This window comes from Aquila chrysaetos, chromosome 5 (assembly GCF_900496995.4).
Source record: "Aquila chrysaetos chrysaetos chromosome 5, bAquChr1.4, whole genome shotgun sequence".
Classification (NCBI taxonomy): domain Eukaryota; kingdom Metazoa; phylum Chordata; class Aves; order Accipitriformes; family Accipitridae; genus Aquila; species Aquila chrysaetos.
The window spans coordinates 64,444,585-64,905,410 of NC_044008.1; the positions used below are offsets into that span (position 1 = coordinate 64,444,585).

The window sequence follows — 460,826 nt, forward strand, 5'->3', positions numbered from 1 at the left end:
GTTCCACAACCCCTCTGTAAATGATACCGTTGAGGCTTGGTGAGGACAGAAGGTTATCAGTGAACAAATATATCAAAAGAGTTCAGGGCTCTGAGCATTAAAGGATATTAACCCAGGGAGGCAGTTTTTTGTCTTTCCAAAGATTTTTCAGCCTGGCCCAGAAGTGAAATATTAGGTCAAGAGCCAGAAATGGAAGGGTTGGATATCTTGCGGCAGCAGCAGGAGCTGCTCTGTACTCCTGCAATACCAGGGAACTCCAAAGTCCAGTCTGACTTTTCAGGATCTTGTTTCTGTTCCACTTCAACCACCCTGCTGTGACACAGCCTAAGACATGTCTCTGCAAAGGTCCCAGGTGGGGAAAATATCTACGAACCAAGCTTCCAACAGACATTTATTTGTTTGGGTTGAAATCAATGTACATGAAACAGCGTTGCTCCCGTGTGCTGCGCACCTTTGCCATCAATTAAAATACAGGCCAAATAGCATCATATGACAAGGACAGCAGCCTGTCTCCTTCTCCATGACCAGCCACACAAACACAGCCAGTAAACACAGAACAAAACAGGCCAGGACCTTGCCCATCTCCCCCCAGCCACCCTCCTGCCTGCCCAAGCTCTGCTCAGCAGCCGAAGTCTGGGTCTTGGGGCCTTGCGGGGTGGAGGTAGGGATGAATTAGGGGAACAGGTTTTGAATGAAGGGCTCTTCCTTACCTTTGGCTCCCTCTCGGTCCAACCAAACAAACTGGCTTAGTTAGTCACCCTTCCCAAGAAGACCCTGGGGAAGGCAAGGACAGTGAGGGGGCCTTCTGGGTCTTGAGCCTCTGGTCTGTGTGATCAAAGCAAACACCTGTATCGCACCACGTGCGTGACTGCAGAGTGACCAAACCAAGCAGCCACTGGACAGTTTCTGGAAGAGCAGGGAATGAGTGGCCCAATCTGTCCCATCAACTCCAGGAGGGATGCTACCGATGATGGCCTGTCACCCCTGCTTGAACATCAGCCCCAGCTGTGTACTGCACCTCACTCCATTACAGAGGGTTGGCAAAGCAGAGAGGAGCTCTCTGTGACTTAATTTGCCCCTGTGATCTACAGGGTGGTCCCTCCAGCCCACACTGAAGTCTCCCCCGAGCAAGAAGAGCACCCAGAACTGGCAGGTGGGTTGTAGGATGCTGAAGGACATTAACAATAAGCAGCACAAAGAGTGCTGACACCTGACTGAGACCACTGAAGTCAACTCAGAGCTGACACGAACGAAAGCGAGGTCAAGTTTGCTAGAGGTGACCAGGTGTCGTGGGCCCATTCAGGCCTTGCATCCTGGTCTGTGAGGGTGCAGAGGGACTGGTTTAGTCTGTGGACTTTTCTGGCTTCTGGTAAGATCCATATGGGGAGGAGATTGCTCAGGAAGGACAAGTGAGTGGAAACCCCCTTGCAAAGGTTAGAGAACAGGTTCCCACAGAGTGGGTTTTCTGGCAGTGCTGATAAAGAAATGCAGGAGGAACTTGGACCTGCTTATGGCATTGCACTAGCAAGGATCCCACCTGCATTGTGTTTTATAAGAATGAATGTGCTATTAGGTGCAATGGAAAGAGCCAAATGGGTTGCAGCCATCTCACTGGCATGGGCATGTCGGACAGTGACCCATGCAGGAACACTATCTCAAGACCATACAGCAAGCTGCAGCAGGATTGAGCTGGAGGAATCAGCATTTTGGCCAGAGGGCACCCAGAGCTCTTGGGCAGCCACCCAAATGGGAGGTCACCCCAGGACACCCGGTGAAGCCATAGCAGCCTACAGGGCAGGAGGGCAGGAGATGTGACAGGCCTTCGCACTCAGCGAGAAAGAGAGCCCTGTCCTGCTATGATGGGCATTAGCACCTCTGGCTGTGCCACCTCAGCACAAGTGGATGCTCAGAAGGGACAACAGGAACTGAGACACTGGGTGACCTCAAGGTGCATGAGTCTTTTGCACAGGACTTTATGTCCAGCTCATGGTGCCAAGCCCAGAGGCGCTGGCTGGGGCACTAGAGGGCAGGACTGAATGCCCTCTTGGCAGTGAGAATGTCTCTCACCTGCTGTCTCCACCTTCACCTGCCACTTTTCCAGTCTCCTGTTTGGTTTTCATTTCCTTCTGCATGTTGCCCTGTTCTTCTGAATTTTTCTCCTTTTCTCTTTTGCTCTAATCATCTTTTTCTTGGAGCTGAAAACTGAAACAAGTAATAGTGAAGTGGGGAAAGCAACTCATCTGCCCATAGTTCAGCACACCAGGTCTGTGCTCAGGTGATAACTTCACAAGAATTAGCCCTTCATTCAGCTGGCTCTGGGGACTGCCCTTCACACTTTGCTTTTCACACACCCAGAGCCATAGAGCACCTTGCAATAAAAACAATGCAAACACAACAAAACCCAGACCAGAGACATTCCCCACCAAGAGTCCTCAGGAATCATCCCACAGAGACTCACAAGGTGATACAAGGCTAAGGATGAGACATCATCTATGGCCACAGCGTGTCTTGGATGGTGGAGCACAATGTTCTCCAAACATGAGCTCCCAGTGCTTTTTTTATTACTCTGTCCAGGTGAAGGACTGCACCAGTCCTCTTTGTCATGGACTCGCTTGCCGCTGCTGCACACACCTCTTCCAAGCTGAGCTTGGGTGGAATTCGGTGTTTGTTGATGTCATGGAGGAGACGACCGTTGACGTGGCACCAAGGACGTATGCCATCATTCAAGCTTGCACCAGCCTGCTTGGGAAGTCTCTTCGGTGGTGGTGCTGCAGTGGGAAGCATGAACAATGACAGGAAGTTGAAACTCTCAGAGGAGAGCAGCTTGTGGACTCTGGCTGGAGACCTGGGGAGGAAAGGCAAGAGATAGGAAACCATGGGATCCCCTGGATGCCTCCCTTCTCCAATGGCTAGCGAGCCAACCTTGCTTCATAGAGCGCCTAGTGCCAATGAGACTAACTCTTGGGTGTCAGACCACCTGCCACAACTGAAGTCTCCAGCAATATTAAGGATGAGATGTATCCTCCCACAGAGACTACAACCCACCAGACCTCCATTACCATCATCTTCCTCTTAGTGCTTGTCACACATGCTGTCAGTTGGGATCTACCTCTTAGCTTTGGCCATGCTCATCACCTACTGGGTGAAACCCAGGCATCGAGGAAGATGGGAGCTCAGTGGGTGGGTGGTTTCACCTCCTTGCCAGCTGCCCTGTGACGAGCTGTAAGGTCTGGCCTCAGATTTGTGGTGCTGGAGCACAGAATTTCACTTCAACTGTATTAAAGCACATTCTTATGGACATAACTTCATCTCAGCTGTGACTTGCTTCACCTGTGTCCTCACCACACTCTGGCAGGAGTGAGTGCAGCTCACCAGCTATCACCAGTTCAGCCTTTCCTCCATCTCACACCAAGCTGTTTAGGCCTTGCTTAACTTGTCTGCACCCCACAAACACCAATTTTGGCAGCATGTGCTGTGGAGCAGCATCATGCATAGCCATAAGAGTAGGGAGGCAGCTTGAGCCAGGCAGAGCTGGTCCAGTGGGGATCCAGCCACCCAACTCTGTGAGCCCGGTCGCTTCAGCCTTCTCCTGGGATAAGGTAGGGAAGTCCATACCACGCTGCACTGTCAAGAAGCACCTCTCTATGGGTTTGCCACTCCCTGAGACTTCTACAAAGTGACAATGTTTAGAATGAGTTTATGTCCTGAACCACTGGCAAATGGACGGGGACTGTCTGGTTGCCCCTCAGCAGCCAGAGGATAGTCCTGTACAACTGACATCAGCCTGGCCCTTAGTATACTCTGTTTTAAGAATAATGGGTGCATCACTTTTAGGTTGGGCACCTGTGGCTGTCAGCAGATGCCAGTGATTTAACTGCAACCTGCTGAAAAGGAGCAGGTGGGAGAAGGCACTTGAGAAGGCATGTGAAGACCATCAAGGACAGAAAGGCCTGGTAGCTTCTTAGGTTTTCAGAGAAGATATTACTAGAAGACAAAGGCATTGGTGGTGTAACTCCATGAACACCAGGTGTGCACAGCAGTGGTATATTTGACAAACAACTGCCTCCTGTATGTGCTTACAAAGAGATGCTTTGGTACCTGCAGTGTGCCTGGCCCCTCTCCTCCCTGCCCTCCATCTCTCTTCCCCCTCCACCCAACTCCCTCCATCTCCTTGTCGTCCTCCCAGCCATGACCACCGCTGTTTCCCTTCCAGCCCCTCTCTCAGGACTCAGCGGGACTGCAGCACTTTTCCCCAATGGCAGCCCCTCCAGAGCAGGGCTGCAGCCTGGTGGTCCCTCATGCCCCACGCCTGCAACATCAGGAGCTGTGCGTGTCCCAGACATTGACGCTCACCCACCCCGCACAGGCACTTGGCCGTTTCGCCTCACCAAGGAAGCCCCTCTTGCCCGGCCCAGCTTCCTGGGACGTGTACACTACCATGGTCATGTCCTGTGCAGAGGAGCTGGGGGCTGGCCTACATGATGGAGCAGGTGAAGCCACAGCACTCCTTGAGCAGGGTGAGGCCCGTTTTGGTCATGTATGGTGTGGAGGTTTGCTGTCCCCTGGAAGTCATTTTCTTCTCTTTGACAGGAGCTACGGAAAGAGGAATCAGTGTCTGCCTGGTGATAAGGGCACAGGCCCATCGCTGTTTCTTAGAGCTCCTTTCAGGGCTAGGATGCTGACCCTCCTCAGACCCACAGCTGGGCATGAGCTCCTGCATCCAGGGGGCACATCACCATGTGTGCTTCTTGGGTGTCCACAGGCAGGACACAGGCACGGGCACCGGGACCCTGGGCTGGAAATGCCTCCCACTGCACTGGGGAGGTGTTCCTCCAGCAACGATGGAGGCACAGGGGACGAGAGTGGCCTGCCGTCAGAGGCCATGAAGAGAGGAGGACTGGATGGATACCACAACTTGTGACCTTAGGTGATGGTGTGATGAAATGAAAGGAGCTGGTTGGAAAGCATCAGATGAAGTACATCAGCCACAAAAGGACACCTACCCATCCCCATTCTCATAGGACATGGTGGCTGGGAAATGCCAGGAGGGAAATGGAAGCATAACATCTCTACCAATTTGGGATGTTTCCACAATGTGAGCTCAAGCACTAGCATCCCCCAGTTGCCATATCCCCACACCCTCCTCCAGCAACAGATGGCCTCCAGGTAAGCTAGCGCCATGCAAAGCAATGAAATCTTGGAGACAGAGTGCTTAGGAAAGGGGAGAAACTGCCAGTGAGGTTCAATGCAAGGAATAAAACTCATCAACCACCTACTTGCTTTCTGGAGGTAGCTTTTGGAGAGCTTACTTTGCAGGAACTCTGCCATTTCCTTGTCTTCTTCCCTTTCCCTGTGACAAAGAGATTGGTTACCACTCAGGAAAGGAGCAGCAAGGCATCCAGGAGCATCTGGCAAGGCATGATACAGATCAGAGGGCAGACTGCACTGTCCTCAGTGCAAGGAATAAATTGCACCCAGCTACCTGAGCCTCTCAAACTCCACATCATCCACCAGAAAATCCCGCGTTTCCACCAGCTTGTGTATCTGCTGTACCAGCTCCTCTTCCTTCTGCTTCTCCTCGTTGGACTTCTCATTCTCTGCAGCACAGGGAACACATTTAATACACCAACAGGGGCCATCCTGCTCATAAGCAGATATAAGAGCGGGGGTAAAAGCCAACCCAAAATAAGCACCTGGATCCAGACACAGGCTGCTAAATAAGCAACAACCTCATCCCAAACCACCCTGGCTGGGAGGAGACAGGTCTGGTGTCATCAACTTTGAATTTTTAGCTTCTCCCCAAAATTTTCATGGGGCTGAGCACTGCAAGATGCAACTGTGAGCTTTGCAGAGCAGAGAAAGGGCCCCTCAACAAGGTGACGTCTCTGGTGGGAGATGACCATGGTTCCCCTGGGACCTTCCTCCTGCACTGCTGAAGAGGATGGGTACCGGGTCTCAACGACCTCAGAAGTGTCAGACTCAGATGTCATCCTTCCGCCAGGATGTGCTTAACCCACATTTCCCGTGCCAGCACACCCAACCAGTCTCAGCTTGGTCCTGAGCTGGGTAGGGGTCCAGAGACCTCTGAGCCAGGTCCTCCATGTGGCTGAGAAACCAGCCGGGGATTCAGGTGTACAGGGAATTATCAACAATGCCCAGATGCCTTGGGAACACCTCACACCGCCATTTATCCCATATATACAGAGACCTGAAAACCAATACAATCCACTGGTTTTGTAGCCTTATTCCCTTGCTGAACACTGTCCCAGTGATCTCACCCTCTACATCTGACCTTTCAAACCACTGTCAGCCCCATTCCCACCCCAGCAACAAGGATGACCACAAGTGTCTGCCAGGATATTTTGAATTTGTTAGCCTTGGTTGTCACTTGAACCCCCAGACTGACCTACCTTGAGCACGGTGGGACCCACTTGTGGCACATATCTTTGGGCAGTGAGTTAGTGAAGACCTGGAAAACTCTCACATCACTATGAAGTCATGTCCTATATAAATTGGTACATAATGGTAAGTGGGATACATGAAGATGGTAGAGATAGGGCTAAGGAGTTTTAAATAGAAACAGAGAGCTACCTTAGGTAGAAACTATGACTGTCTGTGCTGCAGCTATTTAATACCATTTCTGAATTCAGCAGCTAGCTCCAAACTCAATCCAGCACAGGATGGATCAATCTGCAGTCTTCCTTCAGCTAAATAAAAATGCAGCGAAATTCACAGCATGGAGCAAACCTTGTAGGCTGGGTCTCAGCAGTTACCTAAACTATGTATTGATTTGTAGTTTAAAGACTGCTATATATTGATCGGAGGTGCTGCTGCAGGGGTCTGAGTAGGAGGAACTTCTCATAATCATCATGTTTTTAGAAACATCCCCAGCAAACAAAGGTTTCTCCTACAATTGTGATCTGGTGCAGGGAGTAAGCTCAAGCTTCCTGGCAGAGAAAGCTGATCTGGACTGAGGTCTGGGCCACAGCTGCTGATTTTCTACCATGAAGAGTTAATGCAAAGTCGCCTGGCCGTGGGCACTGTCTCTGTGCAGCAGCTCCAACCTGCCTGGTGGGAATAGGAGCACTTTACAGTGTCATTTGGATGCCATACAAATTGGAAACGTCAGGCTGTACACAAACATACCAGCTATTTGCAGTTAATTAACAATCTGCATTCCTGAGTTAGAGCATGTCAGAGTTAACATACCCACTGTATAAACACTGCACCTTTTTTACTGCCTTGCTGATGTCAGAGTCCATCATGACTAGGACAGCTCTCTGAATTATTAAAGGCGCCTTGGTCTGGTGAGATTTCAAGCCACAGGTCTGACTGAGCTCTGAGTAAGCACTGACGTGTTTGAATCTTTATCTGAACCAAAGTTCAATGCCCATTTTTATGAATGATCTGCTTTGATAGTCTCGCAAGACCAGTGATTTGCAGGATTTTTCCAGCACAGTCTGATTTGAGTCAAGTTATAAAGAAGACAAAAAGAGCATCCCTGATGCAAGCAGCATTTCTACTCTCAGCTGAATCTGGGAATGCTGAAAAGGATAGAAATGAAAGACCAAAGCAGATGAAGGAAAGCCAGCTACATTACTCCAGCTTCAGAACAGGTCAAGTTATCTCTGGTCCTGAGCCACTGTTTAGGTCAAGTCTTGTTTTAGGAACTAGAAGGTGTTTGAATTAAAAGCCACATGAGATTCTGGTCTATGTTTTGCAAGCAGCTCCCGTTTTTATGGCAGAACCCTCCCCTTCCCTGTCTGGATGCAGCCAGGTTGTATTAAACTGATCAAGACTTGCATATTAAGCAGAAGTTGGGCTTTAACTGCATGCTGAAGATTCACAAGCACACACAGCATAGTGACACTATACGGCATTAGAAAGGGTCAAGGCTTCTTGCCACTTTTGACTTTGAGATAACCTTGGGTACAGAACTGATGAGCTGAGCTGCTGCTTTGGGAAACAGATGTGCACAGCTGGTCCCTTGTCTGCATCCAGGCATCGCCCCCTGCTACACACTCATTGGTCTCAGTGAGTGCAGCACCTTCAGAGAGATACTTGCAGTGGAAATAACTGAGGTCCAAATCTTAATGCTTGGGTGGGTACAAATAAGCAGGGATATGTCTCCCATCTGGTTCTGCAAACACACATAAAGTCCTCACTGGGAGGTGAGTGAGGACGTCCTAGGAGGAGGCATAGCCTTATGAACAGTGATGGACACAGCCTGTGGGGAAGCATTTCTTGCTCGTTCTCATTCAAACCCTGGGTGTGTGCTTTCATTTGAATACTTTGGCTGAGGGGGCTCCTTTAGAGAAACGAGGTTTGGCCTTTCCTGGGCTGTGAAGGGACAAGGGTGGCTCTGGCTGTGACAGGGAGGGTCACTGGTCATGGTAAGGGGGGGTGACAAAAGCAGCATTTCCTCCCAGCTGAAGTCTTCACATATGTTGCCCTGGACTGTTTGCCTCTTTTCAACATCCTGAATGATGAATTCACCTAAATCAGGGACATCATCAAGCCCTTTTGGCATGATGTTCCCCTAGCACCCATCCTACCCTGGCTGCAACCAGAAATCCTTCCCTGGCTGCTGCTGCCATCTGCCCCATCACTGACCCACAGTTCTGACATGGCCCCAGCAAGAATTCATTGCTTTTCACGTACTTGAGGCCTTTGAAGGCATCTCCCCTCCTGCCCCTCCAATGGGCCCCTCCATGGTGTGGTCTGACAATGTCCCCTGCTTGTCCTCTCCACTCATTTGGGGATCCTCCTCAGTGTACGTGGCAGGTCCCACTGTGTCAGCATTCATTGCCACCCCACTCAACTCCTGTCCTCCTCCTATACCAGACCGATGCTCTTCCTTGCAGGACTCATGTTTTTTCTCCTTTTCTCTTTCCTCTGCCCTTCAGCCCAGGCCTGGACAAGGATTCCCTGGCAGTACTGCAAGCAGCAAAACTCCCAAGAAATATCTCAGGTCAGACTCAGGGAGCCACGTTTCTTGATGCTCACGCACTGCCTGCAGCAGCAGTGTCTCTGGGAGCATCCTGGGGTGGGAGCCATTCAAGAGCTTCTGGTATTTCATGGAAACTTTTCTGCTGATTGCAGCAGCAGGGTGCAGCTCTCTGAAGCTTTACAAAGCCTTACCTGGAAGAGCTATGAGTTTTTGAAGCTCCTTTTTCAGCCGGCTGATTTCCTTACAAAGCTGAATGTCATCCATCCTGCAGAAAAACAAATGAAACCACTGAAGGAAAGACTGGGAAAGGAAAGGTTCAAAACCTCCAGAGCAACACCTAACCAACACTGGAAGGCAATGCGCTCAGTGCCTGCAGCAGGGAGCACAGATTTACCTGCCTTCCCACAGGAAATGGCAGCCCACTTCATCTCAGAGCTTTTGTTGGAGCTACATGGGTTGTGTCACTGGTTGTTGGCAAAGAAAGTTTCATCACTCTAATGACAATGAAGCCTTATTAAAACCTGGCACATCCACCATGCAATAGCAGCTGTGTTTCTCCTCCTCCCAAAAAATAATCGCCAAACAGTAAAATCCAAAAACTGGAAGCTGCTGCCACATAAAAACATCTCACGTATTTATACTGCCTTTCTGCAGAATTTAAAAAAGGTAGAAAAATGAAGCACAACAGAGGGGGGAAATGTGCAAACTTTGCAGGTGTCTGCTGAGAAACAAGGTCATTTCAACAGGAGAAAAGGAGCCTGCTGAAGCCACAGGCAATTAAATAATCTCTGGCTCAAACCACAACATAACAGCAAGATACCGATCAGGATGGGCTCAACTTAAATGTCAGCAGTAGCTGCTGATGGAGCAGATGGGGGATGCACGGCCCTGTCCGTGCTGGAGGCGGTTTGATGATGTCTCAGAAGCACCACAGACACTCAGCCCCCTCCATGGAGGCACCAGCTCAAGTGCTGCTCACTGCTCACTAGGGCTGGCAGAGAAGACTTAACCTGATTTATTTATTGATTTATTTAAAAAAATCACATGCCTATGCCCTCGCTAAAGCTGTGCTTGGACAAGACCAAGGAACAATGGTGTCTGGCCATGATGAGTATCAGTGCTTCAGTTTAAAGAGTTTTAGGCACTCACCCACGGTGAGGGGAACCCCAAGAGCAGACAGTGCTCATGGCTGAGACCTCTCTCCACCACGAACCAAGCCACCCTTGAGGATCTCCCCTGGGTAGGTGACACCAGAGAAGATGAGACAAGTCACGACTCCAATAACCCTCAGCGCTGCCTCTGGTCTGCGTGCCGTGCTCCCCACCTCCCAAACTCTCTCATGCCAGCAGCTTCTGGCTTTAGAGACCTCCTTGCTTTGCCCTTTAGGGTCCTTTCCTCAAAGTCCTCCTGCTTTCTGCCAGCAACTCATACGCACAGCGAGCAGCAACCCAAGGGTTGCCCAGCCCCGTCTGCCCTTCCAGCAGTTTCCAAGATCGCATCAGCCTAGGGCCAACTTTGGCCAGCCATATCTCCAATCAAAGCATGATATGACCAACCCGTCTGACACTTTTCCTTCTGCTCTGAGCCCTCCCTGGGCTCCTTACACATTATCACTCACTGGGAAGATTAGGAAAAGCCTCCTGCTCTGATGTGGCATCCCGAGACTTGGCACAGTCTAGCCAGCCAGCAGCCAGTGAAGCACCATTTCCTTGGCATTAAGGTACCTGGGAACTTAAGTCCCTGACCAGGGATTTCGGTGGTTGGGTCATTTGAGAAGAGTTTTTACAAGCCCCTGCAAAAGATATATATTAGCAGTACCCTATGAGGTTCCACTCTGTGGCAAGGCACTGAACCTCCTGATCAGGGTTGGACTGTTGAGCTGGGATTTGGAATACTTCTCTTCTTTCTCCAGGCTTACCTTGGCATGGGTGAGCCACCCTGGCCAGACCATCTGGCATCTCCCCACCTCTGTTACCTGGCCTGAAACTAAAAGAAAATGTCTCCATCCAAAATCCAGCCCCAGATTTTCCAGGTGTAGTAGGCTCCCACACCCCCAGGACCAGAAATTGCTCAATTGGTGCACCCACGAAGCAACCCCTTCATTGACACATCAGTCCTCACACTCTCGATACACATCTTCCAGGAGCTTGCAGCCAGCAATGGCACCAGAAGCCCCATGGCAGAGGAGCTGGAGTCAGGCAGCACATTCAAATGGTGCTGAGTAGCTCCACCAGCAGAAAAGGGGGTTCCCATCATCACCCTGAGGTAGATGTGGACACTCTGACTAGGACCATTTCCTTATGACAGTGCAACTAATTCACTGATATCTCAGAAATGCCTAGCTCCCTAGACCTTAGAGACTTGTGACCGCAGTCCTGGACGTTTTAGACAACAGATGTGGGCGCTGAACCATTAGCAGTCTGTGCTGGGAAAATATCTGCTGGCACAAACCTCTCAGTTGGAGACCAGATGTGTCCATACAGGATTTGGCCCTGCACTGCCCTGTGCACAGTACCTTGCCTAGATGGCATGGGATAGGAAGCATTTGCCCCCATTAAACATCATGTTCACCAACCAGTTTTGTGAAGCTGAACTGACACCACGGAGTACAGTCATCAACCTGTCTGGACTGAGCCTCCAAGACAGAAATCCTAACACATGACCTGTGTCTACAGATAATACATTATTGACTTATGAGCTGGTGCCACCTTGAACAGAAGTGTCTTTGGTTCCTTTTGAAATATGCATATCCAAATGTTGACTATGAGGAATCAGTCAACCCATTTTTCACCTAGACAGAGGCACCTACCAAGCACCCCGGCATCTTACGATGAGCTTCCCAAGGTCGTCCAAGCCTTCAGTGCAGAAGGACTCCTTGGACGCTTTGCAGGGTGCATGGGACATCATCCAAACTGGAAGAGCACAGCTGAGATTTCTAGCAAGCTCCATGGCCATGAGTGATGAGAAACCCTAACACATGATCTGGGTCTACAGGTAATACATGATTGACTTATGAGCTGGTGCCACCTTGAACAGATGCACCTTTGGTTCCTTTTGAAGTATGCACTACTAAAAGCTCCATGTGCATCTTCAATAATCCTGCTGGTCCTTCCACTGAGTCATGCCGTCCACCCCTTCTGGGATGAGTCATATTTGCTGGATCTACTTGAAGATGCAGCTTTGTCAGCTGAGCCGAGGACTTCAGAAATATTAATAAGGGAAGGGTAAATAAACAGACTGATGAAGAGGGACCCTGTGAGATATTGCTGTAGGAGAAGGTCATCTTAGGTGGAGGAGAAGACTTCCTCTTGGCTCTGTCAGATTTTTGCTCCATCTGACAGTGTCTTCATTTGTTTGCATACCACACTGAGCAGTTCCGCCGCTGCCAATGTCTGGGAGCTGCACATGGAGAACAGGGAGGTATGTCCTTTTATTGCCTGCTCATAGTCCTACAGTGGCTAAGCCCTGAGGTTGTACAAAGAGCACCAGCGAGGAGGTCTGCATGGGACACACGGGCAACAGGCTGCTTGCTAGTTATACACTTATTAAAATTAAAATAAACAGCCAAATGATAACTGAATTGTTATTAAAATTAAATTGGAATTTAATTCTGTAAAAACTGATAATGAGAATAATAAATGGGCAATAATAAAAATTCTCATTTCAATAAAATTTGGGAGAGATTGCAAAGACAATCACCCAGAAGGCTGCTGCTGGAGCTGAGATTACTTCTACCACTGGTGATAAAACTTATTGCAGCACCAGCCACAGCCATGCTACCCTTGTCTGGCCCCAGGAAGCAGATGAGAGCACTGAGCGGGTGAGGTATGGAGCTGAATCTCCCACAGGAATTTCAGACCTTTCTTTTTGCTCTATAAAAGGAGAAATATTGGGAGTTTCATTGTTTTCCAGAGCACAGACATCTCAGAAATGTTGGAATGTTTTAGATTGATATTTCCGACAAGAAGAAAACACCGATCGCTATCGACTGACCAGACAGGTCACTCCTCCATTTGGCAGCACATCAATGGAGATGTCTATCTCCCTGAGCCCCACAGCCCAACCATCCTGAATGTCACATTTTTTTCCCCATTGGGAAAAAAAAAGCCCTTGCAGCCCCAGGTCCCCATCCTTTTTAACCCTGTCCTGCAGAACCCAGGTCTGGGATCCCTCTTCTCCAGCAGTGATGCTCAGGAAAGCCCTCAGCTTTCCCTGCCTTGCAGACCCAAGCTGGTCCTTGCTGCTGTGCTCCGCAGAGTCAAGGCTTGAGTTCCCCACGCCACCTCCAAACCACGCAGGCATGTAATCCTGGTGGTTCTAAACTTCCAAGTGATCACTTTTGCAGCCATACCCCGCCCGGTATGTGGTTTCTGTAGGTGATTTCCTTTTGTTTTCCAAGTGCAAGCCAAGGAAGAAAACCAATAAAGGGATAAGAAAAAGCAAGAGATGTGAGTTTTGACAGAACCTGTGAGATTTAGGTACCAGTTGCCATGAAAGCATTTAAGAACTACACTTTTTATGATTTCCAACAATATATTCAGGGGGAACTGTGCCTCAAAGAGGTCATCACTCCGAATTCGAGCCTCTAAACCACAGTCCGGCTCACAGCCTCCCCAGACAGCAGATTTACACAGGCATTTCCAGGCTTTGGTGATCCTTGTAGTGCAGGTACCAGTGGGGACCCAGACACATTAAAAAAGCAGCATATCAAGTGCTGCAGCCCAGTAAATATGATCTTTGTCATTACCAGTAAAAGGTCCCAGGCTTTGTGTTGCATGGGATCTCAGGACTGGGCTGACTATAGCAATTTAGTGGTATTAAAAAGCTTAATCAACCCAGAATGCTAGTTAGTCCTTTTCCTCCCAAACCATAAAAGCTCCCGATATAACCAGGGAGAATGTTATTTATCACCTTAAGTGCTGGTTAGTACCACAGCAACACAGTGGCTATTTGATTGCCTTAAATGTGAAAGGCCTACAGATTTTTACTCAAAAACTGCTTTGATTATTGAAATGGACCCTGGAGAAAATCATTCCCTCCTCATCTGGCTCCAAAGGCTGTGCTGGGAGTGGAGAGCAGGATGCGGTGTGTGGACAGGCATCAGGCACCGATGCCAGTCCAGCCCCAATGTGTCCTGATGACCCCAGCAGTCAGGGGATGGAGGAGGAAAAGAGAAGCTGGGAGGATGTGTAATACTTCAATATGGGGAGAGTAAACTGTGGTCGTGTGGCTGTTCAACACCCGCAGATGTGCGTGCCAGGGCAAAGCGGTATCTCCAGAGCAGCAATGAGCCACCAAACCTCGGGTCCCTTCCCAAGCCCAGCCCAAGAGGCATGCACTGAGGAAGAGTATGGACCCACTGGGAAGCCAGGGTGCTTGTGGTTGAATATGGAAACATTTAGTGTAGTTAAACCCATCTCATAAACTCTGTTTGCATAGAAATAGGCTGGCTCAAATCATCAGAGCATCAGTGGCAGCTTTGTAACAGGGACCCATTCAAGCCCCTTCCAAGAGCAAGGCCAGAGCGGTGGAAGAGGCTGCTCTTCCAGGTGGAAAATGAGGTGGAAAGCGGCCTCAGCTCTGCCCTGTTTGATCGGGCAGGCAGAAAACGCTGGGGTGACCCTGGGAAGGGAGGACAGCGCAGGAGGAGGGCAGGTACTCACATGTACCGCAGCTCTGACTCCCTCCTCACCAGGATCTCCCTGATCCTCTCGATTTTGAAGAGCTCCCCTTCAATGTCATCGATGGTGGTGGTCGAGTCAGCCATGGAAACAATCTCGTCCTCTGCAAATGAAACAGGACCCAAGTTAACCAGCAGGAGATGTCAAATGGGTGCTGAGGACAACAGGGACCACAGGGCTGTCACAGGGACCCCCCTGCAAACACCAGAGCAGCATAACCACTAAGCACGTGCACAGTTTTAAACTTGTTTCCAGACTTCTTGCTACTCTGCTGGGTGCTGCAAGAGTAGACAGCCCAAGCAGCGCGTGGAAAGTTACCAACATATGCAAGGGCATTGAGCTGCTGGTAACTGTTTTTGCCTTTATTTATGCTTTATGTGAGTCTGGGCACTGGAACAGGTCTGCTCATTGGTGTGTTCACATCAAAGCCAGCTTGGCTTGCTGAGCGCAGCTCCAAACACACATGCAATATGCATGAAGTGTCTGCATGAAAGAGGACCTTGGAGACCAGCAGGCCACCTCATCTGAGCTTGCAGCTCTCTGAGCCTTAGAAACAAGCATCATTTCGCCTGCTTGTTGTGGCTTTGCAGCACACCCTGCTCACACCAGTGCCGTGCTGGACTCTGTGCTGCTGAGAAAGCCCCAAACTTCCAAGGCTTTCCCCCCTGCTGAACAGTGGGAGGCCAAGGGAGCTAAAAACTGCTGGAGGGAAGGACAGGAATTTCTCTTTCTTTTTCCAGAACCACGTAAGCCTCAGGCATCTCCAGCATAGACATGAGCTTGTGTGTGCACCCTCCTCCAGTATGTGCCAGGGACAAATGCTGGGCCCGTACAGCACAGAGCTAAGGAGTCATGGAGGTGAAGTTCCAGAGCTGCTCCCCCTCCATCACAGGCTGGATGAAGACCCCCCATCCTTCCCAACTCACTGGGGGGAAAAGCCCCCATGGTACCCAGCAGGCCAGTTCCTCTGGAGTGCTGAGCATCACCTCTATAACCCACCTGGGGAAACTGAGGCAGAGAAAGGGGATGTCACTTTCTCAGGGCAAGAAGAAAGAGCCTCACAGCAAAATGCAGGAAAAGGGAGGTTTGTCGTGGTTTAACCCCAGCCAGCAACTAAGCACCATGCAGCTGCTCACTCACTTCTCCCCTACCCAGTGGGCTGGGGGAGAGAATCAGAAAAAAAGTAAAACTCGTAGGTTGAGATAAAGACAGTTTAATAGGACAGAAAGGAAGAAAATAATAATCATAATAATACTAAAAATGGCAATAATAATAAATAAAATATTTGGAATATACAAAAGAAGTGATGCACAATGCAATTGCTCACTACTTGCTGATTGGTGCCCAGTTAGTTCCCGAGCAGTGATCCCCCCCACAGGCCAACTCCCCCTAGTTTAGATACTGGGCATGACGTCACATGGTATGGAATATCCCTTTGGCCAGTTTGGGTCAGCTGCCCTGGCTGTGTCCCCTCCCAGTTTTTTGTGCCCCTCCAGCCTTCCTGCTGGCTGGGCATGAGAAGCTGAAAAATCCTTGACTTGGTATAAACACTACTTAGCAACAACGGAAAACATCAGTGTGTTATCAACATTCTTCTCATACTGAACCCAAAACATAACACTATACCAGCTACTAGGAAGACAATTAACTCTATCCCAGCCAAAACCAGGACAGGGCTGTAATTTATATTTTAGAAGAGCACAGTGGCAAGCCCAGGGACGGACAGGACAAGAGCCCAGCAACTTTGATCCATTGCTCTGACCACCAGTTCTGCCTCCCCCCTGGCTCCACTGATTTACACACAGATGTCCCTCTGATGTCCCACTGGTTTGCACAAGACTGTCACACTGGTTATCACGAGGATGCCATGCTCAACACTCACACATGCTCAACACTCACACAGTGCCTGTGAGCCTGCACGTCCCACAGCAGCTCCCAGCCCATTTTATGGGAATAGCTGAGGTTTTGCTCCCAGGCAAGCTCCCACCTCCCAGCCTGGTCTGGCTCTCAGAGACACATCATTGAGCTTGTTATCAGTGACATGCAGCAGCACATTTATCACACGCAGGCTAATCTGGCTCTCCTGTGATGTACACACAGCACAGGTTGGTGAGAGGAGGCTTAGCAGCTACTGCAAAGCCAGGCTCTGAGAAAACATTAGAAATCACAAACAGCAGGGGCAAATTCTGCTTCCTTTGAATCTTCACAGGGCACATCTCCACTCCAAGACTTTGCCTTCCTGCAGCCCTGGGACTTTCCCTGTGCAGGGAGAGGGGAAAGTGCAGCCAGGGAGCACCAACTCTGGAAGCAGGATTTTCTGGGCAGCCGAGGCCTGGGAGCTGGAGATGTCAGAGCTGGAGCATGTGGCTTGGGGATCCCAAATGGGACCCAGGCCAGTGCTGAGGGTTACAGGGTAGGAAGAGACCAGCGTTAAGACACAAGGCAAAACACTCTGCACTAAGTGGTCCTCTACCCATCATGTAAAACTGCTTGAGAAATCATTCCGAGAGTGAGGCATATTTCCAAGGCTGCTGGCAGAGAAGGTTTATTAGTGGAAATACGAGTGGTTTGGATTAGTGTGACTGGTTTGGAGAATAGATTTCTGCTGTTTCTGGCTTAGAAACTCATGAGGACTACTTGGAGATTATCTCCCCCTTCCCCTAGCCACAAAGGCCATGTTCAGCTAATGCCAGCGTGCAGAATCCTCGATCGCTCCCCATTCTAAGCCATCAGGATGCTCTCAGGAACCAGTGCCTGCTCAGGACAGACTGATGAATACACGGGTCGGACAAAGTGTGGGGTTGGATGCGCTGCCCTCCCTCAGCTCTTGCTCAATGGCTCTGCTACAAATTGGCACAGAAACCCTCTCTTAGCCTTGTTTCTACGGGCCTGAAGGGGGTTGCTAGGGGACCGGACTGTGGTTGCTACAGGACCAGGATGCGGTTGCTAGGGGACCAGAGTGCAGTTGCTAGGGGACCAGGATGCTGAGGTCCCTCGTCCCAGGCATCCTGCTGCTCTGCCACCCCGGAGCTCTTCTTACCCAGGATATTTCGATGCGCCCACACCCAGCGCCGGTGGGCAGCTGGGGCCATGCGCCAGGGACAGGCAGGATCTCCCTGCAGATGATGGCAGGCACACAGGTAAGAACACATGTGAAGGTGCAGACAGTACAGCCGGCATGTACTTGCAGGCAGCCACTCCCTGGGGTTTGGCTGTACTTTGGTGCAGCTCTAGACCTGTCAGGAGAAAGCTGCACTGCTCTAAGTGTCGCTTCTGTGACCAGGCTAAAATGACAACGCTGATTATTTTACAGATGCGCCAATAAACAAAGATACAAGCTTACTGCAACCTTCATTAGCCAAGGACAAATCTAATCACCCCTAGGAGCACAGGAGTGGGTCTGGGGGAGGGGGACTGTCACTCCTGGCCTGTGTGGGTGGGTGAATAACCCAGAATATCTTTGATCACTGGTGGCAGAAGTATTTGGCTGAGGTTATCAGCCAGCTGTTTCCCAGTGGGTGAGTGAAAGGGATTGAAAAAGGTGTCAGCATTGCTTCTTCTCCCTTCTCATCCCAGAAACTCATCAGCAGAAGCCATCCCAGATGGGAAAGGTGAATCTTTGCCTGTGTATACAAAGGGAGGAGGTGGCAGCGCTGGGTTGCTCTCTCCCATCTGTGGCAGGAGGCCGGGACGTAATTTCAGCCTGTAGGCAACTGCCCACGAGAGCAAGAAAGTGTCTGGCTCAGCTCTGGGTGGGTTCCCATCAAAGACAGGGAATACGGTGTGGCTGGGACCAACCTGCCCAAGAGGAGCTGCCCTCACGCACTCCCCCAAAGTCACCTTTCTGTAGGACACTCCCCAGCAGCCTCCTGCTGCAGGTCAGGAGCATCCTGTGAAATGGGGACAGCGAACAGGTCTACACCACACAGCAGAGCAACGGCTGCAGGGCTCAAGCTGGAAGGTCCTCAGCCCTCGGCTGTGCCTTCAGGTGGTGTGGTTACTCTGCATCCCTCAGGCAAGATGTGTCCTCAGGTGTGCCAGGGAACTGCTCACCAAAGCAGTAAGTCCTGGACAAGAAGCTCTAAGAGGGTAGTCATGTGCCTGGAGCTGCTTAATTCAGGGCAGAAGCAGAGGGAGGGCAGTGCCAGGAGAATGCTCCTGCAAAATGAATTCCACGAACCATGGGAGGAAGCACCTGGACAAGGGGACACAGAGCTATGCCTCTGCACCAAAACCATCTACTAAACCTCACGAGAAACCAATGAATCCTTACAGGTGACTAACAGGCAGCTGATAGGATGGGAAGATGAACTTGCTGATGGACACTCCTTGCATCTGCCCAGGACCACAGGTGATCATGCCAGGACCTGAACATCTGAGTGAGGGTGGGGGCTGGAGCACGAGACAGATGAGGAGAGGCTGAGAGAAGCAGGTTGAAGGGTTGTTCAGACACTGGAACAAGGATCAGAGAGGTTGTGGGATCTCCATCTTTGGTCCGGGATACCTCCTGGACAGGACTGTGAGCAACCTGATCTACTAAGCCTGCTTTGAGCAAGTAGTTGAACTCAGTATCTCCAGAGGTCCCTCCTGATCCAAATTCCTCTGCGATTCCATGTAATGAGATCAGTCTGTGACCACCGATTGGGATGTACATGGATCTTCCCTACCTCAGGAGATGCTTCTCCAGGCAGATATGGGGTGATGCTGAGATCCCAAACCCCAGCAGCTACAGGCATGGGGCCTGATCACAGCTTTCCTGAGATGGTGGTGAGACCAAAGGGCACCGTGCACCCATGAACCTGTGTGATGGCAGCAGCACCATACAGCAGTCACAAATGGCAAGTACAGACACTCAGAGCTCATGAGGGATTAAAACCCGGCACAGCCTGTAAGCAGAGAGCTGGGCAAAAGATCTCACTGGAGATGGTTTTGCCAAAGCTGAGAATGGGTTTCTTACACCCTCCCTAAGTGTCTGGCACCAGTGAGGGCCTAAGGCAGGAATGTTTATTAAAGCCGTGATCAAGCTCACAGTCCTGAGTCTCCCTTTGGGGATGGAGAGGGATGACACCCATGTGCATCCACGCTGTCCAGGGGTCCCTTTGCTCCCACAGCTGCACATGCAACAGCACGGCCAGACACAGAAATCAAGCCCATGCTGCCTGAGCCAAAGGACCCCTGACTGGCACCATTTCAACCTGGCAAGTCAAGGAAGGGGAGAAAGCTTCGATTTAAACTTGGAGATGCTCTAATCATCACACATGGCCCAGGGGAAGCAAGTATCTTTAATGAGGAGTATAATAGCTGGAGACTTCCACTCCATATGGCTTTGGTGAAAACATTTAGACAGCCAGCAGCAAGCCTGAGATGAGTCACAGCAGCAACCAGCGCAGGGTTGAGTTTCAAGCAATTTACTTCATGATTAAAGTTGGGCAATTGATTGACAGTCCCCCGTGGAGGAGGTCAGAGCTCTTTACTTGGGCTCCATCCCAAGAGGCCTTTAACTCAGCCTTTTGCTTTTCTCTGCCATAGAAAGCAGCACGGGCAGGGGGCATTCAGCCCTTGCTCCACAAGCTCGATAATGAGAGAGATGGTAACCCGCTGCCCGGCTCTGGGGCAGCCTTGTCAGAGGGGATGCTATCCCCACCACCCACACTGCCTGGCAGGAGGGACACGAGCCTCCAGGACTGAACAACGCGTGGCCAAGCATGCTGGTCCCAGAGGACAGGATCATGCTCAGATGGGAGGGATCACAGCTACTGGCAGCCTGCAAACCATGGCACTGTTTCCCTGCTCTAGTAAACCAGGGAGAAATGTGGAGCCTTGGCCCATTGCAGCCAGGGAGGATTTATCTGGCTGTGTTTGTGCAGCCCCTGGCACAGCCAGCACCACTGGGGCCATGTTAGGCAGCCGTTAAAAAGACTAGAGTTCACGGATGAGGTACCCCAAGATGACTTACGGGGGGTATCACCAGGGGCGTAGCCCCTTCGCAACACCCCGCTGCTCTGTGCATTCTTCCCCTGGGTCACCTCCTGAGCACAAGCAGGGCAAGAGGCTGCGTGTGCTCAGTGCTTCACAGGGTTGGCCTGAGATTTTCTGGGATGGTAGCAAACAGCAGAGCAGCATTCAAAAAACAGACACCAACTGTTGTCACATTCTCACCCATCATGAGAGTCCCCCAGGCACTGGGAGTTTACAAAACTGCATCGAACGAGCAAACATCGCAACCACCACAACGCTGCTCGCAGGCACCCAAGGCAGGGATGCCCGGGTCATACCCAGCACCCTGAGTCCAGCAAGTGTTTGACCCTTCCCTGGACCACCCTGATGTTACCCAGCTGCTGGGAGCAGAGGATCCAGGTGATGGAAGTTCTCAGACCCCCCAAGGGCAGGGTCTCCACATAGACACTTCCCAGGCAAGGGAGGTGTGGGGGGAGGATACATATTGCCATGCTGAAAGGCACAAAGGAGAAGGACTAAAACTTCAGGCAGCTCACCAAGGAGATGAGCAGCTTGACGGGCAGCATCCCCCCACAGTAATACCAAGCAGGATGCTGGAGTTTGCTCCCTCCCTCCTTCCCTGCCCTTCCAGCTGCCTGTCCCTATCCCCCTGGGTGCAAGGGGCTAAGGGGGAGCAGAAAGGGATGGGGAAGGGGAGAGGTCGGAGGGATGTCAAGGGCAGAGGGACTGCAGGAGCCTCTGCTCCCCAGGATGTTGCCCACAGCCCCGCATTGGGCCCCTTCCTCCCACCCCAAGGTCGGGGACTCTGCCCAGGACAATCCCCCTGGTCGGGTTCCCCCTCTGCCCACCCCCTTTCGTACTGGAGGAACTGGTCAGAGAGGGGAAAAGGCAGAGAATGACAGGGTGGGCAGCCGTCTCCCGGTCACAGCCATGCCCGCAACCGGGCATGACAGCACAGCGGCTCCGTGTCCCTCCGGGCAGCATCAGCCGGCTGGCGGGCTGCATCCCTCCTTCCACCGGTTCGTTCCCTCCGGCCATCCCTCCTTCCCTCCATCCTTCCTCCCATCCCGTCCCTTCTCTCCATTCTTCCTCCCCTCCATCCAGCCCTTCCCTCCTTCCATTCACTCCTCTCCCCCATCCAGCCCTTCCCTCCCTTCATCCCCCCTTCCGCTCATCCCTCCTCTCCATCCACCCCTTCCCTCCGTCCTTCTAATCCCCCCCACCCCACCCCATCCCTCCTGCCCCACTCCCGATGGCCGCGGGGCCCCCTTTGATGGATGAAGCCGCCCGTTCCCCGCCAGCTCCCGGGGCTCGGATGCCCGGGGAGTCCCGGAGCCACCGGGGTCGGGGCGGGGGCGGGGGGGTAAGTTTGGATCCGGCAGCGCCTCTGCCCGCTCCGGTCCCGCCGTGCTCACCTGGCCCCGCGCCGGCGGGCGGCCACCGGGTGGACTCCAGCGATCCGTACCGGGGGGGGGGTCCTGCTCCCCTCCATGCCGCAGCCCTGCCCGCTCCGCTCCGCTCCGCTCCGCCGGGGCGGGCGGGGGCTCCCGCCGCTCCGCGCCCTCTGCCGGCCGCCGCCCCCCGCGCCAGCGCCCCGCTCCCCCCGCCCCGCACCCCCCGGGACCCCCCTGCAGCGTCAGCCCGGTTATTTCCCCGGGGTTCCGGCACCGGCGGCACGGCCCCCCTCTAACCCACCCGGAGCGGGTGCTCCGCAGCCCCGCAAGTCTCCCGAAAACCGCAGCAATAAAAGCATAAAAAAATAAAAGTAGCCCCATCTGGCACGGCAGCTGGAAAAGGCTTCGTGGTGGGTCTGCCCGGGGCGGGGGGGGCGGGAGGGGCACACGCGTTGCTTCTGTCGCTAAAGAGGACCAGGCTTTGCGCAGCCTGTGTGGGACACGGGGCGGGCTGTGGGGTGAGGCACGGCATGAAACAGGTCCCCACCAGAAGACCCTGTGAGGAGGGAGGTAAGGAGGGGCAGCTGCGCTTTCCAGTAAAAGTAACTTTTCCCTATGGAAAAATACAACAGCAAGTGTTTAGAAAATGTTCAAAGTTGTGCGTTGGCCCAAAATTCAAAGGTTGGTCCGTAGCATGTTGGCAGCACCCACAGCAACGGGGATCCCGGTGACGAGCGCTGCCCCTCTCCTCCCTCCGGCCAGGCTCTCCAGTGGGACACAGCAAGGACCAGTCCCACCATCTTGAAGGCTTGTGCCAGCAAACTGGTACGGGGAAGGTGAGGACAGGGTGTGGATTGTAAACTCTCCCTCTCGCAGGGTTTTACACTTCTCACTCACTCGTACCAGAAGCACTTACTCCACCGAGGTTTCACAACCTGCGGTCCTCCATGGAGGCACACGCCTCAGCACCACCTTCCCCAAAACACATGGAGGGGACACATGTCCTCTGCTAGGACATGCTTCTCTGCTAGGACGTGCCTGCAGGTGACACTGATATCCCTACACTGGCTTTGTGCAAGAGCACAGGCCCAAGGCGAGGGTGAGGCTGGGCTCGGGGACATGCCACCTTCGCGAGGGGGCTCAGGGACACCTTCCAGCACATTTTGGGAAGCGACGCGCAAAGTCACTGGGCTGGAGAGCAGCAGGGGCGATGGCAGCGGAGAGGTGAAGGCCAGGTCTGAGGGAGCAGCTGCAGGGTTCTGCTTTCTCATCCTGCCACCCAGCTGTCCTCCCGCCTGGCTGGCAGCGACATTGCTAGAAGTCGACAGTCAATGCAATAAAATAAACTATCAGTGAGCAAAACAGAGGCATGGCACTATAAGGGGTGGGTCCGGAGGATCACCTCCTGCAGAGAAATACCAGACTGTGGTATCTGCTATCAGTACCTTGCAGCGTCCTCATCTCTAGCAGCTCCCCTCCCTCAGGAAACAGGCTGCCGAGCTAATCCGTATGAAACATCCTTACGGGAATTGACATAAATCTGAGCAAAATCTTTGAATTCCCATCTTCAAAAACCACAGAGGAGCTGCTGACTTTTGACGTGGTGCAGTGTTTTAAACCAGAACATGTGCAAGGGAGACGGTGCTTCATTCATTGAGGATAACTGTGGCATATAAACAAAATGAGGAGACAAAAATTAAGAGTCTGTGCACAGAAAAAGGAAAAAAAAAATAGAAAAGGACACAGGAACTTCTGCTCCAGGTTTGAAATGCAGCAGCAGTGTCCGAGAGCCGGGGAACTGTGAGCGGCCGCAGCAGCACCTCACTTCGGCAATCCTCTGAAAACAGACAGGAGCAACACAAAGCCACAAAGCCACAGAAGCGTGCTGAAACCCACCCCACAGCTGAAATAGTGTTTCTTGAAAAATATAAAGTTTCACTATTTGAATGAATTGTTCAGGAATGCCCTGAGTTTTATAAGGCAGCTGCACTGTAATTTTAACTCCCAGGCGCTCAGTTAGACAGGCAAAGCCCAGCTGAGGGACACAGCCACTTCAGGATTTTGTGGTTGGTTTGTTTTAACGTGAAAGGTAAGAATAGCCTCCAACTGGCTGTTCCTCAGCTCATTAAATGATGAGCATCCACCATCACTATAATTATGAACTGATTATGGTCTGATGTGACTCACCTTGTTTTGATTGCTCCACAATGCAGAGAAAATGAACGTGTAAATACTTTAATCAGTCCTTCAGTCAAATACTCTACAGCCTTACTTTTGCCATGAGTAGCCAGATCTGATGTGGGCTGCAACTTGAATTCAACTCACTTTATTCTTAATAAATGCATGGGATTAAATCAAACAGTCCAGAGTCATACACAGAGTTATGATCCAATTAACGCACGCTATTTGGTCTGCCATATTGAATGTAATCATTATGTGCAAATCCCTTCTGCAGAGGTAAATGCAAACCAAGTGCACCACATGGTAGAGAAACAGTTGGTGTGCCCCATGCAAACTGCCTGACAGGCGTACGCTGTGGTTCTTCCTTCACCCAGGTATGCTCTATGTCCTTGAATCCACAGCTGAGAAGTTTTAATGGGTCTTGAAGTGACTTTTTACATCGGTCTACATGAGAGAAGAGTCACTAACAGCAACACTTTCAGGGCACTAGCAGAATATTTCTTAAAAGCGCTAGTATTTCCCTGTATACAGTCACTTTGTAGAAATCAAGCACCTACACAACAGTAAGTACACATACATTAAAAGCTTATAAACAGAACATCATCTAGTACCAAGCAACAGTACTACTTGAAAGGTGCTGACAAATACAAAGAGAATTAAAATGCAGCTTGGAGAACATCAGTATGGACACGGTCATTTGAAGCTCTTTGAAGAAACAACCTGCGTAGGCAACAGCAAACAACAGACACCGCTAAGGCACATTCAACAAATTCTGAGTCTTCAAAAACACTTCCAAGGTGATGCTCACAGTTGGCTTCACTGCCAACTCAATTAGGCGCATCTTGATGACAGAAGGAAGCTGAGTATTTTAATTTGTCAGTTGTTGAGAAAGGACTGTAGTCTCAAGTACCTGAATGCTTATTCCTGTGGAGGGACGTACACGTTAGAATAACTGGTTTGGAGTTATTTAATGTATTTATTTTCCTTAGGATTTGTCAAAAAATCCAGTTCATGTTTCTCAATTCATGCTTTGAATATTAAAGTTATTTCAGCATGTGATTGTGTTTCCTGACTCAAAATTCCTTTTACTAACAATAAAAACCCGTGTTAACACAAGCCTACTATTTTCAGTGTTGTAACTACCTCCATAGTTCTGACCTTTCAACCTGATTAGAGGTAGAAATGTTCTCAAAGTTTCAAAAATGAAGTCATGTTACCAACAACTTCCCTGTCTGCTCTACTGGTGAGGTCCTGATAAGATATCTATGCTTTCTGTTCCTTGATTTCTTCAGGCAAGATTTCTAAATATTAAAGGTGACACAAAGGTTAATTTCAAAGTTGTCTCATACCTCTACACTTGGGTTCACAGTTTTATGGTCTCAACATACCCAATTTAAAGTAAAAAATTGCCCTTGGCCAGAAAAGTCATTTATATTACAGCAAAACCAGGCCCCAGAGAGAAACCACACAGAAAAAAATTAATCTGTTCCCTGAGAAATGTACAATCTAAATTAGCAGATATTCCTCTGCATTGGCTCCCTCTTGATAAATACATCGATACAGATGCCAAGCTGAGAGTGTCAAGATATTTCAAGATAGACTCTTTTTTCCTCCCCTGCATTAGTACTGCTTAGTGCTCATGCCAGTAATGGTCAGGAGCTGCCTGATACTTGTAAGAAGTCTATATGGGACCCATATTATAAAGGCACAGAATCTTGGTACCATGCTGTAATCATAATTCACCTAAGAGTTCAAACCAGAGTGGGAATGTCTTGTCTGTACTTTAAAGATCAACAAAACGAGAAACACTTTTACTAGCAGCACCAAAGACAGCACGGATCGTGCCTTAGAGGCATTACACCCTGTCACGGAAGAAAGGACAGTTCAAAAGCTCTTGTTTTTAAGATTCAGAACATGCAGAATAACTCCGCAGCTCTCAAAAACATCACTCTCCCCCTCTAATCAAACTACAGCTAAATGGACTTACCTTAAATGGACCATATATACGATTTTGGGAAACGACTCATTACAAAAATACAAAAGCCTCCCTGTGAATTCATCTGGGTATATTTCACTACAGTCCACAAAAACATGCTGTGGTTGTTTGCTGAACATCTACGATTTTGGGAAACGACTCATTACAAAAATACAAAAGCCTCCCTGTGAATTCATCTGGGCAGATTTCACTACAGTCCACAAAAACATGCTGTGGTTGGTTGCTGAATTACAGAAATCTTTGGAGAACACTGGAAAGGACCTTACCATGCTGATCATATCCACAAGAAAAATGAACATTTAGAGATCAGTGCCCACTGAGTTTTACCCCATTTCACATTCTCAGAGTGCCACACTATTCAAGTCAATCACAGATGTGAGGTGCACAGAGAAAGAAGCTGAAGGAAACATTTGCAATATCCCACCATAAAATAACTGCCAAAAGGACAGAATGTGCAATTTTAGTTCCCTTATAACTTGGGAACAAATTTTTAAAAAGCAAGATAAGGTGTCTGATGCAATGAGTTACTCAGATTCCAGTTCAGCTGCATCAGCTGTATACCGAAACTACCTGCAGGGCCTGTAAGTTGTTTCATGATAAGCAAAGAGGCCTTTGTCATTTTTTGGCAAATGACGTCTCATCTAATAAAACTGATTTACTTAGATCCTTTGAAACCTCCCACAAAGTACACATACATTAAGCTATGTGAAATTTAAAATCTAGGAGCTACAAAGACTGTCATTGTGCAGAACTTGTTCCTCAACACTAACTGTGGTTTGCCTCCTGAGCTCAATTAAACCTAACTGTATTCAGAGAAGAAGGACACAGCTCAACTTAGACCCTGGACTGACACCAAGGGACAAAAAAAAAAAAAGTATTTCTACATACAAGCCTCTGAAATTTGCTTGAAGTTCACCATGAAGTAGGCAAACAGTAAAATCTTATGTGATTTTATAATCACTTTTATCCTTAGAATTGCTGTTTAAGAGTAAAAAATTAAAGAAACAGAAGTTTCTACATCCATTTTTTAGCAAATAGTTGCAAAGTAATGCAAAAATAACTGCTGATGTGGTTGGAAATACGTCAAGAGAATCTATCTTCCCCAAAGGCAGTTTGGTTCTTCTTGGTTACATCTTATTCCCAACAGCATTAAATGCCTTAGCACATTCTTACTTCTGCAAGAACAATAAAGCCATGCTCACAGCAAAGAAGTCTCACACAGAGCAATTTAAGTCCACCTCCCTCCTTACCCTTTTGGCTTGCAGGGTCTGTGACCATCAGAGCGGAAGAAATCGAGTCACCTATGTTATAGAGCTCACACACAGAAACCGTATAAACCTCAGTGGAAAATGATTTAACCAAATTAATGCAATTTCTTCAGTGAATGAGCCCTCTGCCACCCTGACTTCCATAGTGGTTTGTAATTCAGAACATATTTCACACTGTATAAATACAATTCTCCCCTGAATCAGCACCAAATGTGTTTATTGGATTAATAACTTTAAAAAAAATCTTATTACGCAAGATTATTATACTGAAGTTAAACTTTGGGCCACACCTGAAATCCCAGTTCATCGCAGCAGTGGCTGAGCACATCTAAACATCCATGGCCAAAATGACCGTGGAGGTAAGAACCCCGGGGGAGTCACACCATGTCCCTGCCAGGCAGCCGTTATCGCCTCTCTGCCACGGTCACAGGATGGATTGCACAAGCACTTTTCAAGGTTTCTCTTTGCAAAACTGGAATTACAGCAGCTGGTTTTGTGCTGAAGCAGATAAAACCAGCACATATCACCCATTTCATTGGCTTCAAATGAGGGCAGTGACTTCCAGCTGAAGAAGCAACTGCATTTTAAACCATTCCAGCTATTTCTGCAGCATTCATCTCACAGAATCACACATTACTCTACGATGTGTTGCTTGCAGTTATGTTACTCAAGACTTAAGTCATATACTCTATTAACAAGTAATTAGAGTTCCTGAGGTATTATATGATAATAAAGCCGGGATAAATGCTTGACACTAAAATTGTTCTCAAGTTTGAATTCCTGGGAGAAGGTAACATCTTAATAAAAAGTTCCAGCTATTCTTGGCATGAGGACAATTCTATCTATAGAGTCATTCTAGTAGAGTATTCTGTATGGCATACGGGATTTGTGCCAGGAAAACAGAGCTAATTGCCCTGAAAGCATGTGATGTACAGATAATCTGGAATCCATGCATACAGAAAAAGAGATCATCTTCAATGGCATTGCTTTTCCTTGTCTCCAACCACTTTCTACTGAGTCCAGAACGCAGCAGGGTGACAGACTGCAATGCCATTTGCATATTACAAATTAAATATGCATTTAAATAAATATTTTGCTTTTTGCAGCTGCTTGTCTTATGGCTTGTAAAACACTAGGAAGATGTTATTAAAATCTATCCCTCTGCAAAAGAATGATGTAGTACCTTGACCAAGGAAGTACCTAATGAACTGACAGCAGCTTTTGATGGTAGCTGAAAGGACTGTAAGGCTCAAAGCTTCTCTGCCAGCCCCGTTTAAGGTCTGATACAGGTCTTTTAATGAGATCAGACCACCAACTTTTCATTTGTAAGCAAATCTTACCTACTGAAGAGGTGTTGAAATCTCTGTGCTTTTGAGGTTAAGGCAAGCCATATAAGGCAGCTTGAGGATCCTTCTGGACTTAGGCCCTGTTCAAGACACAGATTTAGTTGTAAATAGGAAACGTGAGAAGAGGGCTGCCCGCGGGCCAAACTGGCCCAGGGAGGATCACCAGCTTTGACCAGATCAACTCAGCCAATGCCAAGTTCCTTCTGAATGAATATTGCCCTACGTTAATCGCCAGCCCACAGAAGTTACTCAAATCAGGAGGGCAGACTGCTTCCTGGTCACCCTGAATGCTGGGTGCTACCTTAGGTAAATAAACGCAAGGAAGTCCACAGGCTGCTCTGCTGGACTTGGACAGCCAGCAGGCATCGACTGTGAGCAGACATAGTAGGTTTTTTCCAATAGATGCTGATGCAGTGGCATACTTAAATCCCAAAACATGAGAAGACAGACAGTCTGTAGCAAAACCTGATTTTACAAATCAAAGCAGAACAAATGAACCATTTTTTTATTCTCATCCCTTATTCAGCAAAAGGAGTTCACAGACATAGCACCTTGAAAAAGGTTAGTGTGCTGTTAGCATTAGAATATTTTTCATTCAATTGTGTCGAAGTACAGGTCGCAACTTTTGCTCACAGTTTCCACAGCATCAGCTCTGGGGAGCAAGAACTCAATTCAAGTTTGCTTTTTGACTAAAACCTTATCTACATTCATTTCAGCAAATGTATACCTGAAATACCTTGTTACGATTTTGGAAGCAAAATCATTAAGTTAAAAAGGAAAAATTACTACAAGAACACTATAAATTAAGAAAATAAAAAGATTTCTAAATTTTTTAAAATAAAAATCTGTCCTGTCAGATATATACTGTATGTATTTAGCACTTTAGAATTAATGGTCATTTCTGGGCATCATCATCATACCACATTACCACTCCAACCCCTACATTCAAGTAAAGATTAGTTGATCCCATGCTGTTGTGACCAATTCCTATTAAAGCTTTCATCCTTCATAGCTTTTACCAGCCAGTCCCTTTCGTTCTCGTCCGAGTCACTCATATCACTGGAATCGGCAGCCAGGAGACGAGAATAATTAATTTTTTTCTGCTGCGGCAATTTAGATTGGACAATTAAGAACAAGAAGAGCCACAGCACCAGGCACACGCAGCACGCCCTGTACAGAACTGCCAGGCCAAAGTGCTTCACAACAAATCCTCCTGCAAAACTGCCCAAGCTTGCTCCTCCACTGTAGCAGAGGCCCTGGAGAACAGCATGCAGGGACCTCTCCATGCCCGGAGTGGCTATGTCATCCACCGTCATGTTAACCACCCACCACAAAGCACCGCTACTGAAGGCAGATAAAATCTGGATAAGGAGAACTGACCATGCAGTCCACAAGAAGGAATAGCACAGAAGCTGTACTGCCAGGAGGCTTAGGCTGACTGCAACAATTTTGCTTCTCGAGAAAGTCCTCAGCAACTTCCCTTTGAAGAAATAAAGCAAAATTTCAGCAAGCAGCCCGACAGCCACAGAGAGCCCCATGTACAGCTCACTGCTGCCTCGGTCCTGCATCTGCCAGAAAAGAAAGTTGTGCACCGCAGACCCAGCCACGCCAGTGAAGAAGATGGTGATGGTGTACAGGATTGCTCGGCCGTCACTCCACAGTAGGGCCAGGGCTTTGGTGGTTTTGTTAATACGGTCGGTTTTCTTGGGAACATGGATGGGAATGAAGGCACTGACAAGCAACGACAGTGTTATCAGGAGAGCATAGCCATAAAAATGGACAGCAAGGCGGGTGATTGTACTGCTGAGGAAGCAATTCAGTTGATCCACGAATACGGCAATGCTGCAGGCGCCTACAGATGCACCCAGGTAATTCCAAATCCACAGCTTGCCATACCTATCAGTCGCATCAACGAAGTCGAGAAATTCATAGAGACTGTCATCCACTGTCCATTCGAGAGAAGTAGCCAACAGCTCCCAAAGCACGACAGCACCCAGTACCATAAGAAAAATCTGATGCTCTCTGTCCTGAAAGATGTTTTGCACTGCCTTGAAACTGAAATCTTGAGCATCTTTCCGGTGGTCTGAAAGGTTTCCAGACATGTAAGCATCTCCAACAGCAGGAAGAGTTGTTTTAAACAAAGAGAGCTCATTACTTTCAATAGCATAAGGGCTTTCTTCAGCATTATCAGCAAGATCTACTGCAGCAGGACCCAGACTGCTTGTTTCCTTCTCGAGTCCATGTAAGGGAGGTCTGTAGGAAGACAGCATTTCTGGCTCTCGTGTCTCCCAGTTAACTGCTTTCACAGAAGTTGTCCAGATGGAGGGACCAACCAAGTAGCCATTCGTCTTTGTATCACTTTCACCAACCCCTCTGCCTTTTTTCTCAAGCCTATCTGTCAGGCCAAATAATCCCTGGAAGGCCAAACTGGTTAGCGTTGGCTTTCTGCTCGCCATCAAAACGTCAGCGGTTGTTTTCGTTGTTTCTTTTGACACAGCTTTTGCATTCGTAATAGCACTCGCGCTTAGAACACCGTAGCTGCTCGTGCCCGGACCGGCCGCCGCGGTGGCGGCCCCTCGGTCACCCGGCTGCTGGCTGGCGTTACAGTACTTGTACCCCACGTCCCCGCCGGCGGGCGGGATGAGGGTGAGCAGCAGGCTGGCCCCCGCCGAGCCCAGCAAGGAGCCGGCAACCAAAAGCCGCCGCTTCCTGCGGCCCTTGGGGCAGCGGGAGCAGAGGGGAGCCCAGAGAGCTGCCGCCAGGTGCTTGGCTCCGGCCACGACGCCCACCAGCGGGGCCGGCAGCCCCAGGTGCCGGAGGTACAGCGTGAGGAACGGGGCCGCGCAGGCCTTGCCCGCGCCCTGCAGGAGACGGAAGAGGCCGGAGAGGGCCAGGGCCCGGCCGACGTCCCACTGCTCGCTCATGGCGCCGCCGCATGCTCCTCCCGCGGGCACCGGCGAGGCGGCCACGCACCTGCGGGGACCCGGGGGACCACCCCCGCACCCCCGACCACCTCCGGGCCGCGGTGACCGTACCTGCGCGGCGCGGCCCGCCGCCACCTCCGCCCGCCCGCCCCGGCCCGCACCTGCCGCCGCCCGCGGGGCCGCGCCCCGGGCCCGCCCCGTTGCCAGGAGACGGCGGGCCGGGGAGGACAGCGCCGCCTGCCGGCCGGGAGGGGAACGCCCGCGGCCCGGCCCGTTCCCGCGCCGCGGTCTCCCCGCAGCCCCGGCCGCCTCAGCCCCGGTCTCCCCTCAGCCCCGGTCTCCCCTCAGCCCCGGCCGCCTCAGCCCCGGTCTCCGCAGCCCCGGCCGCCCCGGCGGAGAAGGGCGTCCTGCGGGCCGTGGCCCGGCCGAGGAGCCCCACCTGGTGCACGACGCCGGGAGGGTTTTGGCGGGGGGGGGCGTCGGGCAGGGAGCAAGGCTTTGCTACAGGGCCAGCGGCCTGCGAAACCTGACTGTCAGCTCCAGCCTGAGTATTGAGCTCAGATTTAATGCTTACTGTCCAGATTAACGTTTGTTTTCCATCCTTACATTATTTTTATCCTTCTCCTGGAGGGAATGAGATTTGCAGACCATGGGTATGATCAAGGCCCAGGCCGCCGTGGGGTAGGACACGGATGCCCGTGGGATGTCCATGGTTGCCTGCTCTGAGGTCTGTCCCCTCATCCCTTCCCTCACCAGGCGGTTCGTCCCAGAGCATCCCAGCCGCTGCGAGAAGGAGCAGAGCGGCTCTGCTGCCTCTCACACAAAATAAGGGACATGTTTGGTTTTTTTTTTTTCCCTGAAGTGGTGGCAGGAATGTTCCAACTTGGTTCAGGTCCCAAAAGGAGATGTTGTTTGCTGCAGTGTTTCCTCATATGTGGAAAAAAAAAAAAAGCTAAACTCTTCAATTCAGAGTCAGGATGGACTTTCAGAACCAAGACCTTCCATGCTGGTCACAAAGCAGAGAGGAAATGCTTTCCCTTTTTCATACAATGTATTTCCAAGCAAGGCAACCCCCTGGCATTGGGTACTCCCCAGCCCACTCCCCTGCAGAATAACCCTCCTGCTTTCAGCCCCATGCCGCAGGGACATCCTGACCCGGCACAGGCAACGGAGCGGGTCACGGCAGTGGAATAAGGCCAATGTCTGGCACTGGGTTTTGTTTGAGACACTTTGCTCAGGCGTCGGAGCTCCCTCCATCCCTCCCCATCGCTGTCAGGGCTGGCCTTGATCCCCTGACCATCTGCAGTGTCCCTCCCCTGCCTGCTCACAGGTAACCGGCCCATCTTGTGAGCAGCCATATCCGCTCCCCTCTTATCACAGGCGACTGTAATCTAACCCCATAACTCCCTTGTAGAAGTCAGCCAGTCTGGCTCCAGGGCTGTTAAGGCTTATTTCTATGAAGACTAGAAAACAAATTTACATCCTAATCCCACAGCAAGCACTGGTCCCCTTTTGCATCACTGCTGGCTTTCAGCTTATCCAGAGTGTTCCCAAGTGAATTTCACACCCTGAGGGTTTAAGCTGCTTTAGGGCAGCTGCCCCAGGGTTGCAGCTACGTCACCCGACCCCCACAGCTCTCCGCTCACAGCTCCCCTCTGTGCTAACACCTTTGCTCTGCTCCTCTCCTTTCAAGCCCTGTGGAGCTCGGGAAGGACTGGCTGCTGAGCACTTCCACTATGCGTCTCCATAAGGGAAGAGTTGTTCAGGTGCTGGTGGTCTCCAGCAGTCCCGGCACACATGGCAATGCCTCTGCTGCAGCAGAGTGGGCAAGATGCAAGGAAATGTGTAAAAACAGGCTCATGAACCACTGAATTCAGAAGCTCAGTGCAGTCAGATCTCCTAAATCATCATTCGTGATGGGGAATACCCTTCTTTCAGCACAGACTCTTTGATTTTTTTCCCTTGCATTGAGTGATGTGTTCATAGTCCTGCTTTATTACAGTACTTTGTAGCCAGCTGTTCTGCGTGTCGTGCCATGTGTTCATGCAAACAGCGTTCACAGGAGCCATCATGACACCCACATCCTATGGAGTTGTTTCCAGCTTCTGGGGTCACCTGGAAAACACATGCCAACAGCGTAGCGCAGCACAGAAACCAGCAGAGCTTCAATTTTAATGAGCACAAAGCAAGACATGGGGAGATTGCATTTTCCTTGTTTTGAAACACCTTTAAGAGGGGCTTTTCCCTGTTCCGCATTTATCCAAGCAGTGTTTGAAGGCTGCTTTTGTCCGGCTTTATGTTCTGTCCTCTGAGTGTGGTAGAGCAAAGGCAGGCAGGACTGCCTGGACATTGTGTGCCTGCGGAGGGCTCAGCGAATTCAGCCAAGAAAAGGGAAGAGCTGCCTGAGCAGAGCACTACTGAAATCACCCTGGTGGGATATGAAATATGGATGGGGCTGTAAACACCGCTGTTTGTTAGAACTGATTTATTCCTGGCACCTTGCAGCGGTGCTGCTGGGGAGGTCGTATGACAAAAACACATTGATCCACCGTTAACAGTGGCCATGCAGCGTTGTCCTCCCCCTCGATCAGTCTGTAGGTTTTCACATGGAGCTGGTGGGAGATTAATTTTCTTTCCATATGTAAAAATGATCTATACCAGGACTACTTATTGCTGGGTTCGTTCTGCCTCTGAAGTTTTTAATTGCGGTACAGAATGCTCCCTGGAAAAGAGGTGATTTGTATTCTTTTTTCACAAAGTGTTTAATAATTTACAGCCAGTGGGTGTTTTCAGGTTGTCCTAGGTGGTATTTCGGGAGAGGTGATGGAAGGAGGAGGTTGTTCAGAATGCAGAGCTCACAGGCAGCTGGCTGGGGATTGCCTTAACTACCTGCAAGTGCCAAAGCGCTGCTTGCCGCCTGGGCTGGTCTGGGTTTGTGCAGGAGGAGGTGGCAGTGACTCACACTGGGAAGCAGACCTGGCGTGACGCAGCCAGGACTGTGGGTGAGACAGCAAGCCACTAAGCAGGGACACATGCGGACCCTGGCCAAGCCAGCTCGGCGTCAGCCACTGTGTGCTGGAGAGCTGTTTGCATCTCTGCTTGGCATCAAGCTGGGCACGCAGAGAGCTGGGGGCATTTTGATGTAACAAAGACAAGTGTGGTATAATGGCTTAAATACATATATTCAGGAGGGACTTGGAAAGGCTGGGAGTCTCTCCAACAAGCTGGAGAGGGAGGTGGAGGATCCTGCCAGGTAAAACCCCTAACACAGCTGTGCCAGAAGGGTTTGTGCCTGCAAGCCCTACCTCCAGGCTCTGTTATTTATGAATGCACCCTGCACTCAGGCTTCTGTGCTCTCCCAGCCTCCAGGCAATGATGTCCACCCTTATCTCCTTGAGGTCCACCTGCCACATTCCTCCAGGCATTTCACCCAGACCCTGTGCAGAAGATGGAGCTGCTCTGAGGCCAGCAATTCCTGGGTACAGGGCCTACCTGAACACTGTCCCTGTACTATGGTTGCTCTGTGATCTGCATTAACTGCCCACGATTTCCAGGGGCAAATAAAACAACCTGTGAAATTCTCTCTCTCACAGATGTGCTAACTCATTAACATGAGTTCATGAACTGTTTCTGCTCTATCAATGAGCAGCTCCTGCAGTCAGTAGGCTCAGTGGGCTTTAGAGAATGCTTGGAGAAAGCCAGCGTTTCACCCCTTTCCCAGCCCAAGCCTACGTGTGCTGGGCCAAGCGCTGGCCCCACTAAGGGAAGGGGGTGCTTTGAAGTGACAGACTTTGAGGGGAACAGGCTGCAGGGACAGAGCGTACCAGTACAGAGGGGAATGGAGGGGCAGCCAGCATGGGGGTTATCGACTACCGCTTCCACATTTCTGCAATTCAGCCATTTCTGCCCATCCCTTCACAAAAGAGCTCTGCCCATGAAGTCTTTCTGTGTAACATTGCATGTAGCCCCAAGGTGGGGAGGAGAAGACATCAGCCATAGAGGGCCAAATGACACTGATGTCTTTCTGTTCCTACCATCTTATTCCCCACCCACATGCAAACATAAAAACCCAACCAAACTGACAGTTTCTGCTGGGGTTTTTTTCTAATTTTTTTTTTTAATTGGCATTAAAAGGATTGCACCTTCTGATACAGATCATCTCTGACACCTATACAAATAACTTATAATCCATCTACATAATTTACAACTGTACAGAGTAAACTCTGGACACTGCAGACCACGCTCCAACCTAGCACACCGTCTCTTGGCTGTGTAAGCATTTGCTTTGTGTGCCAGGGTACATGAACCTGACAATGAAGCCCCAAGGAGGCAGAGGTATGAAGAGCCGCTGGTCACCCCTTAAACCCCGTGTTACCCTATGCAGCAGCCTGCAGAGGAAAACAGCTGGTGCAAGCAGGTGTTTCGCAATTGTTCCTGTCTAACTTCAGCTTCCTTCAGGGCCAAAATGTTTGCTGCCTAAGTCTGGCATTGGTGGGCATCGACAGTTTTTGACCTTTGAGGTGAAAAACAGTACTGAAGAACCGATCACTGTTGCTGAGATCTTGCAGCTTTGTGACTCCCATGGGGGGACATTAAGTCTCAGGGACTGTGCTTGGCTCAGCTGGGAGTGAGGGGCTACATCTGCCAGCATTTCAAGGTAGCTTCCTTAGGAAATGGTCATGTTGCTGTTGCCCAACATGATCTTTCAACTGTTGGTGCTGGTTTGGGATTAAATATTTCTGGGGACCTGGAGGCTTTTTACACTGCTAAATAACCCATCGCCTGCCGACAGCCCTTGAGCTGCTGTGCCCCCAATAGTGTATTTCAGCAGTTGTTTTGGACTGCATGGTACATTCAAAGTGAGAGTGAATAAACCTTTAGCTTGGGAACAGGAAGCGATGATGCCTGCTGTGCCAGGTAACAATGCAGGACAGCAGCAGGAATATGGCAGCCCTGTGCTTGCTGGTAAAGAAAGGGGCCAGGGAAGTCTGAGGGTTGAACCCCTAAAGCCTTGTGCATGTGGCAAGAAATGCAAGGAAGATTTCCTTGGGGCCTAAACAGCCAAGACAACCCACAAGCTCAGAGCAGTTCTGCAGAACAGAAACTCCTCTCCAGTACCCCAGACTGGGATACCTGGAGGTGGGCTCCTTGTTCCAGGTGTGGGTGGTTAAACAAAAGTGGCTTTCCAGAGATGCAGCTCCCCAGGGCTGGGCAGACCCGGCACAGACAGGACAGAGGGGTGGATTTGTCCCCAGCCATCAAGGCTAACATAGGGTTTTGCCAGTGCCGCTGCCGCTAGGTCAGCATCACCCTGTAGCACAGAGCTGGCTCCAGGGACTCCCCATCGATGACTAGCTGCTATGCACATATACAAAGCTAAAGGACACTTTCTTTGGGCTGCTGATCCAAGCAAGCACCGCTGAGTGAAGGCAATCCAGGTAACAAGTTATCTGGGAGCTGAGAGAATAAAACAATGATAGTGTCATAGAAGGAATGCCCCCAAATCACCTCCAATGTGAATTTAGGGAAGACTCCCTGGAGACACTCCTGAAACCACAGATCACACTCAAAAAGTCAATAAATACACACCATGTTTCTTCCATTATTTCAGTCAGCCACAAACTGGAATGAAGACAGGGTCCTCCTACATGATAATCCTTCACACTGGGTTAGTCTAAGCCTGGGTGGAAGCAGGAGCTGTGCTGTCACTGCTCAGCCTGGCCCATCTGCAAACCAGGGGAGGGTTTCTACACTATGGTAGCACCAGAGGAACGGAGAAGTCTTGCAGGCATCCTGCCCATCCATCAATCCCAGGAGCACTACTCTTCTCTTCTACATCCCTTACCTGCACAGCAGACACAGACCAAACCAGGACTACAAGGCAGACTGGGATGCAGAGGTATTGCTGGCTGGCCTCACGGAAGAGGTCCGCTGCTGCTGGGGTTGTAGGTGGTTGTTCCCGGGATGTACAACTGGAGGAAGGCAACCAGTGCTCATGAGGCTCCAGACCAGATGTGGAGAGGTTGTGTAGCAAAGCCACAGCGAAATGCCAGGTGGACTCAAAGGTACAGCTCAGACGTCAAAGAGCTGTTGTGCAGCCTCCATTGTCTGCTCAATGAAGGTTTCTTCTTCAAGCAGGTCTATACCATTCACAGCTGAGCATATCCCACAGCACTGCCTAGGCAGCCTGATCTGTTCTTACCCTGTTCATTACTGCCAAATATTGCACTAGATTTTCCATGTCCCTGTTTCACACCATTCATCGTTACTTTGTGTGGCCCCTTTGAAACAACAGCAGGTTTCCCGCTGACTTCCATAGAAGCTGCATTAGACACATGTGCTCTCCCAGTTGTGGTCAGGCTTACAATGAGGTTTCCTAAATCAGTCAGGGGAATAATTGCTGGTTTGCCCAAATACATCACCCTGTGCCAGAATGAAGAGTTTGCTATGCAGAACCCCACACAACAGATCCCCTGCCGGGCTGTCAGACATCACCATAATAAATATTACTGATAGCAACTGCTCTATGATCCACAAGCACAGCAAGCACCATCACCTCAGCTGTATTTTCCCCAGTCTTCCTGAAATGAAGAAGCTCAAAGGTTTTCCCTGACTTGTGCAAAAGGTTAAAACTCAGTTCTTCAGCAACACTCTGTCCCTTGGCAGGGGGGTGTTAGCTGTGATCATCACTGTCATTCAGCAGGGCATGGCTGTCCTCCCAGAGCACTATCCACCTCTGCTGTTGCAGCTTTTTACACTGTTACCATTGTAAAATCACCATTGGTGGCTTTTAGTGTGTTTTCTTTTCCCATCTCCTCTGTGATGACCCAATGTCGCATCTCTCACACCAGCTTTTTCTTGTTTTCTTCATTGGATAACGCCTGCAAATGTGTTGATAGGCAACAGCAGAGACCTGGGCATGTATTTCACAAGCCCCACATCTTCTGTTTTGTGCAGGTTGAATTTCATTGTCCTTGTCTTTTGCAAGCAGTAGCTGGGCTCTAGGCAAGGAGACACTTCCACACTGCAAGAGCACAAGAACATATTTACTGCATGTGCAAATCTGCCTTTGAGGGACAGAGCCTGATCTCAGGCTAAACATCATGACTCTCCACTGACTGCTGAGGGAGGGCTGTCATACTGAGATGTGCAGCTGCTTTTATGCTTTTTCAACCGGTTTTGGCTGGAAAGATGAGCTGATGTGTATTAGTATTTGACCACAAAACCAGTGTCCTTAGCCTGGCTCACTTCAATTCTCAGAAATTCACATTTTATGTACGTTCCACATGGCCCATGGACCTTGAACCACCTGTCCGTTTGCTTCCAACACATAACATGTCACTGCAACTACTATAGGCACATTGATCCCTGCTGTTTTCACAGGGCTGAATTCTCTCCCCCTACCTTCTATGCTTGATACCCTAGTAAGGAATGCAGTCAGTGGAAACAGCATCAGCTCCACGATATAATTAAGGAGATCTAAGATCTCAGTTTGTCCCTGGAGGTACCTATCCTGCTACTGTCTTAATGACAGCACCTTACTTAAAATGGAAGAACCATTTTGTTTCTCACATCATCATGCAAAACCACAAAGGTAGGAGAGCACCACTCTGCCCTGCTTTCCCTGGAGAAGCAATGTATTTGTCTGTAGGTCTTTTGTCATGTATGAGGATCAGGACTAGGACTCCCTGGGAAACAGCTCTGTCATCTTGGGAGCCCTTCCAGGGAGGGATGCAAGGTCACCAGCAAGATGTGCAGAGCCTGGCATGCATGGCATTCTCACCTGATTACATTCCTGTAGGCTCTTCTGCTGTCCTTGTCCAGACACACCATGAAGGGCCTCTGCTCTGTGCTCCTGATTTTGATATTGCGTGTCTTCAACCTGTTTGCCACAGCCTGGATTGAGAGAGGAGGAAGACCCCAGTGAGTGTCTCGCTTCCTTTCCCTTGGCTGTGCAGTGATGGGTGGTGAGTGCATACTGCGTATGAAAGGGACAAATTATGACATTTATCTTTTTTTTTTAACCTCAGATGTGACATAAGGTGACTTCTTTAAGGAGGGAAGTGTCTCTCTTGTCCTTTTTCTGTAATCACAACCTGGTCAAATTTTGCAAGGGCAAACTTTCCAAACTGACAATGCTTGCACAGGTTGCAAGGTTTGGGATGTCTGATGTGGAGCATGATCTGTTCTCCAGGGCTGTGGTGTATCTTGGTGGGCAGCGTGAGCTGCAGTACCTTGGTGTTTCCAAAACCCAGGTGAAAATAAGCAAAAGTGCGCCGGCTAGCTAAAAATACCAGCTGAGAGGCTGGAGGCTCCCGGGCCCAAATGACCAAGGGACAATAATACTTAATGCCACCCAAACTGCAGTGGCATGTTCCCATGGGGCAGCGTGTCCTCTGGGATCTACTTGAACTCTCATGTAAAACAAAAAGGACAGGAGCCCAAGTTTTCAGTCTCATCTCTTGCATATCCACCTTTCTGAGTTGGTCATTAGATTTACTGGCGTTCCTGCTTCTCATTTATGCTTTGTTAAAGTATTTCTCCAGTGGCCTCTATTCTTGTGAGTTCTGTGGAGATTAACACATGGGGTCTGGGGAGGGCACTGCAGCTGCAGGTGTGGAGCTAGTGGAGTTGATCGCAAAACTATAGACCCTGTCCTGTACCCAAGTGGAGCCACGATGACTGGGACTAAGCTTTATTTCTCCACTTTGTCCCTGGGGTCACAGAATAACCCCAGTAGCAGCTCAGTCCTTCAGGGTCTCCCAAGGCAGGATTCAATGTGGCATTGACCAGCAGGGATGGCATTTGGGGCTTTGGCTCAAAAATCTAGACTCTTCCATGGAAAATAATTTCAAAACACACTCTGAGCAGGGTGGCCCCAAAGCCTTCTCCTCCCCACAGAGTGTTTCACCTTTCACCATTGTCATAAGGGATTTCCACACACTGGCCGACCCCTCCAGGGCTGTGAGCGTCCACAGCTACTTACTGAGAATGATCGTCCTGACAAATTGTTGATCCTAACGATTTCAGTGATGTTCACATTCAGACACACCAGGTCTGCAACAGAAGCAACGTGTTAGCCTTAGACCATGGCATGATCTCAGCTCAGCTTTAAGTGGGGCTGGTGCCAGATCCCACAATTGGGTGCATAGCCAGAGGTCCACGGGATACATAAGACAGCAGAAAAGGAGGACTCTAGCAAGCTCCGCGGGCTAAGGGTTTGTGTGGGATCATGCTCAGGATGGAAACCTCAGAGGCTATGCTAAGGGCAAGGTGAAAGAGGAAGGCTGCAGCAAGAGGAAGATGCTGCCAAGCCTAGATTATGGTTATGCTGAACCCCACGTTACAGGGAGCCCCAGGCACATCATTCACGAGAAAACGCACAACCACAGACTGTGGTGACACCAATATATGCACATTACTGATCCAACCCCCACAGCCCAGGCACAATTGTACCAAGTACCATGGTCAGATTTACTCTATTGAGCACCAGAAAACTAAGGAAACCCTCTTCACGTGGTTCCAAGCAGGAAGAACCCACCTTCAGACTCATCAGCAGGGATGGCTTTCATCACAAGACCTGTGGCGCGCAGGGACATAGCCAGCTCCTTCGCCCGGTTGCTCACCACAACCTGCAGGAAAGGCTCTGTTAATTCACCCTGGCAGAGAGGTTAGACATGGAGAGGTCTGGGGGCAGTTTTTCACAAATGCAGTGTTAGCTAACAGGCTTTTAAAGTTCACCACGACCTCTCTGGCCTCACCTGGAGTGCAATTCCAGAGGAAAGGAGGAGGGCCAGAGCACTCCTCTTAGGAGATCTGCCATGCTGCGGGTCCCTGTAAGCAGAGACATTTTGGGCTGCCGAGAGCCCCACTTACCTTTCTGTATGTTACTGTGAGATCTATGCCAGGGCCATCCAGGGTCATTTTCTTCTTGGTCATGATTAACTCTGCAAGGAGGGAACCGGGTAGGATTGAGGTTTCACTCACCCCACCTGTCTGTGGTCAGCAGAGAGGGGTTCTCCCACGGGACGAGCGATCCCCTCTGTCACACAGCACTCATGGTCTGGCACACCAGCCCTTCTCTCCTTGCCTACAGGAGCTGAGGCTCTGCACTCAACAGGTCCAGTGAGATGGACTCACTCAAGGGTCTGCGCCCAACCGCAATGGCAAACATCCATTGGATCAGACAGCGGGTGCACTGAGAGAAGGGCTGGATGTGCCCTCTGTAACAGTCCAGCCTTCAAGCACCCTTGTCCCACCACTGGCAACTCAAGGAAGCTGAATTTCTAATAGGGAAAACATCTGGCAAAGGGGATGGCTGTAAAGCCCAGCTTGTTTCCTCAACAAAAATATGGTGCTGGTATGACTTCAGAGGGTCCTGGAGCCAACCAAGGGCACAGCCTACAAAACCTGGTTGAGACCAGGAGCCAGTGACCACAAGGTCTCTCATTTAGCCTGGTGTCATGCACCCGCGAGGGAGACGGAGAGGTTTAGGGAAGCCTCCTGCTTGTCAGGGAACAAGGGATATCGCCCCATGGCATGGCCTTGACTGCTGCAGGCTGAGGGACAGGGCAAGTGGGAACTGGGGCCGGCAGGACTCCTGCCCAGGATGGCAGCCCCTGCTGCAGGACTCGACTCGGGGGGACGCACGCACCTCTGTGGGAGATGCTCTCCTGCACCTGGGTGCGCAGCTCCGTGAGGAACACGTCCTCGGCCGGCTCCTGCGCCGGGTCATTGAAGAAAATCTGAAAGAGAGGAAAATCTCTAAGAAGAGCTCCTTCTCAGTCACCCACCCTGTGGCGTCACACTAAGCTTGTGACATCAAAAGGTTCTCCAGAGCACCCAGGTGTGACATCACCAAAGGGAATATTTGACCTCATCATGGCAGCCAGGGGGTCTATGGGAGGAGAGAATTGCTTTTGCTCTGCTTTCTGAAGCCCAGGAGCATGGCAGGCCTTGCCAGGAGGCCGGTGGACCTGGCCAGCTGAGCCACGGGCAGTGTCCCCTGCCACTGGGTGTCACTGCACACTCACAGATGAGTCTGTTCCCAGCCATCCCCCCGCAGGCAACCCAGGTCAAGGCGAGCAGCTTCCCAGGCCTGACTGCAGCTGCTGGCTTAGCTCCAAGGCATGTAATTTCTATCTGATACACCTAAATCAACTGATCACTTCAGACCTATTAATTATTTTCTTTTCATGGGCTTGCCTTGAGCAAAATGTGAAGATAAGGTCCTGGAGAACCTCTCCTAGCCACTGTAGCCCTACGTCCAACTGCGGTGGGACTTGACCTTCACTTCCAAGAAAACTCTCTGCAGCCAAAGAGGAACAGTGTGGTCTTAACCAGAAAGGCCAAACAGGCTTAGTGTTTCCAGATGAAGCAGCATCACACCCTGTATGACAACAGGGTAGGTTAGGTGCCTCTATCTGAAAACCACATCTGGAGTCAGTTCCTCTTCCCCTGCTTGAGTCACCACTCTCTCGCTTGCTTTTGATTTTTGTCTTGGAGGAGAAATGAGTGGAAGAAAAATTCACGAAAAACCCCAAATCCCCAGCCACACAAGCTGAGGACCAGGTGCTCCAAGTGTTTACAAGCTATACGTTATTAGTTCAAGTCCTGGTGATGCTCTACCAGTAATTACCAAAGCTCTTCCAGCTCTTTGCAAGCCACATGCCAGTTTGCTCATGTAATGGCTGCTCCTTTGCTGCAATAGGTTACCACATTGGCTACGGGTAGATTGAAAGGAGATATGTGCATCAGTGCCACCCTAAGCTTTGAAGGGGGAAAACTGTCAGAGGAGCAGTTGGGGGGTTGTTGTTACATAACTGAATACAGTAGTTTGCTCCCATATCAAGTGCCAGGTCTCATTCTGATACCATTTCAGAGAAAAGCTGGCAGGAAATAAATAAAAAGGTGTTTCAGGAAGCCCTGCAAAGCCCCTGCAAGATACAGGAAGGTTTTGGCAAAGTCACTCAGAAAACTCCTGCTTGCTCACAGCATCTAAAGCAGCAGGAGGTGCCAGAGCTCCTGAGCAAACCCAAATCCAGCAGAGCAGGAAATCTGTCCTTATGAGGTGATTTCAAGGCTCACTTTGCTGACCTGTGTGATCCTGAAATAGCCTTCCTGGGATCATTGACCCCGGCTGAGCTGTGCTACATGGAATCACTAGATCCAGGAGCCTGGCAAGCAGTGGACAGGCTGGGGAACACGGAAATCCAGCCTCAGATCTGCTGAAAGCCCCCAGACCCCGTTCACTTTGCACAGCTCTGCCAGCAGTGGGGCTCTGCAAGCCCTTGCAGGGCCACGTGAAGGCACAAGAGATGTGGCACCCACCTTCACAGCGTAGACCTGGAAGCAGACGGGCTGGATGCCCATGCGAACGTAGTAAGCAATCACATCAGTGATGAACAGATCAGTCACAAGATGTTTGCTTGGAGAGGAAGGCTGGGGGGGGCAAATCACATTATGGATCAGCCACAGTCACTTCTCAAAAACACTGCCACAAACCCTCACACCTATCCTAGATAAATAATGAGCAATGCGCTGTCGCCCAGGGCAGCATTGGTCTGCTCTGTCATAACTAGTCAAAGCAAATGGGAGAAGCAAAGGCTTGCGCCCACCTACCAGCCTTTTTTGTAGGCTATTGATGGTGGCTCAAACTGCCAGGAAATGAGAGCTGGGGGTATTTCAGCAAATGCCTCATTTACATTTTCTTTCTTGAAATCTGCCATTTCCTGTCCTTTGGCCAAAAAAACCCATCACAGCAAGTGGGTCTTGTGGGCTGGGGCAGTGTCAGACAAATGTACCTTCCCAGCTGCTGGGCCCTGGGGTGGGTTTGCAGGGAGAAAGCCTCTATCTGGGACACAGAGGAGCCCTGCAGGACACGAGCTCATCCTCAGGTATGGCAGATGTGTTTGGGAAATGGGCCAGGCTGGGGAAGTGGGAAGGTTTCCCTCGTACCATGGCAGCCAGCTTGGGAATCATGTGGCACAGCGTGTTGATGTTGCTCTCGTACCACGGGTCAGCTCTGCCCAGGTACCCAGCCACCTCGCAGAGGTCCTCTTGGCCTGTGGCAGCGTGGTCCTGCAAGAGAAACACACAGCTCAGAGTATGATCAAAATACCAGGAGCCTTAGAGGAGGCAGAGGGAGCTGGTGCATGAATGCCGTGTGAGCAGCTCCCCCATCCCTCCCCATTCCCTGCTTGGTCCAGAGAAGATGGCAAAACATTGCTTGCAGCACTTATTTAGCAGGTGCTCAAGAACAAAAATTAAGTGAAGGATGAAAAGAAGAAATACACATTTTTATAATGGCACGTCTGTCAGGACTCACAGCAAGATCTGGGCCAGCTTAAAATATCATGAAAAGTGCAACTGTTTATTTATCGCTGTCTCGAGGGTGTCAGACTGGAAGAGATGTGCCCAAGATAAACTGCAAGGTAGTGACTTGCAGAACTAAAACTGGGGCCATGACCAAGCAGGCAAAGCCCTCAGTAAGGGGCAGCTGCTTCCCCTAACCATCTGGGAGGTGAGAAAAGCATCAGTCCTTTGCTAAAGCTCCCTCAATCCTCCTATAGAAGCAAAACTGAATACCATTTCTAGGCTGTGAGTTATCACCCATCAGGTGGTTGAAGCAACCTGAATGTCTCTTGGGGTTGATGGATTCCTGAATCCAACCTGCAAACTCAGCCAAGCTACCCTGTCTTGGCTCCCATCCTCCTTGTTCTAGGAGCAAGGCATTAATGGATGTGAATTCCTGTAAACCCCCCTGCTCTTCCTCCAAAAACACCGTCAGTTGCTGGCAGCCGGCGGCAGCGCCCAGAGCTGCCGAGCCCAGACTCACCGTAACAGCCAAGGTGTTTGGCTGCCCCGTCACAACTGGGATGTAGTAGAACTGCAGGTTCAGCCTGGGAGTCAGGAAAACTCGCCGAGTTTCTCGTTTCCTTGAAATGGAAAAATAAATAGCCGTGTCTCAAGGGGAAGGTGGAAGAACATGGCTCTTGGCCAAGGCTGGACAGTGCCAAGAGACTGCAGCCACTCTGCAACAGGAGCACGTGCCCTCCTCGCACACCTCCTTTGCCCAGTGTGACAGGATGGCATAATGCCCCCAGGTTCCCACATCGAGCAAGGGGAGATGATGTGGGTAAGGGGCATCTTGCAGACAGGCTCTTGGCTGGGACCGGTGGTCTCGTCTGCACCCAGCTCTGCTCCCCAGGCTGCTGCCGGCACCGCGACCCAGACCCACCCCACACTGCTCTCCTGGCCCGGTGAACCAGCTGGGAAAAGCCAGCTGGAAAACAGCTTTTCTTTGGGATTTTTCCCTTTTCCATAGGAAAACACCTTACCTCATTTATTGTTCATTTAACCCATTCAATGGACAAAAGGGAATAACTCGCTGCGTACATCATTTGGGCTAACAGAGCCAAATGATCCCATGCAGCCAGTGAAGTCAGATGCATTTCGGTGCAAAACACCTGGGTCCCATCCTGTCCCAGGTAACGCCCGAGCCCAACCCCATCCCCAGCCATCTTGGCTGCTTCAACAGACTCAAGAACAAAGCCCCCCACTCTATCCTCCCTTCCCCAGAGCCAAAGAGGCTGTGGCCACCAGTTACCTCAAAGAGTGATAGGCTTGGGCCAGGCGCCCCAGGATCCGGTCATCCCCCAGCAGCACGATGCGGGCAGTGTGCAGCCTCTGGAGCGGGGCTGCAGGCACTGGGGGGATGCCTGGTCTCCTCTGCAGCTTCACCGGGGGCTTCGCCCCAGGACCATTGCAGCCAGCCTGCAAGAAGGCCACGTTCTCCAGTGGCGACGGCTTTTTTTTAATGCCACCCTTCCTGTGGAGACGGGATTGCTCCGTTTCGGCACTGCAAGGGGTGAAGGGCTCCTCAACTGCCGTGGGCAGGTCTCGTTCGATGCCACTGTCAGTGGAGAGCACGGAGAAGCGGGTCTGCTTGCAGCACTCGCAGTCCGAAATTATGTCCTGGATCTCGAAGTTGTCCAGGTCTTGGCTTAGGCACTCAGGCTCGCAGCTCTGCGACAGCGGGCGGATGAACAGCACCAATTCCTTCCCTGTGGGCAGAAGGGAGCTCGGGGAGGGAAATACAACCAAAGCCAGGCTGAGCCCTAGTCCTGCCCTGGCTCCCCTCTTCTCATGCAAACTGTAGGGCCAATACCTCTACCAGCAGGTCCAAGAGGAGTCTGTCTTTCAGTCCCATTTCTCATTGCACCATGAAGAGAGCTCAATATCACTCAAATCAGGTACTTTGGGCACATCCTGCTGCAGCCTGTCCAACAGGGGTCCTCTCCTCATCTCCTTTGCCCCTCTCCCACCCAGTCCCCTGATCTGACACTGACACCCCACAAGAAGGAAGGCTGGTGCAGTTGGCACGAACCTCCACGAGCTTGGCCCTTGGATGGTGCTTATGAAACTCACTGCTCAAGAATCAGGGCTAAATGGCATGTTTTGCACAGGCTTCCCAGCCTCAGGCACCGTCCCGTCCAAACTCCCCACAGCCCCCCTGGGGCACTCACAGAGCTGGTCCTCTTCTGTCCAGAGGTGAAAGCTGATGTTGGGGTTAGGCAGAGGGGTACCCTGCAGCCCTCCTAGGGGAGCATTGCCTGGGGGAAACAAGGATGCTTGTAACACACAGGAGCAATTTTCCCGCACAGGTGCATGAACCCCTACTGCTGCTGTGCTTTCAGATGTTGGCTGAGATAGCCCGTGCTGAGCCCCAAGGGCTCTCCTACCCTGGTTGCCTTCTGGCCAGACATGAGGCTGTAATCACAGACCCCTGCTCTCACAAACTGAGCCATAAGAAAGTACCTATACTGTTGATGAATGGGAGAAATGAAGAAGGGGAAACTGAGGCATGGGTGAGTGAAGGATCTTGCTCTGCTGCAGACAGCAGAGGGATTGCAGAATAAATAAAACATTCTTCTAGAACTGGGCCTCCAACGCATGTGACAGGACCTCCCTTGGCGATGTCAGCTGAGATGCGAGACAGCCCTCTGACCCCACCATTGCTGCCTATTTTTAACCCATTATGGCTCTGTGAGAAGCAGTGAGACAATTTAATAGCTCACTGCACCAAAAGAAGATGGTCCCACTCCTCTCCCTGCACCACTGGCTGTTCCTTCCCATATCTTACACTGGGACAGTCTCCAGCTCTTTCCAGAGAGGGGGTTGGGGTGCAGTGACCTTCCACCAAGAGTAGCCAAGAAAAGGAAAACATGACCCCCATTTCCCTCTGGTCTACCCCAGATTTGTGTGAGGAGCTGTGATGGATGGGGATGTTTGTTATAGTCTGCGTAGCCCTGATGGCACCAGGCTGGAACAGAGCACTGCCAGGGATGGAAGGAGATGGCAGTACCACTGTCCACCACATCAGTACAAGGAGGTTTCAAGGAGTGATACACAGCGTCTCCCCAGTCTAGGCCATGGCAGGGTGTATCTTACACCAGCAGAGCACTAGAGCATCTGTCCAACCTCCCCTGGCTGACATCTATGGCACCCTTTGCAAATGACGGAGACATGTCTCTGGGCCTCAGGGCAGCTGAATTAGCAGCAGAGATTGCCACAGTCCCTTCCCTCAGGTGACAAATCTGCGTTCCACTGCCACATGCACTTTGCCATCCTGGACATCAGGTCACTGCAGGGAGCCAGGCTGCAAGGACCTGATCCCCGTGATGGATGCTGTTAAAGTGGAGGCAGATGGGAGGTGGGGATGGACAACTGTAGGAGGGCAATGGCGAGGACACAGCAGTAAGGCAGGGGCCTGCCAGCCTGCACGGCTCCCTTAGCCCTCCGTGCATGGCTGGCCAGGAGCTCACCTGCTTGCAAGGAGCTGAGGACAGCGCAGTAAATCTTCTCCAGCCTTGCTGCGTGCTGGCTGCGGTCTGCACTCGCCTCGTTTCCTGCACACTCGACTGCCACCACCACTTGCCGGAACCAGTGCTCAACGTCACTCATGGGCATATCCTGTCGCAAGGAGCAGCTATTAACACCCCGAGGCATGAAAAGAGGAGATGCTCCAGGGGCAGGGCAGCGGAAGGGGGCAGAAAGAGCGCAAATGAGTCCTGCAGAAATTGCTGTTCCGCAGCAGAGGACACACATGTCCTCCTGTCCCTGGGGAAGGCTGGAGGAGGAGAGATGCTGGCTGTACTGTCTGCTTAAAGCTTTTTTCTGGCAGGTTTGCAGCTGATGGGCACTGTGCTCCCAGCTGCCACAAGCTCGGGGAGTCAGCAGCAGAGCTGGCAGCTCAAGTGACCCTCAGGAGATGGGGACAGCAGACACACAAAGGTGTCCTTAGAGTTGAAATCACTGAGGACCCTTGCAAAGTTGCCTTTCTGAACCAGACATTTGTCTTACTGTGGCCCCACAGCTCCTTGAAGGAGGTTTTGGAGAAAACTTGTTGAAACATTTCCGCTGAGCTGTTTTTGCAATGACCAGTGGCTCACAGAGGAGCCTATATTCCACCCGCAGAGCCCAGCTTTGCTGTGCAAAACTGAGGACTCAGACTGAAGATTCAAAACCTCTGGCTCCTGCTGCATCAACTCTTATATTTGAAGAATTTTTTAGTTTAACACCAGCTCTGCTCATAGCCCAGCTTTGGAAGTAACACTAGGGCTACTGGAGATGGAGACCACCACTGAGAACCTGGGGGGGGGGGGTGGTTCTCCACTTGCCAAAACGCCTTCCCACACTCTGAGGTGCCCAGCAAGACCAGGACCATTGGAAAACCACACATGGTGCTGCAGAAGTCCTGCCAGTTACCTGGAGGCTCGCCTTCAAGCCGCTAACGTCACAGCCCTCGCCCAGGGCCGCCTGCATGGCGTGGATGATCACGTAGCACATGCATGCCCGGGGGCTTTGGGAGACCTGAGCTGCCTTTGTGTCAGTGACCAGCGCGTTGCAGATGGCTTCAGAGAGCAGCTCTGGATCGGCAAAGATGAAAATCCTGCGTGGGGCAGGAGGGTGGGAAAAGAGGGACATGAGATGAGATGAGATGAGGAGTCCCCGTTACTGACATCAGGGCTGGCACAAGGAGCTCACGTCTCCATTATCCCACGCAGAGAAAAAGGGTTGCTGCTGATATTCCCCTTCTCTGCCCTGTCTCCCCACCAAGGGAAGCTCTCTGCCTCCCAGGACCACATAAATAAATTGGGACACATGGAAGGAACGTGCTCCTCCCAGTGCAAAGCTCATTTTAGCGAGGCACTGGATGCCACCAAATTGTGTTCCCCAAGACCACATACTGCCACGTGGTTTATGTCCAAATTGTCTGTTCCATCCAACATTAATTCAGAGCCCAGGAAAAGGACAGATTTCACTATGAGACTATAAAAGAAATAAAAGTAACAACACATTCGAAGAAGCACTACTCACTTTTCCTGATAAGGATACGGATCGCTTTTGAGACTTTGTTCGGAAATGACCATTCTTTGGTACAACGTACCTAGCAAATGCAAGAAGATAAACATGCAGGAGTCAGAGCATGAGAAATAACAACACAACTCACGAGAGCAGCTCAGTGCTGCTCCTGGTTGTAGAGGCTGATGGTGGGTCTGCCAAGTCGGCGAACACCCGTTGCTGGAGTGACAATGTAAAAGAGCCAAGAATCAGGCCTAGAGTTAAAAATAGTCAAGGACAAAGATAGGCCATGCAACATAAAAAGAAAACCCCTTCTATTCAGGGATTATTTCCTGTATTTCCCTTCCTTTGTTTAGTGGATTATGAGCTTGGGAGCAGAGTCGGAAGCCAGAAGAGGAGCTCTGCTCCCGGCCTCCGGGCCACACTGTGGGACAGTGTTTGGGTGGATATGAAGAGCACAACGCGTTTCTGAATCAGGAGAGATGTACTTTACCCTCACCCAGCTCTGGGGTAGGGAAGATACATCCACCCCGCATTGCTCAGGTGCAATCATTTTGTGAACCTTGTGGTGCTCAGAGGGAAGCCCCACTGGAGATCCCCATCTCTCCCCACTGAATCATCCTTTTACCAGAAGTCAGGTGAGATAAAGGTGGACCTTGGAGCTCCAGACAAAGCAGTACTGGGGAAGAGTGGTCGGGGTGATTGATGGTGATGGGCTGAGACTACCGAGAATGGCACTTTATAATTTCCCACCAGGTTTCTCATATTTTACCTCCACCTCACAAGGTATCTGTACCTTGCACTGTTTTAAGGATTGCTTTCAAAGACTTTTATTAAAGAAAACTTTAACAAGAAGAACTTTAATGAGCAATGTAGAGAAAAAGGAAAATAGAGTTGTCCTCTGGCTTGCTATCTAAAAGGGACTGTTCTCTGCAGAAACTAATGACGTTTTAGTGTCTAAAACCTGATGCACAGGTAGTGGAGGAAGAGCCCATGCTAGACAGCCTGCAATTCAATCTCAGATGGAGACTTCACTTTGCAAAAAGGAGACCTCCACAAAATTTACTGAGATGCCCAGGCTAGCAGCATAAGCACCCTGTTTCCCATATAGACAGAGGGTGTGTGTGTATATATATATATACACACCTGGCCTTATATGGGCTGGACTTGACTCTGGTGGTGCCTACACTGACAGCAGGAGGACCCCAAGGTTTTCAGCTAGTAACTAAGGATCAGCAGCCTGAAATAAGGAGAGGGGAACCCTTCCATCCAAATGCATCCCTAAAACCCCCAAGTGTTTGGCCAGCCCCCTGCAGAAAACCCTGCCATGGCTCACTGCGTTAGGCAAAGGCCAGCTCAGGTATGGAAATTCCCCCAAACCCCCACTACTATTGCCTTGAGGACCCAAGCCATTCAGCATGCCATACATAGGCAGAGCAGAAAAGCCCTCATACCTGGTGCTGTCCTTTCCATCTTCAGCCTGATGGCATAGTCCAAACCGATGGTGCAGAAAGGCTTGGGCAGGGTGAGCAGCTTCTTACAGAAATCATACACTCTGCCACAGAGCTCGTCAGAGATGCAGGGAGCCTGGAGCAAGAAAGGGGCAGATATGGAGATGCCACAGGCAGTGATCCCTAATGGTGCTCTCCCCACAACAGACCCCAAGGTGGGAGGGCACGGAGCTACACCAAATTCAATATGGATTTAAATGCAGTATATGAAGGAGAATCAGGCCCTACAATGGTTTGGAAACCTCCAGCAATACCCACTGAAGGACTGTGGGCACACATTTTTGCCAGGTTGTGACTTTCTGCACCATCAGGCACCTAAACACCTCCAGAAAAGGGGGTCAGCTGGAAAGACCTGTCACTCCCATACATGTCACAGGTGACAGTGTCTCAGCCATCAAACAGCACACTGGGAAACGCACAGTTGAGTCCACCCGTGGTAGTCCCAGGGCTTTGCTGGGCAGATACTGGGATATTTCAGCACAGGAATAGGTACTGAGTGACTTTGGGTGGCCCCCTTCCGTGGCTTCTGATTTCCCTGGATCTTGCCCCAGCGAAGCCCATGGTAGGTTACCTTTATCAAGGTATACATCAGCGTGTGCAGCAAGGGGATGATGTAATGTCTGAAGTCACCTCGCTCCGCCTGTGGAACCAAAAGGCACAGTCAGTGCAGGCAGCGCCTGGCAGGATGCTGGGATGGGCAGCAGGACTGGCAGCAGCAGAGACCAGAGCCGGGGGAGCCACCGGAGCCCCCAGGATGTGCTGGGTTCTGTCTGCTCAGCAGCTCAGACACACAAGGAGAGCACAGGCATCCGCCCTGGCTTAGGGGTGACGCTCCCTGGGTCAAGGTGGGATTTGGGATCCCTCCACAGGCCATCAGGGTGGGCAGGATGTCCTCGGGGCAGACAGGTGGGCATCCGACGGGAGCCAGGCCCTGGGGAGAGGTGTGGGGGATGGACCATGCTGCCGTGGCCACTGCCGCACCGCAGGGCTGGAGATTGCTGTAGGGATGTGAAGGCTCCAGGAGCTGCTGCGAGAGCATGGTTTGCACACTGACAGCTCTGCAGTGCATACGCAGCAGCCATGGTGGGAGAGGGGGAGCAAAAGTTTCTAACTGACCTCATTAAGGAGCTCCTTTCTGTTGCAAAAAACTCATGTGGAAATACAAACCCTCTGGGAAAAGCCTGTCTTACATTTGGTGGGTGTGAGAGCAGAGTGAACAGGGAGGAGAGATGTTCTTGCATCCCCATCCTGGCCCATGGGAAGCTAGATAGATGCTCAAGCTGACACAGCTCCAGCCCCTCCCTGCAGCCTGGTCTGGCTCTAACAACAGCTCCAGCAACAGGAATGTCCCTGGATAAACCTGGGAAAGATATTTCCACCCCAAAGTCATTTCCGGTACCTTTCTTCAGGGCTGCTGTGCTGACAGATCTGAGTTCAATGGAACTGATGGCAGCAAAGCTTTGAAACAATCAATAAAATGAGTAATACTGAGTTGCTGAGACCAGCTGATATTTGCCAAGAGCTCCAGAGGAACTCAAGCATGAAATTGCTAAATTATCATCTGCGGTCGGTACTGACTGCTCAGAGCTGCTGCAGTACCAGAGGAATGAAAAAAAAAAAAAGAAAAAAAAAGTGACACTGATTTCAAAGATGATCTTCAGGGAGATGAAGGGAGTTGCAGACCAGGAGGCCTGACATCCCTCCTGGGCAAGGAAAGATAAGAGTAGCAGAGCCATAATAGGTATAAGGGGAAGGGACTGACATGGCTTTTGCAGTGGAAAGCAGACGTCAAGCCCTCTGGGGGAATCCCTGCATCCATAGCCAAGGGTGATGTGGGTGTTCCTGTCTATCTGGATTTGCAAAAGCCACTTGATAAGATCCCTCCCCAAGGCACTGATGGAAGCTAAACTGCCATAGCGTGAGAGAGACAGCCTGCAAATAGCCTCAGAGCTGCTTAAAAGGCAGAAAACAAAGATTAGGAGTAACTGCTGGATGATCACAGCCCTGCGATGTGTACACAGGGATCTGCGCTGGGCCGACAGGGCTCAAGTGTATGATATGGGAGTGTTGACAGAGAGAGGTGACAGCCTCTGCAGAGGGTGCTTGGCCCCCCCGGGGCTGAGCAGCAGCTGGCTGGAGACACAGGAGCTGAGCAATGCTGAGCAAGGCAGCTCCATCCTTCCAGCTTGAAAGGAGAAATAGCAAAGAGGTAGAGAAAATGGTACGGGGAGGTTTCTGCACAAAGGACGACTAGCGGGGGCTCATCACCAGGGTGGGGAGGAGGAGGTGAAGGGGGCACATGGGATGTTTGTGCCCGGAATGAGAGGACACTGGGTAAAATGAGGCAGGCTCATAAGACAAAAAAGGTGCTACTTCTACACATGACATCTCACCAAACCACAAACCAGGTCGCATCAGGATGCTGAGGGTGCTAAAGGTTTACACAAGACCAGAAAATGACAAGACAAATCAATGAAACAAAAAATCCATCACAAAGTTTCCATCTGATGCTCTCAGGACAGGATACTGGGTTAGGTGTTTCTGCTCTGACACCCTCTGGGGCGGAAATGGGTGACATGGAGGAGAAATTTCCACTCTACCTGTAACTACAGCGGGCCGGGGTGGGAGGAAGGACATTTGGGGGTGGGAGGAAGGACATTTGGGGGTGGTCGGAAGTGTTTTGCACTGTGCTATTTGCAAACTGCAAAGGCCGTCTGCCTTTGGCTGTTGCAGCTTCAAGGAGCCTGTGCAGGTTCCCTACTCCGCCCAAGGCTCACCATCACTTTTGGGACAAACCCTGGTCCGTGCAGCCATCAGCTGGGGATGAGCTATAGCTCTGCCCTTGTGTCCCACAGAGTTTTTCACTCTGTGTCATAAGCCACTGTCCCCAGTCAGGCTCAAGGCCCCCTAAAAACACCTGTTTGAGCTGGAATTGAGTCCCCATCCCTCTGCTCCCCTGGGCCCCACAGCAGGGCACATGCCACGGAGGGTCTGAGCCCAGCACTCAGGGGACATCTCTGAGGCAGCACTCACCCTTTCCAGCTCCTTCACCAGGATCCGGACCAGAACGGAGCTGTTACTGGGATTCTGGTCAATTTTTTTATGCAGGGTCCATCGCAGCATCCCTGAGAAGTGAAAGCCAAGAAAGAGATCAGGTTGCCAGGAAGAGCAGCAATGGATCAGGGGCAGTGTTTCACAGAGGAATCAAGAGACCTGGGCACTGTTCCTGCAAAAATCATTTACTGGGAAGCTACACTGACATCACGATCAGAGCTAAACCAGGCTTCTCTGCCCTCCGCTTCAATCATTGACCCTCTGCAAGGGACAAGTCATGCTGCTGCCCTGATTCTGGATGCAGCATCGATGTGTTGTACCTCTAATACTGGGAAACCTTTGGAAAAAGTTCCTAGAGATGCTAGGACTGGGGGGCTGGAGAAAAGCAAGGCAGGGCAATGGATGTGAAGTTTGTTTCCTGTTCCCTCTGTTGCTCTGTTTATGACTGCCTGCTTTCACCACCTGCCCTGGGAAATTTGGGTTCCTCCTGGTCCCAGCACACAGCACCTGAATGCTGGCTGCTGATAGCTCACACTCAGAGGAAGGACCACAAAGCGTCTCAGTCCTGCAGATGTCAAGGCTCATTCCAGACAAAATCAAATTTAATTAACTGTAAAATATTCCATGCACTCCAAGTAAAATCAATTTTTCAAAATCAATTAAGTTTCCTAAGGCTGTAGCAATCCAGTTGCAGGGTCAGCTAGAGTTTTATTCTCTAAAATCGTAACACAGGGATTTCAACTGATTCTTTAGTGAGAAGCTGAGCAGTGCGTGGTGAATCAATATCCCCACAGGGAGAGATGGAGAGACTCCAACTCAGAGGTGTTAAGTGAGTTGGACGGGGCTGTGTGGCAAGTCGGTGTCAGAGCTGGGAACAGCACCACAAACTCTGGCATTTGATGTCCCACCTCAGTGATGGACCCCTGGGTGAGTGAAGGGTATAAAGGATGTAACAGCCACATAGAGGAGGGATGAAAGCTGCTGAAGTTGGTGCACAGCAGACGCAAGGAGCTTGCCAAAGATTAGCACCTCTAAGAGCAGGTTAGAATGGGCAGAGCAGTGCCAGGGAGGTGAGGCCACCCCGTGTCCCCTCACCCTGGCACTGACTGAGAGAGGGGAGTGGGGAGGGGGTTGGGGCCAAGCAATGCCCCAGCAAGGCAGCACACAGGGGACAGCAGGTTCTGACCCCCAGAAGCCGTGCTGCGGGTCCGTCTTACCTCGGTCACACTGGCAGGCGGGGTGATGCCCGTCCAGCTCTCGCAGCAGCGTGCGGACACGGCGCAGGATGTCCGACTCCACCGCTGCAGGGACAAAGAAGACATGAGCAGCCAGACCAGCACCCCTGGGAGACTGGCACCCACGGACACAACCCCAGGGGAGGAGGCACTGGTTTGGGTGAGTACGGGGACTGCACCTTCACCACATCCCTCAGGACGGCTATCTCAGCAGGTTTCAACCCTCGATAAGCCTCAATGGAAACAAGGCAGAGCTTTCCCCAGGGCCACTGGAGCTGGGGGCAAATGCCACCCCATGGACTGGTGGCCTCTGGAGCTATACTGGAGAGCAAAGTGCTCCTGCAGGGATGTGGTGGTAGAGAAGCTCTGCAGAGGACTGCTCATGCATCAGCTCTACAGAGCCCATCTTTCCTCTTGTTCAATTAAAAAAAAAAAGTCACACATTAAATATAAAAGCTAACAACATTAAACCACAACTTGGCACCATGAAAGAGCAGAAAACCTCTGTGTTTTGGCATTGTATGGATTCGGCCTCAACCTCACACCCATCATAAGGAGCACTCTTGCAACAAGGTCTGCTGCCCACACCAGCAGCTCACCCCTCGTGGGAAACCCAGGCAGAGCCACCAGGCTGGCATGTCACCTCCTGCCTTCCACCCAGGACCCTTCACAGCCTCTCCCCGATGTGCGACCACCCACCCGTGGGCCCTGAGCACCTTCTGCTCCCCCAGGCGAGGACCCAAGGTCCGTGCTTCTGCCTGGTAACCACCACACGTACCCTGTACACATCAAAACCAAACTGCATCCTGCTCTCAGCCAAAAATAAGTCCAACCTCAGACCCAGTCTTCGGTATGACTCGTACATGGGGTGAGGGCTCGTGATAACAAGTGAGCTCGCATGACAGCTGGCTGGCCATGCACACCGACACATCGCAGATGTAGAATAAAAGTCAGCCCTGAAAGCATGTGGGGTATCTGTTGGGAAAGCTGCAAGGTCCCTTTACTCCACCACAGCCTGTCTTTGTGTCCCTCCTTACACTGGGCTACTCTTTCCCTATCAGCAAAAAGATTCTTGCTCCTTTGTAATAAAAAAAAAGCATTATATAGAGTATTATTAGGTGATGTTCTCCTTCTGTAGGAAGTTGTAGGCTGGAGCAGCCAGCACATGGCCTGATCCAGGGGAGGATCTCAGATGTTTGTGGCTACCATATCCCAGAGTCCTTTCCTGCAGGTTCCTGTCTCTGTGTTCACTGGTAGGGTCCAGACCATTGCCAGCAGTGGCCAAGTGGGTCTTGCCTGCATGGCAAGGATGCAAGCAAAGACCAATTTATCCAGGTCCTAAGGAAGCTCCAGACACATACTGCCCTGAGTTGTCTCATCCACATGGGATTGCCTTTTGGGATTGGTGTCATTACCACCACATCACCTGCCCAGTTTTTCTCTGAATTTGCTCATTCCCTCCACACCCTCTTTTGCCACAGCTCCATCTTCCCTAACATCAGAGAGATGACAGGAGGGCAGTGGTGGGCATTCATCTTTACCAACAAGAAACAGAGGAGGCAGCCAGGACAACACTGTTTAAGAGCTGTGCTCAAGGACCACAGCCTCCAAACCTCCTTCCTTGGCTCTGGAAGGAGATAAAGTCAACTGGGCTGGGTCTGGTTGGTGGAGCAGGCGGTGCTTTGGTCTGTACAACGAATGGTGACTGGGGGAGGTTGGTTGGGAGCTATGGGAAGGGAAACAGGAAAATACTGGGGGGATTTTACAGCTCAGCTGGAGGGTCAGACCAACAGGGGCATCTCCAGTGAGTGGTCCTGTGGGCAGAGGACCATCAAGACATAATCACGCAGGAGATGGGGCAGCTTTGAGTATCTGGCCCCTCGTTCCTTGCAGACCCATGCACCATCTCAGGATGGGTTTGAAGCAAAAATCAGAGATGATTTTTTGTTCTTCTGCTGTGTCTTTTAGTGGTGGCACAGGGCCATCATGCAGGGGAGTGGATGTGGCACCGTTCCCACTGGCAATGCACATCAGAGAGCAGGAGCACTTTGCTGCTCACAGCATCGTTGCTGCCTCCTTGTCACAGCTCGCAGGGCAGGCAGCATGGCCGGATACATGACAAGACACTCTCACCCTCTCCAAGCCCAAGACTGCAGTGCCATGGGTCCAATGAGATGGTGACCAGGGCATAGAGGCAGAAGATATGAGCCCTGCATAAAAGACAACTGGAAAATGCAAAATTTAATGTACTGGGGATGGCCTATTCCTGAGTACAGCCCAACAGCCAAAATAGTTCTCCTATTTACTGACCCCAGGGAAGTGCAACCCCATAAGGATGCTAGTATGGAGGATTCATCCAATTCAGGCTTCTTCTGCAGAGGAGTACTTACTGCTGCAGCTTCAGTCGAAGCTGTGTTAGAAAACGACGACACACTCAGGTTCACAATTACTCCCATATGCTGGCGAAGTTGTGTGTGTACACACAAAGTGCCATCTCTGCCAGCACGGTTCATGCCATCGTACCCACACGGGGAGGAACTACAGTGCAAAAATGTCCTTTGAAACAGGATTTTTCTCATTTTGGAAGTGTCATTTGGGGAAATGTCTTGGAAATTTGTATTTTATCTCCTTTTTGTTTTCTCTCCAATGATTTTGTAAAGCTCCTCAATTTCACTATTATGTTCATTGGTTTTGCACTACAGAATTATGAAATAATGGACTATTTGAAATTTCCTATTCTTTTCATTTGGGTATGTTTTTAATTACCAGGGGAAGTTTTTCCTGAACACTGATATAAATACTGTCCTCTTTTTCTAAATCAAAGCAACTACAGTCATGATACGCTGAGGTTTCTTCATGGGGAGCAGAGCATCAAAGCGTTCGTTCCAACACAAACACGAGGCACTTTGATCTAAAAACAGTCTCAACCTACCAGCGACAAACAGTAGTGGCTTAGAAATTAAATAAAACGTTTCAGCATTGATATCCTGACCTCGGGCTGCTGGGAGACCAATACCACCTTGTGAAACAGTGTGAAAATAAAACACAGATGGGGGAAAAAAAAGGACACAAAAAAATACAATAAAACATAAAACTGCTTTAAAATTCAAATGTGAATGTTGCCAGGCCTGGTGCTTTTGAAGTGCCCCTCTACAGCAAATCTTTTGCCTGCCTCTCAGTTGCTTCGTGCCTCATTTCCCATCTATCCAGCACAGTCTGCCCACACCTTGCAAAGAGCAAGGTCTGCCCAGCGGCAATGAATCCTCCTTAGATATCCCTGTATTTTATCAGAGGGTAATTGAGGCACAAGAAGGCAGATGAGGTGGGTTCATTTGGTTGGGACCCCCCTGCCCCGGCACCCCGGGGTGCTCAGCATCACCCACCTGTGCTCTCCATGGCCGAGCTGAGGCTGCAGCACGGGGTGGGCACGGCGGCCGCAGGGCGTCTGCAACGATGGGGTGAGTGTGCAGCTGCTTCTCACTCCACATGGGCATGGCCTTGGGTCCTGCGTCTCACCTGCAAAAAAATAGGGCACGCTTGGCTTAGGCTGGCGGTGGAGATCAGGATCAGCCTGAACCTTGGGGGGGGAGCGCAAAGCCACCGGGACACTGTGGGCGTGGGACCCCAGCATGGAGGACGTCCGGCAGGGAGGCAGAGCCGTAAGGGTGAGCACAGCATGTCTCAGGGGCTGTGTTTTGCTGGAGAAAGCTTCAGCTTGAAGCTGAACCCATCTGAACACTTTGGCCTCGAAGCCTCCCACAGCAAGGAGGCCCCCAGGCATGAGCATCAGCATCACTGAGCAGGGCAGGATCAGGAACTTCATGCTCCCCAGTGTTTAAGAAGAAATGTTCAGGTTAAGTCAAACTGAGTCTGAAATGCAAAGTCCAACCAGAGAAAGGAAAAAAAAAAGAGCCCAAATTTCCATAAGGTTCCTATGCTTGGTGTGCTGATCCGCTGCCATCCTGATCCAGCATCCCAGAGAAACAAACCCTGAGGAAACCTCAGGAGCTGGTTACGCTGCAGAGGGAAGCCAGCCTGGAGCCGGACGGCTTCCCTTGCCCTCAAGCATTGTTCTTTCCAAAGAAAGAGGAAAAAAAAAATACTCCTAAGAGCTGAGGAGGAAGGAAGGGAGATTTGCCTATGACATGACAACAAGCAGGCTGGGGAGCTGGCATGGGGCAGCCGTGGGGGAGCAAAGGACACCCGGCATCTTTTATGCAAAATACCACCGCTGAGGTGTTCAGCTGTAGTGATCTACCACACAGCTGGGTCCCTCCCAGCCCGCAGCTCCGGCACCTCCTGGTCCTGCCCTGCCAGTGCCCACAGCGAGGCAGCGGCTCCCCCAGTGCATTGCCCTCTCCTGTCTCCCCATCCATGGGCACAGCAGCAACCTCAGGACTCTGCTGCCTGCAGTTACAGCCTGAGTGAGCTGCAATACCGCCTTCGGCATTTCTAGATTGAGGCTTTTCCAGCCTGCGGGTTTTGCCCTCTCTTCTTGCCTTTAGGGATGGAAGAAAACCAGCCCATAGCTCTGAATTCTATGATTTCCCTGAAACACCCATATTTATGGCTGATAACAGGGACCCCCACCTCCAGCGGTCCCCAAACCAGCACAGGCAGCAATAACAATGCAGTCCCGTCAGTCTGTCGCATCCCTCCAAGCACAATCAAGCCATCAGCCTACACTTGTGCTCATGTCTTGCTCTATTTAGGATTCTCTCTATTTATTTTGTGGATTTAGGACCTAACTCTACCCAGGTAGGTCCTAAATCTGTAAATATCCATCACCAAACCCAACAGCTCTGCAACTGCAGGGAGAGATGGATGGACACACACGGGAATGCCCCTGCCACACACCACTCGAGCCCCGAGAGCATCCTGTTCTGAGCAGCAGCTTTCAGAAGCTCATTAAAGGTTTTCCGTGGCACGTGAAGTTTTCAAAACGCATCCCAGGTCCATGTGGCTTTTATTTCTGGCCCCGGAGATGGATAACTAGGCCTGGCACCGAGGTACCACAGTGGATTTCCACCGACCGCCGAGGAGCAGGGCTGCGGGGGCAGCTCCCAGCCATGGCTGAAAGCGGAGAGGACAAGGAAGGCGAGGAGGACAGGGGTCCTTCTGCAGGCCAGGGGCTTATTATAGCAAAACCCCTGCCTCTGCTTGCACAGCTGGCAGGCAGCTTGGTCCAGGGCTGGGAGCACGGAGGAGATGCCAAGCCTCCTCCGGCTCAGCTTGATGCCTGACACCAACCTCAGAAACGCATCTCTGTGGCACATGGATACTGCTGCAGCGATGGACGTGCCCTTTCCTCTGAGGTGACCGCTCTGGGCTGCACTACGGGTGCGAAGCAGGGCAGAGGGTGTCTACTAAGGTCAGCAAACTATTTCCCCCTCTGCACCCCAACCTGGTGGCAGCGGTGCAGCCTGCAGGTGAGTCGCAGCGCTGCCCAGAGGTTGTTCCTGCCTGTGGCACAGCCACCTGCCTTCTATCCCTGGCCAGGTACTGGACGACTCCCTGGAGATGCTCAGCACCCCTGGTGCAGAACGGAGAGCAGGGGAAGGATGCTTTCATGCCCCGGCCACAGCTGACTGCAGCACTGACAGCCTGCAGCAAGCATCAGCCGTATGTCTGCGGACAAACGGGGCTTTGCTTCTACAGGCAGAAATGAGATGTGCCTCCTGCTACGCCAGAGTCTGGGCCAGAGGAGGATAACATCAATTAATCCTCCTAATTTAAAAAATTACAGGTCACTACCTTGAATCACTGGCTACAGAAGGAAAGTGAATGATTCTCCTAATCCCTTGCCTGCATAAGAGCACCAAATACCACATAGCAGCGTTACACAGCTGGTGAGCTGGTTGGCACCGCCGTTCTCAAAATGCTATTCCCTGCTGCGAAAAGTGCTGGGGTCCCTGATGCCGTGGAAGACCCACAGCACCGGCGCCGAGCGGCAGAGCTGGGGCTGCGTGCCGGGATCCTCCAGTGCGCCTGCCTCGGGGCTTGGAGAGGCTGCCTGCCAAAGCGAAACACAGCCCGCTGCTAATTGCGTCGGTGGTTTTCCACATCCGCATCCTACCTGCCCACACGTGGGAGGGGAGCTGGTGACCAAATGTGGAACTTGCTTGCCAGCGCTTGGTTTCCAGATTTAGAAAAGGATTCAACAGGGCCAGAGCAACGTGAGCTCCTCCTGCCTGAGAAACTTCAGTTCTCGGTTCTCCTGTCTGCTTAAAAAGTGCTGGCTTTCCTCACTGTTGGCAAAGAGGAGCTGAGATTGAATCCATAGTCCACCTGCCTGCTCCAAGTGCTTGGGTCTCCCAAGAAAATTCAACATAAAATACCAAAAACTGGTCCCCAGCATATTCAGAGTCTAGTCACGCCATCTGCAGGACAGGTAAACATCATATGAGATGTGAAAGGACATACATAGAAACAGGCTGGTGAGGAAGACTGGGGTCAATCTGGTTCCTGCAGGGTACCAGCTACTGGTTCTCGCTTGGCCTGGCCATAACCAGCACAGGGACCTAAATGACCAGAAAATCACCCATTTTCACTGGAGACGTTTTCTGCCTGCTTGCTCCCCAAGGTTGAGGGTACCAGGGCTACCAAAGGAGGAGGAGGAGGGATGCAGGGCTGAGGATGGGAAGGGCTGTATAGCATCAGCCCCAGTTTGGAGCAGTTCAGACAGCAGGACCACATTTGCCCTCCCCAGCCATGACAGATGGGGATGCTGCCTGCCCTTCCCTCCTGGGCTTCATCAGGATTTTCCCAACAGCAGCTGGCCCTGCAATCATCCCGACACAAATCCAAACCCAGTAACATGGTGAGGAAGGCTTTGAAGATGCAAGAGCCTGTGCTGTACAGAAGGACTAAATTCAGCCTTTGCACAGAGCGTTTACAGACAGTTCCTTGCCCATGGGGATGGAGGCTGCTCCGCAGCCGGGGTGCATGGGTAGCTTTTGACTGACATGAATGAAGCCAGGCTGATTTATGCCAGATGATCTGACCTTGGCACCTCTTTGGCTGAGCGGAAAGTGGCAGGGAGCAAAGACCCAGCCTATGCACCCCTGGGAAGGAGACTGCCAGCCCCTGCCCTGGCAGTGATGCTGCTCCGGGCAGAGGCTGACCATAAGGGATGAAGCCCATCACCTGGCAGGAGGGATTCCTTGAACAACACCTAGAAGCCATGTGTCACTGCAGGGACACAACAACCATCTGAAGCTCCAATGACACACTTAGAGCTGCTAATTTGGGTGAAAAAGCATTTTAGCAGAGGATGCAGGCACACACTATGGGGACGCCAGTGCTGGTGTCAGAGCAGCAGCAGATGTCACCCACTGGCACCCAGAAACCAGGGGTGTAGCAGGATCCCTATCACTGCACCAGGCTGCTCAGCCTGCTGAGACAGGATCAGTCCCCAACACCCACCCTGTGTGCCTCTGCCTGCCAGGCTGTTCCCAGGACGCAGCAGCCATACATCCCCTGGGAGACCAGATGCAACATGCTGGGATGTGATGCTGGGACCACTCCTTCCCTGGACCAGTCCCTTCCTGCTGGCTCCTTTGCCATTGCCACCCCTTCTGTTCACAGACCATGGGGCTAAAGACCCGTGGTCTGCACTTTGAGCCCATCGAGCCCTGACCCACCATGTGCTGTGAGCCAGCCGGGGGGCCCCCCATGCCCACGGCTTGCTCAGGCTCTGCGTGGGGATGGCAGGCACAGAGACGTGTCTGAGCTGCACTGCAGCCCCCCAGCTTCTCATCCAGGGATCCAGGCGAGCTAGGTCCCCTCTTCAGGTTTGCACTGCTGGCCTGGTGTCTCATGCAGGGACACTCTCAGCCAAGGGGACTTCACTGCGTCTCTAGGACCAGACCCTCAGCATTAACTGTGCCACATCCCCACATCCCAGCACAGCAGACAGCAAGTGTCAGTGCAGTCTCCGGAGGAAGGGGAGCACAAGACATCAGAGCCCCCCACTACAGACAGCCCTCTCTGCCTGCCTCATCTCTCCCAAAAAGACAGATCCCTGGCAAAAGTAGGGGGATACTCTCCCCATTTCTGGGGATGGACTCTGCGCTGGTCCTAGTGCCCGGTGGACTAACGCAGACCTGCAAGAGAGAGGGTCACAGGCTTTCGCCTGGGAACTCCTGCCCCGCTCCCCCGAAGGCTGGGGATATCATATCATATCCCCTACCACAGTCTGTCCCTGCACTGTCTCTGCTGCAAGTGGGAGCAGAGGGACCATGCGACCAAAGGACCCTGTCCCAAACCTGCTCAGCTCCGCGCTGCACTCACCTTCCCTTGCGTCCCTCCAGCTCCCAGGATCGCACGTCCCTTCAGGGTGCAGGACCGTCCCAGCAAGCACATTGCGAGGAGGAGGAAGGAGGAGGAGGAGGTGGCGGATCAGGCGCAGCCAAAGGGCTCCTTGGCTGAGGTGCAGCAGGCGGGAGCTAGACAGCGAAGCAGCGATCCCCGTGGCATCCGCACTGGAGTCCACGCTCAACGCCACCGACCACGGACGGGGCTTGCTTCTGCTCTGTGTGCATGTGCCTGAGCTCACCGGTGACCACAGGCTTTCTAACCAGAAACAGGAAGGGCTCACAGGCCCCAGCCAACACACATGACGGTGGGGAGACGATAGATGAGTCGAGGGGAAATATGACAGTGCAGGGCATAAAAGCAAGGCCTGCAAAAGTGCCAGCGAAAGGGAGAAGCCGCTCAGTTCCACGATCCACACCCATGAGGGCTTCTCTGCTTTCTGTCCCCCTCCTCCACCTTTGGATCTCCTCCCTTCCTTGCAGCAGACACGAGACACATTTCATCCCGTAACTGGTTATTTTGCTGTCTGCCAGCTCAGCAAGACCAGAGTCTTCTCTGCATTCATCCCACTTCTTTGCAGAGCTGCAAATCCCCGCTTCCTCTCTGCAATTCTTAAAATACCCATGGCATCAGCTGTATTTTATTTCATTTTCAAGAAAAAATTAGAAGGAAGGGTGAGAAAAGAAGTCATATTCCTCCCTTCAGTTTTCAATAACTATGAGGTTTTTTTGTGAAAAAACCTTAGTGACTCAAAATCCACCTCTCCCAAGAATTTGGGGTAGTTATGGGAACCATCTGGCTATATTCTTGAAAACAAAGAACTTTGCAGTGAAAGCACAGTTCACCCCGGGAACTGGCAGATAAGACCATGGTTTAAAGGGCTTTGCAGCCCCATCCTCCTTTCTAAACTACCAGGGTGCTGGAGAGAGTAGGACCTGGCTGAGCATCGGGTGCTGAACACTCCATAAACCCAACCTCAGTGCCCCTCCTCTGCAGGGCAACAGTTAATGGGGACCCAGAGGTGGGGAACAGTTTGCAATGGCTGCTCTATTTGGCCAAGCTAATACAAGATGAAGTGTGGTTCCACACAGAGGTGAGGCCACTGGGGCTGGGATCCTCCAGTTTGCCTCCCTCCTCACCTCTCCATCCTCCCACTGCTCACCCCGTTGAACCACCTTCCTCCTGAGCAGGGGTTCCTCATTTGCATCATGCTCTGGCCAGGCCTGCAGAAGGCAATAGTCACCTTCCTCCAAGGTTTTCCCCTCCCTGGTGCTTACAGCCAGGGAGGCATGGTGGGGACACCACACCAATGCCCTCTCCTTTCTCTGAGGGCTGGTCATTAGCAGGACAGACACCAAAGACACTGTGACGAGGTGGGTTTCAGCAGATCACACTTTACCCTGTTTGCTTTTTGGATGTGTCTGGAGGGTCCCAGCTATGGCTGGGTGGGCACCACCAGGTTGTACAAGCAGAAGGTCATGGGTCCCTGTAGGGTGATCGGTCCCTACCACACGCAGAGACCAGATTGGGCTGCATCGGCTGCTCTTGTCTTCCACGAAGGAGGATCCATGCTCACTCAGCCCTTTTTAGACTGTTTTAATTATACGATGGGCTAGCACCCTTATGGGTGTCAGGATACGCCACCTGCAGTCCCAAAGGGCCCTGGCTCAGGCTCAGCACTATGCAGTCCCATGCCAGCGGAGGGCTTGCCTGGCCACCAGCCTCCATGCACCCCCGAGCCATTGCAGCCTGAGCAGAGACAGGCAGAGCAAGGTATCGCAGTCACAGCCTCACCACCAAGAGAGCTGGGGGATTTTCAGAAGTGCTGCCAACACACTGCCAGCAAATACCCAAGAGCCTCTATGACTTTCAGGGGAATCCAGCCTGACCAGGACCAGAGCTGAGTCCCAGGAGGCTGCCTGGACCACGTCCCACCCCACAGCAGCCCAAGTCCCCCAGCCTGTTCCATTCTGCTGACCATTACGACAAAGTCAGGCAAACTTCCCAGCGAACACGTGGCACAGCAACGGGATTGCCTCCACAGCTTGGTGTACCCGCTGGAGGAACAAGTCCAGCTGTACAGGAAAGCACGTCCCTGTCCCAAGAAAAGGATGTTTCCCTCTTAGCTCCAATCCATGGCAGAAGTTAAAGCTCAGTCCTTTTTAAGCCCTCAGTATGTGAGGATGCTGGAGTGGGTTTGAAATCCTGTGGCAGGAGGATGGAGATCTGTCCATCCACATGAGTCATCTCAACCCCATCATACTTGGTGGAGAGAAGTGACTCAGGCTATCCCCTGGAAACATTCAACATGGGAATGCACAGCCTCCCCAAAAACCCTCTGCTCTGTCTCACAGATCATCAAAAGCTGGCGGAAATCACTAAAATCCAGAACCCCTAGACTAGGTGAAACACAGGAGAGACAGACCGAGCAGTGCAGAAATATCTGAAGCTGTGAAAGAAAACCTAAACCCAATGCCTTTGGTGGTGGGAGCTGGGCTAGCAGCAAACAGGCGGGCTCCCTTAGGAAGCCTGGTCGTGCTGCCCTGCCCCAGCTCTCCAACACGCCCAGGCATCCTCTGCTGCCCAGCACGCCCCGGCTTGGGTCCCAAATGTCATTGCCTGGAGCTGTGCTGACCATGGCCAGCCCTGGGGATGTCCCCTCTCCCACCTCCTCGCTTTGCCTAAAGGACAGCAGTGACACACCAGGGCAAGCGCAGCCCATGGTGCGCGCACCCTTGCTTTCTCCGAGTTATATTTAGTCCGACTCCAAAGCCAGCCTCTCCACGCCTTCTGCAGCCCTGTATTTAGTTACAAATTCACTACACGGGTACGTCTGAGGTTTCCTGTGGTTGTTTATCAGCTCGACTACAGGCGCTCGCAAAGAAAAAAACCACGTATTGCACAGGAACGAAGCATGGAAAGCTGTTCCCCTGCCCGCGCTCCTCCTCTCCCCTCTCCCCCATCCCACCACCGGTTACCGCCCCGATCCCAACTCTTCCCAGTCCTGCAGCGGACACCCCAGCTTGCTTCTGGTGCGAGGAAGGATCGTACAAATACCATCGGCAGCGGCGAGCGAGCTGTTCTGTGTCGGAGCGTCCTGAAGGGAGACGTGGCAAGTCCTCAGCCGTAGGGAAGGCACATGAGCACGTGTACTTGCAGCTTTTCATCATGAGATGACAGATGTCCTGTGGAGCAGACCAGAATTTGCCAGCCCCTCGCGCTGCCCTCCCCCTTCTCCCTGCAGTTGCCTTCGAATGAGATCGGTTATGAAAGTAGTACATCAGAGGCTTCGTCTAACGTTACAAAGCTCCGGGGCGGCTGCCCAGCCCGCATTTCCTTTTAGCTCTGGCGAGAGTGGCTGCAGCACAAGTATCAGATGTGAGCCAAAGGGGGATTTCTTCACTGCATGTGTTGAAGGGCCATTTCCCCCAAGCCAACCTGAGTATTTGACATTGCATCCTCTGGGCTGCTCAAAACTGCAGCCGACAGCTGCTGAAACACCGTGCAATTGCTCCTCTGGACTCAGCATCATAGCTTACACCAGGAGAAACTGGTGCTGCAGCAAAATCATCCAGGGGAGTCCATCAGAGGCAGGTTTGACGTCCTGTTAGCACCTTCCTCCCTCTTAAACCATGTCCGTCTGCCAGTGGAGCAGCCGCTATTTTCGGCCCTGATCCTGACTTCCAGCCCAGCTGCACAGCCCAGGTAGGAAAGCAGGACAAATGCAGCTTTCCAGCCTCCAGCCCTCCTTACCGTCCAGGCAACAACAGCTCCAGGCTCCCCTGAGGACCTGAACCATGGCCAAGGATAAACACTGAGGGCAGGGTCTGGCTCCATCTCACCTTACATCAGCCGCCCCCAAGCAAGGTGTCTCAGTTAAAATGAAAACTAAGCAAAACTTTCGTTAGGAAACTCAAAAACCACATAAAGATCACCTGCCTTATTTCTGGCCCCATTCGGACAGGTTGCTGGGATGGAGGCGACCTGCAGAAGAGGCAGGGGGACCACGCATGCTGTGGAGCAGCCTGGAGCCCTTCTGGACTGATTTTCAGTTTCAGCTCAAAACCTGGCAGGGCTTGTGGTTTCAGACAGCTCTGATATGAAACCAGATGCTCTCCCTCAGGCTCTCACTGCCAAGGAAACGCATCTCAAGCTCAGACTCTGCTTTCCAGCAACACTTCGCTGCGCCGCTTGCCTGCTGGCTGCTCTGGCAAGGCACGTGCCTGCCAGGAGACTCATGCCCATGGAGGGAGAAGGTGAGAATGGCTCTTACAGCCATTTCACTAATAAAACACCTTCACAGCTCACGCTGCAGCAGACGTTCATCTGCCCATCAGGACTGAATGAGCCCCGAAGACCTTTGCTAAAGCTGGCGTGGAAGTTGAGCGGCTTCCTGGACACTAACGACTCTTTGGAGACTTCCTTGCCAACGTCACATTTCATTCTTTCTAAGGAAAGAAACGAGTTTTCCGGAAGCATCAGCTTTTTAGATTTAGCATCTCTTTCCATTCCCAGAGTCGGCTTTGGAAAAAACAATCAGAGGGAAAAAATAAGTGCGTTTTGAAAACCACTGCCAGGTTTGCTCATCCAAACAGCCCAGGCAAGTGCTGTCCACCTGAGGGAGAAGTAAGACCGGGCAGAGCTCAGGCTCCCAAATGTGGCCAGCCTGGGAGAGGCCAGGCAGTGAGCCACCTGCTTTCGTGAGGTGGAAGGGGCTGCGGGACGGCACAGCTGCTCCCTGCCTCCGTACACTCCCGTTCCCCGAGCAGTATCTCCCTTGCACAGTACCTTCACCAGCACAGTCACTGGCGGTACAGCCCCTTCACTCTATGGACGTGCTCTGTGTCACCAGCTGGGAGAAAGCAGTTTTGTGTTGACAGCAAATCCTTTACCCCTCACAAAGAAATGTGGGGTTTAAACAGCAGTTTCAGGGTGTGTTCAGCATCTCATGCTGTGGAGCAAGCAGCTCCCACCAGGCTGCAGTGAGATGTGCTCAGGCAGGAGTTCATGAACACGGCTGAGCCGGTGCCACGATGTCACATCGCTGTTCCTTGCAGCGCTCTGGCAGCGCGGCCAGTGGTCGCACACCAGTACCCACCAGCCTCGCCTGACCATAGGCATGATCTGGAGACTGCACCATAAGGGACCACCACGGGTGTACCTGTACCCAGAAGCCTCGGTGGTGAATCCAGCACTGTTTATAACTTAGGTCTTTTCTCCCCAGGCAATGCGACAGTGTCTCAGTGCCCAGCTGTGCACAGGGACGCAGTGCTCTTCCCCTCCATAGCAGAGGAGCTTTCACCCAACTCTGCTGGAAGCTGCACTCCGGTGGCCACATCTTCCCGACAGCGGAGGGGAGGTCACTGGGGCTCAGGGAGGGCACAGAGCAATTGCCCATGGGCTTGGGGGGCGGTCACAGGAGGAGGATGACCAGAGCCAGAGTGACCCCAGCATGATGTGCATGGCACCTTCCCCCGCTGTCAGCAGATGACCAGAGGTGTGCCCTTGGCATTGCTCTGGCAGTGGGCAACGAGCAACACAACAACTGCTGACAGGGAGCGCAAAGAGAGGCAGATGAGCAAGGAAGGGGCAAGTATACAACATCGCACCAGGAGGACGAGGCCAGTAACGAGATTTAATTACATGGTACAGGCAACAACAGAAACCACTGCTCTCAGTAGGACCATGAACACCCCCCAGTAACACCAGTCTGGACTGAAGAATCACTCTAGAGACTCACAAGCCAAACCCGTCCCAGCACAGATCACTCACAACAGCAGCTCCCTCAGAGAGCTTCTGCCCAAACTATGTTTGATGGACGGTGCTGTCTTCAAGGCATGTCACACCTCAAAATAGAAAGACGTGACTCAGCCAACACAGCATCTGCCTTCAGAACAGCCATTAACACCAGCAAAGCTCACAAAAGCAAGAAAGGAACTGGGAAAGCAACGCTTGAGAGCATCCACGTCTGGGTAGGAGTTGTGGTCAGTGCTGGGAAAGCTGGACACAACCAAACCGAGAGTGCTCTTGGGTCAGCTCTTTCCCATACACTTGGAGCAGAGAAAATCAGAGCTCACCTCTGTCGAATCCCCACCAAGGCTGGGCACACGGGGGGATGCTGGGGAGGGGTGCTGCTGCTGCCCACATCCCAAGAGCCAGCTGCAAAACCCTACGATGGTGACTGATAAAAGATCGCTATGGCCCTGCCACAACAGCAGCTGTGCCCACCCCATGTATCAGAAGGTGGTGGGTAGGTGGGAATTCAGTACACCCCAGCAAGATGGCACACAGGGCAACCCCTGCCAAAGGGCCCACAGACAGGTTTTACGTCAAGGTCCCTGTCACTAGCGGAGCGAGACCATGTCCTACACAAGCAGGACTGCTCTGAGATAGCATTCACAGGACTCCCAGAGGGAAACCATCTGAACACAAAGGAGAAAATGGAAACTGCTCCAATGGAGATGTACAAGTTAGTGCCTGGTGATGGGGGACAGCGGCCAGTCACCTCCCCCACAGCCCTTCCATGAAGCAGAGATCATCTTATTTTTGTAGCAAAAAAGAAAGCCATGTTTCTATCATGCAGTAACTTGAACATGTTGTCCCATAAGGTTCAGGAAACTCCAGTAAAACTATTGCTAGCTGCCCTGTGCCATCTCACCCAGTGCCAAGAGGTCTTCTCTTCTGTCTGATTTGGGGCCACCCAGCCAGTAATATGGGCTATCCCAGAATGATGGACAGGCAACAGACAGTGAAGTCTCATAGCTCTGTCTCTTTAGGAAACAGGACTAAAAGAACCAAAACATATGGCAAGCTATTTTGGGGCATAAACACCATCACAACTGATCTTCCCAGCAGTCCTCCAATACTTGATGTCAGGAGAGCCCTGTGCGAGCCCTGGAGCCCCAGCACCTCACGGCTGGAGGGGAGAGGCTGCAGGGCAGAGCCTTGCAGAGGACAGTGTCTGCTGCTCGCAGCAAGCTCCAGTCTTGCCAGAACAGCTTGAGGCTTTGAGGACTCAAGCTATTTCCTCAGGTCAAATTAATGTTTGAGAGAAAGCAGTGCAGTTTGAACAGATCTGTGTGACAGAGCAGAGGCTGGCCATATATTTCACCAGACTGACCCATGTTTCCTTCCATTGCAGATGTAGGATATACATTTAGATGTTCAGTAGGACCCTAAGCTGTAAAGGCTTAATTAATGTCTTGTGGATTTGGGCCATCCACAGAGGAACTCAGAAAGTGTTTGAGAAAGCCTTGGTAGCCATGTACTTCACAACCAAAGTACCAAACAACTACACAACTAAAAGTTTGTCTAATACTCGGAGGTGATAAATTAATCCTTGAAGCCCAGATGAATTTGCTTCTGTGTTCAGGCTTAGTCGAGAGACAGCAAGACAAACTGCAGCTAAGTTGCATAGACACTCAGAGAGCTTCCATGGGAGGGCAACAGCATCCCAGGGAGATGAGCGGTCCTCGTGCAGCCAGAGGATGCAGAGGAAAATACTCAGCAGGGCACAGGGGGGAGGAAGACTAAAATCTGCCTGTTGCACAGAGTTGGCTCATCTACATTTTTTTGAAGCTCGGCCCCAAGCACTCCCCTTTTTATTTCCTTTCTGGACGGGGCTGCTGCACTCTCCTTGTTATCACCACGACCATCGCTGTTTATTGCCATGTCACTGCTGCAGCGCTCAGGGCCCCCAAGAGACAGATGAGGCCCCAGGCCAAGGGGAGGGGAAGCCGGGCAGCCACACGACTGCACAAACAGCCAGCGCTGGAGCATGCATCACCCCGGCCATCCCCAGGCTGCGGCAAAATCCGGAGCACAGCCTCCCCCCGGGGCTGGATGCATGAGCACTGCCTGCCCTATGGGGCAAGGAGCTGGAAGGCGGGAGCCCCAGCAATGCCAGGGCAAGAGTGGGCGATGGTCCGGAGCAGCTGCAGGCAGGTGACTCCGTCCCTTGCAACTGGGAGTTGTTTCACACAGAGCAAAATGAATAAGCATGAGCTAGTGCTGAAACAGCCCCAAGTCAGTGATGTAATTCACTCACCCCATCTGGGCCGAGCAGCAAGCAGTTGCCGGCTGTCCGCAGGGCGTGCACGGGGGATGCGTGTGCAGCGAGTGGCCGGGGGCCTTGAACGAGTGCCAGAGCAGTAACAACATCAAAACTACCCGCGTCTGCTCCAGGGGCGCGGGCAGCAAAGTCTCCACGCTCCTCCCTGGGACAGGCTCCAGGGCATACCGCGTGTTTCCCACCAGGATCCTGCTCACTGGCAGGGTGCAGCAGGGGAAGCTTGCACAAATATTCCCTTCCTGCAGAGCAGCAGCACGTTCCTCTTCTCCAGCACCATCAGTCCCCCCTCCCTTAATTCACCCCAAGAAAGGAAACCAAACCGACCCTGTTCAAGGGCTTTCCAGGGTCTTTCATCCACAGGGATGCAGCACTCGCGCACACACACACTGCCAACCACTAAGACATTAAGCACTCCCCAGTAGAAGCGCAGCACTGGGGACCAACAGAGCAGCAGGCCCCCTCAAAGGAACGGAAAGAAGACAAGGCAGAGGGTGAGCACTGCACTTCCCCATGCACGGACCCGGGAGCAACACACCCTCCAGCACTCTACCTGCTTCTTCAGGGCAGGCACCGGGGAGCCCGGCGAGTCACACCTGCACCCGCGGTCCCGTCCAGCGCAGCGGGGACAGAGCAGGGTTCCGGAGGAGTCATCGCAGGGTCTGCTCTGCCTGGCGAGGAGGTCGGTGGGTGCCGGGAGAGCACCGGGGCAGCTGCCAGGCTCTGCAGCACACTTCAAAGTCTGCAAAGCGAAAAGGGAAGCGCTGGAGTTATTTCAAGACAACTTCCTCTTTCATCAAGAAGTCCCTCAAGGAGAAAGCTGTCCCCGCGCGGGTCGCGCTCGCCTGGTGCTCTCCAGGCGTGCAGGAGCAGGTGAAGAGGGCTCAGCTGTGCCCTGCCTCTAATCCCCAAAAACCAGCCACGCAGGTCAGGCTGCTCCGGACGAGCCTGTCCCGGGGCAGAGGCGGTGAGCCCGGGTGCTGGCACAGCCTCTGCCGTGCCACCGACCACCCCGCGCGGGGGCAACTCCGGCCGTGCTGCCGTCTGCCAGCCAAGGCAGAGAGAGCGCCTGAGGCTGCACACCCAGCACCTCGAAATAAACAGTGTTGCTACGAGAGACAAGGAGGAGTCTGTCCAGGAAGACACTTTTCCAGCTCCCCGTTCCAAGCACAGAGTTTTGTGCCTCTGCCAGCGCCTCCCGCCCGGATCATCTCGCACACATCTGCTTTTGCTCAATGCCAGCGCTGCCCCTGCAGCTGCGCAGGGCAGCCCCTGCCTGCTTGCTGCCAGCACAGGGATGCAGCCCGGGCAGGGGATGCCTGGCCTTTTCTGGAGTATGTTCTTGGGGAAATTTGCCGTTGTGTTGACAGAGGCGTTGGCTGTGTGTTGGTCAGAGCAGGTCTGGCTGTGCTCAGCAGGGCATCGCGTTGCCATCACTCGTGACTCAGCGTCAGGAGTGCAGCTCAAGGGATGAGCCCAAACGGGGCCACAGGTGAGGCTGCTCTGGGCTGCTGAGGTCTACCAGTGTCCTGACACTCAGTTAGGGTTGAGACCCATTTGCACATTGGCATAAGCCCAAGCTGGCACATGGGAGAGATCTGTGAAGCCAGCTGACCCAGCCCAAATCAGGAGATAAATGTTTATTCCTATGGGATGTGGGTGCAGGGCTGGGGTGAACGCACCAGCTCTGTCAGTCCAGCCAGCTGACGGAGCATGTGCACGCCCCACGCTTCATCTGCGCAAAGTGCTCAGGAAAGCTCAATAGCGTTGGCTGACCCCTCCAGCTGGGTCACTGCCACAACCAGTGCCATCCCCGCTTATGGCCAGGGCCCTGATGGATCAGCTTAGCACCCCAAGTGTTACCTTGAGCAACGCTTGAGGCTCTGAGCTTCTTTGGAGTAAGTGGGTTGGGGGGAGAAAGTATCCATAGAGGGACCGTGGGAACTGCAGCTGATACCATATCACTTCCCATGTTCTTCTACATGAGAAAAAGCATTAGGTATAGTTGCATACCTGGGCCCCAGTTTTAAAAATAACCTACTTCCTTCCTGACTGGGAGAGAAAGGCAGGAGGAGGCAGTTTAACTGGTTGTCAGCGTTACTTGCATTCAATTCCCACTCGTTGCACTGGTGCCAAGTTGCTGTGCTGAGCAGCATCCCCTTCCCCTTGCAGGCTGGCCGCCCCGTGCGGCTGAGCAGCCGTCCTGCGGGCAGGAAGGCTCCGGGGAAACAGCAGCAGCACACAACAGCAGATGATAACATCCTCATTTCCCCTGTCTTGTTTTCATTCACATTCGCTCCCATTCATGAAGGACACGCGCACGTGTCCTGGCCCCGGTACAGAATCACTGCAGAGCCCAGCGGCGCCAGTGGCCCCCAGCCCAGCCCAGTGGACAGCATGGTTGTGGCATATACACGTGGGGCCCTGTTTGCAAAAGCTTTGTCCCTGCTAGCGTCAGAATTAGCTTCTTCAACATGAGCGGACTAAGGTTTTGGGCATCACTGTTCAATAGCTTACTGTCCTCTGCCTGTCCATCTGTCCTGATGCCGTGTTGCATCCGTCCTTCCTCAGCAGGAGTTACCCAGCATGCCGGAGCTCCTGACAGAGGCAGGAACCGCCACACAGATACTGTTTCCCATGCAAATGCCACAGGAAGGTGAGCTGTGAAACCCATGCACTGACAGAAGTGGGGGTATGAGCCCCATGTGGTTGCATAGGAGGAGCAAAGGGTGGCACCAGCTACATGGCACCCCTTTGTCGCATGCGCTCTTGCTTTGGTGATGCTTCCCAAGCATCTTTCAAGGCTGAGATCTCCCACTTGCTGCTGGATATTTTCACTCCTCACCTCTCAGCTGGCCACTGCAGGTCCCAAACCTTCACCCTCCCCCTCATTTTCATTAGAATTAGATGCTCTCCTACTGCACAGCTACAGAAGGAGGATGCCACTGAGTTTCCTCACCCAGTTCCTGTAGCGCACACCCACCACCCCCCTCATTGCTATCAACTTTGGGATCCCAACCCAAAATTCACTTAGCTAAACGGATGTTCTGGAAACCTTCCCCTCTCGCCTTTTCTGTACATGCCATCTCTTGTCATAGCAGCAGCTGGATTTCAGTGTCAGCCCTCCTCTGGGTGTAGGGTCATATTCTCTTGTGGTAACACATGTAACAGGGAGGAAGGGGTTGGTTCTCCCTATTTTCTGTAACGGGCTGCTAGTTAGCAGCTGATGTCATTAGACACTGAAACATGTCCAACTGCCACCCTGAGAACAGGATGGGGAACTGCCAAGTCACCCCAGATAACCTTGCATCTCTGCCAACCTATGCTGGCAACGGTGAGAGGAAGAGCCAGGTATGACCCTGCTCAAACAAAGGTTTCAGTCAGAAGACCAAAAAAAAAAAACAACCCAGGAAAGAACAAAAATAGAGAGAGAACCTCTTGTGTGGCAAGCAGCATAGACCAGGTACAAAACAGCTCTTTGTCCCTGCAAACGCTGTCCTCTGTGATTTACAGGAGCACTGTAAAGGGCCAAGCTTGTATGCTTCTGTGCATGAATGGGATACACAACAGTTTTGAACCAATCTGAATCCCTCTCACATGGAAGAAGTCTGTCTCCCAAAATAAATAGAAAGAGCTCACTTGAAGCACTAATTCAGGAGGGGCTTTCCAGCCCAGAGAGGAACTTGCTGCCCAGAAAGGGGCTTTCCTACCGTGGGAGCAGCACGCAGCCTGCTCTCCACTCGAGATACGACAGCTGCCGGCACCTGAACTCGCGCCAGCAGCAGCAGCTCCCTGCCGCAGCGCACATCGCACAACCGCCGGGCCGTGACGCGCCGACACCGGCTGGGGCTGGCTCCCTCCTGGTGGTCACGCTCCAGCACCTCGCCGCGGCACACGGGGGGCCCGGCGCCTCGCAGCCCCTCGCTCGACACTGGCACCGGTGGGGCTGAAGGAGCGCCGGTGGCAATGCCAGGGCTGGCAGCAAGTAGGACCGGTGGAGACCTGGGTTTCTCCTCCCCATCGTGGCGCTGATGTTCGGTTCCCATTTTGGCCCCTGCTCCACACCCCACAAACGTCCAAATGTTCCTGTCAAAGGGGAGCTCTGGACACCCCTCCTCTTGCCTTGGTTTCTATTCATGGATGCTTTAGTTTTCCCTGCTTTAATTTTCCATCATCACATGGCTGCTTTAATAACACACCTAGCAAGTCTACCGAGTTTCTGAGGGAAGCAAAGGTATTTGCGTGAAGAAGATGATGCTGTTTGAGCACCACTCCTTCTAAACCACCCATCCTGCAGGGAAACCTCCTCTTGGCAGATGTCCACATGTCCAATGCTTTAGTCAATGGAGGGTTTTCTTACAGTTTATAAGGGAACAGGTCATAAACCAAGCAATATTTTCATGTCACAACTCTATTTTCCACCCTGAAATTCAACCAAATTCTAGTTTTACTCCAGCTTTAGCAAATACAGAAGATGGGGGGATTTGGGGGAGAGGGACAGCCAAGCAAACAGCCAGTTTGACGGTCTTTAAGGTGCCTTTTTTGTTTGTTCAAACTAAGCCATCTCCAACACTTTTTTTTTGTCTCGAAAAAATCCATAATAAGGAGGTAGAAGCAAGCAGAAGATAATAATAATAATAAATCATGGACTTTTCAAGTCTGAGCAGTGTCTCAGTACGTCCTGCAAGGGTGGAAAATGTCATCTTATTTGATAAAGACTGTACAGGTACTAGAAGTAGAAGACACGACTGCTAACCTACAGGTTAATTACAGGTTTGAAAAATCCAAGCAAATTGATTGCAATAAGTGTGAGCAAACAGCAGATAAGAAACCAGCAAGCTTTGTCTTTTTGTCCCATCTAGAGACCAGCTCCCACCATCCTTGGGGCTGCAATTACACACCTGGTATCAACACAACCGCCCAGCAGTGCAGGTGATGGAAAAACCCACTGCAAGTCGAGGTTACCCACTTGTGAGCAGGAAACTTTTGAGGCACCTGTAGGAAATGGGTCCGGCACTGCTGGTGGGTGCTGCAGCCATCTCATGCCAATGAACTGGGCATGCCTGCGCTTGCACGGGTCTATCAGTGATTTGCCCGTGCTGAGGAAGAAAACAGCTGCTTGAAATGGTGAGAGATCAATTTTTGTCCAAATCTTAAGTGCTGCGTGCACGTATGCCAAGGCCTATAGGTTTCTGCTGCCCGCTGCTTATACCTCCCAGGATCTTTTTCCCAGAATTTACAACTCCCCCATGGGTACCAAGGTGACAGTTTTGGAATGAGATCAAATCCTCAGCTTATCAGTTCTGCCGGCAATAACATGCAACAGGAAACAGCTCTTTTTAATCACAGACACTCTGCTCCACTCGTTGAGCTGATAAGCTGAGTGGAGAAGCTGTTTCTACAGTTGTTTTTCAGGATAGACAAGCAGGGCTTTTGAAATCCTTCTTAAGCTTCCAACCTGCTGCGTAAGGCAGAGAAAGGGGCAGGTTGTTGCTTAATCCCAAGGCTTGCTTATGCGGAGAATCCCAGGACAGGGCTGGACCCAGAAACCAGCCCCCAGTGCATGCCCAAGGCATGGTGACCACCTCTGCTCCCCCCTGCATGGCCATCCCTGCCCATTCACCCTGCCTAACCTGAACGTGTCTTGCAACATCCCCTATCATCAGCCTTCTCCAGCTGAGTCTATACATTACATCTCCTCTCATAGGTCACGTTGTCCATCATTTGGCAGTTTGCAGAGGAAAGAGGGTGGACCTGGCTTTTATGCCAGTGGTGCTCCTCGTTATGCTGGTAAAGCCTGATCTGTGACACCTGGGTGGGATACAGCAGCTCAGAGCCAGCTTGTGACCCCCAGCATCCCCACAGCTTTTCCAGCAGGAACACCACCTGTCCAGCTGCTCCTGCTCCAAGGGGAAAATTGGCACTTGTCCCTGTTGAACAGCAACCTATGGAGAGGTAAAAAATCTGGACTCAACTCAGTTCACTTTAAATTCCAGTTCTCTAGTACAGTCACCATCCTGCACAGCCTCACCTATGAAGGTAATTCAGATGCTCTTTGCTCCATCTCCCATCTCATTATCGAATAGATTGGAAAGCCCCACCAGCAGGACAGGCCCTGCACAGCCACCTTCCTCCATCCTCCCAGCTTGGCAATGAACCTATGCTCAGACATGGACACTGGCCTCCCATCCAGCTTGTGGCAGATGCACCAGGTCTGCGTTTCCCCAGTTCCCTTACAGGCAGCACAGGAGAGGTGGTGGCAGAAACTCCACCAGGCTCAGACGGCTCCTCGATGTCCTCGGGGTTTGTTGTGCTGCCACAGGAGCAAAATCACATCAGCTTAAACTCAGTTTGGTTCTGACAAATCTTTCACTTCCCTGTTGTTTCCAGGTACTTGAAAAGGGTTGGTTTGTTTGTGCTGGCATTTTCCCAGCAGTTGAATTAAGCTAAGAGAGCTCCAGCTCCTTCCCCCATTCTAAAGGCTCGTCCTTCACTTGTCCTTCTCCAGTCTTGCAACCTCACTTTTTCTCCACCCATTCCCAAAAGTCACTGCAAGAGGGAGCCTTTAGCTGAGTCTCAGAGCACCTTGGCAGTAATTTCTTCATGTCAGGTGATTTAAAGCATTTAACATTCCTGAGTGCACCCACCTACCTTGCATAAGGGGACCTGGCCCTGCAGCTGACCATTATACTGAAGCCACCAGCTCCCAGCTGGGCTTTTCCCAGTTCATGCAAACATGCCTTTAACACTTTCAACATCACCCACAAATAGCTTTCCCTCTCCAGCAAGAACTTGAGCAGCTTTTCCTTGTCTCTCTCTCACTGCTAACACGCTCACAGAGTGAACGTATGTTGCTGTCATGCTCCTGGAGCCCAGTGTCTGCTTTTCGTTTCCTAACGCTGAGATGCTCCTGTGTTTGCTGTTTGTCACCTGCTTTCATCCCAGCACCTCAGCCATGTCCTCCTCATAACAGGTCAGTGAGGAGCTTGCAGCTTAGCCAGGCGGGTTGGGCACCATATGTCCTTCTCTTCCTCTGCACGTGTAGGATGAGGAAAATTATATTGTCTTCTTGGGTGAACCATGGGGAGATCTACTGATGTCACCCAGTGAAAGCGAGGGATTGCTGACGCTATCAAAGATACAGAAAGTTGCCTCCTGAAGAAGCAAAAGTGTTTGCTGATACTAACCACTGTCTCTTACCTTTGCAGTGGTTAAGAATTTTCACACTGGAGTCCCTTCACTGGCATTGACCCATCCCAGCTAGGTCTGTCTGTACTTCCCAGAGCAGCTCCACATTTCTTAAACAGGGACATCACAACTAGATAAAACAGGTTTGTTTTAAACACATGAACAACATGACAAACTATTTTATTGATTTACTATTTCCTTTTTCTCTTCCCATTTCCTCACTGCTGGGGATCTTTTTCGTAAAGTTCAACACCTTTGGGATTTTATTTCTTGGTGCTTTTCAAAGCCAGGGATGGAGAGCTGGGAAAAGAAGACAGACAGGAGAAAACCACAAAGGAAAAATAAAAAAATCATGACAACTGAAGCTTAAAAATTCCCCAGAGAAAAAACAGAATTTGGAAGGAATAGCTGAAGCATCTCTTTCTAGCACCCTGCAACGTAACGATTGCGCCTTTACCCTTTAGTTATTTTCCCAGTTTTTTCAGTCCGCTCCATCTGCTGGCAGCCAAAATTCCTCTTCCCGCTCCACTGTGGGACCACCCTAGCAGTCTCGGCGAGAGATGAGGCAGCTCCTCCAGGGCGTCTCCGCGGGGTGAGGAAGCACCAAGCCCCCACATGCGTGGGGCTGGCTGCGGTAATGGTGCAGTGGGTGCAGGCGTCTCTGCCCCTCAAGCACCCAAGGGGCTAACATGGCCCCCACCTACATCCCGCCCGCGGGGAGAGCTGAGAGTGTGCTAGAGCAAAACCTTCACGGTTCGAGGTTTTTCGCTGCAGGCTGCGGCTGCTCACAGAGCAAGGGGCTGCTTAGATTTCTCTTTTGTTTTCATGGGTTTATTGAAAGAGAAACTTTACATAAAAAGCATGACTATGCACGCGCACCTACCTGCTCTATCTGGCCACCATGTGTTAATAACCAAACCGTATCTATCTGTATCATATTACATACTATACTTAATTATATACCTGGCAGCAGTGGAACTGTTTAAGTAACAAAGGTTCACACTGCACACAGACCCACACATGTATCTATACTTCTTCACCATAGAAAGTTTGTGGAACTATTTTTTACGCTAAAAAGAAACATGCAGTGCATCATTTATATTACAGCACATATATGCGTATACATACACACAAGCTGAATATGTATGTTATACAAATGATTCATTGATAGGTAGAGATAAGCAGGTAGACGGATAAATAGTTATGTATATTTCCTGGCACGGTTTCATGCACAAGGGGTATTCAAAGGCTTTAAAATAACTAACAGACGACTCAGTTCATGCAGACCTGAGTCCCACGGCTTGCATATTTAGACACACAGTCATACCGGGAGAGTTCAGAAAATATCTCTCACTGACTTAAACTTTTGTAAACACATTCTAATAGAAAGTGAGAAACACAAAGATATCACAACCTCCTTTAGCTATGTTTTGCAATCACCGATCAACAGCTGTTATCTACACCCACTCTGCCTGTCAGTGAAGAGCATGACTTACGGGCTGTGTCCACCCGGTGGGTGCCTATCTCCACCAAGGGACCTCCAGGCTCCAGCTAATATTCACATGGTTGCTTAGAGCCATACCTAGGAAGAGAGGGATGGAGGGCAATGTAGGATCAGTCTGTTCCTCCATCCTGCATTGGGCATGCTCCTTGTCACAGGGGAAGGAGCCCCACTGCCCAACCCCGCCACCATGGCCAAGCTGGGGGGGGGAAGGGGACAAGGGGACCTGTAGCCCAGCCACAGTGTTGGGCTCCAGTCCTCAGCACACAGCCCACCAGGCTACTCACTCACTGCAATGGAGGTAATTTGTCCTGAGCATCCCAGGGACAGAGGACAGAATGGGAAGGCTGCTGGAGCACCTCAGCTTGGTCCCACAAAAACTGTTACAGGAGCATGAGGCAAGTTGCTCCTTACTGATGGCTTCCTGGAAAAAGAAGAGTAGAGACAAGGTAGAAGCCAGACATCTTCACCCTTGCTTGCACCCAGCCCAGGCTACAGGGTCCATTTCTCCTCACCAAAGTGTCTTTCCTTGGGTGATTTCTGATCGGGATAGATGCCTCTTCTGCTCTTCCTTCAGCAAGCAAGCAGAGAAAGCATCATGAACACCAGCATCCCCCCCCAGTTTTTTAAGGCTTCAACCCTCCTCTGCCATCTGGGCAGTCTTTGGCCTGCAGGACTGGCACAATTACCCAAACGGTCTTGGTTACACACAGCCTCAAGTCACATGTTAAAGTACAGATGGCTCCTTAGAACGGGAAGAGGTTGGCTTCTAACTAAAGATTAGCACGTATTTCCTTTTGCGATGGCTGTGAAGTTAAACAGAGGAGGAAATCTCAGCTGTCGCTCAATCTCACCTCTACCCAGATTGCTTGCGATGGTTCCAGTGTGTCACATCTCGGAGGAACCACACGGCTCTCAGTCACCCAGTCCGTGGCAGGAAGGGGTTCTGATGACGGTGTGGAGCACAGAGAGATATGAGATGTTGCATGCACTCAGTCCCTTCTTTCACACGTTGCCCATTTTCCAGGGACTGGCTGCAGAGTGCTGCATTCGCCACCACAGCTGGATCTACCCCATCGTTTCTTGTACCCAGTGCACCATTAAAACTAGCCATAAGACAGCAGCAAAAATTTAATCAATATCTTTAGGATTACAGTTCAGCTGACCACCTGGGCAGGAAAACCCTCAATGGGCTCAACTTTCTTCTAGGAACCTCTCACAAGAGCATTCTGTCCTCAAGCAGTTTAACCTGGGCCACAGTTGACAGGAAGTCAACACAGAGACCAACTATTGGAAAAAACGTGCACTGTTGCACAGGGAAAGTACTGATGATTCAGGGTCTCATTTTTCCCTGCAAGTCAGCACTCAGCCGGTGCCCACAGGCAGTGCAGAGGGGCAGCACTGCGTGACCCACTCCTGGGAGATGGGACAGAGCCTGCCATCAGCAAAGATCTCCCAGTAGATCAGAGTGTGGACCCAGGTCCTGGGTATCCTGACAGATCCTCCCCAGATTTCTGATTACAGGAGCAACATCTCAGCCTGCAGTTCATGGGTATCTACTAGAAAGTCACTGCAATCGTCAGTGCACGGGCAAGGTGGACTGAGCCAATCTACATCTCATCACCACTGAAAACGATGTTTGCATACGCTCCCTGGTCCCAGCCACACCAGGTCTGGACCTTTTCACCAGCCGTTCAGCTTCCTAAGCCAGTGGGAGACTGAATCAACAAGAGAATTGCTTTGGCCATAGAGTGATCAGACAGGAGACCTGATGCAAGAGAGGACATGGCCAGAAGCAGGACTAGTCCCTGTGAGGACAAAGAGTGTTTGACTAGCTGAGCCACCCTGCTTGAGATCTTCTCTGCAGATGGAAACACCAGCTAAATACACTGCATTACACTGGCCCACTGCTGTCCAGAAAGTTTTATGCAGTCAAGCCCAAGTTTTGGTTATCCTAGAGATGGGTAAACACCAAAAAATATTCTTCATGCTTGCTTTGATTTGGAGTTCAGTTTTTGGATGTACTTGCTCTGGCTGCAACCCCTTAGCCTTTGCATTCCTTTCTGCGAGTGCTGCAGAGGAGGTGCCTACGGAGGGGAGAGGGAATTACAAGGGCACAGAGGTGAATATTGGAAGAAGGTGAGTTCAGGATTGGCACAGAAAAGCCCACTCCGTTTCTCCCACAGTCAGCTGTCTGCACTAACTGGCACAGGCATACAGGCTCTAAGACCCGTGCTGCATCCAAACACACTGATAATTATGCAACTTTGCATCATTAGCACACCGTTACTGTTCTCCAGTGAATTTTCCCTGCTAGGAAAACTGTTCCTCATGCAGGCACAGGGAGCCTTGTTAACTTTTAATTGATCATTGATTAGCACAAGTAAGATAAGGGCAGTGGAGCAGCAGGCATTTCCAGGAGAGATAAACACCCGCCTGCAGCCCAGAAATATTTCACTTGTCCAGATTTGCTCTCATTAGTCCCGAGACAAACAGGGAGTCCGATGCCCTTTTCAGTCATGGGTGCTGGCCAAAACCCCTAAGAAATTAGCAAAATTCACAGAAATTTCCAATCTTGTCTACTTTACAGGTGCCTGTAAGAGCAGCTAAATCATGCACATGGGAAACAGCCTGATCTACCAGCCGAGAAACCTGCAGCCGCAAGAGGGAACTAGGGGAGGGAATTTGGCAGCAGAAGATATTCCCTGGATTTTCTTCTTCTTCTCCCTTTCCTTCTGAAAGTGCTGGATTATTCATGGGTGTCTCAATAAACCCCTCTGGGTCAGGCAGATCCTGTCACCGGTGGAGGGCTGAGTCTGGCTGTCGTGCTGTGGCTCAGTTAGCCCGTCACCAACCCGCAAGCAGGGAGCCAAGCTCGGGGCTCGCCGGCTGCCAACCCTGCCTGCAGGACCTGAGCCGTCCCCAGGTACCTCTGCTTCGGCTGAAGGTAATTTAAGATGCAACCATGGGAGCAGACAGGCAGCCAGAAAGGAGGAGTCGGTGCTTGTGGGGCTGTGACCTCTAACCAAGGAGACACCCTGGGTACATTAATCTTCATCGTGTAATGGTATGCGGGGACTGAGAGCTGCCGGGAAGCCTGACTCTGCTCTTTGCTATCTCTTGCTATAGCTGAGAGAACAGATGAGCACCTTTGCAATACCTCTTTGTAAGAGATCTCCTGGAAACAAGCCAATTCAGGTCCCATAACCCAAATCCCCAGGTTCTTGTGGGCTTCCACGCCCCATGTTGTCCCTCATCTGCTGGTCTCTTGCTGCGGGGCACCTAGAAATGCCACCCATTAAACTACACATTTGTCTACCAGGAAACAAAAGTACAAGAGGAAGGTTTTCCCCAGCAATTCCAGCAGACTAGTTGAGCACGAGGAAGGGACTAAAGGTGCCAAGCTGCACAAGCCTGTGGGCAGGTCCCTATGCCCAGGTGAAGTGCCCCATCGCCAACCAAATGCTTGGGCTATTTTTGTCCCAGAACACCAAGCCTGGGTGCAGGTTCCAGCTTTCTCCAGGCAGCCGTCCTCATCCTGGGCCTGACAGACCTCTGCTCACCTCTGGCAGACCATGTGAACTTTGCAAACAAACTTCTTCCCCAACATGACAGTAAAGCTAAAGAAAAATCAGTCTAAACAGACCCCATTTAGGAATGAACGTGTTTTTCCCTCACCCAACATGCTTCAAGATACAACTGTCATTATTTGGGAGCATTCGTCATCCCACAGCAATGTCTCCATTCAAACAACTTGATGATGATCTATATGGACCATGGAAGGTGGGTTTGATTGCCCCACCTGCCAGAAGAGGAGGGCACATGTGTTTTCTAACTTTTAGGGGAGTATCTTAAACCCTGCAACAGTGAATCCAGGACAGGCAATCGCATTCCTGCCTATCGATGCTAATTCATTCTGTATATTTCTAATTAGCTGCCAGATCAGGAATGGCCACTTAAGGACCCCTTCTCTGGATGGGTGTTGGGTCACATTGTTCTTCACCTCATGCACTAGGACACCTCCATCCCTGAAGCTATTCAAACATTGCCTGGACCCTGAGCAACCTGATTGACGTTGCCTGTATGCACTAAGCTTTGTGCGTTCTGCCAGCACTGAGCCACGGTGGCTCTGGGGTGTCAGACTCAGCTCTCAACCAACTCCTGCGGCACACTGGTACCTGACACAGGCATCCACACCAAGATGGCTCCTTGTGGAGCTGACAGCGAGAAGCTGTGGGGATCACACCAGTAAAGATGAGGAGCACCTATGCACAAAGTGCCATTGGAGAAGAGTGGAGGATGGAGGGTCACTACTGATGATGGGTGGTGAGAAGTCACCCCGCAGTGTGTCCCCACACCACATGTCCATGTCCCACCTCCCCGGCAGTGGAGCATGTCCCACTCCAGCTGTGCTGAGTCCAGCAACTTCAGCTGAAGTGGCTGTGGGGTGACAACCCCTGACAGAGCAGGGGACTATCTGAAACTGCCACTGCACCCTGGTAAATTAACACATACAAAAACCCCAAGGCACTTTTTTTTTTTTTTTTTTGGTAAAACCTGTCTCATCTAAGTTGGTGTTCCCAGCCTGAAACACTGAACACACCTTATCCAATGTCTTCCCATCCCTCACAGACACAGATGGGCCACAGACCAGCTCACCTTTGATGCTGTGAGAATTGCAAAAAGCCCCGTTGAGTTGATTTGACCATATCTACAAGAAGCAAAACTAGTTTTGTTAAATAGTCTAGCCTTAACCCAGCCTTGCTTATTTTATCAGCAGCTCTTTGCTAAATCTTTTGTACTTACAAAACCAAAACCCTTAGCTATGCAGCACTTCAAGGATGAGACTTGAGCCTGGATCCTAAACTTTTTGTCATGCATGTTTTAGAACAAAGTACTTTCTTTCTGCTTTGGATTTAAGTATGCACCTGCCTCCTTCCACTTTTCTTTTTAAAAAGAAAAGAACAGACAAGGGGGATTTGTGGTTCAGGGTTTGGGCATTTTTGTTGTTGAGAACAAACAACAGCAGATTATGATTCCAGCTTGGAAAATAAAGTATTTTCCTTATTTGCCTTTTCAAAAGACCCTTTTCTTTTTATTTAAAAAACACGTTTTGTTATTCTCTAATCAGAGTGGAAAAATTAATACATAAAAAAAAGTGCTGATTAACAAAAGTTATTCTCATCTGGTTTTTGGCTCTGAGCTAAGCTGACTCTTCCCATGTTATTTATTTGATTATGACACCTCACACCTACCAACTAAGCCTCTTTCCTTGAATATCCTCCAGTGACACTGGAGACAGGTAAATATTTGCAAGTGTCATTTCATATTTCAGAGTACTTTCAGTAGCAACAGCTCCATCTGCAAAGTCTACATCCCCAAAGATGCAGAAGAGATTTCCAAGTCACAAATACCATAATACCCAGCTGCTGGGCAAAAACTTGCTGCCCCCAAGCAGTCACCCTTCGTCCCAGGGCTCTGCTGTGCACTCTGGAGCTGGACCTTGCCCACAGCCCCAGGAGCTGCCAGGCACCCAGCTCGTGGCGTAACTCGTATTTCTCTACAAAGCAATGCAGCAAAGGTCAAGGAGCCTCCTAGAAAGGAAAGGTATGCACAGATCTCACCTTGCACACACAAGCTCTACTAGTTTCTGTTCTCCTTAATCCAGCATGAAACCAATTTTGGATTTACAACATCAAAACCTGCTTTTTACTCACAGAACAGAAGCAGCTCAATTAACCTCTGCAAGTCTCCCTGCCGTGCCCTCTGGGACCAAGCTGAGGAACATAATGACTTTACGAGCCATTTCCTGCTCTCAGGTCAGCTACTCTGCAAAGGACCCCGGTGCTCCCTGCTCTCCTCCTGGAGATACGGAGCCTCCTCCTGCACCTCTCGCCTACTCAGGAATTACTTGACTCAAACGCTGTATTTGTACTCGAAATAAATCAACATTTAATATTTTACAATTACTTAAAAAGTTCTTTGAACAGTATTTTACAGATTAGCACAGACATTACACAGATTTGGTGAGGCTGCACATATGTACAAAGATGACCTGAAAGAACCTCAGACGTCTTCCATTTCCAGAAAGCATCAGAGGTCAAAACCTTAGCCAGGATTATGAGTCCCTAGAGTTTGTGCTTGTTTTTCTCTATGAGATGGAAATTCTCTTCTCTAGTATTTCTGGAGGGCCAGCTGAAACCAAAGAGGTTTATATCATTAACAGCGGCAGGGATATATTTAGCCACGGATATCAAGATCACAAATAGCAATGTTTTGACAGGATAAGGTGCTATTTTAAAGTATTAAACAAAAAAAACAGCGTCAAATTTCAGCCCCATTTGAGAAGACACACACAAACCTGTTTGGGAAATGAAAAGCCAGTGGGAAAACGTTTTCCAAGTGCATGGAAAGAGCTATTAAAATCTGTCTGATCCATTGAGCCTATTGGACTTAAAATACCGATGTGCAGAAGTGCACAGCAGCGACCTCAGAGCATGCTCCCACATCGCACCACAGGCACCCTGTGAGCAAGGGGACAGCCCACCATGACCAGTGTCTTGGTGTCCCTGCCAAGTCCATGCTGCGAGCAAGGGATGGACACTGCTCCATGCACATAGGAAAAGTCAGGTGCTCCTGGAGTTGGTGGGTGGCCGGGGAAGGCGGGTTCTTGCCAGGAGTCCAAGCCGGCTTCGCATCGTGGTGGAGCCAGAGCGCCTGCTTATGTTCAAGTGATGCTTCGCCCCACACGAAGGTCTTTTCTTGGAGTCCACAAGGCAACACCATCCTTGGGATGGTTTATTCAAGTAGAAGGATGAAGCACAGCGGCCTCGGGGGCACGTTCACATCTTGTTTTTGCTCATCTCTGGCCATTGGCAGAAGCTGCACCCAGAGCTGCTGCGGACACCAAAGAGCCAGCTAGCACCTTCTTAACCCAAGATATTCACCACTGGGCCCAGACCAAGCTGTCCCCAAACAAGAGAGGCAGTGGGAACAGAAAGCAGGTCCAGCAGCCAGCAGGGCCAGGATCAGAGTTGATGGCACAGGAGGGATCCCCCAAACACTTCCAGGAGCGATGTAGAGAAATCCAGCAGACAAACCTGACCCACGCTTCTCTGAGACAACTGAAGCCCCAGGGGCTCTGGCCCTCTTCCTGGGAGATTTAACCTCAAATGACACTGCTGCTGTGCCACCAGCCCTTGGGGACAGAGCCCAACCATGTTCTAACTAGCGCTAAGAGCTGAGCAGGTTCTGTTGTCTGGAGGGTCAAAGGACCCGCACTGAACTGATCATGCTGTGGCTGAGCCCTGCAGTCCCCACCAGTATCAGGGGTCCCTTCCAGACGTTTACAGGGAGCACATGTCCTCGGCATTAAGATCCTTTTAGCCTGCAACAGGCAGCATGCTCTTCTGCCCGTTACCATTAGTGCAATCACCAAAAACTACTGAGGAACAGCTTGATGGCTATGAAACTAGTCTCATTTTTTTTTTGCTCATGGGGTCAGAATACCTCTAAATACCCCCAAATATTGCACCTTTCTGTACCTACAGCCTTGCAGAGAGAAGGAAGAGGGTGGAAAGCCTCTTTGCAGGGGAGGAGGAATCTCAAATCCTATTGTCGCTTGCAAGCGTCACTAGTGTTTTTGGTGCTGGGTCCTTCTCTAGCAAAGCTGCCTCTTCAGGTGAGCTTAAAGCAATCCTAGTGGTTTCCCTAGTAATTCCCTCCCTCCTATGAGTGTGAGCATGGTTCCTGCCATATTTCAAGCAACCATTGAGGATTCAGCCACTGGGGTGTCTCTAGCGTACAGTGCTGGGAAGCGGGATGCAAGAACGTGGGCTGAACAGGGAGTACATCTCATGGGTGGACGCAGAAATTGGAAGTTCACCTCCTGCAGGTCCTGGATTTACAGTAAAAACATGACAAGCTCTCCATGCCCTGGTATGCCTATTGCACTCAATTCACTGGAACGCAAGCAGCAGTATACAACCCATGCTGGGGTCTTTCTGGGCCTCAGCTGGGTTGCTCTGCTCTGCACTGTTTCTCTGCAAGACACCCAACCTTCATAATTTAAAGGAAACCTTGAGAAAGCCTGTCCCCAAAGAACTGTCCTGAGCATCCTCGACCTGTCACAGGTGAAATGCCATCAGGACATCAGTTGGGTGATCTGCAACTCCACATGCATTGAAGGCCACCTACCACCACTCAGCCAAGGACATTCATTTTCCAAAATGTCCCCCCATGATCTTCCCCCAGATCATAGTGGCCTTGCAGTCGCTGTCAAATACAGCCACAGCACCATTTGCTGGCAGGAAAATATCACTGTCCTTGCCTTGCCCTCTCAATGCTGGTGTTGGCAGTCTGCTGAACCAGGTGGACATCTCAAGAAAACCACTTTCCTGCCATTGCTGAGGAACCCTGAGAGATACCAGAACACAACACCAATGTTCCCATTTCCCAAGGATGGGCTAAGCCCAGACCAGGAGCAGCTCAGCCACACTAACACTTTGGCTGCAGGATGTCTTGGACAAGAACAGCTGGGTCTCCAGCCCAAAGGACAACAGTCAGCTTCCTTTTTCTGAGCCTATATTGGTGTTGGATGGGAGTCTGGTCTGAGAGGACACAGGGTTCTTCTACGGCAGTGCTCCACTGAAGGTGGCAATGGGTAAACACAGAAGAGAATGAAACTCGGAGGGGTCCTGAAGAGGCAAAGAGGACCTTCTCAGTGCAAAGAGATCACTGTCCCTGGGTTTGTAGCACACAGAGATCTCACACCTGCAAGGGAAGAAAAAGAAACCAAGATATAAGTAAGGTGTGTGGCTGAGAATCACAGTCCTCAGGTGCAGCAGAAATATCTGCAAACAGGAATCAGTGCAGTCTTTAACAGGACTGGAGTATGAGTGCTGAGAGTTCAGGTCTTTAAGCTGGCTCAGATTGGGACCCAGAGCAGAAGCATCCATAAAAAGTAATTTCTGAAACTCATTAGGAAAAATGAGAACTTTTGCATTCCCCAAGTTTTGGGGAGAGGGAAGTAGCTCCTTTTCCCTTTCATGCATTGAACTCTCCCACTAGCCCCCTGAGTTGCACAACAAACAAGTTAAGTAAAACACTTCTCTTTGGGGTTATTTAAGAAATAAGATCCAAAATCTTTTTCCATTGGAGGCAGCATAACCTTGCAAAGTTCTGCTCTCTCTGAGGGAGAAATTAAAATGCTTGCACATTTTTAAGATTCGTGGATCAACTGGTTTGATCTCTTTGTGCTCATGGAATTATGTTGTCTACAGTGAGTTTTCAAATTCCATCACCTGGGGAGCCAACTTGATGCCCTAGGGACATAACTGCTGGATGAACAGTCAAACGAACAATTCTTGCTCTACCTCAGTCCCTCCCATGAAGATCATGCATTCCTTCTGCAATGGGTATGCCAAAGGTGGTGGAGAACCCAAATGAAGTTTAGAAGTTGAAGGCTCTGCTCACACGCCCAGTGCTTTTCAAACACCTCATTTAAGTTGCATAGCTTTCCTCTGCCTTATGACTGCTGAAAGAGCTGTCTTTACAGAGTTCAACAGTTGACTGGGAACCACCCTTTAGACTGTGGCAGCTATGAAGGTAAACTACTGCTGGGATCTGAGCAGAACCATCCATCCCACTCAAGCTCAGCTGCACTACAGAGCTTGGAGCTATATCACCCAGCTTGGGCATCTGGCATAGATCCACCATGGTGCTCAGGACCTCGTCCCCCAGTGGTTTCATGGACGAGAGTCCTTATGCACAGGATGCACCATCCCAGGAGTGCTGACTGCAGCAGGCAGCTGGCCACATTGCAGTTCCTACCTGGTTACACTCTGCAGGATCTTCTGCTCATCCTGGTCCAGACACACGGCGAAGGAGGACTGGAGACCGATAATCTGCACCTTGTCTACTTTTATCTGAGACACGCTGATCTGCTGATAGAAAAAGAGTTCAAATGAGGGAGCTGCCATGATCAGCGCATTATCCCTGTGCAGGGAAGGAGAGCAGGGGACGTGGGCACCCCTAAAGCGGGTCTGGTGGCCAACAGCAAACAGATCCCCCAAGGAGCTACTGTCTCCTGCCCTGCTTCCCTCCCAGCTGAGTCACGCTGACATCCTGTTACCAAGTGTAAAAGCACCATGATTTGAGTTACCTGATTGAAACTTTTCTTGGATTTGGAGTTCTGCCTTTTGACCACCTCCGTCATGGTCAAGTTGAGACACTCTGTCTTTGAGGCTGTAACAAAAGAAAACTGTTATCACTTGGGGCTTCTGGGCCACTGGTGGGAACCCAAGTGGTCCCTCCACCCCTCAAAGCATCCCAGAGACAGTGGTTCTCAGCAGGACCCCACTGTCAAGGAAAATACAATATTCCTCCCCCAATGCTAACCTACATGAAAAGAAAGCAACCAGAGAGACAGAGGTAAATTTCAGTGTAATTTCCAACTGCTTTCCAAACAAAGCAGCAACATTAACTATCTTAGGATCTAAACAGGAGAAAACCCATTTCCCCATTGTCGCGAGGAAATTCTAGCTCTCCCAGCATGGCCTTTCCTGCAGTCCATCTGGAGATGTTTTTCGTGTCTGGAATTACAGTGACATCCTGTGGTCAAACTGCTGAATGTGAAAACCAGCGGAGACAATCAAAGGGACTGGGTTTCCATTGGAAGGAAGAGATTCATGAAGGAGAAGCTTCTCCCCAACGGGGAACTGAGGACACCCCCTGAAGCAAACCCACAGCATTGGCAGCACAAGCAAAGCTCCTGAACTAGCACAGAAACACCCAACTCAAAATGTATAGAGGAGGTGAGAAATTAATTCCCGCTGGGTTTTTTCCAGAGTTGTCTGCAAGGCTTCATGCATGGGGTAGCAACAGGAGGGATAGAGGTTTAGGTTGAGCTCTGTGAGGCATGTAGGAGCTGTCTCCTATTTGGCAGATCACCCGTTTGCCTGGACTACTCTGCTCACAAACCACATACCTACCAGACACAAAGCACACAAAGAGAGAGGAACTAAAAAAAACCCCTCAGTTTACTCAGAACTGGGTGTCTGATGGCCAAAACAGCAGTTCTTAAGCAAGAATGAACAGGTACTGCTTCTAAATATACACACAGACTAAAAACCTTGCTGCTTTTAAAAGGCTCAAAGCCTTATTAATACCCCATTGGAAACTTGATTAGAAAAAAACACTTATGAAGCAAAATCATGTGGCAGCCAGCTATCTCTGAGCTGCAGGAAAGAAAACAGGCTGAAGCATCAGCTTAGCGAGACCCTGCTGAAAGCTGCTGCGGACGGCAGGACAAGCAGCCTCTCCCTTGGTCCTACTTCATTTAACAACAGTTTTACCTGTCTCTCCTTCTCCTTACTGAAGAAGCGTTGCTCTGGAAAGCACCACTCTCTAGTGACCATCCTGCTGTTTGGACTGTCCCAGCCCTGTCCATAATGGACATCCCATTTCTCTGGCTGGAAGCTTTCGGACAATGGGAAATCAAACAGCCTTCATCCCTGATGTGGTGCTAAGGCCAGCCAAGGACTACAGTATACATCAGGGAACACTAGGCACCTTCCATGTATTTTCTCCTGCATTCACACATCCCTGCTTTGCTCCAGCTAGAAGATCCACAGTGTCCTCTTGCTCCACCAGTCCCTCCCATTGTTCCTTATGCAAAGCCACAAAGACCACCTCTACCCACCTAGTTCTTCATACTTCTTGCAGGCTTTGCTAAGGTTGACAGATGTGCAGACCTTCTCAACGTCATTCCAGTGACTTCTTCCACTGATGGCTGTCTGCAGAGACCAACCAAAGCCCGTGAGATGCCACGCTCCAGGCTGATGTTACCCTGCCTCCCACCCCTAACCATCTGGCTGGACTAGCTCAGATCTGGAATTACCTGGAGCTGCACAAAATTTGAGTAGGCATTAAAATTCATTTAACCTTGGATTTACAAAAATTGCCCAGGCTTAACACTAAATAACTGCAAAGGGACCACCAAAATAGGAGGACTGCTGTGAGCAGCAGCAGATCGCTCCTTGGAAGCAAAGTCCACCAGTGTAAAGTGGCACCCAGTACATGTTCAGTCTATGGAAACTGACTGCACGTTCCCTATTTTACTGGGCTGAACAGGAGTGGAATGCCACCCCCAATTAGCCAGTAAGTAGACAATTAGCTTGAGTTTGGCTCGTCTGGGCTTGGATTCAGGGTCCTCCAGCAGACTGTCAGCATTTGCCTCTCTCAGCCCCCGGCAGAGAGAGATGTTTGCCCAGCACTGAAGTGGTTTTCTGCCCCATTTGTCTTTGTGCCAGTCCTGTGCACTCACCTTGCTGTAGGCGATCTGTAGTGTTAGTGGGATTGCTTCTCTGTCTCCATCTATGCCCAGTCTTTTGCTGCCTGGACCTGCACAAAACAAGGAGCAAATGTCACACAGTGGCCTTTTATGCCCATTCTTCAGCTGGCTACTGATACAGCAGCACACTCAGTACCTACAGAAAGGGAGAAAAAAAATAGTTTGCTGAACACAGCTGTGGAGCAAAAAGGCAAAAAGAAAAGATGGCTTAAAAGCTGCCAGAAAGCAATTAATCCAGTGCAGAAATTTCAACACAAAGCACAACAAGCAGCTCTGCAAAACTGAAAGCAGTGCTGGCTAAGCCGGTGCAGAGGGGTCAGTGCTCCAGGGAAAACACAAAGCAATAAAAGGCTGCATTGCTAACCCGGCTCCTGTTTTTCCGGGCATATTTCTGCCCACATTAAATTAGCCTTGAAATACTGTGCCTGACACTTAGTAACTTTTTTTTTTTTCCCCTGGATAATTTTTTGCAGATGTTAAGTGGTGTGCTGCCAGACAACCCAAGGAAAAAAAAAAAAAAAAAAAATCAAAGTCAGAAGGATTGGTGGTTTCACGAGTTATTGGGAAGAGGTCTTGGCCAAGCCTGTATTTTGGGGGAGCGGGGTGGTGACACTTCACATGGAAGATATTTTATGAGCTCTGTTTAGAAAGACAAGGCGAGATCACAGAAAAGCAGTTGGTTAAAAAAATTAAGCGATGAGTTTAAATGCAGTATTATTGGTTGGCCATGAGATGTCTCTGCGAGCTGCACTGCACCAGACAGCCTGTTGTCATTGGTACCCAGGAGGGAGCTGGAGACCATGCTGCAGGCGGATGCTTCTGCCATTGCTTCCTCTCTCTAATAATTTTATAAATTCCTAGCATAAAAGCTCAGGGATCTCCCTTGCAGAAAGGCTCCAAGCACATGCACAAACCTTGCTTTGCCCAGTAAACTAAGGAAATGGAAAGAGGGATTTTATAAATGATGCTCCTGGACAAAGCATAAACAACAGAAAGCAGCAAAAAGAAAAGATGAAGAGCTGCATTTGGCCAGTTGCTGATGAGAAGAGGGAAATGGACTTGAAGCTGTTTTATTGTAAATACGTTTTAGAGTTAACAGCAGTATAAACAACACGGCATTGCCACGGCTTCGTTGCTGAAGAGGAATGCAAGAATTATGATGCTTTACTTCGAAATTTGTGGAAAGATGTCTGGATCTTTGCTCACAATGCAGCGTGGGCTCAGACACCTCTTTCCATTTATCTCCCAGCCCAGTGGTTTGCAGACCTCCACCCTGAGGCTGCAGGTGCAGAATCAGCTACAGACCTGACGCCTTGATGGCTCGTGTGGCCGCTGAGTGGCCCAGCTCGAGGGAATGGATGAAGACTTCGGTCATCTTTTCTCCCCCGATGAAGGTGAGCTGCCATGGGGAGAAGAGTGAAGACGTGGTGGTGAGGAGACCCAGCCCGTGCCAGGCAATGTTCACCCCTCTTACTCCTTTCTACAGGAAACAGGTCAGTTTGGGAAAATCCTTTCATGTTTTCAAAATACACCTTTCAACAACTGCCTTGGGTGACACTTGCCTTTAGCTGTACTTCAGGCTGTTTTAACAGACCACCACCAAGTAAAACAACCCAAAAACCTAATTTTTACTTAAAGAAAACTCCCCAACCCACTGGAAAGAAAACCCACAATGAGCCTAACAGCAGGATCTGGGCATTGCTTTAGGTCACACAAATCCCATGAACAGCAGCAAGTCTGCTTGCCACATCCCCACTGCAGCCGGTCCTGTGCCACAGGACCAAAGCAGTCGTTGCAGCCATGCATTCAACCTTCCCCAGCACGTCGGCTCTGTGCACACTGCAGGGTGTGGAAAATAGGCTTCATGGAGGGGCTTGGATTAGAAAGCAGAGCCTAGAGGGACTTCCAGCAATGCGAGTAACCTGTCAGCACTGACAGAAGTCGCTTTGTGTCACGGGGAAAGGTGTTTGGATGGAAAATTGCTTGTGTGACTTAAGGATCGTCTGGGCAGGACCTGCATGCTCTCAATCCCTGAGCCAGGAGCGTCAGCCAAAGCACCGTGGGCACCCGGAGAATAAGAGGAGACCAAGCTCCACCGTAGCAGCACGTGGTGGCTGTGCCACACCCCACCGCTTCACAGGCAGGTCCCGAGTTGGTGGCACAGGCAGAAGACCCCTCTTTCCCCCTTGCCAAGTTGGGGCTGAGCCCCTTTGCCTACCTCTGTCTGGTAGAGCTGCAGCAGGACGGGGCGCGTGGCGAAGCGGCAATAGTAGAGGATCATGTCTGCCAGGATGGGCAGCTGCTCCTGGGAGTCCTCCTGGGGCTCAGCCTCCGGCTTGGCAGACTGTGGTGAGAGAGTAAGTCACAAGCCTGATGGGGTATGTGGTAACCACAGCCCAAGGACAAGAACTGGCCGTCCCACCCCACTGGGGACAGAAACCTTCCTCCTGGCCACCAGGAATGCCCCCATCTCCATCCCATGTCCCTGTAGCACAGCCTCCTGTACAGGATCGTGGTGGTCCAGTGCTAAGCAGAAGCTCTCCGCTCAGCTCCCCTGTACCTCAAGGGAAGGGGATGCCAAGCCCTACCACCTGGCATGCACGTACCTGACACAGGACATTCATGGGCAGGTTCATCAGCCCAAGAACGTTCCGCTCGTACCATGGGTCCAACATGCCGATGTAGTGGGAGACGTCGTTGGTGCTGCTCTCCATCCCAGACAAGGTGGGATCCTGAAACCAAACACACCGGGGTCACGCCGGGCTCCTCAACCCACGTCTGGGGCTGGTGGAAGAGACACCAATGCTCCCCTCAGCCTGCCCTGCTGGCCTCCTCGCACACCACTCTCGGGGCCAAGCAGAGCACCGGTGGCACCACAAGCCCCGCGGCGAGCAGGACACCTACCGTCTGTGCCGAGGCCCGGAGCTGTGGGTCCCCCGGGGACGGGGAGGGATGCATCAGTGGGGTTGATGGAGCCAAGCAGCTCCTCTTCACGGGGACATAGAAAAACTGCAGCTTGAAGTACCTTGTCAGTGAGGGGCAGGTGCTCTCCTTGAGCCTAGGAGAAGGTGGGAGAGGGCTGGGTGAGCAAAGCTCTCCAGAGTGTCCCAGCAGGGCCGGGTACCTGCTGCTGGATCCCCCGCACCACCCGGCTCACCTGAGGTTGCTGTAGGCTCGGGCCACTTTCCCTGAGATGCGGTCAGAGCCAAAGACCACAACGCGCAGCGTGGACACCTTGGCGTCCTCGTCGTAGCTGAGGAAGGGCCGTCGGTGGAGGCTGAGGTGCCGCGGGGCGAGCGAGGCCGGCAGCCGCTGGCTCAGGACGTGCTGCGGCAGCGAGTGAGCGCGCCGGGAGCGTGCCGGGACACGGTGCTTGGCCTGGGGGGTGCACAGGCTCTCAGCCCGGCGCAGGGGCAGCGAGAGCGAGCCCATGTCTGGGCAGTCCTTCAGGTCCCTCCTCAAGACCAGCTGGCTTTTGCTCTTGAACAGTTTGTAGATCTTGTTGGTCAGCGTGTGTCTGTATTTGTGGTGGGTCTTCTCTACCTTCAGCTCCGACCTCCCCACCATGTCCAGGGAGCTCTCGTCGCTGTCCTCTGCATACCCGCTGTCCATGCAGTCCTTCAGACTGGAGACGAATGACTTCAGGGACTTTCTGGAGACCACCGTCAGCTCCGAGATGGAGTCCTTGGAGGTGGTGAAGAGGGACATTCGTGAGGGCTTAGATCCCTCCTCTGACAGCGCCGAGTACACAGAATCTTTGGAAATGGCGCGGATGGGGGAAAGCAGTGAGTCCCGCTCGGGGAAACAGCCATCAGTTTCCACCTCCTCCTCTTCCTCTTCATCCTCCTCGTTCTCGGAGGCCATGGGCTCAACAACGCTGCACTCTTTGCTCAGGACATCATTGAGGATATCTGAAAGTTGACCAGAGGGAGATGATGTCTGGTACGGGCTCCAGCACAACCACTGGAAATGCGATGACCCCAGACAACAACACTACTACAGTGTGGCCAATGCTGTCTTTGATCCTGCACGGTTTCAAACAAGGAGCTGAAAACCTCCTACTGAACGTTTTTAGATTTCCATAAGGCACTCAGATGCAATGCAAAACAAAACGTGTTTCTCTCCTTGAGGTCACATTCTGTTTGGGTTCTCAAAAGACAAACACCAGTTGGGGTTTTGCTTTCTTCCTACACAGATTTCACAACATGCTCACGTCTGATTCGGGTTTAACCAGAGGGCAGGAGGAAAGCAAGGTATTTGGCTAATCGAACCCCAAATCATCCCACTGCGGGTGGCCTCCTGGCAAGGCTGGACTCACTGCAAAGCCCAAACCAGAGCTCTGGTCCAGCTTGCTGGGGCCAGCAGGCAACAAACACTAAACCTACACAGGAACAGAAAAGATCTTCCAGGAATGGAGAAGCTGGAGAGACCAGCTCAGCAGAAGGAGAAGCCGCTGCTTCCCCTGCAAAACTGCTGCGGCCGGGCCGAGAGCACGACAAAGGCACCTGCTTCGTGGCGATCCCTGCTGCGGGTGGGGGAAGAGCTGTAACAGCCAAGGGATCTCAACCCCACAGAGCCCTGACATCTCAGTGTGGTCAGGCTTTTTTAGCAACAATTATTTTCAGGGCACGAGCAAGGTTTACTCCTTGCAGACGAGCTTTCTACCAAACAAGGTCTCCCTTCCTACCAATATCGCCACAGACTCAGGTGCAATGCACCTCTTCCAGCTTTATGCAAGGCACAACTTTGCCCACGAGATAAAGCCCTGAATGATTTGTCTCTGGCAACACGTGTTTTGGGGCCACCAGTGCCTTGTGCCTACCGCTCGGATGAGGTCTTTACTTGGGATCACAGCAGGCATCATGCCCAAGCTGACAGGTACATCCTTTCCCATCTAGGGGACGCTGGCATCCACTGTGTTACCTCTCCCTCCAACACCAACCATTTCTTATCGGCTCTTTCAGGCTCTGGCCACAGTTTGTGTCATATACCCGGCTGAACGTGGCAGCCCCAGCCAAGCTGAAATGCTGCTCAACAACCCCCGTGATGGGGGAGCAGAGGGCTACGGTCTCACTAGGAGGGATAGGGGATCCCCTCTGCTTACCAAAGTTATCCTGATCCCAGCTGTAAGTGTAGCAGCGAGCAGTGGGGATGGGGATGGTGTGGAGCTTGCGGGGCTGAGCCTCACCTGGGAAGAGAGGAGGGAGAGGAGTTAGTTTGCAGGGACCCCCAATACCGCTCCTGACAGCTCTCCTGACTGGTGGGAGATGCCATCCACCCCATGCACATGTTTTGGGCAGCCCAGGTCATGCAGAACACCAATGCTGCTGTCGTTATCCCCATGAAGTTGCATGCAATTGGGACGAGGGGACATTTCACACCTCTAAGAGCCATCAGACATCACTGTTACCATTGGTTTCTGATTTAAAGTTTTCATCTCACCCACAAAGGCTGCAGAATTTTTTTGTTTTGTCCTGTTTTAATGAAGGATGACAAACCATTTCTGGTTCATCATGTGGTTATGAAATAGGACCTGGGTTGGTGGTTTTTTTGCTGTAGTTGTTGTTGTGCTAGGTTGCAACTTTGCGAAACTGCTCCTCACCACTGCAGGGGCTGAGCCAGCAGAAAACCCTGGAGGAAAAAGAGGAGCATGGGGGGTGTTTCTCACCGGCAATGGCAGGAAAGGATGCGGCCCCAGCGATGTCCCGCAGCACGGACTGCAGCTGCTCCCGGGCCAGGACAGGGTCACTGCTGGTGGCTGCAATCTCCTGTGCGTCGGCGGCACTGGCATAGATCTCCGAGAGCTCTTCCAGCGTCTTGGACTGGGGGGAGCAGAGCCAAGGCGAGAGATCGAGGGGGTCCCTCCATAGAGGCAACACACAGGTCTTTGGGCAGGATCACTAACTACCACTGGGTAACTCACTTCCTCCTACCCCTTTCAAGTCCCCCAAAACTTTTGCAAAGAAAAAAAATGTGTTTGAAAACACCTAATGGGTTTTCTTCACAATTTTTTGCCCCTCTGCCCCCCAAACATCAAAGCAAAGTATTTCTCTGGTCAAATGAACACTTTTGCTGCATTTCAAATCTGGGGGCACTTCCTCTCTCCACTTAGGGATGGGGAAAAGAGTAAAAGGTGAGTGACCCTCCCATGTACTTCACAAAACACAAGTGTAGACCTCAGGTCTAACCTGAGAAGAGAAGGAAGAGACACCTTTTTCCTACAAGAAGTTATCAAAACTTTTCTTCTTCTGTCAATCAAGTATTATTTTGGTCAGGAAATCCATCAGCCAACTGCATGAAACTGCTCCCAATGGCATCGCAGCATTACCAAAGTCGAAGCTCTCTGAGCCTACCTTCAGGAGGTGGTGCAGGCTGTCCAGGTCGCAGCGGGTGCCAAAGTTGGCCTGGTACAGGTGTTCCAGGAGCACGACGAGCGTGGCACGCTGCGGGTGCTCGCTAGCGCTCAGCTTCTCAGCGATGGAGAGGAACTCGCTCTGCACCTCAGAGCGGTTGAGCAGCAGCACCGTTCTAGGGACAAGGGGACGGCGGTTAGACCGGGACAGCCAGGCTCGGATGCTGGTGGCACATGAAAGTCTTGGACAAATTCACATTAGACAGCAGCATCCTCTTGGGTTAGTCACAGCCGGAGGGTCTCGGGGCTGTGCAGGGGTGCCAGGCCCATGCTGCAGTGCCAGCTGTGGGCAGACAGCGGGTAACGGATGAGCATCCTCCACCCTGCTCCTCGGCACCATCTCTCCTGCCACATCTGCAATATCACCAGCCCAATAATTGTTCAATCAACCCCAGACAGGGCTCTGGCCCAGCAGCCAGTTGTCCTAACTGGACATCCAGCACACGCAATGAAGCAGAGGGTAGAAAATGCCCCTGAAGCATCTTCCCCCTGCAAGATGCAGATCAGAGCATCACTTCTGGGCTTTAAGGAGAAGAGCCACATCCTTCAGCTGCATTTTTGCTGTGGACCACAACATGAATATCCACAGGCTTTGAATTCCCAAACCTGCAGCCCATCGAGCATGTGCTTCTGTTCATGGATGAGAGCAATCTACCTCAGTGAGCAAAAATGGCTCTGAATTAAGGATGTGCTGTGGTGCGCTTGGTTCTAGAAAGCTCAGGCAATGGGCACAAGCTTTCACTAAGCCCAAGGTTCAGCTTGTGTACGGCTTTGTGCCAGGTTTTCAGGGCTTTTTATGCAAATACAGCCATTCTGCTGTAAGTCGTCTGTGGTTGCACTTGCACCTGTATAAGTGTGTAGAGCAGCAGAGCTGTACTGGGAAAGCAACACAGCAGCACCAGTGCAGCTGGGTGGGATACAGGTGCAGATCCAGAGCTGCACGGCATGAGTGGACAAGCCAAAACAGCAGGACACCCCTCCTGCACAGAGTGGAGGCGGCTATGCACGAAGGACTGTCCCTGAGGCTGGGGCTGGCACGGCAGCCAGGAAGGGCACACACCACCCGGGCTCATTTTCCTATTTACAAATGAGGAGGAAATGGCAGGAGGAAAGGTTCAGCCCTCAAATAAGGTGACTGTGCTCAGAGCTGCGAGGCTTTCATTAATCGTTGTACTGGGACGGACTCGCTTCTGACCCCCTTGGGGTGGTGGCTCCCAAACACGCAGATCGAAGTGTCTGCTGGCTGTTCTCCAACATGTGCCAAGATCAGCAACTCCCTGTGGAGGAGACTTTGCCTTCCCCAGCTGTTTTCACCCAGCTCTGAAGCCCTGCAGTAAACAGGGCTGTGGGAAAACCAACACAGGGAGCCCACACACCCTGACCCGCAGCTGTGGAAATGCCACAGCCACTTTCCTTGTCTCTTCCCACAGCTCAGCCCAGCTATCCAGCTCTCCTCCCCAGCACCCACCGCTACATCTTTGTGATGCTGCTCACTTCAGCCCCACTGCTGCTTAAGCAGCGTGAGACTGTGGGGATGCTACAGAGTGGCACCAGCAGCACCCATGGCCAACTTACACGGTGGAGCTCTGGTAGTTCTTCACAGGCAGCCCCTGCTCTGTCCTCACCAGCCTCTGGAAAGAGATCCCTGGGGGAGAGAGCAGAGGACGTGAGACATGCCACCACTGCAGACCGCTCTGCCTCAGGAGCACATCGAATTCGTCTCCTAATGCGGCGCTGACCTGGCTGAGCTGCTGCCCAGAGCAGACACGGCAACACCAAAAGTCCTTATGGGGACAAGGCACAGCCACCATGTAAGGGCACCAGCCCAGGAGCAAGGGAGCCATGGGATGTAAAGGGTGAAAGCCCAGAGCGACGGGAAAGCAACCAAAGGACAGGACAGGAGAGCTGCTACATCCCCAGTCCCTTCTTCCTCACTGCTGATGTAGAATGTGAATTGCATGGATGTCCTAGTTTCAGCTGGAATAGAGTTAACTGTCTTCCTAGTAGCTGGTACGGTGCTATGTTTTGAGTTCAGTATGAGAAGAATGTTGATAACACCGATGTTTTCAGTTGCTGCTAGTAGTGTTTAGATAAATGTCAAGGATTTTTCAGCTTCTCATGCCCAGCCAGCGAGAAAGCTGGAGGGGCACAAGAAGTTGGCACAGGACACATCCAGGGCACCTGACCCAAACTGGCCAACAGGGTATTCCATACCATGTGACGTCCCATCCAGTATAGGAACTGGGAAGTGGGGGCGGGGAATCGCCGCTCGGGGATTAGCTGGGTGCCGGTCGGCAGGTGGTGAGCAATTACACTGTGCATCATTTGTACATTCCAATCCTTTCATTATTGCTGTTGTCATTTTATTAGTGTTATCATTATCATTATTCGTTTCTTCTTTTCTGTTCTATTAAACTGTTCTTATCTCAACCCGTGGATTTGCTTCTTTTCCCGATTTTCTCCCCCATCCCACTGGGTGGGGGGGGAGTGAGTGAGCGGCTGCGTGGTGCTTAGTTGCTGGCTGGGGTTAAACCACGACAATGGATGATATTTAGCAGCTTCGGCCACTTGCTTTAGCACCCCAGGCCCTGGGTCTCACTTATGGACAGCACGTCACTGCCACCTTCTCTCCCACAGGGATGGAGCCCAGACTGGCCCCAGCAGAAGACAGGCTGGCATGGGCAGCCCAAGTCCCTGGATGCCTCCCTGGGACTGTCCCCAGGATGCCTTAGGGAACCCCAGCCAGGTGACATTGGATGGACCTGGACTGGGTGGCAACAGTGAAGCCAGTGTACACTCCCAAACAGCAGGACTGGGGTACATCTTGGGAAAGATTTCATGGTGTCCACAAGATCCAGCACCCTTATTACTGCAGGCAGGCACGTCCGAACCCCAGCTGCTGCTCAGCAGCCTGGGAGCAGCACCCAAGGCAGGGGGGTTGCCCAGCACCCACCGGCAGCTCATGTTGATCCACACAGGCCCCCTGCTTACGGCAGTGCTCACCCCCCTTGCAGAGGCATCAGCCCCTGTTTGCAGATAAAAGCTATTGCATTCTTGGCAAATACTGTCAGCAGCTTGTTTTCAGTTAATATTTACCCTCATCTCAATAAAACCCTTTTGCTTCAGCCTCGCAGCAGGTCACAGAGGCCGTGCAACAAGTGTATAAGGGCTTGGCCAGCTCACCAGCAGAGGACACATTTTCATTGTTCCTGGCTCCAGCTGTGGGGAGAGGCTGGGGCGAGGGGCAGCACCAGGCTGCCCAGCCCAGCAGGCCAACACCTCCCACATGGCATCTTTTGGCAGGGGTGGGGGAATCTCATATGCTTGTAGGAGGGGAAAAACTTCTGGACCAAAGTCCCCAGCTCACACAGCCTCAGGCACCAGTGACAGTGGTGATGGCACAAGAGCAGGATGTAGCAAACCACCCCCAGCCTTGGGCTTTCCCAGGGGTCTGTAAAACACAGCCTCGACTGGTGTCACAGTAATAAACGACCAGGAAGGAGCTGAGAAAGTCCACAGCTGCAGCAGCATGGGACGAGCATCCTCACGTCCACACTGGCCCTGCAGCTCTGAGCTGGAGGCTGGACACAGCACAACAGCCCAGCCAGACCTTGCCTGGTGGCCATGGCCATTTATGCTGGTGGATCCTTGAGCTGGGGGTAAATCAGCTAGTCCAGTGACAACACTGCAGAGGGTTTGGGGGCTTTTTTTTTTTTAAATCTTTTTATTCCTTTGAAAGCATCTTTCATCCCACCTGCACCTAACAAGGTCCCATCTCTGCAGGATGTTGCTGCCATGACAGACACCCTATGTTTCACATCCCCATCAGGGATCTCCAAAGCAGTTGCCTGGTTTGAGGACGTGGGGAAGCACCCCCAGCCTCAGCCACAGCCCATGTACACATCCAAGGCCTCCCAAGTCCTGCTCAGAGCCAGTCTTGCTGCCATGGCCCTGCGCAGGATTAAACAAGGGCTGAAATCTGCTCTGTGTGATAACGGCTCTCCATAAGCCACCAAAAGACGGAGAGATTAGGAGAAAGGGCCTTTTAGAAATAATTGGAAGAGCTGCTCCATTGGGAACAACAGGACATCTATGAGGAGTCCTTAATTAAAAGGAGCACTGCTGCTGCCGATAGATGTGCCCAAAGCCGTATCACAAGGTAGTGTCTCGGCTGTAAAGAAAGAGCCAGGGAGTCCCTCAGCCCTATGGAAATCTCCACGCAAGGGCAGGCTCGAAGGCTCCAGCCACCTTGATGTCGATGAATGGACCCACTGTTATCACCCCAGTTACACCACGGAGCATCTCAAACCGAGCATCTCAAACAAAGCCCAGGGCTGGGCAGGAGCAGCCAGCACGTGCTTTGCCATGGAAAAGACCCACCAGACTGAAAGGCAGCCAGGAAATAGTTACACATTTTGCTAATTCACCCTGGTCCAGAGCTGAGAGTCCCTAGGAAGCTCCCACCACCTTGCACACAAGGCAGCCACCGAAAACACAACCCTGCCCTGCTCCTCCAGAGGAATCTGGTCTCACCCTGTGCTGGACCACCAGGGAAAATCATCCAGAGGATGGAGGGCATAGCTCCTCACCTCCTAGAAAAGCTGGCATGCACAAGGTAAACATGGACATCACGCTCAAGAGATTCATGAAGCAAGTAGGGTATGAGACAGCAACACCAGGAGAGGCTCAGGAACAAACACGGGGCGCTCATGGCAGTGAGTGTTTTTGGGGAAGCAGGGCCAGCAGCATGTGAAAACCCCACGGCAGGGCAGGAGTACTTACCGGGGGCCTTGAGTTCATTGCTGATGAAGGTGAGCAGCTCGCGGAAGATGTCGCAGTAGGGCACGGGCCAGGTCAGGAAGCTGTGGTATATGCTGGCAGCTTTCAGGAGCAGGTCGGAGCCTGGTGGGAAGTGAGGAGCCTGCGGGGAACGGGGAGACACGGTTAGAAAGGCAGCAAGGAGACAGGCCTCGAGCGCTGCGTAAAAACTTGAGGGTTTAGGCTGGAAGTGGGAGAAGGAGAAGTGGGATCAGAGCAGAGGTTCACCCTCTGACACCCCGTCCTCTCCCAAGGAAGCGTCAAAGGATCCCCACTGGGCACAGCTTTGAGAAAGCTTCATCCGCTCTGCACCCTCCCAACCTCCCGGCTGCAGCTCACGTGCCAAAGCCTATATATAAATTTCTTTTTAACAACCACAGATCCATACAGATGAATCGCATTACAGCCTGTGCTTTTGCAAGATCTGGCAGCAATGATTTCCTTGGGATAATGATGTATTGTGCTAATAATAATAATCAAAAAAAGTATTTCCTGTGAAGGCTCCACTCCTCCTTTTCATTAGCGTTGCCCATATATTTTGCACAAGTATAAAGGGTAATGAAAAAAATTTGCCTTCTCTGCACAGAGATATTGTCCGTCTCCCTTTCTGATTAGCCCGTCTTTAAATAAAATAAAAAGCTTAAAAACAGTGCAGCTCATTTTTTTCATCTCACAGCTTGTGCAACGGTTGCTTGGTCTTGATCCCTGTAGATTCGTAAAGGATCTTTTTTTGAGATGAATTGATCAAAGCAGACCATGATGTTTCAGACGAAAGCCACCCCGATTTCGGTGACTGTTCTGTGTGGCTTCACGAGGCCCCAGACCCCGTGCCTCCCCGGGGGCTGGGATCAAGCTACGTGCAGCAGCCTCAAGACTTACATACAGGACCGCATAGTAGAACAGCAGAGCCAGGGGCATTACGAGATCGTAGTCGCACTTCTCCTGCACCTGTAGGAAACAGCCCGAGGGCAGAAGGATAAGCTGGGTTGCTCACCATGAATGTTACCTGAAAGCATCCTTGGAGGTGCCGGGAGGCTCCCCGGCAGTGCAGCTGAGTGCCCAACCTGCACCATCATACCACCGGCCCCAGCAGATTGCCTTGTCTCCATGAGAAAATAACCCCTAAAGGCCCAGTAACCCATATGGATAGGACAGGCAGATCTGCACAGGCTGCCACTCTGCCTTTACCCTCGAGAAGCCAGATTTGGCCAAGCTCCCAGCCCTCCAATGCTCCTGATACTTGCAGAGTTGCATGAAATTCTATGAAAGTGGCTCAAAGCAGGCAGTTTGGAGAGTCAAGCAGGCAGCTCAGCCCCTGAAAGAGGCTAGCAAAGCTTGGCAGCACGGTGCAAACCACATATTTTTGGCCCAGCCTTTGCCAGTGAATAGCCAGCAGAATTATTTCATCGATGGACACAGCGATGACTCAAGGATACGCTTGCAGACACTGTCTCCCCGTGCTCATGAGCACAGCACAAAGTGCAATAAACCCTTACGTAAACCCTAATGTAATAAAACACTATCTGCAACTAGATCAATTCCAGCCATTAAAAAAAATATAAATAGATCGAACCGAATTGTGCTATCTTAACTAGTATCAGCTCCGCAGCTTGGCAGCTAGACAGCCTTTCTTTCCCAAAAAATGAAAGGCAGCGTTTACCCCATCACATGAATCCCAGCGCTGAGGATTTAGGAAACACATCACTGTTTCCTGCCACATCAAGGGATTCCTCTGAGGTCTTCCGAGCCGCAGCCTGGGGTGACCCTGCTTGACTGACGATGCCTCGAGCTTCTCCGGCACATGACGAGACCGCGGCAGGCCGATACGGTCGGCCCCACTGCCGTTTCGCCTCCCTGCTCTGCTTGACCTGACTGTCGCCTGCCGGGCTGCTACATGGTGCAAACCCTGCCTGTGGTCCCCAGCGTCCCAGCTCCACTCCTGGCTCTGCAGGAAGCCCGGCAGAGCCGCAGCAAAGTTTCCATCAAAAACAACAGGAAACCTTCAATTTGCTCTGATTTGGACTGGCAGCTCCCAGTTTATGCCAGGGGAAGATCTGGGGAAATCTGGCTCCATCCGTGCAGCCCTATGACCCAGGCTGCCCCTGCATGGTGCCAAGCAGCACTTTGGGAAATCAAAACCCTTCCCCGTGGATCTGCAGTGCTACCCAAAGAGCAGATATCGGAGCTGGTTTTTCCTTTGTAGGTCCCACATGCTGAAAGCCAGCAGGACACACAGGGTTGCTCCCACCAGAGTTTCAGACCTGCCGACCCAGCATCACCCCACGTCAAGCTCCAGTGCTCCAGCAATACCTTACCACAACTCAAAATCATCTACCAAGCTCTGCAAAACTCCATTTTGGTCAAGCCCCGGAGCTGACACCGCCTCAAAGCCCACAGCCCTCCTCGGCAGCCTCCCGACTCACCTCTTTGGCCTTGCTGAGGATCTTCTCCACGAGGATGAGGTAGTTGCCGGCGTCTCGGCTCACCAGCTCCTGCAGGCTCCAGCAGTTCAGGCACAGCCCGGCTGCAGGGGAGACAGAGCCACTGTCACTCACAGCCCCGTTCAAGAATGTTGCAGGAGGGACCAACAACGGGAAGGGGTCAGGGCGAAGGTGTTTGCCGGCTGCATCAGATCACAGTGGAGGAAAAAACCTCATGCCCTCGTTCTGGACAGATCTAATCTCACCAAATGGTGCTTATCTCAGTGGCATCGCTTCGTACCCGAGCACCTTCGTGCTCTCACTCACGCAGCCCAATGCACTCGGCTAGGTTGGATGCCTCTCCCCCAGGGAGGCTGGGTAGCTAACATGACTGCGCTGCCACGTGCGTGCTGCAGAGGCCGGAGGCATGCGCCTGGCATGGGTGGACGCTCACCTTCATTCTGCCTGAGCACAGAAAACCCACCAGTGTGGCCCCTTGCCCTGCCTCCCCCAGGCTCAAATGCCCCAGATGCACTATCCCAACTATAAACTCACTCAAACCCTGCAAAATTCAGCTCTCCATTGGGCACACATCCAACCCCCTCCAGCAGCATCGCACACGAGAGAAGATGCTGCATCCCCCTGATCAGCTTCCCCACGCCCTGGAGATGCACCATCACATCAGCATCGTTGTTAAGGGTGCCCACCATTTATTCCATCTCTTAGCACCTTCAAACTATCATTAAATGTATTAAAACCCCACCAGAAGATAGCCAGATTGAGAGAGGAGAATTGCCATGCAAAGGGATGGAGGGTCCTTCACTCCAGTTGATTGAACCCCTCCTGGCCTCCGTCTCCAGACATCTGCCTCTCGCTGCTGGGACCCAACCGGTGACAATGGCCCAAGGTGTTTCCCGAGGCCATCGCTCTTCTTAGCGGTCAGGGCCACCTCCCAGATGGTCTTAGAGGAAATGATCTGCGCAAAGGCTGCCGGGTGCCTCCATTCATCCTGGCCCTGCATCCCAGGGGAGGAGGCGGTGCTCGCCGGCTCCGGCAGACCAGGATCTGCAGACCAAGGAGGGAGCAGCACCTCCTCCTCCTCCCCGCCAGGGACCTGGGCACCACACATAGCCCCGTAGAAAAAAGTTAAGGGGAAATTTCGAGCAAACAGTCTAACAAATATCTGAGAAGGGTCCGTGTTTGCATCTCCCCCATCCCACATTGCCATGGATTTTTTCACCAAGAGTGGATGCAGTGCAGACACCACACAGCTCGGCTACAGCCCATAGCGTGGTTCAGGGGGTGCTGGCACCGGGGCTCTTCCAGTCTCAGTCCAAAAGCAAAACCAAGAGAAACAGAGCATCTCTTACTGCAGGGAAGTAGGGCTAATGATCAGAGAGGAAAAATAAATATAAAACCAGCTGCTTTTCACTCACACGGTCTATTAAGCAGCACAGAAACATAAACATCAACCCACGTGTGTTGGCTGTCGCGTTGGAGCTAACAAGGAAGAAACGATGCCGTGAGCTGGCAAGGGGACAGCGGTATTCATCACAAATCTACAGGTCATGCTGTCTGTCCCTCAAACCTTATTCTCAGCTGCAGAGGCTAAAAATTCATCAAACATACAGACATGCTATAAAAATACCTTTACACACCTTCTAGGTGTTAAACAAGATGAATTTAAACCAGGGGAGAGGTCTGCTGTGGCACAGCTGGGAGAAGGCCAATGCCAAGACAAGCAAAACTAGCGCTAAGGTTGCAAAAACAGCCTTCACTTGTCCCCCCCCCGCCATAGACAGGCATTTGCTCACCAGGACACACACTATTTCTGTGGCTTTATGCCCAGCTTGTAGCTGAATAAACAGGGCAGGAGCCTTCCCCCATGGGAAAGCTCTCCTGCTGCCACGCAACTTTTTACTTTCAATGAATCAACATTTTCCAGCAGAGAAGGATCCTGCTGGAAAGTTTCCAAGAAGCTCCGATGCACTCGCTGTTAATTACAGTTGCGATTTTTAATTTGCCTCTGGTACTTTGGCATCTTGCTGGGTTTGCTGACACCCAGAGCACAACCGTAGATTGCGGTATTTTGTCAGCGAGGGCATAGCCACAGCAGCCCGCTAAGTCAGTGATGCTCCAGTTTTCCTTTGAGCCACTTTCACAAGCCAGCGCAATGGCACAAAGCCATGGCGCTGCCTAGGACGACTCCGGCAGATTCCTCCAATAAATCAATATTGTCACAGAGCATGGCATCCTCCAGGGAAATCCCCAGCACCTATGAGATAGTCAAGAAAGCAACCGGCCCAGCAGAAGTGGTCAATGCTGGCGGGAGCTTTGCTGACCTCGGCAAGAAGCAGCTGGGCTCACACGGTGCCTTGAAGCAACCCGTCCTGCTTCGGCCGGGAGGATTAGTTCACCCGTGAGAGCCCAGCCCCGCTGCGGCTGCCCAGGGCGAAGCCTGGCCACGCAGAGCAGGATCCGCGAGAGCAGCGGAGCTGAGCCTCGTCGGGGTGCATCGCCAGACGAGGAGAATGCCGCTTCCTGCCTGAGCGTAACCACAAATACAAATAGCCCAGCAAGACGCAGGCTCTTTCCTTCCTCTCACTTCTAGCGAGGGAGGAGGAAATTGCGGCAGCAGCGGCTCGCTGCGTTATTCTGCGCTGAATGGGACAGAGGGAGAGGCGCTGGGCTGCTTCCCTGGGGAGGAGCTGGGGCAAACCAGCTGTGAATGGGCTGGGGGGACGGGCAGGTAGCAGGGACAAGGGCAGGGCTGAGGGAAGCATCTTACAACTATAAGCAGACCTGAGGTCTTCTGACCCATTTTTGGGTCTTCTACAGGAACTGTGAGCTGAAGCACAAGTATGCAGCCAGGTATTTTTGAATAACATTGCTATAAGCAGAATTTCTGCTTAACTCATGGTCATGGCAAGGCACTGGGATTACCCTGGGATTAAGCTAAACAGTGCTGGGAAGCAGCAGGCTGCCAGGGTCTGAGCTCCTAAATTTGGCAAAGCAGCATTAACCAAAGACACACCAAAACAGCTGCGTCCTGGCTAAAAATAGTCTCAAGAACAAAATGCAGCTCGGAAATCATGGACACAATAAACAAAGACCATGCGGCAAAGCGAAGTGTCTGGCACAGCCAGCCATCAGTCAGGACAGGGGATCCAGCCATGGGTGGGAATTCCCTTCCCTCCGCACCCTGTCCAGGTCATGAGCATCCACTTTCCAACCACTGGGAGCAGAGTTAGTCCCTGCAGCCATATCCCCTGCATCCAGACTAAAAAAGGTTATTTGGGCATGGAGGGTGATGCTCCTGATGTGCACAGGTCAGCAACAAAAGCCCCAGGTGATATTAAAAGCAGAAAGGAGCCACCTGCCTGCAAGTGTGCATCCCTCTGCAGATGTCCTGCGTCCGCCTGGGACACAGCTGGGTGCTGCGGTAGCACCTGGGGACTTTTATGAACTGCAGAGCAGTCCTTGGTTTATTCCCAGGCCAGGGAGAGGCTGCAGCCAGGTCAGAAGCCAACTCCAGAAAGTTTTATTTGCAGCCACTCCTCTGTCTCAGTGCACGCGAGCAGATGCTCTGCTGCTGCTTTGCTGTGATGGTGAATTGTGCCACCTCTCCAGGTCAGGCCACAAATCACAGGGACAACTCAGGAGCAGTGTTTTACACCAGGTCAGAGCAGCACAGAGCATGAAGTCCACACTGGGTTCATTCCACTGTGCCAGGTATGCTCAAAACCAGCAGCGCCAGACCACGCCAGGCACCCTCCCTGTCCTGGGGTGGAGAAGGGTAGGATGCGCACGAGGGCACGCAGGAAGCTTGAACCAGGCTTTCTCCTGGACTTTGCACTTGCTCTTTAATTGCCAAAAACCTATTTCTCACTATGAGATGCAAGGGAGGCCCCAAATCTGCATGGAGCACGCAGCTCCGGGATGCCTTGGGATGTCCCCAAGGCGAGTGGAGGGATGCGCCCTGCCATCACTGCAAGCAGGAGCTGTGCTCCCTGTTACCCCCACTCTATAGAGTTGTGCAAGCACTGGCAAGTCTCGTGTTGGTGGGGAAACGCTTCACCTCACTCACCTAAGCCCATAGCAAGACAGGGTTTGCAGAGCTCAGGCACGTGCCTCTCAGCTGCGGCAAGTAAGAAGTAAAACCACGCACACAAACTGCTCAACTCCTTAAAGGAGAGCAGTCCATGTGGGAGCTGCTGGGTGATCTCCGGCTCTGGAGGTGTTGAGATCAGCTTTTAAAGATGCACCTTGCGCAGGCAGCACAAACCAGAACTTCACCTTCCAGCCCCTAAAACCTATGAATTTGTCACAAGAGGCACCAGAGACCTCCCAGCAGGGGAGTGGGAAGCCCCACAGCTAAAAAACCTGCTTACATCCACCCTGCCCTCATGCTCATCCATCGGGTTTTGCTCCACTAAAACAGCGACCCAGCACTATTTATTTTTTCTTTATACATGGAGAATAAGTCAGATTTATCTGACAGCAACACGGGCAGCCCAGAGAATATCATGGCCCTGGCTCTGGGATGCTGGGGCTGCTACACACAGACCTGCAGCAAAAGCAGGATTAACCTGTGCTTATCCCAGCATCCTACACAGCACGCTTAGACTGAGCCCAACATGACACAGACCCAAAAGAAAAGTCTCCCTTTGGGAGAGCAAAAGCCACAGCAAAGCCTCCAAGCAGGGACCCAGCACTGGGCAGAAGCTGCACCGAGACCCCCGCTCCGGGAGGGAGCTCAGGCGCAGCGCACACTCTCGCTTTGATCACTATCGATGTCGATGAGGATGCCTGCAGCGTGCCAGGAGCCGGGCAGCAGCGGCCCTGTGGGCGGCCTCGGAAGGATGAGGCTTTGCGATTTCTTTTCTGAGAAGTGCACTGAGACACCCTCCTCCCAGAGCGGCTCCTTCCTGACCTCAGTGGTTGACATTTTCCCTCCACCGCTTTTCATAGGGGCAACTGTCAAGTCGGAAAAAAAAAAAAAGAAATAAAACAGAAATACCACATGCCCAAGCTGCCTTCGCCCACGGTGCCCAGGCTGGGCATCGGCTCCTCGTGCCATCAGAAGCGACGCAGTTGGAGGGGTGAAAAGCAGACACCTCCATTTCCTCCCTCCCCCAGACCCACTCCCACCATTTCCACTACGTCCTCACCAGAATAAGGTAGTTTTCTCCAAGGGACTGCCCAGAGGAAGGGCCGACTCGCAGCAGTTTGTAAGTAGGTGGGTTGGAAGTGCCCAAACCACAGGAGACAGCAAAATCCCCACAGTCACAGCATCCCCTTGGGATGCATCCCACGCTGCACAGCAGTCCAACCCACAGCTTCCACATCCAAGCGGCTGCTTAGAGCCCCCTGAGCCGGGCACAGCGGCACCTCCCAGGGCTGGAGCCACCCCAAGTGCTTCCACCCAGCCTGGGCAGTGATTTCAGCAAGAACACCCACCACAAGCCTGGAAAAATCAGTTCAAAGGTTAAAATTTGCAAGGTTTAGTAACCAGTGCACCTTAATTCTGCACTTAGAGCTGGAAGTATTTCAGACACTGAATTTCACTACTTGGTGACTAAGTTGGAGAAGCCCCACACTAGACTTCTGTTCATTCCCCATGCGGGTATTTAGATGACTACAATTGAGCAGGATCTTAAGCTTCTCTAGAGCTGAGCAGACTGAACTCCCTGGGCACCACATGAGACTTATCATTGAACACCCCTCTCCTCCTCCAGCTCACCAGTGACTTTCATCCATCCTCCCTCACCAGCATCCTTCATCCTCTCCAACTTGTGTGCAGCCCCGTGGCAGAGACACAACAGCTCCTTCCCATCCCTGGGACCTCTCAGGCACTGGGCTGCCCTACAGCCTCTTCAGCAGCTCCCCATCCACCACGATCCTCCAGCCCCTCTCACACCTCTGACACCGCAGTACAGCATCCCCAACACCGCCAGCAGACAGACCCAAGCCCACCACTCTCCTTCACCAAAGGCTCCGTTTCACTGCTCGCCAGCAAGAAACAACATATTTTTCTTCCTTTAGCACACTCTGATTTGACTATCATCTCTCTCCAGCAACACGGAGGAAAGCAAACTCTCTGAAGAGGGTCTCCGTGAGGAAAAGAAGGTTGCCTTTCCTAGCACTCTTCTAACAGGGTTTTTTGTGAGTCAGAGACAATTTTTGTTTGGTTCCTCCAATAAATGTTACAGTTCAGGAAAGAGTTTCTGTTTAGACCCCAGAGCTGACCACGGGCTCATCCAGGGTATAAATCTGTAATGGCCAAAGCACTCACACTTCTCCTCTTTGCTGACTTCACAGACCTCAGCTATGCAGTCACTTATGCAAGGTGGAAGCAACGCATTGGAAGCGATTACTCACCCACTCTGGAGCAATCTCCTGCAAAATTATCATGTATAAATAAAGCACTAAATAATTTAAAAGTGAACAGAACTCTAGTAAGATCTCAGCCCAAAAAGCTGCAACATGGTGTGGATTATTTTTGTGTATGGAAATGGTAAAAAGGAGGGGAAAGCAAATAAATTGGGAAATAGAAGTGATATAAGAAGTAAAAAACGAGAAAGGAGAAGGCTACGGTACAGTTAACAACACGATGGAGGGATTCATTGACTATATGAGGAACAGAGCCCTGCCATAAATAACAGCCTGGATCTGACACAGGAGAGCAGTAATTAAACTGTTGCTTATAACACAGGGAAGGCAGAAGAATGTGAAAACATTTCTGCTCTGTTTTTGAAAAGAAATAGGATACACTGTTAAGGGGTGTAGGTACATCTGCACATTATGCTCTGTTTTCCCTAAATCGTCTATGTTACTGCAATAACGAAATACTTCCTACTCCAACTGCAAGGGGGTAGGATGTGAAACAGCAGCTTTTCAAAGCAAACATGTTAAAAGTCAGCAGGGCTGGACAGCCCACACGGAAGAGCACTAAAGGCGTTGGCCAAGAAGTGCTGCCCTGGGGGCTGTCCAGAAGCAGTACCCTGGGGCCGGGGCACAGCAAAGCTATTAATGTCACATCCACCAAGGACCGCAGAAACCAGGTTCACCAGTCACGCTGAAGATTTTTGGCAACAGCACAAATGCTTTTGATGAAAGGGAACTTTCTGATGTGTAAAACGCCTGAGATTCTCCCAGGAATGCCAGGTCATTCTGCCAAACCCCACAAAACCCACATGAAGAGGACTGAAAGCCAGCAGGCGAAGAGATGGGGGAAAAATCATTAGAAATGAGGAATCACTGGGCAGCACAGCTGCTTCCAACAGAGCCCACCACCAGCCGACCCCTGCCCCATATAGTTTGGTCTTTGCTAATGAGCCGGAAAAATTATGAAGTCGTTTTTTAAAGACTACTCTAACACAAACACCAGCGCTGAGGGGCTGGGATTAGAGAAGGGCAGTTTGTGAGTGACACAGGAATTGATTAATTATAATTACAGGAAGAGGTGAGTTATGCAGCGCACAATGAATTGCTTGGTGAGATGAACTCCTTTGGACACACACTGTAACAGTGCCAAACGCAAGGTCGCATTTCCAGGAACCAGGAATGTAGGTCACACTTCAGGGCCTGTTTCCCAGAACGTGGGGAGACCAAAAGGACCCAGGAGTCCTGGTCATAACTGCAGGAACCAAGACCCAGGGTGATGCTACAGCATGGGAAGCTGGCATCACTCCGGTGGGTGTGTGGAAACAGGCACAGCGAAAGGGATTACTCCAGTATTTGGCAGCAGGTAGGATACCATTTGCATCTCTTTGTTGACTTATAGGTAAACAGAAAAGCAGAGAGGGTTGAAAGAACTGCACAGACAAAAGGAAATCTGAATTTGACACCCCCCCAAATTCATTTAATTTATTTCATCCGCAAGAGGATTTGGGAGTGATATAATCGCAGCCTACAAGTGCGAGTATGAGGAAGAGAGGTCGCAATGACATTCAAAAATTACTTCTGCTCGTTGCTGCTTTACCCTCACCACCGCCATCCCAAATCCCTTTGCAGCTCTCTGAGCATGGCTTTATGGCCACCATGGTATCTGATCTAGATTTAAATAAAGTCGATAACAATATCTCCACACTTGCTTCTGACAATGCAACAGAGATTACGCCCACAGGTTTTGAGGACTACATGCATCAAAGCAAGGCAAGGCTGGCTGATTACACAAAGGAGTCTTTCCTCATGGTGAACGAAGACTTCTCTCTCTCTCTCCATCTCATGCACAGACAACTGGCAAGATGCATGACTTCTCTGCTGAGTCTTTACATATTTAAGACCTAACATGACTTGTTCAGCACCTAGGTACATCTTCCTACTGCAACAAGAGGCTCAGGAAGACTGACTAGGTTGGATTCCCACCTCTAACTTTGAACGTTGGAAGGGAGAAAGGGCCTCTGAGCTTTCCAGTAGCACCAGCAGCTCTCGCTTACCTAGGTGCCCAGGTAGGCCAGCAGATCATGCAGACAGAACAACAAGCTCGTGGTTAACAGGTCACCTACCAGCCCATCTGCTGGAGACAGCATCTCTGCTAAGCCCATGTAGACATCTTTCCAGTGCGTGGTAGATCCTGTCTTCTGTGCACGTGGTGTGCTGCATTTTAATTCATCTCCTAAAGAGAAAGAAGGAAGAAAGTTATCATACCAGGCCCTCAGTTAAACGCAAGGAAGAGAGCACTGCAATGCTTCTACTGTAGTGCAGACAAGATGCCCCTGGCGAAGCACTACCCCGTTAGTGCCTCCTGTCACCCTTGCCAACCCTAAAGCCAACGATGCACCCCACTCTGCTGTCATCTTCCTCTCTGCTCCCCCAATCCCTCTCAACCTTGGCAAAGAAAAGGAGGTGCACAGGTCCACAACCTGATCACAAGAGGCTGTGAGGCCAAGGCACCCTTCCCCTGACCTGCTGCAGGCATATCTGCTTTCTCACAACTTCCGTCTGCGGGACAGATCAAGTCACGCTCATGTGTTTGTGGCAAGGAGGTAATCTTGGGTTAGCCTCCATCGAAGATAATACTGCAAGAGATTACAGCTGCAGCACCTTGCAATGGGCTCAGATAGGAATCATAGAACAGCCAAGGCTGGGAGGGATCTCAAAAGATCATCTGGTCCAACCTGGGAAAAGTGACAGCAGAGCCCAAGCTCCTGCTCCTTGCGTTAGGCATGGATTGTCCTTGACAGCTCTAGTGTCCACTGGCAATGGTCACAAACCCACTCCCAAGTGCCAACCTTGTACCAGCCAGGAAAGCCTCCAGCACTGTCACCTTGCTGCCACACAGCCAACATGAAGAAAAGGTCCACGTGCCCCTGTGGCAATGCAGGAAAATACAGAGGGGACCTCAGCCCCAACATCCGAGGACATTGTGAAACTGCGGATTGCGTGCCTGGCTGCAACCTTTTCACAACATGGCTATGTACATCTCACCTCTCCTCCACGGCTCATGGTGCAAACCTAAACCTTGGGCTGGCAGAGACTGTGTTGGGGGGAGGAAGATTTTGTCCCACCCTATTCATATGCATCTGTCTGGGACACCATGCAAATACAAGCAACTTGCCCAGAAGGTTTACTTCCCAAATGCGCCCCGACTGTGAGCAATCAAACAGGCTCCCAGGCAGAGATTCCCTCCTCCCCTGCAGCGCCAGCCCTGGCATCCAGAGGGACCCTGGGGCAGGTGTCTCTCCTCTCCCAAACCACAGGGACGGGTCCATCCCACAGACTCTTTGCCTGTTGGTCAGAGGCAACACAAATCCACAAAAATAACCCAGGAAGAAGAAATAAAGCCTGCCAGTGCTACAAATACCACCTGCCAAGGAGGCCTTTGCTTTCATCCCAGACAGCACATTCCTGTGCCTATGCCACATGCTCATGTAGTTCCCAAAGCTAACCCAAAATGCTTGCTTCTCCACTTATTTGGTCAACACTTGATGTTCAGTATTCAGCCATGGCTGTGCCCGTCACAGCTCCCCACCTCCACCCTGGCAGGAGCAAAAGCCGCTGTGATCGCGGCAGAGGCTCCACCCGGTCCCTCTGCTTGGTGCACTCAGCATGGCCACCTCCACCCACACTTAATTCCCCCAAAAGGGCTCAGTAAAATCGAGCCCAGCTGCTGGGGCTCCCCCAAGAGCCAAGGGAGCAGTGAGGCCAGCTCCAGCCCTGCCGCTCAGTCCTCCCTATGCTGGAGAGAAGCCATCAATGACTCCAAACAGGTCAAAGCACACCCACAACAAGGAACCACTGACCTGCCAAATGCAAGCTCTCTCCTTTACCCCAAAGAGGCTCATGGGTTCCTGCTTCTCGTGTCCCTCTGCCACAGCCTGTTATTATGGTCTTCACCGAAAGTTTTATCCATCCACAAATGCATGCGCGAGGAGCACCGAGAAACGCTCCACCACGGTGCTGAGGACTGAATGAGCGGGGAATCTGCACATCAGCACCTTAGTCATGACTTGTGGGCAAGAGGAAAGCAGTGACTAAGAGCACAGCATGACTCATAAGCACCCTTTACAACACCCAGCTCACACAATACACCTCCCTGCACGTCAGCTTGTTTTAGGGCACAGCTTGGTCCTCGGAGGGGAACCCGCTCCTCACTGCATGCTTGGGGTGAGCCCCGCACTGGCCCAGCCATCCCTTCTGGATGCCTCTCGTATCCCAGCACAGAACAGCCAGGGAATTTAAGGACAAAATATGGCAAAGATATTACCATAACTTTCAAACCACAAAACACAGTCTTTGGGGTTTTTTTTCCTGGTGTGCTACGGACCACACATGAATCTAAACCTCTTCTCCCAAGGAAGTGCTTATGGAAGCATTCTTCATGGGAGAGGACTCAGTTTGTCCACCACAGCTGAGCAGAAACTTTTCAGCCTCTTCTACTGTTTATTCCCCAAACTCTCCCTTCCTTCCCACCCACACTGAGCAAAATGACAAGGCAGAGGACTGTTCTGGAGGACGTAATTAGACTTTCCAAGGAGCTCTGTTAAGCATCTCAAGAACACTAAGAAAAACAAGTGTTGAGGTCAAGGTTTTTAATCAAAAGAGCTGCTAAACCAAGAGCTGCTTTGACAAAATTGCAAGGTGCAAGGTATTCGGAGCAGGTGGAAAGGACAGTGCAGTTTTCTGTGGTGAACTGCCTGCGGTCACGTTTCACAACACACCCAGGGCGAATGCTGTGAGCAGTCATGCTCACGCAGCCTTTGGGGACACCCCAGGGAGGCTGGCTGCTGCTCTGCGCACTTCCAAGCAGAGCAACATGTTGCAAAACATGTGGGTTTCCCTGCCTTCTCCCCAGGTGTCAATAACACTTTCAAGAGAGAGCACAACCACCACCCAGGGAAGAGAGAAGGGCTTTGATGGACCAATTGAGACAAAACAGCAGGGAGGATAACAAGAGACTTTCCAACATCGGACTGTCACAACTCTCCTGACAGCAGCTCTGCAGGCAACGCAACACAGTGCCCACACATCTGTTCAGCCCCTATGGGAAGCACCTAGAGATATTGCTCCTAGGAGGCAGGAACAGAGGGGACACCACAGCAGTTGTGGGGAACATCCTCAGGCAACAACCAAGTATGACCTTTGGACAAAGCATTAACCACCTCTCTTCAGAGAGCATATCGCATACGGAAAAGTATGGCCAGATCAACTGCCACTCCTGCACTGCACAGTCTTAGCAAGAGCTGAGCAGGGGAAGCAGAAGGGCTTTATCCCACCACACCTCACTCATGCATCGGACCCCAGCCCTACAAAATCAAGCTATGAGACTTCAAGCCCTGGATGTTCTCTCAGATGAGATCAGTTTCCCTTCTCCAGTGTATTTGCACCTTAAAAGCAGCCTCCAAACACCGTGCAAACCATACAGTCACCATTTAAGAGGCAGAGAAGCCAATGTTTGGAAAAGCTAAGCAATTTTTCTGCTGTCCCACAGTGACTTCTGGCACAGCTGGGAGCAGAAGACAAATCTCCAGCTCTCCAGGCACATTCCTTACCCTGTGTGCCATCCTCCTGCCACTAGCAGTATCAGCACAGTCAGTGGGGACTGGACTTCTTGCAAGAAGGTAGCTAGATCTCACCTAGATAGAGTCCCCATCATCTCACACCACTCTGGTCCATTCACATAGCTGGCCAACCAAGACAAACATCTACCATCGCGTGTTCCAAGAAACACCTTCCTCTCTGTCTCTCCCACGCAGGACGGCCGCCTGTCATCAGCAGGGTGCATCTGCAGACCACCCTGACGGAGGTGGCAAGAGGAACTGACAGAGACCGAGAAGGGAACCGGGAACCACAACTGCACCGATCAGAGCACAAGGAGGTGGCCGGCTCGCAAACAGCTTCACGACAAGGCAGGCTGAGAGCAAGGCTTGCGCTCTTTAACGTTACATGATGCCCGTAACGTTATGGCACTCTCAGCCACAGCGGTGACAACATTTAAGCCCTTTGGTTCTAATAATCCCATGTCCTAAGGGAAACCAATTTTTCTTGAGGTTTTGCCCTGCTTTTGACAAATGGCCAACAATTAGCAACATCGTGGGCACGGGGCGAAATTGAACCTACCCCCTCAGAAGGCCCGATTGCCCAAAAGGCACCTGATAATTTTCAAACAAGACAAAAAAAATAATGATTAAAGCAAGTGAGAAAAGGCATAGCACACCAAAGCTCAGTTTAGAAAGTATCTTAAGACTATTTGTGAAATTGTCCCAGCACCTTGCATGGATGCAAGATCTTTGGAGAATTTCCATCTGAGATTGCTTAGTTAGAAGTCTTCATTCATCTCTGTTTGTCACAGTTAAAATGTAGACAGATGAATTAAAATGTTCCTGCTAACTAACATCAAACAGGTAAACATTTATCCCTTGGTGGAAAGCGGGAATTTGCTGATCATTGGGTTTAGATTTTCTCTTGTCCTTCTTTGAGGCACAAGGTTTGCAAAAATCCCAAAGTTTTCAAAGAATATGAAAAAACCCACCACCACAAAAAAATTTCCTGCTGTGCTGTGAAGCCCGAGGCCACAGAGAGCTCTCAGGGTGTCACAGCTCCATGACACGGGCTTTCCACTCAGCTGGGACAGACTGTGGTTCCCCCACTTGCCTTCACTGCCCTGGAACCTTTCCCTTTCAGGGTTTTTCTCCTGCTCAGTATCAGAGCAAAGGAGAACACCTCAACTCCTTCGTGCCCAGGATGACACTGCCCGAGGAGCAGAAGGTCCCTCTGCACACAGCAGCCAAGTCGAGGAGATGCCTGAAGCCAGTAGCAGTTCCCACATGGTTGGGACAAGGCACATGAGAAGCTGAATCGGGGGTCACAGAGGCTTTTCTGCAAGTGAAAGTGCTTTTCTTTTATTAAGGTCCACATGAGTCCTATCCTTAACATCCAAAGGACTTCTCTGATCTCCTCCTGTAGTGGTGGAGCCCAGGACAACCACTATTAGATGGGAAGAGAGGGGAAAATCTCGAAGATCAAGTCCAAAGCTGGTGTTTCCAAACGAAGTAGTGAAGGGAATTAGACCACCCCCTCCTGGGACACCGGCCACCTCCAATCCAACAAGCAGGGCAAATCCCTGCCCGCCCACCCCAGACAGCTCCATCATGATGCCCTGGGGAGGCACCACCCCCCCCAGCCAGCATCCTGCCCTGCTCTAATCCCCACCTCCCCCCAAGAGAGGAAACCCAGGCAGCCATGTGATAAACTGAGATTTCCCCTTCCATGATAGCAAATCCCAGCAGCATCTCCTCGAGATGCCTGTCGGCAGGAAAGGACCTGGCTGAAAGTCCTCTACCTTCCCAGAGGGGACCCTGCAGCAGGGAAGCAAGGTACCGCTCCACCAGCACCAGAGAAAGCCCCCGGGTACCTTCACAGCAGGATAACGCCCTTTCCTGCCCCGATTGTTCTGAGGCTGCTGGCTGAGCATCCCGTGCAGGAAACGGGAGAGGAAAAACAAGCCCCTTTGCCCACGGGATCAGCTCGTGAACACGCTGCCCAGGTTTGCTGGCAATCACAACGGGTGGAGGGACATGGACTCCGTTGCAGAGGTGCTAACTCACAAGTTAGTGTGAGGAGATAGCTCAGTGTTTGGCTTGCTCCTGGGGTAAGGCTTAGAGCACTGGGGAGAAAAGGGCAAGCAGCCTGATGAGACTAAAGAAAAAAGGAGCTCAGGCTGATGCTGCAATAGAAGGAAACCCACTTAATTGGGAATGAAAGCAAATGGATTTTAACCAGAGCTTTTTTCAGGGCAAGATCCTCGTACAAGCACCTCAGCAAGGTCATCATCTCCCTTGAGCTACACCTCAGCTTTCTGCCTCCTCCATTTCATCCTCAAAACGGGCAGTGGGCAACAGGCAGCACGGGAGCTTTGGGAGATGCACCCCCATTGCAGCAGAGGAGCTGGATACGCAGCTGTGCCACGCAGTGGAGCAAGCGCACGCATGGTACCTGCTCCTCCAATGAAAGTGTCTGTTTTTCTTAGATTACAGAAGAAATCTTGGGTTTTAACTATCCTTAGCTTGCAAGATTTTACTGCCTCCCCTACACCCCATATGGGAGCCAAAGATAGAAACTCAGAGCTGAGAGAGGGAGCAGCCGGAGAAAGTCTTTGTAGAAATTGGGGCAACAAGGGGAAGAACCTGCAATTTTTAAGATTCAAACTTCAGCCTTCGTGTGTTTACTACTCAAGTAAGTGCTCTGCAAAGAGCGGGGAGATGAAGGTGATAAGATGTTCGTTCAAACCACACAAAGGCAGCGTATCAAAAGATCCAGGAGGCAACTGGTTTGACAAACATCCTTTCAGTGTGCTCGCAAAGGAGCGCATACCATCCAAACACCCCGGCACCACGCGACTTCCTTATAGGGCCTCAGGTTCCTGTCCCGCTGAGCAAGGACGAAAGTTGCTCTTACTCCGAGGAGTAAGAGCATACCGAGCCACGGCAGGGACCATGAGTGACCTTCGCTCCTTGGACTGCAAAACCTCACCTCCAGGGAGCCTCCGCTCCTCAAACCAACAGAGGAACAGGCAGCAGAGAAACAACATGGAGAATCTTTTCCATAACCCAGCTGCCAAAACTCAGACCAAGCCCTTACTGAACCCTGGCCATAGAAGAACTGACCAAAACCAACCACCGATGAGGCCACAGAGGGCAAACACAAAAGAAACCCACTTAGGTGTCAGCATCCACATTTCTGCAAATCCACCCGTACACCTACTCACCCACCCAAGCTGTGTTGGCTTGCTGAGATCATCACCACTATCGCTGACAGGTAGTGGTACAGGCTTGAGAGCAAGGGACAGGACTGAAAAATTTGTCTTAGGTCTGATTTCTTGAGAAGTCAGTCACAGCAGTGCCTGGGCACCTGGCGGGACTGCCCCCTTTTTTTGTCTATAAAGCAAGCAGCCAAATTACTTGGAACAGGACAGATTACAAACGTGAACCACGGCAAGGTCCCCATAACGCTATCTGCTGTACTTATACATAGCAAAATACAACCAACAAGCAAACAAAAACAGGAAAAAAAGATGTTATCCCCCTCTGTTGTCTTCCTCCTTTTCTTGGGGTGTGGAGGGAGGAAAGGAAAAGGACACCAGGAATTAAGCATCTTCTTCCAGGACATAAAGGAGAATCTGAAACAAAAAGCTGTAATTTAATGCTGTCTGAGCAAGCCCAGCTCAATCACCTTGTACCATCTAGTTTGACAGTGGGCACAGGAGAGACATAAGGGCACATGGACATCTCATTCATGCTCTACTCCAAGGTGGGACATGAGGACCTTAGTGATGGATCTCTGAGCAAGGCACATCCCAGCAGGATTTACGGGGTAAAGAAATCACACAGGCTGTTGGGAAGGGGCAGCAGGACAGGACCACCCAGCACAGGACTGTAAAGGCAGGCTAAGGGGTGAACAAATGCAACTGGGGCCAATGCTGTGAATATTTGATGCCATCAGGATACCAGTGGATGAACCAGAGCAGACACAGCTCCAAGGAGCAGTGCAGACTCAAGGGTTTGGTGGTGAGGATCCACAATACAAGTGTGCAGGAAGCAACATGTGCCAAGGAGAAGTCATCCAGCCAGAAAGGCACTGAGTGGCACACTCATGATAAAGACATCAAGACCAAGGTGGTTTTTCATAAGACCAAAACCACCAAAAGGTCATCAGGCATAGGTTTGAACAGGCAACACAGGAAAGTATTTGGCCTCCTGGACACACAGGGTGTCTGGGGGGGGTTCAGCAATCACACTGATATGCAAGAGTACAGCCAGGAATGAGCCATCCTGTTCAACACTGGCAAACTCCACATTTGAGGTGTCCAGCTACAGGGATGCATCTCTGCTGGGAAGGATGGGACTATCTGCTGGGAGATCCCACCAGCAACTGATGCAACCTATGTCTTCAGTTGCTCTGGAAAGATGATTTTCAAAGCAATTAGCCCTCTACTCTGGGACGGCTGGAGCAGCACACGTAGGAAGTCTTACTGTAATAGATGAGCAACAAGCCATTATATGAACTGGCAACCTTAAAATTGCTGTGGGATTTGCACATAATGCAGGATTCTCAGCAAACTGCAGTATTTGGAAGTGAAATGGGAAAGAGAGGTTTAGACAGTGATTTCATCTTAAAGCAGAAGATAAAACTCATGGCACAAGAAAACCTGCTTCTGGAATAATAACAGCATCTGTGCCTACAGGATAACCATGCTAAGAGGCATTACTTCACTACAGGGACGGCGCAGGTCATCCCTACACACTAACAGTAGGAAATTAAGATCTGATTTATTAGTGGTAAATGCTGTCTCAGGAAGAAGGGAGGTACCAGCCTGGTAGCTCCCTTGAGATGAAGATCTTCAGTTCACAGCAGCACTACGGGACTTGAGTCCTCCTCGAGCAGCAGGGCAATGTTGTTGTCTTGCTGAACTGCAAAGCCTCATTTACACCAGAAAACGTGAGAACTGGAAAGCTTACTAAGACACAGAGATCGCTCCTTGTTCTCACCGTGTCTGAGAACCGGGCTGAATGAGAGACTCCCACCACAGAGCAGGGAAAGCACCTAACGTGCAAAAGCAGTTTCGGAGTCCTTTTAATATCAAACAGCACCTACAGAAGGTAACACAGGAGGGGCAAAGCAGCACCCAGGTTTTAAGCCTGGGTTTGGCTGCCTGCTCCCCTCTGTGTGCCGGCCAGGCAGTCCTGCAGCGGGCACAGCGGGTCTGGAGGAGAAGGGGGCCGGGGGGGTTCTTAGCAGCAGTGCAGGAAGGGGGGCTCAGCCCAGCCCAAGAAATCAAAACATGAGATGTGATTCATCTCACCAAGTTGCTGACACCTAAATTCAAACACCTCTTTGTGAACTACTTACCTGGGGCTGCTCAGCTTGTGCCAAGGGGTATCTAAGGTGGTCGCTTGTGTCCTGCCAGGACATACCTGTCCCTCTCCACTAAATGCAAGGTGATTAGCTCCACTGCAGTCACCCAGCTTGTGCTTGTGCAGAGCTTGACTGGATGAGCCCAGCCATGGACTTAGATCATGAGACGCTTCTTTGAAGAAAGAAGCCCAAATTAATTCACAATACACATTCACGAAAGAAAATGGCTCTGTGGGAAGGCACAGTGGTGGCCATCATATAGTCCACAGCCAGGGCACTGAGAGCATCCCTCAGCAGCAGACTGTAAGACAGTTTGAAAGTTAAGTCCCCACCTAACAACTGCACATCTGTACGGTCACTTCTGCTGCTGCTCTGTCTGTCAGGCTGCTGACCATGGACACAGCATACCAGCACGCAGCAGAAAAAAAATGTCTGTGGTCAGAGGGAAAGGTCTCCAGCTTAGAAAAGAGCTTAAAAACATACTGCAACCGAAGGATGGAGCATCATCCAAGCTGGGGGTGAGGAAAACAACCAAAACATTCAGGAGAGGCAGAAATAAGGGAAACTGCTCTGCCATCTTCCTGTAATAAGCAGCCTCTGGTCATCAATTTTGTGCCTAGTACTTTGCCTGCAACAGCAAACCCACCAAGAAAGCATCTAAGGTGTCATACAACAGCTAAAGCCTGGAGAGATGGAGCACTGTGCACCCCAGGGCCGTGCTGCTGGGCACTGCTGCAAGCAGGGGAGCCAAGCGGGGGCTAGAAATTATAAATCCAGACAGGGACTCTCCCTAACACAGGGCAGGATTGACTTTTTATTGCTCAGCGTGACTTTCCCAGGCTGGCACCACAGGCCACACTGACGCTTTGCTCTTAGGGAAGGGTGAACACACTGAAGAGGGGAATGCAGTGAGCTGTGAGACCGTGCCTCAAGGCAGGAGCAAGACCTGGGGGAGGGTGAGAAAGGGAGAGGGGAACAGAACAACCACGAACCTCCACACACACACGTGACATCGGAGCCGGCAGTGCTCAGCATCACGTAGCCCCGAGCAATACCACCAAAAAAAAAAAAAAAAAAAAAACGACGCTCCATGCATAGAAAGCGGGACTGCTGCGGTCATGGGAAGCAGGTTACCCAGGGTGCGGGTCTGCATGGACACCGCAGCTCTGCCACTAAAGCAACACCTCTCTGCAGAGCCACGGGAGGAGGAGAGGCTTCCGGAGCAGCTGGGGATAAATATTTTGAACCTCCGGTGAAGTAGGGCAATTGGGTTTTGGGCTGTAGATCCCACAGTACCAGCGCTTTTCAGTGGTAACCACAAGTGGTTTATCACCCCAGCTCCCTCCGGTACAGCTTTGCTCTGTTCAGCTGGCACTAAGTACCCCAGCTCAGGGGATCGGAAGAGAAAGCCAACAGGAAGCTGAGAAATGCCTAAGACATGTCAGCTCCACACAAACACCTCCATCCAAGCCCTTCACGTTGCTGCAAATGGGAGTTATTTAATGGGATTTCCCAAATTCCATCCCCAAGATTACCTGCATTAGCAGCCAGAGCTTAAGGCTAACACTTATGAGATGAAGACGCTGTGAACTCCAAAAAAATAAAACCAAGACATGCAAACAAATGCCAACTCCAAATTGCAACTGCTAATTGCTTCGGAGACTATTGCTTCGGAGACTCAGAGTTGGAGGCTCCACAGAAAGAAAAAAAAAAAAAAAAATCAGAAGCAGGGCCCTAATACTGCACACCTGAACTCTGTTTTGCTTTGGGAACTGCTATCCTTGAGCTGATGAAGTCCCAGACATGTTTTACAGCATCAGGAACCGGACTCACACCACTCACTGACAGCCAGCTAGAAGCAAGCCCGTATGTGCTCCAGGCATTGGGCATGAGCTGTCAAGGATGCAGCTTTACCATGTCCCACCTGCAGGTCAACATGTGGGGTGGCCTTAGGACCAGCCCCGATGATAATGGAGATGCTGCTTTAGGGTCAAGTTTTCAGAAGGGCGTCCAACAAAAGCACAAAATTACATCACAGTAGGAGCAAAAACAGGGCTGCAAGAAACTTAGCAAAAAGAACAAAATAATCAGAGGAACTGTTTTGAGGCAAGCAAATTCCTCGGTGAATTGGACTGGATTTCGGCAAAATGCATCTGCTTGGAGGGTGCGCAAGGTGAGGATTGGAGAAAGGGGGGTCTCAAGGACTCAGAATGAAACCTTTCGACTCATCATTTCGAAACAGTGTTTGCACTCATCTGACTGTGATTCAAAAAGTAAAAATCAAGTCAGAAAAAAATGAAACTTCTCATTTCTGATCAAATGAGACATTTTCCTCTGCTCACCAGTGTTTAGGTTCATGTTGCAATGAGCAAGACCCCACCAAGATGGCTCTCCCTGGGACCAGCATCACACCAGTTTTCAATGACACTGGCTAGAAAAACCGGTACTCGTGCTGGTACCTGCCACCAATGGTGCTTCTGTGCTGGTTTGTCCACCTCCGGCATCCCTGCGGCAGCTGTAACCCCGAGCGCTGACTGGGCTCCTGCGCCTCAAGAGCTCACCAGCCATTGCCACTCAATTCTTCCCCCCTATGGAAACGCTTGTGGCTTCCTCAGAGCTGTGGCAAGGCATTAACCCCATGGCATGGGCAGGTGAAACGTCTTGCCCAGGTCAGAGCGGTGAACTTGGGGCATCCTGGCTGAGCATGCTCAGAGGAGGAGAGATGGGTGCTCAGCTCACACCCTGACAAATTTTTTTATGAATGGAAAAGCTTTTCAATCATTTCCCAGCTGGTTTCCCTGCTGGGAGGAGCCGACCAGGAGAGCTGGGCTCCCCTGAGCCCTGTCGCTGACTCGCCAGATGGTTGAGAGCAGGAAGGAGCTCAGCTCAGCACCAGCAGCACTGGAGTATTGTTTATCTGCTGGTTCCTGTTTTTAGTTTTGTCTCTGTTTTCTTTCTTTGTTCTAAAATTGTGTTGCAATGGCGATACTCGATCTGAATGACACGGGGATTGCTTTGAAGTAAGAACCAGCCCAATGCTTCATGCCATTGAATTTTCTTATCTAATAAAAGAACAGAGGTCCAACCCCAAAGCAAACCATGACCAGATTAACCCCCACACCCTTTGTTTTTAAGCTGAATTGGAGCAGAGATTGATTAACGGCACTCAGGAGCCCCTGGTACGAAGGCACACCCCGTGCATGTCCAATCCTCCCGAATCTGGGGGTGTCGGCAGGGATACATTTCCTGGGATGAAGCAGGGCTGCCACCAGCTCCCCACCCTGGAAGACGGGTTCAAGTGATGTTGAGATTTGTCACCAGCATCTATTTGGCGGTAGGGAGCCGATCAGAAAACTGTCATCCAAGCGCGTCCTCATTGCAAAAGGTAACTACAGGGGCGTCACTGGAGCTGATGCAGGGTCTGCTGATGCTGGGCACCCAAATCCTCCCGCAGTCCCACTTGCCAGTGTTTCCTCCGACTCTCATGCGCGAGGCAGACGTGAACGGGCTTCATCAGGAGGATGCCGCTAGCGAAGACCCCTTGGTCATGCCCCTCACGGGCTCATCACCTGGGTCCTTCTCTTTTCACCGAGACAAAGGGACAAACAGTGGTCAAAGAAGCGGCCCGTGGGCAGCTTGGGGATTTGATGCTCCTTGGTTTTGGGTCCCAGCAGGCCAAAAAAAGCCCTTTAGCCCCCAGAGACAGCAGCACCCCTGAAGGACATGGGGACACCGATGCAACAGGCTTCCCCTGCGTTCCCATCGCAGCGCTGACACCCTTGAGCAGAGCCAGCCACAGCCCCCTCCCCGGGGGGGCCCGGAGCGTTTTGGGCAGGCCCGGCACGGGGCTGAGGCTGACCGCACCCTGCGACAGCGGCAGCTCTCAGCTACTGAAAGAACAAGCCCTCGCAGCCCCAAGCCACAAGCGCAGATGGGAGCGAGTTACACTCCAGCTGCAGCTCACAAACACACGTCCTGCCGCTTGCTGAGCAGGGGCCGGGCTACGACAAGCTGTATTTTTAGCAAACCTGGACTGAGCCCCAAAAAACCGTGACAGCCCAACCGTGCTCCTCTCCATGCAGTCCCTGCCTGGCTCTGAAGACTCTGACCTTGGTTTCAAGCCTGCGGGTCCCCCACTTCCATTCTGCACCCCCGCGGTGTGGGTGCCAGCCTCAAAATTCCCCATTCCCATCATTTTTTCCTCCATTCCCAACTCCATGCCCAGCAGTACCCATAGTCCTGCTCACCACAGCCACCTCCTGGAGCAGCCTCAGATCAGGGTGATGCATTAGAGCCCTGCAAGGGGCATAGGTTAGGGCAGAGCCCCTCCAATGGGTCATTGGACACATCCCGCTTTATTAGAGAGTTGCAAAAAGAGAAAACAGCCCCAGTGCTTGCATAGCTTTTAGAGTTCAACAAATTTACAGTTTCCAGGCTGTGCTTGAGAAACCACGTGTCACAGCCCTAAGGCTGAAACACTTGATTCCCAAAGCTCAGATTAGCGCCAGTTCCCCCCAAGAGCCACGATCTTTGGGAATTATTCACCCCCCATTCCCTCAGCACCAGACCTGCACATTATTTAATGCCCTTATCCTCAAATCACTCCTCCGAGGAAGAAAAACACACTACTATCCATGTAGTGATGGGGAACCGGGGCTGATGGGGAAAGGCAAAGTCATTTTGCCCAGGTCACCCAGGAAGGCTGTGGCAGGACAAGGGCCATGCCGGTATCCCGACAGCACCTTAAATCCAGAGCATTTCACCCTCATAGCTGCTATAAAATCCAGTCACCATATTTATCCTGTGCTTTTCTCAGTTTTTGCACCGTTTCAACTTCATCTGCAACACTCACAGCTCAGGTCACACCTGAATTTAGCTGGTCACTTGAGGACGGTTTCTTGTTTCTGAGAAGTGCCTAGATGGTCTTTTTTGATTTTTTTTTTTTTTTTTTTTTTAAAAGAAACAGCACACGTTCAGCAAAGTGAGGCCACTCTGCTCTGCCAGCACATGGCTTTGGGAGGCTCAGAGCAGATCTGTGGGCTTCCCAGCCCAGCACTCCAGGGCTGGCAGCAGCCTATTCCTCTTGTCTCTCACCTCCAGGGAGACCTCAAGTTGTTTCTTTGCTTTTAACTTCAAAATGCTAACTCAAAATCACTGTGAGGTTATTTTGACAGAGTTCGAACTTGTGTCTCACATCTGCCAGTTCCCAGCTTGCCTCCGGGAGGGATCAAAAGACCCAGAAAACTGATCGGGTCACCTCCCTGGGAAGCCCACCTCCCTTCGGGAATATGCTCCACTCTCCAAATTAACTGGGGAGGTGTAAAGACCTGTGTAATTAGCTAGCCTGACCCCTCTGCCTTTCGCAGAAAGGCCAATTAGCAGGCAATCTGCCTCTACCAGCGGTGGGTCCTCGGTAGATAAACAATTGCTACTTTTCTGGGAGAGCAACTCTCAAGTGGGTTAAGTGCGAATTGCTTTTGGTCACAGCTTTGACATTTTGCAGCTATTTCTGCTCTCCTCCCCCAGCTCTTTGCCTACAAAACTCCTTCCAGTAACTGCGGCATTTCTCCATCTCTAAACACTACGATCGTTTTTACAAGCACGAGCGGTGCTAGCCCCAAATCACTATAGGGTTTTGCTCTTCCTATCAGCCAGGCACGACCCAGCCCAATCTGAAATGAGTTAGCAGGCAGGGTAACAAGATTCGACAGTACATATAGCATCCGTGGCTGGTTTTGCCTGCAGCCGCCCTCCGATCCCCTTGAGCTGCAGGGGCAAAGTGGTTCCAGGAGCCGAGGGATGCAACATGAAAGCCAGCCCTTTCCTCCAGGCAGCAATGCCTGACAGCACCGGCAGCCCGTTTGGGTCTGTCTGTTGAAGCTGGCATCAACCCTGGCTTTTAAAAATTGCCGAACGCCCTCCTCCCTTCAGAGCCTTTAAGTAGTTGTCTCCCGTTAGACACGACACAATAAAAGTTAACATGGATAGTCACTTTAGGAAGCCTGTGCTAAAAGCACTGACCTCCCCTCCATGAGCACAGGCTTTGCAGTGCTTCACCCCACTGCTCCCAGCCAGTGACAGGGCATGCAATGACCAGGAAAGGAGGACCAGACCCTCTCACGTCCAATGACACCAGCTGATGGGGCAGACCCTGCACTGGACAGGGTCTGGAGCAGCCAGAGGTCTGCCCTGAGCCTCCATCACCGTGGGCTGTGCCCAGGGGAGGAGCAGGATCATCTTCCCCAGATGCCATTTCACAGCATGCAGCACCCCTTCCATACCAGCCGCTGCAAATCTACCTGGTCCAATGCTCAGCTGAACTCTGAGTCTTCTCCTGTATGTCCCCTTTTACAAGGAAAGCCTTGGCAGTCTCGAGGAATAGGAGACCAATGCAGAGCCACCTCCTGTAGATCTGCAGGACCAGAGGGGGACAAGCCAGCAAGACACATCTATCAGTCTTTTGCATCACCCCACTCAATCACGGGCAAATCAGTAATTTTAGTTTTAGATGTTTATACCAACAAATGAAGCTCCCTATACACAAGGAGCTTAAGTATTGCCTGGTTTAGCACTGCCACTCCTTCTCTGGAGAGACCCTCCTCCCCTTGTCCCCAACCTTGGCTGAGTGACCCCACTTTGGTCTCTCCATGTCAGAGTTGTCCGTTTGTAAATGGGATGACAGCAACAGCAGCACATCAACATCACCAGCATCCATCAGCCTCCACAGGGTGCCCCAGCACCCTAGCACCGGGTTCCCAGGTTGCAATAGATGACAAGACCCCCAACACTTGCCTCCCTCCCAGACTGCTTAGACCTCAAGCTACGAAAAAGACAGTGTTGTCTAGTGGTTACAAAGGGAACCGAAAGTCCACAATAGAAACCAAGAGCTCCGGTGCCATGGCATGGTGAGTGACCTCTCTGTGCCTCAGTTTCCTCCTCCAAAAGCAGAGACAGGGGCTCCTGCTGCAGCATGCTCCTTTAGCCACTGGCTGCAGAGCAGTGGCAGATAAAGGTGAAAGCATAATTTTCTTTCATCTTGCCATTTCCTAATGTAGCCTTCACAATCCCATTTATAACTCTGGCAGGTAAGGCTGGCAGAGCAGGACATGTCAAAAAGCAGATTTATACACAAAAACACACTAATATTTCACAGAGGTTATTTCTAACCCACAAGAACTGCTTGCCTTAACCAAGATACCTTGCCACCAGCACCTCAGGAGCAGAGTACCCAGATACTGCTCAAAAAGTTTGAGGATGGGTAAAACGATGATACACAATCAGAACTGCTCAGCAGCAAATTGCAGCAATAAAGCTACACAAGAGAAAACCCCATGTTCTCAACACCAGTGCACGCAGGGGAGCCGTGGATTCAACTGCTAGTACCAGAACTGCCTTGGAGCTCAATTTTTTTAAAACCCAAATTCCTAAGAAACAAAATACAGAACTGCCTTGTCCAGACTATTGCAGCAGCAGCAGCAGCAGCCACTCAGCTCAGTAAATCTAATTAATGAGCCAGGAAAAGTGTCATTCGTTTGCTAACTACTTCACCCAGGGTTGCCAAATAGACAGATAAAGGATTTAGCTGGGGCCTATTCCAGCCAAAGGAGCTGGGAACCTGGCAGAGATCGCAGAAGATTAGAGAGGGCTGAAAAGAAAAAGAGAAGGGGGGGGGGGAGAAAAAAAATCGAAATAGATTAGCACTTTCAAAATGCAAGCATGTAAATCAGCTTACGTTTTATATAATGCCACCCTTGTAAGCGTCTGGCCACGGGTCTGATTACAGCACTGCACAGCAGCACACGAGAAGTGGCGGCTGAGCTGAGTTTTATTTGGGCTTGGGAATCTCACGCCACCAACTCCCTCACAAAAACAGCAGTTTTGTTTTTACCAGCTTTGTAAATTCTCATAGGAAGCCAATTAGGGGAAACCTGGGAACAGAGGAAGATTCATAATTGCAATTAAGGCTTCAAAGTACTTGTGCCAAGCACAGCCATTAAAATTAGAGCTGGGGAATTAAAAAAACCTTTGAAACATCTAGCTTTCAGATACCCCCCAGGCTGGGAGAGCTTCTCACTCTCATAACAACGGAACACCTGGCAGACAAGGAGCTCACCCCGAAGGGGAACCAAGCAGGACGGGCTCCAGGCTGCCACCTGCCCTGCCAGCGCCTTCGCCAGGGGTGCTCTGAGGCTGGTAGGAGGCAGGCACAGAGTGCGCGTGCATTTACCTCCCGCCTTTGGATTTGGGAAGAAAGTTCAGTCCTGTATACGTGAAACCTTTCCCCGCTGAAAATTTTGGTGTCAAAGCCTATGCTTCATCTATGTGATGCTCTCAACTCCTAGGACCACTCCTAAACCATCGCAGCATCCCTGGCAAGGACAGAATGGCTTTGCAGACTAGGCTGCCTGCTGGGATACGAGAGATTTGGGGTTAAATCTACTGTCAAAATGATCCAATGTTTGTCACTTAGTGCTATAGACCATGATCCTTCATACCATCACAAATGAAGGTGTCCTCTTAGAAGTTCAGCAGTTTCAGCAGTAATCTGGATACCAAGAAAGAGTGTCTAAACAGTCCAAATAACTGTGTTTGCATCATGGCAGAGCTGCTCTGCCTGTTTGCAATCAAACGTGCACCACAGCAGCTCAGTAGGCCACCACGAACACTGCTGTGGCTACACGGACAGATCTGGCCCTGCAGACACACCTACAGCAAATCGCATGGACTTCACTGTCATGACGGGATGGAGGTGGCTCTTCTGGTTTTACTTTGACTTTCAAAGACAAAAGCTCCAGTTCAAGGAGAAATATCACTGGGGAGATGCTCTCCATGCTGGAGTTTACCCCCACCCTCTCAGACAGAAAGCTGCAGCCGTTTTTCTTGGCTTGAGATTCACAACCCAACCAAGCAAGGGACGGGAGCTGAACCACAGCTTCTAGTATTAGCAACCCCAAGACAGGCAAAACCTGAAAATACTCTCTGATCTGCCCAAATCAAACATGTTTTAGTCCATACCCTGGGCTTGGCCATTTCAGTGTGGAGTAGAGCAGAACAGCCCTACTCATAGAAGTTCAGTCCTCCAGCAGCAGCTGATCTAGATCAGGGCCTTTTGCATGTTGGAAGATGTCAATGATACACACAGGACTGTCCAGACACTTCTAACCAGGGCTACAAACTTCTTACATCTGGGGTGTGTGTGTGTGTGTGTGTCTGTGTGTGTGTGTCTGTGTGTGTATTCCATAATCTTCTATCTATCTAAATATATTCCATAATCTTATAGCTAGTCCTTCTCTTGCAGAAAAGCTCAAGTAGGGGAAGCACAATTTCTTGGAATAACACATCTGCACTAGGACATCTTGCAGCCCCAGCACTGCCAGTTATGGATTGCCCCCCTTCATATCCCTCATCGGCAGAAATGGTGGTGGCAGCCTTTGCTATGGCCCCGAACATGTGGACTCACTGCTCCAATGTGCCCTTAGCAGGAAAAACGGTGGAGAAGAGCCAAAAGGAGAAAAAGTAACTCACCCAAGGTGTCAGGGCAAACCCCTGGTAGATCTGGGAAGAAACCACAAAGGTCCTGCACCAGCTGGAGCACCGGACTCACAACCCCTCTGCTCTGCCTGTTCTCACTGCCAACACTCACAGACACTTCCCTCATGATGGCACCTCCTCTCTAGGCAACACTCCCAACAACAGCTTTTCTTCCAGCCCCTCCCAACCTCACCCTCTCTCTTCATAGACTGAGAACATCATGCTGCAGCAGAGAGCAGAGCTGGGGTAAAAGATGCAAAGGCTGCTCTCGTCGGTGGGTATGCATGCTCTTCCTTCCACCAGACACGCCAAACCCCCTGGAACTGCAGCAACTCTTGTGCCCAGCACAGTCTGGAGGAGGAAAGATCTGCTGTCGCTGTACGTTGGACCCAGGAGCCCACCCAGGCAAGGTGACTTACCCTCAGTCATCTTCATCCATAGCGTGCCCTTAACCGCATCTGCTTTCCCCCGCTTGTCCACACCTACTTTCCCCCCGTGGCCTCACACACCCCATCAGCTGCCTTATGCCATGGCTGAGTTGTTCTCAAGGATTTTGCGGGCAAGGCTCGGGGTCTACTGCAGGATCTGCGGTGTGACCTTGGAAAGTCATTTGTGTATCTGGAAATGTATTGGCTCTAGGTATTTTTGCATAAGCTACTTTCCCCGTGGTGTTTTTGCCCTACTGCTGAGCACGAAGGACTCGGTAATCAAATGAGGTCAAAGAAAATTCCAGCCAAAACCCCAGCAGCCTCAGTCCCTCCCCAGCAGCAGCTGCTGCAAACAGCCAACAGCATCCAAACAAGCACAGCCCAGGCTTGGATGACAGTTCTCCCTCTCTGGTAGCACAAGACAAACCATCACAGAAAGTGGGAATAACCCTGTGGGATTAAGCAACCTGCCACGAGCAGAGCTGACATCTAAGACAACACACAGGCAAGCAAGGACATGGACTGCTAGTTCCCAAGGGCAGAAGAACTGGAGAAAGCAACTCTCCGGAGAAAAGACTGCAGAGCCTGCAGCCCACCCGTCCTCTGCCTCTCGTTACGCATCGAGTAGACTTCCCGTCTGAAGAGGAAGCCACAAGCCATGCATCTGAATCCATCTGCACAAAAACATATCCTTCCCCACCGGCTGAAGCCGAGGGCTCCGCCACGGGCTCGCCCATTGAGATGGTTTCCACGAGCAACCTGCACTTCTGCATTTTCAACAGAGATCTTCTTACTTCACCTTCCCGCATGCTGGTGCCAAAAGGAGAAGTGCTCTGGAGCCGGGGGGAAGTTGTGCCACCGTTTCCTATTCTGGATGATGATTTCACTCTCCTGCCACATCCGAGAGCCACACGTGGCACCCACCATGCTGCGCAAATGAGCTGTGAGGCTGTTAACACGCAAAGGGCTCTGGTTTGGGCCAAGCAGTTCCAGGAAACTCAACAGTTGTGTTCAAGAAAATACAAAAATAAAGACAACACACACAAATGATCTGGTCAGAAATAACCATGCTGTCCCTTGGCACTCGCAAGGCTGCAAGATACCAAAGCAGGGCATGTGGCTCAGCAACGGAGCGGCTGGGGAAGGAAAGTCCACGTCCAAGCAATGACTTTCTGCGCTCTCCTAAATGACAACATGCACAGCTAGGTTGGGCTTAAGCAGTCCTGGGGCCCTCTCTTCTTGTTTGAAGGGGGTCAGTTCCCTTGGCCCCTTCCCATGGCCACACAGCACTGTCTAGTGATGGGGGAAGAGCAGATCCAGAGCAGCCAAGAGATCCACTCCTCCCCACACATTCATGGAGCTGGATTCTTCCCGCCTTGATGCTAAAGGAACAGCTATGTAAAAACCAACCACTGACAAACATCTGAAGGAAAGACTCTACACTGTTTATCGCCAGGGTTTCCCCACATTTGCTGAGTGTGGGCATGGGGGCCAGGACTTATCCCCCCCCCGAGCAGCTTGGGTTTGTCTTCCAGTCTGGATGACAGATTCAAGCATCACTCCATATGTAGGCGGCTTTCCTTACAGCCATAACAGCTTGGGTTTCTGCTGACACCATCAAAAATGTCATCCCCATTTAGAGGGCAAAATCTCCTGCCTCTCTTCCCCAAGGGAGTTTGATAAGCCCCATTACCAGAAACTTTCTACACCACAGCTAAAGAGTGGATCAGGTCTTAACATATTCCCTGCTTAAAACTTATTGCCATAGCCTTATCACCAGAGAGGCACCTCTAGATATTTTTAGAGGTAATATCTGCTAGCATAGGAATTACAGTGCATTAATTAGCAGAGACACACATACTGACAGTCACAAGGTCAAAACACAACATCCATAATTTACACCTTGTTGGGAGTTACTGAGAAAACAGAACATACAAGAGCCATCACAAGATCTGCCATCTTGCAGGGCTCTGAGCGCAGAGGCTCGTATCTCCTCAGAACAAACAGGGAAAATTTACTTTCTCAGATGGACCAAATCCTCACGGACAGCAAAACTCAGTGGGGGCTCTACAGGCATGTTGAGTCAGTCCACGCAAGGTAACTTATGGGTTTGCAAGGCTGTTGTCCAGCAGTCCAATTGCTTGGGGGAAAAAAAAAAAAAATAAGGGCTGGTCAACATTTGCTCTTCTGGGATAAACTACTAAGAAAATTTGTCTGCACTTTGGTATCAGTGGCCATTCATGCTCCTCAACAGACACATGCAGCCTCAGCCTTTCAGATGATGGGGGTACCTTGAATCTGAGAGATGGAGCTGCCCTTTTTAACGGCTAGTTAAGACTAGAGAAAGTTCTAAGCTGATTGGTCATACAGGTGGGCAGATTCACTTTCCTGAGCCATCTAGATCATTCCTTAAGAAGTTCATAACCAGACCCCACTCTAACCAGCCTCTCTTCTCCCAGAGCTTCCTCCACTGCGTAAAAGTTATTGGCAAGGAAGCATCAGAGTAAGTCAGGCTGCAACAGGACTTCCCACACTTCCCACTGCATGCACAGACAGCATCAATAGCAATAACCTGCTCCAACCCCAGAGCAATGGACCAAGAGAAGGTACTACTCAGGTTTCACCACCACTGAGCAGGACAGCTCTGCTAGATGAGTGGATTAAGCCGGATAATTCAGTTCCCCTCCAAAAAATCCCCAAAGTGCAGCTGCTCGGAGAGGGAGAGGGAACCACTGTGGGATGCAAGACTGACAGCAAGTCGATACCACTGTCTAAAGAAGAAAACTGTGCCATTACTTGCCTACAAAATGCTTGATTATGACAAAGATTCAGATTAAATTAAGCCATCCAGAGCTGGTTGATGGCTAGGTCAGGTGCACTGTCCAGAAGGGGCTTATTCATATGCATGACAACAGTTCAGTTAGACTTTCTGCCAGAGTGGTTTACACCTTCTTCTCTGAACACCCTGGACCACCAGCAGCCCTGCTGGCATCCCCACAAAGGCTCTTACCAGCACACCAAAGTGCATAGCAAAACGAAGAAAGCCTCTAACACCCTGAATACCTTTGTGAACCTGCTGTACAGCCAACACCGCATCAAGGCAAAGAAGACCAGCCAAAACTCTTGGTATTTTGTTTTACAAAAATGTAATTAAGGCTGGCAATTCCACAGCCAAAAAAAATGGAGTCCAAGGCATGAAGCAAGATAACAAAAAAATCATCCGGTGACTTTGGAGAACCCACATCAACTATTTGCTCTGCTGTAAAGCTCTGCGGTGACACTGGGTCTATCCCAGGGGTAGGATTCATTGCCTCCAACTTTACCTATGCAAAAATGAGGTGACTCTCTAAGCAAATCAACATCTACAGACAGAGAGAGCACCTGGTATGGAGGTCAGCTCATCCCACCCAACTTGTACCCCTCTTCAGGGGGAGCCCGCAGAGCAAGTTAAATTAGAGGCCTAAATTTTTAGGCAGGCATCCTTAAGCGAGACAACTCCCATCCTTATTCTCCTAAGCTGCTTCCCGCATGCAAAGCGGGAATAATCACACTTCCTTCCTTAGCCAGCAGTTGCACAACCAAATGTTTCAAAGCCTGTAAGAAGCTCAGATAGTGCAATAATGGGAACATGGAAATTGCAGTAGACTCAGTTTAGCTTTCACTTCTTTCACCCCCAAATTTGATTCATAACAAATAAAAGCAGAAGCCAACATTTTTGCAAGTGACTTTGTCTGCTGGAGATCCCCAGGACTTCTTGTTAGATGTCCACTTCTGAACAGCCAGGTGTAAGCTCTGAGGAAGAGCGCCAGAGGCTGGAACGAGCAGCTCTCAATAAACCACTAGTCCAAAACTTTATAAGCACACCACTTTAAAGTCTTTGCTGTAAAAACAGAGAGTTATTTCCACCTCTGAAGAAGGAATGTGTGCTTTAAAACTGCCTAAGGTCAATTTTATGGGGCTATTTCACAGATTAACTACATTAGAGTACCGATAATCCAGAAAACACAGACAAATAAGAGGAAAAAAAATGCATCATTACTTAGTTATATGGAGCACGTGAGGACTAGCAACAGATAGTCATAGACACCAATGGTCTAGCGTGTGTGGGACAAGGCAGCAGAGGTCTTATTTCCACACTGAAGCTGCATTAGCTCTTCAGCCAGTAGCAAAATTCCCATCAGCTGTGGCAGGACCAGTTGTGGACCCTCACCTGAGGTTATTGAAGAAATCAACAGAACTGTGCCTATAATCAAGCAACCCCCATCACTCCTGGAGGGAAGATGCAGTCTCCTACCCAACCTGCTAAGACTGACCGACACAAGGATTTGAAGTGATGGCAGAGGAGCGAGGAAGGCTCCAGCACGCAACTGCCCATGGGAGGATCATCGCTGAACGCTGTTGTTTGAGGCTGTCACAAGCTCTCTTCTCTTCAGTCATTTATTTGCCATCATTTTTTTAATAAGAAAAAGTTAGACAAGCAGGTGGGGCTGCCCCTAAAATGTACAAAATGCAATCACAACAAAATTTTAGTGATTTCAGAGTGAAACCGCTATCATGTTACCATCCTGGTAATGAACTTCTCATCACAGCATTACTGACTAGACTCCAGCTCCAGGGAGCTGCTCCAGGAGTTTATTTTCACTTTATGAAGCACGAAAGAGTCTCCTCCTAAGCCTGACTGAAGATACCGAGGTAAAGCATACTGCAAAACACGGTGCAAGAGCTGCAAGGAGACACACAGCACCTGGGGTTGAGTTTGCAGCCAGGCTCAACTTCTGGATACACTAGGACAAGTTCAGAGCAACACACTGGTTCTAGTTTTAGCAAGGAAGTCACAGCAGATAGCCAAAATCTGAACATGAACCAGCAGCCTTGGAGGTGGCAGGGCTGAGGGCAGCGTCAGCAACCCCCAGGGAATTCTTAGCTACTGGAGAGGACAAGGTGATCACAAAACCAAAGTGATGTGCATCTGGCATGATGTGTATGAACCACCAACCCCATCATTTGCAGGGGTTACCATGGGATCAGCTTCATGGACACCATGTGCTGCTCATAAGACTCTTAGCGCTCACACAAACCCCCTCTGATCCTTCCAGAGTCTGTGCCTGTGCAGTAATAGCTGCAGTTGAATAAAGTAACAGAAGAGGAGTCTCAACAATGTGTATGTAATAAGAGCAATCTGGAAACCACAATCCAGTCAAGTTCAACAAGCGTTGGATTAAAGACAAGTACATGCTGGTTTCACAGCATCACTACCACCTTCAACATCAGCAGTGCTGGCAGCAAGTGAAGGCATGAGATGAAAACAAAAGGAGACCCCTTTTCCAGTCCTGGGGTCTCATTCTCTCCCACCAGTGCCTATAAGAATAGCAGCAGCTCATTTGTTGTGCGCACCAGATTCAGCCTTTCGGGTACCCAATTTGCAGTGGGGGCACAGCACCCATCCTCCTTAACACTGGACACTGAGAAGACCAATAGTAAATTTTAGGAAGCCAAGGGGCCTCTTGGAGTCATATTCAACAGTAGAGCGGGGATTACAACATTTTGCATTGGCTTTGCATCTCGACTGACCTGAGCTCTAATCAGTCCTTTGAAGGTTTATTGCTTCTATATTCAGGCATGAATTTTAGACTAACTATGCATTTCCTTGAGAAACAGAAGTAGCCTGCAATCCATCGCAGACTCATACAAGCTGAAGACACTTGCAAACTATTCTTGGACTTTCTGTAAGCGAGCGATTCCTTGTTGTGAGGTTAGCAATGTGAATGGGGCAGCTACGTGGAGACCATGACCAGCATTAGACCCTAGCAGCAACGCTTAGGGGAAACTGAAACCACAACAGTGCGATAGTGTCCAGTGCAGAATTGTCTGCAAACCACCCTACCACCCATTCTGCAAACTGACACTTCCTCTTGACTTATTTTTAAAATGTTCTTTTTTACAATTACCATTTTTCAGGACACGATCTAGAGTACTCTTGATAAACAGATAACGGGGGAATTCCACTCGCTACCCCTTTAAAGCCATGATGTATTTTGATGCCGAGAAATACAAATCTCTAAATTAGTCCCACCGAGCCATCACTGAGAAGAACAGTTGCGATGGTACCTTCTCTCTTTCTCCAAAAAGACATTGCTCTGTATGTAACCCCAGTGACTCACTGAAGGTCCTTTCAATCAAAGATGCTCTTACCATTGGCAAGTCGCTGTCTTCATCTCCATCTCCAGCTAAAAACACGGGCTGCACCCTTCATCTCCATACTCCATTATTTTTAGCTCCTGTAACGCAACGCTCTTGAACTGTTCAAGTATCAAGCTTTGGAAATTGAAAGGCACAGGGAAGAATGTGTCTTCCTGATGTTATTAGAATAAGGACTATTACTTTTTGCAGTGGTTTCTGAAGGAAACAGCAAAAGTCCCATTCCTGGAGATGCTGAAGGACAAGCTTCAAATTGAAGGACAGGGAGAAAATATGCCCTGCTCTGCTTCAAATCGAAGGGCATATGCCCTGCTCTGGTGGGGATGGGAAATGGGATAAATTCAATCACAGAAAGGCTTCGGTAAAGAGGAGGAGACTTAGGTATGCCTGTGTCCTGGAAGGCAGAACAAGCAGCAACAAACTCAAAGCAAATGACAGAGGGAGAGTGGTCCCTGCCCCAAGGCCAGGGGGAGAGAGACAGACCCTTCACAGCCCTTCCAGTCCAGATGGCCCTTCCAGTCTGCACCTCTCCATCCCCATTGCCTTTTCAATCCTCCTGCCTTGAGGCAGATGAGCAGCTACAGACGTCTGTGGGAACTTCTTGGATTTCACCATTGTAAAGTACATCTTGACGCTGAACAGTAACTTCCTAAAAAAAGCAAACGAAGAAAAAAAAAAATTCCAGCCCTACCCTGTGCTTCTTTTTATCTCCCCTCCATCAACACTTTGCTCACCTTCTGACACACCAGACTAAGGCTGGCAGGTTTCAGCAGCCCGTGCTTTGCTTTCTGGCTAGGAGCGCAGAGCCAAGCCCATCTCCTCTCCTCTTGCTCTCATCAGCAATAGCCGCTCTGCCACCACTACCATGCAGCCAGCAACAACTCCACAACTCCCTGGCATCCAAACACTGCTCTCATCCAGCCTGCGACAGGTGCAGAAAGATGACCCAGGATGTCAGCAACCCCAGTCCCATCCACGACCACTCGATGGGCTGCGTGGGTTTGGCAAAACTCAGCTAGGGTAAGAAAAACCTCTATTTTTCTCCTCAAAAAACAGCAGAAATGACACATATCTGATCTGAGTAAGAAAAGACCAGTTATATATACTCACTTTTCAGAGAGGAAATGTACTTGTTCCTGGCACCAATTACGAAAACCCCTCGCCACATGATGCAAGAGTTAATTTTAGCTTGTATCAGTCTTTATCACAGCAGTGAAGGTTAAAGTTTCACCCAACATCACAGTCAATTACAAGCTCAGTGTCAAGTTAAGCCCCAAGAAGATTTAGGCTGGAGATAGCGATGGTGTTTGGCACAGCCCAGCTGGGTGCCTGGTACTGTCAGCAGTATGCAATGGAAACTCCAGGGCTGCTCTTCAGGGAAGGTGGAAGTTCAGCAGCGAAGTGGCTGTGTGTCACAGGAGAGGACCAGGGGAAAAAATAAAAAATTCAGCAAATGCATAATTTAGAGAGAGAAAAAAAAAAAAGGTGTTTCCCAAATTAAAGGCAGCAGCCCAAGCTGTCTCTGCCAAGAAGGAAGTGAAGGACATGACACGGTTCCTCCCAACACTCCCTAGGTTGGCTGTTCAACCTGGTGGGACAGACCAAAAGGAGACATCCCTGTTAGAAGGGTCTTACAGCCACTCACATGGGGCAAAGGGGACAAGACTCCAGGTATTTCCACACTCAGCAGGAGACACCCTCCCAAAAGCATAAGGGACACCTGGGGTTGAGGTCCGTGTCCACATATAGCAGGCACTGGCCTCCCTCCCAAGCTGAAGACTTCACTGAGGCTGAAGATGCTGGGCTCCCTCCCAAGCTGAAGACTTCGGTGCAGCTGAAGATGCTGCAACGAAGTCGTCAGCTTGGGAGGGAGCTCAGTACCTACTGCCTCTGGGCACGGACCTCAACCCCAGGTGTTCCATGTGCTTTCTAGAGCAGCTGCTGTGTACATGGGGCTTCTTTGGACACGGCCCTTGGGGAAAATCCATTTTTACCGTGCAAGATTACGTGTGGGTGGCACTACTATCATATTTAGGATAGCACCAAACACAAAGGGAAACAGTGATACTGCGATATCATGAAAAATTCTCATCAGCTATTCTGTGTTCCACTGACCCAGCACTTCCGTGTGCCTCTCCAAACTCTTCTCAAGACTTCTTACCCCCCCCAAAAACATGTCATGTTGCTCCCTACTCTGCTACACTGGCTCACAGGGTGGGCTTGGTTTGGGGGGGGTTGATTTGGTTTGGGGTTTTTTTTTTTTCTCCTATTGCAAAATGATCTATTAGCCTCAATAGGGCCAGGCACCATCCCCATCCTGTAACCGAGCAAAGTGGCACACAGCACACACAAACAAGGGTCCCTCCCAGAGGGGACCCCAACCTCTGCCCCACGCTGCCTTCCCCCTGCAGCTCCCTTGCAATGAAGGACAGCGAGAGCTGGTGCTAATTCCTTCAGCCTATTCGGAAAAACAAGTTTACACGTGAGATTTCAATTGGCTCTGTCTCTGCTTAACTACTCCAGCTGTGAAACAAAGTAAGTGAGAGACAAAGCACTACAAACAAGCAGCGTGACCATTTCAGAGGGCTTTTTGTGAGCTTTAATGCCAAACCCACTAAATAGATTAACTTACAGCATAAACAAGCAAGTAAATCTTTCCCCCAAGGCCCTGTGTATCCAAAGGAAGCTTTAGAAGTTGCTTCCTGCCATTGTGGAGGCCCTGCTGGGAACCCAGGAGCCTTTTCAGTCCCTGGCTTGGTTGCCCAAAACCTTCCATTTGCTTCCAGCACCGCTGGCTGCAGCACCACAAAAGACAGATGATGGCAAGGACGTTTTTGGCTGTTCCCCATCACCCTCAGGCCAAGGGCAAGCAGGACTGTGATTCACACGCACTTCCAAAGCTCACAGAAGGGTGTGAGTCCCAATTTGACCAGAGGACTCGGTACAACCACAGCACCACCATCATAATTGATGAGAAGAAAGGAAGTTTCCAAACGAGGAGACAGACCAAGGAGAGGTGGGCATCCATCCAACAGTGGGATGACCAGCAGTGGTTAACCCCACCAGGCTGTTGAGTCCCCACGCATCTTCAGACAGCCCACAGCACTGAAATACCACAGCAGCATCCACACTTGCCATTTGAGAGGGGAATGACAAGCCTAGGGCACAAAACCTTTCCAAACTTTGTGTTCACCTCTGGGAAGAAGCAGGCTCAAGCTGTGCTGGAGGCCACCGCTGCATGCCAGATGTACCAAACCCTGCAGATGTGGAGAAGGGCAGGCTGCACAAAGGGAAGGTGCTGGGTCTGGAGATCTCGGGACCATCCCATCACAAGAAGTGATGTCCAAGCCCCTGGGCTCTCCCTGGCTGAGGGCAGGACCCTAAGCTGGTCCATCCTTTGGCCTGGCCTGGTACAATCACCAGAGCTACATCCCTATCAGCCCAAAGAGCCATGGAGGAGACAAGCTGAAAGGTATCCTCTTCACAGGAAGGCCCTATCCACCACATTCCACCCCTTCTCCCTGGCACAGCGACTACATCTGACAGTGACATGACAGCTGCAAGGGACAGAGAGCACCCCATCCTTGAAGTGCCTCCAGCCAGGTTGGCACAGCCCCACCAGCTGGTCTCCCACATGCAGAGCAAGTCCCCCAATTCCCCCAGTCACACATCACAGGAGCAAGGGGTGTAAGAGCTCATGCAGCACGTGCAGCCTGAACCCCTTCCAGCCCCCGTTTTCTCCCATGATGGGCAGGAGCATCATGGCACACGGGGCCGGTCCCCTGGCTCAAGCTCTTCACTAGGAGCTGAGCTCCTGGGAACAGGCGTGATGGTGACTGCAAGTGCCCAGTTTCCACAGAGTCAAAGGCTACTCCCTTCATCCTAAAGCATCACACTCATGGCGGTGTTCTGGTTGGAAACCACAGGGCGTAGGTGGGATGCCATTAAATACCTGCTCGCCTGCCATCACTTCTAAACCCAGTGCTGCAATCCGGCAGCTCAGGGCCCACCATGAAGGAGGTCCCCAGGCTCTAGGTGTGCTCTGTACCAGCAAAAGTGGATTTAGACCCATGTAGCCATTCTTTCGCGCCATCCGAGTTCCCCAAAGGATTAGACACCCACCGGCATCCAGACCAGATCAACCTGGGAACAATTTGCATTTAATGAGCAGTCGTTTGGGGACCTTAGTCTTACTGGCTTTGATTGCAATCCAGCCAATTGATCCAGGGAGGCAAGCCTCAAGCAGGAGCCCTCTCAGATGAGCAGGATTCACACACACAGATGAGGAGCAGCAGGGATGTCGCTCAGCCAGGGTTTTCAAGGCTGGAGTTTGCTCAGTCGGACTGCAAAGCCTGCACACCCGAGAGCTGCTGTAACTCAATCACGCAACCGCGGGCTGTGGGAGGCTGCACACGGTGTGTGTACCGATTTGCAAGGTTTATCAACACAAAGACACCGAGAATGAAGAAACATTTGTGAAGTTTCACATGTACAGATTGCCAGAAACAATGAGAAAAGGGAAATGCCACCTGAAAGGATGAGAGCTTGTTTTCAGAGAAGCCTCTGAGCCGAGGGTTTAAATAGACATAAAGCAATGGGGGAAGCAGCTGAAAGGGGAAGCATTTCATCCTAATTTGAGACAAAGAATGGGCCTTTGTGGAAGGGATGAAAAACACTTTTGCAAGCTCAAGACAACACCATCTTTCCTAAAGCGTGCACACACCAACCGTACATCCATCCACACAGCGTTGCATTGCAACAGATGTTAACACAATATTGAAAATACCTTGATGTTACAGCACAAAACCTTCTACCACAGGATAAAAAAAAGATGACTAATTCCCTACTGCAGCAGCTGCTAAGGACAGTCACAAGATCAGGCTGAAGCTGAGTCCTTCCTGCTCAGCCGGAGTGGCATTGGGCAGCCGTGAGCGGCATGACCAGGGGGATGATGCTCCAGAATGCCCTTCCATTCCCAGATGCCACCATCAGAAGAGGTGCTCATGCCAGATCTCCTCACTTCTGTTTAAACCCACCCCAAAATAAGGACCGGCAGCATTTTAGGAGCACTCGAGCTGCTCTCACCCCAAGCACTGCGGGAATTTTGGGCAATGAAACAAAGCATTTGAGGGAAAGCCAAGCCCCATCCCCATCTCTCTTACAAGCACAGACAGTCCCCCTGCAGCACTGAGAGTCATTAATAATTGTCACAGCACCACAGGACCACATCACCCAGCCAGGTAGCGTTTTCCCATTCCCCTTTTAACTCAGCAAGAGGGCCATGTGTTGGCTAAAAACATCTGCAGCCCTTTTCACTGCCTGGTCAGCCCGGCACAGCTGGGGAGGGAACGCTGGAGCCCGCTCTTCCCCGGGCACACACCGGAGGGCTCGCCAGCCCTCTTACGGGAACGGTGCAGCACAGGTGGGAGTGCTGAACCACACAGCTGCCCCGGGCAGGATCTGGCCTCTGGGCTCTTTCTTACCAACAGGAGACACGAACCTTGGTGAACTCTCAGATGTGGCAGGTTATGGTTAAATACAGCAATCGCGCTTGCAAGGAGAGGACATCCGAGACGAAAACAGCCAAGCCTCGAACACGAAACCCCACCACAGTGTTTCCAAACAAACCACGCTTCCCGTAGCATCACGCCACCTTCACACTCAACAGAGCCAGCTCTCTCCCAGCTATGCATCTGCGAACTCAGCTGAGCATCTCCCGCTGCGCCACGCCGGCGAGGGAGCGGATCATCTGACCGCAAGCCGAAGTTGCCTTTTTTTTTTTTTTTTTTTTTTTTTTTTTTTTTTTTTTTTTTTTTTTTGTGGCAGAGCTTGAAATCAGAGATTAACAAGTCTAAAGAAGCTCATGCCTGGCCACTCATGTATTCCAGATGCACATGCTATAATCACAGCTTGCCAAACAGGATACAAGGCGTAAGAAAATAAAGCATTTTATCTTCAAGCTTTTCCAAGAGGGTATTGGAAACAATGGGGAGGAAATACAAAATTAACACTAGAGAAGAGCAATTGGCAGTGCCCCTCGCAAGTCTGTTCTTCATTACAAGGCCGCCTATTCAGTAGCTTTCATTAGGAAAATCGCATCGCAGAGCCATTCCCAACAGTGTCCCTATTTCCTAATTAAGCTTCACCAAAGAGCCGTGTCTTTCAGTTACCGCACCACATACAATCACAACAATTACCATTTCATCGCACTCTGGCTGTTGAAAACCCTGCAATTAAAGCATCCGAGGAGTCACACAGGCGCGTCATCGGGGAGACAAATTCTCATGTCGTGCTAATTGGCAGCCAAAGACAAGATCAGAAAAAACAGGAACATCGGTTTTTGGTCTCCATGCTGGGAAAGGCGCTCAGGAGCTGCAGCCGCTCCCCAGGCTCCCACCCAGGAGGCTGGCGAAGAGGGCTCGGTGCCAGCAGCAAGTGCTAGTGAAAGGTCCTGTCCACCCCTCCGGGCTGCAGCACAGGGTGATGCTCACCGTATCCTCGTGCTATCACAGCCACATCACCAGCTGCACTTTTGGGAAGGTGAACAACCCCGACCCAACACACACAGCGCAAGGTGGACGCAACCTTGGGTGGTTTGCAGAGGTCACCTGGAGACCCCCAATGATGGCTTTGGATGGGTGGGAGCCTCGCAAGGAAGGGGCTGGCAGTGGACCGGTGACAAAAATGTCCCCACACCGCCTCCAGCCATGACAGATAAGGCAAGGATGGGGAGTCCCGCAATACTGAGCCTCTTAGGGAAGCAAAAGGGAAGTCTTGTAGAGAGGAGGGAAAGAGCACGAGCAGCAGCTATGGAGCCTGGATTGCATCCACAGGTCACATTTTCCTCTGCTGCAGTCAGGAGTGACATTTCCAACCCAAAACACCGCCCGGGCTGAGCATGCCTGCAAAGCACAGAGCTGCAGCAAGGGAAGACCTGCTGGGCTGCAGTGCATCTGGGGGGGGGGGTGTCATAGTTTCCATAGGAACCTCAACCCCCCTCCCCATCCTTTCACCTACTGCCCAGCACAAGTTCAAAGCACTGATGGGAACAGTGTTCAGATGCAGCAGGAGCCTCCTGCCACTCAAAAAACACTTTGGGGCATTCACTTGAGTGGCTCTCCCCCAGCAAACTCATGCACAATTTTCCACTTGCAAAATAATAATGCAAAAATGGGCAGCCCCATCATGCCAGGAACAGCTCATCGGTCACCCAAAAAAAGAGAAGTCGAAACTACCCCAGGTGAGCTGCAGCGTGGCAAGGCCTCAGTGGTCCCCACACCACTGAGCGGCTGCCACAGCCCCGTCCCTGCCACGGCCAGAGTGCTGCACTGACGGCAAAGCTGCTGCCGCATTTGGCATTCCTCAGCCCCAAGAGCTGCTGCAGCATGGGGAGCACACCCCGCCGGGGCAGCATACGGTACCTCTCTGGCAATGCTTTCATCCAGATTCAGTTCTTCTTTCTCAGTGCAAAACTGACATCTTCATTTTCACGTTCGGCAAAAGGCACAAGGTGACAGTTTTGATTTGCTTTTCTCCAAATTGGGGTGCCCTGATCTCCAGGGGGGAGGAGGGACTGGCCAGCTGCACCATCCTCCAGCACCAGAGATGCGGGGCTGCTGGTGAGGAGCCCTAACCCCCTACCCCAAATCAACGCACACTGGCATTACAGCTTCTCCCTCTGTACAAGAGCCTCCAACACTTCTCATCCCCTTTCCTCTCGCCCCAACTGGGCTGCGGAGCTGCAGGGAGCCGGAGAGTGATGGCCACACGATGCCGGGGAAGGCAGAGCAGTGAGCTCCCCCCACTTCAATTTGGCAGGACAATGTCGTGAGGCTGGAGCTGGCCTCAGACCAAACGCACCCCTGGCTCGCGGTGCAGCAGACCGGGCTCTGCACTGCCCAGCTGCCTCCCTGCAGAAACCTACAGTGCATCACCCACCCAGCCATCGCCTGAGCCCTCCAACCTTACGCAGTCGCTGCCACTGAGGGATGTAACCACTGGAACCACCACTGCCAGGCTCTCACTTCTTCGCCTCTTTCTAGGTTTAAGCTTTAATCTGAGCAACACCCAGAGCTCCAAAACACTTTGCAATCATGTTTCAGAAACAATTTGCAACTCCATCCAAGTTTTTGCTCTGAACAAGGCAAAAAAAAACCCAACCCAGACCGCTCCAACACACATGAAAATTAAAGCGTTGACATCCAGCATATCCCTGGAGTTTGCAGGCTCTGCATCAAACCAAGATTTAGAAAATTAATCTAAATGGAAAAACTAAATAAATTGCACCTGTTCAGCATCAGCCCCTTCAACAGCAGGGTAAGCAGCACCAGCCTGCAGCCAGCTGCCTGAGCATGTTTTCACTGCATCGAGAGCAGCAGCAGCACCGAAAACAAGCCATTAGCAAAGTTAACGGGTGCTGGGGTGACAGCAGTGAGATTTTAATAAACATGAAAACAAAGGTCTGAAATCTCTTTTCTCCCGCTTTCGTTAGTGATTTGAATCAGCCTAGCCTCTTCCTCCCTTAGGGCTTACACCGTCCAAAGCAGCTAAACATCCTTTCGGGGAGGTTGTTGCAGAAGTGAGCGTAGCAGGAGGCGAGGCTGGGTCTGGGCACCCTCCAGTCGGCGCTGGCCACTAAACAGGAGCCACTGGTGACACCATAAGACCACAGAAGCACCTGATGGAAGATGCTCCTTTGCAGGCACAACTATCAGCACAGGCTGGTGCATGAAGCAGCACAGGGACATATATCTCAGGGCTGGTGCGTGTCCAGACTCCGATGCCGGAGGGATGACACGCTGCCGGGCTTGTCACATCCCAAACCACGTCCTGTTGCCAAAGCAGAGCCCTCACAGGGGTTACACCTCTGCCCCTTTGGGCTGCGGGGACCCGGCCGAGGGTGACAGGAGCAACAGGCGACTCACGGCCCTCGGGTCCCTCCAGCCTGGGGAAAAGAGCTCCTGCTGCAGTGACATGGAGTGACTCACTGCCACCCCCGCCAGCGGCCCGGCCAAAACTCCAGGCGGGTGCTGGAGAGCCCCTGGGATTTCCCGGGGACCCAGGCACAGCGGGGTGGTCCCCTGGGGCCGGGCAGGGCCCCACACCTGGGCCCTGAGCAGCAGCTCTGTGGGGCGGCACAGAGGAAAACAAGTACGCAGTCCAGAAATGAGTCACGGCAGCGGGGCCCATCCCCACCCGCGGGGTGACACCAGCTCCTCCTGGCCAGGGCCACGGTGGACCACGGAACCCCCTGGGCTGCAAGGGGACCTCGAGGGAGACGCGGTGCAGGGTGCCCCCTTCCAAGGTTGCAAGGGAAACCCCCCACCCTAGGGCTGGTGACACCCCCACTGGTGGGTTTCAGTGGAAGCCCCCGGCTACATGGGACCCCCCCATCACAATAGGTTCATTCCCCCTCCTGCTACTCGGACACCCCGTTTATAAGTAGCCCCCTCAAAACACACAGCCCCCCCCCACGCCGGGCACACTGGTGCACAGTGCCCTCCCACCACACGGCCCTCCATGCCCGCTGGGTGCACAGGCTCCTCGGTTACACGGACACCCCGGTTATAAGGAACCCCCTGCTCGTGCACCCCCTCCCCTCCACAGGCACCAGGTGTGCAAAGCGCCTTCCACCTCCCCCATTCACACGGCCACCCCGGTAATACGGCCCCCCCCGCCCCGGTTACACGGACACCCCCCGGCTACCGGGACGGCGGCGGCGGCTGCGGCTGCTGCTGCGGTCGCGGTCGCGGTCGCGGTCCCGGTCCCGCGGCTCTCCCACCTGGAGGGCAGCTGCCGCCGGGGCTCCCTGCCCATCCTCGGCGCGCCCCGCCGGGCTCCACGCCGGGCTCCGCGCCGGGCTGCGCTGCGCTCCGCTCCCCGGCGGGCAGCACCCGCGGCAGCGGGGCGGGGCCACCGGCGGGACCCGCCCCGCACGTGTGCGCCGCCCGGCCCCGGGCACCGCCCGGCCCGCCCCCGCCCCTCCGCCCCGCCGTCCACCCCGACCCCCGCCACCCAGCCCTTCATCCCTCCGTCCACCCAGCCCTCCCTCCATCCCTCCATCCATTCATCACTCCCTCCCACCACCGTTCATCCAGCTAGCCGTCCCCTCAGCCACCTCTCCATCCGTCCATCCTGACACCCATCCGCCCAACCGCCACTTTCCCTTCCACCCTTCACTCTTCCATTCATCCACCCCTCCATCCATCCGTCCATCCACCCCTCCATTCTTCTATCCATCCACCTCCCATCCATCCACCCATCCATCCCACCATCCTGCTATTCACCCACACCCTACCCTTCCCTCCATCAACCTCTCCTCTGTCCATGCACCTTTCCAACCCTCTATCCACCATTCCATCCTTCGCTCCATTCGTCCACCTGTCCATCCCTCCAGCCATCCACCTCTCCATTCCCCTATCCTTCTCTCCCTCCCGCCATGCCTCCATCCTGTGTGTTATGTGAGCTCGTTTTCCTTCCCTCCCTACGCAGCCCTTTACCCCATCTCTGCTGGAAAAGCCCTCAGCACCTCCCCAACAGCACAAAGCCACCCATGGCCCAAGCTGGGTGACACCAGGCTGGGGACAGGCTGCTGATTTCTGCTCAGATGGCACCTGGGAATGGCCTTTTCCTGCTGCCTTCAAGGTTGCTCCTGAGAAAGGGCCTGTGCCACCTCGGTTGCTGGCAATTACTTGCCCTCCGCGCCTTCCCGCTGGCCCGGCTGCTGCACGGGTCTTGCGGCCGGATCCAGCCCAGCTGATATCACGGGCAGGGGCAAGAATCTGTCTTGGGGTTTCTTTGCGGGTTTCAGTTTTTCAGAAGAGAGTGACCGCTGCTACTGACGCTCCGAGACTCGAAAGCTGCTCAGGGGCCAAAATAGATGTGGGTTTCGCAGTGAGATTCCAGTGAATTTTAAAAAAAGCAAACCCAGACAGAGCCAAAATCCCCTTTAATTGGTGACCCATTGAGACAACCACCCGCTGTGCAAACCGCGTGGGAACCCGGTGCTCAGAGCTTCAGCTGCCTCCTGCTCCGGCTGCAGTGCCGGGGCATCACGCTGCACCAGGTGAAACTCCTGCAGAGGGTGGATGTCGGCTTGACCTTCACCAGCTGAGCGGCCACCAGCGATTCAGAAGAAATCTTCCGGCTGCAAAAATAACAGGAAGGGGAAAGTCTGGTGTCTATGTCGTGATGCCACTTGCCCAAAGGCACTACCCTGCAAAATAGCCAAATATTCAGGTGGAGCAGGCTTTGTGCCACAGCCTCCTCTCAGCTTGGGCTCTTGACACCAGCTTTATAGGCTGGGTTCAGGTTTTGGGATGCCAAACTGATCTTTCCCATTCCTTCTGCCCCATTCCCACCTACTGGTTTCAGACCCAGCTTTTCAGCCATATCCCTGAACCAGAGGAATTGGGAAGTATCAGAGAGGCTAAATCTGCAGAGGCCAAACTTCTCTGGGTGTCGGAGCTGCAGCATGTCCCCTCCCATCCCATGCCTTCCCCACCTGATGTCCTGTGAGCTGCTTATTTTGCTCCTCGGGGTATGCTGCAGCCTGAGGAAGTTACCAAAAATGGTGGCTCAGGGGGCTCGTGCCGGCGGAAGGAAGCGGAGGAGCGCAGGGAGGTGCCGTGCCATGCCCCAGCCGCCACCAAGGAGGCTGCTGCAGCTTGCGGGGACAAGAATGACAAACAGCAGCGTGGCAGCTAGCGAGCTGGAGCAGCCACCTTGGGCAAAGGGCTCCAGAGCGGAGGCACCACTGAGGGCTGCCAACACCAGCGTGCTCATGGGAGCTCCTGGGAGCAGGGCGCTGTGCTCATCCTTATCACTCAGTTTTTCTCATTTGAGTTCAGGAGATCCTGGGGACACCGCTGCCATGCTTCGGGGTGACAGCAGGGCAGCAGGAAGGGATCCTAGGTGGCTTTTAGGGGCCGCACAGAGAGCAGATGAGGCAGCCCAAATCGCTCCCACCCATGCTGTGGGGTTGCATTCAGGGTGGCTGCAGTGACACTGACAGAAATGCCAAAGCTAAACGAGCTCCAGCCCGCGCAGTGCCACGGAGCACGCCGGCAACCTGCTGGGCACATCTCAGCCGCGCGGCTCCGGAGCTCGCTTCCTTCCCCTTGAGCTGCCCGACCAGCACCGGCTGGGGAGGAGGAAGCTGAGGCTGCACTCTGATGACATGTTTATTTAGACCTTTGGGTTCTTGGTACCAGAGTAAACATGCCAGTGGCACATGATGCAAAATGCTGACCTGGGGTAAACTCCCTCTGCCAGGGGAAACACGAGGCCAGCCGGTTCCAATGGACAAGCTTTGCACTGGAGACGCATGAGCTGTCAGTGCTGCTCTGCCCTCGTGCTCACCTGGTCTTGTTTGTCCTTCCACAGTTGATATGGCAAGATAAAAAGACCCAAATACCAAACTGCAAGTTCCAGCTAACTCGACAGAAAAGCCCACACCAATGCAAATTCAGAGGGCAGAGATCTGGCCGCATCACTGCTTCCAGATGCCCAGGGGATACCACCTCTGCTCCGAAGGATGCTCAACAGCCGATACAGGGCTAGAAAGAAAGTATTTAAATATAACTGCAATTTTTCCACAAGCGACTCCAAAGCAACTCATGGAAACACTTGTCTGGGAGAAGAGCAAAGCAGTTGCTGCACAAAGCCCCTTTGGTGATAGAAAGCGATTTCCATAGAGAACATTTCTAAGCAAATCAGGTTTCCGATGTATGCAAAGGTACTGGGGCACATGAGGGCCAGTGGGCTGTAAACATTTCCCGCAAGAGCAGTCATTCTGCTTTGGTCAAATCCTTTTTCATTTCCAGGAACGTGAACTCACAAACCCAAATCCCCTTTGCCCGGCTTCTATTTTGGTTCCTCATCCTCCAAATCAGCACAAAGGTACCTCTTTATTGGCTACTGAAGATGGGGCTTACCCCTAACTTGCAGAGGTGCTTGGAAATTTATCAGGGTCATGTTCCCATTCCTCTCTACTCAAAAGATTTCTAAAACCTGTATTTGTACCACACACATACACACTTTCCTGAATCAACAACATGTTGCCGAGTCAGGCTTAGCAGAGAGGAGTATCTCCAGATTTCTATGATAAATACCTGGAAGACGGTTGTTCTGTCTCAAATCTTGCAATACAGATTTCTGTATTTATAGGCCAAACATAAGGATATTGCTCAGGGTTTGATGGCTATCAGTCAGACTATTTAGCTCTCTTAGGAATGTCCTGTTGACAAAAATGCTTAAAATCCAGGCAGAAAAAAGTCTACGGGTAAAGACTCATTGCCCAGCTTATCATTGGAGAGCTCACAAACTCCTGCTCTCCATCTCCGCATCCTCCACAGCAAAACCAGGAAAGGCTTTAATGTTGTAAGGTTACAAACCAAGCAACTACCACTTTCTGCAAATGCATCTTTTCAAAGATGGGTGTTTTTTCTTTACCCCCTTCAGCAGCGGTTCTCATCCAACCGGTGGATGGACGCTCAGGGACAGCAGGGTTGGGGATGCTGCCCCAAAGGAGTGCTGCGGATGCAGCGATGACCCTGCCTCTCTGCCAGCCGTTTGAGCCAGTGCTGCAGCCCTCAGGGAGGAAGGTCCTTTCGCAACCTCCCATCTCCCCAGGGATTTGCACAAACACTGGCTCTCTCCTCACTGGGCCACCCTCTCATGCTGGGAGGCTGTGGAGCAAAGCCTACCTGGGGTAATCCCCTCACACTGCTGCGTTGCCCCAGTCAATGCCCCTCACTCATCTGTCCCCCAGCTATGGGGTCCCTATGTCTAAACAAGGGGGGAGCAGCAGGCTCAGGAGCTGGGAAGTGCCCAAAAAATCCCACAGAGCCTTCCCCCTTCTTCTTCATCCCCTGCAGTGGGTTTCCACGGGGTTTCTGCAGGCAGGCGCTGTGTCTCTTGCCCTGCTGACCCTTTGCAGGAAACCCGGTGGAAGGTCCTCTCTCCCCTGGCAGCACCTCTGCAAAAGCGGCCATGCAGAGAAACTCTCCCTCTGCAGACTGTGATCTCCCTTGGCCAGGTCAAATTCCCCCACGCAAGTCCACGCCTGCCCTGAAACCTCTCCCCCACCCCAAATCCACCCCAGCCCGCTGCCCTACCCATGGATATGCTGCTGTCTGGAGACCTGGGCAGGAGGCACAGAAACTGTGCGGAAGCCCAGCAGCATCTCCCGGGATGCAGCAGGCAGAGGGATGCAGGATTCAGCTGAACATCATCCAGGTAATGGCAGGAAAAGAGAGCAAAACAGGCCGGCTACGGGCTGCCCTCTCAGGCAGAGATGTGCTGGGGTGTCCTTGCTGGACTCAGACAAGCCACACACTGGAAATCTAATAACTCGGCTCCCCAAAAATGCTATAAAGTCATCAGCTCTCGGCATGGGCCAACAGCTGCAGACCGCAGCCAGCACATCTCCCTAGAATGCTTTTGCTGCTGTCCAGACTGTGGGTTTCCACCAGATTCAGGATGGCTAACTGTCCTTACATGACACCGAGGCCATCGTGTGCTGCTGTGCCCGTGGCTCAGCCGCCACAGCTCTAGGTGTGCTCATTACTTCTCCCCGTGTTCACATAATGACGGAGATTCACAGCCCCAGCGGAGCGGCTCTGTGGCCTCTCCCCTCTGCCTGCACAGCTTCAGAGGGAAGGGGAAGCAGGATCCACTGAAACGAGAACCTGCTTTTTCTCACTGGTTCCCCCCATGAGTTGTGTTTTTCATTTCTCTGGTGCAACTCAAAGGATACTAAAAGATTGCTCAACACCACCTGAGTCTGACCCTTGAGAAATGAAAATGGGTCATAGACTTTGGTGGTGGCAGATCTGACCCCAGATGTTCCCCTTCCGCCTTCCATGTAGAAGGAGAAAATATAACCTTAAATGACCCGATCCAGCCAAGTGCCGAGGGTTTGCTGGCCAGCTCTGGGGTGGAAGAGCTCCAGCACTGTCACGCTTTCAGCAGGCAAACACTTGTCTGATCTGCAGTTTTCTGTTCTTCTGCCCCATGCAAGGGCTTGGGTGCCTGGTGCCAACCCACACTAACTCCTGGCTCTCTTCTACCTCCTTTCTCAGGTGCCTTCTTCCACACAGAAGGTCTGATCCTGGTGTTGGGAATCATGACTCAGCTCCCCACACTGCCACTGATGCCCTGGGGGACATGAGCAGGTCACTCAGCCCTCCGTGCCTCAGTTTCCCATCTGTGAGAGGGCGATGCAGCAAGTCTCACTCTGGCTGATCCATCCTGCAGCCCATGGGACCATTTCTGTTTTAGTCTCTGACTTTTGCATGCTCAAAGCCACATGGATGCTTGCTGGAAGCCATCCATGCCTGTCACAGGGAGAAGCAAGATGAGTAAAACTCTGGGTAAAACTTTGATGCAATAAAAACAATTTCCCCACTGTAATGTTAACAATTATAGCGGTAATTGTAAGAGAAGGAGCCACACACCCCTCCTGCTCCCATGGCCACATCACGCTGTGCTTTGGGTTTCAAAGTGAGCTGTGCATTGCTATGCAAGGGGCCAGTGCTCTTTCCAGGACCCAGTTCGTAGCTGGCAGTGGGTGAGGCAGAGCTGCAGAAGAGGACAGGGTGCTCTTTTCCTACAGGAGAAACACGAAAGGACAAGAAAGGGGTGCAGAAATCAGGGCTGGGATGGAAACCGAGGCAGCAGCTGGACCACAAGGGACCATTCCCTGCACCAAGGCACAGCTGCTACGGAGCAATCCCTGAGAGACATTTGTCTGCCCTGTTCTGGAGCCTGCTGAGGACAGGGGCTCTGCAGCATCCCTGTCAATGCCAGCATGGCTCTGTCCTTATTGCTAGAAAGCCTTTCCCAGTGCCAGTCCTAACCTCCCTGATGCTAATAAATCCCATGACTTGTCTTATTGCCGGTGGCTTATGGAGAAGACCACTTCATCACTCCCCGTGATGACCTTTTCTTTGTGTCAAAACATCTGCCTTGGCTCGGTCCTCCCGCGAGCATACAGCCACGGCACTGCTGGGTTTCCCAGCCCTTTGCTCACCTGGCTTAGCTTGAGCCACAGCCCCCAGATGGGATGCAACGTCCCCCATGGGGACACTTCCACGGCATGAAGCTGAGCAGAAGGTTGGTTTGCACAATCTCTCGTCATGCCTCTCCTTTCAGCTTGGTGGGCATTTGCCCTCTCTCACAGGAGCACACTTTAGCAGGCAAAGATGCTCAGCTGCTCCAACATCGGGCTGTGCCTGCTCAGCTGCTGCTTTTTTGCCTGCTGCAAGAGCTGCATCCAGGCTTTGCTCAATAACACCCTGAGGCAAGGTGCTGCTGCAAAAAGTCCCCTTACGTGCAGAGAGCTGGCCTTCTCCCAACCTTGCCTGAAAAAAACCTCTCTCCCGAAGCTGGAATACCCTGTTCCTCACATTTCAGATCTTGCCCCCGGTGTCCCCGTCTCCCCAGTGCTTTGCAGCAGGGCGATTTCTGCTCTGGATGACCCCCCCCCCCCAGCCGGGCAAGGCGGCACCGGGAAGGGGCAGAGCCCTGGGAAGGAGCCGGGGCTGGGAGCGGCTTTCGCATGGGCTGAGGTTTCCCCCCTGTGTCCTGCCGGAGAACTGCAGGGATGGGGGGGCCGAGCACAGCTAGGCGGGGTGGGGGGCAGCTCAGCCGCCCCTGGCTGCACCCAGCTGGGCCATGCACCCCTGGAAAACACCTCCCCAGGGAGGGCTCTGCCTCCGGCAGCCTTCCTGGGGTCAGCCTGGAGGAGAGACGGTGAGAGTCGGGGTGGGCTACCGTGATGGCTGTGACCATGGTGACCCTCAGCCCAGCACCCCCCTGTCCCAGCCACCTCCAAGCCTCCAGAGCCACCACCTCCTTCCACATACCAGAGCATCACAGCTCCTGGTGAACCCCTCAGTGCCTTCAGGTGCCAAAGCCTGGCTTTGGGAGCTTGCTCTGAGCACCGCAGGTTGAAGATGTGGCCATAACCAGTTGGCCTTGCTCCATGTTATGATGGGGCTGAATAAACCTTCTAGGAAACCACTGGAGCTGGTTGCACGTTGGCAGTGTGCTGTGCTACCCCCAGGCCTGGGGGGAGCTGGCCACACTCCCGGGCAGCCCACACATCCAGATGTGGAGGTGTCAGAATTCAAAGGGTGCTGTAAGCCAGGAGCATCTGCAGACTCTGCTTCTTCCCCAGCTCACAGCCCTGCCACCCAGGGGAGCCATGAGGTCCTTCAGGCAGCACCCACCCAGCCATGCCCACATCCATGTCATCCCTGTTGCCCAAAGGGAGAGGTGCATTTTGGATGCACATTTTATGATGGACAAGCAAGGCATCAGGTGTAAATCTGAAAATCAGATCAATGAGTAGAAACCACAGGTGCCTGCATCCCTCCAGAGCTGGGCTCTGCCTTCCCAATATAGGTGCCAAAATACTTCTGCAAGTCCCAGCCCAAAGGAGCAGGGGACAGCCAAGCTCCTCAGCTGGGATGCCCGGGACTGTTGGGACTCTCCAGTAGTTTTGCTCCCAAGTGAGCCTGCAGCAGGAGAGGGCCGGATCCAGGACAGTAAGGATGGGGGGGGCTTCCCCCCCTTCCCAGCACCCTGGAGGGACCACCCACCCCGGGCAGGCCCTATCCCCACCGCGGGGCTGGTGCAGGTGGCTCGGTGCTGGGACCCCGGTAGATGGCAGCAGGGGCTCAGGGTGAGTTTCAACGGGTTTTTTTTGGCGTGAATGCCTTTTTTTCCGGTTTGTTTTAAATAAAAATAGCCACCCCGTGCAAATCCACTGCGGATGCATCTTGGGATAAGCCAAACCGGGAGAGGGACATTTGCCCCGATCGGCTGTGTCAGAGTCACCTATCCAGGTGACAAACTCAATGTCCTCTGCAGGCATCTCAATTATGTGCCCAGATTAGCGGAGAGGAGAAAATGGTAATTGTAGGCAGCGATTATCTCACTCTCGGGTAAATGGCAAAAATGGGACAGAGATCTCACCTTCTGGACACACAATCCCATCCAACCCAACTGTAAGAGGCCCAAAGCAGGGCAGAGCTGGCCTGTGCCAGCCAGGGGAGGTCTCTGCTGCACAGAGATAGCTCCGACTGCCTTAGAGAATGAATTGGCTGCACAGAGCCAGGTAAAACATGTAAAAGGAGACATCAAGGTAACAGCAATGCCATTTGAGGTCACTGCTGTCTTCGATGGGAAAGGTTTGGGGCCATCCCGCTTTGTCCAGAAGGACAAAGTCCTGATGCCAGCATCAGCCAGATGCTTTCAGCAAAGGTCTGGGGAGGACCTGACCTGACAGCGGCTGAGAATATGCAGGGGTTGCAGGAGGCAGGGAAATGCCAGTGCCCATCTCCTGAACAGCCCCCAGCACATGCCCTCGGCATGCAAAATCCTGGGGGAACCTCCCACAGGCAGTGAGCCCTTCCCATGCTGGGAATTCAGCTCCCACTCCAGCACATGAAATTGCACTGACTTCAACATGCCTTCAACCATATACCTAATGTTAAACATGTGCTTTAAGGGCTTTTCTGGAGGGGTGTAGGTGAAAGAAAGCTTTGGGGAAAGCAAAGTGTGATAGTAACAGCACCTCACAAACCTTTCAGAGATCCCCCCAGCCTACTTTTACCTTCAGACCCCAGGCTGGAAGAAGGGCAGGGGAAGGGGACGGGGCAGGAATGCGTGTCTCCCTGTGGATAGTGATTTGCAGGTCCTGGAGTGGAAAAAGGTGGATATGCCAACTGGGAAGCTGGCAGTAGAGGATGCCTGAGAGATGCCAGAGCCAGTTCGGGTTCAGCAAGCCAGTCACCAAAATGAGGAGCTGCCTGCAAGCTGGTGGTGACCACAGCAAGGCTTTCCCAGGGAGACCTTACTGCCTGGAGCAAGCAGCCATAACCACAGCATTTTCCCAAGCCCTGGTGGAAACACCATTTAACTTTTCTCCTGAGCTGCAAAACTGCATCACATTCACCAAGAGAACACTCAGCTTTTGGGAGCTTTTTATAAAGATACTAGAAAGGTGGCTCTGCCAGGTGATCCAGCAAACCCCATGGACCAGCCCCTCGGCAATCCTCCTTTGGGGGCAATAGGACAGGAGGGTCAGAGCAGGCAGGGTGAGGGGAGGCACATGGGTGGGCAGCAGGTAGCCCTGAGCAAGGACCACAGCAAGTGCAGGACCTCTCCAGGCAGGAGACCCCCACAAACACTCTGCTGTCCTTAAATCCTCCCCACCTCAGGCCCCAGGGGCTAGTTTCATCCTGATGCTCTAATTCTCATTTATAGTAAAGCCACTCCATGCTCAGAAAATCCTCTGAGGTCTCATCAGTGTTTCTAGGCTCAGATTTGCAAATTCATGTGTTTAAACAAGACGATTATAAAACCAAAACCACTGGTCTGTCAGAGGCCAGCAAGGGTGGATGTGTTACAGATATCTTCATGCTCTCCGGGTCTCACGCAGTGCGGGGTTGTGTACCTTCATCTATGCATTTTGGGGTGGCATGGGAACAGCTTAGACCATCTATTTACTGTCACAGCAGTAACATTTGATTGTATCTGTCACCACACACCTATCGATGCCACCAAGTGACAAGGAGACCTGTCTCAGGGACAGAAGGAGGGAGGAGTGACACAGGCAGTGATGTCCTGGTGCGGCATTTGATGGATGTGAGTCGGTCACAGCTGGAATTCATCCTCTGACGGGTAGCGTCTGCGTGCATCGATCGGGGTGACGGGGACAGGCAGGACCCTGGAGATAAGGCTGTTTTCCAGCAGAATCAAAACCAGGCAGTGTGCTGGGAGAATGGTTTTGCTTTTCGTAGCACATGATGAACACTGAAAAACAATAGGGGATTATTGAAGCCATAGAGGGTAGGGATGGAGCATTAGCATGCCAGGACAGAAAAAGAAGCTTTTACCTCCTCCTACCCCTTGTTACTAAGGCGTCTGGGAGCAGGGATGAGAACTGCAACCACCACCTGGCATAAGTTTATAGCAACCTTTTCTGCCGCGGACAGCAAAGAGCTTTATAAAGGCTGCGAGCATCATTCCCCTGCTTAATATCTGGGGAAACTGAGGCCAACCCAGAGTCACCCACTTGCCTTCTCTCACCATTGCCTCAATTCCCCTACTTCACACTTCTCAGCCCCTCTCCCTGCTGGCAGTCCCGGTGCTCGGGCATGCCAGGGTGAGCGCGGCGGGGATCAGCTTGCAGGCAGGCGACAGTGCCGCTGAGCAGCAGTCGACAGCGAGGAATTCAGCTCGGCAAACAAGCACTCCCCAGCTGCTTTGCCCTTGCAAGGGAGCCTGATGAGACAGGGCGGTGCTCGCCGCCGGGCACTGGTACCCACTGTGCTGGGTCTCCTGGATGGGTTTGGGCTGGTGCAGACCCCCCAAAGCACAGGGACAATGTGCAGGGAGTGCTGTGCCAGGGCAGATGTAGTGCTCGTTGGCTGCGCTCGCTCAGATGCATCCATCCCCCATGGCCGACCCTTGCACGGGTGCAACACCTATTAGTGACACTGATAATGCCTGGCAGTGTGGAGACAGCCCCTAGATAAGGCTCTGGAGCTTTGCCCCTGCGCTGGGATGGGCAGCCCTGCGTAACCAGGGTCTCTGCATACCCCAGGACAGAGAGGAGCCAGGGCTCTGTGTCCTCGGGAGGGAGGCACAAGCAGGTTCCTCCAACAGGACCTGTTGGCCCCATCCTCAACACAACATGTCTGGGGCTCATACGACGCCTTGCTGCCCAGCCTGAGCCGCGCTCCCGCTGCCTTGCTGCAAGTTCCCCTATTAAAAGGTTATAGCCACTCGAAGGCCACTTCATCCCAGCTTAATACATACTTAATTATAATTAGGTTAGGACAGCTGCCAAAAAGAGACCAAATGCTGCGAAGTGCTCTGGGTAAGGCTCCTGAAAAACATGTTTCCCGCGGTCCTGCTGTGGTGATGTGCCTTCACACGGGTCCAGGCATGGTATCAACAGCCTTCATTTGCAAAGGTGGGTTGGGGGTGCTAGGAAGCCCCCCAGCACTCACCGTGCCCTGTCTCATGTCGAGAGGACACTGTGCTTAAGGAAGGTATAAACCCAAAACTTGGCTGGCCATTTGCATGACCCTCTTTGCCCAGATCCATGGATAAACCCAGCCTTGCTGGCTCAGTCCCTACAGATCCCCCACTTCTTCCCTTAGGGAACAGGATGCTTTCTGGAATTTTTTTTTTTTTTAAATTTTTAAACAAAGAAAGCAACAAAACACCCACTTCGGTTGCAGTGATGAAATAGAGCCTGCCCCAGGACTGCCACAGTTGCAAATGGTGCTGAGCCCCATGAGCCCACTCATCACTGCAAAGCAAATGCTGGAGAAGAGTTAATTATCTGACAAAGGGAGTTACTAGGTAGTGGGAATTCAGAAGCTTTTGGGACCCACGTTTCAATAATCCTGCTCCTCAGATAGCTGAAATATACCCAGTTCTGCCTGCCCTGGCCCTGGCCTCAGCCATGTACCCTCCCTCTTCCCCTGAGGCTCTGCCCAGGTTCCATCTTTACCTTACACCAGCTTAAGAAGATCAAATTCCTTTACATGGCTCTATTCTGAATCAGCAGGGAAGAACATTCCCCGTGAGAAGATCAATGTTTCAGCTCCCTGACCTTTCACAGGTCCCATATAAAATTATGATCTTGGGTTCTCCTAAATGGTCTCTGTCAACATAGAAAGTCTCTATGATGTGGGCCATTTTCTTATGCCAGAGCCAAAGAAACTCCCACACTGGACTGATATCAATAGTGCCCATTGTGCCCAGCAAACATTTCCGTAATGTAGGTGAGGAAGCTTCTCAGTTCAACTTAATTATTTTAAAGGAACGTTAGTTATTTTAAAGGAACATTGTTTACTGTATATTGCTCACTGAAATGTCCCTGCCCTTAGCAAGGCTGTTGTTTCACTCTCCTGGCTGGTGTCTCTTTGCTCTGGGCAGTATTTGGCCACTGCCATAACGTTGACCAGTTTTGTTCTCCATCTGGGTTCCCTTGGCACCAGAACACTTGTGTTTAAGCTGCTGCTTAGATTTTGCTAAAGTGAGTCAAAGCAGCTAGTAAAAGGATCAATTTTCTTTGAGTAATACTGGTCTAAACTCAAGAGGGAGACACTTTGTTGTTATCCTCCCCAAAACAGGGCCCAGGGGCAGATGCTTCTGAATCAAGGCTGTTTTCCTCCCAGAGGAACAGCAGGCAGCTCATGATGCCCAGGACTCCTTCGAGCTGCCAGGTCAGGCAGCACCCCTCAGGCAGGGAAGCCCTGCTCAGCTCTCGGCTCGGCTTTGCTCCTTCTCTGCAGGAGGCAAAGAAACTTTTCTTTGCTCCCTGCAGAGCCACAGCACTAGCAAGAAAAAGTAGAAATAATAAAAAAAAAGAGATGTCGAGGACGATTGATGGCTGTGGAGGTCAGACTGCACCCAAGGAGCCCCCCCCGAGTGTCTTCCCTTCTGCTCCGTTTGCTGCCAATTACCGGTAAACAAGAGCAGGGATCCCTGCTAGGCTTTTCCTCAGCGCAGGAAGGCAGTGGTCACCACGGGGCAGCCGGTGCCGGCGCGGTGGCATCCCTTTGCCCAAGGGACAGCCAGGGTCAGCAGCTGCTGCGAAAGCGCTTGAGTCCACCAAGCCTGGGTTGTCTCCAAACAGCAGAGATGGGAATGTCAGCAAGCCCCAAAGCCCCCTTCCATGGGGAGCGGACGGGCAGCTGGAGTGGAGACACTAAACCCCTGTGCAAAATGCAGTGTGCAGTCGGAGCTGGGTACCTCAGGGCAGTGGTGCTCACTCTGAGTCCCAAACAGCCTTAAGGCGGGGGACAGGAGCTGAGCGTGCTGGTTTCTTGGGTGGGTGCGGAGCCTGGGATCCTCGGGGACATCTGTCTCCAGACACCAGGGACAGCAGGCTCTGAGCTGGCCGGTGGGGATTTGTGAATTGCTCTGACAGTCAGTGAATCACTCTGAAAGTGAGGCCCACAAATACTTGATAAAAAGAGAATAGTCCTAAAAGCAGTAGAAAGTTCTTTGCAAAAGGTGGACTTGCTCCCAGGTCCCCTGAGATCCAGGTAGATGTTTTGATCATCTGAAAATGAGAATCTGCAGATGTACAGAACAAAAACTGCTCATTTTTGCCCTACAGTTTACTGCACCGTGCCTTCCCAAAGCCCCACCAACTCAGCAGAAGCCTCTCTGGACAAAACATTTTACTGAGTCAATCGGATGTCCCCATCCATTTCTCCCCCCACAACTCCCCAGTGAAGTTTGTACAAGAATCTGCCTCCCCCAACCCAAAACCTGTTTTCTTCACCCCACAGCACACTTATCTCAGCCTGGCAGCAGAGTCCTCCAAATCCATTAAATCAGGGTTACACCATCAATGCCCAGAAACATGCAGGGTTTATCTGCTCCATCAGGACAAGTGGTCCCCCCAAGCCTCCATCACCTGGTTGCACCGAGGTTTCTTCAGCTGTGCCGGAGCGTTCCCAGTGGAACGAGCTCCCAATTCACTCCTGCTATTTTTTCCCCATTTAGCTCAGAACATTGTTGTAAGGTCACTGTGTTCCTCTTGTCTCACTCCCTGTAATATATTGCTCAGGAAAGTAATTTTACCCTGGAAATAGCTTGAAAATGTAGGGTAGCCTTCTTTGGGATGCATGAGCAACTGAAGTCTGGAGGGTCTATGCATGTTTATGGGCTATGCCATGTAACATCCACTCTTTCACCCTGATGATATCTCAGTGGTATGTCCAATGTATGGAATAAGGCAACATTTTCCAGGCTAAGATGCATTATTTTGCATTAGCTGCATTATTTGTTCTGCTACATCTGCACCCATCCAAATTAAACCATTGTTTGTGCAGAGAAGCACACAAATAAATCACAGGGTTTAACAATTTTACCATCAAGGAGTGCCACTGTTTTCTTGGGTATATTTGGTACCCACGCTGCTGTAGCGCTCTGCAGTGGCTGAATCCACCTGCACGTCCCCAGGAGTGCATGAGCCATTTGGGTACCAGTTTGGTACAGCTGGGAGCTCTCCTGCCTGTCAGGCTGGTCTCCTCAAAATAAATCAAATATTACACACAGAGCTTTCTAGTCTGCCTGCCCTAAAGAAAACATTTTGCAAGAGAAAATATAGTATTCCGGAGGCTTTTCTCACTTGGTGGCAATTCTGGGTGTATAATTGAAAACCGACTTGATCATTAGAGGTTCACAGAGATGCTGAATAGCCCAGTGTTCAGTGGTCTCTGCCAGCCACGGCCAATTTACATTAAAGGCTTGATTCCTTCTACAGCCCACTTCTCAGCCCCCTGGGAAATCTCTTCGTTGCTTATTCCTCGTTTGCAAGGACTGTCTAGTGTAAGGAAAAGTCTTGCCTAGCTCTGCTCTCACTGCTGCCAGCAGTTCTGCCCGTAGTTTCGGCAGGCTGAACCTGGATGTCACTGGCCATGTGCATTTGCTGCAGAAGATTCAGCATCAGCCACATGCCCACATCTCCCCCAGCCAAAAATTGATAGGCAGGCTCTACCCACCACTCCCTAAACAATTTTTGCATAAAATTTGTGCATTTTTTTGCATAAACGAGACGAGCCAGAGGTGTGCTTTCCCAAGAACTGAAGAGGAAACTGGATTACAGGCCAGGGATCTACAAAGCGATCGGGGGTTATGCGCAAATTACACTTGCGTGGGAGCAAAGTGTAAATATTAGAGCAACAAAAATAACAGTAACTGCCTGCTGAGAGCCAAAGAGCTTTAGGGTGGGGGATTAAATGTCATGTGCAAATGTTGTGATCTGCACTGGCAGAGAGACTTCAGTCCGGGAAGAGCCAGCGGTGCCTTCTTGCCTGATTCCCTTGGGACATCTTGGGGGACCGGCCAGTCTTTCTCCCCTTTCTCCGCGGTGTTTTTTTCACCCTCTAAGGCCGGCAATGCGAGCCGTGCCAGGTATGCCTGCGCACGGGGAAGTCATGGACCAGCGACCCTGCACACACCCGCTCCCTCGCCCTCCTCCTTCCCCCTCTAATCGCAAACACCACCGGCCCGCAAGAAGCGACCGGTCGATCCCTTTTTGCATCCCCGCGGCGGCCCTTCGGAGCTCAGGGAATCATGAAATCCCCCGGGCTTCCTCCGCGGCGGCCCAGCTGATGGCAAAGGGCCGCAGCAGCCGTGGGGAGAGCCCGGCCGGGGTGAGTCGTGCTGCTCCCTCCTCCGCCCCGGGGGCCGGCGGGCGGGGAGCGGCGAGCCCCGCCGGGAGCGCCCGGAGGGCTCCGGCCGGACCCCTGAGCGTCCGCGCGGGCAAGAGCTGCTCAGGCTCCGGCTCCGGCTCCGGCTCAGCCCTGCCCGGAGACCCCCGTGGCCGGCCGGCCCCGGCGCTCCTCGCCCGACCGGAGGGTAAGAGATGCGGCAGCCGGCGGGGCCATGCCGGAGCCGGCGAGGGAGAAGCCGGAGCGAGACCCCGCGGGGTGTCCTCGCCCGTTCCGCCCGGCCGGGGCCGTTCCAGCCGCCGCTGCCCCCCGTACCTGAGGAGTGAAGCTGGGGACGGGGGGGGGGCACCCCGGGCCGCCCCCGGTGCCCGGGTTTAAAAGATCGCGGAGATATTTTCACACCTCAGACCGCCGCCCCCCCCCCGGCTCCCCTCCAGCCCCCATCGCCTTGATTTAGCCCTTGGTAATTAATTTGGCATTTCAGAATAGCTACTGGGCTGGATAATGGCCTCATTCATCTCCCCAGCCTAATCTGAACAGAATCTGGAAGAAAAGCTTTCAGAAAGACAGAAACTGCCATTCGGCAACTGCTCAAAAGAACTGTCACTCCAGGGGAATAAATCGCTCCTGATTATTTCAACCCGGGTCTTCTCTGCTTTTCCAGCCGCTCCCGGTCCCCGCCGGGGGGACGGCCCCCAGATATTTGAGGAGGGGAAGATCTGGTTGGGTTTTCCCCCTCCCTTCTCCAAAACCCAAGGCCGGGCGATGGCAGGGGGAGGTGGGCCAGGGGCAGCGTATTGTTCCCGGGAAGGTGGACGAGCTCCGGCATCCGAAGCGATTTGACTTTTAAAACAGGCTCTGAGCTCCGGGGCCGCCTTTCCCGGCTGCCCCCGGTGGGGCTGAAGTAACCCCCATCTCCCTCCTGCTTCATCGGGGCTTCTCCCAGCCGAACTCGGGGGGAAAGGAGCCCTCCGCTTTGCCCTGGACCGGATCGGCCGTGCCCCGCGGCCGCTCAGCCCGTGTGCCGGGGCTTTCGGACTGCCCCGGTCCCGGTGCAGGTACCGGAGATACGGCGATGCTCCGGTCCCGGGGTAGGTACCGGCCATACTCCGGTCCCGGCGCTGGTACCGGCGATGCTCCGGTCCCGGTGCAGGTCCCGGCGATGATAGTCCGCTCCCAGTGCAGGTACCGGCGATGCTCCGGCCTCGGTGGGAGCGAGAGCGCAGCGGGGTCGCACCGGGACTGGAGCCGGCGAGGGTCCATCCCCCCCGGCCAGGGCAGGGCCGGGGCTAGCTGGTGCTTAATGATAGGAAAATCAAATCCCAAGTGGGGGGCGAGCCGGGGTGGGGGGCACGGCCTGGTGCCCCGAGCATCCCCCCTACTCCGTCCCCCCGGGACGGCCCCAGCCCCCCTGGCCCGGAGGGGGCGGGCAGACTCGGGACCGGGCCTCGGGGAGCTGCGCCTCGGTCCCCGCGGAGCTGCTTACATGCATTTAATAGCTCGAGGACGAGGTAATTAGAGGAAAGCCTCAGTAAATCACGTTAATGACCGCAAGAGCCATTACATTCGGGGGTTGTGAAACACCGAATAAACCCAGCGCGAAGGGCAGGAGGGAGGCGAGAGCCGCAGCCTGCGTCCCGGCCGCCGGGCAGCACCGTCCCCTCGTGCTCGACCGCGCCGGATGGTTGTTAAATTAACACCCTGCTAATGGGATTAAGCAGCACCTCAGGTTTGCGGGGGACTTTAGCGTGGGTCAGGTTTTCTTAGACACCCCCCCCATATTTGCTGCGAGAAGGTAAAGACCAGTGTGGGCTGGAGAAGCCGGGGCGGGGTGGCTTTAAATACCCTCCCGGATTTTAACGAAACGCCGAAATTTCAGCCTTGCCCCTGCGCCCGGGGCCGGCGAGAGGGTCGCGCGGGGTCGGGGGCAGCCGGAGCCAAACCCGCAGCTTCCCCCGGGGGAAACGCCGGTCCTCGCAGCGGCACCTGCTGCTCTCCGAGCCGGCCCCCGCCTGTCCCTCCCCCCCCGGGCACAGGAGCCCCGCACACGGCGGCGCTGGACGTCCCGGACACGGGTGGACGGAACCCCCGCGGGGAAGGGCCGGTCTCGGACACGCGTGGCCGGAGGAGAAGCGCCGGGCGGGCAGAGCGGGCGCTCAGACGTGACGAGCGGGGATGGTGGTAGCAGGCCCCCGGGGGGGTTTCACGGGTCCGGATTTGGGGCGCCTGGCTGGGCAAAGCGGACCTCGGGTCCCCGGGGGCCCGCCAGCTGCACCGGCCACGGTGGTACCTCCGGTACCCTCCGAGCGCAGGCTCGGGAGGACATAGCCGGGGCCGAGCCAGGAAGAGCCCGTATGGGGTGTCTGTGTTCCCGGGGGGCTCCCGCAGCAGTTCCCCCGGCCTGTCCCCCACGGCCCGGGACAGTTTGGTCTGAATTCCCCCCTCGCTCCTTAGAGCTCCTCCACAGCTGGACGGTATCACCGGGACCACCCCCCACCCCGCCATCCTGCAAATCGGGCTGCAATCCAAGAGCGGGGCGGGGCGGGGGGGGGGGGGGGGGAAATCTCTCCGGGGCTGGGATACACCGGGACTGTGCGTGTGTGTGTCCCGGGTGTGCCGGGCTGCGTCCCTGGGCGGCTCGGGTGGGACCAGCAGGACTGGGACCCCCCTCCAGTCCCGGGCCGACCGCATCCCCGTACACACACACACCTCTTCCTCCGCCGAAGGAGCAGCAAGGGCCTCGGGTGCAGGACGGAGGGGCTGTTTCCCGGGGAAGAGTTAACAAATCCCGGTAGCGGCGGGGCTGGGGAGGCGGAGGGGGGGGGTCCGGGGGGAGCGATGGGGGCAGGGAGGCTGCGGAGCCCCGCTGCCCTGCAGGGAAGGCGGTTGCATTGCCAAAGACGCCCCGCTGGGCTAGCAGGCCCGGGAGCAGATTAATCAGGCACTAATTCAATTTACAACAACCACTTTTATTCAGCTCGGTGGCAAGGAATTCAAAGCGGGGAGAGGGGCGGGCGGAGGGGAGCGGGCGGAGGCCGGCCTGGGGCTCGTCGCTGCCCGGGTAGCCCCAGTCCCCTCGGGCTGCCCCGTCGGGGCTGGCCGGGGAGGGGACCGTGCCGCCGTGCCAGGGACCGGCCGCTTGAGTGACACGGCGTGGGCAACGCTCCGAGAGAGGGCACCTCCGTTGGAAAAATAAAAGTGCCCTTTTAATCAAGGAGGGAGGGAAGGGGGGGCGGGCAGGGCGGCCGGGAGCCGCGGGAGGGAAACCTCGGGACACTCTCTCCGGGATCTCGGTACCGTCCCCCGGGGCCAGCACGTCGGGGCAGCGGGCTGCCCCTGGCCGGGATCACCGGGGAAAGAGCCCAGCCGGAGCGGTTCCGGAGGGAGGCAGCCGTCGGGGGCGGCCCGCCCGGCACCGGGGGTCCGCCGGGGCGGGGGCACGGGCCGGTGGGAGACAAGTGCCGCCCTTTAACCCCTTCCTCGCTCTAAGGGGAGAGCCGACAAGCTGCACAGCGAGGGGGAGAGGCGAAAGACGCCGCGCAGCCCCTGTCCCCGTGGCCGTGCAGGGGAAACCGCCCCTTCACCAACATCAGCCCCCTAAAACAACGTGCCGGGGGGCGCCAGGCCCCTTAGTTCCCGTGTCCTGCCCAAGGACTCGAGATTTCCCCCAGTTTAAAATTCCCCGGCATCGGGTTTTCTTTCCCGGGGGCGAAGACTCCGGGCCGAGACCCGCCGGGAGCCCCCTCGGAGCGGGCCAGTGCGCAGGCGGGCTCTGGGCCCCGGGCTGCTGCACTGGACGGTGGCTTGGCCCCGGCCCCCCCCTCCCAGTCCAGCTGCGGGGGTCAGGCCCTGTCTGGCCTGGTAGGGAAGGGGAGGCCAGCAGCCACCAGCTGGGAGAGGGCCCGATCCTGTCCCTCTAGGCGTCCCCACAGGTAGGCGGGGGGGGCTCCGCCCGGCCGCTCCCCGCCTCTCCCCGCCCCATGCCCACGGAGCATCCCCAGCTGCTGGGACGCGGGCAGCCCCGGCCTCCCCAGCCCCGTCGGGGGCACAGAGGGACGGGGGGGGACACAGAAGGAGGACCCATCCCCGGCTCCTCGGGGAGGCTTGGGAGCCCCGCGGCGGCGCCGGCGCCCATCGCCGCGGTGTCGGGCCGGGCTCCGTCCCTCTCCCCCCCCCCCCCCCCCCCTCCCCGAGGCCTGTGCGTGTCTCTGGCTGAGCCGCCAGTGGATGTCGTTGTTCTGTTCCTTGAGCGCGATGTCACTCCTTTAGCATGACCTCAAACGCGGCGGGGGCTGGGACCGCCAGTCATTCTCCGTGCGAGAGCCGGGGCGGGAGGCAGGCGGGACCCAGCCCCGCCGCCAGCCGCACTTTTGTGGTGCCGCCGCCGCCGCGGTCTCCCCTTTCTCGGCGGGGCTGGCCGCGGGGCGGGCGATGCTCCGGGCTCCCTGAGCCGCTGCACCGCGTCCGTCGGCCAAGTCGCCCCGCGGAGCTGCGCGCCAGAGCGGCGGCTCCCCTCCCTCGTCGCCCCGCGCCGCGCGGAGGTTGCGCAGGATGCCGCGGAGGGGCGCGGAGGCGCCGCTGGCCCTGCTGCTGGCGGCGGCGTGGCTGGCGCAGCCCCTGCGCGGCGGCTACCACGGCGTGAGCATGTTCGCCGTGCAGACGGCTCAGCCCGACCCCTGCTACGACGAGCACGGGCTGCCCCGCCGCTGCATCCCCGACTTCGTCAACTCGGCCTTCGGGAAGGAGGTGAAGGTGTCGAGCACCTGCGGGAAGCCGCCGTCGCGGTACTGCGTGGTGACGGAGAAGGGCGAGGAGCAGGTCCGCTCCTGCCACCTCTGCAACGCCTCCGACCCCAAGCGCGCCCACCCGCCCTCCTTCCTCACCGACCTCAACAACCCGCACAACCTGACCTGCTGGCAGTCCGACAGCTACGTCCAGTACCCCCACAACGTCACCCTCACCCTCTCCCTGGGCAAGAAATTCGAGGTGACCTACGTCAGCCTGCAGTTCTGCTCGCCGCGCCCCGAGTCCATGGCCATCCACAAGTCCATGGACTACGGCAAGACCTGGGTGCCCTTCCAGTTCTACTCCACGCAGTGCCGCAAGATGTACAACAAGCCCAGCCGCGCCGCCATCACCAAGCAGAACGAGCAGGAGGCGGTCTGCACCGACTCGCACACCGACGTGCGGCCCCTCTCCGGCGGCCTCATCGCCTTCAGCACCCTGGACGGCCGCCCCACCGCCCACGACTTCGACAACTCGCCCGTCCTGCAGGACTGGGTGACGGCCACCGACATCAGGGTGACCTTCAGCCGCCTCCACACCTTCGGCGACGAGAGCGAGGATGACTCCGAGCTGGCCCGCGATTCCTACTTCTACGCCGTCTCCGACTTGCAGGTCGGCGGGCGATGCAAGTGCAACGGCCACGCGTCGCGCTGCGTCCGGGACCGCGACGACAGCTTGGTGTGCGACTGCAAGCACAACACGGCCGGCCCCGAGTGCGACCGCTGCAAGCCCTTCCACTACGACCGGCCCTGGCAGAGAGCGACGGCCCGGGAGGCCAACGAGTGCGTGGGTGAGTCCCACGCCGCGGGCACGGACACTCCGGCAGACGCGGGGGGAAGGACGGGGAAAGGGCGCTGAGGTCCCCGGAAGGGCAGGGAGAGGGAGGGGAGAGCGGAGGAGCCGGCAGGGGACGGGGAGCGAGAGGCAGGGGGACATCCAGGACCCGGCAAGGGACCTTCAGGGACGGGGAGGGAAAGGTAGGGGGACATCCAGGATCCGTCAGGGAACGGGGCGGGAAAGGCAGGGGGACAACCAGGACCCGGCAAGGGACGTGCAGGGACGGGGAGAGGAAGGCAGGGGGACATCCAGGATCCGTCAGGGAACGGGGAGGGAAAGTAAGGGGGACATCCAGGACACGGCAAGGAACCTGCAGGGACGAGGAGGGAGAGGCAGGGGCACATCCAGGGACACGGCGAGGGAGAGGCAGGGGGACATCCAGGACCTTGCAAGGGAACGGGGACCGAAAGTCAGGGGGACATCCAGGGACACGGCGAGCAGCGCGGGGACGTCCAGGGACACGGGGAGCGGGACAGGGACACGCAGGGAGATGGAGAGCAGGGCACGGCGGGGACACTGAGGCACCCGGGAGCGTACGGCAAAGGAGGGGACACCGAGGCACCCAGAAGCGCGGAGCAGGGGAAGGCAATCGGAAGCGCAGGGGATGGGACACCGAGGCGCCCGGCAGCGCAAGGCGGAGGACACTGAGGCACCCGGGAGCACTCTGGTGACAACATCGAGGGACGCCGAGGTGCAGAGCGGGGGGCACGGGGAACTGGGGATCACCGGGCGGGGGACGGCGAGGCACAGGAATTTGGGGCAGGGGATACAGAGACACCCGGAGGCGTGGGGCGGGGGACACTGGAGGTACCCGGGAGAGCAAGGCAGGGGACAGCGGCAGACTGGGAAGGGAGGGGCAGGGGACACTAAGGAGCTCAGGAGAGGGGAGAAGGGACACTCAGGAGACCGGGAAAACACCGTTCGCCTTCGGAGAAGCGCTGAGGAGCCCTGTCTGGCTGGGAAGGGTCTCCCGTCCCGGGCTGCTCCCGGCCGGGGGTCCCGCAGTCCAGGGAGCGGGGTCCTGTCCGGGCGTCCCGGAGCTCGCCGGCAGCCCTGCTCCCTTCCCGGGGCACCGGCTCCGAGCCCCGCCGCAAAGCCTCCAGCTCGCCCGAGAGGCTCCGCGCCGGGACGGGACGGGGACGGGCTCCGGTCCTCCCCGGAGAGAGAAGGCGGCCGGGCGCAGCTCGGCAGAGCCTGCGGCTCCCGTCGCTGCGTCCTCAGGGGGTGCGGGTGGCCCCGGGGGACGATGGCGGGGCGGCAGGAACTCGGAACGAGCCCCAAGGCCGAATGAGAACCGGGGAGCAGCCAGTTCGCTCCGTCTCGGGTGAGAAACCCGCGCCGTCCTGGCTGTAAGCGAGCCCCAGCCTCCGGGCTGTCCCCGAGGGGAGACGGGGCGTCCCTCGCCTCTGGCCGGGGGGAAGCAAGGGTGAAGGGTTTAGGGTGCTCTTCCCCTTGAGTCCCCGCATATCCCGCCGACGGCTGCCCCGATCTCCCACCCCCTGCACTCCGGCGGGATCCCCGTGCGTTGCCGCTCCCCTCCTCGCCGCCGTTTAGGGGCCCGGTGCCAGCCCCCGGGATCAGCCGTGTGCCGGTGGCTGGGGGTCACCCAGCCCCGGGGTCTGGGGTGCGCCCCGGGCTGGGCTCGGCTCTCCGCGCCGGGACCCCCGGCCCCCGGAGCGCGTCCCCGGCACCCGCCGCCCGCCCGCCGCCGCCGCCTTGTTTACACGGAAAACACGGCCCCGTCTTCCAAAATATTTGCAGCTCCGACGATAGGAAAAAAAACCTCGCCGAGCGGCCGGGGTTGGGCTTTTTTTTTTTTTTTCCCTTCTCCTCCTTTTTTTTTTTTTTCTTCTTCCCAAATCACAATCAGATGTCTCCCTTGCAGCGAGCGCAACTTCTTCCCCGCCGCCTTCAACACCGAGGCACGGCCAAGCCTGGGTTATCTGGCGGGGAGAGAGGGGCCCGGTCCTGCAGCCCGGTGACACCGGGACACACGCGGTGGTGGCGCCGGGGGAAGGTGCGGGGGGCCCGGCAGCGGGCGGCGGTGCCTCTGCCCCGGTCCGGAGCCTCCGCTCCCCGCCGGGCTGCGGCTCAGGTCGGGGCGGAGCGGGGGCGGCCCCGGGGCTGTGGCAGCGCGGGGCGAAGCGGCGGGGAGATGCCGTTTCCCGGAGGGGAAGGCGGCGGGTGCCGCTCGGATGTGCCAAGAGCACCGAGCCGGGCTTTATCTCCGGGTTTGCTTTGCTTCTGTGCCGGCAGCGCTCGGGGATGGGACTCCACGTCTTGATTATTTCCCACCGCCGCCCCAGCGCTGCCTCTCCCTCAGCAGCAGGTCCAGGGCGGCAGGAGGGGCTCAGCTCCCCCCAGGCCTCCGTCCCATCCCACAGATAGGGACCAGTTCCCCGCCTGCAGAAAGAGAGTTACTGCTGTCCGCGATGCCATAAAATGTGATGCGATCTCGGGGTGCTGTTAGACCCTTGGTCTAGTCTGCAGGGTCCTGAAGTGCTCCTGAAAATGCTCAGTTACTATGCTGGCCCCGTGCACTTACCATCCTTCTCCCTTCCAATTTGCTTCCAATAAAAAGGATACAAGTTCCCAGTTTCCAGTAAAATGTGTGACTTTTGTGCCAGGCTTTGCATTTCAGACCATGCACAGTCCTAGCCGCGGCAGACTTCTGCAAACGAAAATCAGTCAGTTTTTTCCTTTTCCGCCAACTTTGCTGGGAAGTGAATGTTTTGCAAGGATGAAGCTACCGTAAAATAATTTTCCCCAGTCCGTTTCTGCTGCACATTCCCTGGGGCCATACCTATCAGTCTGCAAAACCAACCATGGCCAAACAACTGCATTGCCCTGCCAAGCCCACACTGCCTGGAATAATCCCCCTAGATAAAGATCACAATAACCCTATTCAGCTCCCACCCACTTGCTCCTGACCATCAGCCCACCCTGGTTTCTCTCCTAAATCCTGAGAGAAAGTCAGGCTTTGCGGTCACCCGAGGGCTACGGACCCAGCCTTCGCCGGGCAGAGGCAGGGGATGAGCGGTGAGTTGGTGGTGATGTTGCCGGCTGCATGCTGGAGGGATCTTCAGCCACTTGAGAGGGAAGCCAGAGGAGGCCAGACCCTCCTGAGCAGCAGTGGTGAGGGGGTAGGTGAATTAGCCAAATTAACTGAATTTGCCCCAGGCAGTGGTGTAAGAACTGATTACATTTTTTTCACTGAATTTGCTCTTTTTTCTGGAAAATTGGTTTTTTCAACCAGGGAGAAAAATGATAGAATGTGTCTGCTTTGCTTAAAAATTTGGGTGTTTTCTTTGGTAAGCCCATTCCCCCTGCCAAAACCGAATCTTTGTTCCTATTCATGCTTATTTGGGGCTGAAAAAGAAACGCGCTGGAGTTTCTGACAAAAAGTCAAAATTTCCCACGGGAACGTTTTTCGCCAGCCAGATCTAATTTTTCTTTATCACTTCTTGTTGCCTGCAAGAGCCCAGGCACCGCACACAGAGAGGACAGGGCCTGGCCCAAGGAGATGTTCTCCAGGGACCTGCTCCTGCAGAAGGATCCTGGCCAGCAGAGCTTTTCACAGATTCAGGTTCCCATCAACTTTACCTGGCAAATAACTCATCCACGTAGAGCTTGGCCTTATAGTCCGGCTTTGGCCAGGCGCCTGGGAGCTAACATGCTCCAGGGAAGACACAGCTTGGAGACAAACTTGGAGGTCTGTTCTCCATCCTCCCTCTCTCCAGCACCATTGGGCTGGCTCCATTTGCTCAGCGTTGGGCCAGCCCAAGCCCCATGTCTCCAACCCAGTTTGTCCTGATGAAGCTTCCAGCTCCCCTGTGAGAGGAGACTGCAGCTGGAAAAGGCCTGAGCTAAATGTTGTCAGAGCTCAACTGCTGGTGAGCTTGTGTGGACACATGAAAATGCAGGCAGGGGCTTCGACCCGATTTAGTGACATCAATAAAATGCAGTCGACACCATTCCACAATTTCTCACGAACCACGGCGTTATTTTGAGTGCTGGCAATGAACACGCACAAGCACTGCTTTTGAATACTCCCTTTAGTTTGCATAAAATACCTTTGCATTTGCCTTGGCCGGAGAAAGCGCTACTAGACAAACCCAGGCTGCAGCCCGCTGACAGGCACTTTGAGAACAACCTCCAGACTCCGTTCCCAGTGCCGGCTCTGGTGCTTTGCAGCCCTCTCCCCCGCGGGGCCGGGAGATGCACCCGGCACCTGCACGTGCGTCTGACGTCAATAGTGTTCGCAGGTGCTGGGCGCCTCTCGGCTTTTGGCCCTATGTGATGCCTAGAGAGTGTTTAACAATAACAAGGGCGATTGCAGTGGGAGAAAGGAAACATTGTGTTTTCAGATACAGGATTTGGCACAAGCCGCACGCGAAGCCTGGTGTTAGACAGGCTCTGCTCCGCCGTGTGCGCTGCAGTAGGGTTCCCAGGCTGGGATGTGTCTCATGTCAGAGCAATTTGCGAGCAAATCTCTCCTCCAGCTAAAAGGAAACTTCATCTCAGACACAGAGGGGACCAGGAACTACCAGAGAGAACAGCCTGCCAAACACTCCCAATGAAAAACTTCCTTCCAGACAAACCTGGGGCTTTAGCATCTCAGTGGCGGCCCAGAGAGGTCTTTGCAGGGCAGTGCTTACTAAAACAGCTGGTGGGCTCCCGTCCATCCTCATCACAACCAGGGAAATCACATTCCTCCACAACAGCGAGCTCTTCTTGCTCTGGTCCTGCAGAGGGATGTAAGGACTGTAGGATTTCCTCACAGGGAGTTCCTGGTGTCCCTTATTAAATTTAGGTGATCCCTTTTCTTTAGCCTGCATTTATCATCTCCACTTAAAAAAACCCTCCACGGTTCTCATCCCGTCTGTAACCGTTTTCCTCAGGGTTGGCACAGCAGGGTGTTGGGTAGCCCTACGAGATGCTTCCTTCTCATTCCCCTTGGCCTCCGAATGGGACAAGGAGTCAAGCTGGTGGTTGCTGATGGCTTTGGGCCCACCGGAGCATGCCTGCAGCCGTTGCTTGGCTGGTCGAGCAGCCCCCAATGCCTGTCTGCAGGGTCAAGGCACCCCGGGACCGCACAGCAGAGCAGGGAGACAGGGCAAGTCCTGGGGCCAGTGATGGGTGACAGTGGTTCATGGTGGCTGAGACCACCCATCAAGCCAGGAAGGACTGGGCTGGTAGGAGATGTCCTTTCTGTTGTCTTCTCCTCTCTTGTGGTGATTCAGGGCTTTGGAAATGGTCCGTCTCAGAGGGGGACAGAGGAAGAGAGGGGTCTGTCTGTGGCAGAGTGGGAAGTGGAGTGGGAGGTAGGGCCAGCAGAGCTGGCAGAGACCTGGTCGGGCAGGGGCACATGCATTGATTGCACCCTCTTCCCCTTCGGTTCCTGGCACCATGGTGGGATGGGAGTCAGACAGAGGACTTAAGTGGCTTTGTAAATCCCTCTGTGAGGAGAAGGGGGGGTTTCTGAGTGTCCCTGGCGTTCACCCTGCTTACCTCTTCCAGAGGGATGGGGAAGGTTGCAAGCATCCCTTCTCACCTTGTAAAGCAGCGATATCTCTGTCCAACCAAAGAGGTCCTGAGCAGGATTTTCAGGGTGCCCATGCGGGATCCCCAGGGTGCCCATGCAGGATCCTCAGGGTGTAGCACCTTCCGCCCATCTGAGACAGATGCTGCTGCCTGGGGCTGGGCAGCACAACACAACTACGTCCCCAGCTTAAGCCAGCCAGGCAAGGCTGACAGGTGGATTTTGGAGCTGCTGTGTGCCGATTACTACCCATTACCTTCTGAAGATATTAGGATTAATAGTCATCATTTCTGATATCCAGGCTTGTCTTGTCCCCCTGTGCCTCAGTTTCCCCATTTATAGAGAGTAAAGTGGGGCTGTACAAAATGCTTTGGACTTGGCGTAAGAAAGGCGTGAAGCAGTATCACAGCACCCTTGTGTCTAGGGAAACACTGCACTGGGGCGGCTTCACCAGCGACATGGCACCAGCCAGCAACTGGAACAGACCCTGTGCAGGCTGGACCTCTCGTGGCACCCTGTGCCATCCATGGAGCTGCAGGTCCTTTGCAGCCCAGCCCTGGTTCAGCTACCAGCGGGTTGTTCTGCATGGGGAATTGCACAAACTGTGGGTAACACTGTATTGCTGAGCAGATGGGTGCTGTAGCCATAGAAATATGGGCCCATAAGCTGCTGAGACTCCCATTGTAGCTTCCCAAGTGGGCCTTGCATGGGCAGAGCTTTCTCACAGGCTTTTATTCTCAGGAAGCTTAAAGTTAAACTGATTTCCAACAGAAAGGTTTTTACACCAACAAACAAACAAACAAAAAAGCGCAGTTAAGGCTAAAACAAAACCAGGCTTGGCACTCTGGGTTGGACACTTGCCTTCCCTTCAGCTTGTCCACGGCTAATCTCTGCCCTCCTCTTTCTGGGCCAAAGCATGTCATCCTTATTCAGCCTACGCTGTCCTCACTTCGGCAAACTCCCCGTGACCGCCCGGGGGGACGTGCTGCCTCTCCCAGGATGGAGCGAGAAGCCCGTGAGATTTCTTGAATCTCCGCTGCTTGCAAGGATCCTGCTTGTACAAACACTCCAGGGGCTCTGGTTTTCATACCTGGCTGGTGAGGTGGGTCAGCTGGGATGTGTGAGCCCATCTTTATATTCTTAATGTACGTCCCCATCATCCTTGGGGATGGGGAACAGACTTTCTGACCATGGAGGGTTGTTGCTTTCTTTGGCCCTAGGTCTCTTCTACCTCCCTTTTGGGATACCCTGCTTTTTGGTAGAGTATTTTTGGAGGGTCTTGCACTTTTTACGGGCTGTTGCATGCTGGGGTTGGGCTGTGCAAGCAGAATTTTCCTGGGGACATTTTGGAGGATTTTGGGGTGCTGTGATCTGTTTCTTCCCCAGCCAGTTTTGCCTTGGGGGACGTGCAGGGTGAAGGAGATCTTGGATCAGAATGACTGGAACCAGCTGGTTACCTTCATAGCATTGCAGAGGTTGCACATCATTTTGCCCCGTGTTGCTGTCAAACAGCAGAAATAATCCCAAAACAGCCCCAGGACCCACCAAACACCACATCCAACCTTTCCTAGAAAGCACTGACACACAGGTCCTCGCCACAGCAGGGCTGACCCCTCAACATGTGGGGGGATTCACAGCTCCCAGACTCGACCTCACCCGGATCATTTATTTGTGGTATGTTCACGGTTGCACCAAACAGGTCCCCCCGATTTTTCAGGCAGCAGCAGGGGAGGTAGAGGTTTTGCTGCCAGGATCAGCTCGCACAGACAGCTTCGACCCCGGGGAAAGGGTTCGGCAGTGGCAGAGCCCAGCAGTCACATCTGCTTCATCCCCAGGGTGTCTCCGGAGCGGTGGCTGCCGTTTGGCCTTTGCCGCTGCAATCAGCGGGGGACATTTCCTTTGCATGACCCGAGCTCCCCTCCCCGAGCATCCCTGCCAGATCCCCGCTGTTTCCCGCAAGGCAGCGTGGCAGAGCCGGGGAGCCTGGCACGGCCGCGGGGCTCAGCCTGGCTCTAGCCTGGTGTTATGGGGGAGAGGGCTCTGTGCCTAAGCGGGAACCAAGGCACAGCTCGTAAAAAAACAGGCCAGATCCTCAACTGGTGCAAACCCGGCTCTGTCTGGTGGCAGTATCTCACCTCCGCTAACCATGCTCCAAAAAATCCCCTGACGGCTGGGATGGGGCTGCCTGGCTGAAGTGACGGGCAGGCTTTTAAAAAGATATCTGTATAATAGCTTTCATTTATAGGGGGATTAGGATGCCCTAGGGACTGATAAGGAGCCAGGGAGGCTTTTCCTGCTCTGAGCCGGTGCAGCCGTGGAGGCTGTTGCGGGGAGCGGAGCGGAGGGCTCGGCTGCTCTCGCTCTGTCCCAGGCGGGGAGCAGCCCGTGTTTGCAGCAGAGATCAGTGGCACGAAGGGGCTCAGCTACACGCAGGCTGCTAGTTTGCGTTAGGCTCAGCAGAAGGCAGGGGATTAACTGGTGGGGAGGAAAAAATCTTGGGGTTTTTTTGGTAGATACTAAAGAAAGAGGTGCTGACCCGGGAGAGCACAGGCACCCATGTTGGCAGTGGGTCGGGGATGGAGGAGGCACGCAGCTCAGCTGGGAGCTTGTTTTATGGATTTATTTTGAACAACACTGGCTTTAGGGGAGACCAGAGTTTAAAAACTGCTGGAGTGGTATGGCCAGAGAGACTGCTTCGTCCTGGGGCTCAGCCAGGATGGTGCTGGGTGCCCCGAGGTCTCAGCTGGCACTGGAGGGACTGCTGCATTGACAGCACCTACCAGGCACAAAATTGCTGCTGCTCACAACATGCATCTCCTGTGCAAAGTGACTGCTGCAATGCTGGGGAGTGCAGCAAGCAAAGAAAACAATAGATAAGGAAAAAGCCCAGTTCCATGTCCCACACACAGCTGTGAGAGCAGGGAGGGTGCAGGCAGGAGTTTTCCTTTCAAACCTTTTCAAAGTGCCTTGTGAATGATGGGAGGGTTGAAAATCGTATCTGCACCTCCCTCCTTGATAGAGGGTTGGAGGCTGGGGAAGGAAAAAACCTCTATTTCACTCTCTCCTGGAAGCGCAGCGCCTTTCTAAATTATTTCACGGGAGGTTATGGACTGGAAGGGACCTCTGGCTTTCCCCACCAGCTGTTGTCACCCAGATTATGGGATCACCTGGAGAGGGATCCCCTCTTGCGCTGAGCCCAGCGCAGTGACAGGGTGCCCCGGGGTGCTGCATGGGGAGCAGCAGCCCCCAGCCCCACTCCTGTGATGTGCCCCTGGGGATGGTAGAGCTGGTAACGGTAAAGGATGAGCCCAGGAGATCTCTGCCATCTTCTGCCAAAAATGAGCAGCGAGAAAGAGATAGTGTGGGCAGGCGAGTGGGAATGCTGGCGCGGGTGGGGGCGAGCAGCCTTGGGACTCCTGGCTTGAGGGTCAAAGCTGCTGCATCTCCCCTGTTGAGGGAGAGGAGGGTAGAAAACCAGGAGCCTACACCTAGCACCCCCAAATTCACCTAGAAAAGGGCAAAAATGATGTGAGGGGCAGGAGCAGCTGGGGCACTGACGCAGGCTGTGAGCAGCTGGGCTCTGTGGGTTTGTTTTACAGCAAATTTATTCTTTTTGACCTTTTGCGGGGAGCTGCTGGGATGGGAAACACTTTCTGATGGCGGAGAAGTAGACACAGGTTTGACAATGGTGTATGATGGAGCGGGAAGAGTGCTCCCCAATTTCTCAGGGTGCTAGGGAGTGGGGGGATTTCTTTCCCCACACTGTCCCAGGTAGGAATTAGAGAAGAAATGCAGGAGGAGAGCTGCTGGCTCTGCAGTCCCCGCGCCGAGTGCCCAATCTTCGGGCTGCCTGCTATATCTGTGCTGGGTCTGTGAGGTCCCAGCTTGTGCGAGGCGAAGCCCAGCTGTTCTGTCCCCGATCACCGTCTTTATACATGCCTCTCTACTTCAAGTTCACAGATTTGGGTGAAAAGATGGATGAGGAGTCCATGTCACCTTCTCCATGGTATTTCAGAGCCATCCATCACCCAAATCCCTACCAGGCTGCACTCTGCAGCACCGCGTGGATCACTGTGATCTGTGCTTCATTTTGACCGAGTGTGACTATTTTCATGGCAGCGCCATGGGGCGAATTAATGTCCCTTAATGTCAGCCGTCTGGGTATTCAGGATCCAGTCTTAGGCAGTCAGACCATAGTGGATGGAGAGAGCAAGGACAGCGCATCTGATCGGAAAAAGGGGTTTTTTTACACCCAGTGGGGAGTGCCCAGTGCACGGCAGCCCAGTGCAGCACCTTGGTTTGCTCTCACAGCCCCAGAAGTACTTTCCTTCAGGGTCTAGAGAAGGGCTGAGCCACATGTGCAGGGAGGTGGGAAGGGGTGAGGAAGACCGCGTGGGCAGGTGAGATGTGAATCTCCCTGTTCTCAGCCTCTTCTTCATACTAGACCTTCCCTAGACCCCTCTCCCCATCCAGGGAGGCCACAGCTCTTCCTGGACCACTGGCCACTGCAACATGTATTATTGCATAACCAGAAGGACCCTGTCCCAGAAGCAAATTCTGTCCTGGGGGATGTGCTAGAAGTATCAGGACGCTGTAAATGGAACAGGGAAGGAGGAAGGTAAATGATGGGTAGAACTACGGATGGGGCAAAAAGGTCTGGTTTTAAAATCAGCCGTCGTGGTGCACGAGATGAGCAGAGCAGCCCATAGAGCATCCTCGGGATGGCCGAAGCCGGCTGCTCCCTCCTGGTGCTGGCAAGAGGCTGTTGTTTTCCAGCCTCATCTGATAAGCAGCGCAGAACCAGGCAGGCAGCCGTCGTGCATTTTGCCTTCCTCCAGCATTGCAGGCTGTCCTGAGACAGGCTGTTTACTCGATCGTCCGCCCGCCCTTTTGCAATAGGGAGTCAGTTCTGGTTAATGTTGAAGATTGTAACGTGATTACCGAAAGTCTCATGAAATTAAATCACTTTGCTTCAAAGCGGCCGGGGAGGGGGAGCGTCTCTCTGGCAGCAGGGATGGCCGAGCGGATATTGAAAGCAGACTGGTAGCCAGTATTGCATCGCACACAATTGAGCTCTGACAGTGTGAAGGCAAATACAAACAGCAGCTTGTGTTTGCACACAAAGGCTCTGTGCACCAGTATCCCCGGCCCTGTACTTTACACCCTCGGCTCTTGGGCAAAAAGTCCTGGGAGGGTAGGAGGGAGGGAAACTCCACTGAATATTTAGAAATGAATTGAACTGTGCAAACATGCCATTGGGAAGCTCTCAGTGTAACGCTTTGGATCAGCTACCCGCCGGGGCTGGAACACAACTGCTGGACTTGAAAGGGCGACTTTCACGCTGAAGCAAAACTGGACAAAAGAAGATAAATGAAACGGGCTCCCGGCGGGGTTTGGTTTGTTTGTTTTTGTAACTCGGCTAATATTCCTGCATTGTTCAGCCCAGTGGCCCAGTGTCTGTCCTTCACACGCTGCTCGTAAATCGGGGCTAAGCAGGCAGCGCAGGCAGCAGGCAGCGCGGGGCAGGGAGGGGATGAGCTCCTCCGGCTCGGCGCCCTGGGGATGGTGAGGTTGTCCTCTGCGGCCGTCGTGGTGCAGGGACTTGGATGGTCTGCGCCTACGCGGTCGCAATCACACCGCGCCGTGCTGGGAAGGTCTGACCCGGAGCGGTGATGCACAGCCCTGTTAATTCCTAGGTGAACCTGGATTTAGCCTGTGGCATTTTTGGGCACAGTGCATCGTCTAGCTTAGCAGAGGGAGGATCAAGGGGTTCTGTGGACCAACACAGCTTTGTTATCCATTCATTCTGCAGCTAAGCGTGGCACGTCCTAATGATTTTCATGGAGCTGGCAGCAAATCTGCTGAGATTTGCCCAAGTGGGAACCTCCCAGACAAACTGCAGGTACTTGCGGTGATGTGTTGACCGTCTCCATCCTGCGGTCCAGTAGCAGAGCGAGAAGCAGTGCTCGTCCTCGCTGCACCCTGTGCGTGCCCGGGGACATGTCTCTGTTGAGCTCGGAGCCTGCCCGGGGCTGGGACGATGCTGCTTGCGTGGGACGGACCACGCGTGCAGGATCAGGGCATTGCAGGGTCCTGCAACCAGACCTGGTGGACACAGCCAGGTTAACACAGGCATTCATATGATTTTAAGGCAAAAAGATCCCCAAACACAAGCCTCTTGAAAATTCACTTGCCCCCAGGATTTTAGGCAAAGCAGCAGGTCTAATACCGCAATATTTCTCTAGTTAGCACTGAGTGAGCAAAAGCTTAAAAATCAGCTGCATAATTGTTTTGATCAAATCAAACAGCAAAAATAGCGATGCCTTTAAAACATTAAATAATGTTTAATATGCTCTGTAGCATTTACTTTTCACAAGCCTCTGCGAAACCACCAAATGTTCACAAAAATTTGGCAAACTGATTTCTCCAGATATCCAGCCCCCCAAATGAGCTATTTGTTAGTTTCCACTTCACAAAGTTTCACCCAATCAAAAAAAAAAAAAAAAAAAATCCCGACAAAACTCCAGACGGCACATCACGTGCTTGGGGCGACCAAAGAAATCCCCTGATTTGGGTGACCAATGAACGTCCCCAGTAATGAAAAGCGAACAATTTGTCGGCAGCCCATGCACTTGAAAACGAATGATCCAAATTATTCAGCAAGTCTCCCTGGATAGTGAATCCATTGAAAGGGGATCGAGACGAAGTCATAAATTATTCATTACCCAAAAGAGAATTAAATGCATATAATCATAACAATAATAATAACAACAACAATCGCAACACTAATAATAGCAACAAGAATTCAGCCGGCGCTGCTGACAGAACCAGGGAGGCATGAAGGCTCACAGACTTTATTTTCCCTTTATTCCAGCACCCCTTTAGAGCAGCTGTGTTAAATAAGGGAATGTAAAGTGGGTTGACATTTGGAATAAACGTATTTATTGCCAATAATTTGGCTCGCTTGCCTTGACTAGGGGTGATGTAGTTTGTACTCTGGTCCTTGGCAGCAAAAAGGTCCATGGACTCGCACGCATCACTGTTAATTGCTTAATATAATGAATTTCTCAGGATCCTGGACTACTTTTAAGGAGTCTGTGGAAGTGGCTGCAGCAGAGGCATGTACTGTACCACTGTCCCTGGAAAATTTATAGGTGTCCATGTACTGAAAGAGGAGTGGAAAGTGCTGGCCTAACACATATCCCTGGGATTCGACTCTTCCTGGCTTGAATGGGACCTTGATTGCAGAGTCACCCGGGACCCATTGAGGCAGTAAGAGAGCTAAGGAGAGGCCACAACACTTGTCACACAGCCCGCGAGTTTCCTGTTGTCGCTGGCACGCACGGTTTTGGCTGGGAAAACTCTGCCGCAGATACGCCGTGTGCCTGAATTTGGTGCATTTGAGCTCTCCATCATTTTGGTGCCCTTTGGACCCGAGGTTTCATTTGGGCATCTTTTATTTGGGATGCTCTTCCACCAACACCCCTGGAGGGATTTTCTCCAAGGGGAGCCGCTGCTGGGCGGTGGTCAAGCGATATTGAAGATTCAGATACATTTACATGCTTGCACCGTGTTGTAAAGCGCCCAACTACAACTTTGGCATGCAAATGAATTCCCGTTTGCAGCAAAGGGGCTCAGCCGTGGCACTCAGCCATCTCCCAACGGTTTCCCACAGGTTGCCCCGTGTTTGCAAGGGGGGGTTGGAAGGGCTGTAGGGTCCCTTCGCTGCTGTTGGGCTTCCTCAGAGCTTTCTCCACCTGCTGCTCTCAGCAAGGAGAGGGGAGGTGTCCTGCTGCTTCATGCGTGCCGAAAAAAAGGCATTTTTAAGGCTAGGCAGCAGCAGATTGGGCTAGGAAGGAGCAAAGCTCTTACCCCGTATGGCTCCATCGGCTTCAGGTGCTGTGGAGGGTGCTCAGCACCCACATGGTTTGGGTTGAACGAGTTAATGCTGGAGCAAATTGGGGCAGGTTTGGCACGACAGAGTCAGCCCGTGGGGGGTATTTTGGAGACCGGTGTGACGAAATACATAGTCATAGACCCTGATTTTTGTTTGTTTGCTGAAATAATCTGCAAGTCAGGCTCAGGCCTGCTTAGGTGGGGGAAGGTGTGAGAGGATGGGGGAGATGGGGGAGAGGCAGAGGAGGGTCCAGGGCTGGCGGGGGGCTGGCAGGGGCACGGCGGGGTGCCCGTCTGCTGAGCCTGGTGCCAGTGAGTGTCGGGGTTTCGTGGCGTGGTGGTGCCTCCCCCGTGGCCACGGCAGGAGAGCCAAGCTCATAGATCCTCTGCTGACGGGCAGCTGTAACGCAAGCAGGAGAAGAAAGAGTTCCTGCTGGCATTTTTGTTGGAAGTCGACTGTGTATTAAGTGGAGCACGGTTTTCATTACCAGCTCCTTTTTGGTACAATAAATCACGAACTAGAAAACACACTTTTGGCCTAGATTCTGCCCTCAGTTATGAGTGGCAGTAACCAGAGGCGAAATCCAGCTTCGGCTTCAGCATTGCAGCCCATATGTTCACCTTTTGGAATTAATTTCTTCTGGTAATTTCTGTGTAATTATACAGCATTGAAGGCTGATTATATGCTTCCTCTCATGGGCAATTAATATTGCTGATCTAGTGCCAAGGGTGCACTTTGCACTGTACAAACCCATGAAGGAAGACAAGCTCAGCCTCCAGCGCCTGCTGCAAGGTGACAATCTGGACCCTGTTACCTTCAGCGAGGGGACTCTGGACCCCCCCAGAGTCCTTGGAGGAGATGGGGCCACCAGCTAGCAATTTAGCACAGACCAAGCACTTGCTGTTCAGCCGTAGAAAGAACATGGAGTGTTTGTGCGAGCTCCAGCTGCTGTTGAAATATTTGGGAGGTCATTTCTGCCGAGCAGCCTGGAAGAACCTGTAATTGAAACAGATGCTATCCGACGGCGGCAGCCCTGTGGGTGAGCAGAGCAGCTCATCTCCCTAGAGGAATAATCTAATTTATATCTCATAAGACAGTTTTATTTTTCTGAATTACCAATGCCTTTTCCTGCCAGAGAACTGGCAGATCTGTGCAAACTCCCCAGGGGCTTCGGCCGCAGCCCTTGCTCCTGCTTGAGACAGGGGGAGTGGAGAGTCGTAAAAGAAACTTCTCGCATCGGGTTATGGTGCCTATAAAATTAGTCCCGTTAGAAGTTGGCTGCCCATTTAAACAAGCAATTTAAATGGATAACAAAGGCATCCCCTTGCCCCCCGCCGCAGCTTCTGTAAAAAAAACTGAGTTTAACTAGATGGAAAGGAGAACAGCAATGGGTTTGCTTGAGTCAGGCTTCTGCGTGGCTCGGATGCTGCTGCTGCAGTATTTGGATTTGTTTGCTGCTTTCTGCATGCAAACAGCTTCAGTTCCAATGAGATAGAGAGAGAAAGCGAGTGGGAGGAGGAGGAATAATTTTTAGTTTCACCACTGGTTTCCGTGGGCTTTGGATGAAGCCCTGCTCTCCCTCTGTGCAATTTGTTCTCCCCGCCTGCGTTTGGGCAGAAGGTCGGGCTTGGCTGCATGTGGGCTTTGCTCGCACTGATGAATTCGCTCCTGTTCTGCCAGATGCAACAACATAACCCTGAACGGGAGAGTCTGAAACCAAACAGGGAAGGTGCTGCCTCCAGGAGTTTGGCTGCCCTGACTGCCGGGGCGCGGGGTTGTCCTTGCAACCCCGCCTTGCAGCAGGAGGGCTCCCCGAAAGGCAGCCCACGGCATTTTGCAGGGTGGTGGGGCATGGGCCACGCAGCCACCAGCTCCCCTGCGGCTCCAGCTGCTTTCTCAGGGTCCTTGAATAGGACAAGCAGCAATTTTACCTCCCTTGCCAATGCCTGGGGCCAGCTCTGTGTCTCAGGCTGCAGGGAGACAAAGACAGTGGTGCCCTTTCTGCTCGTGCCCCGGTACAGTCCCCCAGCTCTGAGATTCACTGTCAGGGGAAAATTAGTAGCAAAAATGTGAAAAAAGAGCTGCACCTCCCATGAATCCAGCAAAGAGCAGCTCAGAGAATCAGATTTGCTCGGTCAGGGGAGCACAGCCTCATCGTATGCCCAGTTCCACCTCTGTGGGAAGTCCTTTGTATGTCAGTCCATCACATCTGCCCTTGGGAACTTAAAATAAATCCTCATGCTCTGTCCCAGCTTGAGACTTAAGGCAGCAAAATGCTACCCGAGCCACAAGTCATTGTTAGGTTTCAGAGTGAACACTCCCTCACAAAGGTGAGAGCAGCTTGTCCCTACTAGCTTGTGCCACCCATTAGCTGTGACAACATCGTCTGTTCTTAGCCAGCTTCCACCCCCCTCCCCAAGCCTCAGCTCCCAGGTTCACAGGCTCACGTTTTCCCTTACTCCTTCCTCTCACAGCAGCAGAGAGAAGCCGGGAAAAGTAGACGCTGAAACCCACATACAGCAAACAGAAAAAATGCCCAAACCATCTCGTAGGAGAGAAAACCAGCTGGTTTTGCCCCACACCAGGACCATGCAGCCTGGTGCTAAGGCTGTGCATAGATCTGAGTGCTTTTGGGGGCAACGAAGGGACAGTCCGAGGTCTGTCCCTGCCCCAGGCTAGACACTCGGGAAGCAGCCGCAGCCGCTGAGCATCTCTCCAGGCTCCCAGCCTCTGAGACAGCCTCCTGAGAGTTTAATTTTTGGGAAGCTTTAACATCCCCAGCTTACCAACCGCTGAAAGAAAGGTCAGCTAATCCTTCACAACGTCTGAATGAATTCAGGCCCAGAAGTGAGATTACTAAACAGGGGAGCGGGAGGCCGGGCAAGCTGCATGGATACAGGGACCCTTCCCATAGTCAGGCCTGGCTTTCTAAAGAAATGGACCTTTTATTTCAGTTCTCATCCCCCGGGAGGAGGGGAGGGGAGTGGGCAGACATGGCTGAAGCACCCAACTCCCCTCCCCCAGCAGCAGCCCCGCAATTGCAAATGCCGGCAGGGCTTGGTCGAGGGGAGCCCCAAAAGAGAGCTGACCAAGAGTCTCTGTCCGCGGGATGGACAGCTGGGGTGTCCTGTGGACACTGAGCAGCACCCATGGCCCAAGCATCCTCACTGGATACCCTGCTCTGGGTCTCAGCTCAAGTGTTTGGGAAGAAACCCCCCCAAAACAGGATCCCCATGTGCCTCGTGGCTGCTTCAGTGGCTTTTGACCCATGTCTCTCAAGGCACCAAGGTCCCAGCGCTCCCTTTGCCCAGGTACCAGGTACCGAAACGCTCCCGTGCGCACGGTGATGCTAACCGAACCCATGAATTTAAGGCAAAATGACCATTTCTGTGTCCTCACCACTTGCCGCCATGCTTCAGGTACCCTTTGTGGGATGTGCAGAGAGGCCACCCAGGGGACTGAGCTGTGTCCGAGCTTGGCTCAGCAGGGCGAGGTGGGTGCCCAGCCGCCCCTGGGTGCAGCACCCCTTCCAGGGAGGGGACCGGGCACCATGCCCATAGGCAGCCAGTCCCCGGGCCAGGCTGGGGGCTGCGGGACAGCACAGGCAGCCCCTTTCTGGGCTGCACCCACACTCCTTTGTGAAGCCCCGGGGCGATGACATGACAGGACCACTAAGGACTTGCTTTTCTTCTGCAAATCAACTGTCCTTCTCAATGCTGGAAGAGCGGAGCCCATTGAATGCGGGGAAGAAGCAGACCCCCGGGGTGTGGATGCACTGCGGATGAGCCATGGTAACCTGGCTACAAGTGTGACAGCGCAGACACCCAGACCCCGAGCCTCCCTGCCAGGCTCCTGAGTCTCCCCAGATTGGGTATTCAGGCCACAGGGTTTTCTCTATTGACCTCGAAACACTGTTCTGCATGGGAGAATTTTTTTTCTTCCTCTCTTGGTAACTGCAGAATCAAGTCTTTGCAGTTGGAAACTTTTGCTACCACAACGGCAAGCTGGTAATTCAGCTGGGACCCGCTTGCCCAGTGGTGGGCCTTCATTCTCAAGGTCCAGGGGCCAGTGAGGAGAAAATGGAGAGGATGCTTTTTTTTGGGCACTTCTGTGATGACTCCAGCAAGGTGGGATGCTCCATCACCATGAGCAGAGCACCAAGTACCATCACGTCATGCAGAGCTGCCAGGTCCTGCTGGAGCAGGCAGTCGTCTGTCTTCCCTGCAAAGCACTGGGTGCCCTTCCCCAACTCGCTGGGGGTGTCTGATGGAAAAAGCCCATCCAGCCAATGGAGCTCCAAGTGAACAGCCCTGAGGTCAGACCTTCTCCATAGCTTGGTTTTTCTTGCAGGAGTCCTGTAAAAGGCTGTAGCAGTGGCTGAAATGCTGTCTGGTTGTGTGATCCCATCAGCGCTGGGTGAAGTGTGTGGGTGCTGCAGGTTTGCAGGACCCATGGAAAACTCAGCACTTCCCAGCTACTCCAGGAAAAAGAGCACTGGGAGACTGATGGCTCAGCCCTGCTCAGCACTCTCTGGGACTGCACGGTGCTCCCTCACTCCTAGTAGAGCCCTCCTGCAGGAAATAAACTCCTCCTGGTGCTGGGGAAGAAGGGTCTGTGTGATGTTTTAATAACAGCTATGGACACAGCCATACAGATCTGTTCTAGATGCATCTGTGATGCTGTGAAATGCAACGTTTAATTACACAGTGACTTGGATTCTGAGACTCCTGGACAGCAAATGCCCAAATTACAGCTGGGAAATACTTAAACTCAGGCCCAAAATGTGGCATTCACTGGCAGGATCATGGCAGGGGCGTGAAGGTGCCCTGCAGGGCTCTGGGATGTGCTGGAGCTGTGTGGCAGGAGCAGCTTTCCCTCAGGTGTGATACCTGTCACAGGCAATAAAGACAGCCTGGTGCCACCAGAAACATCTTTGAGAACAACCTGCTGGGATTAGCGCGTACAGGCAGAAGGCAGGGGCTCACGCAGAGGCAGAAAGGTGTGGGGCAATCGTGAGCACTAGGGTTAAAACTAGCCCCATGTGTCTTTTGGGGAGAGGTTTGTCACTCAACTTGTGAGGAAGCTTCCAGGTGCAGCCCTGATTAAAAAACAAATTCATGCTAGGGTATCTGAGCATGATATCTAGTGTGACATTGCACTGCACATACGGTACCTGCCCCGGGGAAACTGAGGCACAGGTGGGCAAACTGACAATTAGAAATGCAGTGACAACCAGAGGAGCTCCCTGGTCCTAATTGTCTCTTCCTTTCCCCAATGCTGTGCTGTTGTTACTCCAATTCTTGATTTACTGGAAGGCAAGAGAGAGGAGACTCATCCTCACTGTGCCGGGGAGCATTAATGTGAAGTTTGAGGTACACGGCATTTTGGGGGGTTTATATTTAGCTCAGCCTGATCTCAGACTGGACTGATTTCAGGTGTATCTGAAAATTTCCATCTGCCTCTTGCTCTGCCTAAGCAGCTATAAATGTTAACCACAGGTGTCTATGGGAGATGCACAGCAAGTCCCTTATCCGGAGAGGAGGGCAAAAGGTGGCGAGAGGATTGCCAGGGGAAGAGTAGAAGAGGACAGCTTGGTCTTCAGCATGATCAGAGGGTCCAGCCCCTGCCCATGCCCAGGGTGAGCGTCTCCTCCTGTCCAAGCCCAGTTCCCGCTGTGAGCTCCCCGTCAATCCCCTATGCAGCTACCGCGTCCTCTGCAGACGTTGCCCCCAGCTATTCAACCGCTCTCCGGATCATTAAACATATTGAGCAACACCAGTCCTGTGACTGGTTAATTAGTAAAGAGTTGACTAATTAGTTAATCATGTTTACTGAGTGCTTTGAAAGTGCTCAATGTTATTATTTTTAATTATGGCTGTGCCCCAGGCACTGTTCACCTCCCCACATGCCAAGCCTTGCAGGGTTCAAACTCTTTGTCTCTGCTACCCGAGGCTGGTTTTAAGATGGGAATTTGCCTCTTATCCTCTGGTTACCAGGTTTCCTTAACAGCCTCTTGTGTGGGATTTTAGAAAAGCCCCTCACAAAGTCTTCATATACCCTGGCACACTTAACTCGCTCTTTCAAAGCTGTCTTATCCATTAAGGAGGCAGGATTGGCTCTTGCAAAGCCATACACAGTAGTGCCTTTGTGCACACCTCATCCTGCATCCCTCTCCTGACCTTAATAAAAGATCAATCAATATCCAGACTCGCTCTCCCATCTCAGCCTGGGAGCGTCCCATCCTATGTGAGAGAAGCCAAAGTTTCCCACCAAAGGGAAAGCAAGAGTATTCCTGCATCTGACTTCAGGCTGGTCAGGAGAGGACAATTTTGGTGGAGGGCAGGAAGAGAAAATATCCTTCAAAGATTTCATCTACTGAGAGGAATGCATACAGGGTTTGTTAGTCAGGGGAGAGTCTTGGCATCTCTGAAGAATCAACAAATCTAATCATCTTGGGACTTTCTTCATTCATAAAAATGTCATCAGCTCATTAAGCAATATCATAAAGAGCCCCAGTCACCTCTTATCACTGTGCAATCTGAAGAGGAGTCTTCTGGCACCAGCTGCAGAAATAAGGCCCACCTCCACATAGCACTGAGGCAGAAGAAAATCTGGTGCTCGAGTAGACAATAAGCTATAAAAGTCACACAGGAGCAGAGTTTGGGAACATTTCCATCCCCATGAGTTGATCAGGAGGGCACATGGCCAGCCAGAGCAATTGTATGGACACTACTCCAGGACGTGGCTGCTTAATACTGCTGTCTTCACCCAGGAACCTGCAGTCCTCAGCTTGTAGTTGGAAGCACTTGGCTTATGCTCTTCTAGAAAGCTCGTAGTGGTGTATTGTCAGGGCTTACTACCTCCAGGTAACACTCACTTGACTGCTGCCATCCTTGACCTGTGCTTATGGTGATGCTGTTGCAGAATGATGGACATGTTGGTTGGAAGTGGGAGATACTTCCCCTTGCACTCTGAATTTCCTTCTTGGAAATCCTCCCTCCCTTCATGGCTACTAATGAAGGCCAGAGCAGTCAGGTGGCTAAACTGGGCATCATTTAAAATGCCACCAATAAGTGGGGATGAATCCCAGCCTCAGGCTCTGTAACTGGCTCTTAGACTGGCCATACTGGTGAGAAGAAAGGACCTGTTGATGCAGGATCCTGTTTCCAACCTGAGCAGCACCAGACTCTCTGGGAGGTGTTCGAGTATGGGGCAACCATGTGGCAATAGCTGGCTGGTGTATTCTCTGTATTTTAGGGGTTTCTGAACCAAAGATGGCATCCCTGTAATTAGTTTCAGTAGCACATTAATAGTAATAGCAGTTCTATGGCTTTTGCTTCTACGGATCACACATCTGGGACATTTTCAAGTTCTTTATATGAATTAACTGGTGTTGGATAGGGGCTTGTGAGTGGTTGGGACCATTTGGAGTCCAAAAACTTGGTCCTCAGTTGTGCTGCATTTTGTCTACCCTTTCATAAAGGTCAGAAGGCTATAAGGTCCCCTACACTCCATTTAGGCTATGGGCCCAGCATGTTATCTCCCTTAAGAATGAGTTATCTCCCTTAAGGGATGTGCAGCAGAGACTGGATTAGTGGTTGTATAGGGTGCATGCAGGAAAGGTAGAAGCACTGGCGCTCAGTTTAGCGTCTTGCCACAATATCAGCTTTCCACCTTGTCTGATCTTCTCCCCACTAACGTCCACTCACAACCTGTTTCTCTGCTCCATGAAGGTCTTCTTGGAGCCAGTGAGCACCAGGAAACCTTCCCCATCCTCCCTACTGCTTCAGTGCTGGGATAGGGAAAACTCATTTTCTCTGGAGCCATCCTGGGGCAAGGCAAGATCTCCAGTCCTGCTCTTTGGCCTGGCCAGTTGATGGGGTGGCTGGAGTGCCAGAGAGAGCCATCTGCCCCGGGTTTCAGAGCAGTCCCTCTGGCCCATCCCAGCTGTCGCTTCAACATTTCCATCCATGAGGAAAGCCTGCTAAATCTCTTTCTCTTCAAAAAGAGAGAGAAGCCAAGGAAGTCTGGAAGGGAAGGGAGACAAACACATCTGCACCTGGGAAATGTCATGTTTGGTTTTTCAACTCAAAATGGGCAGTGACAGCAGCTCCGTGGGGGCGTAAGTAGGGGGAGCAGTGCAGATTTATAGCCGTGGGTCACGCTTGAGCTGAGCCAAATATTCTGCCTAGCATCAGTTTTATGAACAAGATGAAGTACAGAACCTCAAGTGCAGGCACTCTATTAGAGGAGAAACACTGGGAGAGCAGGAACAGGGAGTACACTGCAAGAGGCCATCCTGCCCCTCACCCTGCTCTGGTCTGGATCTCTCCTTTCAAGGCTGGATTTGGGCAGGTTGGGGATTGCAATGACCAAGCGTGACCAGGCCTCAGCAGGTCCTGGGTTTGGTGCCACAATTCTGTAGAAGTCATGCGCCATAAGCCATGAGCAAAGCAGCTGGAGGCTGAAGCAAACGGCAGTCAAAACCAGCCCTCTTTCAAAACAAAATAAAATTCACAGCAATTCCCAACCCTGCAGGAGGGAGTAATGCTAGACAGAGAACTGAAACCTCCTAGACAACTCCAAGTTCAACACCCTGTTGGGCACTGAAATTACCAGTCCAAGGAGATGCTGTAGAGATTGTCACAGCACTGCAGAACATAAGGACCCAGACGATGCCAGCGTTTCCCTTTCTGGCCAGATACCCAGACTGAATCTCTTGTAAATTCAGAACCTCGTATAAAAGATTAAGCAAAATTACCGGAGGCTCCCAGTTCTCACTGAGATAAATGTGGTGCAGACCTTTTTCATAGATGTGGGTGACATTGTCACTTCATCACGGTCTCATACTGAAAGCTGTGTTTCAGCTGGGCTTTGACAAATAATTGATGAATGATGCAATGGTGCATTGTGACTGTAATGCCCCCAAATTGTCTTCTTTGGCAATGCCTTTTGATGTACCTCTTCAAAGAAGTGTGGCAAATCCTGCCCTTTCCCATATGAAGTGGTGATCAGGAAAGTCTTTGCAAATATGTAGAGAGTGCCTCTAGTGTTGAGGCTGCTTCTTCTTCATCCAAAGTCTTTAAACCGAGGCAGGTGATGTTTTTTGACTGGTACTTTTGCGGTGGCTCCATTAGACCTTGTGGGGTTGATGTAGAAATTGAGGTGGGGGACTCTGCCTTTTGATTTAGTCCTAGAGCCCACTTTGGTTTTTAACAGTCTGTGAATCTATGCAAAAGGCCCCAGTAGATAGAAAGGACAAGGCTTAGCAGGGTTAGGCCAGCGCGGCACTTGCTCCAATTCTATGTTTTGGTAGCTAGTTCAGAAGTTTCTGCCAGAAGAGCAGTATCTTGGTGCTGCCACCAGATACAACACTAGAGCTCAATTATTCACTCTAAAATAGCTAGAGAAGAATCAAATATCTTGGTTTAGAAATGGAAACAGGAATAATTCTGTATGCTGAATACCTGTGCAAAGCACAGGATATGTGGAGTTTCCACAGAAAGCTGAAAGCACCCCCTACATTATCAGCAGTCATAGCAAGGACACTCACTCAAGGACCCCAGCACGGTGTGGTCAAGAAGCTGCCAACAGTATTTGTCAGCTCCCAGTGACTTTTGGGGTCTTTGCTTCCTCCGGCCCCCACTTGGGTGTCTGTTTTTCTGCTCTGCTAGCTGTGTTTGTTCTTGGTTTGTATTTGGTGAGGTTGGTTTGGTTGGCATAATTGGTCCGTGAGAAATGGTGACTGTTTCTACTGGAGTTGGAGGAAAGCACTGGTGGCCAGGGCAGGAGGAGGCAATCTCATCGGCATTGTTGCATGTCAGTCCCTAATAGGGTGACATGGCTGTGGTGTTTCCCACCCCTGCCTGGACAGGTGAGCCCCATGGCTACATCCCTCCAAGGGAAGCAAACTCCAGCCCAGCTGAAAGCACCTCTCAGTGCACCGTCTGTCAGCTCCGTCTGTGCTGCAGACGCTGGGCAGAGGCCAGGAGCAACTCTTGTTCATTTGCTCCCTCCCTCCCTCCCTTTGTTTGGAGGCTCTCCTGTTCCCAGCACTGCTCCTTTCACAGGGCGTTTCCTCAGCCCTTATCTTTACTGCTTTATATCTCTTTGTGTGGTCTTGCCCCAGCAGGAACCTACAGGTCCCTATAGATATATATATATATTCTTACCCATAGAGGCTTACCCCTATATGTTGGCATTCCCAGCTTCTCCCTATAGCAGTTCTTCACCTGGCCAGCCTTGGATCCAAGAGCTGCCTGGGGCTCTGCGTCCTGAACACCTCAGCATGCATGAGGGGCCAAGCTGGGCATTGAAACTGCCTCAGAGTGAATTTTTCTATAGGTGCCACATAAGCCTGTGCCCTGGACAGGACTGAAGCTTCCCTGCAAACAGTGGCTCATCTCTGAAAGGACAAAGATGGGTTCCCCTCTGTGTGGTCTCATCACGGGGGTCACCCACACCTTCCCACATGCAGAAGTGGCATCTCACTGTGTAAAGTTGTGGGAGGATCAGTTTAGTTGTTTGCCATTAAGCGCTCGATACCTGTGCAATATGCTGGGCAAATGAAAGGCACAGCACATAGGTTGTTAATGAGTTAAAAATCCTACCAGCTTTGACGCAAAACAATATGAAAATGCCGTTATTTATTTATGGGCTTCTAAGGGCTTGTTCCATGCTGGATAAAGCTGATGGGAGAGCTGGAGTTCTCTGGAGTTAATTGAATCATCCCCATTGATCACAGTGAGAGCAGGGCAGAGCCCTGAAGGGAAAATGCCAGCACTGGGTTACCTGCGCTGCTCCCACCATGCCAGGGATAAAGAGAGCGACGTGTCCAAGCAGTGCCTGCTGTACAAACTGCAAAGGACACAGCTCTCCAGGTGGCCCACGGAGGTTTCCAAGCCAGCTGAGACACTCGACAGAGTGGTTTTATTTTCCGAGGAAGCCTCAGTCAGAGCTCAGTTCCCTCCAGCTTTAGTTTTAGCTTTTACTCTCCATACCGCCGTGGCACCTTGTCAGCACTGCTAACCTTCTGGCTTGGCAAGGCTGGCAAGGACCTTCATTCAGAGCCTGCCAAGGTGCTCTGGGGCCAGCCAAGGAGGGCGGTGATGCTTCTCCAGCCCAGCCAGGGTGGGTGGTGGAGGTCCTCCTGCCCAGCCAGGAAGGACAGTGATGCTCCTCCCGCCAAGCCGAGGAGGGTGGCAATACTCCTCCAGCCTGACCAAGGTGGGTTGTGATGCTCCTCCAGTCTGGCCAATGTGGGTAGTGATGCTTCTCCAGCCCAAGCCAACACAGGTGGTGATACTCCTCCAGCCAGCCAAGGCAGATGATGATGCTCCTCCAGCCTGGCCGACGCAGGTGGTGATGCTCCTCTGGCAGCTATGGTGGAGGCTCAGGAGCAGCCGCTTGTCCTGCCCCTGCAGCAGGATTTGAACCTGGCTGTGGTTCACAGGGGTTTCACAGCCCCTGAACCCACTTGGCAAAGCGTGACCTCTGCAGCAAATGGGGCAGGGAGAGTCTGTGTGGCTGGGGAGTTCATTTGACTTGGAGTGGGACACAGGGATGGGTGGATGCTGATGGGGCAGGATGTTCTGTGGTAATGTGTGGGACTTCACGCAGGAGGGGATGAATAAAGCCAATAGGATCTTGATCCGAGTCAAACGGAAGGAGATCCAGCACTGTGGACAAGCTATGGAGCTCCTCACCGTTGGATGCAGTGGCTGATGGGGGGGGTTGTATCCTCAAGGCGAGACTGTGGGGAAAAGGGTGGGTTTAGATGCTCTATTGACGTCTAAGGCTAGCTTGACTCCCTCATTGTATTTGTGCTGTTAGGAGAAAATTGAGCATTGTCCGCACACCTTGGGATTGGGGAAGGGGCTGGCCAGCTCAGCCTTGTTCCTCGGGAGCAAAGCCCAAAGAGGACCGTTAAGCAGAGGAAAGCCATGTCAAAGGGGGGATATAATGGCAGATTACAGGGAGTTCCTGGGGTGGCATTGAGCTGCCCAGCCCTGGTCAGCTCAGGCATTAGCATGCATTGTGCTGCCCATTTCCCCCAGCCTCTGCCTCACAGGAAAACCTGAGCTGCCCCTTCCCCATAACCTCGGCATTTGTGCCGGCATGGAGTCATTGACAGGTTGCCCTTTTATTCACACGATCAGCTCCCCAGGAATCTTTCCATAGGCATTTTGATGCCACAGCATGTCAATGGTGGCCCGGAAAGGGATGGACCCTGCCCTGGGGTGCCCGAGGTCTGGGGGAGCTGAAGGTCTATTCAGCAGAAGAATACCCTGAGCCAGCAGGTGGGACACGGGAACCCTTAATCCCAAATCATCTTTCTTGCTGGCATCCTTTTTTTGTTTTGAATTATTATTATTATGGCCAGCAGCGAGGCGTGGGCTCGCCGCCTGGGAGAGCGATATTATTCGCCTCCTTTTGTGCATGGTACCATGTTTGAATTGAGAAACAAAGCCGATCAGCTTGTGCCTCCTGTTGGAAGCCTTCCTATCCCGCTGGGGATCCAGGACCTTTTCATCTCAGCCCATACACTCCATAGGCTTCTGCCTCTTCCCATCTTTAAGTCTTTAGTAAATATCATAAAAGGGAAAATAAAGGCAATCCCCAGGGCTCAGGAGTCTTACCTTCCCTACATTAAAAAGAGGAAAAAAAGAGAAAGCAGAGATTTAGCCTTATTTTATCATTTTTCATGCAGAGCTTGCAGAGAGTAAATAGTATTTAGCCCCATTTTGCAGACTGGAGGCACTTTGGAACAGGGTCTATTTTACTTTCTGTATATGTACCCAAATTTGGGGGGGGATCCAGACCCTGAGCCAGTCTCCTGTGCCTGTGGCAGTGGTCGTCAGATGCAGCTGTGAGAAGGAAAGCAAAGCACTGCCAGGTGAATACCAGCTTGGGTGCCCCTGACCCAGCAATACTGAGGCTGCAGGCAGGGTGGGCAGGGAAAGGGGGTGCTCAGCCCCCCTGGAAACCTGCTGGAGACAACTCAGCTTCAAATCAGGCACCCTAAAACTAACCCACCCAGTAGTGGAATTACGGCAGGCAAAGCAGGGGAGGTTGTGTCCTGGTGCTGGTGGGAAGGAAGTTACATTGCTGCTAATAAGGGAGCTGTTTAAAAACATTAAACTTCTTTTAATTTACTGTTTCAAATTGGATGTGAATCTTTGGAGGAAACTCTTCCTTTCCACGAAGCTTTTGATTATCTGATGGAAGGCAATTCAAAACAGGACAGAAATATTTCCCTTTTTTGTTTTAAATCCAAGCTTTTGGCTTGGCTTGGCTTTCAAAACCCCAAATGAAACCATTTCAATCTGAAATAACCCCAAAAATGTTTCTACTACATTTATATGTTTTTCATTGGAAAAACAAAAATGCATCCTCCAAGAGTCTACAACAAAAGGGTCACCTCTGTGATTTCTGTCAGAAGCACATATACTGTGTAATCAGTTCTAGGTTTGACACCCAGGCAGGTTGGCAAAAACCATAACTCAACTTCCCAGCTCTGGTTATATGCTCTGACAACAACTGCAGTTGCACAATTTCTTGTTATTTCCTATGCAGAGGAACTTCATGGCAGTAAATTTCTTGGCACAGATTTGGGGGATGGCACTTCTTTGTATGAATAATGATGTTCACATGTGGTTGTTGTTCATTCTTTACTCTTTAAAACTTCCTTTTCCTTCAAAGACATTTCCAGGCCAGGTTTTCAATTACGTTTGTCTGGGATGGAGGAAGAGTCTGTCTGCAGAGCAGTTATTGCCCCTGATTCTGCTGTGCCTGGAGGGTAATAGAAGTGCTGGGTGGCTCCAGGGACCTTTTGAGGGTCCCTCACCCACAATGCCATGTCCCCTCTGCAGAGCTGCCACCTAAGAGATATTAATCTCCTCTCCAGCGATGTCAGCAAGGTGGGGACTGGTCCCCAGCTCCAGGACAGGCTTCTGCAGGAGATGTGGGGGAGGTTAGGGATGGAGTACCAGGCACAGACTGCACCAAGAGCTTCTCCTGCCAGCATTGGGGCAGGCAGAGAGACATGGCAGCTGGCGGCCGTCACGGTCCCACACCTCACCCATATCCAGGCCTTGAAGTAGGCACACAGGGCACAACACAGAAGCCAAAATTTGTCCATGCAAATAGGTGTATAATTAGGAGCTCACAGAAAAATAGCCCATTCCCAAGAAAACCCTGAGGAGGAGAAGGGCTTAAACTCCCCATGACTCTCATTTTCAGTACCTCATTCAGCTGGCGTAAGCCCAGGTCTCCACTGGTGCAAATACAACTGGAAAAGAAATGAGTTTGCTGCCCTGATTGCTTAGAAAAGTTGCAAGAAAACACATCTTGGTCTATAAGAGCATGGGAGGAAATCAATGCTCGCTCTCTCCTGTTATCTGGCTCTTGCTACTGTGAGTGACGGACACCGTCAGCAGCACTATCCTGCAGGAGATCTGCAATGTGCGGTGCTGCTAATAACAAAAGAAGCTGTGGTTGCTTTAACTTTAAAAGTTTGCCTGGTATAGTTGGGCTGACTTAAAGCTTTTCACTCAGGGTGTGTGGGCGAGGGTTAGTGTGCGTGTTTACCAGTCTAGCGAGGAATGTAGTTTGAATGGCTTCTCTGAAGGTTTGGATACAGCTCACTAGAGCTCCGCAGGTTCCCCGAGGACGCTAATAATTGGTACATTTGGTTTGCTTTTCCTCATTATTTCTAAGTTTTCCAGCTCTAACGCCAAAGGAGCCTGTATTCTATGTAATTATTACTCAAAACTTTGAAAACATTAAGTAGGAAAAATAGGCCATTAAACAACTAAGAAGCAAAGTAACAAGTGTGAATTATGGCTCTGCCCTGTGGTTTGACTGTGATGGGTTTGTTCCACCCATGGAGAGATCTTGGAGAAGGGTAGGTTGAGTGGGTTGTTTTGCTTAATCTCTCTGCTGTCAGAGTTGCAGTCCCCAGAGAACGCAAGATCTATAGAGAAATGTGCCTACCCTTTGAAACGCAGTGCACATGCCCAGCTCCCAGCAAAGGACTTTTGTTCTGCTCTGATTTATACAGTTCTCTGGGGCAAAGAGAAGTGGCTGTCATGGTTGCAAGGATTACTCGCTACTGGAGGGAAGGGTGGACTATGCAAGAATAATTTGTTCTCTTGATTGGGCGTGGAAATCCCACTCCCCCTTCCCCAGTCTCCATCCCCCTGCCTCCCGTCCCTCACCCACAAGGGGATGCTGGGTCCCAAGACCCTGCACACTGCAGCGTTGCCCGAGGCTGGCCAGAGCTGGCTCTGCTCCCTGTGCCAGGGGGTCGGGAAATGACACAGGGTGATTCCCCTTCCCCTTGTGCTGCCAGCCACAGCAAACGTTACCCAGGGGACACTCCTGCCTTTGCCCAGAGCTGAAAGTGGGATATCGAGTCCAAGCATCTCACCCAGAACAGTGGAGAACAGCTACTGCAGACAGCAGCTCACTGCACCCTCTTAGACCTGCCCGAGGGTGAGGTGCACCACCCCAGAGGTGCCTGCTTCTCCCCCGTGACTCTGAAAGGGAATTCAGAGTCCCTAGCTCAGACATAACCCACACAGCTACCAAAACATAGCCTGTAAGGCATGTGGGCTTTCACCGCATCCCCAGTTTGCTTATCCACTTACTGCACTTTGTCTGTAAGCTCTCCATGATGAGCATCATCTTCTCGATACACGCACAGTGCTTAGCCCAGTGTGGCCCAGCTTGGGCTGAGGTTTCTAAGTGCTACTTCAATGCAAGGAAAGCCTGTGGGACTGCTCCTGGTGTAGGGATGTTCCAGGGGGCTCCTGGAGGAGCTGAGCCCCTGTGGCTATGGTGGTGGGCCCGTGCCCACCCCACAAAGCAGAGATGCCTCACAGGGCTCAGTTTATCCGTCCGAGGGTCATTTGCCAACAACGGCAACTCACTAGTTCCAGTGAAGGACGTGACTTTACTTATCTGCTCCTGGGATTTTTCTGCCTGTTTGTTTTGTTTTCATGCTCCGAGGAGGAGGAGGGTGGTGCCTCCACACGCACAGGGCCAGCCACCTCTGAACCCCAGCACCAGAAGCCCTTTTCACGCTCTATAAATTTTATTGGAAAATCTGTTTCGCTTTGGGGGGGGGGGGGTGTGCGTGTGTTTTTTTTCTCCCCCAGTAATGCACCATGAAAAGGCTCATTAAAAAGTGAGCTCCTCGTTCTGATTAATCCTTCCAAGCAGGCAGAGGTGACACATGCTAATGACATTTCCAGCCGGGCTTGTCCCCTGAGACGCCTGCTGCTATTGCAGGCCGAGTACTGCCGAAGGAGACAGTGTGTTGGACGTCGGAAAGGTTGCTCTTGGCTGCAGATTTCATTTGTAGTGGAGAAATGCCTGCGGGAGCCAGGCAATTGCTGTCTCTCCGGCAGGCCTAGGAGACTTTGTTCTCCAGATGCATCTCGCAGACTGTCCTCCTGCGGACATAGGCTGTTCCCAGCCTCCGGAAGGGCTCGGGAAGATGAGGAATGGACATCCTTGGCATCTGCACAGATCCCCACGGCACGTACCGAGCTGCTGACTGAGGACTTCTCCAAGGCACTGGAGTGCCTGTCTACACCAGGTTGTTTTGTTAACCTCAGACTGCTGCTTGGCCCCTGCCAAAGCTCTGATGTTCTTGGAAAATGACGGGCTAATGAGATGCCTTTCCAAAACAACAGCTGACTTAACGAACCAGCTGGCCATTGGCTTAGCAGGCACCAAACCCCAGCAAGCGGGAGCGAGGTGGATCTTCCTGGATCTCACGTCATTTGCCTGGGTTTGGTGATGGAGAGGTCTACCATTACCCCAACCCTTTCTCCACTGCTTTCCTTACCATCTGAACCTGACTTCTTGTGAAGGTCCTGGGATGCAGGTCCAGTTTTAATGCTGTGGGGACGCAAAGCTGAAATCTTATTCTCCCCTTCCTGTTGGAGACCAAGATCCCTGTCCAGCTGGAGAAAGGAAGAACCAGGGATGTTCCCAGGCTGGGTCAGGGATGTGCCTGGGACCACCCCAGGTGTGCTGGATGGAGGGCAGACCCCGCTCAGGAGATGCCAAACAGCCTGAGCTGTGCTGACATTTCTCTGCTTGGACCCAGCTACATAGTGACACAAGGCAGAAAGCTGTCAGAAGAAAGCCCTCACATCCTGCCAGCTTCCCCTGCCCTTAGCAAACATCCAGTCCTTAATGTGCTGCGTGTTTCACATAAGCCTTGACATGTACCAGCAAGATGTACCCGGCGCTGACTCTGAACGGCTTTGCTTTTCTCAGAGGGTCTTGGCCATTGTGGCCAAGAAACATAAGGGCTCTGTAATGCTTTGTTGGGCCAGGAATAAAATGAATTTGTTGAAAGAAGGTTACCATGTTATATAAGTAAGAAAAGGGGAGTTGTATTTAAACTGGCACAGGGCAGTTGTTTTCACTTAAACAGAGCTATGCACAGAACATAGCTCATGGCTTCTTCTTCGGTGAGGTCTTGTTCATTTTGGCCCAAGCAGCTCTGGGTCAGGGAGTCAAAGCTGCAGTCCATCCATGGGGGAGGCAGGGGAAGGGGAGAGATGCAAAGAGCAGGAGAGAGCAGTCCATGTTGCTGAAGTCAGGAACTCATCTGGTGTGAGTAGGCATGGCCCCTTGCTGGCTCCCAAGCTGCCAATGCAGGGTCCAGCCGGGGCCAATGCAGGGCAGTCCCAGCCAACACTGAGTCCAGTGGCTGCCCTGATCTTCTCCCTCCCAGTCCTAGTCAGTCCCAGCTTGGTAGCTCAAAGGATATCTTGCAGGCAAGCCAAGCTGGAGCATTCCCAGCACTGCCCTGGTATGAGTTTGAGCTGAATTCGGGCCCCAGCACAGAGAGGATGCTCTGGAGCCAGTTTTACTACATCAGGGCTTTCACCAGTTGAAGGGGTTAGAAATGAGTAGGAGCTGGACATGGAGGTGTCAGAGCATCCCTGGCTCGGCTGCTCAGCACGGTGAGTCCTCGTAAGCATGGCTGGGTGAGCAGGCATGAGGGCTGCTGCCGCAGGCAGGGGGCCACACTGCCCAGGGTCATGGGCAGCAAGAAGGATCACCCCTAACACAGAGACATGCTAGAAGGGTACATATAGCTCTTTTTTGGCTGCCACGCTGAGGAGTTTCTATACAAGCAGGGCAGCTGAATGCAGTAGGAGTTGGATTTGGTGGGTGTGTGGCCACTTCCATACTCAGCATCTCCTTTCTACAAGGCGGCTGGCGTGCAGCTCTCGGGGCTGGGGCTTAGCTCTGCCTGTTCTGCCTCTGCATCCTCTGCTCACACTGGGAGCAGTGCAGCCTCTCAGCCTCGGGGCAGCAGTCTTGTCTGCTGAGAGGCCTTCGGTCATGTCAGGGGTCTTGGGAAGGTGTGAAGCAGCGAATCCACAAACCAGATGGACCAGTGAAGGATTATTGAGAGTTTGCTGTCTAAAATTTTTGTAGGAAACCTGAACTGAAGAAACAAGGCATAAATGTGATGCTTGGCATAGAGAATATATTGCATTCACTGCCGAGCGTACTATTTCAAAAGGGTCTCCCTTTACCTTGAAATTGCAGAGACGTGCTGTCTCGGCAGGTCAGTTGAGCTCAGTCATGGACCGACATCTTTCAGAGGAAGCCTACAAGGTGGCTCCCATTTATAGCCACGGAGATGCACTACTGTCCTAAAGGGAGCTTTTATAGTTAAATGGGGAGTGTAACTAAGGCTGGAGAAAAAAATCAGATTGAACTTTGCCAAAAAAAGTGGTGAAAGGCACCAGTTGTGAGAGGGGATGGGACAGGAGACTTTTTTTCTTGATGTAGTTGAAAAAGGGTGGCGAGGGCACCAGCAGCTTTGCAGACAAACCCCCCAGGACCATGGGGGGGTCTGGTGGACCTTAACTACCTCTTCCTTTGGGGTCCCAGCACAGCGAGCTGTGAGATCCTTGTCTGCTTTATCTTGGGTGGCTGAACCAGCCTGTGTTAAAAGGAGATGAACATAATACAATAGAGTTCAACTTTGTTTCTGTGCCGTGCAGTTCATTCAGAGGGATTACAGACGCTTTTCAGCCTGTTACCACCTGGAGAGGCAAATACAAGGGAGCGCTGGTTCGAATAGGCTACCCACCGAGCAGCCTTAGTTATGCCAGAGCCAAAGTTGCAGAAGGTTAAAAATGATCCGGGCAGGATCTGGGTTGAACAATCGCCCGAAGCAGGGGGACGTGTTGGGCGCGCGGGGACACCGGCCAGCACTGCCCGGGTTTGTTAGCAAGGGGTTTGGAGTCGTCGGCTGCAGACAGTCAAGGGGGCAACTCACTGCAGCGAGGCCCTGAGTGGGATGCAGGCATGCAACCAAGCCTAAGACCCCTCTAAAGGAAACCATCTCTTGAATTTTTTAAGGAAAAGAGAATTGCATAAAAAGTAAGGTTGATGGAGCTGAGTTAAAGACCTGTATGGTCAGGGGAATAAAACCCTCCGCCCCTGTTTCCTGATGTGGGTATTATTATGGCTGAAGGGATAAATGCTGGAGGGCATCAGGGTAGGGCCAGGTGTTACGGACTGTGTCTCTTCTCCGTGCTGATGTGTCCCCAGCTGTACTGTCTTCGTGTCCTACAAGGCAGGATGGAGTCATGCCAAGAACCTCGGGGGGGGGGGGCAGGCAGTGCTCCTCCATTCTCTGTGTTGCTGGAGCCGATGGAGAGCATCCCAAAGGGCCGTCACAGGGTGGAAACTTGCAGCCCCCTCTCTCATAGACCAGCTGAGCATCCCAGACCCATGGCCATCCTTCTCACCTCCAGCCATTCTGAAAGTAACGTTTTTTTCCATCCAGGTGGAGCTTCAGTTTGAATAATGTTTATTTGGGGATGTTTTGCCTGAAAGAGTAGGCTTTCTAGTTTATTAAAAATATAAGCTGAGTGGCAGCAAATTTATTGTTGATGAAGCCTCACTAGAAGTGTGCATCTTATGTCCTTAGGGTGACATGCTTGTAATGTCCTTGCAGCTCTGCTGCTGAGGGCAAATGAGATGGGAAGTAGGGCAAGCAACACCACCTCTCCCCTGGGGCTGATGCTCCTTAGTCCTCAATCCTTCCACAGGGCTCCCAAAGAAAATGGCCCGTTCGGGGCAACATCTATTGCTCAAGTCTGGCATTGTGTGGGTGATGATGAAGGGCAGCCACCTGCCTGCAGCAGAAGGAGGGTCGTGCTCCCCTCCTTAGCCAGGGCTGCACAGGCTGCAGTTTCACAGTCCTGGTGCCATTTCTCTTGCCCACGTGCTGCCGGCCACAGCCACACAGTCAATAGATCCAGGACTGGAACCAGTGATAAATGACCCCGCAAAAAAGAAACTAAAATCTTGTTTCTCAGCTGGGGTGCTGTCCATGCAGCTGTCCAAACAGAGGGGAAAGGACCTGCCTGTGTCCATGCTGCTGCTGACGAAACACTTTTCAGTGACAGCCTCCAGCACCAAGGGACTCAGATCCCTCCCCATCACCCAGGCATCAGGGGCATGGGCAGGACTTCTGCCCGGTCTCCAGTGTGCCATGAGGGTGCTCTATCCCCGGGACACTCGGGGTACTCCAGCCCCTCTGCCTACAGTGCTAGCACCGTGCTGCACCCACAGATGTCCGGTCTGTCTGCAGGAGCAGCTCCTGGGATGAGCTGTGTGGCTGGAGAGGTCTGCTGCATGCCATCAGTTTTAATCCAGGGAAAATTGTGCCCCAGAGACCAGCAGTTTGGGAGCCTGCCCAAGCAGCAGCCAGCAGTGAGTAGCTGTGCTGCAGCATTCCCAGCCACCCACTGCTGGTCCCTGGGCACAAACATCCCCATCCCATTCTTGAGGAAGGGCTCTGAAGTTGCATTTGAAACATCATTTGAAAAAACTCAGTTTTTATGTCTCCCCTTCGCTGGCAAACACAGCTCAAAGGACCTCACGCGTGCTGCCAGCTCCAGTGCTGCTCGCCCTGTGTGCCGGCCGGAGGGAGGCTGGGAAGCATCCCGGGAAGGGCTGGACATGCAGCGAGGCTGAGCTGGACCCGGAGCCCAGCCGATGGCACCAGTTCAGCTCTCACCCACAGACATCTCAGTGCAAGGCTGCAGTAGATACTCCGATTTCAGATTACAAGTGTCAGTTTAGTTTAGCTTGTCAACAAAAGCAATAAATAAATCCCTCACACTTGCACTCCCCGAAATGGTGCAGCTGGAACGAATCTGCTTTGCTGCTTTCAAAGGGAGAAGATGGGTTTTCTCCCTTGGGGGGAACGTGCTTGGCCATAGGTGAAGAAGACTTGAGCTCCTGGGGAGTTACATCAGAGAGAGCATCAGGCTGACTGTGCAAGCCTGATTTTAAAAAAAGCAATGTTTGTCCTGGTGAAGATAAGTTTGTTTCTCTGCTTGTGATTGGAGGTTCCCAGGTCTTTCAGGTGAAAACACATCTGTTTTCCAAGTGGAGTCAGCAACCATCCCACTGTTAACTGCCAGGACCTCAGTCCAACACCCCTTATGGCGGCCAGAAAATGCTGAGGGCCAAATTCAAGCCCGTAAGAACTTAAAGGAGCTTCAGCCCCTAATGCAGGGCTGAAAGCCACGTCTCCTTTGCATCTCAGCCTCTTCTTGCCGTACCCCCCTTGCTAGGCTGGCATTTGCTCCTGGTCGCTCCTACTCCTCTGGGTCTGACAGCAAGGTGATACTTTGGTGGGTGTCACGGGTTCATTTTCCTTGTCTCAACCCCGGAGTCCCTGTTTTTGTGGGTTTTGAAGGCATTGTTTCCTAATGTAGGAACATCCCTTTAGGCCCTGAGCGTTCCCTGACATCAGCACGAGCGCGGCACAGCCCATCGGTTTACAAACATCTGGGTTCCTAGGAAATGCCGCGTATTCCTGCCGGTACTCTGCTGTCTGTTAACGCTTATAAAATTATGTTTATTTCCTGCCGTGGGGATCAGGCTTCAGCTCAGGGTTATTTCCAGGGCTGTGGTGAGCTTTGTGCCAGAGATACAAACCGTGGCAAACAAGCACTTAAAAGCCTCGTGTTCAGCAATGGGCAAACCACAGACACTTCAGAGGTTTGGCTTGGGAAACCAATCACCCGAAGGAAGGCAAGAGAAACCGATGTGCACAGGAGCGCCCTGAGCTGCTCTGGGGCTGGGTGCGGGGTGGGGATGGTTGTCCCGCTTGGCTCTGAGGCTGTGGCCAGTGGGACAGCGGCACCCATCACCCTTGGGGACGTGGCTGGTCTTCCCCATGGAAGTGGCTGGTGGTCCATATAGCAGCTGGCCTAGAAACCCAGCCAAAAAACCTCTGCAGGAGGGATTTTGCACATCAGCCCTTGCTGCAGTCAGGCTTTTTGGAACTAATATGTGCCTGGTTCTCCCCATGACCTCCAGGTTTGCTTTGGGGTGAGCAAAGGCAGGGGCAGTGGTTTGCTTCAGGCAGCTCTGGCTCATCTGCCTGGAGTGGGAAGGGTGGGTTCTGGGTGGTCATCTCCGGTCTGGAGGAATGTCCCATCCCAGGGCATAGATGTGCAGCCCCGCACGCCTGGGGAGGGGAGCTGAGAGTGGGCGAGTGCCTGTGGCTCGGGCCAAGCTGGGAACGGCAAAAGCTTTTCTGTCCGGAGGTGGGCTTGAGCTCAAGCTTGTTTCCTTTTTCTTGCCAAAGCATCTGCTGTCCTGCACACTTCCCTTCCCCCCTTCCCTCCAGGATTTCAGGCCATAGAAATGTTTTATCTGATCCCCCACCCCAAAACTCCCTTTGGTTTGATTGTCTGTGGCTTGATTTCCCTCCTCGGGTTGCCTTGAGGTGACCTTGGCTTTGCAGTGCACTTTCACAGCGGAAAACCAAAATGCTGCATTTCAAAAATGCCCAGATGGGTATTTCCAATGACCTAACAGGAAAATCAGCATTTCTTTACAGCTCAATCACCATGACTTTGTGAGCAGCTCCAGCTGGTCCCAAGCTGCTTTAATCAATCGATAATTTGTTTGGCTGGAAAACGCCCTCTGGCCGGGTTGGGATCCCGCAGTCTTGGGCCTGTGGGTCTGGGTCCTGTGACAATCACTGTGGTCCAGCTGTGCAGGACTGCAAATTTGAAAATTGGGCTATAACAGCTGTGAATGTCCAATGCCCGTTGAGGAGCCTGTTAACCAGGAGCACTTGCGAGGCTGATGGGCCTGAGCAAGTCTGGCTGCTTCAGGGGCATGGCAGATTTTTTACCTAGCCAAGGGCAGGACCAGATGTGCCACCATGGGAGGTGGCTGTGAGATGCATCATCTCACCCATCCCCAGCCAGCCGATGCTGTGATGGCCCCATCACCATTACACAGTGCTTTCTGTTGAAGTCAGAGATGGAAATGGAAGACAACCCCAAAATGCCCACTTCCCGGGTCAGGCCTGAGTTTAGGTGCTGGTCTGCATCTGCACTAGTACTTATAAACCTCTGTCACCATGTGGCCTTGGGCTGCAGGTGGCATAGCTTGCTGCATGGTGGGGGACACATCCACTCTCGGGGGTGGCACTGGAGGGCTTCAGGCTCCCCTTCCCTTTGTCACCTCACCGTAAACCCTACTTGACCTGCATGGTTCATCAGCAAGACATCTAGGAGGTCTCTCCTCCTGCTCATGCCATGTACAGCTGGCTGAGGCCACAAAGAGCCCATCGCCCACACCAGAAATGCTCCTCAGCCCAAACTGCTCACAGGGGCTTTGGGACAAAGGACAAGCAGGGATGTCCTCAGGGATGGAGACTTTGGGGAAAAAAGGAGCAGCTGAAGTAGAAACACCAGATAAATCACTGGCACAGCAGCACCACGGCCCCAGCGCTTGGGGTCTGCTCCCGAGGCACTCAGCATCCTCAGCCCCTAGGGAAGCCAAGGCAGATCCCATCTGCCAGGATCAGGCCCTTCACTAACTATGTATTGTTATGGAAAGCCTCTTGCCAGGCCCAGTGAAGTCATTCTGACTCGTTTTGTGGCCATGCTGGAATGCACTAACCAGGAGTTGTTTTGAGGTCAGAAAGGAATAAGTCTTTTGCAGACAATTGATGTTGTTATAAAAACATCCACGAGAGAGAGGAGGGGGGAGGGAGGTCCTCTTTCCTGTTTGGGAAATAGTTTCTCACTGCATCCATCAAGCGAAAGAATTCTGTATGAAAAATTAATTTAAAAAAAAGTTTCTGGGGCACACGCGCCTGAAAATGAACCACAGCAGGATCAGAGGTTTGGCTCAGAGCAACATTCAAGACTCAAAAGCAGAGGCCAGATTAAAATACAGGACTCCTCGCTCCCAGCCGGTTGCTGTAACTGGAGGAAATGCAGTTTCCTTAAAAGAAATGCAATCTCCTCTCTGCAACACTTGGGCAAAATTCATGAACCTCAGCTGAAGCCTGGAGCAGGTCTCCCACTGAGACAGACTCACTCTAAGTCTAGCACAGCAGCTGGGACTGAAGGAAAGTGGGGATTGCTTCAAAAAAGGAAGAAAAAAAACCCCAAGATGAAGGGATTAGGTCTGTCACCCTGCCCTCCACATCGTTAATCTTCCAGCCCAGAGCAAGCAGCTTTTCCAACCCCGTCCCGCAGCAGTACGATGTTACCCCAGGTGTGAACCAAGAAGCAGCCACATCACATGGCACCATCACACTGCGGCCACCCTCTCGCCATGAGATCTAAGCCTGGCTTTCCACACCATTAGCATGATGTGGTCCCTGGCACAGGGTTCTGGACCAACTTTCCCCGAGTTTCCAGACACAATGTGGGGTCATACATACAGAGACCCTTCCCACAGGGCACTTGTGATAGAGAAGAGGCAGGAGTGAGGGCAGTCTGGACATGAGCTTAGAAGCGTCTCTGACAGGTTAGGTTTAAGCTATAGGCATAGTTTCAGGGTGTTTTTGGATGGGAATATGTTAATGGCTGGCTTCAGGATTTATGGGGACATAACTCAATTCCTGCCTGTGGCCAGGCTGCCCATGTCCACATAAGCACCTGATCACGCTCCTTCCTTGCTGTCCATGACCACAGGGCAGAATCCAGGACAGAATGAATCCTTCTCTTGAGGTGGTGGGATGGGCAATTTTATGGCCAAAATGGCCCATCCCTTGGCTCAAGTGGTACAAGCCTGTCTCAGAGCATCCTCTTTGCCATTGCCAGGGTCACCGCTCCACCCCGTGGTTTCCCAGGGATGTCTACACATCTGCAGCTCTCATTTGAAACGATCCAGATCTGCAGACTGTGCCAGGGGCAGTCTGAGCTGTGGAGCTAATTGCCCATGATAAGCTAATTAAAGGGTTCTGATAAAATCTTCCTGGCAGTTGCAGGAGCGTGTGGTGACCCCAGTCTCCCCCAGGCCAGGGGGAGAAGGTGGCTGCTGGGACACCCTGGGCTCCATTGTACCCCCTGCGCTGACCCCCCTCCTCCTCCCCTGCCCTCAAGAGGTTGTCAACACCTTTGCTTGGGCCTGGGCTGTCTCATTGTCATTGCTCAGTCCCTTCGCTGCCCTGGAGTGGTTTTTGGCAGTGACCCTGGGGTTATGGATGTGAGCACTGGATGCTGGCAGGGGCTTCATAGTGACAGCCCAGTGGAGAGCAGGGAGCTTGGAAAATGCAGGTGATGTGATCTTAGGAAAGGGGGGATCCCAGCGTCCTCCTCCTACTGCCAGGGAACCCACCCCTGGGCACGTCCATGCCTCAAGTCTTGGCTAAAATGAAAAGCAAACAGTTTCCACAGCTGAAAACAGCCTTTTCTGCCCCCAAACACGTGCAGCTTTATGTGTTCTGGTGTTCATGTCAAGCTCTTCTCCAAAGACCTGCCCAGTTGCCATGAATGCTGTCACATCTGGGGATTAACCATCCTATTCAAACAGTTCTGGTCTGTTCTGGCCCCCCTGCCTGGGTGAAAGGAGCAGTGAGGGCCAGGCTCACCAAGGCAGTGTCCCAGGGCCATGGCACGCATGGGAGGTTCACCCCAGCAGAAAAGCTGGGAAATCCCTGTGTTTGCCTAGCTTTGATCTGGATTAAATCCCTCAGACAGGAACAGATGAACAGCCCCAGCAAGGCTGGGACTGTGTGTTTTGACTTTAAGCCATCAAAGTTTGCCCTAAGCGACCCTTAAAAGCATGCAGGTAGCTGCAGGCTCTGGGCTGGGCAGTGAAGTGCTCCTGCACTTCCAGGTGCATCGTCCTTGCCTGAGGGGGGCTGTAGGGCCAGATTTTGTGGCTTTGCTTCAGGATTGAGTAGATGTCTGCCTGCTACATCCTTGGTGATGCTGGGTCAGTAGGATCACTTGCAGCCCCACACCACCTCAGGGCTGGGCTGAGCTGGGCAGAGCTGGGAGCTTCATGGGGTGTCCTCTGATGCTGGCAGAGTGTGTCCATACCCACCCATTCCCCTTGTCCTGCACTGCCAAGCATTTTTGCCATCCATGCCCTCAGGTCTATGCTTAAGCACTGGCTTAAGGTAGAGGAGTCTTGGCTTGAAGTCTCTGCCCTACTTTGCCCAATAGGTCCCATGACCCCTTCTACAAGGACCCTAACACCTCTACGATCCTACACTATAACCTTTCCGTGCCTTGGTTTCACCATTTATAAAAGTAGATAATAGTTGCTTGTGAGGATGAGCACACGCAGACCATGAGGCTCTTCGAGATGTTAGGCATCTAAGGAGCACCAGGGCTGCTGAATGACCAGGTAATAGCCCATCACTTACAGCAGCCCAGACCTGTTCCTGGGGTGAGCTTTCAGCCAGCACAGCCTGTCACTAGTCAGCTGCAAAGCAGGCGAAAGGAAAAATAACGTATCCCATGGCAATCAGAGGGAAAGTGAGAAGGTGAAATACCATGTTCCAGATGGACCTGTGTGTGGGACACCCGAGCTGACAGCTGTTCCCTTGCAGAGGGTGGGATATGACCTTTTAATGTTCACAGGTGCTGGGGTCTTGATGTTAAACATTGCAGGGGAGTGCAGGACGGTCCCATTCATGCATGGGACCTCAGTGCTGCCTTCTGCAGAGGCCTCCGCAGTGGGCAGAGGATGCTGTGCTCATCTGTGTTGGCTGCCCACCCTCCCTGACCTACTCAAGCCCAGGCAGCAATCAACATTTTTGCCCAGAGCCTGTTACAGAAAACCATTAACAGTAGCACTGCTCCCCTGATAAGGTGGGATAAGCCTGTCAGCTTTTGATAAACCCGCTGTCTCCAGGAAAACAAAATACACCAGTGCCTTGCAGGGGAGTCCCAGGACTGCCCAGCCTGGCTGGGGAGCACCAAGCAGAAAGCTGCCATCCCACAGCAGTGGGGGTAGCAGGGCAGACAAGCTTGTCCCAACACCTCCACAAAATACTTTCATGTCCTTGCCTATGATAACGCTGATTGGGAGGTCAGGCACATAAGCCGGAGTTTTCCTTCTTTCTCAGATCCCCTGATAACGGCCCAGTGATAAGATAGCTCTGTTTACCCGGGCTCAGCCACATCTACAAAGGAGAATTTGTCCACAGCCCCAAAGGTGCGAATATCACTGAGCAAACACAGGCATCCCCGGCTCTTCACACCTGCATGGCGTTTTGAAAGCCAGCCCAGAGCCGGTACAGGGTCCGGGTTAATGTGGGATGGGTGGTGGATGCTTGTCTCATCAACCGCTGGCATTCCTGTTCAGGACTGTGTGGTTGCAGCATCAGCTCAGGTTTTGGAAGACTTGGAAGCCAAATAAAAATCCAACTCTGTTGAGGTTTCCCAGCTAGAGCTGAATTTTTGTAACTCATCTAGCACCTTTCTGCAGATCCACAGACAATTCTGGCTCCTGTTACCCAGAGCTCTCAGCCCTTCCCACAACAAAACCCTCCCAGGGTTCCTCTGAGGTGCATGCCCACTTCCAGAAAGGGAAACTGAGGCACAGCGGTGTTAGGCAGCTCGGCCAGGATTACACTGGGCTCAGTGGCAGAGCCATGGCAGGACCTTCTCTGCAGCTGGTGGAGTTCGTTCGTGTGCCAGAGCGCAGGGAAAGGGATGGTGCAGCCGTGTTTGTCACCAGTTGCGGATGGCACAGGCAGAGATGAGTTTTTCTGCCCCTCCTGGTCTGACCTCTGTGTTGGGAAGGAGCACTGTGCTGGGGACCATCTCCTCGCCAGGGACAGTGCTGTTGAGCAAAAGTGGCTGAGTCCAGGCTGTGTTGCATAGAGCGGGGACAGCCCACATAGCCAGCCTTTCCGCAGCAGCACAGATGCTCAGCCTTGCTCTGCTGCATGGAAGCAAATGTGCTGAGCTGCCAACTGTTCCCCTGCGCCAGCTCGGCCTCAGAGAGAAACCAAAACCCTTCCCAAGAGCCGTCATCTGTCAAGCTTGTGTTACTGTCTGGCACATCAAGTGGCCAAGCTGAGGTCTGTAGTTCATGGGGAAGGGGAGGAGGCCACGGCGAGTGCTCCTGAAGCCACCTCGTGCTTCATCTTGCAGCGCGAGGCAAGAGCTGGAGCAGCATCTGCAGGCACAGGCAGGACCATCTCCCAAACAGGCCCACAATGTGGGACAAAACAGAGGGGACCATCCCCTTGGAAAGTCCCTCTCCTGGGGCTTTTGTCCATGCTGTAAGACAGCAGCTCCACGAGTCACTCATGGGAGCTGCCTGCAGGGTAGCATCCTTTCCAGGCTCCAAGAAGGATGCTGTCTTCTGGGCAGGGGTCCCCTTTTCCTTGCTGGCACAGGAGTACGGGGGTCTCTAGGGGTGTAAATACACAGATGCAGCCGCTGGCACTGCCTGGGGTGACGAGGCAATGTGATCCTGGCAGAGAGGAGGGAAGGCAGCATCAAACTTACTGCTGGGGAAGGACAAAAGGGTCATTCAAAGGAGAAAGTGGTTCCAACTCAGCTTCCAGAGGGAAATCCTGCGAAAGCCAGTCTTCAGAGAGGTGTTTCTGGTACAGCAGCACAGGGACCCGGACTTCATGTCACCTCAGAGGGGATGGCGCTGGGTTTGCGGGGAGATGACCAGCCACAGATCATGCACGGCTCCGTGACAGGCTGTCGGCAGCCCGTAGCTCCCAGCCGCAGGGTCCCTTCAGTAGCGGGTCTGGCTGGGGCTGGTTTAACAATTCCCCTGGCCTTGCTCCAGACAAGATTGGGAAATGATCTAGGGTTAAAAAAACACAACATGTTCCTGAACACGCTTTGTTTGTTTTTAAACTACAGCCCAGCACAGCCCAACCTCACAGGCGGTTGAATTAGCACAACTGGAGAGGCAGTGACTGGGCACGAGTGGCATCATTTTAAGCTGGGTCTGCCCTGGAGGAATCAGAGCCTGAGCTAGTTTAAAACTGCTTTGCATTGCTTTCACCCCTTGGCTGTCCAGGAACCATGGCCAAGTTTCCTGCCTCCTTGGGGCAGTGATGGAAGCAGAGCTAAGGCTGTTTGTATTCCTTGTCCTTTTAGGCTGAGCAGTTTTAATACAGATTTTAAAATCTTCTGACTCTTGGCTGGGTTGGTTGCATTATCAGGCCTTTTGCATTTTGAGCAACCTTTGCTCTGAATTTGCAAATTCTTTCAATATCTGTTTCTGCTGTGAAATTAACCTTCAAGTGGCTGTTATACTCCTGCATCAGAAATGTAGGAAAACTTACAGGGAAATGTCTTGGGCTGGGGCAATGATGGCCCATGCACTGGGTGTGCCGGCTCCTGCCCCTTGGTCTGGGCTGGAGCATCACTTTGAGGTTTGCAGTGCTCAGACCTCCGTCACCATGCGCCCTCCTTTTGAGGTGCAGGGCTCTGATTTTACAGAAACACAAAAGTATTGAGGAGACCAAGCACTTGGGGACTGGGATGTCAATTCTGGCACCTTGAAAAACATCCACTCAACCTGCAGCAGTTCATAACTGCCCATTGAGGTCAGCAGACTGGACAGGTAGGAGGTAAGCACCACGGCATGGGGTAGAGAGAGGAGAAAGGTCTTCTTCCAAAGTACCACAACCCCCACAGCAGTTGGAGGAAAGCTGCTGCTGAGGTCTGTACCAGATAAGAGTGAAACCACAAGGCCAGAGCCTAAGTGGATAAATTGTTCCCAAGTGGATTCCCCTTGGACTCTAAATAAACATCAACACTTAACAAGCACCTTGGAGCTCAGCTGGGGTGGGCAGAGACGGGGCTGGTGGCTGTGTGCTTTCTCTGATAACCCGTAGGTTGTCGGGTGAGCTCTCCCATTAGCTCCTGCCTTTGGATGGCATCTGGATGAATTGCAGGATGCAAACAATTCATTTTGAAGTATTTACAACCTCAGGAGGCTGGGTTTGGATGGTGCAATTAAATAAAGCAAGCTGATGACAGCCTGGTATCATCTCCCAGATTGAAAAAAAGAGTTCATTTCTTGATTTTTCCTTTCTCAAAAAAATAAATTAAGCTCTTTCCAGGCTGAAGCTTATCTGCAAACTTCCTGCACAATACCTCATTTGCAGAGAAAATTTCCTACTCAAACCCCACAGCTACTGAAGAAACGGGAGCTCTTGCTAGATCACCTAGAATGTGCCTGCTAGTGCCATCACTTCACTGGCTGCGCTGGGACCTGAATGTGGGTGCAACATCTCGGTGCAGGACAGGAGAGCCTGGCACACGCTCTGCCCGTGTCCTTCCCAGCCACTGATCAGCCCCCAGGTGAGGTCCACCTGGAGCTCTCATCCCACCCCTCAAAGATGATTCCTCCAGTCCTCATTGAGGCATGCTCAAGATGTAGACTACAAGGCTGGAGCCCTAATCTCCAGACAGCTTTCAGAGGTGCTGGATGGAAGACTCCACTCAAGTCTCTGTTGAAGAGCAGCAGATGTTCCCTCCCAGCACACTCACTGGAGGAAGCAAGGGGAATTTGCAGCCCATTTCCAGGCTCTTTGAGTACAACCGTGTGTGCTTCACCAGGGATAGGCTTGCTTTGTGATTTGCATCCTGTATTGAGTAAGACTGCTTTTGTCTTAGGACAAAATGCCTTGGGTGAGAGGCTACCACAAATCTCAACATTTCAGTGCAACACAACAGGCCCACAGGTTTCTCATCCATCCTCATCGCCTGTTGATAGACAGTCAGCTGCCTGGTGGCTTTGAAGGAGCAATTGCAGGTCACTATAGATGTCCCTGAGGGTTCAAGGCAGGAATACACAAATCAGTGGGACCTCGCTGGCTGTGAGCAGCTGTCTGCCACGTGTGCTGGCTAGCAATGGGAGATCTCCACTGCTCAGAGATTGTTAAAATCTGGCTCATAACCTGAACATCTCAGAGCTGTAAATCTCCCAGGAATAAGTCTTGCTCTTGCTCCCCTGATGCTTCCTGTGGAGCCAGAAATACCATGTGGACAGCCAGGAAATACCTGGTGAGATTTTGGTGCTCCAGTCTAGTCTGGAACTAATAAATGTGGAAGCAGTTATGAAAATATCTCCCTCCCTGAAATTAATAAAAACATGTATCAGACCACAGTCAGACAGGTTCACATCACAGGTTAAGTGGCGAGTAGTGCCTGTCGCTGTTGGAACCAGCTCCCATGGCATGGGGAGCTGGAGGGGCAGACAGACAGCTACCATGCCTGGTTTGCAGCAGCTGCCAGATGCTCTCCAAAGGGATCTTGTGCTATTGGGAAGAGCTTTGGTCTCACAGCACTGGCAAAAAGTTGATAATTGTGAGCATCGACAAAGTAACCCTCAGTAGGTGATCTGATGGGACTTCTTTCCTCTTTTGGGTTTGATCTATGAGCACCTCTGGACTTTCTCCTTGTATCTGTTCTGAAAACCACATGCCAGAGACCACATACTGGGTTTGCCAAGCTGTCTGCTGCCCAGTTTTTACAGCCAGTATTTGATCTGGCTACAGGTGCTGATGGACAACTGGTTTACCATGGATGTGCCTGGTTTACCCCTACTGTCTGCTGGGGTGAGGGCAATCCCCAAAACACATTCATGGGTTAAATCCAGTCAGCTCTGCTGTTTAGCATTTGCTTCTCCTACCCATGCCCTAGCATCTGCTGAAGGTTCACCCTTCCTGCTGAAGGGCCTGCCGATGACCATCGCTGTTGGGGAGGTCTGATGTACGGAGGTGAATCTTGTACTGATGGTAGGAGGGAGCACTGTGGATTGGCACTGCCATGCTCAGCACCCGAGAGTCTACCAAGCATCTACTGCCCTGTCTCTACAGGCTTGGTTTTCAGCTTGGTTTGGCCAGTGAAAATAAGATCTTCAGGGACTTTAGCTGCAAAACTCCATCAACTTCGACCAAACATGTCCCTCATTTTTCAGTGACTTAGAAACTCAGCCAAGCTTGAGCAGTTCTCCTTAGAGACAGCAAAAGACACATCCCTACCAGGGAGCAATGTTTTTCTTTTTAAGTCTTGGCTTCAAATATAAGGGCAATAGATTTTTTCTTTAAGGAAAGAAATCCCCAAATTTGTTAGCATTGGCACAACACTGTATTTTTCACTAGCCTTGTTTCTCATTAACAGCTGAATCATTTTAGCAGGAACTTTTCCAGAAATATTCAGCCTGAGTCAGACACCCGGTCTCAAACATTTCTGCCCATCAGTGAGTTTGGCATTTCTTTACATAAAAGAAAATGAGAGTCTTATCATTGGACATCTCAGGCAGGCATAAACGTCGTTGTTACCAACTTGGACTTCAGTATTGTAGAGCGTTGTTATACTTAGCAGAACCAACATTGACAGGGGGACATCTCCAGGGCCTCCCGGTCCCTGGGGCACATAGGGGTTTGGGAACTGGGTAAAGTGGGAATTGAAGAGCACTTGAGGTGTCCAGCATCCCCAGGGAGGTCCTGGGTCACTCTGATGCCATCTTGTCTAGAGCTTTTCTGCAGAATTGCCATTCCTCAGGTTTTTCATGCATGGAAAAGTCTTCTGTTCCCTAACCCCTTTTTGTGCCACCAGGAAGATTTTCTCGGCGTGTTTCTCTCCAGAACCCTCTCTCTTGCTTCACGTACATTTGCAGTTTGGCCTTTCCTTGCTTTCAGGGGTGTTTCTCATGGGTGGAAAGTGGCGAGAGGCATTTGGCCTCATGGGGAGGAGGTTGGAGTGCAAGGGGCTGCCCAGAAAGCCTTCAGCCCCAACAGTGGGGGGGTCTCTGGGATGCATCAGCAAGGATGGAGCTTTCCTCCCCCCACGACCAGTGCACACTTGCTTTTTCTGCAAGCCAGGTTTGTGGCTCCGGTTTCGTGGGCGATGCCAGCCACAGTTGCATATTTTGTGGTGAGTCCGCACACTTTCCTCTGTCTTTTTGCTCCGACTGTCAGGAAAACCTGGGGTCTGGCGCAGACCCTGCGTCTCCCTCTTGCAGCCACAACACCCCAATGGATTTCCCCTCTGGTGGATTAGCTCAAGCAAAGCAAACCAATTTCCGATCCTCCTCCTTACTCAGACTTAACAGAGCACGCAAATGAATTTTCCCGAGCAAACGTTTTTGTTTAGTGTCGGCCAACTGGGTCTGTGGTGGGTGGCACCAAGCCACACGGGAGGGCGCGGGGCCGCCTGCCCTGCAAGCAGAGCTGGATCCAGCTGCTCAGTCCCGACAGCTCCGAGCTCCCGGGGCCACTCGCGGTGGCTGCACTGCGCAGGACTTCACTGCCACCACGGCTGGTGTTCTTCCATGCTTTGCCATTTTGCTGCAGCAAGCGTGGACAGAAACCCCCTCCCCAGCTCGGGCAGTGTCCGTGCCCCTCAGGGGACAGCCTGCAGGGCCGTACCACCCGGGGTCACTCACCAGGCACAGCCCGGCAGCCCGATGCACGGCAGCCTGTGCTGGACCAGAGGGGTCTGGCGGCATGCAGCAGTGCAGGAACTTGTCCAGCAGCTCCAGGTTCGTGCCCAGCTGCTCCAAAACCTCAAACCAGCCAGCAGCAGGCTTGAAGGGACACAGTGCTGTAGGGGACCAGGGACACCTTCCTACTGTCTCCACAGGGCCTTTCTCTTTACCTCCCAGTCCAGCAAGCAGACAGGTCTCCGTTGACTCTGGCTGCTGCTCCATCTCTGTTGTCCCCTCTCTGCGATTTAAGGGTGGCTGTTTCCTTGACCAAGATGGCCCTCAAAAATAATATCCCTGAAGATATCTCCAGGGGTCCCCTGGGAGCGAAGGCCCTCCCCAGATGGGCACGGGCAGGGTGCCTCTCTCAGCAGCTGGGACGATGCACGCGAGGCTTGCTCCTGCAAAAGAGAAATAATGGCTCAGGCTGAGCTAGCAATTTTCTGGCAAAAAAACTTATCTGGGAAAAGGACAATTTTAAGGAGAATAAGGCTATTCATAAATTCAAGTCAAATTTAGAGATTACTTTCAGCCCCTGACTTCTTCTATCCTCCCCTCTCCCTTCCCCCCTCCCCAGAATTATTGTTTGCAAAAATTAAAACAAAATGTTTTGGGGTTTTTGTTTGTTTAAAAAGCAATTTGCATTTTGAAAATTGCCAAAATATAAGTTTTGGAAGGGTGGGGTCTTTTGAAAGGGCAGTATTGTCATTGCTGAATGAAAACCACGGAGAGGAATGCGTCCTGGGAGATGCAGGGCGCTGGGACGCGGAGCCTGGGGGACACGGCGGCAGCACAAAAGACCACGACCACAGCTCCCACCGCACAGCTCCAGCCTGTGCCTCCCATTCACGTATCTCCTTTCATTCTCCCAAATGAAAAATCTTGCCCACCTTGACCTTCTTCGACAGATTCATTTGACCAAGTCACTGTTTTTAATGCAGAGATGCTTCTGCTGTAGTTTCTGCACCCGGCTCCAAACCACAGCTTTCCTCTTTTCCGCTCTGACCTTCTCCAGGTTTCTGAACATCTGCATTTAAGCGATAGCTGGTTATTCATATCAGAGCCTGGCGGCCCAGGTAGAAAGTGTTTGATGAAGCTCTGTACATCTGTGCGCAATAAAGTCAGCTAACAAAAGGCTTGTGAGGTCCTTGGCGAAATAAGAGAAAGAAGAAAGCAGGAGACAGCAGCACTGAGCTTAGTCCAGCCACTGGAGCCAAAATCTTTCATTGGAGAGGTCTCAGCACCTGGCACATGTTTTGCTCATAGCTGGGTCTGTGCTGGGTCTGCAGCCTGTGCAGGGGTGTCTTCTCCACTGGGTGAAAAGCAAAGCATGGGGACCATAGGTGATGCCAATATTGGGAGGTGATTTTTATTACAACCGGCGATGGCGTTCATAGAAAGAAAAGCTGGGTTGCTAAAGAGCCACTTACTGTGGCAGGGAAATTCAAACCAAGAAGCGCTAGCTGGAAATTAAAGCCAGCCCAACTCATGTTAGGAACAAGGCAAAATGCTTTAGCACAGCAGGGGATTAACCATTGGGCCAAGGGAGAGGGTGGGCGGGAGCCGTGTTTCCTGAACGCCTCTGTCCAGGGAAAATGTGGCCAGGCGAGCCGCATGCCCTGCCTGCGGCACCCAGGGACCGCACACAGATTCGGAGCTGGGATCCAAAAGCATCATGACCTGCTGCTGGGTCCCTGTCGGTCCTAACGGCCGGCTCCCAGTGATACCGGTGTGCCCAGGCATTGCCCTCGCTCAGCATCCCCAGGTCCCCACCACTGGTCTTCTCAGAGGCTGTAGCACCAGCATGATGGATCCCATCGTGACGTGTCCCAGCCTCGTCCCCTGCAAGGACTTTCTGATGCCTAGATGGGTCATATATTGCATTAATTCTTCCGTCCCTATGCACTATTGTCAGGAAAAAACAGGATGGCTATATTCCTTCAGTCGGACCAAGCCTCTCCCATTGGGCACCTGCAAACACATCAGGCTGCAGACAGAGCTGTCAGCTAGCCCAGCAGTGCATAGCACTGGCCATTCAGGACCCATGCACTCAGGGTGAGCACAGAAGACAGTAATTTCAATTAAAACCACTCTCTTTGGGTCAGTTTGGTCCCTTCTGTCTGCACAAGCAGGTGGATCAGGAGGAGGTGGATGATGGAAAAGCACCTACGTGCATGGGGTTAGGAGGCAATCAGTGCCCAGCGGATGTCCTTGGTGCCCTGGGAGTGCAGGTGGAAGGAGGGGACAGAGCCAAGGCTGAGCTGATGGAGCCAAAAAAAGGTAAGAAGTCACAGTGGAAGGGTAGCCATTGCTCCCTGGCTGTTACAGTGGTTACAGGGAGCTCGCAGGGAGGCCAGGTGCAGGGACGCTGGGCATGGAGAGGGGCTCGACTAGCACACACCTTCTCCCAGCTCATTCACTCCCTCCTGGGAGGGTTTATACCCTGGGGCATACACAATCTTTAGGTCCTTTGCTCTGTATGAGGACAGGGATGGCTGTTCTGGGGAGCTCCTTGCAGCTTCTTGTGAGGTTCAGCTTCTTCCCTTCTCCAGACACTGGATTTTCCCATCCCTGGAAGATCAATGTAAAATTGATCCCAGGAGCAGGGCTGCGAGCAGCTCTGCACACTCCACTTATTCCTCCACATTCCCGTGCAGCTCTGCCCTGGTGGGACCAGCTGAAATATTTGCAAAGATCTTGAGAAAAATCCCAGGAGTTCTGCTTTTCTGGCTTTGCAAAAACATTTCTGCTTATCAAGCAACCCAAATAAATGCAAAAATTTTTACTCACTCTTCGGGTGGGCTCAGCTTTGAATTTTAAAAAGGGATTTGCCAATGCAATCTTGCAAAATACTTGAGTACCAAGTCCAGCTCTCCTAAAATACAAGTTTTAGGAGGAGATGAGCTTTCATGCTCTTCGGAAAACACACATTTCTGCCAGATTCAAGGAAGAACTAGGTATTCTGTAAGGCCATGCCACCCCCTGGAGAAATGTCTCTGCGTGTTGGTCAACAGGGACTAAATCCTGTGGTTTGTAGCACCAAAGGCAGAGCTGCTAGTGCATCTCAAGGCTTTGGACGATGGAGATGTGCCTGCAACATCACAGGCTACAGTAGGGATGACAGACTCTCAGACTGAGGGACTTAAATCTTTTTTTTTTCTCTGCTTGAGCTGAGTCCTGAGGCCATGACATTGATACAGGTGTTGCTTTGGTGGTTAGCTATAGCCAAGAGGTCATCCTTCAGCTTGCAGCCCTGGTGTGCCTTTCAGCCGGCCCATGCCTGGGGCAAGGCTCTGCCCTGTGCGGAGGAACCAGCCCTGTGCCTCCTGCATGCCCAGCAAAAGGGTTTAATTTCAGCATCTCGGTCGCCTCTCTGTAAAACAAGGATTGGGACTTTAAAAATGCCACCTCCTTCCCAAAAGCTTAGCTCATGCATTCTGCAGGGCAAGAATCACCTCTAATCCCCTATTTGTACAAGCGCTGACTGCGGTGGAGCCATCGTGGTGGCAGGGGCTGCTCGGCATGCCACGAGAAAAGGAGAATACCATAGTGGAGCGGCTGCTGGGGTGCTCCTAGCAAAGTACAAAGTGCTCCTCCTGAGATTAAGACGGAAGGGGAAAAACCTACAAGGGGGATGCAGAAAGTGCCTGGTGCGAGCTCCCGTGTTTCTTTTAGATGCAAACAGGCTGTTTAAGTGTGCTTGCAGCATCAGCAAATGTGTCTGTGGGACCGGCCGGATCTAAAACAGCAATTCCCTCTGCATGCAGGAGCTGCCTCTCCAGTCTCCTTGATGGTCGTCTCCTGTTTTGGGAGATGACAAATGCACCCGCAGGCTGGTGGGCTCATCTAAGGAGAGGCAAACCGCAGTTCAAAGTCGTGGCCCCACTCGGTGTCAGAAATCTCACTTTCTCACGGCTGGCAAACCGCTCTTGGGCCACTTTTCTCACCACTAGCACGTTGGTGGCTGCTTCTCCTGGTCTGCCAGCATTTGGTGGGGACGTGAGGTTGGGCCTCACCACGCCAGCCAGAGGAATTCAGATTGCAAAGCATGGAGAGAGCAGTCTCCATCCCGCTGGTCGGACGTGTCCAGAGGATTTTGCTCTCCACTTTGCTTTCACGTTGTGAGTTAGCTGGGGATTGTTCCTGATAAATAATCCGGAACTGCACTGTAATTTTCTGGGCTGAAATTTGATAATTAAGCAAATATAGCATGTCTTTGTCTTGGGCAAGCACCATAAGGTAAACAGGAAGGAATGAGGGATTAAGATGTCTCTGCTCTAAAGGAAGGTGACAAGCCCAGAGCCGTGACACCTTCGTGCCGAGCCGAGAGGCCCAGCTGTGGGTTGGCATTGCACAGATGCATTGTTCAGGGGTGAAGAGCAAATAAAAGCAAAGGGAAAAGAAAACAAGCTATAAAATTCTCAGCAAAGCACAGAGCCCCAGCAACTGCCTCTTGATGTTCCCATGACAGCTCTGGGGAGAGGCAGGCGAGGGGTCGAGCTTTGAAGTCCTTAAGTTGTCCTTTGCAAAGGCCCCCTGGTAAAATAGTCCCTGTGTTGACATTAGGCTGCATATGGTGGAGAAATTGGACATCTCCCGGCAGGTTCAGTCACAGCACATGCAATCAAAGCAGAGGGGGACTTTTTGGTATTTGACTAACTGGGCGCCAGGCTGGCCCTGTCCCACCAGCGGGATGAGAGATGCGGAGGCAGAGGTGAGGTTTTACCAGCATGTTCAGGGCTGCAGATGTGGAACAGAGACTTGTGCTACCGGTTCCAAGCACGGGAAGGAAAGCTGGGGAAGAAGGTAGCTAGGAAGGTCTTGATATTTGGAGCTCAAACACACATGTGTCGGGACTGGTGAGAGTGGGAATACTGGGAAGGTCGGGCAGGTGATGTTGGAAACTCCCTTTCCCCTGGGGGCAGACAGAGAGGGCTCCCAGGGTGTTGGGAAGCAGGGGGTTTCACAGCAGTTTGGGGGGCTTTGTACCGAGCAGTAGCACAATACGAAGCACCGCAGTGCGAGAGCAGATGGGAAAGGAGACGAGCAGAGCTTGCATGGGGCAAAGCAGTTGCGACAAAGCTGGGGGAGCAGCTGGGGGGTTGTGCGTTGCCGTTTCCTAACCACGGGTGAGCTGCCTGCCCTCGCAGACCTGCCTGCACCCAGCTTTTAATTCACATTAAGAGTGGGGAGACACAAAAGGCCTATTTCTTGCAAGTCACAATGGTGAAACGGGGTCTTAGTGACCTCAACTTCCCCTCCAAAAAGCTGGACTCACCACATAGCACTGGTCAAGGAGGAACGTGGGTTAGCAGTTGGTTTCCCATAGCCAGAGGTGCCACCAGAGCATCCCAGCCTGTGACACCCCCGCTGCGGCAGGGCTCCCTGGGCAGCGCCTCGAGGGTGCCCACCCCCATGCACACAGGTTCCCCCCGGGTTGGCACCTCCGTGAGCGGGCACAGATGCTGACGGTCTCCGCTCTTTCCCTCTCGCAGCCTGCAACTGCAACCTCCACGCCCGGCGGTGCCGCTTCAACATGGAGCTCTACAAGCTGTCGGGGCGCAAGAGCGGCGGCGTCTGCCTGAACTGCCGGCACAACACTGCAGGGCGGCACTGCCACTACTGCAAGGAGGGCTTCTACCGGGACCTCAGCAAGCCCATCTCCCACCGCAAGGCCTGCAAAGGTACCGGGTCAGGGGTGGGGTGGCCGGGACCGCACGGCTCCTTCTCCTCCGACTCCTTCCTGCTGCTCCTGCTTCCACAGTTCTTGATCTCGCCATACCCCTCCTGCTCCTCCCTCTCCCAAACCAAGCCCTTGAAATAACTTTTCTTGCCCCCACATTCCCTGCCATCACCTCTCCCTGGTCTCCCCAGCCTCCTGGTGAGGACGAGGCCACCGAAATACAGAAAGTCCTCACTGCTGAGGATGACTTTAAATTATTTCAGGTTTTATCACTTATAAATCATGCTTCACCTGCTCCGATAGCCACAGCTAATTTGGTCATCGCACATGTAAGGGCAGAGTTGCACAAAATGGGGTTAGATGTAGCGTCTGTAAATCAGCCTCCTCCAAACACCCGTCTCCTGCTCTCACCCTCAGCGCTGCCAGGGGCACAGGCAGCATTTAACCCACGCACAGAACATTTCACTCCTCGGGACGAGGTGAGAACAGTAAAATGGGAAACAATTTTATTTTGAGCTCAGCAAGCGGAGTTTTTTGAGGTTTCCTCTTCTGCGGTGGACGTGAAGGCAAGCAGGGCTTCAGCTAGGGCGGGAGCAGCAATAAGAGCAAATCCTGCAAATGAACTTTTTTAACTCTCAACTCTCCACTGGAAGAGATATAAATCCTGAACCTGAGACACAACTAAAGGAATCAAGCAAACATTCAAAAGCTAGATTAGAAGATGGTGGGGTTTCCCGCAGAAAGCTTCAGCTCTTTTCTCTCTGAAGACTCATTTCAACAAGAAACGGAAAGCTTTTTGGCCCAAGCTGGGTATTTTTGGCTGGAAAGCTTTGGGTCTTCAGCATTTTCAATTTTTTTAATGAAAACGCTTCTTCATGTGTTTTTTTTTTTTTTTCCACTGAAAACAGACACTCTTTGCCAAAGCAAAAAAAAGAAATTGCTTCTTTAGACAGCCCTACTCCCCCCTTTTTTCACCTTGTAAAAACTATTTCAACGAGACATTTTCGACCCGCCCTGTGCTGAGGCTGCTAACAAGCTACAGCTTCAGCCAATGCACGGGCTGGTGGGATGTGAACCCAACCCGTGGCTCTGGGGCGGGAAAGGAGCTGCCGTTTTGGGGTCCGAGGAGCCAGAAGGCAGGGGTGCAGGGGGACTGAGTCACTTCCACGCCAGCCTCAACACCCAGCACCCCAGCCGGACCCCTGCTCCAGCAGCGAGCTGCCTGCCGCGCGCGGCCGCGCCTTGCCCCCCGGTCCCGAGCGGATATGTGTCGTAATAAAGTTCATATTTCTGCTTTCACGGCCGGGTCGCAGCTGAAGTAACAGCGCATTAGGTTGAAGCAAACAAAGGGAAATTGTGAAGGCGTAGGCTCTCCTCGAGCGGGGCCAGGCAGCGATGCAGGCGGGCATCCACCACCCCCGGGCAGCGGCATGCTCGCAGAGGGGTTTGCTGATGTCCAGAGCCTGATTCTCATTTACCTTCCTGCTCCTCACAAAGGGTTTTGGGGTGGTGGAGTGGTGGGGTGATTTCTCATCCCTCCCCAAGCACAGTTAACTCCTTCCCAGGGCTCTGGTTTATCCCGGCTGCCTCCCCAGCATGGGGGCTCCTGGGGACATGGTGGGATTTCGGGGAGAGGAGAGCTTTTTCCCAGCCACAGGGTCACTGTGCATCTATAGGGATTCCAGTCCTCTGGGATCAGCACAGGGAGCACGGAGCAGGGAGGGGATGCTCGGCCGGAGGGTAGGGTGGATGCCGTCCCCTGTCCATCCCCAGCTTTTCCATCCTGGGAAAAGGCAGTCCCTGCCCTGTGTTGGCAGCAATGTCCATGCTTAAGCCTCTCTGTCTCATTGACTCTGGCATTTCCCAGGACCTTCCTCGCTCCTGCTTTTCCCAGCTCTCCTCCCTGGCCAGGCAGCCTGCTCCCCCTTTCCTGCCCATTTACCCTTGCTGTCCCCTGGCCCCTCAGTCTTGCTAACCTCTCCATGGCAGATAGCACAGTGGTCTTTTACCCAAAAAGCACAGCTGGGTGGTGGGTGGTACCTGCGGGTGGGAAACCTCAGAGCCATGCTGTGCCTCAGTTTCCCCAGGCGAGAACCCGGGAAGATGTGTACTGGCCTTCGCCAGGCACTCCACAATATTTTAAGGCTGAATTTCCCAGTCGCTCTATTCGCTCTATTAAATGCTCTTTGCAATTGTCCTTTTCTCATCCCCCTGCCTTGTCAAACCGCTCCTGCTCTTGAAATTTGAGATCGCCAAATTTAAATACTTCTCCAACCCCCCACAGTTTGTAACAAAAATGTGGCTATTGGAGCTAACAGATACAAAGGTATGTAATAAATATGCTGGTGCATGAACAGCTCCCTGACTCGCAGGCTATTAGCACAATTTCACAGTGGTTGGAATGGTTTATTGTTGGCGTAATCCATCGTCCTATACAAAAGCAGGCGAAATGAAGTTTCCTACAGCAAAGGCATTCCTTTGAAAACTCGTTTTCCTGAGCTCTGTTTATGACACATGGTATATTTTATGTTCCCTCTGTTTTTCTTCCCTGATTCAGGGACTTTTCTGAAATAATTGTTGAAAACAGGCATTTTTAAAAAACAAACCCTACCATCTAACAACTTCAGCCATTTTCCCATTGATAACAATATTAATTTATCATCTCACCAAGCCATCTGCCGAGAGGCAAAGCTCTCCCAGGGTCTCATCTCGACCGAATGTGTTTAGAATTAAGGAATTAACCATCCTGTAGCATCTGCCATCTCACTCACAACTGCCTGACGTCTCATCCCACCCAGTATATTGTGTTTTCTCTATAAGACTTGATTCTTTCAACCATCGCATTGCTCCGTTCATGTCCTACATGTAACACATTTAAACAAATGCATATAATAGAGCACCAGTGCCTTGTGAGCAGATCAAGAGCTGCCAAGGAAGCATGCAGCACACTTAACCCCCCTGGCTAGAGTGCGTGAGCTCGGGCGAACTCACAGCAAATGTTCCATGAAAGAGCTGCTGAAGAGATTTTTGTATTAATTCAACTTCATTAATTCAGCCTAACAGACACATCCAGCTAAATGGCCTTTCCTCTCACTTGTGTTTCTCATCTCTCACTCCATCCTATGCACTAGGTTATGTGCCTCAATTCATAACGCATCTAACGCCAGAAATTCATAGAGGCATGAGTTACATTATTTGAAATGGTTGGGTTTGGTATTTATGCAAAAAATATCACATTGCAGAAATGTTTGAACAATGTCTACTTTTTTTCAACTTGGAGAAAAAGAAAATGCCACAAACTTTTGCACTTGTTGCAGGGCATGGTGCGAGGCTCAGGCAGCAAAAGGTGAGCAGAAAGTGGAGCTGGGCAGTGCCCTCCTGCCCAGGTGGAGGGCTAGTTTGTTTTCTAATAGCCAAACCTATCATAATTTTTAATTAAAAGTTTTTTTTAATGATTTGAATTTGTCTTAGCAGCACAGGTGAAGGCATAAGGAGTTGGGCTTTAAGGATTACTTTTACCCTGATGGTTAAAAGTGATGCAGCCATGCCATGCATTTGCTTCCAGTTGTTTTCTTGCAAAAAATGATAGAAAGAAAAAAATTGTCAGTGGTCAGAGATGCCCTGTCACAGAGCCACGCAACAGGCAGAGCATGGCATGAAGTCTGCAAACCACATGCAAAGGAATTGATGACAGATGGAGCAGGGATATTGCATGAAGTGGCAACGCTGGGTGCGCGCCAGAGCCTGCCAGGCTGGAGCTGGGAGCTGAAGGAGGACTGGGACTGCTGCGGGTGGGTGGTCAGGCAAAGCCGGGGACACCAGTTACTCAAGCAAGGGCTCAGGCTCCCCTGGCGTTTTGAGGTCAGACCGCACGACTGATCTCTGCGTGGCCCCGGACGGGGACTCTCAGGCTGGAGCGGTCCAGTGGTAGTGCCGGTCCTCTGCCGTGGGGGACAGATGGGCTCATCCCAGCGGGTGCCGGAGTACGATGCCCTTTGCTCTGGCAGATACGTCAAAACCCTGGTCCTGCACACACCCGTTAGGTGTGGGGGCTGTCCCGAGAAACAACAAAGCCCCAGATATAAGAAATTTCACATGATCATCTTTTAAAACTCAGAACAAAGGCAAAGTGTTCCTCTTTTCTCACCAATATTTGTGAGAGCATGAAGAGCTCCCAAAATGCTGAAGCCCTGCTTCCCATTCCTTCTGCTTTCCCTCTGCTCCAAATGATGTTGCAAGTGAAATTCCACATCTGGGTCCTGCAAACCTCCGTCTGCTCCACTCTGTCATGGGCCGCTGTAAATCAGGGCCCTGGTGTTAGTTCTTTTGATTAAATTCACTCCTGATATTTGCCAGATTATTGGCACTAATGTAATTCTATTGGAACAGAGACTCTGCAGGATTTTATAGCCTGGCTGTAAAACAGCTCTGCACTTCGGGGAAAGGATTTACACACTTTTTGATGAAAAGATGACAAATGATACGCATTATGAATGCACTTGTGCTGAGGCTGCCAGTGTAAACCCCTTGTGGAGGGGCAGGATTTGGCACCTGGAGAGGTCACATTCATTAGGACTCAATGTTTTGGTAAAAAATGGGATCGCCTGCCTCCCCCGCGCCATTGCAGCCCCACGCCCGTGCTGAGCCTGGCAGACTTTTCCATCTGCGTTGAAGGATTATTTAATGGCTTGTGAAAAAAAAAAAAGCACTCCCAGCCTACCTGCCCATCCTGGTTTGTACCTGCAAAGGCTCAAGACTTTGATGTTTGCTTTTTGGAGACAGTTTCGGTTCAAGCAGAGAGAGGGTGCTTGCCATCCCCATGGGCTCAGCCTCTGGTCCTTGATTTCACGGATGCTGTTGCAGGTTTTCTTCCCACCCAGCTGCAGGCATTTAGGAGGGGGGACACTAATGCAGGGGAACCCTTTTGGCTCCTTGTGCTGCCTGGAGAGGAAGGCAGAGCCCCTGGTGACAGGGACAGTGGGACGAGTCGTCCCCCCCCCCCCCCCCCCGTCTCTCTCCACTGACTATAGAGGGAGCTGCGTGACCAGCTTAGAGCAGAGAGCTCATTTCCACAAGGCTGAAGCCAGGGAAGATGTAACCTCTTCTTGCTCCATGGACCCCCACTGAGAAGTTGGGGTGCAGGAGGCGGTCGGGGTAAAACCCACATTAGATGGCAGTCTGAGGACGGGCTCGCTGCCACCAGCGTCCTGGTGTCCCACCGTTGGTGTCCCATGGGCCATGTCCCAATACAGGACAGGAAGATCAGCCTGTCAATGGTGCACCTCTGCAGGTTTCAGTTGTGGTCAGCATCCTTTCAGCCTTGGAGATGTCCCCTGCCACCACAGTCCCCAATCCACAGCTAGGTGGGGGGTAGGCAAGCTCACAGCTAACACATCCCAAAGACACGAGGGTGGCCTGGCTGTGAAACCCCTCAACCAGGGCTCTCTGGGGCAGCAGGGCCACCAGTGGTGGCTCCTGGCAGAGCTCCTATCCCCAGCCTTTCCTTGTATGCAGCGAGTACCAGCTCCCACAGGCTCCCTCCTGTCACTGCAGGGCATCAGTGCAGGAGATCTGTGAAGTGCATCCTAAGAGAGATGCTCCTCTCCCCACAGCCATCTCATTTTGATGCCCATCTCTAGTCCAGCTCATTTGTGGTTTCACAAGGCAAAGTCCAAGGCAATACTTTCTATGAATTCCCCCCAGGGAGTTGTCCTTAATTATCAAACTTCCTTCCCTTCCTCTTCTCCTTTTCTTCCTCTTTGAAGACCAGCTGGAGCTACCGTTTAGATGAAAGATGAGCCAACTCGTAGAGCTGGCAGGGCTTGGATCAAGTTCTTGTATCAAGGCTTGGTCACCTCTGAGAAATCACATCACTGGAGAAAGTCCAAACTTTCAAGGCATTGATCTGCCAAGCACAGACTTTATTTTCTCCATAGGGCATGCTCTTCCACTGCTGCGAGAACAATTTTCTAGCTGTATTTCTATACTGCATTTGTTAGTGGCTATGCCTTAGTCACCCCTTTCCCCAAGGCCCCATAATTCTTTATATCGATATTATTCCAAGTGCTGAGCACTGATTTACGGTTTCTACATCTAAAACTTGTCATCAGCAACCCCCAGGCACACACAAACCAGTCAGAGAAAGTTTATCGAAATGCAGCTTTAAGCCGTTCCATGCACAGGGGTCGCTGCGTGGAAGTGACCCGGGGCAGTGCAGGAGGCTTGAGAGCCACTGCCACCAAGTGCCACCACCTCCATGGCACCTCCAGGACCCAGGATAAAGCTGCACCATTCACCCGCTTGAGCTGGAAGGGTTCCAAAGCAAAGAAGGGTCATGATTATTAAAGAAACTCTTAAACTGTTTTGAGTTTGTAGTGTGAAAACATGGAAAAGGAGTGGTTTGGTTTTTTTTTTTTTTAATGAAGACTTGAGCTCAACGCAAGACATCTACCTGGCCATGCCAGCTTTTAAACATCCACAATTTTAATGACATATGAGCAGCTACGTCAAATTAAGCAGCCGCTTCTGTGCGAGCCAGAGCGGGAAAAGTTTGCTGCGTCGCAGCAGTGGAATATTCCTGTGGCAAACCCAGCAACTGAGACACTTTCTAATTGTTTCAAGCCAGATGGGGCTCCATGTGCCAACCTTCATCCTGCTCTGCCTTTCACCCGTGCATTCCAGTTCCAAGGACTTTCTAATTAAGTCTGATCTATGTGAGCCATCAACAAGGAACAACCCAAATGTCAGAGCCATGCACAGCCCTTTCCCCCAGCCCAGGGCAGCTCCAGCACCTCCACACAGTGCATGAGGATGATGCCATGCACTGGGGCACACGTTTAGGGACCACAGATATCACGTTCCAGTTTCATGTTTGTAGCCACTGGTGATCTGAAGCAGTCATACTTTTTGCTCCTCTATGTATCTGCCCCTGGAAGTGCTCCAGTATTGGGATTGGTTCTCCATTTTGGTGCAAATTAACTGGAACGAGGGTAAAATCCTGCTGTCTGGTCTTCCCAGAAACTCATCGCAGACTTTCTCCTCTCTCTAGCTTATGATCAGGGCCACCTCCCACAATACAGCAGCATTTAAACAGATATTTGCTTTCAGTGGTATATATTTTAGGCAGTCTGGGATTGAAACCTGGATGCTCAGAGAGAGCATAGAGCACTGGTAGGGCACCCCGCCCCGGGGGCTGGCGGAGCACGAAGGGGCATCACCATGGGCAAGGATGTTCTGCCATCCATATCCCAGGTGAAGTGCACTTGCTGGGGGTCTCTGGTCTGCTACAGTCTCCAGAAGTTAGCTTAGAAGGTCATTAACCAACACCCCCCTCAAAAAAAAAAAATTTAAAAAGACGGAAAAAAGAAGAAAGAGAGAGAGGTTTGTCTCTGCCTGGTGATAAGATCACAGCAAAATCACCTCCATGCCAAAAATTTCCTTAAGCTGCAGCTGTCTTCAAGCTCTGGGGAAGTCAATAATTTTACATATTGCTCCCACCCAGGCGTGTTTTGCTGCCCCTGCACACCCAGACTCTTGGGGCGCGGGGCTGGGCAGATGCTGTGCACCCCAGCCCCGCGGCAGTGCTGAGGGAGGGAGGCTGCTTCTTAGCCTGGGCCCCCCATTCTCCTCCAAAAAACCACATCAGCACTCCCAGAGCCCTTTTCGGCAAAGCTCCCCTCTCTTCTAGGACGGTCTTTTGGACTTTGCTGAATCGGTAGAGACTAACTTGCATTTAAAGGCAAATTCGAAACAGACCCAGTTTAGGGAAGGGGAGGTGAGGAAAGGGCTTTTGACATATCTTCCAATGGGCTGGGAAGACATCTGGACATAAACAAGACAGCACCTCGCCGGGCAGAGGCCTGACCTGGCGTACAAACCCCGGAGCGCGGCTCTGATGTGTCCGCTTGGCATCCTCAGGCCAGCCAGGAGCACCCGCTCCCGCGGGAGATGCACCCAGGGCCCTGGGGGTGCCCCAAGTGTCACGTTCCCACAGACACTCTCCCACAAAAGCACCCACCAGTTGCTTCTTCCACCCAAATGAGTAGAACCAGGACCCAAAGCACCACCTCCCAGAAGGACAACACCAGGTGAGCCGGTTTAGAGATGTGTCTCCACTGCAACAGGACACCTTCATCACTTTTAGCACAGGAGGGAGGAACAGCCCCATGAATGGATGAGCTGAAAAAGCATGCAGAAAGGGTAAAAGCCATGACAGAAACTGCCAGCACTGTGTGGGGCTCGCAGAGGTCAGGGTGAGATGCTCTGTTGACTCCAGGGAGCCAAAGACATGGGATGGAGGAGGCTCAGCCAAAGACCCTCTGAAGAACCTTAAGCTCTACATTGCAGCGTGGAAACCTGCCCCCCCCCAGTGCCTTCAGAGGGGAGATCTAGCTCACAGCTGAGTCCCAAATCCATGGATGATCCAGCGTATTAGGAAAATTCAGACAGTGTTGATTCCCTGACAGGAGCTCTGCATTTCTGAAAAATCACGTCCTTGCAATGGTTAAATTTGGGGCTGACCACCTTCAAAACTGTGTTTTGGGTTTGGTTTTTCAGCAGAAACACATCCATAAGCAATCCTGAAGGGCAGGTTCGGACTGTGGTTTTTCAGAATTGGCAGGGTGCAACACAATAGAGGGGAATTTGCACCCTATTAAAAAAAAAAAAAACCAGACTAAACCCCAGTTCTCCATCACAAGTCTCAGACTAAGAACAAAAGTTACTAAATTCATTTGCATAGTCAGACCTTTGCATATCTCCAAGACAGAGGAAAGAAAAGGAATAATTTGCCTTCCCCATAAATATTTTCAAACTGTTGAGATAATTTCCTGCTTCAGATCAGTTCTCAAGAGTGAAAAGTCCTCCAGGCTGTCAGGTCCTGAACATTAAAACAAAGGTCAGTCCTGCTCATCCACATGCCCTGTTCTGATTTTAAGCATATTAAAACGAAAAGGCTTTTTTCTGATAGAAAAAGAGATATTTTTCAGTTAAACATACACTTCTCAGAGCATCACAAATCAGTGGCCTGGATTTGTGCCCCAGGAGCTATCATTGCAATTTTTCACAGGCACTTGGGGTGTTAGGGGGGCTCTCCCCACTGTGGATGCTTTAGTGTCTGGTAAGGGCTGTGCACACCGAAGGGATCCCCCTCTGCTGAACTTTTTCTAGAGTTTCTCTCTCATCTACCCAACTGCCTCATTTAATGAGGTTTGTGGCAACCTCATTATCTTTGAGACTTTTGCTCTGCTGCCAGATTTGATTGAAATATTATTAGTGGGAAAATACACTTGTAGGAACCTCATTTCCTCAGGAGCCAGGCTAAAAACACATCAGGAGGAGAAAATGTTTGCCTTTTTTTTTTTTTTCCCCTCAATAAAAGTATTTTCCAACCCACATTTTCTCATGCAATATCTCCCATGAGAGCAGGTTGAGCCTTACTTTGCTTTAGAGCTGTGAGGACACCATGCCCAGGGACTGTGCCCAACTAAGCTGCTCTCTGCGTGGCCAGTGCAGCCCCCAGGGGTCTTTGACAAGACTTGACATTTTTCAATGGAAAAATAAAAGGGATGACATCCTCCATGACAAAACCCAAGTCCTGTCAGCAAAGCAGGGAGAAGGAAGCTCCAATGCTTCATCCCTGGGCATTTCAGCATCCCCACCACTCTCTCTGGCAGCTTCTCCGTCTCCGCTGCAATCACCCAAAAGGTGGAGCTCCAAGACGACAGGGGAATTTTTAACAATTTTCCAACAAGAGGATTTTTCGAGCATTTTGGAAAGTGCTGCCATAATTGTCTTATTGTCTGTATCACTAATGCCCGCCCATAGTGCGCCTGCCCAAAAAGTGGATTTATTACCGTGGTTCAAAGCCCCCTCTGGATTAGCGGCGACTCTTGCTCAGTGGAGGCATTGTGGGCCCCGTCTGTTACTTGTTATGGAGAAGACAAAGACAAGGTCTAATCTGTGAAATTTGGCCCAAACCACAGGGCGCCAAAGCCCTTGGCTTCCCTGAGTGCCAGTTCAGGAGGAAGAAATGGGAGAGCCCTGAGAAGCGGCGCAGGAGGAGGGACACTGTGAAACGCCAAGAGATTATTTGGCTTTGCCTGATAAAAGGGGGAATTCATTTTCTGCTGGCAAGAAACCTTTAAATCTCCAAGAGAATGTGCTGAGGGACATTGTGCATGAACATGATCCTTTGGAGAACTAAATCCAGTTCACAATATCGCAGACAAGCTGACGATCTCATTGCAAAGCAGTTAACAGTTAATATTTAAAGCCATTATTAGTATTCAGAGTTAACACAGAGACATTTCAACCTCTGCTTCTGGTTAGCAAACTAGCTGGGGCCAGACTGGGTGGGTACACACTAAATACCACAGTTTCTTTTCCTTGTGACATAAATCTGTGGGATTTGCAGAACGTGCCACCCATGGTGGAGATGCTCTGCCATTAAATATGGTCTCACCCATCCCCGCAGGATCCCGTCCCCAGAGCCAGCATAAACCTTTCCGCATCACTCAGGTGCACAGATTTCAGATTCTAACTCTCCTCACCCACAGACAAATAACCAGGGTAGGTCTCCAAAGGAAGGAGTGTTGCTTGTTTTGATTTGTTTGCCCAAAGAGAGGAGCCAAAGCAAATCTGCTAAAAAAAGCCTGCTCAGGTCAGGTCTTTGGGACAGCTTCAAAGCTGGGGTCACCTTTGAGTTGGATTACAGCTACAGGGGGACAACTGAACCCACCCCAGGAGTTTCTCACACCTTGCATTCCCCAGGGCAGATATGTTCATTGGAACCAGGATTTAAAGTACCTGAGTTACTAAAGACAGTGGAACAGGAAAAAAAAAACCTGTAATAATAATATCTGAACCATACCTCTAAATACTAAAACATAAGACTAAGTGAAATATGTTTACTGCATCAGGATGACGCAGGCTGCATTATTGAAGCAACAGGCAAATTTAAGTTGAGTTGTTTTGACATTTTGCTGTTTAAAATATTGTCAGAATCAAAGCATTCACACAAGAAGCTTGATTTTGGTGCATTTTCTTCCAGCAGAAAGCTTCTGTAGCCACATTTTTTACTCCAGTTGGAGTCTTTGGAGGAAAGAAAGCAAGCAACCAAAGGGAGGCAATTTTGGCCATGATTCTGGAAAAGCATTTAAAAGCATGGTTAAATATAAATGTGTACCTAAGGCATATTGGCTACGTGGGACTTAAATTCTTACTTAAAACTGAGTGTGATTTCCTGAAGAAGGTTCTTTCTCAATACAGGAACCTTCATCAGTGACTATGGCAAATTAAGGTGGTTTTTTCCAGTTTAATGAATTGCTTAGCGCATGGTGTAATGTAAAGCAGTCACGCTTTGGGCTTTTAAATCTGGAAGCCCTACGACATATGTTATCATTGCAGATACAGTGTGACAAGAGGAAATCTGGACACCCTGTGAAATCAAGCCTTTTTCTGTTGTTCAGTCAAATGGATTTTTCATCATTCTGAAAACCTCCCAAGGAAACAGCTTCCCTGAAAACAGGAAGATGATAATTCTCAAAAAATGCAGGTCCTTTCAGGTACCTTCTCAAAAAAGGTCACACTTGAAAAGAGCTAAGCCTGGAGATTTATCCCTCTGTTTACCTTTGAACACAAGTGTGTGTGGGTAGATTAACAGCTGGGAATACCTCCTACCAAAATTCAGGGGTGGAAAAATATTTGCATTTTTGTCATGCTATTTGTCAACCATTGGTGGGCCAGACACATCCCAGCAAGTTCAGCCACTTTTCCAGGGCACTTTGCATCGTTTCATGCATGGTCCTAAGATTTGCTTTCAGGTATTTTTTAGTCCCAAACCAACCAAATCTCAGCTGAAGCACAGAAATGCATCGTTGCCTATGCTCAAGCGGACGATGGTCTGCCTCAGCAGATTCGTGCATATAATAGTGGCTTGTCTTGGAAGCTTCAGACAGAGATATAAAACTATATGACAGACAGTTTTGCAATAGCATGCCCCCGGGGGAAATCTCTTCCTAACTGCAGGCAGTTAGTAGCTGGCTTGGAGTGCTTATATCCGTATATATATTAATCCCAGCTAATGTAACTACAGATGTTCTCATTCATAGGCCTATCTAATCCTGTTGGGCCTTTGCCATGGTGTCTCGTAGCATGAGTTCTACGAGTTAATTACGTGCAGTGCAAAGAAGCATTTCCTTTTATCATTGAAAAAGGTTGCCTTTTAAATGCATTGAATGTCCCTTTGTTCCTGTATTTTAAGGACCAGTGAAGAGGAGCACCTGTCTGACCTTCTCGGCGCTGTGCATTACTTGGCATCCCTCCATCGTCTCTTGGCAAGGCATTTCTAATCTTTTCCATCACCCTCAGATGGGTGCCTCTCCGTGCCTTTCACTCCAGTTTCCCAGCTGAGGACATACTATTGATTTCTATAGTGTCATGATATTATATTCAGCGTTACTCTCTACCCCTTTCATAATACAACCTACTATCTTGTTGCTCTTCTGAGCTCCGTTGCAATCAGCCAGATGTTTCATTGACTCCTAGATCTTTTCCTGGAGTGGTTGCAGTTAATTGGGACCCTTCAGCGTGTATGAGCCATCCTGTTCTCTCCTTCCAATTATGCCTCCTTCTGCACACTGTTTTTTGTCTGCTATCCCCTCATCCATTCGGCCAGTTTGGGTCGGTCTTGCAGAAGACCTACGTGGTCTCCTCACGTCTGGCCTAGCCAAGCTGAAAGTGGTCACCTAGAAATGCTGTTAGCTCCCTGCTTTCCAGGTCATGGTTATTATATAAGAAAAATCAGCTTCTGTGGGCAGAGGCAGCCCCATTGCTACCCTCATTCCCCATTAAAACCTTACCATGTATTCCTGCTCCTTGTTTTCTCCTCCACAGCCAGGTTTTTAAGCAGGAAATAACTTCATTTTTCATTAGTAATTCCAGGTTATCTCTACCACAGACACTTATCAAAGATTTTTCTTAAAGACTTTCTGAAAGAATTAAATCATGACAGTTATTTCCCTTCCCCCTGATGCTGTGTAAACTAACAGACTAAAGACATACTGTTTTCTTGTACCAACATCATTCCTGTTTACTCCTCTGACATCACACTCGCTGCGCCATTGCATCCTCCTCTATGGGGTGATCCTTTTAAGCAAGACATGAGGATACAGAGGATAAATCAGCTGTTATACCCCTTATTATCTCAAAGGATGTCCCAGGCCCCCTCCTTTCCTGATCAGTGAGGTTTTCTCAGCTCTGGTGCCTCATGGTCTCTCCTCTGCTCAGTGCAGGGGACTGCTGATATTCTGCATCACAGTAGGGGATGGACAAACGCTTGCACCCAGGGAAGTCCAGTCATGAAAATGTGTTTTGTGAATCAGAAAGGCAGTGAGGATGCCAAAGGGGTGTTTGCACCAATCGCACCCCCTTTGCGACTCCAGTGCAATCTTTCCTCAATTTGGGGTTACAACCCAAAGGAATTTGAACTGTACTGGAAAAATCAGCATTAACCACCAGCAGCCCAGCTACTTCATGGCTGGGGAAGAAGAGCCTGTAATTGCTGGCTGCAAGTGTTTGCACTGGCCAGGGAACTGCAAATTGCCTTTGATTGCTCCTAATTGCTGGCACTGGTTCAGTTCCTCCGGGACAGGGACTGCAAATGTACATCTGCAGACACTGCTTAGACCACCTCCTGCCTCCCTGCGCCAGGAGGGTTGACTTGCTGCTGATTCGGAGAGTTTTCTGGAAGATAGAAAAGTCAAAATGGGGTCAGGCATTCAAGGAGCAGGAGCGCTGCTGCCCAAGGCAGTCATCCCAGACAGTCCTGTGCTGCAACAAAGAGGTGGGGACCAGTGGCAGAAAGCACATCCCTACACCCAGAGGGGATTTACCCCACAGTGTGTCAGAGGGAGCTATCAGCGATCAGCCAGGGATTTCTCCTGGTGAGGTCCTGGACCGAGGGCTGGTGATTCCCAGCTCCTCCGCCACTTGTCTACTCTGTAACCTTGGGCACATCCTGCGTGCCCCTGGGAACACAGCTAACACCCGTGCTGCAGAGCCCTCACAGGAGCCCGGCTTGGGGAGAGAGTAGACAACCTCAGACAGATATGGCTGTAAAAATAACCACGGCAGCTTTGGACAAGTTGTGCTGAGGCATTACCTCATGAGGGAAAGAAGCAGAGGCATCGCTATTTATTTATGTGGTGTCCAAAAGAGTGCTCAGTGCTCTGCAGCCCTTCCTCCAAGAGCCTGATTCTGTAAATCTTACTCATCACGAAGGCTTTTTTTTCCTTTTTTTTTCCTCTTTTTTTTTTTCCCCTCTCTCTTCCAAGCGGTCCCACTGAAATCAGTGCAATCCGTTCACATGGGGGAGGATTACTCACAGGATGGGGGTTTGCAGGCAATGCCTGAAACCAGCACTCGCAGCCCCAGAGGGGACGCCTGAAACATGAGGCATGTTCCTCCCCATCCTCCTGCCCTTTGCCTCTTCTTGTGTAACCCTTCCCTGATTTGCTTATTTTTGTATTAACTCCTGCCTCTCTGCTCTTCTTTAACTCTTTTCTCTCCTGTTTCTTCTTTAGGCTCTTGCTTAATGTATTTTTACTTCCTCTCCCCCAGCAATATCGAAGCCATCCCTTGGGGCTGCAGCGTGCAGGTTTTCCCACCTAAACGTCGCCCTGCTCTCTGCGCTCATCACCAGCCACACTGATTTAATGCTAAAACTTCTCCAATCAAAACTGCATTTCATAGAAAAGCAAGTTTTCCACTACGGGCAGGCGGCTGGTTCCCAGAGGCAGCTCAAGGGAAGGGGGGAGAGTAGGACATTTAATCAAAAACCCCAAATCAGAAGTGTTAGGGAAGGAGGAGAAAAGAAGCAAAAGCTTTGTTGTTTGGGTTTTTTTCCCTCCCATGTGAAAAATCATCAGGTTTTGGCAAGGCTCAGTCTCTTCCTGTCCAGCACTGGTGGAGGCGAGGGACGGCGGCAGTTTGCTCGTGCTCTGGGGTGGGCTGCATGGGGACGGGATGCCCCGTGCAGGGAGAATGGGACATCCCAGGGCAGGGGGGCTCCAGGTACCATGCAAACCCTGCTGGGAGGGGACTAGCCTGGCAGCTGCTGTCCCGTAAAGGTCAAACTGGGGGCTGCTGGTGCAGGGAGCAGGAGCAGGATGGTGCTGGGGTGGGTTGGAGGGAAGCTCCAGCCAAGCACCAAAACTTGGACACCCAACACAAATGAATGCGGGACGTGATCTGCCGTCCCCAAACGAGGCAGATTTAGTGTGTCCCAGAGCCAGGGAGGTGCAAGACAAACCAAGAAGCATTGTAGGGTCCAGCACAAACCCTCATGGGAGTGATATGCTCAGTTTGAGGGATTTGGGGGTGTTTGAAAGCCAAGCCCAGCTGCTGGAGCCCACGGAGACACTCGCACTGGTCCTGACCCACAGAGCAGATCCCTCCAGGTTTTGGGCAGCAGGGCAGGTTTTCCCCCAAACCCTCTTTTTGGCAGGCAGCTCCCCTGAGGGGCTGAAGGAGAGCAGGATCAGTGCTCCCCAGGGAGGGTTTTGGCTGGCTCCTTCCCGAGGATGCTGCACAAGAAAAGGAAAGCTTTCCTGCCTTTCCCTGCCACCACTCAGCAGGGGCAGACCACAGTCTGGCACGGCGCTTGCAGCTCTTAGAAATCAGGGCTGTTAACAAATGTGCGAGGCCATAATCCTTTTGAGGCAGTGATGATAACAAGCCCTGATGCTTTTTTTTTTTTTTCGGCTTTTTTTTTTTTTTTTTAACAAACAGCTGCGCCGGTAAGTCCCACTGTGGGAAATGAGATGGTGAATGATTTCAAGTGCAGTATTTACATCCCCTGCCAAACCCTTCACATCTGCCCAGCTCTGCAGTCAAGCCTCTATCCATCTGGCCAGGAACAGCAGGTCCTCCAGCCTGCCTGCATCCCACAAGGGCATTTCCTTCCTGCGCCCACAGTGCCAGCTGCCAGGGATGCTGCTCAGCGGGGAAGGGCTCAAGCAAAAGCACTGAAAGGAGGGTGGTTTGGTTTGGTTTTTTTTTTTTTTCTTGTAGCGCACGTGAAATGAATTCCCAACATCTCTGAAAGCAATTGCTTCCTGCCTAAGATCTGTGTGCTGAAGGGGTGATGAAATGCTCCTTGATTTTGCACCTCTTCCTTACAGCCCTGCCGCTGCTCCAGGGAGCCCAAGGGAGTTTGAAGCCAGCTGGGGTGGGGGCAGCGGGTGCTGTGGCTCCTGGAGTCCTCCAGCAGTGCTGCCTTGCCTGCTCCCCTCCTCTTCAAGTCCTGCAAACTCTTGATCTCAGCACCCGTGGGATGAGGCAGTTGCAGTGTCCACGGGTGGGGATCCTTGAGCAGGGACACCCCACGCTGCCTCCCCGGATCTGTAGAGCACTCCTTGCCCTGGGCAAGACGGCCTGGCTGCAGTTCCATCTGCGCGGCGGGACCAGCTGTGGCCGGGCCACCCCTTCCCTGGTGCTATCCCCTGTGCGCCCAAGCGACGGCCACGTGCACCCTCTCTGCCAAACGCCACCTCTGTTTCAGGTCAGTGTGGTCGCTGGCTGGACGGGTCGTTGGCCGGAGGTCCAGCGCCAGCTGCGGAGAAGGTGTGGAGCCGTGCCACGAGAGCTGCCGGCAGCCCGCGGCGCTCGCCCCGCTCCCCGCCAACGCCGCAACACCACCTGCGCCTGCTCTCCTCTCCCCCTGACCCTCTTGTTGTGTGTTCCCCCCACAGAGTGCGATTGCCATCCCGTGGGCGCCGCCGGCCAAACCTGTAACCAAACCACGGGCCAATGTCCCTGTAAAGACGGTGTCACCGGCATCACGTGCAATCGATGCGCCAAAGGCTACCAGCAAAGCCGGTCTCCCCATTGCCCCCTGCATAAGTAGGTGGATCGCTCTTTCGATGTCTGTAGATTAGAGATATTAACCTTTATAAATGCACAGGAGCCACTGCCCAGGCTGGGCAGCTACTAACCCCACCACATATATGCCAAAGGGCAGTGCTCAGGTACCCCTGCCAGCCACACTGCCCACAGTAGGGCATACAGTCCAAACTTCACCCCTAACCTCCAACTAGCTTGTCTGTCTTGTTGGGTGGGTTTTGTGAGTGCATCTACAGCCTAATTTGCTGGTAATTTGATACTGCTTCACAGGGCAAAGGTGCCCTGAGAGCACATTTGTTTTGGGGTACCACATCAGGTCTGGATGCTAAGGCAGATGGCTACAAACTGGTTTTTCACTCCAAAATCAGGCTGTGCTGCACTGGCACAGAGCTCAAATCAGAGGAGCTGCTGGTTTGATGGAGTTGCCATCACAGTAACACAGCCAATAGCACCTGGGTTGCTAAAGGGGATCTTACACTCACACAACCCACCCAGAAACATAGGGTGTTTTACCGTTTGCTTCCTTGAGTTTGCTTTTTAGTTTGCCTTCCCAAGGCTGCTCTCATCCTCTGCTCCAAAAACAACAGCAGCAAGCACCAGGTACAGCTCCCAAAATCTCTCCGTTGCAGCATTTGCTCTGCAAACATCCACATCCCCACTCGGTCCCTGTCGAGCGCTCGCTGCCTGGACGAGGTGTGCTTTAGTCCAGTGCTCCTCTCTGCGGCCTGTTGGTTTTGCTGTTGTTGGATCATTCAGTAGCTCATGCACCTTGCGCGAGGCATCTCCACCTGCCCTAATGAAAAGAAGCGTCAAAATTACGGTGCCTGGGGTGGGCTGAGAAGCAGGGGCTGTTCCCCTCGAGGTTGACTCCCTGCTGCTAAAAGGGGAAAAAAAGCCCAATGGGAAAAGAAAAGTGAGGGTTGAAAGAATCAAGTCTTTGTTGGGAACCCACAGTCTGCTCCCGCACTGTCCCCTCGCAGCATCTGCCTCTCAGGACAGCCATTGCCAAATTATGGGGCAGATACCCTTTCTCCACCTTCTCCTGCTGAAGAAAACATACATTCCAGGGTGGTTTTTGGTCACTTGAGATTCATTCTTCCCCGTGTCGCAATGGGACGGCAAGAGCTCAGACCAGATGCTTGTTTCCCCAAGACGTTACAGTCATGGCTCCAGTATGCTTTGCAGCAAGTATGCGCAAAGGTTTATCATTAATCATTCCCCAGGGCCATGGTAAATCAGAGAGTAAATTGTTCCTTGCATCACTTCCCTTGGGATTCATTGCACTAAATAAAGACAGACACAGAATTTCAACACGATCCAACTAGGCGTTGGGAGCCGGGCTGTGCTCATGCCAGCTGCCGAACTGGTGTGCTCAAGGCTGCCTGCTGGCATGAGCCTGGCAGGGCTGCCTTGCCCTGGCCCTGCAACCCGGCCACCATCCTGGCAGCCGTGAGAGCCCCTTACTTCTGTGTCACTGCAAAACATCCTTTCCAAAGGGCCAAAACTTTTGTTCACATGTGTTTCAAGCAACACTCTGGCCTGGCTATCAAGCCGCTGTGCAGTTTGGGGGAGTTTGATCTGCACATACGATGCCAAAGCAATTAAAGTGAGGATATGAGCAACTCGCAATTCTCTTATCTTAGAAAAACCCAAACCAGCACATTTTCATCCTTGAAAAATGTCAGTGTGTGTGTGTGTGTGTGTGGAAGTAGTTCACACATTCTTTATACACTTGTAGTGGAGGGCACTTGCTCTTCATCCCTACCCACACTGCTCTCCCATCTGGCACTGGGAGGGCACAGGAACACTGCAGCTAGCAAGGTGCTGTCCACCTTGTCTGCAAGAGCACAGTTACTCTCTGATTTACCACTGCTTATATTTTCCTTGTCCCAAAGACTTATAGTCATGCAAAAATCACCTTGTGGGGAATGAACAAGACACCAGTGGGGTCTGTCTGCACCACAGCCCGTGCCAGCAGGCACAAGCACCCATCCAGCTGCCAGCTTCAGGACGGCTGTGCTGGCTGTTCATGTACTGCCTGACTATGCACCATGTGTTTCACATGGGCTTGTGCCTGTGTTTAATTGCATGAGGGTGAATGATTCAAAAAGTCATCTAATACTAATTGGGCTGCACCCCTATGAGCTGCCGTCACTGCAATGCAGACAGACCCCAGCAAACACTGCCTCTGTGGCCAGGCAGGTTCCTAAGAGCAAAAGTAGAAGGAGGCAGATGCTGACCCCTAGCTCATGCCTAAATTCCACTTTAAAAATGGACTGGTAGGGTGTTCCCCCACCAGGATTCCCAGGGATGCACAGAAATTGCAGGACTCTGCCCTAAATGCACAAAAGATGTCAGTAATGAGATCTGCATATGTGCACTGGGGAAAAGAGATCATCTTGCCAAAGTTGGGACCATATAATGCGCTCCATCTGCAGTCCATCCTTTTTAACTTCAACAAACACAGTCAGACTTGGGCCATGAAGATCCAGAACATTATGTGGTTTCAGCTATGCAAAGCCAGCCCCAAATCAAAACCAGGGACCGTTGCATTGGCACCAGCTATGTTTGTGTTTCCTTTAAATGTGTGAGATAACACTTGAATTCCGGCAGATAGATGCAATGCTTTACCTGCATCTTATCTCACATAAGAGGAGTGGTAGCACTGCCTCAGACATGGAGGGAACCAGCAGCTGGAAGGAACAACCCAGGGACAGGGAGAGGCAGCAATGCTCCCATTGCCTGCTGGGGCTGGGGACCACACGGCAGGCAGCCACACCGCCCTGCCTGGCTTATGCACTCTCCGAGCCTCTGCAAGAGCACCCTTCACCCTGGGATCCAAACTGGGACCTAGCAATTGCAGCAGGTTGTGTCTGGGCAGCATAGCAATTGCTGGCTGTCGCACCCTATCAATTATCTGGCTGGCTGTATCTTCTTTTCTTTTTAGCCGCAAGCCAAAATTTTTTGTTTAAAAAACCCTTTCCCACACCCTCTTGGGAGGTCCAGTTCCCCAGTGGGTATGGTCCTGGTGTGCTGGTTTCTGGGGCTCTTGCAAGGCTCCTTGCTGGAGGACATAGTTGGGAAACACCCCTTGCTGGTAGACATGGTTGGGAACAGAAAATGCAGTGTGTGCAGGGACCAGTCTCTTTGGGATTTGGAGTAATACCTCCTTCTTTTATCTCCTCACCTTTCCTGTCTGCTTCTCGCTGTCCTGCACAGAGATCCCCGCCGCTCCCCCCACCACCGCCGCCAGCAGCACGGAGGAGCCTGCAGGTACGTTGTCTCTTCTTTTAAAGCATCGTGGTGGTAAATGGCTTTTAAGCAATCATCTGCCTGAGATGAAATTGCATTAAATTAATACATAAATTCTGGTTTTTGTACTGGGACAAGTGGTTTCCTTCTATGCCCCAAATGTCCGAGTGTTTGAAACAAGTGTGCTGCAACCCAAGAGATGGGTGTTTCTAGGAGCATGTGGGAGTGTAGAGAAGATGCAGAAAGATTTTCCCAGAGGTGCTAAATCTATAAGCACACAGAGGTTACCCAATGTGGAAGCAATGCTTGATGAAAAAGAGGTAAGGACTCAAGACCACCACCAGTTGATTATTAAAGTTTAGTGGTTACCTTCTCAAGAGGCTCAGAGAACAGTTCTGCCACATTTTTCTGGTGGAGAAGGATTAGAGAACCAAAAATCCACCAAAAGAGAACAAAAACCTAAGTGTTTACTGCTGCATATGACCATTTCCTTTATTTGCCTAGATCTGTGCGTTTCTTGTGCTAAGCAATCTTAGGTGCTGATGTGACCTGTGTATGTTATAGCAATGTGTCTCCTGTCCGGCTTTGTGGGTCCTCAGGGTGGGACACAGCTGTGGTTAGTGGCATTGCTGGGGCCAGTTGTCCTCAGAGGTGTCTCAAGGCCAGTGACTGTAAGAGCAGGGGAAGCATCTTAGCTTGGAGCAATGGACTTGGATCACCATATTTATGCAAGCTGCAATACAGAGGATCATCCTGAGAAAGCTTTGGCATGTCACGGTGTGTGTATCCTCCTGTTTCCACTCCCCTTGTCCTTGTGCCAAATACAACCCATGCAATGCTGACCTGGGGCTCAACATGTCTCTTTGTATGCCCCATCTCCACCACCACACCTGCACCAACACCCCACCAACCTCCCCTCCTGATTTACACCCCTAGAGGGGCCGACACCCGCCCCCACCATGCCACTGGGGGACTTTCCTGTCCCCAGGTCCCTCGGGTCGGATGGGTCTGAGCAGGATGACAGCAGGAGCCAGAGAGCCCTGGGAAAGCGTGACTTATCCCACCCTGCTGCCTGCAGGTTCCTGGGGTATTTGAACAGCGCCACGGCTGTGAAGGACACAAGGTGTAAAGGCTGTTTACTTTTGTCTCACCAGTGTAGGAGGATTCATAAATTAAGGATTTTGTACTAAAAGTGAAGGACGTCACCTTGAATTGAACTTTGAGCCAAGGCTCGTCCCATGGCAGGGCTTTTCATGCAGGCTGTGCGTGTTGCTGTATGCTCAGGAGTTCTTCCCGGGATGGGAAACCCAGGGAGCAAAGGGACAACAAGGTCTTCAGTCCCCAGCATCACAGGAAGGTAAAGCTCAGGGTTTTCTGTAGGACTGATTTAAAGGACAAGTTCTACCACCTGTAAACACAGTAGCAGCAACTCCGTGTTTCAGTGTCTTCTCTTAGGCTGGTATGAGCAAGAAATATCTTGGAGCCTCGGGTCTGTGCCTATTGCTTCACATGTGCTTCTTAAAGCATCTCCACTGACCTGAAGGGCTGAAAGGAGCACGAAGACACACCAAAAACCTGGCCCAGCCAGCATGCTTCCAGCTCAGGTGCTGGTGATCAGCCCTTTTGCTTCTTTGCCTTATAAACTGGGTGCAGATGTGAGATGTGAGGTTTGGTGAGTCCATCACAATGAAGTATAGGGCTATTGGGAACACAGACCATCCCACCTAACCTGAAGCCAAGCAGGAGCAAGTCTTCTCTTTCTTACAGCACTGTTTGCTGACAATACCAGCCTCTGTTACCCGCTTCCATCAGGAGACATATTCTTCCCCAACTCCTCAGGAGCTTAATTACGTGCCATAGTGCATCCTGCCATCTTCTTTCAGCCACAGAGTGCTCCTCCTCAAAGCTCCCATTAAACCTTCCATCTTGTCCTGGCTGCAAGAGGACTCACTGTGGGGATGTCTCCTCCTTGGCCAAGCCCCTGGGACTGGCAGGCACACCCCGAGTCCTCCCATGAGCTTCGTGAGAGCTGGCAGCTCCTGCAGCCTCTGCAACTCTTTCATTTATCCCAACACTGCACTTCGGTGCAATGTTGTAGGTGCATCCCAGCAATGCCAGCTAAACGTGCTGGACGCATGGAGCAGAGCAGGCTTCCTTCTCCCATCTCATTCTGTGAGAGGGAAATTTATGTCTACAACTCCTTGTTTCACCCCCTGCTATAAAAGAAGACCACAGTCTAGCTGAGACTTTTAGATGCTTGAGGGTAGGTTTTTCCCACCCCCAGGGACTGTGCTGCTGATATATGGAAGATTTATAGGCAGATAGAGAATATTAGCTAGTGGTTTAAGGATCCAGTGGGACCAATTGACGTCACAATTTCCAAACTGAGTGTGTTGAGTGGGGAGTCGAGCACTACTCGGCCCTTGCAGCCCTGCAGGGTGGTGCTTTCACCCTCCATCAGGTAATAATAAACCCAAGCAATGTTTAAATACAAAAAGCTCAACAGGTGAAATACCAGATTTCTCACGGGCTCCTGCTATTTAGCAGGAACTTGCAGACTAAATGTTCTGTCTCATGGCCTGGGAACACGGAGATTTTGTGCTCCACACCAGGATCTGTCTGTTCCTCACCCCACAGCCTCTCAAACCTGCTCTGTTCCCACCCTGCTGCAGGGATGGCAGAGCAGACCTCTTGCACCACGATGCCACGGGGCTTATCACAGGCTGTTTGGCAGCTGAGGAGATGCAGAGATGTCTTCTCACAGCCCTTTCTGCAAGGAGCTTGGCTCCTGAGATGAAGTCCTTGTGTGTGGAGCTATAGCATCTCCATGCTGGGATCTCCTCGCACCATCGCTGACCCAGGGAGCAGAAGCAGCCCCAGCACTCACACTGGGGACCTCCCAGCCAGAACCTTGGATGCTTGGTGGAGTCTCCTTTCCTTGGGCTCCTTAATTCCAGGGGCCGGGGCACGTTCCACCCAGTGCAGCTGCCCCAGCCCTTTCCTAAGGCAAGACCTGGCTCGTGCCATCCCCTCCCCTGCTCAAGATCAGGCTGCAGGGCACGGGTGCATTTCTGAGTGAGTAAACAACTGCTTTGCCCATCACCATGGTGTGAAGCATCCCTCAGGGCAGTTTTGCACGCAGCTTGCCCTGCTAAGCCTTCTGTCAGTCCTGGAGCCGGTGGCAAGAAGTGACACTTGAGCAGTGTCCCTGAATTTGAACTGGCCACAGGGGTCTCTCAATGTCTTTTTTTTGCTGTTAGGAGCTCATTTATCTGGGCACATTCCTATTCATGAGTCCAAAGGGGCCTTTCTGAGGACATTCTCTATTTTTCACAGTCTTTCCCTGCCAGTCCCCATGTCCTCTCACATCTTTCCAGAGCGTGACCACAAGAGGGGCTGAATGCAGGCGAGGGCTTGGAGGAAGCGGCGTTTATCCACATCCATCAGCCAACATCCTGGCTTGAAAGGAAAGAGCTGCCAAAGCCCCAGTCCTGCTGCCCCCACGGGTGAGGACTGGTTTGGGGGTGACACATCTCCCACCTGTGTGCTCCGTGCAGATAGCAACACAGCTGGGGAAACAGCTCCTTTCCGTGAACTCCCTGCACTGTCCTGGGCAAATGCCAACTGGGGCAGCTCCATTCGGCCATCCCAAATTCCACGTGCCACCTCAATTGGCCACAGCCCTCGTCAGCGCCTGCCCTGAGCTGATGTGCTGTGGCAGTGTGACTCACAGCAGCCCCGGGCTGCTGCGAGTCACAGCCACCAGCTCAGCACCGGGCACTGTGCTGGGTGGACTGGGGTTGGGGCTGGGGCTGGGACTGGGGCCAGTTCCCCCTTGGCCCCTCGGCTAGCCAGCGAGCAGAGCCACGGTGAGCTAGGCAAAAGCATAGACCCTGCAGCAATAGGACCCTTGAGCAGGATAAGGGGGTGCACAGCCTATTTTAGGCACCAAATGTGGACACTTTGGTGAAGAGCGGGTCCCTGTGCAGCCAGTGGGGAGAGATAGGTGCTTTCTGCCACCCATGCATCTCCCTGGGTGAGTGCCGATAGGGATGGCTGCAGGGATCGGAGGTATGTCGGTCAGGACGTGCCCCTCACCTCTGACCAAAGCTTTGGGTAGGTGTCTACAACATTTCGAGCCTTGCTACGAAGGGACCATCTCACCCTGGTGCTGCTGGCAAAGTTACAGCCTCCAGTCCCAAGCCCCCGCTGATCCTGGGAGCAAACAGCCCCGTTGGGGAAGGAGTGAGTCCCATAACTCTGCATCCTTGTCATGGAGAGAAGGGTTATTTAGGGATCTGCCCAAGCCCAACTGAGTTTGCATAAAGCCAGTAATTGAGAACATCTCAGCAGGGTTAGAGATCTCCCTTCAGCAAAGGAACTCCTCGCCGAGGCTAGGAGAGGATTATCCACGGGCTGGGAGAGAGTCGGGCATCCTGACAACCTGCAAGCCATGAGAAATGACTCGACAGCGTCTCTTGGATGCCCGTGTCGCTGGAGGGCTGGATCTCCCCGCTCTCTGCCCGGAGGGGTGACTGGGGACCAATCTATCTTGCCAGGAGCTGCTCGCGCTGCCTCCTCGTGAAAGCCCAGCAGAGGCTGAGCCAAGCTGAGCAATCTGATGGGCTCAGTGTCCGATCATAATTCTTCTCACTGTGATTTTTATTGGACTTTTTAAGCACCGTTTTGTCCAGGGAGCTTGAACCCTCCATATTTCATCCCTTCCCCTCTGCAGGGAGCAGCAGGCAGCCCTGGCTCTCAGGATCGCTCAGCCCCCACCACCACCCTGAAGCATCCTGCCAAAATTCGTGGTGTTTTCTTGACAAATGCTTAAATTGGTGTGTCTGTGAGCCAGAGCTCCCATGGTATGGGATCAAAGGGGTTACAGAGATGGAGAAAGAAACTAGTGGGAGACTTTTTGGGTACAGCTGGTTCTGGGAGAGATGCTGCTTTATTTCCTTTGCTCATAGCTACGCAGGGCAGAATGTGCCTTCCTCCCCAAAAGCTGAGTTAGCATTACCACCACTCTGAGTCAACGAGGGGTAAATGGCAAAAAAAGCACAGGCCAAAGCTGGCCTTGGTACAAGGAGTGGAACAATGTCGACTTTGGTGTGTGGGGGGGTCCTGCCTGGCTCCGCTTAGCTCTCAGAGTTCCAAATCAATTTGGGGAAAAAAGTGAATTGTTTAGATGAAATGTATACATGCTCTCCCATGCCAGGAGATTGGAGGATGAGGAGGGGATGCTTCACATTTTTGTGGCCAGGTGAGGAAAGCTCTTGCTACCACCCCGTCCTTTTCTGGTCTCATTCAGAGATGCAGAAGGGGCCAAAGTGAAAGGGCAAAAAAAAAATAACAGTGGGGGAAAAAGGTTTACAAACCTCCCAGTCAGTCATTGTCTTATCTGAATCGAATCCAGATTGGCTTGGAAATGATTATCTTAGGTGGATGATTTCAGCTAGTGGGCTTAAATAAAACCAGGTGATTGGATTGGTGCAACTTTGCATGGTTTTCTCCTGGAATTCAGCCTCTGCAGTTTCAAAACCAGATCTGGACTTTCCAAAAGTCATTTGGGCTCAAGGTGTTGCCTGGGCCCTTTTGTTCCTGGCTGGTGAGGAAGAGGCTGGATTTAAGTGCAGAAAAGGGAAAAAATCCCACTCACACTGATCCCTGGGGTTCCCTCAGATGTGCACAGACCAGAAGCAGCTTGGCTGCAGGTTGCAGCTTTCCCAGAGTGCAGAGGCAACCCAGCACGGAGGTGGATGCATGCTGCGGTATGAGAGGATGATTAATACCTTCCGGAAGCAGCTCGGAGAAAGGAGATGGGCAGTCAGGTCTCTGATCTGGAACAATCTCGAATAGTCCTAAGGAAAACCAAAAAAAAAACCAAAAAAAACCCCAAATCCCACGAGCTGTCTGAGCCTTTCAAGACTGTTCCTGCTTCTGTGTCTCACTTAGAAAAAACACACGCAAAGGTTATGGCTTCAGTCCGGGAAAATAGAAACTTTGCAGGAAATAGTAGAAAACATTCACTTGAAAACATTCGCTCCCCGGGGAAGAACTCACCATCCACCTCGCACAGCTGGGCAGTCCCCCGTGCCATCACAGTGCCAAGCCCCCACCGGCACGCCACGCATTGTGAGGACCGTTTGGGACAAGCCACAGCCCCCATCCCACCCACTCCTTCCTTGTGTACCATGTGTGTACCTGCATACTCATACCCCACCCTAACCTCCCCCTGCAACCTCCGTGGTGCTCTCTGGACCCCTCACCACCCTGTACCCACATCCCAGATTTAGGACCCCCCCGATGCCTTCCCATCCCTTCCCATGGCAGAGCTGGAGGCCCCGCATCCTTCTCAGGCTGCAGCTGGCTTTTCACTACTTACAGGCTTAGGCTTTGGGATGAAATTTCCAAATTTTAGCCAGAATCTTCCACCAAGAGCCAGGAACAGGGGAAATTGGCCTCTCTGATGAGTTGGTACTCCTGTTTCAGCATCATTTGCTGGTAGTCCAAGTAGTCCTGCCTTAAACAAGGGTTGTTTTTCTTTGTCTGAAGGTCAAATGCTTTAATTTTTGCCTGCCCATGTCCCTTGTGAATTGAGGCGATGCAAGGCCACCCTCGGAGAGTCCCCTGCTCCCAGGTACATGCCATCACCCCTGGGGCAATCATGGGGGTGAGCAGCAGGAACAAGGCTCATCCGTCCCACAGCAGAAGGGCAAAATGCAGATTTCAGAGGGCGGCCACAGGTTCACAGCCATCTTCATAGATGGACATGGAAGAAAAGGGGTCCCTCAGGTCTGCTGCCACCACCACTTGCATCACCCTCAGCAAAACCTCACCAGGTGCTGTTAGAAGATGAGTTAAACCACTTGCTCCCACTGCTAGTATGGGGGCTGTGCTTGAATTTCATGGCTTGGGCAGCCACCTCCTTATTTCCAGCCTCCCGGCCAGCTTGTACCCATGCATCCCCATGGGAACGTGGTCTTTTTGGCTCAACAGCTCCATTCCCAAGCAGAGGCTGTGGACCACTGTCCCCCCTGCTCACAGTCACATAAACACTCTGATCATCACTGCAGCAACAGCTTCAAGGGAAAAGTGACATTAGGAAAGGATTAAATGTGCCGTAGCTCGTTTTAATGAGCTGCAGCAGCTGGAAACAAGGAGTCAATGCCATGTGAGCCTCCAGCTGCCTCCACAACATCTGTGTGGGGTGCGAGGCTTGCTTGGAAAATGACAGCGTGGGGACAGGCCACTGGCATTGCGCAGCACCTCCAGTCGGGATGGGACGTGAGGCCAAACTGCTGCTCCCCAACTCCTTCCCAAATGCTTATCTAAACCACTGGACCAGCTCCATCCCAGATTAAAGTCAGTGGCAAATCTCTCCCCGGTTTTGTACCCACAGGGGCAAATGCAATGGGTGCCGTCAGCTTGGCAAGAGAGGACCTGGCTCATCAGTCTGTGCTTGGGCACTGGCATGTGAACGCAGCTCTTGGGTGGGCTCTTGGAGAGCTGGAGGAAGCAAGTCCCACACCACGCTGAAGTTCATGTCTTCCCTCCTTGGGGCAGGGTTGCACCATGGTCATTGTGTTTGGATGGTGGCACTTGCCTATGGCATCTCACCGACATAGGCTCGGAGGCTGTGTCAGAGGAACCGGGGAGATGTCCCTTGAACTCCATCTCTCCCTGCCTCCCATGGTCTTGGCCCCCCATGGGGTGATGGCTGGGTCGGAGTCTCTCCCTCTGCCGTGGTTTTGTGTCAGAGGTGGCCCCAAACCAACGCTGCCAACCTGTGTTGAACATTGCAACCCTCCCAAATCTCACATGGGCAGCCCCAAGCACAGTCACCTCAGCAGGTCCAGGTCTCTGCTCAGGCTGGGCTGGCTGGCTACGAGCCTCAGCTGCTGGGCACAGCACAGCCACCCAACCTCCTCCAGCCTCCTGCCAGCCCCTGGGGTTGCTGGTCCGTCCGGGTGCTGTGCTCCCCAGGGAGCTGCACTGCCATAGGCACCCTGGCCCGTGGAAGGAGGGATGCTCTCCACCGAGCAGAGGGAGCACAGACTCCTGTGGGAGGCTGATCCCTGGGGATATCTTTATCAGATGCAAATTGAAAAAAACAGACCAAAAAACCCAGCTTACGTAGCACCTTGTAAATTTAACACGAAAGGGACTATCAAAAGACATTGTGTTGACATGTATTGAGAAGGAAAAGCCTGAGGAGATTTTTGTCTCCAGACCAACAAAGGAAATCACAAAGTCTTAACTCTGCAGAACTGCAAGCAGTGTACTGGCTAGCCTTAGTTTTCTTCGGATTTGAAGTAGTGACATGTCTTCGTTATCACTGGGTACTGATATCCAATGAAAAGGAGGGGGTTTATGACTGTGTGCACTCGTGTTGATGCTCATACATCTGGAGGGGATCAGCAGCACAAGGGACCAGCCGGAGCTTGGTGCAGGGCTCAGCACCACTGCCTCCTGCCCAAAGGGTTCCCGGCTGCCGGCCGGGCTGGGGAGGAGCTGCCAGGCTGCAGGCACAGCCCATACCTGCTGAGTCTGGGTGAGGATGCTCCCAGATCTGGGGATGGGGTATGGCCAGGGCAGGACTTTGCACTGGTAGAGAAAAAAATCACAGGTCTTCGCTCTGAGAAAGCACTAACAGTGAGCAGGAGTTCTGCTGAGAGCCGGGAGCATCCCACAGGCTAGGAATAAAGGTCTGTACAGCTGCCTGCAGTACAATCAGGAGGCGAAATCCTCATTTCAGTCACCCTGGTGTAAATCTGGGCTCAGTGTGGGGGTCTCCAGCTTTGTACCCATCCAAATGAGTAATTAATTCAGCCCTGCATGGGTATTCTCTCACTTGTCTCAGGCTGTAAGCAAGGTGATGGATTGACTGCGTGATTGATTGACTGATTGATCGGCCGCAGCATCCAGCTCCCTCCTGAAAAGAGGTTTCTCATGGTGATCTGCAGTGAATGGCTCTGAGCACAATAGGGGTGAGGGGCTTCCAGTGAGGAAACTTCTGGTCACTTCAAAATATTTCAGAAAGTCTGTTGAAAAAAAAAAAAAAAACCACAAAACAAACCACCACAAAACTGCTGAAATGCAGAAAAGCTTCATGCACAGCTCCATCGTGCTCTTATAAGCCCAATGCGGGGCTTTCTGCATCCCCACATTCCTTCATCCCTGCATCCCTCCTTCCCCACCTCCCTCTGTTCCTCCATCCCTGCATCCCTCCATCCCCACATCCCCAGCTCTGGGACACTGCCACCCCCCTTGACATTGAGGGGACCTGGGTGCCCACAAGTCCTGGGACCATAGCCAAGCCACGAGCTTCAGAGCAAGGACTTGCAAGCCCAGCATCACTGGGCATCCATCTAAAAAAAAAAAAAAAAAAAAAAAAAAGAGATTCTGAAGTGAAATGAAGTGATTCTCTCCCCATTCTGGGACATTTCCAGATGCTGATTCCCCTTGGTGAAACAACGCACTTGTCCCCAGTGCCAGCTCTCTGTTGCTGTGTTTTCCCCAGAGCGGAAAGTCTGATTTGCCCCAGTTCTGGTTACGTCCTGCCCTCGCATCCCGCACAGCACCCGCTCGGCCAGGGAGCTGCTGTCAGGCTGGGAATTTATAGGGTGGCCAACGCTCCCGAAGACAGATGGTTTCCTATTAATGTATTTAATCATGTCGACTGCGGCTCTCGGCAGGGCTGTGTCCCCGGGGGCACTGGGAGCGGCAGCCCTGGAGTTCATCAGCAGTCAGCGGCTGGGGACACGTTTGCAGCGGGGAAGTGCCGGGTGGGGATGAAGCACTGTCAGGGCCGGCACCCCACGTCCCCCATGTATCCTGGGGTTCAGCGCTGGGTTTGCTCCTGCAGGGAAGTGGTAGGAAACGTGCTGCTGGCTGCTCCCAGGAGAGGGGCGAGGTGGGTGCAGAGGCAGGGCTGGATGAGCCACGAAGCTCCTGTGTTTGTGTGGTGTTTTCCAGTGCGTTAGTGTCTGGCGCAGCTGGGCTGTCACCGGTCTGTCTACTCACTCCCTTTATATCTGGGAAAAATTTGGATGCTGATGAGACCACAGCTGCTATGGGCACCCATGTCCCAAAACACCAAAAATTGCTCAGGACCATTCTGTCCCATCCCAAAACTGGCAGCAGACAGCTAAAGCAGCAGGGAGCAAACTCACTCTGACCCACAGCAGGGCTCAGATGGTGTCTGGGGGTGGTTTTTCCCTCTGAAAGCAGTGGCCGGGGTCCCGGGGCCAGACCAAACAGGCAGGGCTACGCGTGTGCCCTGGCAGCATCCGAACCATGCCCAGACCCAGCTGCCGGTGTGCTGCATCGGGCCACAGCTTGAAATGAGGTGGCCGACCATGACCGGTCCTGGCAAGGGCTGCTCCCCAGAGGTGGTGGGCAGCCCTGGCCGCATCCTGCAGGGTGCTGGTGGTCCCACCGGAGGGGTCGGTGCCAGCCAAACCACCACCCCGAGCCATGCTGGATGCTGTGGAGGTGGGAAGGGGGCTGCAGGCTCCTGCGAAGCGCCCGCCACCACCGCTTTCCACCCGCTCCAGGCGAGGGGCTTTAATCTAATTACATGCTTTATTTGCGCCAATTTGTTTTTCAATCAATCTTGTTCAGCCAGAAGAAAGGAGGCTACTGTGGACTCATTTGCACCTTCTTGTTCCAAGGGAGAGGTTAACGGCAGTTATCCTCCCTGGAGATGCCTGCGGGTCCGCAGACCTGGCTCTCCCTTCGCAGGGGGCTGCCTGGCCTGGTGCACAGCCCGGCTTTAGCCATCTTTTCCCTCAGCACCATGCAACAAGTCCCCAGTTCAGGCACAGAGCAGCCTGGTCGCTGCCTGAGGATGTCTTTGAAACACGCCGTCTCGTGAGGATCCTCTGCAGCCAGAGAGCTGCCGGTGGCCCAGGCCGTGGCGTGCAACATGGGCGGCAGGCAGGGCTGCAGGCGGGGGTCAGGATACTCCTGCCGGGTGGCCCCAGGGAGCCCCGGCACTGTCTTGCAGGAAAGACTTTGTGTTTCTAGTGCCAGGGGTTTCAGTAGGGTCCCAGGGAAATGGTAGGGTCTACAAATCACCAAAAAAAGCTGGCTGCCGCAGCAGCTGTGCTCCTCGCAGGCAGGGCTGGCCTCAGCACCCCACACAGACGTGTGCTGGTGCAAAGTGTTCCTGAGCCCGCTTTGGAGACCAGGAGAGGCTCCAGTGCCTGAGCAGGTGCCTCTGCCTTTACACGTGGCACAGACTGGCCACAGACCCTCTCTGAGGCTGCCCCAGTTGCTGATGGGGCTGGGCCTCAGCTGATGGAACAAATCCCCGCCAGCTCCTTTTCCTGGGGTGTGCTGTGGGGACTGCTGCTCTGAGGCCAACAGCTTAGGAGGTGACCAAGGACAGACGACAAAGTCACACAGCCACATAGTTAAATGCAACCCCATGCCAGAGGCTTGCTTTGCACCAGGACTTTGCACAGACGCTCTGAGAACAGACCCAGGCCTTCAGGATCCCCATCCACAGGCTAAGGAAGGGACTGTTTCAAGCCTGGGGACCATTTTGCAGATCACATAATGTGCATGACTTGAGCAGCCCAGTCCCAGCTCACCCCAGGTCCAAGGCTTGCAAATTATGTGCCTCCTCATACCAGCTCCCGGCCGCGCTCAAGAGATGGCCAAGGCCACCCAGCCAGAGGCACCGGCTGTCCTGCAGCTGGCCCCAAAATGAAGAGCACTAATTTGCACATTATATTTGCAAAGGGCATCATACATGATAGCTGGATCATTGCCAGGCGTGGGGAAGAAGAGCCAATTTAGCTGTAACAGACTCCCCTGCTCTGTTCAGTGGCCAGGCCAGGGAAGGGGGGCTTGCTGAGGGTGCAGCAGAGCACACAGGAGAAGCGATCCCACTGCTAAAGTGAATGACCTGGGAGTGACTGCCTGCCTTAAGTTTGCTTTTATACTGAAGAGGCCTGCTCCAAGACCAAGAGTCCCACTGGTGTCTGACCCAAATTAAATTACAGCATCGATCCTTCACAGTCAATGTGCACTCTGCAAGCCAGACACATTGCAGCCCCTGCTGCTCATCCCACAGCCCATCCATGCTCCCTGGGCAAGGAGAGGGCTACTCCAGAGCATCCCCTTCCTCAGGGCACGCAGTCAGCAAAGGCCAAGAGCTAGAAGCTTGGAGCAAGCATGTTTGGCCAGCAGAGCTGGCACTCTCCAAAATGACTCTAACAGTCATTCACTGAGACCAATGGAGGAGATGTTAAAATAATTCTTTGGGATGGAAGCAAGGGGCAGCTTCAGTGCTGTTGGAAGCAAAACAGGATTTCATGGTCATCTGGGGAAATGCCTGGAAGTCCAAGAGCCAAAGGTATCTCTGCCATAACTGCTGCGGGCCAACCCTCGCATGGGGTCATCATCTCCTGTCCTGGTGCTGGGCAGTGGTAAATTGCATATTATCCCACATCACCTGGGAGCATGGCTTCCAACTGCCTTTGGGATGTTCTGAGATGGCTTACCAAACTGTTTTAATGCCCAGTTCAGGCACATCAAGCACCCAGCCAAGCCCATGCTCAACCACAGAGCAGAGACCCATTGTTTCTGCCCCTGCCCTCCCCAAAGGCTGGCTCCCCCCATGCACACCCCTTCGGCTCCATGTGCTTTTCCTCCATGCTCCCAGCCACAAGCTGAAGATGCTGGGTGGCTGCCTGTAAAGGGGTTGGAGACTTATTTCCACAGCCTGAACAGTTTGGAGGAGTGCTCAGTCCTGTGGGGATGGGGCAGCACGAAGCTCTGCAGACCTGTGGAGTTGTAGGCTGTTGTACATATTGTCCTGTACATCCCACAGGACTACAGGCTGTAGCAGATTTGGAACACCTGGAATAGTTTTGTGGTTGTTGGATGGGCTCAAGGAACATCTTGATGCAGACAGCACCCACATCAGGGCTTTGGTTGAAAGCACTGTTGGCTCAGCTGTGAGGTCTGGGCAGGGACTGCAGCCAAGAGCTGGATTCCCCAACTCCTGGTGAAGGGAGGTTTTGCTTGGGTCCATCTTCAGCATCGTTGCGATACTGAGCTCACAAAAATGCAGCAGCAAGACATTCACCTTCCTCCCCATGGGTACTCATGCTGGTTTTGCAGCGCCGAGCCAAAAGCCACATCCCTTGAGTGGGGGCAGAGCCCTCCCTGCAATTTCAGGAGCTGTTAGAAAGCCAGAAGGAGCAGCAATGCACGTGCTGGAGCACAGGTTTGGAGATGCCTGCAGAGGAGAGGTTTAGCTGTTCTGCACAGGAGCTGGCATTTCCAAGCACAGATTTGCCCAGAGCCTGTGGGGACCTGCATGCTGCCGTGTTCCCCCACAATCACCGCTGCTCAGTCCCACAGCCCCATCGCAAGGGGCAGCTCGTGCACCAGCTCCATGAAGGGATGCTGCAGCCCACCAGCAGCACTTGATGGAGGACTTCTGACCAGTAATGCTGGGGAAGAAGAAAAAAAGGAAGGGAGGTGAAAGCTGTTCATCACCATGGTCTCCTTGCATTAGAGCAAAACCAGCCCTATTGATCTGAACTGGTCAGCTCTGGGGATATCCAAGACCCCAAGCAGACCCCCACTCCCATTTTCTCAGTCCTGCTCTCTCCAGTGATGGGCTTACAGATTTAGGATTTGCCATTTGGACCTGCACCTTCATTTTGCAGCTCAGTCTGGTTGCACATTCCACCCAGTGCAAACAGGAGATGGGGACACCCAGGCCCCCACCTGCAGAGCCCCAGCAAGAAGCGCGACCCCTCAGGAGCACACAGAGAGAAAGCGGGCAAGCACCCTTCAACCCCCTGAAATGCTGAGGCCAAACTGTCAAGGCTGGGTCTCCCCTTCTAAGCCACGACACCTCCATGTTGGATCTCAGCCCGCAAAGGTATTTAGGGCCCTACCTAGGGGAAATCAATAGGAATTTAGCTGCATAAATTGGGATTAGAAATCTGAATCCCCTTGGGGATCTAAGCCTTATATCTGCATTTCGAGTTAGGTACCCAGGCCAAGAAATGTGGCTTTAATCGTTCTATCATGTCAGAATCAAGGGGCCTTTAATTTCCGTTACCGACATGTGGCTTTTGCAGAGGCTTAAAGCTCATTTCGGAACTGCAAGCGCAGCAAGACGCCGTCTCGTGTAGCGTCTTCTCGGGAACGTCACTCAGCACCCTGAGCTCTGGCTGCTGGCACCTCCGTCCTGCCCAGCCCCAAAAGCATCAGCACTCTGGCAGCAGTGGGGTGCATTAGCAAAGGGTGGGGTGACCAGGGCCCCAGCTTCCCACTGCTTTCAGTCTCATGCCAGCAGCCCCAGCCCTGCTCAACCAACCCCCCAATATGAAGAAATTAAAAAAAATTTAAAATGCAACTTTTGCAAAAAAAAAAAAAAATTAAGCAAAACAAAGAAGGTGTTTAGCTGTGAAAACTCTTTGCTCAGCCAGAGAATTAGTTATATCAAGGGGATGGGCTGAGCTGCAAAGCTGCTGAATGCTATGCTGACACATTTTACTAAGCTGCGATGGACACGAAACAGCCGCCCACCACCTGCTCCCAGCCCTCTGCGAACAAGTAGCGCCAACTGCCTCTTCCCAGATCCCCTCCTGCTCTGTTTATCCGGGAAACGCAGAAAGTTTGTGCTTTCCCGCAGGGAAGCAGCCGGTCGCTCCTAGCCCGGGGGACCTGGCAGGGAGGTGTAGGACGTCCCCCCTGCGGGTCGTGGCGTGTTAGGATGCGGTGATGAAAAAAAAAAAAAAAGCACTAAGGTCTGGTTGTACTTTGGGTTTGAATCTCTGAAATGGGGATTTGCACTGAAATATTTGTGCAGCTGAGCAAACTCGAAGAGGAAAGTGCTGGGAGCAGGGGGAGGAGGGTGTTCGGATATCACCACTCAATTTCTCCTGCACCATGGTGCTGTAGCCAGGGCTGTTTAAGTCCTTCAGAAGGGGGATGGCCAGGGCAAATGCAGGCTAGGAGGGACTCGGAGAGGTTTCAGGGTCTGTTGAGGGCAGGCAAGCCCTGCCCGGGACCAGGCAGGCTAAGAGCCTGAGAGGAGGAGCAGGGCAGGACAGCACCAACTAACCCTTGTTCTGCACCCCCATGTGCAGGGGACATCTGTGTAAAACACGACAGGGCAAAGAGCTGGGGCTGACCCCATCCCCAGTCCTGTAGGGCAGAGCCAAGTACCCCATCATGCCTGTAGGACCTGGGTGGACAGGACCTGGACACTTACCAGCCCATGCTTCAGGTACCAGGTTGTTCCCCATCCCAAAGGGGACTTCACTTCTTCAGGCAGCCTCCTTTTATTCTCAGCCTGGCCTTTTGGTTGGACTCTGGCATCACCTTCCAAGGGCAGGTTACCTCAGGCTGATCCTCTGCCACCTCACGGAGATAGGGAAAAGGGACCTGCAGCCAGGACAAGCAACACATGCCTTGGGACTCTGTAGATTCGTAACATCTCGTGTACATATGCATGAGTCACTGAAACAGCATTTAGAGCACTCAGGCTCCAAATCAATCCTCTCTCCTCATTTCAGCCTCCTGCCCCTTCCTCCCATCCCTTCCCCAGCCTTTGAGCTTGGCTCTGCTATCACCTTCCATCAGGGGACTGGCAGCTCAGCAAACCTTCCCCCAGAGCCTAAACTGCTGAAATGTCACTTGATAGACAAGAGCAGGGTCTTTCCCAGGCATAAAGCAGCATTGAAATAAAATCCTATAGTATCCCCTTCACACGCTTTCCCTAAGCAAGCAGTGATCTTGCAGCATCACCCCACATATGTAGCACTACTTACCAGCAAATGCAAACTCAATGCTTTGCTCTGAAAAATTTCATTTGCCCTCCCAAAGAGGCCCCAGAGGACCTCCAAGTTACCCAGGAGGCAGAAGAGCTCCTCACGTAGGAGACAAAGGAAATGAACTGGGGCAAATCCCCCACCCATATACATCGGCCCTGGCATCTAGTGATTTACACTGATTTACACCAGCTGGCTCTGGCCACATCAAATTCAATTTAAACCAGCTGAGGCTCTGGCACCGCCTGTGGGGTTGGGAGAAAAAGAAAGAGAAAGCAGAACAAGGGTTGTGTTACTAAAAGTAGTGTCAGTCCTGGGCTGTAGCTGGGTATCTTGAGCTGCAAACCTGGTCCTAGGTTCGCACCCTGGGAGCAAGCAGAAACTGTGGGGATGGGGTGCTGTGTTGCAGGGCTTGGGGGGCAGCTGGGTGGTGCCTCATCACCTGCTAGCCTCCCTGGCTGGGAAACAGTGCTGGGATGGGTTTCTAGCAGGTCTGTAATCTCAGGCAGAGTGGAAATGTTATGGCAGTAGTGTAAGGATTGGGAAGCTCAGATGTGGTTAAGGATGTTTCTGTGGGGAGAGGTTGCTGAAGTGACTTGGGGTTTTTCTTGTGAGTGGTCTGGACTGAAGTCCAGAGCAGTGGTTTCTATCTGATCGCTGTTTCTTGGGGCTGGATCCCAGAAGCAGTGCTGTGGCGTTGGAAGAGTTTCTGCTCTCAGTGGGCTCTGCCAGCCTGGCAGGTGGAGACCCCCTTGTAGATCGTGGGACTGAGCCATGGGGTATGCAGGTGGGAGCTGCTGTCCACCCCTGCCCATCACTAGTGCTCAGAGCCAGCTGCTTGCCAGCATCTGTTTGACTTAGATTTGGCCAGGAGAGGGGAGATCTGCAGCCAGAGCTCCCAAGTGTTGTCCCTGCTCAGTTGCTTGCTCCCTGCCTGCCCTTGGGTCAGCCTCTTCTGCAGATCAGCTACTGCATAGGGGCTGAGATGTAACAGCAGTGAAAAATATCTATAGAGCTCCAGGATTTTTGTGCTAAAGAATCATCATCAAGTTTATCATAACCACATTAGTGTCCAGAAAACATCAGCAATCTACAGTTGAGCAGAATCATGCCAGCTGCCTGGCGAAGCAATGCAATGGCCTGTCTCTCATCAGTCCCCTGCTCCACTGAGAAGGGGAGGGAAAGCATCCCTGGGCTGTTAGGTTGCTGCATGCACATTTATTTCCCTTGTAGACTTTTCCTTCAATGTTCATGGCCAGGAACATCTTACCGGTGAGTTGGATCAGGAATATTTCTGTTCCCTGGGCTCGGTGACACCAGGCAGCCACATCCCTCTGCATGGTGGCATCCTGCCACATAGGCATGGCTGGGACTTTGCTAGCGAATCTCCATCATCTGAACTGCAGTTTTCATGGAATATCCACTCTTTTCTCAGTGCATTTTAAGTTTTACTTGATGTTCAGGGTCGTGTTAGATAAGAAAAGCAAAGGGGAGGCATTGGCTGCTGGAACCCCTCAGGTCCTGGTTTTCTAAGGCGGGGTTGTATCTGGGCAGAGATCTCAGCTGGGACTCTTGGAGTAGGAAGGTGCCCCACTTCATATCATAGTTTTTGCCTTTGGCCCTGGCTAGGTCATACTGAAAGAGCGTGAAGCCATGTATTACTGTGGGTGCTCTCCAGAGGAATGGGAGCAGCAGGCAGCAATGGGGCAGGAGGATCGTGCTGAGATGAGGTGACTCTGCCTGGCCATGTTGAGAGGGGCTGGGGCACGCATGGAACAGAGGTGTTGGCACTGAGGTGGTATCTGATGATGTTGGGATGTGTGGGTGTTCAGCTCTCTGGGTTTCCTTCTCTTGTTGGTTCCTCTTCTGAAGCTGAAAAACAAGCTGCTGCTTGGCTTAGGCTGGGTTTGGCTCTGCTGCCAATGGGCAGGGTTGGATTTGGGGTCCATGAGACCTCCTGGAGCATCTCCTCTGCACCTGAGGAAGTTTGCTATGTTTCTGAACCCACCTCCCATTCCAGGGACACCTCCTGTACTGAGGTTGGTGAGCTGAGAGAGTGCAGGGCACCCAGTGCACTTTGTCTGTAGATTTCAGTGCCCTCCTTGCCTGGGCTCTAAGCATCCACCACTGGAGACCACCTCCTCCAACACAGCCCTGTCCCAAAGCTGACTTCATACCACGGCCCCTGTGTACGCAGCAGAGCCGCAAACAAACAGAGCTATGGCCAGGAAATGCTGCAGCTGCTATAGCTGTGCAGCCACTTCCCAACTTTGTGCCTCAGTTTCCCCTCCCAGCCTGCTTAGTGTCAGCTTCTCTAGGAAAGAACTGCTTCTTGCAAGGGCTCTTTCGGTACATAAGAAATGGGACCTCAAGCCCTGCTGAAGCTGTGGCACATGCCACCCTGGTGTGTGACACAGCTGTGCTAGAGGGAGATGCTGCACAGCTTCTCCCCAGGGTTTCAGGTTATGGTCCACTGGAGAGCAGGGTGTTGCATGGGCAGGTGTGGTTCTGCTCTGGCACTGCCCATGTGGCCTGGGGCAGGATATGGGCACCCCGTATCTGATGGCCATGGGGTGCCAGTAGCGTTCCCCACCTTCCCAGCATCCCACCCTGCTCACAGAGCCGTGGGGCCCCGCTGCGGCATTTCAGCAGATTTTCACACCTGGTCTCCAACGGTGGCTGTGGAGGAACGGTGGGCAGTTGGGAGAGGGCGACATGTCCAAAGACTATCGCTGTGCCAAGGTCTCCTGCTCCAGCCAGATGTGTCCCATTTTCCCTAAAATATGGGGTTTCTATGGTGCTGTGGGCCTCTCTCTAGCACCCGTGGGTGGTGAGGAGACATGGGATGTGCACGGACAGCATGTCCATGAGCCAGCCCCAATCCTGGGAGCTGGCGTGGGGTGGCACATCTCCAGCCACTGTGGCGTTGCCTGGCCACGGCGCCACTGGGATGTTCCCAGCAGTGGGAAGAGCGGTTCCCAGACCGCACGATACCATCCAACCGCGTGATGCCATCCGGCTGCATTCCACAGGGGAGCAGATCCCTGGGGAGCAGCAGCTACCGGAGCAGGGTTCGGCATCCCCGCAGCCGCCCGGGACCGTGGCCCGGCACCAGCCCCGGCAGCGCTGCCAGGCTGCCGTGCCGGCGCTGCCAGGCTGCGGTGCCAGCGCTCCCGCCTGCCCGCCGCGCCGGCCGCTGCGCCGCCCGAGCGAAGCCAGCGTGTCCCAGCAGTGGGGGCCCATTAGAAATGAAATGTTCCTACTGGGGTATTTTATTTGCACACTTCAGTAGAGTGGACACCAAAAGGCTTTGCTAATGCTTCATGGGCTGCTAATTTCCTCTCTGACCCGCATTGTCGGAGGGTGACCCCAGCCCGAATCTCTCGGCAATGAATGCCAAAGGCTGACACCGGCCCGGGTTAGGGGTGACAATGGGGCCTCTGTGGGCTCCGGGCAGGCTCCAGTTGGGAGCTGGAGAACAGGGGGAATTTGTGTGGCTCTCAAAAGCTCTGGGTGGCACAATAAGGGAGGCCCCTGGGGTCTCCCAGGAAGACAGAGGCAGCCCAGGGAAGCTGGGCTGGGGGAGGCGGGCGGGAGGATGGTTTCCTTTGTGAAAAGCTTTCTTTAGAAAGGAAGGTTTTTCTGAATGCCCCCTTAGACGACCCAATCGGGGCCTGGCAGATGGATATCACAGGCACGCTGCTTATTCATGGCAGGCTGCAGCTTTGAGCCGTCCCCCCCCTTCCCCCAGCCTTTTATTCATTTTAAGGCTAATTTGTTTTGTTAATGTTTTCTTGCCCTCCCCCTCTCTCCTGTGCAGATTGTGACTCATACTGCAAAGCTTCCAAGGGGAAACTGAAGATCAACATGAAGAAGTACTGTAAGAAAGACTATGGTGAGTCGCCCCTCTCGGCCGCTGCTTCCCAGGGATGAGGGAGCAGTTGCAAAGGGATGCAGAGCAGGAGCATCTCCCTCCCGGGGTGTCCCCAGGCCCACCCAGCCATGGGGCAGGTTGCCAGCCGGGTCTCAACCACAGCCGGGACCAGGCAGCCCGGCTCTTCATCGTGGCACAGCTGCCTGTGCTGGGATGTGTGCAATTTGGGGTATGGTTTTTGCCATGTTTGGAGACGAAGCCCTGCGTAGCAATGCTTGGCGGAGCAGCGATGCAATGTGTTACTTGGAAAATACGGGTCCTGCTGCAGATGCTTGAGACGACCCCCACATCAGGGTCCATAGTGGCCTCCTCCCACAGTGTCTTCTGGGTTACGATGACACCGTGTCCTCTCTCTTCTCACTGTGCTGTTACGTGCAGCAGCTTTTAAAAATTGTGCTTTGCTGTGAGGACAAGCAAATAGTTCCCCATCATCTGGATCCATCCCCCCTGTAATTCCCAGGCAAGTTCAGAGGGTGGTGCAGCCCTGGGACAAGCCAGGGAGGCTGCGGGATGCCCATCCTTGCTGGTACTCGAGGTCCTGAGCATCCTTCTGCAGCTCCAGCTTGGAGCAGATGCATCCCGAGCTCCCATCCCACCTCTCTGCTCCTGGGATTATTTTTAATGTGGCTCCATTCCCAACATGGTCAGCAGTGGATCCATGCAGGAGGTGTCCAGGGTGACCCCAGGAGGGGATTTTTCTTCAGGCCACACCAAGAAACCCTTGAAGCCCTCCCTGGGGCTCAGCAGCCCCTCTCCACCCTGGCTCAGCCATTGCCTGCTGGCACTGAGCCGCTCGGGCACAGGCAGGTGGGGAGGGATGGCTCCGCTTCGGTCCCGCCTGCCCAGAGGCTCTCCCTCCTTCGCCAGCCATGCCAATGCTGTTGGGATGAGCCGAGCATCAGGAATGGGACCCACCTTGAAAAATCAGGTAGAGCTGATTAAATACAGGCGCTCTGTGCTGGGGGATGTTTAGAAATGCTGCTAAACATATGTAGGGGCTGGAAATTATCTCAGCCCCCCACAGACTGTAGTGGGGGGAAGCGAAGTGTCTGTAGGAGGGACCGAACATGAGTGTTTGGGTTTGACCCAGGGATGGGGAGCGGGCTGTGTGTGGGTGAGCCTGGCTTTGAGCTGAGCCTTCAAACGTGTGAGCAGCCAGGGAATTATGAGGTGCTGTGGGACAGGGTTTAGCATCCGCTGGGACTGCAGTTGCCCCAGTGTCTGCCAGCCCTTCCCCTCCACAGTAGAGGAATACATAAAATATATACATATATGTGCATATGCATGCATATATATGTATCTCTGTGTGTGTTTACATATATGTGTGTATATATTTTTGCCAAACTACCAAGGAAAAAAACTCCCATCCCATTTGCATCAAAGCAGCCAGGAGTAGAGATACCTCCTCCCTCCTTCGAACACGTTCACCACAGCAGCTCAGCATGTCTGGGAAGTGTTGGCGAGAGCCGAACAAACTCCCATTTAACAGCCCATCCCTGGACAAGGTGCTTCCTGGCAGGGTCGGCCGAGGGATGCTCCATGCTGGCTTTGGGCTCTGGCACCTCCCCGCGAACTCAGAGGAAGCAAGAGGGCTTGCAGGCAAATGTTCTATTTGCCTTCCCATTTATTCTTCCATTACCCATGTGGCAAAATGGATGTGGAGAGCATCCCTTGGCAAGGGTGAGCTGCCAGGGCCGGGGCATGCTTGTGGTCCCCATCCAGCAAGGACACGCTGAGGTCTGGCCATGCTTGGAGGAGCTGCTGGAGGTTCATCAGATGTTGGAAAAGTCCAAAGAATGCCTTTTCCCTTAGAGAAAAGGGTTTAATTGCATGTGAGAAAGTTACTGCTAGAACATGAGGTTATTAAAGATGGGTGTGGGGCTGAGCACCAGGCTATTAAAGCCATGGGGTTTCTCGTGGGTGGATTCTCTGCTGGCTAATAAGGTACAAACGTATTTCCCGTACGTAGCACATGCATCCCTTCATTTTCCCACCTGGCTTCTCCAGCATCTCCTAAGGGCTGAGCTCACACTGGAGCATTTGCCCTCTGAAGAGGGGAGAAAGCAGCCACTTGGTTGCAGGAAACTTGGACCTGTTGTGATCCAAATTGTCCCTGGGGGTTTGGAGGATGGTAGGGAGGAAAAAAAGGCACGTGCATCCCCCTGAAGCACGCTTCCAGCTGAACAGAGTTATCTTTCCCTGCAGCTCTCGGGGCGAGGGTTGTGACATTTTGGTGGTGGCAGTACTTGGGCTTTGCTCGAAGGGCAGCCCCAGCATGGTTTCTCTCCTTGGCTTGTCCGATCTCGCCGGGAAATGTTTCTTGGGGGTTTGGGTGAAAGCTCACGCTGTTTGAGGCTGTAACGTGGGCTTGCAGGCTTCAACAGACCTTGGGGAGATGAGGGCAGCTCAAGAGCTGTCTTGGGCAGGAGATACCCCTGGAGCAACGAATAGGGGTGCTAGAAAGAGCTTTTCTTTTCACTTTTATGACGCAGCATCACTTCTGCAAAAGCACAAATGAGCTAAAGTCGTTTACCAGGGCTGGTTCTGGGCAAGCGGGTCCAGGCTGTCCCAGCACGGGAACTGGGGTGCTCCCACCCGAGCCCTCCTGGCCCTGGGAGGGGGGTCCCCAACCAGCCCCACAGCCCCAACCAGCCCCACAGCTGCGGCAAATCTGCTTTTTCAAGGGCAAACCAGCCTGGCGAGGCAGCAGGGTAAGCGATGCCACAGCACAGCCTGGCCGTGCCGGGGAAGCCCAGGCTTTCGACAAGGCCAGGGAGGGAAGAAAGGGTTGAAAAGGTGCAGGGAGGGATAATAAAGACTTTGGGACTGACACCCCAGCAGGAAGCCAATTAGGAGGCTCTTTTCCTCACCGTTACGCCGGCATCGCTGGGCTGAATGTCCTAAAAGGCCCTAATTAGCTTGAACAGAGTTACTTCTCCCGCGGGCTCAATCGGGAAGCTATCATCCGCCCCGCGCTTCTCAATGGGGCTTTTTAGCTCCCCGTTTCATTCAGCGATTCAAAGGGGATATTTTCCCTTATTTATTTTTCTTATCTGTTTGTTTTTGTTGGGTTTGTGGGGTTTTTTTCTTTTTACTTTAAATTGGGCTCTTTCCCGCGAGATGGGTTTTGGTACAAATATTTGGAGTGAAACAGGGCACGGGGAGGGGTGGCTGGGAGATTTGGGCGGGGGCGGCAGGGGCAGGCAAGAACAGAAGCAGAAAAGCTTTTTCTGGGTTTATTTTGGCTGCCTGGTGCAGTGCAGGGGTTGCTTGGCTCCCAGAAAACCAGGGGTAAGAGGAGGGGATTTGCTGGGTTTGAGGCAGTTAAAATTAGCCTGGGGAAGAAGAGGGGGGGGATCCCTGCTGAGCCCCGCTGAGGATGGAGATTCCTGCATGGCCCAAAAGGAGAGGGGATTATTTTATTAGAGCAGGTGGTGCTGGTCCAGGTGATGCAGGAGCATCCCTCACTTGCTCAGGTGCCGCGGTTTCAGCCGGATCTTTGGGGCTTTTCCCACTGTCTGTGTGGTTCATCCATGTGGGATGGGTGGCTGCTGTAAAGGAAACCCGGAGCTTTTTAATTTCCGTTTTCCCCCGACCCTGAGCTCCCTGCACTGCAGTGGGGCCCGATCCTGCACAGATGATGCCTCAGCGTTTTGCTGGGTACCGGCACTGTGGTCCCAGCCATTGCCCCAGCGCCCTCCCTGTGTCCCTGCTGCAGCATCGGGGAGGGAATGGGGGTGAGGAGCGGGATCCTCGCCTGAAAGGTGAGATCATCTGCTCACTCTGCCCTTTCTTGGAAAAAAAAAAAGTAAAAAAAAAAAATCCTTCCTTTCGCTGAGACTTCACTTAGTCACCCCCTTTGTCGAGAGGAGCTTTGGCAGGGGCTGGTGGAAAAAAGCAAAACGTGTTTTCAAAAGGCAGCTTGAAAAGAGATGGGGGGGGGGGGTTAGAAAAAACCCTGAATCCACATAAAAACCCAAGGCAGAGGGGAAGCACCATCCCCAGCTTGTCCCCGGCTTGCAGCCCCTTCCACCACCCTGGAAGGTGGAGAAATCCTGTTCCCTGAGCGGGGAAGTGCTGAGCAATCCCTCCCAGTAACTGTGTCCTGAGGGAGCCAGCCAGGGCAGCGAAGGGTCCCCCGGCACCGCGGGGAGAGACTGTGCCCAGCCAGGGCACACCTAGGCTGGCCGGGATTAGGGGTCATAAATCTCCACTATTAAACCGGTAGGAAATTGGCAACCGGCGGCAGGCAAAGCCACCGCCAAATAAATTAAAAAAAAAAAAAAAAAAAAAAAGGCGGGGGGAAAATCCCATTTTAACCCTTTGCTCCAGCGAAGAGCCAGCCCTTTCCATTCCCAAACCCTGATGGTGTCAGGGTCACCTTTTGCTGCTGGCTGGAGTAAAAATCCACACGGGCTCCACTCTGCTTGTGTGCAAGAAGAGACCCAAGCCTTCGGAAAGCCCCGGCTCAGGCTGGAATGCCTGCATCTGCAACCACTGTCCCAAGCACCCGTTTCCATCTGTCTATATTAAAGACCCTCTTGTCTCTCCCAGCAAACTGCTCTGCTCCCGCTGCCTCCCCCATGGCCCCATGGGATCTTTCCCCAGAGCCAGGGCAGCGATGCTCCCCATTGCTGGAAACTCCACAAAGCTCCAGCTCCCACAGTCAGGTTAGCACATAGGATGCATAGGTTTGCCCATGTAGTCCACTCCTAGGTCAGCTTTGGCAGGGGAAACCTTGAAATCAGGAGATTTATCACAAACCCCAAAAGTAAATAAAAAAAAATTTTTTTTTTTTCCAGCCTCACTCTTTTCATGGCAATCTCATGATTTCTGGGCCCCTGACTCATGGTCTCTGAATGCTGCGAGGCGCTGCTTTTATTTAAGCCTTTACACGACTGCCCTCAAACATGTTGTTTTGAGGGTTTGGGGTTGGTTTTTGTTTTTATTAACATCACATCATCCACTCCTCTGCTTTCATCTGCAACATCAAGCCTTCAGGTCTTTCTTGTGGCTGGAGGCTCCCAGCCAAGCCTGGAGGAGCCAGGCAGCATCACAGGCCCCAGAGCTGAGTGCCGGAGGTAGCGCTGCCCAGCACCCTGCGCCAGGGGATGCAGGAGGGGACCAGGGACCCCCCCATCCCCTCCCGCAGCCTGGGGACCACTCAGCCACCTTTTCCTTAGAAAGAAGCATTACGTGCCGAGACACTTGACTGCATCACCTGGGCTGGTGTGACTTGTAAGGCACTATCCAGGAGGGATTTGTGGTTCAGCAGCTTCAGTGTCAGGTGGGATGCGGTTAATGGGGCAGCCCCGTGCACTCCCCAGGACCGAGCATCTTTCCCTCGGCCCCCGAGCCCCCGTCCCACAGCTCTCCATGCCCATTTGGTTGATTGAGGGCTCCCTTGGGGCTGACAGGGAGCAGAGCAGGACACAGAATAGCGAACCTGGAGAAAAATCCCCAGTGCTATGAGGGGGGTCCCTGGGGGTGCAGCCAGCCCCAGATTACCCGCAGGGCTTGGCTGCCCACCGTTTGCAAAGCACGGGGAGGAGCGGGCACAAGCCAGAGGCAGCCCCAAGGCACTGCCAGGATTGGGACCTGGACTGGACCCCATCCTCACTGGAAACCGGTATCACCGGCCCTGGCTGGAGTGGCAGTGCCATGAAAGCTGCAGTTCATTTGATTTTTGTCCTCCTCCTCCGGGTCACCATCCGCTCCTGGGGGACCACAGCATCATCTCTGCTGCTCACTGGAATAACCATCATCCCCTATTACATCCTTTCATCTGGTTGCCCCATAGACACTTTTAGGGCTGTTTTTCTGGGGATGCAGTGATGGACAGTCCTGAGCACGGCTCAGCCTCGGTGCAGGGGTTCGGTGGGTGCATCAGCAAAGTGAGAGTAGTTCACCACGGCACAGACAAAGCCAAGCTTTGCCCTAGGAAACAGCAGGTAAAGGACAACACCAAGCACCAAAACCAGCTTTGGAGTGGTGGGGCACAGCTGAGCGCCCCCGTCCCCCCCGTCCCCCCCAAAAAAACCATGAAGGAACTGAAACCTTCTCTTCCACGAGAAATGAGTGCCTAAATCCCTGGGCATTCACCCAGGGCACCCAGCTTAGGTGCTTCCAAAAATTCCTCCTGACACCTCTCTGCATCTCTACACATCTCGTGTCCCTTGGGAGATGCTGGAGACCCCACCCCACCACCAACAGACCCAGGCAAGTCATCACTAAACTTGGGCTCTGAAACCAGGCGCAGGGGAAACTGCGTGTCCGGGATGCAAAGTTATGGGCAGAAAACTCGCTGTCACTGAAGGCAGCTGTGGCTGTGCCAGCCAAGCCTTCACCGAAGTTTTCAGTCCTTCCACTTCATTAATAAAAGGGGAAAAAAAAAAAAAGAGACGGGGGCCTTGACATCAAAAAAATACAGACTGTGTATTTTAGAGCGGAGTTTCCTGTAACCACCTCTCTCCGGTTCCTTTTCATTCATTTTCTCCATTTTGTCAGTGTGGACCCAGGCAGGTCAAAGGTTTAAGCTTTTTTGGAAAGATTTGTTTCCAAAAAATAAAAATTGGCTAATCTTCACATTTTGTTACCTTCACACCAGACTGGGAAATACATGGTCAGAGCTTAGGGTTGTTTTTTTTCTTTTTTTTTTTTTAATGAAAGCATCTGGCGTCCATGACATGCTCTGAAAGAAAAAAAAAACAAACCACCATATATTTTGCAACGTGTTAAAAAGCCTTGCTGGGCTGCAGAGCCCGCTTCCTTCCATAGCTTGAAATCAGTTTGCACATTGTGGTTTTAAAGAGAGGGTGATGCTCCTCCACCACTAATCTGGGGGGTAGAATTGGATTGTTACAAGGCAAATGGGAGAGTTTTGCCTGGGGTTTTTTTTGAGGTTTCTTCTCCCTCTGTTCATTTATACAAGCAAGACTGGACCCGCTGAGGACTGGCCAGATGGCTGAGACTGGCAGGTGGACGGGCAGGGGGTTAAAGCTCACAGAGCATGGAGGGGAAGGGGCGGGGAAGGGAAAAGCTCAAAGATTTGGTCAAAAAGCTTTGTGGCTGGACTGGACCAGCCTGCATGGAGCCACCAGCCCTTGCCTGCTCTCCCGGACAGGGCTGGCTTCACCACCCGGGTTTTTTCCTCTGTCTCTGCTGGTGGGGACTCCTCATCCCACAGTCAGCAAACAAACCCAGGAGGGCTGGGTAGTCACTGCCTGGTGGAGATATTTTCCTGGAAGCCGATTTTTAGCGAGGAGGAATGTGTTCAAGCTCCCTGGAGGATCTCTGCCGACTGCTGCTCCCGTCCTCCTCTGCCATCCCTGCAGCATGACAGACTGCTGTCAGGAAGAAGCTCACCGGCGTGGCAGGAGCTGCCTCCAGGCTTGTATGTCATCTTCCTCTCCATGCTGCGGGGCCAAACGCTCCCTTTCCCACATGGGTCTCCATCCTTCCCTGTGGTCTGAACCCAAGTCTACAGATGTCACCTGGGAAGGGCACGGCAGCCCCCGCTGTAGGGATGGCCAGGAGACACGGACGTGGTCCAGCACGGACGGGGTGCCCAAGGAAGCAGCCGCATGGAGGAGGAAGACAACTGGCAGTGGTCACCATTGCCTGCTCAGGGCCACCTGGGCTGCCCTACAGGACAAAACCATGGTGGCTCCAAGGGCTTCTGAAATCAGCTGTGAGCAGAGCCTTCCCATTGAGCATGCTGGTGTCCATCACCATCCCAGCTCTGCAGCACCTTTGGGGACAACCTTGCAGAGAGTTCTCTCCCATCCAGATCATGATGCCAAGCCACTTCTTCACTCTGGCCCTACGGGACCGTGGGCTGCTGCTCCTGCACGGATGCTGGTGGGTGCAGGGATAATGTAATGTATGAACCGTGTTTCAGGAAAGAGCAAGGGGTGGAGTGGTGGAGGGCTGAGTCCTCACCAGGTTTTCTCAGTCCATACGGCTACAGATGGGCTACACAACATCAGCCACGGGCTTGTAAAACATCATCATCTTGCTTATGGATCACAGTTGTCCTCCCATCTCAGTCTTGCGTTAGGAGCTTGTTATCTTCCAGTTATCTGCCAGGACACCTGGCTTGCCAGGCGGCTGCCTACCAAGATAGATATCCCCCTTGAAGCCTGATGTTGCTATGCAGTATTTACAGAGATGCTCAAGTGAGTCCACTGCACCCAGAAGTCAGGTTGGATGCTGCCACTGACCTCTCCTTATGATCACTGAGCCCTACCCTCAGTCCTTCACCTGTGCTTTTTACCAGCAATGTTTTCTTCCACAGCAAGCAATGAACCATCTTGACTCAGGAATATCTCCTAGAAACATGTGAACAGCAAGCCTCCCTATTTCCAAATCCTTTCATAGGTTTGAACCCCTTCAGTGTCCTGCTCCAAGGCCGGGTGCTCACGGAGAGCTGTCTCCTTGCACTGGCCCCAGGCAGACCTGCTGGGGACCCTGACAGGTCTTTCCTACCTCCAGATGCCAAGTGCTTGGAGATATGGGCCAGTCCCAGTGTTTTGCTCCAGATTCGGGCTCATCTTCTCTTAAAAGCTGGGGCTGCCTTAGGGTCCTGGTGCAGATGCACCAAGTTGCCCATCCACCGGGGAAGGGAGAGCAGAGGGGCTGGAGGGCTGGCCCATGCAGAAACCCATCCCCTGGATGAAGCATGTGCTGCTCTCTGGACACGTGGGTCAGGTAGAAAGCTCATCCCAGGTCCTACAGTGCAGCCTGGGGTTTTGGCACTGCCGAGAGGGACAGGCACCTCCCTGCCCTGCCCACTGCCACACATGCCTTGTGTGCCTGGGCTCAGGCCACCACCTGGGGCTGGAGGCACAAGCTGTCTCCGAGTTTGTCAGTTTTCTCTGTGCTTGCTTCACAACCATGTCCTGGGAGATGATGGTCCTCCCTAGGACACAGGTAGGAGAATGAGGCAACCTGCTCTCCACCACCGCTCTGGGTAGCCCTGTGTCATTCCCAGGACTCCTAGCACAAGGAGGGCCATGGTTCCTCGTGTACAGCCGCTCCCACCCTCCCCTCCTGGGAGTCCTGCACCCCCCGTGGTCCTTGGGTAACCATGCCCATGATCACTGGGGACCCAGAGGGCCATCTTGGAGGTAGCAGAGCTGGAGAGCATCTCCTAAGCCTATGGTGGTCTTTTAGTACGTTTGCTGAGACCCTCTGCTGCCAGCACTGGCTACTCTTGCATGTGGCAGATGGTCTGGGGACAGAGGTAGTTTTTGTGCAGCCACCACCCTTGGTTGCTGTCCCCCAGCCTGGGCTCAGGAGACAAAATCCTTTTTCCTCACTCAGGCTATTAGGTAAGACTTGAAATTCATTTTCTTCTTGCCAGCTCAAATCGTAACTTTTCCTCTCTTGCCTCCTGTTTTTTTTTTTTTTTTTTTCCAGCTGTCCAGATCCACATCCTGAAAGCGGAAAAAAATGCCGACTGGTGGAAGTTCACGGTCAACATCATCTCCGTCTACAAACAAGGGAGCAACCGGATACGGCGAGGAGACCAGACCCTGTGGATCCACTCCAAGGACATAGCATGCAAGTGCCCCAAAATCAAGCCCATGAAGAAGTATTTGCTGCTGGGCAACAACGAGGACTCTCCTGACCAGAGCGGCATCATTGCAGACAAAACCAGCCTGGTGATACAGTGGCGGGATACGTGGGCTCGGCGGCTCAGGAAGTTCCAGCAGCGGGAGAAGAAGGGGAAGTGTAAGAAAGCCTAAAGGAGGAGAAGGCAACGGAGCGCGCGAGAGGGAGAGACTGACTGTGCATGCTGCTTTGTGTAGAGCTGGGGCGGGCAGGGACCGGCGATGGGGATGGCGGGAGGAAGGTCACGCTGTTGGGGCGGGCTGGGAGGGATGGGAGGGACAGCAATCATGGCTGTGGGGCTGTCAGGTTTGCACCTCGTATCCTGGGAGAAAACAAAACAAAACACAACAAAAAAAAATCGCACATGTGGATATAAAAGGAGTGAGGGTGCAGGCGTGTGGCACCCGGTGCCCCCCAGCTTCCTTCTGCCCCGTTGGCTGAAGAAATCGGAGACACCAAACTGCCTTCCAGCTGCTAACATCTGCTGCTTCCAAAGCACAGCACGGAAACATCAAACCTGTAAGAAACTAATCAACAACAATGCTGGAAATTAACTCCCCATCCCCCAAAATACGTATTCTCAGCTTAGGTTGAACAAGACAGTTATTGTAGAGGGAACTAAACAGAGACTTATGGCTGAGGACAGATCTGAGGATCGACTAATGGGTTATTTGAAGACTGTTCGGTATCCAATAGCCGTAACAATCACCCGCTGTATGGTACCTAGGAGCGGCTGAGGTCTCCAGGTGTGGTGATGCTCTAATCCCAGGTTAGGCACAGCAAAGAGGCAACCACATTAGTGGGCAACTTCCAGGTGGGCATAACTCGGGGAGTGACTTCTTGCTCTGACCCCCATGCCCTGAGGAGTTCTGCCCCCCCCCCCCCCCAAAGGAGCATGAGCCACGGGATGCCCTGGCCCCCTCCCAGCCACCGATTCACAGTTGAGGAGTTAATAACCAGGATCCCCAAGGAAACATCCAGACTTTGCAAAAAAATAAGTTGGCATCCAGTTCCCATAGGTGCCCTAGACAATCTCGCCCATCATAGTCCCTGGGTCTCCACCGCGGCCACCCCTGAGACCTCTTTCATGGGCTTGGTCCTCTCTGCTGCTGTCAGCGGACTGATGAACTCTCAGATGATAGAAAAGCTGTGCAGATGACATCAAGGTCCTGGCTGGCTACTGGTTTCACTCCCAAACTCAGCCAGCTCTCCCAAACACACACCACCTCTGCCCTCGCCCCCTCTGGTGCTGCAGCTCCCTGGCATCCCTGCATAAGGTGGCCAGCCCGCTTGGGAGACAAAGGAGGTGGGACAGCGAGTGCCAAGGGACTGTCCCCATGGGAAGCAGGGCCAGTGCAGAGCTCTAAGGCTCGGCCAAGTTACAACGAATGCGGGGCAGAGACCTGCCTAAGGGAAGGGGTCTCAGCCAGGGACTGGATGAGCAAGGTGTGACCCACATGGAGCTCCCCAAATTACTCTCCTACTTCTGCTGGGGGTGAAAAACAGCAAATCTAAATTTCCCAATCTCTAAGCACTAATGCACTAAGCAAGGTAGCGGCTGCCTCACCTCCGTCTCACACCCCACGCCCCAGCTCGAGGGCTGGAGCATCTTTCCCCAGGGCACTCTATGGGCAGGACTGGCTGTGGTAGTGTTTGTCACCCAGATGTCGTGTCCCCACGCCAGGCTGCTCCCCTGCCACACTGGCCCACGAGGAATAGGGATATCTGAGTTCACCTAATCGATGGAGACAGGCAACAGCCAGGGTGGAAAGGCAGGACGGGTACCTGGAGGAGAAGCAAACATTAGTCGCTACGAAAAGCAAAACCTCCCTGATATTTTTCCTTTTAGGAAACTTGGAAACATCTATTTTATGACATTTTCCAGTGGTTTTGCCTTGTTTTATAGCAATTGACAATATTTATATAATGACATAAACCACCATAAAGCAATGCAGCCATGTAAATAGGTGTAAAGTGGAGGGCTCCCAGGGAAGCACCAGCCAGCGCCGGGCTGCTGGAGACACCACCCAGAGGGAGCAAGCTCTGCTGAGCCTTCCCCTGCAACCGCAAGGCCCCTCCGAAATTAGTTTGGGTATTAGGACAGAAATCCCACACTGGACATCAAGGAGCCCCCCCCCCCAAGTCCGTGTTTTCTCCCCTTACCCAGAGCAGACTTAGTTTTCCTTACTTCAGAGCTCAAGGAGAGCCAATGGTTTTGCAGTCAAGGGAACCCAAGCCACCAAGTTTTGAAGGATAAAATCTGACCTCAAGTGTCTAAATGGAGGCTTAAAGCCCCAAAGCAGGGGTTGGATGCTCTCCTGCAGCTAGCATCAGCGGATACCAGGGACACCTCGCACCAGCTGGAGACAGCTTGTCCTCAGTTAGCTGGGATGCCCTTGAACCACGGGAGCTCTTCAGAAGGCCTAAAAGCAACCGGATCCAACCCAAAGCCAGTTCTCCACTTGGAGAGCTGGAAGGCAAGGCCAGAGGATGTGGGGACTTGGGAACTGCCCACCGAGCAGACCTGGACACCCAGTGCTCACTCCCATTTTCCAACCCTGGCAAGCGGAGCCATCCTCCCCAGCACAGCCTTGACACCCCCAAACTGACCCAGGGACAAGCCCCAGCCCCTTCCCCTATCCCACAGGTTTGGGAGGCCGCAGAAGAAACACCACCCACTCCGTCCCATGGCCGGACCCCTCCAGGCACCGACACAACCTGGGAAATCAGAAGGAAACAGAGTTTGCACAAGATGAAACAACTCGGAGCCCGCCACAGCCAGAGTGACCCGCAGAAGTGAAGTGCCCCATCCTTGTCCCACCAGGACCCCATACCTTGATCCCTGCTGGAGTTCTGCGCTTTCCAACCACACTAGAGAAGCCCCTTCACTCCATCCATGGTCCCCCAGTGCCCCTCGTGTGCTCCCAGTAACCTTGACCTGCAGGAGCTGCTGGTGTAGCTGGTACACAGCCCTCCTCCTCTGGAGAAGGCAGAGCAGCCCCGGTTTTGGGGTGTCCGGGGGTGCAACTCTTCCCTGCAGCCACCCCTGCTCCAGGACATCTCCTGGGGGGACACCTCTGTCCGGTCACCCAAAGAGGGACAAGATGTCACCCCTAATCATCAACCTCCATGGCCAGGGGTGCAGCTCTGTTGGGGTACCAACTGCATTACAACCAGCGAGGAACACAGGCGCCCACCCATCACCCTGGGGACAGGACCAAGGTCCTCGGTAGGGCAGAGGCGGGGGGGGGCCGGGCAAGGGGCTGCGGTGTCTTCAGCGTGGCTTCGGAGAGCAGCTGAAATGCCAAAACAATCATCACTCGACGGTAGCACCCGACAAAAGTCGTTTCATCTCGTTTCTGTTCGTTTCGTCGTGTCCGTGCCCTCTCCCCGCACACCCGCCTCCTCTCCCCTCACAAAACCTGTGTTCGTTTTGGGGTTGTTTTGGTTTTTTTTTTTTATTATTTCTGTTAATATCTTGAACTGTAAATGTTGTTTAGTTATGACCATTGCATACTGCTTTGGGCGATGTTTCTTTACAATGCATACTAATATATTATGGTTATTATATATGAATATATTTAATGACACGTGAAAAAGTTGTGGATTTTCTTATTGTTTTTCCAAGTCGTTTCTTTTTTTTTCTTTTCTTTTTTTTTTTTTTTTCTTTGTTTGTTTCATTAGATTGGCTGTAATTGAACCCGAAGGAGCTTGTAACTGTTCAGCACCCACTCGGTAGAACTAAAGTCAGAAACCAGTTGAATAAACTCTTGTAAAGTGTAAAAATCTCCAAGGATCTCTGCTTCCTCCCACCCCGCCAGCCAGCAAGCCCGAGAGATGGGGACCTGTGCAGGGAAGTGACGGTGTCCCCTCCGCTTCCCTAGGTCTCTGCCAACATCCCCTTGGCAGGGTCCGAGGTGGTGCACAGCTATTTTTGACCGTCAGTCCCAGCCGCACGTCCCACCAGCATCCTCCCAGCAGCGCTCCCCGCCAGCGGCCACATGCCCTTGGGGACAGCGGGGTCTCTGCGGGCTCACGGTGGGTGGGATGGGGGGTCCCCACCGGCACCTCTGGGCTCTCTGCGATTGCTGTGAGCTCTGGTCCCGGGTACGTCCTGCTGGGCTCCCCATCCTTCCTCTGCTGCTGGAGGGGACTGTGCCCTGCAGCGGGACAGAGCCAGGGCACGCCGAAACCTGTGAGACCCGGCACAGAGGAGGTGGACAGGCATGGGGACAGGGGACAGCCAGAGCCTGGGGTCAGGGGAGCTGCCAAGCCCGCTCCGGACCCATTTTCTACCCCCATGCACAGACTGCTTGCCAGCACCATCCCTTTCTGCCCATTCACTGCGAGGGGTCCGGGCTCCACCACCCATCTCCCACGGGGCATCAGTGGTGCCAGACGCTACTGAGGCAGCTGGCACTCAAGACCAGGCAAGGGCTGGTGGTACAGACAAGCTAGAAAGCTGGAGGTAGGGGGAACTTAGGCAGCAAAACACTTCCAGAGATTAAAATACAGGCAAAAGGTCCTGCAAACTGCTGCGGGGTCAGCCTGCCTGACCCACACCCTTAGCGTCGCTGGTAATTTATGAATTGGAAAACATCTCGGAGGTCAGAAATCTCAGATCTTTATTGCGGAGACAAATGGGTCACAAGTGCCACCACCTCTGCTCCAGGGCTGTCACCTACAGCTCTGCAGAGAAGCAAATGGGTTTCCCAGATCACTCTGGCTCCGTGTCCTCCTGGCTGGTGGCCTATTGTCCAAAGAAGACACGGTGGCTCTGAAAAGAGGGGGAAGAGCCTATTCCCACTGAGGGCTGGAGCTGGAGTGGTTGTTCTCAGCCTGGTCCCACCAGGCAGCGCAGGAGAGCAGCTGTCCACTGCGCTGAGCTCAGCACTGAGCTCACACCCAACCTCCAGAAATCAGGGTGTGTGAAAATGCCCAGCAGCCTTTCAAGATCATCTTTATCCTCACATAGGAGCTAGGGACTTCTTATCAAGGGCACTTGGACATGCAAGTGCCTCTAACATGTACCAGACCTTCCCCCAGCACTTGTACTTTTGATGAAATAACAACTGGAAGCAGCTAAACTCCCAAGCATGTCCTCCAAGAGAGAAATGAAGGCAATGCAAGGGAAGGTGAAGCCTGGGATGTGTCTCCAGGCACATTCCAGGGCAACAGGGAAGACCTTTGCTTGGAGAAGCCATCGCAGGTACGCAACTCCAGCAGCCCCATGGCAGATTCAGTGGGCAGCTTGAGTATCCTTTGCTCCATGCCTGGAAATCAGAGCACCAGCAGCACGGTGAAACCGCACCAGACCCCGGCAAGCTGGGCCCTCCAACCCCGCCTGCTCAGAGCCAAAAACCAGTGGCTCTGATATTTTAACCTTCCTTTTTCTTTGGTGGGGCAGGGAGACAGAAAAGCTTTCCACAACATAGCAGAAGGCTGCCAAGTCCACTTCTTTTTAATAAAACTCCTCACCCACATGACACATTAAATGTTACCTAAAGGGCAAGTCTGAGAACCCCTTTGTTAGACATTTCAGCAGAGCAAAGCCTCATGTTTCTACCTTTCCCGGGTGCTAACAGAAAAAATGTGTTTGAGGACCCAACAGGTCAGAAAACATCTTTTTAAAGCCTCTATCAGAACAAAGTCACTGTCACATTGATCAGGATGAATTACGCATCCATCCTGCGCGTCTTGGGAATTCAAACAAAACCTTAATTCCCTCCGTAAACAACAGTTTTCATTAGAAATCCAAGTCTGTAGTCTCCTCTCAATAAACCACGTTATTCTCCTGCTGTCACCGAAGATCCGTGGGGCTGCACTGGAGCCGTGCGTGAAATCCCACTGCAGGGCCTGGGCACAGACTGCCGATGAGAAACAACTCCAGGAGAGTTTCCAGTGTTGGTCCCTCCACAGAACTGCAGGAATCCACAAGTTTTAAACATGTCTCCAAAGCTGCCCCTTATTTGTTTCCAGCTGGAGCAGCCTTGCTTAAAGCTCCATTTCTAATCTCAGATCAAGCAATAAACTAATCAAAAACCTGTTGTGTCCTCTTGAAAACCACGAGAACATACAACTATCTTTTTTTTTTTTTTCACTCCCCTCCTTTGAAGGCTGTAAGATGAAGCATCTCTCCAAGGACAAGCAAGCAAACAGGCACAACCTGGACTGAACATTTAAAGGCTTTGAGGATTTTCTCCAGCAAAGCACATGGAGATGTGTGGAAGACTCTGCTCCACCCCAGCCATCGGCATCATTTTGTGTCCTTTGCCAGCAGAACATGGTATCTAGTCAACCACCACAAAGCACAAGCCTGGATTTTCCACCTTTGGTAAACACCAGACGAGGATGCCGAAGCCAGCAAAGCACAGTCTGCCTTGCCCCAAGATTTTGAATCCCTCCGGAGGAGCTGGTCTGTCCTCCAGCTCCGACCTTCGGTGCCGAGCATCAGAAGATAGGTTGGGCACCGGCACAGAGCCCCGTTTGAAGCCCAGTGCCCTGCACCACAAGGCACAGCTGTATCTACCAGGCTTTTTCTCCACCAGGAGCACACAGACAGGGCAATGGTGCTCTTCAGCTCCAGGGAACGGTTCCTATCATCATCAGTGATAGGCACGTATTTGGTGGGGTACTCAACAGCTCCCTGCCTCTGTTTCCTGCAAAATCCCATTTTCTCTGTCACGGCCAGCTCTGTTGTTCCCACTTAAGGTCCTGGAGTGACTGAGTCAAAGCTTCAGCTACAGCCAACACCTGCATGCTACAAGGAGAAGAGCAATTTTGCACTCCCATCTGCAGATCGCCAACCACTTAATGAAGGGGCCAGTGCCCAAGTCCCAACAGATAGTTGGGAAACAGCCCAGAAGAGCAAAATGGCTTTGTGTCACTCAAGAGGGGATGCAGCACCAGGACACCCTGGTTTCCCACCTCCCAGACCAGCGCTAGACCTGCTAGACATGCCACCACCCCAGCTGTGCAGGTGGAGAGCAGGGAGAGGGAAACGAGTGCCAAGAACCCGTTAAGAGCTGTGAAAGGAGATACTCCACCACCATAGGTGAGGACTAGCCCAGGGCTGGCAAGTGTTACAGATCTGCCAGGAAATGTACGTCATGAGACACAGGAAGTCTGACAGGAATTGCTTTTTTCCTTCTCCAAATCAGCTCTCAGGAAATGGAAGAGTTGGAGAATCATTCAAGTGGAACACGAGACGGTAGGAAACAATAAAAACTGAGGCAGATAAGTTGTATATAAATGGATCGGCTTTTATTCAATATTTATTGCTTGCTCTATCAATTCTGAAATCAAACTGGTATGTATAACAAAATAATTATTTTTTGGCCAGTTGTGTCAAGCGAACGTTGAAACAAACATTCAATACTTTTTCATTAGTTTTTAAATAGGTAATCCTTCCTCTCAGTTTTAACAGTGTGTGAAAAGTTATAAAAGAAAGAGGCAGACCTCGATCGCCGAGATTAGTATATTAATGCCAGCACACCTCCTGCGTTCAGCCTGGCAGAGCACGGCAGAGCATGTGGAGAGCGCACCTTTCTCATGAGCACGTGTTGGACAAGGCTTTCCACTCTTACACACCTGGTTCAAGACCTGCTGCTGTTTACATTTCTATCCATGGAGATCAACAGCGATAACTCTCCCTGACAGGCCAACGACTGACTCACTCGCCAGAGTTTCTGTGCAGCTCATGGGGGTCCTGCGTCTCCCCGCAGGGCTCCGCGTGCTCTCACTTCCCATCCTATGAGCATCCAGATGCAGTCATTCCCCAAAACATCTATTCCTTGAAAAATGCAAGCATTTTCATTCCAAAGGAAGGTATCAGAAAGCAGAGGAGCGCTACCGCTGTACTCGAAAACCACACCTTTATTTTAGTATTTTAAAGCCCTCGGGACAACTGACCACTCAGCAGAAGCGGCAGCGGGCTGGGCAGGCAGCACCCCGACACCAGCGCGTGCTCAGACACAGATGCACTGAGAAGTGAATCTATTGTACAGCCAGCTGCAGCCTCCCGAACGCCAAATGAAGGTGGGAAGAGAGTCCTTTTCAAGTTCAAACCCTCCACGCAGCACTCTTCAGCTGTGCACTGAAGGAAGAACGGATGTCTGTCGGACACAGCTTCATTCTCATACTGTTGAGTTTATTTAAAACACAGAAGGTCTTTGCACAAAGTCGGTCTCTTCTCTGGAGTCCTCCGTGCTCAGCTGTCGAGCAGCAGCTCCGACGGGCCCCATATCCGCATTACTGTGTCGGCCAGACAGCAACCACAGCAATCGCAATCAGCAGCAACACAATCACCACCAGCATTCCTGGAAAAGATGAAACGACGTTAAGGTTGCTGCCTTCATCTTTTACAATTGGTCTTTTGCAATTAAATTCTTCCTCTGAGTCCTGCTCCTCCTCCCAGCTGAGACAGATTTTCCCCCGTGCTCACCCCGTGCAAGCCCCTCACCAGATCCCTGCATGCTGATGACCTGAACAGCAATATGGACACAAACCCCACATTGGTAGAGCAGCTCTTTCTCTTTCTGACCCTTCAAATTAATTTTTTTTTAACTGTGCCTGCAGGGTATCTTCCTACTTAAACATCTGCCATCTGCCTTGCAAAGATTAAGGGATATGTTTAACTCATGGCAAGGCCAGTTAAGCTTTTCTAGAATCCCTCTGTACCATCCCATTGGGGCAAAGGATTATTCAGAAGGAAATCCAAATTGCATCAGGAAATTGTTTCCAGTATAAAGTACTCCTGCTTTCAGACAAAACTATTTGCAGAGCAAAAGCAGGGCTTTCAGGTATGTTCCTGACTTGGGAAAATGAAGATCAACCAGCATTAAAGAGAGTGTAACAGTGCTCTGCCCAACCGTGCAGCACACGGGCTCCGTGTGCTCCATCCTGCCCAAAACCGTACCGGTTGCTACTGGTTGCAGAAGTTAATGACTAATATGATCTTACAAAACTTCACAACTACTTTTTAGTTCGGGCACACCATGCTGCTCTGAAGAAGGACTGTGTTAAAAAAGTGTAAGTTATGGATTGTTTTGAAGACTGATCCAGAAAACCAGCAAAGCAGATTTTTTCTCTCTTGACTAAACAACAGCAATAAGGTGACACAGCTGTCAGATGCCTGCTAGAGGAAACTAATTCTCCGTAGTTCCCCCTTTCTTAGGGGGAACTCTCCCCTTTCTCTCCCCTTTCTTAGAGAGGAAGAAATGCTTTACTGAAAATGGACTGGATCCCTGCAGTCCACTCCATCTTCTCCCTCAGCAGCCCCAACACGTGAACTGCTCACACAGCCGGCTGGACCACTGCCCGCTTCAGGCACTGGCATCACACACACAGGCATCCCCTGGGGTTAAACGATCTTTTAATTAGGAGGCTTTTGTTTTGGTTTAGTATCTGCTCCACGCTATCCCCCTGTCAGAGCTGTGGGAATATATTAGGGCTCCAAAAGCGGAAAAAATGTCCCTTCATTTGGTCTGCTCACAGATGACTATTACTCAACCACTTACAATATTTACAAGTCCAGCTCATGGCAATTAAAAAAGGATGTATTAAAATAAACTCCTCTTTCCAAGCTGGAAAAGGATATTAGACATTGCTTTTTGTAAATAGTGTCATGTTTTCTGTGCAGAAACTGTTTCTCTGCCAGGGGTCCAGGAATTTTTTCCAGGGAAATAAGAGTTGCCACCAACAGTATTTTTTTCTTTTATGCTCAGTTAAAACCATTTGTTATCTGAAGTGAGCTTGAGCAGCGCTTCACTGCACTGGCTCAAGCAGGTCTCAGATATTGAGCCTTTCTTTTCCTTGTAGGAACAGCTGACTGCAAACAGAGACGGCAGCAGCTCCGTACGCTCCACCTGCGATGCTCAAGGACTGCGGCAGGACTCGGCACTGTGGTGGGGTGTGGGGACAAGCTCTTTGGCTAGGCAGGGACAAGTCCTTTAAGCTGAGTGGTGTATAGTTACTGCATGCTTTGGGGTAGGATGATCTGGGGGGGGGATTTTTTTAGAGCTTCAGGCTAAACCTGGACGAAACTGCTTATTAATCACATTAAGCGGAATAAACTAGCAAAAATGCATCTGTCTGTTCCTGCCACTCTCTTTGCACCCCTAGCAAGGGCTTGAGTTTGGCTCTGACACCAGAAGCCACCAGGACTGTGCTGCACAACGCTGCCTTTTCAGCTAACAACCGCCGTGCTTGCACCCAGCCCCGGCAGGCGCAGGGCAGCCAGGGTCCGTGCCAGGGCACCCAGGAAACCACGTTTGTCCCAGAGGATTCTCCCACCGCTGGGCTCCTGCAGAACCTAGCCGAACTCCAGATCCTCATCCCAGGTCAGTGTCTATCAACCATATTTGATGCAGCTGGATCTCGGACCATACACAGGTTACTTGCTCTGACCCACCGGAATGGGTGAGAGAGGCGTATTGTTCAGTTTTCAACCTCAGCCAACCACCCCACATCATCCAGCAACACAAACTGTTAGATTAATCCATTGGGAACACGATCTATACTTTTACCATCTTTCTAGTCTTGCGCTTTTTACATCTTAATATACATTTTGTAGTCTTCAACAGAGCCAGAAGAAAATAATTTGCTTAAATTGGGAAGAAATAAGATCTGATAAAGCTGCCGCATTCAGATTCTCTGTTATGTTTCGCACTGGAGGGAGAAGTTTTAGAGGGTGCAAATCCTTAGCACAGTTTCAGTGTAACAGAGTTTATGGACTTCAGCAATTAAGAGACAACAGAGATCAGTTGCTTGGAAAATACTCTATAGGTGTGAATTAGTAATGATACAAAGTGGAGTTAATGGGGCGTAATTATTCTTTGACAACTCCCAAGAAAAACTGCACATAAACCTAGAATTATGACACAGCAGGAAGAGGGGAAGGTGGGGGACTAATAAAGTATTGCTAACGGGCAATAGCAGAATGAACAGGAAACTTTAGAGGACTTTCAGGGCTACAAGAGTGGGACAGCAAAATGAAATAAACTTCATTTTATCCCTGGAAAGAGACTGGTATTAAAAATCTGGAGCCACTTTTCTGTTTCCAAAAGCAGTGGTCAAGTACTTACTCCCCATGTGAGAGACAGAGAAGCAGAGATGGCACGTGTCGGTGCAATATAAATCAGCAATCCACCAGTATTAAAGGCTTATCTGATCCGTGCGATATGCGCAAAAAGAACAGGACGACATAAATTGGCAATAGCACACAAATTTCAAAGTACCTCTTGCATGATAGAGACCAGATGTTACGCACATTTCCCCCCCCCCCCCCCCATACTACAGAATAGCAGATTAGAAGGATCTGAAGCTTTTAAGCCTGGGTGTTTCACAGAGTACAACATGCTTTCCTAACAAAAACTATGGATAGGATCTGACAGTAATTATGCACTCTAGATTCCCTGCCTGCTTTGCCTTTTTTTGCTCAAGTCCTACGAAATATAAATATTCCCCTCAACAAGAACTCCTCAAAGAGAAGTTCAGGAATCAAAGCCTCTAACAAAGTAAACAGGATTCAGAGAAGAAAAAATAAAAGATTCCTGTGCAAAAGAAAACAGTGACAGGAATACAAATTTGAAATGCATTTCTCAGGGAAAGGTAGGAAGTGAAAGCAGAAGTCTATGTGCAATTATCAACCAATTAATTAAGGCAGGTTGGAGAAAGTGCAATGCTCTTGAAACTCCATCTGCTAAAGAGTCTGAGATGGTGCTGCTGTTCCAGCTCGGAAGAGCAGTGCAGAAATGCAGAGGGCACGTTCTCAGCTTACACCGAGTTTCAGGGCACGGCGTGCCAGCAGGACACGGGGTCTCCCTGCCATTCCCAGGAGCACTGGCACTCACCCTGCTTTGCCGGGTTTTCATCTTACGGCTGAGATCAGCCGTGCCTCCGCTCGTCAACCCGATCCTGACCCCCCCATCCCTGGGCAGCAGGGGGGTTCAATACTCCAAACCTAGCAAAGCCTTTTCAAAAAAAAAAAAAAAAGTTCAAGATCAAATTTTCATATATAAGATGGAAAGAAAAGGTTACTACATACATAACTTATCTCTAGATTAAGATCGCTCTTCAGTCTGTCTCACCCACTCTCTGTCCAGCCGTGAGAACGGAGGACCTGGGGTTCACACCATACCCCAACTTCCTGGGGTCACCTGGGGCAGCCCTTCTCCAAGCCCCAAATCTATTCCCAATCCCCAGGATTTATCAGCTTTGAGGGTCACGGGTTTGGGGTTCATCACAGACACCCTTCCCACCGTAGCTGACTTACTCCTACACAAACAACTTCCCAGCTGGGGTTCACATGGAAATGCAAATAATTCCTCCAGGTCTGAATCTCCCTGAAGTGGTTTGGGCATCTAGAAGATGATCCTCCACCCCCAGTTTGCACCCCAGGTTAATGATCTGTGTAAATACAGGTGACGGCTGAGGACTCTTATTGCCTTGCACCTCTTCAGCCAGACAGTAACTACCCTTGCCTGGTTGGGACTGTGTAACTCAAGGGTGTAAGTTCTCATTAGAAATAAGGTCCCACTTAAAGCCCACTCTCTGGTGCACTGCCAGCTGTCCTCAGCGATGACAAACACCAGTCACACAGCTGACAAGTCCAATAAATCATTTCATTTCCCTCTCTTCATCCCAACCTTTGCTGTTTTCCCATCGCAGAGACCCCAGACGTGGCTTGGAGCCGCACCACGCTGAGTGCCGTGCAAACCCGGGATACAGCACATCCCTGCCCTCAAGAGCATCCCTCTCCTCTCCGTACAGAGCCCAGGCTACAGGCGCTGCACGCGTGTTACAGCCTACACTGCACTGCCGAAATCCTGGATGTGCTGCAGAGCTGCAAGAGGACAGAGAATAATTAACATTTCTGGTTTGTAACTTCACGCAAGTGCAGGGTGTCATGTACTAAATAAGCTTATTTGCCTCAAATAACTGTTATGAATCACAAATAACGCTGATGAATTGGTTTCCTCGGAGAAGAGCGGATACCTACCGTCAGCCAGCAGCCGGCTTTTGTGTTTGTGATTAATCATCAAGACTTTCCAATTCCTTCTGCTGACTGTTCAGATGGAGACAGCTGAGACTCAATGATCTGCTGTTTTCTTTAAAGCATTTTAAATTCCTAATGCTAACGACGGCTGGAGCCCGGCAGAAATTTCTGCTCACAAGCCCCGCCGCCGATGGAGAGACGAGCCCTCGCAGCACCCATACAAAGCGGCCAATTGTTGCTTGTCAACTGGGTGCTTATGCCAGCTTTCTGACAAGGCAATATTTACTGTGAAATATCCACTTATTGTGCTGAATATAACTCCTGGGAATCTGAGTGTGTTTAGGATCTGGCAGGGGTTCAAGTGCCTTTGAACAGGCAGCCAGGAACTTGGTCATAAATACATCGTGTTTTGACAAGTCCCTCTTGAATAAGTGTCAAAAGATTTCTGGTCTGCTTCTATCAGACTATTGATTTACCATTAAAATCGCTCTGTAGCCACGGAGTGCTGGCCATTGAGATTTAATGTTGTATCAATTAGAGCATGCAGGTTCCTACAAGGTGTCTTGTGCTACAACTTCACACAGGGAAGCCCCTGCAGAGGAGACAGTTGCACCTTTCTCCTGGGCATTCCCTGCTCCAGTAACAAGATCCTGGTTTCATTTTTATAAATGCTCACTGGCAAGGTATATTGCAGGGACTGAGGATACCCTTCTTTAATGACACAATGTCAGCAACGCTGCAGCTCTTCTCTTTCAGCCCCCTGGCAGCCAGGCACTCCTACACACAAAGAGCAGGCACTCGATGTTGCTTCATACAGCTGCCCAGCATCCCAGGCTAGTGCAACAGGTAGGTTATCACCGACGTGCTCCAGCCACAACCCCGAAATTCAAGAGCGATGCCTACACTCACCCCAGCACACCCCCATCCACTGATGGTAGGGATGTGAAAGGAGCAAGTAGTGGCTGGTACAGCTGGGGCTTTGCAGGTCACGTTAAAGGTCTCCAGTGGCAATGCTGATCTGTCCTTCTGCCTTGGAGGCATCTTCCAGTTCAACACCAGGTCCACTCTACCACTCTTTGTTCAATCCCAAGCCCATCAGTAAGGACACAAGATATCCACATCAAGATACTTACCCACTGCTGTCTCTCTGAGCATCAGCCCAGCTTGGGCTGCCACTAGAAATATCCAGTCGCTGGGGTGAACATCCCAAATGCTTTCAAAGCATGCTAGGAGGGTTTATGAAAGCAAGTGCAGAGGGAATTTGCTGAGGTCTGGACTCAATGAGCAAGGAAATCTCTTCCAGTCCCCGCTGCTATAATTAGTGCACAGAGTATTGGATGGTCCTTATAAATAGGATAAGTAAATACGAGCCTATGCTAAGGGGTGATGTCTCCTTTTCATGGGGGTGCATAGCCATGGTTTCTCTGTCAGGTTTGAAGCAGACTGCTCTGGCAGCAGGGCAGTCCCTCCCAGCCAGGGACCAGCAACAGGCTTTTGGACACAGACTTGACCAATGCGATCCCCATCTGTCATCCCCAGATCTGCGTCAGCTGGAAACCCGGAGATTTGGGAAGCAGCTGTCCTTTGGGTGAGCTGTATGGTTTTGTGGGCTCAGTGCTCTTTCTGAATATTGAGCATATTCAGAAAGCAAACATAACCACGCATCGGCTGCCTGCTGGTTTCTGGACGGTGGAGTAAATACTGATTTCAGCCCATTACAAAAAAAATTTCTAAGGCATGTGCGTGTGTGTGTGTGTCCCCAAGTCATCTGCCCTGACTTCAAAAGCTGAAACATTACATCCAAGCCTGTTTCAAGAACTTCTAACTTGCAGCTGGAAAATCCCTCCCCAAAAATGAGACATGCCTATTTGTGATCTCCCCCCGGCGCTTGCTGTCTGCAGAGAGGAGGCACAGGGAAAGCAGCCCTGCAGCAAGCCCTGAGCATCCCTCAACACCTTGTTGGCGACTGCTTCTGGGAATGGGAGTTTTGCTTGGGGTTTTCCCCCTCTTTTCTGCTGATTTGGGTATAGTGCCATTCTCAATAATGCTGAATGTTCAGCATTGGTGTCTTTTATACATTATAAAATAATAATAAATAGCATGCTATGACTTTAAAAAGCCTGGTATAGCATTACATTATCTGGAAAAAGCGGCTTGTTTTATGCCAAGAAAGTTATATTCCCACAGAACTGTCTATCCAGAAATTTATGAATAAGTCTTCTTTTATAAGTGACACGGAGCGCTAACTTATAAACACATAATAGTTGTTTTATAGGGTAGGAGAGAAGCAGGGAAAAGATGGGAGTTTCAACAAGAGGCTGTAGAGTCATGGCTGCTTTCTTTAAGGACTTCTTTTTAATGTCACAGTTTAAAAAAAAAACAAACTCTATCTGCTTTTTCAGTAAGTTAATTTTAAGTCCGTGTTGCCAGATATATGGCAGAAACCCTGCCCAAATCTGTTCAAACCCCTGATTTTCAAGGCAGCAAAGAACCAACTTGGAAGGCTGGCTCCAAATCCGATGCACATACCTAAAGCACTAGTTTAACATGGCAAGCACCCGAAGAAATCCATCTTGCTGTCCTTTATGTTCCCTAAAAAAAGCCAAACACTTTCTCCCCCAAAAGCTGTAAAAAAATCTTTCCTTCTAACATTTTCCTCGTTTCGAGTGAGACGGGGTATTCAATTTGTATTGCATTAAGAACCACTTTAGTATAAATCCCACGCTATTAAGCTGGCTTGTATGTAAATACACTCCCCGATTCCTACACCTGCATCATTGAAACCATCTCTCCGGAGGCTTGTTCTTTATTAGTTTTGTGACAGCCAAACTTTTTCTTGGGCGATACGTCTGTGTAAAACGCTGTGATCGCACATTATCCTACGCCCCCGCCCGCCCAGAGGAACCTGGACGTTATTGCTTTTGACCTTCCTTTTCAACTGGTCTGACTTGAGAAATTTAACACTACAGTTGTACCTCTCAACTCTGACATCAAAATCATTGGCAATTCTCAAAGAAATCAAGAACAGGCTCTGCGAACAGTTATTAAAGGCTCTAAACGCCCATGTGTTTCACTGGGTCTAGAGGAGGAAAAAAAAGACACTTCTCAAAAAAGCTGAGCTCTTTAGAAACAACAACTATTGCATTATTAATTCCTTATTTGGAAGAAAGAAAAACCTAGGTCATTCCTATGGAAGATGAAAAAACTCTTATTTTATGAGTTATTCACATTTGGAGCTATTCATGCAATGCTAGATTAACCTGAAGAAACGATTTATCTGAGTCAAAGGTATAGACTTTGTTTATACACATTAACTCCTCAGTCAACATTATTTCACATATTAAAAAATTGCATTTTTGTGGATTTTTGTCATGTCGAGTTGGAGCTACGCTTCCCTCTCGGGCACACAGATGAGTTTGCTGTTAATACAAGCCTTTGATCAGGGCATGAAGATACCTTACATTACTGACAGCAAGACCTGTTGGCAAACAAAGTGTGGCTAAATAACAGCAAGATAAAAAACACCACTATCGGAAAACAAATGTCAGACTCAGTCCCAGAAGCAGCATGGAGTGAGTTTACATCCAAAACGTTTATTGCTTCAGCAATCGAATAATCCCGAGCGTTTGGGTCCCAAACCACATGCGCAGCCCGGCTGAATGAAAGGAAGTGAGATAAGTGTTTCTCTTAATCCATTATTGTTATACTTCAATTTGCTTCTTTTTTAATCTATTTTTCAAATTACAAGTGCACGCCAGATAGTATATTGAACTACTTCCAAGCACAATTGCAAAGAAATCCCATATTCTTTCAAAAAGCGATATACACTGTACAAACCCAACCTCACATGAACCACAACAGTCAGAGGAATAGCTCAAATCAATTTGGTCTCAGCCTTCAACTGCTGCTCACGTTTCAACATCTCTGATGCTTAGCTGGTCTGCGTGAAGGTAATCTCCTGCCTTTGGCAGTCGTTGGAAGGTTTCAATCCAACAGTTTAAGATGCCACATAAATATACATTGGACTGTATGTCTGTAAGTCTACACAATTCATTAACCTCTTGCATTGACCTGAGAATCAGACAAGAAGAAGGGCAGTTGAAAGACAGGAAGGTTTCCTAAGGAAACTAAGAAATACAAATAATTCTACCTTCTGAGCCACCAGAAGTGAAGCTCAGAGACAGGCAAGACATTTGTTTGGATTTGAAGACAAGTCAAGAGCACAGCAAGAACTAAACTGTCACAAGTTTTAACTTTCAGAGAAGTCTGCGGGAAAGGGAACACTTTGAGCTAAATTTGTATCTACTTTAAATAGCAGAAGGTAGTTCACAAAGGACAACCTAGGAGAAATGGTTCGATGTACCTCTGAGATACAATTACTGAACCACAGAGCTTTAAAGCAATTTACACACATACCTGAATAATACCTTTCTGCAAAAATACTCAGTAATAAAATCATTTACTGGACTCATCATTGCGCAAAGAGCAGATAAAAGAGGCAACAGCTTACCCAAGTTACTTCCCACCCCCAAAAAAACAACATTAACTGGACCCTTTATACTCACTGGTATACCAAAGAAAAGACCAGATGTATTTAATGAGCAATAATAACTCTGCAGCAATTTCTCTCTAACTTTGCGGACAATGCTAAAGGCAAGCTAAAAGAAAGCCCCTACGGAGCACAAGCTGTCTTTTGGGGTAAATGCGTGCAGGACCTTGCACCCATGTCCAGTCAAAGTTGACAATTTAAGACTGCACGTCTCCCCGAGAGTCACCTTTTGGTGTTTTCCCACATACCATCTCTTTTACTTTAGCTCAAACCTAGCAACCTCTACTCACCTCTCTCTGATGCCCTTTTCTGATGGGTGTGCTGGGGCAGCACCAGGCGCAGATGTCCAGAGTTGTGCAGGAGGTCACCCACCTCCCGGCAAGCCAGAAACTGGAAACATTCTCATGTTTTTTCCTTTTGTTCTTCTAGAGTGACTTCACAGAATTTCCTTGCTCGTCCCCACACTGCTATTATCAAACTATTTCCAACCCCAAAGGTCATCGGCAGACATGGTTACTGGATGTTTTTGCATGTGGCTTATTCCCCCCCCCCCTTTTTTTTTATTAAATAAGCACGCACACTTTCCAATTTTCCCTTCTCCAAACTCTCTAGCATCCTTTCCCTTACATAAGCAATGCCAAGAAACAAGATCAGTCAAGCAATGTGGTGCATTTCTGAACAACTGTGTTACAACTTGGAATGGGACTTGTGAAAGTTTCAAAAAACCTCAATGTGCACTAAAGGTTTCCCAGAAGAAAGGAAACAAAACAAGCCCAAACAAGATCACAAAGGTTCTACAAATCCCTGTCTTTCAGTTGAGGTTCACCCAAGTGAGCCCAACCAAGCCATAGGTGTCACCTGAACCCTTTTGTTCTGGCGTAAGCTCAGCAAAAATCAGCAGGAAAGCGCAGGTTTAACTGGGACATCCCTCTCTCCAGGCTTACCAGAAGCTATCCTCCCCCCACCATTGAGGGCAATGAGCAATGAGGAACAGAAGAAGCGTTTGGCATGGACCCCAGCCTCATGAATCGTGGTGGAGAGAACAGCCAGGAGCTAAAGGGTGTGAAGGAGAGCCAGGTGAAGCTTTCCTTGCAAGAAGACAATGACCTAAGAAAATCCAGCGGTTACCTACCATCAGGTGGTCCTTCAGCTGCACAAGTCACAAGTCACTAAAGAGACCTCTCATTGCATTTGAAACGTTGGAGATTTACCAGCCAGATGCAGCACTGGCTGCAAGGAGACACCAACCTGGGGCCAAGGTGAGTTAAATCCCAGAGACAGGGCATTCGCTGCCTCCTGCAGTGTCCCCCTCACACGCATACATCCATGCACCTTCTCCAGCTCAGCTTCACTCACCAGCCTCTACTCTAGCAAGGGATGCAGAAGCTACAGCCCAGCTGGCAAACTCAAAATGGTTTTCCTGAAAGAAAGGGTCTGCCAGGCAGCAGCGTACCCCAGAGCCGGTACCTGCAGCAAGCAGGGAAAAGGCAGAAGACATGACAGATGATCTCCGCGGGGGACTGTTGTTCCTCCACTACTTTCTCCAGTAAAAACAAACGGGAAAAAAAAAAGTAATAAAATGAAAGGACAGCTCTGCTGGCCTGGTGCAGAAGGGGACATCTGCCCGCATCCATCTGCCATCAGCCTGACACCCCAGCCTTTGTTTTTGGTAGGGTCAGTTTTCTACCATTATAGCTCCCTGAACTGCCTCACCAGGACACCAGTGCCAGTACAAGGAAAAAGATGGGAACATGGGGAGAGGGAGCAGGTAACCACTAGCTCTCCTTAGTAAATTGTCCCATAAGGCTCTTAAATCACTTAAGAAAGTACTATCTTTTGCCTCTTCCTTTGTTTTTCACTCGAACAAATGCTGGGATTACTCACTCCCTAGTTAGATGGAAATATTACAGCACCAGAACGCTTCTGAAATGTTTAAAGCACCAACAACTAAAGTTACACACGAAAAAAATGAAATAAAAATAATCACAGCTCAGTCAACCGAGTGGAATAAGCTGTAGTAACAAAATTACAGTTTTACTGGTCTATCTGAACCCGCAAGAGGAACTTCACTAGTAAGACATTGATGAAGGAGAAAAAAGTTATAGCAGAAAAAAAATCATATAGTGTTCATACCAAGTCATTTAAGGTCAGATTAAGTGTTCTTGAAGTCTGGTCCATGTGTCTTCTATTTAAAAAAGTGCCCTGCTTGCACAGGAATTGTAAGAACTTTTGAAAATGGGATGCTGGCTCCTAAGTCCCTTGGATACTTGACCGCGTGGTCAGGAGGGTTGAGATTTACATATAAATTGCAAAGCTTCTAAATGGCTTCCTCAGAGCAAAAAACGGGGGTGGAAACGAGAGAATATTTAATGATTAGTTCCTTATGGCTCTGACATTCTTGAAGCATATTTCTTGCAGTCCCTGGAACACTCCTGCATTCTTGATTGCAAAATGGCAATAAGTGATTTCCTTTAAAAGCCTTGTCTTTTATTGGAATACTAAAAATACCCCACTAGCCCCACTCCACTCCACTCTCTCTCTTTCCTGGACAGGCACCATCAACCCTGATGTATTCTATTTTGAAGACGGCAATAAACATTTCAGCATGGGCTGTTCAATCCACTTCATAATAGATCTTGCATTTCCAGTGGAGCCCCTACTAGCACCATAAATCATCTTTACACAGACTTAAGTATGAGAAACTCCAGCTCAAAAGCAGCATGGATTTTTTTTCCTTTTTAAAATTAAAAATGGGTACAAAACAGTCAAGAATTAAATGACTGGCAATTTTAAACGTGAAACTACTGGGATGACCCTGTGAAACAGGGCTGTTGCGATGGTTAGAGCCATGCTGTGCAGCACTGCTCCAGTCAATTCACTTGACTTAAACCTACCTGGAAGACAATGCCTGGTGGGGTGAAGTTCAGAAAAAATTGTCTACCCATCCATTATATCTGAACAAACACGGGTTTTAAATCTGGAATACTCTGCCTGTTGCTGATTTTAAAAGCCACAGATGAAGATTAATTACATACTACATCTGAACTGGTTACACACATCTAATACTCCTTTGTTTTTCCAGTCTATATGGACTTGAAGTCTGAACTGTTCTCCCCACTGCTTTGCTCATTATGTCTCTCTCCATCTGCTACAGACCTTGGAGAATAGCTCAAAGAGATAATTTCAGGTACATGACGAGGAGGCTACTGAATAAGCCACAATTTTATCATTAATATTCTTGGCTGAGTCGAGGAGCTTCTCCAGTAAAAGTAGTTGTGCAATCACATTCAAGAACTAAGACCAGCTAAGTGCAAGATACAGCCAGCCTTCCTCAGCCTTAAACATCAAAGTCTTCATGTAGTCAAGAGCCAGAAGGGACATAATTCAGAGCTCCAGCGCAGGCTCCACAGTCCAGCAGTGGACGATGAGAAGGGTTTCCTGAGTATCGATCTGTCTGTTCAGAGGTTTGGCTGGACAAGGTGACCAAGTGGCTCCTGAGCCAACCCAGCGGTGTCGGCCCCAGCACAATTACTTCTTTCCACATTAAGGGAGACTGCTGGGAAATCTGACCTCACTGAAAAAATCTGCTGGTCACATCGTAACTCTGTTACACCAATTGCCCTTGAGCCACTCCACAAACTACATGCAGCTCAGCAGCTCCAGGCTAATGCCCCATGTTTTGGATGAAATACAAGCCATAGCTTTCACTTGGAACATAAGCCTAATAAAGGCAGGAGATGCTTATTTTTCTACATTTGAAGTCCCATAGGGAACTGAACCTAACTTTGCCTGTTGGCAAACTAGTTTTTGATCACGCTTGTGGCTGGACAGTCTCATTACCTGCCTACTGCTGTCACACGGATGGTAGGCTCTCTGCTCCATGGGACACAGTTAGCAACAGGCTTTGCTTAGCATCAGCTTCTCTTTCTTGGATAAACCACACTTCACTGAGCCCTTCCCCACCTGCAGCAGGTCTCAAACAGGAGGGTCTGCATAAGGAAACTGCACTTATTTTTGGTTGACTCATTCCATGAATTTGATCTGGGTGAATCTAGTACTCCAGCAGCAAGATCTGGTGACCACAGCAAGGAGATGCTCTTCTGGCTCTGAAGAAAGACAACTGGAGTCATAAATCATAAAACCATCAGGTGGAAAGGGACCACGGTAGGTTCTAGTGGAAGTTACTGCTCCAAGCAGGGTCAAGTTAGGGAGCTGGACTCGATGATCGTTATGGGTCCCTTCCAACTTGAGATATTCTATGATTCCATGATTCTAAGACCAGACTCAGGCCAGCTTGCTCAGGGCTTTGTCAACTTGAGTCTTGAAAACTTCTAAGGATGCTCAACTGTTCAGGGAGCACACACGCTGGATCCTCCCCAGATGAAAGCAAACCAGAAGATCTGCTTATTTTCATAAACAGGCAGTGCTACTCTGCAAGAGGCATTTACCAACCCACTAAAACTACTTCAGGAAGAACAGCACAGTACGGACAACCCAAAAAGGTAACGCTGAATCAGGCAAGTGCTTATTATCTCAAGTACAATGCTGAGAAAAAGGAAAAAAACCTTGACATCTTTCAGTCTGGCTCTTTTAAGATTCAAGAAGATCCTTAGATGAGACTTCATTGATTTTAAAGTCAATACCAATTTGGACAAATAAAGTGTTCCACCTTAGTTTCTGCAGAAGTGTATCAGTCTGCACATGAAATTCTTGACACAGATATAGCTGGTTTTTTGAGAATAGTGTTTTCTCAATTCAAAGAACAATTCTTCTTTTAGAAACTTGCTCAACCTTTGGCAATCCAGCCTAATCAGCATACAAAACTGCAGAAACCAGCAACCAAATACTTCTTATTAATACCATTTACAGCTGCTAACAACTATAAGAACCTTCTAAAAATGCCAAGGGAAACAAGGCGTGTGAAACAATCCCTCGCAAACAACTGAGCCAATAAATACAGAACTGTGATAAGAAATTAGGTTTGACTTGCATAATCACTTTTAAAAGTTTTTGGAAAATGGAGTCTGAAGAGCAGGAGGCTGATAAAATAACATAGTCCAGTAGCAATGTGAAAGTTTCATGCCGATGAAGTAGGGAATTCAATCCTTGCTGAATTCTTGAAATCATTTAGATGTTAACAGAAGTTTCTTCTCCAAAAAAAGAAGGCAAGGCATCTCTTAAAGCCCACACACAGATCTTTGACTCCTATCTGCTGGTGTACTACACAAAACTATTTTGGTTTTGGAAGACTGCATTGTTTCATGTGTCAGGATGGCTATTTTATTTTATTTTTTAACTTCTGACTTTAGCAGAGCCAAACCTGTACAATTTATGCACATGCAGTACAAGAGGTCCCCTCTCATTTTGTATTTAAAAAAAAAAAAAAGAGAGAGAGAAAGGAGGAGGAAAAACCACAATATCATTTCATCTCAGTACCTTCCTAAAACTTGAGAAGTTTATAAGCTCGTAACTCCAGTTCTCTTCTTTTGCCTTCCCACATGACAACTCCAAGCTGCCACAGCAGCTGCACAACAAACGTCTTCAAAGGAAATAAAGAAATAATTGCTCTCAGAACAAAGTGCAGGGGGAAAAACTGGCCTGGGTGACATGAGCAATGCAGGGCTCAGCAGGCTGCACCCAGGGGAGCTAACGCAGTATGTGTTACAGCTACAAGCAACCTCTCCGCATACTCACTCACCAGTGGAGACTTTTGGTTGTAAGGGAGAAAGGCAGCAAAACCAGAAGAGCACTGGGAGAACCTGCAGAAGGCAGGATGTTTTGGAAAACCATCTTCATATATTTTGCATCATATTCTCCTGTTGGAGACATTTCCCTTTTTCAGCTCCTTAAGGTTATTACTAGATACGTGCGGGGGTTGACAAGAGAGCAAAAAATAAAATATATAAAACTAAGAAAAAAAAGGTCTGTGTAAGGAATGCAGCCTGTTATGAAACAAACAACAAGGATAAAAATACTTGGGACCAAAAAGAAGTTGCCTGATTTACTAAATAGTTTTTTTTTCCTTAAATCTAATCCCATGGTTAAATCTACAGAGCTTATTTCATTCACACTTCTAGGGGGAGAAAAAACCCACACTGCAAAGAGGCATATAAATGGCCCTGGATCATTTGTCTGAATTCTGCTCCTGCCCCAAAAGAGGGACGCTCCATATGCTTTTGCAATAGCTCTGTTTTGATAGTATTACCAGGAGTGTCCCTTATTAATCATGTTGCCACTAAAAGTCTCTCTGGAGTATTTGCTTATTCTGTATTTTTCCAAACTGTTTCAGTTTCCCCTTAATTTATTAAAAGTTTGCTGAAGATGACCACAGTTAAAGCTAACCTCTGCTACTACAAAACTGGAAGGTAAAAAAGGGGGAAGAGGGGGAAAATCACCTTTAACCATGAATTTTCCTCTATTCCCCAGAAGAAACTCTCCCCCAAACACGCTGTTTCAGTCTTCGTTACATTTCTCTGACCAATTCAAGTTGTGAAGCCTGAGATACTGCTATTTAAGGTAGCATTAACATTCAAGAAACACTTTCCTGGATGTTACTATTTGAGTCGGGATCATTGGAAGAAATTTAGTATTGGCTCAATCCTTCAGTGCCCTGAAATCAATGAGCTTATTTCAGCCTGTAAAGTGTTCTTAAAGACATGCTTAAGTGCTTTGCTGGATGAAGAACAAAGCACTTGGCACCCCGCAGAACTGAACCCTGCTGAGGTGCGAGGCGTTTCCAAACATTTCTAATTAACTAAAAGAATCCACAATTAAGAAAGTCGCAGTCACTTGGTTGACAGAATAAAGGCAATGTTTTGCAAAGCATCCCGTGTTCCCCACTCTGGCAACACGCACCCCTTCACAATACCAGACACGGGAAAGACAAACGTGTCCAATAGTAGGTGGGCCATAAAGAGCCAAAGAGTATCTGGGGGTCCTTTGGCAATTCGGCAGCGGTGCTGAAAACCAGATCCACGCCTGGGCTTCACAAGGTCCCTGCTTCCAGGCCAGGAGTACTAAGGAGATGGAGTTTGCTTGAGCTGAGCACTAGACCCTGTCCCGCTCCCGTGCATCTTGGCTTCGTTGATGCCATGGACTAGCTAGTCCCGCCTGCTTGCTTCAAGTGTGGGCAGTCCCCATCTTCTTATCTTAGATCTAAAGATGGGCCTAAAAGGAACAAAAACCGGTCTCCACAGTGCAGAAGAAAATGTTAGGTATGAAAGCTTCAGATCGAGCACACGTGGCCTCCGGCCTTGTATAGATGATCGGGAAGATCCCCATTTATCCCCTAGATTTTACACTGTTTTGAGGACTCCACTGTCTCCAAAACATTAACTCAAACCAAGTGGTACAATTCTGCTAAAATTACACTTTTAAGCCAACTACATCCTTCTGAGTCAGAAAGCAAATAGGCCTTTCAATGCACTTTTATAATTGCAACATGTATTGCATTCTTATTTCCATCCCGCTTATACGAAGATTAGATAAATTATTTTTCATGTTTATCTTTCCCCATGAAAAACACAAATCACCTTGGTGCCATGCTAACAAAAGCTTGACTTATCTAGGCACAGGACATCAGGGAGAGGCCCCTTGCTCTCCAGGCCATGATCCTGCAAACAGATAAGCAGCAGCTGACCCTGCAGCCTAGGCAGCATCCATCTGTGGTCAGATGGACTCCACGTGGATGTAGTCATTCCCAGTAGGAATTGGAGGCAAAGCCCTGAAGACCTGTGAAATCTGTGTAGAGGATCAGACCACCTTCAGCTGGAGAACTCACCAGGGACTTTCCACCTGTGGTCCACGGCTACGTCTAAGGAGCCCGAGGGCAGCAGCCAGAAGTGAAGCTACTCCAACCCGGGTCTGAGTTCAACTGGGGCGTCTATGTGTTGTCCAGCACAAGAACAGAAGTAACAAATCAAAAATAGGCTGGAAACCAGAAAAACCAAGCTAGCTCAATGTTAAGAAGAGGGGGCTGAACCTCAACATCTACACCGACCTTTGTGGCAGCCCTGAGTTGGAGACTAGAGTGTAGCTTAGAGAGACAGATGGTGATGTAAAAGTGCTTGCTGCTCTGCATGCGCGTGAAGCTCTTTGAGATATGATCTCACCTCCCAACCAACGAGGGGAAAACCTACACCGTGACTCCTGCATAGTGTCACCAGGTAGAGCCATGCATGAACAACTCTAAAATAACGTTAATTTTTTTTTTAAGGTTTCATCAAATCCTGCCTCAATCACTCCAAAAGTTTCAGACTGCACACGCAGCATTATAGCAGAAATAAGGTCATCTGCAAATGGTTAATGTAATGCATATTAGGTGCAAACCACCGGGACTGCAGTAAGATGCTTGGCAGTGTTTGATTTCAAGCAAGCCACAGAACATGACAGTAATTTAAATAAAACCCGTACAGTTTATCCAGAGCTTCCCATCCCTTTGCTCCCAACACAGTGTCTCCTTCTGTCTCCTCTGTCCCGGGTGCAAGCTAGCACAAGCTGACCACGTATCATGGAGCCTATCTCAAAGCAGGAATTTTATTCACAACATTTGGCTTTAAGAGGAGGCAAATTAAAAACAGAGATGAAGGGATGCTTATCCTTTTATTTTTAGCACAACGAAGGTTTGGTGTGAGGGGTTCCTAATAAAATTTTAAAGTCAACACTTCTGATGGAGCATCCTTAGTTTCTTTTAAAATGAAAATGTGGATGCAGTGATTAGTTCTTGCTTGCTAGCAACTTCTTTTTTTTTTTTATTTAAACATTGTCCACTGTGGTTTTAATGGTTTTGAGGGGAGATTTTTAGTATGATCAGCTGCCAAGAAACATCTCCCAGTTAGCTTTGGTCATCAGTCAGTAGCTGCCATTAGCACAGCAGTTTCTATCTGCAAATCCAATAACCCTAGAACTACCAAATGCAATTTTCCCCCAAGATTAGTTTTGGTGGAGAAAAACATCCTTTGAAAGGCAAAACACATATTTTATTTATTTTTTTTTTAGCATTTTAGCTATCAAAACACATGGTGCAGCCTAGAATAGTACTCCCCATAAAAACCGTTCTCCAGCTCTGCTCCTCACCCAGCCTGCCAGTGAACATGGGAAACCATTAACTCAAGCTGCTACAATTAACTCCCAGCATCTTCTTCAAAGACTCAGACAATCCGGAGCTACTTGTCATGCAAACAACCTGTGAGATTCATTCTCCTGGCAAGGCAAAAGGAGGGTAAATTACTGAGTTAAGTAGATTACTGGGGAAGGAGTCACACTCAGCAGCCTTATGAGATGATTAGACCCTGGGAAATTCATATGCCAAATCCCCAGGCCCTGATAGCGCACTTTCATTAGCAGTTTCAGGCGCAATCAAGAACCTTCTCTGGCAGCATTAAATATTCTTTTCCCAATGAACTTTCATTCAGTTTTCCCCAAAAAAGGAAGATCACGTTTAAAATTTTACAGGGGAAAAAGTTGCAGCAGTGTTTGGCAACTCAGCAGTTCACCACTAAGATGACTCTTTTTTTTCAGAGAAGCATCAGCATTTTTGAAGCAACGATGCTACCAGCACCATCATCAACATGAGCGTTAAAAAACTTAATGCCATTGTTCTGTGGGTGTATGTCCACAGCACTGCCAACAGCAGCACCCAGGGACTGCAGAGGGGTGTCTGCAAGTGAGACAGAGAGCAGCAGTTATCTCTCATGTGCATTTAATAAATCCAACGTAGCAGAGCAGCTTTTGCAATCCAAAAGAGGAAAAAAAAAATCAGATTTGTGGCAAGAGAGCCAGCTGCTGTAACAGCGATGGGAAATGGCCTGTGCCTTCTGCAGGAAGCTGCAGGAGCGAGTTAAGACTACGAGATCCCCAATTAGGGTCCATTTGCCCTCATGGTAGATGGGCGATGCCTATCTATGTATTTCACCATGATCTGCCAGAGTAGGTGGACTGAGGTTGGGAAATTAATTGCCCGGAGTTCTGGGTAAACGGGCAGCAATCATTATTTCTTCCCCACTAATGACACTTTGTGAGAACTGCTGGTAGTGGCAGGTTCTGGGAGAGGCTGTTCCACAGAGGCTTCAGACATGGCTTTATAACATTTTCTTTTTAAAAGACTCCTAGTTTAACACGAGTCTATAGAGCGTTATTCAGCAACCCTCCATTATCTAAGGAATTACAAATTCCCTATTGATCTATATAAAGTAAAGGGCGTAACCCCATCATGCTGGAGAAGGTGAGTGTGCTGAGAGTTCTCCCTCCTACCTGAGGTATTTTTATCTAAGAGATGTCTTTAAAAATATCTCTCAGAGAAAGTCTCTTATGCAAGAAGTTAGACAGCTGAGGACTACTGAAGTGCAGTCTAGTTCGATCAAAGGAAACTCCACCACAAGGGACTATTTCACACCCTGGTATCTCCATGGAGGCTTTGATAAACTGCAGAAAACCAGATGATCGACCTGATGAGAAGGGCTAATCTTCTCAGAAAGCTTGAGAGGTATGAAGAAGAAAAATATAAGGATCTAACAGCGGTGATGGGGGCACTTGGGAACCACCTTGAAAAAAGCTGGGTTTACCAAGCCACCAGATGAAGTGGCTAAGACCTATTTCATCACTGCAAAGGGCAGTTCAAGTCACCTCAGCAAAGTAACAAAGGAAGGAGCCCACTAGCAGGCTCTACTAAGTAGGGAAACCACGATCTCCTAAGCATCAGCCACGTCCACACATCTGTGGATAAACTTCAACTGTTAATGCATCAGCTTACCAACCCCAAAGTGATGCCTGCCGACCTGCGGCAGCAAAGGGTTTGTAAACACCAGGTCCCCAAGGAACAGCTTCTCCAGTCATCCTCAGCCCACCTGCCTCCCCCATGCTCCCAACGTGCAGGATCCCCTCGTCTGGACCTGCTGCCGCTCCACGCGGAGGGCTACAAGCAACAGCCAAAAGGGTTTTTTGATCTCAGACTCTGCATGTGACAAAAGCAGCAGAGACAAGGGGCTGTTCTTGCCCACTGCATCTGTGCCTTGACCTAAAGTGGCATTAAGAGTAAGTGCCTTAGTCTGTGTCAGCGAACCAAGAAGAAACACCCAAGCAGTCACTTCTGCAGAGCAGTGGCTGGGAAGGACAGACAGCGCCTTGCAGGGCGCTGTGAAGCAATTCACAGCTCATCTGAGCAAAGCATGACAAATTCTGGATCGCATCCCCAAAATCCGATGGCTTAACTCTAATTCTTCTAGCACCTCAAAGTCAGAGCTGCACTGAGATGGTTGGAGAGGAGGCTGACAGTGACAGAGGACCTGGACACAGCCAAGCCACAGGCACCCAAATGGGGACAACAGCACTGCCCCGTTCCACAAAGGACAATATATATGTTAAGGAGATACTACGACAGGTCAACCACCACAGGAAAGAGCCAGTGATGGCATGGCAGCAAAGGAGAGCAATTCCTCACAGCAGTTGCTCCGCTGTTACTCCCAGTTCCTCTCTTCATCCCTTATGGCCACAAGGTCTTTTTTAGCACTCACCTTCCAAGAACCTTGGCAGAAGAGTACAAACCCTACAGGGAAGGCACAACCAGCCACACGAGCCCACAAAGATGGGAAGCCTGCCTAGGAATAACACATTTCCTGCCTTTCTGACGCCCCATTTCTTTCTTGACTAATGCTGAATGAAAGCTTTAAAAGGAGTCGGGGGTCCTCCGCACTATCTCGGAGTGATGGAGCCAAGTTGGTGTCTCAGGTGAGCTAGACCACCACTAAAACCAGCCACTGAGCAGAACGGAGCCAAAACTACCCCTTACCTCACGCTCGGCTCTCCTGCAAACCTTGCCAAATTAAGCAAGGAAGCAGACGACTGGAGCTCGTACGTTGTAAAACTTGTTCAGTCATAACCCATAAAAATACCTGAATGCCCACCTACGGACGCGCCACGGTCACCAACACAGAACGCCTCCCTTTTGGGTGCTACCACATCAGTCAGGCTACAACCAGCTCAACTTATTAAAGCTATTTAACATCTAAATACTCCCAATTCCAAGCCCTTTGATGACTTAACCACCTACTCATTGCCAGAATTAGCAGGACAAAAGATGACCACCAAAGAGCCATCAGCACCCCTTGACCTTCTCATTTACACTAGTGTTTGGTTCCTCTGGCAGCCAAAATAAAGCACACATCTTTGCAAAGGGAGCAAGCCACCTGGACATCCCAAGAGAAAATTCAGTATTTCACACAACTACCAAGTACTAGAATTCAAGCTTCCTTATCTCAAGAGGGCTTATACAGCATGCCACAGAGCAAGCCTCCAAATTCACCAACTCTTTATTTCAAGCAGACTTTAAAGAACTAAAGCATGACTCTCCTCCTGCATGGACTACACCACAGCCTTCAGAGTAGCTCCATGTTACAGCAGCTCAGCGGATACAGTCCGGGCTGGAGGAAATGCAGTTGCAGAGAAGTCTCAGTGGAGGATCCCAGCACAGGAACAGCTTTTCATCAGTGGGCAAGGCTGACTGATCTAAACTCAAGATAGTCCTTTTCAAGAAAGTTTATCTCATAGACCATTAACTGCTAATATGCATGCATAAATATGATACGAATGCTTAAATGCAGACAGCTAAGTACACAGGAGAACAGAACTTATTCTGCATTCATCTACATAATTGCATTCAGCTATCAAAGCAATGAGCATCTTTGAAATACCAAAGGTGATGGTAAACAAGCATAAAACACTTACTATGTAGGAAGTAGTATAGAGGACATGGCAAAGCAGCCATATGTCCAATGGAAATATTAATAATGTTGTTATTACCAAAGTAACCAGTAAAGCAGAAGCAGCAACACCGTGAAAGATGTGCAGAAATTAAAGAATTTTAATTTCAGCAAAGTGCTGAGGTGCAACATGAAGTCTGAAAATCCACTTCTCCACCTCATCTCCTATCCCAGCCTGAAGCTCTAACAAAAACTGGAGATAATTTTAAACAAACATTTACCCAGCTCCCAAGCTATTTGAGTATCTTGTCAAATAAGGTGTTGCTGAATCAGAAAGTACAGAACGCAAAATTCACAAGAAGAAATCAAATCCTCTCATCTCAGGAAACTGGAAATGTTACTGTTTATAATGCTGCGTTCCCCCTAAAAGCATGCTGTAAAACACTCAGTATGAATCATTTGGCACTGCTAGTGTTTTTGTAGAAGGCCTAAACATTGGGCTTTTTTCCCTCACTTTAGAGTCTATAATTCAATATAAAGGTGGGAAATTAATATTTTTGCATTTTATTTAAATGCCAGAAAAACATTTCCTGCTTCTCTAGCAGGAATGAGTCACTTTGGCTCTAGTAAGGTGCTTTTCCGAAACTTTTTAGCAGTACTGTCGCCTTGCTAATGCTCTAGAGCTAAATACAAAATGTTGTCTGCTGGGATCCCCAAAGACATTATAAACAGTGCAGTAGTAAGAAACCACGCAACCCTGCAGGAGCTGGAAATCTTACAGTGCTAAATAAAATCACCAAGCGCAGGGAGAAGCAATAAAGCCGTGAATCTCTTCAGTTCTGGAGAGTTTACACTTTCCAAATTCCTTGAACTTTGTAGATTTGGGAGAGTTATGCAAATATGCCTATCGTTAAAAATCTAACCCTCATGATATGGCATCATGTTGTATAATATACTCCTCTTTTCTCACGGGCAACCAGAAGCAAGCAACAAAGCAAAGTGGCAGAGGTACAAATGCCAGTATAAACTACAAATTCGCTCTGCTCCTGCCTATGCTGAAGCACAGGGGAGGGAGGCAAGAGAAAGCAGTTACCACCTACATATATGGAACCACTTCACAGGACGTATATCACATCTGAATTATAGCCACGATCCTGGAATTCCTCAGCTGAGGAATTAGAACAAGTTTACAGAAATTACTTATAGGTGAATGCTATCCCCATTCTACTCTTTCTCATACACTACCCCCAAATCACAGCTGGCAAGTCATCATCCCCAACTACCTCTGCCAAGCCCTGACAGCCTACGCTGGGTGCTCTCCAACATGCATAAAAAGTTCCTTAGTCTCAACATTCATCACAAACTACTGTCTGGGTTCTGCATCTCCAGGCAGCCTGACCATCTCCCTCTCCCACCCCAAATTGGTACCAAGGCTTCTCCTTGCGTTAATTTGAAGTCTTCCAAAAAAGTAACAGAGCAACATGATGAAGACCAAGTGTTTCAGTTTGGATCCAGAGACACGAGGCTTCACGGCCACCTTCAGCCACTGCACCAAGAGTACTTGGCCACTGGGCTGGGACCAAAGGCCATGCTACGTCTTCGGGAGTTGATGGCTGTAGAGCCTGCAGCCCCAATTAACCACGAGGCTTGGAGGCACACCTTGAACTGGAGTGGAAGAAACACTTCACTAGACACTTGTTAAGCCCCGCAAAAATGCAAAGACTATAAAAAAATTAATTTTAGTAGTCCTGCACTTTCTGCCTCAGGTGAGCATATTTTGCTCCTCATTTTTGAACCTTAGCAGCTGACTCTGTTGGTGCAGAGAGCCTGACCTGACTCCAGCCTGGTCACTGCTCTGTCTGTGCCAGCATTACAGTCTTCTCTCTGGCTGTCAGCTACAAGGAAATCAAATCAGCGTTGACCATCATGATCAAGAGAAAGACGATGAATACTACAAAGGACTGTGGCATTTATTTGCAACCACTCTGGGCAACCAGCATGCTGGTGGCAATGGCAGGCACAAACCTGAAAACAAGCCCGTTACTCTGGGTAGCTTCAATACTTTTAGGTGATTTCCAAGGCCATTAGTATCACCCACTGCTCAAGCCATCCCTCCAACAGCTACTCGTCCAGCCAACCCATGAAATTTCAAAGCTAACATTCCTCCCTGTGTAAATTCACACACAGGCATCAGCTACTTAAGAAATAGCGTTTGCCCTTTTTTGGTGTAACCTCTGACCCTCCATTAGGACCGATGAAGGATGCTGCGGGACATGTACAAAACCCTTCCTACCCCCCACGAATTATTTTTGTTTCCTCGTACAGGAGGCACAGGAAGGTTGGTTGGCTCTGGGTCTCTAAGAAAGGCTTTCTGCGGCGGGAGGTGGGTTCACTGCCGCACACAAGGGATGACCTCTGGTAATGCCCGGCTCGCACTTGCTACTGTCTTCAGTTTGGCAACACGGCACAAAAGCGGTGTGCATGTGTGTACCCCCTCCCGCCCCAGCCCCTCTTCACGGGGGGCCGGAGCTTCACACGTTAACGGGCCTCCTCGAGACAAAGCCCGTGAGTTTCTTAATTAAGTCGAAGTGAAAGACGGCCTAAAAGCATCCCACTTACATCCTCGGAGTACCTTCAGTCTGGACTTCAAACGCAGGCAGTGCACTGCCCGTCAAACCGTGGCCTTAATAGCCGGTCGATGATTTTTCTCTTGTAAATGGGGAATGCCATGCCTTCAGCGCAGCCTCTTCAGCCTCCTCTCATCTTCCCTCCAATTTTAGACATGTCTCTGGGTTATAGAGGAGGAAACAAAGGGACTGCTTGTCTGTCAGAAGCCCTCCAGAGGGTCTGCGTTTCAGTCCACCCTTCTCCAAAGCAGGGCAGTGTCTGGAGAGCTCTTTGGCAGTTTTCGTCTCATTAACATTTCCATGAGGGATCAAAGAATATATTAAAAAAATATCTAAGAACAATTCCTGCTATGGAACGAGAATATATAAAAAATCTGCTCAGACGCCTTTTCCTGATCCATTGCATTATTATTAGATAATTATCTCTTCATGAAACCAGCTTTTATTCCCACTGAACCCCGCAAAAGTCTCCACAGATCCGTCCCACCAAGCCCCCACTCCCCTGTACTTTTTCCATCATCGGAGCCGGGTTGCTCTATGTTCCTCCCAAACAGAACCCAATTATTCCCTGGCAGTAAGTCACCGGGAGCAGGAATTGCTTTAATTTTGTCCCTTTGAGCAGCTGCTCGGGGTGGGCTGGGAGATGGCTGCGGCCACGGAGCTGGGATGAATACTAAAGAAGCACTGAGGCATCGCGTCCCGCGCGGGGGGTGACGGGGTAGGATTTTCTCCTTGGAGGAAGCAAATCAGTGAGCTTTACGTGTCCAAAATGAGCCTTTTTCTTCCCCCTCCTTGGATATTTGCATGCCCAAACCCTGCCAGCATGCGAGCTGCAACGCACCTGAGCACCTTGTAACAGCTTCACCGTCGGTGCTGGAAGCGGGGAACAGTGCCCACCGCCCTGGCCCCCATCGCTGCAATTCTTCCCCTTCTCATTAGAAATGCCCAGCAACATCCCACAGACAAAGCCACTGCAAACAAAGTGCGGGAGAAGGGGGGAAGGGGAGAGAAGAGGATTTTTTTTTTTTTCCTTTTTTTTTAAAGAAAGGAGTGCGGAGGAATTCTTCATTCACTGATCTGTAGAATACATTAATATCCCGAAGTGTTGGCACAGCCTCCAATGCTCGGGGGACCAACAATGCAAGCAATGACTCCGAGTCTGGGATCTTCAAATAAACCACCCCTGCTGTCATGGCCACCGGGAAAGAGAATAACAGCAATATTAGCTGACCTTCATTTTGTTGTTTCTCCAGACCTGACTGCTAGACCTCTGTTTGCCTGTTACTAGGATTTCTTGGCTGAAAAATGTGAGCATTTCCTAGACGATACAAGAGGCAGTTTATTAGGTAAATAAACCAGGCCCTAAGCAGTCGCTTCTGCTTGATAATGAGGAGGGAAGGAAAGGAACAGACCTCCCCGCACCACCTAAAATAACCCCAATCAAGGCTCTATAACTACCACCACACGCATATTTTTCAACAGACAGTTAATGAACAAGAGAAGGTCATTTTAGCCTAGCCAACTTGTGAGCAAAACCATTTGCTCAGAAAACTATAGGCCATAAAAATCACAGCAGGCACTGTCTGTATCGTATAAAACTGTCCATCTATGGTAATAGAAAGAAGTTTAAAATAAGCGTATTCTTTCAGGCTTCTGACAAAAGAAAGCATCAAGGGGAAAATGTTTATAGAGGAGTCTTCCAAGGAGGGCTGGGAAGGAGAGTGCATGGGACACCTTACACCGCTCCCTTCTTAGCTGATCTCCAGGAACCACAGTGATAAACATTATTAAATTATCAGGTAGACAACGACCCAGGGACAACAATTAAAGACGATTTGCAAGCCTACAGCACCTCCTGCAAAAGGCTACTGCAGCAAGTTAGAGGCAAGTTTTACAACATTTCCCAACACATCTCAGAGATAAATGTAATAACCAGACGGTTTTAGAAAGCATGGCCTGGAAAATGAAGTTTCCACTGAAACAGAGCTAGTGGCACTGTTTTCCTTGCCAAAAAGGCAATGTTCTGGTGCGTTTTTTTTAATATATAGAAGATAAGTATTACACAGTAGCTACTGTGTGTTACAATCCAAGCGGGGATGTGGTACAAGACAATCATAATGCATTCAAAGCCACACAAGGCACAACCTCACACATGCAACTCATCTGCAAATCCCAGTACTCACTAGAATTTCACAGCAAAGTCACTAGCACAAACTGATCATCCTGCAGCAGAAACAAACCCCTTCCCTCCCTCCACCCCAAAGCAAAAAATTATTTCTGAAGCAGATGGGTTGCATATTGAAACAGTCAATCCCACTTTACTGCTGCAGATCTGTGCACAAGAAAGCATTCCTGCTACCAACATCCAGCTTGGTTTGCAGACAAGTGTGACGCTCTAGTGACACAACTCAGCTTTCCCCGCAAAGATTTAGAAGTCACTGCAAACCCTAGATGCAACACTGGTATGACAGCATCAACGTGAGCCCTCTGTGTATCACCTCTGTGTGACATCTGGCAGCGTCATGCTGAGCAAAGAATGCAAAACCTACCTGAAGCCTTGGGCAAGCAGACAGCTAGCCCACGCTAAAGCTACCTTAAAGGCTACCTTCCCCAGGGCTGCACTCACACCTTCAAGCCACATTAGAGTGATGCCGAAGTCATAGATGTAATCTGCAAAAACTACATTTAAATATAGCGTTAAAACTGGGGCTGGTTTATTAAGCTCACGACTTAAAACCCCACTTCTCATGGTTGTGACTTTGGAGAAGTAAATGAGGCTGTGATTGCACATTCCACCAAAAGGATGGTGGTGAAGCACCTTCCAGAGGCAGCACGCACTCTTGGACCAGCTCACGGCAGTGAGTCCAACCCAACTCATTGTTACCAGACATGAAACTGCCCTTTCCTTAGCTGCACAATCTTTTATGAGCTTAAGTCAGTGAAGAAGCTTTTCCCCTGGAGTCTTAGCAGGACGTTAGGTGGCAGACTGCACCTTGCCCTCTGCTAGGAGGTAAGTATCAAAGGGGATGGTCCCATTTAACCCACCAGCCTCCGCTGCGCTGGGTCTGGCAATCCCACAGCAATAACACAAGTTGCTCTTGCAGACTGATCCAGTGGAAACCTCCATCTGCTCCGCTGCTCGCCCTCGGGACACGAGTGTGAGGTCCCACTCGAGGCAGGCAGCAGGACAGTACCTGCCAGCAACTGCAGCTGCGCCCCACTGTGCGAAGCAGCACCCTTCAGCACCCTCCAGCACCTGCACACCAGCCCAAACCTGGCTCCCTGATGGTGCTTCTGAAAATCTCCGTGGGGCTTTTCCCATGCAAGCCCGGCAGCCCCAGCACAAGGCTGAGCTGCTGTCAGCAGCACCAAACCCGGTGCTGGAGCACAAACACTCTCCGGTTATGACTGTTCTTGCAGACGCAGCTTGCTGGCATGACCGAACGCATGGCTCCCATATGCTTTCCCAATACAAAACCACCAATCCCAGATGTGCAACATGGTTTAGTTAACACTCCTGCTGGAAGCGTAACTCCTGCCATTTGAATACTTCAAGACAAACATTGCATGAACGTATTTGATTTTCACCTTAAGAAAATACTTTTTTTTAAAATAACGCCAGAGATTTTGGCCATGGCCCATTAGACCTGACAAGCCACCCCCTCAAGGGCAGGGGCTTCATATTGCTCTTCCCATTTGCCTGAGGACAGTTTTCCTCCAGCCAGAGTTAGCACGATTGCAGGAATCGTACTGTATTTTTGCAAAACAAGAAATATTTGAGATCACAGCCACTGTTGATTTATATGCCCAATTTCTGGTGGGATCAACATCCTCTATGCATCTCAGAAAGCCCTGAAGAGACAGCATAACCACGTGGTCCCTAGCAAACTAATTTCTCCACTGACCACATCCTCCATGTATTGTTGTGTCCCTCGAGCGCCCGGGGCTTGTGAAGCAGGATTCCAGATGCTGGACCCTCTCTCTGCCCAGGCACTGTGTTTGCAGCAGCATTGTGCTCAGGACAGCATCTTTGGCTGGGGAGGATTTAGGGTGACAAGACCAAGAGAGGCTAGAAATGGCTTGCTTGGGTAGTTGGGAGCCAAAGATTAAGGCAGAATTTCAAAGTTGTAAGAATTAATACAAACAGTTAACTCAGATAACTTCCCCTCCTAATTTAGTTTTAACATGGCACGAAATCTCCAAGCCAGAACACCGTTGTATTTCAACTCCAGTTTGGGTAGAGCAATTATTTTGTCATTGAGCATGTTAAGAAAGAAAAGGCAGAAGGAGGCAAGTTTGAGCCTCTTTGGTAATGTACAAATTAACACATTTCAGCACCATTTTCAGAAATATAAATTAATGATTTAATTCTGCAACATGTATCCTTGGAAACCAAGCTGTAAGCAGTTGCCCTTGGATATTTCACACAATTCCAATTTTTTTCAATATTCAAATACAACTAATTGCTTGCCCTTTTTGAGTGATGGACAGCTTGGGTGAGCAGGGTGCCCAGGGGCTTGTTTTACCACCAGATTTGTACAATCCCGCTACGTGGGTTGACAACAGCTGCTCTAAATCTCCTGATAGGTATGAACAAGCATTGATGAAGTTCAGTCTGTTTGAACAGCTGCATATGCAAATGTAATTAAGAAGATGTCTACTGCCTTTTGCTCTCCTATCCGTGCCCCCCCCCCTTCTCCCTCTCCCTTTACTCTGTCTCTTAGTGGGGAGGGATGCCATTTCATAGCTTCAGACTTGAACCCATGCCTGATTTACGTCTCACAACCGAGTCCCAGAAATGCCACTCTCCAGCCCCCTCTACCATCATTTGGGGTGTCCTTAAATTTAGGGCTCAGGTAGTGAACAGCTGATTATTTTGCAACCTCGATGCCCACCCATCGACACTTTCACTTGAAAAGCAAACCCCTTGCCAGTATATCGCAGCAAAGTAATTTTTCCCCACCTCATTTTACGCTCATCACTTTGTGACTGCCCTTTATCCCTTATTTATACTACCTGCGCTGCGCAACCTTAAGTGAACCATTTCACTTGTGTCTCTATCTCCAAAAGTTATCCAGGGAAATATGCTGGGGGTCACCGCAGACAGAAAAAGGCACATGGGAAGAGGTGGCACAGGTGCAGAAGACCCAGACAAGTGATCACTGGTTGAATCCACCAAGCCCGGGCTTGGTGGGAGGACAGAGAAGGCTGCAGTGGTTCTAGAGGGTCTCAGTGGCACAGGGCGAACTGTCATTAAATGAAGCAAGCTGGTTAATGAAGCCAGGAGGACTGATGCGCACAGAGCTCCAGGTCTTTCCCTTCAAACTGAATGTTTTCTGGGATATGTATCCCAAAACTAGGTGGACTGAGCTGCAGCTGCCTGTCCAGTACCAGAAAGGAACCACAGCATCCGCACAACCACACCGCGGAAGGGAAAAAGTGATGTGAGCAGCCACCAGCCTGTCCGATTAACCTCAGCAGGATGGAGGCTCTCCAGCAAACTGAAGAAAGACTAATTAGAACATGAAACTAAATGGTAAACAGTGTAGAAAACAATGGGACTGTACTGAAGGGAAATCAGATCAAACAGAGCTAATCAGGTTAGCCTGATAAAATAATGAATTTTCTAGACAAAGGAAGTGTGATAGATCCCATCCACGCAGACTTCAGCAAAGCATGTGATACAGTGCCATTTGGGAAATTATTAAATGAAAAAGATGGGGATTAGCAGAACTGTAAGGCCAGGAAACTGGTGAAAGGCGAAGCAGCGTTGAAAGAAGGATCAGAATGGATGGAGGTCACCGGCAGAGCTCCTCAAGGAATGGTCAGGAGGCTGATCTTATTAAATATTTTTATTAATGACCTTGGCACAAAAAGTAAGTGTGCTAATGAAATTTGCTGATGACACAAAGTTGGAAAACAGCATCAGCACAGAGGAAAGCTGGGACAGCATATAGGAAAAAAATGGGTAACTTTGAAGATGAATGGAGGAAGGTTGAAATTCTGTGGGATGAAAGAGGAAGCCACGCACTTGGGACAAACAATGGTTTTTGCTACGAGTTGGAAAGAAAATGAACTCAGGTGGAAAATGTTCAAGAGTGAGAAAGGCCCAAGCAAACAGCTTAAAACAAAACTGACTGAGGCACCAACATGCTGTAATTGAAATATTTCCAGCAGCCAGAGAAGTGCTAGAGCCGGTGGGCAAGCCATCATGAGAAGGCTCTGGGGATGCTGCGGTTGGTTCTCATGGTTAAAAAACCAAAAAGTTTAAGTACGAAGAAGTGTAAAAAAGGGCTTATCAGAAAACAGAGAGATTAATTTAGGAGATTAGAATGTACAGACGCTTGTTCAGCCCCACAAAACAAAAGCTGGGAGGGAACACTGAGTGATCTCTCAGACACCCACATTTGGGGGAGTAAAATAAAAAAGGGGAAAGAACTATTCAAGACACCAGAACAAGGGTTGCACGTGGGCAACATGAAGTATCCCTGACAAGTCTAGGCTGGAAATAAGTTTATGACCATTGCAGCCTTCCAATAGGAGTAATGGGGGGGAAAAAACAAGCTTGTTCTCAGAAATTTATCTTGAAGGGATCCTATGACCCAGAAGGCTCTTCCCGTCCTTTCCTGCTAAACACACACAGTGCTGACACCACCAGTAAACGCCCTGCTCCTCACCTGGAAAGAAATTCATAAAGCAACTCCAAACCACCTTTTTTTAAAAAAAAACTGTTTATGACTGCTTAGGTCCATCCTCTTTCATCAGTTGAATCCTTTTCAACATCTCAGCATGAGCAATTTTAAGCCAAATACTTAAGCTGTGAATACAGAATGTGTGAGGAGGAGGAGGCACGGAGAGGCCACGAGCTGGCTAGAGGGTACAAAGGCACTGAGGCAGCGAGGACCAGGCTGCTGGGCGCACACCACCAGCAAAGGCATTGTCTCAGCACCATGACTGACCTTGTTTCAGTGTATTTGCTGAATCGGAAAGCACCCTTTGGGATGTTTCTTCACACCGTTAGTCATCCCATGAGCTCCTCACCTGCTCCTCGGGGGCTCAGAGCTAACAAAGCCAAGGGAAAGTGTTTCATATTATGGGGTAACAAGATGGCAAGACAACAAATGAACCAGAAGTCTTAGATTAGCAACATGCTGAAATTACTGGACCAGTTAGTTTGAAAGTTGTTCTATTAACATAATTAACGAAGCCACACTTCCTGCTATGTCTCTAAGCTAATCTGCTTTGAGGCTTCTCTGGTGTCTAATGAGACTTGAGCTCACCCTGTCTTTCCCCCCTCTACGGGGCCCTTAATTGGGTCTCTCTAATGAGGATAGATGCCCAAGTAACCTTGTAGTAACTTCTTATCTTTGTGACCTCTATCTCCAACTAATTTCAGCTTCAATTAGCCAGCAGGTTCAGAAGTCAGTGGGGCAAGGTGGGAGGAAGAGGATGGCCACACACGCACAACGGGGCTGCAAACCCATCGGTTCTTCCCAAAACCAGGCTCACCTCTGGCAGACCTCCGCTTTCCCTGGGTGCAGCTAACCTGTGCTCTCACATGGAAGGAAAACGAGCTGTATGAGAGGAAGAAAACACTTCAGGGAGCTCAGACGAGACCTACAGCACAAGGGAGGATGATGCACAAGGTAGCAAGACTAGTAGAAAGCTAAATCCTGCAGCAAGATCTGTTGGACTCCTGGTATTCCCCAGCAGGCTGGCTGGCAGCAAGCGAGGACTGCAGGAGAAGGGAACGAGGAGACAGAAAAGCCCAGATGAAACTCCACCTTCTGTTCAATCACCGACAGCTGCCCCTCAGCCACCTCCCTGGGCTGCTCTGCTCCTGGGAGGATGGAAGTGTCAGCGCATTTAAGACACCAGTGATCAGTGGAGACACCAGCGTCGAGCCCGATTTAACCAACAGATGCATCATTCTTCTGCTGAAGTTTCTTTTCAAAACTTTCTTACAGGGGTAACAGCTCAGAACAAACTTTTCAACATGTAATTGCTTAAAATGGAAGAAACTGAAGGAAGGAAAAAAAAAAAAATCAGGAAAATATGTAACTTGCCAGACCAAGAAAACTCATCCCGTAGAAGCACGGACAGGTGACTCAGAGCCAGTGCAGTTGTCAGAGCAGCGCTGGGGAGGAATATCGGTGTAACTTCTCCAAGAGTCAGATTGCAGGAAAGGTTGATTTAATGGCACACTACACCAGCTTCTCCACTCCACTGAGAAAAAAATAAATGGATGGGGACTTGCTCATCTAAACACACAGCGTACGTCAGAGGAACAAACCTGAGTAACTGCCATCCATAATTTATACAACAAATTAAATCCATGGCAAAAATAACCATAACTTAGAACAGAGCGATCGTAGAATCTGGCAGAAAAAGGCCCCAGCCTGCATGAATCATTATTTTCTAGAGGAAACCTTATATAATCCAAGCTACTCCATTTTAAAACAAATTAAACCTTCCGAAAACTCCAATTAATAGGTTTGGCAAAGCTCTGTCTTCAATTCAGGTATTTTGGCAATTTGCTAAGATTAAAAAAACCTACCTGGTACCGACTAACTTCACAGTAGTCTACACCCTGCTTTCGGCATCTCCAAAAACCTCCATCAGAAGGCAAAGGGGAGATGAGAGCATCTACCTGGGGCCGGAGGAAGGCGATTAGATTGCAATGCCATCTTGTGGAATAGAGGAAAACGAAAGATGGAAAAAAAATTGCTCAGCCACCACTTTGCAATTGCATATTATTTTACAGGACACAGCTATTGGCCCAGCAGGGTATATTCAGTGGTTGCTTCTCGTTGTCCTCATTTATCTGAAAGGTTAGAGGGAGGCACGCAGTGATAACTGCAAAGCCATGGTCTGCTTGTCTCGCGGTGTTTGGAAGGGGATGGATAAGTCCGTCAGAACTAAGAGTTTGCTCTTTTTTGCTTGTTTTTACTATGACAAAGTAATAATCTTCTATGTTGCTTCCCCAGGAAACCAGCCTTTCTCCTCGGCTATGGGAGAGCCACCAAAAAGAGTGACTTGGGTAGGATCAGGAGTAGGACCACACCAATCCCCCAGATCCCCTCCCCAACTCATGGTCTAGTTTAGCAGGACCCAAAGAACATTTCTGACTCCAAGCATCAGCTTGGCTGCAACTACCTCCACATACATCGCATCTGATAATTAGGCTCCCAGCTGTGTCCTGTGTTACTAAAATCCCAGTACCTCATTCAGATGCAAACACTTCAGGATGCTCTTACCACAAACAAAGCCTGGTTTAACCATCTTCTCTGCAGGGAGCTGCCTACTTAGGTCTTCAGGTAAGAAAAATATAATCTACAAAACTCAAGGATGGGGGGAAAGTTACCAAAAAGCACCATCCAGGTAAGCTAGGATGTAGCTGTGGACGACAACAGACTTTCTCTTCTGTGATGAGGCCAACTGCAACCCATGGTCAGGGAGAAAGAACGATGGACTCTTTGCAGACTCCTGACTAATACTAAATGCTTGAGCCTGATGATGAACCGAAATAAAACCAACCCACACAGCTGCATATTGTGCTGAGCATCTGTGTTTCGGGACCCCCGCAAAACCTGTACCCACTTACTTGAAATGCCCCAAAGCAAGTAACTGCACCCCGAGCCCTTGGAGACCTGACGCAGTGGGACAGCCTGTGCTCGAGCTGCTGAAGATGGCAGGCTGTTCTCAGGATGGGTGCCAAGGACACCAAGGGATGAGCTGATGCTGGAGCCCACTCAGAGCCAGAGAGGATTAAAAACCACCCAGGAGCTGTGCAGTGGACCCAAACAACAGGGCTGCTGAGAGTTTGACAGCAGCATTCAGGGCAGTCATTTTCCTTTAAATAATTTTTTTTTTTTTGAAAATTTTTGGAAAATGTGCAAATTTTTTCCAGTTGGAATTGGAATGGATAGGATCACAGTTAGGCTATCTCTACCCAGGAAAATGAAAAATACTGAAGGAATCCCGAGTATTGCATCATTAAGATATTGTGGCATTTGCCATATCATCAGGTTCTTCCAGCTCAAGGGTTTATTTGGGGCAAATTTGTTTCTCCCCCTGTGCTGGTTTTGGCTGGGATAGAGTTAGTTTTTTTCACAGTAGCTAGTATGGGGCTGCATTTTGGATTTGTGCTGGAAATGGTGTTGATAACACAGGGATATTTTCATTATTGCTGAGCAGTGCTTACACAGAGTCAAGGCCTTTTCTGCTTCTCACCCCACCAGCGAGCAGGCTGGGGGGGGCACAAGAAGTTGGGAGGGGACACAGCTGGGACAGCTGACCCCAACTGACCCAAGGGATATTCCATACTGTATGATGTCATACTCAGCAAAAAAACTCGGGGGAAAGTTGGCCTGGGGGCTGCTGCTCGGGGACTGGCTGGGCATTGGGCAGTTGGTGGTGAGCAATTGTTTTCATTTGCATCTCTTGTCTTGGGTTTTATTTCTCTCTGTTATTGTCCTTTTTATTATTACTATTATTACTATTATTACTATTACTACTACTACTACTATACTACTACTACTACTATTATTATTTTTCAATTATTAAACTGTTCTTATCTCAACACATGAGTTTTCTCACTTTTATCCTTCCAATTCTCTTCCCCCCATCCTGCTGGGGGGGCAGTGAGTGAGCAGCTGGGTGGTGCTCAGTTGCCGGCTGGGGTTAAACCACAACAGTCCTTTTTGGTGCCTAACGTGGGGCTCAAAGAGTTTGAGATAGTAACAGATCAACCAGAGTGTATTAGAAGGGATTTATATCTGTTAATAGTTGCGGGTCATGATATTGATTCATCTGTTCTCAATGTCAGTTTATTTGATCCGTGCCATGCTCTTTTTTTTGCTGTCCATGTTAAAAATTGGTGCTGGCTTTTGCAGTTTGCTGTGCTCTGTAGTGACTAGTGATGTTTTGCCTGGGAGATCTGTTGTTAAAACACTGACCTTGAGCTTAATCTGGTATTTGGGCTCTGTACCGAAGCCGCTACTGTACTTCAGGTACCAACTCATGGAGACAATTAACCATTATACTTCTTCCTCTGAGAGGTTTTTTGTGGAGGGAATACAGAATGGCACCTTTGCTACCTTCTTCTGTGATGTTTTCTCCCTCACTACAATGATTTCTCAGTATCTTGAACATCCTTGCATAGTTAAAATACTTCTATTGTTATTTCTTAGGAATATTGCTTCAGTTTTGTCTAAGGTTAACACGCAATTTAGGAATATGACCCAGGCTCCACAAGCGTACGGTCATGGGTGGCACGGCATGTGGGAGAGTATGGGCAGGTATCTAGAGAACTTCTCACCTCCAACAGTCTGGAACTTCACTCCCGAACAACTACAGGACACTGATGAAGTGATAGAATGCTTGAAAAAAAAATGCCATGGCTATTCCAAAGAGGCACAACTTGCCACCCTGTGCTGGGCCCTGGCCAGCATCTACCAAACACTGCCTGATATTATGCAGCACCCTCGGAGAAGAGAGGGAAAACATACCAACAGGCACTATGGCTAAACCAGACACTATTATCAGTCACCCCTATAACTAAAAAGAAACAATGGAAACACAAGTCAGCTCGTTTAGAAACGGATGAAGAAGCTTCTCCTAAGAGGGAGCAGGAGAAAGAATCAGAAGAGTCAGCCTGTTCTGCAGCACAGCAGTCACAAGAACAGGAGGAGGAAGAGGCTGAAACCATAAATGAGACAGAAATCACCCAATCCCTATCCCTAAGTGAGCTATGAGATATGTGAAAAGATTTTAGCTGTCAACCAGGTGAGTTAATTCTTAGCTGGTTACTCCGATGCTAGGATATTGGGGCCAGTAGTCAGAAATGAGAGGGTAAGGAAGCCCGGCAGCTGGGATCCCTTGCTAAGGATAAGGCCATTGACAAAGGGATTGGAAAAAAGGCAGGAGTCCTCAGTCTTTGGCGGCGACTCTTGTCAAGTGTGAAGGACAGGTATCCCTTCCAGGCAGAACTTGCAAATTCCCGAAGGAAATGGACCAACATTGAGGGAGGTATCCAGCATCTGAGGGAATTAGCCATGTTGGAGGTGATCTATAACAACCTGGATGACAACCAGGCATCCAAAGACCCAGATGAAATCCGGTGCACGTGGTCCATGTGGCAAAAGTGTGTATGAAATGCACCAACACCACACACTCATACCTTGGCAATAATGAGCTGGACGGACACGAAGGCACCAACTATAGATGAATTGGCCAGACAACTCCGAGAATATGAAGATAATCTCGCTTCCTCCATGTGTGCCTGTGTCTCGGCTGTAGGCAGACTGACCCAAAAAATGACCGAGCAAGCCGAGAAGGCTAGGTCTTCCTCGTGCATTCCAACCAAGGCCTCAGCTATTAAGAGTCAGCCTTTTTCTGCTCAAGGGAGAGGGTACCGGTGGTGCACACCACTGTGGTTCTTCCTGCGTGACCAGGAATTGGCTGGATGGTCGCACTCAAAGAGCTGCAGTCAACAGCTCGATGTCCAAGTGGAGAGCAGTGATGAGTGGCGTTCCTCAGGGGTCATCGGTCTTGGGACCGGCACTGTTTAACATCTTTGTCGGCAACACGGACAGCGGGATTGAGTGCACCCTCAGCAAGTTTGCCGACAACACCAAGCTGTGTGGTGCGGTCGACACGCTGGAGGGAAGGGATGCCATCCAGAAGGACCTTGACAGGCTTGAGAGGTGGGCCTGCACGAACCTCAGGAAGGTCAACAAGGCCAAGTGCAAGGTCCTGCACATGGGTCGGGGCAATCCCAAGCACAAATACAGGCTGGGCGATGAGTGGATTGAGAGCAGCCCTGAGGAGAAGGACCTAGGGGTGCTGGTTGATGAGAAGCTCCACATGACCCGCTAGTGTGTGCTCACAGCCCAGAAAGCCAACCGTATCCCGGGCTGCAGCAAAAGAAGCGTGACCAGCAGGTCGAGGGAGGGGATTCTCCCCTCCGCTCTTGTGAGACCCCACCTGCGGTACTGCGTTCAGCTCTGGGGCCCCAACATAAGAAGGACATGGACCTGTTGGAGTGAGTCCAGAGGAGGGCCATGAAGATGATCAGAGGGCTGGAGCACCTCTCCTATGAAGACAGGCTGAGAGAGTTGGGGTTGTTCAGCCTGCAGAAGAGAAGGCTCCAGAGAGACCTTAGAGCGGCCTTCCAGTACGTAAAGGGGGCCTACAAGAAAGCTGGAGAGGGACTTTTTACAAGGGCATGTAGTGACAGGACAAGGGGTAATGGCTTTAAACTGAAAGAGGGTAGATTTAGATTAGATGCAAGGAAGAAGTTCTTCACTGTGAGGGTGGTGAGACACTAGAACAGGTTGCCCAGACATATTGTGGTTGCCCCATCCCTGGAAGTGTTCAAGGCCAGGCTGGATGGGCTTTGAGCAACCTGGTGTAGCGGAAGGTGTCCCTGCCCATGGCAGGGGGGTTGGAACCAGATGATCTCTAAGGTCTCTTCCAACCCAAACCATTCTAGGATTCTATGACTGACCCAGAAGAAGAATGACTTTGAATGGGGCCCTGAGCAGCAGCAAGCCTTTGAACAAATTAAATGGGAGATAGATCGTGCAGTAGCACTTGGGCCAGTCCAGACAGGATGAGACGTGAAAAACGTGCTTTACACCGCAGCAAGGGATAATGGCCCCACCTCTAGCCTCTGGCAAAAAGCACCTGGAGAAACTTGAGGTTGATCTCTAGGGTTTTGGAGACAGGGATATAGGGGATCTGAAGCCCATTACACCCCAACTGAAAAAGAAATATTAGCAGCATATGAAGGAATCCAAGCCGCCTCAGAAGTAGTTGGTACTGAAGCACAGCTCATCTTGGCACCTCAATTGCCTGTGCTAGGCTGGATGTTCAAAGGGAAGGTCCCCTCTATGCATCATGCAACTGACGCTACATGGAGTAAGTGGGTTGCACTGATAACGCAACGGGCTCGAATGGGAAACCCCGACCACCTGGGAATCCTGGAAGGGATCATGGACTGGCCAGAGGGCTGACCCTTCAGAGTGTTGCCAGAGGAGGTGACTCGTGCTGAAGAGGCCTCTCTGTATAATAAATTACCAGAAAATGAAAAGGAGTATGCTCTGTTTACAGATGGATCCTGTTGTATTGTGGGAAAACATTGAAGGTGGAAGGCTGCTGTAGAGTCCTACACAAGTCACAGAAACTGCTGAAGGACAAGGTGAATCAAGTCAGTTTCCAGAGGTGAAAGCCATCCAGCTGGCTTTAGATATTGCTGAATGAGAAAAATGGCCAGTGCTCTATCTCTATACTGACTCAGGGATGGTGGCAAATGCCCTGTGGGGGTGGCTACAGCAGAGCAACTGGCAGTGCAGAGGAAAACCCATCTGGGCTGCTGAATTATGGCAAGATATTGCTGCTTGAGGAGAACCCAGTTGTAAAAGTACATCACGTAGATGCTCACATACCCAAGAGTGATGCCACTGAAGAACATCGAAACAATGAGCAGGTGGACCAGGCTGCTAGAATTGAAGTGGCTCAGGTGGATCTGGACTGGGAACATAAGGGTGAGCTATTTATAGCTCGATGGGCCCATGACACATAAGGACATTTAGGAAGGGATGCAACATACAAATGGGCTTGTGATCAAGGGGTGGACTTGACTATTGATGCCATTGCACAGGTTATCCATGAACGTCAAACAAGCCAAGCGGCTAAAGCCTTTTCGGTATAGAGGATGATGGCTGAAGCATCAATATGGGGAAGCCTGGCAGACTGATGACATCACACTAACCATGAACACACCACTGCAAGCACCATGTGCTTACAATGGTGGAAGCAATTACCGGATGGTTGGAAACATACCCTGTGACCCATGCCACTGCCCAGAATACTATCTTGGGCCTTGAAAAGCAAGTTTTATGGCAACACAGCACCCCTGAAAGAATCAAATCAGACAACTGGACTCATTTCCAAAACAACTCATAGACACCTGGGCCAAGGAGAATGGCACTGAGTGGGTGTATCACATCTCCTACCATGCACCAGCCTCCAGGAAAATTGAACAATACAATGGACTGTTAAAAACTACACTGAGAGCAATGGGTGCTGGGACATTCAAGCATTGGGATACACATTTAGCAGAAACCACTTGGCTAGTTAACACTAGAGGATCTGCCAGTCTGCACTGTGGAAGGAGTCAAGATCCCTGTAGTACATACAAGGAACTTGTTGGGAAAAACAGTCTGGGTTGTTCCTTCCTCAGAAAGGGTAAACCTATTCATGGGATTGTTTTTGCTCAAGGACCCGGGTGCACTTGGTGGGTATTGCAGAAGTATGGAGGAGTCCAATGTGTACCTCAAGCTGATTTAATCCTGGGTGGAATTATTCCATGATTTCAGTTGCATGTTATAGGAATTACTATAGCAGGAACCACCTGACCCAATGGAGGACAAGCCTTACAAGAAGCAGTGCAAGCGCAGCAACGACCCGACCAGAGCTGGCTTTGGGAACCAGTAATTCCATGGAACACACCACCTCTCCTGTCCTGAGTGACCACCATAACAGAAGTCATGGACTAAATGAACTCAGTGGACATTTTGTGGACGTTTTACAGACATTTCACATGATTGGTCCATAGACTAAGGAAATAGTATCTGTGTATTATATCAAAGGATGGGAAGAGGGGTGGCAGTTAATGAGGATGTATTGGATAGTGTGGGACCTGAGCGTGACATAAATGGTATGGAAGAAGGGGTGGAGAATGTGCTGGTTTTGGCTGGGATAGAGTTAGTTTTTTTCACAGTAGCTAGTATGGGGCTGCATTTTGGATTTGTGCTGGAAATGGTGTTGATAACACAGGGATATTTTCATTATTGCTGAGCAGTGCTTACACAGAGTCAAGGCCTTTTCTGCTTCTCACCCCACCAGCGAGCAGGCTGGGGGGGGGCACAAGAAGTTGGGAGGGGACACAGCTGGGACAGCTGACCCCAACTGACCCAAGGGATATTCCATACTGTATGATGTCATACTCAGCAATAAAACTCGGGGGAAGGTTGGCCTGGGGGCCGCTGCTCGGGGACTGGCTGGGCATCAGTCAGTTGGTGGTGAGCAATTGTTTTCATTTGCACCACTTGTCTTTCTTGGATTTTATTTCTCTCTCTTTGTTATTTTGCTTTTCATTACAATTTTATTATTATTATATTTCAATTATTAAGCTGTTCTTGTCTCAACGCATGAGTTTTCTCACTTTTACCCTTCCAATTCTCTTCCCCCCATCCTGCTGGTGAGGGCAGCGAGTGAGCAGCTGGGTGTGCTCAGTTGCCAGCTAGGGTTAAACCATGACACCCCGCTCAGCATCTCACCCTTAATTATACTGTCATTTCTTTACTTATTTTTAAATGGAGTTCTTAAGAGGACATTCTGAGGGTTAAAGCTTCTAATAAAAAAGTTAGTGAGAAATGGTTAATAAGTGTTACTCTGCACAACCCTCCCCCAAAGGTATGCAAACTGGGAGAGTGGGGACAAACAAACCCAAGAGAACCAGGGGTAAAACTGAAAAGTTAGGATTGTGTGCACAGGCATTCCTGTAGAAAATTTGGTAAAGGCAGCCTAATGTGATTAATGATTTGCATGTACATTTTGGTGAAAGTTCAATGCAAATTTCTGAAATCTAAGAAATGTATATGACCTAACATGCCTCCTAAATGCCCAGCATACGCTGAAAGAAATAAAACAATGCCAAGCAGCGTGCAAACATTTGCCTGCAGATGACTGATGATTTTCAACAATAATTTCATAAATACGGCAGACTTGAGTATATCCCACGACTATTCTTCCGCTGCAGTCCCTGGGAGTTCCCACTGACACCAGTGTGGGGCTGCCTGGGGCCACCAAGGGAGATGGGCTCCAACCAGGGCAGCCTTCATTGGGCAGAAGCAAGGGATAGGATTGTCAACAGCTCTTGAGTCAGCAAGAGAAATGGCATTGAAAATAAGCTGCAAATGAAACAACCCACCCGAAACAACCTGAAAGTTTCTGCCAGGATTGAGTACAGCCAGAGGTGCAGACACTGCTCTCTGCAATGCTTCTGCACCCAGCAATGCTTGTGCGGAGCAGGTAGCACCGAGGGACAGACGGCCATGGCATAAATCACACCGGTCGCTGGAGACAACTTCCAAAACTTGAAACAATGTTTGCATGAGAACAAGATGTTGAAATATTGATTAAAGTTGGATTTCATCAGTAATACTTTGATTTTATTATTATACTGGCTGCTAACAAAGACACACCCATTAATGCGTTACATTCTTGCTCGTAAAAGGGTGATTATTCCACTATTCACGCCAGGCTGCTCCGCTTGTATCCACAGCCAGTGGCTCCAGTACAGGCACTCATCAGAAAAATAAAGAGACATCATGATTTCAAAAATGAGGCAAAAACACGGAAACAGGCACATGCTGGAATAGTGCAGAGACTGGGTCCAAGAAAACGTCTGCATCCCAGGGAAGGAAGGGGTGGTCAAGGGGGAAGACTGAGCAGTTCACCCCGGTTTAAATCCAAAGTAACATGCCGAAACCGCAGAGTTACTCATTTTATCAATTTAAATGAAATGTTGGAGGGGGAAAAAAAGCACTTTGAAAAAATTACCTAGCAGGTGCCAGTTTTCCCGCTGCTTGGCTTTGTTCAAGGAATAATCGTACGTTCACGGAGAGTTTTTCTGATCTTATTATGCTAGTTAATTTTCAGTGCCAGGGATAAGGGTGGAAAAGGGATGGGAAGAATGCCATTAAAGCCTGTGTCTTCCAGCATTATTGTTCTAAAACTCACGCTTAGGCAGAATAAAACAGCTATCTGAGGCAATATAGTGTTTACATATGCCCAAATTGTTATGCAAACACAGGAAGACCTATTGGAGCAGAGGGAACAGGCACCGAGAGGCAGCACTTCTCACCACCCCTTGCAGAAAAATGTTTTTCAATGTGGAAAGGGTGAGAGAGGTCACCCCCAAGGAATCCAGCCCAGGATCCTCCCAGCCTTCGCCTCTCCCATCCTCCTCCTCCTCCTCTCAAATTCCCCAGCACAGCCAGCACGGGTTTCAGAGTTAAAGAGACAGGCTCATTATCCAGCAACATTGTCTGGGGGCTGCATTCTCATGAGGAACCTAAAAAGCGGGGAGAAAGGAGGGAGAAGCTGTCCTGTATGGAATGGGATTCACTGGCTGCCCTGCGCAGGCATTTCATGTCACGCTTCCCTGTAGGCCTGCAGAAAATGAAGCCACAGAAATTAAGGGGAGACTTCAAAGAGCACACAGGAGTACTCGGCATCATTCAAGTGCAATTATTTTTAGATTAAATCCATCTTGTGTCAACATTAAATACCTAAACTAAAAAAATCAGTCATGAACTCTGGAGTCACACCTTTAATTCTATCTGTAGTTGGTACAAGAGAAATCGTAGACAAATGTCTGACGAGTCAACTTTAACCTCCAGAAGAAGCCAGAGACTTTCACCAACCTACATCAACCAAGCTTTCAAAAAGTTATCGCTGATGGAGAGCTAAATCAATCCCTGAAATATATCCTCAGTGCTTGAAAAATGTCTCATTGCCAGTCTGAGCTCCATCACTTTTGCTGCTAGATCATCACTCTACAGAATGAAAGCTCCCCACCAGCCAGAAACCTCCTCTCCACCCAGATATGTGACCAAGTCACCTCTCAACTTCTCTTTACTAAACTACGTAAGCCAAATTTCATTAAGTTCTGGCTATAAGTCAAATTTCTACAGAGCATATATTACTGTTAGCATTTTAAGTCCTCTAGTGTGCCGAAAACAAATCACAGACACCAAAAGCAGAGATGCTATTTCCAGAAGAGTCTCACTACCACCACCTCCCCATGGACATCCTCCCCCAGTCACTCCTCAGTGTCACTCATCCTCCCAAGATAAAGACATTTGCTGCCATCACCCACAGCATCCTCCTAAAGTCATTGCTATCAAAAACCCCAGCTCTTCATCCTATAGAGGAAACCTGCATTCACTCTCTTGAGATGTATAACCTTGCTTTGGCGATAGGAAAAGAGTACAATTCAGCTTTAGCAGCCTGCATGTAGCTTGAAGACTCACCAGCAAGGATTTCGTGTCTGGCAGGCTGTGAATGCCACTTGGTTGAGAACACATTCCTGCAGGACACCACCAGAAATGTCCCTGCGGCATCACTCCCCGCTGTGACCAGTTTGTGAGAGCTGGTAGCCAGCAAGTTTTTTAAACCTAATTAACACGTACCAAACTGATTTCATACAGTTCTACAATTTCCAATCAGAATATTGTGCAATGCTGGAGTCAAATGGCTTAAGAAAGTTAACTATATCAACACACAGCATGCGCAGCGAGTCAAACCTGCAACAGCAGCTAAGGTCATGCTTGAGTTTGGAGAGGTGGGGGTTTTTAGCTTTTAAAAAAAGCTATCCTTGGGAGGAGCACATTGCACACAGCTTCTGAGCGCTAGACTGGTTTCTCATCATTTAATAACAGGATTGTGCTCAAGCCATTTCCTACCACAGGACGTTGATTTCTTATCCACCAACTTCACATGCCGCGTCTGGTTGCGAAGCTTGTCATCTGTGTTTTCAACCAGGTTAGTGAGGTCGTCGATGATCTCTGGAGAAAGAGAAACATCAGCATTAATCTCCAAGGCCCACAGCTTCACTGCTCAACATGCACGCTCCTGCTGGAGGCTCCAAAATGGAAACCAGCTGCACCCTTTTATTTTCCAGTATGACAGACCAGTGATCCACATGCACTGAAAGGTCCAAATCCTGGGAAGTACTACACAAGAGATTTTGACTTCAGATTCAGTGCACTCCTCCACTGCAAGAGTGGAGGAAAAAAAATACAGCCTGAAACAGCAGGATCAGTCTAGGTAGCCATGAAGTATAAGATGATGGCAGCCACCATACACTAGCCAAAGTAAGAGAATTAATACATATGCTATAGGAAATCTGAAATTTCAGTCCCTGGAACAGAGCATCTCAACACTTGGCCATTATATAGTCATTAAAACACACCCAGAATCACCATCTTGATTAAGTGCTTTTGAGAGCATTTGCTGCGGTCCCAACCAAGCGACCACGGAGGATACAGTCAAAGTTCCGCCTTGGTTCAATTACTGAGATATACGGCTGGCAGTTCTGCTTGCAGCCCAGACAATCCTCTGGGAAAAGGAAAGTGAGCAAAATTTCTCCTACATCTATTTTTAATAGAGGGGAAAGGAAAATTTGAAACCAACCCACCTTCAACCTCATGCAACTGATGACTTTAATTTTGTCATGGAAATCAGACCAGGTACAAGGCCTACACCAAGAGTGGTTGATGGGTTAGGGTGTTTTAACACTGAAAATTAAAAGCCACATTGAGACACCGAATTTCCTTCTTGCTGACTGTTATGCTCTAATTTTCTTGAAATACACAGCCAGTGCTTCTTGCTGGGTGTATGAATACATCGCGTTTGAGTGGCTTTCTACTCTGCAGGTAGGAATGGCTTTTTTTGTGCATGATAAACCAGGAGGAGGACACCAGCCAAAACCTGAATGCTATTGCAAAGCATCTTGCTCTGGTTACACTTCTAGCACTTTCCCCACTATTGATCACTGTCTTAATAAATCTAGCCTGCCTTTTGAGATCAGGTCGGGGACAGAGCCGTGCCAGCTGGCGGCTGCTGTGCTCTCAACTCATTTGTACTCTGGCAGATCCTAGCACTGCATCTCTGCACTGCAGCGCTTCTGAAACATCCAGGTTTAATGGACTGTAAGCAAAAGCAGAAGTTAGAGCACACAGTGTTCAGTTAGCAAGATATACTAATATACTGTTCATTTTTATGCATCATAACCCTGTATTCCTTCAAACAAGAGATTTCCCAAGTATCTCTACTAGAAACAAGGGGATGACACTAAAGAGAGCATTCCTTGTACTTCCAAAAATTCCCTGTGACACTAGAATAAAACCTTGAGCTTGCAAGGTGGTGCCAATATGTGACATTAGTTCTTGCAGCTTCTCAAGAACACCTGTACACCTCTGCTGGCCATCACTTTTATACCAGTGCTTGAAAGGGAACAGTTTCCTCTAAAATTCACCTTCCCGCAGCAAAAGATGTAAACTATGCAGGGTGCCTATGTCCTCAAATCTTACCAAGTAACAAGCATTGCTCTAGATACAGAGATAAAACCAGTCTGATTATACATACAGATACAGAAAACAAATATAAAATAATCAAAGTTCTGAAGACACAAAGGAAATTTTCAAAGGCATATATAGCACGGAGGTTTTACTCTCCCGGAGAGCTGGGAGATTTAAGCATCATCCTTCTAATGCATGCTTTTTAAGTCTGCCCCACAAGCACTCTACCATCTCCAGCAAATCCCTATGTAAAATGATATCAGCATCTCAAAAATCTTGTACTTTGAAAATATACATCTTTCTTAAAACATGAGCTCCTGATTCATGTCCTGCAGCCTAAACCATCCAAGTATTCACATGAAGGGAGGGCAGAGGGCAAACATGAACTGCTTCTCTGTCTGTGCAGCCTCCATTTTATCCTATATATCTAAACCATTCACCACTCCTGTGGTTAAGGAGCATCACCCCACCAATACTGCTCTATTCCAGACACAAACTCTCTGTATTTGTGAAGTTGTTTATAATACTCAAGATTTTACTGTTCATCCTACACCAAAACACATTTTCCCAAGTGATGGCAGGCTCTTTATTTGAACTTCAAGATTTGTTCAGTTCGTAGTTCAGATATTAATTCTCCTCCCCCTCCCACCCAACTTTCCCAGGTCTAACATCTGCAAAGCCAACAACATTTTGGGGAAACTTTATCTGTCTTGTGTGATTCAGCGTACAGGAAAACCAGCACAATGCTGCCTGCAAAGGCAGGCTTTCTCATGTTTGCCTCTAAATGAAAAAAGTGCCGAAAGTTCCCATCGTTGTCAAGGACAAAGTGATAAGCATGCTTGGGAAATAAGAGACCTTCCTTTGCCAACACTGACCAGACCCTCCTTGAAAAACATCCTGGTGAACAAGCTGTAGCTAAATGAGAACAAATGCAAGCAGGAAAATTTTCTGTCATCATTTCAAAGCCCAAGGCATTGCAATTGGGATTATGTCTAGAGCCTCTGCTTTCCCATCCCCCTGCACAAGCCATTCCCCTCTCAGACCAACCAGCAAGAGCTATTTCTGAACCAGAGAACTGGACTGTACAGCTTAGGAGAAGCGTTTCTCCATATCTATATGTCTCTTGATACGGCCAGGTTTCAGGGGAGCAGGCCACTTCACCGAGCACATAGCCCAAAGCTCAAAAAGCAACCAGTCCTTTGTTGTAACGTGCAGTTAAGACCAGAAATGTTGGGGTGCTCATGGCACAACCAGGAGGTCTGAGCAGGGTCTTCCCCTCCGCAGCTGTGCTGGAGTTGGCGTGGGGAGAAAGCACAGGGAGGTTCTTACCCCATCACCAGTTGAATCAGGATTCCAGCCCAGCAGGTTCCCCAGACCACAGTGCGCCTGCAACCACCAACACCCTGCAGAGAAACATCCACCCCTCTACCCCCACCAGCACGCTGTCGTGGTGACACTCAGGTTCAGAGCAGCTCTCAACCTTCAAGTACATTAAAGAATTTCTCCCCCACTCTAATGCAAAGGAAACACAACAGAAATACATGCTGTATAAGGCAGAACTGAAAACTAGTAATTAATTTCTAAGGTAGGCAGAGCTGCTACCAGAGAAAACTAACTCCACGGCTAAGAAAGCCTTTAGAGCACTGACAATCCTACATTAGCTCTCAGTAGGCTCCCAAGGACCACATCTTCTGACAGATGACCCACCTGCAACCCCCTTTGCCCTTCAAGCTGGCTATTACATTCACGGTGAAAAATTTTCTATCACCTCCCATCTACCTGACTAGCCAAGGAGTAAGTTTAAAAAAACAGAGAGAAACCTGAAAAAGGGGAAGGAGCGAGGTTCCCCCCTTGGGAGGGAGCAGATGGGGAAAAGCAGGCTGCTGAAGGGCTGCCAGTGACCTTACAAAGGACGTTTCTGTAACACTGCACTGCAAACCACTTTTAAACCGGTAACGCAAATTTAGCCAAGGTCTTCTTTCAGTGAAGGAATATCTTGAGGCAGAAGATAAAACCTACTGCACAACCCTAGTATCAAAATCTGAGTAATTTACGCCCAGCTGAAGTGGGAGAAGTTTGAAGGCTGCTCATCTGTTGGAGATGAGCTCGGACAGGACCTCCTGTATCAGCAGGGACTTCTGCTTGAAAACCGGTGTCGCAGCCCTGCTCGTCCCTGCACGTGTGTCCCTTTGCTAGGGTCGCAGCCATCAGCCAGGGAGGTACATTGGCTTTTGAGCTCACCAGCAGCCAAGGCAGCCAAACACGCCAGCACAAAAGTGGCAGGTTTCTATAAGAAGGCAGAGGCAGGTGCGCGGGCATTACCAATTCTCCTCACCTTGTCCCTGCAAGGCTGCAGCAGTGAAACACAAACCCATCTCTACAAATCTTGATGCTTTTCCTGGTGATCAAAGCTGTAACATTTGGGCTGGAGCCCTCAAAAGGGCAGGATTTCTTCAGAAGCCTGGTATATATCAGACAGCAAAAATAATGGTGGGCTTTACAGATTTCAGATCAATATATATACACCTTAAACCAGGACAAAAGTCATGGCAGGTCTTAATTTTGTGGACACAAGCCCATCTTCAGTCCTGCCCTTGCTCCTCCAGCTATGGGACCAGCAACGGAGAGGGCACGGGCAGCCCTTCAGGGCATTGGGATGAATTGCACGCAGGGGATTTACAAGCAAAGAAAACGCGCAATGAGGAAACAGCAAAGCAAGCAGATGACAGGAGAAAATGTAGGTTGATACATTCCAAAATATTTGACTTTTTTTTGTTAACAAGCCCACAGCAGCAGTTTTTGATCTTAGGCAACGTGTTTTGGAGCAATGCAGAGCAGCCAGGCTGAGCGCGGGTCCAGGTTGGAAGAGTTGGAAGAAGCATCCCTGTGGAAGAGGCGGGAGAGGCTAGAAACAGCAGATGTACAGTCAGTCAGCCTCTCCAGTTCCAACATTATTTCTGCCTCCTGGGGAGGAGAGGGGTGTTTACTGGAGAAAGTGTGAGCAAAGTGAGGAAAAGTTCCTTCTGTTTATTTTTTAAAAAAACAAACACCAAACTGATTTTGGTTTTAATACTTTGCATTAAACTTAAAACATATTTTTGGCCATATAAACAAATACAAAAATCATTTAATCAGATCTGAACTTGTCACTGCATCAGCTATCACAGCCAGAAAATTAAAACTTCTAAGCTGCAGCTGAACATAAAGCGCTTAAAAAAAATTGCTCATTGAATTGCTTCACTGGTCACAGCAAGCTGAAGCACTATTAATGCCTACGGTCAACTTTTAAAAGATCAAGAATCCATTGATTGACCCAGATCAACAGAAGACTTACAGAGATGCGAGAATGTAAGTGTTAAATATTCCTTTTCAAATTTTTGTTGAAATGGGAAATGGAAAATGAAAAGTGAAGCAACTGGTCTGAACCCTGGATCACGAGCACTTTTCACTTGGCTCTATCATGCTTGGCTTCGCAATCTCAAATGATACCTTAAAGGTTGAGAAAGATGATCTTTAGAATAACTCTAAATTAAATGGTTGCATTGTAAGTCACACTAGCATCACATTTTGCTGCTACAGATTTCTGGGGTCCATCCCTTTCCACGTGTGTGCGTTCAGAAGGACTGTGCTAAAAGTGACTACCAGAACGTAAAAACCTTTCCTGAAATCGCAGTGGAACAACAACCTGACAGCAGCGGTAAGGGTGTATTTATATACATCTTTAAAATCACATCTGCTAATAGCTAGAAAAATAAAGATTTATGCAAAGGACATGAATAGAAGACAGATGATAAAAAAATTGAGCAGAAGAAATTATATGTAATCCTAGGAATTTCTCAGAAAAAAAGTTCACTCTTCATACCCTTTTTCCTTCGAAGACTTTGCCGCTGCCATGAAAATCAAAAACATTGTTTTATTTCCTAAAAACACTGGTGCTTTCTGTAAAAACCTGGTTCTGCTTCTCTCCAGCCACAGCATGGATAATTTCAGAGTGTCCCATGAGATGGGAATCCCACCCGTTAGAGCCGTAAGTCATCTCTCCGGGAAACTGCCATACATCATGCTACAGCTGGTCTCTTGCGCTAAGGGCTCGCGCAGGATGGGAAAGCAAACCCTGAGCTGAACTCAAGCCAGGTGCTGGAGCAGTCTGCTGTGTCCAAACGGATCCTTTTGCTTTTTTCCTTTATTCCTCCTCAAAAAGGCTGCAAGCTTCAGGCACTGGATTTGCCCGCAGTCCTGTTGAGCAGCACAACACAGAGACCACAGGTCCTCCATCACGACCACCATCTGCCTTTCCCATATTCCCAACTTCTCTGTTGACATTTCTAACAATGCTTCCTATGGGTTTGAAATTGGACTTCTCTGGCAGCCCCATCTTCTGTGTCAACTCAGCCATCAAGTCTTTCTACAGCTGGTCAGAAGTTTTCCAAGGGAACAGTTTCCACTGGAAAACCATTTGACAGATGATAAAAACAGTACATCCCAGAGCGCTCTGCACACCTGGACCTTCAGTGTTTTACCTCCTTGATGGTGCCCTTTATGCTGAAACACATCCCTGATCAGCTTGAAGCAAATAACCAGCTTTCAGCTTGCAAATGAAATTCTCAGTTTTGACAACAAAACAAGAAGCCCAGATGTCTCCAGAGCACAAAAGCCCCTTCTCCAGCCCATTCAGCCACTCCACCTTTCCTCCCTTTCCAACCCCAGTGCCAAGACCCCATCAGTGCCTGGCCAGCCCCGCTCTGCTCCAGCAACACTGAAGACAGAGGAGCAAGTCAACTGCTAGGTCATGAGATCATACTAAAGACACAAAATTAATATTGCATCTTTCTCTGCAGGGACTAAACAGCAGCAAGCTATGCCAGAGTTATGGCGTGTGCATCAACACTGCATGTTTTAATCAAGAAAGGTGTAACTTACGAGATTACAAGTCACAATATGAATTGCAGCACACAGACATGGAGGAGATGATCCTATGCAACAGCTATGGATGCTGTTGCTGTCATCACCAGGGCACCATGAACCAAGCCACCAAACACCGGAGTCCTCCTCGCTGTTTCTCCCATGAAGGAGCTCATGAGAAAGCAAGCCAACTCGTTATGGAGAAGTGTGAAGCAGTCCATTAAAGGAGTGAAAGCCATGCAGTGGCAGAGCCAGAGAGCTAGGCCGTTTTGAGGAACAATATGTTTTATTTTGCAGGAAACCATGTGGGTTTTTTCCTACTCTTTCACCACTCAAGAGCAGGAAAACGATCTGGTTGCCTTTCCATCCGATGTCTCCCTTTTTCTACCCGTGTCCCACACAGGTGCACCATCTTTCTAAAGGCATGGAATTTTTTTTTTTTTAATCATTCTCCTTAACTCATGGAGTCCCTAGGAAAGACGGCCATCTCTTCCCATGAAGTAGAACAGGCTCTTGCACAGCCAGAGTTCTGCTTTCATACATGACTTTACCCTAATCGATTTTTTTTTGTTTTATTTAAAACATGTAAAAAGCCTCACTTGGTTTTGGCAACTCCATCTTTGAGTCACCCTCATTCTGTCTGTAGAGTAAGAAACCCAAAAGCCAAGTGAAAACGGCCACATGAAATACAGCACAGGCAGAGAGAAGCAAAACTGGGCTTTGGTCGCAGTTTAGCAGAACAGCGCTGCTGACCAAACATTTCCTTGGAATTGTCTGGATTTTCCGTGGATTTAAATTTACAGATCACTCGATAGTATTTATCGATGAGTAATGCATCTCCACGGTATACCCCACTGTGAGTCATGGAAGACTGCAGTCAGCCTTAAGAAAAACATATAGAGAACTAAAATCCATAATGTTTTATGCTACGCAAAAAAATTACAATAAGGCTGGAATTTAGTGGAGAAGCCAAGCAGGCTTTCTCTCCGTCCTTCAGGTCTCCGGTGCCTCAGGAGAAGAGCTAGATACCAAAGAAATGAATCATATATTGAATGCCAACCTCTATATGTCCAAACCCCATAATTACATGTTAATAAGAAAGCAAGCATTGTTCAAAATGCCAGTGGTATGAAATGAAGATTGCAACTAATGTAAGTACATCAGAAACCTAAAGAACCTTAGTACGATGTGCCAGCTGTAATGTCAAGGCAGAGTGAAAAGAAAAAAAACGCAGTGAAAAATACAAAGCCAAGAATCTTAATTTCTCTCCTTCACTGCTAGCCGTGCCTGGTTTTTGCAAGCTCTCTGATATGTGCAGCTCTCCATGCCACAAGCAATTTGTTAGTGCAGTCATGGGCTTCTCCTCACTGTTCAACTCCAAGGTAATACTCAAAATCCCACTGGTGTTCATGCTGATCCAAGCTCTGTGCCGCTCAGGACGCCGGGATACCAACGCTTTCTGCTGTGACGAGTTTTGCATTTCAAGCAAAGACCAAGATTCCTCCTCCCACCTTCCCAAATTTAACTGATGACATTTAATCTCTTCTTTGGCAGAACTTCATGTAAGTATTAAAAAAACCAAAAATACTAACTTCTCTGAGGGAGCAAACCAACTTGTTCCTCTGTGTTTCTGCTGTCTCACTCTTTGGCTCCTTTAATTCATGGGGGCTTGATGGTCCTTGGAGAAAATCAGGTTGAGAAGACCTCTTGTGGCCTCCTGCTGAGAACGTGTTTTATGACGTGCCACGTGTACGTAACAGTCCCAGTGCTACAGGGAGGCAAGTGCTGCAGCTCTGCTGGGGTCCCGGTGGCACAAAGACATCGCTTGCCCTTCCCTGTGTCCGCACTGCCAAGCAGTGGCTCTGCTGACAAAGAGAAGGGCAGCTGGGCGGCAGGATCTCCAGGCAGAGTAGGGCAGGAGCTGGCAGGCTTGGTTTGTGTCCAGGAGAGCAGGCGGGAAAGGACAGCTCTTCTCCCCCACGCAGCCGGTGACCAGCTCCAGCCTGCCCTCCATGCTCAGGTTAGTAGCTTGAGGCACTAGATGCATCAGCTATTGCAGCAGAAGGTCCTCCTTCTCCCAACATACCCTGTGGACTCCAGGCCATGCCAGCTCTCCGCCCTGAGGAATCCTTGCAGGGGAACAACTCCTTCAGGACCAGGATTGCTCCTGGTTCCCTGAGTTCCTGGTAACAGTGGAAAATGCACAGACTGAAAAGAACAAAATGCTCCAGAGTCCTACAACTCCTGCCTGGCCTTTGGGAAGGGAAGAGCAGCCCGAGCGCCCAGCTCAGAAGGCCGAGGGCCAGCACATGCCTCCAGCGTAATCCTTTCCCACTGCTTCACCAAACCTTCAGCACCTTCAAGGCTAACACTTGCTGAAAGAAGAGAAAGCTACTTGTTCTGCTACAGAAAACCTTGCCATCTGCTCCAGGGACTAAGAGGACACATCCAGGATCACCGTTTCCACCACACACCACCCTTCACACTGCAGCCAAGCAGCCTCACTCATCCATTCCACAATATACAAGATTATATTTGGGTCAAACTTTGATACCCCCGAGCAACACAGAACACTTCATCCTCTCGAAAGCAGGTCCGGAGGCGGCAGATGGTGGTTTGAAAATACATGGTGGTGACAAAGAACCATCCCAGGCCATCCGCTGTGGTAGCCCTCATCAGATCATTCACAGCTAAAGAGCAACACTGAGAAAACAAACAGCAGTATCGATTCCAGCAAACACAGTTATTAGTTAGAGTTGTTATTTTAAAAGCACATACTGAGAAATTTTCCCTTTTCCAGCTGCTTATTTTGTTTTATTCGAACAAAACCCATGGACATTAATTTTAGCTGTACTTAATTGAATAATTTCTCTGGGGAATAGTTCAGGGCGAGTTTTAAAGCTGCCTGTTTCCAAGAGCCATTACTAATTGGCATATACCACAGTGTCAGTGTGCCAACCAAAATAGTACGCTTTAATGTTACTGGAACTACTCTCAGTCCAGATGTGTTGAGAACTCCCAGTGATATAAGGCAGGCAATAACTATATTCACATGATATGGTATTTTGAGTATCCTTCCCCAGTTATCTGGAAGGAGATAATAGTCTCCTTCACCAGAAATATTCAAGTGTAAAGCCAGGTCATTTGTTCCTCCCCTTTACTCCCAACAAGTGACCTTTCCTTTTATTTACCATGTTTAAAGCAGACCAGCACAGTTACCTAGTTATCAAATGCACATTAATATATAAAAAAAAAAAAAAAAAAGAAAGAAAACAACAAACCCTCTTGCAAGAATTATAAAAGGTTGCCTCTGATTTACAGCATTCACTGAAGTCAACATTGCCATACACCCAGTGCACTCTGTTCAGTATGTGGCACACCAAGCCCACAGCAAGCGCTGGCTCCTTGTACTTGTAGCCATCTCTTATTTTTATTCAAATCCAAAATCTGAGTGCTCTAGCAACAAAACCAGAGATTTTTAGGCCAGACTATCAAAACTTCCAGTAAAATCTTCACGTTATAGGGACAATGTCGTTAAACTATTTTTCTACAGACTCACTTTGAGAGAAAGCAAGGAAATACTGCTAACAGATAAAATAATCATAAATTCTGCATCTCTAGGAAAGCCTGGAGCACTAAGAGACTGGAAGCCTACTTACATTCATATAACAAAACCCTGCCAATCAAAATACTCTTCCTGTTATGATATGTTTGTTTTCTACAAACTTATAGCAAAAAATGAAAGGACAGAAGCTAATTCAGTCTCTATATTTGTTTGTTTTCCCTTTATCCAAAATCTAAGCAGGATTTTTAAAATACTGCCTTCAGAAATTCTTCATAATATTCACCCCTACATTCTTTTGGTAACTCTAATTTATCCCAAGTTTGTACACCATTGCAATACTTTTCCACAGATGTCAATAGCTTTAATTACAAATATGCATCAGTTGCCATAATTACACAAGGGTAGAAGGTATAGCAATTCCCCATAAAACACCACTAAAACCTGGTTTTTAGTTTAGGTTTCTGGTCCATTTCTCAAAAATAAGTAATAAAAAAAAAATCACTTAAGTTATACTCCATGCAGCTGTTGTCACTTTAAGATCTACTTGACAATTACTACTTCCACACTTCTTAAACTGTGGACCCATCACAGTAATATAATGTAATCCTTGTGGGTACCAAAGAACCAGGCCTTAGTCCCGCTGAAAAAAAAAACAAACAAACAAACAAAAAAAAAAAACCCACAGTGAGACAGCATCTCATCTACTTGGGTCACAGCCACCTCAACCCAGATATACACCTTTCTTCCATGAGATAAAAATCAATTCTCATCCATGTTCTGAACTCTGAGAGTAACTGTAGTTAATGCATCTACGGGAGGACTCTCGTAAAAGCCAGCACGTTGCCTACTAAGGGTTTACTCTCAAGAGGTGCTCCCCATAAATCCACCCTCGCCTTGCATGCCATCCGTCAGCCCAACAATACATCACGACTGCCCGACCCCGGGCCGGCCAGCGAGACGGGGCTGTGAACGTCTCTTTGATGAACTGGGGCTGTGAAAGATGCCGCAGCACGCTGATGGATAACCCTCCGAGGCCGGCTCCTTCCTCCCGGACAAAGGCCCCGTCACTTGGGAGTCCCGGCAGAAGTTTCCCAAGCACCTTTGAAAGAAAAAAACCTCATTTCTCAAAACCTGCCTACGAGACAGCTCCAGCTCTAAGGCGATTTAAAGCGATGATTATAAATGGCTAATGTCATTTTGTCCCCACGAGAAAAATCACCAAATTGTTTGGCTTTGCTGGGAGCGAGGCTGAGCGGAATCACCCTGCTCTGTGGCAAGTGCCTTCAAAGAAAGAAATACTGAAATGCCTGACATGTCTAGCAGGCTGCGCAGGATGCATAAACTCATTCCTACTCAAATTAAAGAAAACTCAATCCAAAAAGCAGGACCGATCCATTCCCAAAGTGTTAACTGTAACACTATTTCCAACCCACGACAGCGTCCCACATTTTTTACATTAAAAACCTTAAAAGTTAGTGAAACACTTCATTGCTGCCACGGTCCCTACAACTGAGAATAATTCAACAACTGGAGATTAAGTGCTCTCAGTTTCGAAGCAGATTAAGGAAGATTGGAAAAAATGACCAGCAGTGCTCTTGCATAGCTGGAGACCAAAAATATATTACATGGACTGCAGTTTGAGGAGCAAAAGGGGAATATAACTCAACGTGCTGATGTGATGCTGACTTTAGTGATTCAAGTTTAAGTGGTGCGTTCCTTTCCTTCCAGTTTCAGTCATTTAATGAACAGGCAGTGCCCCTCTCAGGTGGTAGACACACAGACCAGTGACCTGCCACATGCCAGAGGGTTTCTCAGGGTGACTGACACAGTATAGAGCTCATCCCCTGCCATTAACCCTTACCCTTCAAAGGAAGATGGGGTTTGTTGTTTCTTTTTTTTTTTTTTTTTTTTTAAATGAAAAGGCACTTTAGAAATTTGATGAGCACCCTTCCCCCAGACAGGCCAATATAACCCTACAGTCTGTCTCTGAAGGAGCGGCTCAAACACCATGAGCTCCTCATCAATAACCTCTGCAGCACCCCAACATCACACAGCAGCAGATGCAAAATTTAGTTTAAAAAAATTCCACTGGTCAAGTCCTGGCCCCTGATTATGGGAAGGCGTCAGATGGGGCTAGGAGTTCACACAATCTTTTGAATGATCTTAATGCATAGCCCTAAGGAAGATGCCCTTCAGCGTGCCCATACCAAAGTGATGGAGATCAGTGACAGCACACTGGAACACACCAGAAGGGGTCATGAGGCCAGGTGGAAAGGTCTTCCTCACCAGCCCATCCCTTATACCCATAGGAGCTGACAAGAACTCCAGGAAAGTTCACCAAAACCACACTCAAAATTACCAACCACCTCTGCCAACTGCTAAGAGCTTATTTCTACCAGCCAACAGGTACTGCCAGTCTCCTCCATTCTATACATCTGCAGTCAAACCTCTTCTAAAGTAACTCAGTCTCACTGGAGCATTAAGAGACTTGTTCAATTCTTCTCAAGGTATTTAGAGAAGAGGAAAATGCAGAACCATGTATTAATGAGTTGTCAAGCCTGCAAAACACAACTGCCATTTTAATAAACATTCAGGTTGGTAATAAGCCAAGAGAGCATCACAGTATTCACCACAAGAGCATCATGCTGTGGACAGCTGCATGGCATTATCCTCTTGGATCACAAACGAGGAGGAAAGCCACTTTAGAATTGGTCTACCAATCATGGGAGGAACCAGAAAACTTGCAAGTGCTTCATGGTTACAGTATTGAAAGCAGCTGATAAAGCTAAGGTCAACCCAGCACCTGGGACTGATCTCCAGCTGACATACTTCATCAAGCTCTACTGGAATCAATGGTAAATTGACTAAATTAGCAAGAGGAATACATCATCTAACAACATGTTCAGAGCTGAGCAAATACCAGGAATCAGATGCACTGCAGTGAAGGCCCTCCTCTGATATTGCTGGAATTATTTGCGTCCTACCTGCCCAGTTGTCTGCCCAGAAGTCTGAAACAGACCAAAAGCAGAAAAAGACATCACTTGAGTTGATGGCTCAGAAATATTCCATTCCAAGTCTGCAGTCATGGAAAAAGTTCAGATTACTCAGAGAAGCGGTTAAAACAACAGAAAGAGTGGAAGAAGAACTTCCACAGATAAGACGACCTCAAGTCTATGAATCCTGGTTAGCCTTAGCTAATGATTTTCTTTCTTCCCACTTCCTTCCACCAAAAGTTGTGCCAACTTTCCACATGCCCTCCCATGGATTTTCTGCAGATGTGGCTGAACACTTACTGTTTAGCGTGGCTCTGTGCCCATGGATTTTTGCAGAGCAAGGAAAGGCTCTTATACAGAGGGAGCCCTTATACAGCTGCTCCACTCCTCTATGATTTTCTCCTTTCTACAGTTCATTTGTTGGAAGGACCAAAAGTGATTAATTGGCAAAAGCTGCACAAAGCTGAGGGTTTAGTGCCACTAAGCAACATGTCTGTAAGACACTTCAGAAGACCATGGCTAAATACTGGTTTGATCTCGATGCACGAGTTCTGAATTCCTGTGTGACGAACTCCAGCACAGGAAGGAAACCTTAAGCCTCCACTTTATCAAGCTACACAAATACACAGTTTATCAAACTGAAGAGATTACTAGTGCTTATTGTGCTTCTCCTGCAACTGTTTGCAGAAGCTGACTGTTTGATCGCTCTCAAATGTATGGGAACAAATCAGCACACTACCTTACTGCAGCAGCAGCAAGAGTACACACCTCAAACATTTTCTCTAGCCAAACTACTTTGTTTAAAAAAACAAAACAAAACAAAAAAAAACCACCCAAAACCAAAACCCAAAACCAAAACAAACAAAAAAATGGAAAGAATGTGAATACATACAGGACAAAAAATTAACTCCTAGCTCTGTGTGTGCATTCTCAAAGTCATTATTTCCAATTACTCAACTTACAACATCCCACTTAAAAAAAAAATACACTGATACTACAAAAGGCACTTTTAGCTTAGGGTTATTTTTTTCCTAATTTTTAACTAGGAAAAATGTAACCCATTTTTGTCATTTGTTAAACCCTTTTCTTGGCATACTTGTACTAATCTGTTGTTCCACAACATGGTAAAAAGACAGAGATCTTTCTGACAACAACAAATATCAATTGGATATACAAAATGTGCCTCTTCTACTTGCAAAATCACTGGTATACAGAGGCTTCCTAAATCTGATCAGAAGAGAACACCAATCAGATTATTAGTGCCAAATAAAAAGCCACAAGCTTTTTACTTTACAACCCCAGTTTCAATAAATCACAATGCAAAGCTCTGCCATCTCTACCCCATTATATTTCTCAAGGCAACTTGAGAAAGACCTGCCCTATAAGATCTGCCCTTTTTAACTTGTGAGGCTAGGAGTTCAATTTTAAGACATCTGGTAGTACAGGCTCCTAATGTCTGCTCTTTCCATATGGGCTGGGAGAAAGTTATAGATGTTTTCATCTTTTCTTTGAAAGGACAATGAACTCTTGCTGCATCATTTCCAACCTAAATAATTCTGAAACCCAAACGGATATTAATTGATAGATGCATTGTACAAATCTTCATGAGCACAAAGGATCAGATTCAATGGCTTGGCTGAGGCCATTATGTTTCTCTCTAAAAAAATGTTTTGGACATTAAACACCACTATTATACCCTTTTCCAATTCAGTCATGCTTTAGAGAATCCCCGTACTCTGGTCAGACCCTTCACCCGGCAATGGGGACGATGGTGAACAGCCGCTGCAGCAGACCCACACCACCTGGGCCTTCCTCCACACACCCTGAAAACAAGGATAATCCTATTTATAAGCCCCCTCATGAAATGGGGGGGGGGGGGGGGGCAGTTTGTCAAATTGTAAAGCATGAGCTACTGTCTTTACTTACGAATATTGGGGAAACACTGTCATTTCCACGTAAGCACCCACAGTTGTCCCCCCATCACTACACATCTTTTAGCAGAAGCAATACCCCAACCATTCTTTAACCTGCACAAATTGCATGAAGATGCATAATTTGATTATTTGATATTTTGTAAAATCTTATGAAGCTTTTGATACAGGCAGTAACAGGTGCACTGAAAGCCGAAGGGTACCTGCAGCCTGGCCAAAGATGACACACTTTCAAATCTTTGGATTTTGAAGTTTCACACCACCAGCTAACAGCAGTATTTCAAGACTTCAGATGTTCGGTTCTGGGCCTCAATCTTAAATTATTTTTTCAAATGCTCTTAAAACACATTTAATCCTTTGTTTTCTTTCCGAGGAGAAAGGTTTCACATCTGGACTGTCAACCTGCATTCCAAAGCATTAGCCTGGCAAATTAAAGCAGCTGAGCTGTAAATCTCCAAGAAGAGGACTTGTCATGGAAATCGCAACTCAGCATTAACTACAAGCCCAGTTCAGCAAGAAAGCCAACATAAAAAGCCCAAACAATGCAGGCGGCCTCAAGACAACTTTGAAAATGAATCCTGCTGTCTGATAGAGCAAGCTAACCTAACTTAACCAACCCAGACTTGTAGCAGCATCTTTGTACCTGGCTTTAATCTGAAACAGTCACATAAGAGCCCATCAGTTACGTAGCTGAATTATGCAGATCGTTTTCTACAACCAGCACCCCAATTTGATGAGAAGACTGCAGTTTTCAAATGTGCCTTGTGAAAGCTGAATGCTCAGTCCCCATTAACTCCAAGAGAGCCAAAGTCCTCGTTCCCTTGGACTGCCACCTCTAATGGCTCTCTTCTAGGTATGAATTACACAAGCAGTAAGATAGAAAGCAACCAGATGAGTTCCAAAGAATTAAATTCTTCCAGCCAGACTTCAATGGAAATCCAAATGCCAGCAACGCTGATGCAAAGTGGAACCAGCAGCAAAAGGGTGCACAACAGTAAAAATGAAAAATAGAAAAATCGTGATCTCCCCAGTGCCTCAGGATAACGGCATGTTGCTGAAGTGTCTCAGCTAATGTAATAAAAAAGTGTTAATGTAACATTTTTTGATCATTGCACCATTTATTTATTCAGATTTTCACATTTATAAGTTAGCTGCTAAAAAGAATTCCATTTTTGCTATTAATTCTTTTTTTCCTTTAGAGGGAAAGCAGTTTTGGAAAAAAACAACTTAAAGTTTAAATCAGCTCTAGACCAGCTTGGAAGAAAGGACTGGCTGATCCACAGAAGACATCTAAGGAACAATGGTCTGGTTGGTTAACTCTTCTGTCAGCACTCACTTCACAAAACACTCTGCAGTCTAACTCAATTACTTTTTATACTTTATACTAAAGTACTTTATTAAATCTCTCTTCCTACCAAACATACAATGCAGAGCTTTGTGTGTTGGGGTCTTAGGATTTTTTCATTCTTTCAGCTCTAGTTCCCTGACTGTGTCTCTACTGACCTATGCCACACCAGGTATGAGTTCATCTCTTCACCTTCACTGCTGAACACCACGGCCTCTTACTTTTTCCAAAAACTGGACAAACACTCTACATGATCAATTCAAAACAGTTCTTCTGTTGAATTAACAGCGTTACCGCAACGCTCTGCTGCCGCATGAAGTCTGCCAAAAAATACCCTTATCCTATAATGACCGTAACTGTTACGTAGCCAGCTTGCTAACATATACAGTTACTAGAACCACATTGAGTCTTTCCTGTCTGGTTCCTGAATGAACAAGAAAACACATAGAAGTTTTGCCCCAAACTAAGACGAGTAGTATGATACAAGTACTACGATACCTGTACTTTAATACCTAAAGGAAAAACATTGCGTAGAACCATGTTATTATCTACCCACATCACTGCTATCAGCATCCTGGGCTTCCAGAACAGCTTCCTCTACTATTTTTGTGATATTACCTACCAACTTTTCCCACTCTGCCCCCCATCTTGTACCCTCCACCTCCTGTCCACCGACTTGGTAAGCTCCACGCTAAACGTACATGCATATCCATGTCCGATTGCTCCCAAGGGCATCAGAAGCGAGAGGTCAGGGGGAAGAGACAACACAGGCTGCACCTGACTCCTGCCTTCCCTGGAGGTGATCCTGCCGTGACAACGCTGTGTACATCCCTTCTCTGGGAGGTGCTGGAGGATTACCCTGTGTCTTCTATCTTCAGACCTTTCAACAAAAGACACTATTATAAGATTAAAACCCAGCTGAAGTAATTGTGTATGGAAATTCCTTTTATTAGGGCTGTGGATCGAGTCTTATCAGGTTTCACGGCTCAGAGAGCGGACTCTGGCAGCCAGGCATGTTTGTTAATAGCTATTCCAGCTGTGGCTGACTATTTTTGCTCACCTGTTTTTTGTCATGCTGAAACAAGACACACCACTATGTTCTGTGACAGATATTTTCGTTAGAGTAACACATTTCTCCTTCATCACTTAATATCAAGTGCTCAGCATAATTAAACTGGTTACCACAACACCTCTGCCATCCAGCATGCGGATACCCCATTCACTGCTCACGACACCGGAGAGCTGTAGCTTACTCCTGGCACAGGTCTCAAAATGGAATAAAAGCCAGATATGCCACTAGAATAGAGTCCGCTCCAGCCTACAGTCCAGAAGCAGCTATCTGAAAGTTCAAGTTAATGCTTGAAACAGGGTGAAAAGCATTACAACAGGCAAAGGACAGTAAACAACAGGCAAGAATTTGACCAAACAGTGCAAATGTCATCATGGGGTTATGTTCCTATATCCACTATAGAGCACTGCACCACTGCAACCAAGAGTCAAAGGAACTTCGAGGAAGCCCTCCAGGTCAGGAGCTTCAGGCAGTCTAGGACATTTATCCCAGGAATGACTACCTTTGTGGTGGTATTCAGCACCCAGCTTAAAAACTTGTCATCGCCAAGGTCTAACACTTACTGTATTACATAGGTGAGCCACCAGGTACCAGCTGGTAGGTATATATAACATGCCACCAGACAGACAACAAAGGGATAGGAAACAGCAATAGAAACACAGAAAAAAACACAGATGAGAGGGTTGAGGAGAGCAAATATGCTGGCAGAAAGAAAAGGGATGGCCTGGCAAGCTGGCATGTTCCCTGACCTCAAACTTGACCGCCCAGATTGGTTCAGACATTTTGATTTTCTACCTCAAGCTGTGATCACTAGGCATCAGTTCCTTCTCAAGGAGGCTTAAACAGAGCACTGAAAACCCACCTGTCAAAGCCTGACATCCTTCTCCCACCAGCAACTGAACACACAGCCGGCCTGAAACACATTCCTCCTAGGTAATACCCAATGCATTTTGAAATCTCAGCTGAGCAAAACCTTCAGCTCACCTGCTTCCCTTTCCTCTCCTACTAGCTCCTATTTTCCAAACTCTGAATGTCCTGGAGATGCTACTTACAAGAGAAGACGCACAGAAAACAGGCTGTCTGCTGAACTGCTCTGCTGTAAAGTGTTATTATGTGCAATATGGAAAAGAAAGAGAGCACAGCTCAAGCCAGACAGAAGATGCTGCTTTTATTAGGGCGCTTCAGCAGCGTCCAAGAGAAGACTTCTTTGAGAATAACTTCGGAGAAGGACACAAATTTCTCTTTCTTTTATTGTCCTGGGCACACTTATAAAAAGTCCAGTCTGGCTTCTCAGATGCCATTGTCACCATTGCGTGTGGAGTTCAGCTACTTTAAATGCCTTTTAAAGTTGGTTGTTCTCACTTCCAGCAAGTTCCTCACCCTCTATTGCAGCTGAAATTTTAAGACGCTAGGAGGAACAGCACATATAACCTCACATAACCCAGTGGGATTTAGCACTTAACTTCCTTGCAGAAGAGGAAGGCAACACAAGACCATGTAACTATCCTAGAGCTCATCCTGCAGAAGCTCCTACAGCCAAACCAAACCTGCCTGGTCCCAGGTTAGTACTACAGCAGGATGAAATTCACAGTACTGGCTGAAATCACCGTCGGCATCACATCAGAAGGGTCACTGTCACTACATACGCTGTGCACCACCAAATTAGGACCCGGAGCATCACACACGCACCCGCATAGAGCTGCATCCACCCCAAGCAGTGCTGATGAAACTGGATGCACCAAGTTTCCGTGTTTCAAGCCCACTAACACAAGCTTGGGCACCTCCACTCCATCCAGCCTCAAATAACCAGATATATGCCCTCAAAGGTCTTTGAAACTTTATTCTTATAAGTTTAGGGCTGCAGATGTTTAAACAATTAGAAAAATATCATCCATGCTCTAAGCATCCTTCTTGCTTCAAGTTTTCTTCTTTCTCCTGGCCAGAGGAGAATGATGTGTGCACCTGTGGATGCAGAGAGCAGATTAAAGCCCCAAATCAGCAACCGAGTTAGCTCAGTACACCAGCCATCTCCCAGGCATCTCCTCCTGTACGGATCGATAGCGCTACTCGTACTGGCCTGTCATAATTCTGGACTAAATGAAAACCAAACACCAAAACGAGCACTCATTTTCTGATGTTTATTGGCTGAGGTAATGGGTCTGAGCAAAAAACGTCGCTTTCACAGGGCAGAACACACTGTTTATAATGCAAGCTTTTGAAGTCCAGCACGAAAAAAAATAAAGAGGGTTTTGTTGTTTTGTGTGCGGGGTTTTTTCCCCCCTTCTTTTTTTGAACAATGTGATACAAACCAGCTTGATACACAAATTAGAGGTGATCTCATCAGTCCATTAGCCCAACTAAAGCAAGACCATCACTTGCAAGGGGATGTGCTGGCTAGATACTACTGATTGGCCTGTGAGTAGCATTAATATGGGGGTACAAATGCAGCCTTCATTAAACAGGCAAGGCATGGCTCCCAGCTTTCAATCTGCTGCAAACAGTTTCGCTGTATTGAAAAGTGGGATTTTAGAGTAGCGTCTCACACTTACCGCTCTAGTATTTAGGCAGAGACTATGGCTAGTCTTGCCACCTCTCTTGATAGAAGGAAATGACCTACAGACATCATATGCATCGCTGATTCACACGAAACAGATGCCTTGTACAGAGTGTCAGCCCCTGAAAGGAGGGGAGGAAAAGCACTTGAAAATTCAGTAAGAATAGTAAAATGTGGTTTAGAAGCTTTCGCCTTTCATTTCTCATAAACTAGAACTCCATCACATCTTTCCACCAAGTTTCTTTTGATTTCTTTGTTGTAGAACGAACAATGCTTGAAAGCTAAGAAAGTCTCATTTCTAAGATGTTTCTGTTTTCAATCGAGCAGCAGAACTATTTATTTTCCTAGCCAGTGATGGAATTAAACAATTTGTCTTTGAAAACTCTATAAGCCTTCACCCTGACAAACCCCCCATCTGCTTTTCAGATTAGGGTACTTTGATTTTTACCAGCTAAAGGTTTATGAACTGCTGTATAAACCCAATTACTCTCATAGTAAATTATTTAAAGCTTACATGTTATTTTTTAAATTTTTCCCCATGGAGTACTCTGGAGATTCGGAAAAGAAAAGGCTCACTAGGGCGTTTTGAATTAAAAATGTGTAACAGGGAAAACCATGGAGCTTCCAGAAACTTGGAATAAAAAAACGCTCAATATAGTTAAGTGAGGATGAGACACACCCCAGGAGAGACTTTTCAGGGTAGGACTGTTAAAAAAAGAAAAAAAAAAAAAAAGCTCCATTTCGGTGCGAGGAAGTTTTTTAAAAACAGATTAAGTTTCATCTGAGTTAGTATTTATTCCTTAGCTGGTCTCTGCCTCATTTCCTGATTGAAAACAGGGATAGGAGAGATCTTTGTGTACTCGCTTTGGATGTCATCAGCAGAAAACACACCGCGGACAGTATTTCATTTAAAAGGAAAGCTGCCCTTCGTGCTCGTTGTCTCTGTTTTAGCTGTGTCCACAAAGGCACAGAGCATCCCAGGAGCAAAGGAGGCAGGCTGGAGTCCCAGCTGGGATAACGAGGGAGGCCACGTGGAGCATGGGACAAGAAGAACTGAGCCCACTACTGCTTCTCCGAACTAGGACTGATCTACAAGAAAAAAAAACACCAGTCCTTGGCAATAATCACAATATAATGCTAGCAGAAGCTAATTCATTTTCTGGTCACCACTTCTGGGACAATTTTCATTGCCCAGAGAAAGGGGCAGGGCAGGCAGTGTTGCTGCCCCAACAGCAGCTCTCCTTATAGATCAATTCCTGAGCCCAAATCCTCCATTCTCTGGAGCAACCCTTCTCCACTGGGGCACAGAAATAAGCACAAAATCTCTCATTTGAAGTCACAGTGCTTTAGGGATGGTATTTGCTTGGCTACGGTATGATACAGTATTATTTGGAGACCACTAGCAATGCACCTTTATCTTCTGCTATACATCAAAAGCTAAGGAAAGATCCCCAAATTTAATTATGACATTCTTAGTTTTAGGACAGTGAGTAACCGTTCCCATAAATTAATATTTGTCACATGCAAACTGTTAAAGAAAGTTATAGCCCTAGGCAAGTTAACAAGAGTGACCAGAAGCTTACGAGAAGTGTCCCTTCAGGATGTATCCAAACCAGGGCACACAAAGGGAAGGCAGGGGAACACCCCACTTTTAAAGAGCTGGCATTCACAGCAATTTGTTCTGCGCAGTTCTTTTCCTGGTACGTTTTGTCATTTATGCACTCAAGCACAAAAAAAAGTGTGTTAAAACAGCATCTCAGCAACACTGAGCGATTCACTTGAGATGTCTGGTCTGCATGTGCCTGTAGTGCAAAAGACTGACTTACGTGACCAGAAGCACTGATTTCCAGCATCCCAGCCTACCAGTTACTCTCCCTTCTGCCACCCATACAGCACAGCTAAGCAGCAGCCAGGTGAAATGACTTAGTTATTTAGATTAATTAATCAGGGAAGAGCAGGCAACAGCACTAACTCCCACAAGCATAATACAGCTAAATCAAACTGATGCTTTCCTTCAGAGCTGGTGACTTCCCTGAAGCTTAGCAGGGCTGAGTCCAGAGGTTCAGTGCCATGTCCCACATGGCGTTAGAGGAATGCCAGGGAAAGCATGCAGCTCGGACAGCACAGGGACTAGATCTCCAGCCGCAGAACGATAAATAGTTTCCCAAGAGCTCCTTGCTGCAAGACTGGCCCCTGCTGTCAGACCAGCACTAACAGATTTCAATTGGGGGTGGTTACCCACCAGCTGGCCCCTGGACAAGGAAGACCAAGGTGCCGAGTTCTACAGCTGCAGCTCGTTCAGGGAAAGGCAGCAGTGCCTGCCAGCGCAGTCAGTCTGTGCCCCCAGCCAAGGCCTGCAGAGCTGCCTCTGGGGGGATGAGGACCCCCCCTGCCTCCAAAGACACATCCCTGGTGCCCATCTGCAAGGCAAAACAAGAAGGAATTTTCAAAGTTGTCAGTTTTCTAATGTAAAGCACTGGTATCCAGCTATAAAAGACTAGGTAGAGGGGAGTTGCAGCTAAGAGGGAGGTCTGAACAGCGGTTGGAAGACAGCAAGGAGCTGCAAGCCACAGAGATGCACTCCATGGCATTGAGATGGCATCAAAGGCAGGCAGCTTCCAACCCTCTAGAGCTCCCCATAAGAAAGGTTCAAAGGAAGAGAGCAGAGCTCACTTTGCAACTTGTCTTTATGGTAACCACCTACCACAAACAAGACATGCTGCACAGCACCTTGCTTTTCCAGGGGGGTGTCTAGAGAATGACAAAAAAAAAATAGGAGAACAGTTTAAAAGGCCTCGAGAGCACAAGAAACCCAAAGGAGCACCACAGCTCACTGCAGGTTGGCTGCACTGTGCCGTCCCACCAGACACAGCTTCTCCCCCATTTGGGTCCCTCCGTTGCTGCCTCCAGATGCACCAAACCTCAGCTCAGCTGCTGTGAGGACACAGCCCCAACCACTTTTACCACCTAAATTCTGGAGTTCATCTGAGTGAAACTGAGCCTATCATTCCAAACTGATAAATCTTTTTTTCCTCTCTTAACAAGACTTTTTTTGTTTTGTTTTTGAAAAATGGAGTATTTTGCTATACTTGGTACACTTTCTCCTGCAATTCATCTACACCTATTACATATCCCTTTGGCTCAGATCTCCCATCGCTAAGTGGGAGTCAAGCCCCATGAATTTAGGGCACTAACAGAACTTAGCAGTTGTCCAGGCCAGGAAAGGACTTGATGGCACTTTACCCTCTGACCCCAGCACAGATCCACTCAAGATTAAATCGGTTTTGTTGCCTGGATTACGTTCTGACTCCTAATCTTACTGAGGCCAAGGACATTGATGCTGATATTGGGTCACGTACTTTTAGGACTGATGCATCTGTGTCAGCTTTCAAAATTTCTGCAGCACACTGTGCGTGCTTATCACACTTTTAATAAAAACCATGATGTAATACATTTCCCAGAGCAGTTGCAGACCTCCTGCCAGGGCCCCGCAGAGAACCAGTGCTCTGCCTATGCTTGCGCCATTTAAGTTCCATTAATCTTGTACTTTCAGCAATACTAAGTTCACAAGAGATCATATCATTAGGTTTTTCCCCAGCTATGATTATCACTGAAGTTCTTGAAACTCTGAACAAATAGAAGCCCATCTCCTGGTCTGGTTCATTAGTATTTCTTCTATGTAAAAATGCTGACAATCTGCATAGTACAAGGGGTTTGTTTGTTTGTTTGTTTTTAATTAAAGACTGAAATGGCCATTGGTTACACTTCTACCAGCCACTCAGGATTCAAGGGATTTATCAGCCTCTCCCGCACTCTGCAAAACAGGGCTGTGTGCCAGAGACACTGCAGGTTTGCATTGAGCCCTGCAGCTCCCCAGGCTGGGTAGAGCTATCGCTTGCCCTCTTGCACACCAGCACCGAATATTGCCCTATCTTCAACCACTTCAGAGGTTTCTTTTCACTTCAGGATCTACTGCTAAAGTCCCCATCTTTTTTAAGGCTCCTCCCAACGTAGCTTACAGGTACCTCACAAAAAAGCCAACTCTTCCATGATGCTGCTCAGAAGCTACGGGAGCGGTCACAGCACCTCCACACCTCCCTGCCCATGGGCCAGACAGAGGCATCGACATGGAGAAGGACCACACATACGAGGACCATGCAGACACTCTGCTCCAGGCACAACACAAACCCACTAGAACAGACATGCTTGAAAAAATTAAAATATTAAGAATAAAGCAAGAGGAAACATGTAATAAAAGTATTAGAGAAATGGCAAATTAAGAGAGGAGTCTCCCTCTTCTTTTTTTCTTTTTTTTTTTTCTTTTATTTTAAGTTTTTTCCTCTTTGGAAAAGAGCAGGAAAGTCATTCTCTTATGCAAGATGTTTTAATTCACATTGCCACTCTGACATCTCATTCATGGGCCCACCAAAACAACCCAGGGAAAAGGTCAGACACTGTGTAATAGCTATACATTAAGCAGCAATGAAAAACAAGAAACATCCCACACTGAGGACACGCTAATGGCTCTTTCCAGTCAACACATACCTAATTCACTTTTTAAGACTTTAAGTTGCAAATTTTTATTCAGCTTTCACAGCACAAATAGCCACAAGAAAGCTACCCAAAACCCCAATTTGCCAAGTCAGGATTATTTGATATGAAGGTCACTTCCTCCAGCCCCAGGCAAACTGCTTTAAACCCTTTAACAGACAGAGGTAAAAAGTACAAGGAATACTTTTATCGATCTTAGGATACAAGACACAGGTCAAAGACTGAGTGCACAAAAATAATTCACTCTTCTAGAGGAACATAAAAACACTAAATACTCAGAAATGCCCTGTGCTGGCATCAGTGGGGTGCAACAGTTAATTTGTTAAGGCAGATTAATGCACCCACAAAACCTACAGCGTTAAGGCAATTTTGACCTCTCCGGATTGGCTGCCAATATGATATAGGTCCAAAAGAAATTACCCTTTTCTGCTACGACAGAACAATAAATTGACTTCCTCAAATACAGTGGTTAAAGAATCCAAGTTCCTGACCTTGAATGTTTTACTAGTAGTATGCTGTGCTGTAGGGAACAATCAGGATGACATTTGCTGAAATGTGTGGGATTTATGATATAATAGGTTGCACATATGTGCCAAAAGAGAAAAAAAAACCTCTTAAATCCAAGCAAATCAAGATTAATTAGCTATTAAAATAGCTAAGAGAACACAGTGCAGTACAGGTGGTACAACAAACCATCCTACTTTCTGTACACGGTGACTAAAGTTATTTTTGAGGTCACATCGTACGTGTATCTTCGATCGCACTCTCACTGGGAAAAGCAAAAATTGCTGCTCCTTTGTAAACTCCTGCTCTTTGTAATTCTGTAGGTTTGCACTTTCATAAACAAACATTACGCAGTCCTTTTATAGGAAGTCCCAGTAAGTCCACAGGAAAATCCCATATTGTCTGGCTTTGATCATCAAGACAGACTGAAAATTAACTCTGGTATTTTTACAATGATCCTCATATTAAGGGAGAAGACATGCCGCACACATTCACCTCTCCACTTTATCAATTAGATTCACTCTAATTTTTTCCCCCTTTCATCCAGTTCAATGACTTCTTGTTTTATTGCTGCTAATTACAATTACAGGTGTTCAGAAATCAACAGCCTGACAGATGCCTCATACCTTAAATGCCATCCCTGCAGCCCAGCGCTTTGCTGTGGACCATGTCTCTCCAGCAGCACCGAGCAGGCTTCGGCATCACAAAGCAAACATTCTTCTGAAATCATAGCAGCCTGACTTCTTTTTTTCTTCCTGCTGCCCCAGGAATGCAACCAAGTTGTTAATACCCTGCAATCTGCTCGGTTTCCCTCTTAATCCTCATTTTAACCAAGCCTCTCCTTGCAGGAGATCATATCAATATGTCCCTAGCAGTCAAACAATGCGGAAAAGAGCCAATGTTATTGTGAGCCTGAGGTGGAACGACTCTATTCCCAGCAGGAGATCAATTTGTACAAGGAAGCAGCGAGTTCTTCTCTTGCAGGGGTAACCACTTCAAATGAGCCAGACTCCCTGCGACAACAAATATCCTCGCTGGGATACAGTCAGCTAGCAAAAGCTCACATACAAACGCTGCTGTTCCCTTTCCACAGGTCAGGAGAGCGAGGTACGCACATCTCCTTTCCTCCTGTGCAGGTCTTCAACAAAGACAACTGTATACAGCTTTTCAAGTCCCGCAGGCATCTCTCGACTCTGATCAGGGACCACGTCGTGGGAAAAGATGTCTTGCGGCTGTGGTCTTTGTCCACATTAACGCACAGCCTGGAAATGTGAACCACATCCCTCCTTCCAGGTACCTTCGCTCTAAGTTCGTTATTCTGCAACATGGTAAACTACCCATTAAGTTTATTTTCACACAATTTTCAGCAGCTCTCAGTTCCCCACAGACTACACAGTTAAATTCAAAGACATTTCCAGCATCAATGGGAACACTTCCCCAGGGCTGCACACCCTTCGGTTTGTTGCACACAGCCCAACTGCAGCATTCAAGGAAACCAACAGAGACCAACTTACTGACTTTATGTTTGCTATAGTACCCTTTTGTTACATTACCCCATCCTGGGAAAACTTAAGTTATTGACAGATAAAATAAACATGAAAATAATTATAGAGCAGACGGACTTGTTGGAGAAGCAAGGAGGACCAGCTGATGCAGGGCCACTTGGGTACCAAATCAGTAAAACATGAGCAGGAGAAAGTCCCTCCTCTCCAGGCTTTCGGAAGTCTCCTTTAATACTATACTTACTTAACTCTTTTCATTCAGCTGTTTACAGGATATTTGAGCTATTTGTTAAAGTCTCAACATCTTCCGCCACTTAGCCAGAAAGTGGAAAAACTGCTTTATCCACTCTCGTAGGTACCAAAGTACCACCCTCAGCAAACTATGACTTGATTTACATGGGGAAATAGCTGCTCAGCAGAAGCCTCCCACGTGAACACCCTGATCCCAGCTAAGAATACTGACAGATAAAATTAGCACGGAAAAGCTTTAAATCCTCACCAAAACTGATTTCTGTAAAGGCTTCCCTGTTTAGGGAAATGTGAAAGGGATGCAGTCAAATCAAATACCACTCCACCACCTGAATATTTTCAAAACACATTCTCATTGCTTTTCATTTTCCAAAAATACAACAAAAAAAGCGACGGAGAATTCCTCATTACTCAGTGTGACTGTTGAAGAGACTGATGCAGAACAGCGATGCGATGCGGCGGTACCTATACACTGGGATTACGACGTTGTTTCTCTCAGAATTGATGGACATATTAATTGGAGACAGCTGCAAGGAAAAATATCCTAACGACATGATTCATTAGTTTTCATAGATAATTACATCTGCTCATGGCCTCACAGTGAATCATTCATTTAGGGAATTTTTGGGGTATTAAATTTAAATGCTGTAATCAGATTTGTTAATCTGTGGGACAAGGCAAACCAAACAAAATTTTATTCAGGGAATTGTTTATACTTTCAACATTGACATTAATTCAGCAGCAGGAAAAAATTAGCAGCATAATGCATGCTCACGTAGGTTAAAAATTATTAATGGTAATCTCCTTCACTCCCCCCAGCGCTTGTAATGAGACTGTACAGATTTCTTCAGATTGCCTGGACTGCAATATTTTTCCCTGGATGCATCTTCATGCATTACACAATCCAGTGGCCTTTAAAAAAAAAATTTTTTTTTTTTGAGAGAATGAAAGAATTAAAACAATTGATACTTGGTTTTGCCACTCTTACAGACTCAAAATGCCGCTGGTTTTTCAGTGTTATTGTATTATACATTTTAAAAAATTGTGTAAAACATGATTTAGCTGGTTTTGTTACTTTGAAGTAGCAGCACATATTCTCAGATATAAACCCTAAAAAAACTTGCAGATCCAGGCCAGTTCCCTTCCTAACAAGTCACATAAAACTCTTCAGTGAACTGAACTCCACCTTAAAAATAGGTAATTTTTTGCCCATTTTTTCTCCTGAAAACCACTCTGGAATTTCCTATCTCTCAGTTTAAAAAAAAATAAAAAAAAAAATTCTTGCCTGTAGTACTTATGGTCAATTTATTCCCATTTTTTCTTGAACCAATATTCCTCTTCAGCTTCAACAGTCTTCTTTCCCCTCCCTGATATTTTACTGCCAAAACACGAATGGAAAGCGAACCGTATCTCCTATTCATCCACATCTGGCCAGACTACACAACCGAAACATCAGAGCCTCTCTCCATGCTATAAGCTTTCCATTGCCCTCCACAGCCTTCACTTCTTCTCTGGGCCTATTTCTCATCAAATCCATTCTTCTGGAACAAGAATCTGAAATTTAAAAGAAATTTTTTCACAAAGCTGTATCCAGATCCAGTGACTCCGACTGCCATAGTAGCCCCAAGCACACTTGTCACCTGCTCCACATTACACTGATTCTTTTCCCATCAAACCAGCAAATATTTGGGTGGATCTGGGACAAGCTGAGGACACAGTTAGTCAATTGCTGCAGTTCACCAGACCAAAAATAAACACAGAGCTTCATCCTCACAACCACATTTAGGAACTCCACAATCATCAGACAATGACCTGAACTACGTTGAAGAAAATAGGAAGGATCAGGCAAGAGGTATCTCATGGCATATCCAAGAATCCCACAGACTTTTAGCAAACTAACTCCATGCAGCTTTCAGAGAAGAACAGCTAAGGTTCACAAGCACCATAATAGGGGAAACACCTTTTTTGGGGGTCAAGAAACAAAGAGAAAGGTTGAGCACCCTGCCCAAAGACATCAAGCGAGTCCTTGGGCAAGCCAAGAATGAAAGTCCCAAGTTCCAACCACCAGACCACAACTATGCAATAGCAGCCACAGACGGAGCTGTTCCTAGGTGTATAGGAGAGAGCACCTTTGATATCACAGCTTGGATTTCTCTAAATCCATGTGCTACTGCTGAGAATCAGAAATTAATGTGCAACTTGATATCTCCTGCTTTGGTGAAGCTGCACCTACGCAGTCATATTTTTCCCCGTTGAGGTTTTTGGGACAGGCAGTTGCTCCAAGGAAGCTGGAACAAATTAATATTTCCCTGAGAATTATTATTTTAAGAGAAAGAACTAGCAGAAGTTAAAAGGTAAGCCAACATCTTCTATTTTCTTTTAGTTAAGTGTCTGACAACACACAGTATATTTTATTCCGGATTTAGGCCCAAACACTATATAGCGATAAGCTCCTCATTAGGCACACACTGTTACTGGAAAGCATCCCAGGCTCCGCAATAACATCCCAATTTTTGCAATACATACAAGCTTAACGCCCATGTCACAGCCGTGACTTCGAGAAAGACCTTTCCCAAAGTACGGCATTTGAGGTCTCTGCTCACCTCTCCCAAAAACATGCTGTTCAGCTTTAGCTAGTACGGCACCACTTGTTTGTGTAACTGGAGAAGTGTCAAGCCCTCTCATCCAGTGATTTAAACTCCTCCAGTGTTAGAAGGAAAACAAAGAACAAAGATGCTGAAATATCCATCATCTCGCACAGTGCCCATGGGGAGTAGCTGGAGGAATGCAGCGTGCTGTGATCCGCTGGCCTCGCTTCCAGGTTACCTCCTGCTCGGCACACGCAGACTCCCTTTCCTGTGCATACGGTGAGGACTAGGGAAAGAATTCACCTCGACGGCTCTTCCAGACCATCCAGGGCTCAGCATTCCCAGGAAAAGCTGCCTGACCTGAAGGCATCATGGACTGCTTGATGCTGGTACCACACCTGGTGCCATACGACCACAGCAGGTTCCTGGACCCTCAGCTTGCAGACTGCACGGGCAACTCATGCTTCTGCAGAGAAGGCAGAGGCATGCCTGTATCATTCTTGAAACAAATTCAACAACTTGAAAACAGCAAACCCAAGAGCCAGAGCTGTTTTCCAGGAAGGGCTTTGGTTACTACATGCAGAAACCTACATGAGACATTGTTCTCCCATTCTCCAAATTTGGAGATCATATACACATATTTTATTAATACCACCAACTACACAAATGCCAAGAAGGGAACTCCTTTCCAGTGAAAATTAAGATACCAACTTCCCTCTCACTTACTGAGAAAAGGAAGTACAAGCAGGGAGATAACTAAAATAAATTAGATAAATTCAAGAGAAACAGGGTAGTAAGCACACTAAGTGAAGCCAGACGGGGTCAAACATTGTCCTTAGTAACCTCAGCACAAAAGGGCCATGCTAAGCACAGAAACAGTTTCAGGATGGCTACTCCAAGAAAACGCAGGCACAATCACCCACTGCTCAGTGTCCCTGCCTGAAAGGGGCAGGGAACAACTACACATCTCTTGGCCAACGACTCTTATTCCTCATCAGTAGAGTCACACTGAGCTGAGAGCAGTTTAAATGAGAAGACATGGATGCACAACATTAATCCTTCCCTTATCCACTTTACTGCACTTTCTCATTGGAGAAGAATTCATCAGCGACAGTCATAAGTCAACTTAAGGAAGAAAAAATAAACCACTCAGAGCTGTTTTCAGGAGCAAGAGAATAAAATGAGCAGAGTCACGCTTCTGGAGGAGCTGAGCCACAGCGCTAGGGAGAGACATGAGCATTACAGCAATGCCAAAACTTTGGCTCAGTGCCTTGCAAAACACACCCAAGGTGCACTAAGTGCATCTCATCACTGGGATGGAGAAGGAGACCCAGAAGACAGGTACCCTGCTCCCAGGATAAGACCAGAGGCAAGAGATTCTTCACTAGTGAGTAGCTGGGTGTCCTCAACCTGCTGAGGCTTCTCTGCTGTGCAGCGCTGCGGTTGGGAAGGAACACTTTCATCTCCTCCTCCTCTCCAGACAGCACTTTTTTTTTTTAAACAGTTGGGCAATTGTTTTAAGGAGAAGTCTAGGAGGGGAAAAAAAACACATTCCTCTGAAACAGCATCACTGCCAGGCACCGAACTGCAGGATCATCAAACCTGTAGCCACTTGCTGACCCCATGCTTAAAAAGCACCTCGGAAATAACACATACGCATTATTTCAGACAATATTAAAAGCAAAAAGAAAAGCAGTGCCTTCTTTTTACAAGGCATAAAATATACCCCTTGATTTCTAACTCTCCTCTTTAAATGGTTTATTCTGTGCTTCTCTCCCACATGGAAAGGATGAAGAATTATTGGGGAGGGTAGTGGTTCAGGACAGTTTAAGTGTGCATGAAACGGCTGTTCACTCTCAGCACACCACTTGTGCTCTAGCAAGATCACCACAAACCCATGACACCGCTCATTTGTTCAACAAAGTTTCATGAATTCCAGCTGGAGACTCCTTTTTTCTTCCCCCAGGGCCAAAGGGAAACTTACTGATATTTTTCATGTTTAGGATGTGGGGAAAGACACACAGGAACATGGAAATGTATTAAATAGTTAGATTTCTCTTTCCCCACTCCCCCCCTTTTCTCCAGAAGAAGGGAGTCTTCCAATCCCTAAAACAGATCAAAAAAGCAGACTGCATGTGAATAGCATCAGCAAGCACTGCATTCATTTACCCCTCTGAAACCCCATTCACCATATAGAAGCCACCATACACTCACAGCAGCAACCACCAGCTCAACTCCCAACTCCTTCAGCTGGCATTATAAAAAGATTTAGTTTGGGGGTACAAGAACAAGAGCATCCTCTGTGGGAAGAAACACAAAACCAGACTGACACATCAGTGATAACTACAGCACTCATGACAGTTTTAGGCTGTATTAGCAGCTAATCGGTTTTCAGCTTTGGGCAGGGAAAAAAAGCAGTGTCTGACAGCCACTGCCAGAAGTGATATGCCTTCCTAATTTACCTAGGGTCTTCTGAGCAAAGCTAAATTTGGAAATTTCAGTGGTTACCACCACCCCTTTGATCCAGAAACGATCTGATGGGAACTTCAGAGGAGCAGCGATGAACAACCCGAGTTATCAAGGATGGTTGGGCAGCACTACAACTGTGCAGTGTCTGCAGCTTATTTTCATATAACTGTTAGCGAGAACTATTGGAAAGCATCCCCCCTTTCAAAACACAAATCTCTTGCTAAAGTCAACAGTGCCAGTCAGTTTACAAAATGTTTTTATCCCACAACTGAAGAATGGCTTTTCTGCTGCGTTTGTGTTTTGGTGACGTCAGTACACTCAGATGACTTTAGCCAGACAATATCTACTGCTTTTAATGCCCAGCTGCTCTATTTAATCCCTGTTAAAACTGGTTTTCCCCTTCAAATTTCTTTACACACTGTATTGGAAGACTTGTTTAAAACATACTCCTTATAAATGCTCCTGGCAACTCTGAAATGAGTGCATTTTTCTTCAATCTTCCTACTAACTTCAGAGGATAAACTGTTCAGCTGTCACAATTTAACAACATGGACAATGTTAATGAGTTGGATGAGAAGCCAGGCCACAAAACTCCCGAGGTCCCACAGCACAAAACTCCCGAGGTCCCACAGCACAAAACTCCCGAGGTCCCACAGCACTTCCCTCCATCTTTATTCAAACAAGGTCTACTGATGTGCTCTGACAGACCAAGACTCACTGAGTCCTGCAGAACAGACGAGCACCTTCAGCCCAATAGACAGCCAGCAAATATTTACTAATTCATATCCACAAATTAAGTTCCTCTTAACCAGGTAGATGATGTTAGCAAACGTCCACTGGGACTTGTACAGTAGAACAGGAAACGGTTCCTGGGCATTTTGTCCACAAAACTATTTACCTTCTGTGCTGGTTTTGGCTGTGGCAGAGTTATTTTCTTCACAATAGCTGGTACGGGGCTGTGTTTTGGATTTGTGCTGGAAACAGTGTTGATAATTCAGGGATATTTTTGTCACTGCTGAGCAGTGCTTACCCAGAGCCAAGGCCTTTTCTGCTTCTCACCCCACCAGCGAGCAGGCTGGGGGGCACAAGAAGTTGGGAGGGGACACAGCTGGGACAGCTGACCCCAAATGACCCAAGGGATATTTCCAGACCATATGACATCATGCTCAGCATACAAAGCTGGGGGAAGAAAAAGAAAGGGGGGGACACTGGCATTTTGTCTTCCCAAGTCACCATTACACATGTTGGAACCCTGCTTTCCTGGAGGTGGCTGAACACCTGCCTGCCGATGGGAAGCAGTGAATGAATTCCTTGTTCTGCTTTGCTTGCGTGCGTGGCTTTTGCTTTACCTATTAAACTGTCTGTACCTCAACCCATAAGTTTTCTCACTTTTACACTTCCAGTTCTCTCCCCCATCCCACCAGGGGGGAGTGAGCGAGCGGCTGTGTGAGGCTTAGTTGCCGGCTGGGGTTAAACCATGACATCTTCCTAGAGAGATGATTTTCTGCGGTTGTCTGACAATTAGGGTCAGGTTCATGCCTGCATTTTGCCTGTGTAGATAAGAATGTTGATTATCTCTCAATTCAGTTTCACATCAAATACATAAAGATTTTTATGATAAAAAAAATAAACATAACCACCTTTAAAAAATATCAAACAGACGAAACTCCACACACATCCTAAATGATATAATCCAGCTTGTTATCACACACAAGTTGAAAACAGCATGAAGAAGAACAAGCCTGGCATATGCTCTCTTTAAAAGGCTCCCTGGCCCCCGTATTAAAGTTTTTTTCTCCATTATTCACAAAAAATCTGAAAGCTTCTCTTTCAGCAGGGACTGAGGAACAATTATTACCTTCAGAATGAAACCATATAGAGACACAGATATTCAGAATAGCTGTTGGCTGTCACTGATCTGTAGCCTGAGCACCACACTAAGAGCAACAGAAGACAGGAAAGTTGAGAAACACTCAGCTGAGGCTGGGCAACAACGTATGTCCTACTGAAAACAGTGAATTAGCACAGCCATTTTGAGAATGGATAATTTGAGTTTCTAATGGGTTGGCACATCACTTTTCCTACAAGGACAGCCTATTATAAGGAAATCACTCTGCCTTGAAAATTTTGTTTGAAATGCCATTACAGCTGCACTGTGACTACTCAACAGAAAGCAGAGTGAGAAATTGGCCTTATGCTTATAATAAAGCTATAAGATTTCTTTTAAGTCAGCTTTGATTATTATGTTTTCAGTTTGTTTGCTTCTGAGGGGTGCAACCTCCCACCATTCAACAAAACCTCTCTTGCCATTCTCTTCCACCATGAATTCCAGCTTGATACAGAGCCAGTTAGGAAGCATACAGCAGATTTGGGTTTTATTTCCATTTCAAAAAGTTTCCTTATGCTAGGAAGTGAAACAGAAACGTGCCTCTTCAACATCTAACTGCAATGTGGGGATCACAAGGTATTCCCGATCCTGAACACTGACATGGGTAGGTGCAAAAGCAGACTAAATACACTGGTTTTCTTTCTCTGGCACCTTGAAAGATGAAATATGTTTCAAGTGTTAAGGGAAGGTGGAATGAGTCCCTGACTCAGATGTTAGTCTCTCTCATTTGCCTTCTGGTTTTTAGAATAGCCTTCCAGGTCAGAAGGTGATGCAGCATTATAAAAACTGACCCCCAAATTCTCCAAGACTGTTATGGTCCTGCCAAGCAGCAAAGCTGTAGTTAGCAGGATTCAGTGGTCACTTGCTGTTCACCAGCCAGAAGCAGCAATGCCACACGTGCAACTCACATGCTTTAACTATTATTACCACTGCTAAAAAGCCATACTAGAACTTGTAAGTAAAAACATTCACAAAATGAGATGAGAAAGGGTAACAGAAGGCCAAACTGCCATTGTCCCCCCCCCCCCCCGCCCCCCCCAGCATTCCGAATCATACTTTTTGGAAAATACAAAGAAGGAAGATACAGCATTAAGTAGCCCCTTTCCCAGAGAAGGCTGGAGACCCCAGAAGAGGGGACCAAAGACAATGCGTGCAAACAACAGCATCCTTGCACACCTTCAGCTCCGCTTCCCTGTGGGCGATTAAGGGTTCTTTGTGCCCCATCACACAAGTGGCTCCATGGTGAGGAAGAAGAGCTTATTTTCTGCCAGTAGCACCCCAGAGGCACAGCAAGCCCAACAGGTTGTCAAGTGCTGTGCTAGGAGAAGTCCCAGCAAGCTTCTCTTTGCCACCAGCCAAGATACAACAAGCAGCACCAGACCACCTTTCCTAACAGACGTTACTGTGCACGTTAAAAGCCACCCACCCCACCTTAGTCCTGCGACATCTACACATCGGCAGGCTTAGATTTCAATGAACAGGTGCTGCGTAAAGACCCTACAATCGCCCGGCCTGCCCTGGAGGGAAGTAATAAAGAGCTCAGTATGGAAAACCAATGATCAGTTTAAATCTGTTGTCTCTAGTTCTGGTCTAGCACAAGAAAACTTTGAAAACAAGTTTTAGAAAGTGGAGAACAGAACTGGAGGTGAAGGATTAGACAAGTCTCTGGAATGACAATGAACTCAGGGAAGAACAGGGGGTTACTACGAGTCATTTACTAAAAGTCATTTTCAGTCAACACAACACCCAGATGTGAAGAACCTCTCCTATCAGTGCTTTTCTACCTCCTCCATGCTCAACATCACTGAATATTCAACCTCCCTGCTTTAAGAGTAAGCACTAACCACTGTGGATGAAGGCGTAGCCCTGTAAGAAAAAGAGGAATACATTGATTTTTACACACAAGCCTTCAGACCTTCCCTTACAAAAGTCCTGTGGTCTCCAACTATGAAAGTCATTTTCCTTTCATTGAAAACACACCACCCACATTACCCATAAGCAAAACTATTATAGTTCCTATTGTAACAAAGCATCAAATGAAGTTTTTCGTAAGAAATGAAGTCACAACAGCTTAACTAGTGGAAAGTACCACACTTAAGTGAAATAGGCTCTATTCAAGTTTAAGCACCGCTACAATTACCTATGATTAGTGAAGTACCATAAAACAGTGGGAAAAACCCAACTGGTCAACACTGACTCCAGCTGCCACCCAGATGCACCAGTACCAGCAAATGCATAATCCTGCCCAAATTCTCACAAGCTCTTTCATCATTAGCACATGAATGTGTACCATGCTACAGTCTTCTCTCTCTATCCACAGGCTGGTGCTCTGAGGTAGCTTGGTCCCAATAATAATTTCCAAGTGAAAATACTTATTTATAATGGGAACTATTACAGAAAAAATAGTCTATGTCCTAAGCTCAACCAGAAGGAAGCTTTCCTCCCAGCTTATCTGATTTTCTATTCATTTAAAATATCATGTTTCAGAAGGCCACTTTAAAGTTCAATTCACAGTGCTAATTTTCTTTGGCAAAAACCCACGTTATCTACAAACATTGGCTGAAAACCCTATTACTGTAATGTGATACCCACACCCTGTTGCATAGCAACTGGATAACACAGGGATACAGAAAATGTTGATATTCCGAAATAGCAGCAGGTAACAGGGCTACTTAACTGCAAGCAGAGCTATATCAGTAAGATGCCCAGGTGGGATGCAGGAGTTCAAGAGGCAAGGAACACCAAAATTAAGAGGTGCCACCCCAGTCCCTCAGCTTGCCTGCCTGGCACAATCCCTCCCTGTGACACTGTCCTGGCTCACAGCTCATTCCTGCCAAATGCCGCAGTGCCAACAGGCATCTCCTGCTTGCTCTCCACCTGCTCCACACTACCCCAACTCTGAACCCAGGAGTTCATCGACTGGCTTTGTCAATGGTAGTTGGTTGTCTTGTGTCACTGTTCTCTCTAGTTTCCACATGGCACCATAAACACAGAGGTCAGAGTTATATAGAAAAAACATTTTGCAAGTTTATGCCAAATGTTACCTTATTTTTAGACAGGGTCTGCCCAAAACAGACCAAAACCAACCTTCTGCAACCTCTAGTAGTACTTGAAACCAATATTCCTTTCAGCATTTCTGCTAACACCAAGAGGAGACTGATACAGCAGGTTCAGCTGAGCAGCCATGGGGAACCCTGGAGTCTCTGGTCCCCAGGTCAATCCATCGGGCATCCTGCTTCAGAACTGGGAACCCCGTGGCCTTGCTATCCCAGGGCCAAATTCATCACTTTATCAGAGACAAAGGTATCTCTTGAATTCCTACCCTGAGCTTGGAAAAAGGCCGTCAGGCGCAGATGTTTCAGACTAAAGACTCTGGACTCAAACCAGCATTTTTCAGCAAAACTTGGTTCTATAAAAAAATTTCCAACAAAATTTTGAGATCAAACACCACTGGAGTTATTTCAGAACAATGCGATCTAGTGCCCCTGCACTTTGATGCCAGCCGGTTCATATTATGGTATCTTTTTCCAAGTATGTGATTTACTTCCTTCATGCTAAAGTGTTCCTTACAAAACTGTTGGGAGAGAGTGAAGAGGAATTTTGTCTGCTTCCATGTCCAAGACCTGTACTACCGTCATACTGGAGGATTATTCTAGTTCTTAACGTCTAACAACAAAAGCAGTTCACTGGGGGCAACAAGTACATCACATCCACACCCAAGGGTCATCGGGGCAATAGAAAAGGACTTCAGTCAGGCAGCAAGGCAGAATATTTTTCACAATACATGGCACAAACAGGATAATACCTGTATAATCTTATTTGTTTTGGGACATATAGGGATAAAACACATTTTAATACACCAGCAATTAAAGAATAAAAAAGGTTATGCTCATAAGACTTATTCCACCCAAGTTTGCAAGGGAGTTACTTTATTATTTTATTTTTTATTTATAATAATAATTATAGCACAATTATTTTATCTGTTTTTAAATGAGCTCAGGATGCTTTAAGATATCAACTTCACCATTTTAAAAGAATCCCATGTTTATGTCACATTAATTATGTTTATGACTGAAATGGAGCTTTGAGCAAGCAACTGTTCCCAGCACTCTTATTTCTTCTTCCATCTAGTTGCGATGAACTGTGTACGTGCATCCTACAAACGGGTAGCCACAGGGCCGATTTCAATGTCTGAGCATAGCCAAGTATTACCTGCCATTTCCAGGCTGGATCTAACAGCAGATTTTACAAATATCTAAGCAGTATTTAAACAAGCAAGAAAGCCACATTTCCCATTCAAATACTGCACAATAGAGATCCATCTGCATGCAAGCACTTACAGCAACCAGCTTTATCCTGCTTTTCTGTTCTTTCTATGGTCAGAGCATTGCAAGATGTTGCATTTCATTTTCTGGTTCCGAGAGGTGCTGATTACCAAAGCTGTTCCATATGTTACGTTTATTTATTGCAGAACAGATCAGTAAAGAACTGAAACTGCCTGGCGACTGATAAATGTGATAGGGTCTATCAATTTTCAATAGAGATGCCACAAGTAGATCTGTGTTTCAGGACTGCTCAGTAAGAGAGCGGGGCTGGAGCAGCCTCAGCACCAGTCTGGAAGGGATTTTGCCCAGCACTGCTGGGAGTTGATGGTATCAGCCTCCTCGCTGCATCCATCCAGGCTCTCACCTGCTGCTGCACACACCTCAAACGTTTCACTATACATCAAGCACAATCCCTCCAGGCTGCAAGAAGGGATGCCCTGATCTCAACCCACCCCCAACTCAAAACCTGAGCTCTGATAATTAACGCTATATCCTGCTCTACCACCTCACCTCAAAGCTCCACACCACTGTATCCAAACTCCTTTTCACACTATCTCCACCTGGCATTAAAGAAAAAGGTCTAACACAGAAGAGGCTAAAATCCCTCCATAAGAAACCAGCTCCCACAAACCCTATAGGCAAAACAATGGCACTTAAACTTTCTTTAAAACCCAACACCCAGCACTTAAAAATTGCATGCATAAAAATCCGCCCACAGTGCTGCATCTATGAATTGTTTCTGTTGTCTCACTCCAACTTCTTTGGGAGCAACAAATGCTGCTTGTGTTTTGAGTTGTGTTGGACACCAGTCTAACGTTGAACAAGTCAGCACCAGTGATTTTGGGCACAATAAGCCATAATCACCAGAGATCTCGACAACATAAGCATCAGAGAAGCAATATATTCTACTCAGAGTCTAGGAGAACAGGAGAGATAGGATAGTTTCTCCATGCAAAGACAGGAGAAAAGATGAGCTGGAAGCACACTTGGAGGTAATGGGAAAACCAGGACAATCTGCTAGAGAGCACTCAGCAACCCGCTCGGTGGTGAGTAAATCCAGTTCAAAGCACTCTTCGGATTCCAGCAATACCTCACGATAACAACATGCCCAGAAACATGGTTTTCTTATTCTCTCCTGTGTCGTAACCATTCAGGTTTTGACCCTAAAAGTTTTCTGGGAAATCTATTAAAAGCCTATTAAGCATCCAACAGCCCACTCACCGAAATCACCATGACGCAAGAGCATATGGTTCCTACCAAGCATGACTTTCTTTTAAGCCTGAATATTGCCTTCTTTCCTACAATGCCTAGGCAAGCAAGTTATCAAGTGATGCAGGACAGAGCAGTCACCTACTTCTCCCCCCAATAAGTCCTCAAAAAATCCTCTGAAAAGGGACAGAGGAAGCACTAAAGTTAGAGTCTTTTCAAGTATAAACTGAAATATAAACTCCCAAGCTGCATTTCATTGCCACAAATAGCAAATATTTAAAAATAAAACATTATTTTTAGCCTAAGTGGTGCTTAACGATTCAAGAATAAAATATTGCCCAGAGACAGTGATATGTCATCATTTGAAAACGCTGAAGCAGCCGCGTCCTGTTCACACTGAACACCAGCTTACGAGGAGCAAGCGAGAAAGCGTTTGGGACCCTGCCTCCTACATGCAATTAAAACTTTCCCTGATTCAGTCAGAAAAGAGGGACAGTACTTAAGGAGAAGGAGCCAGATATAATACCTGGGTATTATCTATGAGGGCAAGATAAACAAAATTATACAGAAACTCCCATAACAGTTTCCTAGATCTTCTAGCAAAGGCTGTTCTGCATGGGACAATTTATTTCCTGCCTTTCTTTTCTGGAAGCAGTGACTGTAAGGTCAGGATATATAATTTCAGCTGCTCACAGACAGGTATGCAATTTACCAAAAAGGGGCTGTAAAGGAGAACAGACTGGGTTTGTGCCTTTCTGCTTCTTTACGATGCATGACAGACAGCCACCCTAAGAAAGTAGGAAAGCAGGCTAAGAAAATAAATCCCCTCTCTATGGTCTCAATCTGAGATTTTTTGAACAGGGGGAAAAGCTAAATTAACACGGAAAAAAATCATCAGAGTGTTGAAATATCTACAATTACAGCTAGGTTTTGTTTTCTTTTTAAACAGTTTAAATCAAATGCCTGAAGAAGCAGATGGGAAACTTTCTTTTGCTAAAAGTTGAGGCTTATATCCCTGCTAGAGCTCTCCATAAGCCCTGCTACAAAACTAAGGACAAGACTTAACAAACAAGATATTTAAGATCATAACTCTTATCAAAAAACCCTGAAAGCCTTAAAAAAAGTTAGAAACTCATTTTTCCTTGGCGGTAATTTCTCCAGCATTTCTGATCACCGTGAAGACAGATGAAGGAAGACAGCTTCCCTCCTCCCCACCGTGGTGTGGGTGAGGTAGGGATTGACTAACTGTGGAAAAATCCACATAATTGAGAAGACAAATGTTGAACAGTTATTTTACAGCTTGAACTATTCAAGGAAAAACGCTAACTGTGCCAAGAGGCCAGACAGACTCATTGTGTGTGTGTGTGAGTATGTAGGAGCCCAGTCACATTTCAGAAGTGCAACGCTTTTATCCTCATCCAGGTTGTGCCTTGATGGTTTATCTGTTTCTGTGAAGCACTGCATCAAGTTGTAAAAAAAATACCGAAAGAAAAAGTATCATCTCCCAGTATTATGGGTATATAGAGTGTAACAAAAATATACACACAGGCTCAGTAGCGTGACCCACTATTAAGGCCATTTGTTGCTTCCCATGAGAAGGCCTTATTTTTGGTTGCTTAAAATGATGAAAAACTTTAACGACTCAGGCTCAAGATTCCCAACTTGGATGTCTGCTTCCACATGAATTTAAAAAAAAAAAAATTTTTAAAGTTTCAGCCAAAATATCTCAGCCATTTCAGAACAATGCTGTTTTTTCCACGTTAAGACTCTCCAGTGGCCTCAAGAGCTACAGTACCCCTATGCTTTCACATTAAGACACACAGAAGTTACAGGGAGATGGAAAAGGACCCAGAAGGGGAACTAGTTGAGCAAGAACGCTGGAATACTGATGGGTGGTTTCAAAAGTGAGGATTAGACATTCAGAAGGGGAGATTAAAGATCAACTCAATAAAAGCAGCAGAATTAGAAGGCTGAAGGAAGCCAAGCTGTAGAAGAGATAGGAAAGAAAGAGCTAGAGAGGGTCACAACAGAAAATCAGAAGTTGTCTAGTCCACCTCCTGCTCTAACTCAGCTCAAGCTGTCAGGAATAATACATGTTCTTAAGGACGTCCCACGACAGGGACCTCCCAACCTCCTGACATGGGCCACTTCACTGCTGTTGGAAGGATTTTCCTGCTCCTTTTGACCTCAACTTAACCCTATTACCAAAAGCCTTCTCCCTCCCCTCTCGAACCAGCTTGTTCCACTCTTCAAGAACTCTGTGTTCCCATCTCAGCCTTCTCTTCTTTAAACTCAGCTACCCCAGCAGTTCATCCTTCCTGGTGGGTCACACCTCAGTGCTTTACATCATGCTTTTGCCTACCCTCTGGGCCCTCTCCCCAGGTCCACATTACCTTGAAGAGTTCTGGCCCAACCTGCATGCTGTCTCTTCCTCAGCACCAAGCATAATGAAGGATCGCATATTCTCCAGACAACACTGGCTGGTATAGAGCCTTTTCCACAGCATTATACTATTCATTCATGTTTAAGAGTTGACTCTATACACATCTTTAATTTTATTAAACCTTACAGAAGAGTCATCCTTTGCAGGTAGCCCAACTGATTATCACTCTAGTTTCTCAAGATCATTTGGTGGAGTTCTAGCAATTACTCCCAACTTAGCTGCAGTCTTTCCCACCTTTGTGTTAGACAGAAGTTGAGTAAGCACACTGTGTACCTCACCATCCATGTCCTTAACAACAATGCTGAACAGAACCAGACAGGCCCATACAGCCCAACTCAAGACATACTCCTATTCCAACTATGAACAGTCAGTTCCTAATTTCTGACTATCATTATCCAGTCAACAACACATCTATTGGGATTATTCATTTGAACCCATGCTTCCATAGACTACTTACAAGAAAGTCTCATGAGATAGCATCAAAGCCATTCTTAAGTCAAAATGACACCTAATTCTTTTCCTCTACTCATAAGGCTCTTCCACAAAATAAGTCCAAACTCATTTCACACAACTGACTCTTAACAAGGACTTACGCGAGAGCCACTGCAGACTTGTCATCTCATCAATACTTACAAATAGTTTGTTTTGCTGTACCAGAGTTCTCCCAGCAGAGTTTGACTGCTAGAAACCCATCCCACCAGAACCTAAAAGGGAGCACAAAGATGCTTACTCCTTATTCTTACCTCTGCTGTCAGCAACCATCCCTGAAGCCCACAGGCAAGACATCTCACACCTCTCTCATGCTGCTCCACATCATCCAACACCGGTAAAATTACCCTGTCAGCCTACGTTGCAGAGGTCCCTGTGTAGGTGTTCTCATCTGGCTGCTGACCCAGGCTTGGAGACAGATCCATATGGCAGTGGCTTCCCTGGTTTCTTCAGTTTTCTTTTTAAGAACACCAGGAAATTTTACAGATAAATAAACACTGGAAACACTGAAGCAGCAAAGTCATGTACTTAAAAGGTCAGGAAATGCTACAAATAATACTATTCTGTGTAGATATATTTTTTCAGTCCAATGCAAACCCAGTGTAACCTCAGTTTTCATTACACAGCTCCTTCAGTAGGCAGCACAGGCAGGGCTTCCTTCCTTGACAGATACCAAATATTTTATCCTCATCATCCAGCACAAGGCTGCATTCCTTATGGACTGCATACAACTCCAACTCTGCTCTGAAGAGTTAAAAGATTCCTCCCAGACCTTCCAATGGTGGCCCTCCTGACAGTAAGTACGAGTGTATTTTGATTTTGACAGCCTCCTTGGGAGATGAAACACTATCATCCCCAACTCAGAAGGAAACAAGAAAATTAATAGTTAAGGTTTATTTTGGATGTTCAGTAAAAGAAGGTTTGAACCTCTTTTTAAAAAGCCACATATAAACCAAACCTTATCTATCCTTCCAAACAGTATTTAATATATTTTCATATATTTCAGGGACATGGTTCAGTGATGGACTTGGCAGTGTTAGGTTCACGGTTAGACACCATGATGTTAAAGGTCTTTTACAACCTGAATGACTCTATGATTCTATATTCCCTAGTACTTCATGGGGGATGGACTAGATGATCCTTAAAGGTCCCTTCCAATCCAAACCATTCCATGATTCATTACACCCAAAGCACAGCGCACATCAATTTCTGTTAAGTGCCAGTGCTCAAAACCTCAGCAAACCAGACCCTACGATGCCAAGTCAGACACACAGAAGGGAATCACTTCTGAAAAAGCTTGGTTAAGATGGGTTAACCACCATCCCATGGAGCTCCTGGGCAGGAGCAGAGAGAGTTTTACGCTCTAAGGCAACATCTATCTGCTGCTGCTGCTGCTGCCACAAAAACCTCTTACAACCCTTGCCTTACTCACTAAACATTTTCCCACACCTGGAAGAATTGAGGCAGAGACCTTAAAAAAAGTTTTTGTCACCACGTATACTCAATTCAACCCCAGAAGAGATTTGAGTCCTATGCACAAAATGAGGCAGGACCTGCAGAAAACAGCATGCAATTGTTTTAAGCCTAGAAATACAAGCAAGAAGTGCCATTGAACCTCAATTTTGGTATTCCCCAACTTCTGAGTGTTCATATTGAGACTAAGTATTCCATTATTTAGATCACTCATGACAAAAAGCAATGTTTTAACACAAGTGTTAATTTTTCCCCTAAGAAGGGTTAAATCCAACTAAACAGCATGCAATAGAGACAGAACATTTCCCCAATAAAACTGAAGTCATTTCTATTCTGTACAATAAGCTCGAGAAGCAAAATAAAAATCTATCTGCATAGTATGAGGTCAGTCAGGCTATGGATAGTTATTTTACATCTGAATATTAAAAACATATGCTTCTCTGTAGAGGTTTTTAGAAAACCTGAACCTGCTGTTGCTCAGCCTTTCTCAAGGAATGCTGAACACCTTCAAATCCCAGCGACCAGAGGACTGTAGCCATCTCAGAAGGGGGTCAAAGCGTGCAGGATTGTAACTCTATATGATGAAAACATATATTGTTTAGACAAGATGGTGAACATTTTTTAAAATTTAATCTTTAATCATTTCTTATTTACAAACTAATCCTAACAATGATGTAATATATCCACAGCCCCATTGGTTTTAGTCTCATAATTCAAACATATTCCATACACAATGCTAATTAGTTTGTATTATAGCAAAAATGTTCTTAATAAACAGAAATGTGAAACAACTTCAGGCTTCCTTTTTGATTATGCAATAGCCATGTAAAATAATCTTTAGGAGAAGCATTTCACTGTACATATACCGACTGGTCTATCTGCACCAGAAGCGATAGACTTGTGGTTGAAGACTGCCCTAGGAGAAATGAATTGCACCCCTGCTGTGCTATAATTTCTGATGCTGTTTTCAACAAGTCTCTGCATCACCAAGAATACTTTCAACTCACTTTCTTTGATTTTACAAGTATACTTCTCCATGTGCGTACACAGCAACAGCTAGAACAGGGCTCCAGTCTCAAGTGGAGTCTCCAAATTGCATTTTGAGGGAAGCGTGTCAGGTTAACAAAAATCGTATACCAGGCCAGTCATAGGCTTTGACTATTGAACTGGCACCAAATGAAAGGCTGAGCTGAGTCCACCTGGGACGGTTGTGTGCCACCCACTATAACCAGAGGTGACAGAGCAACCTTTATTTGCAAAGCTATTAAAAAAAAAAAAAAAAAAACACAACCAAACAATAAAATACATAATGCTTCAATTTTTGGTTGGTTTTAGAAATTTGATTTTTGACAAGAAATTAAAAGTGTTACATAACCATGTAATTAAAGCCTCATTATGAGAGATCGTTTACTGGAAATGATCCATTTTGGTTAGGAACATCCTGGATATTCACTGTGTACAGCATTCTCTTGACCAGTAAAAGGATGTAAACAGCGGTTTATGAACATATTTATGCTCCGACATAAATTTCAAAGGAGCCAGCAGCAAAAGAATCCATCCTCAATGGTGTATACCAAATGGAGAGCGACATGGTAAAAATGCCAAACACGACAAATTTTGCAAGCTACCAATATTTACCATCCGTCACAGAGTACTATATTCTCATGCAAGCATGTCACAATGAGAAAACAACATCTCTATAAGGGTAAAACAAACAGCATTTAGAATTTCTGAAAGCATTCTTCCAAAATTATTGCACTAGATTAGATTGCCTCATCAACAGGGCCAGAGGCCATTTACACTATTTTCTTTTTTTTTTTTTTATGTAACAGAAGAAAGGATTACAGAAAGTTTTCTGGGGCCAAATTTGGAACTAATGATGGGAAAATTCTTTTGCTAATCCCCCATCTCTCCCACTGTTAGCAAACTCCTGAGGCTGGAAAAAAACAACGTCTCCTGGTACCCTGCTTCTACTTTGCTCATCAGTGCAGAATACTACGCTCAGGAGGTTTGAAAAGGACCATCGGCTTTGAGAAGAGGCATAAAATCTCAAGGACAGAGCTATACTGAAAATCTGAGTAAAGAACGACATGAGACTCCAATTAAAACTTGGACACATTTCAACAAAATCAAAGGATGGGACTCATCTGCTCAGGGCAGATGTCTGCAAAGCAACCACCTCCATCCAAGGCCAGGCTCTCTTTACGATTTGGTGGGGAAAAACTGGCTTCTTCAGGACACGCTGTGCCCTGCTCCGAGGTGGACGTGTCAGGCAGGCTGGAGGGATCACACCTGAGCAATCCCTGATGGTGTCTGCTGACTATGGAGGAAGCTCGGAGAGATCTGCTGAAAGACAAGCGTTGCAGGGACGTGGAGCTAAGCAAGGCTGGTGTCTCCCAGCCTGCCCAAGGAGAAGGACCGACTCTTCTGGAGAGCACAGCAACCACTGCAGCCTGGCCCATTTGCAGGATGCCCTCTTACAAACCTGAAACATTACTGCCCGTCACTGCCTCTCAGCCCACCAGTGAAGTAAAAATAGATACTGCCAAGTAACTACCCTTCGAAAAGCAAAGTTTAATCATTTTTCAGTCATTTAACAAACACAAAAGAATTTACATGTACCAACTCTACTCAAGAAGTAAACTTTGCATAATTAATCGGGATGCCTCCAATACTTGTGCATCTGCAAATGCACAGCTACACCAACTGGCACTCAAGGGAAAATGCCTCAGGCTACCTCGAAGAGCTGGGAAGTGCAAATATCTCAACTGAACAGAGAACTTGAGCTACTAGGGAAGAAAAAAAGCAGGCCTGAATAAGTTGTCCAGAAAATAAGTACAGTTGCCCAGCTCCCTAACGTCTGTTTCATTAACTATCAGACATTATCAGCTACTTCTGAATTAAGCCACATTTTATCATAACGCCAGAACAAGCTAAAGGCACCTAATTAGTTGCAGAAGGTGGGAATGTCCAAAGCAGGTCAGGGAAGTGGAACTCAAACTTCCCACAGAAACAGGCAATTTGATGGAAAATTTGACTCAAATAAAAAGAAATATTGATGCAGCACTTAATGCAGATTAACTTCTCCTGCCTCCCCACAATACAGACGATGCCATTATCACTCAGCACTAGGAAGGAAAGAGATTCCAAGTAAGGGGAAATTACAGGGCAGTTATCCTCATCAACCTGACCATGTAACAGTGACACGAGATTGGCAGAGTGCCTGAGAAAAGTCTGTAGATAGTTAAGCACAGGGCATGAAATCAGATGTGCAAAGGAAAAGTAGCCCCTGGAAAACATTGCTAGGGATTTCAGCTTTTCCAGTGTGCCAGTGGCAACGAAATGTCCGACCATATACCCCTGTATCCACAAAAAATAAAAAAAAAAGGGGGGGGGATTGCATAACGTCAGAGAAAACGTGGGAGTCACACTTGCTTGGTAGTGATGAAGCTATGTGCTGAGTAATCTGGTCCCCTGTCTGTAAGAGCCAGACTATTTCCCACCTTTTTCAGACTGCTTAAAGATCTACAAACAATGCACTCTACATGGCGGGCAGATTTTATTCTTGTGGTTCTAGGACAGTGAAAAGCAGAGGCAACTCGGCGTTTTCTATTCCCCCAGGATCTGACCTGCAGTCAGCAACAGGCAATCCTCACCACTTTTTACTCTGAGCACTCGGGAAAGTTTCCATCTTTTGAGAAAGAGTTGCCTGTAGCTCAAAAAATAGCTCACATGAAAACATTAAGAATTTTGCTTTAGGCTTTGTAGCTATCTGTAAGACAAACAAAACTGGCATGATTTGCAAAAAGGAGGGTTAAATGCACTCCCTATTTCACAGATGTTTCAAGGCTTCCCTGCTAGAAAAGTCTGGCATGGTCACGCAGAAATGCAATGGTACAATACACTTTACCTTCAGGGTCCCAAAAACATAAGGATTTGGGGAACCTTCCCCTACCCCCAACAGAGGGAAATGGGACACAGAAAGTGTATTTTCCTGATGAGAAACCAAGGTCTCACAGAGAATTAGTAAACATGCTCATGCTTCCCACCTGTTTTCTATTTAGAGCAAAAAAGCAATTAATATGACTTTTTAAACAACGGTTATAGAAGAAACTTATAAAACAGATTTCTAATTGAAAATGTCTTTGCTCACATGAGGCAGAGGATCAAAATATGACAAGACCTCTAAGCATAGTTTCTCCCAGCTGCACAAACCATTTCTTAACAACCTTAGGATTAATAAACAAAGACATATTCTAGACATTTCATACCCCTCCTGGATTTAGCCATGTATGCAAGGTAAACATGAGAAAGCCGTCCCCCTTACTTCACTCTCAGTTGGAACGGAGATCCCAAGTAGTACTTCGTGTTATGTGATTCTTAATATGGGAACCCCCTCACTCTGAGCAGACATGCAGAGAAATACAAGGGGAAAAAAATATAGGTCCAGGAAGAAGCCGATTTAAGCATATCATTTATTAGCAAGTAAAAGGACATTTACCTTCTCAGTGGTTAAGTACAACAGAACCCAAGGATAAACCATATGGCTCAAGCCTTTGTGCAAGGGAGAAAGCTGGCAGGGTTCCAAGGCTTTAATTGAACTATTACCATATTGTAAGAGATTAAAAAGTCAGAAAGACTGGAGGATCTGCTCTCCTAGGGACAGTTTATGTCACGCGAACAATTAAGTGAGTAACAAAGCATATTTAACAGGAGAGCAATTCCATCATTTGGATACTGGTTCATTTTTAAGAAAATAGGTACTCTTCTAGTTCAATATTGCACTTAATTTGATCCTACATTCAATGCCATGAAACCTTCAAAATTCAAATCATTTGTAGCAAACAATACAACGCTTCTCCTTTAATCGCTGGCTCAAGACTTTTCCATTTAGTTAATAAGGAAAGACACGGAATAAGAATGCTCAAGTGAAACCCAGCAACACATAAAAGCTTACCATAAAAACTGTCATAAAACTGAAAAATGCAAAAGATCGAGTACAAAATTAATTTTGTACTTTGTACAAATAATCACCAATCTTTTCTTTCAAAAGGCAGGCTTGACAAAAATATACCAAGTGTTATACATTGTACATGCTCAACAGGTTATGTAGTGAAACACAATAAAACAACCAGGTCACGAACAGATAGAATCTGTAGTGGTTGTTCATACACAAACATTTACAGTACTGTCTTGATACTTTGTGGGCAAAAAGCAGTGCAGTTGTATGAAGAGTGAAAAAAAATAAATCACAATCTTACATAAAAATGAGGCAAAATGAGTCTCTATGAGTCTTGTTCTTACCATTCTGTTCATCCAGCTCATTCCCAATTTCCTGCCCCATTTGCTTTTGCCGAGATATGATTGAAGAAAGAGCATCGAGTCCAGCATCTTGCTCTGCAACAGAAAAATATATAAAGTTACATGAAAAAAATTGCTGATATGCCAGGCTATGTACCATAAAAGATGTAGAAGTGAAGAAAAAGATGTACTCTGTGCTTAAAGAGTTAAAATGTATTAAGAAAAATATATCAACACAACATGAAAATGAATCCTTGTGGCAACAGCACTCTTAAAATAATATGAATGATGGGTAATTAATTTGTCTGCTCTAGCTGGGACATTTAGCTGAGGGTCGCCCCCCCATGCCCCCCCCGAAAAAATATCCAAGAATTCAACATTCAGCTGTTACTCAATCATAAATGCAGGAGATTTTCTGGAACACACATAGAGATTTCTGATTAGCCTTTTTAAATTTTAGAAGAAACTTTTAACATGAATAAAAGACAAACAGGTGATGCAAACACCAAAGAATTCAGATAGATTTTTAAAGCTGCAAGAGGATACAGAGTGCATGGAAGAGAGCCTGAGACAGAGGGCACATGAGGGGGCTGCTAAAGTTTGATGTGCTCCCACCAGTTCTGCAGACACTCCTTTATTAAGATCCATATCACCTCTGCTATTCCAGTTTGCAGGTACCACGCAGTCCTTAGTAAGCAGCTTAACCAAAATGGGCAGCTCTCCTTGCCCAAAGCCATCAAGTACAACGAGAAGAGATGCTGGAGGCTGGACTGTCAGTGGTCTGAAACTGCAAGAGCAGCGATGTTGCACAGAGCAAGACTGCCAGCCGGCTGCAGTCCAGCAGCCAGAAATTGTACAGGATGACCAGAACCCCCCTCCCTTCAATGGGATGAAGGTCTGGCACCCAATACCTCTTTCAGCCTGCCCATGGGATACCTATGGTATCAACAAAAACTGGAGCTTGAGGTTTCACCTGGGCCATCCAAACAAAGTTTGTGCCATTCTCCTGAACCATAACTATAAACGTTGTTTCACATGCAGACTGAAGCAGGCCTTATCTGGAGACTGATTTCATTCGATCACTGCCAATACTTCAATGGTATAGAAATTACCTCATTAACCACCTGACATACTCAGGCTGAGGTTTTCCAACACTTCCAAAGTTAGAGATTCCTTATGGATGCTGAGGGCCAAAATCTAAAGACCCTTTTTAGATTAGTTAATTCTTACCTTGTTCCAATTCAACAATACATCCACTGCACCCCAGCCTGAAGCACAGCAGTAATACCACTACACTCAGTGCAACTAATGAGATCTCCACTGCAAATCAAAACCATGAATATGGTCAAAATCAGGGATGCCCTGTAAGGTCTTTGAAAATTTGATTTAAGAAGATACTTCCAGTTAAGAATACTGCAAACACAATACTGCTCCTGCAAATACGGAAAACAATGGCCTGAAACTATTATGTTTGACATCTCCAGATAATAAAACTTCAGTACAGGTTATTGTATTGACTTTCTATAAGGGTTCCTCTCAGAGTCCTAGCAATGCTTATAAATAACAGAAAAACTCTTGTACCTTCTATGATCCTTCGCTGCTGCTGCCTGAGATCATCAAAGCCAAGCCCTCTGGTTTCCTCAGATTCTTCCAAGAGCCATGGGTTGGTTACACCTCGTTTGACCCCTCCCGTCATTAGGCTAGATCTGAAAATAATTTCAGCAAATAATTTTCAACACAAAACCCACTCATTGTATAATTTGCGCTTGCAAGACTGACTGACAGAGATGGAAGTGTATGTATTTGTTGCACTCCGTGTGATTCTCTGCAATCAGAGAAGAAATTAACCAAAAAGAATCCGACAATCTCCAATAACAAATACATTTTGTAAGCTCCATAACACTGCCTAGAAGTGGTAAAGCAGGGAGAGAATTAATTTTGCAGTGAACAATTAAGCTACAAGGTGAAATGTCTACCATACATTGTATAATATGTTCATATTAAATATTGTTTGCATGTAGAACACACAGCATTCAAAACTGCTAGAAAAAGAATAGGGTTTCTGGGAGTACACATATTATTCATGTATTTGCTATGTGATCAAAACACAAACTTATAAAAACACTGAGGTACATCCTGAAAGCTTCCAACAGTAAAAGTATCAACACATTAATACAGATGCAAATCAGATGAGACTACTAATTTTCTGCAATCCTGAGCAAACCTAAAAGGGAACATATCTGCATTTCAAAAAATGTAGATGGAAGTCACACAGTTACTCTCCTGCATTTCCTAGTCTGGCATCAACATGAACAAGAAGCCAGGCACACACGCTCTTAAATGAAAGAGTAATCAAGTTACGGGTTTTCTTTTAAAAGAATTATGACTTCAGATTGTTTGCATTATAGACACTTCCCTGCTTACAACGGAAAACAAGTTTTTCACGTCCAGGGCAAATAAATTCAAGTAGTAAAATGAAATGCCACTTAAATATTTTTCTCAATAGCAGATTCCTGGTTTCTGTCTTTCAGCTTTTCATTGGTTTCTCCTACAAGAAAAACATATGACAGATGTGAGCCACTTGAACCCAAAACTGCAACTCAGATTTGGGTAAGAGTCATCATAAGATCGGTTCCTCAATAGCAGTACTAGAAGTAAGAGTTTTTGCTTTCTGCTTTGCTTTTTTTAAACTCTGTATTTTATTCTCATTTTACCTTTGCCCTGTTCTTTCCCAAAGCACTTCCACAAACAAAACAAGAACAGTGAGCATTTTTAAGTTCTCTCAAATTCTCAAAACATTTTAATTACGCCAAGACCTAAATTTTTTAAATTGTTTTTTTGTTTGTTTGTTTTTTAATTGAGTCCAGATCCCTTCTCTGTGAGATATGCTGAAATGCTGTATGGTACACACATATATACTCAAAATCATTTTGTGATTAAAATCCTGTATCAAAAGAAGTTAACTCTGCACAATATTAGTGCAGAGCTAGGAGGAGTTCACGCACCCTGCCAATATGGGGTTCAGCTCTGTGGAAGGATGACTGAAGTCTTACAGCAAGGGTATTCAAACAAAATCCAGAACTTGTGCCTAGGAGTTCCTTGAGGAATTATGGTGAACTAGAGACATCTCCTGGCCATGAGATGAATCAACACTGCTGAAAAATAATTCATCACCACATGAGTTTTGGGCCATCCATAAATTACAGGCACATATGTCCTCATCTGTGCGCAGAGCACTACACACTTCATATTGCATTCACAGCCAGTTAAATTCAAGAACAGTTAACCTCTTCTCACTTAAAATTTTAACATGTTCACTCAACTTCATCTCAAGGTAATGGATTTGTCAGAATCAAAGAAAATTTTTTTTTTTTTGCTACAGGAGTCAAAAGCGCTTATTGTAAATCACAACATCTCACTTAACCATCCTGACAATGCTGGAACAGCACTCCAGAGCAGAACCCAGATGGCCCCGCTGTGCCAACAGACCAGCTGGCTGCCACGGGCAACATCTAAAAGCGAGGAGCTGGGATTCTTCTGTCTGCCAGTCCTTTGCACTTCTATCAAAACTTAACATGTATTTATTGAGGTAGGGAACCGGTCTTGATTAGACAAAGATACACACACCTGAACTACAGTTTTACACATTACCTAGCTTTCTTCATTGCTTTGAGGGATTAAACACACTCTCATATTTCCTAGCCCCACAACGACTGCTACCAGGTTTACAAACCTAAACACAATGGAAGCGTTACACTTCTGAAGATGCAAAGATCATTACAGTTCATCCAGTTCAGCAGTTCAATTAGCAAGCACACAAAATCTAGGCTTAACAACATCTGACAAAATTACTTAAATAAAGCAAATGGAACATAAAGCTCTTCGCTTGCTAAAAAGAACACAACTATTTCTGCCTGTTAAAAAAAAAAGCCAAGGCAAGCAAATTTGAAATAATTTGCACCCCTCACTCTCTCCCTCCCCCCTAATAATCTGCCCTATTCTTGTAGGTTGGGTCATGACAACTGGTCTGCTCGTTACAATAATCTTTTTGACATGTTTGGTAACTACCTTCCCACACAACACAGCATAACTTCCTATTTCCTCTGATCTTACCATGTTTCGCTTTGGTGGTGTGAAGATTAAAGCTTATCCAATTAGCCACCCACTGTCTCCGCCAAGTTAATCACGTAAATCTTTGAAACCGTCACAGAGCAGTGGAGTGTGCGGATAGCTTTTGATTATAGGAGCAGATTTAACTAATTATGAGGCTTAGCAATGCGCCCAAGTATAAAAGATGATGGGGTTTAAAATCAGGGAGCTATGTCACTGCTTAACAAGGGATGGCTTATCTTCCAGAAGGCATTGTTTCACTGATAATTCTTATAAAACTTTCCAAGTAACTTAGATTAGTCAACCAGCACTTACTTTAGACCAAGGCCACACATCAAGGCTTACGGCTTTAGAAGACTGATCAGCAAGACTGAATTTTAAACAAAACCTGGGTCATATGACAATTGGTTGGATGATCACTTGAACATTCCCTTAACGATAACAGTTATACAGTGGGGCTCTTTGAAGTGCCCAGGGCACCTCAGCTTGCTTCACAGGTCAATCTCCACAGCAATGGCAGCGAGCAGGGGTATTCTCTCACTTACGATTTAACCGCTCACACTGGCAGGCAGTGCATTTTAGGAAGCTCCAAGCTAGTAAATAAAACAAGTATAATTTTACCATACAAAACAAAAGTTCTCTCCCCCTCCAAAAACCCCAGGAGAAGCCACATGAGCACAAGCACTTCCAAATCCCCTTCAGGTACCTTCCCAGGTGGAGACTTCCCCACAAGAACTGCTCCCAACAGGAAGCCTACAGAAGGGGCAGCATTCCCTGCAGCTGGCAGAGGACTTCCCTAGCTCTACCAGCACAAGAACCAAGAGCAGCACATCTCATGTTCAAGGAAATGCCGTGTTGCTCTTGACACCATTTACCTATGGTTCGGTTAACTGGTCCCCACTGGCTTCAATGACTGGAAGCTGCACAAGCCAGCTGCCACATGGGACGCCAGACAGCTGATTTGCAGAACACAGCTACTTTGCAGCACCTCCGGGACCACTAAAACCTGTCCACAACATAGGCACAGCAGCTTCACACCACAAAACAAGCGGCTCCCAACCACCTCGTGCTTGTACAGGACAGCAGGTGCCCGTGGAGCAGCAGCACAAGGCAAGCAACAAGCTGGACGTGTGTTTGCACAGTTGTACAGGTGCACTTGGAATAACACGTCCATTGGAAATGCTGAGTGTCTGGGTGGAGGAGTTGTGGCAAGAAACTACACAGAGGAGGTACCCCTACACCAGGGTAAGCATCCCCAGGGAAGGTTATCTTTATAACAACATTTACACTCACATTTTATTTCATAGCAGTCTCACTTTCCTATGCAAACCCTCAAAATACACACACAATAAACATTTCCATCAGAGATTAATCTTGCTGTCAAATATTACCATCTTCTTTCTACACCATCCCTTATGTTCTATGCAAGATTGGACATAGCACAATACTAAATATATTATAAAACAGCTTATATAGTCCTCATCGAAACAGTCTCACCTCTACAGCCCACTTGCACCCCTCAGGAGTGAGAGAATTACAAAAAAGAATTCTTTCTAGAAAGAAGCTGCATCTTGTATAATTTCATCCAGAGAAAAGGTGAAGGGACAAATCTACTCTGGTGAGACTATCTGTCCTGTTCACAAAATGATCAACAACTCCATCACCTGCAACTCCCATCTCTGCACCCGAGGCAATGGACTCCACCCTCACTGCCATTCAGAGGGCTACTTTCGCGACAAGACGCAGTACTAAGTTCACACCTGAACCTTTGCTCTCTGTGCGACAGCTGAATTTTGCGTGACCACAAGCAACAGAAACATGAGCCTCCAAGCAGGTCTCAGCTTGGTATCTGGTCTCACTACAGACCCAGCATGCCCTTAAGGAACCTCTGGTATGCTCTGAAAGAAGAGAGACACAAACTGTCCCTTGAACACAGACCAGAGACTTCACTATCTTACTGGAATTTTTCTTAAATTTGGGGTGGGCTCAACAACGCTTGGGTTTTGTGGTAAGCCAAACAGGCGCTGTACCTGCTGCCTGCATGAGGACACACTCACGTCTGCACATGCTGTAACCAACGGAGTGCTTCCAGGTGACAAGTGGTACTACAGGAGATGACCCACGTACAGAGACACACTTCAGTGGATGAGGAGGGTGTTGAGACAATTATGACCATGTTGGCTCATGACTACACAGCCAAAGGCACATTAACCCTGGAAAAATCCTGCCCCAGCCCCTAGATTTGATCTTATGACTCAAGCCTCAGACATTCTCAAGCATGGGTTTCTGGATGGACAATTTACCTCTTTTTCCACCCTTTCCATCGATCTCCTAGACACAAGGCTAATCGCATCCCATGTCAGAACGCTGTAGCTGCAGCTGGGAGGGCTTCCAACACTAACTGGTAGGGAGGAAGGAAATCAGGAAGGAGTTTTAAAGGCACCTAAACAACTATTTTTAATCTTGTTTTCCAAAGAGCATTTGCTTTTCCATAAACAAAAGCCAGGTTCACATAAGCATTTAAGCATCTAATGGTTTATTGATTAAAGTTGGGCACTCAATGCCTATTTGGCATTAGGCAAAATGCCTGTTTGGAATAAGACCTAAATGTCCTACATCTGACAGAAAAGTATTTAAACAGAAAAAATGGTAACCCACATTAAAAAAAAAAATTAAAAATATGGACTCTTCTAAAAGTTATCCAGGGTTGCTATTACTTAAGGTATTTTGTGTCCCACAGCTATCAAAAGTTTTCTCTATTTTTGAGAAATTAAAAGAGAAACCAAGAAAGGCATGTTAAAGTACACACAATTTATTTATTCACTGGTGATCGACATATACTTCTACATACTGACTACCTGGTCAGGCAGGAGGAGGAATATTCTTGATTCCTTTGCCTCCACAACTGTTTAAAGACTCACAAAACTTTGATACTGTGATTTCCAGAAAGTCAACGTTTCTAGTTGTTTTTTTCACTTCTTGCTTTCAAATGGTGTGAAACCATAGGGATTTCTACTCCATTAAAGCCTCTGTTAGAATAACCTGCACAGATCTCTTTCCAAGGAGAAAAGAGGGGAGAAGATACTGAAATTGCCTATTGAAAACCAATTAAAGAAAATTTAACTGACCCTAGTCAAGCAGAGTCACATAAACAGCACAACCTTTCCCCTGGAAAATTCCAGTTGCATCTTAATTAAGGCCGACAACGCCGGAAGGTAAACTAATGCTATACCAAAGTAACGTAGCGTCCTGCCCTGTGTTCTGGCCCAAGTTGTCAGTTAGGATAAATACTAAGAGCATTAAGGCCACTGTACTTCACAATCAGAAATAGCTTTACAGCAGTTTTCAAAGGATGTAAAACTCACTGAATGGTGACCAAATATAAACGAAGATTAATTCTAGTGAAACCCTCACAGTTATAGGCCATGGGGACAATAAATATGTGATCAGTGGTGCAAGAAGGTTAATGAAAGGAATGACTGCTGGAAAGAAAAAGACTTCTGAAAATGTGTGCTGTCACATCAGGGATGGATTAGATACGGAAAACCAATACAAAACCAGAGAAAAGTGTCACTGCTAGAACTTAATCAAACAACATGTGCTGATTTTTCTAATGCAGTGGGAAAAGCTGACTTTCAGACTTCAGACACACTGAAGAGAGGTTTTTGCCACCTACTGAAATGCAAAGCAGGCTGTTCCAGAAGTCTGCAACAATTTTAGAGAAACCCAGTGCTGTAAATAGCAGCTTAACCCTACCAGAACCTGTCGTCTTCTGTTCCTACAAGCAGTATGGCAGGCTGGGGAGACAAGATCCTTCCCTACCAACCAACATGGAGGCCAAGCTCAGGCAAGGAGAAAGGTTTGACTTACTGGAAAAAGATTCAGGCCCTGGCTATGTCTTTGCCCGCACCACTGAAAACAAGACCTACAAGGGAGAGTATGGAAGGGGTGTGAATTCACCAGACAGAGAATAGTTGGCATAGTTTTATCCATTTTTAATTAAAGAAGTTAAAAGAGAACTATAAAACTTCAAGCCTTGCAACACTAGCAAATAAATACTGTCTCTGATGTTATCTTGTGCTGGAAAATACTGGTTTCCCTGATCATTTCTAAGGGAGCTTGAAATTATCATGGGATTTTGGTATTTTCCTCCCATCTGACTCGACACCTTTATGCCAGGGCAGCTCTAAGTTGAATCCTTGCCCTCTGTCTGCTCCACAGCAGTAGCATGCCAACGCTGCCCTGCCACAGCAGGGATGGCCATGCTTCAGAATGTCAGATCAGTTTATGGACTGCTCAGAGCAGGTGACACACAAGAGCTTTCTCATATCATCAGTTCCCATAGACATTTTGCCTACTTGCTATTTTACATGTTTCGGTTGACTCAGTGATATATGTAAAAGCCAGCACCAATGCATCAACTGGATTTGCACTGCACTCTGGAGAACGGCAAACCTAGAACAATTAATGGATTCGATCAAAGTCTACAGTTTTACTATCTGCAGCAGGTGTTGCATTGACAACATCTAGTGACGCGAAGATGAGAAACCATAAAGTGAAACGTGTGCTTTGGCTGTACCAAACACTGCACCGGAGAACAAAAGCAAGCAGAAACCAACCTCTACACCATGTTACTGAACAGACCCCCACAAAACGCGAATATACATGTGAACACAGAAAACTATCAGTTAAACTTTGAGTAACTCTTGTATCTGCTCCAAGATACACAAAATAAACAAGCCAGGAAAAAAAAAAAATAAAAAAAAAAATCTTATTTTCAACAGCTATGGTAGGACACAACATTGGTACCCAATTTTTTACTATACAATAGCTTCAAAACTGTCTCTGCCTTTTTCAAGAGCACAGTGCTGAGAAGGGACCGGTTCTCAAAGAACATCAGCAAAAAGGCTCACCTATTTCTTCAAAAGTGTGCGGACTTAAAAGTATACAAAGTTTTGTTCTGTTCCAAGACTGAGGGCTGACATACTGCAAAAAGGTAAGAAACTTTCTCAGGAGGGCTCTAACTCTCTCCCTCCCACAAGTAACCTTACATGTGGATGTATAAAATACAACACTGTGTATTTGCTACAGAAAAGGTCCAGTGAATATAGTGCATTAGAAAACATCTGCCACTTAGAAGCACAAGTTAAAAATTTTTAAAAATATGTATTTCTATCACATGTCCATATTGGAGAAGTACAGTTGCACTCTTCAGAGGCAGACCTTGCTACACCACGGGTCAGCAGAGGTGATGAAGCTCTGCTCAGCCACATCGTATGACCCAGACCACACATGCAGCATTGTGCAGTGCTTACGGGGCAGAGCACAGCCCCTTGCATGACCCACAACCAGCCTAAGAAGTCTGTGCCTGCTGCATTAAAGCTTCCCACACATCAACAAAATAGGTGCTGGGCCCAACAGACATGATTCTGTGGAACTTCCGAGAATCTGTGTTCACTTCTTTAAAAATATGAGGCTTTAAACCAAAGTTTTACCAATTACAATCTACACTTGAGAGTCATTTCATTGACCGTGGAAATATAGCAAGCTCTGTAGACTCAGAGACTGCAGCTCTGCTTCTCTTCTGCACTAATTTGCAGGAAAGAAGATCACCTGAATCTGAAAGATAAAATTAGGAAGAGCAAATGCAATTACCTGCGCTGGAATTTAGCCAAAATGGTAACTCTTACACAGAGCAGTATTTAGTGACCTGTGTGGGGTCAGGGGACAGGTAATTCATACTTTCTGACAGAGGGGCTTTTCATTTTTTGTATGAATGTTGGCCTAGGGCTAATAGAGATCAAAGCATATCACCCAGTGAATCATAAGGACGGTTCCGAAGTTGTCACTCAACACATGCCACTTCAATTCTGACATCCACGGCCCTAATCCTGTGCTAAGGCAGTAGACCTACTACCCATTTGCTTGCAGAGGAAGGAGGAAATGACAGCCTGGCTACCAGCTTAGGAACAAGGCTTATTTATTGCTACCCCTTTTCTCCTCTCTCTCCTCCAGCAATTCGTTCACTGGGCAGTTTAAGCACACTGAAAGAAAAAGGAGTCTCAAAGAAAAAACAACTTTTACAACACAGATGAAGAGGCTGAAGAGACAGAACCTCATTAGCAGAGCCTTTAGACCTTCTATAGCATACGTAGAGCTCCAGGCTGGACCCAGGATACTCTCTCTCGACCAGTGGGGAGGTCGCTGAAAACACACTGGGAAAGAGGAGGAACAAGGAGAAAAGTGAGGGTGGGTTATGCTATTTGAACTGAGAACGGAAAGAGAAGTGTAACAAATTCACAGGAATCTCTCAATTCTGCTGCTCAGCAAGCATTTTTAATTTGGTATTTTAGTGAGACATAAAAGCTTCTGGATGTAAAGTAGCTGCAAGGAGCTCCTCAGCAAGATGCATGCTCGTGCAGGAACTGAAGCTACCAAAAACTCTGAGGCACAGCCAAGGGGAGCAAATACTCACGAGTGGAATTCCATAGGCAAAAGCTGGTGCTGACCTAACCAGAAACGGATAAAATTCAAAAGGCCGTTAACAAAGCACTAGAAACAACCCATCCTTCATTATTGCACTGCACATTGAGCTTGCAGGACTGCAACATCTGCAGTAAGAGTTGTCTTTTTATATAGTTATACCAAGTCTATGCCCAACATGGTTCATATGTTATGGACACAGCACCTGTGTGACTCCCACCAAACCAAACTTATGCACTGCTAATAATTTATTAACTCGGGCTAGAGGCCTGAATTTCACACTTCAAGAAAAGGCTCTACCTTTCTTCCTGATCAGACAGAGACCACCAGGGATCAACTCTTTCCAAGAACCTATTAGAGATGACAGATACAACCTCTTCCACTAGAAAGGGACTATATGAGAACTGCAAAAGGAGAGCACAACTTGAAAGCTATTAACCATAATTATTTTTCCCAGCTGTGAAGGACACACCAAAATGGAAATTAAAATGTAGTTCATCTGAAGGCCCCCACTGACTGCTACACAATATGATCACTGGGGACTGTTTGAAGCTTAAGCCTCATCTTGACAGTTTTTCTTTCCAACAATTCATGCAGACCTTGTATGGTGGCACCCACTAGTCCAACTCAGTGACTGACTCTACTGGGTCATTTAGTCAGCTACTACCTCTTGCAAGCAACTCCCCATTCCCTTGTCCTCCCCAGCTTTGCAGACATACATGATACTGTCCCTAAAGAAAACATGTGATTTCTAAGCAAATGAAACTGCAGTTTGCTACATGTAGAGGTACACGAGTTCATTGGATGCATTTAACATTATCTTCAGACACACTCAAAGCACAAACCACATTGTTCATTCGAGGTGACAGAGCCATACCTTATCACATCTGGTTCTGTGCCTTCATTCTTGTAAGATGCCTGAAGTTGCTTCTGTCGTGTGAGAAGGTCATCCACCAAATTCTGCCTCCTGTCTCCCTCCAGCTGCGTGCTGATGATACTTGGTTAAGGACCAAACTTAAAAACACTGAAAAACTTTAATTTTAGTGAATAAAGTAATACCTGTTATACACTCTTAAAATAAATCAGACCTCCTGATCATCAAAATTAACTAGAGTAACTTTTAACTCAAGGAAAGGCTGTAACACCTAAGAGAACAGGTCACAGATTTCTGAATGAAATCTGCTGTTATTCTAAATGTGTTTCTGAAGGTTACATATCTCAAAGAAAAAGTTTCATACAGTGACCACAGAGTGACCTTCAGGTCATGATCTCAAAGTAATAAGAGAACTGGAAGGCTATTTACTGCCAAATTAGCATAAGTATTAAGAATAGCATTTCCCTCTCCAAAATCCAACATAATTCTTCTTTCATTTTTTACTAAGAAGTCCTACACAGTTGATCTCTTCTGTAACACTGACAATGTACAACAGTACTGCACAGGTTAAGTTGAGGGAAAGATGAGTCTTTAAAAGAGCTCCAACTTATACTGTTATGATATAAATGGGGCAAGCCCAAGCAGAATAGAGCTTTTAAAATCAGCAGGGTACTTCACATCTTATTTCACTGGAGCATCATAACACTGACCAGGTGAGTACCTCCCAGTCAAGTGATGGGCAAACAACCAAAAATTTACTTTGAGCACGTTTCCGTTTGCAATTCATCAGCAGAACACCCCGACAGCCACTGATGCAGCACAAAAACAATTCATACAGTATCTCTGAAGGACAAGATGCCCTGAAGTGCTGAGGCATTGACAGGGGACATGTGTTTGCTTTTTTTAATTAATCTTTGTGACACTTTGAAGGACTACTAACTCTCTTCCAAGTACTGTTCAGTAGATTATGCAATAGCTAAACTGATTTGTGTATGTCTTCTGCCACAGTTGTAGCATTCGTCTGCTCTCAAGCACTCACTGGACAGGGAAGTTTTACCCCTGGCCATCAGCACAGCACTCAGGAGGCCCATGCTTCGAAGGGATTTCTGCTATAGTAAGCTTGAAATTAAACATTCATTCATTAAATCAGATTGCTGCTGGATATCTTCAGGGAGACGGACGTACTTGACTCCTTTAGCCTGACTACCCCAGCATATGGAAGGAGCAGCAAATTCAAGCCAGGCCACAGGGTAATGTTCCTAGAAGAAAACCTGTGGGTTTTTTTCTAAGGCATATTTTAAAGCGTTTTGACATCATTCTGAAGATGCAGTTCCATTGCTGCTTAAGTAAGTCCAAGTCAGAGCTGCCACATTCCTGCCCACACCCTGAACACAGCTTCATCCTTCCTTTTTGCAAGCACTGGCGCTCCTGCAGCCAGCGACTGAGCCAAGAGAAAATAACAGATTAGCGAGTTCTCTGCCAGATGAGCGATCTTAGCTCACAAACCAGCCACTCAATCAGTACTGTCAGCACAGTGCACAGGCAAGACAATGGCAGCTCTGAGATTATTCAGACCATCTTGTTAAGCTTCTCTACGATCCAATCGTAACCAAAGCCCACCATACCAGAGATGCTCAGGCTCCCAAATCTTCCTACACTACAGCTGGAATGAAAATATTAAACAGCAGGACGGACAAAGTTCTAGTGACAAAGTCTTCTAAAAATGGAACAAGGGAAAAACCCTAACTGCCTGGCAGAGCAATTATAGCATATTTTTCCACCCTCTCCCACAATACAGAAAGATTATGTTTACACAGATACATTTGGTGTGTTGACACAGCCCGAAGCAGTAAGTCCTTCAGCTGATCAATCTTCTCTCTGAGATTCTGTAACAATGATCTGATAATCACATTGAGCTGAAGGGGAAGAAAGAGATTTTTTTTTTTTTTTTGGTCTGAGTTATATTTGCATAAAATTTAATACTACTACATGCAGGTGACAATATATTTAACTTCAGCTATACTGGTGTGAAGGATTCCATTCTAAAGCAAGAAAGCCTGCCTCAGAACCACAAAGGGAACAATACACTTAACTGGTTTGGACTGCTTACAAAATAATGAGATAAATAGTACTAGTTTTGCAAACACAATTCTATTGCATTAATGCTGTTTAATATGGAGAGCTTTCTTTCGAGTCTTTATAAACACACTCCTTTATATGAGCAAAACATTTCAGCACATTTTAATATTTTCCAGCTAGTTTTCCAGTTCCTTCCTCTGATCTTTAATACAAATACAGGCGCCAGCTTCTTCTGCCACCACGTTTCTTTCCCAGCTCCCAGGATTAGAGGGAAGGTTGCTACACGTTCAGACATTCCCTCCACCGAACTCCTCCAGACTTTAAACGAAAGATCCCAGAGAAATTCAGATTCCTCCATTTCCCTTCTCAGCAGCACCTATGATTCCCGACCCTTTCTCACAACTGAGCTGCCCAAGATTCAGATGTGTCTCTTCTTACTAAAAATGTAGTTAAGTCATTCACATTCTTCCCTGCTGCAAGCAAGCCTGAGGCTTGCGTGAATCCTCCTTCTCTATCCCCACCCCTTCCCAAGTTAGGCTGACATTATCCTCTGGGGTTTTCGTCCTTAAATGTTATTTCTTTTCATTCCAGTTATGTACAACATACTAGGAAAAAACACTGTAACTGCAATTAACTATGCAAGTTATGCTAATTAAGACTTCATGTGCTTCTTGTTTAAAAGATACTAGCCCCGCTGTGGGTTATAATGATTAGCAACCTCAGATGCTCTGTGTGATGAACTAGTAACAGAGGAGGAATTATTTGCTTTGACTCTCATTCCTGCATTCTTGAAGACAAAGGTAGCAGCCAGACACCAACATCTCACTAACAGTCACCGTGCTGCAAGGATCCTGCCTAGAGCTAAACTGCACTTGATATCTGCACAGGATGGAGCAGGAGTTCCCAAAAAATCCCCTGATAGCTTCAGAAGTTTAAGTCTCTGACTCAGCGAAACTTGTTCTCAAATGCTACCAAATACAACAACAGAAAGCAGATGCAACCACACTGAGGCAGCCTTGAGAGCATGCAGCCAAAATCCACCTTCCAACCCAAAGCCGCCGAACACTACGGCAACATTTCCAAAGCCAGGATGGGATATAAACGCTTTTAGGAAAGTTCAAGGTGCTGCATATCCTCTAGCTCTACAATCAGGTAATAAAAGGTCTTTTCATTTCACATGTACTCATGTGCAGGTGGAGAATGCTGCATTTAATTGACCCACAACAGCAAAGTAACATAAAGGTATACACATCCAAGAAAGTCATCTAACATAGATACCCTCTGCTACTCTGGCTAGGAATTGCAGTGCTGTAACAAAAGATTTTTTTTTTTTTCTCTAATGGAAGTGAAAAGAAAAAAGAAGCCAATGGAAGTTTTAAGATCAGCTCAATAGAGTAGATAGCACAGATGGTAAGTGCTGGCTTGAAATCTTTCCCTACAGGGTTGTCTTGGTTTTCTTTTTTTTTTCATTTTAAATTTTATGCTCTATTTTTTGCTCAGCAGTAAGTTTTTTTAGCCATGCTAATGGCAAAATACTATAAAAATAAAAACTTGTTTACATTCTCCCTACCAGGCAAATATTGTACAAAGACTTCTTCCTCTGTTAAAACGTTCAGGAGTCACAGAATATGTGACTGCTCAGCCGTGGATTTCTCAACATGCATTTCTGTTATGAAAACAACTCTCTCATTGTTGGAAACTTGTTTATAGTAGAATCAAACACTGCCAAATATTCATCTTTAACTGTTAATGGATTAAAGGGAAACTGTGCTTGGAAAACACAGGGCATGGAACAAATGATTTTATGAAGAAATAAGTCAACCATGTAATGTTTCCATAAAACACAACCTAGGAGAGTTACAGTACAAGAAAGGCTTCAAACAACACCAATACAACTGTTTGTTGGGGTTTTTTGGAACACATCACAGGTAGCAATGATGCAAATAGAGAACTTTGTCCTCTATAAATACAGATGGATTAAGCAGCGATCTTTTTATAAGTCTGCTATTGCTTGAGCGTATCTGTACAATTTCTAACACTTCATCATCTTGAAAGCAGGGACTTTAATCACCACCTCTAAACACTCCTCTCAACTCTACAGCTAGAGAAAATATTTCTCTCTAATCCCACTTATTTGGGCCTTCTGAAACCTCTTTTCAATTCATACCAAATTTGAGTCATTCATTAAAAAGCACTGATCACTGTACAAAGCCTACACAGTTTTCTTCAACATTTCTTCAAAGGAAACATTTCAAAAATAACATTTTATTTTAAAAGCTATCAGCAAAGAGACTGGCAAAGAAGATTCAGTGATTGCACACCACGTTACAACCCTGCTATAAAGAGGAGCAGAGTCTATAAATGAAACAGTGAGGTTTTAATTATGCAAATTATTATAAAGATTAACTCAAGGGCTTGCAGGCGTTTTCTTAACATGGTCAAGGGAGAAGTTAATGGCATGATCCCTAGGGTGTGCTATCAAGCAGACTCCTACACTTCTTTGAAGGAAAGGACAAGGCTTTTAGTCCTAAAAAAAGCAGCCTCCTGAGAAACTTTTTGTTTTATTTTTTAAACAGGAAGTGTGAAAAGGTGGAGAACATAATACCCTGGGTAAGCTCTAACTTCTGCTTCTCATTCATATTTAACTCTGGTCTTGTATTTTGTTAGAAACGTAGCTAAAACAGGCTGCAAAATTCATTATTTCATCTGATCTACAGCCACTGCAGAAAGGAAGCCAGCCAGCCTCGTGGGGAAAAAATATCTACCCAATATTTAGGCAGAAAGGAGCGCGCAGAAGCTGACATGCAACCCAACATCTCTTAAGATTCAGGATCTCCGAAAGCAGTTCTGTTCCTGGCAGCGACAGCCCTGAGCAGGCAGCAGTGTGTGCCCAACACCCCCACGGCTTCTCCTTTTCTCTTTTTGTAAAGCCAGCGTTATTGCAGGCATAAAAGATTCCTTACTGTTAAATCCAAGGTTATTTCTGTGACACTGAAAAGCCACCGTCAATTTAGAAACCGTATTCTTCTTCTCTTTACGGGAATCTTAAAGAACAGTGACGTTTCGAACGCTTAAAAGCAAAACCTAGCCCCAGAAGTCCACACTCCCGAAGCCCGGAGCTGCCGGCAGAGAGGTACCTTGGCCGAACTCTCCCCGTTCCTTTGGCAGCGGTTACGCTCCTGGATTTTCTCCGCGATCTCCTGGGCGATCTGGCCGGCGGCACCGTACAACGAGAGCCTGCGGGGGAGAGGCGCAGCTAGCCCCGCCGCCGCGCCCTGTCCCCGTCCCCCCCCCCCCCCCGCCGCCTCCCCCGGCCCTTCCAACGGCAGCTCGGCCCCGCTTCGTCCCGGCTTATGGAAAAGTCAGCAGCGCGTAAACCAGCGCTTTTTAGGACTACCCGAAAGTGGCTTTTCTTTTTTTTTTTTGGGGGGGGGGGGGAGGTAGGGGAGGAAGGCGCTCTGTGGGGAAGGGGCGCCCCCCCGCAGCACGGCACGGAGGGAGGCCTGGCGGTGCGCGGCCCGGGGCTCCGCCGCTCGCCGCCGCAGGGCTGACGGGCCCGCAGAGGCCGCCGGCGAGCGCCGCTCCCCCCCCCCCCCGCCCCGCGCAGCGGGGCCGGACCCCGCCAGCGGCGGGCACCGGGGAGGATCGGGGCCGGCTCGCGGCGCCGGCGGACGGCCGAGCGCTCCGAGGGCGGGCCCGCACCCTGGCCGGGGGAGCCGCGCCTGTGAACCGGCCCGGCCCGGCGCTCACCAGGGGTCCGGAGCCATGGCCGCCGCCGCCGTCCGGAAGAGCCCCGCGCTTCCGGCTCGGGTCAGCTGACGACGGCGCCCGCCGAGGCCCAAACCCCGCCGTGCGCAGGCGCCGGGCGGAGGCGTGAGGTGAGCGGTGCATGGGTGCAGCGGTGCATGGGTGCAGAGGTGTAGGCTGTGTGGGTGCATGGGTGCAGGGTGTATGGGTGCAGAGGTGCAGGGCGTTTGGGTGTATGAGTGCAGGGGTGCATGTGTGCTGAGGTGCAAGGTGTATGGGTGGCAGAGGTGCAGGGTGTACGGGTGCAGAGGTGCACGGTGCAGGGTGCAGATGTGCAGAAGTGCACAACGCAGCAGTGTAGGATGCATGGTGTAGAGTGCAGAGGTGCAGGGTGTACTGCGCAGGCTGCAGAGGTCCATGGCTGCAAAGGTACTGGTTGTGCAGTACCAGGTGCAGAAGTGAGGATGCAGAGGTGCTGGGTGTGCAGTACAAGGTGCAGGGTGCACAGTGCAGGAGTGCAGAGGTGCATGGAGTGGCACCGCAGAGCTGCACAGTGCAGAGGTGCAGGAGCGTAGGATGCAGAGATGCACGGTGCAGAGGTGCAGGGTGCAGAGCTATGGCTGTCCCAGCTCTGCCCTGGCCCTCCTGCTGTGTCTACAGAGTGGGGGCCTCACCTAGCGGGGCCCCGGGCACCGGCATTGCCCCACTGGGCTTTTCTTAGTGCTGCCAGACGTGGGAGCAGAGATGGGGCTGCTGCCAGCCCCGAGCTGTCCGCTCAGCTGAGGGGCTGGGTTCGCCTGCCCACGCTGTGGCAGCCAGGCCATTAAGGAGGGGTAGAGCCCTCACAAGCATGGGGCAACTGAAACCCCTCGTTCCCTCGTCCCCAGCCATCTCCCCCGTTGGCTGTAACTCCATAGCATCGCATTTAATCTGCAGCCAGGGCCCCCTTGGAAACCTTTGCAATCTCTTGGGGCGCTACTGGGACCCCCAGAGTATTTGATGCTTTTCCTAAACCCCAGTGGGGATTTGGGATTTTTGCAGCATGCACTCAGCAATGCTGCTGCACAGGGAGGGATGAAGGCTTGTGTGTCCGGCCAGGCCCAGGGTGTCACACACCTCCAGCCTTTGGTGCTGAGGAAGAAAGAAGTCCTTTATATTTTCAATTTTGCATGTTGATGGCAAGCTTTGAACTCAGCAGCAGCTCCTCAGGGCACCAACGGTCTCTTGCAGGCACCTTGCACCCAACTCAGGTGCCTTGATGCCAGCGGGGCACCTGTATATTGCTATTGCAGTAATAATATTGTGGTCTGGATTAAAATGTACCGCTATAAGCATGGCAGCAGGGGAATCTTCAACCCAAACTGTGCCGGGGGAGCTTTGGTACAGCGGGTTGGAGAATAACTGGGACAGAGAAAACCAGGAGGCAGAGAAAGCACGGGGAGACAGCTGGCGTCCCCCAGGCCTGGGTATCCCCACACCCTCGGGGACCTAAGAATGTCAGAAAGATGCTTGAGTCAGGAGCAAAACTGCATCCAAGCCTGTTGCTTCTTCCTGATTTTCCAGGAGCCCTTTTTCATCTTCCAGAGAAGCACAAAATACACTGGAAGATGCAAAGATGCAGCCCAACAAAAGGTGCTCAGTACTTAGGCAATTTTCCCAGCCTGTGTAATTCTGTGAAATAACAGCCCTGAGTGCCAGAGCAGTTTAATTCTGAGCAGTGAAGTCTGGAGGGACCGGACAAGTGCTGGGAAGCAGGAATCAATACTCTGCATCCGAACAGTGTTATCCCTGTGTTATTGCACACCAGGATCTACTGCAGCGCAAGTTAAGAAGGGAGTGGAGTCTTTTAAGGAAAAAGTTGGTTTTTTGTTTTTTTCAGGGTTTTTGCACCAGCATTAAATACCAATGTAAGAGAAGAGGACAAGGAGCCTCCGCGCCTCACACTGCCGGGGCCGAGCCCTGAGACGCACCATCCAGCACCACATGGGACGTGTCCTGGTCCTGCGTCTTCCCAGAGGGCTGTCTGCCCTGGTTAGCAACTCTCTGCAGCACACCCCTCCTTCCTTCCCTCTGCCTTCCTCCTCCCTCCCTTCCTCCCTTCCTCTTTTCCTCCTTCCTCCCTCTTTCTTCCTTCCCTCCTTCCCTCCTCCCCTCTTCCTCCTTCCCTCTTCCTCCTTCCTCCTTCCCTCTTCCTCCTTCCCTCCTTCCACCTTCCCTCCTTTCATCCTTCCTCCCTCCCTTCCTCCTCCCTCCCTTCCTCCTCCCTCCTTTCATCCTCCCTTCCTCCTTCTTTCCTCCTTCCTTCCTCCCTTCCTCCTTCCTTCCTTCCTCCCTTCCTCCTTCCTTCCTTCCTCCCTTCCTCCTTCCTTTCTTCTTCCTCCCTCCTTCCTCCCTCCATCCTTCCTGCTTCCTCTCTCCTTCCTTCTATTCCTTCCTCCCCTCCCCACCACCACGTGAACCCAAGGCCGAGCAGCGGGTCACCCTCTCCATTTCCCACCCTGGGCCGCGGCTCCTGATGTTCAAGGGTCCCTTTCAACCCCCGCGCAGTGCCGCCCGCAGCACCCCGACCCTCCCCATGCCTGGCACGGGCTGTCCCCGCCGGGCAGGGCTGCTCCAGCCCCACGGGCTCCCTGCGGCCTTTTCTCCCTGGCTCCTGCCTTTCCCTTCCTCGAGGCAGCGGCCGTTGCCCTTCTCCAAATCCTCAGCCCCATCCCCTCGCCCTGCCCATCTCCAGATGAGAGTTGCTGCCTCCCCCTGCCCTCCCCTGCCCACGCCGATGTCCCTGTCCCCCTCATCCCTGTCCCCCTCGTCCCTGTCCCCCTGCCAGCAGCAGCAGGCAGGGCCAGGCTGCCGGGAAGCCAGCATGATGCTGGACGGTGTTGACACTGTCAATATTTTGGCTGTAAAGACTGCAAAGGGCTCTGCGGTAACCGGCCAGCAGGTGCAGGCCCTCGCTTTTGCAGCAGCCTCCATCCAAGCCGGAAAAGCCTTTCCCACAGCTGATCCGCCAGGATTTGGCCTCTCCTCTTTTTTTGGGGTGTGATTGGTGACGCAAATCAATGCAGATACAAACATCAGTACGGGTGCCTGAAAAGCAGCAGCAAGGCACTGATAGCGATGTTTTATTGCCCTCATAACGTGGGGCTGCTACTGCACTGCTGTGGCGTACCGCGGTAATAAGCGCATCCTCGTTAGCCTATTTACAGGTAGCTGCAACGCCCGCTGTGCTCCCGGTGAGCGCTCGCACCCGGCGGCGAAGCCCGTTGGGCTGGGGCTGGGGCTGGGGCGGCTTTCGAGAGAGGAGCAAGAGGAGCCACGCGTGCAATGGGGAGCGAGTGCCGCCAGAGCAATGCCACCCCCGGGGCTGGTTTGGGGAGCTGCTGAGCACCCCCAGGCACCACCTCATTTCATGTCTGCTTTCCCACAGCGGCCGGGCAGGGCTAGGGGACGTGCTGGGGTGGGGAGCAGGGACACATCCCCCTCCTGCTGCGGGACAGGGCTGTCGCGGAGGGGCTGAGACCGATGCTCTCGAGACGGGCACTCGGGACTGTGAAGCTGCAGCCGAGGAGGACCCATGAGCCAGAAGTGTGCCGGGCACCAAGCGAAGCAGCGTGGGGCAGCTCGGGGAGCCCTGCCGGCCGTGGCAGCCCCCCGGTGCGGGCTCCGTCCCCAGAGCGAAGCTTTTCTCACCAGCCCTCTTTGCAAATCCGAATCGGGCTGGCTTTTCTCGCAGGCAGTTAGCATGAAACATTGATGGCCTTCAGCTGCGTGGCTCATCCGGAGCCTGTGCAGCCTCTACATATTTAATTTTTTCACCATTAAAAACGCATGAAGCGATGATCCCTTTTGCACCATCCCTAATTCACTTCCATCGCCCATCTCGGTGTGGAGCGGAGCATCTGCCGGGGAGCAGGCAGGCGGATGGGGGGGCTGCCGGAGGTTTCAGAGCTGCTTCAGTCTGGTAGGGAGAGGCATCCACTGTCCTAGAAAAAGCAAACGAGGAGAAGGCGGCCGATAGGGTCCTGGGGAAAAGCAGCAGGACCCACTGCTGCAAGAGCCTGGGCAAAAGGCTTTGAGTTGGAGAGAGAATAAACAACCCCTCAGCACTGGGAATGGGAGCAGGGTGCAGCATGGGGACCCCCAGCAGCCCCAGGAGCGGAGCTGGGGGCCATCACCTGCCCCTTCAGATGCAGCATGCAGAGCAGAGCCACCCATCCAGCGCACAGACCGGCTCTGGGTGCAGAGTAGGAGCCTCCCACTGGGAAACAGCCCCTCACCTCCCTCCCACCCAGCGCAGCACCCTGGGGGGCCTTTCACTGATGCAGCCTCTCGCCCCCACTCCCTTGGGCTCCCAGCTTGCCAGGAGCAAAGGGAGGAGAGGAATGACAGGACAGCCATGCCGCTCCCATCAGATTTTGGCATATCATGGAGGAGGTGCTTCATCCAGAAAGGAGAGGGTCTGCAGAGGGACCACTTTTCCTCGGCAGATGGCCCGAGATTAGCGGTGCCAGCGGATGCTCAGGGATGCGCTGCAGGTGCAGGCAGACCCCGCAGACCTGCAGGCAGGAAGGCAAGGCGGGAATGACCTGTAGTTGCTGTTATCACAAATAAAAAATCAGATATTTTAAGGAAAAAAAGATCCTTAAAAATTTTAAGATGCCTATAAAAATGCCCACTTTTAAGTGCAGCCTGAACCATGAGTTCCCCAGGTAGCGATGTCGGATCAGTGCAGTGCTGCTGGGAGCACCTCTCAGCCGTTGGAGAGTACTTTTCCTCCAACTTGGCTCTTTGCCTATAAGTACAACATACGGTTTGTAATTCTGCAATGCATTTTCAGGCTAAAAGTCAATCAATAACAACCATTTCAAAGGGGGACAGATTGGAAACACTGAAGCACCACAACTGTGCCTGCAATGATCACATTTTGTGCTCCTGCTGTGCAACTGTGTACATAGGAGGCATGAGGTGCTGCGGGGTGCAAGTCTGCACCACCCCAAATTTCTCTCAGCGGTTTTGCCGGCCGGTGCTAAAGAAGTGCCGCATACACGGCCGGCACAGCCCCGGCACGCCCATCCCCGAAAAGTATCCCTAAGGGCACCTGAGACGGTTGCAGAAGGGCATCATTTACTCCTCGTGGCCCCAATCTCTCCATTGTCACCCGGTTCCTGGCACTTGCTGCTCATGTGCTTCTCTTTCCGACTCCCCTGGGACTATCCAGCGGGAAGCGGTTGCAAACCCACTTGCTGTGTTGATGTTTCCTTCGTTCAAGGACAGGCAACTGCCGCAGCAGCCCCGGCCCTCCCTCACCCCTGCAGCACCCTCCTTGCCTCGTGACGCTGGCGAAGGGAGTGAACCCCAGAGTGGGAGAATGAAGGTTATTCTTGGGAAAAATAAATGATTAAGTTTAATGGTCGTGTTGCTGGTTTGATGGCTATCTCCTCTCACGGGGTGTTTACGTCCCCCTCCCTGGCCTCAGCGCAGAATTGGGCCAGGAAGGGGCGACACGGGCGCGGGAGCTGCTCCACCCCTCGCCCTATTTACACCAAATAAACCTGCTGTGCCGGCGGCTTGGCACTCCCCTTAAAAGTCAGGGCAGGTGACAGGGGCAGAGGGGACCCAGCTGCGGGGTGCACCGGAGCCCGGGCACATGCTGCAGGTGGGGCTCAGCCTGCCCCGCTCCCCCGGGGGGGCGGCCGGCAGCTTCCCCATGGCCGAGCCGGCCGAGGGCGATAACACGGGCACTGGGCAAGGTGAGTGAGCTGCAGCCGGGGACAGCCGCACATCTCGTGCTGGGGAAGATGCAGGAGGCTCTCGCTGGACCCGCTCGTGCCAGGGCCACATTCAGCAGAGGAGAGGGGCTGGAGCAGACCCACATTTCCTTCCCCAACACCCCCAACATGTCCCGGGGCAGGCAGAGGTGGTGCCACCAGCCCCTGCCCTGGGCCAGGGCACTGGCAGCCGGGTGGGCTCGGGTTGATGCTCCTCAGTACTTCAGGCAGGGCAGCACACAAGGTGAATTTGGGGACCACGGCGGTGCAAACAGCCCCGCTTCAACCCCAATGTTCGTTTTAGCCTGGTTTCTGCAGCTAGAAGCCTGCATGACTGTACTCAGGGTCTGTCTGTCTTCAATGCAGGGAGTCAGGCTGAACGGCAACCGGTTAAAACTGCTGCCCTTTCCCTGAACCAGAACTGAACCTGATCTGCTAGTTTTGCTGAACTTGAGCAGCGGCCAAATTGAACTGGAGAGCAGGAGCCAGAGCCGGAGCCAGCCTGGGAGCAGCCTGGGCGCCCGGACCCCCTCAGTGTGCCACCACGTGCTGCCATGCACGCAGCACACGGTACCGGGACCACGCTGTCCCCGCTGTGTCCCCTTGGGGCCTGAGCAGAGAGGTTTGGCTCGGTGCAAACCCATCCTAGACTCCCCAATCCAACTGAGCACATCCAAGATAAAGACATCAGAGAATTAATGTGCGCGCTAATGGACTTTATCCTTGCCAATTAATCACCACCCACCAGAACTCACCTACACGGAGACAACTCCCGTCTTGCTTGTGCAGGGTTTGGAGCTGAGCTCTCTTCCAACCCCAGGGAAAATGCCGCTCGCTTCTCTCTAGGAGGAGCTCAAACTCTGCTCTTCCCAGCACAGAGCTGGCGGCTGCCACAGCCCTGCCACAGTGCTGAGTGCGGGAGCTTCCCCTGAGGGTCCCCCAGGGACCTTCTGTCTCCAAGGGGCTTCCCAGATGCTCGCCAGCCTCTGCGTGTGGTCCCCTGGACAGGGTCTTTCCAGGTGCATGGGGGCACGCAGGAAACGGGGACCCTTTGGCACCCCGCAGGCCATCCCCGCACCCTTGGTGATCCCCTTTTGCTCCAGCACCTTCTCCTTGCACCTTCTCTCTGGCACCCGTGCAGCCGGAGGGATCGGGAGACTTTTGCAGGAGTCTTTGGCAGGAGGCAGTACGAGGGAGGGCAAACACCTGAGGCCAGCTTTGCTCGCTCTGTCTGGGCTCATAGCAGCCTGGTCCTGGGCTGCCAGACCCGGACAGGACATTGCCTCCTGCCTCGCTCTGTCCTTGAGTGGGGACATGATGTAAATGGTCCCTCTTGGCCTCAGCATCGCTTGGGTCCCCACTGCCAGTGAGGTCCCCCCCCGCACCTGCAGAGCTGGGCTGGAACTGAGCAGCTCGTTATCCTCGGTGGTGTAATGCTGCTGTCCCATGGTCATCCCTGGGGGACAGGCCTGTGTCCCTGCTCTCTGCACCTCCCTCTCGGCAGGTCACAGGCTGGGAATTCAGGAGCTTTTTGAGGGGCACAAATCCCCGCATGGTGTGGAGAAGCAGCCCTGACACCAAGCTGGTACCTGGCCCCATGCTTCCCTGAGACCCTGGACAGCAGCTTCACCAGAGCCCTGAGCCGATGTGAGCAGGTGAGGGCAAAGTGAGCAGCTCCAGCTGGGCAAAGGCTTCTGAAAACCCTCCCTTTGCAGGGGGGGAGAATAACTATTGAAATACAAGATGTTGCTGTAAGACTTCAAACTGTCATCAACCAGGGTGAAACGCTGTCAGCTGGGGTGGTGAAGCATGTTGAATAAAAGGTCTTTGTCCTACAGAGATGTTTGGCTCATGTCCAGTCACCATCGTGATCACGTCTGAGGCTGACACCTGGGACATTGACGCCTCCTCTTGTCTGGGCTGTGGACAGTTCGTGGATTGGGACAGGATGCCAGACCCGGAGCAACAGGCACATATCCCCCGAGACATCCTCAGCAAGCCCCTGAAGGAGCTGAAGAAGCTGGCAAGAGAAGGCTACTGGGCAGCGAGCCGTGCTCTGAGAGCTCAGGTCTACCACCAGCTCATCCAGCAGGTCACCTGCCGGCTCGTCACCCCAGATGCTCTCGTCTACAGGGATGTGGCGAGTCGGCTCTTTGGGAAGCTGAGTGTGAGCTCCCACCCTTTGCCTGAGTTCCTGGAACGATGCTCCATGCCCACATACTGTCTCAATGTGGAAGGGGTCACCGCCTTGAAGAAGATCCTCATCTGCATTGGCAACCTTTTCCCCGACATAACCTACAGCCCAATCCTCCCCTCTCTGGTGGCTCTGCTGCTGCACTACAGTGAAGACGAAGCTCAGTGCTTTGAGAACATCTCTCGCCTCATCGCCAGTAATGCCCCCCATACCAGCTACATTGACCAGTCCTTCCTGGCCCACCAGGCCTCCTGCATGACTTTTGGGGATCTGGCCAACAAGCACTGCCCAGCAGCTCACAAACTCATAGCCAGCACCTCTGAGAACGTCTTTGAGGTCTACTCCAAATGGTTATCATGGCTTTTTCATGACCTCCCCTTCAATTACGCCATCCGCGTCTTTGATGTCTATCTGCTGGAGGGGCAGAAGGTCCTCTACCGTATTGCTCTGGCCTTGCTGAAGCAGTACAAGCTGTCGGTGACCTCCACTGAGCTGGAGGGGACTGACATCAAGGCAGATCTGCAGGCTTTCGTGCAGAACATTGCTGAGCATGTGACTGTCGAAAAACTCCTAGAGAGAGCCTTTGGCATCCGGCTGTTCTCCCGCAAGGAAATCTGGCTTCTCCAGATGGCCAACAGGAAGGCGTTAATGGAGAAGGGCATAACCATGGTGCAAAGCAGGTAAGGAGACCTCTCTGTTTGCCAGCTCTTGGGGCTAAGCAGACAAAATATGAGCTACAGAGGAGATACAACATGGGGGGGGCTTCAGGTATCTCCCGCAGCTGTGGCTATGCTGGGTGCCTCACTGCCCCTCACAAGGGACCCTGTTAGGAGGCACTATACAGTTAGAGCTAGCGATGTTAACAAAAAGCTCATGATGCAAAAGGCATGACAAAACCTGATGCACAGGGGCTGCACCCCTAAAAGCAGATGGGCACCCCAGCTTGGCAGTAATGGATGTCCTCCCTCGCGCAGGCAGTCCTTCCACCTGGCCGTGGACATGGAGAACTTCAGCTCCAGCATTGTAACGGTTCAGGAGATGCGCATCATCTGGTCCTGGATCCCTGAGCGCTTCTCCCTCTTCCCCCCACTGCTGCTCTTCTCCACCTCAGAAGATGGGTGCAGCCTGCAGAGGTAAAGCTTCATCTGCTTGTCAGGTCAGGTCAGGTCGGATGGGCCAGGTGTAAAACTGGGGAGAGGTTGGTGGTGTAGAAAGGAGCAACACGTAATGCCCATGGGGTACATCGGAGGTCTTCTGGGGACTCTCCTGGGCTCAGTTCAAGATCTTGAGCGTGGTCTAGGCCCGCGCTGGCTGCAGGGGAGAGGGATGAGGCTCAGTGAGGTGGCAATCAGCAACTTGGCAGTGCATGGGGAACATAGAGCCCAGCAGATGTGCTGTGCAGGGGTACGTCCCCATGTGCCACGCCGTGCTGGGCATGCTACAATTGGCCAGGTCCAGCCAGCATGCCATCCCCAGGACTCCAGCTCCCTCCCAGCAGTACAGAGCACAGGGCGGCTGCTGGACACTGCAGTCAGTGCTGCGGCTCAAAACAGCTGGAAAATGGGTTTGCCATTGACTTCCCAAGACGTGAAGAAGCAAAAGCCTTCCAGTGGGCTGAGGCTGCCTTTGCGTGGATGTTTTCAGGCAAGAAACCCAAACCTGCTCCTCTGTAGGAGCACGTTAAGCTGAGAAGTTGCACTCAGAGAGCAGGCAGAGCTTAGGGCAGGGGCAGACAACATGTGAGTACATCCTACAATGGGGAAGACATCAAACCTTCTAAACACAGGTTAAGAGAGACCAACTGTCATAGCCAATGCCCAAAATTGCAATAGAAAGACCAATGTCAGCGCTTGGAGACAACCCAGGGCCCAGTGACACCCACTGCCATGGCCATGGGGTGAAGGGTGCAGTGGGAAGCAGGGACATCCCTGCAACACTCAGTGCCAGGGTGTTTCTCTACTGAGAGACTGGGAAGGGATGCCAGGTGTTCAGGGACTGGATGCTGCCCGTGCTGCCCTGGTTCTCAGGGCAGTGTTTAAAGGTGGGGCTGCGATGGTAGTCCCTCCGTTAGCACCATGAGCATGCTCCCCCAGCCCATGAGAGGTGAGCAGGCACCCCATGGCACAGTGGTGCAGCCCCATCCTGGGAAGCACAGCCCCGCACCTTTCCAAGGCAGCAACAGGGTGCAGAGCCCCAATTATGAAACACATTCAGATTAAAAGCAAGCTTGTTTGGTAAACTCCCCCCATGAAGCTTGCCTCCCAGCCTGGTGCCTGAGGGTAGGGTGGGAGGATTTAGTGTTCGGATTTATCTGAGCTATTACCTGCTTCACCAAGCAAAAATGATGACTTGAGAAGTCCCATAAGCCAACTCCCTCTGTTCCTGCGCAAACACTGAAGCTGCTCAAGCTACATGATTATGAGTCTGCTCCTGTCCTTCCATGAGCTCCCTCGGGCTGGCTGCTGGCACAGCAATAGGCTGAGAAGAGCCACCACCACTCTCCACTGTCCTTCACAGCCTCATGCTCACCGCGCGCCCAGGCTGTCTGCATGACATGATGCTTCTGGGTCTCAGACCACCACCGACCCAGCCTCCTTGTTCATCCCTGCAGGTTTTACACGTGCTGTGAAGGCTATGAACCGACGGTGCTGCTCATAAAAACAACAGAAGGGGAGGTAAGTATTTCCCAAGCAGACAAGTGAGCTGCGCTGGTGCCGATGTGGGGAAGGGGACGGGGTGGTTGACGCCACCGGCACTTCTTGGAGCAGCCACAGGGCTGCATGGTCCCTCTCCTGCCCTGCCCTAGGGTCTGTCCCAGTTCCCAGCAGAGAACAAACTGCACCTCTGGCACCAAGAGCCACCTTAGACACAGACTGGTCTAAAGGGTGCTGTTGGGGGGAAACAGAGGAAGAGTCAGTGAGCTGGAGAGAGGCCATGAATGATACTCTTTTATTGCAAATACGGACTAAATCCAGTCCTTGCTAGGCTGATTTCCCTGAAGTCAGCAGATGCTTTGCCTGAGCCAGGCCTTGCTATCAATGCATTAAATGCAAGGAACTCTCTGATTGCAAGAGCAGCCACACAAGGGAAATGGAGGAGATATAAGGACAGCTTCTACAACATTTTTAAGTTGTGAGATTACTGCAAAAAAACGTGAGCCATGCCTCTTCCCGGGGACTCTGAGAATGGCTCATAAACTCGTATTTTATCTCTCCACTCTTCATCAAACAGCGGAGGCAAGTTCTGCAAATTGTTCAGGCATCCCAAAGATTTATTGACCTACCAGTCCTGATTTCCCAAGCCTGACACTTCAGCATGGTGTGGAGATAAACACCCTGCCACCCCCTAGGGCCTTGTGCAGACAAGAGAAGGTGACTTATAAAACCTTGTTTCCTACATGTTTGAGCTCATTTTATTCCTTAGCTAGTACCAAGGACAGGCAAGAGTTCCCACCTCTCAGCAGGTCCCCTCCAGCCATGGTCAAGGCAAGGACATCCACATCAGGGTCAGCCTGACCATGGGTGGAGGAACCCCTTGGACTGGTTAAAAGCCTTGTAGGTAAAAACAATGTGTTACCTGAGTCTTTGCCATTTTAAACCATATTTTCTCTAAAGACTCATAAAACAGGTGACCACCTTGCCACTGTCCAGGGGCCAGCTGAGGACAGGGGACTCCTAGACCCCTGTCTGCAGCATGTTGCAATACTGTTCATATAATGGTTTGAGCCACACAATTATTCCTTTCCATTGCCAGGAGCCAGAGCGGCCTCCGGGGTCGAGGCACAGCTCCTACTCCCAAGCCCAGGCCGCGGAACACACCAGCACAGCCGAACTGGCCCTGCTCAATCAACCAGCATGCAGGTCACTGCAATCACCTCTGCTGCAAAAGAGCAACCCCCCAAATCTCCCAGATTCCCGCCTTAGGCACTGAAGCTAAGTGGACTCATGTCCAGAGCACCAGTGACTTGTCAGTGCAGAATTTAGCTGGCGTAGCAGAATTTGGGTCTCTGATTCCCGCAAGGGACCTCGCAGAGCCCTTGCCCTCCTGAGCACACATGTGATAGCCAGTGTTTCTGGGGCTTCCCCTGGCCCCAGCCATCTCCCCTGCTGACAGCTCCCTGTGCTCTCTCCCGAAGGTGTGCGGGGCGTTTCTCTCCTCCGACTGGAGTGAAAGGAAAAAGAGTGGGGCAACATCAGGCTTTTTTGGGACAGGGGAATGCTTTGTGTTCACTGTAAGTCACATTTTACTTCCGGGTTTATGCTTATGGGTTTATCTGTTAATTACTTTTTCCTTTACCCCTCTGACAACTCAGGGCATGGTGGCACTGAGCTGCTTCCTTACCACGGTCCCACTGCTGCCCCTGAGCTCTGGGAGGAGGCAGCAGCACAGAAATTGCTGTGCTGGATCAGAGCAAATGGAGAATGAACTGCTGTCTTGGGTGAGCCCACTTGCCCCGAGCCCCCGAGGCAACGTGGAATAACCCGAGTGGGTCTTGGAGCATTCTCCTGGGATGACAGCAGGGCAGCATGTGCAGCAGGACGGGTTTCTGCCCTGTTTGTGTGGGGCAGCTCCTGGATGGAGCATTCCCAAATCAGCCCCAGCATCCCTGCAGAGGGAGCAGGCTGAGCTGGTCCAAAAGATCCTGGGGCAAAGTCCAGCATCCACCTAGTATCCCAACAGCATCCATTCAGCATCCCACCAGCATCCACCCAGCAATGTGGGCAGTGCAGGTTTGCCCATCTCCGGCAGCACCTGGCAAAGACAAAATCAACTTCTCAGCCACAGCCACCTCCAGAGCAGCCCTGGCACTGCCAGATGCCTTGTCCCTTCCCTGCCCCAGGTCCAGACCTGGCACACAGCATTTGGCCCCTGACCCATCTGGCCAGGCAGCACCATCTTCCCCCAGCAATGGAGAGATGCTCTAAAGGACAGGGCTCACCATGTTTCTCCTTTCCAGGTGCACCCAGAGACAGAGAGGTACGAGTGGGTGTTCATCAAGAAGCCAGAGCTGGCCAAAGCCGTGCCGCGCTCACGCCAGCGGTCGCCTTCCCCCTCTCCCGCATCCCTCCTCGGCTCCTCCCCAGACAGCCGCAGCACCAGCTCGAACCGTCTCACCGTGCCCACACCGCAGAGGAAAGGCCGTCTCTCCCCGTTTCTGGCCATCAGGCATTTCCTTCTGCCTTCCAAAACAGCCTCCATGTTCATGTCTGGGTCACAGGAAGGGATCATTATTGGTAATTACCAAATGGTGCCCCCGCCCCCGCCCCACCACTGCTTTGGCTGAAAAGGGCTCTACTCCAGATTAAAATCTGAGCTGCCTGTGGAGGCAAAGACCTCCTGGCTTAGGATATCAATTTAAAGTCAGAGGAGATGAAGTCAGCCCCCTCTTCCTCAAATTAGCAGGAGAGTGCAAAGCTGCACAAGGGCAAGGATGCTTTTTCTGAGAGCCTCAGCGGGGCTCTGCCAGCCAAGGGGGAGCACCATAGCCCAAACTTCCTGGTGAGGTTCGCACCCTTGGGGCTGGCATTTCCTTTCCCAGCCCTTCCCTCCACTTTGTGCAGGATGGAGAGGAGATTTAGGTGAGGATCAGCCTAAGGAAGGGCCAGGCATGGTCACCCGGAGCAGACATGCCAGCTGTCTGCCAGCTCAGGCTTGGGCATGTGGGTTGAATCTTTGTGCCACTCCTGGGGTGGGTTCGGCAGAGGACCGCAGCAAGTCAGAAATGCCTGCAGCACTGACAGCTGCCGCTGTCTCCCTTCCAGCCCTTGGGAGCAGGATCAGGGCAAGCCCGGCTGCAGGGATGCAAGGAGCTTTCCTTGTTTTCCAACTCTCCAAGCAGTTTAATAATTCAGCTTGTGCTACCAGGGCAATCTCTCGCACTGGCTGCCCTGCAGATAGCTCTCCGGGAGCTCTGCCTCCACGCTGACATCCTGATTAGCAGAGAAGGCAGCTCAGGGCAGCCCCAGACCAGCTCTGCACCGTGGCCACAGGACAGAAAGCTGGGAGATGGGCGCAATCCTGAGAGACCTTGTCGGCTGGGCCAGTGCCCCTGCTTGGGCGGCAAGGTGGGGAGAGCAGATCCCAACCATCTTGCTTGCTTTTGCAGGTGGAGGAGGAGGGCAAGCTCTGTCCCTTGATGCCAACCTGCTCTGGGGGCACACAGAGCACTGTGAGACCTTCGACAACCCTCCGCTCTGCCAGGAGAACTTCAAGGTGCAGCTCTTGGAAGTGTGGGGCTTTCAAAACGCCTAGGTCCTGTGGGGGACAGCCCCTCACCGTGCCTCCCACGGAGATGGGGACCCCTTGCTGCATGGGCCACCACCCTGGCCTGCCTGCTGTGGTCTCTGCCAGCAGAGCCGCAGGCACCTCCAGTCGCCATCCTCCCCTCCACGGTCAGCCGTCATGGTGGTGTGGAGGGAGGGCAATGCAGTGCCAGGAACAGGACTGTGGGTGCTGCCTTTGGGGACATTTGAGGTCCTCTCCTGCAGTTTAGACCCAGCCCACTCCACCCAGTCTGTCCCAGTTTAGGATGCTGGAGGGGAGGTGAGCCAGTCCAGTGTTTCTCACACGTCCTGGGCCTGTTTGCAGCTTGGGGCTCAACAGCAAACCAGTGGTACTGCAGCACAGGCAGATTTTATAGGAATTTTGAGCCTAGGCGAAACCAAACACTGAGGTACAAAGCTCACCAGAAGCACTCTCAGACCTTGCTTCCCCTTGCTCCCAAGCCCAGCACCACCCTTCAAGCCATACACAGAATTATGTAGCGTCTGCAGGTTACCAGAACTCCCCTGGGATCATGCACTGATCATGATCCAGCACAGTGCAAGAGACCCTTTTTGTCCATGGTTGAAACTGCTGATCAGTGATTAGCAAGGTCCTACCTGGTGTTTATACACCGGCAGCCAACAAGAACCCCCCAGCTGTGTACCTGCCTTGTCATTTTTGTATTAAACTGAAGATCTATATTCACTACAAAGGGCTGATGTAAGACTGCAAGCAGTGAATACATATGAGCCTTAACCAATGTGCCCTGACTACCTGGGGTCAGGACAATGGGAGACGTGCCATTTTAAAACATGAAATATGAACGTGTATGTGTAGCTCGGTCAGACAAGGCAACCCGCACATGAGGGTTGTAGACCATAGAGATATCATTCCGGCTGCAGGATGAGAACGTCCCCCACATCCAAATATACTTTCCACTTGTCGTTTTATCTTTCATATATTCCACTCCTCGAGCTATTCAGAGCAGGAGCTACCGCTGCCTTGGTGCCTGCTTCCAGCGATGGCAGGAGGACACGGGCAGGAGCAAGGCGATGGCAGCAAGCTCACACAGTACCGGTCATGCGGCAGACCCAGGAATTAATTGCTTGTAGCCTTCAAAGGGTATGCAGGTAAGGTGAGGAGGTGAGACACAGCCGTCCGCACCCTTGTTCCTGGCCTTCGCCCACAGAGCTCAAATGAAAGAACACCACCCAGTTACCCTTTCCCTTCAATTAAAAAGCTCTGCTAGGTTGTCCTCAGTATTTCTTTCTTTCCGTGATCATGTACTGGACTTTCTGTCCAGCTGAAAGTTTCCAATGGGAGTCCCCCTCCCTTCCCAAGAGGCTGTTTCGCCCCTCCACCCAGAGATGCACAGGATGCACGACCTGCCTGGCAATGCAAAGCCCTTCGTTAGCAACCTGGCCTGACCTCCTCTCAGCAGTCTTCAGAGTTATTTCCTTGTAAGGGGCAAGCAGGACCCGTCTAATGTATTAAAATAGCAGGGGCTGAGGTTGTATCGTGCAGGCCATGGATGTCTCTGATGCGGTGGCAGAGCCTGCGAGTCCCTCTGAGGCTGTACGCGCTGTGTACCTACACTCCCCGCCGAATACAGCCGTAAATCACAATGGATGTCAGTGCACTTATTGCATTCACCGCCTGTAATCTTATGAGCGCCTTTGCCATTTCTGAAAGGGACGCTGCAGTCCTTTTTCTTCTTACGCTTTATTCCATTACTGAATAAAGTTCAAAACTCTTGGAGAATAAAAAAAAAACCCTGAAACTGCGCCGGGGAAGCAGAGGGGCCGGGAGGCTGAGGGGACGTGTAACAGCATATAAAGAGACCTTTCACCTTGCCGTCGACTGCAGCGGGGTCAGCAGAGACCAAACCGCTGCTCTCCGACGGCTCTCGGCGGCCCAGGCCAAACGGGGCCGGCCGGGAGAGGGGTGAAGGGCAGCCCCAGCGACGGCTGCCGCTCCGGCCCGGCCTCGGCCCCCTCACCGGCAGCCCAGGCGGGCAGCGGCCCAGCGGCCCAGCGCCTCTGCCCCGCAGCCCCACGGCAGCCGAGCCCGCCGGCCCCTTCTTCTCTAGAAGGAGCGGGGCTGCCGGCCCGTGCCACACAGCCAGGCACCCCTGAGGACAGGACAAGGCCGGATTCCTCAGTCCGGGGCCTTCCCGCTCCGGCCCCCCCCCCGCCGGCCGCGCCGTCCCCGGTGACGGGGCAGCCCAGGCCCGGCCCGCGGAACCGCCTCAGGGCGGCAGCGACCGCCGCCGCCGCCGCCCGACACCGCCCCCTGCCGGCCGGGGCGCGCGGCAGGCCCCGGCGCGCAGGCGCGGTTGCCGTGGCGCCGCGTCCCCAGCGCGGGGCGATGGCGGCGGGGGCGGGAGTGGGCGAGCTGGAGCTGCGGGCGGCCATCGGCTTCAACGGTAGGGCGGGGGGCGGGGGGGGGCAGCTGAGGGGGTCTGGGGCACCACAGGGGCGGCGGGGTGGGGGGGTATGGGGCACGGCGGCGGGGCGGGAGTGGGGTATGGGGGCACTGTGGGGGCAGCTGTGGGGCACGGGTTGCCAGCGGACAGGTTGAGGGGAGGCGGCCGCCATGGGGGGCAGGTGTGGGGCAGCCGTGGGTCTCGGCTGGGGCCGTGGTGCCGTGGGGTGGGCCGGGAGCAGCGGGTGCGTGCGGTCCCTCCTGCCCCCCTCGCCGCCTCCCCGTGCCCGCCATCCCGAGAGACAGATGCAAAGTGAAGAGCAGGAAGAGTTTGACAGAATAGTAGGTTGGGGTTGGTTTTTTTTGTAATTACCCAGCTTACTAGAATGAGTTTCATTTCAAAATAAAGCCAGCTCAGGTTGCGCGAAGTACTGTCATAAACGCTCCTGTGACCCGGGGATGGGGCCTAGGCACTGGGGATTCTCCAGCCAACCGCCTTCTCGGGAAATTTGTGGCTTTGCAGCTATTTTGAGGCAGGACATGGCAACATGGACTGGTGACGTGGCCTCCATAAATCAGCAGGTGCTTCTGGAGAGCCCTCTGTGCTGAAGGGCTCAGACCTCTGGGCCGGTTACATCTCCTCGTAGCTGTAGGAAGTACAGCACGGTCCAAAACGTGTAAAGGTGATCCTGGAGTTTTACATGGGGTTGTTACAGAATCACAGAATGGTTTGGGTTGGAAGGGACCTTAAAGATCACCTAGTTCCAACCCCCCTGCCATGGGCAGGGACACCTTCCGCTACACCAGGTTGCTCAAAGCCCCATCCAACCTGGCCTTGAACACTGCCAGGGATGGGGCATCCACAACCTCTCTGGGAAACCTGTTCCAGTGCCTCACCACCCTCACAGTGAAGAACTTCTTCCTTACATCTAATCTAAATCTACCCTCTTTCAGTTTAAAGCCGTTACCCCTTGTCCTGTCACTACATGCCCTTGTAAAAAGTCCCTCTCCAGCTTTCTTGTAGGCCCCCTTTAGGTACTGGAAGGCCGCTCTAAGGTCTCTCTGGAGCCTTCTCTTCTGCAGGCTGAACAACCCCAACTCTCTCAGCCTGTCTTCATAGGAGAGGTGCTCCAGCCCTCTGATCATCTTCATGGCCCTCCTCTGGACTCACTCCAACAGGTCCATGTCCTTCTTATGTTGGGGCCCCAGAGCTGAACGCAGTACTGCAGGTGGGGTCTCACAAGAGCGGAGGGGAGAATCCCCTCCCTCGACCTGCTGGTCACGCTTCTTTTGCTGCAGCCCGGGATACGGTTGGCTTTCTGGGCTGTGAGCACACACTAGCGGGTCATGTGGAGCTTCTCATCAACCAGCACCCCTAGGTCCTTCTCCTCAGGGCTGCTCTCAATCCACTCATCGCCCAGCCTGTATTTGTGCTTGGGATTGCCCCGACCCATGTGCAGGACCTTGCACTTGGCCTTGTTGACCTTCCTGAGGTTCGCACAGGCCCACCTCTCAAGCCTGTCAAGGTCCCTCTGGATGGCATCCCTTCCCTCCAGCGTGTCGACCGCACCACACAGCTTGGTGTTGTCGGCAAACTTGCTGAGGGTGCACTCAATCCCGCTGTCCGTGTCGCCAACAAAGATGTTATACAGTGCCGGTCCCGAGACCGATGACCCCTGAGGAACGCCACTCATCACTGCTCTCCACTTGGACATCGAGCTGTTGACTGCAGCTCTTTGAGTGCGACCATCCAGCCAATTCCTTATCTACTGAGGGGTCCATCTGTCAAATCCATGTCTCTCCAATTTAGAGACAAGAATGTCATGGGGGACGGCATCAAATGCTTTGCACAAGTCCAGGTAGATGACGTCAGCTGCTCTTCCCTTATCCACCAATGCTGTAACCCCATTGTAGAAGGCCACCAAATTTGTCAGGCATGATTCGCCCTTAGTGAAGCGATGTTGGCTGTCACCAATCACCTCCTTATTTCCCATGTGCCTTAGCATAGTTTCCAGGAGGACCTGCTCCATGATCTTTCTGGGTTCTGCTGAATGGCTTTGGAGGGAACTGGAAAGCTCTTGGTTTTGCCCTCCTTGTGAGATAAACTTTGGGGAACAAGCGATTTCCCCTTAGGAAGGGCAATAAGCAAGGCCACCGGTGCAGAGGTGTTGGGGAGAGGTCAGCCTGCTCTTGGGACTGCGTGCTTCAGGCAGAGTAAGAGAATTTACCTGCAGCCGCCAGAACCGTTAGCAGCCAGCAGATCTTTCACTCCTTTCTCTTGCAGGGCATATACCCTGTGGCTTGATCTGCCACCCTGATAAGGAGCACATTCTCTATCCTCTGGGATGTACTGTGGTTATTCAAGAGCTGGACAGTAAGAAACAGACTTTCTTGCATGGTCACACCAATAATGTCTCCTGCATCGTCGTGTCCAGGAATGGGATGTACGTTGCTTCTGGACAAGTCACTTTCATGGGCTTCAAGGTGGATAATGCTCTATTTCTAACTGTATAATATTGACCAAAGAAATTGGAGTTGGCTTGCCAGCAGAGGGAACACCTTTTGTTTATTTTTTCTTTTGTTGGAAAACAAATGCCTACAGTGGGAGGGTGTTGCAGAGAATAGGAAATTGTGGCTAGTCCACTGCTGGATATGCCTTCATGTTTTTGTAAAGTCTTAAGCCTTCCCCCTAGGATCAGGATAACCAGATTGAGAGGTCTCTTAATTCCATTCCCTTTTATCCAAAGTGTTGTGTGCATATGGCAGCCTAAATCTCATTAAACATTAATTAATAAATGGTGTTGTATTTAAAGTGGTACCTGATTTTCAGAGCTGCTTAGGGCTTTCAAAAGCCCTTGACAGGTACCTACCTGCCTTTTTAGATCTCTAAAGTTCTTTATGGTTTAATTTTTGCCTATTTGAAAAGACCCTGAGACCCCTGGAAGGAATCAAGTATTAGTGTTTTCAGTATTTTAAAATCTATGTCAAATACCCAGTGTCTCAGGGTAAATTTTGGTTCTGAAATCAAGTAAAGCTACTCAGCCGGTAAGCTGGAATAATGCTTCTTACAGCACCTGATCTGAAGTGTTTTTGTGTCAGTGGAGCCCTGGGCTGCATAGAAGCTAACCTTGGGCTAGGCTGCTTCTAATACCTTTCCTGCCAGAGAAAGTTTTCATACCTAATCCTGTGTGTTATATCTAATGCTCTGACTTTGACCCCTTCTCCTTGGCACCTCAGGCAGACATCATTCTGTGGGATTTCCAGAGGAAGGAGTTACTTGCTCGGCTGTCACTTCATAAGGGTAGAATTGAAGGACTAGCGTTTTCTCCAAACAGCCTTTATCTCATGTCGCTGGGAGGCCAGGACGACGGCAGGTAACAATTTCCGCTTCTTGTCACACCATTTCCTACAAGTTGTAGGGCATCGAAGACTGCTCTTAGGGAGTACTCGCTCTTCCCTCTTCTGGCAGTCTGACTCTTTCCCCTGTTGGTGTCTCTCCTCAGTGATCCAGCTCTGTCCGATGGGAAGCCAGGTGGGTACTGTGGGCAGAGTGCAGGGTATGGGGAAAGATGAAGGGAGCAGCTAATTCTTAAGCTGGTGTCATCGCCCAGAAACCTTACAGAGCCTGCACAGTTAGCTGGCTTAATGCACTGCCCTGAAGAAGTATAAATTTCACTGAGGGCTTGCTTTAACAGAGAGACAACTAAGAGTGGAATAAAAAGTTATTTTAAATCAGATTTTACGAGTGGCCTAAGATATGATTAGAGTCTTGCTCAGGAGAAGGAATCCGACAAATACACATACTCTTGCTTTAGGAGCAGGGGACGTAAACTGCAATTCCACACATTTGTGATAAAGCTTTTCTTGGGTAAAATCTTTACAAAGTGACTTTTATTGTGTATCCAGGTGGGAACAGACTACAGGAAAATAGGTTTTGTCTTGTTTTTGTTTTTAAATAATTTGTTTTTAATTAATCTCAAAAAGTGAAGCTATTTAAAGCCCCTCCTTCTCCTGCAGCGTGGTTGTGTGGCAAGTTGGTAAGAGAGAGGCTGTCTGCGGGAGCCCTGCCTCGGCATGCTGCGCAGGGAGTGCGACCATCGTGGTGGGCTCCAGCTGCAGAGACGAGATATTTGTTACCGCTGGAAAGTAAGGTTTTATTTAGATGAAAGAAATGAGGGAAAGAACCCATGGACCTATTTCCTTTTACAAAGAGTCTTTACTTAAATACAAGGAAACTTAAGCAACTGTGTGCTTCTGTTTTTTCTTTTGCTCTGAATGGACCCACTAATATCCATTAGCTTGTCCCTTTAAGGCATTGCTGCTTGTTCTACATATAAAAGTATGTTTTCAAAGCAGCACACAGGGACCCGCATGCATCACTTCTGTTCCTGATAGCAGGATTTTGTACTTGGTATTCCCCATGCAGTGTTTAAAATATTTAGTTGTCAGTGTTTACATGAGAAAAGCAGTCAATGAGTGGCTTTGAACAATGGTTAATTAATGTAGAAACAATGATATCTTGCAGGGTGTTGGATCACCTCCTATCCTCACCAGATGTGATGTACAATTGGTCACTGGCTTGTAACAAAAGCTGGTACAAAAAGTCACATTTTGCATGGATTTGAGACAGCCACCATATGCGTAGCCTGACATTTAAACTTGTTGAGGACCTGCACCTCCCTTTAAATCAGGGAAAGCTTTGGATGCTCTTGGCTGCAGTTGGACTTATGAGTGCTGGTCTTTGCAATTTTAACACTTTGTTAAATGTAAGGGCAACTGTGTGGAAAGATTTTATATTGGCTCCTATGTTGTCAATTAAATTGTGCTAGAAAATAGCTGAAAGTGTCCCATACTGTTCATTTCCCATTCTAAGAACTAAGATTGCCACACTGCATGTCTCTTTGGGAAATTAAGTGTCAAGGTTGTTATGTACTCCTCCATAATCCTTGTATGGTTTTGCTGAACCTTTAAGATTTTTGATTTACCTGGAAAAAGTTACTGTAAGAGACAGCGGAACAGACAGACACTTACTTCTGGCCTCTCTGATACTGTTCTTTTCCTCCTTATTAAAATTTCAGAACAATGTAGCCTTGTAAACGCTTTTTAATTCTTCTAGTAGTGAAAAAACTTGGATGTTTCTGCATACATAGATTTAATCCCACTATATTTGTTCTTATAGTGGGACCATTCGAGTATGGGAACTGGATCTAGCAAATAGGAAAATCTGCCCAACTGAATGCCAGACAGGGCAACTGAGAAGAGTGATCACGTGTGGTAAGGTAAGTTTCAGCCAAAATTATTTGGCTAAACTAAGAAACTCTCTACAGACTAGAGAAAAATGATGAACTTTTGTAGTAATGCTAGAAATGCCAATTACAACTGCATGATGGCAGTGAAGTTACTAAGTGTTGGCTCATGGCAGATGGTCTCCCACAGTTTCTTTACCCTGGGAAAGAGTGTTTTGAATGCTTCTGAAGAGAAGCAGCATGTATTTTAGTCACAGGCTCTAGCACCCAGAGAATCCCACTTTTGCTTCAAAATATTATCTAGATTTGGTTAGAAAATGTCTTGCGTTCAGCAGTGTTATGGATCTTTGCAGTGTGACAGGATGAAAACATTGGCTGTATCCCCTCAGATTAAATCTTGGCAATACACTGAAATAAAGCTATTTATGCAGCCCTGTGCTGGGCATGGGACAAGTGTCTCGCTATCTGGACCGTGATCTCTTTTTTTTTGTGCTTTCCTATAGATGGCAGATGATGATAATTATTTTTACGTTGGCACATCAAGTGGTGATGTCCTGCAAGTGAATACAAACAACAAGCTGATGACTGACTATGGGCCCCAGAAGGAGAAGTTTAGCTCAGTGAGTAGCAGCTCTGTGACTTGAATTTTTCCTTACCCTCCTCTTTCTCAGTAACTGAAAGTAGGGCAACCTCCAGGAGAATCATTATAAAGTTGATTCACAGACTAACCCTTTTTCTGTGCTATTAGTTCTTTGCGAGCATCTCAGTCTTGATCCTGAAGTCTGAGACTGTTAGCTTGGCTTTCTTCAGCTTCATGTGGCTCAGAATTTGGGTTTTACCTGAATCTCATGTGTCATCCCACAGACTCTCTCTTATACTAAATCTGGAAAAAGTCATTAAAAGTGAAAAATAAGCATAAAAATGGAGTAGTTCCTGAGTTGGGAGTTTTTAGGGAGATACTAGCTGCAGTGAGACAGAGGACATTCCTAGGAAGACTGGTAGAAGTGCTTATTTGAGAGGCTTTCCCGCACTTACTGCTATAAGGTTCTATGTTCAGATCTTACAGAATTGTTAAATTGTCTGGTCTGAAATTTTCCAAGACCACTGTTTGCCACAGGAAGAGTATTTTGGAAAAACTTCAAAACACTACAATTGCTCTTAAGAAACCCTCAACCCCCTAGATTTTTGTGCTTGTTCCATGTACCATTTCTCCCCCTTCCCTTCAGGAGGTTGTCTTTTTGAAATTCTGACTCTGCCACTGATGAGGCAGAGGTCTTACTGAAAAAAGGTAGTATAGATAATATAGTTAAAGAGTATTATAATGCATATGCAGAATTAGGACAAAACAAGGTTGCACAGGGCACATTGATTCTATTACTTTTTAATTTCTGAGTGCTTGACTTCATAACACCAAATTTCTTTTAACTTAGCTTGTTTTGTCTATAATTGTGACTCATGGGTCTTAGTATGAGGATCCTGAGACAGGAGTATCTCCTGAATAAGGAGCTTTTGGCCTTTCATTGTACAAGAATTCTGCATGCAGGGAGCTGTAATGATAAACAATCAGCATCAGCTAGTACACATGCTCTTGACTTCTCTTTATTTGTTGCTATAAAAGACTTCTTGTAGCTTCTCGGGTTATACCCAGCGGAGGGCATAATACCTAAGGAATTCAAACAGTTCCCTGAAAAACTTTCTTGCATAAGGTTGAATGTATTTTGTGATTCTGTTAGCAATCATGAAAATAAGTGAGCAGCAAGGGATGCAATGCAGATGTAAGTACCAAAAGTACTTAGGGATGCCATGGGGAAGCTGTCCTAGAAAGAAGCAAATCTTGTTTGAGAGTAAACACGAGACTAACAAGAACTGTAAGAAAAATTCAGCAGTAAACCCCAAAGAAAAAGCTACTGTGGCCTTGTTTCTCCAAACCTCCTGAACTTTGCTTGTACCAACAAATGTACATACAAACCACATATGTGCCCATTCAAACTGTAGTTTCTTCTGTTACAAATGCATGCCCACATCTCTGGGATAACTTGGAGCCACTGGGTTCTTTGAAATATATTTCAATGTCTATCTATTCCAGAAGGTTGGAGAAGTTATTACTTGTTTTTCCCACTTGCATTGTAGGAATGTAAGTAACTTAATTCTGTGCATGTATTAAGTGACAAGACTGTATGTATTTTGTTTCCCTGATAGAAATCGTAAGTTTGCTGAATGTGCATTAGATCTCTTGTGGGTATACCTGTACTGTACGCTGTTAAGTCAGTCTTCTAGCAGTCATCCTGCAGGGTTTTGCATCCACACAGGACCCATGCCCTGGCTGATCTCTGGTGTTTCTTATGCCAAGGTCTTGATGATTGAATATCACCTCCCCTTTTAAATTCTTGCATGCTTTTGAGTCCTTCTACATCTAGCAGTACGTGTACCTTGCTTAGAGTACCTGGTTGAAGCCACACAAGGTCCTGAACTCCTTGCCTTCAGGAGTGAGGGAAAGGTGCCAAATGCATTTGAAACAGAACTTCACAAAAAATATACTTCTGAGACCATTGCTAAAGAAGCAATCAAATAGGGTCATTAGCAGGATGCCGTGCAATTTGGGGGTTGAAAGAGGGCCTAGGGCCTCTTAGAGAAAAGCAGAGGCTCAAAGCCAGACCACAGTCCAATCCATACTGTGAGGGGTTTTATTATAAGGCAAATCCATAGGAACTGCAGTTTGTGGCAGAGACCTTTGGAGTATCACGACTTTCAGCTGACATTGCTTCTGATAATGAAAAGCTGAAGAAAAACAGGACCTGTGGCTATGCAAGAGACTGACAAGATGTTAGGGAGAAGACCCAGAAGTGGATCTTGTCACAGCTGCCTGCCAGCCTTGTGGATAAGACCTGAGCTGGTAGGCATTAATCTGACTTAAACTTTGTTTTATTAGTGTTATGTAATGGCAGCTACTTAAGATATACCACTGGTCATGTTGGGAGAAGGGAAAGAAAAGGAGACATTCACATTGGGTGGAAGTAACAAGTAGTCCTTCCAGTCTCCTCCTTTACCCTGTTGCTTAAAATGGACATTTCTGTTTCAGAGACAGGCTTTTCAATCACACACGTGCTCAACCCTATTACCCCTTCTCCTCTTGCTTACTTCCTCCCTGCTCTCTTCCCTCATTCTTACCAATCAGTTTCCAAATGCCCAAAATGGCAAATTCATCAGGGCCAACCTGTATTGTTGCAGTCAGTGAGAAGGTACTCGTACATTTTTATCTCCAGCTACTGTCAGATCCACTTTCATACTTTCCATTTCTCCCTTCCTAGCTCCGTACTGTGATTCCCTTTCCACCCACCCACATCTCTGCATACAAATAATACCTTGTCACTAGACTGTCAACAAGTCCTTGCTGAACACACATAGGATCTAATGTTTTATGACAGAAATTTCCAATTGTATGATAGTCTTCAATGCCTGAAGAGGTATTTTGCACATGTTTTTTCAAGTCAAAACCACAGCATTTATCAAAACAAAAGTATTTGCATCCTTGTTTCTACACATTTTAGTACGTCATGTTGGCAACCCGAGGAGAAGTGTTAATTTTTATTTCCTGCTCCCACCGCCCCCACCCCACCCCAGCAGACCTGTGTGTATTTCACAGGACATCTTTTGTCTCTTTCTTGAAGATTTACCATGTATTAGTACTTGTAACAAAAATTCTCACCTCTCTAGCCATAGCTTGTTTCAGAAGTGAGCCATGCTGTTTCAAGGTAGGCATGACTACTGCAAAGCATGGCTTTTGGGACATGCCCTGCCTTTCCTAACCAGGTATTTCCCTGCTCCCTGGCAGGGAGGTTGGCCATACAGCCACCAGTGGTGGAACTGTCCCAGCCTCCCTCCCCACGGCACTGTTTTCATCACTGCGTTGCAATTCTACTGAAGAGATGCATATTTGTGAACGAACATTATCCTGTATGTCTGAAAACCTTGTTTACCAGTCACACTGGGGAATTACAAGACAGTGGCATACCATGAAACTCTCAACCTGGAATCCACAGCCACCCCACGATGAGCATATCTTTAAAGAAAGAGTTTAGACACTTCTTGGGTGAGGAGAAGATGTTTATTGAAAATAAGTTTGGTCAACCTTAAAGGAATTTTGCCTTTAGACATATAAGAATGTGTTTATTATGTAGACATGATCTGAAGATTTCTCTGTTTCTGTTTTGAAGAGGAGTGGCAGAATAGCTCACTGGTATGATGAAGCAACTTGTTTTCCATCTACATGGAATTAAGTTTAAGTGCATTTCTGTAATGTCTATAAATACTGGAATAAACAGCAAAATTAATTTTTATTCTCGTTGCAAGCTTGAGGAGCTATAAGGCACCCGTTCAGATGCAAAGTGGGATGTACTTTTGCAAATGCATTTTCAGAAATAGTTGGAGTGATTTGCATTGCAAAAAAAAAAAAATATATATATATATTTAAAGGAGGTGCACTGGAAGGGTTCATAGGGCACTCAAGAACTTTGCAAGAGATGAGAACGGGACAAAGAGCAAGTATCCCTGCAGGGAAGGGAATGGGCAGGTGGGATTTTTGCTGGCATTTTTATTTATAATCATACTTCAAAGCAGTGGTTTCTTTTTGTAAGAAGTAAATAATGAATGGTGATATTTTTAACCTCCTACATTAGACTCTGCATTTCATCTACGAGAGGTCTGGCAGTATATAAAATAGAGTATTCATCGCATCATTAACGTGAACTGCTGGATTCCATGAATAACAAGTGCAATTTATAAAGCTATCTGTTTACTCGTGGTGATTCAGGGAACAGACTGGACAAGAAAGAAGACAATTACCAAGTCAAGGTTGAAATCAAACTCTGATGATTTTGAGAGCCTAGCAATGAATCCTAGCCACTTTAAGGTTGGGTTTTTTTCTCTCTTAATAATACCTGCTTCCCTCTCAAATTGAAGAACTGAAGAGAATACCTTGAAAAAATCAAAGCAGTCTTGGCAGTGCTGCAAAAACTCTTATTTATTAGCAAGTAGCAGGGAGCTGTAATCAGATAAACTACGTAGTCATAGGTTTGATTTCTAATACCGCCACCTGCCATAATGCTAAACCCAAAGGGCAATTGAGGTGGAAGTCTTTTACAGGAAAAACTGCAAAACAGTAGATCAAAAGACAGTTGATGGGCCTGTGATAACAGAGGACTCGCAAAATGCTGCCAACACCTCATAGGAAATTTTTTAAAACATTGTTCAGAAAGAGTTCTGCTTATGGATCATATTTCTAATTAAAATGAAAGCCTTTGTTCTCATGCTTTTGCTAAGAATATTTGCATGAAACCTGGCTTCCTGCCTGGTAGTGTTGTGATAGTATGGCATAAAATCCTCTCTGGAGGTTGTGTTTTTCACGGTGATCGGTCCTGATATTACAGGAGATTGTGGATATGCTACTGGTGGAGACAGACTAATGAAGAAATCCAGTGCAATTAAATTACAAATCAGGAAATTTTTTTTCAATTTTTTTTTTTTGCAATCTACATTTATTTGATCCTGAAGTTAAATAGTCCTTAAAGTGATGCATAGGTGGGTACAAGGCTGCTTGGAATGCCCAGTTACATATATGGTGATTTTTTTTTTCTTCAAAAAGTATAAGCAAGACTTTAAAAACAATCAGTTGCTTCTATTTCATTGGATAACTGAACAGAAGTAATTTTTCCAAATTCACCAGACCTTGTCTGTCGCTTTTGCAACATCCTTTCCGGGTCTAAAGAGCTCAAATGTCCATTTTTATTTTCTCTTTTTTCTTCACTTCTTCTCTCATCTTCCTTAGACCTTCAGTCCTTTCCACACAGAAAATCAGCCCTTTCTGGCTTTCATTCTTTTAAACACTCTGAAAGTGTTTAGTCCTGAAAATTTCCTGGGGTTAGGCCACATTAATGCTTGAAAAGAACAGGAATGCTGGGTGGTGCTGCTTAGATGTCAGACTTTATCATAAAGTGCTGACACCTGTATTTGTTCAAAAATCACAAACCAAGCACATGACAGTGATATCTTCCTAAAGAATAAATGCAGAATTACTCTGATTTGCCTCTTGGTTATTATTCTTTGAGAATTCACTTCTTCATGCTTTCACAACACTAAATGCTAGAGGAGTTTTCTTTTTCCAAGAAAAAACTTTACCAAACAGAAATTGTTGTTTTCACATAACGGCTCTATGAGCTCAGGCTTAGAGAAAAAAAATCATAATACTGTGAACATACTATCACAACAGTTGGCAATACTGCTTATTAACCTAGGTAGTGGCAAATGTTGCTGGAGTCTATACTGCAACTTCAAATGTCAAGCTCAACAGACTCCTTACAAGTCACGGGGAGCCTGGAGCTGCTACCAGCTGGCCTGTGCCTCTTGTACATGCTTGCTTCGTGACAGAGCTTAGTTCTCAATCCAAGTTTTGATGGCATAAAGCTCCTTTATTTCCCTTTTTTTTTTTCCTTTCCATTTCAACCATGCGTATGTTCCCCAAGCTAGTAGGGATATTTTTCTAAGTAAGAATATCAGGATTTAACCCCACAGAAGTAGTTTCACCCCTCTTGCAGCCTATTTTGGGGGTCTCTCAGATATTCAAGAATTAATCTGTTGTCTCGTATACAGAAGAGTAATATTACTTCACAGGTAGCAGAACTGAAGCAGAGACCAACTTTTCTTATACTTGAAATTTTGTGGCTTGGCTAAGGACTGGTTTTGTTTGTTTGCTGGTTTTGTTCGGGTTTTTTTTTTACTGTAGTCTGGTGCTTTATCCACTGAAAAGCATTTCTTCTTTTTCTAATGGTTGACCTCCTGTTGATCTACTCATCTTAGTAAATAGCAGAAACCCATGTTGATGATGGGCTGACTAATTTTCGAAGCTCTTCTGTGACAAATGTCTTTTATTTCTAGTAGGTGGGAGATGGGATTGCATCTTTCAGACAGGGAGAGAGGCCTGGGACACAGAGGATCTGTCCTAAAAGCAGCTGTAGGAAAGGACGCTTAGGCTGAGTTTTATCCTCTGTTGTTTTCATGTCTGATAGATGAAGAACCAGTGGAAGGAAAAGTGGAGGCACTAATACAAAATGTGCGTATTGCTTGCTGGAATGAGGTAAGGATATGTAGGCTCATGCATGGTCCCAGCTGCTCTGAAGGATTCATGATGGTGCTATTTACTTGCTCTTTAAAGACTCATACTGGAGTAGTTCATATACACCTGTAATTAATAACTCTTTTCTCCCTTCTCCCTCTAGAGAGTCACTCTTTAGCTTAGGTCAGTCAAAGAATACTGATAAAGCCATATTTGAGTGACATAAGCACCGCCATCAGGAGCATGATAAGAGACTCTGTTGTGCTATTCAGCATGGCTGCAGCAATAGACTCTGCTTCCATCCAATTGTGTTTTAATCCTGTTTTCTCCTAGGGAGTCACAGCTTTGCTTTTGCTGAAGACAGGAGATTTAATAGTCGGCACCGGAGGAGGGATTGTAGCTCTCTGTAAAGGCTCAAACTACAAAGTAATGAAGTGAGTTTATAGATGGGAGAATCAGGAGGGTGGAGGTGACAGTTCCCCCAAAGGGTCACAGTATAAGAACCAATCATTTCTACGTAAAGGCGTAATCCAAATAAATCTGTTTTTCAATCCTGCAGACAAAATAGACAGTATGGTTCCAGCGTAATGAAGTTGAATCAGACTGAAAATTACTGCATGTGTTTGCACAGAAGTGAATTGCCCTACTCATTGTTCATTTTAAGTGACCATTGTTTCCTTTTAGGCATTAGGAGTCAGATTCTAAATTGATACAAAGTGAGACAGGTCTGTTGAAGTCAGTAAAATTATGCTTATTTACACCAGCTGAGAAAGAGCTGTATTTGCCATCTAAAAAAGGGTTGTTGGAGGACATGGGATTGCAAAGGAGGGCTCCGCTAATTTTACAGGCACATGTCTGGAAGTGGCTGGAGTACATGCAAGGCTTTTTCCTGCATACAAAATAGAAAGCTGCAGGCGTCATTTCCCCAAATGTGATTTGAAAATTGGGCTTGCACATACTCATTTTGCATTGTTTGAATAGCCAACTTAAGCATACAGTTCTGCAAGCTTAGCTTTGTACAATTGAAACTATTCCCAGAAGATCTAAACTGTCTGGAAATATTATTGAATATGGGATATCTAAGTGCACTTGAGCAAGAATATCAACAAAGACGCTGTTACCTTAGGCCCTGGTCCAGAAAACAAAGTCTCCAAAGCACTGCCTTTGCAAGCCCTGGCAGAGTAGCAGGTGGGACAGGCAAGATCATATGAAGTATTAACATGGGACTGGGAATGAAATGTTAGTCCTGACCACGTTCTTGCATATTGATATCACAGCCTGGCATGGAGTTTTTGGGAGAAGCAGGGAAAGTCAAGATTCTATAAAGTCAGGGGAAAAAGGAAGTTGGAAAATAAGTACCTCGAGGTCAATGTCAGGCCAAACCTCTGCCTTCTCTTAACAGGAAAATTCAAGTTCAAGGTGCTGTCACTTCCCTGACATGTAGAGGTCAGGGTCACCAGATCTTTGTAGGGACAAATGAGTGCCAGATTTATCGAATTAACTACACTGCATTTAAAGAGGAGCTGATCACTGCCTGTCATAAGGAAGCCGTCCATGACATCATCTTTCCTTTGTGAGTATAACCGGCTGGGATGCTTTTGGCTGGTGAAGAAGTTTGAGTAAGCTGCCAGTAAGGTCAGGATACCTATGTAAACACCTTTTAACCAACAGGAACCCAAAGCCTGTTAACATCCTTACAGGATGATTTATACAGGAAATGCTGTCACCTACCAGTGAAATGCAAGGGTGATGGTGAGCGGCTGCTTGAAAGCAGAAGGCAGCAGTTCAGTTTGAGAATTGGAAAAATAATCGATCTACAGAAAGAATTCTAAATAAAAAGACTAGAATTCTTTATGTTTGGGTCACAGCAGTGATGGCAACCTCCCCCTTTTCTCCTAAGGTTGGTGCTATGAGACTCAGGCCACTTAGTCTGCCAGCAGCGTGAATCCTGAAAGTCTGCTTTTGTGTAACCTGTTGCAGCTAGAGCTTGTAGAGGTGTGCTGCCTGTAACATCAGCTGAAACCTGACTAACAGAGCTGTTCAAAGAGGCTTTTTGGGTCTCTCAGCCTCAATTATGATTTCATGTTTGACAGTATGGTATGTTCTATTAAATTCTAGGCTTGTGATGAGAGATACTGAGTATACTGGTCTGTTTTCTGTCTGCTTTTGTCTTGTGAACAGACAGCAAACGTTCCCTCTTCCTGTATAGTAGGATCATGACACTTTATTTAAAAAAAAACCACAATGGATTGGTTGTTTTCTTTCCAAATAGAGAATGGGATTTTGATCCCAATGAAAGTTTTTATTTTTGTCATGTTATTATTGCGTTGCTTCTTGACATGGCACAAAGGATCAAATCTTACCAAGGTACAGCAAAGTGCTCAATGCAAGATGCCCTCCTCCCTGCTTGTCACCAGCCTGAAAAATCCGCACCCTTCTAATTTAATGAGTAAATCATTTGGAGCTTTAGGGTAATCTGATGCTAATATAGGTGACTGGCACATCTGTGTCACAGAGGTAGCTGGATGAGCTGGATTTAGTGATGATTGTAAGGACTACATGACTACATCCTTGCATATATGTTTAAACTTTTTATCTGTCAACTGCTCTTGAACAGAGCATATCACTGACTGGGAAATACAGGCATAATATCCCTGTTCTGGCTTATTTCAGAATACTTGAATTGCTGTTATCCTGCTTTCTAAAGCAGCCACGCAAGCTGGGCTTGAAAGGGGCCACACTTTTGTTGTGCCAGTTTTCTCTGTCCTGGTTCATCTTTCGAGGCGTTGATGGTGAAGTTGAACAAAAGCTTGTGGTACCTTTCTAGATTTCACTTTCTGTCATATCCCTAGGATGTATGGTTTAGAGCTTATTTCAAAGCATTGAGTCCTATAGCTTTTGAAATGCTGCAGGTCTTTTTTTATTCAAACATGTATAACAAGTATATTACGAACAGGCTTTTGCCATCGTTTCTATTGCCTTCAACGATGTTGAATAGGAATCATCCAGTAAGCAAGATAAAAAATGACATCTTTACAATATGAGGCTGCTGTTAGTCCCTGATGTTAAATCTGGACAGTCAGCACCTCTACACTCACTTTTGTGTCTATTATATACAACACGTGAAGTTCTTTAGAGACTGAATATGGGAAATAAATGTCACAACTTCACCTGAAGTAGAAAGAATTCTTTTACTTTCACTTTAACTGTTTCTTAAAATGAATCTTTGAATAGAAACCAAACCAGGGGAATTTTATGTAAGAAAGGTGATCCTACAAAAAAGGCTTTTGTCTTAACCATGGTGATCTCTACTGGGAAGATTGCAGTTGCACATTAGAAACAGCTAAGTTTTGAAAAATGATTTAAGATCTGACAAAGAAAGAAGCGTTTTCTGTATGTCCCTCCTCATTATCTCTCCTCTCTGAATTCTCCAGGGGAACTTCTGACTTGTTTGCTACCTGCTCCAAAAATGATATTCGGGTGTGGCACACCCCAAAAAACAGGGAGCTCCTACGAATTGTCATCCCCAACGTGACCTGCCATGCCATAGATTTTATGAGGGATGGCAAAAGCATCATCTCAGGTAATGATTGGTCCAGACCCATGGTTGAGTCCAGTCTCTAAGTGTTGCCAAACTAATAAATATCAGTATGTTAGAAAGAAGAGAGGTTTAAATTGGGAATGGGTTTAAATTCAGTTCATTGCTTGACCCAAAGGCCTCTTTGCTTGCAGCTGCTCCGATGAACTTTGCTCGCAGTCCCCAGCATCCTGGTGCTGTGGAAGGCAAGGTTTTGAGACCTCACTTTGGATGTGAATTCCAGCAATTCAGAACTCAGTTTGGTCTTATTCAAAAGACCTAATTCTAAAATATTAACCTTGTTGTATGCAGCAGATTAACCTGTGATGTATGTAGACCACCTTTTACATAAACCTTGCTACCCATCGCCATGTGCAAATTGCTTACACAGGAGCTACTGCAGTACTAGAGCAGCTATGCAGTCCCCCCATTGTTACCAAACCAGTTTGCCCATAGCCAGAACCAAAAAGGAATTAAATTTCAATGGTTTATTTGGGGCTATAACTCTGCAGGTTCATCTACAGTACAGTGGTTTTCACATGTATACTGGTGATCTAACAGGGTGGGCCTTATAAAGAAACTTAATAAAAAAAGGGGGTTCATCTGGAAAGGAAAGAGAGACAATAATATGAGGAAAGTCTGTGCGCCTGGGTAATCTGTTTCTTTTTATCCATCAGCTTGGAATGACGGGAAAATCCGTGCCTTCATGCCAGAGACTGGACGGCTAATGTATGTCATTAACCATGCCCATAGCTTGGGAGTGACGGCAATTGCTGCTACAAGTGACTGTAAACGAATCATTAGTGGAGGAGGTGAAGGGCAGGTAATTTTTGCTTAAAAACCTGGAGCAGCTCTGGGCTCTTATCACAGGGCCTGCAAATTGTCTGTAACTGCTTAGTCAGAAAGTGAGCTATTCTTAGCTTTCACTTGAGCAAAGGACTGAACTTGAAAATATTAGCCTTTGATAAATGCAAATCTCCTGCTCTCAGAGGGCATAATGTAAAACAATGCCCCGATTTCTTCTGGCATGGTACTCTTGGAAATCCTTCTAATGCAGAATATGCTCTTAATCCTTTTTGTTTATTTGTCTCTCCCCTATATTTGGCTTATCTGCATTAGTCATTGTTTGCAAGCCTCCGTCTAATTGTGCTCTAGCAGAGATTTTCTTTCTGTCATTGCTTTGGAAGTCCTAGTCCTGTCCAAATGGACCTGTATGAATTCATTTAATAGCACAAAGTTCACTTTATATGGCTATAGTGTCTATGGGGTAACTTCCTAATTTTCTGGGGTGGTACTATCTGTTTGAGGTGATGGTGTTAATAAAAGACTCTAATAATAACTCAATTTCTAATACAATTATGGAAACATTCCATACAAATAACAACAAAAATCAGAAAATATGTTGTAGTCATCATACCTGTGCAGTTCAACAATTTTTTTCTGGCCATAGAAAACAAACACCATGTACTTTGGCTACTCCATGCACTTCATATAGTTGTGGCCCTTTTCAATCTGTAAAAGTGACACTCCTCTCCTAATGTTTAAATAATTTAAACACAGGGCTTTTATTTATATTAAAAATAAGTAATTAGTCTTGGAAGTCTCATGTTCAGTTTCTTGCCTTGCTTTGGACTTCCTCTCTGCAGCCTGGCAAGCACTCAGAACCAGTCATTTAATTGTGCGTGGATTCCTGACTGTGATTTAACTGCTCTGTGCTTTGTTTGTGTACCGTGATCTCAAGTGTTCAGTGTGCCCTGCTGGAGATTGTAAGGGAAGTCTTGAAGAGTGAGGAATTGAACTTAGGTCTTCCAAATCTCAGGCTAATGTCCTAATCATTGAACCATCTTTCTGAATCATTCTGCACCTCAGCTCTGCTGTAGAGCAGTAATGGCAGCACTGCCTTGTCTCACTGCATAAAGACATTAGAGATGATGAGCCACTTCAACCCTTCACTAATAAAAGAACAGTTAAGTACCTTGGATGATTAGCGCTAGAGTATGCAAAAGACAGAGAACCTAGATTCTGTATCACACACAGAATGGCACAGGCTCTGGTTCATCTCTGAACTGAAAAAAACAGCTGAGACAGAATTAAAGCTAAAGGTTGGTTAAGTAGAAATGAGAACTGCAGGGAAGCACTTGCAGTATTCATTTGGAACACAAAAAAGGTGTTCTGAAATGCTAATGGTTCTGTCAAAATCGATCATCTGAAAGCTGTGACTTTCAGGGTTGCTTAAGGGGTCTGAGTGCTCTGATCATTTAGCAACTGGGAATTGGACATCCAGATCCCATAGATAACTCAGCATCAGACTTGAAAACGTGGAAGGTCAGCTCTCTCTGCTTTTGATGTCAGTGTCTAAATTTCTAAATTTTCACTAGGATTTGACCTTAGTGGAATGTAAAAGCGATTATATATCATGACATTTGGCACTAGTGGGACAGTAAATGCAAGGTGTGAAGGATCAAGTCCTCAAAGCAGAAAGATTTTTGCTGTTACCACCACTGGGAAAAGAGGTGCTTTCAGGCACATATTTCACATCAAAGATTTAAAGACCTGTTTTGTATTTACTTACTGGCATTATACATAGCACAAATAGCAGGTAGCTTTTTTATATTCCATTTCAGCAGTCTCGCTCTTCGATCTTTAAAGCACCACTGGAAATATATCATGGACTAGATGCTTTTTTCCTGATCAAGAGATGAGTAAACTGAAGCATGGGAGAGTGGGAACCTGGCAAAAATAAGGTTTGGGGTTAATGGTCAGGAATTCCTGAACCAAGCGTATTACACTTTCAAGAACTCAGTTCAGTTTTATGAGTCAGCTGCATGAATAACCCACAGGAAAATAGAGACGGTCTGTTGAGATTTGAGTTGCTGTATGTGTTATAAGAAAAAAGAAGAGTTCAGGAAAGCCTTAGACATCCTCCTGAGCTCAGTCAGGACTGGGTGGTACAAGAGCAGATGTTTGTTGCTGATTTTCAGGTGAGGGTCTGGGAGATTGGTGAGAGGACTCACAAACTGGGGGAAGTTCTGAAGGAGCACACATCTGCTGTGTCCTGCATTAAGATTAAGAAGGATGACCGAGAGTGTGTCACAGCCAGCCTTGATGGAACGTGCATCATCTGGGACATTGTGTAAGGAGACAGATAAGTATTGCAAGACACTTAAAGTGCTGGTAATGTCTCTGTTGGGTTACTGTGTCCTATTTGTGACACCATGTAGTAAGGAGGAGGGGAAAAAGAGCATTAGGAAATAAAAATTACTAGAAAGAACAATCAGGTCAGGGAATGCAGAGCCTCCAATGATAGAAACTTTTCAGAAAAGTTTAGACAAACATTCGCCTCAAGTTGTTTTCTTGTATTGGATCCTGCTTGGCTGAGGGGGTGGAACAGGTGATTTCCTAAGTTCCCCACTAGTTCCGTTTTCCAGCACTTTATGACTCTTGTCAAGCTATTGCAGATCTGCAGATCTGCAGGTAAGGTTAAGGAAATTTTTGCATAGTGAATAGCACCTAGAAAGCATTCTGGATTAAAAAATTTCATTTCATATGACAGCAGATCAAAAGTCTTACAAGGCAGCTGTGATGGGGAACAGAACTGATGACTAACAGGCTTCATGAAACCCTGAACTCAGACCAACACCTGAAAATATCCAAGTAGAAAGAGAGAACTGATGTATAGCACAGGCAGATATAGTTCAGGCAGTCAAAGTCTGAGTTTTGACCCTATTGCTCTATCCTGTTTTGGGGGTGTTTTGCAGGCGTTTTGTAAGAAAACAAATGATTCTAGCCAACACGTTGTTCAAATGTGTGTGTTACCATCCTGAAGAGTACCAGATAATCACCAGTGGAACAGACAGAAGGGTAAGCAAAGCTGCAGCAATTCTTTTTGCAGTAATTCCAAAACACAAAGTCTGGGGCTTGTTATGTGGTAAAGCTCCTGAACCTCCACAGAAGGTTGTGTTACAGGGCGGTGCTGAAATCTGTGTGCTATTCTCAGCACAACTGAGCTCTCCTCTCTGGTCTGCTCTCTAGATTGGATACTGGGAAGTGTTTGATGGCTCTGCAATCAGAGAATTGGAAGGGTCTGTATCGGGTTCCATCAACGGGATGGACATCACATCAGATGGGGCATACTTTGTCACAGGTGAGTGGGTGGATGAAACTAGAAAAGAGGAAGTCATATTAAGAGCAGGAAAAGGAAGGCAGTGAACCAAGGATCTCAGAAAAGTATGAAAAAACTGAAAGAAGGAGTCATCTAAAGGGGAAAACAAAATTAATCACTGAAGAAAAATACTTAGAAAAAGATATAGTTCAGACGTGGAAGATACTGTGGTTCAGTCTTGCAAGATGTAATTTAAAGGTGAAGACAAGGTTCAAATGTCTCCCAGGGAAGAATACACGGTTTCACCTTGCCCTGCTCCTCATTTAGTTCAGTGGTGCTCACAGTGCACTTGAATGATTTGTTCAAGTGCCCTACTCCAGAAGGCTGGCAGTCTCTGTTGGTTTGCAAGTGGAAATGACTCCAGGCTCCATCCAGCCTCAGGCTCACATGTTCCCCACCATCATGACATCTCTTATGGGAGTCTAGCACTAGCACAGAGGAGCCATGGTATTGTGTATCTCGGCTATAGTTAAAACCCACAGATTTGGTGTCAGCACCAGTTATTTTAGATTAACCTGGTTAAACGAATGTTGGTTAAGAGCCTTTTGAAGATGGTCGATATTATTGGTACCAATTGCTGGCCATAGCTCACTGTGATCCGCTGGTGCAGGTCCTGAGCACTCTACTGGACACTGACTCTCAGCTGCAAAGAAGTAGTTTTTGCCATAATGCCCAAGACAATGTATTCCACCCCTTCTAAATCAGATGAATGCCTAAGTATTCCCCTGCCTGTGATCTGGGAACAAAAAGCAGCAGAACTCTGTGTAATCATTTGTTCTTCCTTTGTGCCCAATGCAGGTGGTGATGACCATCTGGTGAAACTGTGGGACTATAATGAGGGTGCAGTGACTCATGTTGGAGTGGGCCACAGTGGCAACATCACCCGTCTCAAGGTCTGCCCTGGGAACAAGTACATTGTGAGTGTGAGTGCGGATGGTGCCATCCTGCTCTGGAAATACCCTGACTTGCACTAACAGCTGGCCCAGGAGCTGCTAGGCTGCTACTTCCTCGGCCAATCCTAGTGATCCTTTCCTCTTACAGCTGAGGTTGTTTCAAAGCATTTGTACTATTAGAGGAGATACTATTTTTATACTCTCTGGTATGCATTTACCAGATCCTTCAGATATCCTTTCTAGCACTGAATAAATAGGTCTGACTTTTTCAGGGGGGCTAGGAATCTGCTGTTCCTTTTAGATTAGTGTGAAAGGATTCATCACTTCTTAAAATCATCTTGGCTGTTGTTATAACACTTGCATGTTGTTACTGCCACCTTTCCTGATAGTCTCCTAGCATAGTCTATTTTTGTGGGCTCTCTCTTGCTTCCACGTGGTCTCTCTTTCTCTTCCCTACCCCCTTCTGTCCCTTCCTTTAATGAATAACTTGTTGTGTAAATTCAGTCTTCTGTGTTCATTTTAATTTGTCTGGTCCTGATTAAGGAAAAAGCCCTCAGCTTCAACTCAGGCGTTTAACTGGGAAGCTCTTTTGAGTCAAGCTTTTAAATCAATGTTCTCAAAGGAATACAAGGATGTCGGGGCTTCTTCATTTGCGGTGTCCAATTTAAAACTCTCTTCAGGGGCCTGGTTTTCAAGAGTGAGAGTGCAGTAATTTCTAAAAATGCCTGGATGTTTCCAGCTAGACACACTCAAATTCCTGGTCATTGGCCTAATTTTTCAAATGGGCTGCAAATTTACATGAAATATGTATTTAGTCTGAGAATGAGTACCTGGTATCATATCTAGTACCAAAACCAGCAGCTCTCAAGATACTGTTTGTTTAAAGATCAGTGTAGGCAGCCAGCCTGTGAAGTGGTGCAAGTGAAGTAAATATTTCTTTTGCAGGCGTTGAAGGCCTGTGAGAATCCTGTCATAAATTAAAATGGTAGCAAAATATTGCATTCCTTAATGTTAAGGCTTACAGACATTTTAGTTAACTAAGATGATGATTTAAAGGCGGTGTCAGCTAGATACTGTCATACCTGTATTGATAGTATTAGCTGTTCTGGTAGGCAATGGGGGATAGCAATTTAAAGGTATGATTGCTTATTATTCTTTATATGTCACTAAAAATGTTTGCTGCTCATAGCACAATAAGGCTGGATCCTTTTGGACTGGCTCGGTGGGTATCTGTGTACCTATGTTGTCCATCAAACACTATGCAAGTCATATTCCTTCTGGCTGAAATATCTCTGCTCTTATTAATGGTGTCTTTAGAAAAGGAATTAAGTCATTCCTTCCTCTTTTTCTTTGGAGTCAAGACTTGATGCTATACAGTGATAAACACTCCAGCAGGTTTTACAAGCTCTGCAGCAATGCTCACTGTGGTTTGGAAGGCAAGATCAAACCGCTGGAATGTGGGACAGACAGGCAAAACATTTGTGCTTATGCTAGGAGAATGAAAACAGAAGTGGAGTCTGTGAGAGCTAACCAGGCAGTCCCAAAAACCCACGTCACCACCAGCTCCCCATGCTCTCTGAAGTGTGGGGTTTTGAGATGCAAATAACTGTCCGGCAGAGTCCCACGTCAGCAGTGATTCCATTCCCATCAGATCACACCAAACCTGTCATTACAGGCGGGAGGAGAATCCAAGTACCCATCGGGGAGCCAAAGTCCTGTTTCCGTGTGGCTGTTCCTGGGGTGCAAAGACTAAAGCCCTGCACACTCCTCTTGCACTAGCTGGTTCTTCATGGCTCGGAGGCAGCAAAGTGAGACAGGCTTTCCTGACTCACCTGGCCACCGTCACCCACTGACTCTGTGGAGGACAGGAGTTGGCACACTAAGAGTACAGGCTGGTAAACCACACTTTCTGTTTGTTACAGCCAGCCAGGAGGCTCAGGCCCTGTGCCTGTCACCTTACAGATTTGAAAACTGAGCGCGCAGATTCTTTGGAGAAGTCCTGTCCTGCCCATGCTTCTTTTCAGTGTGAAGCAGCATCACTTTACTGAAACCAGCCCAAATTGTAAGCATGGACACTGCCTGAATTCGCTTGCTCCAGCGTAGCTAGCCAATGTAGGTCACTGCCCAGGGTGGCGGTTGGTACGCTGTAGCAGCAGCAGCACAGCATCTCCCCAGCCCTATGGCACAGCATGCACACTGTGCTCCATTAGACCCTCCACCCTAGTGTCCATGCACAAAGCTGTGCCATCATATCCTTGCTGCTGTAGGGGTAGGTGATTTGGGGCACTGCCCCACATACTGTATAGGAAATAGAGGCGATAACCAACATAGGCTTGTGACTGCAAACAGCTGTGCGACCTTTCGGTCTGTTAGTGCATTTGGAAAAGATGGGCCCCCATGGCTGAGCCAAGCGCTGGCAAGCTCATCTACTTTCCAAGCAGTGCTCAGCTACGCAGCAGCTTGGCAGCACTCATTCCCCCAGCACAACCTTGCCCCTCCTGGCACATCTCACACAAGTGCTAAGAGCTGTACATGCTCCTCACCGGCATGGCCAGGCTCCCCAGGGAGCCCCTGGAGCTTTACAAATGGATGTGACCTACATGAATAATGCCAAGAAGCAGACATGCAGAGCAACCTGTGCTGTTTTTCCACCAGAAGTCCAGCTGTGTTTGGAAAACATGAACTGCAGTCACAAATTTCCCCATTATGCATTTGCCTGACGAAAGGCACATTGTATTTTACAGCATGAATGTATTCATTACACTATCATTAGTCATGAAGAATAGCCTGGTTAATAATGGAGATCTATAACACTCGTACACAGAATCAGCCATAACGAATGCGCTATTACCATAAAGCACTGGGGAGTTTCAGTGCCACTCTCTTCGCTGAGGCAAAGGGAGCTAATGTCGCTCCAGTCGTACCAGCAAAAGCAAAGAGGTGTCACCGGCAGAAGGTATGTTTCCATACCTGTTGCATATGCTCCTGACACCTCTGCCCCTCTGTCTAGCTGAATTCTCATCAGGAGTAGGAGTGGTGAGGGGCAGGACAGAAATGCACTGGCACCATGGTTGCACCAAGCTCCCTTACGCTGTCTTGATTGACTCCAGTGATGTTAAACGGGAGTTAAATTCTGGTCCCTGTGGGCCTGGGGGAGGGGATGAAGGGAATGTCAGTGAAAACCAGGCATGTACTGGGTTTTGGAAATGGCTTTATAACCCTTATTGTTAGGGGGAAAAAAAGAAAGTTATGTTAAACAGACTTCAGTGATGTCTGACTCTTGGTGAAAGCAGTCATCAGGTTTACGGCATTGGGCCATGAGATGGGAGACCCAGATTTCTAGCTGTACCACCAATTCACAGCACAGTGCTGGGATCAGAGCCTCTTACCACCAGGAATTTGGCTTCCAACCCCCTGGCTGCCATCCCCCCTCTGTGAGCTGCTTTCTCCTGGGCTGAGGCCATGGACACTGCTGACGTACAGCCCTGCAGAAAGGCTTGCATCACCATTCTTGCCTTCCTGTCCTCAGCCCAAAACCTTCATAGTAAGGCTTTTTAACACACTAGCATCTGAAGTTAAATTTTTCTGTTGTTGGTTTGCACATCCCTCAGCACCTTGGGGCATCTGCTTGTGTGGAGACGGATACCCCGGTGCTCATCCCAGCAGGTGCCTGAATGTACGGCTGGGCTGGGCTGCTGCACTGGGAGAGGGGGAGCCCAGCCCCGGGCTCAACATGGGCAACAAGTCCGTGGGGAATTTGGCTTACCCAGACCTCGCCAGGAAATGTCACACAGCACAGACATCTTGCTGGAGATTGCAGGGCAAAGCCGTCATAGTGCCACAGCTCTAAACAACGGGATTTGGGGCAGAGGTTAGCAGGAGACAGCTCCTCGATCTGTTGGCGATGAGCAAGGCATCTCTGCTCGCTCTCTGGGGCTTTGACCGCTGCCCTGTGCTATTTCCAATCAGTCGCTATTTGCAGGTCCTTTAAGGGCTTGTTCATGTGCATCCTGACCGCTTCCCCCAGCTACCTGGGCTTTCCTCTCTACCAAGTAGCAAAAGGCAGCAAGGGAGTGATAGCATTTGGCTCGGCTCTCCTCCAGCAGCTTCCAGACCAGCCAGGCTAGGAGCTGAAGGTTGGCAGAGCCTGAGGCAGAACGGTGTTTGCCAGACCTCCAGAGAAGGCACTCCTTTTCTGGCGCGTCTCAGCATCTCCGGCCAGCCAGGCTGTGGATCTGCTGGGAGATCTGTGAGGAATTCCAGCAGCGCCTGGCCACAGGTGATGACTTTATGGAGAGCCTTGCTGAGCGCTGTGTCCATACCCTGCCCTGTGCGGGTGGCTGTGGTGCCGGGTTGTATGAGCTCCCCTGCGAAAGGGGGAAACTGCTGCAACCTGTTACAACCTCGAGCACCTACAGCTTCCCCACCCACCTGGACGTACCTTCTCTGGCCACTGGCCCTTAGCTGAGTTCCTGGAGACACGTTTAACATCAGACCTGAATCAGGTCCCCATCCTTCTTCACGAACATACGTCTCCTTGCATCGAGCTGGGTTTCTGCTGGTGCTCCCTGCTCTGCCCTGTCCCCTGGAGCCGTGCCGCTTGCTAGAGGGGTGAGATGAGCAGAGGGGTCCTGCCTCCCAGCACCAAACTGGTGCTTTCCCAGTCCCCCAGCAAAAAATGAGGTTCCTGGTTGAGCAAACATAGGGTGTAATGTATGTAGCTCTGCGAGCTGGTTTTGTTTATCCTGGAGATACCCAAGACACGAAGCTGGTTCCCACCCAAATCCTCTGAGCTCCCCCAGCCTGGCCGTGACACCTGGGAGAGCCCCGGGCGGTTTCCACAGCACAAGCCCGTGCGGGGTTGGGAGAGCCCTGCTCGCCGCTGGTGTATCGGGGCTCGGCTCTCCCTTCCCACCCCCAGTTTCAGTGCCTGCTGCAGAGATCACATCATCTTAGTTCAGAGGGGATAATGGGTGAAAATAGCCCGGAGATACCTGCTCAGTGAAGCAGCCAGGGACCATACATATGCATTAAAAACAAAGCAAAATTGCTGCAAACAAAGTACAGAAGTTCCTGCAGCTCAGGGTTATCTGCTGGCCTTTCATGTTCAAAACCGATGGAGCATGTTCATCGCTATTCATCAGCACGGTGCGAGATCCCTGGAAAAGCAGCATTTACCTGCCTCGATGCTGTGCCTCCTCAAACATACTCCAAAGAAACGCAGGACCAATGCATCTTTAATGGGGGTACTAAATAACTTAGTTTGCTATCTATAATTTAATTATAGTTGGAGAGGGTGAATAAGGAGGTATCTTCTGCAGGGGGAAGCTATGTCCTTCTGCCTTAAGCCAAAAATCAGACGTCACCATTAGATGGGGGTTGCTGCTGATTCTGTAATCCTCCCCCCAATAACGATGCGATCAGATTATCAGCCCTATTTTGCCAGCAGACCAGCATTACAAATTTCCTTGGGACTTAAAGAATCTCTTAAAAACCACCGCAGGCTTCGATTGCCCTTGCTTGCACCCAGAAAGTGCTTGCCATTACCTAAGTCTGCAAAGCCCTGCATCAACGTCACGGCCCTGATCTGCGCGGTGCTCAGGCGGTGGTGCAGGCAGCAAGGCGGGCAGCAGCTAGACCATGCTGGTTCTCCCAGACCCACCTCATCTCCCTCCCAGCTCACCCTCACCTGCCCGCGGGGCGCGAGCCCCGGCAGCAGGCTGGGGGTTGTTGAAAGCACATTTCCACTTGGCCGCACAGATGTTCCCAGCCCGTGCCAAGAGAGCGGGAGAGGCTTAAATAAAGACAACATTGTCCTATGGCAAAGCCCAGCGAGCATGCACGAAGATTTCTCTTTTTTATTATTATTATTGTGATTTGGCATAATGAAAATGGATTTCTGCTGGGCCTGAATAAAGCTCAGCTCAGATCTATTCAGGATTTTTTTCTTGTGCTCGTCCTAATATCCAAGTGCCTCCCTGGTGTACGAACTCTTGCCCAGCCAGAGGAGATGTTTCTAATGCCGTCCTGTCACCATGTCTCCCTAATCAAACCAATGCTATCTGTGTTTTTATATTCATCCCAGCCGTCTGGTGTCCAAGGCACCGGGACAGTTCATGCCATAACAACAAGGAATTTTCCATAATAGTGAGCAAGCATTTCCCCCCCTCTCTTTCCATTTGACATTTAGATTTTCCCCACCCCAAATTTGCTCCAAAGTCTAAGCCTGGTATGCAGAAAATGGCAGCTTGAAAGGCAGAAGCTGGAGACATCCAGGAGCTCCCGAAAAAGGCATTTTTAGAGAGAAAGTGCTGACGCAACCCAGTGCTGCCAGCGTGCTGCAGCGCCGATAAATATTTGATTTAGCCTGAATAGGAAGGCATCGTGTTCAGAATGATTTGAAGAAGAGGGAATATGGCAAATATGAGATTATTGAGAGGAAGATTAGCGTAGTGAGCATTCCTGGCGCTCACTCCAGCGCGTGAATTGCTTTGGATTGGAATAAACTGGCGTTACCTGTCGGAAAGGTATTGCTGACTGCTGCCTGCCTGCTCTGGGAGCTGGGTGGGCTGCGCTGCCGGCCCGCAGGATGCCTGCACCCCAGGGCTGGGAAAGACACTGTTAAATAAAAATCCGAGCAGAGTTTGAAGTCGTTGGCTGACATGTGCTGTTAATATTCCCCGCGTTAGCATCGCAGGGGGCAGCTGGGAATCAGAGAGACTCTTGGTGCTATTTATCTTGGCGCTTTGTTGCAGGTTGCCAGGGACCCCAGGAGAGCCGCTTCATTATCTAATACTTTCTAATTCTGGCAGGTTTGGGTTTTTTTACTTGACTCAGTTTCACTGTCACATTTTAGACTATTTCCCTTCCACATGTTCATCAGGTCTCGTTTTCTGTCCATCCTCTTCTAACAAATGCTGGTTTCTGATCTGACTCTCTCAATCTGGCTCCCGCCTCTGACTTTCTGGCTTCCCTCACTTTTTCTTTAGGCTTTTCCTTGCTTTCATTATCAAGTTGCATTGGATTTCTGGTTCCACTTAATTCAGCATCAAGCCCTACTCGTGTTCCCTCTCTCGCTCCCACCACTGCTGTTTTGGCTCGCGTGGGATGCTGCTAGGCTTGAATGTCCAGCCAAAACCAACCGGAGAGAAACAACAAGTACTTTTATTTTCAATAAGCCAGGGACTTTCTAAATTTGATAAACTCCATTCTTCCCACACTGCATGAAGCACAACCTGCCTTTGTTAAATAATTCAGATAGAAAAAATCCCCATATCCTCACGCAAATGTGCCGGTGGATTCCAGTTTCCATCTCCTAGGGGTTTGCAGCAGGACAGTGCTGTAAGCAGGGCCATGAAGCTGCCAGGAGTCCTAGGGAGCACTCGGGACTTTGCTTTATGGATTGTGACCTTTGCGTAGGAGAAGGGAACCTAATTTTAAAGACAGCTTTCCAAAAGGACCATTTTATATATTGGCTTTGTAAAGATGGATTTCACAGCTCTCTAGCCAGGAGGATGCTGAGAAATGAGCTTTAACCATGGGTGCAGAGCCAGTTTCAGAGTCAAACCTCTGAGCTTGGAGGCATTTGTAGCCGGAGTTTCAGCTCAGCCTTGATGCTGTTCCCCGACTGCCTGAGACAGTGAAACCCTCCCGCAGTGCCAGCAGCTTTCCTTAGCCAGGCTGGGAGCAGCGAGCCAACACGGTCCAAATGGCTTTCTCCAAGGCCACATCCTGCACGGAGCCACTGCACTGCATCCCACCAGCCTGCCCAGTCTGAGTGCTGCTGAGCCCAGGAGCTGGTCCCCCAGGTCACAGGAGGGTCAGCTCTGTCCCCCAAGACAGGGCTGCTTTCTGCCTTCATTCCCATCTCACCGGGAGGAGAGAAAAGACCGAGTGCCCAGGCTGGCCCCAGGGTGGCAGCCTCCCGGGATGGAGATCTGGACAGAAGGGGGCTGCTTCCCTGAGGGGTCTGGCAGGAGGTGGCCCCCACCAGCGCCGGGCTCTCGGGGGACATCCCGTACCCATCAGGGCTGGCTGTGGTGAGGAGGAAAACTTCAGCTGGGCTCAGTCCTCTTTCCTCTCTGGATAAGCAGCTCCTGAGCCTGCCAGCAGGCTGGGGCCACTTGTGGTAGAGCCGTCCCTGGAGGATCCACGGGCGGCTGATCCCCGTCCATCCGCTCGGCATCGCCAGGCCGTGATGCATTTTGCCTGAGATCACGTCTGGCCCCGGCAGCACTGCACAGCCCTCTGCCCTCCTCTGTGCCCAACATGCTGACGGCTGCCAGTCTGGCGTCCCCCGGGGAGGTCACTGTCTCCCTGCCACCACCTCGCCTGAACTCACACCCACAGCGCAGGGACGCCCTGTCCCACGGGGAGGAGGGATTGCGACATCCAACAGCACCTCCTGGCCCTTCCTCCATCATTTTGCCCCATCTCTTCTGAACCTGCATCACCTCCAGCTGCCTCCCGGGCAGGGCTTGCAGCACATCCCCATGCCCGGGGTGCTCGTGGGGCAGGCAAGGCGGTGGGGCGGCTGCCTGGCACAGCAGACCCTTCCCTGGGGGAAGGGGACATGCTGCTGGATGCTGCTGAGACCTGCAGCGATAGAAGAGAGCCCGCAGCAACCACAGCCGAGCTCAGTCCCCCAGGGACCCCCTCCGCAGCTCAGCATCAGCCTCGGCAGCTCCCCAGGGAGAGAAGAGGCATGAGGCTGCAATGGGGCCACTGCCACCCCCCCCCGCTCTGCAGCAAGGTGACATTTAGTGGCACCCCTGCCAGGCAGAGGGACTTCCTTGCCGCTCCGTCCCTCCCCAGCCCCTTGGCCCTGGTTAAGGACAGCAGCTGCCCAAGACGTGCCCGGGTTCCTCGGCACACGGGGCAGCCCTGTCCTCTCCCGTCTCCACTCATGGCTGTTACCTCAGTGGTTTGGTGGGAGCTGTCAAAGCAGTCCCAGCCCAAAGTTAATCTCAGGGCTGTTGGCAGAGATGAGCAGGTCCCGGCCTCACGTGGCTGGACTGGGTTGGGGGATCTGGGTCTCCCGCAGATGTTTGAAGAGCAACGTGCTGCCGCCAGGTTGCAGTTGAGTGGAGGGCGAGTTGCTGCAGAAACAGCCGGTCGTGTTGCAGTCCCCCTCCCTGTGCCGGTGTGGTGCTGTGGGACAGAACCCAGGTGGACCAGGGGACTGATCCGGCTGAAAAGTGCCTGTCAAAACCACAGTGGGTTTCCTCTGCTGGCGGTGCTGCAGGTGGAGGGCAGGGAGGTGACCTGGTGGCCTCGGCCATCCTGTGTCCCCCCCTGCCCCAGCTGCACAGGGAGGGCTCAGGTGCTGATCCCCGTGGCTGGGGGAAGGTGGCACTGTCCCTCCCCAGCCAGGCTCTGCCGGACCCCAAACGAGCACCCACATGCGGTGCCAGCCGGTGCGGGGTGGGCAGGAGGTGGCCAAAGCCTGCGGGCTCTGCCAGTGCTGGGTTGGTGACCTTGGTTTTGTGGCTCTGTGTGGGGGGAGCCCCATGGGGCCCCAAAACCTCAGTGTGGTGGGTGCAGAGGTGACCATTGTCCAACTGTCCCAGCTAAAAGGTGGTAGGATTGGGGCACCTCACAGTGATGCTGTGACATCCTGTGGTGATGCTGGGGGCAGCAGGGCAGCGCCGGCGGGGCACAGCTGGGACTCCCAGGAAAAGCCTGGGGTGATGCTGGGGGCGGTGGGGAATGCCGGGGAAGACATGGCCGGGGCTCCCGGGAAAGCTCTGGGGCCATGGAGAGGACAGCGGGCTGGGGTGCCCGGGGATGATCCCGGGGACGCCGGGGCAGCCGGGGCTCGGCCGCCGATGCCTCCTGCCGCCAGCGGCAGCAGCGGCAGCAGCGGCTCCCCGCGCCTCCTCCTCCTCCTCCTCCTCCTCCTCCTCGTCCTCCTCCTCCTCCTCCCGGCTCCCTTCCCTCTCCCTTCTCCCAGAGCCAGCCCGGCCGGGGGAGGAGCCGGCCGCGCACAAAACCTCCCGCCCGGCCCCTCCGGCCCCCGCACCGGCACCGGCACCGGCGGCGGGGGGCGCCCAGCGCCCGCCCGGGGCCATGAGCGCCGCGGCGGAGCCGGGGCCGGCGGGGCCGGCGGGGCCGGGGGAGGGGCGGGCGGCCGCCCGGGGCCATGAGCGCGGCGGCGGCGGGCGGCGGCGGCGGCGGGGGGGGGCGGCGGCGGCCCCGGGCGGCGGCTGGGCGGCGGGGGGAGCCCGGCGGGGGCGGCGGGCGGCGGGCGGGCGGCGGCGGCGCGCCCTGCGCTCCCTGGGCAGCCTGGCCGGGCGGCTGCTCCGCACCTGGGCGCGCCTGGCCGGGGGCCGCGGGAGCCGCCGCGCCGCCCCGGAGGACGACGAGGGCGGGTTCCGGGGGGGCGGCCCCGGCGGGGAGCGGCGGCAGCGGCGGCGGCCCGGGGGGGCGGCGGCGGCGGCGGGGAGCGGGAGCGGGAGCGGGGGGGAGCGGCCGCCGGGCGCGCAGGGGCTGCGGAACCACGGGAACACCTGCTTCATGAACGCGGTGGTGCAGTGCCTGAGCAACACGGCCCCGCTGGCCGAGTTCCTGGCGCTGGGCCGCTACCGCGCCCGCGGGGCCCGCGCCGAGGTCACCCACCGGCTGGCCGCCCTGGTCCGCGCCCTCTGGACCCGCGACTACACGCCGCAGCTCTCCGCCGAGTTCAAGGTACCGAGCGCGCCCGTCCCCGCGGCCTCCCGCCACGCCCTGCCCCGGGGATCCCGGCGGCGCGGTCCGCCCCGGCACCCCCCGGCACCCCCAGCTCCCGGCACCCGCGGCGTGCCCCCGCTCGCAGCACCCGCCGGCACCCCCTGCTCACAGCACCCGCTCCCCTGCCTCATCCTCCCCGTGGATCTTGCCCTGCCCTGCCCGACACCCCCAGCCCCGCTGCCGTCACCCACCTCCGGCCGGGCTGCCTTCCCCTGAGCTCTGACCCTTCTTGGGCGGGCGAGCGAGCTCCCGGTCCCGGCCACCCCACGGAGCCGTAACGGGGAGCGGGATGCTGGCCGGGATGGTGGGGTAAGGCGGGATGGTGCCCCGGGAGCCCAAGTCAGTGGCCTCAGCCCCCGTCACTGAGTGCGTGGCACATCCCCGCCGGGCACATGCCAGCGTGCTGCAGGCCTGCGCCCGGCGTGGGGACGGCGACAGGGTGTCGGGCACAGGGCAGCGCTTCGAGCCTGGCATCGCAGCTCCCCACGCTCAGGGACACGTGTCCTCCGGTGACATTTCAGTAGGGACCTGGTGCTGCAATTAAACTGCTGCTGCAATTAAACTTTGCAAAGTGCACGGAGGAGCTGCTGGGAAGCCAGGCCCCTTCCCGGGTCGGGGTTTCTGGCAGCCCTGCCGGCTCCTGTGGCAGCAGCCGGGCTGGTCCTGCGCGGGCAGGGGCCGGGGTACCCGCTGCTCTGCCCCCCCTTTCACAGGGGGACCTGCTTGCCAACTTTCCCTGCCTGGAGGGTGGCAGCACCCACCCTGCCGGGACTGCCGGGGTGCAATGGGTGCTCCTGCAGGAGCTCATTGCCTTTCGTTTCCTTGTAGCAAAGTAACCAGCTCTCGCAGTGCTGGGCACAATATTTCATGCCGTCGGCTCCCAAACACACACATTCCTTAGGCACAGAGCAAAAAAAACCCCCAAACTTCCAGCTTTTGCTTTGAATTTACTCCCTCGGGGTGGTTATCTGCATCTTCCATGAATTTCCACCTTATTTTTTTTTTAAATATGCCTAAATAAGGTTTTTAATATAAGAGCCCAGTCTGCGACTCATTTTGCTTGAAGCCCATCCGCGGTGGCCTTGCTCCCTCTGCTTGTACCAGGATGCCTGTACTGCTGAGCGCGGGGCTGGTGTGGTGGGGGGCCAGAGGGGGGCTTGGGGTGTTTCCCGGTGATGCTGGAGGTCTGATCCCTGTCCCGGCAGGTCCCAGCATGCTGGTTAAAATCAGCACAGATGGTTGGGGTTTAACTGCATGAGCTGGTTAAAATCAACACGGATGGTTGGGGTTTCTCCCTCCCGGTGCTGGTTTTGGGGCTGGGCTCCTAAAATTGTCCTTTCCTGGCTCTGAGCAGCCACCACTGGCCCAGGCTTAGAGATGAGTCCTTGGGGATCCCCAGCTCTGCCTTTTGGGGTGCTCCCAGGGCCCCCTCCTTGGGCTCCCTCAAGGGACCGGGATTCCCAGCCCCATGCATCCTGCTTTTTTGGGGTCAGGGACCCATCCTGGCTCACACCGCTCCCCCGGGAGCTGCTTACACAGCTCTCATGGGCTGACAGCACATACCCCGGGCTGAGCCCCCGGGGCCACCCAAAACCCAGGCACGTAGCACCGCTGGGACCTCGACCGGCTCGGCAAGGGAGTCGGCTTCGGCGCTGGCTCGGTGGCCTGATGGCACCCCGATGGGCTTATCCTCCCCGGGCACCGCCTCGGCCCCACGGCATTCCCAGCACCGTTCTTCCCACCGTGGCCCCCAGTGAGGGAGGAACCGCCTGTAAGGGCATCATGCCGCTCGCCTAACAGCAAAATTAATGCTAATTAGCCAAAATGCTGCAGCGTGGCTGATGGCTTGGTGGGGGGCAGGCAGAAAGCACATAGCATTAGGGCCTGATCCAGGCACGGGTGAAGTTGTGGGGCAGGGGGATGCTCTGTTTGATGGGGCAGGGGGTGCTGCCGTTGGTGGCACGGGGACCTGGGCTTTTGGGGCAGGGTGCCCAGAAGGAGCGTCACGGTGGTTTCATTGCCCCCCGTGGCTGCTCAGGGCCCAATTCCTGCGCCGTGCATGGAGCTGCATGTCCTGGGGGGTAGGAAAGGCAAGGGGGAGGTGGGGGGGATACCCCAGGGAGCCCTGTGAGCACCTCCTGGGGACTCCCTGCAGGGCTGGGGGGAAGGAGGAGAGTGGGTGAGTGGAGGGCAGCCCCGGGCAGGGGGAGCTGGCAGGGCTTTGGATGGAGGGGCAGAGCCTGGCAGGGCAGGCAGCACCCCCTCCCCAGCACTGCCCTCGCGGGGGGCTGTCAGGACCCCCCTGGCATGTGGCTCCATCAGGGACATCTCTGGTCCCCCTCCCTGGTCTCACCTGCTCCGCTTCAGCTGGAGGGTGCTGAGAGCCAGGCTGCAATGGGCTGAGCATCCCTGGTTTTGGGATGCAGGAAGTTTGCTCAGGGGCTTTCCTCCTGCCTGTGCAGGCAGGGCTGGCAGCTCCCCTGCCCACGGGCCACACATATGCTTGACTATGAACAGCCCTCATCCCTTCTGGGGACTTGGGTGGCTGGGCTGGCATCGCCAGCATCACCTGGCTGGGGAAACTGAGGCACGGGGAGGCACTGGGCTGGCTGCTGGTGATGGGGTGGCACGTGCAAGCAGGGCCTGGGGAAGAGCTGCTGCCTGCTGGGGCATCGCAACGCTGGGAATTGCCTTCCCCTGGCTGTTACACCGAGTTGATGCCATTGGAGTGCATGAGGCAGGTGACGCTGGTGGGTCTCCATGGGTTGGGCTTGCCCGTATGGGTTTGTTGGGGTGTGCCCCGTCCCCTCCCCTGCAGCAAGCTGTCCCCTCCTGGCCTCATCCTGGCAGCTGAAAGCCGGGACACCACGGTGATGGGCCACAGAACTGCTGTCTCGACCACTTGTGCCGGTGTCCCCAGCGCTGTGCTGTCCCCAGGGTGGCCGCGATGTCCCTGCAGAGGCAGGACAAGGGCAGACGCTGGTGCAGGCAGGAAGCAGGGATGGGTTTTTGCTATGGGTGCTAACGAACCGGCTGTTCGTTAGTGCCAGGCAGCGTGGCCCGAGGCTCAGCGCCCTCCCTGCCCATCTCTTGCAGAACATCGTCTCCAAGCACAGCTCGCAGTTTCGGGGCAACGCGCAGCACGACGCCCTCGAGTTCCTGCTCTGGCTGCTGGACCGCATGCACGAGGACCTGGGCGCTGCCTCCCCCGCCCAGCAGACCCGTGTCCCCGAGGAGGTGGGTGGCCCCCGCCGGGGTGGCCGCACACCCTGGCTCGGGTGGGGATGTCCACGCCGCGTGTGGGACCGGGGAGGCCGAGACGGCAGACTGGAGTTGTCTCCCGCACATCAGTATGGTTTGGGGATGCGGGTGATGTGGTTTGGCAGGTGTGTGGGGGGGAGGCTGGCGGGGTCCGGGTGCTGCGGGGCTGGGCAGGGTGGTTGGGGTGCTGGGAGTGGGTGAGGGTGTTGGCAGGAGCCCATCCAGCTGAGCACCCCGGTTCTGGTGGGCACCCTGGTTCTTGGGGTTGCTCGGTCAGGAGGAGATCCAGCCCCTCCCTGTCGCTCCCCACCTCCAGCTAAGCGCGCCGTAATTACAGCGCTCAGAGGCTTTGCTGCTGGCAAAAGGAGTAATTAAGTCTCCTTCCATCCATCTGCGCTCATGGCATCCCCCTGGCCCTGCCTGCTGGCTGCCTGCCTGCCCGCCTGCCGGGCGCTGCCTGTTGCAGCGGATGGATTTGTGCGTTTGCCGCGTCGGCTCGCCTCGGCAGCGTGCTGTCCCCGCTTTGGGGGTGATGCCCGTCTTGGGCACAGGGGTCCTGGGAGCAGCGTCATCCTCCCTGTCGCCAGCGTGGGGAATCGTGGCTGTGGCCGAGGGGTGCGGGTCGGGGACCCGCGGGCAGCCCCTGCCCGGCCTCCAGCCTTGCACGGGCACTGCTCCGTCCCGCATGGGAGAGCTCGGCTGCAGTGCCCGTCTCCAAAGCCCCTGGCTGGGACAGCCCTGTGGCTTCCAGCCCTACTTTGCCGGTGAGCTGCAGCCATCTGTGTACTGAGCTGAGCCGGCCTCAGCCCTGCCTGCCTTTGCCCTGAGGCATTTAGATCCCACAGGCTGTTTGGGAGAGCCTGGCAATGGGCAGCTCCCATCGCTCACTTGGTAAATGCCCGGTGCCAACGTGTACCGTGGGCTGTGGCGTGATGCTGGCGGTGCCCGCGCTGGAGCCGGTGCCGTGGCAATGCCCGGGGCGCCTGCCTGGCTCCAGGGATGGGACCCTTTGTGTGTCCCCCCAGCATCCTTGGTTTTGCTCAGCCTCCCCCAGCCCCTCACCATGGTCTCAGCCCCTCTTGGGGGGTGCCACCTGAGCAGCACCCATGTGCCCATGTCCCTCGGGAGGGGGTGCCCCGTGGGGGGGTCATGAGCCAGAATAAACAGCTTTGAAGTGTCTGGATGGAGCTGGGCACACAAGCGCCTGTCCTGGTTTTGGGTAGCGTAGGCTGGGGGAGGAGGGTTTGTGCAGATGCTGAAGGTTGGGAGTGGTGGGGACGGTTCGCTCCTGGTCAAGCCCGTGCCGACGCTCACGGACCGGGGGAGCTCAGCTGGTGGAAAGCAGAAGACAAGGAGTTCGGTGGTCCAGGACACGGAGCCGGGCAGACCAGAGGGGTGGAAATACTGTCCTGGCTGTTTGATGGGTTCCCACAAGGTGTCTGCTGTGGCACCCAGCGGACTCTGGGGCCACCCAGGTGGGGACCAAGGCTTGGCTGCTGGGAGGGCTGGAGGAGGAGGAGGAGGCATCCCCTTGGGTTTCAGGGGGATTCTGGGGGCTGTGTGGGGCACAGACAGAGTCCAGGTCCCTTCTGTGCCACACCAGATGGACCCCAGCCCTGGGCAGACCGTAAGGACACGTCAGGCTCAGCAGGACCCAGTGCCAGCAGATGGCACGAGGAAAATCCGCCTCCCAGCCAAATACCTCATTGATTTTCAGTCTTGCTCATCATGACACCAAAAACTCCTCTTCTTAGCCCAAACAGCCCAGTCCTTCCCCAAGCTACTGAGGCTCCTTTCTGTGACGTCTCTTCTGCCATCAGGCTCCGTGTGCCCATAGCAGGGGGTGAAGCCGGTGGCTGCTGGCCCCTGTGCAGGGATGGGGGCTCCCTGTGGCTCCCAGGGCAGCGGGCAGGCAGGGAGACAGCAGGCAGGATGCAGGCAAGGAGGTGTCTCCTAACCAGGCAGGTTTGGCTGTGTAACATGGTCGCGTCCCAGTGCCCCCATTCCCTACAGAGTGGAGCATAGGACCTGGCTCCTCTCAGGGTGTCCTGGGTGCGGGGCATGTCTCACCTCCCGCAGCCGGTGCTGGCATCCCCCAAATTCAGCAAAGAAGGCTGCCTCCCCAGCCAGGCGTCCTGCCTTTCCTTGGGATGGAGGAAGGGATCCTGTGCCGGCCCTGGGGGTGAGCAGCAAGGACACAGGCAGTACCATCCGCAGTGTCAGTCCCTGCCGAGAGCAGAGGCCGTGCCTCAGTTTCCCCATGCACCAAGCAGGGGGGACGGAGAGAGGGCTCCCTTGTGCAGGGCTCCTCGCCCATCCCGAGGCAGCGTCCGGCCGACGGAGGAGCCGGTTTCTCTCGAGGAAGGGGGCCCAGTGCTGCTCCTGCTGTTGCTCAGGGATGTGACACGGGCTTGCCAGGGAGAACGGGTGCGGGCACCCAGATGGGGAGCACGGCTCGCTGCAGTGGCTCAGGGTGCCGGGAGCTGCTGGATCACACCTGGAGAGAGGTCAGGTGTCTGCAGTGTGGGGGAAGAGGCAGTCGCCCCGCCGTCCGGGGCCGAGATGGGGATGTGGGGATGTGGGGAGGTGGCCGAGGGATGGGTCGGCAGCGGAGTAAGCGCTCCCCACGGCTGCCTCCCCTGCCAGCTCGGGGGATGCTGGTGGAACGGCACTGCTCCCACCGCCTGCCCCGGACACGTGGCCCCTGAAAGGCCAGCGCTGGGGCAGTGAGTCGGGGTGCTGGGTGCCATGCCAGGTGCCATGCCTGGGTTCGGCATGCTGGGTGCTGTGCCAGGTCCTGTGCCTGGGCTTGGCATGCCGGGTGCCGTGCCTGGGCTTGCTGCTGGTAAAGGCGCTGGGGAAACATGCAGCAGCGGGGCTGCTTTTCTGGGCAGCTCTGCAGCCCCACGCTGGCACACCTGCCTGGGAGGGCATCATGCCAGCCGGGGCTTTTTTTAGCTCCCCGGTTCTAGTGATTTGCATGCGGTTAATTTGCACGCAGCCGTGTTTGCCTCAGGTGGGTGCGAGCGCAGGAACGTGCACACCCGCTCCAGGAGCTCTCCTCGCAGACACACAGACACGCACACAGACACATGGACACCTGCCCGCTGCAGCATCCCCCCGTCTCGCCCACCCACGCCCCAGCTCCTTGCAGCACGGCCGGTCCCAGCACCCATGGGTGCATTTGCCGGCACGGTGGGTGCCGGGGTGCCGTGGGCACCTCCCTGCCAGGGCTGCCAACCCTGCAGGCGTGTGCCCACGGGCGCTGGGGCTCCTTGGCGGGGGGGACGTTGCTGGGGGATCAGCTTCCCCCCCTCCAAGCTTTCCCCTGCCGGAGGTGCCCATGCTGCAGTGTGGCTAAGCCAGCCCAGCCGTCTCGCCCAGGATTTCCCTCCTGGAGCATTTCAACCGGGATCAAATATGTTTCCAGCTCCAATTCCTCAGTGCCCAGAAGCTCCGGACGCCAGGGCTGCGGCTGATCGGATGGGGCATACCCCAAAATTTCCCCAGGAGAAAGCACGCAGGGACCCTGGAGGGCATGGCAGTACTGGGCCGGCAGATGCCGGGCAGGGGTCACTTTGGCATCGCCTTCAGCCTGTCCTTGTGTCGTGGGGACGCCGAAGCTGGGCTTGGCTCGCTGGGACGTGTCCCCAACCCCTCAAGGGCGTGGGGTCACCCCGACACCTCTCTCACCCCGCTCGTGTCTTGCCCCCGCAGCCCAGCGAGGACAGGAGCGACGGTGCCAGCAGCTCCCCACCAGCCGCCCAGCATCCCCGCGGGCAGAGCTTCGTGCAGAGCCACTTCCAGGCGCAGTACAGGTGAGCGGGGAGGGCCGGATCCTGCCCGGCCGGGGGCTTCTCCCTCCTGCGAGCCCCGGGCAGCGCTGGAGGGGCTTTGCTAGCGGGCAGCCGGACTCTGTGAGCCCAGGGAAGGGATGAGCTGGGGAGCGCTCAGCCCTGCAGAGATGCTCCATCCATCCAGACGTTTCTTGCTCCGCTTTAATGCCAGCAAATACTTTTGCAAGTGCTGAAGAGGACACGGGGAGGGTTAGAGCCCAAATCCCTGTGGCAGCGAGTGGGGTGTCCTGGCCATTCCCCACTCCTGTCGCAGCCCCGGGGCTCCTGGTAATTAGCTCGGAAGCTCGGGGAGCAGCAGAATTAAGATGAAGGTGTGTTTTATTTGCACGGTGCAGTGCCGGTGGCATTGTCCAGGCTGTGTGGGTACAGCAGGATGGGGGTGACGGGCCAGGCAGCTCTTGGCCAGAGAGCGTGAATTGTTTTGTTAAGGACTGATCCAGAGCAGGGTCTGAACCGCATCCCTGGGGGCGGGTTTTGGTGCGGATGGGTGCCTGGTCCTTGGGAGTGAGGGCACAGAGGGTGACATCAGCCACATCCAGTGTCATCTCCTGGCATGGAGATGGACACGGGCAGATCCCAGCCCTGCCCCTGGGCATTTCATACCCCCAGCCTTCAGAGACCCCACCGCCCGCCTCTCCTTGGCCTTAATGAAGCCTTGAGTTCTTCCGTTCATTATCACTGCCCCAGGGTGGGGAGAGCTACCGGGAGATGGCTTTTGCTGGGACAGCTGGTTTTGCACTGCAACAGCACTTGGCTGGCAAAAGCAAGGCGGCTGCTGAGCCGGCAGGGCTGGGAAGGCTCAGCGTGGGGAGACGGGCAGGGCTGCAGGCAGGGATTGGGCAGGGGATGCCCTGGTTGTTCTCCATCAGTGCTGCTGGGTTGGTGGTGGTGGGTGGTAGAGCAACCCAGTAAGGCTTGGTGTCCCTCAAGGGTCCCTACTGGGACCATTACAATTTAAAATCTTCATCAATGGCATGGTGGGATTGAGTACAGCCTCAGCGAGTTGGCAGGTGACAGCCAAGGTACAGACTAGGTGGTGAATGGAGAAGGACTTGGGAATACTGGTGGATGAAAAATGGGATGTGAGCTGGCAACGTGCGCTCGCAGCCCAGAAAGCCAACCATATCCTGGGCTGCATGACAAGAAGCGAGGCCAGCAGGTCGAGGGAGGGGGTTCTCCTCTCTGCTCTGGTGAGACCCCACCTGCAGTACTGCGTCCAGCTCTGGGGTCCTCAGCACAGGAAAGACATGGACCTGTTGGAGCGGGTCCAGAGGAGAACTGATCAGAGGGCTGGAGCACCTCTCCTGTGAAGACAGGCTGGAGAAGAGAAGGCTCCGGGGAGACCTTAGAGCAGCCTTTCAATATAGAAAGGGGGCTTCCAAGAAAGATGGAGAGAGACTTTTTGCCAGGGTCTGTAGTGACAGGACAAGGGGCAACTGTTTTAAACTGCAAGAGGACAGGGTTAGGTTGGACATAAAGAAGAAATATTTTACGATGGGCGTGGTGAGGCACTAGAACAGGTTGCCCCGAGAGGCTGTGGATGTCCCATCCCTGGCAGTGTTCAAGGCCAGGTTGGATGGGGCTTTGAGCGACTTGGTGTAGTGGAAGGTGTCCCTGCCCATGGCAGGGGGGTTGGACGGGATGGTCTCTGAAGGTGCCTCACAACCCAAACCATTCAGTGGTTCTATCACAGGAGTCAGGATCCAGGTTGTCCCAAGCCTGTCCCAGAGGACAGCATGGGGATGCTCCCACACGCAGGCGATGGGACATCCCACATATTCCTCTGGCTGAGACTCTTGGGATGCTCGGGTGGGCCAGCATCTGGCCACCCCATCCCCATGCCACGGCATTGCAGGCGTGAGGGGACACATCTGGCATCACAAGTCCTTCCTCCTGTCTCAATTAATCCCTCGCCCTGTATGAAAAAAAGGCGCTTTAATTATCCACCCCCTCCATGTGCCAGAGCCCGTCTGTGTGCAAAAGGATTTATTAATTTGTGCGGCTGCTTCCCAGGGAGCTCGATGGCTCTTTGAGGTGACAAATAACAAGGACTCAGGATTTTGATTTGGTTTTTAATTTGTTTTTCCCCTTTTTGTTGAATAAAAAGGAGGAAAAAAAAGAAATAAAAAAGACAGAATTAAAAAGAAACATGAGGTAGGGTGGTTGTTGGCATTAAAGGTTCATTTAAGCCAGGCTTTGGTGGAGCATCTCCTAGGAGATGCTGTGGGAGATGGGGAAGCCTCCCTGCTGGCAGGGGGACCTGGTCCTCCCTGGTGGCCTCATGCCCCCCAGCAGAGCAGACGGGTCCCCCCTCACTGTCCCCAGGGCTCCCCTGGAGCCGGCGGCTGTGCCACGGCAGGGACCGGGCAGGCTGAGCCAGCAGCACCGGGGTAGCCGGCGGTGTCCGTGCGGCACAGCCTGTGTCCCGGCGGCAGGGCTGGATACTGCCCCGGCTCCATGCTGGCAGGCTGGGAATGGGAGTGCTGGGAGTGCAGGCACGGTGGGTGCAGGATCCGTCCCTGCGGTAGCGATGGGGCTACCGCCCCGTCGGGTGCAGGATCTGGCCCTGCGGTGGTGGCAGGCAGCTGGTTCCCAGCAGGTGGATGGGGAGTGCAGCAGGACCGTGGTGTCCCCTGGGTGCAGCTTGCCGGTGGGACGGTCCCCAGCTGGTGTCACCACTGCCTCTGCCTCTGGCCGTGAGTGCCAGGGTGGGCAAGGGGCGGTGGTACCTCCCCAGGGAACACACTGGGGCTTGTCATGGGGCTGCAGGCAGCTGCCCTTTTGCTGCCTGTCACTGCCTCCTCCCTGCAGCCCAACCACAGCCCTGGTTTTCGGGAGGGGTCCTGTCCCCTCCCAGCACCCCAAGGCGTTGTCCCTGCTTAAGCCCCACCGGGGCGGGCTGGGGTCACCCCAAAGCCTCCAGGAGCCAGAAGCCACCCTGGGCTCTGCCAGCCCTTGGGAGGGGGAGCAGGATTTGGGGGGGTTTCGGGGCCACAGCCACGCCTGGGAGTGGGAAACCCCCCAGCCCTAGGATTTCACTCTGGCTTCTCTAGCACCAGTTACTGTGGGTGCCCTTGTTAGGTTTCAGAGTGAACAGACCGTTGGACTGGGCAGGTGGGTACCAGCTCTGGTGCCTCGCCATGGCAGGAGGTTGTGCAAACCCTGCGTGATGCTGTGGCCATCTCAGCCCTGTGGGATGCGGTACCAGTGTCAGGGCGCTGCAGCCCCAGGGTGGGGACTCTGGGGGTGCTGTCCCTGCACCGGTGACACGTCCCGGCCGTGTTTCACAGGTCCTCCCTGACGTGCCCTCACTGCCTGAAGCAGAGCAACACCTTCGATCCCTTCCTGTGCATCTCCCTGCCCATCCCGCTGCGCCAGACCAGGTGAGCCCGGCCCCGCACCTCCCCAGCCGCTCGTTGGCACGGCAAGAGGCACATCCACCGCCCGGCGAGGTGTCGGCTCCAACCAGAGTGATTTGCATCTTTTGGGGTAGATAATTAATGAGGGATAGATAATTAATGAGGGAGGCGGTGGCAGCGTTGGGATGGGTGATGGCCACCACCGCCGGAGCTGTGTCCGATGGGTGTTTGCTACCCTGGAGTCGGAGCCGCTGCACCGGGATGTGGGTCCATCCAGCACGGTCACGAGCGGCGTCGGGTCTCAGCGCGGCGCGCGGTGGCTTTCCCCGCTGAGGGGGGGGTGTGCGTGTCTGTGTGTGTCCCCCGGTGTCCCCAGGGCTCTCAACGTCACCCTGGTGCTGCAGTGCGAGCGCCGGCGGTTCGTGCGGGTGGGGCTGGCCGTGCCCCTGCTGGGCACCGTGGCCGAGCTGCGGGAGATGGTGGCGCGGGAGGGACGCATCCCCCCGGAGCAGGTAACGGGCCGGGGCGGGGGACACGGGGTGGGGGACGACAAGACCCCCCCCCCCCAGGGACGCTGAGGGTGCCGGGTGCCGTCCTGCAGGTGATCCTGGCCGAGGTGTCCCCGCGGGGCTTCCTGCGCTCCCTCGGTGACGCGGAGGAGCTGGGTGCTGCCGGGGAGGGGGCTCCCCTCTACGCCTTCCAGCCCCCGCCGGCCTGCCGCGCAGGTACCGCCCCCCTCCCCTCCCGATTGGCCGGCGGCTGGCTACCTGCGCAGTCCTGATTGGTTGGGAGCGACTCCTGCGGGGCTGGGAGTGGCGGGATGGGAGCAGTGCTGGGGGAGGTGGGAGCATCCCTGGGATTGGTGGGAGGTGGTGGTTTCCCTCGCTGTGATTGGTGGCTGGGAGGTGCGCTGTGATTGGGGGGAGGCAGGTGTGCTCTGCTGTGATTGGGGGGAGCCTTGTTCTCCCTTCCCCCCAGACCCATGATTGGTTGGAAACATGTGTGCTCTGCTGCGATTGGTTAGAAGCAGGTGTGCTCTGCTGCGGTTGGTTGGAGGCAGGTGTGTGCTGCTGTGATTGGTTGGAAGCAGGTGTGCTCTGCTGCGATTGGTTGGAGGCAGGTGTGCTCTGCTGCGGTTGGTTGGAAGCAGGTGTGCACTGCTGCGATTGGTTGGAGGCAGGTGTGCTCCGCTGTGATTGGTTGGAAGCAGGTGTGCTCTGCTGCGATTGGTTGGAAGCAGGTGTGCTCTGCTGTGATTGGTTGGAGGCAGGTGTGCTCTGCTGCGATTCGTTGGAAGCAGGAGTGCTCTGCTGCGGTTGGTTGGCGGCAGGTGTGCTCTGCTGCGGTTGGTTGGCGGCAGGTGTGCTCTGCTGCGGTTGGTTGGCGGCAGGTGTGCTCTGCTGCGGTTGGTTGGAGGCAGGTGTGCTCCGCTGTGATTGGTTGGAAGCAGGTGTGCTCTGCTGCGGTTGGTTGGAGGCAGGTGTGCGCTGCTGTGATTGGCGAGGCCGCGTCCCCTGGGCTGTGGTTGGTGGGAAGCAGGGGGTGCGGGAGAGGGTGCCGCAGGCAGGGGAGCACAGGCAGCTCCCGGCAGCGGGCAGGGCGCCCGACGGTGCTGAACCGGAGCCCCTGGATGACCGCCGCCCCGCCCGCAGGGTGCCCCCGCAGCCTGCCCGCCTCCCCCGGGGCGGCCCACCCGGACGGGCAGCGCCCGCTGCCCGCCGCTGCCCGCTCCTCCGACTGCCTGCACCGCGGGGCGGGCGGCCGCATCCTGCTGCTGCTCTGCAACACGGCGGGCGCCGGGCCGCGGCTCGCCAGGTACCTGCCCGCCCTGCCCGCGCTTCGCCTGCGCGCCGCCCTCCCTTCCTTCCCCGCCGTGGGAGGGGGCGCGGGGGTGTCCCCCCTCAGCCGGGTGTCCCCCCGCTGTCCCCAGGTTCGGGCCGCCGCTGGTGCTGCGGGAGGAGCGGGGCGTCTCCTGGGAGCAGCTCCAGCAGAGCATCCTGGCCCAGCTGCGGGCGCTGCTGCGGGGCGAGGTGCAGGCGCAGGTGAGCTGGAGGGGGGACGCCGCTGTCCCCTGCCGGGGACGCGCTCGGCCGGGGCTGCTGGCACCTGCTGCCACCGCGGCCGTGGGGGGGGGGAGCCGTGGGTGGCCGCGGTGTCCCCGTGGGTGGCCACGGTGGAGCCGTGGGTGGCTGTGGTGGCACCATCACTGGCTGTCGTGTTCCCATGGGTGGCCACAGTGGGGCCTTGGGTGGCCACGGTGTCTCCTGGATGGCCACGATGGAGCCATGGGTGGCCACGGTGTCTCCTGGATGGCCACGGTGGAGCCATGGGTGGCTGTGGTGGCACCATCACTGGCTGTTGTGTCCCCATGGGTGGCCACAGTGGGGCCTTGGGTGGCCACGGTGTCTCCTGGATGGCCACGGTGGAGCCATGGGTGGCCACAGTGTCTCCTGGATGGCCACAGTGGAGCCACGGGTGGCTGTGGTGGCACCATCACTGGCTGTTGTGTCCCCATGGGTGGCCACAGTGGGGCCTTGGGTGGCCACGGTGTCTCCTGGATGGCCACGGTGGAGCCATGGGTGGCCACGGTGTCTCCTGGATGGCCACAGTGGAGCCACAGGTGGCTGTGGTGGCACCATCACTGGCTGTGGTGTCCCCATGGGTGACCATGGTGGAGCTGTGCTTGGTTGCAGGGTCACTGTGGGTGGCCAACGGTGTCACTGTGGGTTGTTGTGGTGGCCCTGGGGGTGGCTGTGTTGATGCCGGTGGCTGATGGGTCACTGTGGGTGGCTATGCTGGCCCTGTGGGTGGTCATATTCACGCTGCAGGCAGCCAGCGGTGTCACCATGGGTGGCCACAGTGTCACTGTGGGTGGCAGTGGTCTCCCTGTGGGTGGTCATGTTGTCATTTCAGGTGGCCAATGGTGTCACCATGGGTGGCCACAGCGTCACCGTGGATGGCCACAGTGCCACCCGGCTCCCACGGCAGAGCCGCCCCAGCCCAGCCACCCTCCCCAGTACCCAGGTGCCACCATCCCACAGGTGCTGGTGTCCCCGTGCTGCCCCTTTGCCCGCCCAGCCACACCACAGCCAGCGGGATGGGTCATCCCCCAGCCCTGCGTCCCCGTCCCCACGGGTGTCCCCTGGCAGCCTGGCCACGGGGGCCAAAGAAATCTGATTTTTGGGGCTTTTTTTTGTCCTGTGTCACAATGCATGGCTCCCCCCAGGTGCTGCTGGAGAGCGGGGGGGGGCTCTGCCCCCCAACCAGCCCCACAGCCCCCTCTCCCCTCGCAGGGCGCGGGAGCCCTCTTCCGCATCCGCCTGGCCGGGGGCTCGGCCCCCTGCACCTACCTGTCCCCGCAGGACCCCCGCCCTCTCTGCCACCCCGCCGTTGACAGGTAAGGGCACTGCAGGGGCAGGATTGTCCCCAGACTGTCCCCTTGTTCCCTGGGGGTGGCCAGTGGTGACACCGTGGTCTCAGTGTTCCTGTGGGTGGCCGTGGTGTCCCTGTGTGTGGTTGCGTTGGCACCATGGGTGGCCAAAGGTGTCCCTGTGGCTGACCACGGTGGCACCGTGGGGGTGGCCAGTGGTGGCACCATGGGTGGCCACGGTGGTGGGAGGGTCCCCGGGAGTGGTGGGTCCCCAGCCCCGTGTCCCCGCCGTGGGTGCTACATGGGGAGATGGTGGCTGTCCATGCCTGGCACCGCAGGGTGGCAAGGGGGTGGCCCCACGGGACAGGGGGTTTTGGGGGGCATCTCACCTCGTCCTTGCCTCCCCAGAGCCCTGCAGCTGAGTGGGACGGGTGGCCCTCCCCACGTGAAGCTGACGGTGGAGTGGGACCTGAGCACCAAAGAGCGGTGAGTCCCATGTACCCAGGGGTGGGTGGGGACACCCCAGTACTCAGGTCACCCTCCCTGACACCCCCCCCCTGGTGTCATGTCACTGCCCCCCCGCCCTGCCGCAGCCTTTTCGGCAACGTCCAGGAGGAGGTGGTGCAGGACGCAGAGAGCGTGCGGCTGCAGCAGCAAGCGCACCGGCAGCAGCACAGCTGCACGCTGGATGAGTGTTTCCAGCTCTACACCAAGGAGGAGCAGGTACCGAGCACCCCGCCAGCCGCGTGGGCAGCGGGCACCCTGCCCGCACCCTGCCCGCACCCTGCCCGCACCCGGCAGAGCCGCTGCCGAGGGCAAGCTCTGCCCACGGCACGGCGGCTGTTGGTTTTTGCGGTGCTGGGGGTGGCTTTAGAGGTGGCAGGGGGGTGTTGGGGAGGGAGGTGGCCATGGCACATGGTGTCCCCAGCTGGCCCCGGATGACGCCTGGCGCTGCCCGCACTGCAAGGTGCCCCAGCAGGGCACGGTGAAGCTGAGCCTCTGGACGCTGCCCGACATCCTCATCATCCACCTCAAGCGCTTTCGCCAGGTGGCTGAGCACCGGCACAAACTCACCACGCTGGTGAAGTTCCCCCTGCGGGGTCTCGATATGGCCCCCCACGTGGCGCAGCGGGGCCAGGCCGGCGGGCAGCTGTTGGGGCGCTGGGCGCCCTGGCAGCCCCCCCTCTGCCTGCCCCCGAGCTGCCCCCGCGACTACCTCTACGACCTCTACGCCGTCTGCAACCACCACGGCAGCATGCAGGGCGGCCACTACACTGGTGAGCGTTGGGGGGTGTGGGGGGGGCTCGGGGTGTGGAAGCAGGATGGGGGTATGCCACAGGGCAAGGTGTGGGGGGTGTGCCGTGGGGCACAGTATGGAGCTTAGGGGCATTGCAGGGGGTATGCCATGGGGCACAGCATGAGGTTGGGGGGCACTGGAGGGGGATGTGCCGTGGGGCACAGCATGGGGTGCACAGGGCATTGCAGAGGGTTATGGTGTGGGGCAAGGCACGGGGCTGTGGAGGCAAGTGCAGGGGGTATGCCACGGGGCACAGCAGAGGGGACCCGGGGCGCAGGGGACACGCAGGATGGCGTTGCAGCCACGCCAGGGCAGGCGTGGCACTGGGGCGTGCCCCCCAACAGCATCCTGCACCCCCAGGCTGTCCCCACACCGTGGGGCTCATGCTCCCCGCTGCACCCTGGGGTTGGGGGGGCCAGAGCAGAGCCCCTGGCCCCACCTCACCCCCTGTGTCCCCCCCCTCACCCCCTGTCCCCAGCCTACTGCTGCAACGCCCTGGACGGGCGGTGGTACAGCTACGACGACAGCAGGGTGGAGGGGGTGCGGGAGGCGGAGGTGAGCACCCGCAGCGCCTACATCCTCTTCTACCAGCGCCGCAACGCCGTGCCCGCGTGGTCGGCCAGCAGCTCCGTCAGGGGTGAGCACCCCCACCTCCCTGCCCGCCTGCGCCCCGACAGCGCCCGGGCACCCCAAGGTCACCGCCCCGGGCACGCACGGCACGGCCGAGCGCACGCACGGGCACGCAGAGTACGGTACACGCACGTGCAGCAGAGCCAAACGCGTGCGCGTTCAGCACGTGCACGCACGGCGTGGGGTGTGCGCACAGAGCACAGCTGCATACGCACGCATGCACGTGGACATGCATGCACACCCATGCGTGGACAGCATGGCAGGTGGGCACGTACGCCCGCACAGAGCACAGCTGCACACACGCAAAGACATGCATGCACACCCGTGCATGGACAGTATGGCAGGCACGTAGGCACACAGCATAGCTAAGTGTGCAGACGTGCACATGCATGCCTGTGCACACTGGCACACAGTGTCGTGCACACACAGCACAGCCAAATGCACACGCTTGTGGGCAGGTGCATGAACAGTGCGGTGGGTGCACGTGCACAGTCACTCACGTGGCACAGCTGAGTGCACGTGCCTGCACACGATACGGTACGCGGGTATGCAGCAGAGCCACACGCGTGTACGTTCAGCACACGCACAGGCAGCATGGTGTGTGCACACAGCACAGCTGCACGTACGGGAACGTGCACGCACACGCGTGCGTGGGCAGTACAGCAGGCAGGTGCACGCACACATACAGCATAGCCAAGTGCGCACGTGAATGCTGTGCACATCGACATGGTGTTGTGCACGTACAGCACAGCCACGTGCACACCCTTGCGCACGTGCGTGAACAGGCACGTGTGCACGCAGTCACACAGCCCAGGCAAGGGCACACACACGTGTGTGCCGGTGCACAGCGTGGTGGGCACGCAGTCACGCAGCACAGCCGGCGTGTGCGGCATCGCAGGTGCGCGCGCACCCGTGTGCTTGCAACTGCAGCCACGCGGCACCACGCTCGCCACGCGCTGGTGCGCGCCGCGCAGCGCCGCGCGTGTGCAGCTGCTCGCAGCCCCGCGCTCCCCCCGCTGCCGAGCGCTCTGGGGCGCGGGCGCGGCAGCACCCCTCGCCCCGCAGCCCGGCTCAGCCTCCCGCTCCCCGCAGGCTCCACCGCCTCGTCGCTCGCCGATCACTGGCTGGCCCGCCTGGGCGGCAGCACGTGGGACACCGCGGCCACCCGGTCCTCCCCGCCTGGCACCCCCGATGCCACCGCCGCCCCGGAGAAAGGTGATGCTGAGCACCCCCTCCCTGCCCCGGCACCCTGGCGTCGCTCCCAGATCCTCCCACTTATTTGTTGTTTTTTTTTTTTTTAATTGCAGGTGGCTTCGAGGCCAGACCCTTGGTGCGCGGCGTCCAGGGCCGCAGCCTCAGCGTCAAGGTCTCGCCCGCCGGCGGCCCCCCCAGGGCCGTGCCCCCGCGTTGGTCCTTCGCCGGCAAGGAGCGGGGGCGGCCGGGGGTCCCAGGGGAGCTGGTGGCCTACCTGGAATCGGGGCGCCGGCCCCGCTGCACCCGCCGCTCCCTCTTCCCGCTCGGCACAGGTGGGGAGAGCGGCCCCGACGCCCCCCCGGCCCCCAGCCCCGCGCCAGCCGGCCCCCCGAAACAGCCCGACAAGGGGCAGGAGGAGGCGGGCACCCCCCGAGCCCCCCGCCAACCCCTCCGCGTGCCAACGCTGCGGCGAGCCGCCAGCGCCGGCGCCGAGGGGTCCCTGCGCCTGCCCCCCAAAAGCCAGAGCAGCCCGGGGCGGAGCGGGGACGGGACGGGGGGGGCTCCGCCGCCCCGGGCTGCCGCGGCCGGAGGGGGACGCGGGTGTCCCTGTGGCACGGCTGTCCCCCGGCCCGGCGGCCATGGCGCGCTCGCACAGCTCGGCCAGCCTGCCCCCGCGTCCCAAGGGGGGCCTGCGGCGCTCGGCCTCGCTGGGCAGGGGCGCGGGGGGGGCCCCCCCTGCCTGCCCGGGGCCCCCCCGGGACCATGCTGCAGCAGGGACGGCAGCCCGTGGGCTCGCTGTGCCGCCCGGCCGTGCCCGAGTCCAGCTTCTGAGCCAGGGCCGGCGGGCATCCCCACCGGGGGCAGCTCGAACCGGGGGCTCCCGAACTGGGGGCTGCCAAACTGGGGCTATGCCAAACTGGGGCTATGCCAAACTGGGGGTGTCTTAACCCAAGGGCTCCTGAACCAGGGGATCCCAAACAAGGGCATCCTAAAGCAGGGTCATCCTGAACCAGGAACATCCTAACCTGGGGGCATCCCCAAACTGGAGGCATTCAGGTATCCCGAAGCTGGGTCATCCCAAACGCGGGGCTCCCGAACCAGGGGTATCCCAAACCGGGAGCACCCCAAAGCAGAAGCTCCTAAATCAGGGCATCCCGTCCCAGGGCATCCCGCCCCAGGGGCATCCTGAACTGGGGGCATCGCCCACTCACCTCCCCATGCCCCTTCCCCGGGAGCAGGCAGGCGGGCACGGGCTCCGCCAGCTCGAAGACGTGAGAGTATTTATTGTACCAGGAGAGTTTTATTCAGAGACGCTTTTTGTTTTCTAAAAGGCGACTATTTTGGGGGGGCGGGTGGGCGGGTCCCCCACACCAAGATCTATGCAATACGCGATTCCTCCAGCCAGCTTTTGTATGCGGGGGTGCAGCCCCCACCGCCGGCGGTTTCTATTAAAGACACGTGAAAGGAGCCCAGTGCGGTGCCTGGGGGGGGGCCAGTGTCCATCCCAGGGGATGTATCCAGGGGTGGGAAGGGCTTCATGTCCCATTGGTGCTGGTCCCAGTGCTGCGGTGTGTGCTGTGGATCGGGGTGGTGGGGAACAGCCTGGGAGTGGGGCTTGGTGGGGTCAGTGGTGGCCAGATCCTGTCCCGGCACGGTGGTTGTGTGCTTGGTGGGAGGTCCGGGAGGTGGTGGCAGCACCAGGAGCACCAGTGATGGTACCTCTGCCAGGGCAGAGGAAGGGGATGTCTGGAGAAACTTGGTGCAGCCACTGCAGGAGGCAGGGATGGAGGTGGAAGAGGTGGGATCAAGGTGGAGGTGAAGATGGAGGTGGAAGAGAGGAAGAGGATGCTGGACGTAGACATGGAGATGAGTATAGAGGAAGTGGGATTGGGGTAGTGGTGGAGGAGATGAAGGTGGATGAGGTGGGATGGGGTGGAGGTGATGGAGGAGACTGGGACAGAAGTGGGGGAGATGGAAGTCGAGATGGAAGCAGGATTGGGTTGAAGTGGAGGAGGAGATGAAGGTGGAGGAGACCCTTGGTGGTGGGCTGCTCTAGGCCACCTCCCAGCTTGCAGTGCCACTGCTGGTGCCATGGCTGTGACCCTGTTTTGCAGCAGGTGACAAATGTGGGTTTGTCACCCATGTGTCACCCAGGCAAGCAGCAGCCCTGGGCATGGCAGGTTCCCCAGGGCACCCATGGGTGCTGGCAGTGGCATGGGCAGGGCTGCCGCTGCTCCGCATCCCACAGCTGAGGCTGGGAGGGGGTGAGAGCCCCAATATGAGTGGCCATCCCTGTGCCAGGCCTCGGGGACCCCATGCCCACCTCCCTTGCAAGGACCCTGCCTTGGCCCAGCAGCTGGGGGGGACCTTGGTGGGGTGCAGATGCACTGCAGGGACCCCAGGGACCTGCCACCCCAGCACCCTGGGCTGCTCCCTCTGCCCGGGGGCCCTTGAGGCTGGGGGCCTGCTGAGCCCTGGGGCACTCAGTTCCTCCACCCGTGGGTGCTGCCCTGCCCCGGTGGGCGTCTGCGTGGCTGGGGCTGAGGCTTGGCACTGTCACACTGCAGGGCTGGCATCCCCCCGCATGGTCCCCGGCATCCCATGGGGAATGGGGTGAAGGATGTGGCATGGCCAGACTGGGGACCCCCGCAATGACGTACCCCGTGTGGGCAGAGGACCATACCTTCCCTGGCACCCATGTCTGCCTGCAGGCGTGAGGGCATGGAGGTACCTCCGTGCCTCCCCATGTAGTGGCATCCCGCGGGGCATCCTCTCCCCATTGCCCCTCCATACTGTGCAAAGTGGGGTCCCGTCCCCCACCCCATCCCACCAGGCTGGGGAAGCCCCCGGTGCCATACAACCCCTCTGCTGCCCATCCTCCACTGCCACGCGATATTCCCCTCCACATACACCCTGCTTGGTCCCAAAACACAGGCAAGGACCCCCCCACAACTGGGTTGGTGCCCACCCCGAGTTTGGGACCACCCCAAATCCAGGCTGGGACCACCCTAGGCCTGATGCTGCCCCATCCCTCGGGACCATGGCAGCCCACACAGAGCAAAAACCATTTTATCACCCAAACCCTCATTAAGGCCCATTTCTTATAGCAAAGTACCTTCCAAATGTGTCCTAAATCCATCAGTGGGCACCAGTT

At 50.6% G+C, this 460,826-nt stretch overlaps 8 protein-coding genes across 26 annotated transcripts; 4 read left to right on the forward strand and 4 right to left on the reverse strand.

The window, feature by feature from the left end:
• Positions 1–378: 378 nt before the first annotated feature.
• On the reverse strand, positions 379–31,803 carry MFSD6L (major facilitator superfamily domain containing 6 like). Of its 4 annotated transcripts, XM_030015737.2 has the most exons (7): positions 30,324–31,803; positions 14,614–14,734; positions 9,142–9,215; positions 5,483–5,597; positions 5,277–5,350; positions 4,438–4,593; positions 379–2,845 (listed from the first exon to the last, which is right to left on the reverse strand). In XM_030015737.2, exons 1-6 carry the CDS (start codon positions 31,696–31,698, stop codon positions 4,475–4,477), a joined length of 1,878 nt encoding a protein of 625 aa, XP_029871597.1. In that variant the 5' UTR covers positions 31,699–31,803; the 3' UTR covers positions 379–2,845; positions 4,438–4,474. The 4 variants fall into 4 exon arrangements, with proteins under 4 accessions (XP_029871597.1, XP_029871598.1, XP_029871599.1 ...); XM_030015738.1 differs by lacking the exons at positions 379–2,845; positions 4,438–4,593; positions 5,277–5,350 and having other exon boundaries at positions 5,532–5,640; XM_030015739.1 differs by lacking the exons at positions 379–2,845; positions 4,438–4,593; positions 5,277–5,350; ... (1 more) ...; positions 9,142–9,215; positions 14,614–14,734 and adding an exon at positions 24,294–25,088 and having other exon boundaries at positions 30,155–31,803.
• Positions 31,804–32,730: 927 nt separating this feature from the next.
• PIK3R6 (phosphoinositide-3-kinase regulatory subunit 6) lies at positions 32,731–73,509 on the reverse strand. 7 transcript variants are annotated; one of them, XM_041123796.1, is made up of 21 exons: positions 67,238–68,812; positions 64,157–64,791; positions 59,248–59,380; positions 55,847–55,930; positions 54,609–54,700; positions 52,147–52,215; positions 51,519–51,651; positions 50,080–50,149; positions 49,468–49,651; positions 48,525–48,672; positions 47,226–47,312; positions 46,307–46,763; positions 45,536–45,635; positions 44,656–44,778; positions 44,029–44,139; positions 42,353–42,443; positions 41,575–41,645; positions 41,240–41,330; positions 40,685–40,755; positions 39,482–39,594; positions 32,731–38,722 (listed from the first exon to the last, which is right to left on the reverse strand). In XM_041123796.1, exons 3-21 carry the CDS (start codon positions 59,258–59,260, stop codon positions 38,566–38,568), a joined length of 2,265 nt encoding a protein of 754 aa, XP_040979730.1. In that variant the 5' UTR covers positions 59,261–59,380; positions 64,157–64,791; positions 67,238–68,812; the 3' UTR covers positions 32,731–38,565. The 7 variants fall into 7 exon arrangements, 6 of the variants coding, with proteins under 6 accessions (XP_040979730.1, XP_040979729.1, XP_029871920.1 ...); XM_041123795.1 differs by having other exon boundaries at positions 64,157–64,813; XM_030016060.2 differs by lacking the exons at positions 64,157–64,791; positions 67,238–68,812 and adding an exon at positions 72,802–73,509.
• Positions 73,510–86,865: 13,356 nt separating this feature from the next.
• PIK3R5 (phosphoinositide-3-kinase regulatory subunit 5) lies at positions 86,866–150,342 on the reverse strand. 8 transcript variants are annotated; one of them, XM_041123793.1, is made up of 20 exons: positions 141,189–141,499; positions 140,449–141,103; positions 115,450–115,559; positions 106,943–107,043; positions 105,399–105,467; positions 104,484–104,622; positions 101,277–101,346; positions 99,643–99,817; positions 98,958–99,111; positions 98,394–98,477; positions 96,447–97,200; positions 96,194–96,347; positions 95,896–96,021; positions 95,508–95,633; positions 94,595–94,688; positions 93,263–93,339; positions 92,639–92,732; positions 91,100–91,182; positions 90,769–90,881; positions 86,866–89,709 (listed from the first exon to the last, which is right to left on the reverse strand). In XM_041123793.1, exons 3-20 carry the CDS (start codon positions 115,544–115,546, stop codon positions 89,568–89,570), a joined length of 2,652 nt encoding a protein of 883 aa, XP_040979727.1. In that variant the 5' UTR covers positions 115,547–115,559; positions 140,449–141,103; positions 141,189–141,499; the 3' UTR covers positions 86,866–89,567. The 8 variants fall into 8 exon arrangements, with proteins under 8 accessions (XP_040979727.1, XP_029871801.1, XP_029871794.1 ...); XM_030015941.1 differs by lacking the exons at positions 140,449–141,103; positions 141,189–141,499 and adding an exon at positions 150,236–150,342 and having other exon boundaries at positions 90,769–90,878; XM_030015934.1 differs by lacking the exons at positions 140,449–141,103; positions 141,189–141,499 and adding an exon at positions 150,236–150,342.
• Positions 150,343–169,878: 19,536 nt separating this feature from the next.
• Positions 169,879–277,460, forward strand: NTN1 (netrin 1). The gene is given in 7 exon segments (XM_030016038.1): positions 169,879–171,246; positions 223,975–224,163; positions 240,914–241,044; positions 241,046–241,064; positions 244,284–244,337; positions 263,946–264,020; positions 273,480–277,460. Coding segments are annotated over 7 exon segments (1,821 nt in total). The 5' UTR covers positions 169,879–170,222; the 3' UTR covers positions 273,809–277,460.
• Positions 277,461–280,915: 3,455 nt separating this feature from the next.
• On the reverse strand, positions 280,916–392,418 carry STX8 (syntaxin 8). 3 transcript variants are annotated; one of them, XR_005932422.1, is made up of 9 exons: positions 392,344–392,418; positions 391,731–391,830; positions 388,336–388,430; positions 386,518–386,628; positions 376,629–376,753; positions 375,051–375,143; positions 346,052–346,178; positions 326,081–326,182; positions 280,916–281,992 (listed from the first exon to the last, which is right to left on the reverse strand). XR_005932422.1 is itself a non-coding variant. In XM_030014743.2 (8 exons), the coding sequence occupies exons 1-8, from the start codon at positions 392,358–392,360 to the stop codon at positions 281,925–281,927; spliced, it is 711 nt and encodes a 236-aa protein (XP_029870603.1). In that variant the 5' UTR covers positions 392,361–392,418; the 3' UTR covers positions 280,916–281,924. The 3 variants fall into 3 exon arrangements, 2 of the variants coding, with proteins under 2 accessions (XP_029870603.1, XP_040979495.1); XM_030014743.2 differs by lacking the exon at positions 346,052–346,178; XM_041123561.1 differs by lacking the exons at positions 280,916–281,992; positions 326,081–326,182; positions 346,052–346,178 and adding exons at positions 362,680–362,726; positions 362,764–362,769.
• A 5,557-nt stretch (positions 392,419–397,975) lies between these two features.
• Positions 397,976–407,276, forward strand: LOC115341558 (TBC1 domain family member 24-like). Its single transcript, XM_030014784.2, has 7 exons — positions 397,976–398,090; positions 399,947–400,982; positions 401,277–401,435; positions 402,914–402,977; positions 404,438–404,533; positions 405,260–405,536; positions 406,409–407,276. The coding sequence occupies exons 1-7, from the start codon at positions 397,988–397,990 to the stop codon at positions 406,552–406,554; spliced, it is 1,881 nt and encodes a 626-aa protein (XP_029870644.1). The 5' UTR covers positions 397,976–397,987; the 3' UTR covers positions 406,555–407,276.
• Positions 407,277–408,900: 1,624 nt separating this feature from the next.
• CFAP52 (cilia and flagella associated protein 52) lies at positions 408,901–430,475 on the forward strand. Its single transcript, XM_030016299.1, has 14 exons — positions 408,901–408,991; positions 411,275–411,474; positions 412,228–412,364; positions 413,008–413,136; positions 414,170–414,269; positions 414,740–414,856; positions 421,678–421,778; positions 422,747–422,917; positions 424,779–424,927; positions 425,599–425,744; positions 427,903–428,054; positions 428,680–428,782; positions 428,954–429,065; positions 429,882–430,475. Exons 1-14 carry the CDS (start codon positions 408,934–408,936, stop codon positions 430,055–430,057), a joined length of 1,851 nt encoding a protein of 616 aa, XP_029872159.1. The 5' UTR covers positions 408,901–408,933; the 3' UTR covers positions 430,058–430,475.
• Positions 430,476–440,215: 9,740 nt separating this feature from the next.
• USP43 (ubiquitin specific peptidase 43) lies at positions 440,216–459,139 on the forward strand (the record flags this gene model as incomplete). Its single annotated transcript, XM_030014880.1, has 15 exons — positions 440,216–440,662; positions 443,801–443,941; positions 447,683–447,783; positions 451,113–451,205; positions 451,558–451,693; positions 451,783–451,906; positions 452,834–452,996; positions 453,112–453,223; positions 454,475–454,578; positions 454,960–455,037; positions 455,145–455,274; positions 455,480–455,828; positions 456,327–456,485; positions 457,571–457,693; positions 457,786–459,139. Coding segments are annotated over 15 exons (3,171 nt in total), but the record flags the coding sequence as incomplete, so codon positions are not given.
• Between the last annotated feature and the right edge of the window lie 1,687 nt (positions 459,140–460,826).

Excerpts from the sequence above, each read along its gene's own strand:
- MFSD6L (XM_030015737.2), bottom strand. The coding sequence starts at position 31,698 with ATGAGCGAGCAGTGGGACGTCGGCCGGGCCCTGGCCCTCTCCGGCCTC. Across the intron at positions 5,351-5,482 it reads GTGGAGTTTGAGAGGCTCAG|GGAAAGGGAAGAAGACAAGG; the intron begins GTAGCTGGGTGC and ends TCTTTGTCACAG. Across the intron at positions 4,594-5,276 it reads AAGCTACCTCCAGAAAGCAA|CTCCTGTCAAAGAGAAGAAA; the intron begins GTAGGTGGTTGA and ends CTCTTTCCGTAG.
- PIK3R6 (XM_030016060.2), bottom strand. Across the intron at positions 42,444-44,028 it reads TCCAGGTCTACGCTGTGAAG|ATTTTCTTCAATGACCCGGC; the intron begins GTGGGTGCCACA and ends CCTCTCTTTCAG. Across the intron at positions 39,595-40,684 it reads TGTCAGGACGATCATTCTCA|GCTGTGGCAAACAGGTTGAA; the intron begins GTAAGTAGCTGT and ends CTCTCAATCCAG.
- PIK3R5 (XM_030015934.1), bottom strand. The coding sequence starts at position 115,546 with ATGCAGCACACCACGTGCACAGAAGACAGGATCTACCACGCACTGGAA. Across the intron at positions 97,201-98,393 it reads CTGGGATCAGGATAACTTTG|ATATCCTCAATGATGTCCTG; the intron begins GTAAGCAGAGGG and ends GTCAACTTTCAG. Across the intron at positions 93,340-94,594 it reads ACGAGCCATCAAGGCGTCAG|GTCCAGGCAGCAAAAGACTG; the intron begins GTCTGTAGCTGA and ends TGTTTTGTGCAG.
- STX8 (XM_030014743.2), bottom strand. Across the intron at positions 326,183-375,050 it reads TGAGCTGGATGAACAGAATG|AGATCATCGACGACCTCACT; the intron begins GTAAGAACAAGA and ends CTCTTTCTCCAG. Across the intron at positions 281,993-326,080 it reads TAAGAAATCAACGTCCTGTG|GAATGCTGGTGGTGATTGTG; the intron begins GTAGGAAATGGC and ends CATCTTTTCCAG.
- LOC115341558 (XM_030014784.2), top strand. The coding sequence starts at position 397,988 with ATGCTGCAGGTGGGGCTCAGCCTGCCCCGCTCCCCCGGGGGGGCGGCC. Across the intron at positions 398,091-399,946 it reads TAACACGGGCACTGGGCAAG|AGATGTTTGGCTCATGTCCA; the intron begins GTGAGTGAGCTG and ends TTTGTCCTACAG. Across the intron at positions 404,534-405,259 it reads GGGAATGCTTTGTGTTCACT|GTGCACCCAGAGACAGAGAG; the intron begins GTAAGTCACATT and ends TCTCCTTTCCAG.
- CFAP52 (XM_030016299.1), top strand. The coding sequence starts at position 408,934 with ATGGCGGCGGGGGCGGGAGTGGGCGAGCTGGAGCTGCGGGCGGCCATC. Across the intron at positions 408,992-411,274 it reads GGCGGCCATCGGCTTCAACG|GGCATATACCCTGTGGCTTG; the intron begins GTAGGGCGGGGG and ends TTTCTCTTGCAG. Across the intron at positions 414,270-414,739 it reads GAGTGATCACGTGTGGTAAG|ATGGCAGATGATGATAATTA; the intron begins GTAAGTTTCAGC and ends GCTTTCCTATAG.